The following is a 576,716-nucleotide window of genomic DNA, read 5'->3' as shown; positions in this document are numbered from 1 at the left end:
CCGCTCACTCACTCGCTGTAACAGAAGGCCTGGAACAAATTCCAAGTCCAGCCCAACAGCCACCAGACACCTCTGGTCTTCTCCACGTGCTTGTCTCTGCTTCCCACTGACCTCAGGCAGGTGCCGCCTCACGGCACTTGGCTTCCGTCTGTCCCTCTGGCCTCCTGCCCGGGCTCTCAGTTGACAAGGAGGCATGGGATGAGTGGACTCACCCTCAGTGCCCATGCGCTATGTGGGCGTTAACTCCCTGTGAGGTGATCTTCTGCTCAGGATGCTGGAGCTGGTGGCTGTTCTGAGGACCAGTTATTCAGCCGCTTGCAGGACTGTCCCAGGGACGGTCACCTGCACTCAGCAGTGCTGACTCCAAACTGCTGTCTCCAGCCAGCTCTTCTTCCTTCCGGTTTGGTTCATCGGCCTTGACCTCTGCTCCCTGCAGCTGTACCCCTGAAAAATGGAGCACTTGACCCTTTGCCCCAGGCTCTGCCTTCTGGGCCTTCCAGGCAAAAATGGATTCCTTTGATTGAGGCTTGGTTTCCCCATTTTCAAAATGGGGTAATACCCCCCTCAGAGGGTTCTTTGAAGAGTCAATACAGGTTACTTAGACAACAGCATTTTGTAATGCGTCATGTTCCTGCTGTACCTGTTCTCCCCTCAGTACAGTCGGGGGTCTCCCTCCTCCCCGTGACGTCCTGAGCCCTGCAGTAGAGAGCTCCTGTCCACTCGCCTTGACCCCTGTGTTTCTGTAGTTTCTTTGTGTCCTGCTCGGCTGACCTACTTGCTGCGCCCAGACTCGTGCGCCTCACCTGTCGCCACCATTGTGCATCTTTGTTCATGTGGGAAATTCACGATCTCCCAGAAGCCGTCCAAATTCCCGTGCTGCGTTCCGATATCCATGTCAAGTGATAGGATCTCATTTTATTAAACCACTAATGGGCTGAAGTGGGATTTGGTATATCAGAAAATGAGCAAACTGATTCAAAAGCTGTACCTTTATAATTATGCTGGAACTGAAATATTGTACTGTTTGCTGTAAATGGCATTTGGTATAAAGTTAATTTGGTTTTTTACCGCATTTAGTGTATATCCATCAGGTTTCTTGGTTGCCACCTTAAACATAAGCAACACTTATGGAGAGATATTGGGGCTCACAGAACCGACAGGAGGCTAGAGGATCCAACCTGGAAAATAGGCAGGACCTGGAGTTTTGGAGGCAACAGAAACTGTAGCAAAGCTGAGGCCATAGGAAAGGTTTGGTGCACATAATTATCAGGATACGTTTCTAGCTTCCTCAGTGGTCCTCAGGGCAGTGCTCGCTGGGACAGCTCCTGTCCACGTAGGGACACGGGGCGTCAGTCCACTCACCTCCTGCAGCTCCCAGGCTGTCTCAGGGAGGCTCAGGGAGAGTTCGAGGGCTGGAAGGACACCTCATTGCCTCAATCTGCAACTGACACGCATCACTTTCTTTCATGGCCCATTGGACGTGATAAAGTAAAATACATATTTTATGGCAAGACAAGAAAAATTTAAACATAAAATTTTTCTCTGGCTGTTTGTGCCTCCTTCCTCCCCTTTAGTGTGTGTTGTGCATCTGCATTAACCAGACCTCCTTAGGAGATAACATTCCTTCCTAATGCTTTAAGGGATCACAATGACTCACTACTCACTTTGTACGTGCAGAGCTGGACTAGGTAAATTGTCAATACGTCATTTGATGTACAACTCTTTGCCTCAAAAACGTGTATAACTGTGCTTTGACTTCTAACGGGCAGAACCGTCCTCGGAGCTTTCTGAAAGACTGTCTCCCAGGTTATAATCCTCAGGTTGGCTGAATAAATTTCTTCATTTCTTTCTTAGATTGACTATTGATGAATTTTTCCTCGACAGACAGAACTGGTCACTGGCTAACTACAAGGCTGCCAGGAGGATAGCTTGTCCTATTCCTGAAGTGCTCCTCTGCCACCCCTCCTCCTGGCAAACTTTCCTATTCACGTCACAGTGCAGCCTAAGCACCCTGTCCTTTGTGAAGTTTCCCAGCTACATGGATGCAGATGACAGCCACTCTCTCCTCTGTGCTCCCAGAAGCCGTGGTTCACAGCCTGTGGTCTTTAACTTGCAACCTAAGTCTCAGTGGGTCAGCCTCTCTTTCAAAGGTGAATGAAATATGGCTCAAACCAAGATCCCTGTAGGACGGCTGACACAGCTACCCTGGGCCCCCCCTCAAAAGTCCTACGCTGTTCATCGGGGCTTGACATTCCTCCCAGTCACCTTGTTTCCAAGTTCGGCTGCCATGAATCCTCAGCCTCACACCGGGGTTCCTTTGCTGTGTTAAGTTCCCTAAAATAAATGCACACAAAGTATCTAAGTCACTGGCAAAGTTCAGTGAAGGGTTGGGGTTATGGAGGACATTTACATCATATAAATATCATTTAAAATTGAATACCAGACATGTTTGTCCTTTGATTTGTTTAACCTTTGTATAAACATTTTACTCTAAATAGCAACAAAGACAAAAAGCTATATAAACACAAAGGAAGTCATGTGGAAATGAGATCGTTTACTCTTTTTATTATTTAAAAGTATTAAACGGTCATGATTTTAAAATTCAAAAAACAAAGGGAAAGATAAATACCCTTTTAGCACTTTCTCCCTTCTTCCATTTCTGCTCTCCAGAAATAACCAGAATTATGTTTTTTAAAATGTATTCTTCCAGAAATTTATTACACATATACATTTTTTCAAAAATTGCATCCTATTATAAATAAGATTACTTTGTGATTTGCTTTTTTCACTCAACATTATATCTTGGCCCTCTTTTAGGTATAGGTGTATGTGCATATATATATGTATTTAAACTGCTCTAAATATTTCATTTTATGCATGTACATATGCATTCATTCATTCAATAAACATTTAGTGAGCGTTTATATGTGCCAGGCATTGTGACCAGTCTCCCACTGGTGGACACTTGTGTCCAGTTTGTTGCTTTACACACAGCGCATAATGAGCATCCTGGTGAAGCCGCTGGGTCACAGAGCAGGTGCACTGCGAGCTCTGACTGGATGGACATTTTGCAATGTCACCTCGGTCATAGCCTCACCAGCAGCATCCCCACACCCTCTGGAAGTCCTGGGGTATCATCGTGCTTCTCCGTTTTTCCTTGCATCGTAGATAACAGTGGCCTTACTGCTTAACTCTGCATTTCTCTCCTTATAAGTGAGGAAGTACATCTCTCCACATTTGCTGGAGACCTCTTTGTTCTTGTAAGTCTGGAACTCTGTCACCAGAAACGTTTTCCTGGCCCCCTTACTCCCCAGCCCCATTGGATTGTTGGCCCCTCTGGCTCCTCTCCAACCTTCTCTTTTTTGTCTAGTTGCTCTACCCTGCCTCAAAATTCCTTTTAAGGAATTCAGGTCAACAACTGTGAAACTGCTACACATATATTGAACAATTTAATAAATGGAAGATATTTGGTGGGAACCAGGTTCCTCAATGTTGAAATAGGAGGTCACAGATAAGAAAAGGCGTGGAGTGGTACTTCCCTGGTGGTCCAGTGGCTAAGACTCCGCGCACGCAGTGCAGGGGGCACAGGTTGGATCCCTGGTTGGGGAAATAGATCCCGCATGCTGCAACTGAGTTTGCATGCCACAACTAAAGATCCCGCATGCCACAATGAAAATCCCGCGTGCCACAACTAAGACCCGGCACAACCAAATAAATTAATTAAAAAAAAAAAAAGACAGAAAGAAAAGGAGGAAAGCTAGAATGATTTTTACGGTATTAAAGTAGAGTTGGAAACGTCAGTATGAACTCCACTATAGCTTAATACAGATACAGATTTTTACATTTTGAAATATTTCTAGATATTAGTAAGCACATGTTTCCTTGCTCTGTCAGCTGAGCAGACCTGAGGCAGATCTTGGTTTCCAGTATCATCCGCAAAGGACACAGGAGCCAACTGGAAGAGCTCCCAGGGCCAAAGCCGGAACAATTTGGTAGAATGCCAGCAATTCAGCGATCTTTCAATGACGATACTGCGCTCACATGTAAATAAGACAGTATTGACCCGTTGCTGCACAGCTGGAAATACCTGTGTTATTTCCCTGCCCTGAACAGTGGGTTTGCACAGAACAGCCCCACTTTCTTGAGTATTTTTTCAATGCACACTTCTTTACTAAGCTTTTTATTATTATCAATATTATTATTATTATTTGGCTGTGTCGGGTCTTAGTTGCAGCACACGGGATCTTTGTTGTGGCACACAGGCTTCTCTAGTTGTGGTGTATGGGCTCAGTAGTTGCCGCACGCAGGCTCTATAGTTGCTGCACAAGGGCTCTCTAGTCGTGGCATGCAGGCTCTAGACCACGGGGGATCGGTAGTTGCAGCACACCAGTTTTGTTGCCCCACAGCATGCGGAATCTAGTTCCCTGACCAGGGATCTAACTCGCGTCCCCTGCACTGGAAGGCGGATTCTTAACCCCTGGACCACTAGGAAAGTCCCCCTCTTTACTAAGCTTATTGACATCATGTTTTTCATGAGTAGAATTTATTTAAGTATAGATTTTAAAAATCTGATCCTGAACTGTTTAATGCTAAACTTCATTCTCCTGAATGATGAAAACCAGCCATTAAAACAAAATATTTATGGTTCACGAAAATGTCCCTTAGGTAAGAATCTTTTTCTTAAGCAGCTAAAATATGGCATTTCACATGCTTACAAGAGCTTTTTGGTAAATACCAGGCTATTTGCTGTTAAAATGTTTAAAAGATTATTCTAAAAGGGGCAGCTTGATGGTTCAAATGGAATCTTTTCCTCCTTTCCTAATCAGTGCTATCCAGTTGGAAAATAATAAACCTTTATGTATCAAATGCCCCATGAACGTGATTTGGCAAAGTTGCTTTAGCAGTTGGTTACTTGGATGATCTTCGTTGAAGATGCAGAGGCCACCGCAGCTGCAAGGAGACTCTGGGTGCCATGAGAGATGTCAAGGGGATGGCGTCCCCTGAGACTGAGACCCAAGACCCCCCCCATCCCTTGACATTCCCCGCCTATTATGACTTTTCTATGGCATGTGGTTTATTCTGGCCTCACAAAGCCCTACACTTGTTTGTTTTTGTTTAACTTTTTATTTCTTTGCTGTTTTGTGTTTTTTGAGCATGGTTTGTGGTTTGGCAGCAAAACTTTTCTTTATGGCTCTTGTTAAAATTTAGTTTGGCACAAAGCTCACAAATGGGCATGAGGGACACATCATCTCTTTCATTATGAAGGAGTCTGGGTGATCTCAGGAGCTTTTACTAAAAGCCATTAAATTTATAAAAGAATGATTCTTTACGGTAACATTTTATATTATCATAGATCATTGCCCCTTTCTCTACATTAGTAGTGTGTGTGCATGAATTTCCAAAACCAAAGAGTTAAATTTCTTTATCTAAATTTAACAAACTTTCCAAGCATATACTAAACTGAAGGCTATTAAGTTATTCTCAACAGAGGTGGATTGGAAATACCACTGGCTACATTCAGGCTTTCTATCTACACAGAATGACCTGCCTTAATTCAGTAAGATCAACCTTTCCTATGTGTCTATATAAAGTAAAATAACTTAAATGACTGGTAGACTCTAAATCTTTTAAAAATTTTTTAATTCTAATTTTTGTATTGTATTAAAATGCACATAACAGGGGCTTCCCTGGTGGCGCAGTGGTTGAGAATCTGCCTGCTAATGCAGGGTACACGGGTTCGAGCCCTGGTCTGGGAAGATCCCACATGCTGCGGAGCAACTAGGCCCGTGAGCCACAACTACTGAGCCTGCGCGTCTGGAGCCTGTGCTCCGCAACAAGAGAGGCCGTGATAGTGAGAGGCCCGCGCACCGCGATGAAGAGTGGCCCCTGCTTGCCGCAACTAGAGAAAGTCCTAGCACAGAAACGAAGACCCAACATAGCAATCAATCAATCAATCAATCAATCAATAAATCTTTAAAAAAAAAAAGAAAGAAAGAAAATAGGCTTACGGTATTAAAAAAAATGCACATAACAAAGTTTACCGTCTTAACCATTTCTAAGTGTGCGGTTCAGTGGTATTCATATTGTTGTGCAGCCATCACTGCCACCCATTCCCATAACTCTTTTTACCTTATAAATCTGAAACTCTATACCTATTAAGCATTAATTCTCCATTCTCTCCTCCCCTCAGCCCCTGGCAACCACTGTAATACCTTCTGTCTTTATGATTTTGACTAATTGAGTATTTCATAAAAGTGGAATCATATAGTGTTTGTCTTTTTTGTGACTGGCTTATTTCACTTAAGTCCTCAAGATTCGTCCATGTTGTAACATATTGCAGAACTTCCTTCCTTTTTAAGACGGAATAATATTCAGTTGTATGAATATTCCACATGTTGTTTATCCATTCATCAGTCAATGGACACTTGGGTTGCATCCATGTTTTAGTATTGTGAAAATGCTGCCATGAACATGGGTGTACAAATGTCTATTCAAGACCCAGCTTTTAATTCTTTTGGTTATGTACCCAGAAGTGGAATTCTATTTTTAAATTTTTGAGGAACCTCCATAGTGTTTTCCACAGTGGCTACACCATTTTACATTCTGCCAACAGTGAAAAAGTGTTCGAATTTCTCCACATCCTCACCAACTATTGTTATTTTCTGTTTTGGATAGTAACCTAATTCCTGCCTGGGTACTGACAGAGTTAATTCAAGTTGAGCATGCAAAATTTTTTTTAAAAAATGAGAACGGTAAGGTTTATGAGACAGCTTGAAACAAAGCCTTCATACAGCTTAACATAGACTTTAAAAGTAAAGGAAAATACTTTCGGGGCTGGGCAGTAGTCCATATAATGTTCTCTTGAGATATTCTTCTCACTACACTGAAAAATTAATTAACGTTTTTCGAGAATCAAATAAAACATTCATAAACTCATGGAATCAGAAGCCACCTTCAGACAACATCACACCTCCCTGTCTCAAACTGTAGTAAAATTACACATAGCGATGAAGATGCTGGCTCCAAAATAAAAGTTTTAAGAGTGCAGCACCACAGAAATTCATGCCACATTTGACACTTCTCACTTCTTTTTATCTTAGACCATCAGTCTAATTATAATTTTATATAATTAATAAGTTTAAAAAAATGAGAACAGTTATTATATGTGTATAAGTTATATTTAAAACAACAGAATAGAAATGTGTGACCTTGGAGAAATCACTTACTCTCTGAGCCTCAGTTTTCTCATCTGTAAAAAGGGTACAATAAGTCCTACTACAGAAGAACCGGATAATGTAGAACACTGTGGGCTGTGATGAGGAACTTGGATTTTAGTCCAGATACAACGGTAAACAACTGTTGATTTTGAGAAAGGGAATCTGATTTTTCATTTAAATAAGCCTTCTGGCTCCTCTGTGGAGACTGGAAGACAGAGGGGTCATGAGTACAAACATGGAGATCAGTTAGGAGGCTACCTCAGTGACCTAGTGAGTGATATTACCAGCACAGGCAGAATCACTAGAGATGGACAGTAGTGGATGGACTCAGGATTTATACTGTAGCTGTAGCTGTAGCTGCCAGGACTTGCAGAGAAATTGCATATGAGGAGTGAAGGAAAGAAAAGAAGCAAGGACATCTAAGATATTCTGAAGTCTGATTCCCATCAGGACATAGAAGGACATGAAAATCCTTCCCTCTCATAGTACCAACAAGAAAAACCTGAATAAAGTAGTAATCATATTTTCTGTGGACCCAACGAACAGTGGTGGAAACAAACTCCAATGAACTGAATTTAGAGAGAAAGGAGACCTTCATAGGTGACCAGAGAGTTGCGCCAGCTTTCACATCTGGAGGCAGACACCCAGTTGGCATACAGGCAGGAGCAGCAAGCCTGCCATAGAAGGGACTTGAAGGTGTGAAGCTGGCTAAGCCTTAGAGGACAGTGAGCACTAGCAGTGTTGATTAGACTCTGGAAGAGCCCCAAACTCAAGGACAAAGCACTTGGCTGAATAATCCCCACCCTGCCTCCTCATCACAGAAGTAGAGGGTAGTGGGGGAGGAGCTGGTAAGAGAATGTAGTCATAAAGTCCCATGCATCACACAGACTTTGGCTTCTGGAATCTTGATGCAATTGAATCCAAAGGTGAATCAAAAATACCTAAAATTGGGGAATACCTTGGTGGTCCAGTGGTTAGGACTTGGCACTTTCACTGTGCCTGGTCAGGATCCCACAAGCTGCGTGGCACAGCCAAAAACAAACAAACAAACAAAAACAAACAAAACACCTAAAATTGTAGTCCAACTCCCTTCCATATCAAACTCTGACAAGATCAAAATGTAGCTGCTGCAAGGGTATCAGGGGTGAGCTGATCTCACACGAACTCAGTCTAACTGAAGTTGTGGCCCAGCACCAGCTCAATGCAACTCTGTGAGGATCAGAAATGATCAGCCCCCACCCTAATCATCAAACGAAGGAAAGGACTTACTCTCTTTTGGAGATAAACAAAACACACCCACAAAATCTATATTTCAGTCTTCACTATTCTTTCTTGCACTATGTAAAGAATATGACAAAAATTATGCTACATGTGAAGAAGAAGGAAAATATGACCAATTATCAAGAGAAAACATAGTCAATAGAAGCAGATCCACAGAGAACTAGTTATTGGAATTTGCAGTCAAGAACTAAAAAAAAAAACTATTTAAAAGATGTTAAAGGATTTACAAAAAATATAAAAATAGAAACTGTAAAAAAAACAAAATGGGAGTTCTAGAACTGAAAAAATATAACATATAAAAATTTAAAATTCACTGGATAGATTTAACATCAGATTGGATACTACAAAAGAAAGAGTCAGTGAACTTGAAAAGAATTCATTAGAAATTATCCAGGCTGAAGCAAGAGAGAATAAAATAGAAACAAAACAAAACAAAACAAAAACAAATAAAGAGAGCATCAGTGACCTCTGAGATAATGTCAAGCAGCCCAACATATGTGGGATTGGTGTCCCAAAAAGAAAGAGAAAAGGAATGGGGTAGAAAATTTTTTGAAGAAATAATGGTGATAAATCTCTCAATTTTGATGAGAAACATTAACTATAAATTCAAAAAAGTCAACAAGCCCCAGAGGGAAAAATGTAAATAAAACCACACTTTGGCACATCATAGTCCATTGCTGAAAGCCAAAGATAAAAAGAAAATCTTAAGCAGAGCGAGAGAAAAAAGATTACATGAGAACACTAATAAGAATGCTAGCTGGGCTTCCCTGGTGGCGCAGTGGTTGAGAATCTGCCTGCTAATGCAGGGGACACGGGTTCGAGCCCTGGTCTGGGAGGATCCCACATGCCGCGGAGCGACTGAGCCCGTGAGCCACAACTACTGAGCCTGCGCGTCTGGAGCCTGTGCCCCGCAACGGGAGGGGCCGCGATAGTGAAAGGCCGGCGCACCGCGATGAAGAGCGGACCCCGCACCGCGATGAACAGTGGCCCCCGCTTGCTGCAACTAGAGAAAGCCCTCGCACGAAATGAAGACCCAACACAGCCAAAAATCAATCAATCAATAAATAAAGTAGCTATTAATTTAAAAAAAAAAAAAAAAAAAAGAATGCTAGCTGGCTTGGGACGAAGTGAGAGAGCGGCATTGACATATATACACTACCAAATTTAAAATAGCTAGCTAGTGGGAAGAAACCGCATAACACAGGGAGATCAGCTTGGTGCTTTGTGACCACCTAGAGGGGTGGGATAGGGAGGGTAAGAGGGAGACACAAGAGGGAGGGGGTATGGGGATATATGTATATGTATAGCTGATTTACTCTGTTATACAGCAGAATCTAACACAACAATGTAAAGCAATTATACTCCAATAAAGATGTTAAAAAAAAAAAAGAATGCTTGCTGTCTTGTCATTAGAAATAATTTAAGCCAGGGACTTCCCTGGCGGTCCAGTGGTTAGGACTCCGAGCCTTCACTGCCATGGGCCCGAGTTCAATCCCTGGTCGGGGAACTAAGATCCCTCAAGCCGCACAGTGCGGCCAAAAAAAAGAAAAGAAAAAAGAAACAATTTAAGCCAAAAGGCAATGAAATGACATTTTTGAAGTATAGGAAAAAAAAGACTGTCAATTTAGAATTCTACACCACAGTGAAAACATCCTTCAAAAAACAAAGGTAAAATAAAGATGTTTTCAGTGAAGCAAAAGCTGAAGGGAAATTATACCAGATAGAAACTTGGATTTAAAGTGCTAGAAAAAGGTAAAGAAATGGGTCAATATAAAATATATATATTTCTCTTTTCTTAATTTCTTTAAGGTCAATTTACTGCTTAAGGGAAAAAATAATGTATCAGGCTTTTATCTGATATATAGAAAATAAAATGAATGTCAACAATAGCACAGAGGTTGAGAGGGGTGGGTGACTAGAAGAATCAAATGCGACTCCTGGAAGTTTTGTTTGATGATTGTGATTATGGCCATGCCATTTACTAAGGTTGGTAGAACTAAGAGGGAATAGACTGGGAGGGAAGGAAGTAAAAACACATCTCATTTGGACACTGATGACTTCCTAGTCAGCACACATTTTCCCCTGCCTAATAGCATTCTGATTTCTTCCATGTATTTACCAGTTTTTCATCTGCTCCAAGTGATTCAGAAAAAGCTGGTTTCACCTTCTTCTCCAGAGCTGGCCTAATGGATCTAAGAGTCGTTGCATCTCTCCTGGTTAATGGCTAATTCAGGAATCCTGGCCTAAGACAATCAGTGCAGGGCATTCCATTGGCCAGAGGGAAGGTTTAGGAATGGGTTCAGAAGTTTTCTGGGGACTTATGACAACAAAGTTTATACTTCCCTAAGAGAGATCCACCAAAAAACAATGTCCCTTCTTCCACTGGACACGGTAGTACACAGCAGCGAAGCTGGTACCACGGCAACTATCCTGACCCAGCTTGAGGGCAAGCCGGCCTCACAGGAGGGCAGAGCTCAGAGCAGGCATGCTGCTCATTGAGCTACTGCTGACTTACCGCCTACCTCAGGACTTTCCCAACAAACCTTGGAGTTCAAGTTACATTACAGGTAGCCCAGAGCATTCTACCTGATACAGACACATCAGGTTTTTTTGGGTTTTTTTCTTTCTTTCTTTTTTTCTTTTCAGTTCTCTGACCAGGGATTGAAGCTGGGCCCTCAGCAGTGAAAGCATGGTGTCCTAACCACCGGACTGCCAGGGAATTCCTTAGACATGTCAGGTTTGAGATACCTTTTTGGTATGTGAGTGGAGGTGTAGACCAGGCAGTTGGATATCTGAGTCAAGTTCAGAGGAGAGGGCAGTTGTAGGAGATAGAAATTTGCATGTTAGCAGTATAAATAGTATCTAAAGCCAGGCATTCAAACGAATCACTAAGGGGTTATCTGTAGACAGAGATAGAAAGGACCCCAAATGGGCCCCCTGGGATTGGGATTGGGATTGGGGTTGAGGGGGTGAACAAGTGGGGGAGTTTCACAGTTTTACTTTACATATTTTTGCTGTTGGTTTTTTTTTTTTTTTTAATTATTTATTTATTTATTTTTGGCTGTGTTGGGTTTTCGTTTCTGTGCGAGGGCTTTCTCTAGTTGCGGCAAGCGGGGTCCACTCTTCATTGCGGTGTGCGGGCCTCTCACTATCGCAGCCTCTCATGTTGTGGAGCACAGGCTCCAGACGCGCAGGCTCAGTAGTTGTGGCTCACGGGCCCAGTTGCTCCGCGGCATGTGGGATCTTCCCAGACCAGGGCTCGAACCCGTTTCCCCTGCATTGGCAGGCAGATTCTCAACCACTGCGCCACCAGGGAAGCCCTGCTGTTGGTTTTTTAATGATCAGATATTATTTTCCTAATTTTAAATAGAATAAGGGAAAACATTGCAAAACTCTGTGTCAAAAGCACAAACAAAATTTAAAATTCAAACAATAAACCAGAAAAATATTTAAGCCATGGTGACAGATAATGGGTTAACTTGAAAATCTCTTACAGATCAATATGAAAATGTTGACCACAGCAACGGAAAATAAGCAAAGGTCATGAATTCAAGGTGCGTACATACGCACATACACACGCACACACACAGATATAAGTGCCCATTAATATCTGAGAAAAAGTTCAATCAATAAAATGAAAATTTTAAATGAAGGACTTATTTTCAACCTAACATATTGGCATGGACAAAAAAAATAAGAATAACAAAAAACAGTAAGTTTTGGGGGGATAGTTTTAAATAGGGGCTGCCATAAACTGCTCGTCCAAATACAAGTTAGTTGAAGGCAATACGCAATACACGTTAAAATATCCACACAGTCCAGCAATTCCACTTCTTGGAATTCAGCTCTAGAAAAAAAATGTGGATGTATTCAGAGATTCAACTACAAGGATGCTTCTAATGCAAAATATTGGAAACAATGGGGGATTTATAAATAAGCCATGCTTGGTTTAATTCATAAAATGAAACATGTTGCAGCCTTCACAAAATAGCTGAATATTTAGTGGTGTCTCAGGAAACTTTTGGTCTCTCTAAGCGGGTATAACCAGACGGTGTAAGTGCCCTAAGTCCCTGATGACTAAGGACTGGAAAGAATGCATCTGGGCCACACTGGGGATTCAAAGCCATCCGAGAGGCTGCCTCTCTGTGTGTTTCTGGGGCGATGAGGTCTTCACTTTCCACGGCTCTGTATGGATCCTCCTCTCTCCAGACCAGATTCCTCCGTGATGCGTTGGGCTTCTGCCTTCAACTGGTTGCAGCTCCCCAGGGTCTTAGAGCTGTAGGGACTCCCTCTGTATGACAGTCTTGGTCTCTGGCTGCAAAGTCCCATTTCTTGAGAAGGAATGTCTGGCTGGCTTAGATGAGCTGGTGGCCTGGCTCCCCTGGTGGGCAGTGTGATCTGAGCTGGGGCCAGGGCGGGGGCCAGGGCGGGGGCCAGCCCGACACACACAGGCTTGGGCAACTTAGCTTCCTGCTATTACGAGTCCTGAGCCCTCAGCATCCCTGGGGGACCTCTTTGGGATTCCAGCCATGGTGCCCTCTGCTTTGTGATTTGTGGGGATGTGACTATGACGCTTGTTGGGGTTGGTTAACTGAGCCGGGGCCAGTCTTCTTCAACCTGGTGACCCCAGAACCCCTGCGGCCCCACCGCTCACCCATCTCTGAGGAGTGACAGCAGGACAGGAGCCGGACTGTGAGGGCGTGAGGCTTTCCCTGGCCACTCACCTCCCTCTTTCGCAGAAGCAGGAATTCTCCGCGTTGGTGCATCGATGGGTTCCTAGAATAACAGAGCTACAAAGGGCAGAGAGGTCATCATGCAACGCCATTTTACATCCTGCAGGCGTCCAAACTTGGGACCAGGAACACAAGAGGATTAGACATCTTTTGTAGACGTCTTTCTGTGAGCAGGGACTATGCATTCCTGCACCACGCCAATGTTCTTGGTTTTTCTGTATTTTTACGCCACATATTGCCTGGGACAAAGATGTAGCAAACATGCAGAAACCGCAACTTCACATCTTTTCATATCCCTGACTCTGTGATGCTGGTGTACTGTGAGGATCAGACTCAATCACTTGAAATTCTAAATTTTTGGTTAAAATTTGCAAATCTCTACAACAAATTAAGTATGTCTAAATCTGTATACTTAAAATACACAAAGTATTGATTAGGAAAAAGAATTATGGACTTCCCTGGTGGCGCAGTGGTTAAGAATCCGCCTGCCAATGCAGGGAACACGGGTTCAAGCCCTGGTCTGGGAAGATCCCACATGCCGCGGAGCAACTAAGCCCGTGCGCCACAACTACTGAGCCTGTGCTCTAGAGCCTGGGAGCCACAGCTACTGAGCTCGCGTGCCACAACTACTGAAGCCTGCGCGCCTAGAGCCCGTGCTCTGGAATAAGAGAAGCCACCGCAATGAGAAGCCCTCACAGCACAACGAAGAGTAGCCCCCCGCCCACCACAACTAGAGAAAGCCCGTGCACAGCAATGAAGACCCAATGCAGCCAAAAATAAAAAAATAAATGAATAAATTTATTTTTTATTTTTTAAAAAAAGAATTACTTGCTATTTGCAATTAATATTAGTGAATAGCAGCTTTCCTGGGGTGGTGAGAGGCTTTTTAAGTGCACACGACTTTGGCCGCCCTCCTGGCGGGAGGCTGGTGACATCAGAGCAGTGTTTAACTGGGGAATTGAGCAGCTCAGCAGTGCGGGAATTACTTCTGTGATATCATCTATGTTATGCTGCCAGTAAGTGTTCTGAAAATACTCTGCTCCGGAAAAGCTATATCTGAATGAGAGAAGTCAGTTTTCCAAAACGATTCTAATCAACTCCTGCCCCCAAACAACCTAGTCATGTAGACCAGAGATAAATACAACAGGCTGGCTTTGCAAGGGGGCACTACTGAGAATTCAGGGGGAAGGGACTGTCTGCTGGTAATGACCTTCAAACACAGACACAAATGGATGTCATTAGATGGATGGCCCATTAACTGTGAACCCAGAAGTTTCTATCTTCTCTCTCTCTCTCTCTCTTTCTCCCTCCCTCCCTTTCTTCCTCCCTCCCTTCCTTCCTTCCTTTTCTCTCTCTCTCTCTTTCTCTCTCTTTCCCCCCACTTCTTTCCTCTCCTTCCTGTCTCCCTCCCTCCCTTTCTTCTTTTCTTTCTTCCCTGGAAGAGAATCAAAAAGGCAGCACTACTTATGTAAATTTTTCATTTGAAAGCTAAAGCTACATCCTAGAGAATGCAGGATGGTTAAAGACTGAAAGTTTCACCAAGTTTAAAATCTATGCAATGAAGAAACAATTATCATTCACTCTCACAATACAAGGAAAGTTCTTACCAGCCCATAAAAGATTAAAAATTAGTTTTAAAAAATTCCAAAAACTCCCACAGTCTTTTAAGCCACATATTTTTGTTAATTAAACCATTACTTTTGCTTTAAAATAATCCCCGGAATATTAAAGGGAGTGTTGATACAGCATTTTTCACAAATCCAGACTCCAAATCTTTGTTTTAAAAAGGTTATTACTTGTTTCCTGGAACTGTTTTTTTTTTTTTTTTAAGTCATTCCTATCTATTTTGGCAGGCTCTGTGAAAACATTAGCCTTCCTTGCAATGACACTTTAACAAAAGTTAGTCTGGAAGCCTAGCTAAAGAGAGTAAGGGATCCAATAGCCTATGAAGCAGACTTGTAGCTGAAAGAGGAATACTAAAAAATCAGCATGAGAAGTTATCTTTAGTTGATAAGAACTATGTGTCCCCATACTTGCCTCCCTTCCTTTATAAGCTATTCCTGTACATTTTCCAACAATCTGGCTAAACAGAGCATGGGGGTGCCCCTGACTGGAGGGCATGAGACTTTCCACATTTGCTTGGCTGGTATTAGACTCACCACTGACAGTGGCAATAAAAATAATCCTCCCGGGCTTCCCTGGTGGCGCAGTGGTTGAGAATCTGCCTGCTAATGCAGGAGACACGGGTTCGAGCCCTGGTCTGGGAAGATCCCACATGCCACGGAGCAGCTGGGCCCGTGAGCCACAGCTGCTGAGCCTGCGCGTCTGGAGCCTGTGCCCCGCAACGGGAGGGGCCGCGATAGTGAAAGGCCCGCGCACCGCGATGAAGAGCGGTCCCCGCACCGCGATGAAGAGTGGCCCCCACTTGCCGCAACTAGAGAAAGCCCTCGCACGAACCGAAGACCCAGCACAGCCAAAAATAAATAAATAAATAAATAAATAAAATTAAAAAAAAAAAATAATAATAATCCTCCCTCTCAGTGAATATACTGCAAAAGCCATCATTCAGTTACTGCTGTGGGTGGTAGTCTGGGCTCTGCCTTTAGATGGGGGATCTGGAGCCAGAAGCTCCCTGCGTCCTGCATTTCTCAACATCTTCTGCCTCCCCCTGAGGCGGGGCCACCTGGGTGGGCACCCTAGTCCCAGGCCAGGTCGCTCAGAATCTCACAGCCCAGCCCTCCCCTTCAGGGCAAACATGGACTCTCTGCTCTAGTCCCAACGAGCTGGCGGGGGTGGAGGGGAGGAGGGAGGGACCCAGGACTCCGTCGGTGGGGTAATTCGGGAGGAGGGGAGCGGCAAGGGAACCACAACCCCTTGCTGGTACAATGCTTCTTTCCCAGAGAGGCTTGAGAGATGGGGTCGACAGCAGTGCTAACACACAGCTGTAGGCGACTCTCCATCACTTTGGTCCATGTGTGCGGCTCCACGTGGCCCATCTGGGTTGGATGCTGCTTTGGCCACAGCCCCTGAGGGCAGAGGGCTGACACCCAAAGTGGCCACAATACACCTACCTCTGGGGGCCTGCGTGACCTCTGCTCTCCAACCCAGGCAGGACCTCCACTGATGGCTTCTTGCCTCTGATCATTGTGATGACGTCTTGCTTTACCTGCAGTCTCAAGTCCTTCGGGATGAACCTCTCCTTGTTGACACCAAGCCCCCCCACCTGGTGGTAGGTGGGGAAGCCAGGGTGGAGTCCACCCCAGAGGGGATCACATTCTAAGAGTGCGGTAAATATAGCTTAAAGAGGACAAGAAAAGACATGGTTGGGAGGTTGTTCTACTTTGTGCCGTAAGATTCCAAACAGTACCTTCACCCCCAGAAAACGAACTTTCGCCTGCATCCTCCTGCTCACTCTGGGTAACCTCGGCGGGGGGGCACGGCGGCGGAGCGCAGGGGCCCCACGGAAGCCAGGGCACAGACCCCTGCGCAGACCCCATGCTGCAGCCCCTGAGGCGATGGTGTGCAGCAGCGGGACGGTCCGCACTGGGCAGCACTGACAGGTGCCAGGGCCACGCACTGCAAGCGGCCACCACGTGGCTGCTTTCTCTCAAATGGAAGCCAGGACACCACAGAGAACCTTCACAGGCCCTGATGGACAGCGAACAGGTGTGGACGAGTCTCTTCTCTGGCCGCTATTTTAAATCTTTATCAATAAATCCATTTACATCACACAGACCTATGAATTTTGTAATATATTCTTTTTTTGGAAAAGATTTATTTATCATTTATTTATTTATTTATGGCTGTATCGGTCTTAGTTGCCACAGGAGGGATCCTTCATTATGCGCCGGCTGGTTTCTCTCTAGCTGTGGTGCGTGATCTCTGTAGTTTGCAGCATGCAGGCTCTAGTTGAGGGGAAGAGCTCAGTAGTTGTGGCCCACGGGCTTAGTTGCCCCGCAGCATGTGGGATCTTAGTTCCTTGACCAGGGATGGAATCCGTATCCCCTGCATTGGAAGGCGGATTCTTTACCACTGGACCACCAGGGAAGACCCCTGTAATATATTCTTAAAATGAGCTGTGCATACATTTGTTTTAAGACAAGTTGTGTCCATATGTCTAGGGTACCGTACATCCTGGATTTTCACGGCCAATTCGTATTTCCAGGCTCCCAGGCCTTGGTCACACAGGGGAAGGAAATTAGGATGGCGTCTCTAGAGGGAACTGTGGCAACACGCATTATTTTACTGTTATTTATAATAGTGAAAAGTTGGAAACAATCTAAATGCCCAACAGTAGAGGACTGATTCAACAAATTGTAGTGAGACATTTCAATGGAACTATGAAAATTAAACTGAAGCCTGAAGGTCAGCTGTTGTATTTCTAAATTTAAATTAAGGGAATTTACTTTCTTTTCATGAGACTCAGCATAAGGCAACGTGATTTCCAGTAGGCAGTTGTATGAAAGTTTCCTTCTGGCGTCCTCAGGGGTCCACCCTGCCATCTGCCCGCAGAGATGCCCGCTCAGGGCCGCGTCCCTGCGATTGCGTGGGAACGAGGGAAGGAGGAGCATTCTCAGAGTTGGGCCGGTGCTGGTGGCAGCGGGAGGATGGAGTCCTGCAGGCGCGTCCCTGAGGAGCTGCCACCTGAGAGGCAAGACCAGCAGGAAATTGTAACAGGTGCCAGGCGGCATCGCTGGGGCCGCTCACGGCACAGGAGGGATGTACGGCTCACTCTGAAAGCACAGGACCGACTTCCCAGAGAAACGAGGATACCTGAAGGTGAGGGAGCAGCAGGTGATGGGACGACGGAGCTCACGGGGCTCTGGTCTCAGCGTGACTCAGATGGTGAAGGCCTCTGGGTACCACACTGCGGCCTGTGCGCCCCACCCCACTCCCTGCTGAGCTGACAGTTGACATCCTCCAAGAAAAACTCTGCTCCGGTTTCCGTTCTTAAAAATTATTTAAGGGGACTTCCCTGGTGGTCCAGTGGGTAAGACTCCCTGCTCCCAATGCAAGGGGCCAGTTTGATCCCTGGTCGGGGAGCTAGATCCCGCATGCCGCACGTCGAAACAAAGATCCCCTGTGCCACAACTAAGACCCGGCAGCCTAAATAAATAAATAAATATTTTAAAAAATTATTTAACAACAAGGTCCTACTGTATAGCACAGGGAACTATATTCAATATCCTGTGATAAACCATAACAGAAAAAAAATGAAAAAGGATGTATAACTGAATCACTTTGCTGTACAGCAGTAATTGACACAGCATTGCAATCCAACTATACTTCAATAAAAAGACATAAAAATAAATAAAAATTTAAAAATTATTTATTAACCTTTATAATTTGTTTATTTATAAAAATAATTTAAGGTAAGGGGATTTCGTCCAGGGTGATGAAAAAGTCTAGAAATGGTGGTGGTGACAGACATGGTGAATGTATTTTACATCACTGAATTATACACATTAAAAAGGTAAATTTTGTGTTGTATTTTACCACATTAAAAAAGATACCAAAAACAAAACAAAACAACACAATAATAAGACAAATATCATGTAGTTACCACCTGGAATGAACAAATATGAACATCATGTCATATTTTACTTAATATAAGTTTTAAAAATAAAATATTACCAATTTAAAAAGTGATACAGAAGTCTTAATTTCAAGTGGGGCCTCAAGAAAATACATATGTGTATTTTCCGAAGTCAGCCATCTATGCAAAAGAGGAGGATCCACAAAGAGGATCAAAAGTAGATTCACTTGGGATGAGCAGCTCAAATAGTGAACCAGTGCAGATGCCGAGAAGATCGCGATCTCAGAGGACCACACTATGACAGGAAGTCAAAGTCCTGGGAAAGATAGTGAGAGCTCGCTTCTGACCCCCTTTATTGATGGATGTTGAGGAGAACAGCCACGTAATAAGTGCTGGAAACCATTGATTGCTCAGTTAGCACTGCGTTGGGCCAGGCACCTATGATTGGGTTACTAATTAGTTCAGTTTACACTCATCCACCCTTACCTTCCACGATCCTTCTGGTTGATGATGAAGACCACCATCCTCCATCCCGACGTCCCTTCTGGTTGTTACTCTCAGCAATTCCTCCTAGGATTGCTCCTAACTTTTATCTTGATGGGTTGGGGGCAGTTTCAGTGACTTCTCCCCATGGCTCTTATTCTACATGTCAGGAAATCCTTGTAAGGATTCTGCAAACTACTACATATCATCTCAACTATACATGTGGAACTGGGAAATAACCCCAGGCAGGTCCCCAGTGGACCCACTGCAGGGTGTTTTTGAATCGGAACTCCAATCATCACCTGCCTTCATAAGCCCAACTCTAACTGTAGGAAGATAACAGTATTTCAGTTCAACCCAGATTCTCTACCCATTTGTTTGGGCACCATTATCCTGACATGTGGCTGTAGGTTCCTTTGGGGAAGGGATGGGTCATGTTTATCATTTACCATTGTAGTGGTGTTGCAGCGTCCTTCATCAAGGGGAACTGGCAGCCTTCCCTTCAATCATTGTGCTTTCAGGTCTGTGATTTGATTTGGCTTTGGACAGTGAATGAGAGATTGTGATTTTCCATTGCTGTGGCTAATTTCAAACTTCAGCTTTCCAACACTTGGACCCTAGTTGGCCAGCTGCTGTCTCTCACCCCCAGAGCAGAGCTCCTGGATCTATCGGTCACCAGGGCACAACTTCACAGGTCCAGGAACTTTTACTCTGGCCATTTCATTTGGTGCATCTCTCCCTCCACCGCTATTCCAGGACCCCGTCAGCCCCGTCGGCAGCACGTTCCACTGGTCAGGTCTGGCCCACAAAGGACGTGTCCCGCCAGCCTCTCAGAGATGACCGTGCCTCCCTCACCAGTGCACTCTTTGTGCTTTAGGAAGGGAACTCCTCTCAATTCTCCCAAGGAACACAGCCAGGCGGTTGGGTCTCTGCTCCCACAGAGTGGAGCCATTCTAACACCCAAGCTCCCTGAGCTTTTCTAGTACTCTGCCAAGGAAGTTCAAACTTCCCCTCATTCACTGTAGATCATCATCCTGCCTGCGCTTCGAGAAGCTATTCTAGCAGTGATTTAGGAGTGGATGCAGGTGTCCTCACAAGGACTCCCAAATCACCAGTGTTCCTGTATCAATAAATTGTCCTCTACCCATCCTCATACTTCCCTCCTTCTCCATTCAACACCTTAAAATTTACAATTGCCCATTTTCTTCTCCTTTCTATTGGTGCATGTGAGCCAGGCCTTACAAATCTTTTGATTGTATAAGCTTTCTTCCTGAAGTATGAACTGTTTTTCCCAACTCAAGCTGCGCTGAGGGTGGACCCTGATTATCAGTCAAGAGGTAACACGTGGTGTAGGGTAAATCTGGAGAAGTAGAAGCACCATTTTGGGACACCTCTTCAGGCGAATCTAGCCAGAATGGGGTGTGTGCCTGGAGGGTCCAAAAGATGTGGAGTTGCAAGATTCTCAGGGTCATCCACCCAAATATTTCTCGTGTCTCTGATTTTGATAATGAGAACTTTTATGGCCATGCACTTATTCCCCTTTGCATCTCTGTTTTCATTACAACAGGTTTGGTGCCTGATTTTCACCCATCACACTCTTGGGACTAAGTAAGTGTCTCCTTAAACACGGCCATAGGGGCTCCGCTGACTCCACAACTTGACTCGAGTTGATAGATGGCGATCAAAACCTGTCTTTTACTTTGTTCAAGTCTTCCAAAGCATTTGACAAAGTCCAGCCACCTCCAGTATCTTTATCCATTTAGGTGCTAGAGCCACCACGTAGCCCCATGTTTCTTCCTCCCACCTGCACCTCATCCCAAGCACCGCAGGTGAGATGCTTAGCAATTGTGATGTTACCGCCAGCCGCTCACCTCCAGCAATGTGTTCCAGATTGCTGTGTGCCACGGCTGTGTGCCAAAATCCCGTCCAGAAAGTCTGTTTCTAGGACCACTTCTGAGACTAAATATCTTAGCTGGAATCCCTGAAAGCAGAGTCTGAGACAAAGGCTCATGTGCAGGAATCTGGGAAAGTGCTTCTAGGGCGCAGTGGTATAGGATGGTGGTGTGGAACAGGTAAGGAGACAACGCTGACGGCAGGATGCCTTATCATGTTGGCCACCACTAGGGACAAATGGTGCTCAACCTCACTGGGGCCCCACAAGAAACCTTAAGAAATGTATCTCAGGACCGTGTGTCTGGGGGTGAAAGAAGAAATCATCATTGGTCAAGGGTGACTCCACCCGTGCTGACTTCCCTGCGCTTCTGAGTTAGGCGTGTTTGGGGGAATAGTGGGTTCTTTAGGGTGTGCCATGCGTCAGCGTCAGAGAAACCCCAGGGCAAGAAGGGAGAGGTGCTCAAAGATAGAATTCATACTGCTATGATGCTGAGTGCACCTGATTAAGATCTGGGGATTTGAATGTGTTTTCCATAGCAAAAACATACTTCATAAACAATTTTTAATAAAAAAAAATATTAATTAAAACTGTGTAGAGCCTCTGTTCCACCTGGCAGAAAAAGTTTTTTGCAACAACAATTCCTTTGTGTTTTTATATTAACTTAGTTGTAATTCAAGTGTAAATTGCAGCCCAATTTACACACAAGCATAAAATAATAGGAAGTGGGGAGCAGCTGTAGATAAAAAGAAAGCAAAAGGAAAAAAATGCAGTGCTTTCATCCCACTACTGGGCATATACCCTGAGAAAACCATAATTCAAAAAGAGTCATGTACCAAAATGTTCATTGCAGCTCTATTTACAATAGCCATGACATGGAAGCAACCTAAGTGTCCATCGACAGATAAATGGATAAAGAAGATGTGGCACATATATACAATGGAATATTACTCAGCCATAAAAAGAAATGAAATGGAGATATTTGTAATGAGGTGGATGGAGTTAGAGTCTGTCATACAGAATGAAGTAAGTCAGAAAGAGAAAAACAAATACAGTATGCTAACACATATATATGGAATCTAAGGGGAAAAAAAGGTCATGAAGAACCTAGTGGCAAGATGGGAATAAAGACACAGACCTACTAAAGAATGGACTTGAGGATATGGGGAGGGGGAGAGTTGAGATGTGACAGGGTGAGAGAGTGTCATGGACATATATACACTACCAAATGTAAAATAGATAGCTAGTGGGAAGCAGCCACATAGCACAGGGAGATCAGCTCGGTGCTTTGTGACCGCCTGGGGGGGTGGGATGGGGAGGGTGGGAGGGAGGGATATGCGGGAGGGAGGAGATATGGGGATATATGTATATGTATAGCTGATTCACTTTGTTATAAAGCAGAAACTAACACATCATTGTGAAGCAATTATACTTCAATAAAGATTAAAAAAATAAAAAATAAAAAACTAAAAAAAAATTTTTAAAAAATGCAGTGCTTTCAAATATGTTAAGTTTCTTAAGAATAATGATAATTGCTAATGTTACTAGGGATGTGGGTAAACTCATATAGTTTTAGATGTCTACCTGTAGTATACATTGGTTTTCTTCCTTCATAAAGCAATTTAGTACTGCATTTCAAAAGCTACAAAAATATCTTTAGTAGATTCTCTAAGTGCCCTGCCCATATCCCCTCAACAGCCACCTGTACTCTTAGAGGCTATTTTCTGCTTAAAGATGTTCTGGCCATGGGAACTGTCCATTTGGGCTGCTATAATCAAAATCCCATAGACGTGCTGGCTCAAGCATTTATTTCTCACAGTTCTGGAGAAGTCCAAGACTTCTGGGAAGTCCAAGATCAAATGCCAGCAGATGTAGTGTCTGATGAGAGCCAGCTTCCTGGCTCATAGATGGCTGTTTTTTGTCTTCTCGCCGTTGCCCCCCGTGCGGCAGTAAAGGAGCAACAGAACTCGCTGAGGTTTCTTTTAATGAGGCTCCACCGCTGTGACGAAATTGCCTCCCAAAGGTCCCACCTCCATTTCAACATGTGAATCAGGGGGAGAAGTAGACATGCATCCACAGCAGGAACACGCTCAGCTTACACCAGGGCAAGCTGGAGTGCCAGAGCACCAAGAGCCTCTAGAAGCTTTCTTCAAACCATGACAAGTGGGGAGTTGGTGGTAACACCCCAGCTTCCTTGCCCTTCGGTTTGGATAGCTCAGCAGTAGTTCTGGACTTCCTCTTGGAGCTCTCCAGGGGAACCAGGTCCAGTTGCCTACAGCGGTAACGGGTTGTTAACAAACCCTTTACGGCTTCCTTCCTTCCTGTCCCTGCCTCCCTTCCACACTCTTTCACCAGGGTTTCCTGGCATCACCTAACATACTTGCACTCAAATCTCCTTCTCAGGGCTTGCTTCTGGGAAAATCTAAATGGAGATAACAGTGATACCTTTTTGCCCAATAATTCCACTTCTGGGTATTTATCCAAAGGAAATAATCCTTAAAAAGGAGGGAGGAGTTATATCCAAAAAGGATATTGCAGCATTTTTATATGGCAGGAAAATTGGAAACAATCTAAATGTCCAACAGAGATCCATTCAGTCACATTTGTTTTTCATCTACTGTATTCCAGGCACTATGCTGGACTTGGGATTCCCAAATGGAACATCGTACAATTAGATGGGACAGGAGACAAGGCAGGAAGATGACGAAACCTCAACTAAGGGAGCAGCAGGGGGGACAGAGTGGAGCAGAGAGAGAGAGAGAGTCCTTAGAAGGAAGAATCAACAGAACCAAGTGACCTGTTAGACACAGAAGAGAAAGGATGGGGAGACGGTGAGGATATCGTCCAGGTTTGTGGCTTGGGTAAATGGGTGATGGGAGAGAGAATGCAGAAAAAGAAGCAGGTCTCAACAATAAGGTCTTGAATCCAGATTTGAATAAGTTGAGTTTGAGAAGCTTTACTAGATTGCTTCAACATTATTTAACGTCTGTGGACCCTCATGCCACTTGACTATACAAGCCAGGCTCCTGGACACCTGTCTGCATGAACTTTCATTCAAAAGAAACAAAAATCCAACTACACAAGCTTTGAAGAATAATTTAGATCTTTCTTATCAGTTTTCTTCAAGTCTTGTTCCAGGAGTTTTCACAGGATATACCCCAGAAACATCCCCAGAAATCCTTTGCAGACATTGCTCCTTCTTCTCAAATTTCCTGTGGTCATAAAAATACCTCCTAATTGTCTCCTAATTAGTAATTCTCCCACCACCGTGCTTCTCTCTCTGTTCATTTCCTCCTCTGCTCTCTGCCCCTCCCATGTGTCTCACAACTGAAAGATACCATCAGGAGCACCAACTGCTGGAGGCCATGCTGAGCCTCTCTCGGGAGGCTGGAGGGTCCAGGGCAACCCGTCTCCCCCATGGAATGAGGTAGACGGTGCCACGTGGGGAATGTAGTTCATCTCTGTTCATTTCATGGCTCGCAGTCAATGCAGATGCTGCTGGGGTGAGAACCACTGCCTTAGAATCCTAGCTGCTTGCAGCAAACTAGGACAAACCGTTAGAGAGCCAGCGCTGCTCCCCCAACTGGGGGTTGACAAGTGATTTCCTGAAGGATGGTGTGCATCTGGTGACAAGAACTGTTGCTTTGAGACCAAGATTTGATGAGGTGATTGATGCTAAGAATCATGCGGTATCCCAGGAGATACCATGCCTTTAATCTAAATAATCAGTTTCAAGGACAGAACTTCAGAAACCAGGACAATTAGATTGTGGGGCACTTCTGGAGGGAGACCTTATATATTCCTCAGTTACACTCTGTAAGTAGAAAGGCTGATTGGCTGCTTAATTTTCTTTATTACAGTTTCTTCTTGCTCCCACAGCTTACTGGTTTTTTCTGATCAGTGTTTTCATTATTTTATGTGTGTAAGGACACTTTTTTGCCCCAAGTATTTTAAACCTCTCATGCAGCTCTGTTCCACAGAACTTCGATGATTTGTATGCTCTGCAATACTTTAGCCACTAGCTCATGTGGCTATTGAGCATTTGAAATGTGGCTAATTCAACTGAGGAACTGAATTCTCAATTTCTGTTAAAGAAAAAAATTATTCCTCACACTTGTAGAAGATGATGAGGTAAGGAAGACTTTATTCAAGGTGTGTGTGGGGCGACTACTGTGACAGGTATAGGGACAATGGCAATGGGTCTTGTAGTGGGGGAGAGATTGGGCTCAACTCTAAATTCAGAATGGGAAGTGGGAATTTATAGCCAAGCTGGGGGAAAGGGGGGTGGTCAGTGGATGGAAAATTACTGAGGTGTTAAAAAACGAAATTCAACTGAGTGAAATTTAAAGATCTTATTGGCTTTATTAAACGATTCATGTATTGGGCAGATGGACAGGAGCTCCAAGAAGCTACACAAAACGAAAGACTTACAGGCAGTAGGGAGTTGGAACAAGGGAGTTATCCCAGGCAGAGAAGTGAACTGGTTACTGCAGGGTCGAGGGCAGGGGTCTATCAGGCAGATCACCTAACCAGTGGTGATAGTGATTCTTGATTTCCTCCTTTAAAGTCCATTTCTGGGAGAGCTGAAACTACCATCAAGTTTAGGTTTGGTGACACGGGGCTTCCCAAGCGACTTCATTTTGGGCCTGTAGTCTTGTTTTTAACAGAAGAAGCACAGGGGGGTTCTGGGTAAGCCTAACAGGACTCTAGCTGAAGGCAGGCCACGGATATCAGATGTCACCCCGGGGGATGGCAGAAGATGCAGAACCTGATTAAATATCAAGTGATCAGGGACTTCCCTGGTGGTCCAGGGGTTAAGACTCCGTGCTTCCACTGCAGGGGGTGCAGGTTCGATTCCTGGTCCAGGGAAGTTCTGCATGCCGTGAGGTGTAGCCAAAAAAAAGAAAAAAGAAAAAAAAAAATTAAGAGTAACCAGATACTGAGAATGGGGGATTCTGGCTAACTGACTTACCAGGATTCTTGCTAAAATTCGACAATGCAGAGAGAAACAGGGCAGCCCAAAAGTTGAGACCTAGCTGAAAAAGAGCTCAGAGGATCCTGAGTAGAGTTTGGTCAAGGAGAGAATCTTTGTCATTTCATTTAATTTTAATTAAAATTTAAATTTCAGTGTTGGACAGCACACTACCGTTTTTCTAACCCTTCACATTTCTTACTGAAGATGATAAGGTGTCCTAAGCACATGAGTTTCCCTGTGTGAAGCGAGATGATTTCCATAATCAGCACGTTTGTTTGGTAACAGACGATTTGCTCTTTTTACAGGTAACACTAACTTTTAAGTTGTGTAACATTTACTTAACAAGCTGTAGTCTCCAACCTCCAGGAGAGGTTGCTTCTCCTTTTGCTGCAGCGGTCTATTTGGCACAAAACCCGCGGGCGCCCAGGAGCGGGCATCAGTCCTGGTTTACATTCTCCGAGAGGAGAAAGTGGGGCACAGGCCGCTAAACTGACCTAGAGGACGTTCAAAATAAAAATCAAACCTCAAGGAACTCAACCGGCTGCTCTCCCCGGAGCCCTGCCTCTGGCGCCGCCAAGCCCCGCCCCCTCCACCTGGGCACCGCCTGGACCACGCCTTCCCCCGCCGCCCCGCCCCGCGCGGCGCAGCCGGCGCGCTGACGTCATGAACCAGGTACTTTCCCTGCGGCCAGGGCGGCGTGGGGGCGTGGCGGGCGTGGAGCACGCATGCGCGGCAGCGGCTGCGCGCTGCCCGGATCGTGCGGGGCCCAAGCCTCTCCGCCGGCGCAGGCTCCCTCGCGCCAGCTCGCGGCCGCCGCCATGTCGGCCGCTATCGAGCGGGAGTTTGATGAGTTGGACGCTCAGAATCGCTGGCAGCAGCTGTACCTGGTGAGTGGCGGGCTCGCGCAGCCGCCGCCGACCCCTCCGAGGACCTGGCTTGCGCACGCCGGCGCCCACCGGCACTCGCCGCCTCCGCCGCCTCCCGCTGGGGCGGAAGTGGTGGCGCGCGGGCCACCTCAGGGCGCGCGTGCGCCGCCCGGGCCTCGGCGCTCGGGCGCTCGGGGTTGGGGCGGCCACATGCGCGCAGGCGCAGTGGGCTCCGGGGGGGGCGGTGCCGGGGGGCGGGCGTGGGCGTGGACGCGACGGTACAGGGGGCGGCCAGGGGGTCATGGCGTCAGGGGGTCGGGGGCTGGGGTGGGTCGCCGAGCCGTGGTGGTGCGGCCGGACAGCGGCGGCCCGAGCGTCCCCGGCCCGCCGTCGCCCCCTCATAACTTTCTGGAAGGAGCTCGGTGAGTCAGGGTAGGCGTCGAGGGGTCGTCCGCGCCCCGGGGCCCGGCCTGAGGGGCTCGGGTCCCCGGGCGTCGTGAGGCAGCTCCCCGAACGCGGGCGCCCGGCGTGATTTCTGGTCGCCTCGTGGAGACGCGCCCTGGGACGGTCTCCTGGGTCAACCACGGAGCCTTTCGATCGAGCAGAACTTCATTTTATCTCTCTTAAAGTGACCTAGTTGTCTGCTTCCTACTGCTAATTATTGCATGTTATTTCCAGGATTGCAGTAAGTGGTTGTGAGCTAAATGCTGCTCTCGCTGTTCAGGTCGCTCTGTGTACAGTAAAACGACAAATCTAGAAAGCCTTACAGGCTTTCCTGTAAATCTAGATGTTCCCGGGCTTTTCCCCTTCCCGTTTAATTAGATGACAGTTCCTCTTGTCATTATGTTCGTAATGTAACGTTTTCTTCTTGAGCACATTAGCAGGACGTGTAATAAATACCCTGATTCACGTGGGTCAGAGTGTGTTAGAATAGGGTACTAACTTAAGAGAATGCTGGTAAGGACTTAACCAATTATAGAAAGTTTTAAATGCAAATTCTCGTAGGAAGCTCTATATGAGAGCCTGCCAGCTGTGTCTTCTCCAGTTACATTTGTTTTAGGAGAGCCTGCTGTCCCCAGGTTGTGAGTGGTTTATCAAAATACAGGTTTGAGACGAGACGGTGCATGCTACAGCTTAATTCAGCTTGACATTTTGATTAAGTAGTTTGACTTCTTTTGTTATCATTAATATCCATGAATATTCAGTGAAAAGTGTAATCCATCTCACCAGAAAAATGCATTTATATCCACTGAAAATTGCATTCAGTTTCATAGAGTTCAGGAAATCCTTCCATGGGCTTCTGCCTAGGAATCCTTTAGTGGGTTGGTCAAAGCTCTTATTATTTTTCTTTTTCCTAGTGGAAGAACAAGAGCATTTGTTTGGTCAGTACAAATCACGCAATACGCACTGGTGTTTTGTTAAAGTTGGTCACAAACCAGGAAAAAATGGAAAGCAAATCCAGAAAGAGTTTTGACTCTGAGTGTTTTCCTTTGACTCTAAACATCCACTCAGCCATTGTACAGATTGCGCTGTGCACCCTGCCCTGAGCCTTGGGGATTCAGCAGAGAGCCACTGACCAGGTTCCTGCTCCTGAGGCTCTCACCTTCTGGGACTTGGTCTCTTGAAGGCCTCATCACAATTCCATATTTTCATTTACTCACTTGTAACACCTTATCATGTGCCAATGTTAGACGGAGTCCCTGCTCTCCAGGATCCAGCCGAGTGGGGAGTGGTAACTAGGGAAGCAGATGAAAACATGAGAGTAAGAACCGCAGAAGCTCGTGTTAAGCACAGGGTGCTGTGCATCCCCCACAGGATGCATCTGGGAGTCCTGGCGCAGCTTCCTGGAGGAGGTAGGGCCTTGCCTGAGTCTTGAAGGACAAGTCGGCCAGGGGAGGAGAATGAGGGAGGGAGAGAATTAGTGTTCAGAGGAGGAAGAAATGTGTGCAGAGACTCAAAGCATAGAAGGCCAAGAGAACTGCCAACGGCTGAGCCTGTTGCAGAGTGCGGTGTGACGTTGAGGTGCCAGGGGGACAAGGCCAGACAGTAAGACGGAGCCCGTTAGCCCTTGTAGATCAGTCTGAGGACTGTGAGCTAGTTGATAGGACCCACTGTGGAATTTGATGCTTGGAAGTACCATAATCATATTCTCTTTACTTTTTAGCAAGACCATTCTAGCTGTGGGTTGGGTGTGGCTAACTGTGGGCAGCTGGTACAGGGAAGGGGGTCTTTGGGAGTCAACCTGAGGAGAGATGTTGAGCTCTTGAACTCAGGCAGTGGCAGGAAGAATGAAGGGGAGATGCAGACTTGAAATGCTAAGGGGATAGATTTGTTTGGTTTTGAAACTGTTCAATTTGCTTCCTGTAAGACATCGAAATGGGAATAGTTTAATATATAAATTTGGAGTTCAGGAGAGGTCTGAGCTGTAAATGATTTTGGACATCATGAGCATGCAGATGGTATTTGAGGTCCCAGATGCAGGTGAGATCACTTAGGGAAAACAGAGAGGGTTTGGAAATGCTGAAAGCCAAGGACAGAATCTTGACAGATAACAATGTTTAAGGGCATAGGTAGAGAAAAAGGAGCTTGCAAAAAGAAAGGCTAGAGAGGAATAGCCATAGAAGTGGGGGGAAAATTGCTGGTGGGTGTGGAGGGAGCTGATGCTCAGCAGGCACGTGCTGCAGGGGCACCAACAAGGGCAAAACCGAAAGTGCCCGTTAAATTAATCGCTAGAAGATCAACAGATTCCTTGAAAAGAGCAAGTTGAGTGGAATACGGAAGTCAGATGTGGGATGGAGCGGGGAATGGTGGCTGAAATGAAGCATGAGTATGTGACTTCCCTACTTTAAACCTTCAGTGGTTTCCCATTGCTCACCATGTAGACTTCAGACTCCTGCCACGGCTCACAAGACCACAGGTCCTGCCTCCCCATATGACTTTCTTCCCTCTTTGTCATTGGGTTCTTCTGCTCCTTGAAATGTGCTGTCTGTCCTTCCCTTAAGGCCTTTGTAGATTTAGTTCTCTTTGACTGAGCACAACTTTTCTTTCCCTTTTTGTTTTCCCCTTTGCTTAACTACCTCCTCATTCCTGGAGTCTCACTTCCTCAGGGTGAGGCAGTGGGAGGAGCTTCCCGGCCCTCCCTTGCAGGGTGGGATCCCCTGGTACGTACCCATAATGTCCCATGGCCTCCCCTTTCAAGGCAGGGCATTGGATGTGATACAGCAGCACAGGACTTTGGGACCACAGTTTCTGTTACGCAAACCACTATCGTTTGAGTAGGAAAAAGTGTTACAGTGGGCTTTCTTCTTTGTAGATCACAGCAGTGGGTATATTGATGATAACGTTTGAGAAGAGTTATGCTTTTTTTGGCGATACTAATTTGACTAGGAAAAGAAAGGATTTGCTCCTGAGCAAAAAAGCTAAATATAACTAAGAGCTAGACTTGCTTAGTGGTGTGAGGACTTTTGCTTTATACCTTATTATTCAGTCTTGTAGGAAAAGTGAATGTATTATTTTGAGACTGATACTCTGGCCCCTTACCCTTTTTTAAAAAATTTTCTTATTTATTTGTTTTTATTTTTGGCTGCATTGGGTCTTTGTTGCTGTGCGCGGGCTTTCTCTAGTTGCGGTGAGCGGGGGCTACTCTTTGTTGCGGTGTGCAGGCTTCTCATTGTCGTGGCTTCTCTTGTTGCGGAGCACGGGCTCTAGGCACGTGGGCTTCAGTAGTTGTGGCACACGGGCTCAGTAGTTGTGGCTCGCGGGCTCTAGAGCTCAGGCTCAGCAGTTGTGGCACACGGGCTTAGTTGCTCCGTGGCATGTGGGATCTTCTTGGGCCAGGGCTCAAACCCCTGTCCCTTGCATCGGCAGGCAAATTTTTAACCACTGTGCCAACAGGGAAGCCCTGGCCCCTTACTCTTTTTACCCCCTTTGAACAGTTGCTTTTATAACATAACTTTTGAAATGGGAGGTTTCTGGGAATGAATGACTGGGTTGGAGCTGACTCTTAGTTTATCTTTTCTTGGCCTCATTAGCCTTCCTGCAGGCTGTGCCAATGCCTTGTGCACATTCAGGCACCTAGTGGGCACTTGATATGTGTTTGCTGAACATGACTTCCTACCACAGATGGGTGACTTGATGTGTTCACATAATTGGGGAGGGGGGAAGCCTAAAGAGATTGGAGGTTGATGAAAGAGAAGGGAAGATTATTGGAGCCAGAAACCTCAGGAAGCAGGAGCTGACGGGATCAGGAGCACACGGCAGAAGACTTGCCTTGAACAGGCATGGTTGGCAGAAGTGAGATTGCTGGAAAAGTCTAATTTGTCTGAGCGACAGACTAATAACATTAATGTAGTCTGAGGTTAATTCTGGCTTTTTGAGAAATGTTCATGATTGCTTTTTGCTTTTCCTTTGTCACTGATGATTGCTGTCTGAATCAGGCTGGGGCATTAGAAGGGCAGAGGAAAGGAATGGAGTACTGTGAGCCTTTCGGGGAAGAGAGTAAAACTGTAGGGAAATGGCAAAAGCTAAGTCATGAAATAATGTTTCTAGTAAGTGGTAGCTCAGAAGGAATTTGGTTGATTAATCAGACTTCGTGGAACTCTTAACTGACTGGTCATTTTTCTTTATTAGAAATTCGTAGTTCAAATATTGTCAGAGTAAGAACAGTTTTTACCATTTGTGATTCAACTAATTTTTAGAAGTTAAATATCAAATGAACTCTATTCTTCTAGTACTTACAGTGAGCAGCCAGTGTGGAGGATAAATCAAAGCTATCTTATTGTAAAACACTTCCCTTGCAGTGTCTGTTGCATGTTCTCCTTCCAGCCTTTAATTTAAGTTCTCAGTGCTTGCCATATTAAACTCCTTGAATTTCCTTGAGAATCATCTGCTTTCTCACACCTTGGAGCCTTTGCACATGTTGGACACACTCTGTGCCTACCTTATTTTCTGGGAAGTGTGTCCAAGACTAGACTTTAGTTATATGCTCCTTCTCTGATTCCTGAATCCTCAATATTCTTTTATTAGAGTATGAGTCACATTGTTTTATTTTTATTTTTTTAATAAATTTATTTATTTGTTTATTTTTGACTACGTTGGGTCTTCGTTGCTGCGTGTGGGCTTTCTCTAGTTGTGGCGAGCGGGGGCTACTCTTTGTTGAGGTGTGTGGGCTTCTCATTGTGGTGGCTTCTCTTGTTGCGGAGCACAGTCTTTAGGCACGGGCTTCAGTAGCTGTGGCGGGCGGGCTTAGTTGCTCCGCGGCATGTGGGATCTTCCCGGACCAGGGCTCAAACCATGTTCCTTGCATTGGCAGGCAGATTCTTAACCACTGCACCATCAGGGAAGTCCAGTCACATTGCTTTATAACTGTCTACTTGTCTGTCTGGCTCCTTTAGGGCTGCCTCATTTTCCTTTGTTTCCCCACCATCTGCCTGTAGGCCTGCAGTGTGTTAGATGCTCAGTTAGTATTCTCTAAACAAGAGTACTGCTCCCTCTGTAAGATGTCAGCACCTTGGTTTATTCCAACCCCTCACTCACAGCTGAGGAGACACCGTCCAGCACGAGGTTGTGACTTCTGTAAGGTTACCATATCCATTAGTGATACAGCGGGGGCCTAAATCCCGTCCTTGTGATTCTCACTGCAGCACTGTCCTGCTTGACCAGCATGACAGCCTATGTTGCTTTCTTCTTATGATCTACTTGAGATTAATGGTACTGAGAGAATCATTTACATTTTTGATGGTAAGGAGAGAGTAGAATGTGTTATAATAGGTCGGGTCATTTTGGGACTGGAGGCCTTTGAAACAGCGTCTGGGATCCATGGATCAGACTGGAAAGGGATTTTCAAGTCCCCTGAAACTGTGCTAACTTGTGTGAATACCCTGCGAGATGTAGTTTCTGGGGGATTCCATAGCTTTGGTCAGATTCTTTTTTTAAAAATTTATTTTATTTATTTATTTTTGGCTGCATTGGGTCTTCATTGCTGCACACGGGCTTTCTCTAGTTGTGGCGAATGGGGGCTACTCTTCATTGCGGTGCATGGGCTTCTCATTGCAGTGGCTTCTCTTGATGCAGAGCACGGGCTCTAGGTACGTGGGCTTCAGTAGTTGTGGCATGCTGGCTTAGTAGTTGTGGCTCGCAGGCTCTAGAGTGCAGGTTCAGTAGTTGGGGCGCACAGGCTTAAGTTGCTCCGCAGCATGTGGGATCTTCCTGGACCAGGGCTCGAACCCCTGTCCCCTGCATTGGCAGGTGGATTCTTAACCACTGCACCACCAGGGAAGTCCAACTTTGGTCAGATTCTTAAGTGGAGCTCTGTGATTCCTCAGAAGGTAAGAACCACTGCTTTAAGGAAAAGCAGCTGGGGGAATGATTCGCCAGTGAGGAATATAGAACTAGAAATAATACTGTTTTGCCTTTGACGGGTTCTGTAGGTTACTGATACCTATAATCATGGAAATCCAGATAGCTACGTTGTCCCTTACTCTTTCTAGCTTGCCTCTTGTTCAGTTTTTTGATTTTAACCAGAATCTCCAATAGCCCTTTTTGGCTTCTCCCAGATCATTAGTATCCACAAGAATTCCCTGTTCCCAGTTGGAGAATTATCACAGCTCTTGCAGGCTCCTGCGGTTCGGACACCCTGTCTGATTATTTTGTTTTCTTACTCTGTTCGCTCTTCCAAAGAGTAAACCAGAGATATGGACAGATAAGATCTAGGAGAGCAGAATTAAAATTAACGTAAGTGTGCTCTTCACTTTCTCAGATAAGCATTCATATGATTTGTTTCCCCTGGAAATTCTTATCTAGATTCTCCATGCTCTGTTCCCTGTCGGTGGTGCCATTAAAATGATTTCTTATTGGTAAACTGTTCAGGGCAGAGAATATTTAAACCAACTAGTAATTTAGAACTTTGGATAATACCCTTCGTTACTTTGGATAATAGTGACTAACCGTATACTAAGTCAATTTAGCATATAAACTTAAAACATAGCAGCTGATAACTAAGGAACAGATACGGTTCAGCAGGCTAAGTGTTAAAGCATATAAGTTCTGACTCTGCTGTTCTGAGCAGAATAGTAAACTTTTCTGTTACATTCTTAGTTGGAATGCTGTTGTACCTTGCTGGGCTGTTGTCTGAAGTGAGTGTAGTGCTATTTTAAATGTATTTAATGTAGTGCTAATTTAATGTTCTATTTATGGTACAGTAGTAATGTTTCAGGAAGCTGTTTTGACTTAACAGTGAAATCCTTGCTTTTAAAGATCGTGGACACCTTTAGACACCTTTAAGATGAAACCTGTGAACAAGAGACATGACCACATACATACAATTCCCGTACATTTGGCATGTGATTTCAAGGGTATCATAGACCCCTAAGGACTGTTGAGGTTGATGACCTCCAGGAAACTTGTATCTGTGGATTTCTGGTATGTTTTTCAGTTTGGGAGGTTTGTTTGTTTTTATGTGCTCCTATTCCTTTCGCAACCCAGGACTCTGATTTAATATGTTCTTTGTTCTGTCACCTAGTTCATTTGGATCATGTCATTGATCATTGATAGCTTTGTGTTAAACTGCCTTCATTCCTCTAAAGAAAATCTTATACTGAATTATTTTGTTTCTTCTTTCACTGTATTCAAACAACCTTATAGTCTGAAAGCTATCATTTCCTCTGACAGGTTACTTAGTAATGCTTCCAGGAATTCTTGAGGCGGCCTCGGATAAGGTTCCCAGGGGTGGCCCACTCCTCCTAGTCAAGGCTGGGACCTTAGACCATCCAGGTGGTCCTCCACGACAGCGGGAACTGATTTTTGCCTCAACCAGTGAAAACATAGGTTCACATTTCAAATCTTAAGTTTTTATTTTTTAAAATCTCTATTACTGTAACATTGTCAGGGTGAGATAGTTATAACACTTTATTATGATATAATATTAAGTAATACTTTAGTGATTGGTACATAGCTTTGTTCTATATAGTACACAGAAAACGTTATATCCTTGTTGTACTTTAGAATATTCTACCTTGAGCTGTTGTGATGGAACAGCAAATAAGAATTTAGGAAATTGGAAAAGATATTAATTTTATAAGAAAAAAGTAGGACTTTAAGGTAATCCCAAGTTGATAGTTTCTACTTATGGGAGAAATACTGAAATTTCTTTCTTTATGCTTAAGGTCCCTAAGTGAATCCTGAATTATATGATGGTTAAGTGTTTACTTTGTTTTATTAGTCAAATCTTTGTGCTTATACTCTGTATAAAGATCCTGTGGATGGACACAGTGAAGTGGGAAGCTAAATATGTTGCATGTGTCAGGGTGTTCAGTTGGTTATGGTTCTTCGTATTATGCCCGTCGCTGGTTGGGGAGATAAGATTCCTGGTGGAGTAAGTTCTGCTATGTATCACACTTCTTTTTGAGAGGGCTTCCTCTTTGAGGAAAAGACTTTAATAAGAATAAAATAGCTTATCTTGACTGAACTCCTACTTTGTATCAGGCAAATGCTATGTAACTCATTTGTAGGTGGCTACAAATGAGAAAACAGAGATTTAACTTTTCCAAATTTATAGTGCAGTTAAGTAGTAGATCCAGATAGGAATCCAAGACTGAATTTTAGAGCTTGTGTTTTGTTTTTTTTTAAAATTAATTAATTAATTAATTTAGTTTTGGCTGCATTGGGTCTTCCTTGCTGTGCGTAGGCTTCTTCTAGTTGCAGCAAGCGGGGGCTACTCTTCGTTGCAGTGCGTGGGCTTCTCATTGTGGTGGCTTCTCTTGTTGCAGAGCACAGGCTCTAGGTGTGTGGGCTTCAGTAGTTGTGGCTCACGGGCTCTAGAGCACAGGCTCAATAGTTGTGGTGCACGGGCTTAGTTGCTCCACAGCATGTAGGATCTTCCCGGACCAGGTCTCGAACCCGTGTCCCCAGCATTGGCAGGTGGATTCTTAACCACTGCGCCACCAGGGAAGTCCCAGAGCTTGTGGTTTAATACATAAATAAGTAAATAATTTGGTTAGGATTACATGAACATGGCAAAAATGAGAACAGTACAGAAGGGTGTGTAGTGGAAAAGTAAGTCACTGCCCCCATGTTCCCTCATTCCTTCCCTGTAAGTGATCACTCTCCTCTCTCCCTTCTCACTCCCTCTCTTTCTATCCAACCCCTGTGAAACAAACAGCATACTGTTTTGCACCTTGCTTTTTTCACTTATATTTTGAAAATCCTTCCTTTTAGATCTCTTGAGTTCATTTTAACAGTTGAACGGTATTCATTATTTAAGCACTCATCTATAATGGACATGTGGGTTATTTCCAGTCTTTAGCTGTGATAAGCAGTGCTGCAGTGAATAACCTTCCAAAGAAGTTGTACATGTCCATCAATAAATAGTATAAGAAAGTGCCTGTTTCCCTACACCTTTACCTACCTAGTTTTTTAATCTTTGTCTGATAGGTGGAAAATGGTCTTACTGTTGTTATATTTTGCAATTCTCTTATTGTGAATGAAGTTTAACAGTTTTTATTTTTAAAAGTCATTTGTATTTCCTTTCTCTTTCTGATATGTAAGAGCTCTTTACATATTAAGGAAGTTAAGCCTTCGTCATATATTATAAATATTTTTTCAATTTATGGATTATCTTTTGACCTCGTTTATGATAGTTTTTCATGTAGAAATTTTAAATATTTATGAAATCAGATTTATCAGCCTTTTCTAAGTTTTTGTGCCATGGCTCAGAGAGAGCTTCTCTATGATTACAAAAAATTTTCTCCAGTGTTTTTCAACAGTTTTATGGTTTTATTTCTGTTTAAATCGTTGCTCAACCAGGGCTTGATTTTGGTATAAGGAATGAGGTAGACATCCAATTAAATTGTTTTTGTGGTAAAATATGAGTAACAATTTGCCATTTCAACTATTTTAAAGTATACAATGTAATGACTTTTTTTAAAATTTAATTTTATTTATTTTATACAGCACGTTATTTATTACATACATATTAGTGTATATGTGTCAATCCCAATCTCCCAGTTCATCCCACAGCCACCACCACCACCACCACCATCCCTACCCCGCTTTCCCCCCATGGTGTCCATAGGTTTGTTCTCTACATCTGTGTCTCTGTTTCTCCCTTTCAAACCGGTTCATCTGTACCATTTTTCTAGATTCCACATATTTGCGTTAATATACGATATTTGTTTTTCTCTTTCTGACCTACTTCACTCTATATGACAGTCTCTGGGTCAATCCACGTCTCTACAAATGACCCAATTTCATTCCTTTTTATGGCTAATATTCCACTGTATATATGTACCACATCTTCTTTATCCATTAATCTGTTGATGGGCATTTAGGTTGCTTCCATGACGTGGCTATTGTAAATAGTGCTGCAATGAACACTGGGGTGCATGTGTCTTTTTGAATTATGGTTTTCTCTGGGTATATGCCCCGTAGTGGGATTGCTGGGTCATATGGCAATTCTGTTTTTAGTTTTTTAAGGAACTTCCATACTGTTTTCCACAGTAGCTGTATCAATTTACATTCCCACCAACAGTGCAAGAGGGTTCCCTTTTCTCCACACCCTCTCCAGCATTTGTTGTTTGTAGATTTTCTGATGATGCCCATTCTAACTGGTGTGAGGTGATACCTCATTGTAGTTTTGATTTGCATTTCTCTAATAATTAGAGATATTGAGCAGCTTTTCATATGCCTCTTGACCATCTATATGTCTTCTTTGGAGAGATGTCTGTTTAGGTCTTCTGTCCATTTTTTGATTGGGTTGTCTGTTTTTTTCATATTGAGCTGCATGAGCTGTTTATATATTTTGGAGATTAATCCTTTGTCCATAGATTCGTTTGCAAATATTTTCTCCCATTCTGAGGGTTGTCTTTTTGTCTTGTTGATAGTTTCCTTTGCTGTGCAAAAGCTTTTAAATTTCTTTAGGTTTCATTTGTTTATTTTTGTTTTTATTTTCATTACTCTAGGAGGTGGGTCAAAAAACATCTTGCTGTGATTTATGTCAAAGAGTGTTCTTCCTGTGTTTTTCTCTAAGAGTTTTATAGTGTCCAGTCTTACATTTAGGTCTTTAATCTATTTTGCATTTGTTTTTCTGTATAGAGTTAGGTAGTGTTCTAATTTCGTTCTTTTACATGTAGCTGTCCAGTTTTCCCAGCACCACTTTTTGAAGAGGCTGTCTTTTCTCCATTGTATATTCTTGCCTCCTTTATCAAAAATAAGGTGACCATAGGTGCATGGGTTTATCTCTGGGCTTTCTATCCTGTTCCATTGTTCTGTGTTTCTGTTTTTGTCCCAGTACCATATTGTCTTGATTACTGTAGCTTTGTAGTATTGTCTGATGTCAGGGAGGCTGATTCCTCCAGCTCCTTTTTTTCCCCTGAAGACTGCTTTGGCTATTCGGGGTCTTTTGTGTCCCCATACAAATGTTAAGACTTTTTGTTCTCATTTTGTAGAAAATGCCATTGGTAATTTGATAAGGATTGTGATGAATCTGTGGACTGCTCTGGATAGTATAGTAATTTTCACAATATTGATTCTTCCAATCCAAGAACATGGTATATCTCTCCATCTGTTTTTGTCACCTTTGATTTCTTTCATAAGTGTCTTATAGCTTTCTGAGTACAGGTCTTTTACCTCCTTAGGTAGGTTTATTCCTAGGTATTTTATTCTTTTTGTTGCAATGGTGAATGGGATTGTTTCCTTAATTTCTCTTTCTGGTCTTTCGTTTTTAGTGTATAGGAATGCAAGAGATTTCTGTGCATTAATTTTGTATCTTGCAACTTTACCAAATTCATTGATTAGCTCTGGTAGTCTTCTGGTGGCATCTTTAGGGTTATCTGTGTATAGTATGTCATCTGCAGTGACTGTTTTACTTTTTTTTCCAATTTGTATCCCTTTTATTTCTTTTTCTTTGATTGCAGTGGCTAGGACTTCCAAAACTATGTTGAATAATAGTGGCGAGAGTGGACATCCTTGTCTTGTTCCTGATCTTAGAGGAAATGCTTTCAGTTTTTCACCATTGAGAATGATGTTTGCTGTGGGTTTGTTGTATATGGCCTTTATTATGTTGAGGTAGGTTCCCTCTATGCCCATTTTCTGGAGAGTTTTTTTTATCACAAATGGGTGTTGAATTTTGTCAAAAGCTTTTTCTGCATCTATTGAGATGATCATATGGTTTTTATTCTTCAATTTGTTAATATGGTGTATCACATTGATGGATTTGCATATTGAAGAATCCTTGCATCCCTGGGATGAATCCCACTTGATCATGGTGTATGATCCTTTTAATGTGTTGTTGGATTCTGATGGCTAGTATTTTGTTGAGGATTTTTGCATATATGTTCATCAGTGATATTGGTCTGTAATTTTCTTTTTTTGGTAGTATCTTTGTCTGGTTTTGGTATCAGGGTGATGGTGGCCTCATAGAATGAGTTTGGGAGTGTTCTTCCTCTGCAATTTTTTGGAAGAGTTTGAGAAGAACAGGTGTTAGCTCTACTCTAAATGCTTGATAGAATTCACCTGTGAAGCCATCTGGTCCTGGACTTTTGTTTGTTGGAAGATTTTTAATTGCAGTTTCAATTTCATTATTTGTGATTGGTCAGTTCATATTTTCTATTTCTTCCTGGTTCAGTCTTGGAAGGTTATACCTTTCTAAGAATTTGTCCATTTCTTCCAGGTTGTCCATTTTATTGGCGTAGAGTTGCTTGTAGCAGTCTCTTATGCTTTGTATTTCTGCGGTGTCCGTTGTAACGTCTCCTTTTTCATTTCTAATTTTATTGATTTGAGTCTTCTCCCTCTTTTTCTTGATGAATCTGGCTAATGGTTTATCAATTTTGTTTATCTTCTCAAAGACCCAGCTTTTAGTTTTATTGATCTTTGCTATTGTTTTCTTTGTTTCTATTTCATTTATTTCTGCTCTGAACTTTATGATTTCTTTCCATCTACTAACTTTGGGTTTTGTTTGTTCTTCTTTCTCTAGTTTCTTTTTTTTTTTTTTTTAATTTTTATTTATTTATTTATTTATCCATTTATGGCTGTGTTGGGTCTTCGTTTCTGTGCGAGGGCTTTCTCCAGTTGTGGCAAGCGGGGGCCACTCTTCATCGCGGTGCGTGGGCCTCTCACTGTCACAGCCTCTCTTGTTGTGGAGCACAGGCTCCAGACGCGCAGGCTCAGTAATTGTGGCTCACGGACCTAGTTGCTCCACGGCATGTGGGATCCTCCCAGACCAGGGCTCGAACCCGTGTCCCCTGCATTGGCAGGCAGACTCTCAACCACTGCGCCACCAGGGAAGCCCCTCTAGTTTCTTTAGATGTAAGTTTATATTGTTTATTTGAGATTTTTTTTGTTTCTTGAGGTAGGCTTGTATTGCTGTAAACTTCCCTCTTAGAACTGCTTTTGCTGAATCCCATAGGTTTTGGATCGTCGTGTTTTCGTTGTCATTTGTCTCTAGGTATTCTTTGGTTTTTTTCTTTGACTTCTTCAGTGATCTCTTGGTTACTTAGTAATGTATTGTTTAGCTTCCATGTGTTTGTGTTTTTTATGATTTTTTCCCTGTAATTGATTTCTAATCTCATAGCGTTGTGGTTGGAAAAGATGCTTGATATGATTTCAATTTTCTTAAATTTACCGAGGCTTGATTTGTGACCCAAGTTGTGATCTATCCTGGAGAATAGATCCAGGAGAATGGATTCTGTGTGCACTTGAGAAGAAAGTGTAATCTGCTGTTTTTGGATGGAACGTCCTATAAATATCAGTTAAATCTATTTGGTCTATGGTGTCATTTAAAGGTTCTGTTTCCTTATTAATTTTCTGTCTCGATGATCTGTCCATTGATGTAAGTGAGGTGTTAAAGTCCCCCTCTATTATTATGTTACTGTCCATTTCTTCTTTTATAGCTGTTAGCATTTGCTTTATGTATTGAGGTGCTTCTGTGTTGGGTGCATATATATTTATAATTGTTATGTCTTCTTCTTGGATTGATCCCTTGATAATTATGTAGTTTCCTTTCTTGTCTCTTGTAACATTCTTTTTTTTTTGTTTGTTTGTTTTTTTGTTTTTTTGTTTTTTTAATTAATTTATTTATTTTTGGCTGTGTTGGGTCTTCGTTTCTGTGCGAGGGCTTTCTCTAGTTGTGGCAAGTGGGGACCACTCTTCATCGCGGTGCGCGGGCCTCTCACAGTCGTGGCCTCTCTTGTTGCGGAGCACAGGCTCCAGACGCGCAGGCTCAGTAATCATGGCTCACGGGCCCAGCCGCTCCGCGGCATGTGGGATCCTCCCAGACCAGGGCTCGAACCCGTGTGCCCTGCATTGGCAGGCAGATTCTCAACCGCTGCGCCACCAGGGAAGCCCTCTTGTAACATTCTTTAAAGTCTGTTTTATCTGATGTGAGTATTGGTACTCCAGCTTTCTTTTGATTTTCATTTGCATGGAATATCTTTTTCCATCCCCTCACTTTCAATCTGTATGTGTCCCTAGGTCTGAAGTGGGTCTCTTGTAGACAGCATATATATGGGTCTTGTTTTTGTTTCCATTCAGCGAGCCTGTGTCTTTTGGTTGGAGCATTTAATCCATTCACATTCAAGGTTATTATTGATCTGTATGTTTCTATTATCATTTTCTTAATTGTTTTGGGTTTGTTTTTGTAGGTCTTTTTCTTGTTTTGTGTCTCCCACTTAGAGAAGTTCCTTTAGCATTTGCTGTAGAGCTGGTTTGGTGGTGCTGAATTCTCTTAGCTTTTGCTTGTCTGCAAAGCTTTTGATTTCTCAATCGAATCTGAATGAGGTCCTTGCCAGGTAGAGTAATCTTGGTTGTAGGTTCTTTCCTTTCATCACTTTCAGTATATCATGCCACTCCCTTCTGGCATGTAGAGTTTCTGCTGAGAAATCAGCTGTTAACCTTATGGGAGTTCCCCTGTATGTTATTTGTCATTTTTCCCTTGTTGCTTTTAAAAGTTTTTCTTTGTCTTTAATTTTTGTCAGTTTGATTACTGTGTGTCTCGGTGTGTTTCTCACTGGGTTTATCCTGCCTGGGACTCTCTGTGCTTCCTGGACTTGGGTGGCTATTTCCTTTCCCATGTTAGGGAAGTTTTTAACTATAATCTCTTCAAATATTTCCTTGGGTTCTTTCTGTCTCTCTTCTCCTTCTGGGACCCCCTATAATGCAAGTGTTGGTGTGTTTAATGTTGTCCCAGGCTGTCTTCATTTCTTTTCATTGTTTTTTCTTTATTCTGTTCCACGGCAGTGAATTCCACCATTATGTCTTCCAGGTCACTTATCTGTTCTTCTGCCTCAATTATTCTGCTATTGATTCCTTTTAGTGTATCTTTCATTTCAGTTATTGTATTGTTCATCTCTGTTTGTTTGTTATTTAAGTCTTCTAGGTGTTTGTTCTTTAATTCTTCTAGGTCTTTGTTAAACATTTCTTGCGTTTTCTTGATCTTTGCCTGTATTGTTTTTCTGAGGTCCTGTATTATCTTCACTATCATTATTCTGAATTCTTTTTTGGAAGGTTGCCCATCTCCACTTCATTTAGTTGTTTTTCTTGGGTTTTATCTTGTTTCCTCATCTGGTACATAGTTTTCTGCGTTCTCATTTTGTCTTTCTTTCTGTGAATGTGGTTTTCATTCCACAGGCTGCAGAATTGTAGTTCTTCCTGCTTCTGCTGTCTGCCCTCTCTGCAATGTCATTTATTCCATTTACAGTGTTGTGTAACCATCACCACCATTTCCCAAACCCCTTCAGCACCCCAAACAGAAACTCTGTACCCATTAAGCAATAACTCCCTATTCCCTCCTCCCCCAGCCCCTGGTAACCTCTGCTTTACTTTCTAGCTCTATGAATTTGCCTCTTCTAGGTACCTCATACAAGTGGAATCATACAATATTTGTTCCTTTGTGTCTGGATAATTTCACCTAACATAATTTTTTTTTTAAGTTTTTAAATTTTTATTTATTTATTTATTTATTTATGGCTGTGTTGGATCTTTGTTTCTGTGCGAGGGCTTTCTCTAGTTGTGGCAAGTGGGGGCCACTCTTCATCGCGGTGCGCGGGCCTCTCATTATCGCGGCCTCTCTTGTTGCGGGGCACAGGCTCCAGACGCGCAGGCTCAGTGATTGTGGCTCACGGGCCTAGTTGCTCCGCGGCATGTGGGATCTTCCCAGACCAGGGCTCGAACCCGTGTCCCCTGCATTGGCAGGCAGATTCTCAACCACTGCACCACCAGGGAAGCCCTAACATAATGTTTTTAACGTTGAACCATGTTGTCGTCTGTAACAACCTTATTCCTTTTTTATGGCTGACTAATATTTTTTTTGTATGGATATACCACGTTTTGTTTCTCTGTCTGGTAATGAACGTTTGGATTGTTTCCACCTTTTGGCTATTGTGAAAAATGCTGCTGTGAACATTGCTGTGCTCATTGGAGTCCCTGGTTTTAATTCTTTTGGTTTGGACCTAGAAGTGGAATTGCTGGATAATATGGTAATTCTTTGTTTAGCATTGGAGGAACTGCTAAACTGTTTTCCACAGTGGCTGCAACATTTTACATTACCACCAGCAATGTTTGAGGTTTCTGCTTTCCTCACATCCTAACACTTGTTATTTACCATTTTAAAAATTATGGTCATGCCTAGTAGGTATGTCACTGTGGTTTAGATTTGCATTTCCCTAATGACTAAGAATGTTGAGCATCTTTTTCATGTGCTATTGACCATTTTTGAATCTTTGGAGAAATGACTCTTCAAGTCTTGCCTTTTTTTGTTTTGCGTTTAATTAAGACTTTACTTTTCTAGAGTGGTTTCAGGTTCACAGCAGAATTGAGAGGCCTATTTCTTATATATCCCCTGACCCCACACCATTATCAACATCCCCCCCTCCCCCGCACCCAGAGTGACACATTTGTTTCAACCCATGAACCTACACTGACAGATAATAATCACCAAAATCCATAGTTTACATTAAGGTTCACTCTTGGTGTTGTATATTCAGTGGGTTTGGACTGATGTATTATATGACATGTATCCATCACTGTGGCATCATACAGAGTATTTTTACAAATCCTCTGTGCTCCACCTTGTCATCCCTCCAATCCTTGACAACCACTGATCTTTTACTGTCTCCATAGTTTTGTCTTTTCCAGAATGTTATATAGTTGGAGTCATACAGTATGTAGCCTTTTCAGATTGGCTTCTTTTACTTAGTAATATGCATTTAAAGTTCTTCCATGTCTTTTCATGGCTTGATAGCTCATTTTTTTTTCACACTGATTAATATTCCATTGTCTGGATGTGTCACAATTTATTTATCCATTCAACCCTTGAAGGACACATTTGTTGCTTCCAAGTTTTGGCAATTAAGAATAAAGCTGATATAAACATCCATGTGCAGGTTTTTATGTGGACATAAGTTTTCAGCTCCTTTGGGTAAACACCAAGGAGCATGATTGCTGGATTGTATGTGCAGTTTTGTAAGAAAGCACCAAACTGTCTTACAGAATGGCTGAACCATTTTGTATTCCCACCAGCAGAGAATGAGAGTTACTGTTGCTATACATCCTTGTTATCATTTGGTGTTGTCAGTGTTTTAGATTTTGGCCATTCTAATAAGTGTCTTTGCCTATCTTTTTTAAAAAAATATTTATTTCTTTGGCTGTGCCGGGTCTTAGTTGCAGCATGCGGGCTCTTAGTTGTGGCGTGCGGATTCTGACCAGGGATTGAATCCAGGCCCCCTGCATTGGTAGCGTGGAATCTTAACCACTGGACCACCAGGGAAGTCCCAAGTGTCTTTGCCTATTTTTTTTTTTAATTTTTTAAAAAAATTAATTAATTTATTTATTTTTGGCTGTGTTGGGTCTTCGTTTCTGCGTGAGGGCTTTCTCTAGTTGTGGCGAGCGGGGGCCACTCTTCATCGCGGTGCGTGGGTCTCACTATCGCAGCCTCTCTTGTTGCGGAGCACAGGCTCCAGACACGCAAGCTCAGTAGTTGTGGCTCACGGGCCTAGTTGCTCCGCGGCATGTGAGATCTTCCCAGACCAGGGCTCGAACCCATGTCCCCTGCATTAGCAGGCAGATTCTCAACCACTGCGCCACCAGGGAAGCCCTTTGCCTATTTTTTAATTGTCTTTTTTTTTTTATATATATATATATATTTTTTTTTTAAAGATTTATTTATTTTATTGATTGATTGCTATGTTGGGTCTTCGTTTCTGCTCTAGGGCTTTCTCTAGTTGCGGCAAGCGGGGGCCACTCTTCATCACGGTGCACGGGCCTTTCACTATCGTGGCCTCTCTTGTTGCGGAGCACAGGCTCCAGACGCGCAGGCTCAGTAGTTGTGGCTCACGGGCCTAGTTGCTCCGCGGCATGTGGGATCTTCCCAGACCAGGGCTCAAACCCGTGTCCCCTGCATTGGCAGGTAGATTCTCAACCACTGCACCACGAGGGAAGCCCTAATTGTCTTTTTGTTGTTGAATTGTAGCAGTTCTTTAGATATTCTGGTTATTAATATCTTGTCAGATACATGATATATAAATGTTTTCTCCCAATCTGGGAGTTTTCTTTTCACTCTTTATATAGTGTCATTTTATGCACTTAAGTCTTTAATTTGGATGAAGTCCAGTTTATCTGTTTTTCTTTTGTTGCCTGTGCTTTTGGTGTCATAATTTAAGAAACCATTGCCAAATTCAAGATCATGAAGATTTTCAATTCCTATGTTTCTTCTAAGAGTTTCTTATAGTTTTAGCTCTTATATTTAGGTCTTTGATCCATTTTTAGTTAATTTTTGTGTAAGGTATATGGTAATAGTGCAACTTCATTATTTTGCATGTGGATGTCTCATTTTCCCAACACGATTTGTTGAAAAGACTGTCCTTTCCACATTGGATGGTCTTGGCCCCCTTGTTGAAAATCAGTTGACCATAGATTTGAGGGATTCTTTCTTTCTTTCTTTTTTTTAAATTAATTAATTAATTTATTTATTTTTGGCTGTGTTGGGTCTTCGTTTCTGTGCGAGGGCTTTCTCTAGTTGCGGCAAGCGGGGGCCACTCTTCATCGCGGTGTGCGGGCCTCTCACTGTCGCGGCCTCTCTTGTTGCAGAGTACAGGCTCCAGACGCGCAGGCTCAGTAGTTGTGGCTCACGGGCCTAGTTGCTCCGCGGCATGTGGGATCTTCCCAGACCAGGGCTCGAACCCGTGTCCCCTGCATCAGCAGGCAGATTCTCAACCACTGCACCACCAGGGAAGCCCCTTTCTTTCTTTTTCTAAAAAAATATTTATTTATTTATTTGGTTGCACCCGGTGTTAGTTGTGGCAGGCGGGTTCCTTAGTTGTGGCTCGCAGCCTTTTTAATTGGGGCTCGCCGGTTCCTTTGTTGTGGCATGCGAACTCTTGGTTGCGGCATGCATGTGGGATCTAGTTTCCTGACCAGGGATCGGACCCGGGCCCCCTGTATTGGGAGAATGGAGTCTCAACCACTGCGCCACCAGGGAAGTCCCTCTGAGGGTTTATTTCTGAACTCTGTTGTATTCCATCGATCTGTGTCTATCTTTATGCCATACCACATGTGTTTGATTACTCTAGCTCTGTAAGTTTTGTAATCGGGAAGTGTGATTCCTCCAACTTTGTTATTCTTTTTCAACATTGTTTGGCTTTTCAGGGTCCCTTGAGTTTTCATATGAATTTTGGGATGAGTTTTTCCATTACTGTAAAATTGTCATTGGAATTTTGATAGGGATTACTTTGAATCAGTATAACACTTTGGGTAGCTCTGTCATCTTAATATTAAGTCTTCCAATCCATGAACATGAGGTATCATTCTCTTTATTTAGGTTGTCTTTAATTTCTTTCGGCCATGTTTTATAGTTTTTAGGGTACAAGTCTTTCACCTTTTTGGTTAAGTTTATTCTTAAGTATTCTTGATTCTGTTGTAAATGGGATTGCTTTCTTAATTTCATTTTTTTTGAATTGTTCATTGCTAGCGTATAGAAACACACCTGATTTTTGTGTGTTGATTTTGTGTTTTGCAACTTTGCTGAATTTGTTTATTAGCTCTAACAGTCGTTTTGTGGATTCTTTAGGGTTTTCTACACATGAGATCACATCATTTATAAATAGAGATAGTTTAACAACTTTCTTTCCAACTTGGATGCCTACTGTTTTTTTTTTTTTTGGCCTAATTGCTCAGGTAGAACTTCCAGTACTGTGTTGAATAGAAGTGGTGAAAGTGGGAATCCTTGTCTTGTTCCTGATCAATTAATTTTTTTTCCTAAATAACTGCTTCCTTTTATCATACTGTTTGTAGAATAATCCATCTTTCCTTCCCCCTGCCCCTCCATTTGCAACACCATCTTCATAATTTGCAGAATCCCTGTATGTGTGCTGGGTGAGCGAAGCATGAACAAATGCCTGCATAATCTGATCTCTCTCCACCTGTTCATCCTCATGACTTGCATTTCCGTCTTTCGTGTACTACAAGTCTTGTGTTGCTTATACTTCTTGCAAGACATCAGTTAATCATTCTTTCATTCATTTGTTACATACATTCACATCTTTCTGACTTTGCACAGCTCTTTTTCTGCTTGGACCCATCTTTCCCTGCTTGTTGACCTGACATCTGCCTGCTCATCCTTCAGGTCTGTTCATGCACTGTTATGCCCTCAGGCAAAAATAAATTCTTTTCCTGTGTTTACTTTAAATGTGAGCGTGCTTTTCTTATGCCACTTATTAGACTGCCTCCTTGATAGTTCCAAGGAAAAGTCTGAGGTCTGATTTTAGAAAATTGTCAGAGACAATTGTGCAAATAGTAGTAAAAATTGGCAGCAAGAACAGTAACAGAAAATGAGAAAAGGATATAATTTTCTAGGTCTTTAATTCCATGCAGTAGAAGCTTTTTTGTTGTTCTTATTGATCACTGAAATGCCCAAAACACAGTAATAAGAAAAAATCCACATTATTATTTGACACTAGAGAAGGGTCCCACCCACAAAGGGTCCCTTTGAGACTCAGAGGATTCTGATAGTAAACAGTGTGAGCGTCAAAACCTTGGGTAAGGGTTGATCCTTTTTGTAAAGATGAACAAACAAATGCTAGACATACGAAGAACTCAGCACTTGAAGAAAATGAGACTGTATCATTTAGAGTATGCCAAATAGTATAAAAAAAGAGGGAAAAGTGGAATTCAGATTCCCAATATGACAAGTGCAGATTGTAAAAATAAAATAAGCTGAGAACAGGAAAGAGTTCTTGAAGTTATAGAATGTGACTGTTAAAAAATTCAGGACTCACTAGCAGAATAGATAGTGCACAATATCAAGTTAGCTTGGAAAAAAACCTCGCAGAATTTAGGAAGAAGGTATTTTAAATGAATAGTAAGAGAGCATTTAAAACACAGGAAGTTCTCAACTCTGTGATCGGAGTTCCTGGAAGAGAGAGCAGAGGAGACAGATGAAGCAATAACTGAAGTAATAGTGGAAGAACATCTCTGAGCTGAGGAACACCTTGAGTCTCAAGGTCAGAGTCTCCACCAGGAATATATTTGAAAGGCATAAAAACCAGGATGCGTTCTGATGAGTTTTGTAAGTATTCAGGGTAAAGAAAAAACAAGAGAAGTTATCTTTAGGGAAGAACAAGTCAGATTTGCATCAGTTCCTTTCCAGATCATTAGGAAAAGGAGGTGTTGGGCAATCTTAATATAGTCAGCTCACACATGTATGTAAATTTCAAATACAGCTGAGGAGCTGAATGAATTGTTCTCCCAAATAGCAGCTCAGTTCCATTTATTGGTTTGTTATGCCTTTGTTTATGTCATATATTACCATTCCAGGAGACTGTATGAGTTTATGCGACCACTGGCATGAGTGCCTTTCTTTTAAATGGCTGCACAGTATTCATTTGGATGCACCATGATTTGTACAACCAATCTTTTCCCTGACATTGAACATTTAGGTTATTTCTAGACTTTCAACGTCATAAATAACTCCATGAAAGACACTGGTGCATGAGTTAGCTACATTTTGGATCATTGCCACTAAGAAAGAAATAACTGAGTCAATTATTCCTAGCTTTTTTGAGCAAAAATCATATAAAAATCAATAGGATTAAAATTTTTATTTTGAGTAAATTATTCTTTAAAACAAAGCTCTTCCCCATTTAAATTTAGCTTTAATTAAAGGTGGGAGTGGGCACTAGATTAGAACAGTGGTTCTCAACTGGGTGTTGGTGGGGTGTATTGGTGGTAGATTTTGCTGTCCGGGGACATGTCAGAAGAGAATTTTGGTGGTCACATCTGGGGGAGGGGGTGCTACTGCCAATCTAACAAGTAGAGACCGGGCACTGCTGTTAAACCTCCAGCCAGGCACAAGAGGGCCCACAACAGGGTTAGTTATCTAGCCCAAATGTCAGCACTGCTGAGGTTGACAGGTTTTACTGCTAACAGAGACATCCTTTGTGTATTTAGGGCCAGTATTTATGGGTTCTCTCTGCTATAGGAGGGGAACATTTCAGCATCAGAACATCAGTAGAGGCTTATTTTGCCGAATATGATAGACCTAGGGAATAGATCAGCACTTGCCTTTCCCATCCCCATTTTGAGAAACACCTTGTATTTTATTGCTCACATAAAGTGCTTATAAAATTGTTTATTTTTGTGTCTTGGGTGGTCCTGAAAATGCCTCATCAGTGTCAGATCTAGTTATTGTTGAGATTTGCCTCTGCTGTGTGTATTAGAGACCTGCATTTAGCTGCTTGGAAAGAAAATCAGGCAACAACAAACAGGGACTTCCATTTCTCGTGTGATGAGAATTCTGGAGATAAGAGTCCAGAGCGGTTACTGCGGCTCCATCAAGTCATCGATGACCCAGTCTCCTCTATTTCTGCTTGGCCTTCCTCAGGATGTGCTTTTACCTTGGGGCCACCAGACAGCTCCTGCCCTTTCCCACCCCTTGCCCCCCACATCAGAGCCTGTATTCAGCTGAGCCAGCCCTTTTGATCAAAGCTGTCCTGCATCCCAACCTAGTGATTTCTGCTTATTCCCATTGATTGGCCAGAACTGTGTCCCATGACTATTCTTAGTTGTACGAGAGGCTGGGAAATTCAGGCTCTTAGTTGGGGTCTTTGAAAGTCAGAAAATACATTCAGAAACCTTTAGTAAGAAAGAATCGATGTTGGAATAGGCAACTAGTACGTACCTCTGGAGCCACTTTCTAAAGTACTAGGGTTCTTCCTAAATGCACTGAAATTAAAGAAAGGTAAAGGGGAACAAATAATAATGATAACATTAGAAATTTGAGAAAATGAACTCTGTAAGAATTCTCTCTTTTAAAAAAAAGTAACCGAGAAAATGTATCTCTTTTATGGTGTTGTAAATTAAGATCTCTTCCCTACCCCAATACTTGGGGCCCTGCCCTATTCTTTTTTTGCAATATCAGTAATGATTAGTTATAGTGTACACAAAAAAACGTTTTTTAGGCTAAAAACTGGAAACAGCAACCAACAGATGGACTTAACTGTGGAAAATGGGTGTATAAGCATAACAGGAGTACTGAAGAAGCACTTATATAATGCCCTTTTAAAAATTGTTCTATATTTTAGTTGTAGGAGTTTTCTAAAAAAATATATTCTGGATATTAATCCCTTATCAGATATATGATTTGCATCTGTTTTCTCACAATCTGTGTTGCAACAACTTTTTGATGTGATTTTAAAACTAGTTATTAGCATTAAGACTGATATTACACTAGTATTTATTACTATTTTAGCTAGTTTATTTTTAAGTAATATATAGACTAAAGAATATGTGAATATATGGTTTAAAATTTAAATGGCACAAAAGGTTTCCAATAAAAAGCAGTTAGAATGACGGAAGGTTACTTTGGAAAGGAGAGAGGAGCAGGGTAGAGAAAAGCTGTGTCTGATGTACTTTATACCTTTTCTAAGAAAAGAGATTTGAAACAAATATGGCAAAAGTAGTAACAGATGTTTAATCTCACTGGTGGGAACATGGGTGTCCTATTATCTATATTTTTTTGTTTTAAATATTTTATAATTAAAGCAAGTTTTTAGTTATATAAATCTCTACCCTCCCCTAGATGTTCGGTCCCCCAGTCTTCCGCCCCACAAGTTACTAGTATTTTGACTCCTTCTAGAATTATTCATTGTGTCCTCAGGCATAGTTATGTTTGAGTGGATGGAGGTGGGAGCTACTCAACGTCTTTCATACCTTTTTCACAGTGTGTCCTTGAGACCATCCCACACAAGTGTTTGCAGCACTTGTGTCCCCCTTTCCTGGTTCCCTCCTGTCCCCCTGCTTCCCCTCACCTCTACTTTACTCCCTCAGGGCACTGAGGTTGCTGCCAGTTTTCCACTGTTACGTACAGTGAACATCCTGGTACACACAGGTATATGGCTGTATGCGATATGAATTCCTGGAGGCAAAATTGGTGGCTCAAACTTATAACCTTACCAAATTGTTCTCGCAGAAACATTACAGCAGTATACGCTCTGCAGCAAACTGTTGGAGCGCTTTTTCACTCTCCTCACCTGCCTGATGTTCTTAGAATTTCTTATTCTTGTCAATTATTTTCTCTGCATTTGATGCAGAAGACCTCTCAACATGCATGTTTTAGTATTATTTTAAATTAATGTTTTTCTTTTATATCAATTATTAACTTGGAATATAAAATTACTTGTACTCTGTAGTGTTTCAACTCTGAAGTGTTTGAGATTATACAGATATAAGCCAAGACCTGAATGTGTTTAACTTTACATATAAAACTTATTATTTGACATTTAAAAACTTTTATAATTAATCAGTGGAAATGAAGCTTTATTTCTTTTTTCATCTAGTCACAGTAATTTGTTATGCTTTCATGGAAAAGTATTTGAAGCTAAAAGGTAATATTTCTGTCCAACTTATTGTATGAGGCTAATAGAGCTTTGATACTAAAACTGAATAAATTGCACGGGACAAGAAAATTAGAGGTCAATTCAACTTAAAAATATAGATGCATACATTTTAAAATAATGGTGGTACACCCAAACAATAGAATATCATTCAGCACTAAGAAGAAATGAGCTATCAAGCTGTGAAAAGACATGGAGGAACCTTAAATGCATATTTATGCATATCTAAATGAAAATCTATTATTGTAATTCAATACATTACCAGATTAAAGGAGAAAAGTTAAGATCATATCCATGAATGCAGGGTAAACATTGAGTAAAATTCAACACCCATTCATGATGAAAGAAACATTTAGTAAACTAGAAATTACTGAGGGGAACCTTCTTAACCTGAAAAGGGTATCCACCAGAAACCTAAAGCAAATATTACACTTAGTGGTTAAACCTTAGAAGCAGTTCTTTCAAAATCAGGGAAAAAATATTTCTGTTTGACATTGAATAAGAGGTCCTAGCCAATGCAATTAGATTAGAAAAAGAAATAAGAGGTATGAATGAGAAATATGAAGTATAAGAGAGACAGAATTATCACTGTTTGCTGGTATTGAGAGACTCAGAACCAGCTACCAAATGTTAGAGAGCTTAGCAAGATTGCTGGGTGTGAGAGTAGCATTAAAAAGTCAGTAGCAACAATTGTAACGTGTATGTGTGTGTTTCTGTTCCTGTCTGTGTGGCAGATTGCATTTTCCAAAAGGACTGAACCAACATATGTTGAACCCCCATGCTTTTTGCACAAAGAGGCTGTGATTTCTTGCACCGAGAGGTGGTCTTTGTTCCCTACTCTTGGGTATTGGAAGGCCCATTGGGTAAAAATATGAGCTAGAAAGTTACCTGTCCTAGGGCTGTTGGGTGGTGGCAGGCAGGACGGTAGGAAAATTATCTGAATAATTTATTTATGCTTAATTTATAAAATTACCTGGTGACTAACTTTTTTTTAATGGATTAATTAATTTATTTATTTAATTTTATTTTTGGCTGAGTTGGCTCTTCGTTGCTGTGCGCAGGCTTTCTCTAGTTGCAGTGAGCGGGGGCTACTTTTCATTGTGGTACGCGGGCTTCTCATTACGGTGGCTTCTCTTGTTGCGGAGCACGGGCTCTAGGCATGCAGGCATCAGTAGTTGTAGCACGTGGGTTCAGTAGTTGTGGCTCGCGGGCTCTAGAGCGCAGGCTCAGTAGTTGTGGCACACAGGTTTCATTGCTCCGCGGCATGTGGGATCTTCCTGGACCAGGGCTTGAACCTGTGTCCCCAGCATTGGCAGGCGGATTCTTAACCACTGCACCACCAGGGAAGTCTTGGTGCCTAACTTTTAAAATACTGTTTCTCCAGGCATGGTAGTGTGAGCAAAAGCCCAAATTAATTGTTTCTGTTAATGCATACTCTTTGGGGTTTTTTTTGGTATGTTTCTGTTTTTACCTGAATTCTCAGAATAATGTTCCACTTGGGAGAAAAAGCTGGTCATGATGGATACAGCAAGTAGCTGAGTGCCTAGTGCAGGCATACTGGCGCAGCATTTCTTCTGTAGTGGAATACCAAGAACCATAAGGGTCCTAAAATGAGCATTTGTAGCTCTAGAAATAAAATTTGAGAATACCTGGGCTCAGAATAAAGTAACAGTTATATGGCATGAAGATAAAGAAATAGATTAAAATTTTAAGATAGAAGCTCTGAAATATAGGTAGATAATATTCAGAGAGTTTAGTTGGAAATTTGAGTATGATGTGGTAACCTTAGATTCCTCCTTTGCATCAGTTGTCACATAAACTGTTAACGTTGCTGTAGGTGTTGAACATGGCAGGGCAGTGAACGTGTATGAGAGCAGAGCCTTCTGCCTGAAGGACCTTGGTTCAGTCCTGGGGTCTCACGCTTACTAGCTCTGGGACCTTTGGTAGATCATTTAACCCCTGAAAGCCTGTCACCCCTGACATACAAAATGGGGAAGATAAAAAAAAAAAAAAAAATGGGGAAGATAATCTTTCCCACTGGTGTTGTGAGAATTGAATGAGATCACGTCGATGATGTGCTTTGCATAGTACTTGACCTATCCTAAGTGCTCAGTGAAAGTTATTTTATAGTGGCTGGGAAAGTATCTGTTTTGCAATATAAAATTTAAGAGAAATATTAAAATATATTTTTGTTATTTTAAGGAAATTCGCAGTGAGTCCCATGACTATCCTCATAGAGTGGCCAAGTTTCCAGAAAACAGAAATCGAAACAGATACAGAGATGTAAGCCCATGTAAGTACTTGTGGGGGGTGTGAGTGTGTGTGTCGTAGGAGGCGGGACATGGTGGAAAAGGTTGGGGTCGGGGTTGGTAAGTATGGTGATTTTTTTTTTTTCATATTAACATATGTTCTTCAAAGAAAATTTTCAAGGCATAAAATAGTAGAAGGAAGGAAAATTGCCCATAATTATTTCCTCTTCCAACACGGCCACCATTAATTGATGTATTTCTTACCATCCTTTTTTCTTACACATGATTTTTCTCTTTTCAAAATAATTGTAATCATATATGTGTGTATGTATAGTCATATATATCTACTTCTTTTCATATTATTCCATAGCTTTTTTTTTTTTTTTTTTTTTTTTTTTTTTTCCACACACACACACTGTATTTTATTTTTACAAGAGATAGATAGACTGACACCAAGCATTGTACATGGATGACCACAACAAAAGCAACAATGATTGCAATTACCAAACATGAAACACACTTATACTATGTCATAACATTGACATTCAGTCCAGTAATCCTCCACTGTAACAGCTCCTTTACTTTGCAGTGAAAATTGATTTGTATATTCTTTTCCTCTGAGTCCTTGTGGGATTTTTTTTTTTTTTAATTCAGACAGAAAGTCACAAAAATTATACTCATCCTCATCAGTTCACTCAGTCCCATGTAATTAATTTCTTTTTTTTCATCTTGATCTTTTGTTAGCACTTTTATGAGTTCATCAGTTTTTCATTAGAGTTCTGAAAATGCTTATTCATTCAGTTCAGCAGTACAGTCAGTTACCAGAAACCTGTACTTGTCAGAGTCTTTTCCATGAATTTCTTGAAGATGAAACTCTTTTATAGGAACATATTTGCAAAATCATCAGAGTACACCCAGAACTGTCTGTAAATGACAAAAGACTTAAAAATGACCATGGTTAAAGATTTGATGAAAGTTCATAATAATGCAGTTGACAAGAAAATTAGTTATTTCTGAGATATACATTTTAAAGTAATAACTAGGATTATTACTTATAACATTATACCAGAACATATAAGATTTTTAGACGTTTCCTGTAATGTCTGAAACATTTATATTAACATATTTCCATACATATTTCCATACAAATACAAATATAAGATTTTTAGAAATTTCATGTAATGTCTGAAACATTTATATTAACATATTTCCATACATATTTCCATACAAATACAAATATAAGATTTTTAGAAATTTCATGTAATGTCTGAAACATTTATATTAACATATTTCCATACATATTTCCATACAAATACAAGATTTTTAGAAATTTCATGTAATGTCTGAAACATTTATATTAACATATTTCCATACATCATAGCTTTTATAAGTATTACTTAAAATATTTATTGGTGTAATTTGGTTTTTTCTCCCGAATTACAAAAGTAGTGTGTATTCACTACTACTTGAAAAGTTTTAAAACATAGAAATGTATAAAGGAAAAACTCTCATCATTTAAAAACAAGCAAATACTATTGGGTTTATATTCTTTTGGTATTTGTCTGTGTAAATGTGTATGTACCTTCTTTTAAATTCAGCTGGAATCCTGCACGCACTGACCTGCAGCTTTTCTCCCTTGTGGCCGCATGTTGTAGACGTTTCCTGTCGTGGACACAGTCTTTTAGTGGCTTCCACAGTGGCTTTGGGGAGGTCAATCTTTATGTAACAGTTCCCTGTGGTTGGACTTAGATTCTGCTGTGCATGTGCATGTACATGCACGCGTGCACGCACGCACACACACACACACACACAGGGTTTTGTGAACAGTTGTAACACCAGGGCTTTAAAAATGTGTTCATCAAGTGATTTTATTTTTGTTCTGACCGATCCCACCTTCAGATATTGAATTAGGCTGCCTTACTGCTCAGAGGATCCCCATGTTTGGTTTCAGTGGGTGAGCGTAGGCATCCTCTTTAGGGCTGCTGGTGTGCTGTGTTTGTGTTCGATGCCGGGTGCCTCCTCAGGGGCCTCATGCTCCACCATCACCTCTCTTCTTCATAGCTTCAACCTCTTTCTAATAACTCTCTTCCCTTATTATTCAGATGTGCTCCAATCTCTTCTGACCTCAAACCCCATATCGCACTCCAGCTATCGCTTTGTCACCTACACAGACACAGGCGTGTGCACACACACACACACATACACACACACACACACACGCAGAATCTTAGAAGCATGCACCACCCTGTCTGTCTCTCCACTCTCATCACCCACACGTTCTTCAGCCATGGTTCTACCCCAGCCTCCCCACTGAAACTTTTATTCTAAAGTACTGTGCGCTTTCTAGTTTTCTAATGCAATGAGGGACTTTCCATCGGTGTCTTTTCTTATCCTTCTGTGACTTTCGACATTGTCAACCATGCCTTCCTTCCCTAAGTCCATATTTTTCTTGATTTTGCTGTTACTTCTCTGGCTGATCACGCCTTTTCAGAACTTCTCTTCCTCAATTGTCTTTGTCTTCAGAGCTCTGTCTGTGCCTCTGTCTCCCCCTCGTCTACTTGCGTGAGTGGCCTCATTTTCTGTGAGTTCAGTTGCCATCTCTCTGCTTCTGACCCCAGATCTCATCTGCAGCCTACATTTCTATTCTCGGCTACAGACCCACTTACGCACTTCTCTGTCTTGATGTGCTGTAGCCACCTCAGGCTCAGAATTCCTTCCCCACAGTCCCTCAGTCCTAGCCCTAATCTGTTCTTTCTGCTTTATCCCCATGTTTGTAAGGGCTACCACTAGCTGCACACTTGCTGCAGCTAGAAACTCAGACCTCTCTTCCCTCATTCATCTCCCACATCTGGTTGGTGACTAAGTAATTATAATTCCATTTCCACAGTATATTTCAAATCTGTTCTCTGTTCATACTGGCTTGGTTCAGGCCTGGGTTATTACAGCAGCCTCTTAACTAGTCTCCGTTCTGTTCCCACCTCAGTCCGACCCCCACACGGTATCCAGAGCAATCTCTGTGTGATGCAGGTCTGTCCTCCACTCCTGTCTTCAGTAGTGCTCCTCAGTTTTATGAAAAGTTAAAGTGCTTTAGTGTTACCATACAAGGCCTTTTGTAGCCATTTTCCTACAAATTGTTTGTTTTGGTGACTCACTTGGCACCAACTTGCCCTGTTTTTAACAGTTTTCGAATGTCATTCCCGTTTGGAATAGGCTTCCTCTTTCTTTGACCGACTTCACTCAAAGTCCTCTTCCCGCAAATACCATCTAAACAACCACTTCCCAGGGGTGTTATCCTCACACAGGAGAGGAGGTCATGGAGCTGGTGACTCCCACTAAATCCAGGTGGACCTGGGAATAGGTATTTTTTCAAAGTTCCTGAGGTGATGCTGGTATACCTTTATTGATTGAGAGTTGTTACATCATTTCCATACAGAGTCCTGTACAGTTGTTGGCTTGGTTCATAAAATGTGTATTGAAAACCAGCTGCATGTCCGCCATTGTGCTGTGCCTGAGAGGACCGTGAGTCCACGTACCCTGCCTGCCAACAACATACGTGCAGTGGCGGGGGGCAGGGGTGTGTGTACGTGCCTGCTGTGCTTTGTGTGTCAGGAGATGGTGCAGTGCTGGTGGAGCCGAGAAGAGGCGCTCAGCTCTGCTTAAGGAGTTAGGGGCGGCTTTTAAGATACTTTTTTTTTTTTTTTACTTTATTAAAATAGTCTATTTTAAACCAATTATTTTTCATATAAAGAATTTCTAAACACCCATACAGGAAATAAACATAGATAATACTGAGTGCAAAGCAGGCAATGACATGTTTGCAAGCAATCAAAAGGAATTGTTTTTTGTTTGTTTGTTTTTAATTCAGAATCACAGATCTTTCTAGATTTTGATTCATCAAGTCTGGAAATGTATTTTTTTTTTTTTTTTCCTTTATAGCTACTTTATTTATTTATTTATTTATTTTTGGCTGTGTTGGGTCTTCGGTTCGTGCGAGGGCTTCCTCTGGTTACGGCAAGTGGGGGCCACTCTTCATCGCGGTGCGGGGACCGCTCTTCATCGCGGTGCGCGGGCCTTTCACTATCGCGGCCCCTCCCGTTGCGGGGCACAGGCTCCAGACGCGCAGGCTCAGTAGTTGTGGCTCACGGGCCCAGCTGCTCCGTGGCATGTGGGATCTTCCCAGACCAGGGCTCGAACCCGTGTCCCCTGCATTAGCAGGCAGATTCTCAACCACTGCGCCACCAGGGAAGCCCTGGAAATGTATTTTTAAACAAACTCCTTACGTGATTCTTATATGCTCAGCTTGAAACTACATTTGGAGGTATGAATATGAGGTACATATTCAAAGAGGGGTATTTTGTTGGGGGTTTTTTTTCCTCTAATATTTATTTATTTATTTATTTTGGCTGTGCCGGGTCTTAGTTGCGGCTCACGGGATCTTCGTTGTGGTGTGTGGGCTTCTTAGCTGTGGCATGCATGCAGGATCTAGTTCCCTGACCAGGGATTGAACCCGGGCCCCCTGCATTGGGAGCTCGGAGTCTTACCCTCTGGATAGCCAGGCAGGTCCTAAAGAGGGGTATTTTGAAATAGAAAGAATTTTAAGAAGTCTACAGTCTTTGTATAATTGCCATGACTGAAAAGATGCCTTATTTGTCTCACTTAACCATGAGGTAATTGTAGAAGAGATCAGCCAGAAGGTGGTTGGTTGAGAAAAGAAAGGTTGTAGTCATCACTTTGAGAATTGTATTTGTACTGTTAGAGACAGCTGCCAGATTTTGAAATATTCCTTACTATATTTGCTTTGCCTGTAGAAATCCCAGTTTACTATTTGATCTAAAAGGAAGTACCAGCCTTCTCTTGTCAAAGTTGGTGGTGAAAGAGTAGTTTTTTGTTTTGTTTTGTTTTTTGTGATAAAAACACATACCATAAATTTACCCTTTTAATAGTTTTTAGGTGTCCATCACGGTGTTGTTGGCTGTATGCACATTGTTGTATGACAGCTCTTGTCATCTTGTATGACTGAAACCCTCCCCCCTCCCCCAACCCCTGGCAGTCACCATTCTACTTTCTCTTTCTCAGAGTCTGATCACTTTAGGTGCCTCATAGAAATGGAATCATACAGTGTTTCTTTTTGTGATTGGCTTATTTCACATAGCATAATGCCCTCAAGGTTCATCCATCAGTGTTCAAAGTAACACGTGGACTTCTCATTCCAGTAGTGTGGCAGATTAGATAGTCCATAGTTTCTTACTGCTGCAAAACAAGAACACACTTTTTAAATAAATTGCTAGGTGGGGAGGAAGTAAGGAAGACATCCAGGCTTTCTGTGCTCCCCACCTCCTAAAAAAGATCTCAGCAAATGGCATAGCTACTCTGAATGCACATGGCAGTATCAGCTGTGACATTTGTATTCACCTAATAAAATAGTCTCAAGGTATATAAGGCAAAAATGAATAGAATTACAGAAAGAAATTGACAATTCTATATTCACAGACTTTTTTTCATTTATTTATTTAATTCATTTTTATTTTTGGCTGTGTTGTGTCTTTGTTGGTGCGTGTGGGCTTTCTCTAGATGTGGCGAGCGGGGGCTACTCTTCGTTGCAGTGCGCAGGCTTCTCATTGCGGTGGCTTCTCTTGTTGCAGAGCACAGGCTCTAGGCGCGCAGGCTTCAGTAGTTGTGGCTCGCAGGCTCTAGAGCACAGGTTCAGTAGTTGGGGCGCACGGGCTTAGTTTCTCCGTGGCATGTGGGATTTTCCTGGACCAGGGCTCGAACCTGAGTCCCCTACATTGGCAGGCGGATTCTTAACCACTGCGCCACCAGGGAAGCCCGTTCACGGACTTCTTAAAGCAAAATATTAGTAAAGAAGTAGAAGATTTGGACCACACAGTTAAGCTTTATTTAATAAGAAAAATATATAAAACGTTATATATAGAACCTATTCTCCAACAATTAGAGAATTCACATTCTTCTAGGACTGACATGGAATATTTGTAATTGACTAGGCTGTAAAAGTAACTCTTAAAACAGTTTAAGAATTACTGTCTTACAGGCCATGTTCTTTGACCGTAATGCAATTAAATTATAGATTATTAATAAAAAGATTAAAATTCCTATAAATTTGGAGATTTAAAGATTTCTAAATGATTCATGGGTTAAGAAGAAATCATAATGGAAACTTAAAAGTGAACAATAGGTAAAATTCTACTTATCAGAACTTGCATAAAGCAGCAAAAAGAGTACTGCAAAAAAATACACTGTCTTAAATGTTTGTATTAAAACAAAAGGCTGAAAATTAAAGTGCTAAGTGTCTAGCCTAATTTAGAGTAAAAGTAACAGAATAAAAACCAAGAAAAGAAAAAGCAGAAAGGAAATAATACAAAAATAAAAGAAGAGTAGAAATCAAAGGACCAAACAAAACCAAATATTAGTTCCTTGATAAGACTAATAAACTGGCAAGATTGAGCAAGAAAAATAAAACAAACATAGAAACCAGAGAGACAGGGACTTCCCTGGTGGTCCAGTGGCTAAGACTCCATGCTCCCAATGCAGGGGGCCCGGGTTCAGTCCCTGGTCAGAGAACTAGATCCCGCATGCCACAACTAAAAGATCCCGCATGCCTCAACTAAAAAGATTCCGCATGCCTCAACTAAAAAATCCCACATTCCGCAACAAAGATCCTGCATGCCACAACTAAGACCCAGCACAGCTAAATAAATAAATAAATAAATAAATAAATAAACAAACAAATACATACATACATACAGTAAATATTTAAAAACAAAACAGAAACCCCAGAAAGACAGAGACAGGTCCATATAAACAATAGGAGAAAAAAGGGGAACATCAATACAGATGTAAAAGGAATTAAAAAGCTAGAGTACTGCAAACAATTATGGCAATAAATGTGATCAGTTAGAAGAAATGGAACAGACTCCTGGAAAAATAGAATTTACCAACACGGATTAAAGGAGAAGTGTGGAGTCTAAGTAGACCTGTGACAACTAAATAAATTAATTAAAAAAATATTTCCACTAAGAAAACACTGGAAATAGATGCTTTAACAGGTGTGTCTTTTTAAGTAAAATAAATATTTATTTTATTTATTTATTTATTTATTTATTTATTTATTTTTAAATTTTATTTATTTTTGACTGTGTTGGGTCTTTGTTGCTGCACTGGGCTTTCTCTAAGTTGCGTTGGGGCGAGCAGGGGCTGCTCTTCATTGTGGTGCGCGGGCTTCTCATTGCAGTGGCTTCTTGTTGCAGAGCACAGGCTCTTAGGCGCACAGGCTTCAGTAGTTGTGGTGCACGGGCTTAGTTGCTCCGCAGCATGTGGAATCTTCCTGGACCAGGGCTCGAACCCGTGTCCCCTGCACTGGCAGGCGGATTCTTAACCACTGCACCATCAGGGAAGTCCCAACAGGCGTGTCTTAATAATAATAAAAACTCTCCCCGAGAACAGAAGAAGAGAATACTCCTCAATTCCTTTTGTGAGGCTATTAGATAATTTGGATGTCCAAACCAGAAAAGTTTAGTGAGGAATAAAAGTTACAAGCATATCTACCTCATGAATGTAGATGTAAAAATCCTGAAGAAAGGTTAGCAAACTGAATACAGCAGTGTCTGTATTCAGTTTATTTTAGCAATGTAAGGGTGGCTTAGCATTAGACAGTCTTATAAATGTAATTAACCTTAGTAACAAGGCAAAGGAGAAAAAGCCATATGAATATCTCAATAGATGCAGAAAGATTATTTAAAGTCAGTTCTTGCTCCTGATTAAAAACAAATAATGTATCAAACTAGAAACAGAAGGAAACTTCTGTAACTAACATGAGAGGACACCTACAGTCACATCACTTTTTTTTTTTAATTTTTATCTATTTATTTATGGCTGTGTTGGGTCTTCGTTTCTGTGTGAGGGCTTTCTCTAGTTGCGGCAAGCAGGGGCAACTCTTCATCGCAGTGTGTGGGCCTCTCATTATCGCGGCCTCTCTTGTTGCGGAGCACAGGCTCCAGACGCGCAGGCTCAGTAATTGTGGCTCACGGGCCCAGTTGCTCCGCGGCATGTGGGATCTTCCCAGACCAGGGCTCGAACCCGTTTCCCCTGCATTGGCAGGCAGACTCTCAACCACTGCGCCACCAGGGAAGCTCCCCATCACTCTTAATGATAACGTGTTACAAACATTTTTTAAAACTCGAGGACAAGACAAGGGTGCCCACAAGTACCACTTCCACTTAACATTGTACTTTGGATCCCGGACATTACAGTAAGAGAAGAATAAGAAACGAAGGCATAAGAATTGGGAACTGCTGCTGTGTAACTAACCCCCTCAAACCCTAACAGTAACTCGCCACGTCTGGAATCGGAAGGCTGACTGGACGCAGGCGGGTCTTGCTCACCATCTCCCAGGCAGCATAGCTCAGGTGGTGGCCAGGCTGTGTTGCCTGGACCCTCACCCAGTGGTAAACCGTCAGCTGCAGCACCTGCACGTGGCATCTCCACGTGACCTGGACTTCCTCACCAGTAGCCCCTGAGTTGCAGGAGTGAGCATCCTTAGAGTCTAGCTGGGAGCTGCACTGTCTGTGTCACCTCTCCTCTGAAGTCACACATCACCTGCACCACATTCTGTTCATTAGGGCGAGGTACCACGCCATCTGGATTCAAGAGGGGAGAGTTGTCACAAAGAACTGTGGGCATGTTTTAAAACTATTACAGTTATGAATTATATGGTGTTTTTCTTCATAGATAATCCAGAAAATTCACAGACAAATCAAATAATTAATAAACATTTTGATAGTCTCAGAATTATAAGACAATAGAGTTTCAATTTATGAAAACAGATTTTTATACATGACAAGAATGTGCTTGTCATCTTTCTTGCTAAGCACACTTAGATAAAAACTATCGTATAATAGTAATCAGAATAAGTATAGATATAACTTAAATGTTATGGTAACTCTTCTATAAATATTTGCTAACATTCTTCCTCATCACATCTAAAGTTTAAAAATAAAGACTGGGACTTCCCTGGTGTCTGCCAGTGCAGGGGACATGGGTTCGAGCCCTGGTTCGGGAAGATCCCACATGCCGCAGAGCAACTAAGTTTGTGCGCCACAACTGCTGAGCCCGCGTACCACAACTACTGAAGCCCGCGTGCCTAGAGCCTGTGCTCCGCAACAAGAGAAGCCACTGCAATGAGAAGCCCATGCACCGCAAGGAAGAATAGCCCCTGCTCGCCACAACTAGAGAAGGTCCTCGGGTAGCAATGAAGACCCAACGCAGCCATAAATAAATTAATTAATTAATTAATAATAAAAATTTTTTTTAATCATTAAAAAAAATAAAAATAAAGACTAAATGCACTTATTCTCAAAATCCATCGTGTAGACAGCTCTTTTACTTAAAAGTTTTCTCATTAACTGTTAGGATTTTGATCTGTGGTTCTATCTTCGTTTTTGGTTTTTGGTGAAGAGTTCTTAACATATCAAAAGCACAATCCACAAAAGAAAAAAATCAACAAATTGGGCTAAACCAAAATTTAAAACTTTTGCTTTGTGAAAGGCCCCGTTAGTAGGATGGAGAGACGAGGACAGAGTGGGAGAAAATATTAATAAACCACAAATAACTCATATCTAGAATATATACAGAACTCTGAAAATACAGCAGTAAAAATCCCAAACAGTCCAGTTCAGAAATGGGCAGAAGATGATGAACGTAGATGGCACATAAGCACACGAAAAACATCACTAACCATTAGGGAAAAGCAAATTAAAACCATGGTGGTGAGTGATTGTGACACACGTACTAGAGGAGCTGAAATGACAGGGCCGCGGACTCCAAGGACGCAGAGAGAAGCTGGATCTCCTACGCAGCGGGGAGGACGGAGGATGGTGGACGGTGCGGCCGCTCTGGAACGTGGTGTGGCAGCTTCTTGATTACCTTATATGACGCAGCCGCCGCACTCCTGGACATTTATCTCCGAGAATTGCAACCTTATGTCCACACAGAAATGTGAACATGGGTGTTCAGAGCAGCTTTGTTTTTAAGAGCTCCAAATTGGAAACGACCCAAGTGTCCATCAGTGGGTAAGTGGTCAACACACCGTGGTTCTTTTGTTCCTGCCATGGGAAGCTCCCCGTGCCCTGCAGCGGCTTGGGTGGGCCCCAGAGGACTCCCACTGAGCAGAGTCCAGTCTCAAGGTTACCTCCTGCGTGATTCCATTTATACGGCGTTCTGGGAATGGTGCCGCCGTTGCAGGAGAGGGCAGATCACTGGGTCAAGACGGGGTCGGGGAAGAGACTCTGAATGGGGGGGGGCACAGAGGAGCTTGTGGTGGTGGGTGCATGAGTTTGCACACGCGATAAAACCGCTCCACACGAGTGATGCCTGCAAAACAGGAGACGGGGATCAGGTCTGAGGGTTATTCCAGGGTCTTTCCAGGTTTCTGGATTTCACAGCCTTCCTGAATCGGGTCCTGGGCAGGGCACTGTGCGAGGTGGGGGTGGGATGTGGTGAACTTGTCAGGGTCCCTGGCCACGCCGATGGCTGAGGCCTGGGTGCTGAGCGGGCTGGAGCCTCGTCACGTCAGGCCCTGCCTGTAGCCACCGCGTCGCGTGGACAGCTCTGGTGTTGGAGCTGCGCCGGGGCTGCAGGGAGAGCCCTTAAGTCAGTGAGGAAGCCAGGCACATCCTCCAGGACCATCCGTTATACTCAGAACGGGCACTGGGGGAAGGAGTGGTTGATATATTAAAATACAGATACATAGCAAAGTAGAATTTTTAAGTTTCTGTAAATTTTTAAGATAAAGTAGGACTTTTTGAGGAGTTCTGTACTTGACACGTTTAGGGTATAAATGAGGGTCAGTCAATAGAAATAGTGGAGAAGGACGAGTGTAGTCTGGCCGTTCCCTCTTAACGGATGAGAAAGAGGCCCAGGAGACCAGTGCTGGGTTTCGGGTCCTGGGCCCGCACCTCTGGGGGCCGCCCTGCTCCGTGCAGGTCACAGCGGCTTCTTCGGCCATGGGGGCCAGTGGAGCCAGAGCAGACCCTAGGGCCACACCCACGCCCCTTTGCCTCCCTCACTGTTCTCTCTCATCTGGCCACATGATTCCAGTTGCCTCTACTAAAAAGTCCTGAAGCTTTCTGAGCTCTTGTTTTTTGCTGAATTACTTTACTTCTCAAGTCAGCTGTAGTTTCATCTCCTGCTGACGTTTAGAGTGTTTTTTTTGTTTGTTTCTTTGTTTTTATACCTGCCCCTTTCCCCCTTTTTGAAATGTTTGAAAACAGTACTCTTTTTCTTTTTTTTAAATTTATTTATTTATTTTTGGCTGTGTTGGGTCTTCATTTCTGTGAGGGCTTTCTCTAGTTGTGGCAAGTGGGGGCCACTCTTCATCGCGGTGCGTGGGCCTCTCACTATCGCGGCCTCTCTTGTTGCGGAGCACAGGCTCCAGACGCGCAGGCTCAGTAGTTGTGGCTCACGGGCCTAGTTGCTCCGCGGCATGTGGGATCTTCCCAGACCAGGGCTCGAACCCGTGTCCCCTGCATTGGCGGGCAGATTCTCAACCACTGCGCCAACAGGGAAGCCCCTAGAGTGTTTTAATAGTGACATGTGATTCTAAAAAAATTCTACCACAGCTTAACAGTTTGAATATGAACATTTTCTGGAATTCATTGTATAAACAATGCTTGACCACTTGCCAGCCTAAATTGTTATGACACCGTGCTGGTAGGTGCTACGAGAAAACGGAAGTAGAAGCCCCTTTTCTCTGATAGTTGGATTTAGGAGTTGAGACTAATAAATCAGTACAGGATCTCTCAACTCTGAACCTAAGTTTCAGGTGCTTCTCTTCCCTTTGTTCACGGGGCTTGTGCCGCAGTCGCCATCCCCAGACGTGAGGCATGTACCCATCACAAAGCCTTCACTCTTCTCTGTGCGTGGCACACTCTTGACCCAAATATTCATGTGGCTGACCTCCTCTAAGTCTTTGCTTCAGTGTCACTGTCACAGTGAGGCCCAGCCTGACCACCTGTTTAGAATTGGCAACCTGTCCCCCTTCCCAGCACAGCTGCCCTTTATTCTGCTCTTTTTTCTCATAGGGTTTATTACTGCATAACATGTAATCTACTTAATTATTTTGCTTATTGCTGTCTCCCTTTCCGAGAAGGTAAGCTCCCCAGGAGTGTGGATGGGTTCCAGGGGCCTGGGTTTGTGGATGAAAGGGAAATACTGTTCGTCCCCCAACTGCCTCTCCCTTCCTTTCTCCTAGAGGGAGAGATCTGAGCTTCAAGGAGAGTGGTGAGCTGCTCACTGATTGTGTGAGACCAAAGTGTGGTTTGTCTTGTTTTTTTTTTTTTTTAAATTATTTATTTATTTATTTATTTTTGGCTGTATTGGGTCTTCGTTGCTGCAAGTGGGCTTTCTCTAGTTGCGGCAAGCAGGGGCTACTCTTTGTTGTGGTGCGTGGGCTTCTCATTGTGGTGGCTTCTCTTATTGCAGAGCACGGGCTCTAGGCGCATGGGCTTCAGTAGTTGTGGCTCATGGGCTCTAGAGCATGGGCTCAGTAGTTGTGGCTCGCGGGCTCTAGTGCACAGGCTCAGGAGTTGTGGTGCACGGGCTTAGTTGCTCCGCGGCATGTGGGATCTTTCCGGACCAGGGCTCGAACCCGTGTCCCCAGCATTGGCAGGCGGATTCTTAACCACTGCGCCACCAGGGAAGTCCCACATCTTGTTTTATAGATGCTGTCGAAGAGGAAAGGTGTCCATGTTCAAGCGGCAGTGGTGACTTTTACCCGTTTTGTAAGGACACCTCCCAGTCTTCTTTCCATCTCAGAGACTCTGGGGTGGATTCAAGGGGCCCTTTTCAGTTTCGGGATGTGCGGAGGCAGAATTTAACCAGTTAACACTGTCATGTCAAGTTTAGGAACTTGGAATCATGATGGATTGAGAGAGGTGGACATGTGCAGGCAGCTGGCCCCTCGTTTGGAGGAGGCCGAGCCCGCTGTGCGCTCCACACAGCATCGCTGGTGGCCGGTCCATGGGGCTGTGCCACAGGCCCCGATGGATGGGACTGCCCGAGTGTCAGGCCGTCCTCCTCGTTCCATCCCGTCCTCTGTCTGCTGCTCATTCTTTCCTCGAAGCTCAGTTGCTCGTGCGGAGTTGCCAGGGCCTCTCCTCCTCCCGGTCCTTCTCGGCGGCCCCTGTGCTCCTCTTCCTGCTGTTCCTCTTGCTGGAAGCCCCTTCCCCTCCTCTACCCTGGCCTGCTCCCACCATACTCAGCGCAGCGCAGTACGGCACTAGGACTCATTCCCGGATAGGAATTTTTTTCTTTTAAAAAGCTTGAAACAAATAATGTCTTATCTCTCTGTCCTGGTTGCCTGTCTCCTGGCATGTATGTGTTGACCAGGTGTGGAAGGTGGTCAATTTAAAGAGCAGATCGTCTGGTGGGGGGATGTGCAGGAGGGGAGCTTCCATCAGAGAAGGGAAGTCCTGGGTCAGGCCTTCAAGAGGTGAGGTGTGTGTGCAGAGGTGGAGGCAGAAGTCATCCCTGAGGCAAAGAGCAGGGTAGACGGCGATGCCAGGGAGGATCTGGGGCGTCTCTGGGCCTCTGCTGCTGCTTCTCTAGGGTGCGATCGAGGCTGATGACTTGACTGGCCTGAGTGTCAGCAAAACGTGCACAATACGACTCAGGGTGTGAGGGGTGAGAGTGGAGAGCAGCGAGCACCTGACACATCCCAGGAGCGAAAAGTCCTGCACAGCCGTTGTGGTTGGTTATGTCATCAGAAAAGGAACCGTTCAGCTCATATGGTTTTACTTTGCCGAGGAGACAGCTGAGATGCTGACCCTCTGCACGATGGCTTGTTTCTTCTCCACTAACATGGCCATGCCAATGCTGACGGGGGTTTAGCTGTAGCTTTGCTTTTGGCTCATTGCTTGATTTATGAGAGAAAATTCATGTTATTTGTGCCTCCAGTATCTACTTGTAGGATTGAAGAGAGTTGACACATCTGTCAGATGCTTACATTCTTGGCCGGGAAGCGCCACATGGTGTGGAAATCAGTGCCGAACGCTTACTGTCCCCCATTGAGAATGGAGCCTGAAGCAGGAAGTCTGTTAAAGCTGTGCTGATAGTCAGTCTTCTGCCCAGTTTCTGTTCATTGTTCTTGATCTCTGCCTCAGCATAAATGTGAGCCCTTCCTGTTTGACCTGGAAGACTTTCCACAAGGAGATGTCTTTACAATAATGAAAAAAGATGAAACTGGGGGTGGGGGGGTGGGGTGGGATGGGGGAAAAAAGCTCAATGTGACAGTATTGAAAGAGGAAGCTAATCTGTGTTGTCAGCTCAGGCCACAGCTAGAGCCAGTCATTTCTTGACAGATGAAGCCATTTCTCAGAAAACAGGCTGTTTGCGGGTGGGAGGTGCGGGGACTTGTGGCTGGAAGTTTGCCTAATCCAGCTCGTTGCCGCAGTCCATGGGGTGTGCATTTCTTCCCTCACCCCGATGATGCCACTGTGGAGAAAAGTATGCATTCTTGATCGTCCTGCTGGTGGTGTTATTAGATGTTGAGAAATCAGATTTCCTGTGAGGTGTGGTTTGATTGCATTTGTGGCCTCTCATGCAATACAGTTTGAATCATCCTCATTTTCTCCCTTTGCTGGATCCTTTAAAAGATAAGGAAGAGGGGGATAACCATACACTTCAAATGATGATAAAGTGCTGATGGCCCCGAGGTTGTGTGACTCTGATCTGATAGTCTCATTTCAGAGGTTCTTAGGCAGGATCAGCTGCTTTGGGGAGAGGAGAAAGCATGTAACATCCTGGGTTTTTTTCTAACTCAGAAGTCAGAAGTTTGGTTTGGAGTGAACTGTTCACAGGTTTGGGGCTGACCAGTCGTGACGGGCAGGGAGAGGAGACACTTGACCTCAAGTGTTAAGGGGACCCATGTCACCCTCACAGATATTTCAGACCAGACAGTAAGTGGTTCTTCGTGGGAAAAGAGGCTTTGTCTCTCTTTGTTATCATTGCCAGAGAATATAAATCATCAAGTCACAATTCCTCATAAAAAGGCTTTGATAGTTTCACTTCCTGAAATGTTTATACTTACTTGGTAGATAGTGTTAAAGTGATATGTTTTATTTAACACAAGAAACTCTTACCTTTTTTTCTCTACACAGATTCTCTTCTGAATCAAAAAGTTACATGCTTTGCATTTTTTATTAATCTTCTTAATGGAACAGAAGAATTAAAATGATGTTAGATGTATCTGAAAGTTTAAAAAAATCAGTCCTGAGGAGAAAACATAGGTTCAGCCAACACTTGTAGCCAGTTATAAATAGCTAGACTTTTCCCAAGGATTACCTTCCTTTTGGGGGGTGCCTTTCAGGTAACGCCCTGCTCCCCTACTGGTCAGCACTCGGGCTCCAGGGAACGGATCTGGGGGTGTGGGATTCATGTTTTTAATGAGCTGGAGTGACACCAGGTGTAGATGTTAACACTGGAGAGAAAATAACAGTGAACCCAGTTCAAAGTCCTGAAGGCAGGGTGTCAGATACCCTTAAAACACCCCTGAGGTCTTTCTCCAGGCTTATGGAAGGGTCTGGATGACTTGCCGGATAACTGAATTCCCAGCGCCCTGTAGGGGAACCTTCCCAGTGCCTATGGATTCTTGCTTCTTTTGCCAAATTGCTTTTTTCACTTGTGCAATAGATATGATTAGTCTCCGGGGTTTCTCTTCTTTCTGTGATTACAGCATGAGGAAATACGTTCCTTTGGTATTATATTTTGGCGGAACTTGAATTTTAGGGATTGTGTAGCATTCTAAAAGCATGCATTATTCTGCTGATACGTGTTATCTAAGAGGCGTATGGTCTTTATTTTGTTAATTATATAGCTGACTGTTTTACTCTCTCACATAACAGTTAAAGAGTGATCAAACTGTTAAAAAAAAAAAATGACTGTTTAAAAAAAAAAAGTGACTGTTGACATCATCTTTCCGAGAACACTAGTATAAGTGATTTACTATAACAAGACCTTCGCTTTTCCTGTTTACACATGACGTGTAATATTTACAGAGGTCTTGGGTTCAATCCAGCAGAGACATCTCACATAAATTGATGTGTGGAACTAAAGCCATTTAACATTTTCTTTCACATGGAGGTAATGTGAACCGTTTTTTTAGTTTAAAAGTGGGGGAGAGAATGGTTGTTTGGTATTGCCTTGAGGGGAGCAGTTTACAGTAGAACGTTTTCTCTGGTTAGACATCAAACATGCATGTAGGTTATAATTCAGTCATATGCCTCTGCCTGTCATATATTTAGAATTCTGAGTTAACACTAGTTCTGTTATTATACATGTGCTTCCTCTCGCAGTGTCTTGTTTCTCTTCCCCTCCCTCCAAAATGATATAGGTAAAGTTTTGTGCTCCACGTATTTAAATTAGCATCAATTCTAAATCTGTGAGATTTTCACTTTTAAAAACTAGTATATCTAAACTGTTATAACACAATCTAAGTAATGAAGTATCTTTAGTTGTCTTTTAAAGAATTGGAATATTCCAAGTGTGTTAAATATAGTTTAGTACTTGATCTAATTATATAATTAAGTGCTAAAAATTATTTTTATATAGTTGAATGCACATCTGTTGAATGAAGAAAATGAAATGTAGTTACTTTGGGGATCTGGTCTTATTTATTTGAGGCCAATGTTTTTTGTAGGTAGACTTATTATTTCTTAGGCATCAAGAATCTTAACCATCCTTTTACTTTTAGGAAGATAGGTGCTTTATTTCTTTTACTATGTTTTACTCTGGTCAATTTTTCTAGTTAAGCAACAGCTAAACTACCACTAACAGAAGCACTTCCTTCTAACAAACAGTAACAAACAAAAGGATTTCATCTTTGTACTTCCTTTTAAAAAAGGGAGTAATTTGGGGGACTTCCCTGGGGGTCCAGTGGTAAAGAATCCGCTTTACAATTCAGGGCACGCAGGTTCGATCCCTGGTCAAGGAACTAAGATCCTACATGCTGCGGGGGCAACTAAGCCCATGCGCCACAACTACTGAACTCGCGTGCGTCAACTAGAGAGCCTGCGTGCTGCAAACTACAGAGCCCATGTGCCCTGGAGCCTGCGTGCCACAACTAGAGAGAAGCCCGTGCGCCGCAATGAAAGATCCCGCATGCCTCAACAAAGATCCCGCGTGCTGCAACTAAGACCTGATGCAGCCAAAAATAATAAATAAATAATCTTTTTAAAAAATAGTAAAAAGGGGAGTAATTTGGGATTTGACTCTACTGGGGTGCTAATTTATTTTTCTTTGTCTCTTCTATCATTTTATAAATATCCAGGAAATTAATATTAAAATAAAAAAGAAATGCAAGTTTGAAATGACGGTATGATTTGTCATGCTCTGTTTCAGATGATCACAGTCGTGTTAAACTGCAAAATGCTGAAAATGATTATATTAATGCCAGCTTAGTTGACATAGAAGAGGCGCAGAGGAGTTACATCTTAACACAGGCAAGTGGTGTGATGTGCAGCTGATGCCTGACCGCCATTCTTGTGATTGGTCTTCTTTAAAACACAGCGAAAAGTGTGTCCTGACTTCTTTTGGAGATGAAATGCTGTTTCAGTTTTTTCTGTTGTTATGTAATGAATGATGTTACAATGTTTTGCAGCTGTGTATATTTCAGATAAAAGTAATCTTCAATGTTACACGTTCTCTGAAAGAAAGTTGTTCATGGAATTTGGCTAGGCCGGTTCTTTTCTGACCAGTTGTCCTCCTTGCTTTATATTGAATATTTGGTACAAAGCCTTGGTTTGTTGATGCTTTGTTACCTTCTGCTTCTCTTTACATCACTTGAATCAGAATGAGAGGCCCTTTGAAAGCTCTTCTCTGCCCCGCCCTGGTGTGTATTTTCAGAGTGTGGACAGACCTTGGATGTCAGGGCAGGTGAGGGTGTGAGCCAGGTGCCCAGACAACCAACAGGGAGGCCCAAGAGCCTGCTGCCCCTTTGGCCTCCTGCCCGATCGCTTCTCAGCACACCGGCCACACCCATGTTCCAGCAGCACTTTTCTTCCACTCTGAGATAGCAGAAGTGATTTTGGTTTATCCACACCAGCTACCCTTTGTTTATCAAATAATAGATTTAATTAACAGTGCTCTCATTTCCCTCAGTTAATGATTTTTAAATATTCAAAAGATAAGCTGTATTATTCAGTATCTTGGCAATCACCTATAATGGAGCGTAATATGAAAAAATATATGTATGTAACTGAATCACTTTGCTGTACACCTGTAACTAACACAGTATTGTAAATCAACTGTACTTAAATTTTAAAAAAGATAAGCTGTATATTTATAATGTTTGAGATTTTTAAAGAACCCATTTCAGATCAGAATAACCTGTTACTGAAAGTGAAAACCGTTGAAAATGGTAAGAAGATATTCAAATTAATGTAACTATGAACTGTTAGACTATCTCTAATTCACAGGAAACAAGAATTACTCTTTTTTACTTGAAGTAAAGCAGCTCCTGTAAATCAAAAAGAAAAAGAGAAACAATCCATGAAAAAAACTGGCAAAGAACATAAATTCACAGTTCAAAGAAAAGAAATAAAGATAGACAATATACATATGAAGAGATGCTCAACTTTTCTAGTAATTAGGAAATATAAATTTAAACCAGCAATCAGTTACCACTTTTCTCCTGTCAGATCAGCAGAGATTTAAAAGTTTATAATACTCAGGGGTCTAATATGTAAAGACATAAAGATACATGTGAGGGTGTTTGTTACAACTTCATTTTAATAGCATAGGGCCAGAAATAGTAGAAATGAAACAGTCTGCAAGGGGCTGGCTAAACAAATTATACACTTGCTATTCTTACTGATTATTTCTGGGAATTAGGAAAAAAGAGAGACTTCAATTTGCCATTTTCTGTAATATTTGAAGTTTTTCTTATGCGTATTCATGTTTTTAATAAACTCATTTTTAGAGTTAAAAAATTTACTTTCTATTTGAAAAATCCATAATGATAAAAAACAGAAAAGAGTAATTACCCTAGATTCCTTATCACACCCTTTCTTTCTCTTTTTTTTTCAGTTTTTTTATCCATTCCTCTTTCTCATTTTTAGTGTCTAAAAATGCAGTTGTTTCTCAAGATTCTGACTTAGGTTTTTTCCCCCGTCCAGTCTACACTCATCACTTCAACTCCCTGGGATCACATTTTGAACCTTTGTATCCTAAGAAAGAGGGTAGACTCTGGACTCATGGTATCTGTATTTGAATCCCAGTCTGGCTGCTTCATTGGATGTTCATTCATCCAGCAAAGCTTTGAGTACCTACTTTGTGGCAGCATTGTTTGAATAAAACAGCCATTCATAAAACTGCCATTATGAACTTCACATCCTAGTGGGAAGTAAAATTAACAGCTAGCAGCTAGCAATCTTTTTTTTAATTAATTAATATATATTTATTTATTTTTGGCTGCGTTGGGTCTTTGTTGCTGTTCGTGGGCTTTCTCTAGTTGCAGGGAGCGGGGGCTACTCTTTGTTGCCGTGTGCAGGCTTCTCATTGTGGTGGTTTCTCTTGTTGCTGAGCATGGGCTCTAGGCGTGTGGGCTTCTGTAGTTTTGGCACGTGGGCTCAGTAGTTGTGACGCACGAGCTTAGTTGCTTCACGGCATGTGGGATCTTCCCGGACCAGGGCTTGAACCCGTGTTCCCTGCATTGGCAGGCGGATTCTTAATTACTGTGTCACCAGGGAAGTTCCCGAGCTAGCAGTCTTTTATTTATTATTTTATTGAACTATAGTTGATTTACCGTACTGTGTTAGTTTCAGGTGTACAAAAAGTGATTCAGTTATATACACACACATCTATATCTATTCTTTTTCATATTCTTTGCTGTCGTAGGTTATTACAAGTTACTGAATATAGTTCCCTGAGCTACACAGTAAATCCTGTTATTTTATAGATGGTAGTGTGTATTTGTGAATCCCAAACTCCTAATTTATCCCTTCTCCCCTTTCCCCTTTGGTAACCATAAGTATGTTTTCTGTCTGTGAGTCTGTTTCTGTTTTGTAAATAATTTCTTTTGTATAATATTTTAGATTCCACATGTAAGTGATATCATATAGTATTTGTCTTTGTCTGAATTACTTAGAATGATAATCTCTAGGTCCATCCATGTTGCTGCAAATGGCATTATTTCATTATTTTCTATGGCTGAGCAGTATTCCATTGTATATATGTACCACATCTTCTTTATCCGTTCATCTGTAGATGGACACTTAGATGTCTTCCATGTCTTGACTGTTGTAAATAGTAACAGCTAGCAGTTTTTAACACTGTTCTGTATTTTATGTTTTGTATAATCTAAACCTCAGGATAACCCTCTGTGGTAAATACTATTATCCTTATGTTAACATGAAGAATCACCTAAAGAGACAAAGGAACTTCAAATAACTTTACCAAGGTCATACAACAAGTGGGATGAGGCCAGGATGTGAAGCTACACGGTCTCCATAGACTGCATGGTTCTGCTCTTAATTATTCAGATCTGCTGCCTGGAAACTACTCTGTGACCTTGGACACATTACTTATTCCCCAAGCCTGTACTGTCGTCCCTTGGAATCTGGGGGGATTTGCTTCCAGGATCTTCTGCAGATGCCAAAACCCACGGGTTCTCAAGTGCATAGTTGTCCTTCTCTGTCCTTGGGATTCCACATACCAATCACGGATCATGTATTAAGTTTGCCATCTGAGGTTGGTTGATTCTGCGGATGCAGAACCCATGGATAAGAGGGCCAGCTGTGTATTTATTGAAAAAAATCTGCCTATATGTGGACCCCCGCAGTTCAAACCCGTGTTGTTCAAGAGTCAAGTGTGTACCTATATTATCGATATATATCTCTATTATCTATAGAACAACGCTGATAAAAACTCATATAGTGCCTGGTACTATGGTAAGTACTCCATGGAGTATTTATTGTGGCATTTGTTACTGCTTTTTATTAGTAGTAGTAATGATAGTAATAACCCTTTTATAAAACATTATAAATCTCATCACGAAAAAGAAAATGCCTGACTCATACCCTAGTGATCTCATTTAAGCCTCCTGTCCATCTTGGACAGTTTCTTTGTGTCCTGACAGAGTCCCTCCCCCCTCATTCTAAACGGGACTCAGAAGCCCGTCTTCAGCTTTTTCTTATTTCCTGAGTCTCACCCCTGCCTCCACCCCTGCCTTATATTTTTCAGCATCCATATGGGTGTTTTTACCCATGTGACCAATTGATGTCACAAATTCTGCATTTTCTATGTCAAACTCTTTCTTTTTTTTTAAACCATGCCAGCCCCCTTCCTATTTTTCTCATCTGGGTTAAAGCTATCCTCCTCATGTGTCTAATACTTTCCTTTGTTCTGCTGCCCTGCCCTTCTTCAGAGCTCTCTTGAAGTTTATCTGCCCCAAAGTGGTAGCTTAACTTATTTCCTTGCCACCAGTCTGTCCTTCCTAATCCATCTATAACAATTCCACCAGAATTATTTTTTGTGACATACGAATCTAGTCATATCCCTTTACTCCTTAAAGAAGAGTTCGGTGACTATTTCTTGCATTCGAGACCCTCCCACTCTGCAGGTGCAGTTTCCTACTGCATACCTCCACGTTGCCCTCAGCAGTCTAGCTGTCTTTTCCTAGATGTCCCCTAAACTTGCACATGCCTTGCCTTATGCTGGGAAGGGATCCTGATTCCCTACCCTTCCTTCCCCCATGTCAGTGCCCTCCTCATTTTTAAGGCTCTGCGCCAGTATCCTTCCTGCTTCTGCAGACCTGATGGTTTACCCCTTACTCTTGTGGTGCTTGATGTGTTTCTGTTCCTTGCCTCTGTCATAAGCTCTTTGACATCTGAGACTGCTTTTGCCTTTGTACCTAGTACGTTGGAACAGAGAACACGCACAGAAAATATTTCAAAGGATAGAGAAAACCAGAGATGCTAAGTGTTTATTAAAACTGCAGTTGTTCTCATTGTCCTTTGTTGCTTATTATTTTTGTCATCTTTACCCTCTAAATTTTATGAAAATTAAAAACATATGTATCAGTCCCTTGGTATAGATCTCCATTTTGCACAAGAAAAATAGGTAGTATTGCTGCTAAGTGGAAGGGCTGAGAAACCCTCTCCCATTTCAGAACCACTAACAGAATGTGCGTGTGTGTGTGTGTGTGTACACGTGCGTGTGCGTGAACACACTAAGGAGCGACTTCATTGGTGAACTGATCTGTCCATTTTTTTAGACGAAAGAAACGGCATTCATTTTACTGGGGATCTTCTCAATGCTGTTTTTACCTTCACATTGTTTGGTTTTGGAAGTAACTCAAGCATTGGATAACATGCACCGAAGGAGGGGAACAGTTCCTCAAACCTGAGGGTGCAGCTCCTCAGGGTTCGCAATCCCTTTCTAGCATTTGTATAACTTAGAGCTTAGAGTTTATTAGTTCAAATAATATTTACCCAACACCCACTACATACCAGGGATACAACTGCCCTAAAGCTGCTTTCAGTGTAGCACCACTTGAATTGCCTTGTTTTCCATGTGGAGCTGAAGCTCTAGTCAGCGTCCTGCGAGATGAATGCTTGTTGAGTTACTGGAGGTACAGTCAAACCTCGTTCATGTTAATCTTTACTCACTTAAAATAGTTAAAGTTTGGGCATGGCCTTCTCATCTCTTGTTTGCCCTTTATTCTTCCTTGTGCTACCCATTAATCAAAATGTGAAGGTAATTGGAAATTCATAATATGATTTGATTTTTTTTCCCCATGGCAGTATTGTGATATGCACCGTTACCCCTTTTAACTCCGCTCTTGAGGGTTACACATTCTCTGGTTTTGTAGATTAACAGTTTCATAGTGGTTCAGGTGCTTTGAAATTTCCACTTTTTCTGGAATTCTCTTTGTAGCTAACTTGGGTTGGTTGCAGGCCAGTGCTGGCACAGACTTCCTCCTTTGCAGGGCTGCCCTCATGATGGAAGGCAGGGCCTCTCTTTCTGTGGCAGAGACCGGAGGGGACAGAAATTGCCTTTGCCTGCCTCCTTTGCAGCTAGAACACAACGCGTAGATCTTGGCGCCTGTGATTTTGACCCTGATTTGCTTACAGGTTGTGCGTGAGTACTACAGCCACCTTAGGATGGCAGTACCAGCAAAGCAGGTGATGTTAGTGACAGGTTGGGAGTACTGTCCCAAACCCACTCCTCTTTGGACAAAATCTTGTCTTGACGTTTGTTTCTACCCAAGCCTGGTTCTCCAGCCCTCAACTCTGAAAGTCACCTGAGAGCCTGAAAATTTTTTGTTTCTGCCTAAGTAAATAAAAGTCAGTTTTGATCGTTGATAATCAGTAATCCTAACTAGCACAGACCTATTTTTAGTTCAAGTGGATTTAAAGTCTCGATTTACTCTTTATGATCCGATACACTATTCTCAGACGAGAAGCTTCCCTGAAGGAGTTTCCTCGGAGCCTTACTCCGTCCCCTTTCTCTTACCTACTTTTCCTTCTCTGTTCTTACAGGGTCCACTTCCTAATACAGGTTGTCATTTCTGGCTCATGGTTTGGCAGCAAAAGACCAAAGCAGTTGTCATGCTAAACCGAATTGTGGAGAAAGAATCGGTGAGTAATACTTGATATTTACAACTTAGTGTACTGCCTGTGATTGTTAACTTATAAATATTTTCTTATTTCTTTTGGGATATTCATTCATTAGTTTTGGCCTTTAATTGCTAAAGGCTAGTGGTCAGGGTGATTCTGACCAGAAGAGCTAATGTATCCTTTTCCTTTTTTACCTTAAATATTTAAATAACAATTGCGGACCACTACCCTCCAAAATATAAGTATAATGGAGCCAGTATTGGCTAGTAGTGGTATTTAGATCTTTGGAATCCCTAGGCTTTATCACAATCTTTACAATTTATTATTATCAAAATCCTGGAAATTTTATAAAAGATTAAAGTGACAGGTTTCTAAAACCTTTATAAATTACCATTGGCTCTTCGGTCATAAGGCAGTAAGTATGGAGATGTATAAATTTATTGACATTTGAAGTGTAGTCTAAACCCAGTGCTAATTAGTGGTGCGACGTTGAGTAAGTCTTTCAGCTTCTGTGGCTTTAGGGTCCTCTTCTGTCAAACATGCAAATTGGAAAGTATTGTCTGTCAGGTCTCTTTCAGCCCTGAGGTCTTAGACTGCTCTGCTTCTTCAGGTTCCTGATTCTTCCTTTTTTTTTTTTTTTTAAAGATTTAATTTTATTTGTTTTTGGCTGCGTTGGGTCTTCGTTGCTGCGCATGGGCTTTCTCTAGTCGAGTGGGGGCTTCTCTTGTTGCGGAGCATGGGCTCTAGCCCTGCGGGCTCAGTAGTTGTGGCACATGGGCTCAGTTGTTGTGGCACGTGGGCTCTAGAATGCAGGCTCAGTAGTTGTGGCGCATGGGCCTAGTTACTCCGCAGCATGCGGGATCTTCCTGGACCAGGGATCGAACCCGGGAAGTTCCCCTGCATTGGAACTGCAATGTCCCCTGCATTGGCAGGCGGATACCTATCCACTGCATCACCAGGGAAATCCCTCTTCCTTTTTTCTAAATTAATAGTTGCCAGTTTTCAATGGTAGTGAAGGTTTTTCTCATCTGTTTCAGATCTGAAGTGGCGTTAACATACCAGCGTGTCCAGCAATGTCAGCGTAGTCATTTACAGTGGTTTTCGTGCTTCAAGTGATGGGGGCTCTATCAGTTGGGACATTTTGAGCAGCGTTGCCAACTAGAGGATTATAAGTTTCATCCCTCATTCTGCAGTTTAATTAGTATAATAAAAAGATAAGACTGCCACCAGAAATCAGAAATCATGTTTACGGTGGTTGGATCTAGAGTCAGGTTTCATGTCTGGGGGAAGGTCACCTTGTGGGTGGGAGCATAATGTTTGTCAGCGTAATGATGGTGGCAGCTGTTGCTGGTCGGTGTTTAGCTCCTTAATTAATTAGGGGATATAAAATAGCGATATTCCAGTTTTATCATTTCTTCTTGAGCTCTTGTTGGAATACTTCTATTAAAAAAAAAAATAAACCTCCCACTCTTGTTACTTGGCCACTTTTAAATAGGAAAAGCAGTTTTCAAACGAAGTTGATTCCCTAGTGTCCTCAACATGTGACCACTTAGGTTTTCTTGGTGTGGGGGCAGGGCGGGAGGGCATCAGGTACTGTGAAGTCATGGATTCAAACATCCTTGATTCATTTCACTCCATGGCAGTTATTATCCTTATTTGTAGTCAGATTGTCCCTTCACTGGCCAGCAGGAAGGTCTTCAAGTTGGGCCCTGAGTTCTTTTACACAGACCCAAGAGTCTTCATAGCTACTTGCTGTCTGGAATGACTCCATATTGCAGGCTCATCTTAAACTCTTGTGTAAGAATCAGCCATTTCTATAAGGGGCCTTAATTTCTTTCAGTGGGCAGTGGTATTTCAGGGTCACAACAAAAGTAAGGATGTTTGTTGCCACTGGGTTGGTCTTTTCAGTGAACAGAGCTAAGGAAAAATATGTTTGTGTGTTAAGGTAACACAGCGCTAGTGTTCATACTGATATTTCTGATTCAAATTTAGGCCTATAGGGGTTGGCTCAACCCTTTCTATCCTTTATCTGTTACAGCGTTTTCCATACCGTGAATTCTGGTTCTCATAGACACTAGTGATGTCAAATATCTTATAGTGACTCTTTTACTTTGTCTGATATTGCACACAGAAAATACTCATAATAACAAAATCAACTCCATCACCAAAATAACTACTGAAAAAAAGTTTAAAATGTTTTGTTTTTCCCATTCTCTGTTTTTTTTTAAGTTGTACTTTCTGTACATTGTCAGAGTTTATAGCACATTATACTCTGTCCCTTATGCCCCTTTTGTGTAGGTCTGTATATGTTGAGGTGTCTCTCCAGTCATTCTGTCTGTAGCTCATACTCCAAAGGATCCTGAGGAAGGACTCATGGGCACCATAGTCCCTCATGTCTTACGTGCCAATGACAGTTCATCTGCTGGCTCAGTGCTTAACAGTCAGTTTGGCAGAATATAAAATCTTTGGCTCATATTTGCTTTTCTTTGAACAACTTAAATGTATTACTCCATTTTCTTCTGGCATTACAAATTACTGTCAAAGTCAAATGGACATCTTTATTTCCTTTATAAGTCACTTATTCTTTTTACCTAGGTTACCCAAAGGATTTTTTTCCTTCAAACCCCAATAATTTTACCAAAATATTTCTGTGTTGGTCATTCTGGGTCAGTTTGTCCAGGGGCATAGAGTGCTTTTTCAGTATGTGATTTCAGACATTTTTTCTTTCTTTAAAGAAAAATTTATTGAATTATACTTGTTGACATTTATTCTGTTCCCTTGCTTGCTTTGGTGTTCTTTTCTTGGGTTCTCCTATTATACATGTGTTAGGTTTTCTTTGCTTTTTTTTTTTTTTTTTTTTGCTTATTTTTTATGTTTGTCACATTTTCTCTAATCCTATTTGTCTCCCTCTTCATTTCTTTTTTATTTTAAAAATGTCCTTCTTTTTCTCTTAAACCATCATCTGTTGTGTTTAGTCACATCTCTTTTCTCTAGTTTAATTAATTAGTCTTTGTTGATGAAATGTGTTCTATTATTTCTGATTCTTTTTTCTTTTCTGTCACCTCATTTCTGAGTTGTTCAAACTCCAATTTATGCTCTTTCACTTCTGGTGTCATTTTTTTTTTTTTTTTTTTGGTGTCATTTTTTAAATGTCTTTTAGCTAACCTTTTGAAGTGTCAGCTCATAGTATTCATTTGTTTTGGGAACATTTTTATTGTTTGTTATTTGTAGCTATTTGTGATTTGGAAAAGGAGAAATGGCCATATTTTACAAGGATGTTTTTCTGGTGTTTTTTCCTAATGAAATGACTCTAGCTCACCTTACCTCAGCCTGCTGGCCTCATAATTTGGCTTTTGGGAAGATGTTTTTATTGTCACAAATACAAATTCCATGTCAATAGTTCTGCCAAAATGTAACAACTCTAGGTAAAGGGAGCTTATCTTCTAATTCTTTCCCCAACTTAATTTTTAGTAAGTAGGTATGCAATGTTATTTCTAGATATGTAGTAGTATTTAGTAGCAGATTAACGGGTATTTATGGAAAATACTTGTAAAATAAAGCCTTTTCAATACTGTTTGAAGATAAGATTCTTGTAAGAGTTTGATATTTATAGAAACGTAGTGTGAATGCCAGTATGGTGTTAAAATATACGTTACCCTGCTTTAGAAATGACAAATTGATTTTCATTTTATGAACATGATATCTGTTTATGGCTTTTTTTTAGTGTATAAGTTAGAGGAACATTTTACAAACCTGCTTTTGTAAGATGTCAATCTTATTAAAATACATTAAACATCAAACGTAGTGCGACTATTCTTAGATTTGGGTACTTGAAAAATATATAGCGTGTGTGCGGTTTGTTTTCCTTTCCAGCTTTTTATGGTTTCATTATGTCTATAAACTAAAAAAAGTCATATGCATATTCTTAAATTTAGGTTAAATGTGCACAGTACTGGCCGACAAAGGATGACCGAGAGATGCTGTTTAAGGAAACAGGCTTCAGTGTGAAGTTCCTGTCGGAAGACGTGAAGTCCTATTATACGGTCCATGTGCTGCAGTTAGGAAACACCAATGTAAGACTTTTCATGCCCAAACGATGGGGCTTTATATGATGATTTTAAGGATTATTCTTTGTTCTTAGGTATGAAGTTTGGGGCAGCCCATTCATTTCATTAATACCTATAGTAGTGTACAGCCATAACCTTTTCCTTATAGATTTTGTTCCTATATGTGGTAGCTCTCTGAGGACTCTCAAGAAACCCTAGAAACTAAGAATTTTAAAGTTCAGGTAAATATTTGAGGATTCAGAATAACTTACTAAAATTAGTCGGGGATTAAGAGAGAGGGCTTTAGAATCAGGCCAACCTGGATTCACATCCAGCTCTGCTACTTAGTGTACCTGCTCCCAGACCTCCTGAAGTCTGTCCTCATCTGTGGGATGGAGATGGTGGTGCCTCCCTCTCAGGGCCATTGTGGGGTCGGGTGAGGGTGTGTGTGCAGAGACACTAACACAGACCAGGTGCCCTGTAAACGCCAGCTCTGATACTTACTACTGTTGAGAGTGTTGTTAATTCAAGGGATTAGTCACACGGAAATTTGTCTTTATTAAACTGGTGAAAATGGTGAAGTAAATTTACCATATGGTCTCAAGAACATTTACTTGGATTTTTTTCCAGATATATAAGACTCATTCCTGGTACTTGGTTGAGATACAGGTACAGGGTGGGTTGTGAGCCTGCTGTTGTCAGGCTGAAGATTGAGATACTTCTCCCCTCTTCCCACTTACCTCTTTGCCTTCTTTGATTCGTAATTAGAATGACTAGAAAATATGAAATAAGAGTGATTCTGAGTTGCTCTCAGAAACTAGAAAAACTAGAAAATAGGAAAATGTTTGCCCAAAAATGGCTTCGGGAATGTATCTAGTCTAAAGCGAGATACTGTTTTAGTTAACTATTAAGTGAATTGAGTGCTTAACGTGTGATCATTAACCAAAAAAAAAAAGCTTTGTGGTGAAGGGAGATATATACACTTTTTAGATATGCAGAAGTACCTTTTATGGTTGATCTCCTAAAACACCTCTCTGTTTTTTATTACATACTGTAAGTACAGATGTGTGCTGAGTGCTTCGGGCCAGGTCCAGCTTCCATGACTTTCATAGCTGAGCTTATTATGGGATCTCTTAGGTCATCCAGGGAGGAGGCTTCTTTATGAATCTCCTCACTGTATTTGTTTTGCACCAGTGATTCCAAACATACATACAAACATACATACATTTGCATGTATCTTTAGCTGCATTGAAATACATCAGCTACTACTTGGTCCTGGTTTGTCCAGTGCTCATTCCCAGAAACAGACCTGTGCTTCCATAAAGTTCTCATGGGTCTTGGAATCATCTTCTCTTGGTGTTTACTTATCCCAGGTACCTCGTCTGCTTGTGGCATTAAAATTTATTTAGAAGGAGGTGGGCATAGGTGTTTTTCTGTGTCCTGAGCATTGATTACACCTCAAATAATAATAACATAGAATAACTTTTGTATTTTCTTTATCACTTTGCAAAGTATTTTCACATGTGTATCATTTGTCCTACAGTCTTCCTAAAATGTGGACAGAGTAAATATTCTTAATATCCCTGTTTTTCATACTTAAAAAAAAATAACCTGAAAATCCATGAGGTTAATGGATTTTTTTCCATAAATAGATTACTCAGTTAATAAGTGACAGACCAGAACTCAAATCCAAATCTCCTAACTTCTAATGAGATGGGACCAAGTCTTTTGAAAAAGATGCTGATTGTTGTAAAGGAAGATCCTTGGTTCTAAAGTTTCTGAAATTGAGGCCGCCCTGGGAGCAGGCCAACCACTACGTTTTAATTGCTGGCAACTGTGTGATTTCTTACTGCCCTGGGTTCAGAGTACACCATAATTAAATAGCAACAGTTTGTGTTCTATTTTACAATCTTTAGTAAGAGCTAGGAGTGCTAGAAGAATAAAGTAGCGTTTCAGTAGGAGAGACAGAATTGCATTTGGTTAAGTATTTAGACTCAGGAGCCATGTGGCCTGAGTTTAAATCCCAGCTCTACCACTCCTGGCTGTGTGACTGGTCCCATTATTTAACCTCTGTGCCTCCGTTTTCTCATCTGCAAAATGAGGATGATGACGCACCAGCTCGTAGGGTTGTTACAATGATCGAGTGAATTAATGCTGTGACAGTGCCTCAGACTCAGTGTGGGGTCACCTGTTGTCAGTGGCTCCCTTGGAGTTGGGAAGGGCTGCAGGAGCCAGGGCAGCGGAGAAGGACGTGCTGCAGGAGAAGAGGTGATGACAAAGTAGGGGAGGGAGAGCCAGCCTCACCTGCAGGTCTGAGTGGAGGTTCCTGAGGTTCAGAGGACCAGGTTGCTTCTAAAGGAGTCTGGCTGTGCCTCTTAACAGATCTGGGGCCAGAGCTGCCTCCTGTCAGGCCCTGCTCCCTAGAGACCTCACGTCTGGTGGGCAGTAAAGCACCAGCAGCCCTTTCCAGCATCGTGATGAGAGCTCAGAGTTTGAACTTTTGCCCCCACGTGAAGAGATTCCATGTCTGCTTTTAAAAGGGGCCTTGTGGCTTAAGCTATGAAGATAGTTGAGGGGCTTTTAAAATCCCAGGTCATCTGGAGAACTTGTCTTTCGGGCTTTTCTGTTTAGTTGGCCTTCACCGTTTTCCGTAGTGTCCTCGGCCAGCTTTATGTGTATCAAGTTCCAGGAAGGCTGTTGTCATGCTGAGTTCTGTTTCTCTGCCCCTGTAGATTTGCCCAGAGCAGGGTTAGATGCCTCCCGGGCGTCTTCCTCTCCTGTCTGTTTATGTCCTGTGCACTCTTCTGTCCAGCTTGTGCCCATTTCTCACTTCGGTCACTTAATGTACCTGTGATGCATTCACTCCTAACAGCTAGGATCTTCTTACGCTTCTCTTCATAATTTAAATTTTACCATTTCCCAGCTTGTGCAGCACTTGGCGCATGTGTACATTTTGACACCATAACAAGGTTTTCACCTCCCCATGGGCAGGGTCCTTACCTGTTGCCCTTGTACCCCCTCTGCGGTTGCACCGAGTACCCTGTTCACCACCCCACACCTGAGTGCTTGTCCTGAAACACGGCTTGGTCCTTCCACCGGGGTCTGGGAAGCCCTTCCATGGCCGGTGCAGGAGTCCCCGGCCAGCCCCTGCCTTGCCTCTCCCGACCATGCCTCGTGCGTTGCCCTGCCCCCTGCTTAGAAGCCGGCCCCTTGCCCCCTGCCCTGGTGCTCTCCTCCCCTCCCCACCTGGGGGTTCCGGTCATCTTCCAGAGTGAGTTATGGTGACCACATATTTAACACGGCCAGTGCGGGATCCTGCAGGAGCTGGTGAGGGACTGAACTAGGGCAGTGACCTCGAGGGAGGCAGGGTCGACAAGCTTGCTTCTCTCCAGGTGGAGCGGAAACACAGGTGAGGAGGTTGGAAACGTGGAGAGGTTACAGTTGATGGGAGCGGATCAGGGGCTGCGGTAAAGGCAGCAGCGAGTGTGTCATTTTGTCAGCGATCACCGCGTCTCTTCACATGCCACCACGTGCAGGTGTTGCCTTGTTTACCCTTCACAGCAGCCTTGTGAGATCAGTACTTTCTTAAACCCCATTTACAGGTGACGGAACTGGGGCTTGTGAAATTCTTGGAAACAATCTTGCTACCTTCTTTCTGTGCCTAAAGTGTGAAAATTGGGCCTGGGGCTGTAGAGCTGTATAGATTTTTAAGTAATAATTAGAACATTTATAGTCTTACTCATATTGATAACAATTATAGTTAACTTGCATTTGAATGGCTCTAGACAGCGCACAATTAAATTGCCCCCAGGCTCTCAGCTCTTGTACCTACTCAGCTCATAGTTTAGCTTCCTGGCCTCCATGGACCATGAGCTTGTCATCTGCTTCAAAGACGTTACATTTAAAATTCTTCAAAAAATGTAAATGAGATTTTGCCCTAAGAAGAACGGTGAACTGCTGACATCTTTGTGCAGAGGGTGGTGTCCATGATGTAGTGCTTTATGGAGAAAACTGGGCAGGTGTGTGCAGACCGGCTGGAGTCGGGTGTGAGGGGTGGCGGTGAGAAGGGACGGAGCCGACTGGGCGTCACAGCAGGACTGAGGGGCTTGGTGACCGAGCAGGAGGGAAGGGTGAGTCCGCTGTTTGAAACTAGGAGTTTGTCAGAAACTGTAGAGTCTAAATGTAGAGACTGTTCGGAATAAAGATGAATTTTGTTTTAGCTCTGTATGCTTTGGAACTCTTTCCCCCCTTCTCGTTTTTTTTCCGGTATGAAAAAGAGGGAAAGGTATCCAATCGTTCATATAAACTTTTTTTTATACCAGAGTAGTAAACATATGGATCTTATTACTTCTGTGGTCCTTTGGGAATTATGTGATTTTTGTGAGCTAAGTTTTTTGAATCTTGTTTCAGTAGGAGTGAATTAATACAAAATTAACCTCTGAGAATTTCTTTAGTCTGGGAAGAAAAAGATGGATTTTCAAAAATCTATTAGTGAGAAAGACTGTATTATACAGTGGTGAGCATTTCTGGGAACTGGCTTTAAGCATCCCAGACAGTGTGACCTGAATTTGAAAGAAATAAAGAGGCCACTAGTCTTAAGCCAAAATCATACAAGCAAAGAAAAAGCAAGTAGTTGCCCAGGATTGTGGGGTAACTGTAGGTTTTGGGCCAGGAGGTGATGCATAGTTGAACCTACACCATATAGGCCACACCCTAGGGAGCACTCCCCTGGGAGCAGGGCCCTGGTGCCACCCCTCCTAGGCCTGGGACCTCCAGCAGGTCCACCTGGACCTGGCTGAGGCCCATGTGGACCAGGGCTGGGCCTCTGTGCATGGTCAGCACAGTGTGGTGGCTGAGGACTGCAGCGGGGCGGCTGTCGGGGGAGAGGGATAAAGACACCCACTGGAATCTGAGGCCCTATTTAAAGGAAGATGCGGTTGAGTTAACCGTGTGCCTGGGCTGATGGAGGAAAGGACTTCGGACCCCAGTCCTGTGTGGGTATCAGATGGCTGCCATTTACAGTTTTCTAGAAGGAAGCTACAGTTTAGCCTCCTTAATTTGGAATGTTTTAAACACTGTTTTTACATACAGTAAGATACAATCTTTTTGATATACAGGTCTGAGTTATGACAGTGCATTCATGTCACCACCTGCCCAGTCAAGATAAAGAACAGTTCTATCACCATCCCCTAGCTACACACACGCACGTGCGCGCGTCCCCCGTGCTGCCTGTGTACAGTCAGCCCGGCCCCACTCCCAGCTCATGGCTACCACTGGGCTGGTTTCAATTCCTATAATTTTGTCTTTTCCATGCTGTCATGTAAATGGAATCGTACAGAATACAGCCTTTAGAGTCTGTTGCTTTCACTTAGCATAATTAATTTGGAATTTAAAAGGAAATGTTTTGAATTTTAATAATCACAATGAGCATTTTAATTAGTAATAGGAAATCTTCTAGTACCTTCAGTGTACTGAGAACCTGTGGATCACAGTGTATTTGGAATTATGAAAGCTGGATGTCAAGAAAAATTAGCCACTAAACGCATATAATTAAAATTTTTTTTTAACTTCTGCACTGTATTTTATCAGTGCTGTACCTCATATAACAGTCTGGGACTTAGGAGTCTTAATTTGTACTGAAAAAAGGTAAATATTATTTTTTTAAAAAAGCTAAGTTTAATTTTGTAAATTTGTATTGAAAGGTAGATGCTGTAAAAGTAACCATTAAAAAAATCAGGGTTTTTTATGCTGCTTCTGTGGCTCCTTCTTCCAAAATAGTCCTGTAATTAAAGCTGAAACACTGTGCAAAGATGTGTTAGCGGGTCGCTGCTCCCTCTGTGAATGAAGAGCAGAAGGCAGAGAAGTGCTCCTGGGGGCAGAGGGCCTTTGGCAAAAGCCAAGGAACGTTTTCATAATGAGTTAGTCAGAAATAAAGGTTGTCGAGAATATCCAGGAAGTGGTGGTGAGTGCCAGGCAGGCTTTACGAGACAGGAAACACTTAGCATGTTGGTAAACCATGTTAGCACATCGGCAAAGGCATGTCAGCAGTTCTAGGATTGGAAATTGTTACCATGGGGAAAAGCAGCAATTAGGAGAGCAATTTCAGTTAAAAATATAAAGATTGTTTCTTTAAATTAATTCTTGAGTTGTTCCTCTGTGCCTGTATAGCAGAATCTAAAAGATAACTCATATAATGGGGAACATTATATTTTTTAAAACTTAGAAATTCTTAAAAAGGAAACCATTAAAGAATGTAAAATTAAACTGGTAGAAATTTTAAAAAATAGAATAGAATCCACTCATCATGATGTATGAATTAAAGAGAATCCTGGCAGCATGTATGGTGCAGGTCAGTGGTTGGGAACCCAAGTGCTACTCTAATCCTGCCTCTGCCATTTTCTGATGTGTGACCTTGGGTGCATTACTTAACCCTTCACCTCAGTTTTCTCATCTGGAAAATGGGTTTTAGTAGGATTGTCGTATGGGTTGAGTTAATACATAAAAAGCTTAGAACATGCCTACAAAATAATAAGTGTTACAGGAGTGTTAGTTGTTATTAATATATTCCAAATTCTCCTAAAGAAAATCTTCCCACACTTGTGTATGTGATTATCAAAAACCAATGAAAAATCATGGTACATTACACAAAACACATCTTTCTGCAGTAGACTTTTAAAAGAAAAAACTCAGAACTAACATTTCCCCCCTTGATTTTCACTTTTTAGAGTGGTGAAACCAGAACAATATCTCACTTTCATTATACTACCTGGCCAGATTTCGGAGTCCCTGAATCACCAGCTTCATTTCTCAATTTCTTATTTAAAGTGCGAGAGTCTGGCTCCTTGAATCCTGAACACGGGCCTGCGGTGATCCACTGTAGTGCCGGCATTGGGCGGTCAGGCACCTTTTCTCTGGTGGACACTTGTCTTGTTCTGGTAAGTGACCTCATTTCAGTCTTCTGTACCTTTTTATTGTTTCCACTGGCAGAAGTAAGCTCGAATGTCAGGATCCCAGAACTGTGTTTTTCAAACTTGAACTTCTGCCTTCTTTTAGAAAAACCAAAAACTCTCATTCACATCCTTTCAGCTGCCTCTTGCTGTGACTGGTGGGGCTGCGTCCAAGATAATTCTAGAGCTCTTGAAGGAGACTTTTCCTGGTAGCTTTTGTTACCTAAATGATGGGTCCTCTCCCCCGCCCTTCTTATTTTTCAAACATCAGTTGGTAGATAATATTGAATTCCTTCTTGCCTTAGTTTCCTTGTTTACAAACTGCAGAGAGTGAGAGTATTCTCCTCCCAGGACTGTCATGAGAATTAAGTGGATGAGTGCATTTAGAACACTTTCTAAGCCCTCGGTGAGTGTGGGTTTTAATATCATTCCCTGAGGTTCCTGTTGTACCCGAGGGCTGTGTTCTTTCTCCACCAGCCTTCCCAGCCCCAGCCTGGGTACCGGCCTGTGCCTTTCCTCCCTTTAGGTTGATGGGGAGGGTATCTTAGCACGTCTACTGTGTTACCACTCTGCCTAATATCCTATACTTCAGTCAAAAGCGGCTTGTTATGTTAACTTTGACGTGTTTAAGAACTCTAAGCATCTGTTCTGTTAATGGTAAATATTAAAACTGGATCGTGTGTTTGCCTGTTCCCTGCCAAATGTAACTTCAGCAGCTGTTCTCTTTTCTGGTTGGGGTGTGGGTGCGTGGATCCAGCCCCAGCTGGTGCAGCGGCCCCGCGGTGTCCTTGTGGGTCTGGCTGTTTCCGCCTTTCTGCTCCAGCACCCTAAGGTGGCTGCCGTACACAGACGTGAAGGCAGAGGGGCGCCGAACGAAAAGATTTACTCCTGCCAAGACCTTCTTAAAAAAGGAAGGCACTAATCTCGATGTATTTATCCTTACATTAAGCCAGAATGGGCCATAAATCCTCCCTTCGACCAACCACTAGCCAGAGTGTATGAGATTCCTGTTGGTTGGAGCCAGCTGTGAGTTAACTGAAGGGCCAGGAGTCCTCCCTCTGCTGCCTGGACGGGGCAGACGGGCAACCTGTGCTGACTTGCTCTTAGCGGTTTTCCTGTACTGCTTCTCTTTCCTGGACTCTTAACAACAAAAGTCTTGAATAATGTTTACCTTTCTTGCAGATGGAAAAAGGAGACAATATTAATATTAAACAACTGTTACTGAATATGAGAAAATACCGAATGGGGCTGATTCAGACACCAGATCAACTCAGATTTTCATACATGACTATAATAGAAGGAGCAAAGTTTATAAAGGGAGATTCAAGTATACAGGTAAACTGTGTATCAAATACGATTTGCATCACATAGCTGCACTCCGTTTACGCACGTGTCTTCTCCCTTCCTTCCAAAAAAGCATGTTTACATTAATGTGGTGAATCCAGCTGGCCCCTAAGATTGTAAAATGTATGCCCCCCTCCTCCTGTGTACCTCAGCCTCATGTTAAATCCTGCCTGTTACTCAGAAGCCCGAGTGGGGACACAATTTCATTAAAGAAAGTAAGGTTTCTTGTAGAGGAGGGTTTAAGTATTTCATCATTAAAATAACCAGAAAATTTAGCTACTTTTGCCCCATTAAAAACCTGATCTGGAGTTATACAAGAACACTTAGTTTATATCATAGATATTTCATCTTTTATAACAATGAGCAAGCAACTTGAGTACTTGCAGCAAACTTAATGAAATTTCAGGAGAATGTTATTTTTCTCTGGTTGGTGGCTTTATTCCTATGAAGGTATTTTTATTCCACATTTGTAAAAGCTAAGTTCAAAGACTGATTATCAGAAATCTGTGTTTATGTACTAACGTAACATGTGAAATAGAAACAGAAGTAACAACAGACACCCGTTTCTTGTCTGAGCTGATCATATGGAATTGGACTTAAGCAGTTGGAATTCTTTATTTTTCTCTTACATGAACCATTTGCTTGCTCTTCAGCTTCTGTGATTACTAGCCAAAGCAGGAATATTCTGAATAAGCCCTCCTTTATAACTGAGATCACACCATCTGTCAAAATGGAATGAGATATAAGTAGTTAAGTGTTGTATGGATTATACAGACATTTAAATATTCTTAAGCAATTTTATTTATCAGCTAACTTTTTTGTTCCGATCATTGGTGTTATTTTAACTATTCAAGACAATCTATTGTATTTATCAATAAAAATTTTAAGTTTTATTTAAAAGGTTCCCCCCCCCAAATCTTTAGCATTAAAGAATAATTTTTGTTTAATTAATTAGATTATTTATTTATTTATTTTTGGCTGCGTTGGGTCTTCGTTGCTGCGCGTGGGCTTTCTCTAGTTGCGGTGAGCCGGGGCTACTCTTCGTTGCGTTGCATGGGCTTTTCATTGTGGTGGCTTCTCTGTTGCAGAGCACGGGCTCTAGGCGTGCAGACTTCAGTAGTTGTGGCACGCAGGCTCAGTAGTTGTGGCTCACGGGCTTAGTTGCTCCGTGGCCTGTGGGATCTTCCTGGACCAGAGCTTGAACCCGTGTCCCCTGCATTGGCAGGTGGATTCTTAACCACTGTGCCACCAGGGAAGCCCCCTAAAGAATAATTTTTAATGAAGAGAAACGTCAGTCTGTAAAGTGCTTGGTATGTGAAGATTAAGCCCATGAGGCACAAGACCCTCCTCCGACGTTACCTCAGATGTCCAGGATTAGGAACAAGTCTCTCTTTAATCTTGGCTTATGTCTGCCAGTTTACATGCAGAGGTTTTCCCCACACACTTCTGTTGCTTCCTTGCTAATTTCCTGGCTGTTCTTACAGACTGAGTAACTCTACGGAACGTGTGCTGTCCTTTGGATACTATCCCTTGCTCCACCTTAATTTTTTTTCAAGTTTCATTCCTTTAGTTTTAGAATATATATGTGCTTCCTGTGCAGATCGTTTTCCCCACAGAGATGAGTTTTATGGACGGGCTTTTGTGTGGTCCCTATTGTCGTGACAGTGCAGTTTGTGTCTTGGAAGAACTTTTTCTACCCCAGTTTATCTGGTGCAGTGTGGCCATCAGATCTCCGACTCAGCACCTTTATCCCTCATTCAGAAAGACCCAGGCGTCCTCTGCCTCCGTCCAAATGGGATGTTGGAAGTGTCTCTATTTTTCAAGTGCTCAGGATCAGAAAGCCTGTTACCCTTCCGGAGGGCTCAGTTTCCACAGAAATGATCTTAGCAAGGCTCTAATAATTTATATGGTGCTGTGAAATTTTTAAAATTTTAGATAATCGATTAGTACATATTGAGTATAAAAGAATTCAGAGAATGTGAAAGTATATCATTTACAAAGTAGAAGTCTTCGCTAACTCACCCCCCAAATATGTAACCATTGAGGCCTGTGTGTATTCTTCCAGGACTGCGTATTTATGCCTATGGACTTGTTTATTTTATGTAGATATTTTCTCCTTCTGGAACCCCGCTGTCTAATGCTGGAGCCACGTGTTCTGTTGAGTGTTGAGATGCAGCCAGTCTGAATCGAGTTCTGCTTAAAGTATAAGATGTACACATATAGGGAGAAAAAGTGTAAAATATCTCAGTAATTTAAAAAATATTGATTATATGTTCAAATGAAAATATTTTTAAATGTTGAATTAAAACATCTTGTCAAAATTCATCTTTTTTTAAAACGTGGCTATTAGACATTTTTAAAGTTATATATGTGGCTCGCATTACATTTCATTGGACAGTGCTATACTAGAACCTTAGCTTAGACCAGAAATCTCAGAGAAGTAAATTTCCCTGAAATCTTAAATCATAAAACTTTATTGTTACAAAGATCTAGAGTTACTTTGTTAATGTGGATACCCCGAACTGCATGACTCTGTCCCATGTCCCAAAAAGTGTCTCTTAGGACATACAAGGATGTGATAGGCAGTTTATGGACTTGTCTGTCTCTCCATACATCTGCCTCCTCCCCTTTGCCTCTTATTTTTGGGGAAAATTAATATTTGTAAGAAGAAAGAAGGAAGCTTTTCGAGTGTGAGTTGATGGCAGCGGGGTGAGGGATGCCATCTGTCCAGAAGCACCCATGCTGTGTAAGCTTCGTCTCTGGTTCTTTTTCCTAAAGGGGGCCTCTCTCTTCACCTTCAGTCTTAATCTAGATTTACGGGATACGAGTGGTGTTTTCATTATTGGCTACAGTTTCATGTTAGTTTTCCTGTGAAGATTTCTGGCATATGTGGATATAAAATGATTTAGAACCTGCCAGGACAAAGGAGAGCTGTTAATATTCACATCTAAAGTGACTGTATCTGAAACCAGTAACTGTGTTTGTGATGATAATCACATAGCATACACAACTAATAAAGTTATAAGTAAACATATACTTTTAACAAATTACGGTGGGTTTCGAGTTTAAATACATCACTTTACAGCTCCTTCGAGGGGCTTTCTTCAGTGAGAAATGGGGGTGGGGTTGCAGATGGTGTGGGGGGCATTGCTCCGCGAGTGCGGTTCATCTGAGTGTGCGGTCGGGAGAGGTGAGCAGCCCCGTCTGCTCCAAATGGGAGCCGAGGGCAGTGCCGGGTCCCTGGCCTCACAGTCGGCAGCACCGGCAGCACAGCCGAGGCAGGTGAGCCTGGAGCCTGCTTGCCAGGCGTGTCACAGGGGAGGCAAAGTTGAGTGAGTTTGCTGCCCAGAGACCTGGCAAAATGACATTGCCCTTTGTTTTTTCTTTTTAAAATTCACTAGCATTAAATCTCTCTTTCTCCCCCACCCTCCTGCTGACTCTTCTTGTTGACAGATTCTGGATTTGTTGCATATTCTGGGAAGTGGTCCAGTAAGACTTGGTTTTTGGCATCATCTTGTTTATTGACATTGTTGAGTTTTGTCCAAGTATAAGGCCAAGTTGCTGTAACTAGATCTCAGTGAAGAATTGACCAGCATGCATTCTGGAGACAGTTAACATTTTTGTTGGATACTTAAACTATCTGGTGTCTGACACTGATGATTATTTCCGAGATGCAGAGCCTTGTGAGGGGTTCAAATCCCGACTCTGCTACTCATTAGCTGTCATCTCATTAGTCACAACAAGTCCCAAGGCAGGTGACAGTCCTGTTTCATTGGAGGAAGATAGGATGTCTCTTCATCTTGGTCTAAATCCTGCCTGATCTGAAGTCCAGGCGTGCTGAGGAGTCTTCCCAACCCAGTGTCCAGCCAGCTGCCTGGGCTGCTGGGGTACCTGGTGGGGACAGTCAACTTGAAGGCCTCTGGCACTGCAGGGACCTGCTGGGAGGTCTCACCATTGGTTCTCTGCTAAACTGGACAGTGGCAATGAGCAGGGCACACTGGGTCACGTTCAAGGGCCATCTTGGTCACTCTTCCAGAGGCACATGCCTCTGGATTAGGAGACGGCACAATCTGACTTTGGCGAAGATCTTCTTACTAGGACCAGTATTTTGGTGAGGTTAAAGTCACTACGTTTTATTAAGATTATTGTATTCAACTACATACTGATGTGCATCAATATTAAATGCTTTATTATTGGGACTTCCCTGGTGGCGCAGTGGTTCAGAATCCTCCTGCCAGTGCAGGGGACATGGGTTCAAGCCCTGGTCCGGGAGGATCCCACATGCCGCAGAGCAACTAAGCCCGTGTGCCACAACTACTGAGCCTGTGCTCTAGAGCCCACGAGTCACAACTACTGAGCCCACGTGCCACAACTACTGAAACCCATGTGCCTAGAGCCTGTGCTCTGCAACAAGAGAAACCACCGCGATGAGAAGCCCATGCACCGCAACAAAGAGTAGCCCCCACTCGCCGCAACTAGAGAAAGCCCACAAGCAGCAATGAAGACCCAACGCAACTAAGATAGATAGATAGATAGATAGATTTATTAAAAATGCTTTATTATTATTAAGTATTCAACTTAAAATAGACGTAGCTAGAAGTGGTATGACAAAACACATTTTTCTTTTTCATTCATATGTTAGCATCACCAGGTTTTCTTAAGTTAAATATAGAATTTCAGTTTCATAAATTTTATTTAAGGAAAGTCAAAACTTTAGTGTTTGCATTTGTTTCTCATTTCTCTTCCCTACTTAGAAACGGTGGAAAGAACTTTCTAAGGAAGATGTATGTCCTGTTTTCGATCATTCACCAACCAAAATAATGACTGAAAAATACAACGGGAACAGGATAGGCCTAGAAGAAGAAAAACTGACAAGTGACAGGTATACAGGACTGTCCTCTAAAATGCAAGATATGCTGGAGGAAAACAGCGAGAGGTAAGGTTACTGCAATAACAATGCTTGAAAAGATGAGACTTTTATTTTAATAAGTTCTGTGGATGGGAACTAATATAGACCCTTAGTGTATTGAATTAATGTAACCATTTATTTATTACTTAAGGGCATTTAAGTAGTATATAATGACATCATTGATCTCAAAGAAGCTAATACTTAAAGACAGAAACCTGTTGGAAAATGGTTTAACACAATACTTATTGAGTGTAAGAGTTAATATAATTAGATGCTAAAATGTGTAGTATGGTGCAGAAAACAGACAGTATGAATACCTGCCGTTTGTACAGTTATATAGTGTTCATGCTACTGTTACAATGTAATTGATAATATGCCTTTAATACCATTATGAAATAATTAAATGAATATTTCAATTTAATTCTGTTGTTGGAAGAAAAAATATTTTTCAAAAAAAATCACATAAAATGCCCTATACTTTTTGAGTTTTGAATCCATATGAATGTGTAAACTCTTCAAGTTTTTAAATTTGAAAAATTAACGTTTCTTGGGCTCCAAATATCTCACACATTACGAAGCTGGTGTCCTGAGGTGTGAGTCTCTCAGAAAAGTGAATGAGCTCTTTTACTCCCTCTCTTCAATATCTCTGAAAGACTTTTTTCTTTTCTTTTTGTCAAATATGCTTTTTCTTGTGGAAAATTTTATGCTGTAGTCATATTTGTTACAGTGGGATCTTGGGATGTGCTGTGAAAATCGTTAAGGTCTCCTATACATTATAGCTTCAGTTCTGTATTTCCCCAATATAAAAATTGCCTGAAATTTTATAAAAGGTAGCGTATTACAGTACGTAGTAAGTTGCTGTATATCATATTGAAGAGTTTATTATGACCTAGCTGTGTTACTCCTTGTGTATGGCTTCAGTGGTTTAGACTACAAGTTAAAGCATAAAGTTGTTTCTTCTTCTACCTTAGATTTACCAGTTTTAAGTCAGGAAATAATACTGGGAGCTCTGTATCCTTTTATATATTTTATATATGTTTTGCCTGATCTTGACTACAGTGTAATTTTTTTTATTGGCAGGTACACACATACTTGTTATAGTGAATTGTCAGTCCAGAGAGTGAATTCTGACTAATAATTTTTGCAAGTCATTGTAGGAAATATTCAGGTAGAGTTCACACAGCCAGAGATACCTGTGTGTGTGATAAGTTAAAGTGAAAAAGACATTAGGAAGACTGCAAAGCATATGGAGATGAGCAAAATATAGTCCCCAAATTGCTGATACACTTAGGGGACAAAACAAGGACCCAGACTAGCAACATAAATTATTCACTATAAATGAAATGCCATAGGATGAGAATAGAAGGGCTCTAGAGGGTGAGAGAACCAGAGAGAAGAGGTTTCTTAGTTTAGAAGGAAACAAACTTGGAGAACAGCAAAAAAAACACCATTTGGGCAAGAATGAGGTTGTACATGGCAGGAGAACACATGCTCTTGTCTCTTGGGTGTGTAACTAGGAGTGGGGTTGCTGGGCCACACGTGGCCACTCCGTGTTGAGCATTTTTTGGCCAGTTTTCCAAGCGGCTGCATCACTTCACCTTCCCACCAGCAATGTCTGAAGGTGCCAGTATTCCCACGTAATTTAACGTTGATAAAATAATCTAATATGTAGTCCATATTCAGAGTTCTCTAATTATAAAAAAATATCCACCTTAAAGCTCTACAGAAAATAACTGTACTGAGATATAATTTACATACCATAGAGTTCACAAAATTTAGAGCATACAGTTCACTGGATTGAGTATATGTACAGAGTTTTGTGGCCATCGCCATAATGTAATTTTAGAACATTTTTATGATCCCAGTCTCTATAGCTATTTAAAAAAATAATTCAAGATCTGATCCAGGATCATGCATTGTATTTGGTTGATGTGGTTCTTTAGTCTCCTTTAACCTGGGACTATCCACCACCTTTAGTTTTCACCCGTTGCTGGACATTGCAGCTTATAGATGAGTTGTCTTTTAGGATGCCTCACAATCTGGATTCCTCTGATTGTTTTTCACTATTAGATTCAGGTTAAACATTTGGGCCAGGAAAAAAGCTGCCTCTTAATGTAGTAGATGCTGAAAAGGCATTCAAGATTCTTAATCAAGCCATACCATCAGAGATGTGCTTCAGAATAATTACTGGGGCGTAGTATTTACTCTGAAGGCGTGGAAACTGGTTAGGCTTTTGCTGTAATATAAGCAGTAAGTGAAAAGAGGAGATGAATTTTGTGAGTTTTTTTTTTATTAACTGATTTTAATAACATGACATAAAACCCCTACACTTGATATAGTTGTTATGCAAAATACATAGATGAATACTGTCTTCTTTTAAAAACATAAATAAGCAAGACGTGAAAATAGGCAAGTTTCCGTTAAATAAGTGAAAAAAATTTTTAAAGTTTTGCTTTCCATATCATTTGGTGTTATAAAATGTTTAGCTTTCATCAGCTTCAGGGTTTGTGTTGCTCCCAAATTTTTCATGTAACTGAACTCTCAAATCTGCTAACACCCACTGAATTGATTCCACTCTGGATGGTAAGGCATCAGTTTCTTCTTGCAAGTTTTTCTTTGCTTCTTCTAGCATTTCTCATGTTTCTTCTTGAGAATGGCTAATGAAAACATCACCAGTCTGATGAGGTGTCATTAAGCAGTCCTCGTTTGCAAGCATGATGTCCTAACAAGCATCTTCTAAGTTTGGGAGTTGTTTCTTTTTTACTTCTGTTTCTTCCTTCAGCTCTGTGATTCTGCTTGTATTCCATGCAAATCTGTATGTCTTTTGTTGATTTTCAAAAGTAAGCATTGACATCTTCTGCTGCTGTCTTCTTCATGGTGGCTGCCATCTTAGGCTTATGAGATATTTTTCAATGGAAAAAAATAGTAGTTTTCATGTTGCCTTTGGCCATTCTTTGTGTTGTTCCGGGACCATGATCCCAGAGTCAAAGAGCTTCCTTTGGAACAAAAATTCTGTATTGAATAGGAAAATGGGAGCTGGAAAAGGGATGGGCAGACAGCAGTAGGCACTCGCACAGTAGAATATTCAAGGAAATGTTAAGTATAGGGGCCTTTGTGAAAAATCAAATACGAACTCCAAAGGGGATCAGATGCCTGGGGACCCTCTGTCTTCCCACTCCTGCTGGGTGTCTAGCAAAGAAAGAAAAAATACTGACACCATGCTTCTTTTCAGGTCCTACTAAAAATATTTATTTACATAAAACTGTACCAGCGATTGTGATTGAATTACCTGAGTGCATCTCTGGACCATTTAGAGTACTGAAGCTTTTCCCCTTTTTGTTCCAGCATCTGAATGAGTTGAGAAGTGGGGTGGGGTGGGCGGGGGGTGTGTGCTCTCCCTGCATGGTTGAGCCCAGCCCTGCTGATGTGCTCTTGTTTGTTCACAGTGCTCTGCGCAAGCGCCTTCGGGAGGACAGGAAAGCCAGCACAGCTCAGAAGGTGCAGCAGATGAAGAAGAGGCTGAACGAGACCGAACGAAAAAGGAAAAGGTGGTTATATTGGCAACCTATTCTCACTAAGATGGGGTTTGTGTCCGTCATTTTGGTTGGCGCTTTTGTTGGCTGGACACTGTTTTTTCAGCAAAATGCCCTATAAATTATTAATTTTGCCCCGCAAGCTTCGGCACTGGTAGCTGACAGTGTTGCGTGAATCACAGGGGTTCATCTGTTAGCAAACTCCTCAGACACCAGACGGTGCAGTTGACTAGACACCCACAGAGAACTGGGGTGTGCAGTCCCCTCAGCACCCCAAGGCGCTGCCCACACTGTACCCGCTCCCTAAAATAAAGACTTGAATGCTTCTTAAGAACTGGTACATTTTCAACTGTATTCATACATGTTAAGTGTAATATTTCACCTGACCAGACTGAGAAGTCCTTTATCACGAGGATTCGTTTTTGGAGGCTGTCTGGATTTTAACCTGCACTTGATATAAGCAATAAACATTGTGGTTTTATGGACATTATTACTGGAAAGAAAATGACCTTTAAGTAATGCGTGTAATGTATAATGTACTGTTCACATGGGCATGAACATTTTATATTCTTAACCATTGCAGGGTAAATATATTTTATAAGTACCTATTTAATCTTACTTTTGTAGTTAAATGTACTTTTTAAAAGCTCAATTTGAAAAAAAATCTGTTACCACAAAAAAAAATAATAAAGTGTATGTTGATTCAATTGTACTGGATACATTTCCTAAAGAAAAGTTTGATATGAGCAGGTAGAACTCTGAATAAGCAATTTTTACTATATATTTGCATTTCTTTTATGTTTTACAGTTTTCCCAATTTTAAAAAGAAAAACAAAGAAACAAAAATTTTCTCTAAAAATATCTTTGAAGGAAAATTCTCCTTACTGGCGTAGTCAGGTAACAGTTGGTCAAGACTTTGTAAAGAAACTGGTTTCTGTAAAGCCCATTATTAATACTGTTTATTTTTCAGGAAAATTTCAGTGTAATTACCCTAATTTATAATTGGGGTAAACCATAATTTAGGAAATAAAAATAACGAGCAGCATTTTATTATCCATGATTTCAGTTTATTGGACTGAAGTTTTGCAGTAAAAACTTTAAGATCTTTCTACTTCAATAAATAGTATAATGATGTTGAAACCTACACTGTCCCTTTAACTTCTTAATGGGTATTTTTAGAGCATATTGTTTAATGAATCTAACTGCTCATTTGAGTGCTAGCTTTCTTCAGATCGTAACATTCCTTTCAGTGTTTAACTTGTTTTACTTAAACTTTAAATAGTTGTTATAAATTTATCTGCTGAAATAATGAAATCACATTATTTCAGTGGTTTTCAAACTATGCTTGTTGGATTTCTAAGGGGTCACCAGGAGGTGGTAGGAAGGAACCCAAGCTGCCAACCTTTACTTCCAGCAGATAAAGTAGGCTGTCTCTGCTTTATCCACTTTACATACTAGGTACGATTGCTGCGCGAGGTTTAATTATTTTCAGCGGGCAGTGATCATTTAAACAACAGTTTGAAAACCATTGGTATAGATAGACTTTTGAGTTGATTCGAATAGCCTTCTCTAGTGGGTTGAGTTATGCTGAGAGTATGAGAGCAGGATGCAGGTGGTGCTGTGTGTGGAGGACAGTTTGTGTCACATGTGCCCACGCCCTGCTCAGCACCACTGTGTCCTGTAACCTTTACATGGAAGGAGGTAAGAGGGATGTTGCTGTGTCTGCCTGCATCACCCCTGTGTTCAGGCACCATGACCCTTACATTTTAGGTCGTTATTGGTTTAAAATCTTTCTTTCCAATTTGCTGTGGTTTATCTTTGCTAAAATGCAGTATATTACTCTGCAAGTCAAATACAGGTAGACCTATTCAATTCCAACTGGGGGTCGCCTTGCTTTCAATAAAAGGCAAAGACTTTATGGGAAACACAAGCTGATAATGATACGCTTATCCCTGGGCAGGGTGGACGTGCTTCGTGGGGCTCAGTGCTTCAGCTTTGCTCTTTACTTCCCGTCCTTCTGGAGATGTTTGCCATAATGTATTTTTAAAATCACATCCGGTGTAGTGGACACTTGTTGATAAACTTCTGCTGCTGCAAACGTTAGTCATCTTTCCTCCTCCAAGCATATCCCTGAGGAGAGCATGTTAATTTTTACCAAGGGTTGTGTTTTTGGTGGGTGCCCTATACTAATTACTGAAAATGCGTGGCCACGTGCCTGACCTTTATTAAAGAAGGCGTCTAGTCAGAGGGACGGGCCAGGCTGGGTCCTGCCCTCGGGGAACAGCAGAGGAGTCGGCAACCATGGTGGGTGTGCATCTTCCCAGAACTTGTGTCTGTAGGTCTTCCTGGTGTTTTCTAATTAGAACAGATGCTGAAAATCAGTTGTACGGTTTGACTTCGATGAGGTGCTGGTATTTTCTTAATAAAAAAGCCAGAAGCTTTATTATTTTTAAGAAAGACTATCTGCATTAATACCTAGTTCATTTGTGTTTGTATCTGCTCCTGCCGATAAACTGACAGCACCCCGGATTCAGCACCGTCTTTTCTGGCTGTACCAACGGGCTCCATACTCATTTCCACGTGCAGCCAAGCATTTTATGCCATCCTACCACTGAGTTTTGTCTATGCTTGTATGTGTAGAATATCTACAAATACAGTTCTCCATATTTAGTTTATCCATATATAGCATAAAAGTGATGTAAAAGTGCATAGAGAACTTCGGTAATGTACAGACCACTTCTCATGTTTAGATGTTTTATATATTTGCTCTGTCCTTATCCTCTTCTATATTTTTGGTCCACTTCATTATGTATTAGTATTTCTACCAAGGAATGAACAAAAAAAGAGAAAGGAAGTTAAAAAGTTGATTTTTTTTTTAAATAGCAGGTGCATCAGAGGAAGGAATTGTGACCTTAAGTTAATTTTATGTACACTTGTGCATGTCCCCTTTGTTTCAAATAAACTAGAATTGATGGTTTGAATAAAAAAATACATATTGGTTTAAAAAATAGTTTCTGGCATGGAGCAGTCCTCCAGCTTCTGTATCAGTTCCGTCTTTGCTTTCAGCGTCCTTGACAGTGATGGTTGTTCCCACTTAGAGGTCATTTCCGTGGTGCTGGGCATGGTGCTGGGGCTTCCCACGTGTTCTCCTGGTAACCTCACAACAAGCCCGTGCAGCAGGTGGTGGTGTTACTGAGCCAGAATCAGCCTGAGACTTGACATTTCTACCTTCTCTCCTGTTGTCATCATTGAAGACTCTCATGTAGAGAGTATTTTAGAATTAAATTCTCAAAGAAAGGCTTAACTTCTGCAAGTCGTTTCCCTCTTAGAAAAATATCTCTGATTAGATTCTGTGTGAACAGACACAGGCTAGAACCTGATTATGTTAGAAATATTTATTGACCGTTGTATACTCTCTTTTAGTGAGTACATTTCCAGAGTGACTGCCTGGTTATTGTACAGATCTTAAAATCTAGTCTGCCTTGATTTTTACTTTCAGACACGAGTCTTACAGAGACTTTTACAATACAGTATATTGTAAGTCTAATGCTATTATGTCTATCATCCATTTCTCCCTATGTCCAGGCAAGCGTCTAAGAGTCACACCTTCCGTCAGCACTGACTTATTTCTGGTTCCAGCAGGTCCCTGTGGGTTTGTTAGTGGGGTAGAAAGCGTGGACAAGGGCGGGGTGGCTGAGGTTAGGACTCCCGTGTCTATCCCCTGCTGGAGCTGAGTGCCTGGCAGGGATGGCGTGTTCTGGGCTCCCATTTCTACATCACAGCTATTCAAGTCTCTCTTAACTTCAGGAAACCCTTATTTGGCGTTGACTTATCTAGATGATAGTCATCTTGTAAATAAAACTTTGAAAAACAGAAATTCAGTATTTTTTCACATAATAAAATTAAGTTCTTTTGACTTAAAATACAGGTCTTGGTCGTCCCCTGGATGATTTATTCTGGAGTTGACCTGTGTCTTTCATCTTTTCCCTAGTTCATTGGTTTGGATTTGATTCCATCTTTCCTTGTATCTGTCTTCAAAGCACTGTTTCTGGGACAGCAGCACCCACAGCCCCTACAACAGCAGATAAGTTAGAAATGCCAGGTGTCCTCTTGTTCTGCTGAATGTGTATGAGTGATGTCATGTTGCAGAGTACTGCCTCGGCTAAGCAGTGACTCAGCCCGAGGGGCTTTTAGTTGGGTCGAGGGATTGTCTTTATCAGTAACAACCTGACAATGAGAATTCTCAAACGCTATGACCGTCTCTGTGCAGTCCAGTGGGAGAATGAAAAATCCAATCATTGGTACTCTTTCTGTTTGGGTTTTATAATTTAGAGTGGAATATGGGAATTTTAGGATTTAGGGAGGATATTACTTGAAGAGTCTACTTTAATACTACTGTCTGGTTTTCCATCACATGGTATGGGGGAGCTATAAGGAGAATGGAATGGGAATTTTTTTCTTTATGGAGACCATTTTTTAAAGAAAAGCATCAATTCTTTATTGTTGCTCTAATTTGGCATAGATTTTTTAGACATATGATGATGTTGATACTTCAAATTACTACTATAAAAAACCTGAAGTTATTCTGAGTTTGGTGAATTCGGGAGTTTCCCACTGGGTAAGTTGATGTTGTCTGTAAGGCAGTGAGTGCCTTGCTCACCGCAGAGAAGTGTGTGGGACTCTTTTCAGTAAAGCAAGGATGAGTATCTGGTGGCAGGAACTACTTCAGTGTGGAGCCAGCCCCTGTCAAGACCTTTTAGTTGTTCTAAGGGGTAGTTCATCCTTGCTGAGTGTGTCTTTAACACACTGCTGGGGAGGCAACACCTGCCGGTTCTGCGAGTCAGTAGATACACCTCTCCGAGGTGCATCCCATTACCCGATTTTCAGACGAGAAAACTGAGTCAAAGAATAAGTAACTTGCAAGGTTGTACATCTAGATCATGACAGAGCTGAGATTTGAACTCCAGTCTGTAGAATCCCAGTAACCCCAGGCCTCACGCTTTCCCATTATGTCACACGCAACCTGTTTTTATGGAATATTTAAGTGGAAAAGCATTAGACAGCTACTGTTATCCATTAAAATCCAAAATAACCCTCTTTTTATTTTTTAAGTGAAACAAATCAAAGTTTTCCCCTCCAAAAAATTTTGTGGAACAGTTTGAACTACCACTGAGCCAGAGTAATACTGGAACATCAGAGCACTCTCTAAACCAAACCATTATTTCATTTACTCTGACTGGATCAGTTCCTTGGTTTTAACAAGGGGACTTCTGAAGGTGTGGGAAACACATGCATATTTTGCAGCACTCAGGGTCAGTCAGAAGCTCCTTTCCTCACATCAGCCACTTTGGTTCAGGGTTCTCAGGTCCCTGCAAGAAGCACCTGTGGTAGTTTCTGTGACCACAGGCACCTAACAAGAATGCTTCCTTGGTGTCTGGACATTTCTCTGTCAGTGCTGGAAATGAGACACCAAGGAGCCAGCAGTCAGGAAGAAGCCAACTCGTAGTATTGGGGGTTTTGACTAAATGTTTTGGATAAATGTGTGGGTGTGGTTTATATCTCCTATTTATTCGCGTGGAGGCACAATAATGACAAGTATTTAGATCTGGGGTTTTTTTTGTCAGAGCAAGGGAAGTTGAGGGGAAATATGTTACCACCTCAGAAGTTCAGCTATTTGCAAATATTGTGAAATAACATTAAAAACTCACCTGCCCTTAAATTAGTTGTTATTTCATCTCTCTATCACTTGTTTAAACTCTCATTTATCTTTACTTTTTGGCATTAAAGTACAATAAATCTATCAGTTATTTTATGTCTGTGTTTTCTTTTAATACTTAAATCATGTCACTTCAGTTCTGTATTTCTGTGATCATTAGTATTACCCTTCAGGACAAAAAGCATGCTGCTAACAGTCCGTGAGTTAAAGATATAAGCCAACTTTATGTTCATACATTACATTCATAATATTTTTAGCAGTATGATACAGTGAAGGTCCAAATTGGATTAGACTTTTGCATTGAATTCTAAAGTATTGGTAAGTCTAGCACATACCATATAATCTTACTAAACTGTTGTGGGTACATTTTTTTTTTAAACTGTCAGTATAGCTCACATGGAGGTCATTTCTTGAGTAATACAGGATGACCTAAAAAAATTCATAGTTATTCTCGTAAAAGAGTGAGAGTTATGGTGCTTTAACATGAGTCTACCTCACACCACCAATTCTGTTTGAAAATCAAGCACATAAGCAGTTTTACCAAGGTAACAGTGAAGCACTCAGTGTGATTGAGTGTGATGTGTTGGAATGTTTTTTTGGTTGCCTTTTTAGTTCATTGTTAGTCCTTTTATGTTTGTGTGTATCTGTGTACGTCTGTGTGTTTGGTAAATATGAATTGAATAGATGACTTCTTATTTTATGTTTTAGGCCAAGATTGACAGACACCTAAATATTCATGACTTGAGAATATTCTGCAGCTATAAATTTTGAACCATTGATGTGCAAAGCAAGACCTGAAGCCCACTCCGGAAACTAAGTGAGGCTTGATAAGCCTGTAGATTGCCTCACATTTGTCTGTTTACAAAGTAAACCTTACATCCAGGGAACGAAGAGCACCACCAGCAGAAGACTTTGCAGAACCCTTTCATTTGATGCATTGTTAAGTTTTTTAATGCGTGTGTGAAATGTAGAGAGATGTAAAAGAAATAAATTAGGAAAGACTACTTTGTATTGTACTGCCATTCCTACTGTATTTTTATACTTTTTGGCAGCATTAAATATTTTTATTAAATAGACTGTGTTGGTTTGTGTGCATTATCTTAGGACAGCTCTGCTTCAAATAATGAATGTTTTCCTAAGGGTTTGCTCTCAAGTTTTTATAACTAGCAACTGACACTTAAATTGAAATTGGTTCAAAACGTTGGCCCCTTGGTTTTTTAAGATGTTTATTTAGTTACCCTATCAATATAGGTTAGGTGAATGCAACAAAAGAAAAGTTATAATATCCCTTTTGTTACCTGGAAAAATATTAATATGGATAATGGTATTAAATCAATTTTAAATAAGTACAGAAATTCAGTGCAGTTTTTAAATCAAAGTGTTACTCTCTCCTTGGAGGTTGTGCTTTCCCCAAACAGCTCCTGTTGTAAAGAGACCAAAGGTTCCTTCCTGAGGGGGCATTTGGCCTCTTGACCGTCTAATTTCCCGACCACGTGCTGGGTTTGGGCTCTGAATTCACTCAGTCCTCAGTCCTGGTGATACTCATCCAGAGACACGTCTGCGTCACGTGAGCATCACCGTAACGTGTGACAGCTCACTGTTGTTTTTGTTTTGACAACTGTGAAAGTTCTGTAACACCGTTCATTGAATAATCTATATCACTTTTCACAAATTTAATGACTCCCCTTTTCTTTTTTGCCTTGTTGTCCATGGGGTTTTAGTCTATTTTAGTAGTAAGCAAACGTTACTAATGCCTCTTAAATCTTTCCTAAAGAATGCGTGGAAAGTTTGTTATACCACAAAGTACAGCAAGATAATCCTCCAGTGTGTCGACAAAGCTTCTTGAAAGCGTTGTCTGCACTCAGCTACCTCTATTTCCTGACTTGCCGATACTCTCCCCGAAGATTGTGACTTTCTCTTGCGTCACTCCAAAAATGGCCCGTAAAGGTCGTCTTAGCTCATGCTGTACCAAATGCAGTTGACACTCTTCAATTTTTCCTTCAAATGACTTCTTGACAGCAGAATGAACTCCTTTGAAGCTTCTCCATAGACTCAAGTAAGACTTCTCTCTGGGTTTTCTCAGTCCTTCTGCCTGACTCCTCCTCTTCCTCTTTTTTTTTTATTTTAATTTTATTTTTTATTGTGGTAAGAATACCACACGAGACCTACCCTCTTAACTTTTTAAGTATACGACACATTTATGGTATTGTTGACCGTAGCTACAGTGCTATCCAGCAGACATTAGACTGTTCTCATCTTGCTTAACCGAAACTTTATGCCTGTTGATTAGTATCTACCCACTCCCCCTCCCACAAGCCCCTGGCAACCACCATTCCACTCTTTGACTCTACGAATTATACTCTTTTAGATACTTTTATGTAAGAAGAATATCCAGTATTTGGCTTTCTGTGACTGACTAGCTTGTTTCACTTAGCATAATGTTCTCAAGGCTCATGTGTGTTTTTTAAGGCTTAGCAGTATTCCATTGTCTGTATATACTACACTTTTTAATCCATTCCTCTGTCAATGGACCTTTAGGTTGTTTCCACATGTTGACTATTGTGAATAGTGCTGTAGTGAACTTGGGAGTGCTAATATGTCTTTAAGATCCTGACTTCAGTTCTTTTGGATAGATACCCAGAAGTTGGATCGCTGGATCATGTGGTGGTTGTATTTTTAATTTCTTGAGGAACCTCCATACTGTTTTCCACAGCAGCTGTACCATTTTGCATTGCCACCAACAGTACATGAGGGCTCCAATTTGACCTTATCCTCCCCATCACTTGTTGTCTTTTGGTTTTTATTTGATAATAGCATCCTTACAGTTATAAGGTGATATCTCATTGTGGTTTTCATTTGCATTTCCCTGATGATTAGTGATGTTGAACATTTTTTTCATATACCTGTTGGCCATCTGTATGTCCTCTTTGGAGAAATGTCTATTTAAGTATAGTCCTTTACTCTTTAACTGGTTTAGTTTTTTTGCTGTTGAGTTGTAGGAGTTCCTTATATATTTTGGAGACTAACCCTTTATCAGATACATGGCTTACAAATACTTTCTCCCATTCAGTAGGTTGCCTTTTCACTCTGTTTCTCTCCTGCCTGACTCGTATATTGGAATTCCCAAGGTCTCATCTTTGGGCCTTTGATTTCAGCGTTGGAGGATCTCATCTTTGCCGAAGTGTTTATCTAATACCTCTGTGCTGATTACATGCAACTTCTTCGACTCCTGGCCAGACATCACCACTGAGTTGTACCCATACATCCAGATCCACGAATGGTCATTGCATTAATTTCTTAAGCTCCAAACCTGAGTGTGGTCTCATCCCCATCTCATGTTCCTCCCGTGTTTACCTGGTTATTCGGTAGCATGTGCTAGAAACCTGAAGTTCATTCTCAGTTCCTCCACTTAGGCTCCACATCCAGTCAGCTCACCAAATCTCTCCCACTGCCTAGCTTTAGCTTACACCTTCGTTGCATGTGGGGGTGACGGCAGCAGGCTTTCCTGCCATTCCACTCTGCCTCACAAGTGATTTAAAGTAAAGATCTGGTTTTACCCTCCTTAAAATTCTCTGATGCCACCTTGGAAAAATTTGCCTCCATTTTAAACCCCAAAGCCCCCAGCATGCTGTTTGCACCATTTCATCTTTTTGGCTGCTGTGTGTCTGTCCATTTATATACATATTTTTTTTTCCAGTTTTATTGAGAAATAATTGACATACATCACTGTATAAGTTTAAGTTGTACAACACGATGGTTTGATTTGCTTATACGGTTGACCCTTGAACAACTGTGCAGGTGCACTTAAGCACAGAATTTTTTTCAGTAGTAAATACTACAGTCCTACATGACTCGCGGTTGGTTGAATCCATGGATGTGGAACCGTGGATACAGAGGGCCAACTAAGTTATACAAAGGTTTTCTGCTGCTTGGAGGTTGGGCACCAACAAGGCCTGTGTTGTTCAAGGGTCAACCATATTGTGAAATGATTAGCACAGTAAGTATGGTTAACATCCATCATCTTACACAGATACAATTAAAAAAGGAAGTTTGTCCTTGTGATGAGAACTCTTGGGATCTGCTGTCTTAACTTTCCTGCGTATCATACGACAGTGTTTGCTGCAGTCACCGTGCTGTACATCACATCACATCCCTAGGACTTACAGAAACTGAATATCTGCACCTTTTGACAACCTTCCTCCAGTCCCTCCCCCGCCCCACTGCACCCACCCACCCACCCAGTATCTACAAATCTAATCTCTTTTTCTCTGAGTTTGGAGTTTTGTTATTTTAGATTCCACATATTTGTGAAATCACACAGTATTTGTTCTTTTTCTTTTATTTCACTCAGCATCATGCTCTCACTATCCATCCATGTTGCAAATGGCAAGATTTTGTTCATTTTTTTGGGTGAATAGTATTCCGTTGTATGCATACCACATTTTCGTTATCCATTTATCAATTGATAACACTTAGGTTATTTCTGAATCTTGGCTATTGTAAACATGGGGATGCAGATATCTTTTTGAATTAAGAGTTTTCGTTTTCTTCAAATAAATACCCAAAAGTGGAATTGCTGGGTCATACGGTAGTTCTACTTTTAATTTTTTGAGGAACCTCTGTGCTGTTTTCCATAGTAGCTACACCAACTTACATTCCCACCAACAGTGCACAAGGGTCCCCTTTTCTCCACCTCCTTGCCAACATGTTATTTCTTGTCCTTTGGATAATAGCCATTCTGACAGGTGTGAGGTGATATCTCGTGGTTTTGATTTGCATTTCCCTAGTGATTAGCAATATTGAGCATCTTTTCATGTACCTCTTGGCCATCTGTATGTCTTCTTTGGAAAAATGTCTGTACAGGTTCTTTGCCCATCTTTTTAACTGGGTTATTTGGTTTTTTGCTGTTGTATGAGTTCTCTATATATTTTGGATATTAACCCCTTACCAGACATATGGTTTGCAAATATTTCCTCCCATTCAGTAGGTTGTCTTTTTACTTTGTTGATGGCTTTTTTTGCTGTGCAGAAGTTTTTTAGTTTGATGTCCCACTTGTTTATTTTTTATTTTGTTGCTTGTGCTTTAGGTGTGACGCCCTGTCTTCCTTAATGGGCACCCAAATTGCAACTGTGCCAAAACATTTGGAATTAGTGGAATATTCCTTGTTCATTCGTTGGATGAATGTTTATTGAACACTTACGTGCTAGGCGCTGTACTAGGCATTGCATATTCAGTGACGAGGGGAACGTGGTTGTGGTCTGCTGCAGTCTTGTGGGAAAGTCAAACAGCACACGTGTAAATAAGCAAATACACATGCAGTTAAAACTAGTGGTAAGCACTATGGTGGAGGTGAAAAGGTACCTACTTAGATGTGAAGAAACGGGCTTTGGGAAAGCAGAAGCAGAGACATCGTTCAGGAACTCTGGGGCCTCACTCTGCTGCTCTCCTTGGATAAGGATGTGGCCTTACAAGAAGTTTGGCTCAAGATACGAAGAGTCCAACGTTTGAAGGTGTTGGGTTAAAGCGCAGTGCGTAGATTGCTAGCCTGTGTTCTTTCCGAATGCCGATGTGAGCCCCAGTTTGGAAAGGGCAGCATCAAAGCAAGGATCAAAGTTTCCAGATCTGGTGAGACCCCACCCGGTGGTCTCTGGCAGTCAGGGGCATGTCACTCCGAGGTTTCTGGAGGCCAAGGGAAGCTCCTCTGAAATAAGCTGTATCTGCCACTGTCCTGTGTGATCGCCTACTTTTGATAAAAGTTTATCTTATTTGAATCAGGAATTTAATGTAACCTGTGAGTCTTTGGATGGGTCTCTTCCTGACAATTCTTAGCCCACCTGAAATGCCGCAGCTACTCGCAGATGGGATGGATGTGAAAACCCCTCCACTGGGATCAGACTTGGGACAGAGAATTGGGAAACGAAGGAGTGAGCTGACTCCTCCTGGACGGAGCCAGGACAGTGTGTGGCCTGAGACACGGGGTGCTTGAGGGGCCCCTCACTCCCCCGTCCCAGTACTTCTGAGTGTCTGGTGCACAGGAAGGAAGCCGAGACAACAAAGTTTGGTGCGTGTTTTCTCTCCTTTGCAGCCTCTAAACCGGAACTACCCAGGGAAGAAGGTCCTGGGAAATGTGTTCTCGGCTTCAGAGGGAGCGGTGGTGGTGCCACATCACAGCAGGCAGCCGAGCACAGCACGCGTGGCTGACGTCCAGGGTGCCACCAAGTCCAGCATGCTTGCGTTTCAGAGCAAAAGAAGTAAAGATCTCAACATATACACATATCAGATAATCACGGCATACACTTTAAATATATTACAATTTTATTTGTCAGTTATAGCTCAGTAAAGCTACAAAAAAAAGTAAAGATGAAGTCAAGTTGGAAGCACCAACATGAGCTACTCTCCACCCACAGGAATGTTCAAGGTGGGCCTGATGAACTGGAGCCATTTGAACCTTTGAAAGACCAAAAGACTGGTGATGCTCAACAAGGGTAAGAAATGTATAATATTGATAAGATGGAAAGTTCTGGAGATGGTAGTAGTAGTGGCTGCATAACAATGTGAATACGCTTAGTGTCACAATTGTGCAGATGAAAGTGGTAAATTTTATGTATTTTTAGCACAATTATATGTGTGTGTGTTGTGGGAATGTTCTCCCTAATTATTCATCTGTGAAGTGGGAATAATAGTATCTGTACTTCAGGGTTGTTGAGAGACATAAAGGCATCTAAAATGCTTAGCGCAGTTGCCAGCTCTTAAATATTCACTAATATCAATGTTATTGTTACCTAAAGGATGTGTTACTTATATTGCGATAAAAAATGCATTAGGCCTTCAGCCAGATGATCAAGGTCAACGTCAGCAGAGATAAGTCGTGTTGATAGTATATACTCTTAGCACCATATGATGAGATGGGCACTTTTCCTCTGTGGTCTTCCTCCCCAAAACACATAACCCCAGTCTAATCAAGAGAAAAACATCAGACAAATCCCAGTTGAGGGGATACCAAACCAGTCCTCCTAAAAACTGTCAAGGTCATCAAAAACAAGGAAAGTCTGAGAAACTGTCACAGCCCTGAGGAGCCCAAGGAGAGAGGGCGACTAAATGTAATATGTCCTGGACAGGATCCTGGAGCAGAAAAAGGACATTAGGTGAAAACTAAGGAAATATGAATAAAGTATGAACTTTAGCTAATAATAATGTATTAATATTGGTTCATTAATTGTGACAAATATATCTACCATTCTAATGTAAGATGTTGTTAGGAAGAGAAACTGTGGGGTATATGGGAACTCTCTGTACTCTTTGTAATTTTTTTGTAAATCTAAAACTATTCTGAAAAGATTATTAAGAAATAAAGGAAGACTTAAAAATGATTCAAGAGAAAGTGACGATATTAAAGATGCCAAAGAAGGTCCCTGAGAAATGCAGAGTGAACAGAACACTAACATGTAACCAAGAAAAATTTCCAGAAATAAAAATACTTGAAACTTCATATTGAGAGAGTACTCCTGAGAATATCAACCCAAAGCTGCCACAATTGTCATATTCTAGTGAAATGCCTAACTTTGATGGTAACCTAACTTTCTTTGCTTTGTAAGTCATGTGCTCTTCTTGCCCAAGGGACATGTTTTCTTTTTATTTGCAGTCCAGCAGCACTCCATGCCAGAAGACATGTTTAGATCCTCATGTCACGAAAATGTGAGTCAAGGATATAAAATCCAGTAAAAGTGACATTGAAAGTTATCAACATAAGGACTTCCCTGGTGGTCCAGTGGTTGAGAATCCACCTTCCAATGCAGGGGACGCAGTTTCTGTCCCTGGTTGGGGAACTAAGATCCCACATGCCGTGGAGCAACTAAGCCTGTGCACCACAGCTACTGAGCCCACGAGCCCTGGAGCCCGCACACCACAACTAGAGAGAGAAAAAAGAAACCTGCACGCCACAACTAGAGAGAGAAAAAAGAAACCTGCACGCCACAACTAGAGAGAAGCTCGTGCGCCACAATGAAGAGCCCACATGCCTCAACAAAGACCCCAAGTGCCACAACTAAGACCCGACGCAGCCAAAAAAAAAAATTATCGACATAGAAGATTTCAGGGTACTATTCTCATGAGTTCCTCCTTAGGAACCTTCTGGAGAACAAGCTTCAGACAACAAAATGGCTAGAAAGATGCTGACACAAGGTCTGGTGGTGAGGAACAGATAGTCACTTAGTGAGCTAAAGCTAAGGGCAGGCTGAAGTGGGGAGACTTTAGCGTGTAGTGCTATGTAGTCCGACGCTGTACATGCAGAACAAATATTAAAGCTGGGGAGGAAAGAGGAGCCCCCAGAGCACAAGTGTCTGCATTTGACCTCTGAACCCCAGCCCCCAGCGTATCGCCCGTATTTGGAAACGCCCTCCTCCCTGTGTACCTGTGCACAGTCCCCGTGTGTTTCTCGCACAGTATTCAGTAGCTGGATTTTATTCTATTTTCTATTGAAGCGTCGAGTTCTCTTCCCATTGGTGACTTGGTTTCCCTTGTTCAGGATTTGCCAAGTTCCGCCCACTGCCTGTTTTATCAAGTTTCCTTGAAGCACAGCCATGCCATATGTTTATGTGTTACATTTGTTTACTTTTTTGCCATGGTGGTGGAGTTGAGGACTTGTGACAGAGACCATATGGCCTGCAAAGCCAAAAATATTTACTGTCTGGCCCTTTACAGGAAGAGTTTGCTTAAACACAGCAGTAGATGAAAGGGCCGTTAAATATACACAGAAGTAAAGAGGATGGTATGGTGGCCTTCTGTGTATTTGTCGTCCGGCTTCAGCAGTTCTCAGCTTCCTGCCATTCTTGTTTCACTGCCACCCACCCACAGATACCAAGCCATCTCACCTGGAGCATGTAATTTTGTGTCACTAACAGATATGACACTATCGTTATCCCATTCAACAAAATTAGTGTTCATTACTTAATGTCTTCTAATACTTGGTCTAGCTTCAACTTTCCAGTTATCTCAGAAACGATCTTTGCTGTCGATCTGTTTGAATCAGGATCCAAAGTCCTCACGTTACATCTTGTTAAAATGCTCCGAGGCCTCTGATAACCTCTAACAGCCTCCCTCCCTCCCCTTATCCACACCACCCCCCATTTATTTGTAGAAAACGCTGGCTCCTTCGTCCTATAGAATTTCCCACATCTGGGATTTAGCTGATTATATCCTTGTGGTGTCATTTAATAGGCTCCCCTCTGTCCTGACTCTGTTGAGCTGGATTGGGTGCAGGTGCAACATTCTCAGCACAGACGCTGCACGGGTGGTGAGTGCACTTGTGTGTCACACCCGGCGGCACTTAGAGCTGATGGCTTGGGAGGTGCAGGTGGAGTCAGGCTGACCCATCCTTACGAAGCACCCTGGACCTGTCACCTGGTGAGTGTTAGCTGCCATTACTGATCATCCCCTATATCTGTCCCTTCATCAGAGGAAGCAGTGTGGTAATTTTCTCATTCTATCTCCTTCTGCAGTTACCAGCTGTGATTCTTCTATTACATGGCTCTGAAATAGTTTGTACAATTAAGTCAGGATCGATGATGCCGGATTCTTTCCTGCGATTTGCATGTTTTCAGAATAAGGAGCTAGTGCCCTAATAAACTCTGGAAGTAACAAATGAAGTTTTCATTTAAAAAAATTTTGCCGTTCATTTAATTTTATTTAAATGCATGAACCATTATTCTTTTTGGTGCTCTCAAATTGCCCATTTTTGGTACATTCTCATATTATTTTGTGATGGGAAAGAACAAATACTAGAAAGATGGCGTGAACTTGGCCAAGTACACCACAGTTAACAGAAAATCGTTCACGGGAGCAGAACTCGGGGGGAATGGGGAATGCGGCTGAGCTCTGAAAACTGGACATAAAATCACAAGATGGGTGAGGCCAGAGCGTTGGGTGTCACAGAAAGAAAGTGGCCCCCAAGCAGAGCAAACACTAGTGAAACCCAGTTGTCGTTACAGCTAGAAAAGGAATGTGTCTGTCACAGAGTTCAAGGAAAACGGAACGCTGCAGAAAGCACTGAGGGAAGTGTCCATTTCACAGGCAGGAATATTCCTGTTTCAGACATGGATCCGTCAGTCTAAAGGACTTGATGCAGTTTAGCTTTTGAATCAAACAACCAAAATTCTTGTTTTGATTTCTTGCTTACCAACCAATTTTCAGATAAGCTGCCTTCCTCTAGGCAAAACGTGCATAGTCCAGGTTAAGAAAAATGCACAGGGGGCTTCCCTGGTGACGCAGTGGTTGAGAATCTGCCTGCCAATGCAGGGGACACGGGTTCGAGCCCTGGTCTGGGAAGATCCCACATGCCGCGGAACGACTGGGCCCGTGAGCCACAATTGCTGAGCCTGCGCGTCTGGAGCCTGTGCTCCGCAACAAGAGAGGCCGCGATAGTGAGAGGTCCGTGCACCGTGATGAAGAGTGGTCCCCACTTGCCGCAACTAGAGAAAGCCCTCGCACAGAAACGAAAACCCAACAGAGCCATAAATAAATTAATTAATTAATTTTAAAAAAATGCACAGGTGTTTTTTTGTTTTTTTTTAAACAAGCAAATTGGCCTGTTTGACTTCATAGCTCAGTGTTCTGTGAGTTTCCTTATCATGAGTCATTAACCCTAAACCCCATCTAGGCCTCTGACTAGTGACGTGTCTGGGACAGTGAGGCTGTGGGCAGACCTGGAGCCAAGGTGATTCCGTTGGTGATGTTCTTCTGAGGCTGCTGGGCCTCCACCTGGAGAAGCTGGGCCTCATCGTGGCATCTTGTGAGCCTCCAGTCTTGTGGAACGAACCCTGGAACCCAGGAGGCTGATGCTATGAAGTTTATAGTTGGGGTTTGCTTAACCAATGTCTTTATTATTTGAATCAGAGCCAGGCTTGACTGTTGATATTTTTTTTTAATGAAAAACAAAAATGTAATGACTGAAATCGAATTTCCTTGTTTCTATTATGCCTAAATTCTCACCATTCTTTGGGTTAAGGTGATTAGTGTCTGGGTGTCCCCCTGTAAAATCCAAATCCATGGAAGTGGGAAACACAGTCAGGAACATCTCTCTGTTGCTCAGATTAGTGAGGGGAGTGGTGATGGGGGTTGGAGACACAGATCGATTTGGGTCCCGGGGCTCAGCCAGAGATGAAGTGCCGTCGCCTCTGAGTGCTCCTTGAGGGAGAAGCCTTATAACCCTGTGGAAAACCTTAACAGGAGGGCCCGTGTCAAAGGAGTCCAGTTTAAGAAACCGGACTGAAACTTAATTACTGTTATGATAGGTAACCAGCAGCCAAAGTGAGTTTAATGTTCACGCAAATTCGAGGTACTCAGACCTCAGTCCTCAGCCACTTAACTGGCTCCTCCGTGGCCGGCTGAGGTCTGCACTCATGGAGTCAGTCAAGGATGCAGGCTGCTGGGTCGTCGGGCCCAGTGGTCAGACACAACTGGTTCACGATGGACACTCAGACCACATGATAACTTGGTGGTTCATGACCAAGCACTCAGGAGGGCCCAGCAACTGGCCAAAGCAGTTCCTCAAAGGAGAACAGTTATTGACTGAGGATAGCATGGATTTTGTTCCAAAGTCCTAAGGCTGGTTTTTGGCGAGGCCTCTCCTCCTCACCTGCAGACGGCTGCCTTCTCCCGTGTTCTCACATGACCTTTCCCTGGCGCCTGTGTGTGGAGAGAGGGGACTGCCCAGAGCATCTGCCTCTTGTGAGGATGCCAGCCCTATCGGACCAGGGCCACCCTAGTGACCTCATTTAACCTAAGTGTCTCCCAAAAAGCCCTGTCTCCTCAAACAGTCATGTTGGAGGTTAGGGCTTCAACATATGAATCTGGGGACACAATTCGGTCCATAACACCTACCAACCCCATTCTTGGCCTCAGTGGGAAGCAGGATGTCTTCTGAGAGACAATTTTTTTCTCCTAGGTAATAACATTTTATCTCTTTTTGAAGACATTTTAATGTATAAACTCTGTGCTTTAATTCCTTTGGGTTCTTAGCCTTTTGGCATTCAAAAACCCCATTTTTTTGCAAAAGCCTGACTCCTTTCTGGATGTCTGGGGATGGGTTCCATGGGTTTTCACATATTTAAAAATCAAGCTGTAGGGACTTCCCTGGTGGCACAGTGGTTGAGAATCCTCCTGCCAATGCAGGGGACACGGGTTCGAGCCCTGGTCCGGGAAGATCCCACATGCCGTGGAGCAAATAAGCCCGTGAGCCACAACTACTGAGCCTGAGTGCCATGACTGCTGAGCCCCGCGCACTTAGAGCCTGTGCTCCGCAACAAGAGAAGCCACCGCAATGAGAAGCCCACGCACCGCAACGAAGAGTAGCCCCTGCTCACCGCAACTAGAGAAAAGCCCGTGCACAGCAACGAAGACCCAACACAGCCAAAAATAAATAAATATAATAAATAAATTTAAATAAATAAATAAGTTAAAATCAAGCTGTAAATTTAAGATTTGTGCACTTTACTATCTGTAAGTTATTACTCAATTTTTTTTTTTAATAAAAACACCCCAACCATTACTAGCAAAAACTGTTTGCTTTCACGATGATGCTGTGGGTCTCAGAAACCTGGCTTTTAAGTCTCACAGTAAGCTTGGGTCTTCCTTGTTCCCTTCCTCTCAGAGCACTGGATGTGTCTGACCCAAGGGGTCGTCAAGGTCATCGTGTAACTTGCAGGAGGATCTGAGGGAACTTCAGTTAATATCTGATAGTGGATAGTGTCTTTGGTGGATTCACCAAAAAGGAAAACTCAAAAAGCATGGCCACTTCTGGGCAGGGGAACTGGGGGTGTGGGGTGAAGTTGGAAGCCTTCAATGGACTCAAGTTCCAGACTAGTTACATCAGGCAGGTTCTGCCAGTGCAGTGCTGTCTGTGTGGGGAGACAGATTCCTGGTACTCCCTGTTCTACCATCTTCCCAGAGTCCTCTTCTCCTTCACTTTTGAAGAACAGTTTAACAGGAAACAGAATTCTAAATTGGTGTTTTTTCTCTCAACACTTTAAATATTTTATTCTACGCTTTTCTTGCTTGCATGCTTTTTGAGAACTTGGATGTAATTTTTTTTTAATAAATTTATTTATTTTTGGCTGTGTTGGGTCTTCGTTGCTGTGCGCGGGCTTTTCTCTAGTTGCGGCGGGCAGGGGCTACTCTTCGTTGTGGTGCACGGGCTTCTCATTGCAGTGGCTTCTCTTGTTGCAGAGCACAGGCTGTAGGAGCACGGGCTTCAGTAGTTGTGGCATGCAGGCTCAGTAGTTGTGGCGCACGGGCTTAGTTGCTCCGCAGCATGTGGGATCTTCCTGGACCAGGGCTCGAACCCGTGTCTCCTGCATTGGCAGGCGGATTCTTAACCACTGCCACCAGGGAAGCCCTGGATGTAATTCTTATCTTTCCTCTTTTATAAGTAAAGTACTTTTCCTCCTGACTTCTTTTAAAACTCTTTATTTATCGTTGATTTTGTGTAGTTTGAAAATGATATGCCCAGGTGTAGTTTTTTGGCATTTCCCATACTTTGTGTTCTCTGAGCTTCCTAGACCTGTGGTTTGGTGTCTGATATTAATTTGGGGGAAATTCTCAATCATTATTGCTTCAAATATTTCTTCTTTTCCTTTTTTCTCTTTCTTCACTTTCTGGTATTCCCACTATGCATATATTACACCTTTTGTAGTTGTCTCACATTTCTTGGATTTTCTTGAAAAAATTTTTTTCACTGAAGTGTAGTTGACATACAGTATTATATTAGTTTCATAGTGATTTGACATTTATATACATTACAAATTTATCGAAATGGTAAGTCTAAAAACCATCAGTCACCATACAGCATTACTGTAATATTATTGACTGTATTTCCTGTGCTATACATTACATCCCTGTGACTTATTTATTTTATAACTGGAAGTTTGTACCTCTTTTCCCTCTATATGATTTTTTTTTTGGCTGCACTGCGTGGCTTGGGGGGATCTCAGTTCCCTGACCAGGGACTGGACCCAGGCCCTCAGCAGTGAGAGCCCAGAAACCTAACCACTAGACCACCCCGCAACTTCCTGGAAGTTTGTACCTCTTAATCCCCTTCACTTATTTCTCCCAATCCTTGGACTTTCTATTCTTTTTTTTTTTTTTTTCATTCTTTTTTCTCTTTACTTTTCAGTTTTGGAAGTCTCTATGGACATAGCCTCAATCTCAGAGATTCTTCCCTCAGCTGTTTCCGGTCTATTAACAAGCCCATCCAAGGCATCCTTTTTTTCTGTCAGTGTTTCTGAGCTCTAGCATTCCTTTTTGATTCTTTCTAAGGATTTCCATCTCCGTTACATTGCCCCTCTGTTCTTGGATGCTGTATACTTTACCCCTTAGAGCCTTTATATTAATCATAGTTGTCTTAAGTTCTTGGTCTGAAAATTTCAACACTCCTGCCATGTCTGATTCTAAAGCTGGCCCCATCTCTTCAAATTGTGTGTTTTGCCTTCGGTATTCCTTCTAATTTTTTCTGTGTAGCAGGATATGATGTACTGGGTAAAAGGAACTGGTATAAATAGGCCTTTAGTGATGTGGCAGTAAGATGAGAGGGTAGGGAAGCGTCCTGCGGTCCTGTGATTAAGTCTCGGTCTTAGACCGGACTGTGTCCTTCACACGTGATCCTCATTTCCTGCCCCCCTCGTGCCCCACCTCCATGGCCTCAGGAAAGACAGGAGCCTAGAGTGTAGGCTCTGATAAAACCCCAACACATTAGGCTCTGGGGAAATAGTTCCTCCTGAGGACAGACCTCGTTAAGAAGAACAGAACGCTCTGGTGAACTTCAGAATGGTTGCTTTTCCCCTCCCCCTGTCAGAAACATGAGGATTTTTTTTCTCTGATATTCATTCTGAGAAACTGGTAGAGCTCCTGGAGATAAAACTCACAAATATATGGCCCCCCTACCCCGACTGGGGCCCCTGGGCTTTTTCACTCTCAGGCCTGTCCACACCGAGCCTCCAGCAATTTGTCGGTCACACTTCAGGTTTTCCTGCTCTGGGAACTTTTGCTCGTGGGTTTGTGCCCCGGTAAGTTGTGATTCTCTGTATCTGCCTGTCTGTCTCTCTAATTTGGGGGGGCAGCCATTTTCCCTGTGACCCCACTGCATCTAAGAAGGGTTGTTAATTTTTCAGTTTGTTCATCTTTTACTTGTTAGGACAGTAAGCACTTCCAAGGCGCCTTCCATGCTGGGCTGAAAACCAGAAGTCCCCTTTGCTTTTCACTCTTTAATATTTGGTTAATGTTAGTGGCAAGAATAAAACTGATGATGGAGAAACTGTCCTTTGTTGCTGCATCCCAACCTTTTTTTTTCCCCCCAGATTCCTTTAAAGAGCTGAAACAAAGCTACTGCTAACAAAAGGGTACTGTCAGCTGAAAACTCCCTGTAAAAATGAGGCTTTCCAAAATTGGAGACACTTAAATGTCCATCGAGAGGGCCGTGGACTAAATAAATGGTTATCGATGCAGAATGGAACACTGTATACTGACACGGGATGTGTCAGTGTGTCCACGATGGATAGCTTAGTTAAGAAAAATAACAAGTTGTCCCAAAATCCAAAATACATGGGATCTAATTCAACTAATGTATAAATAAACAACTACACACATTCACTCACAGAAACATATAAGTAGTTTCAATGTTCATGTTAAAGGTCTGAAGGGAAAGACATCACAGGATTAGCAGTGGTTCCATGGAGAAGAGCCAATTGGGAGAGTGAGTTGCAGGGAGGTGGGGACATTTGCTGACAGCTATATACCCTCCTGGTTGTGTGTGCATATTATCATTCCATTTTGGTTCACCTAAATGAAACCAGAGATAATCCTTTGCATTAAATAAAATTCCTGGACCTTATAAATCTGATATAAAATAAATAACCAAGAAACTCAGTGACAAACTCAAAATCCAGGGAAATATTTTAATTATTGTGGCCATGCAGTCATATTTCACAGAGGACATTTGTGTACTTGAGAGCAAACCGTTTCATATTCAGTTTCTCAAATGGACAATTTTCCCCAGTCCTAAAACCAAATATTTGTGCACTGTGTAATCTGCTCTGTCTTACCTAGTCCCGGGGATGACATGACATTAACTCCTTCCGAAGCAGTTAAGCAAATAAATTCTGAAACCAAAATACTTTGTATTTTAAAAATTATAAAACCTCTAAGCTTTCTTGTCTTAGAACACCGATATGAAGAGGGAAAGAAGTGTATTCAGAGATTACCTTCCGCTACACCTGATACAAACTGGAACTTGCGTCTCTGATCCTACACTGAGCCATCGGTTTACACCTTATTTCAGTACTTCCGGGGACAACTTTGCCCTTCAGGAACTCTAAACACAGCCAGGAATGACCCCCTGGCACAACCTGGACAAACAGGTCCACAGGCAAATGTATAAAACTCTTGAGGTTGATTTGTGTCCCCTCAAGTTCATGTCCCTCCCAGACCCCTAATTAGAAATAGAGTCACGGCAGGTGTAATGAGTTAAGCAAAAATGAAGTCACCCTGGAGTAAGTGGGCCCTAATCCAACAAGACTGGTGTCGTTATGAAAAGAGAAGAGACACAGGGGAAGCCATGTGAACATGGACACAGGCACTGAAGTGACCAGTCTACAAACCAAGGATCATCGAGGGTGGCCGGCCACCACCGCAGGCTGGAAGAGGCAGGGAAACATACTCCCCAGAGCCTTCAGAGAGCACGGCCTTGTGGACAACTGGGTTTCCGACTTCTGCCCCCAGAACTGTGAGAGACAAAATGTCTGTGATTTTAGGCCATCCAGTTTGTGATAATTTGTTTTCACAGCTCTAAGAAATGAATACATAATGTCTGGTTTTTAATTTTAAAAGTTTTGATAAAACTGTGTAAGAGGGCTTCCCTGGTGGCGCAGTTGTTAAGAATCCACCTGCCAATGCAGGGAACACAGGTTTGATCCCTGGTCTGGGAAGATCCCACATGCCGCAGAGGAGCTAAGCCCCTGTGCCACAACTACTGAGCCTGCGCTCTAGAGCCCGTGAGCCACAACTACTGAGCCCGTGCACCACAACTACGGAAGTCCGTGCGCCTAGAGCCCGTGCTCCACAACAAGAGAAACCACTGCAATGAGAAGCCCGGGCGCCGCAACGAAGAGTAGCCCCTGCTCGCCGTAACTAGAGAAAGCCCACGTACAGCAATGAAGACCCAACACAGCCAAAAATAAATAAATAAATTTATAAAGAAAAGGAAAAACTGTATGACACCTTATAGTTCTGGCAGAATTTCATGTAGAAATGTTATGATTTTATTTTAAAAATCATTTTTGAAAATACTTACTTGAAAATAATTGTGTGGGCATTTATTTAACTTATGCAATAGTTAAGGGAATTCCCTGGCGGTCCAGTGGTTAGGACTCGGTGCTTTTACTGCTGAGGGCCCAGGTTTAATCCCTGGTCAAGGAACTAAGATCCCACAAGCTGCACGGCACAGCACCCTCACAAAAAAAAAAAAAAAAAAGAAAAGAAATATTTAAGTACTACAGAGAAAAGTAGAGAGAATAGTATAAATATATACCCATCAACTAGCAACCATATTTGCTTTATCTGTTTTTAGTAAAACATTGTGAAATAAATTACATACATCATATATGTGCTCCTAATTACTTCATTATACAATTCTGAAAAAATATAGAAAATGTCCTATACAGCACAGCCCTCACGTATGTGGGGTTGATGGGGCCAAGTCTCATCTCTCAAGTGCGTTACCTGACCAACCCCACACACAGTCATTAGTTCAGGGTGTGGCTCGTGTTCCCGGGCTTTATTAGGCCCCGTGGAGAAGGGGAGCATTTTCACTGGACTTGAGGCCTGGCGGGTGTTGGTCTGGGCTTGCTGGGATGCCCCACCCCCACTGGAGAGGGGCTAAAAGTCCAACACAGGAGAAAGCAGTTAAGAAATGAAGACGGTTTGGTTAAAAAGGAAAAAAAAAATGGAGCGGGACAGAGTCCAGCTGACGTCATTAAACGTGTAAATTGCCTTCCTGTTACTGAGTCAAAATTTTCTTTTATTCTCTTAAGCCATTTTGAGCTCTCTGTCATTACACTTACACTACACTCTGCTATGCTCACACACATTCCAAAGTTAAAATACAGTAAACCCTATCGGTGTCAATCATTCTCTAGAAATCCCTTGGTTGGTCATACTCGCTGGCGAGTTAAAGACCCCTCCCCTGTGTTTTCCTGAGGGTCTCTATTTGACTGCTTTCCCGCATCCTGGAGCTCGAGGTGGGTGGGCACAACCTGGCAGCCACCCGCTAGGGAGCCTGTCGGCCTGGCTTGTTTTGGGAATCACACCAGGTGTCCCTTGTGTTGGGCCAAACACGAGAGCGAGGGTGGATTCGGGCTCCACTCTTAAGGTGAAGCGTCACATGCTAAGGATTTTCAGTTGTTCCTCTTCATTGGTGATTGATGGCTCTTTGCCCCCAGGCGCACCCGCCTGGGGATGGGCTCTCCTCCCCCCTCCCCCCACAGACTCCCCACCTTGGCGGGGAGGAGAGGGCGCCCAGGGAGGAACTCAGGAAGGGAGACGGTGGCCTGCGGCCTGGGGAGGGTAAGAAAGACCCAAAGCCGGAGAGCGAGGCGGGTCGGTGCAGCCTGGACGCACAGGAGGTCCGTCCCGGGCCCCAGGGGCTCAGACTCCAGGAGGCGTGAAGAGTGAGGCCATTGACATGAGGCCTCCCCTGACTCCCCAGAGCCAGGCTTCATGTTTACCCCAAGCCCATCTCCAAACTCCCCTGGAATAAGTGACAGCAGGTCAGGGTCAGAAGGTGAAGAAGATGCGAAGAAGGAGGAGGGAAGAAGGAGGAGGACAGACCAGACGTGGAGACAGAGCCTACGAGGCTGCGGTGTGCGTAAGTCCTACTAACCAAGTCTTAAGGGTTTCACGGGCCCCATTTCGCCTGAGTTTACGGTGTTTGGGCTGAGGCTGGACCTCTCTGTGGACCTCGGCCTTTGACACCATTCTTTGTCCACTTGGCTCCTAGGAGCTTCCAAATGATCGTTTTTAACCTTTTTTTTTTTAATAAATTTATTTATTTAGTTAGTTATTTTTGGCTGTGTTGGGCCTTCGTTTCTGTGCAAGGGCTTTCTCTAGTTGCGGCGAGCGGGGGCCACTCTTCATCACAGTGCACGGGCCTCTCACTGTCGCGGCCTCTCCCATTGCGGAGCACAGGCTCCAGACGCGCAGGCTCAGTAGTTGTGGCTCACGGGCCTGGCCGCTCCGCAGCATGTGGGATCTTCCCGGACCAGGGCACGAACCCGTGTCCCCTGCATTGGCAGGCGGATTCCTAACCACTGCGCCACCAGGGAAGCCCCTTTAACCTTTTTTTAAAACCTCATCAATTTGTGCTTTAATTATATTTGGCTTGTGTTCAAGTTCAGGGCAGTTTCCAGCAGGTGCTGTCAATAAAACCTTAGGTCCAGGGCTGGGTTTTCCTTGTGCCAGTCCAGGGGCCCCAGAGCAGATGCGGACTCTGCCAGACACCTGTGGCCTTTTGCAGAGTCTGTCCTCTGTGTCCTGCATGGGCACAGTCACCGAAAAGCAATTCCTGGAAGAAATGTTCTCAAATGCCTGCTGACATTTCCCGCCTCTTGAAAAAGAGCTTCTCGGGATGTGAATTGTCGTGACCACATTCAGAGTTATTGTATGGCATTGGCTACGGCTGGGCACAGTACACAGAATCTGTTGGACTTGACATCAACGGCAGAGAGTTGATTGAATGGGATTCTAACTGCTTATCAACCAGGCAGGCCATAATTTAGAGTTTTATAAGCAAGCAACCAAAAATCTTTCACAGAACAGTGCCAGAGAGTAATAATAGAAAATATAAGTGGCTTGAAAATATGATGTCTTATGTCAAATCAGTTTTATAATCAATTGCTCAAAGATTGAAAACCAGTGTTTGGCAGAGAGGTTGGCAGAACCGCCTCCATCCTTCTGTTCACTCCTCTAAGAGCAGGGAGGAGGTCTGGTACCATCTAGAAGTTGTGTGCATGTCTCTCGTTAGTGGTTTGTACTTCACTTATTCAACAGCAGGGGTTTTTCTGGGGCCTATCACATACCCATAAAGCAGCTGAGTTAAATCCTGAGGTGGTGCTCACCCTCCAGGACTGACGTGGTTCAGCAGCAACTCAGGGAGGCCCGTGGTCCAGGGCCTGAATGTGGGCAGTGGTTGGCAAACACCAGGGAGTTCAGAGGACCACGAGACGGTCCCCAAAGCCTTTGGGAAGCGGGCCACCCCTGAGAGGTGGGCACACCATCCGTGAGTCAGACAGAGTTGGAGCCTGGCTTGGGGCCTGGGGGGCGGGGAAGCCAGTGAGGGTCCAGGCCTGCATATGCACGGACGGCCTGGTTGAGGCGGGATGTGGGCCGGGAGAGGACAGAGGCTTGGGTGACACACTTAGGGAGGTACCAGAGATGTTTAGTGTGAGAGCAAGACAGGGACGTTAAAAACTGCGCTGGCCCTGACTGCACCCCGGGCCAATCTGCCTTTCCTGTCATGCCCCTGCCTTTCCGCATACAGTACGTGATACGTTTTTACGGTGCTTCCTGTTCATGGCCTGTTCATCCATAATGTTAACTCCCAAGAGGGCAGGGGTCTGCAGTGCTAGAACCGTGCCTGGCACATAGTAGGTGCTCACTAAATATTTACTGAATATTACTATTTTCAAACTTGTCTGAACACCAAAAATATCAATTACTGAGAAGTGAAATATTGAAAAGTAAGAATGAATTTCTCTCTATTGAAATTCATCTGCCTGACTTCTAAGAAGGCCATGATGGAGGAGAAGATGGTCTGGTTGGGATGTGCTGGCACAGTGATGCTGGGTGGCCTCATTTTACACTGAAGGGAGTGGGAACCCCCCCGGGCGAGATGAACGGGGTTGGGAGAGGCCTCAGCGCTGGCTCCCGTCCGGGAACCACCCATGCTTTTCAACCAAATAAAACCAGTGCGGCTGGGACGGCCACTCCACGTGCCGGACCTGCTTGTGAAAACGGGTCATTCAGCACAGAAGCAGACGTGCCTAAATGCTCAAAACTGAGTGTGTCACCTTACCTTTACATTCTACTTAAGCGTGCGTGGGCATGCTCACACAGAAGGACACGTGTTCACACACGTGGGATTTCTACATATAAGACCATGTCATCTGCTAACAGATAATTTTACTTCTTCTTCCCAGTTTGGATACCATTATTTTCTGTTGCCCAATTTCCCTGGCTAGGACTTTCAGGACTATGTTGAATAGAAGTGGCAATAGTGGGCATCCTTGCCTCATTCCTAATTGTGGAGGAAAACCTTTTTTTTTCCCCTGTTGGGTATGATGTTAGCTGTGAGCTTTTCATATATGACCTTCATTATGAAATTACCTTCATTTAAGTAGTTTCCTTCTGTTCCTAGTTTCTTGAGTGTTTTTTATCATAAAGGGTGTTGAATTTTGTCAAGTGCTTTTCCTGCATCAATTAAGCTGATCATGTGATTTTTGTATTTTTTGTTAATGTGTTGTATTAACATGTATAGATTTTCTTATGTTGAACTATCCTTGCATTCCAGGGATAAATCCCACTTTTTCATGGTGTATAATCTTTTTAAAGTGCTAGTATTTTGTTGAGGATTTTTGCATCTATATTCATCAGGGATATTGGTTTATAGTTGTTTTTGTTGTTGTTTTTGTTTTGTTCTTTGGATCTTTGGCTTGGTATCAGAGTAATGGCTGGATTCATAAAATGTGTTGGAAGTGTTTTCTCCTCTTCAAGTTTTGGGAAGAATTTGAGAAGGATTGGTATTAATTTTTCTTTAAATATTTGGTAGAATGCTCCAATGAAGCCATCAGGTCCTGGGCTTTTCTTTTTTCTTTTTTTAATTTCTTTTTATTTTTGGCTGCATTGAGTCTTCATTGCTACACACAGGCTTTCTCTAGTTGCAGCGAGCAGGGGCTACTTTTCGTTGTGGTTCACAGGCTTCTCATTGCAGTGGCTTCTCTTGTTGCAGAGCATGGGCTCTAGGCACATGGACTTCAGTAGTTGTAGCACACGGGCTCAGTAGCTGCGGCGCTCAGACTTAGTTGCTCTGTGACTTGTGGGATCTTCCCAGACCAGGGCTTGAACCCATGTCCCCTGCATTGGCAGGTGGATTCTTAACCACTGTGCCACCAGGGAAGTCCCTGAGCTTTTCTTTGTTGGGTGGTTTTTGATAACTGATTGATTCAACCTTCTTTTGAAATAGCCTTTTCATATTTTCTATTTCTTCATGGTTCAGTCTTACTAGCTTGTATGGTTCTAGGAATTTATTCATTTCTTCTAGATTATCCAATTTGTTGGCATATAATTGTTCATCATAGTTTCTTATAATCTGTTTCGTTCCTGTGGCATCAGTTGTAGTCTATTTTTCATTTGTGATTTTAGTTATTTGAGTCTTCTTCTCTTTTCTTCTTAGTCTAGCTAAAGTTTTGTCAATTTTGTTTGTCTTTTCAAAAAACCAACTCTTACTTTCATTGACTTTTTTCTATTCTTTATTTTATTTTATCTTTAAAGTTATTTATTTATTTATTTATTTAACCACACCGCACGGCTTGCAGGATCTTAGTTCCCCAACCAGGGACTGAACTGGGCCCTCGGCAGTGAAATTGTGGAGTCTTAACCACTGGACCACCAGGGAATTCCCTATTCTTTATTTTTTTTAATATATTTTATTTATTTATTGGCTGCATTGGGTCTTCATTGCTGCATGCGGCTTTCTCTAGTTGCAGTGAGCAGGAGCTACTCCTTGTTGCAGTGTGCAGGCTTCTCATTACGATGGCTTCTCTCGTTGAGGAGCACAGGCTCTAGGCACGCAAGCTTCAGTAGTTGTGGCATGGGGGCTTCAGTAGTTGTGGCTCGCGGGCTCTAGAGCTCAGGCTCAGTGGTTGTGGCGCACGGGCTTAGTTGCTCCACGGCATGTGGGATCTTCCCGGACTAGGGCTTGAACCCATGTCCCCTGCAGTGGCAGGCGAATTCTTAACCACTGTGCCACCAGGGAAGCCCCTCCCTATTATTTTATGTCTTCTCTAATCTTTGTTGTTTTCTTCTTTCTGCTAACTTTGGATTAAAGTTGTTCTACTTCCCTGAGGTATAATGTGAGATTGTTGATCTGAGAAAATTCTTCTATTTTAATGTAGGTGTTTACTATTATAAACTTCTTTCTTAGTACTGCATCCCATAAGTTTGCATATGTTGTGCTTTCATTTTCATTTGTCTGAAGGTATTTCCTAGTTTCCCTTGTCAGTTGTTCTTTGACCCATTCATTGTTCAAAATATGTTGTTTAATTTCCACTTATTTGTTAATTTTCCAGTTTTTTTTTTTTTACAGCAACTGATTTATAGTTTCATCCCATATTAGTCAGAAAAGATACTTGGTATGATTTCAATGTTCTTAAATTTGTTAAGACTTTTTTTTTTTGGCCTAACATGTGATCTATCCTGGAGAATATTCCATGTGTACTTGAGAAGAACATGTATTCTGCTGCTGTTGGGTGGAGTATTCTGCATGTGTCTGTTAGGTACAATCAATCTATAGTGTTGTTCAAGTCCTCTGTTTCCTTACTGGTCTTCTATCTGGTTGTTCTATCCATTATTGAAAATGGAGTATTGAAAACTCCTACTATTATTGTGTTATTGTCTATTTCTCTCTTCAATTTTGTCAATGTTTGCTTTGTATATTTGGGTGCTCTGATGTTGGGAGCATATATATTAATAATTGTTATCTTCCTTGTGTATTGACACTTTTATCTTGTAAAATGTCCTTCTTTTTCTCTAGTGAGAGTTTTTGACTTAAAACCTGTTTTGTCTGATATTAGATATTAGTATAGCCACCCCTGCTCTCTTCTGGTTATTATTTATGTGGAATCTCTTCCTATCCTTTCATTTTCAGCCTGTGTGTGTCTTTATATGTAAGGTGAGTCTCTTGTAGACTGTATATAATTGCATTTTTTTTTAGTCCATTCAGCCACTCTATGTCTTTTGTTTGGGGAATTTAATACATTTACAATTAAAGTTATTACTGATAGTGAAGGACTTACTGTGTTAGTCTGTTTGAACTACTACGCAATACCATAAACAAAGTGGCTTATAAACAACAATTTATTTCTCACAGTTCTATAAGTTGGCAAGTCCAAGATCGTGGTTTTGGCAGATTTGGTGTCTGATGAGCACCTGCTTCCTCATAGATGGTGCCTTCTGGCTGTGCCCTCATGTGGTGGGAAAGGGCAAGCTTGCTCTCTGTAGGCTCTTTTATGAGAGCAGTAATCCCATTGATGAGGGCTCCATCTTCATGACCTAACCACTTCCCAAAGGCCCTACCTCCTGATACCATTACTTTGGGGATGAGGATTTCAACATATGACTTTTGGGGGATGGGAACATTCAGATGATAGCACTTACTATTGGCACTTTGTTATTTTGTTAGTTTTTTTTTTTTTTTGTCCCTCTTTTCCTCTTGCTGCCTTTCTTTGTGTTTCATTGATTTTTTTGTGTGTGTTGACATGCTTTAATTTTTTCCTCATTTTCTTTTGTATATCTTCTATAGATATTTACTTTGTGGTTACTGTGAGGCTTACATAAGACATCTTATAACAATCTATTCTATGCTGATAACAACTTGAATCATCTACAAAAACTCCATTCTTTTATATCTCTCCACCTTCACTTTGTTTATATATTTATATATTATTTATCCATTAACAGTTTTATAGTCATTTTTGTGCTTTTATCTTTTAAATTCTATACCAGAATTAAAAGTGCTTTACACACCACCTTTACACCAGTGCTAGATTCTGTATTTGTCTATTTAATTTTACCAGAGCGTTTTATATTTTTATATGCTTTCATGTTGCTTTCTAACATCTTTTTGTTTCAACTTGCAGGACTTGCTTTATTATTTCCTGTAAGTCACATCTAGTGGTGATGAACTCCCTCAGGTTTTGTTCACCAGGGAAAGTCTTTATTTCTTAATTTGTGAAGGACAGTTTTGCTGGATAGCATCCTTTTTTTTTTTAAGTTTTTAAAATTTATTTATTTTATTTATTTTTGGCTGTGTTGGGTCTTCGTTGCTGTGCGTGGGCTTTCTCTAGTCGCAGTGAGCAGGAGCTCCTCTTTGTTGCAGTGCACGGGCTTCTCATTGCAGTGGCTTCTCTTGTTGCAGAGCACAGGCTCTAGGCGCACGGGCTTCAGCAGTTGTGGCACACAGGCTCAGTAGTTGTGGTGCATGGGCTTAGTTGCTCCGCGGCATGTGGGATCTTCCTGGACCAGGGCTTGAACCTGTGTCCCCTGCACCGGCAGGTGGATTCTTAACCACTGTGCTACCAGGGAAGCCTCAGGATAATATCCTTGACTGGCACATTTTTTTTTCCTTTCAGCATTTTCCATATATCATCCCACTCCCTTCTGGCCTCTAAGTTTTCTGCTGAGATATCTGCTTATTACCTTATGGGAACTCACTTGTGATGAGTTGCTTTTCTCTTGCTACTTTTAAGATTCTGTCTTTGATTTTTGACAGTTTTTTGATTATAAGGTGTCTTGGGTGGGGGTTGTTTAGGTTCATCCTATTTGGAGTCTTTTGAGCTTCTCAAATCCATTTCTTTTCTCAGATTAGAAAAGCCTTTTTTTTTTTTTTGCAGTGCCACCTGGCATGTGGGATCTTAGTTCCCTGACCAGGGATCAAACCCACTCCCCCTGCATTGGAAGCACAGAGTCTTAATCACTGGACCAACAGGGAAGTCCCTATTATTATTTTTTTAAAATATGCTTTGTCTCTCTTTGCTCCTTCTTGGACTCTCATAATACATATATTGGTCCATTTTATGCTGTTTTATAGGTCCCTTAGGCTTTCTCCATTTTTCAACAGTCTTTTTTTTTATACCTCTGACTTGGTTAATTTCAATCATCAGAATTGCTGATTCTTTCTTCTGCCTGATCGAGTCTGCTGTTGAACCCCTCTAGTGAATATTTCAATTTAGTTATTATATTCTTCAGCTCCAGAATTTTTGTATGGTTCTTTCAAAAAATAGTTTCTCTTTGTTGATATTCTCATTTTGTTCATGCATTGTTCTTAATCCACTTGGTTGTCTGTGCTCTTGTAGATCACTGTGTTTCTTTAAGACAATTAATTTGAATTCTTTGTCATGTAATTCATAGATTTCTGTTTCCTTGGGATTGGTTTCTGGAGATTGGTTTCTTTTGTTCTTTTGATTGAGCCATGTTTCTCTGTTTATTCTTGTGCCTCATGATTTTGTGGTTGTTGTTGAGTTTTATGTATTTGATAAAACAGCCACCTCTCTCAGTCTTCTTACAGGGAAGACCTTCACCAGTTGGGCTAGCTGGGGAGTCTGGGGGCCTCAGAAATCCTTTTTGGAGGACGTAATTTCTCTGGGCTTGTGCATGTAATTTCCCAGTTAGAGAGAATTGCAGGTTTCTTTTTCAGGTGCTTGTCATCTCTTGCTCCCTGTGGTGTCCAAGGCTTGTTCTCTGGTGCTGCAGCAGCAAGGTGCCACTCTCCCCTTTGTCCTCAGCAGTCCCCGGGCATCCAAAGTATGCTGTCTCCCCATCAGCATCCTGAGTCAGGTGAGACAGATACTGGTCCCTCAACAGCCCTCTGAGAAGCTGGACTGTTGGACCCACACTTTATTCTTCTCTTTCCCTCCAATTGGGTGCCTTTGGACTGTGTAGAGATGTTGCTGGCCTGTCTGTGGCATCACAGGCTCTCTGGGGCTGCAGCACACCACTCCTCCCCCCACCACCCCGCCTTTGCTTTCAGTGGCCCCCTGGCATCTAAACTCTGCCAGTTTTGTCAGGGGTCCAAGTCAGTCGAGGCAGAAACCAGCCACTCCAGCAGCCCTGCGAAAAGCCAACCCATTGGATGCAGTCCCCTCTTCCCTACCCCTTCATCCCCCAGAAGCCTGGAGCTGGTGACTTTCTCCCAACATGTTGAGCCGTTGGCTTGAGGGAGGGACAGTTGTGGGTAAAGTGAAACCGCTCTTCTGTTTTCAGTGCAGCTGTTCTCAACTCTGGACTTGCCTGGGGAACTGGAACTCTTTAACTGGTTTCTGCTTCCCATAAAGGTATTTTGATTTTTAAGTGGTGTCTCTGTTGGGTCAAGGGCTGGGACTTCCTATCCCATCATCTGGCTGACATCCCGACCCCACAATAGTTTCCCAAAGGGAAACACATCAGGCTATAGAACCCAGAATAATTTATCAGAAATAAATCATTTACTGAATGCTATGGAGTAGGGTGTACCCCTTAATATTATAAGCCCTTGTTTTACAGATGAGAAAGCCAAGGCACAGACGTAACACAACAAAATAGCAGGTAAAAAGTGACTGGTATGTAGTAGGCACTCAAAAATGAAAACCTTTTCTCTTATACTCAAATTCTTTCTTTTGAGATGGGGAAATTATTCCGGATGGAGGAAGGAGCCATGAACCAATGAATGCTGCAGCTTCTAGAAGCTGGAAAGGGGTAGGAAACAGATTCTTTCCAAGACCCTCCAGAGAAAACGCAGCCCTGCCAGCACCTTGACTTCGCCCAGTGAGACCTATTCTGGAATTCTGACTTCCAGAATTCTAAGATAATAGATTTATTTTGTCTTAAACCACTAAGTTTGTGGTAATTTGTTACAGCAGACATAGGAAACTAATATAGAAGTCTGAGTTAAAAAAAAAAAAACACATTCAGATGATAAAATTACTTAGGAAACACTTTATTGCACAAAATTTACATTTGTTGTATATGATGAAAAGCATGGCAAAAACCACCTTTCGTTAATCCATTTTTCTTTGAGATTTTTCTGTGAAAAGTAAAGATTTCCTAATACATTCTTTTTATATAGTTGTTTAACAGTTGCGTTGGTAGTAAGTGTCTTGGGACATAAGGTATAAAACTGAAAACGGATCAGAAAAGTGCAGGGGGAAGACCACTGCCAAAGAGTAACCTCCAGGAACTCGGCATTTTCCATGGCAAGGCAGATGCTGAGGGGTCATCACACTGCAACTGAAGAACAAAATATTGTAATCCCTCAACTTTACAATATTTTTAATCAATATTTAGTGATTTTTTATCACTAAATCTCCTTTTAACACGTATTACAAAACTCTCCCTTTGTTGTTGTTGTTCCTTTTGGTTTTGACACTTCTAGCTGTGATTTATTGTAAGGAAAAACAAAGTAATACATTTCTGTGTCTTTATATCAGCTGAAGATAAATTTCCTCAATTTCCAAACCATAAAGATACAAACCAGAAAGGCTATAAATAGAGTCCATGGAGCAAAATCAAATTCAAAAGAAATAGTGGTTAAAAAAAAAAATCAATGCTGTGTGATTTTTATCAATTTTTTCTTCAAAAAAGCATGAATTAAAAAGACAGTCACCCACCATGTAAAGTAGGCTTAGGTTACTTCTGTTATGCCTAAAGGCTAACTGATTTCCCTGGATGTCATGCTCTTATTTCATAATAGAGAAAAGTATTTTAATTATAATGCATATTCAATAGCTAAAGTATTACTCACAAAGCTATACCTTTTGCTTAAAAAAAAAAAAAAAGAAAAACCTGAATTCCAAAGAGGACTTGTTTATCCTTATAAAAAGCTGCCTGGTATAATTAATGCAACACTAAGAATGAATACAATGAAGTACTTAAGATTTTCCTTTTTTTTGAAAATAAGCCTTATTGAAACAACTGTAGACAACAGGTTGCTTAGCTGTCTTCTTTTGAAAAGTTCAGCTAACTTAAATTTTATATAAAGATGTCTAAATTTAACATAAACTTTCACTTATTTGGTCTACTTATATAGTATGTAAAAATGCAAGTTTATGAATACATAACCAGAGAAATCAGAGACTTAAGCTTTAGTGAAACTTACACATGGTTTGATTATCTGAAGCCATTCATTAAGATATTCAACAAGACCTAACGCATCTGGGATATTGTCTCCTTCCGAAACGAATTTCAGCAGAATCACCATTGGGATTTCTTTAGAACAGCTACAACAATTAAAAAGAATAATTAGGTATTCTTCTACTGATACAAGATGATGGTTCCAGTGTGCCTGTTTTTATAGCTGAGATAATCTGCCAGGTTTTAGGCAAGGAGATGCCACATCACAAGATCACTTATTTATCTTCTATTTGTAGGGACAAAACTAGGAACCATGTAACACCCACCCTGGGCACATGAATGTTCCTGCCCCATACCAAGATCCGTGCTGGAAAATTAAAAGAACATCAATTTTGTGAGAAATATCTGTAAATAGCATGAATTTTAAAGCTACCGATGGTAGAGTTGCAGTATCTTGCAGATACAAACATTTAGTTCAAAATGTTTAATTCAAAACAGAATTTAATTCAAAACAGAAAACAGACCAATAAATTAGTAGTGGTAGTTTCTTCTGGGTGACAGAACTGAGTATTTAAAATATTGTTTCTTTTGACAATTCTACATTTTCCAAATGTTCTATGAGGGACGTGTCTTTCACAGTATTTTGTCTACTGTTGCTAACTTTGTGGGCAAAGTTAACAGCTGCCCAGAGGTTGTTCTCTGCCCTCACGATTTCACCCTATACTTGTGAGCTCAGGGTTGAGAAGGGCTCAGGCAGGCCCCAGAGCTCTTCCCCCAGCAGTTGTCCCCCTCTGGTTCTCTGCCTCATACTCTCCAGCTATGTCAGCCACCCCAACTCTGGTCTCCAGTCCCCTCGACTCAGCAAGATGGTTGCGCTCTGCCTGGGTCCCCCCACCCCATGCTGCAGTCCAGCAGGAAGCTGGGGCAATAGCAGGACTCTACTGCTTTCTCCCAGGCTTCACAGCTGTGTGCTGCATGGTGTCCAATGTCTGATGAACAGTTGTTTCATTAATGTTGTCCAGTTTCTAACTGTTTATGGCAGGAGGGCAAGTCTGCTATCAGCTACTCTGACACGGTCAGAAGCAAAGATAGGAGACTGACTTGCAAAGAAGCAAGAAGTCAGTTTGAAGGGGCAGAGTGTGGGGGGAGCGCGAAGAGAGCAGAATCCCCCTCCCCCCGCAGAGAAGGGCGAGACCAGCAAGGACATACAGGAAGCGACGTGGGGCCGACTCGGGCAAACTGGGCAGGTTGTTGCAAAGGAGACAAGAGGAGAAAAGGAGACAGAACAAAAGCAAGGAAGAATGAGACAGCTCTGGGGACACCATGAGGGCCAGGAGGCATCTGTGCAGAGCGCACCCGGGGGGCCAGGCCAGAGGGGCCAGGAGGGCCCTGGATGGCACATTGCGGAGGATGAACCAGATTCTGCAAAAGGCAAGTAAAACTGCTGATGGATTTTTACTCAGGGAGTCTTGTGATCAGTTTTGCATTTTAGAAAGTTAATTCCAGCATTGCTGCTGAGGTGGTCAGGGCAGGTCAGAATGAGGCAGTAGGGGATCGATCAAGAGACCCTGACAGCAGCTGCTGTGGCCTGGACTGTGTCCCTCCAGAACCTACAAGTGGAAGCCTCACCCACAGGTGACTGTATCTGGAGGCAGGAGGTTTAGGAGGTAATTCAGTGAAAGGTCACAGGAGGGGGCCCTAATCCGATGGGACCATGGCCTTACAAGGAGAGAAGGAGCTCTCTCTCTGCTGCGTGATGACACAGCCAGAAGGTGGCCGTCTGCAGGCCAGGAAGAGGGCCCTCCCCAGAACCCGACCAGGCTGGCACCCTGACCTCCAGCCTCCAGAGCTGTGAGCAAATACATTTCTGTTGTTTAAGCCCCGCAGTCTATGGTCTGACAGAAGTGCAGGCCACAGGTGATGTGGCCTGAATGGAGCGAGAGAATGATTCAAAGCTGGTGGTTTGCAGGGCAGGTGTGGAGAATAACCAGGTGGCCAGGGCTTCTAGGCTATGGTAAGAGAAGAGGTGAAATAATATATTATACTAAAGAGCATAAGCTAGACAGGGAAAGAAGTGAAAACACGAATGGAAGACAGGCTAGGAAAAAAAGAAAAGTTGAAGGAAATGATGGTTTTAATAAGAGCATAGATTTTCAGGTATAAAACAGGAGTTATTTAATGAGTACAGACCTTCTATTTAGAATGATGACAAAGTTCTGAAAGTGGATGGTGGTGATGGGTACATAACAATGAATGTACTGAATGTCACTTAATTGTATACTTAAAAATGGTTAGTTTAATGTTATGTACATCTCACCACCACCACCACTGCAAAGAGGACTGACTGCAGAGGTTGCACAGAATATGTATTAGGACCCCTAACATGACACACATAATAAGGCATTAAATACAGCTTTTCAGGAACCAATTCTATAACCACATTTCAATCTTTCCCCTGAATGTAACACGGTACCTATTTAAGGAAGACATTTTCAGACTTCCAGTAAGTACTCCAAACACTATCCCAGTTATCTTACTTTCATTTTCAGATAAGATGGGCAGCAAATATACAGGTAAGCTCACCCTTCGTCATAGAGTGTTTTTGTGATACCTCCTCCAGGAATACAGACACAAAACTCAGAATCGTCTATTTCAGGAATGCATGGGCTTTTTTCCATTTCTTCCCAGTTAAGGCTCTGTATTTTATTCTGAACACTTTTTTGCATGGAAGGTGTAAGTAGGTACCTGAAGGGAGTACTGGAAACAATCATATAATTAACTAAAAACTCACAAATACGTACATTAAGACAATTAACAGTTCTTTTAGCAAAAATTATCTTGTTCTCCATATATTCTGCACAAAGCAAAACACGCGTTTCAGCAGTCTATGGAAGAGCAACATGTAAAAATATTGCGCTGACTTGCTATTTACAAATTTAGGGGAGAGCGTAGAGACAGGAAAACTTAACCCAAGGCCAGGCCAGCGTGAAGATGTCCACAGCCACGCTCCCACCAGGCCCACTGTGAGAGTCCCAGAAACTAAGTCTAGTCTTGAAAGGTTACTCTTGGCTAATAATTTCTTCATCAGAATTTTACAGGTGAAGAAATGATAATGCAATAAACTAGTTTAGATTTCTAAGTCTTGGATACTTTGTCTTCTATTTAAGAATTCAATCTGACATGCCTGGGAGCTATACTTAAAGGCAACTGGAGTTCTGCAAATACAAATGGTTGAATATATGGAAATAAATAGAAACATCAATCCAGTCTTTGAAAAACGATCAACCAATAAACATCAGGTACCCTTTCTCCTTGCTCTTCATCAGCTGAGGTTTGCAGCGCTGCCAGGCACGTGATACCACAGAGCAGAGCACAGCTCCAGAACCATTCCCGCCTTTACCCTAGGATCCCAGTGCCGCAGCCCTGGGAATGTCAAGGGCCCCCCACCTCTACTCCTCCTAGCTCATGTTCTTTACCTCCTTCTTTCTAAATTCCAGGGAGGACAGGAAAGGATATACGTGGCTTTAAAATTATATTTTAACCTTTTAATAGAGAAATCATCCTAATAACTGTATAAATCATAGCAAAATACTTTTCCAAAGACACAGACATACCTGCGGAGCTGGAGGTCATTACGGTGATACGAGTGGCTGCTTGAAAGAACAACAACTTTGGCACAGTTGCTGCTTTTCACCCAGGAAAGCAGTTTCTCACAGAATGACTTTGATTTATACTTTGTATACCATTGAAAGAATAAAACAAAAATAGAAAAGTTAGATCCTAGAGTTATAATAAGAGTAGTCTATATAGTATTTCACCCACGTTATGTGATGATATATAGTTTATATATACTAAAATTAGAATTATTTTTAGATCCACTTACTGTCCTTAGACTGAAGGTGAAAAATGAGGAGCAATGACTATTTTTTTATTTTTATTTTTTAACATCTTTATTGGAGTAGAATTGCTTTACAATGGTGTGTTAGCTTCTGCTGTATAACAAAGTGAATCAGCTATACATATACATGTATCCCCATATCTCCTCCCTCTTGTGTCTCCCTCCCACCCTCCCTATCCCACACCTCAGGGTGGTCACAAAGCACCGAGGTGATCTCCCTGTGCTATGTGGCTGCTTCCCACTAGCTATCTACTTTACATTTGGTAGTGTATATATGTCCATGCCACTCTCTCACTTTGTCCCAGCTTACCCTTCCCCCTCCCCGTATCCTCAAGTCCATTCTCAAATAGGTCTTCGTCTTTATTCCCGTCTTGCCCCTAGGTTCTTCGTGACCATTTTTTTTTGTTTTTTTAGATTATATATATATGTGTTAGCATACGGTATTTGTTTTTCTCTTTCTGACTTACTTCACTCTGTATGACAGACTCTAGGTCCATCCACCTTACTACAAATGACTCAATTTTGTTTCTTTTTATGGCTGAGTAATATTCCATTGTATATATGTGTCACATCTTCTTCATCCACTCATCTGTCAATGGACACTTAGGTTGCTTCCAAGTCCTGGCTATTGAAAATAGAGCTGCAATGAACATTGTGGCACATGACTCTTTTTGAATTATGGTGTTCTCGGGGTATGTGTATATAAATAAATAAATAAATAAATAAATAAATAAATAAATAAATAAATAGTAGGATTGCTGGGTCATACGGTAGTTCTATTTTTAGTTTTTTAAGGAACCTCCATACTGTTCTCCATAGCGGCTGTATCAATTTACATTCCCACCAACAGTGCAAGAGGGTTCCCTTTTCTCCACACCCTCTCCAGCATTTATTGATTGTAGATTTTTTGATGATGGCCATTCTGACTGGTGTGAGGTGATACCTCATTGTAGCTTTGATTTGCATTTCTCTAAACGATTAGTGATGTTGAGCATCCTTTCATGTGTTTGTTGGCAATCTGTATATCTTCTTTGGAGAAATGTCTATTTAGGTCTTCTGTCCATTTTTGGATTGGATTGTTTTTCTGATATTGAGCTGCATGAGCTGCTTGTATATTTTGGACATTAATCCTTTGTCAGTTGCTTCGTTTGCAAATATTTTCTCCCATTCTGAAGGTTGTCTTTTCATCTTGTTTATGGTTTCCTTTGCTGTGCAAAAGCTTTTGTTTCATTAGGTCCCATTTGTTTATTTTTGTTTTTATTTCCGTTTCTCCAGGAGGTGGGTCAAAAAGGATCTTGCTGTGATTTATGTCATGGAGTGTTCTGCCTATGTTTTCCTCTAAGAGTTTTATAGTGTCTGGCCTTACATTTAGGTCTTTAACCTATTTTGAGTTTACTTTTGTGTATGCTGTTAGGGAGTGTGCTAATTTCATTCTTTTACATGTAGCTGTCCAGTTTTCCCAGCACCACTTACTGAAGAGGCTGTTCACTGTATATTCTTGCCTCCTTTATCAAAGATAAGGTGACCATAGGTGCATGGGTTTATCTCTGGGCTCTCTATCCTGTTCCATTGATCTATATTTCTGTTTTTGTGCCAGTACCATACTGTCTTGATTACTGTAGCTTTCTAGTATAGTCTGAAGTCAGGGAGCCTGATTCCTCCAGCTCCATTTTTCTTTCTCAAGATTGCTTTGGCTATTCGGGGTCTTTTGTGTTTCCACACAAATTGTGAAATTTTTTGTTCTAGTTCTGTGAAAAATGCCATTGGTAGTTTGATAGGGATTGCACTGAATCTGTAGATTGCTTTGGGTAGTAGAGTCATTTTCACAATGTCGATTCTTCCAATCCAAGAACATGGTATATCTCTCCATCTGTGTGTATCATCTTTAATTTCTTTCATCGGTGTCTTATAGTTTTCTGCATATAGGTCTTTTGTCTCCTTAGGTAGGTTTATTCCTAGGTATTTCATTCTTTTTGTTGCAATGGTAAATGGGAGTGTTTCCTTAATTTCTCTTTCAGATTTTTCATCATTAGTGTATAGGAATGCAAGAGATTTCTATGCATTAATTTTGTATCCTGCTACTTTACCAAATTCATTGATTAGCTCTAGTAGTTTTCTGGTAGCATCTTTAGGATTCTCTTTGTACAGTATATCATCTGCAAACAGTGACAGTTTTACTTCTTTTCCAATTTGGATTCCTTCTTTTTCTTTTTCTTCTCTGAATGCTGTGGCTAAAACTTCCAAAACTATGTTTAATAATAGTGGTGAGAGTGGGCAACCTTGTTTTGTTCCTGATCTTAGTGGAAATGGTTTCAGTTTTTCACCATTGAGAACAATGTTGGCTGTGGGTTTGTCATATATGGCCTTTATTATGTTGAGGTAAGTTCCCTCTATGCCTACTTTCTGGAGGGTTTTTATCATAAATGGGTGTTGAATTTTGTCGAAACCATTTCTGCATCTAATGAGATGATTATATGGTTTTTCTCCTTCAATTTGTTAACATGGTGTATCACACTGATTGATTTGCATATATTGAAGAATCCTTGCATTCCTGGGATAAACCCCACTTGATCATGGTGTATGATCCTTTTAATGTGCTGCTGGATTCTGTTTGCTAGTATTTTGTTCAGGACTTTTGCATCTATGTTCATCAGTGATATTGGCCTGTAGCTTTCTTTTTTTGTGGCATCTTCATCTGGTTTTGGTATCAGGGTGATGGTGGCCTCATAGAATGAGTTTGGGAGTGTTCCTCCCTCTGCTATATTTTGGAAGAGTTTGCAAAGGATAGGTGTTAGCTCTTCTGTAAATGTTTGATAGAATTCGCCTGTGAAGCCATCTGGTCCTGGGCTTTTGTTTGTTGGAAGATTTTTAATGACAGTTTGAATTTCAGTGCTTGTAATTGGTCTGTTTATATCTTCTATTTCTTCCTGGTTCAGTCTCGGAAGGTTGTGCTTGTCTAAGAATTTGTCCATTTCTTCCAGGTTGTTCCTTTTATTGGCATATAGGTGCTTGTAGTAATCTCTCATGAGCAACCAAACCAAAAAACAAATCCACCAATGATAACAAGCGCTAAAAACTATACTAAAAAAAAACCCCCAAACCAAAAAACGCTCAGTCAGAACCCTAGGACAAATGGCAAAAGCAAAGCTATACAGACAAAATCACACAAAGAGGGCTTCCCTGGTGGCGCAGTGGTTAAGAATCCACCTGCTAATGCAGGGGACACGGGTTCGAGCCCTGGTCCGGGAAGATCCCACATAAAAAAAAAAAAAAAAAAAAAATCACACAAAGAAGCATACACATACACACTCACAAAAAGAGAAAAAGGAAAAAAAAAAAAATATATATATATATATAAAAATTAAAAAAGGAAGAGAGCAACCAAATCAATAAACAAATCTACCAATGTTAATAAGCTCTAAATACTAAACTAAGATAAACATAAAACCAGAAAATAATTAGATGCAGAAAGCAAACCCCAAGTCTACAGTTGCTACCAAAGTCCACCGCCTCAATTTTGGGATGATTCATTGTCTATTCAGGTATTCCAGAGATGCAGGGTGCATCAAGTTGATTGTGGAGATTTAATCTGCTGCTCCTGAGGCTGCTGGGAGAGATTTGCCTTTCTCTATTTTGTTCACACAGCTCCTGGGGTTCAGCTTTGGATTTGGCCCTGCTTCTGCGTGTAGGTCGCGTGAGGGCATCTCTTCCCCACCCAGACAGGACAGGGTAAAAGAAGTGGCTGCTTAGGGGGCTCTGGCTCACTCAAGCCAGGGGGAAGGAGGGGTATGGAATGTGGGGCGAGCCTGTGGTGGTAGAGGCTGGCGTGATGTTGCAATAGCCTGAGGCGCGCTGTGTGTTCTCCCGGGGAAGCCGTCCCTGGATCACAGGACCCTGGCAGTGGTGGGCTGCACAGGCTCCCGAGAGGGGAGGTGTGGACAGTGACCTGTGCTTGCACACAGGCTTCTTGGTGGCTGCAGTAGCAGCCTTAGCATCTCATGCTTGTCTCTGGAGTCCGCACTGATAGCTGCGGCTCACGCCCGTCTCTGGAGGTCGTTTAGGTGGTGCTCTGAATCCTCTCTCCTTGTGCATCCCAAAACAATGGTCTCCTGCATCTTAGGCAGGTCCAGAGTTTTCCCCGGACTCCCTCCCTGTTAGCTGTGGCACACTAGCCCCCTTCAGGCTGTCTTCACGCAGCCAACCCCAGTCCTCTCCCTGGGATCTGACCTCCGATGCCCGAGCCTCAGCTCCCAGCCCCCACGCGCCCCAGTGGGTGAGCAGACAAGCCTCTTGGGCTGGTGAGTGCTGGATGGCACCGATCCTCAGTGCGGGAATCTCTCCACTTTGCCCTCTGCACCCCTGTTGCTGCGCTCTCCTCTGTGGCTCCAAAGCTTCCCCCCAGCCACCCTCCGTCTCCGCCAGTGAAGGGGCTTCCTAGTGTGTGGAAACTTTTCCTCCTTCACAGCTCCCTCCCAGAGGTGCAGGTCCCGTCCCTATTCTTTTGTCTCTGTTTTTCCTTTTTTCTTTTGCCCTACCCAGGTACATGGGCAGTTTCTTGCCTTTTGGGAAGTCTGAGGTCTTCTGCCAGCGTTCAGTAGGTGTTCTGTAGGAGTTGTTCCACATGTAGATGTAGTTTTGATGTATTTGTGGGGAGGAAGGTGATCATCACGTCTTACTCCTCCACCATCTTGAAGGCACCCCTCAATGACTATTTATTTTATCTTTACAACTAGAGATAAGCTAAGCGTGAGGAATCTAGATTTCAATTTCCCGGTTCTGTACTTCAGTGATCTATTGTTACTCAAAAACCACCACGTGGTTATCTATGAGACGTTCTTGCCAGAAATTTCTGCCCCAAATCTGATCAGAAAGAAACAGTTAGGTGAATCCAGAAGGCTGAACATCTGGCCTGGGTCCCTCAGAGGAGTCAATATTGTGAATCACAGAAAGAGGAGGGCAGCTCTACACTGAACACCAGCTGAAAAGCTGTAACAGCCTAAAGCAACACACAAACCTTGCCTGGATCCAGAATTGAAGGATATCTGGGGAACAACTGGGGAATGTGAATATGCCAAATGCTAGTACTTAATAATTCACTGAATGCTGACTTTCTAGGTGTGTGGCAGTGTTGTGGTTGTGAGGTTGCGTGTGAAGAAGAGTCTCGTTCTTGTATGGAGTGAGCAACATGATGTCAGCAGCCTCCTTTTGGACTGTTTGGCAGGAGGAAACTGCGTGTACTTGTGCAAAGAGAATCAAGCAGGTGTGGCAAGATGTGAACAGGTGACTAATCTGGGATCTGGGTCATAAAATTTGGGGGGAAAACCCACTTTATGGAAACTCTTTTCAGAGGCTGTTAATAAAATTTAAAATGCAGGTAAGAAATGGCTACCTTTTAAAAACAGAAGGGCAGTTTGTGTCGTGGTTAAGAGAGGCCAGCTCCAGAGCCAGGCTGCCGGGTCTAGAATGCTGGCTTCACCCATGGACCACACGGCTTGAGCAAGCTGTCTGAGCTTCTGTGTTTCCGATTTCTCACTTGTAAAATGAAGATAAATTAGCATCTGCCTCCTAGGATTGTTGTGAGGACTGAGTAGAGCAACATGCTTGAAGTATTTAGAGTATTATTGGTGCAAAGAATCTATGCTCAATAAATGTTTGCTACTTTGAAATCACTCTTTATTTACATCAACAATTTCAGGGACTTCCCTGGTGGCGCAGTGGTTAAGAATCTGCCTGCCAATGTAGGGGACACGGATTCGAGCCCTGGTCCGGGAAGATCCCACATGCCATGGAGCAACTAAGTCCGTGCGCCACAACTACTAAGCCTGTGCTCTAGAGCCCACAAACCACAACTACTGAGCCTGTGTGCTGCAACTACCAAAGCCCGCGCACCTAGAGCCTGCGCTCTGCAACGAGAAGCCACTGCAATGAGAAGCCAAGCAGCCCCCGCCCAAAGCCTGCGCACTGCAACCAAGAGTAGCCCCTGCTCGCCACAACTAGAGAAAGCCCACATGCAGCAACGAAGACCCAACACAGCCAATAAATAAATACATAATTTTTAAAAAATTTCATTTAGAAGTGTCTGAATTGTCCATCTTACTTCTCGAACTTACACTGATATTAGAAAGAGCACAAAAAAGCCACGTGGCACAATGCAAAAATGCTAGCAACTCTCACTGCCAAACTTTGTGTGTGATATTGTTAACTAAGCAAAGAGTGATAAATATTAAAATAACCATAGCTCCATTCATGATAGCCTCAAACTGGAAAAATATCAAATGCTCCATCAACAATATGGGTAAATCATGATTTACACAACAGATTCACGCACAGAGGTGAGAAGGAAGTAACTACCTCTACCTGCAACAATGTGGAAGCACCTCGTAGACAGAATGTGGAGTTAAGGAGGCCAGACGTGAAGAAGTGCACCCGTGAGATCCCGCTCCTACAACATGGTGACTGTGGGGGTGTGGAGGGGCCCCCGGGAAGGGGAGACCTTTCTGTCCCCCTGAACAGGTGGTACCTCAATCCACTCTACACCAAGGCTCTGTCTAGAAGCCGAGGATACAGCAGTGAATGACACCTTGTCACTTTTCTCAGGGAACTTCCTTTCTATCAGAGGTGGGAAGTGAGGAGTCGTGAAGAAAACTAGCTCAGGATAAGATGAGAGAAAGGGTGCTGGGGGGAGGCCTTTCTGATGAGGGACAGTTAAGCAAAGACTAAAGGAAGTGAGCCATTCAGGTGTCCAGTGGAAAAGTGGTCCAGGCAGAGAAACTACTGTGAAGACTGAGACAGGATGAGCTTAATGTGTTTGAACAGCACAGGGTGGCCAGTGTGGCTGGAGCAGGGCAAGCAAGAGGGGGAGCAGGGGACAGGCAAGCAGGACAGCTGGACGTGGGGCCAGGGACAGAGCTGTCCCGCAGATGTTCCATGGTAACCAAATGCTCTTTACGGCAGCTGCTCGCCACGCATGGCTGTGGAGAACTTGCAATGTGGCTACTGGGACAGAGGAACTGAATTTTAAATTTTACTTACTTTTAATGAATGAGTCAAAATTTAAACAGCTACATGTGTCTAGTGGCTGCCACGTCAGAAATGTAGGGTCTGTCGGGCCGTGGTGAGGGCTGTGAACTCGCTTTGAGATGGGAAGCTACTGGCGGGTTTGGAAGGCAGAAGTGACGTGCTTTGATTGAGATTTAAAGGATCATGGGTGGAGCTGTCTGTGGGGTGGGTGGTGCAGAAGCAGAATTGGGGCGTGAGGGAGGTGGTGGCTGGACTGGAGTGGTGGCAGCGGAAGACGAAAGAAGTTGGATTCAGAAAATATTTTCATATATATATAATTTTTATGTAGATGCCACTGATTTGAAATGTAACTCAAATAGAATAAACCTGTAATATTTATATGCTTAAAGTTTTTCACCAATGTTACCTGAATCGGGAATATATAAGACCCAAGCTATAGGTCCCAATTCCTTTCAATATATTCATGAAATAATACTAACAACTCCGAAATTTTATGAGTATTTCTCTATAGAATCAAACCTTGCTTAACTGTATAAACATAAACAAAGAAATGATTTTTGAGTCTTAATGATAATGACTCAGTATTTTCTCATTATATTGCACTTTAATAAACTTAAGAAGGCAAAAATAACGTACTAACCTTAATAAAAATGGATCTTAACTGAAGAGCCACTAGTTTCTTTGAAGGCGATGCATACACTGCAAGTCCAAGAAAATGAAACCAAATGATAGTTAAATTGAAGGAGTCATACAAGTGAAGTTATAATGATAAAAAGCTGCACTAGGAGAACTTCTGTATCTAAATGTTTTTGATAGTTAAAATATAGAACATATGCACTATATCATTTAGTTAAAACAAAACACTTTAATACCTCAGAATTCACCTGTGGGCTTTATTCTACAGAATACATTCAGCGCTGAAACGTTAACTGTAAGAAAATTATCAAAAATTATTCTCTGGGGCTTCCCTGGTGGTGCAGTGGTTGAGAATCTGCCTGCCAATGCAGGGGACACGGGTTCAAGCCCTGGTCTGGGAGGATCCCACATGCCGCGGAGCAACTGGGCCCGTGAGCCACAATTACTGAGCCTGCGCGTCTGGAGCCTGTGCTCCGCAACAAGAGAGGCCGCGATAGTGAGAGGCCGACGCACCGCGATGAAGAGTGGCCCCTGCTTGCCACAACTAGAGAAAGCCCTCGCACAGAAACGAAGACCCAACACAGCCATAAATAAATAAATAAATAAATAAAATTATTTCTCTTCTTTGACTGTAAAACCAAATAAGTATTCCCCTGGAAATTTCTAGCACTATGACAAATGACATCATTCTTAAGACCGTTTTTGGTTTCTGATATTCTTCCCTCTTTTCTCTAGAGAACAGCAACAGTCATTGGCATTAGAAGAAGGAAGAATAAAATGCGGCAAATGTTAGCTGTGTAATAAAATACCTGCAATAGGTACATGTGTGTTCTTTAGGAGTTTTTGAAAGACCTGAAATAACATGCAAAAATTTTTGTGAGTCAACGTGTGTGAATTTTTTCTGCAGAAAGGATCCACAATTTTCATCAGATTCTACAAGGGGCCCACTTTACTGATGCTTAAGAGGTCCTGCCCAACTTCACCTCCAAGAATGAGAAGCTCCGAAATGACCCAAGGACAAAATACAGAGTGCCTGAGGACACGTGATTAGGCCACTGTGCCAAGGGGTAAGCTTTCAGTTACTGTAAAGAGATTACAAATTACCCTAGACTTGGGCACAGCCTTTGGTGGATCATGTCTCTCCTGTTATACAGGTCTTTTCGGGGTTGTCTCGTTGGACTGGTGTACGTGGGGTGGCCGGGGCTGTGCTGCATCAGCGAGTCTGCTGACCACCAGGTATGTGTGGGGCAAAGGAGTCTAGAGAAGGAGGTCTAGGAATTAGGGAAAAGGGAAGGCTGAGCTTTAAAATATAAGATGTACCACTTTCTACAACAGCAACACTTGTGTTCTCCACCAGTGTACCACAAAGGTCTTTTTTTGTTGTTAAGACCCTGTTTTCCAGATCCTTTTTCTTGTCAGGTGATGTAACATCGCCTTTCACATATTCTGGCCAAAAATATTTAGCTTTTAAATAATCAAGCCTTTATTCTTAACTCCAGTTTCAGAAAATACAGAAACTAGAGGAACATGGCAAATGACACCACAGGAAGCAATCAGACAAACGTAGAAGGTGGGACATTCTATAGGACAATGTGTCCAGTTTTTTCCTTCAATAAATCAGTTTTGCAAAGAAGGGAAAGAGATTATGTAGGGTAAGAGATTTCAAAGGCACGATAATCAGAAGTACTATGGCCTGGTCTGGACAAACTAACTTTAAAGGACAGTTTTGGGTAAACTGGGCCTCTCTGAATATGGATAGGGTATAAGGGTATAGGAAGATATTGCTAATTTTGTTAAATGCAATGGTGTTTTAGCTATGTAAGAAAATGTACTGTAAGAGGTGCATACTTACATATTTGGGGGTGGAATGTTGTGATGTCTATAATTTATTTCAAAAAGACACCTCATCTTAAAAAATAAAAAAGTGGATTAAAGAACTGTACCCAATGGACCTGCTGCCAGTTTGTGTCAGAGGAAAGCCAGTGGGTCTTCCGCTGGAGAGAAAGTGCATTAGCAGGTGACGGGGAGGCAGGTCTCTGGGTCAGGCTGCCTCGATTAATCATGGGACCATAACTTCTCTGTGCACTGGTTCCCTGATCTATAAAACCACCCATGGAGTAGTTGTGAGCATTAAGTGAATTAACACATGTAAATGCACAGTGTTCAGCTCAGAGGAGATACTCAACAAATGACAGTTGTTATCATTAGTCTAAATATAAAAATTCTAGTTCTACTATTTATAGTCCTTTGTCCTTCAAGGCAATAATTGAAATTATCTAGTGTTAACAAAACCATCTTTCTAAAGTGTATTTCATTATTGCAAGCTAATGACATGGTTAGTAAGACTGACAAAACCCAAAATGCTTCCTCACTTGTTTCTCGGTCCACCTACGGTCTTTCATGCTCCTCTGTCACCTTTGGCTTCTACCTTAAACTGGTAAACCGAAGACTGAGCGGTCAAGGCAGCAGCTGCCCATCACGCAAGGTAACTGGAGGCTCCTTTGTTTTCCTCTCCTCCCGAGGGGCAGTCTCATCATGAACACAGTGTTCGGGGGCTGTAAACTGTGTGCCCCAACTAACCCAGCATGACAGTCCAACGAGGAACTGTGGAGACATACGGTGTGGGAAGAGCCCACACCTACTGCAGTGTTAGGAAACTCGGCCTCTCTGAGCCTCGTCAGTGTTACAACGGATTCTACAACAATGTGACAGGATGGCAGAGGCCTGTGTGAGGTAGTGTGTATTAAACATACAGGACTGAGCCCAGTGGAATTCTCTCTCCCTGGTATTAGTGATGCTTACCCACGCCAGTAAGGAGAGAAAATAAAACTGAGGATAAAAGGGGAAAAACCCCACGTTAAACAAATAGGTATCTCAATTTCCATCCAAGGATACAAATACAACCACATCTCTCAAGGGAGCTGCCATTTAGGAAAGGCTAAGGCCTAAACCAGGGTGTACACAGGAGAGGAGAACACAGTGCCCTGAACTCTGCACAGAGCCGGTGCCAGGTGCTGCAGGACATACTGGGAGGGTCTGGTTCTGATTTAAAACAACTCTACCTTGTAGGAGAATATAACACACCTTCAGCATTTATACTGAGTTCTGTTGAATTTTCTTCTGCAGTTGCATATGGATTGTTTCCAACCATCGGCACAAGACAATCGGTATAGAAGTAACCAATCTTACACATGTTCAGTGTAGAAATAATCAGATCTATTGCAAGCTGGCCAACATTTCCAACAGATACTGCTGGCTGAAACAGTAAAATAATATATTCATTAAGTCAACTAAATTAGCAGCACTTTAAAAAGTTTAGTCAGAAGACAACAGTCACAGCACTGGTACTGCACGCTTACGCTCAGGTGAATCACAGCTAGATTCTGACCCCTTCATTAGCTCCACCTTTCAGACTACTGATTGAACACTTACTGAATACCCCAATGGAATGAATCTTCCATTTCTTCAACCCAATGGCTTCCCTCTTCACCACTCCACTGTCAAGGGTACCACTAGTATCTTTTGGACATTACTTTCTCTATGACATTCTTCTTTTTCTTTTTCTTTTTTTTGCCAGGTATCTCCTGCAAAAACACTTTTTCTCTTTTGTGATTAATAAATGTTTTTCAGGAAGATACTTTGAAATGAAGTCAAATTTCCTTTCTCAGTACACTATTACATGCTAATTTAAGCATTCATTGACATTTTTTTTTCTTTTTTGGCCACGCAGCATGCGAGATCTTAGTTCCTGGACCAGGGATCAAACCCGTGCCCCCTGCAGTGGACGGGTGAAGTCCTAACCACTGGACCGCCAGGGAAGTCCCCACTGATATTTCTTGTGTGCACTATTATGATGACAATTATCAAACAGTAACTTTTCTATTACCATCATCCTTTTAAAAAACTAAGATATAATTGACATATAATATTATATTGGTTTCAGGTGTACAACATTGTGATTCGACATCTGTACATACTGCAATATGATCACCTCAACAGGTCTAGTTAGCATCCAACGCCACACAGTCAAAAAAAACCTTTTTTCTTGTGATGAGAACTTTTTAAGATCTACGCTTCGAGTTACATCCCAGGACTTATTTTTGACTAGAGGTTTGTACTTTTGACCCCCTTCACCCATTTTATCCACCCCTGCTGGCAAGCACCAATCCGTTCTCCGAATCTATGTTTTTGTTTGTTTGCCTGTTTGTTTTTTAAATTCCAAATATGAAGCTTTTCTTAAGAGGTCCTTGTGTCCCTCCCCCTCCCAATAAATCCTAGGGCCTTTCTGTACCTTTTTTGACATTCTAACCTTATTTATATACATGTGTTTCAAACTAAACTGCAAACTCCTTGAGGACAAGAATCTAGTCTTTTTGTCACATTTTGACACCATAGAACGCTCATTGAGTGAGCAAAAGTCTTTAGCAACCCGTCTGCAGTTTCCTGGCTAATGACAACGACTCCCTAGCTTGAGCCTGACTCCCAAACTAGCTGAGAAAAGGTTTTCCAGGATGAAAGGTAAAGCGAGTGGCCCGCACGACACCAGCTGAGCGCAGGTCACTTCCCCGCACGTTCCGCTCTCAGCCACCAGGACTCGGGGCCGCAGACCCGCGCGCGTCCGGGGACCGCCGCTCGGACCCCAACCCTGCCCCCTCCCCCGGGGCCGGACTCACCATCAGGAGCGTGCACCCCGAGAGGTCGGGGACCGAGTCCCCGCAGGGGACGAACATGGTCTGGCCGGCTGCTACAGCGGGAAGAGCCTGCGGCCGGAAGTACGGGCAGGCGGCGCGCGGGGTCCTACGAGGCCTTCGGCTCGGGGTCCTTCGAGGCCCCCGGCGCGGGGTCCTGAGGTGCCCGTCCAACCGCCTGCCGAGGCGGCGCGCGGCAGGGCCTGCGTGGAGGGGTGGTGGCAGGGGAGGCGCCGCGGGGAGCCGGCAGGCACCGCGCGGAGGCGGCGGGCGGGGCCAAGCGGGGGGCGCCGGCCGAAATGACTGACAGGCGGCGCGGGGGCAGCCCGGCCGCCGTTTGGAAATAGCAGTTCGCCCCTCCCGGTTTCCCCGCCGGCCTGACGCGGCGGCCCGGGAGCGCGCGAGTTGAGCCGTCGCGGGCTCTCGCTCTGCCGCGGAGACGCTGCGGCGGCCGGGGCGCCCGAAGGGGAACCCAGCATGTCGCTGCCTCCGGAGAAGGCGTCCGAGCTGAAGCAGCTCATCCACCAGCAGCTGAGCAAGGCGAGGCGGGGCGGACGGCGGGGGCCGGGCGGCGGGGTCGGGCCGGGGCGGGAGGCAAGCCCCGCGGAGCCGCGTCGAGCACGGCTGTGGGGCCGCAGGCCGTCGCTTCACCGGGGAGGTGGCGGCGGAGGGGCTGCTGGTGCTCGGGGCTCAGCTGGGGCCCCGCAGCAGCCGCCCCACGCCCGCCGCGCGCCTGTGCCGAGTGTCGGCGTCTTTCAGCCCCGCCGTGGTCCTGACACGGCACTGTGTTCCTCAGATTCATAAAGGGTCACTCAGTTAACTCACGGTCACATCTAAAAAGTTGAAAGCTGACATTTAGCCTTTGATCGTCTCCTGCAGGTCTCTGCTCTACTCTCAAAAGGCTGGTTTCGGTTGAGTGTTATTTGTGGGGAAATGCTAGCAAAGGTAATAGATAAGCAGTAGAGCTTATTTTTAGGATTTGTACTAAAAAATTCATCTTTAAAGTTTTTTTTCCTTTTAAAAACGTTATCTTTATTCTCAGTGAATTTCGGTGACAATTTCACATTTATTGTTACTTTAGAGGTCTTCCTGAATTTAGTCTATCTACACTCTCATTATGATTACTATTTTTTGGGGGGCGGGTCAGTATTTTAGAAAGAGGTTAGCTAGTTGGCAATCTTTGACTGATTTGTAACGTTGTAAGTCGTAATGCGAGTTTTCTGCATAGATGGATGTCCATGGCAGGATAAGAGAAATACTTGCTGAGACCATACGGGAAGAACTGGCACCTGATCAGCAACAGTTATCAACGGAAGATTTGATCAAAGCCCTTAGACGCCGGGGAATCATTGATGATGTGATGAAAGAACTTAATTTTGTTACTGTGAGTAATCTTTTAGAGGAAAAAATTTGAGAGTCTAAGTATATTCTCATGCTTACTGCTGCTCATAGGGTCCATATTTGGGGCCTCTCCTTTTAGTAAAACTATTTTTTAAATAAGACCATTTTGTCTAGTAATATCCTTGTCTCAAGTATGAGCTACTCTACCCTTGAATGGAGCAGGTAGGATTATGCCTCAGTGAAATTGGAGTTATGGACCTGATTATTCCCTTTACAGTGCGAGTTTTGTTTTTTGTTTTTTTTTTTAAGAAATTCACGTTCTTTTATTTATTTATTTATTTATTTATTTATGACTGTGTTGGGTCTTCGTTTCTGTGCGAGGGCTTTCTCTAGTTGTGGCAAGTGGGGACCACTCTTCATCGCGGTGTGCGGGCCTCTCACCATCGCGGCCTCTCTTGTTGCGGAGCACAGGCTCCAGACGCGCAGGCTCAGTAATTGTGGCTCACGGGCCCAGTTGCTCCATGGCATGTGGGATCTTCCCAGACCAGGGCTCGAACCCGTGTCCCCTGCATTGGCAGGCAGATTCTCAACCACTGTGCCACCAGGGAAGCCCACAGTGCGAGTTTTTTCTTGTTATTTTCTAGGTCTGTAAGTATATATATTAGTCAAATTAGTTCACTCCAACCTAATTCTTTTTTACTAATATTCTATAATTTTTCTAGATTAAGCTTATTTTTAAAATAAACACATTCTTTTGGCACTGTGTTTTCTAAGATGAACAAATTATCAGTCTCTTTAAGAAAATAGTTGTCTGCATAAGAACCTTCAAATCTTTTCATACAAATAGGTCAGTAGTGAGGTGATAGCCTCTCAGTGCACAAATTAGTAAGTAGGTCTTCTTTTGAAAATGAGGCAATAATGAGAGACTGTGACCTCAATACCTAGGTAATATATTGTGAAAATTGGATGGACTTCATAATACACCAGGGAATAAGTGTTTTAGTACAGCATCCTTTTTTGGTTTTTGAGGTTTATAAACTCATTTGTTATAAAAATTGACCTAGTAACAGCTTCTGCTGTGTGAATGTGTCACTTCCTTATTAAAATCAGTTCTGTTCCTGGTGGAATCACAAGCCAGATGTTATATGAGGTTTGGAGAAAATTTAACCTTCTGTAAAGTGTTAAGAATTTGTTTTAGCATTTTGTGGACATGGCTTGAAGATCATTAATTCCTTCGTGTTAGACTTTAGGCGTGACCAGTTGCATTACTGTTTTGTCAGGCTTTTCATTATTTTAACTATGCTAGGAAAGTAAGGACATTTTGAGGGGGTTTTATCCTATCTGCTTTTGGTTCAGTTCTTAGTCCCATTATTGGCATTTCCTTGCTTAACTATAATTTTTGTTTTCTAATTTGTTTTGATTTTTTTTTGCCATTCTAGGATAATGTTGATCAAGAACTCCCTTCCTCTCCAAAACAACCTGTTGGCTTTACTGACAGACAATCAACGTTGTTAAAAAAAAGTATGTGTATTTCTTTTTAACATTAATTTAGTTGTGGATAGTACTGCATATTGATGGGCTATACTGTTTGGTATTTGATAGAAAACATTTCAATTTTTTTTTCCATAATGAAATAGTTATATTTTTGTGATTAATCATCCAAAAAACCTAGATTCTATTTTGCATGAAGTATATCAGAAGATTTAATGTATAGCTGAGTGGAAGCAAAAACAGGACCACCTGTTTCTCATATTTTATTAATATAGCTTATAAATTGTACAACCTTGCTTTTTAAATGGCAGTGTAATTATTTAACAAGTATACTAGCTGAGTTGGTAATTGTTTGAGTTGGTTTGTGGAGGTGAAGGAATGTTGGATAAGCAACTAAAAAATAAAGGTATCCTAAACCTTGGCTCTGACTCCTTTCTAGCTGGGAGAAAGTAGCCAGAGTGTAAATTCAGAAAAAGATATCGTATTAGGTATCTTTTCTTCGTGGGGTACACGGTGGGGCCTGGTATATAGTAAATATGTTACTCTTTCTTTATTTAGTCTTTGGTTTTATTTCTGTCAAGTTATTATTTCCTATTGTCTTGATCACATTGCTTAAGTTAATTGGCAGTTTCCTCATATATATTGCTACACTTTACAGCTAATATTGATCCAACACGGAGGTATCTTTACCTTCAGGTTTTGGGTGGAAAAGCTTTCTTGGAACACCTGCAAGAACCTGAGCCTATACCAGGACAAGCTTGTTCAACCTTTACTTTATGTTTACATTTTCGAAACCAACGTTTTCGTTCTAAACCTGTTCCATGTGCCTGTGAACCAGATTTTCATGATGGCTTTTTACTTGAAGTACACAGAGAAAATTTAGGTAAGGAGCAATAATAAATTGCCATTTAATTTTGTAAATCTTTGTTAGGTTTTATTGCAGTACAACTTCTGCAGTAAACAACTTCTGCTTAAGGAGAGATTTATAATGGATGAATCTCCCGGTCTTTTGTTTTATTTATTTTCCCTTGCTGCTTTTTTCTACGTAAACTATTTATACCTACCTTCTTGCTTTATTTTTTGCAAATTTGTTTTCCCTGAATATTATTTTTTGACTGTTTTAATGGTTGGTTCTTTAGTAATAAAAATTTAAATGCTTGTTAGGTGGAGAATGAGACAGGATCCTCATTTATGAAAGACGGCTAGATTTACGATGTCACGTAACTTTTACAATCAAAGTTTAGATGTGAATCTATTACTCATTGTTATGACTTTAAAATTATGATGCTTGATTACTGTAATTATTTAACATTGTTTCTTTCTGTAAAGGTATCTTACATACTTTAGTTGTCAATATCAAAATCTTTATAACATATTTGTAAACTTAACAGTTTTATAATTATACGTTCAGAATTTTAGATTACTGAGATGGCTAATGCACTACTAAAATTTTGTTATTTTTTACCCGGTGAAAAATGTTACCTTAATAAGGCAGTTAATGGCTTAAATTGCTAGTTCCAAGGTGCTGGATCTTTCAGTTTTGTGTAGATAATACAGTGGTTGTTTCTAGAGGTTTTGGGATAAAGGTATTTTATTCCTCAAGTACCTTTATTAAAGGGGAATAATGGTATAATGGTACCTTTATTAAAGGGGAATATTAAAGGGGAATGTTGACATGTTTGAAGGCCTTTTATTGTGGTAGCATATATTATTTATGTACTTTTGAAGAGCAGACTTACCTCTTAGAGGTCAGAAAACACCAATAAGCATTAAGTAACTAGGTAACTTGTCACAGTTCCACCAGTCCTCTCAAAAGTTAGTGATACAAATAGGACTGTACTTTTATTCCCAGTCTGTAACATGCTTCCTGAGGCATTGCCAACTTGCTCTGTTTGGTTTTATTTGTTTATTATTAGTATCCTTTTCAACGAAAGTATTCTTTTACGTTGGTCTAACTGGATATGTAATGTGGTGTAATTTTTTTTGTTTATGTTGCTAGGTGATGGAACTAGAATGGCTGATTCAACAACAATGTTATCAATAAGTGACCCAGTTCATATGGTGCTAATCAAAACAGACATATTTGCCGAGACCACTTTAGTAGCATCCTATTTTCTTGAATGGCGATCAGTTTTGGGCTCAGAAAATGGAGTCACCAATCTTACTGTGGAACTTATGGGTGTAGGTATGATGATTAATATCACTGTTACCTTTTTATAGCCACAGTTGGTTTGTAAATACATTTTACATTTTAAAAATGCCTTTGTGGGCTTCCCTGGTGGCGCAGTGGTTGAGAGTCTGCCTGCTAATGCAGGGGGCACGGGTTCGAGCCCTGGTCTGGGAGGATCCCATGTGCCGCAGAGCGACTGGGCCCGTGAGCCACAGCTGCTGAGCCTGCGCGTCTGGAGCCTCTGCTCCGCAGCGAGAAAGGTCGCGATGGTGAGGGGCCCGCACACCACGATGAGGAGTGGCCCCCGCTTGCCACAGCTGGAGAAGGCCCTCGCACAGAGGCGAAGACCCAACACAGCCAAAAAAATAAATTAATTAATTAAAAAAAAAATGCCTTTGTAAGCCAAGGGGGAAACGTGTAAAAAGAGTTTCATTGGAATTACAATTGGACTCCAGTATTACAATTTTAGGAAATGTCTTGAGTAGTGTGAGTATAGAACTTCACTGTCACTCTGGCCTTATCTTAAGGAAAAAAATTTTTTTTCTGTGAGATGCATAAAGAAATCTTGAGGGCTTTTTTCCTCCAAATTTATTTGCTATGAAGAAAGTTAAGATTCTTCACACACGCATGAACGCACTCACCCATACGTGACAACCTCCATCCTAGCACAGCCCAGAATACTGCGCATCCCATCAGTGCCAGGGCCTTCCTGTACCAGCGGTTCTTGCAGAACATGGAGTAGGTATTCTTCTAACCTTTTACAGGTGGGAAAGGGGCTCAAAGAAGGGCTAATTTGCTCAATGTCAGTATCAATGGTAGTATTGTTTGAGAACGGAGATGGTACCTGTCTTGTCACCATTGTTTTCCTGGACTCTTGCATGCTACCTGATACGTAATAAATATTTGCTAGTGGAATGAAGAACAAAATAAAACCTGCACTGTTTTAAACACTACATATTATGCAATTACTAGGTTGACCAAAAAGATCTTATGGAAAAACCTGGACGAACCTTTTGGCCGACCCAATACTTGTGGTATTGAAATTTGGTTACAGAGTTAAACTTGGCCAATGGACAATAGAGCTTTAGTAATTTAGATTTTGATAAGTTAGAACCCAGAATACGTTTTTCCATAAGTAAATAGTAGGGAGAAAGCTCTATGTAGGAGATTTTTTCAAAAAAATACTTATTTATTTATTTGGCTGCTCTGGGTCTTAGTTGCGGCATCTAGTTCCCTGAGCAGGGATTGAACCCGGGGCCCCTGCATTAGGAGTGCAGAGTCTTAACCACTGGACCACCAGGGAAGTCCCAGGATATTTATTCTCAAAAGAGATACCTATTATTTGTTTTCAAATACAGACCTAACACTATAGTCATAGAATGACCTGGAAATTTCTGATTCATCAAAGAAATATTAAATAGTTCTGGTGTGAAGTATATTTGTTTTCTAATTCTTTAGATCCAGGCATGGATTAAAATGTAATGTGAAAAATGGGAAGGGATAAATGGAAATTACTATATGTGACAAAATATATAAATATTTTCTGAGAATGAGGTGTTAACAGTTGCTTTGTACTCAGCCATAAAAAGGAATGAAATTGGGTCATTTGTAGAGACATGGATGGACCTAGAGAGTGTCATACAGAGTGAAGTAAGCCAGAAAGAGGAAAACAAATATCGTGTAATAATGCATATATGCAGAATCTAGAAAAATGGTACAGATGATCTTATTTGCAAAGCAGAAATAGAGACACAGACGTAGAGAACAAATGTATGGATACCAAGGTGGGGTGGGGTGGGAGGTATTGGGAGACTGGGATTGACACATACACATTATTGATACTAAAAAAAAAAAGAAGAAAAAAACCCCAGTTGCTTTGACTTTGTTTTTAATGAAGATAAAAATCAAGAATCATAAATTCTTTAGGTCTGAAAAGTCCTTTAAAATGTAATTTGGAAGCTAAGAAAATAGGTAATCTCCTTATAACTAGATAAAGGCCTTTGAACAAAATAAAAACTAATTTGATTTGGTTCATTTTTAATATGAATATTAAAGATGACATTAAATATTATCTTTATTCCATGTAAGTGGTAAAGTACAAAAATTCTTAAATTATTTTGGTTAAACTTTGATTGACTAAATATATATAGTATTGAAACTTTTGAAGTTACATTTATTTACATTTACAGGCACAGAATCAAAAGTTTCTGTGGGAATTTTAAATATAAAACTTGAGATGTACCCACCACTCAATCAAACATTATCTCAGGAAGTAGTGAACACACAGGTAAATAATCCTGAATTTCTCTTCTTTGTGTGTGTGTTTTCATAGTAGTATATTTACTTGTTAATTGTAGAAAGTGTTCTCTTTTTAGAAAATTATCATTTATTAGTTTTAAGCAAGAGAAGGACAATATGAATCATTATTTAAAATTTTTTGTCTGGGGTCAAAAAAGGTGGCTCTGACTATTGTATGGAGACTGGATTGTCCTGGGAAGTGTGAGAACAGGGAGACCAGTTAGGAGGCCCTTACAGACAAGTGGTGGTGGTGTCTTCGATTAGGGTACTGGTAACGATGGAGGAAATGCAGAGATTTGTTACATATTTGAAGTAATTAATTGAGCAGAATGAATATAAATTGATATATATTTTTTTAAATTTCAAGCTTGCTTTGGAACGTCAGAAAACTGCAGAGAAAGAGCGGTTATTTCTTGTGTATGCTAAGCAGTGGTGGAGAGAATATTTGCAAATTCGACCCTCACACAATTCACGGCTGGTTAAGATTTTTGCACAGGTTTGTAAATTGTATGAGAAAAGCTTCACACCTGTATTTGAGATTTACTGTTGTAAATGTAAATTTCATTTAACTTGAATTTGTAAAATGTATTTATTGGAGATTTACTGTTGTAAATGTAAATTTCATTTAACTTGAATTTGTAAAGTGTATTTATTCCAGACAAATGAAAGTTTATTTATAAAATAGAATGCTGATTTTGTAGTACTCTCTTACAGTAGTAAGTAGGTGAGTGACATAACACAATCTTTGTTTTATTTTGGTTTTCTTTTTCAATTGTTTTTCTAAACCTTTTTTGAATATATTTGATTTAAACTAGATGAAAATTCATTTTATTTAACTTGGAGTGTGTCCTTGATAGATACTTTGTACTAAATAATTAAGTACTGGGACACTTTGCAATTTATATATAAATTCAACTTTCCTGTGCAGAATTGGGAGTGTAGGCATGTATTTTTTTGTTAGGGTACTTTTAAGGCAAACAATATTACATGTAATAATTTTATTTAACCCAGATCTCTAAGCTGGTGACCAGCAATATTTTACAGCATTTTAGTTATTATCTCTGCCTCTATTGTTTATTTTTATCATAATTTTAAAATATTTATGTATTTTTATTTGGCTGTGCCAGGTCTTAGTTGGGCATGCGGGATCTTTAGTTGCAGCATGTGAGATCTAGTTCCCTAACCAGGGATCGAACCTGGGCCCTCTGCATTGGGAGCGTGAGTCTTAACTGCTGGACTGCCAGGGAAGTCCCTCTGCCTCTATTTTTTCTATCCTAAGCCCATTTTCTCTTATTAATGAACCAACATAAGATAAATGATCAGATCCATATTTTTTTACAACTTCTGTGAAACCATTCAAATATTTTATATGTATTCAGCCTCGAGTAGGTGCTTTCATATGAGTATAGTGTAGTATTTTGGGTAGTATTTCTCAGACCCTATACATTTGTCTAGCTTTAACCTACATTCCCTAGATTTTAGAACAGGCTAAAAATGGTTCAGTTTCTAGGTGAGGAGCTTGAGAATGGGAGACCTAGTTGACTGGTGGTGGAAATGCGGGAAGTGGCTTCTGACTTTCCAATAGCATTGTCTATACGTTGAATGACTGGGCAGGTGATGTCAGGACAAGGGTGAAGAGAAACCAGTTGAGGTATAACTGGCTCCATGCTGTCTATGTAGTCTGGGGTGCAGTTATTCACTGCCCTGTGGAATCCCGGACCAGAGAGAGGACCTGCACAGGGAGGGAGGGAGGGAGGAAGTGGATCGGAGAAATGGCACACGGAAGAGCTGAATAATGTCCTGTTGTGTATACATACACACCACACCTTCTTTATCCATTCATCCCTTGATGGACACTTAGGTGTTTCCGTAACTTGGCCATTGTGAATAATGCTGCAGTGACCTGGGATGGGTGTGCAGGTATCTCTTTGAGATGCTGATTTCAGTTGCTTTGGATGTACATCCAGGAGTGGGATTGCTGGGTCATAAGATGGTTTAAGTTCTTACTGTCACAGGCTTTGGAGTCAGATGGCTCAGTGTTTGAATCCTGGCTCTGTTGTGTAATAGCTGTAGCTTCAGTTTCTTTAACTTTATTTATTTTTTATTTTATTTATTTATTTTTGACTGTGTCGGGTCTTCGTTGCCGTGCGCCGGCTTTCTCTAGTTGCAGCGAGTGGGGGCTATTCTTCATTGCAGTGTGTGGGCTTCTCATTGCGGTGGCTTTTCTAGTTGCAGAGCATGGGCTCTAGACGTGCAGGCTTCAGTAGTTGTGGCACGAGGGCTCAGTAGTTGTGGCACGAGGGCTCAGTAGTTGTGGCACATGAGCTTAGTTGCTCTGCGTGTAGCTTCAGTTTCTTTATCGATGAAATGAAAATAATAAGAGATGTTATGAGGATTAAAAGAAAAATTGCATGCACAACACTCAGCAGCCTAGTGCTGCATGTAAGGTGAGCGCTCAAGAAGTGGTGTCCAGAATTATTTTCTCTCATTAATGTATTCTAAGAAAAAGTGTTAAAATTGGGAACGATTAACCTGTCATTACAGATAATGTTTTCCCCTTCTCCTCCAGGATGAAAATGGGATAAATAGACCAGTCTGTTCTTATGTTAAACCACTTCGAGCTGGGAGGCTTCTGGATACTCCAAGGCAAGCAGCAAGATTTGTTAATGTCCTTGGTTATGAAAGAGCCCCTGTTATCGGAGGAGGAGGTAAACAGGAACAGTGGTGCACTCTGCTGGCCTTTCTCTGTAGAAACAAGGTATCCTACACACATAATAGAACTAAAAACCAGTACATCATAGTTATTGTGAGTTTATGGTATATTTGTAAAAGAATTAACTTCGGAAAAAAGTACGTATTGTCAATTTGAACAAGTCAGGGTCTTGTTTTCATCATTTTCCTTAACATTTAAATGTCAGTACATTAAAAAAAAAAACTTCACATCTTTATTTTCTCTTGTAATTTCTTATTTAACATAATGTGATTTTTGTGAGGTGTAGGGACCTACAAGTACTGTAGTGTCAGAAACCAAGGTGGAGAGGTAAACAGTGAATTAGGTATAGCACCAAGACCAGAACCATGGTCTTTTAGTACTATTCATGGGTTAAAATTTGCTTAGATGGTACTTTTTTTTTTTTTAAGAGAAAATGGCAGTTACAAAATGAATGTGGAAAAAAATGTTGGATTACACGGTATTTAGTTTCAAATATAAGTATATATTTAAGAATTTATGTGTATATATTGATGTTGAACGTAAATGAATTGATTTTAGTAAACTAATTTTATATCTTATGGGATGTTTTTTAATTTTCTGTGTTCTAAAAATTTTGATGATATTATGAAAACAAGACTATCTTTAGCATTCCAACTCTGTTGAAACACAACAGAAAAAATAAATTTCTTTCATGTATTATTGTTTTGAAATAATTTTTAGTCTGAAGTTGTATAAATAGTACATATGGGTATTCACAAGGCAAAGCTTATACATTGGAAGAAACCATTTAGATTAGAGATTGATTTGTCAATTGGAAAGATTTTTAAAGACAATTGAAAACAGTTAAACATTACTTATCAAAAAAATTATTTTGATTTATTCCCAAGTTGTAGTTCCCAGAAGTTATATGTATGGATTTAAACTTAAAATAAAAATTTCAAATATAGTAGGACTGGTACATATTTTAAATTATCTAAATAATTCTTTTGTAAAACAAATAATCACCCCCTTTGATTCTCTGTTTTATTTTCTTTACCTGAGTTTATTTGAAGAGATAGCACAGCTTGACTTAGAAGTTTGAAAATTATTTAAAATATTTTTCTTGCACAAACGATAGCTTTACAACAGTAAAGGTGAAATTTCACCCATAATTCTATTTTTCATCTATTTTTATATTTTTATGTTTCTCTCCTGTGTATATATGATTTTTTCCATAATTATAATTGATATAAATAAAATTTTGTGCCCTGCTTTTATAAATTAGCATTATGCTTTGAACGTTTTCCTATGTGTTGCTACAGTCATTATGATCTCCATCTTTTAATGGCTGAATAAAGTTTTCATGAGTTGATATACAAAATCTACTTAACTGTTTTGCTGTCATAGGATCTGTTTTGCCATCATAGGAACTGTTTCTTTTGGCTAAGTTAGGCTTGCTTCCAATTTTTTTATATCACTGTGAATGAATTTTTACATTGAATGTCTTTGGTTGTATTATTATTTTTCTTTTGAAATTTTTTTCTAATACAAAATCTCATGTATAGAAATAACTGGGTCTAAAAGGTTGGATATTACATTTTTCAAAAGTCAATTTAACAATTATAAGGTGCTATTTGTTTTATTATTGTTAATTAAAAGACAGCAGTGTAGAGCCACTAATGCAAAATTTGGGGGAAAGAAATCATCCCTCATTCTAACACTGAACTCAGTAGTTATTTTTGCTTTTGTGTATTACCTGTAAGTCCTACACTTAAATACATATCTTCATATAATTATAGCCTTACTGTTTAATTAATTTTAATACTTTTTTCACAGAAAATGTCAGATATTTTCTATTATTTTTGTTGTTTCATAATTTTTTAAAATTGTGAAAGTAATATAACATTAGCAAAGAGAGTTTAGACAAGAGAAGGGGAAACTATATATATATAATCTATGCTAATTGTAGCTATTGTTGGTGTTCTGTTGTTCTTTTATCCAATCATTTTTTTCTATGTATGTATTTCCTTAAAACGATCATGTATAGATACTTTAATTCATTGTTTTAAGTTTGAGTATTTTCCCATTTATTTTCATTTCCTACTATATGATTTGTCAGCTTGTGTGTTCATGCCCTTTAGCTATTTACCTTTAAATTCTTACTGCTTTTCTTTCTATGTTGTATGAGTTCTTTATAAACTTTGGAATCTTAAAGTGTACATATTATGACTATCACATTTGTAGGCACTGACTTTGTAAAATAGGTGCTTTTAAAATTTGTATGTTCTTTTTTCCCCTCATTATTTTAGCTTAACACTGGACTAATGATTAAAAGTGAAAATTTAATAATACTTTTTAATTGCAATTTTGTATTTAAATATTTAAAGAGGAAACAATATGAAGGAATAAATAGTTAATTTTACTTCCTTTCATTTCCAGGGAGACTGTGAAGACCATGCCAACCTCCTGTGCAGCCTCCTTCTCGGATATGGGCTGGAAGCCTTTGTCTGTGTCGGGACAAAGGCCAAGGGAGTGACCCACGCATGGGTTATGACGTGTGGGACTGATGGAACCATCACTTTTTGGGAGAGTTTAACAGGACACAGGTTTGTCAACTAAGTTTATAAGGATATTAACATGAAGGTGTAAATGTTGTAAACTATAGGTTCTTTGTTTGTATTGATGATACTCGAAGACACGTATTGATAATTTTGGTTATATAAAAAATTACTTCAAGTAAGATAACTATGAACTAAACTCTAAGAAAATTTGTACACCTAAAATGTTCTTTACCAACATGATATTAATAAAAAATGAATTATGTTTATTTTTAATTTCATGTAATTGGCTTGTTTTTTTTTCTTTTTTTCTTGGCCGTGTGTGCCACGTGGCACGCGGGATCTTAGTTCCCTGAGCAGGGATCAAACCCGTGCCCCCTGCAGTGGACCTGTGGAGTCTTAACCACTGGACCACCAGGGATGTCCTGGCATATGTTTTTCCTGATGATCGTCCCTAAGCCTAAAAATAAATACAAGTTGTAAATCATTTCTTTTGAAAATTTGATGTGGTTACCAACTCTGTGTTGGTAAATCCACTGTACTTTTTTTCAGTGTCATCAGATTTTGAAAGAGCGAAATGTTCCCCTCCTTCCTGGAACATTCTCTTCCATAGCTTCTCTCGTAGCACTGTGTTTCAGTTTTCATTATTCCTCTTTGGCTGTTCTCTGTTTTCCTTCATTTTATCTTCAAATGTGGGAGTTCCTGAAAGCACAGCCCTGGGCCCTCTTCTCATTTTCCTGGGTTTTCTTTTTCCCTGGTTGATAATCATTTTAATTAGTTGTACCTAAAAATGTGTAACTAAATTATTTTGTTATCTGATAAGTGTTTTTGATCTTAATGCTATACACAGAATATGTTCTTGTGTTAAAGGAATAAAATTGGTTCTATGTCGTAAGATGTGCCGTACAATTAACATAGAGTAATCAGATTGTGGAAATAGAAGAAGGAAAAACAAGTATTAAACTGTAGTCCTGGGAAATAGTTATGACCTTAAGTGTTAGAATAATTTTTTTCCTCAATAAACTGCTGTCGTCTTAATTTTTAAGTTCTTATTATATAAAATTATGATTAATCTTTTTTAGATACCTCCACAAACCTACCAATCCTGATGAGCCTTCAGCTGCTGAACAGTCCAAACCGTTGTACCCGTATCGAACAATCGGTTGTGTTTTCAATCATCAGATGTTCCTGGGAAACTGTCAGCCCTCTGACTCAGTAGAAAGCTGTGTGTTCGATTTGAATGATGAGTCCAAATGGAAACCCATGAGTGAGGAAGCAGTTAAATCCGTGTGTGCTCCAGGGGCCACGACGTCCCTCCCTCCCTTCCCTCCGCTGTGTGCGTCCACGATCGATGCTTCGGTAACAAGCAATGGAATTGAAATGCAGCTCAGGCTACTCGTGTCAGAACACAGGAAGGTAATTAACACTGACATTTGTGCTTTCGTGCAGTTTTTTCATTTGTTTATGTATTTAATAATTTTGGGGGGGGCATGTAAAATAGTGCCAATCAATATTCTAGCCCTAAACAAAGCAAATTCAATCCCTTCCTTTATGAAGCTTGTAGTTTTGAAAATCATGAGAGTAAAGTTCTGAGATTCAAAAGTTTCTAAACTCACCAATACTTCGAGAATTTATTACTTCCTTCTAGAAATGAAGAACGGTGGACTTGGTCAGACTTTTGTGAATTTGGATTTCCTCTTTGTAAAGTACTTATTCAAATCATTCCCCATTGAAAATATTGGGTTAATTTTTTTCATATTCATTTTTTTCCAGGTTAGTTTAGTTTGTTTTGTTTTTCTATTACATTAAAGTAGGTAGATGTAAGATGGTATCCTCATTGTGTCTTTAATTTGCATTTCCCTGATTACTAATGAGATCAAGCTTCTTATTAGTCATTTAGATTTCTTTTGTAAAGGGCCTTAAAGGAAACATAAAAAGAACTAATCATAAAGGAAAAGATTAGTATATTTTAAGAACTTATGTTCATCAAAAGAAATCATTAAGAGAGTGAAAAAGCAGCCTTGGAGTGGGAAAAGTTATTTGCCACACATATAACCAACAAAAGACTAGAGTCCAAAACTTCTACAGAAGATTGATTTCTAATTCACCTTTTGGGATTCCCTAGTAGACTCCCCACCTTGGGTGAGCCCTGATACTCGTTCCTTGAGACCATCAAAGGCAAGCTGATTACCAAGTATGTTCTCTGGGCTCCCAGTTACTCTTAGCTTTGACCTCTAAAATCTTCTTACCTACTTGCCAACTCCTCAAAGCATTTAGGAATATGTTTTGGGAAGTATTTAATGTGGCATCTGTAGTGTGTTTGCAGCAATAGGTGGGTCAGGGCCCCAGCTCACTGCACCGCTGGAAGCCAAAGCCCCTGCCTTGTGCCCTCCATTGCTTGTATTGCCTTTTAGTTTTCTTAGCTCCTGTTCACAAATGAAACCGGTATTTTATTACATTATAAGAGTTACTTTGTATAGAAAAAGAAAACAAAACTGAGCTGGATGCCATTGATGATCACTAGCTAAGTTAATGGTGTCTGTAAACCAGCAAGTGGGATTCCGAGGAAAAGTATAGGTGATCATAGACCTTGGAATCACTTGAAACCAGTTGTAACTGAAAGTGAAATTAGATCTGTTATGGTAATCAAAATATTTAGAATTTTGAGTTTGTTTGTAACATTAAAAAAAAATCTCGTGTCTAGATAGCAATAGTTCATTTGATATTATAAATGACATTGGAATTGCCTTCAACATGTTTTAAGTTCCCTGAGGGCCTAAAGCCTGTGCTCTTCGGTACCTTTTGCAGAATAAATGCTTGGTAAATATTTGAGTTTAATTATATATGCAATTTGTTTGTTGACTTTTCTCCCATACTACAGTTGAATTTATGGTGGGAGCAATCAAATTAAGCAGATTCAATCTTGCTAAACTCTTTAAAGTTAAATAAAATTTAACCTCAGAATTCAGTGACACTGTGTCTTCCGCAGTAGGATGATTCCTTATGGTCTTGTGGATATTAAGGAAGTACAGGATTTGGAGCCTTCACTAACATTGCATTGGCCGATTTTTGTTGTTTCTCCAAGAAGTAAAACCTGATACCTGTGGTTCCTTTTATAATTTTTACTTCTGTGTATCCTTATAATAATTAATAGGAAGAAAATTATGACAGGTTTTAAAAATCTTTTCTTAGCATACATTAAAATAATCAATTATTAAAATAATCAATAAAATAATCAATTTCCCTTTCGATTGCTTGTAGGATCTTGGCCTCACTACTGTTTGGGAAGACCAGCTTTCCTATCTCTTATCACCAGCTCTGGCATCTTATGAATTTGAGCGTACAACCAGTATATCTGCGGGCAATGAAGAATTTCAGGACGCCATCAGGAGGGCTGTACCTGATGGTCACACATTTAAAGGGTTCCCGATACACTTTGTGTATAGAAATGCGCGGCGCGCCTTTGCCACGTGTCTTCGGTAGGTGGATTGTGACATCATAGATGTTTCTGACTTAATGTCAGCCATCAGTATGGTTCTCATTTAGGAATGACTTCAGAGTCACACAGGCAGCTCTTATGATGTATCCTCCTGCCACAGGTTGTGATTCATTAGGACCAGAATGTAGCTCTAGAGAGTTCGGGATAATTTTCCCAGTGGTTTTGGTGCAATCTAGTTGAGGATCACTGATCTTACCTAGCGTCACTTTAAAAATTTATAGACTATGAGGAAATAGTTTATAATTTGAATAGTTTTACCAAAATTACAGAGCCATTGGTAGCAGAGACAGGATTTTTAAAAATCATTTTTTTAAACATCTTTATTGGAGTATAATTGCTTTACAATGGTGTGTTAGTTTCTGCTGTATAACAGTGAATCAGCTATACGTATACATATATCCCCGTATCTCCTCCCTCTTGCGTCTCCCTCCCACCCTCCCCATCCCTAAAAATCATTTTAAATACTGACTTTCTTGGGAATAAGAAAGTAAAACCTAAATTCATTTCTTAATTGAATACATTTTCTTTCTTCTGTAGGTCTCCTTTCTGTGAAGAAATAATCTGTTGCCGTGGAGACCAGGTGCGACTGGCAGTTCGTGTCCGAGTGTTTACTTACCCTGAATCTGCATGTGCTGTTTGGATCATGTTTGCTTGTAAATATCGCTCGGTACTATAGGACTAACTAACATTTCTATAAGAATATACCTGTATTTTATTGGAATTTTACACATTGTATTGATACATTACTAGCTGTTTAGAGATTCATTATTTTAAAAATCACAGTCTGGCTTGGATGTCATATTTCACTTTCGTATATACCTGACTAATAATGTTTGAAAAAAATCATGATGTGTGTATTTAAAAATTAAGGATGAAAAACTTGTATAAATCTGAGTGGAAGATAGTATAAATTAAGTGTGTATCCTATTTTAATAAATGCTACTTTGTTTATAGGTAGTCAGTAGTTTAAATATGAATATAAAATTTACTCAGTTTTCTTTACATTAACAGGTAATCAGAAAGTTATTTGTCTAAGGGTTTGAGCCATAGTAAAATTAATATGATTATTATTTTTCATAGATTAATGGGATTATTTTATATAAGTTAGGAGACTTTGACTTCACAACAGATTTATTTATTACATAGGTGAAAATACATTTTGATGAATTTACCACTTTTGTGGTTTACCCATAACCATAGGGATATTTGTGACTTTCCAGAGAGTTATGGGAAGATATGGATGCAGGAGCAGGGAAAAAACTAGTACCAGAAAAGCATAAATATTAGTAACAAAACAAACTGCACTTGAAAGTACACAAATAATTTATAAATATTTGTTAGTTTGATTCATTATAAAAGTGAATTGGGTATTTTAGAAAAAATTTATCATACCCTTTTGTTATGATGTTGAGAAATTGTTTTCTGTAATTAATATTGATAGTCTGTTGCTGGCTGATTTTCTGTGGTCAGAGGGTTCATTACTAGCCTCTCATGGAGTCCATCTACTGAAACCACGGTTTTTCTTTCTTTCTTTTTCCCTTTGTGATAAAAACATCGATGTATATGTGACAAATCTAAATCAGAATTGTGTGTGAGGCCACTGAAAAATAAGCCTCTGTGAGCGCCTCCATGCCGATGTTTGATTTTAAATTGAGCACAGTGAGCGTTGAAGAAAGAGGCTGTAGCAGTTTGACTGTAAGAAGCTGCCTGACGGATTACTTTGCAGGTCCGTCCGCCTCTCTGCACAGCTCTCGGTTCAGTTCCTTCTCCCGCTGGGCTTCTTAGGAAAGTGACTGTGTACCGTTGGCTGTGCAAGTTATTCTTTTCATCACTTTAATTCACCATCACAAATAAGATTTAATGTTTTAAAAATTAAAATCTAAAGATATCCTAAAATTTACTTTTTGTTTTATTTTTACGTATGATAACTATTTATGATTTCACTTGTTTAAAAAGTCTGAAAATATCCCTCCTGTATCAATTCTTATTGAAAACAATCAGGAGTTTCTTGAGAGACTGACATGACTTTAGAGGATTAGCGAGATATGAGTTAGACTTTTACTGTGTTGCTGGAGTTACTCACAAAGCTTTTGACAGAGAAAGTGGCTTGTAGTTTTCAACTTCTGGAACAAACTCTTTATGAGGCACGTACTAAGAGGCAGACTGTATAATATATGAGATCAAGGCTGTGTTATCTTTGAGGCTAGGCTTTCTGCCTTATTGTGCCAGAGTAACACATGTACTTATAATGCGCCTTTGGTGTAAATTCTAAAATAAATTTCCTTTTTATGCACTTTAATAGAGTCTGGCATGAATTAATATTTTCCTTTAAAGATGGTTTATTTCCAGATATTACTTAAGTCCTTTTATCACTAGAATTCTGCTACTCTTCTTGCTAATAATTTTTCTTTTTAAAAATTAAATTTATCTTGTATATTTAGCTCTGTCATAAAAATTGTTTTTCTATTAAAATTGTAAACTTTTTTTAATATAATGCTTCTATTGTGTTCTTTTTTAAAAAATATTTATATATTTATTTGGTTGTGCTGGGTTGTTTTTTTTTTAACATCTTTATTGGAGTATAGTTGCTTTACAATGGTGTGTTAGTTTCTGCTTTATAACAAAGTGAATCAGCTATACATATACATATATCCCCATATCTCCCCCCTCTTGTGTCTTCCTCCCACCCTCCCTATCCCATCCCTCTAGTTGGTCACAAAGCACTGAGCTGATCTCCCTGTGCTATGCGGCTGCTTCCCACTAGCTATCTATTTTATACTTGGTAGTATATATAAGTCCATGCCACTCTCTCACTTCGTCCCGTGATGGGTCTTAAGTTGCGGGAGGTGGGCTCCTTTAGTTGCAACTCACCGGCACCTTAGTTGCAGCAGGCGGGCTCCTTAGTTGTGGCATGCGAACTCTTAGTTATGGTATGTATGCATGTGGGATCTAGTTCCCTGGCCAGGGATTGAACCCGGGCCCCCTGCATTGGGAGTGCAGAGTCTTAACCACTGCACCACCAGGGAAGTCCCTAATGTGTTCTTTTTGACAATATGTGCACTAACGTAGTTCTCTTTACATATGTAATATATAATAGATAGGTATATTTATTTCATAGAATATCAGAAACCTAGAAACTTCATTACTCAAGCATGAACTTGTTGAATAAAACTTAACTAAATTCAGTTTCAACTAACTGAACACTCCAGGTGCCTTTAAGATATTTTCTAGTATTGAGGTATACATTTTTAGCTATGATCTGCAAAAGCATGTATAACCTGGCAGTTCTGGAAGGTACACACATTTGAAACCCATTTTTCTACTTCTTAACAAAGATAAGAGTTGAGCCAAATGAACTGAAGGCTTATATCTGAAAATAATATATCTCATAAAGTAGTATCCTGTGCCAGCTATCTCACCATTAGAAGACATTAGTTATGAACCATGAATTGCTTAAACTAATTCAAACTTCTGGTTTCATGCTCTACTAAACAAGAAAATAGCTTAGGTTAGACTACAGTTTGCAGTTTCATAATTTTTTTTTTTAACTCATAACAATTTTGTACTTTCTACTTAAGTAGATAAGTATAGAAGTTAGATCTGTTTTTTAACATGCACCTACATGTTATACCAATGAAAGTAGCATTGCTTTCCAGCAGTTGGTAGTTAAGAAATCATTTGAGACTAGCCAAAGTGTATATAAAATCTTAACAAAATAACCAAACACATGAACTAGAAGCCATCCAATTTTGAAGAACCTTAACATATAATTTATAGCATATTCTACATCTAGAGCACAACTTCAGTTATAATTACAAATGCATGTTCCTGTTGTGCTGGTACCATACATTTTGATTATCACTACTTTGTTGTAAGTTTTGAAATTGGGACGTGTGAAAGTCTTCCAAATTTGTCCTTTTTCAAGATTGTTTTGGCTATTCTGGGTCCTTTGCAATTCCATATGAATTTTACAATCAGCTTGTCAATTTCTACAAAAAGGCAGGCAGGATTCTAGGTTGCCTTGAATTTGTGCCTTGCTTTGGGTAGTATCACCATCTTAATAATGCTAAACCTTATGATTCACGAGCATGGGTTGTTTTCACATTTATTTTAAATCTTTAATTTCCTTCAACAATGTTTGTAGTTTTCAGAGTGTAAGTTTTGTACTTCTTTTGTTAAATTTATTCCTATTATTCTTTTTGATGCTATTGTAAATGGATTTTTTCCCTTAATTTTATTTTTGCATTGTTCATTGAAGGTGTATAGAAATACAATTGATTTCTGTATATTGATGTATCCTGCAACCTTGCTGAACTCACTTATTAGTTCTAATAGTTTTTTTCTTTTGGTGGATTCCTTAGGATTTTCTTTATACACAATCAAGTTATCTGCAAGGAGAGATAGTTTTACTTCTTTTCTGATCTGGATGTATTTACTTATTCATTCACTTATTTGCCTAATTGCCCTGGCTGGTACCCCCAGCACAATGTTGAATGGAAGTGGTGAAAGCGGACATCCTTGTCTTATTCATGATCTCAGGGGAAATCATCTAGTCTTTCACCATTAAGTGTGATGTTGACTGGGTTTTTCACTGATGCCCTTTATTAGGTTGAGGGAGTTCCATTTTACTCCTTTAAAAAATTTTTTATCGCAAAAGGGTACGGGTTTTGTCAAATACTCTTTCTGTGTCTATTGAGACGATTATGTGATTTTTGTTTCTTATTCTATTGATATGGTGTATTACATGAATTAATTATCAAATATTAAACCAACCATGAATTTCTGGGACAAATTGTACTTGGTCAAGGTGTATAATTCTTTTTATATGTTGCTGTGTTCAGTTCGCTAGTACTATTTTGTTGAGGATTTTTGTGTCCATATTCATAAGCAATACTGGTTTGTAGTTTACTTTCCTTGTGATGTCTTTGATTTTGGTATCAGAGTAATACTGGTCTCATAAAATGAGTTGGAAGTGTCCCCGCCCCGCCCCCCACTTCTATTTTTGGGGAAGAGTTTGTGAAAAATTTTTGTCATTTCTTACTTTAATTGGTAGAATTTGGAAGCCATCTGGGCCTGGGCGTTATGTTGTGTAGTTTTTTGATTACTAAGTCAATCTCTTCAGGTGTTATAGGTCTATCCAGATTGTCTATTTTTCTTCTTGAGGCAGTTTTGGTAGTTTGTGTCTCTATAGGAATTTGTCCATTTCATCTAAGTTTTCTAATTTTGATGTATAATACAATTGTTCATAGTATTCCTTTATACCTTTTTATTCCTATAAGGTCAATGGTAATGTCCTCTCTTTCATTTCTTATTCTAGTAATTGGAGTCTGCTCTCTCTCCTTTTTTTTTCTTGGTCAGTCTAGCTAAGGGTTTGTCAATTTTGTTGATCTTTTCAAAGAACTGGGTTTTGGTTTTATTGATTTTTCTTTGTTTTTCTATTCCCTATTTCATTAATTTCCACCCTGATCTTTGTTATTTGTGTCCTTCTTGCTTTAGGTTTAGTTGCTCTTCTTTTTCTAGTGTAAGGTACACAGCTTATTGATTTGAGATTGTTCTTCTTAATATAGTTATTTACAGCTATAAATTTTCCTCTAAGCACTGTTTTAGGTGCATCCCATAAGTTTTGGTATGTTCTTCATTTTCCTCCATCTCAAAGTATTTTTTGATTTCCCATTTGATTTCTTCTTTAACCCATTGGCTATTTAGGAATGTGTTGATTTCCATGTATTTGTGAGTTACCCAATTTTTTCCCCTGCTACATTGATTTCTAATTTCATTCTATTGTGGTTGGGGAACATACTCTGTATTATTTCTATTCTATTCCACTATTCTATTGAGGTTTGTTTTATAATATACTACTTATCCTGGAGAATGTTCATGTGAACGCTTGTGAAAAGTGTATATTCTGTTGTGCGGTGGAGTGTTCTCTAGATGCCTGCTGGGTATAGTGTTGTTCAAATATTTCCTTGCTGATCTGTCCATTAGTGGTTCTAACCTAATTGTTCAATCATTAATGAAAGTGGAATATTGAAGTCAACAACTGTTATTGTTGAATTGCCTATTTGTCCCTTCATTCCTGTCAGGTTTTTTTTTTTTTTGCCATGCCATGCCACTTGCGGGATCTTAGTTCCCTGACCAGGGATTGAACCCAGGCTCACAGCAGTGAAAGTGCAGAGTCCTAACCACTGGACCACGAGGGAAGTCTCCATTCCTGTCAGTTTTTGCTTCATGTATTTTGGTGCTCTGTTATATATATTTATAATTGTTATACGCATATATCCTTTTATCTCTAATATTTTTTATCTCTAATATTTTTATTTATGTATAATAATATTTTTGTTTTAAACTCTGTTTTGCTTTCTTTTTTTTATTTTTTTGTTTATTTATTTTATTTTATTTTTGGCTGTGTTGGGTCTTCGTTTCTGTGTGAGGGCTTTCTCTAGTTGTGGCGAGTGGGGGCCACTCTTCATTGCAGTGCGCGGGCCTCTCACTGTCGCAGCCTCTCTTGTTGCGGAGCACAGGCTCCAGACGCGCAGGCTCAGCAGTTGCGGCTCACGGGCCCAGCCGCTCCGCGGCATGTGGGATCTTTCCAGACCAGGGTTCAAACCCGTGTCCCCTGCATTGGCAGGCAGATTCTCAACCACTGCGCCACCAGGGAAGCCCCTGTTTTGCTTTCTTATGGTTGCTGTCTGCATGATTATATCTTCTTCCATCCTTTAACTTTCAAGTAATCTGTATCTTTCAAAATAAAGTGTATCTCCCATGGATGGCATATAGCAGAATCTTGTTTTTTTTCCACTCTGCCTTTTGACTGGATTGTTAAATATATGGAATTTTTAATTTTTTAAACTAAAGTTATAAATAATGTTTCAAATCAAACTTGATTACTTTTTTTCTGGCATTATATTACTAAAACTAGTGTCTTTGGATTAGTTAAAACATGTTAAATTGGAACCTTCAGTTTTTAATAAACCTGATTGTAAGAATTGGTTAAATAGCTTGTATATTACAAGTAGAGGTTGTTTTAAATATGGTAGATGAAATTAATTCAGTAGTTACTTCTTTTTAATTTTCCCTGGCAATATTAGGTTCTTTTTCAAAGACATATTCAGAATTAATTGAAGTCTTTTTGAGATATTGAATGTCTTCACATGTTATATTTTTGTTCTAAAATATGTATAATGAGATTCCAATCAGTTGGTACTCTACTTAATCACTGAAAAATGCTAGTTTTCATGTTGTGGTCTGTACGGGTAAAAGTTGATGGCCAGCTACGGTCTTATATCTGAGTTGATAACGACAGGACTGCAGCAGGCTGATCTTTCTGGGCCAGGCCTCATTTGCCTGTTTGTAAAATGAGATTATGAGAGGGGACCTGCCTGGAGTTGTGGGTAATCTCTTTTAATACACTTCTATTACTTTATAAGTTCTTCTTAGTTATTTTATACATTTTTAGGTGCTTTGAAAGAATTTCGTTTAAATATTAATGTGTTAATTTACTGTAAAATAATTAAGGCAAACTTAAGGTGCAAAGCCTATGCTGTTAGGTGTTTAGTTTTGTCATGTTCATTGTCTTGCATAATGACATGCTTTCTTGAGTGTAGAGAAATCAGTGGAAGTATAAATAGGTAGGTGGCTGAGAATTTCAAATATCCCTAGATATGCTTGTAGGATTGTTATATAAATGAATGTCTTCTATCTTATGTGTTAAATCAGAATAAAGGTTGTGAATAGTTGGCCTACATTATCTGGGTGGTTACTTTGGTGCTCTGCTGTGGATGAGGAAAGTTGGCCCAATATTTATAATCCTGTAACATAAGTAAAATTAAAATTTGCTTCTGCTAAAAAGAAAAAAATGTATATAATTTAGTTAAAACTGAAAATGTCAGTGGCATTATGAAAGTATTACAGTTGAAGAATGACCATTACTTACCAAATCTTGCAAGGGAATAATAATACCATTAAAAGAATAGTGAGGAAGTTTGTTTAAAATATTGTAGAGCTTCAGGTTGAAATCTGGGAGTCATGTCTTTATGAATTTCAATGTCAATGATTTTCTTCTCTTTAAAAGGATTATGATGACTAGGCAGAAAGTAGGAGCAAGGGTTACAACTTTCAATTCTTGAGAGGAATGAGCATGCATAGCAAATAGGAGAAAGACGTGCTCCATGAATGACTCTTGAGAAAGAATCAAGAGGCCACAGGAATTCAGGTTCACAGAACAGTGAGTGAATAAATACAAGGAGTACAGCTGTACCTATAACCTTCCACAAAAATTACCAAGGCAAGGCTTAGAGGATAACTAGAAGGTGCTTAAGTCATTGCTTATTTAATTTAATTAGAAGGTGAGGCACATGTGTGTTGGTTACATGTTGACTTTGGAAGAGAAATGAGCCTTTCACAGAGTCACAGTAGAATTCTAGATGTGAGAGCAGCTCTAGACTTCTACCTGTGTACGTTAGGGGAAAAAGACAAGGTTTTTTGAGCAAAAAGAAAGGGCCATTTTTCTTTTTCTTTTTTTGGTATAAAGATAAGCACAAATTAACAGAGGTTTGAAAAAAATAGTTTAGCTTTGTCTCATCAATAAGGTATGAGTTTGGCCTGAAAATGGATTAAGTCTCTTTACCTTAAACAACCCAAAACTCTGGTCTCTTAAAAGTTTTATTGAGAATCTATATTTTCAAGCAATTATTGTTAAACATCAACATTTTTCTATCAAAGATATATTTGTGCCTTATGTTATTTTCTATTTCCCATTGGAATTAAGAAGTAAACTACTGCTTATCTTAACTTTTGAAATCCAATGAGAACTAGGCAATATGGCTAAAAAAGAGCATCTGGAAAGCTTATGTTATAGGAAGTATATTTGAATTACTTTTGGCAACTAGCAGTAATTTAAAGTAAATCACATATCTCCTGCAGACTCAAATTTCCCTAAGAGTAAAATAGTGGCTTGTCTTAAAATTTAGATCTATGAGATTCTTCCAAATCAAATCTTCTTAACTAATTGAAGCTAATAATTTCACTTATATTCAGGATGAGAATACCATCTCTCTTTGTTGGTTTTAAAATAATTGTTTCAAAGGAGAATCACATTAAGGAAGTTGAAACATGACTATTGTTTGGCCTAGGATTTTCCAGAGTCCCCCATGGACATGCCGATATGCTACTGTTCATATGTTTTACCTCATTCCTCTACTTTTCCTCAATTTTTATCAATAGGTATATAAATTGATCTAATCAAGGTAGGATAGGTAAACTTACATATTAGATGATGCAGAATGAAAATGTGGGAAAACACTTGTTTAGGTTATAACTTAGTAAAAGGGCATTAATGGATATTTACTAAATGTTTTCCAATAAACATGTATCTTTGCCAAAAGAAAAAAGCTAATTCTTTACAAGTGTATAGACTTGAGGAAACCAATTCTGTTGTGTTCTTATCTGGCCTATGTACTTCTAGTTCTGCTTATAAGGTTACATGCTAATTTTCATGACAGATTTTAAAGATTTTGGTTAATATTCAATCTGATAACTGATTACAAGAGATGAGTTTCAAATTGCATTTAGGATTTTTGATGGAATTCACCTCCTTAGAGGAGTGATCATTTACAGCCCTTTGATGGGGATGAAGTCATATAGATCGCTTTGAAGATGAGTACTACTATGGGGAGATAACTGCTGGGGTGAAACTTAAATGCTAATGAATTCACAAGGAACAATCGAGGGAGATGGGGCATTACATCATTTATTTAAAGTGTTTAAACTATCAGAAGTTTAATCGATCATATTGGTACATACAAATTTTAAAGCATCTGCTTTTTACTGTACTCCTGCTTGGTACAGGGTGGGATGAAGTGTGAAGACTTTTTTTTTTGTTCTGGGCTAGTTGAGAGATGTTTTAGTGTAGCAGAAAGAGCTGGGCTGATCAGGAGGCCTGGATCCCAGTCTACATCTTTCATTACCAGCCTTGTATTTTGTCATCTGTTTGATGTCATCTGTGAGATAAATAATATCTGATCTTCAAGTTGTATAACTGAAGAAAGCACTTTGAAAGTATAAAATATCACTGTAAAGTTATAAGGTATTATAATTGCAGGCAGTGAAAAATTTAGGTTATAACACTGAAAAAAATATGCTGTTCTATTTTTTCCTTTTTGGTGCACTTTTCTAGGTGAATGTGCCTCTTAGGAGCAATCGTCTGGGAGAGTCTGGGATAAGCTTGGGCTGCACAGGCAGTGTGCTCCCCGAAAGACTCGGAGCAGCTCAGCCGGCACATCGAGAGTGTGAAGCATGAAGTACATTTATTCTCCAAAAATGTTAATTAAATATAAGACAACATTTCAAGGATTCTGTTTTTTAAATAAATACAACAATAAAGTCAACGAAAACTAAAGTCATATTCAGAGTTAACACAGGCCACCACTTTTCACAGACCTCACGGCACTTTGAAGACGGCATTCAAATGTTGATTTGAGTTGTTCAGATATTTTAACTACGCAGAGCAATTTTTTAAGGTGGTGAAGCCACAAGATAAAAAAATAAAATCAATGACAGAAATTGGAACAAAGTATACTGTACATAAAGGTATCTGAATCTTCGATTTTGAGTTGAAAATGAGAAAATGGGGAGGTCCCGGGTTATCACACAGTGTTGCTTGGACCTGCAGAGATCGTGTCAGCCTCTGAGAGCCTTTGAGCTGTCAGCAATCACTTTCTAAGAGTCCTGGGGGTGATGGACAGTGGGGCTTATCAAAATTGCAAAGGGTTCTGAAAATCATATAAATATTAGTACAATTATACTGTCTTTGTATAAAAAAGCATCAAGTGTTCAGGGTATACATTGACTAGATTTACCAATATAATAGAAGATAGCTAGGATTTTTTAAGGATTTACCTTTTATTTTTACTGCATACAGAAGGATCAAACATTTAACTTGTCATCTTGCCTCCACTTAATTCCATATAAGCTCACAAAGGCAAGAAGTTTACCTTAAACACAGTATATTAGTCATGAATTTGGCAAAAACAAAACAAAAGCCCTTTTTTGTATGTAATATTGTATATTCCTGTGATTCAGTACCAAAGTATTTTTCTTACTAAAATGTATTCATATTTAAAAAAATTATCACTTAGGAAGGGAAAAACATCCTTCTGTTGTGAATTGGTTTTAAAGATAACATTTGAGACAAAATTTGGACTTCTTTTCCTCACTTCCACTCCCTTCCTTCTTCCTGTCATCGTTATCTTTACTTGAGATTTACTTGCTGCCCTGTGCCAGGGGTAGCAGGTGTCTGGCTCATGGATTGCTCAGTTGATTAAATCATTTGCTTGTCTTTTGAGGGGTGAGGCAAGGACAAAAATGTTAGTGAATTTTGGCTGTTGTTGTCCAAGCGCAACACTGCAGCAATATCCCATAAGGCCAGAAGATGGTGCTATTGTCTATAAAAGTAGACCTGCTGTTTTACTGCATTGTTCAAACTAGTATTTTAGGGACTTCTCTGGCGATTCTATGGTTAAGACTCCGCTCTTCCACTGCAGAGGGCGCGGGTTCCATCCCTGGTCGGGGCACTAAGATGCCCAAAAAAAGTCACTATTTTTTTTTTTCTTTTAATAATTTTTTTTAAATTAATATATTTATGGCTGTGTTAGGTCTTCGTTTCTGTGCGAGGGCTTTCTCTAGTTGTGGCAAGCGGGGGCCACTCCTCATCGCGGTGCGCGGGCTTCTCACTATCGCGGCCTCTCTTGTTGCGGAGCACAGGCTCCAGACGCGCAGGCTCAGTAGTTGTGGCTCACGGGCCCAGTTGCTCCGCGGCATGTGGGATCATTCCCAGACCAGGGCTCAAACCTGTGTCTCTTGCATTGAGCAGGCAGATTCTCAACCACTGCGCCACCAGGGAATCCCGAAAGTCAGCGTTTTTAAAGCCGTTTGTATTTTCAAAATTCACACAGGGCCTAAGCAAACTAGCAAAATTTAGTAATTGTTTCTATGCTTTTAATCAAGAGGTTTTGTATATCTATATCTATCTATCCTATCTATATCATATAAGGCATTAGACCTTTTCTTCTCAGGGATGTGGCACACATATGCATTTTTACAAATTGGATTATGAACACATAATTAAGTGATGTTACTTTAAAGGGTTTTTTTGTATCTCTTGTAATGAAATTATAATAGGGTGTCTAGGGAGAAACTTTTTCCTCCCGTCTTTCAATTTCTTACTTTTATATCCTGCTTTCCTCTCTTCTCCCCACTCCTTCTGTATGTATTGTGGTGTCTTAGGCATTACAATGACTTGTAATTTCTATGGCAAGATGCAGTTGTTGAGAGTGCAATATTAATACTGCACATAAAACTGCCTTAGAAGGTTTATTGGTACTTAGTATAGATCCATTTCTTACTTGGTTGATGCTTTCAACTCTAAGGTTCACATACGGGACTAGTCTCAGAGTGGAATGTTACCAGTTAAACTTATCTGCCAATGAGCGATTGTTTTATCTAAGAATTATGTGTTTTATTGTACACTTAATGAGTTCAGCGAGGCCCAGGCCCAGGAGGACTTCTGTCTTTTATTCTATGGCTGAATGCCCCAGTTCAGTTTTGCCCCTGTGCTATTGGTTCCATGAGGTATGAATAGACTGGGTTAACTGGGCTACGAGGCGTGTGGTCACTGGGAACATCATCTTGGTGAAGAGTTGTACAAAGGTCACAAGCGAATCCGAGGGACGTCTGCAGATTGTTTGCAACAAGCTTGTACCCCAGGCCCTGATCCGTGCGCTTGGGAGAGGCCAGTGAGCAAAACCCGAAAAGACCCTGTCCTCATGGGGCTTAGGATGGAGTTGGGAGTGGAGAGGGAGGTTATCCAAGCAAACGGTCCGGTGCGTTGATGGCGACAGTATTCGACGGAGCAGGGCAGGGCATGTATTGGGACGCGGGGGGCGAGGCCTGGGGACTACGAAGTCGGCCAGTGCGCGGAGACTGGACCAGGGCGCGGGAGTTGGCGCGGGTGCGGGTGCACGTGCGGGGCGGACCCCAGGGGGCGGGGCCAAGCCAGGGGCGGGGCTCGGTGTGCCAGGAGAACCCGGGACAGAGGCGGGACTCAGAGGGCGGGGAGGACCCAGGCGGACCATGGAGGCGGGGTTCTAAGCGGGGGCGGGGTTCTGGGCGGGGCGCGCCCCTGGGGCGGGGCTCGGAGGGCGGGTCCGCGGACGCCATTGCGCTGCTACCGGGTGGCCGGGGTCTTGTCGGGCGCGCGGCGTCCCGCCTCATATCCTGGCCGTCACCTGTCCGGTTCTCCGGCCCGGCCTCTGGCCCATCCCCGGCCTGGTCTCCACCCCGTCCACCCCCGTCCCCGCGGCGGCGCGCGCGGCCCGCTGGGCGGGGTTCCGGGGATGAGGAGGCGGCGGCGGCGGCGCGCGGAGACTATGCTCGGCAGCTGAGGAGACGCGGCGCCCGGAGCGCGGCGCGACCCACGGGATGGCTCAGCCGGCCGGCCCGGAGGGCGGCGAGGGGCCTCCGGACCCCGGGGCGGCCGCGGGCCCGCAGCACGCGCTGAGCCTGGAGGAAATCCTGCGGCTCTACAATCAGCCCATCAACGAGGAGCAGGCGTGGGCCGTGTGCTACCAGTGCTGCGGCTCCCTGCGCGCCGCGGACGCCGGCCGCCGCCAGCCCCACCGCCGGGTGCGCTCGGCCGCGCAGATCCGCGTGTGGAGGGACGGCGCCGTCACCCTGGCGCCCGCCGCCGGCGACGCGGGAGAGCCGGCCGCCGCCGCCGCGGGTGAGCCGCCCCCCGCGACCCCCTTCTCCCACAGAAGGACCGCGCCGCAGGCCCTTCCCCCAACCCCCGCGACCCCAGCCCCGTGCCCTTCCGCCCCGCGGCCCCCATCTCCCACGGCCCACGGAGGACCCCCACCCCGGCCCCAGGAGGACCTCGCCCCCCCCGGCCCCGGCCCTTCCGCCCCGGCGCCGCTCCCTCCCCCCCAGTCTCCTACTGGAGGACCCTCGCCAAGGCCCTGGGCCCTTTCCGCACAGCGACCCCCACATCTCCCACGGCTCCGCGGAGGACCTCCGCCCCGCCCCGGGCCCTTCCGCCCCGCGGCCCCCCACCCCTCACGGGAGGCCAGGGAAGCGGGCCGGGCCTGCGGCCGAGCGCGGCCCGCGTAGGTCTGAGCGTGGGCCGGAGCGTGGGCGGGGGGCGGGCGGCTGCTCCGGGAGTGGGGCGGGGGTCCGAGTGTCAGTGCGCGACCTGTCGGGGCACCGAGGCCCCGGAGAAGGGGAGTGGGGTCGGTCCCCGGACGCGAGAGGCCGGCTCTACGCGCTCGTGCTGCTCGCGGCCGAGCCCGGGTGGGATGTGTTCGGCGCTGCCGGCGTTCGCCAAGACCTGGTCGCGGGGAGGGGTGATGCGCTGGCAGGAGGGCTGCGCTTTCGCAAGGAGCTGTCAGCTGATTGTACTTTTCAAAGACAACGATATTCCCTCGGTTGGGAATGTAAAAAAATCTGAGCCCTGAGGCGAATGCTGCTATTTTGGGAGAAATGAAGAGGCTGAATTAACATAAAAATAATACGATTTCCCTGTACATTAATATTTGTTGTGATGAAAAACAAGCTTGTAAAGTAAAAAGTTGACAGGATGTCAGATAAATGGATAAAATGGATTTTACTTAGGTTATTATCTAATGTAAATTCTTCAAGATTATCACCTACCCATCAACATATAGCTACGGCTTACCCAAATATCTATTGATGATGAAGAGGAGGTTGATAATAGGTTTCTCCAATCGGTTTTTATCTAATTCAGCATTTTGAGAGACAGATCTATTAAAAATATTAAAAAAAGAAAATCCACCCTTACTTAAGTTGATGGAAGTGTCAAAATGCTTAAGGTGAAAGATGTACTTAGAATTAGTAAAGTGACTTATTGAATTGATTAAAATAGAGAACAGTCAAGAGGATGTTATCAATTCTTTCAATTCCAACAGAACATTTATTATTTATTTTCGGTGTCAGGTAAACAGACTTTTAGAATTTTAATTTATTTAAAGCCAGTCTTTTTGCAATTCTTTTGAAATTATTTCAAACAGTTTTTTAGTTCATTTGATGTGTCTATTGCTTTTAAACTTGGACAATATTAGTGGGAAATACTTGGAATTATAATTTATTTACAGTGTATTAATATGATATGAAAAGATACTTTCATAAAATACAGCAAAGCCATGCCTTGAGATCCAGTGTTTTAAGGGGAAAAATGGTTGTGTGCAACCTCCTTTTAGAAGTAGCATTGGTAGTGGTGATTTCCAGAAGGAACAAACTGGATTTACATTGTCCTTGAACTTAATCCCGGAGTTCAAATTATGTTTGTGGACCTACTAGTAGTTTAGTTGTCAAAGACTAATGGATTCTGGTGATAGTTTTTTAAAAAATCATAACCTTATGTTGAAATGAATTACTTTTTGCATCATTCATATGAATGATAACGTGTTGACTTCAATGTAATACATTCTCTCTTTCTGGAGAGAATGGCAGAGTTGTTTCCTGCAGCAGCAGTAATGGACTTGTAATCCATCCTCTTCCTCCTTAGTTCTGCTTGTACCTTTGCTGCCACTTGTGGAGAGAGCCCAATCAAAGTTGCCGATATGGTCTTGAGCATTTTAGGGCTGACTCATTAAAAATTTGGGAAGTTCATACTAAAATAGTGTTTATATTAGATAATTTATTTCTTCTTAGTATTAAGAGTAGTTGTGTGGGTATGGAAGGCACAACGTCTTCTGAACATTTACCCTGATTCTTAAAAACGCTGTATAACTTGGTACTCTGCACACTTGTATAAATTCTATTTTTAAGGAAAAATGGTAATCTTGAACCTCCATTCTAAGAAGCACTTTGTTTTTCATTGTAAGATGTTTAACATGATTGTGTGGTGGCAGTCAACAGCATTTGTATTTTCACGTGTTATCCATTGACTTATTTTCTAAATGCAGGTTTAGGAAGTTAAGTGATGTGCTTGAATTCATACTGGTAACTCTTTGAATCAAATCTAGGTCTTTTAACCTCTAGCCTTTGTAGTATTGTGGAATGGAACAGATTTGGTTTGAATTGGAATCATGATTCCTCCCCTTTCTAGCTGAGTGACCTTGAATAAGTTCCTTAATCTCCCTGAGTGCAACCTTCTCATCTGTAAAGTGAGAATAGATCACTTTTTCCCTACGGGATAGAGGTTTAAGTGAGATGGTATGTGTAAAGTGCCTAACGCAAGGCTTGGTATGTAGCAGGTACTCAGTAAGTTTTAGGTCTCTCCCTCTCCTGATCTTGCGGTCCTTTCACAGCACCACGGTGCCTCTGTCCAGCTGTTCTGTATTTTTTACTCAGAATTGGGACACATGTCTAGGTCAGGGATTCTCAGCCTATGCACTGACATTTTTGACTGAATAGCTCTTTGTGTGGGGGCTGTCCTGTGCCTGTGTAGGATGTTTAGCAGCATCCCTGGTCTCTACCCACCAGATGCCAGTTATCACCTGCCCCCTTCCCTGAGTAAACTCTTCAGACATGGCCACCTGTCCCCTGTTGAGAACCATTGGTCTAGCCAGTGATGGACGGTGCCGTGGATTGTGTTTAGCGTGGGGAAATGGATCCCAGCTGTAATCTTAAAGCGTGTGAATCTTTCAGCTGGCCACTGTTCTCTCTGCTGTTGAGTTGAATAGTTGGTTCTTACCGCTATCAGCAATATCGCTCCATTTAGTCCCATAGAAAGAAATAGCACTTCACACTCATTCTTAACTTGTTTTGGAATTGAATGTATCAGTAATTGATTTTATTCTTGTTTTAATAGTATCGACACGTACAGAATATTCACATTCAGGTTGAATTAAAAAAATTAGAAATACATATAAGAGAAATAGAAAAATGTGGGAGGCATGGAAATGAACCCAATATTGGAAGAAAACAGTGAAGAATGGATAATTTTATTTAGCATTCAGATGTAACTTAAAGTCATTTACTAACATGGCCATGAAAGCAGTGTGATATAGGACTGAAGGAGATTAAAGAAGAAGGAAAACTAGTTCTTTAGAGAATACCTTAAGAGGAAGAGATTAAATTATGAATCAGGATCTTAAAACGGGCAGTATATTTTATGAAGTATTTCTGTGATGCCGGGAGGGTGATTTGTTGATTAGAATCAAGAGGGTTTATGATTTATCTTAGGTGGCTTACTTAAAATTTTTATTTTCCCCAATGTTTATGAACTTGTAGTCATAAAAAGACCTTATTGTTTGGTAAAAGTTTATTACATACAGGTTGGTGAAGTTTTCATTCACACCATTAATTAATGAGTCAAAGGCACTCAGGCTCTTGATATACAATCTGCTGTTTTTAACCAGGGCACTTAACTGGTCTTTAGACACATTTTAGTGTACACTTTCTTTAGAAAGTAGTCATTGATGGAATTTAGGTTATATTCCAATCTCCACAAGATTATAACTCGTTTTTTTCTGGGATGCCACAAAGAATTATTAATGGTAGTACTAGAGCTTAGAACCACTCCATGGTCTTAGCAGCCTTGTAGACCTTAAATACCCATCTGACAAAAATAACTTTGTTTCAGATTTGGTTTCAAAATTTTTGATGTACCTTTAGCTTTAGATGTATAAAGAACACTTTCAAAATTATGAATGCATCTTGATTTAAAATCATTGTAAGGTTAGTGATAGGTTTTCCTGGGAGGAACAATGAAGGACTGCGTGCATATTAATAAAGGCATCCCTTGGTATAGGGAACATTGGGGCTTTGTTTGGGATTTGAAAAGAGGATGTGATCCGTGAGGCTTCTCAGCAGGGTTCATGCCAATTTGGTGGGGAAGTGGTCTTGGAATAATATCCTTTTTGAGTTTAAAGAGAGACAGAATATTTGCGGAGAAGGTTGAAATAGTGAAAACATGTTTAAAGAGATTAATTTTTGTTCACTCTTGATATTTTTCTTGAGTGTTTACATTCTGATCATTAAATGAAAGGAATACTTGAGGTGTGTGTGTCCAGGGTAGCGGTTGGGGGTGAATGACAGTATTAGGGGTTGGTGAAATACCTTGTCAGTTACAGCAATAGGTGAGAATTATTCCATGTGAACAATATGTCCAGATATGTGGGCTTAATTCAATTTTAAAAACATGCGCTGAGTCCCTATTACGTGCAAGCAGTATCCAGGTTTAGTTATTATAGAGGAGAAAATAGAACATAAACAGTGATCAGTTTACGGTGAAGCTAACGCAGGTCAACTTGGAACCTGCTCCCTTACACAGTCCCCTTCTAGGCCCCTGGGGGGGCTTTAACCATGTGTCCAGATGACCATTTGCAAGATTAAGATATTTTAGCCATAATCAGTTAAGATTGCTGTCACTTTTGACTCCAGTTTACTCTCCAACGTACTTCCATTTGGGTTGTGTGAGAATGGCCACAGACATTTTTGGGAGAAATTTTGGAATAATGCATTTGTGGTTTTGTATCTGTATTTCTGCCTTATGCAAAGGAAAACAGTGGAAAAATATCAGTCACGTATAGATATTGGTACGTAAGTAAGTTGGGACTCTTTTGGGAAACCATTTGTCTTACTAAGAGTTTTGACTCAACTTTAGAAGGAAAAAAATCACTGATCTACCGAGGACTATATGTTGATGAGAGATGAGTCACACTCTGCCTGTTTTATTTGTAAGGTGGGAATCGCTTTCCTGCTTCGTAGGTTCTGTAAAATGGCAGCAGTTCCCATCCCACTTTCATAATATTGGAGTCATACTATATTTCCCATTTGCTTCCTATTGGCTAAGTAGAAAAAAAAGAAACTACCGTCTCCCAGATTCTTGTTTAAAACTATGAGGAAAATATTGCGTGTTGCTAAATTGCCAAATTTAATGTTTTTTAAATAAATTTTTAATTTTGAGATAATTTTAGATTGAAGAAAAGTTGCAAACTTAGTGCAGAGGGTTCCTGTGTGCCTCTCACCTGTATCCCTTAATGTTAACATCTTATATTACTGGGTACATTGGTCAAAACTAACTAACGGCATATTACTATTAGCTAAACTTCAGACTTCACTTGGAGTTCCCTAGTTTTTCTGTTAGTGTGCTTTTTCTGTTCCAGAATCCCACCCAGGACACCTGGTTGTGTTTAGTCATCATGGCTCATTAGTCTCTTCTCTCTGTGGCAGTTTCTCAAACTTTCCTTGTTTCCCATGACCTTGAGAGTCTTGAGGAGTACTGGTTGGGGGTTTTGCAGAATGTCCTTGCATTTAGGTTTGCCTGCTGTTTTCTTGACTAGGCTGGGGTTATGCGTTTGAGCGAAGAGTACCAGAAAGGGGAAGGGCTCCCCTCGTCACATTTGATTGAGGCACATGATATCCACACAGCACCACTGGGGATGTGAGCCTTGTTTGCCAGGTTTCTCCAATAAGGAGTTTTACTGTTTTTAACTTTTCTATACTTTATTCTTTGGAAGGGAGTTACTGAGTCCAGTCTGCATTCACGGGGGCCTCCTCCTGGAGTCGTGAATATATCTACTTAGTATTTTTTGGATTCTTCTGTAAGGAAGATTTGATTCTTCTCCCCATTTACTTATTTATTCAGTCATTTATTAAGTCTGGATCCATGTATGTTTTACACTTTGTTATCTGTTACCATGTTATTTCTTTTGTTGCTCAAATTGTTCCAGCTGTGGCCATTGGAAGCTCCTTCAGGTTGGCGCCCATGTCCCTTTGATGTGCCCCATCCTTTTGTGTTTTTGAGCACATCCTTACTTTCTGGCACTACAAGGTGCTTCAAGGCTTATCATGTGTATTTTCTGCCCCAGCCCTAGAATCAGATATATCTTCAAGGAGCTCAGTGCTGGGTGTTCTTGTTGTTACTGAGGTGTATTTATATATATATATATATATATATATATATATATATATATATATATTTATTTATTATTTCTGAGATATACATTTTAAAGTAATAACTAGAATTATGACTTACAATATTATACCAGAACATATAAGATTTTTAGAAATGTCATGTAATGTCTGAAACATTTATAGTAACCTATTTCCATACAAATAACCCAAAGAAAGTTTAGTATTAGTTGTTTTTTTTGCTTTTTTTATACTTCAGGTTCTTATTAGTCATCAGTTTTATACACATCAGTGTATACATGTCAATCCCAATCGCCCAATTCAGCACACCACCATCCCCACCCCACCGCGGCTTTCCCCCCTTGGTGTCCATACGTTTGTTCTCTACATCTGTGTCTCAACTTCTGCCCTGCACACTGGTTCATCTGTACCATTTTTCTAGGTTCTACATACATGCGTTAATATACGATATTTGATTTTCTCTTTCTGACTTACTTCACTCTGTATGACAGTCTCTAGATCCATCCATGTCTCAACAAATGACTCAATTTCGTTCCTTTTTATGGCTGAGTAATATTCCATTGTATATATGTACCACAACTTCTTTATCCATTCGCCTGTTGATGGGCATTTGGGTTGCTTCCATGACCTGGCTATTGTAAATAGTGCTGCAGTGAACATTGGGGTGCATGTGTCTTTTTGAATTATGGTTTTCTCTGGGTATGTGCCCAGTAGTGGGATTGCTGGATCATATGGTAATTCTATTTTTAGTTTTTTAAGGAACCTCCATACTGTTCTCCATAGTGGCTGTAACAATTTACATTCCCACCAACAGTGCAAGAGGGTTCCCTTTTCTCCACACCCTCTCCAGCATTTGTTGTTTGTAGATTTTCTGATGATGCCCATTCTAACTGGTGTGAGGTGATACCTCATTGTAGTTTTGATTTTCATTTCTCTAATAATTAGTGATGTTGAGCATCTTTTCATGTGCTTCTTGGCCATCTGTATGTCTTCTTTGGAGAAATGTCTATTTAGGTCTTCTGCCCATTTTTGGATTGGGTTGTTTCTTTAATATGGAGCTGCATGAGCTGTTTATATATTTTGGAGATTAATCCTTTGTCCATTGATTCGTTTGCAAATATTTTCTCCCATTCTGAGGGTTGTCTTTTCGTCTTGTTTATAGTTTCCTTTTCTGTGCAAAAGCTTTGAAGTTTCATTAGGTCCCATTTGTTTATTTTTGTTTTTATTTCCGTTTCTCTAGGAGGTGGGTCAAAAAGGATATTGCTGTGATTTATGTCATAGAGAGTTCTGCCTATGTTTTCCTCTAACAGTTTTATAGTGTCCAGTCTTACATTTAGGTCTCTAATCCATTTTGAGTTTATTTTTGTATATGGTGTTAGGGAGTGTTCTAATTTCATTCTTTTACATGTAGCTGTCCAGTTTTCCCAGCACCACTTATTGAAGAGACTCTCTTTTCTCTATTGTATATCTTTGCCTCCTTTGTCATAGATTAGTTGACCATAGGTGCGTGGGTTTATCTCTGGGCTTTCTATCTTCTTCCATTGATCTATGTTTCTGTTTTTGTGCCAGTACCGTATTCTCTTGATTACTGTAGCTTTGTAGTATAGTCTGAAGTCAGGGAGTCTGATTCCTCCAGCTCCATTTTTTTGCCTCAAGACTGCTTTGGCTATTCGGGGTCTTTTGTGTCTCCATACAAATTTTGAGATGATTTGTTCTAGTTCCGTAAAAAATGCCATTGGTAATTTGATAGGGATTGCATTGAATCTGTAGATTGCTTTGGGTAGTATAGTCATTTTCACAATATTGATTCTTCCAATCCAAGAACTTGGTATATCTCTCCATCTGTTTGTATCATCTTCAATTTTTCTCATCAGTGTCTTTTAGTTTTCTGCATACAGGTCTTTTGTTTCCCTAGGTATTTTATTCTTTTTGTTGCAATGGTAAATGGGAGTGTTTCCATAATTTCTCTTTCAGATTTTTCATCATTAGTGTATAGGAATGCAAGAGAGTTCTGTGCATTAATTTTGTATCCTGCAACTTTACCAAGTTCATTGATTAGCTCTAGTAGTTTTCTGGTGGCATTTTTAGGATTCTGTATGTATAGTATCATGTTATCTGCAAACAGTGACAGTTTTACTTCTTTTCCAATTTGTATTCCTTTAATTTTTTTTTCTTCTCTGATTGCCGTGGCTAGGACTTCCAAAACTATGTTGAATAATAGTGGTGGGAGTGGGCATCTTGTCTCGTTCCTCATCTTAGTGGAAATGGTTTCAGTTTTTCACCATTGAGAATGATGTTTGCTGTGGGTTTGTCATATATGTCCTTTATTATGTTGAGGTAGGTTCCCTCTATGCCCACTTTCTGGAGAGTTTTTATCATAAATGGGTGTTGAATTTTGTCAAAAGTTTTTTCTGCATCTATTGAGATGATCATATGGTTTTTATTCTTCAATTTGATAATATGGTGTATCACATTGATTGATTTGTGTATATTGAAGAATCCTTGCATTCCTGGGATAAACCCCACTTGATCATGGTGTATGATCCTTTTAATGTACTGTTGGATTCTGTTTGCTAGTATTTTGTTGAGGATTTTTGCATCTATATTCATCAGTGATATTGGTCTGTAATTTTCTTTTTTTGTGATATCTTTGTCTGGTTTTGGTATCAGGGTGATGGTGGCCTCATAGAATGAGTTTGGGAGTGTTCCTTCCTCTGCAATTTTTTGGAAGAGTTTGAGAAGGATAGGTGTTAGCTCTTCTCTAAATGTTTGATAGAATTCACCTGTGAAGCCATCTGGTTGTGGACTTCTGTTGGAAGATTTTTAATCACAGTTTCAATTTCATTATTTGTGATTGGTCTGTTCATATTTTCTGTTTCTTCCTGGTTCAGTCTTGGAAGGTTGTACCTTTCTAAGAATTTGTCCATTTCTTCCAGGTTGTCTGTTTTATTGGCATAGAATTGCTTGTAGTGGTTTCTTAGGATGCTTTGTATTTCTGCAGTGTCTGTTGTAGCTTCTCCGTTTTCATTTCTAATTTTATTTTATTTATTTTTTTTAAACTTTGGGTTTGTTTGTTTGTATGTTTATTTATTTATTTATTTATTTACTTATTTATGGCTGTGTTGGGTCTTCGTTTCTGTGCGAGGGCTTTCTCCAGTTGCGGCAAGTGGGGGCCACTCTTCATCGCAGTGCACGGGCCTCTCATTATCGCGGCCTCTCTTGTTGCAGAGCATAGGCTCCAGATGCGCAGGCTCAGTAATTGTGGCTCACGGGCCTAGTTGCTCCACGGCACGTGGGATCTTCCCAGACCAGGGCTCGAACCTGTGTCCCCTGCATTGGCAGGCAGATTCTCAACCACTGCACCGCCAGGGAAGCCCCATTTCTAATTTTATTGATTTGAGTCCTCTCCCTCTTTTTCTTGATGAGTCTGGCTAAAGGTTTATCAATTTTGTTTATCTTCTCCAAGAACCAGCTTTTAGTTTTATTGATCTTTGCCATTGTTTTCTTTGTTTCTATTTCATTTATTTCTGCTCTGATCTTTATGATTTCTTTCCTTCTACTAACTTTGGATTTTGTTTGTTCTTCTTTCTCTAGTTCCTTTAGGTGTTAAGTTAGATTGTTTACTTGAGATTTCTCTTGTTTCTTGAGGTAGGCTTGTATAGCTATAACCTTCCCTCTTAGAACTGCTTTTGCTGCATCCCATAGGTTTTGGATCGTTGTGTTTTCATTGTCATTTGTCTCTAGGTATTTTTTGATTTCCTCTTTGATTTCTTCAGTGATCTCTTGGTTATTTAGTAACGTATTGTTTAGCCTCCATGTGTTTGTGTTTTTTACGTTTTTTTCCCTGTAATTCATTTCTAATCTCATAGCATTGTAGTCAGAAAAGATGCTTGATATGATTTCAGTTTTCTTAAATTTCCTGAGGCTTGATTTGTGACCCAAGATGTGATCTATCCTGGAGAATGTTCCGTGCGCACTTGAGAAGAAAGTGTAATCTGCTGTTTTTGGATGGAATGTCCTATAAATATCAATTAAATCTATCTGGTCTACGGTGTCATTTAAAGCTTCTGTTTCCTTATTAATTTTCTGTCTGGATGATCTGTCCATTGGTGTAAGTGAGGTGTTAAAGTCCCCCACTATTATTGTGTTACTGTCGATTTTCTCTTTTACAGCTGTTAGCAGTTGCCTTATGTATTGAGGTGCTCCTATGTTGGGTGCATCTATATTTATAATTGTTATATCTTCTTCTTGGATTGATCCCTTGATCATTATGCAGTGTCCTTCCTTGTCTCTTGTAACATTCTTTATTTTAAAGTCTATTTTATCTGATATGAGTATAGCTACTCCAGCTTTCTTTTGATTTCCATTTGCATGGAATATCTTTTTCCATCCCCTCACTTTCAGTCTGTATGTGTCCCTAGGTCTGAAGTGGTGGGTCTCTTGTAGACAGCATATATATGGATCTTGTTTTTGTATCCATTCAGCAAGCCTGTGTCTTTTGGTTGGAGCATTTAATCCATTCACGTTTAAGGTAATTATCGATATGTATGTTCCTGTGACCATTTTCTTAATTGTTTTGGGTTTGTTTTTGTAGGTCCTTTTCTCCTCTTGTGTTTCCCACTTAGAGAAGTTCCTTTAGCATTTGTTGTAGAGCTGGTTTGGTGGTGCTGAATTCTCTTAGCTTTTGCTTGTCTGTAAAGCTTTTGATTTCTCCATCAAATGTGAATGAGATCCTTGCCGGGTAGAGTAATTTTGGTTGTAGGTTCTTGCCTTTCATCACTTTAAGTATATCATGCCACTCCCTTCTAGCTTGTAGAGTTTCTGCTGAGAAATCAGCTGTTAACCTTATGGGAGTTCCCTTGTATGTTATTTGTCATTTTTCCCTTGTTGCTTTCAATAATTTTTCTTTGTTTTTAATTTTTGCCAATTTGATTGCTATGTGTCTCAGTGTGTTTCTCCTTGAGTTTATCCTGAATGGGACTCGCTGTGCTTTCTGGAGTTGGGTGGCTATTTCCTTTCTCATGTTAAGGAAGTTTTTGAGTATAATCTCTTCAAATATTGTCTTGAGTCCTTTCTCTCTTCTCCTTCTGGGACCCCTATGATGCGAATGTTGTTGCATTTAATGTTGTCCCAGAGGTCTCTTTGACTGTCTTCATTTCCTTTCATTCTTTTTTCTTTTTTTTTTTTTTTTTAAGGATTTTCTTATTTATTTATTTATTTATTTATTTATCTTTGGCTGTGTTGGGTCTTCGGTTCGTGCGAGGGCTTTCTCCAGTTGCGGCAAGCGGGGGCCACTCTTCATCGCGGTGCGGGGACCGCTCTTCATTGCGGTGCGCGGGCCTCTCTCCATCGCGGCCCCTCCCGTCGCGGGGCACAGGCTCCAGACGCGCAGGCTCAGCAATTGTGGCTCACGGGCCCAGCCGCTCCGTGGCATGTGGGATCTTCCCAGACCAGGGCTCGAACCCGTGTCCCCTGCATTAGCAGGCAGATTCTCAACCACTGCGCCACCAGGGAAGCCCTCATTCTTTTTTCTTTATTCTTTTCCATGGCAGTGAATTCCATCATTCTGTCTTCCAGGTCACTTATCCGTTCTTCTGCCTCAGTTATTCTGCTATTGATAATTTCTAGTGTAGTTTTCATTTCAGTTATTGTATTGTTCATCTCTGTTTGTTCTTTAATTCTTCTATGTCTTTGTTAAACATTTCTTGCATCTTCTCGATCTTTGCCTCCATTGTTTTTCCGAGGTCCTGGATCATCTTCACTGTCATTATTTTGAATTCTTTTTCTGGAAGGTTGCCTATCTCCACTTCATTTAGTTGTTTTTCTGGGGTTTTATCTTGTTCCTTCATCTGGGACATAGCCCTCTGCCTTTTCATCTTGTCTATCTTTCTGTGAATGTGGTTTTTGTTCCACAGGCTGCAGAATTGTAGTTCTTCTTGCTTCTGCCCTGGTTTTGTTTTTAATACAGAAGAAGAATTGAAATGGTAAAAGTTTTGGTTATTTTTGTTGTTCACACTTTGTTAGATTTGGGAAGTATCTCTGTCTGGTATCTTGCTTTTACTGGCTTGCCCACCATTTTCTGCCTGTGTATTCTATTCAATCCTTCGTTCAGCAGTTGTTTATTAAATACCATAGAGCCAAGTTGAGTAGGGAGGCTTGGAGAGAGCAGTCTGCCCAACCTGTTTATCAGAAGGGAGATATACCTGGGAACTGAAGCCAGAGGAGCCTGTATTGGGGTATAAACTTGGATGGACTGGAGCTGAGAGGAGGTCAGTGAAATGTGACCTGGGGTCAAGTGTGGCTTGACCGAGATACATAGATGGTCAAGAACTGGTCTGGGGACTTCCCTGGTGGTGCAGTGGTTGAGAATCCACCTGCCAATGCAGGAGACACGGGTTTGAGCTCTGGTCCAGGAAGATCCCACATGCCGCGGAGCAACTGAGCCCGTGTGCCACAACTACTGAGCCTGCGCTCTAGAGCCCACGAGCCATAACTACTGAAGCCTGCGTGCCTAGAGCCCGTGCTCCACAACAAGAGAAGCCACCGCACTGAGAAGCACGCTCACTGCAATGCAGAGTAGCCCCCGCTGTCTGCAACTAGAGAAAGCCCACACGCAGCAATGAAGACCCAACACAGCCAAAAAAAAAAAAAATTAAATTAAAAAAAAACAAAAAAGGACTGGTTTGGGACAAGTCTTGGGATCACTGGCCTCCCTCTTGAAAGTACTTCTGGCACCTCTGGGCTAGAGGTGTCCCTAACATAGCAGCAGAACCATGCAGAATGTTGACAGTCAACCAGATTTGAAATCGTTCCCCATTTTGTAAATGTGCATTTTCTTTTTTTAACTTTTTTTGATGGGTATCACACTTTAAAAAAAAAATTTATTTATTTGACTGCGCTGGGTCTTAGTTGCAGCATGTGGGATTTTTAGTTACTGCATGTGGGATCTAGCTCCCTGCCCAGGGATCGAACCCAAGCCCCCTGCATTGGGAGTGCAGAGCCTTAACCTGTGGACGACCAGGGAAGTCCCTGTGCATTTTCATTATGGCTCTGAAGTGTAACGTGTAGATAAAATGCTTGTAAAATGTCTTAAACCAAACAAACAAAAGAGATGAAAACTAAGTATCTATCATTGAGAAAATGGTTTTTCATCTTGTCTAAGTATTTGACTGTTACATGGGATTGTGATTATTTTAGGGGACCAGAAAAATACTGATGTGTATAAACAGTAATGTGTATTTATTAGGAAAGGTAGTGGTATTTTCCCTAATTCTAACTTCTGTGTAGTTACTTTCGAGTGGTAGTATAACGGACGAGACAAGATTTTTTCTTCCTGCACCGGCATTGAATTTAGTATTCGGCTTATCTGGTCCAGACTGCTGTTCTCAGGGCAGTATCTAACTGGCATTCTATTGATTTTAAATAGATACCTCGTTTTGTTTTGCTGCTTGCATTATCCTCACCATACAAAGAAAATACATTAAGAAAATGTTATACCAGATTTTTATGCAATTTGAGCAGTTTTCATCTAGTTGCATGAGAGTTCAACAGCTGTTTTTGGTTTTAGTGATGACAGGCTGGTAATCAGAATTTCTTAAAGACTCTGGTGTATGTTGTATCTATTTGAAGATAATTAAATCATTGACCACTTCTGTCTAAAAATCTAATTTCTTTGGACATTTCCTCCTCAAAACTTATTTTCTTGGGCTTTTTAAAACTTTTTTGAAAGTTCAGTATACGTACAGAAAAGTGCACAAATCATTAATGACACAATCGCGTAAACACCAACCTGGTTAAGAACAAAGGAACATTACAAGTAGCCTTCCACATGTAATCAGTGCCTTAGTTTATCACCATACATTGGGCTTGCTTGCTTGCTTATGAACTTTATGTGTGTGGAATCTTACATTATGTGTTTTTTGTGTCTGGCTGCTTTTGTTCAACATCATGTTTGTGAGATAAATTACTTGTTGTTGCATGTTGCTTTAGTTTGTTTTTATTGCTATACAGTATTCAACTGCATGAAAAAACCAAAGTTGATTTACCCATTCTGCTGTTGATGGACGTATGAATTGTTTGAAGTTTTTAGCTATTTCAAATAACATTGCTATGAACACTTCTGAATATATGTATGTACTTCTGTTAGGTATACATCTAGTAGACTTGCTGGATTGTTGCATGTGTGTCTCTTGAGTTTTAGTAGATAATGCCAAGCAGTTTTACAAAGTGCTGGTTTCAGTTTACCTTTCTTACTAGCAGTGTATCTGCTGCTCCACATCCACTCTAATACTTGGAAATGTTATTAAAAAATAAGAAGTTTAGCTGTTTGAATAGTACATATCTCATAGTGGTTTTAAGTTGTGTTTATCTGATGGCTAATCAGGTTGAGTGCCTTTTCATATGGTTATTGGCCATGAGGATATCTCTTTTGTGAAGTTCCTGTTCAGGTCTTTTGACCATTTTTCTATTAGGTTTTTTTCTTATAAGATATATAACATAAAAATTACCATTTTAACCATTTATTTTAATGGCATTAATTACATTCACAGTGTTGTACAACCATCACCACTATCTATTTCCAAAATTTTTCATCACCCCAAACTGAAACTGTAACCATTAAGCAGTAACTGCCGGTTCTCCCCTTCCCCAGTCCCTGGTAAATGCAACTCTACTTCTATTGTTTTTTGTCTCTCCTTATTTTTACATGTTCTGATTTTTGTGTACTGTGGATACGAACCATTGGCCAGCTGTGTGTATTGCAGTTATCTTCTCCAACTCTGTGGCTTTCCTTTTCACATTGTTAATGGTGTGTTTTGATGAATAGAAGTTTTTCACTCTGCTATATTTCTGATGTCACTCTCCTAGAAGTTTTGATATATCATCACATTTTTATTATCACTAAATTCAAGTATCTTTCTGATTTCCATTGTAATTTCTTCTTTGATCCATGGGTTATTCTGTCAATTTTTATTTATATTGAGACTATATTTTTAGGTACATACAAATTTAGAGTTGTGATAACGTCTTGGTGGATTGACCTTTTTGTCAATGTGGCTATAGTTTCTTGGTGGATTGACCTTTTTGTCAATGTGGCTATAGTTACATGTGTAAAGTTACATCGGCTTTCTTTGACTAATGTTTGCATGGTATATTCCTTTTCATAATTTCATTATCAATTTTTTTATATTCTTACATTTAAGGTGTGTTTTTTACAAGGAGGATATAGTTTGGATTTTTTTTAATCTAATATAGCAATGTGTACTTTTAAATTGGATTATTTATTTTATTTACAGTTAATGTAATTACTGATTTTTTTTTTTTAAATTAATTAATTTATTTATTTATTATTTTTGGCTGTGTTGGGTCTTCGGTTCGTGCGAGGGCTTTCTCCAGTTGTGGCAAGCGGGGGCCACTCTTCATCGCGGTGCGGGAACCGCTCTTCATCGCGGTGCGCGGGCCTTTCCCTATTGCGGCCCCTCCCGTTGCGGGGCACAGGCTCCAGACGCGCAGGCTCAGCAATTGTGGCTCACGGGCCTAGCCGCTCCGCGGCATGCGGGATCTTCCCAGACCAGGGCTCGAACCTGTGTCCCCTGCATTAGCAGGCAGATTCCCAACCACTGCGCCACCAGGGAAGCCCCGTAATTACTGATTTTTAAAATCAGTAATTTAAGAGCCCGTTATCTTACTCTTTCCATTTGTCCCACCAGTTCTGTATTAACTTTCTATCCCTTATCTTCTTTTTGATTAAGTATTTTTTAATTGTTGAAATTTCTTCCTTCATTAGCTTGCTTATTGTATATTCCTTTACTGTTCTTTTTAGTAGTTGCTTTACAACATGGATTATTGACTTTTTTAAAAAATATATTTATTTATTTATTTTTGCCCGCATTGGGTCTTAGTTGCGGCCCGCAGGCTCTTTAGTTGTTGCGCGCGGGCTTAGTTGCCCCACAGCATGTGGGATCTTAGATCCCTGACCAGGGATCAAAGCGTGACCCCTGCATTGGAAGGCGGATTCTCAACCACTGGACCACCAACGAAGTCCCAGATTATTGACTTTTTATTAAAGTTTCATATAAATTACTAGTTATATTACTCTCTGGACAGTGCAGAGATCTTAGAACACTGTCACTCCATTTATCTCCTTTTGCTTTTTTATTATTGTTGACATGTATTTTAGTTTATCATAGATTTTAAACATAAGATAATATTTTTGTACAGTTTAATATTCATGTGGATTTTTTCACATATTTGCTCTTTCCATGCTCTTTGTTTGTTCCTACATTACTATACTTTCTTCTGGGATTATTTTCCTCCTGCCTGAAGAGCTCCCTTTAGTATTTACTTTAGTGCAGGTCTGCTGCTGTTGAATTCACTGTTTTTGTTAGTCTGGAAATGTCTCTATTTTGTCTTCATTTTTAAAGCAAATTTTAATTAAAATGTAACTAACAGAAAAGTGCATAAATCATAACTGATGGCTTTTTACAATGTGAGTACACTCATATTAGCAGGACACAGATCAAGGAACAGAACATTACTACCATCCCAGAACGTCTGCCTGTGCACCCTTTTAGTCACCAACCACCGTGAGTCACCACCATCATGACTTATAATGGCATATGTTTAGCCTGTATTTGAGCTTAAATATATAGAATCGACCAGTATTAGGCTACCTTATTTCTGACTTCTTTCTCTGAACTTTGTGACATTGATCCACATTGTTGCATATAGTTGTAGTTTGTTCATTCACATTTTAGTGTCATATTCCGTTGTATGACTAGACCATAATTTATCCATTCTACTCTAGATGGACATTAGAGTTTTGGGATCTTGCATTTGGACATCCAGTTATTGGATATTATGAATAATGCTGCCGTGAACACTATTAAACATGTCTTTTGGTGAACAAATGTAGCATTTGTTCCAGGTATATACTCAACCTCAAACCCCCCTCCATCATACCAATGAGCTACTTAGATATTCACCACCCATATAGACAGACATCCGCCTAGATTCGCCAGCCATTTTATCAAAAATTTAATACTAAATCTGACACAAACCACACAACACAACCATACAAACACCACCTATATATAACAAGTTAATGTAGCTTAAACACTTCTTAAAGCAAGGCACTGGAAATGTCTAGATGGGCTCACTAGCCCGATGAACATACAGGTTTGGTCCCAGCCTTTTTGTTAGTTTTTAATAGAATTACACATGCAAATATCTGCACTTCGGTGAGAATGCCTTCTAAATCACTAAGATTAAAAGGAGCAGGTATCAAGCACGCTGTACCAGCAGCTCACAACATCTTGCTCAACCACACCCCCACGGGAGACAGCAGTGATAAGAATTAAGCCATAAATGAAAGTTCAACTAAGGCATATTAATAAGGGTGGTAAATTTCACGCCAGCCACTGTGGTCATACGATTGACCCGAATTAATAGAATTATGGTGTAAAACGTGTTAAAGAATTATACAAAATAAAATTAAACCTTGATTAAGCTGTAAAAAGCCATAATTAAAGTAAAAATAAACTACGAAAGTGACTAACATATCCTGATTACATGATAGCTAAGACCCGAACTGGGATTAGATACTCCACTATGCTTAACCCTAAACCCAGATAATCATAAGAACTAGACTATTTGCCAGAGTACTACTAGCAACAGCTTAAAACTCAAAGGACTTGGCGGTGCTTCACACCCCTCTAGAGGAGCCTGTTCTATGATCGATAAACCCCGATAAACCTCACCAACCCTTGCTAATCCAGTCTGTATACCTCCATCTTCAGCAAACCCTAAAAAGGAGCAAAAGTAAGCACAACTATAACACATAAAAACGTTAGGTCAAGGTGTAACCTATGGGGTGGGAAGAAATGGGCTACGTTTTATACACCAAGAATACCCTTTATCTATACGAAAGTTTTTATGAAACCTAAAAACTAAAGGATTTAGTAGTAAATTAAGAATAGAGCGCTTAATTGAATGAGGCCATGAAGCACACACACACCGCCCATCACCCTCCTCAAGTGCTATGACAAAGCCACAGTTTATTAACATATGCTAATCAATTATATGAGAGGTGATAAGTCATAACAAGTTAAGCATACTGGAAATTGTGCTTGGATAAACCAAGGCATAGCTTAAATAAAGCACCTAATTTACACCTAGAAGATTTCATAACCTATGTATATGCCTTGAACTAAGCGTAGCCCACACTCTTCCCACCATACTAACACTAACTAGTCAAATAAAACATTCACCAGACATCTAAAGTATAGGAGATAGAAATTTAGACGTTGATGGCGCTATAGAGAAAGTACCGTAAGGGAATGATGAAAGAAACATTAAAAGTAATACAAAGCAAAGCTTATCCCTTGTACCTTTTGCATAATGACTTAACTAGCAACAACTTAACAAGGAGAACTTAAGCTAAACTACCCGAAACCAGGTGAGCTACTTATGAACAGTTACTAGAACAAACTCATCTATGTGGCAAAATAGAAGATTTATAAGTAGAAGTGACGAGCCTAACGAGCCTGGTGATAGCTGGTTGTCCAGGAAAAGAATTTCAGTTCAATGTTAAATAATACTAAAAACCATAATAAGCTTCAGTGTATATTTAAACGTTTGTCTGAAAAGGTACAGCTCTTTAGAAATGGGTACAACCTTAACTAGAGGGTAAAAACAAACAACACCATAGTTGGCTTAAAAGCAGCCACCAATTAAGAAAGCATTCAAGCTCAACAACTAACACATCTCAATTCCAATATTAAGTAAATCAACTCCTAGTCTTACTACTGGACCAATCTATAAAATTATAGAAGCAATACTGTTAATATGAGTAACAAGAAATATTTCTCCTTGCAACTAATAATATACTGATAATTAACAGTAAATGAATACAGTGCAACACTAAACTATTAATTAAATACACTGTTAATCCAACACAGGTGTGCACCCAAGGAAAGGTTAAAAAAAGTAAAAGGAACTCAGCGATTAGAAACCTTGCCTGTTTACCAAAAACATCACCTCCAGCATCACCAGTATTAGAGGCACTGCCTGCCAGTAACAACCGTAAACGGCCGCGGTATCCTGACCGTGCAAAGGTAGCATAATCATCTGATCTCTAAATAAGGACTTGTATGAATGGCTACACGAGGGTTTTACTGTCTCTTACTTTTAATCAGTGAAATTGACTTCCCCGTGAAGAGGCAGGGATGACAAAATAAGACAAGAAGAACCTAGGGAGCTTCAGTTAATCAACCCAAAATCTTCAACTACCAAGGAATAACAAAATTTCACATGGGTTGACAATTTTGGTTGGGGTGACCTTGGAGCACAAAAAAACCTCCGAGTGGATAAAGCCTAGACCCACTAGCCAAAGCATAATATCACTTATTGATTCAAAAAATAGATTAATGGAACAAGTTACCTAGGGATAACAGCACAATCCTATTCTAGAGTCCATATCAACAATAGGGTTTACGACCTTGGTGTTGGATCAGGACATCCCAATGGTGTCACCACTATTGAGTTCGTTTGTTCAACAATTAAAGTCCTACGTGATGAGTTCAGACCTGAGTAATCCAGGTCGGTTTCTGTCTATTATGCATTTCTCCCAGTATGAAAGGACAAGAGAAATAAGGCCCACTTTAAACAAGTGTCTTCAAAACAATTAATGATGTAATCTCAACTTAATAAGCAAACACAAAACAATCACCTGAGACCAGTGTTTAGTTAGGGTGGCAGAGCCTGGTAATTGTGTAAAACTTAAATCTTTATGCCCAGAGGTTCAAATCCTCTCTCTAACAAAATGTTTACAATCAGCATCCTAATGTTCATTATTCCTATTCTCCTAGCCGTAGCAGTCTTAACATTAGTAGAACGAAAAATCCTAGGCTACATACAACTCTGAAAAGGACCAAACATTGTAGGACCACACGGCCTACTCCAACCTATTGCTGACGCAATCAAACTATTCACTAAAGAACCCCTACAACCAGCCACATCCTCCACCTCCATATTTATCATCGCACCCATCTTAGCCTTAACTCTAGCCCTAACAATATGAATCCCCCTACGCATGCCATACCCCCTCATCAACATAAATCTAGGGGTGTTATTCATGCTAGCAATATCAAGTCTAGCCGTATACTCTATCCTATGATCTGGATGGGCCTCCAACTCAAAGTATGCACTAATTGGGACCCTATGAGCAGTAGCACAAACAGTCTCATATGAAGTAGCACTGGCAATCATCCTCTTATCAGTGCTCTTAATAAACGGGTCCTTTACCCTATCAACCCTAACCACAACACAGGAACAACTATGGCTAATCTTCCCATCATGACCACTAGCCATAATACGATTTATTTCCACCCTAGCAGAAACCAGCCGAGCCCCTTTTGATTTAACAGGAGAATCTGAACTTGTGTCCAGCTTCAGTGTAGAATATGCAGCAGGCCCCTTCGCCATATTCTTCCTAGCAGAATACACCAACATCAGTATAATAAACATGTTCACAACAATCCTATTTCTAGGAGTATTCCACAACCCATATACACCAGAACAATACACAATTAACTTCACTGTTAAAACATTGTTGCCAACAGTATCTTTCCTATGAATTCGAGCATCCTATCCTCGATTCTGATATGACCAATTAATATACCTACTCTGAAAAAGCTTCCTGCCTCTAACACTAGCCCTATGTATATGACATGTTATCACTACCGACCATAACGGCAAGCATCCCCCCACAAACATAAATATGTCTGACAAAAGAATTACTTTGATAGACTAAATAATAGAAGTTCAAGTCCTCTTGTTTCTAGAATTATAGGAATTGAACCTACCCTTAAGAATTCAAAATTCTCCGTGCTACCATATTACACTACATTCTACAGTAAGGTCAGCTAAACAAGCTATCGGGCCCATACCCTGAAAATGTTGGTTTATATCCTTCCCGTACTAATAAACCCCATCACCTCTGTCATTATCCTAGTAACTGTCATCTTAGGAACTATAATCTTAATAACCAGCTCCCACTGACTACTAGCCTGAATTGGATTTGAAATAAACATAATAGCCATCATCCCTATTATAATAAAAAACTTTAACCCACGAGCCATAGAAGCCTCCACTAAATATTTTCTAAAACAAGCCACCACATCCACACTACTTATAATAGCAGTCATCATTAACCTATCACACTCCGGCCAGTGGACTGTCACAAAATTATTCAATCCAACAGCATCAACAGTAATTAACAGTAGCCCTAGCCATAAAACTAGGACTGTCCCCTTTTCACTTTTGAGTGCCCAAAGTAACACAAGGCATCCCATTAACAGCAGGTCTAATTCTATTAACATGACAAATACTTGCACCCCTATCAATCCTCTATCAAATCTCACCATCAATTAATCTAAACCTAATATTGTCTCTGTCTATACTTCCTATTCTAATCGGAGGTTGAGGAGGATTAAATCAAACACAACTCCGAAATATCATAGCTTACTCATCAATTGCCCACATAGGATGAATGGCAGCCATCTTACTATATAACCCAACTATAACCATCCTAAACCTAGTAATTTATATCATAATAATCCTCACTATATTCATACTATTTATTCACACCTCAGCCACCACCACACTATCACTATTACACACATGAAACAAAACACCTGTCATCACAACCCTCACCATGACCACCCTGCTCTCAATAGGAGGACTCCCGCCACTATCAGGATTTATGCCTAAATGAATGATTATTCAAGAAATAACAAAAACCAATAGTATTATCTTACCCACACTTACAGCCACCACAGCACTACTTAACCTGTCCTTCTACATACGACTTACATACTCCACAGCATTAACCATATTTCCCTCCACAAACAACATAAAGATAAAATGACAATTTGACTCTACAAAACAAACAATCCTTTTACCAACCATAATCGTAATACCTACAATACTTCTACCTCTCACACCAATACTATCAATCTTAGAATAGGAATTTAGGTTAAATCAGAACAAGGGCCTTCAAAGCCTAAGCAAGTACAATTTACTTAATTCCTGCCTAATAAGGATTGCAAGACTATATCTTACATCAACTGAATGCAAATCAAACACTTTAATTAAGCTAAATCCTCACTAGATTGGAGGGATACATCTCCCACGAATTTTTAGTTAACAGCTAAATACCCTAGTCAACTGGCTTCAATCTACTTCTCCCGCCACGAGAAAAAAAAGGCCCAGAGAAGCCCCGGCAGGGTTGAAGCTGCTTCTTTGAATTTGCAATTCAAAATGATCAATTCACCACGGGACTTGGCAAAAAAAGAGGACTTAACCTCTGTCTTTAGATTTACAGTCTAATTCCTACTCGGCCATTTTACCTATGTTCATAAACCGCTGATTATTCTCAACCAACCACAAAGATATTGGTACTTTATACTTACTCTTTGGTGCTTGAGCCAGAATAGTAGGCACTGGCCTAAGCTTATTAATTCATGCTGAACTAGGTCAGCCCGGAACACTGCTCGGAGATGACCAAATTTACAACGTGGTAGTAACAGCCCACGCATTTGTAATAATTTTCTTCATAGTCATACCCATTATGATTGGTGGATTTGGAAATTGGCTAGTGCCCCTAATAATTGGAGCACCCGATATAGCTTTTCCCCCATATAAATAATATGAGTTTCTAACTACTCCCTCCTTTCTTATTGCTACTGGCATTATCAGTAGTTGAAGCCGGTGTGGGTACAGGTTGAACTGTATACCCATCCTTAGCCAGAAACTTAGCACATGCAGGAGCTTCAGTTGACCTTACTATTTTTTCCCTACACTTTGCTGGTGTATCCTCAATTCTCAGATCTATCAATTTTATCACCACTATCATCAATATAAAACTGCCCACTATAACCCAATATCAAACACCATTATTCATATGATAAGTACTAATCACAGCAGTGTTGCTTCTATTCTCCTTACCTGTACTAGCAGCTGGAATCACTATATTACTAACTGATCGAAACCTGAACACAACCTTTTCGACCCTGTGGGAGGAGGAGACCCAATCTTACATCAACACCTATTTTGATTCTTTGGACACCCTGAAGTATATATTTCAATCCTGCCTGGATTTGGGATAATTTCACACATTGTAACCTATTAATCAGGAAAAAAAGAACCTTTCGGGTACATGGGTATAGTATGAGCTATAATATCAATTGGATTCTTAGGGTTCATTGTATGAGCCCACCACATAGTCACAGTGGGTATAGACGTTGACACACGAGCATTTTTTACATCAGCCACTATAATTATCGCCATTCCCACAGGGGTGAAAGTGTTTAGCTGACTGGCAACACTCCACAGATGTAATATTAAGTGGTCCCCGGCCATGATGTGAGCCCTGGGTTTCATTTTCCTTTTCACAGTTGGCAGACTAACAGGCATTGTCCTAGCTAATTGATCATTAGACATTGTCCTTCATGTTACCTACTATGTAGTCGCACACTTTCACTATGTGCTCTCAGTGGGAGCTGTTTTCACTATCATAGGATTTGTGCACTGATTCCCACTATTCTCAGGACATACACTCAACATGAGCAAAAGTTCACTTTGTAATCATATTTGTGGGTGTCAACATAACTTTCTTCCCACAACATTTTTTAGGCCTACCTGGTATGCCTCGACAATACTCCGACTACCCAGATGCCTATACAACATGAAATACTATCTCATCAATAGGCTTATTCATCTCATTAACAGCAGTCATCCTGATAATTTTCATTATCTGAGAAGCATTCGCATCCAAACGAGAAGTACTAACAGTAGAACTCACTACTACAAATTTAGAGTGACTAAATGGATGTCCTCCACCATATAATACATTTGAAGAGCCAACCTACATCAGTCTAAAGTAGTCAAGAAAGGAAGGAGTCGAACCCTCTTTTATCAGTTTGAAGCCAACACCATAACTGCTATGTCTTTCTCCATGAACGAGATATTAGTAAAATTTTATGTAACTTTGTCGAAGTTAAGTCACAGGTGGAAATCTTGTATATCTCTATGGCATATCCCTTTCAACTAGGTTTTCAAGACGCAACATCACCCATCATGGAAGAGCTACTACACTTTCATGACCACACACTAATAATTGTCTTCTTAATTAGCTCCCTGGTTCTTTATATTATTTCACTAATACTAACAACTAAGCTAGCACATACTAGCACGATAGACGCACAAGAAGTAGAAACTATCTGGATTATCTTATTGGCCATTATCTTGATCTTAATTGCCCTACCATCGTTTTGAATCCTTTACATAATAGATGAAATTAATAATCCATCTCTTACTGTAAAAACTATAGGTCACCAATGATACTGAAGCTATAAATATACTGACTATGAAGACCTAAATTTTGACTCCTATATAATCCCAACATGAGATCTAAAACCAAGGGAACTACGACTGCTAGAAGTAGATAACCGAGTAGTATTGCCCATAGAAATGACAATCCGAATACTAATCTCTGAAGACGTACTACACTCATGAGCCGTACCTTCCTTGGGCCTAAAAACACATGCAATCCCAGGACGCCTAAATCAAACAACCCTAATATCAACACAACCAAGCTTTTATTACGGACAGTGTTCAGAGATTTGTGGATCAAACCACAGCTTCATGCCAATTGTCCTTGAGTTAGTGCCTCTAAAATACTTTGAAAAATGATCGCATCTATGTTATAAGCTCATTAAGAAGCTAGATTAGCGTTAACCTTTTAAGTTAAAGACCGAGAGCTAAGATTCTCCTTAATGATATGCCACAATGAAATATATCAACATGATTTATTACCATTTCATCTATATTTCTAACACTATTTATTATATTTCAACTAAAAGTCTCAAAGTATATCTGCTACCCCAACCCAGAGTCAACACTCACTAAAGTGCAAAAACAACCTACCCCTTGAGAAACAGAATGAACAAAAATTTGTTTGCCCCTTTCATAACCCTGACAGTAATGGGCCTCCCCATAGTCATATTAATTATTATATTCCCAAGTATTTTATTTCCAATATCAAAATGACTAGTTAACAATCGCATAATTTCCCTTCAACAATGACTAATCCAACTTACATCAAAACAAATAATAAGCATCCATAATCATAAAGGACAGACTTGATCACTAATACTAATGTCACTCATCCTATTTATTGGGTCAACCAACCTTCTTGGGCTACTGCCCCACTCATTTACACCCACCACGCAGCTCTCAATGAATGTGGGAATAGCCATTCCCCTATGAGCCGGTACTGTGGTTATAGGTTTCCACAACAAAACAAAAGCATCGTTAGCTGACTTCCTACCACAAGGCACAGCCACCCCTCTCATCCCCATGCTAGTAATTATCGAAACTATCAGCCTGTTTATCCAACCGGTAGCACTAGCTGTGCGATGAACAGCCATTATTACAGCAGGTCAAATATTAATACATCTAATCGGAGAAGCAACCTTAGTGCTAATAAGCATCAGCACATTCACGGCTCTCATTACATTCATTATTCTCACTCTACTCAACTATCCTCGAATTCACCGTTGCTATGTATTTACCCTCTTAGTAAGCTTATATCTTCATGACAACACATAATGACCCATTAGATCCATGCATACCACATAGTAAATCCTAGTCCTTGACCCCTTACAGGAGCCCTTTCAGCCCTTCTCATAACATCAGGCCTAATCATATGATTCCACTTCAACTCAATAATTCTACTAATACTAGGCCTACTAACTAACACTCTAACAATATATCAGTGATGACGAGATGTTATTTGAGAAAGCACTTTCCAAGACCACCACACACCAACCGTCCAAAGGGGACTTCGATACGGAATAATCTTATTTATCATCTCAGAAGTCCTCTTTTTTACCGGCTTCTTTTGAGCCTTCTATCACTCAAGCCTCGCCCCTACCCCTGAGTTAGGCGGGTGCTGGCCACCAACAGGCATTTGCCCTCTAAACCCCTTAGAGGTACCACTTCTCAACACTTCCGTGCTATTGGCCTCTGGCGTGTCTATTACTTGGGCCCACCATAGCCTTATGGAAGGAAATCGTAAGCATATTCTTCCAGTCCTCTTTATTACAGTTACTCTTGGTATCTATTTTACACTCCTACAAGCCTCAGAGTATTACAAAGCCCCATTTACGATCTCATATGGGGTCTACGGGTCAACTTTCTTCATAGCCACAGGATTCCACGGACTGCATGAAGTCATTGGATCTATCTTCCTTATTGTTTGTTTCCTGTGCCAATTAAAATTTCACTTCACGTCCAACCACCACTTCAGCTTTGAAGCCACTGCTTGATACAGACATTTTGTAGATGTTGTATGACTACTCCTTTTCGTATCTATCTATTGATGAGGCTCATAATTCTTTTAGTATTAATTAGTGCAACTGACTTCCAATCAGTTAGTTTCGGTACACCCCGAAAAAGAATAATAAACTTAATACTGACCTTATTGACAAATACAACACTAGCCTCATTACTCTTACTCATTGCCTTCTGACTCCCTCAGCTAAACACGCAGAAAAAACAAGCCCTTACAAATGCGGATTTGACCCTATAGGATCCGCCTGCCTACCTTTTTCCATAAAATTTTTCCTAGTAGCGATCACATTCCTCCTTTTTGACCTAGAAATTGCTCTCCTACTGCCCCTCCCCTGAGCAACCCAAACAACCGAAAAACAGTACTCACCATGGCTTTACTTTTAATCTCATTATTGGCAATTAGCCTGGCCTACAAGTGAACTCAAAAGGGACTGGAGTGGGCTGAATATGGTATTTAGTTTAAAACAAAACAAGTGGTTTTGACTCATTAGATTATGATTAGACCCGTAATTACCAAGTGTCTTTAGTACATAGAAATATTATTATAGCGTTCACTATATCCCTCATAGGACTACTAATATATCAATCCCACCTAATATTCTCACTGCTATGTCTAGAAGGCATAATATTATCACTATTCATCCTGGCGACTCTAGCAATCCTAAATTCACACTTTAGCCAGCATAATACCAGTCATCTTGCTGGTGTTCACAGCGTGCGAAGCAGCACTCAGGTTAGCCTTGCTAGTAGTAGTATCAAATACCTATGGCACTGATTATGTACAAAACCTCAACCTCCTCCAGTGCTGAAATTTATTATTCCCACAGTCATACTAATACCCCTAACTTGATTATCAAAAAGCAACATAATCTGAATTAACTCCACAACCCATAGCCTACTAATTAGTTTCACAAGCCCACTTCTTCTTTTTAAAACTTTGTTTATTTATTTATTTATGGCTGTGTTGGGTCTTCGTTGCTATGCGTGGGCTTTCTCTATTTGTGGCGAGCAGGGGCTATTCTTTGTTGTGGTGCACGGGCTTCTCATTGTGGTGGCTTCTGTTGTTGCGGAGCATGGGCTATAGGCGCGCAGGCTTCAGTACTTGTGACACTTGGGCTCCAGTAGTTGTGGCTCACAGGCTCTAGAGCGCAGGCTCAGTAGTTGTGGCACTCGGGCTTAGTTGCTCTGCGGCATGTGGGATCTTCCTGGACCTGGGCTCGAACCTGTGTCCCCTGCATTGGCAGGCAGATTCTCAACCACTGCGCCCCCTGGGAAGCCCAAGCCTCCTTCTTCTTAACCAATTCAACGACAGTAGCTTTAACTTCTCGTTAATATTCTTCTCCGACTCCCTATCCGCACCATTACTGGTCCTAACAATGTGGCTCCTTCCCCTAATACTAATAGCCAGTCAATCTCACCTACTCAAAGAACCACTAATCCGAAAAAAATTATACATGACAATACTAATCATATTACAAACATTTTTAATCATAACATTTACCACCACAGAACTAATGCTATTTTACATTATATTTGAAGCTACACTAGTTCCTACCCTTATTATCATCACCTGCTGAGGTAACCAAACAGAACGCCTTACTGCAGGACTCTTTTTTATTCTACACACTAGTTGGATCACTCCCACTGCTAGTGGCATTAATATACATACAAAACACCATGGGCTCTCTGAATTTCCTAGTACTTCAATATTGAGCCTTACCACTATGCAACTCCTGATCCAACGTCTTTATATGACTGGCCTGCATGATAGCATTTATAGTAAAAATACTCCTCTGTGGCCTCCACCTTTGATTACCCAAAGCACATGTAGAAGTTCCCATCGCAGGCTCTATAGTCCTTGCAGCTGTATTACTAAAACTCAGGGGCTACGGCATACTACGAATCACATCAATACTCAACCCCCCTTTGAGAAGATAAACAAAATTGATAAACCATTAGCCAAACTTATCAAGAAAAAAAGGGAGAAGACTCAAATCAGTAGAATTAGAAATGAAAAAGGAAAAGTAACAACTGACACTGCAGAAATACAAAGGATCATGAGAGATTACTACAAGCACTTATATGCCAATAAAATGGACAACCTGGAAGAAATGGACAAATTCTTAGAAAAGCACAACCTTCTGAGACTGAACCAGGAAGAAACAGAAAATATAAACAGACCAATCACAAGCACTGAAATTGAGACTGTGATTAAAAATCTTCCAACAAACAAAAGCCCAAGACCAGACGGCTTCACAGGCGAATTCTATCAAACACTTAGAGAAGAGCTAACACCTATCCTTCTCAAACTCTTCCAAAATATAGCAGAGGGAGGAACACTCCCAAACTCATTCTATGAGACCACCATCACCCTGATACCAAAACCAGACCAAGATACTACAAAAAAAGAAAATTACAGACCAATACCACTGATGAATATAGATGCAAAAATCCTCAACAAAATACTAGCAAACAGAATCCAACAGTACATTAAAAGGATCATACACTATGATCAAGTGGGGTTTATCCCAGGAATGCAAGGATTCTTCAATATATGCAAATCAGTCAATGTGATACACCATATTAACAAATTGAAGGATAAAAACCATATCATCTCAATAGATGCAGAAAAAGCTTTTGACAAAATTCAACACCCATTTATGATAAAAACCCTCCAGAAAGTAGGCATAGGGGAAACTTACCTCAACATAATAAAGGCCGTATATGACAAACCCACAGCCAACATTGTTCTCAGTGGTGAAAAACTGAAACCATTTCCACTAAGATCAGGAACAAGACAAGGTTGCCCACTCTCACCACTATTATTCAACATAGTTTTGGAAGTTTTAGCCACAGCAATCAGAGAAGAAAAAGAAAAAAAAGGAATCCAAATTGGAAAAGAAGAAGTAAAGCTGTCACTGTTTGCAGATGACATGATACTATACATAGAGAATCCTAAAGATGCTACCAGAAAACTACTAGAGCTAATCAATGAATTTGGTAAAGTAGCAGGATACAAAATTAATGCACAGAAATCTGTTACATTCCTATACACTAATGATGAAAAATCTGAAAGTGAAATTAAGAAAACACTCCCATTTACCATTGCAACAAAAAGAATAAAATACCTAGGAATAAATACTTAAGGAGATGAAAGACCTGTATGCAGAAAACTATAAGACACTGATGAAAGAAATTAAAGATGATACAAACAGATGGAGAGATATACCATGTTCTTGGATTGGAAGAATCGACATTGTGAAAATGACTCTACTACCCAAAGCAATCTACAGATTTCAGTGCAATCCCTCTCAAACTACCAATGGCATTTTTCACAGAACTAGAACAAAAAATTTCACAATTTGTATGGAAACACAAAAGACCCCGAACAGCCAAAACAACCTTGAGAAAGAAAAACAGAGCTGGAGTAATCAGACTCCCTGACTTCAGACTATACTGCAAAGCTTCAGTAATCAGGACAGTATGGTACTGGCAGAAAAACAGAAATATAGATCAGCGTAACAGGATAGAAAGCCCAGAGATAAACCCATGCACCTATGGTCACCTTATTTTTGATAAAGGAGGCAAGAATATACAGTGGAGAAAAGAGAGCCTCTTCAATAAGTGGTGCTGGGAAAACTGGACAGCTACATACAAAAGAATGAAATTAGAACACTCCCTAACCCCATACACAAAAATAAACTCCAAATGGATTAAAGACCTAAATGTAAGGCCAGACACTATAAAACTGTTAGAGGAAAACATAGGCAGAACACTCTATGACATACATCACAGCAATATCCTTTTTGACCCACCTCCTAGAGAAATGGAAATAAAAACAAAAATAAACAAATGGGACCTAATGAAACTTCAAAGCTTTTGCACAGCAAAGGAAACCATAAACAAGACGAAAAGACAACCCTCAGAATGGGAGAAAATATTTGCAAATGAAGCAACTGACAAAGGATTAATCTCCGGAATTTACCAGCAGCTCATGCAGCTGAATATCAAAAAAACGAACAACCCAATCCAAAAATGGGAAGAAGACCTAAATAGACATTTCTCCAAAGAAGATATACAGATTGCCAACAAACACATGAAAGGATGCTCTACATCACTAATCATTAGAGAAATGCAAATCAAACTACAATGGGGTATCACCTCACACAGGTCAGAATGGCCATCATCAAAAAATCTACAAACAATAAATGCTGGAGAGGGTGTGGAAAAAAGGGAACCTTCTTGCGCTGTTGGTGGGAATGGAAATTGATACAGCCACTATGGAGAACAGTATGGAGGTTCCTTAAAAAACTAAAAATAGAACTACCATACGACCCAGCAATCCCACTACTGGGCATATACCCTGAGAAAACCATAATTCAGAAAGAGTCATGTACCATAATGTTCATTGCAGCTCTGTTTACAATAGCCAGGACATGGAAGCAACCTAAGTGTCCATCGACAGATGAATGGATAAAGAAGATGTGACACATATATACAATGGAATATTACTCAGCCATAAAAAGAAACGAAATTGAATTATTTGTAATGAGGTGGATGGACCTAGAGTCTGTCATACAGAGTGAAGAAAGTCAGAAAGAGAAAAACAAATACCGTATGCTAACACATATATATGGAATCTAAAAAAAAAAAAAAAAGGGTTATGAAGAACCTAGGGGCAGGACAGGAATAAAGGCACAGATGTAGAGAATGGACTTGAGGACACGGGGAGGGAGAAGGGTAAGCTGGGACGAAGTGAGAGAGTGGCATGGACTTATATATACTACCAAGTGTAAAATAGATAGCTAGTGGGAAGCAGCCTCATAGCACAGGGAGCTCAGCTCGGTGCTTTGTGACCACCTAGAGGGGTGGAATAGGGAGGGTGGGAGGGAGATGCAAGAGGGAGGGGATATGGGGATATATGTATATGTATAGCTGATTCACTGTGTTATAAAGCAGAAACTAACACACCATTGTAAAGCAATTATACTCCAATAGAGATGTTAAAAAAAAAAATGTCAGGGAAAGTTCGTGTTTGACCACCACTTACACTAGTTTTAAATTTAAAAAATCATATAGTATTCTTGAATTTAGCTTTCTTTCACTTTATCACTTTCTAACTTGTTTGATATTCACTTATTCATAATTTAATTTAGCCTCTTTAAATCCTTGGGGGAGTTTTGGGGGGCTTATTTACATTAATAATAAAAAAGAATGTAAATATAACTTTTCCCCCTAAACTGTTGAAACCAATTTCATTTGAGAACTGTAAGATAAGACATAGCTTAGATGAAACATTTGGTTATTCTTTTGTCTGATGTGTATAAAATTAAATTTTATTGGTGGGAAATGATTAAATGATTGAAATTTGTAAAAAAAATTTCTAATGATAGTTGATCCCTAACTCTGACCTCCTTTTGCAGTTAATAGTCATTTTGATTCTATTTGCATTTAAAGAACTTAGTATTGGGTTGGTTAAAAACCTGAACGAACTTTTTGGCCAACCCTATATTTTATTCATAGGTATAATATAAATATATATATATATACACACACACACACACACACACACACACATACACACTATATATATACTAAAGGTTAAATAGCTAAAAATGTGTGCCTAGGTAGTTTTTATAGTTTAAATCAGGTATACCCAATCTTGATAGAGGATAAGTAACATATTTGGGCAAATGGATATAGATGGCAGTTATGGTGCTGTATCTAAAGGAGCTTCAGTCTGGGGATAGAAGAAGTACCTGAGATACTTCTCTGGCAGGGTTCCTCTTGGCTAGGATGGTCTCGTACATGATCAGAGGCCACAGTGGAGAGGAGATTCTTAGGAGAATACACAGGGTATGAAATGCATGACAGCCAGATTTTTTCAATTGATAGGAAATATGAGAACATTTGGGATTGACACTCACTGGTCATCTTCTTTTTATGATTTGGCTTGGGGAAGTTCTCCAAGTTCTCCTTGTTCTTGAAGAAAAATGATAAAGTGCTGTGATCTCAGTGTATTTTTGAGGTCTCATGAAATTTAGGCAACTAATGTTTGGATTAATATCACTAGGGAAATTTTTTTAACCCAAATCCACACTGTACACGAAAAGGACCACAACTTCCATCATCGCATCCAACACAGGAGTGTCAGAAATGTGGCCTCTGCACTGCCCCTCCCTCTGTGCCTTGGAAACATTGCTAAATGGTCACGGGCTCCTCCCACCCCATAGCTGCCCTCAGAACTCTTCTGAAAGTGGTATCCTAGACAGCCACTACTGTTGGACTAGAATCTGCACAGGAGGGGAAACGTCTTTGCTATACAAGCTTTGAGTATTGCCAAATTACATGAAGCAGACAAAGATAGTATTTGAGTTTTGTTGAAAAAAGTTATGCTGAAACTGAAGTAATTATTTTTCAGTAGAAAATACTTGACATTTAATGATGTTTGTTCTATGAGATGATATAAAGTTTAGTTAATTAAGGTTGCTAAATAGAAAGAAAAAAATAACCTAATAATTAACAAAATGTATTACTAGAACTTTCATTTCAGAACAGGCTCAGTTATATTTGGTTACTCTAGTGCCATGGAATAGGTTGGGAGGGTTTGGTGGTGGAGGAGGGACAGAAATCAGGTGTGTTAGCTCTGTAAGGCAGTCAGCCAGGCTCGTTCGTCGGATGAGCAAGCAGAGCCAGAAGGGAGGCAGGGTCTGCAGATAAGGGCCAGTAAGTGGTCTGTGCTGGGGATATTAGGTCCAAGGGCTAGGTAGTCCCTAGGAAGGCAACTGGCAATAATAAGCCAAGCCACGGCTTGCTTCCTTTTTTTTTTTTTTTTTTTTTTTTTTAAGATAAAGGATTTAGTTACAGGGTCTAGGATGCAAAGTACAGTCTGAGTCTCAAAGTTAAAGCAGAAGCCCCCACATTTCAGAATTGGGTTAAACTTGAGGTTTATGGCAAAGGTGACTTGACGCTGAAGGTTCTAGAGCCTGGCTTGGGGCAGAGTCTGCCAATGGGGGTCAGATGATCTCAAGGAAGGAGAGTCAAATTCTGGGGAGAACCTGTCACACAGACATGTTGTCCATGAGTGAAGAGATGAATGAACGCTTCGTCCATAAGTGGTACTCAGATGAAAGGTTATGTTCCTCACCAGGGTCAGGATCAAAATCAGTTATCTGAAGGGAATTCCCTGGCGGTCCAGTGGTTAGGACTGCTCGCTCTCACTGCCGAGGGCCCGGGTTCAATCCCTGGTCCGGGAACTAAGATCCCACAAGCCACACAGCGTGGCCAAAAAAATCAGTCATCTGTAAGAGCAATGCTGATTATACAAGGAAACATATAATGGCTTTAAGTTCTACACTTCCTTAAAATGGTAAGATTATACTCCAAATCCTACAAAATGTGATTAAGTGTATTGTTCACACTGATTATTCAGGGGTTTCCTTTGTCTTATTAAAGGGACTTATAAAGCTCACATAAACACAGCATATTTTTTTTCTCTGCCCACATTTATTAGTTGTGAGCAGGGGATGAGTAAACCAAAGTGATACTTAGCAAATTAAAAAAAAAAATTATTTATTTATTTGGCTGTGCCAGGTCTTAGTTGCTGTATGTGTGATCTAGTTCCCTGAGCAGGGATCAAACCCGGGCCCCCTGCATTGGGAGCATGGAGTCTTAACTGCTGGACCACCAGGGAAGTCCCAGTACTTAGCAAAATTTGTTGTTAATATTCTTTATTTTATTTTATTTATTTATTTTTTAACATCTTTATTAGAGCATAATTGCTTTACAATGGTGTGTCAGTTTCTGCTTTATAACAAAGTGAATCAGTTATACATATACATATGTCCCCATATCTCTTCCCTCTTGCATCTCCCTCCCTCCCACCCTCCCTATCCCGCCCCTCTAGGTGGTCACAAAGCACCGAGCTGAGCTCCCTGTGCTATGAGGCTGCTTCCCACTAGCTATCTATTTTACACTTGGTAGTATATATAAGTCCATGCCACTCTCTCACTTATTCTTGAACTTTGCCCCCTAGTGCCAACCTGTGCTTCACTTCTGGGCACTCGTTGCTTCCTAGTCTCTCCCTTACTGGGCTGGGCGACTGGTCCCAGTTCTTTGACCTTCACTGAGTCATTTTATTCTTCAGAGCTTGAGCTTCCTCAGCTGTAAAAATGAAGGTTTTACAGCAGTGCTTCTCAGGTCTGGGCTTCACACCAGCAGGTAGAATATGTTTGATCCATATAAAGCAAGTGTGGATTAATTTGAAGTACTAATATTTCATTAAGAATAATTTATTTTCTTAGAATTTAAAAGAGCATTGTGGGGGTGGTTTGAATGGCATGGATATCTAGAAATGTCTAGGAAATTTTGGATGGATGCCTTTTGTCTTTAATACGTTTCTGGCAGAGGTGTTCAGAATAGTTCCATTGATCATAGCATTTCCTTTAAGGTTGGGGCCTTGTGAAAATAATTGTCATTCCATCTGAATGAAGCTTTCAACCAGAGTTATTCAGGGTAGGGAGATGAAAAATTATAATAACCAGAATCATTCTTAGTGCTGTCAGTTTTGGAAGGAGAACTTGAGAGGTAAGATAAGACTCTCTGCCTGTGCACAGGCAGTGGACGATGAGCACTACATGCCCTGGACGGGACAGGGAGGAGAGAAGATGGTGAGGGGAGGGCAGAGGAGAGTGGGGTGAGGGCCGTGAGCCCCGAGTCTTCTCCCGTGGCTGACGCAGCACATACAGGTGCAGGGGACTCAAGATGGACAGACGGCATGGTGGGCTTCCTCCTTACAGGCCAGGGCGTGGGTATGGGCCTGTCAATTATACCTCCATATCTGAGGGGTCAAGCGGTCTGTGGACCACAGCTTTTTGGGTTTGGAAGAGGAAAGTATTTTTGACTTATTTTCTCCCTGGAGAGAATGCTTCAAAGACTTAAGTGGTAATAGAGCTAATGTTTTATCAAGTACTTATCGTGTGACAGGTGACAGGCTAAGCAGTTTACTTTGATTATTACTTTTGCTCCTCACAACAACCCTGTGATAGGTACTGTTATTAACCTCCACCTTACAAATGGGATGTGAAGTGTAGAGGCCTTAAGTACAACCAACAGCCCACCTGGGATTCAAACCCCAAAAGTCTGGCCTGGAGTCCTTGCTCTTAACCACTGTGCTCTGTTGTCCTGTGCCCTGTGGGTCATTCTCTATGGGATTAGCCGGTATACAGGGTGGCCTGAGGGTCATGTTTGGGATGGTGAGAGGACATCATATTGCTTTGACTTTTTGATGGTCTGTGTATTTGTTTTCTGTAACAGATCACCAATAATTTTGTGGCTTAAAACAATACAAAATTATTATCCTACAGTTTTATCAGTCAGAAGTCTGAAAATGGGTCCTGTGGGCTAAAATTGAGTTGTTGGCAGGGCTGTATTCCTTCAGGAGCCTCCAGGGGAAAATCTGTTCCTTGCCTTTTCCAGCCTCTAGAGAGGCTTTCCACATTCCTTGGCTTTGTGTCCCCCTTCCTGCAATCGTGTCACTCCAGCCTCTGCTTCCATCACCACCGCTCCTTCTCTGGATCTCTTGTAAGGCCCCTTGTGATTGCATTGGTCCCACCTGGATAATCCAGGGTACTCTTCCCCACCTCAAGACCCCTAACCATAGCTGCAAATCACTTTGCCATTAAAGTAATATATTCACAGAGTCTGAGGATGAGGATGTGGACATCTTTGGGGGGGGTGTCATTATTTGGCTTATTTAGTCTCTCTCTTTATGGGTTGATGATAGATATGGCCATTCCAGACTTCCTTATTTTCACTTTTGAGTAATAACTGATGAAACCCCCCTTCTCACCACCCTGGCCTGAGCCTCTGCTGATGTTGTCCGCCCAGATACCATCACATGAGGAGAGGAGAGTGTGTGTGTTAGGAAGCTCTGGAGAGAGGTGTAGAGTAAAAGGTAGTGGCTTTTAAAGATCTTAGTGAGCAGGTATAAAAATGAGCTGAATTTTACAACAATCCATCATATGACTTAGCTACTTTTTGTATTTCAAAGTCTATACCTCTTTTACATGGTTGTAATCTGGTAAACATAAAAATTTATATTCAGTTTCTCTATAGAACATTTTATCACAAGAGTTTTAAAGAATAACTAAGATCTTTCTGTTAATTCACGCTGCCGGTTTTACTTAGGACTTTATTTTCATGTGTCCACGTCACCCTTCTTTCCACAGGGTTGTGATGATAAGCGCACCAGTTGCTGAGCCCCTACTGTAGGCATCGTGCAGAGCGCCTCAAAACATTTTTTATTTCATTTAATTTTCGTATTGGCCTCATGAGGTTGGAATTATCCCACTTTTTTTGTAGATGAGAAAGCTGAAAACTCTGGGAAGTATCTTATTTTAAAGTCGCATCACACAATTATTAAGTGATGGAAGGACGATTTGAACCTAGGCCTGTCAAAACCTAATGGCTTGTTCTTGATACTTATTCTACCAGATGGCCTTACCAAGGCAGCCAAGAGAAAGGCTTACTTAGATGCTCAACTGCTTGAACATCAGCAGTTGTGAAGAAATATATTAGCATAGGGCCATTATGGCGGTGGAAAGTTAAATGCTATTTCATTCTTCCTGACAGCCAGGACAAGAAGAGAAACTTAATGAAACTCTTTAGTGGGTCAGAGAGTATACTAGTTTTCTCCCATTTCTAAATTCTAAGTTCCTGTTAATCTTTGAACATTTATACTAGTGAATTTGTTTGATATAGAGGATAATGATTTTATAATTTAACAGTCAAAATAAAAGTATCTTCTATGTAGCTGTTTCTTTTGTCAAATGCATAGCTTTTTTTTCCTCATTAAAAATGTAACTTGGAAAAAATGATTTTATGGGGGAGCTGGGTATAAGCTAATGATTACATAGTTTCACTCTCCTTACTTTTGATACAGAAACAGCAAACTAGGGACTTCCCTGGCGGTCCAGTGGTTAAGGCTCTGTGCTCCCAATGTAGGGGGCATGGTTCAATCCCTGGTCGGGAAACTAAGATCCCACATGCTGCATGGTGCGGCCTAAAAACAAACAAACAAACAAACAAAAACCCCCGAGCAAACTAAAGTATATGCTGATCATGGATTTTAAGCCCTCAGTGGCCATGGTGTTTCAGAAATCCAGGCTTGGTTAGGCTGCAGGAATTATTTTATTGCTGAATTTCAGCCTGTTAACTGTTCAAAACTATTCTCTTTTTTTTTTTTTTTCTAGTATTAATATAAAAACTGTCCAAAAAGCCTACTACTTCTCTCTTATAAAATATTTGAGTTCTTAAGCTAGTGCTGTTGTTGATCAGTTTTGATCAAGTCGTTGAGAATACTTTCCTTGGAAAAATGGAGCATGTTCAGGGCATCCTTCTTTCCTTCTTCCCCTACTCCACCCCTGATGAGCCCATCAGCAGGTTCTGTGCGTTCTGCTCCTGATTCATACCTTGCATCCACTGCTTTTCTTCCTGGATGCTGCCACCACCAGGCTGGCAGCCCCGTTGCTCCCCAAGACAGTGACAGTGGCCTCCTCACTGGCCGCCGGCTTTCACTTTGACCCTCTCTGCTGCTTTCTTCATATGGCATGACTGACCTGGAAACCTATCTCGCACCAGCTCACGCTCTTCCTAGCATCCTCCAGGAGCTTCCCATTGTACTTCACATCAAATTGAAACTCCCTGTACTGTCTTTCCAGGCCCATGTGATCTGCCCCCTCCTGTCCGTGCAGAAGCTTCCAGGGCCCTCCCACAGCTGCCACCTCGTTCCAGACAGCAGCAGCTTCCCCAACCCTGCAGTGAGTTGCTACCCCACTTCAAGGTCTCTATTTAAATGTCGTCTTCTCAAGGAGTTTTTCCAGCTGTTTTCTTTCTCTCCCTTTTCTGTCCTTAATGGCATTGATTTCCAGTTGTAATTATTTTATTTGATTGCCTTTTTTGGTCTCTTTTCACTAACATGTAAGCGCTATGGGGCAAGGACCATTCCTGACTTGTTTGCTGCTTTATCATCAGTGTTACCAGTAGTATTTAGTAGGTCTTCAGTAAATATTTATTGAAGGAACGAGGGGGATAGGAGTGAGCTGGCGAGAAGGCAGATGTACCTATTGATACTGCTTTGTTTCACCATGAAAAAGAACAGATAGACCTAGACACTGCCCAGAGTTTGGTCACATAGGAAAAAATTGTAGAATAATCCTCAGAGCCATTTATTCATCCTAAAAGTTACCGGGATTCTGTGTCTTTTTGGCAGGCATAGCTTGCCTTTTGTGTATTCAGCTAATGTGAATCATATTTATAATGTGACTGTGTGATAATTCAGCCATATGCTGAGGTTTCTACTCCGAAGACTGGAGTACTACCTTAATTTAAAACTATTATTCACCTCTGTGAACATCTGTGAATTTTTTTGAAACTATGCCTTAATTCCCACCACATAGTTGTGTGGTTCATCAGAATTTGTGATTCCATTGAGGTGAGGCTGTTTCAGAAAGTGCTGTGTGAACAGCGGGGCTCTGAGTGGCCTACTGGGTGGGATGTATTCCCTCTGGTACCTTATTGAGCAGGCCTGCTGAGTGGGATTATCTGATTATCAACATTTGAGATTTAAAATGTCTGCTAAAGATAACAGTGCTTCTTAGGTGATGAGTTCTTTATGACAGACATTTCATACTAGGACTAGTGTGGTTTTTAAAAGCCATTCTATGTTAATTTATAGGAAGATATTAGTTTTTCTGTTTCCTGGGACATGAGGGAACTTGTCTAGTAAATCTTAAGAGCATCAGATATTTCAGAATTAGTTAAAAAGAAGAGTCTAAACCCCAGCCTTGATTCTTGCAGCATTGTTAAAATGCTCTTTTGAGAAATACTGAACTGAATTTTTGGCTTGCTATGCAAATCATCCCTCTTCCTAGTTTGTAAGTACTTTGATAATGTTAAAATATTTTGAAACTTAATGTTTAAATACTATTTCAGATATTTGATTTTGTTTTGTATCATCACATAGTTAATCTAGCCTTCTAATTAAACTCAACCTAATAAAAATTAATAGAATCAATAAATCAGTAAAGTTGTTACTTTAATTGAAAGAACTAATTTACTGCATTTAATAATCTCAAACCTTGCTTAGGCCTACCATCAGCTTAGGTTACTGGAACTGTTGAAAGTGAAGTCATGGGATTGTTGAAAGTGAAGTCATAAGATTGTAGGTTTTAGAGGGATTCCTTAGGTCTTGTTCTGTAAACAGAGGTGGCCAGCCTTTGAAGAAAGGCTCAAAGGTATCACATGAAAATCCTAGGTGCTGTACTGGAAGTTTCCAGCTGTTAAATTGTGGGTGCCTTTCCCCAGAAACAATGTCGTCAGTGGTAGGTAGCTGGGACGCTGGCCCCTGCAAGTGGGAATGGAGGAGCAGGGTAACAAAAGCACACTGATACTTGTGCGGGGCTCGGAGCCTTGGAGGCTTCTCTTCGCTCTGTCATTTTGTGCATGTTTGGCTCCTCAGGCTCAGATTACCCATTTGTGGATGAGTGGATTGGGCAAGATCATTTCCAGGGTTCCTTTAAGCTCTGCTGTCATGTAATTGGTATTTTCTGATTCCTGGGTCAGAGTCTGAGCAGGGATTTGGATGGCAGAGTAGTGCAGGTGGTCAGGCACTTCATACTTAACCACCTTTTCTTATTTATTTATTTATTTATTTATTTATTTATTTAATTAATTTATTTTTGGCTGCGTTGGGTCTTTGCTGCTGCACGTGGGCTTTCAATAGTTGCGTCGAGCGGGGGCTACTCTTTGTTGCGGTGCGCGGGTTTCTCATTGCGGTGGCTTCTCTTGTTGCGGAGCATGGGCTCTAGGCACACAAGCTTCAGTATTTGTGGCTCACAGGCTTAGTTGCTCCCTGGCATGTGGGATCATCCTGGACCAGGGATCGAACCTATGTCCCCTGAATTGGCAGGTGGATTCTTAAGTACTACACCACCAAGGAAGTCCCTAACCACCTTTTCATATTTGTGTGACTTACCAGTTCAGATTGAATAACTGAAAGTAGTGTATGTTCTCACAAAAATTTTGGTACTCTTACAGGAAAGCATTTTCAGTTTTTTTTTGTTTTTTTTGTTTTTTTAAATAAATGTTCTTATTATTGGAATAAGCCTCCCTAAATAGTCTTTTTTTTTTAAAAAGGAATTCCTTTATTTTTATTTTTTATTTATTTATTCATTTATTTTTGGCTGTGTTGGGTCTTCGTTTCTGTGCTTTCTCTAGTTGCGGCGAGCGGGGACCACTCTTCATCACGGTGCGCAGGCCTCTCACTATCGCGGCCTCTCTTGTTGCGGAGCACAGGCTCCAGTCGCGCAGGCTCAGCAGTTGCAGCTCACGGGCCCAGTCGCTCCGCGGCATGTGGGATCCTCCCAGACCAGGGCTCGAACCCGTGTCCCCTGCATTGGCAGGCAGACCCTCAACCACTGCGCCACCAGGGAAGCCCGCATTTTCAGTTTTATAATAGAGGTCACTGAAAAAATCTTACAGGACTTGTACCTCCTTCATTCTTTGAGCACTTCATTACTTTCTAGTGCAAAGTAATGAAGCTTATCTTATAATTTTCAGCTTATCTTATAATTTACCTGTCCCAGCCCTGATTTCTGCCAATTTCCCGAAGTCCTGGTTCCTTTGAGTGGGAATCGGCTAGGAATGCTCTTGCAAACTGGGGTGCTGTTGTTTCTCCCTCTTTTGGAGGGCAGAGCTAGGAAATAGATCGTTTTCTGAAGTTGTATAATACCTCTTGGTCCAGTTCGCCACTGCAGGGCTCGTCTCTCCTTCCCACATGTTAGGTTTGTATATTCTTTTCCCTCTGTTGCTGATTCCCAACAATATCACTGTATTTACTAGTTTGCTCAGTGCTACAGTACATACAAAACAGTTTCAGAATTTTTCACCAATGCTATTACCAACAACAAACCTACTACATAAAATTGTTTTTCTTTGTAATTCTCTTTACCCTGAGAATGTATCATACCGAAGATGTATGTCCATGTACTCTCAAAGAGGTTACTCTCTCTTATGGCTTGTCTTAATACTGTATTTCTCCCTCCCTCTTCCTCCTTTACAGAGTAGACACTCAGTAAATGTTTGCTGAGAGGTATTCTGTGCCCTTCTGTGAGCTATTCCTGTCCACAGTACTTTCCTATGTTAAATTAATTACCATTTCTATAGGAGTGAAGTATAATTAATCTACCAAAAGCACTAATGTTCTGAGCAGTCATATATAAATAAATAAAAGATAATATATAATATGAAAAATGTAACTATAATACATAATTTTATATAACACTAAGTATATAAATAACAGTTATATATTTATCAAACTCTAGTATATACACACATATATTAAACCCATTTTGTCAGTGTCTTCATATAATTTAAAATTATTTATTGCTTATATATCATTTTTAATTCACAGAACCCAAGGTTCCTTATTTTCTGGTCTCAGTTTCAGCCAGTATTTCACATTAGCATCATTAGGTCAACAGAAATGTGGGTTTCAACTTTATTTTTCATCTTAAGAGTTAGGAGGCATATAAAAACATTATTTATGATTTTTTTTTTTTTGGTGGTATCATCATAGACTCTAAGGTATATAAATTCTCATTAATCATTAAAAAAAAAATCACAGACTGATGGAACAACCCATCAGTTGTTGGGGAGAAGGAGTTAGCTAGGAGGAAAGATAGTTTTGGGTGGAGGGAAAGAGGTAGAGATACATATATATTTGAACTTAGGACAATGAAATTTAAGACATGTAGACTGGGGAAATTAAGTTTTTTAGCATCCAGTATAAATATGTTATGTATTCTTTTTGTTAAAGCTATTTAATAAGTGATTCTCCTTTAAAAATAGCTGTTTTTTTATTTTGAAAGTATGTTTTAATCACCCAAATTGACAGAAGTATGTAACTGTACATGTTCTTTGGTATTATGTCTCGGTGATGACGAGAAAATGTTAACGTTGGTGCAGCCAAATATTGTTCAGTCTGGTTATTCTTCATTCATTCTTTTTTTTTTTTAATTTATTTAATTTATTTTTTTATGGCTGTGTTGGGTCTTCACCTCTGTGCGAGGGCTTTCTCTAGTTGTGGCAAGTGGGGGCCACTCTTCATCGCGGTGCGCGGGCCTCTCATTACCATGGCCTCTCTTATTGCAGAGCACAGGCTCCAGACGCGCAGGCTCAGTAACTGTGGCTCACGGGCCCAGTCGCTCCGCGGCACGTGGGATCCTCCCAGACCAGGGCTCGAACCCGTATCCCCTGCACTGGCAGGCAGACTCTCAACCACTGCGCCACCAGGGAAGCCCCCAGTCTGGTTATTCTATAGATGATCCTCTACTGGAAGAATTACTAAATTAATTATATGGTTGTGTCTCTTCATGTATTAAAGAAAAACAACCATTGTATATTAAATAGGAGTTTGAAACATTTCTGCTTTAATTGAAACGATCAGTGTAACTTTAAACTGGAAATATATTTAGGGAAGAGCCCAAGAGTCTTTTAAAGATCTTTTTAAGGTATTTAAAAGTATTTTAAGTGGTACCTTTTAAAGGCCTTTAAAGTATTTTAAGTTATTTTAAAAAGAAAGCAAGAAAAAAGTATTTTTATTTTACTTTCATTAATTTATATATGTATATTAAAAATGTGTATATGTTTTATATCTTATTACAGTTAAGCATGTTCTTCCCATCTTTTTCTTTATTATTCTCTTATGGGTATTTTTTGTTTGTTTGTTTGTTTTTGTTTTTAATTGAAGTATAGCTGGTTTACAATATTGTGTTAGTTTCAGGTGTACAGAAAAGTGATTCGGATATATATATATATATTTTCAATTCTTTTCCTTTTTTAAAAAAAAATATTTATTTATTTATTTATGGCTGTGTTGGGTCTTCGTTTCTGTGCGAGGGCTTTCTCTAGTTGCGGCAAGCGGGGGCCACTCTTCATCGCGGTGCGCGGGTCTGTCATTATCGCGGCCTCTTTTGTTGCGGAGCACAGGCTCCAGACGCGCAGGCTCAGTAATTGTGGCTCACGGACCTAGTTGCTCCGTGGCATGTGGGATCTTCCCAGACCAGGGCTCGAACCCGTGTCCCCTGCATTGGCAGGCAGATTCTCAACCACTGCGCCACCAGGGAAGCCCTCTTATGGGTATTTTTAAATTTAAATCCCTAAGCAGGACCTTCTAGAAACTTGGTCATTCTAACACCTTTTTTTGTGTGTAAATTTTCATAGATATAATGAAGCCATAGTCAGAATAGCTCAGATATGTTTTGTCAATGATAAAAAACCCAAAATCCTCTGAAAGTAACTTTTTGTATTTTCATTACAGGTAAATTGGAATATTCACATTGTACAGAAACAGAGGTAAGAGAAATCCTCAAATATTTCTCAGTAATGCAGCTTTGAAGTTCTCTTTAGACTAACTTGAGTTCTGAAATATCTCACTATGGGTTTTTGGTTTTCTGATAAGAATGTACTGAGAGTAAGTATATATTTTTTATATTTAGGAAGAGTAAAATGTGAAGAAAAATCAATTATCTCGTCCATAGTTTTAAAATGTCAAGGTGTGTTATAAAGATTAGCTTAGTCATAATTTTAAAAATTTCCTATGTTGTTGTTTATGAAATGGAGTTAACTAAGATTCAGAGCCCTTAATAAGAAGTAGTTTACATTCAATTTTTTAATAATCCAATCTAGTGTATCATAATAAATCTTTTAAATGTGTTGGACTCCTATGGAGTTGCCTGGGAGTAGGAAAAAATAGGGACTTGGGAAGTGTTTCAGCAAGATTACTGATGAATTAAATGCTTTGTCATTTGTATAAGTAGGTTTATTATTTTCTAATAATTTAAATAATTTAAAATTCTGATTGTGAAATTTAATGCGACTCCATGTGTCCCTTTTAGAAATTTCAGTGGTGACACTGAAATATGAGGGCAGCATTGATGAATTATGTATGTGTGGTGGTCTTTTCTGGAGCTGTTGCGTCATCCTTAATTAGGAGTCTTAGGTCTTTTGTTAATGGCAATGCCTAATTAAGGATTTAAGAAGTTATTTTTCTAATTTTATAATACATTTACATGTTGATATAGGTTTTATTAAATTTTAATTGTTATTTTAAGTAAGATGTAAGCTTCCTAAGGGATTATATTGTATAATAAAGAAGCAAAAATAATTTATTCTTTTTTGCATTCAGAAGTTATTCAACGCATTTTGTTTTCTGTTCAACTTGAGAATTAGAGGTAATTTCTTCCAAATTAGCTGTAAAAATGAGCAAGAACTTAATATTTTTATATTGTGACAATTTTTGATGTATTGTTCAATATGATATAAAGGATTGGGATTTGATTTGAGTCCAAAAATACAAGTTCTGTCTGTGGTTTCTGGTGTGCATCTTTCTAGCTATGTAATTTTGAGCAAGTAGTTTTTTCTCAGAACTTTGGCTTTCTTACTTATAAAATGTTAAAGATAATCTCTGTTAATCTCATGGGTTGTAAAATTTTTAAGTGATTATATAGGTGAAAAAGTTTTATAAACTCTAAAGACACACTATTATCTATATCAGAATGATACAAATATAATCAGCATTCATCTGCCTTTAGGTAATGAAATGTGAGGTTTTTACGTACAAGGCATAGTCGTAAATCTCATTATTCTTACTATGTTTTGTTGCCATAAAATCAACATGGTTTTAACATTTTGTTTAGCACTTGCTTTGTATAGGAATGTCACTTCATGTTATCTCCTCTTTGATCCATAACTTGGATCACCAAAAGAATTGGAATCTAAACAGAACTCTCAGATTTTTTTTTTTTTTTTGGTCTGTTTGGAGAGGGAGAATCATGAGAAAATAAAAAGTTCAGTGTGATACTCAGTTTACAGAATGGGTTCAGGGTATTTTTTAGAGTAACAGTGGTTATTACCTCTGGGGAAGAGATTGCGATTGTGTATGGTGTTTTATCTATATTGCTTGGATTTTTTTTGAAATGAGAATGTCACTGTATATTACTTTGATAATTAAAATAATAAAAAGAAGGGGCAGTAGAGGGAGTGGGAACTTTTTCAAGAAGTTTGACTCCAGAGAAGGAGAAGATAGTTTAAGTAGGAAGTTTTGTTTTGTTTTGATTTGTTTTTTAGCTTGGGGAAGACCATGCATTTGGTGTTGGTAGTGGTAGAAAGGGGGCAGAGAGAGAGACAGAGACAGAGAGAGAGAGGGGGATTTTGCAAAAATGTAAAGCAATACCACCCCTTTCACTATTTTTTTTGAGTTTCTATAAAAACGTTACACATATTAACATATTTAATATTATTTTTAAACAATTTAATTTGAATGATTCAATCAAAATTTCTCAGTTTTAATTTCTAATACGATAAATGTTTGATAGATTATAGCTCATATAAACAAAAGCTCCTTGGACTCCCTGGTAATTTTTGAGTGTAAAAGGGGTCCTGAAGCTAACTAGTTTGAGACTGTTGGGCTGGGGCCTGAAGAGCAGAGATACTTCCTCCTGAGAAATGGAATTGGGGGTCCAGAGAGGTCAAACCAGAGCCCTAAGGTGGATGGTGGAAGGTGAGGAAAGCCGTGATATAGGGATGAAGCCAATCTGTTTTGAGAGCGAGGGTCAGAACGGTGACTTCCAGAGCCTCTTTTCACCCTGAAATTGCTTTTCTGTTGAGAAAAGAGATTCCCTGTACCTCCTGTAAGTGAGAAGCCCCACGGGCCCTCTCTGGAGTTGGGTCCACTACAGCCAGGGCTGCGAACCCGGGTGCATGTGGGAGGAGTGGGAAGGGGCCTCGATCACCGAGAGCACGTGGAGGCCCACGGTGCACGTGCCCACAGCCTCTCCCTGGGAGGAGGGAGGGGCGCGCCTGAGCTCCGTCAGCGCCCCATTTTCTTCGCTCTGGTCTCGACCTAAGGCGGCTCGCTGTACAGGTCGAGCCTTGAGCACGGAGCCGGTGAATGAACATGGTGGGGTCGTGGTCGTGGGAGCCGGTGAGTGAACACGGCGGACGCTTGCGGCTTCCCATGGGGGAGAAGAAGGTCCGACTCCTGGGGAGGCTCCCAGACCCGAGGGGAGCCGCAGCCCCCTCACCTTTTCACGTGGCTGAAAGACGTGATTTGAAGTGTTTGACTGTTTATTTTAATAGTTTTCTTAGTACATAAAAATCATATTATGAATTCTTTTCTAGTTTTACTGATAGTCCTCTTTTTCATACTTTACCTGTATTCATAAAAACCAAGCAAAACTAGGACTTTAGAGAAAGCAAGGAGGCCATACATAGGCATTCAGTCAACTGTTAACGGGATTTTGTACCTCAAGAATAGCTTAATGTTTATTAAAATCAGGTGTTTTTCCTTATTTCTCACTGTGTGGAAATTTTTTTTAATACACTGGATTATATGAGTATTTTCCAGAGTTTGAACTCATGAAAGGAAATCTTTCATGTAATTTGTTTTAAAAGACATGCAAAATTTTTACTTTAATAGGCAATTTAATTTTTTTTACAACTTTGGTTTCTATTTTTTGAAGATATAATTTATATACAGTAGAATTTAAACTTTTTAGTTAAAATTATTCGAGTTTTTATTTTTTTTTATTTTTTTTATTTTTGGCTGTGTTGGGTCTTCGGTTCGTGCGAGGGCTTTCTCCAGTTGCAGCAAGCGGGGGCCACTCTTCATCGCGGTGCGGGGACCGCTCTTCATCGCGGTGCGCGGGCCTTTCTCTATCGCGGCCCCTCCCGTTGCGGGGCACAGGCTCCAGACACGCAGGCTCAGCAATTGTGGCTCACGGGCTCAGCTGCTCCGTGGCATGTGGGATCTTCCCAGACCAGGGCTCGAACCCGTGTCCCCTGCATTAGCAGGCAGATTCTCAACCACTGCGCCACCAGGGAAGCCCAAATTATTCGAGTTTTGACAAACACCATCTCCACAGTCAAGTTCAGGTTCTGTGTCCCTCCCCCCTCCCCCGTTCTCCCCCACTCCCCCTCTTGTTTTTCCCTCCCCACCCCACAACTCCTGGCATCCACTGATCTGTATTCTGTCCCTTTGGTTTTGAGGAGGACCTGCAAGGTAAATAGTGTGTTATTCTCCCTCGGCCTCCCCTCCCGGAATGGCTCACAGCTCAAATTGGTAATTTATAAACTCTTGAGTGAAAAAAACCAAAGTCTTGCGTGACTGACCTGTACTTGGGATTTGCTTGTCAAGGAAGCAGTCCCAACCACAGTTTAGGGGAGCTTTCACTCCCAGTTTATAAGTTTTTCCTTCTGCCATTATTTAAATAGTCTTGTGGGTTATATACTCTTATACTTGAAGAAAAGGCTAAGCACTTAAAAATACTAAAACATAAAAGATCTGAATTTTCAAGCATCTTAATTGAGACCTTTTCATTGTTTTTAGCTTTCCAAATTTCATCACATTCTGTCTTCTATTAACTACAGTTAATTATGTAGCACTCAGAAGCCCTTTCCCTTTAGCAGGCAAGAAGGTTAAATGAGTAACCAGGACAATCCTGTTCTGTTCTCCTTGATGGATTTGCTGTATTTTAGGTGGAATTGGTTAAAGCATTATATAAAGTTAAATAACTTTTGTCAATACTTTAATCTTGATAGAGCTAGTTTGTAAAAATCAGAGCATAGCGGAAAAATTTAAGCTTTACTGACGGAAACTATGAAAAAGATTCATCTTCCCATCTTAGAAATAAAGTTCATGTGTACTGTATGTAAGTACTTACTGTTTCATTCCCACATACATCTTTAAAAAATACTTTAGAGCTTACTCTATGCTGAGTTACTGTTATAGGCATTAATTTAATTCTCACAACAAATTTATGAAGTGGATACTAATTATTTGCATTTTGGAAATGAGAGCTAAATTATGGAGAGGTTAAGTAACTTGCCCAAGGCCGTATAGCCAGTATGTTGCAGAACCACGTCTCTTCACCTTTCTTATGTTTGTGTTTATCCAGCCTTTATTTGTCTGCTGTGTGAGGCATCTGCATAATGCTGATAATTAATTTTGTGCCCCATTTGGGACAGTGAAATTGTCCTTATTCTGTATATGCTTCTCACCTATGACTCTTTTGGTCCTGGCATTATGTAGCCCGGGAATATGATCCTTTTGAATGGAAACCAGGCAAAGGAGTGAACGAACGCCATCCATGAACCTCCAGCCCCACTGTTAGGTGAATGTAGGGTCTGTACTGGAGTAATTTGTGAATTAGTCTGATTCTAAATTACTCAGAATGACTCAAGAATTACGCTGCATATCAATATTTTAACCTCCTTGGAAATCAGACCTAGAATTAGTCTGCTTTGTGGGGAAACCCAAAAGATTTTGAGAATGAGCCAAGAAATACATCATAGTATTTGGACTTATTGCATTCTGGTTATGTACAGTTTTTGATACAAACTGGACTATGTGAAAAATTTTAATGTTTCCTGAGCAGCCTAAAATAAACTGCCAAAGGTAGTATGTGGGTGTTTGCTGCTTTAATGCAGAGTATAATACGAAAAAAAATATCCATTTTGTCTTTAGCTAAATCAGCCCCCTGTACTTTGATTTTACCTCTGGCTCATGTAGACTCATGGTGATAGTTGGATGAGTAATCTCTCTTTTAATTGACATTTGATAGCCCTCAGTTAATTTCAAAAGTAAGTAAAAAATTAACATGAAAGAAGTATGTAATATCTTTACAAAAATGTTTGCATCAGCTTTAGCTGCATAGTGAGCCTTTTTTTTAATTAATTAATTTATTTTTGGCTGCGTCGGGTCTTCGTTGTTGTGCGTGGGCTTTCTCTAGTTGCGGTGAGTGGGAGCTACTCCTTGTTGCAGTGTGCAGGCTTCTCATTGTGGTGGCCTCTCTTGTTGCGGAGCACGGGCTCTAGGCATGTGGGCTTCAGTAGTTGCAGCACGCGGGCTCAGTAGTTGTGGCTTGCGGGCTCTAGAGCGCAGGCTCAGTAGTAGTTGTGGCTTGCGGGCTCTAGAGCGCAGGCTCAGTAGTTGTAGCACAGGCTCAGTAGTTGTGGCACACGGGCTTAGTTGCTGCACAGCATGTGGGATCTTCCCGGACCAGGGCTCGAACCCGTGTCCCCTGCATTGGCAGGCGGATTCTTAACCACTGCACCACCAGGGAAGTCCCGAGCCTGTTTTATGTGATTGTGAAAATAGTATTTGATACCAAACTTAGTAAATCTAGGAATATCTAGCAGAAACAAAAAGGTATTACTATCACATCTGCCCTTTTATTTGAAGGCATTGTCTGATCTTAAACCTTGATTTAAGGGTTTATAAATAGGATTGTGTGATAAGTTAAAATGATGATACGTGTTCTTTAAAGGATTGGAAGAGTAAGTTCAAATTAACTGCTGGTAACAACAGCATTTTCTCCTTGATCAGCAGGCTAAAAGGAAGAGGAAGTATACTCACATTCCGCTTCCTGTCTTTTTGGATTAAAGAATCCAAACATGCCTAAATTTACACAGCCATTTGATTGACGTTAACTTATATGGTCTGGAAATCGGTTTGTGTGCCCTCAGAGTAAATTGTGTCTACCTTTGAGTTGTTACTTCTGAGTGTCAATACTAATGGAGGTTGGTAGTGAGATATTGATGATGTGATTTCATGTATCATCAGATGTAGACTGGCGGCATCATGATAGCTCCTCTATCTCTCTCTCCTCTGCCTCCTCATTCCCATCACTCCCCTCTCTTCTCACTCTGTCTCAGATAATATTACCAAAATGGCCTTTCTGTGGTACAGTCATACATGTCGTAAAAACAGGGGACATTTGTGGAGCCCTACATCAAGGATACCCTACATCAAGGACACAGGACAAAAATTCCGGAATTAACCGAGCCCCCATAGCAACTGCTGCCATGGGCTCTCCTAATCTAAACCGGACAGCCCCCTGACTCCATATTAGGCAAAATAATCACCATGTAGTGACGTTGTAGCATCCTGACCAATCACCTAATGCCATCCTGACAGCAGTAATTTTCTTTGTCTTGAGGCTATAAAAGTTGGCTACTAGCCCACAAAGGGGGTCGACTTCCCTGGTTACCAGGAAGTCAGCCAGCTGTTCTTGCAGCGACCCTTTAAGGCCTGCTGTTCTGGCAGCGACCTTCTCTTTAATAAACTCTATCTTCCTTACATTCTGCCTTGTGTCTGGAAATTCTTTTCCAACCTGCACCCGGACCACAACAACATTGTTTGACCATAGGACACACAATTTATAACAAGTAGTGTTCCTTTGTGTAGTTTTTACTATATTTGAAGACCAGTGACAGTTGTACTCTACGTATGTCTCACAGAGGATTTCAGAGTAACCAAATTATCTGGGAGTAAACATTTTATTCTTGAAGGAGCAGAAAGTTTACCTTTCAGGTAACTTAAGCACTTCTAAGTACTTTGATAATAGAGTAGAAAGTTTTCTTAATAACTTGCCTTATCCAGGGGCCATATCAATCTGCCTTAATGAATAGTTTAAATTTTAAATGTTTTTAATAAGATAAAATAGAAATTTTCAACACAGATAATACAATGCTGATAGTATCAAAGTGGAAAGGAGCTAGATTTTTTAAAAAATTTATTTATTTTATTTAATTTATTTTTGGCTGCATTGGGTCTTCCTTGCTGTGCGTAGGCTTTCTCTAGCTGCGGCGAGCGGGGATTACTCTTTGTTGCGGTGTGCGGGCTTCTCGTTGCTCTGGCTTCTCTTGTTGCGGAGCATGGGCTCTAGGCGCATGGGCTTCAGTAGTTGTGGCACGTGGGCTCAGTAGTCGTAGTGCACGGGCTTAGTTGCTCCGTGGCATGTGGGATCTTCCTGGACCAGGGCTCAAACCCGTGTCCCCTGCATTGGCAGGCTGATTCTTAATCACTGCGCCACCAGGGAAGTCCATAGGAGCTAGATTTTTATTTCCTTTTCAAAGTACCTTTCTTCATTTATAGAAATTATGTTAGCTTGTTGTATTTTGTATCACAGGCAGATACAGAGAAGAAAGTAAAAATAACTTCATACCCTACCATATAGTTGTAATGACTGTTTAGAATATTCTTCTAGACATTTCTTCCCATATATACATAATAAAGTTGACTTATTCTTTGAGCACCTTTATGTGCTACTCTTAGGGATACATGCATCTTTGCGTAAATGACAAACTTGGCTTTAAGGAGTTAGCCAGGCCGATGGAAAGGGTTTGGATATGGAGTGGAACTTTCCAGGCAAAAGGACATCATAGTGAAGACTCAGAGAGCAAGCTGTTGTTGAAACTGACAGAGAGTAGGATGTCAGCATGGAGAGTGTGAGGGGGAAGGTATAGGAAATGGAGGCAGACAAGTGATGCCAGGTCTTAGAGGCTGTATTAAAGATTGGATGTAGACCCAGTGTCTCTTCAAGGGAAAAATCATTTCCTTCTGAAATTTTCTTCTGTTTCACTACGGTCATTCTTATTTTGCTATGTATCTTCATTTGCTTGTTGTTAGGAGGGGTATCGTTTTTATGCATTCACATTTCATCAGTTAAAGCATCATTTAATTAAATTGTTTTTGTAGTCACATAAGTAGAGTTGTATGAATAGGTTTGGGACTAGACTCAACTGACCTGTGGTAAACGTTCAGCTCCCTACCTGGTGACCTAAGAGTAGTTAGCCTGTTCATGGCCAGTAGTTGTCATGGAGATCAGTCAGTATGGTCTCTAGAGGACTGGGGAGTGTGAGATGGGAAAGTCAGCTAGATAGAGGCTGATTAAGAGCGCTTCTGCTGTTCAGTGTGGTGTCTCTTGGCATCTTCCCTAAATTTTGTAGAGATTTTACTGTATTTGGCAGATATTGTAAGACATATTTAAAAGAAAAACCTGTTAGCAGTAAAATTGATGTTGTGCTATTGTGATAATTACCTAATTTCTTTTGATGATGGTGTTTCTTAATTTTTTGTGAGAGGTTTATTGAAATGTAATTCACAAACTGTACAAGTCAACCGACCATTTAAAGTGTGTGATTCATTAGCTTTTGTTATATTCACAGAATTATGCAGCTATCACCACAATCACTTTTAGAACATTTTTGTCACCTCTAAAAGAAATCTGTTACCCTTTAGCTATCATCCCCCATCTTCCCACTTCCTGTAGCAACCACTAATTTACTTTCTTTCTCTATAGATTTGTCTGCTCTGGACATTCCATGTAAGTGAATCATAATATGTGGTCTTTTGTGACTGACTGTGATTTTCACTTAACATAATGTTTTCAGGCTTCATCTGTGTTATAGCATGTATCAATACTTCATTCCTTTTTATTTCTGAATATTCAACTGTATGGATAGACCATATTTTGTTTTTACCCATTCATTAGTTGGTCGACATATGAGTCATTTCCACCATTTGGCCATTATGGATAACACTCCTATAAACATTTCTGTACAGGTTTTTGTGTGGATGTAAGTTTTCATTTCTCTTGGATATATACACAAGAGCAGAATTTGTTGGGTCAACTGGTAACTCTGTGTTTTAACTTTTGAGGAACTACCACACTGCACCAGCAGTGTATGAAAGTTTTGGTTTTTCCACATCCTCGCCAACACCCCTTATCTGACTTTTGTTCTAGCCATCCTAGTGGGTGTGAAATGGCATCTCGTGCTATGGATTTGCATTTCCCTGATGACTGATGATGTTGAGCAGAGCATGTTTTCATGTGCTTATTGGACATTTGTACATCTTTGTAGAAATGTCTGTTTGGATCCTTTGCCCATTTTTAAATTGGGTTATTTGTCTTTTTATTATTGAGTCATAATAGTTCTTTATATATTCTAGAGACAAGTTCCTTGTCAGATATATGATTTGCAGATATTTCCCCCCATCCTGTGAGTTTTCTTTTCATTTTTTTGATGGTATCCTTTCAAGCACAAAAGTTTTTAATTTTGATGAAGACCAATCTTCTGTTTTTTCTTTCTTGTTTTGGTGGCATATCTAGAAATGCATTGCTAGGGACTTCCCTGGTGGTCTGGTGGTTAAGACTCCATGCTTCCACTGCAGGGGGTGTGGGTTTAATCCCTGGTTGGGGAATTAAGAATCCCGCATGCCGTGTGGCGCAGCCAAAAATAAAGAAAGAAAGAAAGAAAAATTAATTTTTAGATATGGTATGAAGGGTCCAACATCATTCTTTTGCATGTGGATATCCATTTGTTCCAGAGCTATATCTTGAAGAGACTATTTTTCTTCATTGAATGCTCTTGGTACCCTTATCAAAAATCAGTTGACCTGATGTGATTATAAATGGGATTGTTTTCTTAATTTCGTTTTTGGATTGTTCACTGTAAATATTTAGAAGTACAATTTATTTTTGTATAATGATCTTGTATCCTGCAATCTTGCTGAACTCATTTATTAGTTTTAGTAGTTTCTTAGTAGATTCCCTAGGGTTTTCTATGTACAAGATCATGTCATCTGTGAACAGAGATAGCTTTTCTTCTTCACTTCCAATATGGATGTCTTTTATTTCATTTTCTTGCTGTTTCTTTTTTTAAAAGCCTTTTTAAAAATAATTAAATTAATTTTTTTTGGCTGCGTTGGGTCTTCGTTGCTGTGCGTGGGCTTTCTCTAGTTGCGGTGAGCAGGGACTGCTCTTCGTTGTAATGCGTGGGCTTCTCATTGTGGTGGCTATTCTCTTGTTGCGGAGCACGGGCTCTAGGCGTGTGGGCTCATTAGTTGTAGCTTGCGGGCTCCAGAGCACAGGCTCAGTAGTTGTGGCTCATGGGCTTAGTTGCTCTGCGGCATGTGGGATCTTCCTGGACCAGGAATTGAACCCGTGTCCCCTGCATTGGCAGGCGGATTCTTAACCGCTGCGCCACCTGGGAAGTCCTTTGCTGTTTCTTTTTAAAAATTGTTTTTATGAAACTCAGAGTCAGAGGGTGGAGTAATCCCCCAAACTCTTTAAGTAATTTACTTCAAATCTGTTTTATGAGAGAATATTGAAATATTTGAATGCTAAATCAGACTTTTGAAATAATCTTTATATAATTTATATTTCAAGTAGAAATATAAGCTATTTGTGTGTTGAAACATAGTTTGGCCTAGTATAACTGAATTTTGAGCTGTTTTTTGTTTCCCCTTAGGATCATTTTCTATTTAGAGTATCAACTTTATTGCAAGAGTACTTTCTAGAATATAAGTTTAAAAGGTATGTATGGCTTTCCAGTGAGGAGTTGGTGACTGACTTTACTTGTTGCACTCTCATGTTTTTATTCAGAGGTGTTTTTTTTTTTTTTTTTTAATTAATTAATTAATTAATTTTTGGCTGCGTTGGGTCTTCGTTGCTTTGCACGGGGTTTCTCTAGTTGCAACGAGCGGGTGCTACTCTTCGTTGTGGTGTGCAGGCTTCTCATTGCGGTGGCTTCTCTTGTTGCAGAGCATGGGCTGTAGGTGCGCAGGCTTCAGTAGTTGTGGCACGCAGGCTCAGTAGTTGTGGCTTGCGGGCTCTAGAGTGCAGGCTCAGTAGTTGTGGCTCATGGGCTTAGTTGCTCCGCGGCATGTGGGATCTTCCCGGACCAGGGCTCGAACCCGTGTCCCCTGCATTGGCAGGCGGATTCTGAACCACTGCGCCACCAGGGAAGTCCCAGAGCTTGTGTTTTAATACATAAATAAGTAAATAATTTGGTTAGGATTACATGAACATGGCAAAAATGAGAACAGTGGATACACACTTTGGACACAAATATTCCCTCTTTAGAGGCAATAGTACCTGATTTCTTAAACTTATTTATATAAATTTGGCTTTATTAAACTTGGAATTTTATTTTTTCCTTCTGCATGGTTAATAAAATTAGGTAGTTAATTCCAACATAATAAAAAGGAGCAAAACAATTATCATTTGTATTATTTGGTACTTTTCTTATTAAGGTATTTTCAAATATATTATTCTATTACTGTTATACAGCTTACACAGGAAAGAAATTTAATAAATTAATTAAAAATGGATCCACAACCTGTAATTGTGAAATGGGCCCAGGGTCTCATGGTATTGGACCAGTAGGTATGGCCTGTAATTATGACTGCCATGTATTGTTAGAAGTGTCCCCTGTTGTTTTTGCAGGAGTCACTGTTACCAGATCTGATTTTAACTTGGGAAGGGAGGAAAGCAGAATGCTTACAGGAAAGCAGCTGGCAAAAGAATTGAAGGAGATTGTGACCTTAAAATTTTTATTTAAACAGCTTGTTGCTTTCTGTTTTAAATTCCTTTGTTCTGGAAGGGACACAGGCCCTTTTAAGAATGGGAGATAGGAAAATTCTGCAACCCATGACAAGCTGTAAAAGGTTGCTAAGGAGATTCTGATGAGAAGGGGTAGTATTTAAATGATCTGTTACTGAGTTCTGACTTTAAAGGGAGGAAATGAAAGGAGGAGGGTGCTTTTATTTCACTCCTTTTAACTTTTAGAAAGCATGCAAAAGCAAGAATCTTCTTTTTCCTTAAACACAGAATCACTTGGTTTGGATTAAATTAATTTGTGTGGTGTTAACATTATATTTTAAAATATTTAAGTATAGCACATTGAAAAAAGTGCATAGATCATTAGGTTGTAGCTTGATGAATTTTTACACATAGTGATAATATTGTATTTTAATGTCACTTAAATGTACTGTATTATTATGTATGTCTTTGAAGAATATTATCTTAAAATGTTCGATTTCAAGTGACCATCAAAGTGATAATTTCAAAGCATTACCGATTTTTAGTTTCTGTTTTTAATTACATGTTGCATTCCCCCACATTCTTTCCCAGTCTCCTGCTTGTTAAAACAAAAACTACGGGAAGAATTTCTTCCGGGAAGGAAGCAACCATTCTGTTTGGAACTTGTTTAGAACAGTGCTGTCCAATAGAAATATAACGGGGGGCCACATATGTAATTTTAAATGTTCTAGTAGCCACATTAAAAAATAAAATGAAACAGGTGAAATCAGTTTTTATAATATATTTTATTTAACCCACTCTTTCTGAATTGTCAACATGTAATCAATATGAGAATTATTATTATTATTATTTTTAAAGTTTAATTTTTATTTATTTATTTATGGCTCTGTTGGGTCTTCGTTTCTGTGTGAGGGCTTTCTCTAGTTGTGGCAAGTGGGGGCCACTCTTCATCGCGGTGTGCGGGCCTCTCTTGTTGTGGAGCACAGGCTCGAGACGCACAGGCTCAGTAATTGTGGCTCACGGGCCTAGTTGCTCCGCGGCATGTGGGATCTTCCCAGACCAGGGCTCGAACCCGTGTCCCCTGCATTGGCAGGCAGATTCTCAACCACTGCGCCACCAGGGAAGCCCAATATGAGAATTATTAATGAACTATTTTGTATCTTTTTTTCATACTAACTCTTTCAAATCTGGTGTGTATTTTGCTTCAGCACTTCTCAGTTTGGGCTAGCCACACTTCAAGTGCTCAATAGCCACATTTGGTTAAAGAAATAGGGAGAAGAAGGAATGGAAATATTTAAGAAATGAGAAATTTGAAGGGACCAGAATAGTTTTAGTTCTGAATTATCTTTAAAAAATCATGAGGCTTAGTGGGGAGGCAGTAACAGAATGTTGAGGGGCTTGGTTAAATCTTGGTAAAACAGTAGATGCCTATTCTCAGATATACTGAGTAGATTCTAGGTAGGCAAGGGGGAGAGAGATTCCAGGCATGAATAACAGTGCTAATGAAGGAAGTGATTTCAGGGGCACCTGAGTCACAGAGTTGATTACCAAGCGCTTGAAGAAGCTATTGGAGACTAGAGTCCTTTTTCAACAAACATTTCTTGAGCACCTGCTGTGTCTAGGCTCTCTTCTAGGATTTGGGATACACCAGTGAACAAAACAGACAAAAATCTTGGCCCTCAAATATTTGCATTATACTAGGGGTAGACAGAAAATAAATATGATAAATAAGTAAACTATAGTATGTAGAAGGTTATGAGTGTGTTGGAGAAAAGTAATATAGAGAACTGTGATGGGGAGCATGGTGGTAGTAGTGATGGTGGTAGGTTTGCATTTTTTAACAAGGTGATTAGAATGGACCTCCCAAAATGGTTACAAATGAGCAAAAGCTTGAAGGAGGTAAGGGAGCAAGTATCTAGATATCTGGGGAAGAGCATTTCAGACAGAGCAAACAGTACTGCTCCCGTCTGAAGGTGGGAGAGTATCTGCTGAGCTCCTGTGATGGCAGGAGGCCATTGTGGTGGGAGCAGAGAGGAATGGGGTACCAGATCACCAAGGTAGTGCTTCTCCAACCTTAATATGCATACAACCCCCCTAAGGATCTTGGTAAAATTTAGATTCTGATTTGGTTGGTTTTGAGTGGAGCCAGAGATAACAAACTCTCAGGTGCTGCTGCTGCTGATGTTAGGACCACACTTTGATTAGCAAGGATGTAGGGCCTTAAAGGCCATTGTAGGACTATGTAAATACGAGACTTTTGGGATCACCAAAGGAATGAGGGTAGACAGAAAAGAGAAGGGGCTAAGGGCTGAGCCCTGGAATACCCCCAACATTAAGAGGGTGGTGAGACAGGGAGGAACCAGTGAAGAAGCCTCAGAAGAAGTGACCAGAAAAGTAGGAGGAAAATCATGTGAGGGTCATGTCCAGGACACCAAGTAACTAAAGCACATCTAGGAGGAGGAAGTGGCCTACTGTATGAAATGCTGTCTAACAGGTAAGTGAGATGAGAACTAGGAATTGGTTATTGAGTTTGACAGTGTGGTGGTTGCTGACAGGCGGCGTTGGTATAGTGGTGTGAGGGCAAAAGTCATACTGCAGTGAGTTTAAAAGAGAAAGAAATTGGAGACAGTAAATAAAGGCAACTTATTGAGGCATTTTCCTGTAAACTGTGGGTATATCAGTTAATCTACTACATAACAAATAACTCTGAAACTTAGTGGCTTAAAACAACAAACATTTGCTCTGTCACCATTCCTGTGGGTCAGGAATGGCTTATCTGAGTGCTCTGGCTCATGTTTCTCAGGTTTAGTCAGGATATCGGCCAGGGTTGTGGTCATCCTAGGGCTCAGCTGGGGGACGGGGAGGGGCTCTGCTTCCACGATGGCTCCCTCACACAGCTGCTGGCGGGGGCCTCAGTTCTTCACCGCATGCCCTTCTCGTAGGCAGCACGGCGGCTGGCTTCTTGCAGAGAGTGTGACCCAAGATCGAGAAGCTAGAATGTCTTTGATGCCCTAGCCTTAGAAGTCACATTCTGTCACTTGTGCCTGTTTTCTGTTGGTCCTGTGGACACAGTGTGGGAGGCACTACATGAGAGAATAGGTGCCAAGTGTGGGGACTATCAGGGGCCACCTGGGAGTCTGGCTAACCCGGCGAGCTGGGGAGTTAGGATGATAGCTGGAGAGGAAGGTGGGATCCCAAAGAGTTCTTAGTTTTTGTTTTATTTTTGTATTGAAAAGAGAAGTAACAGCATATTTGTATGTTGATCCAGGAATGATCCAGTATACAAAGGAAGACTGTTGATGCAGAATAGAGGGGAGAATTGCTGGCGAATTATCCTTGAGGGTGGGAGCTAGAGCACAAGTGAAGGACTTGGGAATCGGCGTCACACAGGATGAGGACAGTCCATGTGGAGTAACAGGAGGGAAGACAGAGTCTGTGTGTATGGAAGGTGTTCAAAGGCAGTTAGATGTGATGGCAGGGGGTTTGTGGACGTGCTCTTCTGATGACTTCAGCCCTCGCAGTGACATGAGCAGCAGGGTCCTTCTTGGCGTGTGGGCATGGGAGAGGAGGAGGGGAGATAGTCAGCTCGGACAGTGGGAGAGTCCATGGGCTAAGGAAATGTTGGTGGCTTCTGGGTTGCATTAGCCAACCACATGAGAGGCAGAATTGTAAATTTAAATAAATTTAAAGCAAGATCAGTCAGTACAGTTTTCTGTTTTGCTCCAGCCACATTCAGTTTTCAAAGGCAGGTGAAGAGTGGGGTTTAACCAGTGTGTGGTGTAGTCAAAGGAGGTGAGGGAGAGTGAAAAGAACATAGGATCAATGGATTGGAGATCCTGGTGGGGTCAAAAGATTATTCGAGTCAGATCCTAGAGGGAATGAACTAGAAAGCTAGAAGGAGGTTGTCAAAGAAAGGGACCCTTGAAATGGAGGTGATGGAAAGTTGCACTTATTGGTAATGAGGGAGTCCTGGGTATTGACACGGCGGTGGGTGGCACAGAAACGAGAGGCCAGGGTGTGGAAAGGTCCTGTTAACATCACCAAGAGTTGAGGGAGGAGAAGGACAGTGAAGCCGCAGGTCACGTACTGGCACTGTGCGGGGTACAGTCACAGATGAGAGCAGCGAGGAGGGCAGGTGTGTTCTGGGACAGAAGAGGCAAAGCTGGGGAGCTTTTTTTTTTAAAATTTATTTATTTTTATTTTTGGCTGCGTTAGGTCTTCGTTGCTGCGCATGGGCCCTCTCCAGTTGTGGCGAGCGGGACTACTCTTCGTGGCGGTGCGTGGGCTTCTCCTTGCGGTGGCCTCCCCCGTTGCGGAGCATGGGCTCTAGGCATGTGAGCTTCAGTAGTCGTGGCACATGGGCTCAGTGGTTGTGGCTCGTGGGCTCTAGAGCGCAGGCCCAGTAGTTGTGGCGCACGGGCTCAGCTGCTCCACGTCATGTGGGATCTTCCCGGACCAGGGCTCGAACCCATGTCCCCTGCATTGGCAGGCAGATTCCCAACCACTGCGCCACCAGGGAAGCCCAGCTGGGGAACTTTGAGGGGGGGTCAGGGAGGTGGGCGAGGAGGCACTGTGAGAAGCAAGGAGGACAGCTTCCCAATTCCAGGCCCAGCGATTTGAGAATTATTACAGAAAGGCCAGCCAGGACCAGCACTGCCCCTGGGGAGATTCAGGCTTAGGTTAGAGCAAGAAGGGGAAGGGGGAGCATTCAGAGAAGTTGAAGATACAGGGAACCCTTAGATGTGCACAACGGAAGGATTTCAAGAGTTGGGGAGGGGTGGACCCAGGCCTAGAAGAGGGGACCGTGGAGCCTCGTGGGATGCGAGGTGGGGAGGTGGGTCACGGGCGCCTGTGGCTTCTGTCCCCGTCGCCATCAGTGGGGACACAGGCAGGGTGGTCTTAGTGCTGGTGCAGGTCTCAGGGCAGATGAGGTGTAGGGCGGTGGGTGCTGGAGAGGAGTGTGTGGGGCTACCTGTGACGCCAGCAGGTGGGAGACCCTGACTTCTCCCTGGCAGTGGAGCAGGCAACTGCTTAGGGAAAAAATGACAACAGCCCTTCTCACCTGGGTAATGACCGGGAGAGATGGCGGGGAAAGCAAAGTCAGACTTCAGTACTTGAATTTGCTGTGTTGGTGAACTGGCTCTCAAAACAAAACAAAACAACACTGATTTCTGTGGTCTAAATACTGCCACTTGGCCAATTTTAAGCCAGCAAAAGTTTAACCAACCAGCTTGCAAAATTCTGAAATTCTGCCCCCGGGCTCCTGATTAGTGGCTCTGGGCTCTGCAGCGCGCCATGCGCTGTAGGGCTGACTACGTGTCTTCTCTTTAAAATCATTTCGCCCCATTTGGGAGCTTTGGAGTTAGGCAGGCCCGGAACTAGTACTAATCCTCAATTTTGCTTCTGTATAGCCCCTAACCTTAGTGAGCCCGAGTTTCCTGTCTGTAAACTGATGATATTACCACCTGTCCCTGGGGTGGTTGTAAGGATTAGAGATCAGATAGGAAAAGTGCCTAGAACAGCTCCTGGGATGGCAGATACTATTGCTATTATTATTATTGTCATCACCTTAATGTAAAACTTTGTTAAAAGGAATTCACAAACCAGATTATATACTGCATTTTCATATGCAAACGTAGGAGTAGAGATTGCAGTTAATGTTTTGGAGAGCAATTTATCATTGAAGAGCATGGGTTTAATCCATTAATTCTATTTCTAGAAACTTTTTCAAAGAAAATAACTCTGAATGTGTGCAAAAATGTAGCAAGAAGATATTTATTTGCAGCACTTTTTAAAATAATTTATTTTATATTGGAGCATAGTTGATTAACAATGTTGTATCAGTTTCAGGTGTACAGCAAAGTGATTCAGTTATAATGCAGCACTTTTTATAAGAGAGAAAAGTTAGCATCTGTCTAGCTGTCTCACTGTTGTGCAACAGAAGACTCTACATTATTAACAAATGGATGGAATAGAATTGTTTATGTGGAAAGATGGTCCATTATGGTATAAAACAGATTATCAAGTAGTAGGTACCAAATGATCCAATTTTTATTAACAAATATGAACAGGACAAATATAATGAACTGTTAATAGTGAGATACAGATGAGATATATATTATATATATATAATGTTCTTTTATTTTTTAATGTTGAAATATATATATTTTTAAAATTAGGGATTATGCTTCCATTTATTGGGTCAGGTCATAAGTGTTTTTCATTAAAAATTTTTTTTTCATTGAAGTATAGTTGATTTACAGTGTTTTAGTTTCTGGTGTACAGCAAAATGATTCATTCATATATATATTCTTTTCCTTTATGGGTTATTATAAGATAATGAATATAGTTCCCTGTGCTATACCGTAGGACTTTGTTGTTTATCTGTTTTATATATAGTAGTTTGTATCTGCTAATCCCAAACTCCTAATTTATTCCCCCCTCTTCCCCTTTGGTAACCGTAAGTTTGTTTTCTATGTCTGTGGGTCTGTTTCTGTTTCATAGATAAGTGCACTTGAATCATATTTTAGATTCCACATGTAAGTGATATATGGTATTTGCCTTTCTTTGTCTGACTTCACTTAGTATGATAATCTCTAGGTCCATCCTATAATGTTCCTTTAGATTGCTTGTATTTTCCGAGATTTCTAATGGATATATTTTGCTTTTGTAATAAGAAAAGAGACATCATGGATATGTGTTGGGGTGGAGAGGAGGTATGTGAGGTGAACATACATTTGCTTTCTTACTAATTCTGAGCGACTCGAGCATTCTGCACCATTTGTCCAAACTCAGACCCAGTCCTGTGACTAAGCCCGGCATGAGCAGGGGAGGCAACAAGCCATGCTCATTGCCTTAGAGCCTGGCCACAAGTCAGCGATAGTGTAGTAGATTCCCATAAAATTCAGTGTCTTTAGGGATTGCGATGATTTTCACTAGGAGAGAAAATCGAAATAGGGTTGAGGTGGAAAGCATCTGACAAGGTGACCCAAAAGAAAAAAATGTGAGACATAGGGGAAAGTTAGCAGTTGCAGGCCATCCTAAAAAGATGAACTGCAATTTCTTTTAAAGGCTTTCCAGGAATATTTTTGAATTAGCACAATCCATTTTCAAGAAACAGGACCTTGTGATCGTCACAAGTTACTCAAGCAATTAGAAACCAGGAAATTTGATCTTATGTAAACCAGTACATGAGTCACACAGTCAAACAAATATAGTAACAAAGCTGAGAGATCCAGTGTGGTTCTTATACCAGATGACTTCTCAGATAACTGAAATATTTTCTGCAGTTTGTTTACCTTGAGCTAAGTAAAAAGCAAGTTGCATGTCCTAACAAAGTTATCTTTTATCCTATTGTTCAGCAGGTACGAGAGTAAGTCAGGTTTTTAATTATGTGTAGAGTACTAATAAAAGGGAACATTAGCACTGTTAACTGTAAAAGTCGGGTAATTAAAGGGAGAAAATAATTTACTGGTTTTAGTAAAATAAGCAGCCCTGGAAAGGAGCTAGACCAGGAGAGTAGCCCCTGAGCTAGGGAGGCGCAGAGACACCCTCTCCCCCTGCCCTCCCACTCCCTCCTCCCTCTTTCTTTCTTTCTCCTTCTCTCCCTCCTCCCTCTCTCCTTGTACCTCTCCCTTTCCTTTTCCTTCTTTCTACAAGAAAGCACCTACCCTGTGCCAGACACTGTTTTAGGCTTTGAGAGTATAACAATGGACAAGACAGACAAAAACCTCTGCTTGTGTGGATTTACATTCTACTGTTTATAGATAACATGCAAATAAATATATATAAAATAATATGTGGTATTAAGTGCTATGAAGGAAAATAAAGGAGGGCAAGGGAATAGAGCATAAGTGGGCAAAGGGGTGGAGTGGACAGAGAAGAGAAGGGTATATTGTAGGAGTGAAGGTCTCTTTCATGGTGACATTTGAGCAGAGATCTGAATGATGTGAGGCAATAAGCCAGGCAGAAGAAAAAGCAAGTGTGAAGGCACTGCACAGAGAGGTACCCAGGTGGTCACAGAACATCAAGGAGGCCATTGTGGCTTGGGGAGGTGGTGGGTGAGGTCAGCCAGGTAGCAGCTGGCCAGATCATGCAGGGCCCTGTCAGCCACAGTGAGCATCCACAGAATGTGTGGAAACCACTGGAGAGCTCTGTTTATTACAGCAACTAGTACTGCTCTCACTAATACAGGTACTGACATACCTATTCAACAGAGATTTATTTGAGGACTATTACATATTTAATTCCCTCTTACCTAGGAATAATTCAGCTCACAGACAATGTAATTGAATTATTACATACAGGTCTCCTTACTTTGATAATTGGTAATGTATGAGATATTTGTAATCACATTTCTGAGTTTTTCTCTTATTGCTGGTTTGTTCTTTGGACATTTGTCCTCTAGGATTTGCTAGCAAACAAAATAATGTGATTAAAAAAATTTTTATTATGGTAAAAAACACATATAATTTACGATCTTAACCATTTTTAAGCATACAGTTAAGCAGTGTTAAATGTATTCACATTGCTGGGCAACAGAGCTCCAGAATCTTTTCATCTTGAAAAAGTGAAACTCTGAACTACTAGCAAGAACTCTCCCTCCCCACAGTCCCTGGCAACCACCATTCTACTTTCTGTCTGTGTGAACTTGACTGCTCTAGGTACTTCATATAAGTGGGATCATACAGTATTTGTCTTTTTGTTGTTGGCTTATTTGACTTAGCATGATGTCCCAAGGTTCATTCGCGTTGTAGCATGTGTCAGAATTTTCTTCCTTGTTAAGGTTGAATAATATTCCACTCTATGTTTAGAACACATTTTGTTTATTCATTCGTTTCTTGGTGGTCACTTGGGTTGATTCCCCGCCTTGGCCATTGTAAATAGTACTGCAGTGGACACAGGTGTGCAACCATTGGAGAGTTTTGAGCAGTGACATGATTTGGTCTGTCTTTTTCTCAAAAAGACAGACTGCAGTCTGGTTCTTCTCTTTCCCCACTAATAAGTAAGCAGAGATTTTGTGTTTATTTCTGCATACTGTCTGGCCCTCAAATATTTGAGGAAATAAATGACAGAACTAAACACTGAGCTGCAAGCTCTGGAAGCCACCAAGTGATTTTACGCTGTGTTAACTCACACACGTATTAGGTCAGTGGTCCTTTACTATATGGGGATCACAGACCTCATTGAAAATCTGATGAAAAATATAAAACCTTCCTCAGAAAAACAAGCACTCAAATATACTAAATGTTTACCTAAAATGTCAGTGGGTTCTTTAACTCCTGATGCCCATAGAAGGACTTCATATATAACTAGGGCATTGACTCTTTGGCTTATACTGGTGGCTTGGAGTGCTCATCCTACAGTGATATCAGAGATCTCATAGATTCAGTCCCTGAGCAGGCAGTGCCACTTAACTACAAATTGTAGGCTACACAGCATTTGCAGTTTTCATCAGCCTTATTTCATGGCAGGAGAGACTTATCCCCCCCATACACAGTAGACTGATTCCAAGTCTCCAACTGTGCATGAGTCCCTAACTCCTGGCTGCTACTGGATACAGAAGCTGAGAGACCATGACTGCAGCCCTTTTATTGCTGTTTTTCTGTTTGTTTCTGGTCCATGGAGATGCTGATCGTTTTTTGAGCATGGCTGTATCTCAGAAAGATAAAAAAAAAAAATTAGCTGTCATTTATCTGGAATGTGTTTGATGTGGAATGACAGTCTGAAAGGGTGAACTCACAGTTCACACTCAGTCTAACACATGACTGAGAAATTCCCCTTCATAACACATGACTCAGAAATTCCCCTTCACTGGCTATTCTCTAAGCCAGTGTATGAATTGATAGGCATTGGCGGGGATGGGGTGGGTGTCCCTTGACTCAACCAAAATAGTTTTATACCTACTATGCAGATTTCTAGAGAGGAAAGTAAAAATAAAAATTTAACGTCGAGCGTTTGAGATCATTGCTTGGAAGAGATTTCTTTGTCAAAAGGCCCAAGCAAAGCCTTTCGGGTATATGCTTCAGAGTTATAAAACAGAATGAAATTAAAAGTCTAATCTGTTTTTTACTGCCCTTTGCTTCCTAGATGGAAAAAGGAAGGGATTTTTGGAAAAATATTTATTTATTTATTTATTTGTCTGCATCGGGTCATAGTTGCGGCATACGGGATCTTTCATAGTGGCGCATGGGCTTTTCTCTAGTTGTGGTTCGTGGCCTCTAGAGCATGCGGGCTTAGTTGCCCTGTGGCATGTGGGATCTTAGTTCCCCAACCAGGGATTGAACCCGTGTCCCCTGGATTGGAAGGCAGATTGTTAACCACTGGACCACCAGGGAAGTCCTGAAAGGAAGGGATTTTTGTCTCATCTCTGATGTCTGTGTGAGTTAGGATGCTTTCAACTGCAAGCAACAAAAAGTAGGTCAACCTTTTTTGTTTGTATGAATGTATATATGTGTGTCTATGTTTATAGAAACATATTTATGTGTACATACACATGTATTACAAAAGGGCCTGGAAGCAATAGGGGCACCCCTGTAACACTGAGCACTCCTAGCCACCCAGATATTGGTTTCTAAATAGCCTTCCCCACTAAAAGTAGCCAAGGTTCCTTGGAGAAATGGCAGATGCCAGGGCTGGGGAAGGAAAAATACAAGATGATCCCAGAACATCTTGTGCTGAGAAGTAAGGAAGCATACGAAACATTAGGGAGCATGTCCACACAATGAGATAGTATTTGCCAGTAAAGAGGAACAAGTGCTACAACACAGATGACCCTCAGAAACTATGCTATGTGAAAAATATCCAGACACAAAAGACCACATTTTATGTGATTTCATTTATATGAAATGTCCAGAAAAGGAAATCTGTAGAAACAGAAAATAGATGAATGGTTTCCCAGAGCTGGGATGTGGAAGGGTGGTGACTGCAAATGGGCATGAAGTTTGTTTTTTGAGTGATAAAAAATTAAAATTTGAGAATTAGATTGTGGTGATGGTTGCACAATTTTATAAATAAACTAAAAATCTTCAAATTGTATACTTTAAATAACTGAATTAAGAAAAGGTTGGGGCTTCCCTGGTGGCGCAGTGATTGAGAGCCCGCCTGCCAATGCAGGGGACGTGGGTTCGAGCCCTGGTCCGGGAAGATCCCACATGCCACGGAGCAGCTGGGCCCATGCGCCACAGCTGCTGAGCCTGCGCTCTGGAGCCTGCGAGCCACAACTACTGAAACGCGCATGCCTAGAGCCCGTGCTCCACAACAAGAGAAGCCACTGCAATGAGAAGCTCGCGCACCACAACGAAGAGTAGCCCCCGCTTGCTGCAACTAGAGAAAGCCCGCAAGCAGCAGTGAAGACCCAGTGCAGCCAAAAATAATAAATAAAATAAATAAAATTTATTTTTTTTAAAAAAGAAAAGGCTAATATTGGTCAAGATGGCAGTGTGGGAAGACACAGAGTTAGCATCTCCCCACAACTCGGGTGCCTGCCGGCCACTGGTGGAGGAATTCTGACGCCCAAGGAGACAGGAGGAACCCCAAAGTGAACCAGTAGGACATAGGGGGACAGAGGGGGGATGAGAAGTGGAGGCCAGACAGGATCGGCACCCCTGAGGCTGGGGAGATCAGGAGAGGTAGGTGGGAGGGGCCCCCTGGGTGGAGAGGGAGAGGAGCCGAGGGTGATCGCACGACCCACTTGGCCTGGGGAGCCTGCTGAGCTTCAAGACACATATTAATCAAACTAACAAAAATTAAATTCAAAAAAAATATTAAAAGCAACAAAGGAAAAACAAAAAATAATATACAAAGGAATCCCCATAAGGTTATCAGCTGACTTTTCAGCAGAAACTCTGCAGGCCAGAAGGGAGTGGCAGGATATACTTAAAGTGATGAAAGAGAAAAACCTACAACCAAGATTATTTTACCCAGCAAGGATCTCATTCAGATTCGATGGAGAAGTCAAAAGCTTTTAAGACAAGCAAAAGCTAAGAGAATTCAGCACCACCAGACCAGCTTTACAACAAATGCTAAAGAAACTTCTCTAAGCGGGAAACACAAGAGGAGAAAAAGACCCACAAAAACAAACCCAAAACAATTAAGAAAATGGTAATAGAAACATACGTATCGATAATAACCTTGAATGTAAATGGATTAAATGCCCCAACCAAAAGACATAGATTGGCTGAATGGATACAAAAACAAGACCCATATATATACTGTCTACAAGAGACCCACTTCAGACCTAGGGACACATACAGACTGAAAGTGAAGGGATGGGAAAAGATATTCCATGCAAATGGAAATCAAAAGAAAACTGGAGTAGCAATACTCGTATCAGATAAAATAGACTTTAAATAAAGACTGTTACAAGAGATAAGGAGGGACACTACATAATGATCAAAGGATCAATCCAAGAAGAAGATATAACAATTATAAATGTTTATGCACCCAACATAGGAGCACCTCAATACATAAGGCAAATGCTAACAACCATGAAAGGAGAAATCAACAGTAACACAATAATAGTAGGGAGCTTTAACACTCCACTTACACCAATGGACAGATCATTCAAACAGAAAATTAATAAGGAAACCCAAGCTTTAAATGACACAATAGACCAGATAGATCTAATTGATATTTATAGGACATTCCACCCAAAAGTGGCAGAATACACTTTCTTCTCAAGTGCACATGGAATATTCTCCAGGATAGATCACATCTTGGGTCACAAATCAAGCCTTGGAAAATTTAAGAAAATTGAAATCATATCAAGCATCTTTTCTGACCACAACACTATGAGATTGGAAATCAGTTACAGGAAAAAACTGTAAAAAACACAAATACATGGAGGCTAAACAGTACGCTACTAAATAACCAGGAGATCAAAGAAGAAATAAAAAAATACATAGAAACAAATTTTGACAATGAAAACACGACGACCCAAAACCTATAGGATGCAGCAAAAGTGGTTCTAAGAGGGAAGTTTATAGCAATTTAATCTCACCTCAAGAAGCCAGAGAAATCTCAAATAAACAATCTAACCCTACACTTAAAACAACTAGAGAGAGAAGAACAAAGAAAACCCAAAATCAGTAGAAGGAAAGAATTCATAAAGATCAGAGAAGAAATGAATGAAATAGAAATGAAGAAAACAATAACAAAGATCAGTAAAACTAAAAGCTGGTTCTTTGAGAAGATAAACAAAATTGATAAACCCTTAGCCAGACTCATCAAGAAAAAAAGGGGGGAGGATGCAAATCAATAAAATTAGAAATGAAAAAGGAGAAATCACAGCTGACACTGCAGAAATACAAAGGATTGTAAGAGACTACTACAAACAACTATATGCCAATAAAATGGACAACCATGAAGAAATGGACAAATTCTTGGAAAGGTACAATTTTCCAAGACTGAACCAGGAAGAATTAGAAAATATAAACAGACCTATCACAAGTAATGAAATTGAAACTATAATTAAAACTCTTCCAACAAACAAAAGTCCAAGACCAGATGGCTTCACAGGCGAATTCTATCAAACATTTAGAGAAGAGCTAACACCGATCCATCTCAAACTCTTCCAAAAAGTTGCAGAGGGAGAAACACTCCCAAATTCATTCTGTGAAGCCACCATCACCCTGATACCAAAACCAGAAAAATATATCACAGAAAAAGATTATAGACCAATATCACTGATGAACATAGATGCAAAAATCCTGAACAAAATACTAGCAAACAGAATCCAACAGCACATTAAAAGGAACATACACCATCATCAAGTGGGATTTATCCCAGGGATGCAAGGATTCTTCAGTATATGCCAATCAATCAATGTGATACACCACATTAACAAATTAAGGAATAAAAACCATATGATCCTCTCAATAGATGAAGAAAAAGCTTTTGATAAAATTCAACATCAATTTATGATAAAAACTCTCTAGAAAATGGGCATAGAGGGAACCTACCTCAACATAATAAAGGCCATATATGACAGACTCACACCAAGCATCATACTCAGTGGTGAAAAACTGAAAGCATTTCCACTAAGATCAGGAACAAGACAAGGATGTCCACTCTAGCCACTCTTACTCAACATAGTTTTGGAAGTCATAGCCACAGCAATCAGAGAAGAAAAAGAAATAAAAGGAATACAAATTGGAAAAGAAGAAGTAAAACCGTCACTGTTTGTGGATGACATGATCCTATACATAGAAAATCCTAAAGATGCCACTAGAAAACTACTAGAACTAATCAATGAATTTGGTAAGGTTGCAGGATACAAAACTAATGTACAGAAATCTCTTGCATTCCTATACACTAATGATGAAAAATCTGAACGAGAAATTAAGGAAACACTCCCATTTACCATTGCAACAAAAAGAATAAAATACCTAGGAATAAACCTGCCTAAGGAGGCGAAAGACTTGTACTCAGAAAACTATAAATCACTGATGAAAGAAATCAAAGCTGACATCAGCAGATGGAGAGATATACCATGTTCTTGGATTGGAAGAATCAATATTGTGAAAATGACTGTACTACCCAAAGCAATCTACAGATTCAGTGCAATCCCTATCAAACTACCAATGGCATTCTTCACAGAATTAGGACAAAAAATTTTACAATTTGTATGGAAACACAAAAGACCCCGAATAGCCAAAGCAATCTTGAGAAAGAAAAACAGAGTTGGAGGAATCAGGCTCCCTGACTTCAAACTATACCGCAAAGCTACAGTAATCAAGACAGTATGATACTGGCACAAAAACAGAAATATAGATCAATGGTACATGATAGAATGCCCAGAGTTAAACCCACGCACATATGGACACCTAATTTACGACAAAGGAGGCAAGAATATACAATGGAGAAAAGACAGCCTCTTGAGTAAGTGGTGCTGGGAAAACTGGACAGCTACATGTAAAAGAATGAAATTAGAACACTACCTAACACCGTACACAAAAATAAACTCCAAATGGATTAAAAACCTAAATGTAAGACTGGACATTATAAAACTCTTAGAGGAAAACATAGGAAAAACACTCTGACATAAACCACAGCAAGATCTTTTTTGACCCACCTCCTAGAGTAATGGAAATAAAAACAAAAATAAACAAATGGGACTTAAACTTAAAAGCTTTTGCACAGCAAAGGAAACCATAAGACAGAAAGACAACCCTCAGAATGGGAGAAAATATTTGCAAATGAAACAACAGACAAAGGATTAATATCCAAAATAGACAAACAGCCCATGGAGCTCAATATCAAAAAAACAAACAATCCAGTTAAAAAATGGGCAGAAGACCTAAATAGACATTTCACCAAGGAAGACATACAGATGGCCAAGAGGCACATGAAAAGATGCCCAACGTCACTAATCATTAGAGAAATGCAAATCAAAACTACGAGGTATCACCTCACGCCAGTCAGAATGGCCATTATCAAAACATTTAGAAAGAATAAATGCTGGAAAGGGTGTGGTGAAAAACTAAAACTAGAACTACCATATGACCCAGCAATCCCACTACTGGGCATATACCCTGAGAAAACCATAATTCAAAACGAGACGTGTACCGCCATGTTCATTGCAGCACTATTTACAATAACCAGGACATGGAACCAACCTAAATGTCCATCGACAGATGAATGGATAAAGAAGATGTGACACATACATACAATGGAATATTAGCCATGAAAAGAAACGAAACTGGGGGCTTCCCTAGTGGCACAGTGGTTGAGAGTCTGCCTGCCAATGCGGGGGACATGGGTTCGGGCCCTGGTCTGGGAGGATCCCACATGCCGCGGAGCAACTGGGCCCGTGAGCCACAACTGCTGAGCCTGCGCATCTGGAGCCTGTGCTCCGCAACAAGAGAGGCTGCGACAGAGGCCCGCGCACCGCGATGAAGAGTGGCCCCCGCTCGCCGCAACTAGAGAAATCCCTCGCATAGAAACGAAGACCCAACACAGCCAAAAATAATAAATAAATAAATAAATAAAATTAAAAAAAAAAAAAAGAAACAAAACTGAGTTATTTGTAGTGCGGTGGATGGACCTAGATTCTGTCATACAGAGTGAAGTAAGTCAGAAAGAGAAAAACAAATACCATATGCTAACGCATATATATGGAATCCCTCGCCCCCCCCCCCCCAAAATGGTACTGATGAACCTAGTTGCAGGGCAGGAATAAAGAGGTAGACATAGAGAGTGGACTTGAGGACATGGGGTGGGAGGGCGAAGCTGGGGCAAAGTGAGAGTAGCATCGACATATATACACTACCGAATGTAAAATAGTTGGCTGGCGGAAAGCAGCAGCATAGGACAGGGAGATCGGCTCAGTGCTTTGTGATGACCTAGAGCAGTGGGATAGGGAGGATGGGAGGGAGGCTCAAGAGGCAGGGGATATGGGGACATGTGTATGCATATGGCTGATTAGCTTTGTTGTGCAACAGAAACTAACACAGTATAGTGAAGCAATTATACTCCAATAAAGATCTATTAAAATAAATAATCAATAAGTGAATTTTATGGTTAGTAAAGGATACCTCATTAAGGCAGTTAAAAAGTTATGGGATTTGTCAAAAGGACTCAGGAGTTAGCTTGAAGAAGCTCCCACTGGCCGAATCTGGTTATTTGAGTATCACAATAAATAATGACAATGGATTAAATCTGCTATGGAATAAAATAATCCATGAGTATATTTGACATGTAAATAAATTCATTAATAAATAAATGGGGGAGAACGAAAGTTCTTCTTTTCCCATATTGCCAACTAATAAATGTAGAAGGGATGATGGATAGAACATCATAATTTTCCAAACATGGTAGTAATAGTTGGCTTAAGCAAGAATCACCAGTGATTATTAAGTCTGTGAAAGTTTGATGAGGCCTATGGTGTTGGCATAGTTACAGAGGAACTTCCCATAAATTATATATTGATTTCAAAGGGAAAAAGAGTACATTGGGGTAATCTGGCAGAACCACCTTAAGTGTGACTGTATTCATTTTCTATTGCTGTGTAACAGTGCCCAGCAAGTTACTACCACAAATTTAGCAGCTTAAAATTACCTCATAGTTTCTGTGAGTCAGAAGCCTGGGCATGGCTTTGCTAGGTCCTCTGCTTAGGGTCTGATGAGACTTTAACCCAGGGCTGGGTTATCTGGAGGCACGACTGTGGCAGGTCCACTTCCTGCTTATGTGCTTGTTGGCTGCATTCCGTTCCTTGTGGTTTAAGACTGACAGCTCCACTGTTTTGCTGGCCATTGACGGGAGGAAGTCCTCAGTGCCTAGAGGCTGTCTCTGCTTCTTTGCAGGTGGCTTCGCCATTGTGGCCACTTGCTTCCTCACAGCCAGCAAGGGAGAGGGGGCTCCAGCAAGATGGACGTTACCTCTTATGTAACATAATCACTTACTTGTAGTCACGAACATCCTGTCATCTTTGCTCTGTTCTCTTGGTTAGAAGCAAGTCACAGGTCCTGGCCACTCTCAAGGGAGGGCACACAGGGCATGAACACAAGGAGGTTGGGGTCACGGGGACACTTGAGTCTGTCTGCCACAGTATCAAAGTCAGCATCACCAGTATTGGCACAAACCAGCACCGTGTGCCTCCTGTCCCACTGAAAGGGACACAACACCGCTTCTGAGGTATTCTGCCAAGTGTGCGGAACCTGAGGAGATGTGAGAGAGACGAGAGTCTGGCTGGTGCTCTTCACAAGTGTCATTGTCATGCAAGGCAGAGGAACTGCCCCAGATTAAAGGAGACGAATGAGACGTGACAGCAGATGGGATGGGTGACCCTGGGTTAGGAAAAATGGCAACAAAGGACATATTTTGGGGACAGTTGGTGAAATTTGAGTATAGACTGTGGAGTAGGTTGTATCAATGTTAAGTTTCCTGAGTTTGATAATTGTACTGTGGTCATCTAAGACAGGTCCTTATTTTTAGGAAATAAACACTACAATATTTGGAGAAGAGATGGGCATGATGTATGTAACTTACTCTCAAATGGTTTCAGGAGTGTGTGTGTGTGTGTGTGTGTGTGTGTGTGTGTGTGTGTGTGTGTTTGGGAGAGAGAGAACATAAAGCAAATGGGGCAGAATGTTAACTATTGATAAATTTGGGTGAAGCGTTAGGACTGTTGTTGAGACTTTTCTGTTAGTTTAAAATTATATTGAAATGAAAAGTTCTAAAAAACTCAAACGACAAGGGCGTTTATTGGCTCAAAAGCTAGAAGTCCAGAGGGGTGCGCTTTAGGGTTGGCTTTATTTAGCAGCTCAGCAATCTTAGGAAATAGCCAGGTTCTTTCCATCCTTACGCTCTGTAGCCCATAGTGTCAGCTTCATCCTAAAGCTGGTTGCTCTGAGGTTGTAGATGGTTGCCAGTAACAGTCAGGGCTGCATGCTTTCTCACTGAGCCAATAAATATCCTTGGCATTCATGTCAGTTTAAGTTTTTGGGAAGTTTTCATTTTGATATAATTTTAAACTTAAAGAAAAAGTCTCAAGAAAAGTCTCGAGAATTTCTGTATTTCCTTTTTCTAGAGTTACCCACCTGGGGAGATAGTCACTCCCAGCAAACCTTTCTTTGTCTCCAGTTGACTCGGATACTGTGACTTGCCTGTTCCTGAACCAATCCTTGATAATGGATATAGGATTACACTGTATATTCTTCCATTGGGGAGTGTGTGTGTGTGTGTGTCTATATAAAATTTGTTTTACAGGCATGGAATTATACGTATTGCTGTAGATATTGTGGATATTTTACATATCATTAAATATCTGATAATATAGCAGTTACATAGCATTAAGTTGTAAGGCTGTACATTTAACCAGTCCTTTGGGGTAGAACATTAGGATTCCAGTTTTTTTATATTATGAGTAATTCTTTGGTAAACAAACTAAATGTTACATCTATGAATTTATCATAAGGAAATATTCAGAGAAGTGGAGTAGCTAGACCAAAGGGTATACACATTTTTTAAGATGACATATTTCCAAATTGTTCACCCAGAAGATTGTGCCAATTTATGATCCTACAAATGATGTAAAAGAAAGAATGTTCATTTTTCTGAACAGTCAGTGATATTTTGAGTATCACCATTTAAGAATATTTTCTAAATGGGTAGGCAGAAATGACATCTCATTAAAAAATATACACTTCTCTGATTGTCAGTGTGATTGAACTTTTAACAACACCAACAAAAACCATTTTTTGATTATTTAAACTTTATTAGTGATATGTTCATTCATGTCTTTTGCTTGCTTTTCTGTTGCGATATTCATCTTTGTGTTGGGTAAGAGCCCATTATTTGTTATGTCTTATTGTTCTGTTGTATATGTTAGCAATGTTTGAAATCAATTTCTTGGCATTTTTACATTATATATGGTATTTTTGTCCTACAGAATTTATTTTTTTTATATCTTTATTGGAGTATAATTGCTTTACAATGTTGTGTTAGTTTCTGCTGTACAACAAACTGAATCAGCTATATGTATACATAATCCCCATGTCCTCTCCCTCTTGAGCCTCCTTCCCACCCTCCCTATCCCACCCCTCTAGATCGTCACAAAACATTGAGCTGATCTCCCTGTGCTATGCAGCAGCTTCCCACTAGCCATCCATTTTACATTTGGTAGCGTATATATGTCAGTGCTACTCTCTCACTTCGTCCCAGCTTCCCCTTCCCCTGCTGTGTCCTCAAGTCCGTTCTTTATGTCTGCGTCTTTATTCCTGCCCTGCCACTAGGTTCATCAGTACCGTTTTTTTAGATTCCATATATGTGCGTTAGCATACTGTATTTGTTTTTCTCTTTCTGACTTACTTCACTCTGTATGACAGACTATAGGTCCATCCACCTCATTACAGATAACTCAATTTTGTTCCTTTTTATGGCTGAGTAATATTCCATTGTATATGTGTGCCACATCTTCTTTATCCATTCATCTGTCGATGGACATTTAGGTTGGTTCCATGTCCTGGCTATTGTACATAGTGCTGCAATGAACATCGTGGTACATGACTCTTTTTGAATTATGGTTTTCTCAGGGTATATGCCCAGTAGTGGGATTGCTGGGTAGTATGGTATTTCTATTTTTAGCTTTTAAGGAACCTCCATAGTATTCTCCATAGTGGCTGTATCAGTTTACATTCCCACCAACAGTGCAGGAGGGTTCCCTTTTCTCCACACCCTCTCCAGCATTTATTGTTTCTAGATTTTTTGATAATGGCCATTCTGACTGGTGTGAGGTGATACCTCATTGTGGTTTTGATTTGCATTTCTCTAACGATTAGTGATATTGAGCATCTTCTCATGTATTTGTTGGCAATCTGTATATCTTCTTTGGAGAAATGTCTAGGTCTTCCGCCCATTTTTGTTCAGTTTTTTTTTTTTGATATTGAGCTGCTTGTATATTTTGGAGATTAATCCTTTGTCAGTTGCTTCATTTGCAGATATTTTCTCCCATTCTGAGGGTTGTCTTTTCATCTTGTTTATGGTTTCCTTTGCTGTGCAAAAGCTTTTAACTTTCATTAGGTCCCATTTGTTTATTTTTGTTGTCCTACAGAATTTAAAAAATGGATTATTTCTTTGCTCTTAAATAGGCAAGAAGTCTTTTCCATACCATTGGCAGATAAATTTTCACATTTTTTTTCTAGTACTTTAAAAAGTAAATTTTAGGGCTTCCCTGGTGGCACAGTGGTTGAGAATCTGCCTGCCAATGCAGGAGACACGGGTTCGGGCCCTGGTCTGGGAAGATCCCATATGCCGTGGAGCAACTGGGCCCGTGAGCCTCTATTACTGAGCCTGCGCGTCTTGAGCCTGTGCTCTGCAACAAGAGAGGCCGCGATAGTGAGAGGCCTGCGCACCGCGATGAAGAGTGGCCCCCGCTTGCCACAACTAGAGAAAGCCCTCGCACAGAAACGAAGACCCAACACAGCCAATAAATAAATAAATAAATAAATTTAAAAAAAAAAAAAAGAAAAAGTAAATTTTAGTCTTACCTGAAAATTTGGGGATGGTTCAATGTGAAGGATGCTATTTTATTGTTTTCTAAGACGTTAACTAATGATTCTTCTGCTTTTCTTCACTGATTTGAAATGGAATGTTTGTTATCTATATTTATATATACTAAGGTTAATTTATGGGCTTATTTTTTGTTACTGCCCTGTTGATCATAAAGTACTAACCTTAATTTGGGGCATCTATTTACAGATAAATAATGATAACTTAAAACTGTATTTTTTCATCAAAATAGATTTTATTGATAACATTAGGTAATAATTGCATTTAAAAAGCTTATTCTGTCATTTAAACTTTTGTTAAATTGGTAGTTATTTTGGCTGGTGAAGTTTCATTGTTATTTTTTTTTAAAACCAAAAAACATGTAATCAGTGATTTATGTTAAAGATATGTTGGGACAGATACAGCCTGAAAGCAAGTGGTGATAGAAGTACATTTTTTGGGGCTTTCCTGGTGGCGCAGTGGTTAAGAATCTGCCTGCCAATGTAGGGGACATGGGTTTGAGCCCTGGTCCGGGAAGATCCCATGTGCCGCGGAGCAACTAAGCCCATGTGCCAACTGCTGAGCCTGCACTCTAGAACTCATGAGCCACAACTACTAAAGCCTGTGCACCTAGAGCCCGTGCTTCTCAACAAGAGAAACCACTGCAATGAGAAGCCCGTGCACCGCAAGGAAGAGTAGCCCCCGCTTACCGCAACTAGAGAAAGCCTGCGCCCAGCAAAAAAAAAAAAAAAGTATACTTTTTCTTTTATGTGGTTATTAAGATATTAAGATGTAATTTGAATTTTATGTACTCTCCAAAGGAGATCTTAGGCAGAATTCAGAATATTTCTTTTAATAAAGAACCAGGAATTTAGGGAGTATTCTTGAAAGAATTATTGCTTCCAACATAATTTGAAAGGAATTTTAGGTTTGAAGTGTCTTATAATCATTGTACAATTCTAATTTAGTTTGAAAAATAAATGTGTATTTTAGGAAGACATAATTATACCAAAGACATATAAGAAAAATATGTTAGGAGTAAATGATATAGATATTACTTTGTTTTCTTATTTTGTACCACATATTTAAAAAAATTTTAACTATACCCTTTAGTTCGGTGACTCAAGCTAGTGTCTTGTGTAGAATCCAAAGTATGTGGAGTCTCTGCCGCCTCTGCACATGCACGCTGGCCGGTGGCCCTGGCTTTCCTCACTGCCGCCTCCAGTCTGGTGCTGTCCAGTCCTGGGCTGGATGGGAGTGAAGGTGGGGAGCCGGGGGCAGGGAGGGCCACACACCGAGCTATGCAGTCATCTGGTCATCTGTGCCATTTGAGTCCACTCTTTTCCTCTTCCTCCAGCCTGCATAGTTAGTTATGCCCTCTAGAAAGCAGAGCAAAGAAATTAAGCAGCTGTTGCAGGCAGGTGAGCAGATGTAAAAAAAAAAAAAAAAAAAAAAAATTGGTGGGGACCACATCTACTCTGCTTTTTTGAATACTCTGAGTGCAAGAGAAGCCAGCTGTGGGGGTTTTTAGTATTTAATTCTCAGCAGATTATCACTATGCAAAGTTTCCCTTTTTTCCAGACATTCCTTTAAGCAGTTGAACTATTTTGAAGGCCCTGAGATGAAACCATTTGTTTGGCAAATGCTGAAAAATGGCAGGTGCAGAGATAATAGTACAGCTTCTCCTTAGTTTTTGGCACCAGTTTGGAGAGGAAAGCTGTTCTGGCTCATACCTGTTTGGGTGAGTCTCCAAGGTCTATCAGCAGTGGTTAAAGCAGAGCCTGATCACTACCTGTCTCACCCCAGACGTCTCTTACCTGTGGGTGGTGCCTGATTCGCTGGGATTTCTGACCTGACAGCTTCTTTAGTTCTTCAGGCTTGCTCCAAAACACGGGCCCAGAAAAGAGCGGGAGTGGCCCCAGTGGGTGGGCTCTCTTCCCACCGGGGACTGCAAATAAGCCAGGTGGTTGAGATAACTGTGTGTGAGAGAGAGAGACAGACTAAAGTTGCAAAAATGAAATGAACAATAGAAGTTTTGAGGTAAGAGATGATGCAAATGGGGTACTTCAGTTATTGTAAAGGAGCAAAGGAAGAAAGACAGGAAGGCCTGTGTCACGAGCTGTTGTTATTGGCTAGAATAAAGTAATAGGGTAGTGAGGATTGGAGCAGGCTTTTCGTGGTCACTCCTTCCAGGCGGAGGAGGAAATAGGGAAGGGGTAACAGGCAGTGCATTCCTGCACCTGTGCTGTTAGGGTCTCATCTCCACATTGATCTTAAAGAACATGCAATAGACGGTTACAAAGTCAATGACAAAAGTCATATCTCCCAGCTGTGTGTTTTGTGAATTGACACATCATTTTAAATATTAATATTAACCATGTGTTAACAAAATTAGGTGTGATTTTAAATTAGGTTCAGTGCCACAGTCATTGTAATATATGAATTTTATACAAGCCATGGATTTCTCCTCCTAATGACATTTCAAGTGAATATCTGACATGAGTCATAAATTACAGTTGTTTATGTGGTTTACACTGTTAGGATATTTCCTGTTTCTCTTTGAACTTTGTAGGAAAAAAGATTTCTTCATAAGTTTGTGTGTAACAAAGGTTTAAATAATCAAAGTGGCTAGATTGATACTTATATTTGACTGGTCCTACCTTTTCAAAAGAAAACTGGAAGTGGTATGGTGAAGGAGAAAAATGAAATGTCTGTGAAATGAAAAAGGCAACATAGGGCTTCCCTGGTGGCGCAGTGGTTGGGGGTCTGCCTGCTGGTGCGGGGGACGCGGGTTCGAGCCCTGGTCTGGGGGGATCCCGCGTGCCGCGGAGCGGCTGGGCCCGTGGGCCACGATTGCTGGGCCTGCGCGTCTGGAGCCTGTGCCCCGCGACGGGGGGGGCCGCGGTGGGGAGGGGCCCGCGCACCGCGATGAAGGGCGGTCCCCGCACCGCGATGAGGAGTGGCCCCCGCTTGCCGCGGCTGGAGAAAGCCCTCGCGCGAACCGGGGACCCAACACAGCCGGAAATAAATAAATAAATAAATAAATAAATAAGAAAATCCTTTAAAAAAAAAAAAAAAAGGCAACATAAGTGTAGGAAATTAAAACTATTTCAAGAGTTGGTGATGAGTTTTTGTTTTTTTTAATAAATTTATTTTATTTATTTATTTTTGGCTGCGTTGGGTCTTCGTTGCTGCACACGGGCTTTCTCTAGTTGTGGTGAGCGGGGGCCACTCTTTGTTGCAGTGCACGGGCTTCTCATTGCGGTGGCTTCTCTTGTTGCCGAGCACGGGCTCTAGGCACGCGGGCCTCAGTAGTTGTGGCACGGGGGCTCTAGAGCGCAGGCTCGGTAGTTGTGGCACATGGGCTTAGTTGCTTCGTGGCATGTGGGATCTTTCCGGACCAGGGCTCGAACGCGTGTTGCCTGCATTGGCAGGCGGATTCTGAACCACTGCGCCACCAGGGAACCCCTGGTGATGAGTTTTTAAGGTGAAAGCAAAGGGAAAATTATTGTTTTGGTTTATTTGGCAGATGAAATAAGAGCAGACTCTAGCCTTCTTTCCTGGCTTTTATTTGCGCTTCAATTGTTTTCTTTCACTGAAAGATGGGTGATATTGAATAGGCTTCCTCTTTTCTGGCTATTTGGCTTTAGTAGAAAGCTCCCTGTCCCTCCACAGTCAGACCCAGCTGCGTGTCTGCCCTTGACAGCCCGGAGTGAGACTGTCTGACCCACTCTTCTGGGCGGGCCATTGTGCAGCTCCCACAAAGCCTCCTTGTAAGGCAGGTTTAGTGTGTCACCCCTGCATTGTGAGCCTGGTTGGTCTGTGTAATTGCTGTCTCCTCCAATCCCTCCCCACCTTTATTTTCTTGTGGCAAATTGATCAAAGTGATGTGGGATAAATGTGATTCACTGGATACATGAAGCACATTTTAAAAAATTGAGGTATCGTTAATGTACAATATTATGTAAGTTTTAGGTTTACAATGTAGTGATTCACAATTTTTAAAGGTTATATTCCATTTATAGTTATTATAAAATATTGGCTATATTCCCTGTGTTGTACTGTATATCTTTGTAGCTTATTTTATACATAGTAGTTTGTACCTCTTAATCTGCTACCCTTATCTTGCTCCTCCCCCCTTCCCTCTTCTCACTGGTAACCACTAGTTTGTTCTCTATATCCGTGAATATGTTTCTTTTTTGTTAATATTCAGTAGTTTGTCATATTTTTTAGATTCCACATATAAATCACATTACACAGTGCTTACCTTTCTCTGTCTGACTTATTTCACCCAGCATAATGTCCTTCAAGTCCATCCATGTTGTTGCATATGGCAAAATTTCATTCTTTTTTATGACTGAGTAGTATTCCATTGTATATATGTACCACATCTTCTTTATTCATTCATCTGTTGACAGACACTTAGGTTGCTTCCATATATTGGCAATTGTAAATAGTGCTGCTGTGATCACTGGGGTGCATGTATCTTTTCGAATTATAGTTTTGGGGTTTGTTTGTTTGTTTGTTTGTTTTTTCAGATACATATCCAGGAGTGGGATTGCTGGTCATATGGTAGTTCTGTTTTCAGTTTTTTGAGAAACCATAAGGCACATATTAAGAGCAGCTTCTGCAGTGCCAGAAGTGGTATGCTTGTCTTACAGCTCTGACCTTCTGCAAGTATTTATCCTCAGTGCTTCTGTAGCACTTTGTTGTCTCTGCTAAAGTTCCCTCACCCTGTCGTGCTTTCTGTTTGCATGTCTGTCTTGTCCGCTTGATTGTGAGCCCTTTCAGGGCAAGGACTGTGCCTCATTTATCTTTTTTTTTTTTTGTCATGAATGTTCAAAACAACTTTATTCATAAAAGTCAAAAACTGGAAACAATCCAGCTGTCAACCAACTGGTATATCCACGTCATGGATATTACTCAGCAAGAAAAAATTGATACACACAACAACTTGGATGAATCCCCAGGGAGTTATGCTGAATGAAAAAGCCAATTCCAATCTAGAGACTGTCATACAGAGTGAAGTAAGTCAGAAAGAGAAAAACAAATATCGTATATTAACGCATATATGTGGAACCTAGAAAAATGGTACAGATGAACTGGTTTGCAGGGCAGAAATTGAGACACAGGTGTAGGGGGGAAAGCCACAGGGGGGTGGTGGTGGTGGTGGTGTGATGAATTGGGCGATTGGGATTGACATGTATACACTGATGTGTATAAAATTGATGACTAATAAGAACCTGCTGTATAAAAAAATAAATAAAATAAAATTTTTTTTAAAAAGTTTTTTTTTAAAGCTTATATTGCATAGAAAGTCATCCAGGAGACTGATAGAAGTGGTTGTTCCTGAGAAGGTCTGGAAAACTGGGGGTCTGGGGTGGGAGAGGGACTTTCTGTGTATTCTCTTGTACTGTCTGAACTTTTTTTCATCATGAATTTGTATTACCTTTCTTTCTAATATGCATTACTTTTTAAATTTTTTAAAAACACTTTTTAAATATTAAGAAGTTTTAAAATAAAAATACTTTAAGTAAAGAATAAAATAAAATTTAATTAAAAAAAGAAAAAGCCAATTCCAAAAGGTTATTAACTATATGATTACATTTATATAACATTTCTGAAATGACCAAAGGATATAAATGGAGAACAGATGAGTGCTTGTCAGGAGTTAGGAGTGAGGGAAGGTGCAAGAGGGCAGGGGGGTGGGTATAAAAGGGCAACACAAGGGATCCTCCTGGTGATGGAACTGCTCTGTATCTTGACTGTGATGGTTCACACAGGAACCTGCACACGTGATAAAACTGCATAGAACACGTGCCTCATTTATCTTTGTATCCATATTTCAGTGCCTGGTAAAAGGCAGGCATTCAGTAAAGGTTAGTTGGATAATTGTTTTAAAAACACATATACAGCTCTAGGTGTCTGCTGTTTGCCAGAGCCTGTGATAGAAGATTTACCTGTGTAGTTTTCTTTAAATAACACTTGGCCCTATGGAAAGGCTTCTAATCTACTTTGGATTGTTTATACTAACTTCTATAATAAGTGGGAAAGGTTAGAAAATAAAGATAAGCAAAAAAAGAAAAAAGTCAACTGCAACCCCATTCCCCAATAATGCTGTTAGCATTTTGTAATTTTATCTTTATTCCCATGGAGATTTGTATGTTTTCCATAAGAGTTATATCACATGTGAACATACTGGTTTGCAACCTGATTTTTTTGTCTAGCTAGCTCAGTGCATAATAGATGCTCCATAGGTACTTGTTTAAAAAATACTTTCCGTGTTATCAAATATATTTTAGCATCATATTTTATGTTTGCATAGTGTTCTGTTATATGGATATTTATTCTACTTTATCGATATTCTATTATATGGATATAATTTATTTAACCAATCTTGCATTACTCAATGTTTAGGGTAGTTATTTATTCACTTAATAGAGTATTTAATCATGCATGTCTCTCTTGTTTCATCCCTTTCCCATCCTATCCTTTACTTTGGTAATGTTGATCCACCTTTAAGGCTTTGAAAGCTTCATCTTTCTTTCACTTCCAGATATTTGCATTGCTCTTCCTTCTGCTCATAGCACACTTCCTGCTTTGCCTAGCTAAGCCTGAGCTTATTATTCCTTCTTCTTGGAAGTTTTCCCAGACTGAATTAGTTGACCCTTCAGTGTGCTTGATAGGTGGCGTTTTGTACTTACTCCTGGGAGCACTCAGTCTGCTGTATTTTAATTGCATGCTTTCTTAAGTATGTCTCCCACTAGATTATGAACTCCTTCAGGAAAGGGACTATGTCTTATTTCCGATTGTACTTCTCAGCCCTAAGTGCAATTCTGGGTATATAGGACGAACTTCTTAGTAAACATATTTTTGAATGAATGAATGCATGAAAAACCCCTCAGTTTCCAATGTTCATCGTTAAGTGATGATCTTTAACAATCTTGTATTTTTATTTATCAGATAAGCATGATAATTAATAATACCTTTTATTTGTAAAGTGGTTTTTAGTGTACAAAATATTCTCAACTCTTATTTTGTATTGTTAAATTTATTGGTATTATGCATTGCAAATGAATTGATCTGTTATTTGAATACTTAATATATTAGTCTTTATTGATAGTTAAGCAATAATGTTATTAATTCTCATATCTGCAGTCTTAACTTTTCTAAGTATTTTCTTTCTAAACAAGTTTCAGTTAATAGGTTATATTATTTATATTTTAAGCCTGTCTTAAGTAGTAATTAGATATCAACTCTGATGAAACTTTTGTAATTATTTTGATTTAAAACTATAGCATGAAGCTGAAGGCTCTTATTTTTTTTGTATCTAATGGCTCGTAATAATTGGGCTTTGATCAGGTAACAAGAAAAATAACCATACAACAAATATTTGGATACGGGTCAGAGAACCTAATAGTAGCAGAAAATAAGAGCACTTGATTAGGCTTATAAGATAGTAGTAGTGAATTCTTCACAGTTCTCTGCATTGTCATTAATTGACAATTATCCTTTCTTTTCCTTCTTTTTTCATCTTACTAACTCCTTCCAGTAGTGATCCCACTGGGAAGCAGCACAACCTTGGGGTGAGGGCAGCCCTGGTGGGGTCCCCAGAGGAACTTTGTCAGCCGCTCTGCCCTCTCCCCACACGGCAGTCCCGTTGCCATCCGTGGTGAGCGTAGACGATGGTGTGTGCAGACAGGCGCGGGCTGGGAGCCACTGCTCTTCAGGAAGACTGCTGGGGTGGAAGGGACACCAGGCGTGGGGTCTGCCACTGGTTAGTTGTGTGAATTTAGGCAGGTTGTCCTACCTGTCTTCACCTTCGTCTTTCTTTCTGTAAAAGAAGGGAATTGGATTAGATGATCCGTAAACTCAGAAATGATCTGATTTTTCTGATGACCAAATATACAAGAAAAATCTTGCCCTTGAGAGAAGACACATGAATGAAAAAGGGGATTATTCCTTTGTGTAAAACGTGATAATATTACGTTTGTTTAACAGATTATTAGTATTTTCATACATTGTAAAAGCCCTTCAAATGAATCTTCAGTAATTAAAAACTGCTGACAATTCTTTATTATCTCGGAAAAAGGAAAATCCTGGTGAATTCTTTTCTTTATATTCAAGCTTTTGAATCTAGGACAGTGATCTCATCTGGCCTCATTGTTTTAAATATCATCTCGGTGCTGACGACTTACAACTTGATATCTGTAACCTGCATTGCTCCCCTGAAATTGCCTGCCAATTTACTGGTCCTCTGAGAAATCTAACGGGCATCTCAAACTTAATCTGTCTAAAACTGAATTCCTGACCCCCTCCCCACGAAACCTGCTATTCCTAGAGTCTTCCATATTTGATCAAGACAGAAACTTTGGTGTCCTCGTTGATTCCTGATACAACCAGGAGCTGCCCACCTCTCGCCAGCACTCCTTCCTCCTGCCCTTATTCTGCTGGAGTCTCAGAGCCAGAAGCTCTCATTTTTAGTTGTAAGTTATGTCATTGTCACTCCTCTACTCACAACCTTCAGTGGCTCCCTGTCTCCCTCAGCGTAAAAGGCAGAGTCCTTAGAACAGTCGGCAAGGTCCCGTGCACCTGGTGCTCCATTACTTCTCATTCATACTCTCGCTTGCTTTTTTTCAGACATACTGGCCACCTTGCTGTTGACAGAACATTCCAGGCACACTTCCTCCGCAAGGCCTTTGCACTGGTTGTTCCTTCTGCCCGAAACTCTCTCCCCAGATATTCACATACTGCCCTCTCACCTCCTTCCAGTTGCTCCTGTGTAACCATCTGGTGTAAGGTCTACACTGACCGTCCTGCTCACATTGCAGGCTGCTCCCACCACCACCCTGGCACTTCACACGGCATTTTCCCCCACAGCACACAGCACCTTCTAATAATACTGTAATTTATTTATTAGTCTTGTTTGTTGTCTCTCTTTGTTTCTTCTAGAATGTCGGCTTTGGAGGGCAGGGACTTGCGTCTGTTTGTTTCATTGCTGTGTCAGTGGCTTTGTGATATTTGGCAAATAAATCTGTAGAATCTCTTTTCCCATCTGTAAAAATAGAGATGATAATAAAGGGTTATATATTGTTTATAGATACCATTTTGACTGAGTACTCCCCAGTGAGTGTATATTAAAGCTGAAGAGGTCATGGGCGTTGCGTAACCCATTTCACAAACTGTATACAGTAGCATGTGCAGAAGGAGGTCCTTGACTCAAGCAGGGTGCTGTGTGGCCCGGGAGGCTGCAGTGCTCCTGTCGCTAGTGCTGCAGGGGCCTCCCTGGGGGTCTTCTCACTCCTTCTGTCCCTGCTGCTGCCGCACAGCTGGCTGTGGAGACTCCACAGTGCCCGTGCTGCCTTCCGCTGCTCAGGGCTCCGAGGGCTCTGGGGTGGGCGTGGGGCTCAGACTACTTTTGCACTTTCTTTTCTTTTCTTTTTTTAACATCTTTATTGGAGTATAATTGCTTTACAATGGTGTGTTAGTTTCTGCTTTATAACAAAGTGAATCAGCTATACATATGCATATGTCCCCATATCTCCTCCCTCTTGCATCTCCCTCCCTCCCACCCTCCCTATCCCACCCCTCTAGGTGGTCACAAAGCACGGAGCTGATCTCCCTGTGCTATGTGGCTGCTTCCCACTAGCTATCTCTTTTACGTTTGGTAGTGTATATATGTCCATGCCACTCTCTCACTTTGTCCCAGCTTACCCTTCCCCCTCCCCGTATTGCACTTTATCTTCAATTTAAATAGTTGATTGTGGCCTAATATTGGAATTGTTTATAACTTCTTTTCTGTGGGAAAAATTAATTTCTAGTTTTCAGACTGCACTGAAAGGGAACTTTGGAACATAACCCATTCAGAAGTTAGGAGATGCCTTTTATGTATGTATGTATGTATGTATGTATGTATATATGTATTTATTTAACATCTTTATTGGAGTATAATTGCTTTACAATGGTGTGTTAGTTTCTGCTGTATAACAAATTGAATCAGCTATACATATACATTTATCCCCATATCTCCGCCCTCTTGTGTCTTCCTCCCACCCTCCCTATCCCACCCCTCTAGGTGGTCACAAAGCACCGAGCTGAGCTCCCTGTGCTATGAGGCTGCTTCCCACTAGCTATCTGTTTTACATTTGGTAGTGTATATATGTCAATGCTACTCTCTCACTTCGTCCCAGCTTACCCTTCCCCCTCCCTGTGTCCTCTACTCCATTCTCTACGTCTGCGTCTTTATTCCTGTCCTGCCCCTAGGTTCTTCAGAACCATTTTTTAGGAGTTGCCTTTTAGAATGACGTTTTCATTGTTACATAGGAAAAATGTTACTAAGAGAGGCAAGATTAAAATATCCTAATATCCCAACTAGTCCTGAAAGTGTATTTATTATGCATCTAAGCTTTTAAAAATGCAAATCTCTGTTCTTTATCAATATAAATTTGCTTTATGGAGATAAATTGAATATGAACAGACAATGGAAAAGTACTTATTTTGATAACCTAATATCATTGTCACATTAAACCACTCTCTATGTAGCAAGGTTAATTTAATCCTTAAATAAATGTGTTCCCTGCTTCCCTGTTTTTTATTTATTTATTTATTTATTTTTGGCTGTGCTGGGTCTTCGGTTTGTGCGAGGGCTTTCTCTAGTTGCGGCAAGTGGGGGCCACTCTTCATCGCGGTGCGGGGACCGCTCTTCATCGCGGTGCGCGGGCCTTTCACTATCGCGGCCCCTCCCGTTGTGGGGCACAGGCTCCAGACGCGCAGGCTCAGCAGCTGTGGCTCACGGGCCCAGCTGCTCCGTGGCATGTGGGATCTTCCCAGACCAGGGCTCGAACCCGTGTCTCCTGCATTAGCAGGCAGATTCTCAACCACTGCGCCACCAGTGCTTCCCTGTTTTGACACAGATGAGCGTGAGTGTTGAGGTGGTGGCTGTGACTCCATTAGAACCAGCAGGAGCCGGCATTTGGTTATTAGCAGCTGTCCTTGCCCTGACTCTTCTCAGGTTGTCCTTTTTTGTTTGTTTTTTCAGTTTGGCACAGAAGCTTTTTGCTTCAGAAGTTATGAGGTGTGAACCACTCAGAATGAGCTCGTTTTATATAAGAGCAACTTGAGTAGCCCCTGGGGCTGAGAAAGACATTTTATGTATCGTGGAAATTTTTGTGCCTCTTCTGTCCTCTCTGAGTGCATGTTTGAAGAGAGGTCGTAGAAAGAGTGTGCCTGCCTTCTCTACAGAAACCCCAAAGGGACAGGCCACCTTCGGACCTCCTCCTTCGGTCCCCAAGTGGTGTGATCTATGGTCATGAGTGTTCCTTCTTTTTCGCTTGCTGTTCTGGCTTTAGCTCTGTTGCCTTTGACTGTGTGAATAGAGCTGCACGGTGGTTAAGTTCATGGGCTCTGAGGCAGACCTGGGTTTGCGTTCTGGCTCTGTTGCTTACTGAATCTCAGTTTTTTCATCGTTCAAATTGGGAGGGGGTAGTATGCATACTACCTGTTTAATGGTACTGTGATGAGAATTCAGTAAGATGTGCATGAGAATGTTTAGCCTAGGCCCCTGCATGTATAAATAAGCTCAGTACATGTTAGCTATATGATAAAAATCTACTTCAAGCTGCATTTCTGTTTTCACTCTTTCAACAAGACTATGAATAACTACCCGTGTTCTCTGCTGGGTGCTGAGAATACAACAATGACCAAAACAGGTGTGAGCCTGACGACACTGAGTCCAGTGAGAAAGATGGTTGTGCCATGGAACTTGTCAATTATTAGAAGCAAGCTTTTTACCTAATCTCAAGTGGAAAAAGAAATTTAACTTGAAGCAGGGATAAAGTTTTAAATTGAAAGCTTAGTAAAGAATTCTGAAGTTTAAAAAAAGATTTAGGAAAATCAGTGTAGTTTTCCAGAGTTTTGAATAAAAGTGCTTCCACAAGCTGACAGATTTGCCTGTAAGGACAATTAGTAGGTCAGCACTAGACAAGTAAGGAAGGGAGGAGAAAGAACGAGGTCTGTGAAGTAGACTGGAGCAAGTCCACGGAGCTTAAAAAAAAAAAAAAAAAAAAAAAAGTGGGACAAGGAGAGCAATTGTGAGCTGTAAAGTGAAGTCAGTAGTTTTCCAGCACAGAAGCCATAATCTCCGGTGGCAGAATCAGAATTTAACAACTGGTTTTGAAAGAAAGAGTATTCGGTTTAGAAATAAAAACCTCTGCTATTAAACGTGTGATAATCATATTCATATTTTGGTAGCCTATTTGTTTTAGTAATATGTAAAAGTATGCTATTAACTCTAAGTAGTACATTTTTTACATTGTAGTAAGGTTTACTGTAGTGAACATATTGAGTACGTTGATATGTTTACCTGGAAAAATCTTAATGCAAAAAATTTTTATCTAATCTCTTTTCTCTATTAAAATTAGGCAATTTTAGAAACAACTAAATAGTCGTTAGCTGATAAATGGGTGAATAAAATGAGGTACCTTCACACAATGTAATGTTGTTTGGCAGTAAAAAGAAATGAAGTAGTGACACGTGGATGGAGCATGTAGTGAGACACGCTAAGTGAAAGAAGCTGGTCACAAAAGATCACATATTGTATGATTCCATTTGTATGAAATGTCCAGAATATGTAAATCTATAGAGACAAAGTAGTTTAATGGTTGTCTACTGGGGGGAAGAGGATGGGGTTGGGGAAAAATGGTGACTGCTAATGGGTCTGGGGTTTCTTTTGGGGTGATGAAAATATTCTATAATTGATTGTGGTCATGATTGCATAACTCTGTTAATATATGAAAAACCACTGAATTATACACTTTAAATGGGTGAACTGTGTGGTATGTGATTATATCTTAAGAAAGCTGTTAATTTTTTTTTTAAATTAAACAATTTTAAGGAATTCCTAACTTCAAAAAGCAAAGGTGTTGAATAGATCATTTACACTGAGCTGGATTCTCCCTAATACCTAAGTCAGGGGACACCAACTCCAGTGCATGCTGGTCACTTAAGGAGTCGTTACAGTGTGGGGTCCCAGGCCCTCCCTTGCAGGTTCTAGTTCAGCAGGACTGGGAAGGGCTGGGACTCTTTTTAACGGGTACCCAAAGGAATCAGCTGTTCTCTGTATCAGAAATTGAGAACGACTCAGGGAGAGGGTTCTCTTAGAATGTTTTCCTGGGTCTGTTGATCCAGCCTTTGTTTTTATTCAGTTGCTCTGGCTGCCTTATGAGTACTAAGATATATATTTAGCAATTTATTTAGAGTTTGAAATTACATCAGAACCACTCTAGCATTGCCTTATTACAGACCAGGCAGCTGAAGCCAGAGAAGTTAAATTTTTTCTTGATAGTCTCAGAGCTACTAAGTGGGAGAATTGGAATCCAGATTTTGGTCTGCTTGTGCCCAATCCAGTAGTCTTTCCATTCGTCTTGTAGAATCTTATTTTGTATATAATAATCCCTTACCACCCCATGACCTCCACAGATTTAGGTACTACCTGCTTTTTAGTGGCTCTGCCTCTTTATTGGCGCTGTGACTTTGAACAAATTGCTTAACTTCTCTGTGCTTCAGTTTCTTAATCAGAAGGAAACAGGGTAAGAATAATGCTTACTTGATAGAACTGCTGTGATGATTTAATGATATAGAGTACACGTGGAGTGCTTGGCATAGTCACTGGCACACGGTTCATGCTAAATAAATGTTAGCTGTCATTTCTAATAATAGACTCAGACAGTATTTGCTTTCTTTAAGGGTCTAGATTCAGGAATATCTTTAAAAGGACAGTTAAATGAAATATGCATTTTCTCAACATATCTACATTATAATTTTTCTGACAGGCCTTATAATTTTTCTGATGATAAACCCAGAGCAGTGATTATCAAATTTATTCAGAGGATGGAGCCATCATGCTTGTTATAGAACACATGATAAACTGTCTTATAAACTCGAAATAATTTTACTAGCAGAGAATGACTTTATTGTATCTATGTAATATAAATTCCCTTTAAGCGTACACATCCATGAGAAAGCTATAGAATGAAGCCTAATCAACTCCTTGTAAATAGATGTTATTTTAAATTTGCATGTTGTTAATTTGTTTGATCATCTTCTAGTAAAAGTGTATTAGATGGATTTGAGAAAATTGTCTTCATTAATTCAAGCATTTCTGTGATTTAGAAGAGGCTATTATTCTTGGATCTTGGTGGCATGATGCTTCATTCCAGCCTGTGGGATACCAAGGTAACCTGGGATCTTGGTTCAAGAACCATTGTTTTATGGGCATGGGAATGAATGTAGGCATGGGTCAAACCAAATTTGTTGTGCGAATAACAGTTTACTCTGTAGGGCTTAATGTTTTAGGATTATGGTGGCAAAATAACTGAGTTGTGAAAAATGATTTTTATGTTTTTTTGTAATTTAAAATTTATAAAAGTAATATAGGCTCTTACAAAAAATTCACATAATACAGAAAGAAACTGTTTGCCAAGCTCTTCTAGTCTCACTTACCAGAGGTAACTGTTAACAGTTTGTATATTCTTCTAGATAAATGTATATGTATACACAGGCATATATGTTTATTATACACATATTTCTTTTGTATATCAGTGTTTTTATGCAGCTGCCTTTTTTTTCCCATGGATTTAATTAATTAATTTATTTATTTATCTATGGCTGTGTTGGGTCCTCGTTTCTGTGCGAGGGCTTTCCCCAGTTTTGGCAAGCGGGGGCCACTCTTCATCGCGGCGCGCGGGCCTCTCACTATCGCAGCCTCTCTTGTTGCGGAGCACAGGCTTCAAACGCGCAGGCTCAGTAGTTGTGGCTCACGGGCCCAGTTGCTCCGGGGCATGTGGGATCTTCCCAGACCAGGGCTCGAACCCGCGTCTCCTGCATTAGCAGGCAGATTCTCAACCACTGCGCCACCAGGGAAGCCCCTATGCAGCTGCCTTTTAAACCATAATACATGCTGGGCATCTCTTTACGTATTGATACACATAGAGCTGCCTCATTGTGTACCTCATTGATGGAACACTAACAGGTTTGAAAGCTACAGTATGCTAGGCACTGTTCTAAGCTCTTTGCATATATTGTTACCTCATTTTATCTTCACAAGAACCTTATGAAGTAGGTACAGTTATTATCCCCATTTTATACATGAGCTGACAGGCATAGAGATATGTGAGGCAACTTTTCCAACAACACATGAGTAATGGAGCCAGGATGTGAACCCAGGCAAGTAACTTTAGAGACTGCCTTTTTAACCAAAACGTGACATTTCGCTATGGACAGACATCACATTATTTTCCGTTTTTCATTATAACTTATTTATTTATTTATTTATTTAATTTTTGGCTGCATTGGGTCTTCATTGCTGCGCGTGGGCTTTCTCTGGTTGCGGCGAGCAGGTGCTACTCTTCGTTGCGGTGCGCGGGCTTCTCATTGCGGTGACTTCCCTTGTTGCGGAGCCCGGGCTCTAGGCTCGCGGACTTCAGTAGTTGCAACATGCAGGCTCAGTAGTTGTGGCTCGTGGGCTCTAGAGCGCAGGTTCAGTAATTGTGGCGCACTGGCTTAGTTGCTCCGCGGCATGTGGGATCTTCCCGGACCAGGGCTCGAACCCGTGTCCCCTGCATTGGCAGGCGGGTTCTTAAACACTGCGCCACCAGGGAAGTCCCATTATAACTTATTTTTTGGTAAATGTTTTATTAAATTTTCTAGCCTTTACCTTATTTTTATATGGATGGAAGGAATAACTAGCTTTCAGCAAAGGAGAGAATTATCTGAATTTTCTTTCTGAATTATATTTCGTTATGACATCTAAATTGTTGCTGTCATTGAAAGCCTTCTGTCTGGTGAGACCCTAGCTGTCCCTTTCTCTTCTCTTCGTCTCTCAAAGTTTCTTAGTTTTTCAGTTTCTCTAACTTTTGCTTTTCTAATGAAAAATTATGCTTATTCTTTGAAGGATGACATGTTTTACTACTCCAGTGTCACACACAAGCATGTACATGTGTGTATGTGTATGTTTTCCATTTGGCTGGTTCATCATATTATTCAGACACTCTTCATCTTAATTTTTTTGTCTGTTTTCTAAGTTTCTCAAGGAAATGTTTTAAAATTTCCTATTGTGACTAAGGACTTATCATTTTCACTTTGTAATTCTGACAGTTTTAGTTTTAGGTAAAATATTTGTGGTTATATTTTAAGGCTATATTTTTTGGTACATGCAAGTTCATAATTATTATTTTTTGAGATGCCCCTTTTTACCCTTTTAAATACTGCTTTCCTTAAGTTCTCATTTTTGGATATTAACATTGTTACTGTGGCTTTCTTCTGATTTGTATTTTTCTGGAATGCACGTTTCCCTCCTTTTATTTTAAGCCTTTCTGTGTTGTTTTGTTTTAGGTGTGTTTGTGGTGAATAATATGTTGCTAGATTATCTCTTTTTAAAATCTCATCTGAGAATCTTTTTCTTTTTATAGACATGTTTCACCTGTTTGCATTTATTATTATTTCTGATATATTTGAACTCATATCCTTTATCTTATTTTGTGTTATCTATTTGTCATGTTTTGATTTAGATCCACCAACCCCCTTTTCCTGCCTTCTTGAAAAATCACATATGGTGATATCAGTCATGCACTCCTACATGGAAACATTCAGCTAAAATAGTAAAGCTGCTGCCTCTTTTTAGGAGCTGTACTCTCCAGTTTGCCACAGTCCTCACGTGGATGTTCAGTATATCTCTGTGATCCCTGTGCTAAATTCCATGAGTGTAGGGTCCAGACTATGTCTGTTTCCTTTACCACTGCACCCCTAGCACCAGGCATGGTACCTGGTACATAGGTGCTCAGTGAACATTTATTGAATGAATCAGTTAATGGATAGGTGATTATTAGAATTATCTAGGTAGCTTTAAAATGTACTCATACCTGGTCCCATACCCTGGAGATTTTGATTTGGTAGGTCTGATATGGAGCCTGGATACATATGTTAAGAAACAAACAAAAAATTCCACCAGATAATGTGATTATCAGCTAGATTTGGAATAATCTGGACTGATGTTTTATGGACTTTTTTTATCTTGAGACAACTTGTGACTCTCTTGATATAGTTAATAATTGTGAAGTGAAACACTGATCCCCTAAAGCAAGGAAACATACCACATTTTAGCACTCTCTCTCTCTCTTTTTAAAGTTATACCTGGTTATCACCATTTGAATAACACTAAAGCAGCAATGGTAAATTTTTCCTTTTTTCTCAAATAATTCTTTCAGCTTTCCTGCATCTTTTTCATGTGCCCTACAGGAGATGGTTGGGCTGAACATGCCTCTGGGCCTTTATATCAACAATGTCAATCATTGGAAACATTTGGCAGAGGGATGAAAGCCCGGAATGAGTGTCTGGGCTGGTGGTCTTAGGCTTCTTCCTGTTTTTAAGATACTGATTCTCTTAGCTGACATTCATCATGGTTTATAGTATATAGAACTGACTAGGATTCAGAGGACTTGATTCTGATTTTTTGTTTACTCTCTTGTACGCATGATATTGTTTTGAGTTGTCATTTGTGGAGTAAGGAAATTAACTTACTTTCAAGGAGCAAAACTTCGTGGGAATGTGAATCTTTTAGATTTGCAGAAAATTGTTAGTGAAACCTACAGTTGAAAAAGTAGTTCATCAAGTCCCTTGTCTGTATTCTGAAACTAAGCATTTAGAACATTAGTCTCTCATAATGAATTTTGATTCAGTAGATATAGTTAAGGAAAAATATTAGTGGGGACGGTGTTTTCAGATTTAATCAAGTTAGAGTTAAAAAAAAAAGTGTGGCTTTTTGCTTTTTTTTTTTTTTTTTTTTTTTTTTAAATTAGAACGTACTTTGGGTCAAGGGAGGGTGATTTTTTTTTTTTTTTTTTTTTTTTAATGAGGATCTTGAATCAGATGCGTATGTTTGATTGATTGATTGATTGATTGATTTTGGCTGTGTTGGGTCTTCGTTTCTGTGCGAGGGCTTTCTCCAGTTGTGGCAAGCGGGGGCCACTCTTCATCGCGATGCGCGGGCCTCTCTCGTTGCGGAGCACAGGCTCCAGACGCGCAGGCTCAGCAGTTGTGGCTCACGGGCCCAGCCGCTCTGCGGCATGTGGGATCTTCCCAGGCCAGGGCTCGAACCCGTGTCCCCTGCATTAGCAGGCAGATTCTCAACCACTGCGCCACCAGGGAAGCCCTGGCTTTTTGCTTTTTAACTTTCACCTTTTAATCTAGGTATTTAAAGATTAAATACCTTGGTTTGCCTGTTTTCAAATGGAAATTATACTTTGTACAGTATGGAACCTTAAATAATGGTTACTAATTAAGTGCTTTAAGCAACGTAGTTGAAAGTTACTTTAGCTCAAAGTACTATAGTAATAATGTTTTAAATAAGTAGTTTGAGAACTTTCAGTGGAAATGACTAACATAGGATTGTTTACTTAAAAATTAATAATCCTGACATTTAAAATTTTAGGATGGGTTTTTCTTTTTAAAAAATATTTATTTATTTATTCATTCATTCATTCATTCATGCTGCACCAGGTCTTATTTGCAGCATGCGTGCGGGATTTAGTTCCCTGACCAGGGAATTGAACCTGAGCCCCCTGCATTGGGAGCCACGGAGTCTTACCCACTGGGCCACCAGCGAAGTCCTGTCAGGATTATTTTTTGATGACATGGGACATGGTCCCCATTTTCAGGGATTCCTGGGCTCACCTGTGGGTTATTCTTGAATTCTTGTCTGTCATCCTTGGCTTGGAAACTCAGTAAAGAGTTGCTCACTTTAGTAGTTCATTAGACATTTATGGAGTACCTGCCATGTGCATGGCATTGTGCTAGGCGCAGGAGAGAGACCTAATAAGACATAACCCCTGCCCTTGAGGATAAATAGAAGAATCACCTGGGAAAAAGAAAAGTGAATTTCTGTCCTCTCCAGGTCTATCCTGATGGTAAAAATTTATATACATTTATCTTACATTTATATAGTGCTGTCACATAAACTTCATCAGCTGATGCTTATAACAAGACTTGGTCCCTTTGTTGTGCAACATCCGTAAGACAGTTAAATGTTAGTGTCTTTTAGGCACTACCTGTCTTTATTACCCTTTAGGTCTCTGGGCTGTAGAATGCTCCCCAACTTTCAAACTTTGGGCCTTTCTGGTGATTATACCGTGCTCTTTCTGTTGTCTCTAGCCTGTGCGTAGACTCACTAGAAGGCATTGTTTTCCTTTCTCTAGACCTGCATTGTCCAGAATGGCAGCCACTACCCTCCTGTGTTTTTAAGTTTAAATTAATTAAAATGAAATAAAGTTAAAATTTTGGCTTCTCAGTCATACTGGCTACATTTCAAGTGTGGCTAGTGATTATAGTATTGGGCAGCACAAATATAGACCATGTTGTCACCCAAAAAGTCCTACTAGGCAGTGCTGCAGTTTAGAGTAAAGTATGCTGCCCATTTTTATCTATACCGATTGACTCCAGTGGACTCTGTCATCATATCTGTACTCTAAGCTACAATTTTAGACAAACCATCCTGTGGTTCTTAGCCTTTTTCCATTTCTTACCTCTATTTCTTTTGCAATATTAAAAATACTATTTTTTAATATCATACTTAGATTTCAGTTCTTTCTGTATGATACCACATCATTCCATTAATGTTGGGATTTATTCTAGGTTTTTTTGACTGATATTTCAACTGCATTAATGTTCTGAGTCCCAGAGATCCAAGGAGCTTTCCTCATCATTGTACATAAGAAGCAACTTTGGGAGAGCAAGTTGGTATAGTAGAAAGATCATGTGGTTCGTAATTATCTCGACTTAAGTTCAGATTCCTGCTCTGGCCTTGAACAAGTTACTTAACTTTCCTCAATCTATTACCTCATCTATTTCTAGGGGTTAAGTGAGTTAGGGTATATATCTTAACACAGTAGCCAGTTTAATAGGAACCTAGTAAATGGGATTGATTTTCCTTTATGGTAAGTAATGTTTTTGGAAAAGAGGTCATGATTCATATTTGGTAATTCTGTGGAAGGAGATGGATTTCAGGGCAAGTTCCTTTTTCTCCAGCTTTTTATGGTTGTAACTCCCAAACGCCATGTTGAACTGATGGTAAATAAAGAAGGATGTATGTGTTTGTTAGGTTGTGGAGTGGTCCACATAGGACCAACATGCACAGAGACCCAGAGGCATGAGGCACTGTGAGTAAAGCTGTTGGAGTGTGACTGGGCCAGAGAATTGCGGGGAGAAAGCTAGAGAGGTGAGCAGAGTCTGGTCTGAGGGGCCTTGCGTACCCGAGGAGTTTGCAGTTCTTCCTGTGGTTCAGATCGCCTCAAACTTTATTTTATTTCATTTCATTTATTTATTTATTTATTTATTTAATTTTTGGCTGTGTTGGGTCTTCGTTGCTGCATGTGGGCTTTCTCTAGTTGTGGCGAGCGGGGGCTACTCTCGTTGCAGTGCATGGGCTTCTCATTGCAGTGGCTTCTCTTTGTTGCAGAACACAGGCTCTAGGCACACAGGCTTCAGTAGTTGTGGTGAGCGGGCTCTAGAGCGCTGGCTCAGTAGTTGTGGTGCACGGGCTTAGTTGCTCCGTGGCATGTGGGATCTTCCCGGAGCAGGGAATCGAACCCATGTCCCCTGCATTGGCAGGTGGATTCTTAACCACTGTGCCACCAGGGAAGTCCCTACAGCTTTATTGAGATACAATTCACATGGCATACAATTTGCCCATTTAAAGTGTATAGTTCAGTGGTTTTTAGTATATTCACAGAGTTGTGCAATCATCACCATGATCAATTTTAGAACATTTTCTTCACCCCAAAAATAATTCTTACACCCATTAGCATTTATTCCTCATTCCCCCCAATGCCCCTGGCCCTTGGCAACTAGTAATCTACTTTTTGTCTCGATAGATTTGCCAATTCTGGATATTTCTTTTTCTTTCTTTTTTTATTTTTAGTTTTAGTTTTTGGCTTTGCTGGGTCTTCGTTGCTACGCGTGGGCTTTCTCTAGTTGTGGCGAGCGGGGGCTACTCTTTGTCGTGGTGCGTGGGCTTCTCATTGCGGTGGCTTCTCTTGTTGTGGAGCATGGGCTCTAGGCGCACAGGCTTCAGTAGTTGTGGCATGCAGGCTCAGTAGTTGTGGCACACGGGCTCAGTAGTCGTGGCGCGCCGGCTTAGTTGTTCTGCAGCATGTGGGATTTTCCTGGACCAGGGATCGAACCCGTGTCCCATGCATTGGTAGGCGGATTCTTAACCACTGCACCATCAGGGAAGTCCCTGGATATTTCATATAAATAGAACCATACAATCTGTGTCCTATTGTAGCTGGCTTCTTTCACTTAGTGTAATGCTTTCAAGGTTCATTCCTTTTTGTGGCTGGATAATAGTCTGTTGTGTGGCTGTACCACATTTTGTTTATCCATTTATCAGGTGATGGACATTTGGGCCATTACTATGTTTTATAATCTTTTTAAAATAAAATTAGTTGTATAAAGAACTTAGGAAATTGCCATGTTATGAGGAAAAATAAATATGTGTAATCTAATTTTAAACTGAACTTCATTGAGGAAATAAAGGCTTGATTTGTTCTCTAGACCTTCACTTCCTAAACATAAACGAAGCAATCAAGTATGTGCTATTTGAAAAAAAGCATAAATAAGCCTTATTTTACTATTAAAACTAGGACACCTAGAATGTATAGATTTTAATGTTAATAATGTCATTAACTATTATGGATTTCACTTGCATCACCTTGTTTATTTGGTAATTGGCAAATATTCGTAGCATCTCATATGTATGATGTAGCTGTGGATTCACCCCTGACACTGTCCTCATTGCGTATCGCCCAGTTCTTTCTAATTAAAATTGAATTTGTGAATAAAATGGAAATAAACTTATAGCTCTCAGTCGTCGCACTCACTCATGGTAGATATCGCTGTGACTCTGGAGCAGGCACGGCCACCCCGTCCACACTTAGTCTCAGGGGCTCGGCCGGGCTTGTGCGTGTGTCCTGTCACCTAGGCACACCCACACCACTTTCTCTCTGACTGAAGAAATCATTCCTACATGTGATCAGGAGTTACGGGGAGATTCTTTCATGTAGTGCCCTTCAGTTTTTTTTTAAGCAGTGAAGGATTTTAGCAAGAGAGGGTCATGATAAAACTTGGCTTTTTAAAGAGACCACATTTCCTGATGGCTGGGGAGCTGTTTCATACCTTTTCTCTTCCTTCATCCCTCCAACACTCCCAGCTGCAGCTCTGCTTTTTTTACTCAAGAAAATAGACGCAACCTGAAGAGAACTTTCACATTCTCCCACCGCCCTATCTGCCTCGCTGCATCTGTGCCAAGTACCTGTTAAGAATATCATTTCAAAAATAGCCAGAAAGGGCTGTTCATGTCCTGTACCACGGTCACCATTTCTTCTCCTCATGTTTTCACTGAGACCCACTCTATCAAAGGTTCTTGTCACTGTCATCAATCCAGAGGGGAAGAAAAATAGAAGAGTGTAGAATCACGAGAAGACAATTAAAAAAAAATAGGGCCTGGTCAACTGTGTCCAGTGTTGGTGAGAGGTGATTTCCAAGGCTTGATGATTCAAGTACCTAGAGCCTCCACTCAGGGCTCTAAACAGAACGGTGGTGTGGCGTGGAACTGTGGCTCAAAAGGGGTTCTGGTGTCCAAGTAGAGAGGTGAATTGGCCCCTTTATTTCTTTTTGGAGACCTTAGTAACCCCTGTAGGTGAGAAGAATCAGACCTTTCTGAGTGTTGCTCAGTGATAGCACTTCCTGAGAAACTGAGCAGCCACCATCATTTTTTTATTATTATTATTGTGGTAAAAATACACATAGCATAAAATTTTAAGTGTACAGTGGCATTAATTACATTCACAATGTTGTGCAACTATCACCGCTATCTTTTTCAAAACTTTTTCATCATCCCGAATAGAAACCCTGTGCTTGAGACTTCCCTGGTGGCGCAGTGGTTAAGAATCCGCCTGCCAGTGCAGGGGACATGGGCCCGAGCCCTGGTCGGGGAAGATCCCACATGCCGTGGAGCAGCTAAGCCCGTGCAGCACAACTACTGATCCTGTGCTCTAGAGCCTGTGAGCCACGACTACTGAGCCCGTGTGCCACAACTACTGAAGCCCGCATGCCTAGAGCCCAGGCTCCGCAACAAGAGAAGCCACCACGAGAAGCCTGAGCACTGCAATGAAGAGTAGCCCCTGCTCGCCGCAACTAGAGAAAGCTCACGCGCAGCAATGAAGACCCAACGCAGCCAAAAATAAATAAATAAAATAAATAAATAAATTTATTAAAAAAAAAAAAAACTCTGTGCTCATTAAACAGTACTCCCTGCCCCTCCCCCAGTTCCCTGCTGACCTCTAATCTACTTTGTGTTTCTATGAATTTCTCTAGTCTAGATATTTCATATAAGTGGATTTATATAATATTTGTATTTTTGTGTCTGGTTTATTTCATTAAGGATCATCCGTGGTGCAGCATATATCAGAATTTCATTCCTTTTTAAGTCTGAACAATATTTCATTGTATGTATAGCCCTAATCATTTAAAAGTAAGTTTTTTTTTTTATTTTATTTTTTTGGCTATGTTGGGTCTTCGTTTCTGTGCGAGGGCTTTCTCTAGTTGCGGCGAGCGGGGGCCACTCTTCATCGCGTCGCGCGGGCCTCTCACTGTCGTGGCCTCTCTTGTCTCGGAGCACAGGCTCCAGACGTGCAGGCTCAGCAGTTGTGGCTCATGGGCCCAGTTGCTCCGCGGCATGTGGGATCCTCCCAGACCAGGGCTCGAACCCACATCCCCTGCATTGACAGGCAGACTCTCAACCACTGCGCCACCAGGGAAGCCCCTAAGAGTAAGTTTTATTACTAGTCATTGTATGTGTGTATGTAAATGTTTTCCTCTCAAGAGTGGAAAATTCCTGGTTTGGTCTTAGCCTTGTTCAGATTTGATTGTCCTTGACATGTTTTTGTATGTACGTTTTTTTTCCCTCTCCTAAAAAGTCCTTAGGGTCTGAGTTTTGGGGGGATTTTTTGTTGTTGTTTCTTAAGTTGGGAATCAGTTCCAGAATTGAATGACCCCACAAAGCAGTCCAGGTAAATTCCCATTATGACGGTTAGGGTTTTCAGAGACCGCAGTTGCTGTCATTTTACTTTACTCCTGTTAAAGTACAATTTACTCAAAGGGCTACTTAGAAGAAAAGTCCAGTTAACCTCTGATTCTTCAACTGTGGCATTTCCGTAAGCAAACCTCCACATAGTTACAGCCTTTGTATTTTCTTTTAGTATTCCAATTCTGCAGTTTTCCTGTTCTTGTAGGAATCAGGATTGGAAAGGACTTCAATGATTTTTCTTCAAGTTTACTCTTGTAGAGGCTTAGATGCATAGAGATTAAGTGACTGGACCAAGCTAACAAAATGCAGATATTTTATATGTCAAGTTTGATGAGTTTTAACAAATTTGTACACTCATGTAACCATCACCCCAATCATTTCATCGCCCCAGAAAGTTCCCTCTGCAGTCCATCCCCCCAGCCCCAATTTCACATAAATGTAACCATGTAGAATGTACTTGTGAGTTCACTGTTTTGCTCAGCAGAGTGTTTTTGAGATTCCTCTGTGTTGTTACATGCACTAATAGTGTGCTCCTATTAGGACTGAGTAGTAGTCCACTGGGTAGATCTGTTGCAGTGTGTTCATCCATTCATTTGCTGATTGACAGTTGGGTTGTTTCGAGTTTTTGGCTATTGCAAATAAAGATTCTGTGAGCATTTATGTATGAGTCTTTTGTGGACAGACATATATTTTTGTTTCTCTTGGGTAAATAACTGGGAGTGGAATTGGTGTGTCATATGGTAAATGTATGTTTAACTTTTGTGAGACACTGCCAAACTGTTTTACGATGTGGTTGTATCATTTTGTATTTACAACAGCAGTGTATGAGAGTTCAACTTGTTTCACATCTCTACCAATACTTGTCAGTCTTTTAGTGCTAGCCATTCTAGAGGATGTAAATTATGATCTAGTCATTTTAATGTGCATTTCCCCAAAGACTGTTGATGCAGAATGTTTATTCACATGCTTATAGGCCATTTGTGGATATTCTTTTGTGAAGTTTATGTTTAAATCTTTTACCCATTTTAATTGGAGTATTTATCTTATTATTGAGTCGTAAGAATTTTAAAATGTATACTAGATTGAAGTCTTTTGTCAGGTATATACTTCTATATTATAGATACTTTTGCACGGTCTGTGACTTGCCTTTTCATTTTGTTATTGTTGTCTTTTGAAGAGCACAGTTTTTAATTTTGATGAAATCTAATTTGTTAGTTTTCTCATTTTATGATGAATGCTTTTTGTGTTTTGTATAAGAAATATTTGCCTATCTCAAAGACAACATGATGATATATGTAGAAAATATGTAAAATCTATGAAACACTACTAGTGTTATATAGATTTTTTTCTTGTGTTTTTTTGCTAGAAGTTTAATAGATTTAGGTTTTACATTTTAATGTATGATCCATTTAAAAATAATTTTTGTGTATGATATGATGTAGGGGTCTGTGTTTATTAATTTTCCATATGGATACCTAGTTGTTCCAGCACCGTTTGTTGAAATGATATCCTTCCCCCTTTGAATTACTTTGGCATTTTTGTTGAAAATCAGTTGCTCTTATAGTGTAGGATTTATTATGGATTCTCTATTGTTCCATATGCCAATACCATACAGGCTTGATTACTGCAGCTTTTTTTTTTTTTTAAATTTATTTATTTATTTATTTATTTATTTATTTATGGCTGTGTTGGGTCTTCGTTTCTGTGCGAGGGCCTTCTCTAGCTGCAGCAAGTGGGGGCCACTCTTCATCGCAGTGCGCGGGCCTCTCACCATCGCGGCCCCTCCCGTTGCGGAGCACAGGCTCCAGACGCGCAGGCTCAGTAATTGTGGCTCACAGGCCTAGTTGCTCCGCGGCATGTGGGATCTTCCCAGACCAGGGCTCGAACCCGTGTCCCCTGCATCGGCAGGCAGACTCTCAACCACTGCGCCACCAGGGAAGCCCACTGCAGCTTTTTTGTAAGCCTTGATATCAGGTAGTGTAAGTCATCCAACTTTGTTCTTCTTTTCCAAAATTGGCTGTTCTAGGTCATTTGCATTTCTACATGCATTTTTAAATTAGTTTGTCATTTTTTCCAAAAGTCCTAGTAGAGTTTTGATTGGGATTGCATTGACTTTTTCATCAATTTGAAAGAACTGACATTGTAACAATATTTAGTGTTTCAATCCATGAATTTGGTGTATTTCTCTGCTTACTTAGATCTTTGATTTCTTTTAGCAATGCTTTATAGTTTTCAGTGTTGGGATCTTGCAAATTTTGATAAGTTGTGTCTTCCAGGGAGTTTGTCTATTCATCTGAAGCTATCAATTTCTAAGAACTGCTTTAGTTGCATCCCACAAATTTCTGTATATGTTTTCATTATCATTAAATATTTTAAAACTTCCTTTGAGCTTTCTTCTTTGACCCAAGGGTTTAGGAGTGTGCTATTTAATTTTTTAGTACTTAGGAATGTTCCAGTTACTTTGTTAGCTGATTTCTTATTTCATTCCATTGTCAGACAACATAATCTTTGATATTTCAATCTTGAAATTTATTGAGACTTATTTTATTTTTTTTCACAGCATAGGGTTTGTCTTGGTGAACATTCCAGATACACTTGAAAAGAATGATTCTGCAGTTTTGGATGCAATTAATAGTCACATGTACTATGATAAAAGTTGGATAAACAGAGCAGGGGAAGGTGCAAGGTTGGAAATGATCAACTCTGGGTGACTAGGAATGCCTCACAGAGCAGGTCACACTGCCCTGGGATCTGAGGGATAAGAGTATAGGTAGGATTTGTCAGACAAAAAATGCCGTAGGCAGAGGATGACATGAATAAAGAAAGGTACAGCAAAAGGAAAATGACTGAAGTGACAGGCTCTTTGTGGAGCTGTGAACAGAAAAGTTCACTGGGCTCAGAATGTAAAATACTTAAAATGGCATGTTAAGGAATTTATCAGGTATTCACATAGAAAATGCTCAGGAAGTAATTTTGAATAAAAGACTAACTCTCATGCATGTGTAAATGGACCTCTTTTTTTTTTTTTCCACTTAATAGAAGAAAAAAAGCATATTAAATTTCATGGAAAGATTTTTGTTCTTGAAAAGTGACTAACCTCTTTTGGAGGTCTGATTTGCCAAACAAAGTTCACTGTCAGGAATTCTGATCCGTTATCTTTTCATTATCTTCAGCTTTTTCCTTTCCATTTTCTTTCCATCACCATTTAAACATGCTTAAGATTTGTAGTCTTCAAATAAAGTAATTAAAAAAGCCCTACCTCTGCCCTGTCTTCATCTCTAGCTGCTGCCATATATTTCCCTTCCTATTCATAAAAATTTTGGAGTGTACTATTTACACAGGGCACTGTTTACTCACCCAGACTGCCCTTGCTGAAGTCACCAGTGACCTCTGCCTCACTAAATACAGCAGCTGTGTCCTAGGCCTCTTCTTACCTCTAATCCACATTCAACGCACAGGACCATGACCTCCTTCTTGAAGTATTTTCTCTCTTTGATTTTTGTGATATCAGTCTTTTGATTTCCTCCTTCCCTCCCTTCCTCAATACTCTTGCTGCTTTACAGTCTAGTCCTCTGGCCAGTCATTAAGTGTTTGGTTCTCCATCTCTTGGGTAGTTTTTCTCCGGGGGTTGTCTCATACACTCTCATGAGTTCATGGACCAGTTATTTGCCAAGGAATCCCACTTCATGACCCCAGCTCACAGGCTCTTCGCAGTCCACATAGCTGCCTATCTAACACCTGTGATTGTGTTTCTCATAGGTGTCTGAACTTACCTTTCTCTCAGAAACTCTTTTGCCTCCAGTTTTCCATGTTAGTAAATGGTACCACTCTCTGTACTACCTCAAGCTAGAAACCCAGGAATCACTTTGGTTCCTTTTCCCTCCATTTATTGCATTGCCCAGTCCTATTCCACCCCACCCTAAAAGCTCTTCAAATCCTCACCATTTCCTTTCTACCCACTCTTATCACCCTGGCCCAAGAAGCTATCATCCCTAAGCTGGACACTACTGCAGTTGTCCCCTAGCTAATCTTCCCACAGCTGCTCTAGCCCATTTTGTATCCATTCTCTAATACTATATTTTTTAAGCCATACTGTTGTTGTTTTTTTTTTTTACCTTAGTTAAATAATACTTTATTGCTAAAAAATGCTAACCATCATCTGAGCCTTCAGCGAATCTTTGTGCCGGAGGAGAGTCTTGCCTCGAGTTGATGGCTGCTGACTGATCCAGGGTGTTGTTTGCTGAGGGCTGGGGTAGCTGGCAATTTCTTAAAATAAGACAGCAATGAAGTTTGCCCCTTTGATCGAATCTTTCTTTAAGGAACGATTTCTCTGCAGCATGCAATGTTTTTTGATGGCATTTTACTTCAGAAGTTTCAAAATTGGAGTCAATCCTCTCAAACCCTGTGCTGCTTTATCAACTAAGTTTGTGTAAATCCTCTGTTGTCATTTCAACAGTCTTCACAGCATCTTTACCAGGAGTAGATTCCCTCACAAAAAAACACTTCTCTTTGCTCATCCATGAGAAGCAACTCTTCATCCGTTAAAGTTTTATCATGAGATTGCAGCAGTTCAGTCACATCTTATGGTTCCCCTTCTAGTTCTACTTCTCTTGCTTTTTCTACTACATCTGCAGTTATTTCCTCCACTGAAGTCTTAAACCCCTTAAAGTCATCCATGAGGGTTGGAGTCAGCTTTTTCCAAACTCCTGTTAACTTTGCTATTTTGTCCTCTTCCCATGACTCATGAATGTTCTTAATGTCATCTAGAATGATGAATCCTTTCCAGAGGTTTTCAACTGACTTTGCCCAGATCCATCAGAGGAATCACTATCTATGGCAACTATAGCCTTACAAAATGTATTTCTTAAATAATAAGACTTGAAAGTCAAAATTACTCCTTGATCCATGGGCTGCAGAATGGATGTTGTGTTAGCAGGCATGAAAACATCATTCATCTCATTGTACATCTCCATCAGAGCTCTTGGGTGACGAGGTGCATTGTCAATGAGCAGTCTTTTTTTTTTTTTTAATTTTATTTATTTATTTATTTTTGGCTGTGTTGGGTCTTCGTTTCTGTGCGAGGGCTTTCTCTAGTTGCGGCAAGCGGGGGCCACTCTTCATCGCGGTGCGCGGGCCTCTCACTGTCGCGGCCTCTCTTGTTGCGGAGCACGGGCTCCAGACGCGCAGGCTCACATACTGTGTTTTTTAAAATTTTAATTAATAGACTTTATATCTTTTAGGGCAGTTTTACGTTAACAGAAAAATTGGTTGGAACGTACAGAGTTCCTATATATCCCTCTCCTCCTCCAGTTTCCCTGATTATTTACATCTTGTATTGGTGTGGTACATTTGTTACAATTGACTAATCAATATTGATACATTATTATTATTATTACTATTATTAACTAAAATCCATAGTTTATATTAGGGTTCATTCTTTGTGTTGTACATTCTGTGGGTTGTGACACATAAATATGACATGTCCCTCATTACTGTATTATATAGAGCAGTCTCACTGCCTCAGAAATACCTGTGCTCCACCATTTCATCTCTTCCCACCCCCACCCCCGACCCCAACCCTTAACAGCCACTGATCTTTTTACTTTCACCATAGTTTTGCCTTTCCCAGAATGTCATATAGTTAGAATTTAGCCTTTTCAGATTGGCTTCTTTCACTTGGCAATCTACTTTTAAGTTTCCTCCATGTCTTTGTAGTTTGAGAGCTCATTTCTTTTTCTTTGAATAATAATAGTCCTTTGTATGGATTTACCATAGTTTATCCATTCACCTATTGAAGAATATCTTGGTTGCTTCCAAGTTTTTGCAGTTATGAATAAAGTTACTCTAAACATTTGTGTGGACATGAGTTTTCAACTTATTTGGGTAAATACCAAGGAGTGCAGTTGCTTGATGATAAGAGCATGTTCAGTTGTGTGAGAAACTGCCAAAATGTCTTCCACAGTGGCTGAACCATTTTGTATTCCCACCAGCCATTAACGAGAGTTCCTGTTCCCCCACATTCTCATCAGCATTTGATGATACACTGTTTTGGATTTTAGCCATTCTAGTAGGCTTATAGTGGGATCTCATTGTTTTAATTTGCAACTGCCTGATGACATATGATTTTTTTTTTAACATTCTTTTTTATATTCTTTTCCATTATGGTTTATCATAGGATATTGAATATATAGATAGTTCCCTGTGATATACAGTAGGACCTTGTTGTATTTCCATTCTGTATGTAATAGTTTGCATTTGCTAACACCAAACTCCCAGTCCATCCTTCCCTCCCTCCCCCTTGGCAACCACAAGTCTGTACTCTTTGTGAGTCTGTTTCTGTTTCATAGATAGGTTCATTTGTGTCATGTTTCAGATTCCACATATAAGTGATGTCATATGGTAGTTGTCTTTCTCTTTCTGACTTACTTTACTTAGTGTGGTAATCTCTAAGTCCATCCATGTTGCTGCAAATGGCATTACTTCATTCTTTTTTATGGCTGAGTAGTATTCCATTGAGTGTATCATATCTTCTTTATCCATTCATCCGTTGATGGACATTTAGGTTGTTTCCATGTCTTGGCTATTGTGAGTAGTGCTGCTATGAACCTTGGGGTGTATGTATCTTTTTGAATTATAGTTTTGTCCAGATATATGCCCAGGAGTGGGATTGCTGGATCACATGGCAACTCTATTTTGAGCTTTTTGAGGAACCTCCATACTGTTTTTCATAGTCGCTGCACCAACTTACATTCCCACTAACAGTGTAGGAGGGTTTCCTTTTCTGCACACCCTCTCCAGCATTTGTTCTTTGCAGTCTTTTTAATGATGGCCATCTGACCAGCGTGTGGTGGTACCTCGTAGTTTAGATTTGCTTTTCTCTAATAATTAGCAATGTTGAGCATCTTTTCATGTGCCTGTTGGCCATCTGTGTGTCTTTTTTGGAGAAATGTCTATGTAGGTCTTCTGCCCATTTTTCTATTGGGTTGTAAGTTTTTTTGTTGTTGAGTTGTATGAGCTGTTCATGTATTTTGGATTGTATTAAGCCCTTGTCAGTTGCATCATTTGCAAATATTTTCTCCTAGTCCATAGGCTGCTTTTTGTTTCATTTATGATATCCTTTGCTGTACAAAAGCTTTTAAGTTTGATTAGGTCCCATTTGTTCATTTTTGCTTTTATTTATATTGCCTTGGGAGACTCACCTAAGAAAACATTGGTATGAGTTATGATGACATATGATCTTGAGCATCATTTCATATGCTCTTTGCCATCTGTATATCTTGTTTGGTGAGGTATCTGTTCTGATTACTTGCACATTTTGTAATTGGATAATTTTTTTAAAGCGTTTTTTAAAAAAATTTATTTTATTTAATTTATTTTTGGCTGTGTTGGTCTTCGTTGCTGTGCACGGGCTTTCTCTAGTTGCGGCGAGTGGGGGCTACTCTTCGTTGCGGTGTGCGGGCTTCTCATTGTGGTGGCTTCTCTTGTTGTGGAGCATGGGCTCTAGGCGTGCGGGCTTCAGTAGTTGTGGCTTGCGGGCTGTGGAGCGCAGGCTCAGTAGTTGTGGTGCATGGGCTTAGTCGCTCTGCGGCATGTGGGACCTTCCCAGACCAGGGCTCGAATCTGTGTCCCCTGCATTGGCAGGCAGATTCTTAACCACTGCGCCACCAGGGAAGACCCGGGTAATTTTTATTTATTTATTTTTTGACCACACCGTGCGGCATGCGGGATCTCAGTTCCTCGACCAGGGATTAAACCCACGCCATGGCAGTGAAAGCCCAGAATCCTAACCACTAGGCCTCCAGGGAACTCCCAGGATTATTTTCTTCTTGAGTTTTAAGAATTCTTTGTATATTTTGGATACCAGTCCATTATCAGACATGTATCTGGCAAATATTTTCTTCTAGCTGTGGCTTGTTGTTTCATTCTCCGAACAGTGCCTTTCATGGAGCAGAATTTGTTAATTATAATGAAGTCCAGCTTACCAATTTTCTCTTTCATGGGTCATGCATTGTATCTTTAAAAAATGACCAAACCCAAACTCATCTAGATTTTCTCCTACGTTATCTTTTAGTTTTAGTTTTGTATTTTACTTTTAGGTTTGTGATGTCTTTTGAGTTAATTTTGTGTAAGGTGTAAAGCCTGAATCTAGACTCATATTTTTGCATGTGGATGTCCAGCTGCTCCAGCACCATTTGAAGAAAAGACTACCCTTTTATTTTATTTATTTTTAAACATCTTTATTGGAGTATAATTACTTTACAATGGCGTGTTAGTTTCTGCTTTATAACATAGTGAATCAGCTATACATATACATATATCCCCATATCTCTTCCCTCTTGTGTCTCCCTCCCTCCCACCCTCCCTATCCCACCCCTCTAGGTGGTCACAAAGCACCAAGCTTATCTCCCTGTGCTATGCAGCTGCTTCCCACTAGCTACCGGTTTTACATTTGGTAGTGTATGTATGTACATGCTACTCTCTCACTTTGTCCCAGCTTACCCTTCCCCTCCCCGTGTCCTCAAGTCCATTCTCTAGTAGGTCTGCGTCTTTATTCCCGTTCTGCCCCTAGGTTCTTCATGACCTTTTTTTTTTTTTTTTTAAGATTCCATATATATGTGTTAGCATACAGTATTTGTTTTTCTCTTTCTGACTTACTTCACTCTGTATGACAGACTCTAGGTCCATCCACCTCACTACAAATAACTCAATTTCCTTTCTTTTTCTGGCTGAGTGATCTTCCATTGTATATATGTGCCACATCTCCTTTATCCATTCATCTGTCGATGGACACTTAGGTTGCTTCCATGTCCTGGCTATTGTAAATAGAGCTGCAGTGAACATTGTGGTACATGACTCTTTTTGAATTATGGTTTTCTCAGGGTATATGCCCAGTAGTGGGATTGCTGGGTCGTATGGTAGTTCTATTTTTAGTTTTTTAAGGAACCTCCATACTGTTCTCCATAGTGGCTGTATCAATGTACATTCCCACCAACAAGGACTATCCTTTTAAATTGCCTTTGCTCCTTTGTCAATGGTCAGTTGGCTATATTTTTGTAAGTCTGTTTTGGGCCCTGTATTCTGTTCCATTGATCTCTTTGTCTGTTCTTTTGCCAGTACCACCCTGTCTTGATTACTGTGGCATGATATCTTTTAAAAATAAAAATATGATCATATTGTCCCATTCCCCAAAACACTTCAGGGACCTGCCCTGGCTTTTACTTGATGACGACTCAGATCCTTCAGATAGCCTTTGAGGACCTGTGTGGTGTGTGAATCGCCCTTCCCCACCTTTCTAGCCTCATCCTAGCCCTTCCTCTTGTCATTAGGAGTTTTTTTTTTCTTCCATGTTCTTCCTGACCTCTAGGCCCTCATACTCACTGTTTCCTCTCTTCGGAATTCTTTTCTAACCCCCTCTGATCCTGGTTAACTCTACTTACCTTTCAGGTTTCAGTTTAAAATTTATTTCCTTCCTTCCTCCCTCCCTTCCTCTCTCCCTTCCTCCCTCCCTCCCTCCCTTCCTTCCTCTCTCTCTTTCTTTATTTTTTGGCTGCGTTAAGTCTTTGTTGCTGCACGGCTTTCTCTAGTTGTGGCGAGTGGGGGCTACTCTTCGTTGTGGTGCATGGGCTTCTCATTGCAGTGGCTTCTCTTGTTGTGGAGCATGGGCTATAGGTGCTCGGGCTTCAGTAGTTGCAGCTCGTGGCTCAGTAGTTGTGGCTCACGGGCTCTAGAGCACAGGCTCAGTAGTTGTGGCGCACGGGCTTAGTTGCTCCGCGGCATTTGGGATCTTCCCAGACCAGGGATCGAACCCATGTCCCCTGCATTGGGAGGCGGATTCTCAACCACTGCATCACCAGGGAAGTCCTAAAATTTATTTTCTTAATGAAGGCTTCCCTGATCTTCAGACTAGATTAGGGCTCCCTATTAAATTATGCTCTCATGACACCCTTCCTTTTTTTTATTATAATGTATAGCACAATCATTTGTCTTATTTATTATCTGTTTTCCCTAGGACAAAAGCTTTTTGAAGGCCAGAGACCTCATCTATTCCTTCATCGCCACATACACTTAATTCTTAGTAAATATCTGTTGACTGAATTAATGAGTGAAGGGAAGGGTGCTAAGTACACTGGACATTAGCTAGATTAACTAATAGAAAACTAGGCTTTTGGGGGATAAGTTTTACTAGATATGAGTGTACCACAGTTAGTATTTAGAGAGTGCAACAGGAAATTTTAGTAAGTCTTTTATAGTATTTTTGTGAGCAAGATGGATAAGTGTCAGGTCAGTATTTACAAAGGTAGATTGTAATCGATGTCAGCGTGGGAAAAATGTCTCTGGTTTTCTGAAGGTCTTCTTGGTTGGAACTCTCCTATTTAATATTTAAATCACTTTTCTGAAGCCTCAGAAGGCATACCCAAATTGGTAGGTTTTGTAAGTTTAGGAGTGATAGATAATGAATTAGATGGTGGACTCTAGATTTTAAGTGATTTTCCTAAGCTAAAATGATTGGTCAAAATAAATAGGATAAAATAGATTTGAGAAAAATGTAAAACCCTTTACCATGTCTTAAAAAAAAAATCTTTACAAACGCAGGCTAAGAGAGAAAGATGTTTAACTAATATGTGGTGGTCCTGACTTGGCTACTGTGGTTGACTGTAAACCCAGGGTGTCAGCAATTTAATGAGTTGACCAGAAATCGGAATAGCAGACAGGGTGTATTTATAGAAGCATGTGGTGTACAATGAGGAAGGTGCTCATTTGGTGTATTCTCTGATGATTGTACTGCACATGAAATAGGATTTAATTCTGGATGCCACATTTTAGACAAACATTGGCAGACTAGGAGATGTTCACATGTGCAGCTTTGTGGTATAGTAGAATTCTGGGTATGGAATTTCATACGTAACAAGGAGTCCCCACTGGCTTTGTTACTTGTTAACTGTCTGACGATTAGCAATTTATTGACCCTCTTTCAAGCTCAGTTCCCTCATCTTTAAAATGTGGATAATGTCTACTTAACAGGATTGTGACGAATAAAGGAAAACATGCTTAATAAAATGCTATACAGATATAAGGAAGTCCCATTTGTCTAATTGGCAAGGGGACTTGAAGAGATGAAGAAACTTTTTGTTTTAATTTTTAGGCTGGCGGCGGGCGGTGTTTGTTGGCAGTGAGGCAGGACGGTGACGGCAAGAGCAGCTATTGTTTGTTGGTGTCAGCTCAAGTGCCAGGTGCTGTGCTGGACACCCTTGATATGGGTCATTCCCATTTCATCAGATTTGGCATTAAAGGCTTTTATGCTACTGCAGTTTACACGTTTAACAAAGATTTTAAAGCATATACTCTGTGTAAAGCAAAGTGCTAGGCATTGTAGCAAATACCAGGAAGAATCATACTTGACCCCTGTCCTAGAGAAGTTTACATTTTAGTAAAGGAGACAGATACAGACTCAAATATTTTTAGGAAGTACAAGTCAACATGAAGAGGGGCCAGATGAAGGGTGGTGTGGTCAGAGGAAGATGGGATATGGGTTTGGTGGGCTTGTAGCTAACCTTGGGTGGTCGCACGGAGCATGGTGTTAGCGCGTGGGCTGCTGTCCTGTGTGAGGCTGCCCTCGGGATGGCACGGCTGGGTCTGAGACCAGGGACCAGGCAGTTCCATTCCTGTGTCTTGTTACCCCGGAGCCATGGGCTTCATAGCCGCCTGTCACTAGCTGAGAGGTAATTAGGCATGACCTAGCAACCTTAAATTTTGGAATGTGTGGTTTATTTAATACATTCTTCTCCCACCCTTTGTCAATCAGTTAGGCTTAAAAACCACAGCTTTCTGTGCTTCACTTGTTCCATTTAACGTTAAGGTTTTATACTGCACTTCCTGCTCACTTTAATGAATGTTAGAGGTGCCACTGTGACAGGACATGACCGATGATTTTCCAGCTGTTTGGAGACTGGTGACTCAGATTAATATTTCAGATCTGACACTGCTCTTTCTCTTGGATTTTCTTAACATTTCCACAAGTTTTGAAAAATGAGCTTCTAAAATTAGTGTAAATAAGTATATATTTAGGCAAGCTGGTATGTCCAGGTACTGTTATGTTTCAGTTATTTTTTCGGTGGTCACCCTTTATCCCCAGCTCAAGACTGTGTGTGAAGAACTAGGTATATGCTTCTCTAACAAAAGGCTAGAGGTTCCCTTAGTCCGTGAAAGTGGTGAGTCAGCTGGTGTACATGTCAGTCTAATAATGCCCAGCCTTGTTATGCTATATTTCTAAGAGCTTGGGTTAAATATAGGACTGCCGCATGGCTCAGGTTTAAATCAGGAATGGTGAATAGGTTTGGGACATTTAAACCAGGTTGGGCATAGTTTATCCTTCAGCTAGGAGACCCTCCAAAATGTTTCAGAGCTGTTTGGGGCTGGGATGCCACTAGGTGGCATGGCTTCTGTCCATAAAATCTGTTTCCAGCTGTCAGCCATACATGTCCACTTCCATAAGAGTGGAAGGAATTTATATTTTGGTTAATTCATTTATTAACTATTGAGTCTTTGTTGTTTATAAAATAATGTTAAGATATAAAGATGAATCATAGAAGATTTTGCCATCAAGGAGCTTAGTCTTTTTGGGGGATTAAGATATATACATAATTAACTGTAATCCAGGTTTAAAAAGTGAAACGTAAGCACATAAGGGTGTAAGTCAATGTCATGGCTAGTCTGAAGAAAAAATTACTGTTTTCATCTAGGAAAAAAGGGTAGGTAGAAACTGTGATGTGATGGTAAAATCAGGGTTAACGAGTCTTCCATGGAGGAGATTGCTTTGAGTAGGGGGATGGAAAAATGAGTAGGATTTGAACATACAAAAATACAGGGGAGGGCTTCCCTGGTGGCGCAGTGGTTGAGAATCTGCCTGCCAGTGCAGGCGACACGGGTTCGAGCCCTGGTCTGGGAAGATCCCACATGCCGCGGAACAACTAGGCCCGTGAGCCACAATTACTGAGCCTGCGCGTCTGGAGCCTGTGCTCCGCAACAAGAGAGGCCGCGATAGTGAGAGGCCCGCGCACCGCGATGAAGAGTGGCCCCCGCTTGCCGCAACTAAAGAAAGCCCTCGCACAGAAACGAAGACCCAACACAGCCATAAATAAATAAATAAACAAAAAAACAAAACATGGGACTGGGAATCAATCCTATAATTAAAAAAAAAAAATACAGGGGAAAGACCATGTAGAAAGTAGGAATGATGCTGAATACTAGCATAGGGACAAAGTGTAGAGCATTTAAAGGAAAGAATAAGAAATTAGTATATTCGGATAACAGCGCTCATGAGTGATAATAAAAGAAAATTAGGTTGAAAAGTTATAGCAAGATGAGAAAAAAGTTACGAGTGGATTTGTCATTTAAGATCTACTCACCCACCCTGGGAATGTCTAGAAGACACAGCTTTTACCATGATTGTGAGAAATAAATTTATGAGGGGGGCCCTGGTACCCTTGAAGAGCTTTATGATCATCCTTCTTTGTAGGTTAGATCTTACAGAGGGGGGACTGCAGTCACTGAATTGGGAAACCTTAAGGCAATGGGAATAACTGGATCCTGTGGTGGTAGCATTTAGCCACACCCACAAGGCACGGTGGGTGTGGTCACCATAATACACTGCAGAGTCAAAGCAGCATTTATTTATTTATTTTTTAAAGCGGCATTTAGAATACTCAGACTCCCAGAGACCTACGGCATTAGCTACTTGATCATGGTGTTCTTAGAAGTGACATAGGAAGGAAGCCCACTAAATTCTCACTAGATAGGTATAAACAGAAAAGTTCTAGGTTAAGTGAACAGAAATCTAACTTTTGAATCATAAAAACTGAGTCATGGCTTCTCAATCAATTCCCAGACTTGAGCCGTTTACAGGCCCAGAATCCTTTGAATGAGGGAGAGACGAGGTCCCCTTGGGGAGAGGACCCCAATATGCTGCCAGATATCTACATTGTTCATCTTTCTCCCAGCCTTCCCCAAAGGGACCTACAGCCTTTTACCAGGGTAACTGAGCATTGGAGAAGAGGAAACAAGCAGAGCTTTTGGGGACTACTGGACACTGGCTCTGAACTGACACCGATTCTAGGAGACTCAAAATGTGACCGCAGTATAGCAGTTAGAACAGCGCTTATGGAGGTCGGATGATCACTAGAGTTTTAGTTCAGATCTATCTCACAGTGAGGCCAGTGCGCTCCTGAACCCATTCTGAATCTGGTTATTTCCCCAGTCATCTCTTCAGTTCTGGAGTGCATAGACATCCTCACAGGTCTGGTTCCCTGACCTGTGAAGTAAGGGCTGGTATGTGGGCAAGACCAAGTAGAAGCTAGCAGAGTGGCCTCTACCTAGGAAAGTAGTACACCAAAAGCAACAACGCCGCATTCCTGGAGGGACTGCGGAGATTAGTGTTACCATGCAGGACTTGAAAGATGCAGGCATGCTGACTCCCACCACAGCTCCATTCAACCTGCCTATTTGGCTTGTGCAGAAGACAGATGGATCTTGGAGAATGACATTAGATTATTGTAAGTTTAACCAGGTGGTGGCTCCAGTTGCAGCTGCTGTACCAGATATGGCTTCATTGCTTGGGCAACTTACACATCCCCTGGCACCTAGTATACAGCTATTGACCTGACAAATGCCTTTCTCACCGTACCTGTCAGTAAAGACCACTAGAAGCAGTTTGCTTTCATCTGGCAAGGCCAGCACTGCACCTTCACTGACCTACCTCAGGGGTGTATCAGCTCTCCAGCCCTGTGTCATAATTTAGTTCACAAGGGTCGTGATTGCCTTTCTCTTCCACAAGATACCACACTCGCCTGTTATTCCTGACATTATGCTGACTGGATCTAGTGAGCGAGAAGTAGCAAGTATGCCAAACTTACTGGCAAGACATTTGTGTGTCAGAGGGTGGGAAATAAATCTGACAAAAATTCAGGGGCCGTCTGCCTCAGTGAAATTTCTAGGGGTCCAGTGGTGTGGGGCATGTCAAGATAACCCTTCCAAGGCCCCTCCTGCAACCAAAAAAGAGGCACAATGCCTGGTGGCCTCTTTGGACTTTAAAGAAGGCAACATATTCCTCACTTGAGTGCTACTCCAGCCCATTGACCAAGTGACCCAGAAAACTGCTAGTTTTGAGTGGAGTTCTTGCCCCCCGACACACACTATCTTCTCTGTTTCAGTCCCTGCCTGTGGCCTCATGGGGCGTTGCCCACAGTCAGTTGACTGAGGAAGGGAAAACTCAGGCCAGATAGACAGACGGTTCTGCCTGGCCTGCGGGCACCAGCTGCAGCACTGCCGCCCGTCTCTGGGGCACCCCCGAAGGACAGCGGTGAGCAGAAGCCCTCCTGGTGGGCAGAACTTCCAGCAGTACACCTGGTTGTTCCTTGAAAGAGAAATGGTCAGAAGTACAACTGTACACCGATCCCTGGGCTGTGACTTGATGGTCAGGGACTTGGAAGGGACATGACTGGAAAGTTGGAGACAAGGAAATTTGGGGAGAGGTATGTGGATAGACCTCCCTGAATGGGCAAAAAACATGAAGATATGTGTGTCCCATGTGAATGCTCACCAAAGAGTGACCTCAGCAGAGGAGGATTTCAATATTCAAGTGGATAGGCTGACCCGTTGTATGGACACCACCCAGCCACCCCTGTCATCACCCAGTGGGCTCATGAACATGGCTACAGGGGCAGGGGTTACACATGGATTTCCACTCACCCAAGGCTAACCTGGCTACGACCACCACTGAGTGCCCAGTCTGAAGCAGCAGACACCAGCACTGAGTCCCCCGTATGGCATCATTCCCCAGGGTGACCAGCCAGCTACCTGGTGGCAGGTTGATTACGTTGGACCACTTCCATCATGGAAGGGGCAGTATTCTGTCCTTCCTGGAAGACACATTTACTCTGGGTATGGACTTACCTTCCCTCATGCAGTGCTTCTTCCAAAACTCCCATCCATGGACTTACAGATTGCCATCATGGAGTCCACACAGCATTGCTTCTGATCAAGGAACTCTCTTCACAGCAAATGAAGTATGGCAGTGGGCCCCTGCCCATGGAATTCATTGGTCTTACTCTGTTCCCCGCCGTCCTGAAGCAGCAGTTGTGATAGAATGGTGGAATGGCCTTTTGAAAGACTCTGTTACAGTGACAGCTAGGTGGCAGTCCCTTGCAGATCTGGGGCAGGGTTCTCCAATATATGGTGCTGTTTTTCTCAAAGTCAGGAATCAAGGGGTAGAAATGGGAGGGCCACCACTCACCATTGCCCCTAGTGACCCACAGCGACATTTTTGCTTCCTGCTCTGCCTCTGCTTTGCTGGCCTGAAGGTCTTAATTCCATTAGGAGACACAACAATGAGTCCATTGAATTGGAAGTTAAGACTGCTTCTCATCCACTTCGGGTTCCTCATTCCTGTGAATCAGCAGGCAAAGAAGGAGTTACCCTGCGGTCTGGGGTGACTGGCCCTGATTCCCAAGGGGAGATTGGGCTGCTCCTCCTCAGTGGAGCTAAGGAAGAGTATGTCTGGAATACAGGAGAGCCCTTAAGCTGTCTCTTAGAATTACCATGCCTTGTGATTAAAATCAGGGGAGAACCACAACCCAATCCAGGCAGGACTACTCATGGCAGGAATGAAGGTTTATGTCACACCACCGAGGAAAGAACCACGACCGGCTGAGGTGCTTACTAAAGGCAAAGGGAATGTGGAATGGATACTGGAAGAAGGTGGTTATAAATACCATCTATGACCACATGACCAGTTACAGACCCGAGGACTGCAATTGTCATGAGTATTTCCTCCTTATTTCTTTTGAGTATGTATGTATGTGTATCTCAAGTATCTCTGTTTTCTTCCCTCTCTGATCCCTTTATTATGTAACATAAGATGTATTGATTTTATACATCATACTTAGGTATTATTAACTTTTACATTTAAAGTTGTGGGATATCAAAGGAGAAGAGTAAAAAACACTCAAGGATTTTGATCCTCTTGTGAAGGGGTTAGTGATTTTTGGTTGTATGCGAGAGAGTTGTGTCATGTTAGATGGAATTGTGACCTTGTTATTGTCTTCTTTTGGTGATGAAGGTTTAAGGAGACCTTTATGATTGCCAAGTTGACAAGGAATTAGTTTTATGTGTCAACTTGACTGAGTCATGGGCTGCCCAGATATTTGAACAAGCATTATTCTAGGTGTTTCCATGAAGGTGTTTTTGAATGAGATTAACATTTAAATCAGTAGACTGAGCAAAGCAGATTGTCCTTCCTAATGTGGATGGGCCTCATCCAATCTGTTGAAGGCCTGAATAGAACAAAAAGCTGACTTCCTGTGAGTAAGAGAGAAAATTTTTCCTGATGGCTTTTGGACTGGAACATTGGCTTTTTTCCTGCCTTCGGAGTCAAATTGAAATATTGGCTCTTCCTGGGTCTCAAGCTTGCTGGCCTTTGGACTGGGAACCATTCCATCGGCTCTCCTGGGTCTCCAGCCTCCTAACTCACCCTGCAGGTTTGGGACTTATTGGTCTCCGTGACTGCATGAGCCAATTCCTTATGGTAAATCGCTTTCTGTATCAATATATACATCCTATTGGTTCTCTCTAGAGAGCCCTGACCTAATACACATTTGGTTAATCCTGACTGATATAGATTTAGTCACTGCTAGGTTAAATAGTTTGAAACCACTTTGGAAAGATTAATCCTGCATCACTGTATACAATGAATAGAAATGAAGAGATACTGGGGAAAGGAAGACCAGTTAGGCTCTTTCAGCTACCTAGGCAACAAGTTTCTCTGAGCTAGAAATATAAGTTAAGGAAACAGCAGAGCACATATCATATTTGTAGAACTGGTAATGGATAAAAGTACTTTGCAAGAGACTGTGGAAGAGAGTAGAATGCGTGAACTCTGAGGAACTCCATCATTTATGCAGCTGCAGGAGAAGATACCTACAGGCAGACTGAGGAGGAGGAGCTGCTGAGTTGAGAGGAAATCAGAAGTCCAGAGTCCTTAGAACAGAAGACTGTTGTCAGTTGTGTCTGATGCCACTGAACAGCCATTTGGGATGAGGACAGAGTTGTTCAATAGTTTTGGCATATAGAGATTGTTTGTGATTTTACCTGTGGTTTCAGGGGCTTCAGAAGATTAGATGCCAGACTGGAATGGCTTAAACAATGAATAGAAGGAGAGAAAAGAGAGACAGTGTATGTAAGACGGCCCCTTATGAGAAGCTTTGCTGGGAAAGGGAGCACAGAAACGGGATTGTGGCTGGAGGGGCATGAGAGGTTCAGGGAGAGTGGGATTGACCTTTGATAGGAAGAGAGACACTTCCTCCACTGTGAAAGGAAGGAAGGGCATAGTAAGTGTAGATGCCTATCATATTGTGCGTTTGAAGGTGGGAAAATGAGTGCATTTTCATCTAGGGACTTTCACTTTGCAGTGGAGTATGAAGGAGAGTTATCAGCTGAGACCCAGAGAGGCAGAAGGGGTGTTGGAGGTCTGCAGAGTTGAAGAACAGACAGCCCCTTGAGGTAAAGTCCTGAGTGGGGAAGGGGATGAAGCTTGCTGGGCAGCTCTGGGGTCCTTGCTAAGGTCGGAAGCCATCATTGGTGTTGGTATTTACTGTGGATTCTTTTTTTCAGCTCGGGTGTGGGTGGGGTAGGGATATAGATGGCTAGATTCATCCAAGCATGTAAGACTCTCAGTTAAATGTAACTTCTATGCGAGAATAATTGCATTAAGACCTTCTCGGCCTTGGGACTTACATGGTGGTCCAGTGGCTAAGACTCCACGCTCCCAATGCAGGGGGCCCAGGTTCGATTCCTGGTCAGGGAACTAGATCCCACATGCTGCAACTAAGAGTTCGCATGCCACAACTGAAAGATCCCGTGTGCTGCAACTAAATATCCCACACGTGGCAACAAAGATCCCGCGTGCTGCAACTAAGACCTAGCATAGCCAAATAAATAAGTAAGTAAATAAATAAATAAATCCTTCTCAGCCTTAAAAAGAATGTACTGAACATAATTTAACCTTTCTTGATGTCTAAGGTTTTCATTATATCAGCTATAATGCTCTGATTGGTTTTTTTTTTTTTTTTTAATTGTATAGCTACTTTATTTATTTATTTATTTTTATTTTTGGCTGTGTTGGGTCTTCGGTTCGTGCGAGGGCTTTCTCTAGTTGCGGCAAGTGGGGGCCACTCTTCATCGCGGTGCGGGGACCGCTCTTCATCGCGGTGCGCGGGCCTTTCACTATCGCGGCCCCTCCCGTTGCGGGGCACAGGCTCCAGACGCGCAGGCTCAGTAGTTGTGGCTCACGGGCCCAGCTGCTCCGTGGCATGTGGGATCTTCCCAGACCAGGGCTCGAACCCGTGTCCCCTGCATTAGCAGGCAGATTCTCAACCACTGCGCCACCAGGGAAGCCCCCGCTCTGATTGTTAAAGTGATTGCTCTAGGTTCAATTCGACGGGTTTTTATTACACATACATCACAATGCCAGGCTCTGCTGACATTGAACTGAAAGGTAAAATCCCTGCCCTAAGTAGTACCTGCCTGTGGTGAGAGTGTCCCTGGCTATGTGGACCTTCTGCCAGGGAAACACAGAACAGGTACCCTCTCCAGGACAGATGGGTGGATGGGGGTGGGGTGTCGAGGGAGGTTTGGTCCCCAGAAGAGGTGACCAAAGTAGTCAGCTGACTTGGAACTCAGAAGATCCATTGTCACACAAAACAACTTTGAAAATAGTGGTTAGAGTTCCAGTCAGACCATTAAAAACTAATGAAAATATTACATATTTTCAATGAGAAATATTACAAAAAAACAACCCAGTATTATTTAAAAATTAGAAGCTGAGAATTTATAAGCCTTTTATTCATTTTGAAACTTGTGTTGAGAAAATATTATTTCACTTGATAAGGTAGATTTCAGATTTTGTGGAGATTTTTTGACTGAATGCTTGAGTGCTTTTAAGGGCTATAATATATGCTGACAGTGACTCCATGTATTTAACTCATCGTCAAAACTTCTGTCTTTTCCTTTTCTTTGGTACCAAATAAACAACTTTAAAAAAACCCAACAACACAGCACTGACTATGGCTACAAATGGAATAAAGGGAAGGAAAGATGTATGCATGTCTGTATATTAACTGGATAAACATTGGAAAAGGGTGAGCTGGGGGCAGATAACATCTATTCAGTGCGTGTTAGAAGTCATGTACTAAGTACTTCCACATGTAGCAAATGCATTTAGTCTTAACAAAACCCCATGAGATGTAGATATCATTGATACCCATTTTACAGATAAGAAAATAAATAATTTAACTAAAATAAATATTTTTCCCTGAGTCAAATGGTTAGTGGTAAAAGTGGCAAAATCCTACATCTTTGGCTTTATTTCCTGTGTTCTTCCCTCCAAAATAGCTAAGGTAAAATGAGCTGTTGGCATTGTAAAAATTTTTTAAAAAGAGTTATTTATCTGTGATTTTTCTGAGCAGAAAAGAAGGTAGTGTTGAGGAATAAAGTAGACTTCCCTATATTGGCCAAAGCCCAAAGCATTTGTCAGGGTGATAGTAGACAGGGATGTATATTCAGTGTTCATAAATCAGGTTCATATTTCTTGGGAGATAGTAGTGGTGGAGGTGAGTGGCAGGGAGGATTATCTGTGCACTACACTGAAAGTTCAGAGTTTGAAAGTCTCTCACTTGTTTGCATCATATGAGGGATATGTGTTTCTAATAATTGAATGGAACTCAATGAGCGGTACGTATACAGCTATTAATAGATTTTGTTGTTGTTGTTATTTAAGCTTATGTTAGCTGCTACCAGTCACTGATTTTTTCAGTCTCAGATCCTTGGTATGTCTATGAAATCCCTAATTAGATAAGCATTGCCATAGGAGTTCTGAATGGATATGATCTTTTTTTTTTATTTTTTATTTTTTTTAAAATTATTTATTTATTTATTTATTTATTGGCTGTGTTGGGTCTTCGTTTCTGTGCGAGGGCTTTCTCTAGTTGCGGCAAGCGGGGGCCACTCTTCATCGCGGTGCGTGGGCCTCTCACTATCACGGCCTCTCTTGTTGCGGAGCACAGGCTCCAGACGCGCAGGCTCAGTAGCTGTGGCTCACGGGCCCAGTTGCTCCGCGGCATGTGGGATCTTCCCAGACCAGGGCTGGAACCCATGTCCCCTGCATTGGCAGGCAGATTCTCAACCACTGCGCCACCAGGGAAGCCCCTGGATATGATCTTTGATAACTCTGTCCGTTCTCAAAAATATCTTTTGGAAATGTGGAAAATCAACCTGGTTGGTATTGTTGGTATTTTATATAAATGGAGAATACAGATTTTAGTGTATGACATAAATCTAAGAAACATGAAAAGGGTTTGTGTATGTGTTATATACTGGTTTGAAGAAATCACACAAAAATTTCCATCTGAGATTTTTTAAAAAGCATAGTTGAGACTTTTAAATATCTCTTCAAATTTAATTTGTCATGTTTCTGAAATGGAATAAATTAGACCTAGCTTATATCATACTAAATATTTTATGCCTTACAGTTAGTTCTATAAAACTGTTGAGTAGTCCCTATTAACCACCTTCCTTAATGTTCCTAGGTTATTGAATCTTTGGGAATTATTATTTATAAGGCACTGGACTATGGCTTGAAGGAGAATGAAGAAAGGGAATTAAGCCCTCCCCTGGAGCAGCTCATCGATCGCATGGCCAACACGGTAGAGGCTGATGGCAGCAATGATGAGGGCTACGAGGCTGCAGATGAAGGTCTGGAGGAGGAGGAAGATGAGAAGAGAAAAATCTCAGCAATCCGGTCCTATAGAGATGTCATGAAGGTAAAGTTTACAATAGTACCTCTTTCTCTGAAGAATTGTTATTTCACTTTAAAAAACTGAATGGTGATTTAGCTTTTGATAATAGTTCTTAGACTTTCAGCTGTAAGTGAAATGTGTTCTAATTTCATTCTTTTACATGTAGCTGTCCAGTTTTCTCAGCACCACCTATTGAAGAGACTGTCTTTTCTCCATCATATATCCTTGCCTCCCTTGTCATAGATTAGTTGACCATAGGTGCGTGGTTTATCTCTGGGCTTTCTATCCTGTTCCATTGATCTATATTTCTGTTTTTGTGCCAGTACCATACTGTTTTGATTATTGTAGCTTTGTAGTATAGTCTGAAGTCAGGGAGCCTGATTCATCCAGCTCTGTTTTTCTTTCTCAAGATTGCTTTGGCTATTCAGGGTCTTTTGTGTTTCCATACAAATTAAAAATTTTTTTGTTCTACTTCTGTGAAAAATGCCATTGGTAATTTGATAGGGATTTCATTGAATCTGTAGATTAGAACACTCTCTAACACCATACACAAAAATAAACTCAAAATGGATTAAAGACCTAAATGTAAGTCCGGATACTATAAAACTTTTAGAGGAAAACATAGGCAGAACACTCTCTGACATAAATCGCAGCAATATCTTTTTTGATCCACCTCCTAGTGTAATGAAAATAAAAACAAAAATAAACAAATGGTACTTAATTAAACTTAAAAACTTTTGCATAGCAAAGGAAATTATAAACAAATGAAAAGACAACCCACAGAATGGGAGAAAATATTTGCAAATGAAGCAACCAACAGGGGATTAATCTCCAAAATATACAAATAGCTCATGCAGCTCTATATCAAAAAACCAAATAACCCAATCAAAAAATGGGCAGAAGATCTAAATAGACATTTCTCCAAAGAAGATAGACAGGTGTCCAAAGAGCACATGAAAAGATGCTCAACATCACTAATTATTAGAGAAATGTAAATCAAAACTATAATGAAGTATCACCTCACACTGGTCAGAATGGCCATCATCAAAAAAATCTACAAACGATAAATGCTAGAGAAGGTGTGGAGAAAAGGGAACCCTTCTACACTGTTGCTGGGAATGCAAATTGGTATAGCCACTATGGAGAATAGTATGGAGGTTCCTTAAAAAACTAAAAATAGAGTTGCCATATGATCCAGCAGTCCCACTCCTGGGCATATATCTGGAGAAAACCATAATTCAAAAAGATACTTGCACTCCAGTGTTCATTGCAGCATTATTTACAGTAGCCAAGACATGGAAGCAGCCTAAATGTTCATCGACAGATCAATGGATAAAGAAGATGCGGTGTATATATATAGTGGAATGTTACTCAGCCATAAAAAGAATGAAATAATGCCATTTGCAACAACATGGATGGACCTAGAGATTAACATACTAAGTGAAGTAAGTCAGAGAAAGACAAATATTATATGATATCACTTATATGTGGAATCTAATTAAAAAATGATGCAAATGAAAAAACAAATGAAGTGAATAAGGAACTAAAAATACTCGATTCTGTGATAAATGAAGAGTAAAAAGTTTTCCATTAAGAAACAAAACTGGGACTTCCCTGGTGTGGCAACGGTTAAGAATCCACCTGCCAATGCAGGGGACACGGGTTTGAGCCCTGGCCCGGGAAGATCCCACATGCCGTGGAGCAACTAAGCCCGCAAGCCACAACTACTGAAGCCTGAGCGCCTAGAGCCCGTGCTCTGCAACAAGAGAAGCTGCTGCAACGAGAAGCTCGCGCACTACAACGAAGAATAGCCCCCGTTCACCGCAACTAGAGAAAGCCCGCGCACAGCAACGAAGACCCAACACAGCCATAAATTAAAAAATAAATAAATAAATTTATAAAAAAAAAAGAAAGAAACAAAACTGTGTATACCTCTGAAACTGAGCTAACAGTTTTTGGTAGTGGTTTAGTGGGTATTTGTGGGGGGGAACAGGGCATGGTGAAGGAGGAGGGTACACCCACCCACCCAACCATGTCAGTAGCTTAACCCTGTCACCAGTCAAATGACAGATGTCATGGCCAGATTGCTCTTGCTCTACAGATTTGGAAGGTGAGGCATGGAGAGTCATTGGAATCTTACAGTTCTACTCAGTGACATTCAGTATGTTAACTTATAAAACAAAGATTCTTGGACATTCATCAGTTTGAACTGAGAACTCTTACGCTGTTTTATTGTTTTTTTTAATTTGAGCTACTATGTCTGCCCTCCTATCTTATTTCTATCATAATATGAAAAATAAACAATTAAAATGCTTTTTTAGAAAGGTTTTATAGATTGAAGGAAAACTAAGTTTACCAATTCCATTCTTAGGAATTTTATTGGAGAATATCATATACTCACCCCTTGTTTTTTAGTTTCTATGTTAACCAAAACTGATCAGTAAAAATTTCCACATCTGTAACAATATGTTCTGAATATTTGTTTTAGCTACATGAGAAGAAAAATAATTGCTGAAACATTTGACAAGTAAACTGAATTTTATATATCATAAAACCCATTATTCATGGCCAAATAGTGACACATAGGAGTTTGTGATTTGCTCAGTGGGTTGAAATCTTCAATTAGTAAATTGGCTCCTGTTTACATTGTTGGAAGAGAAGACAAGAATTAACTGAAGAAATATATGCTTTCTCCTTGTTGAAAGTGGAAATGTGAAACTAAGTTTGAATAATATAAATAATAGAATATTTAGGAACTTGGAGACAATTTGTTTTTTTTTTTTTTAAAGATTTATTGATTGATTGATTGCTATGTTGGGTCTTTGTTTCTGTGCTAGGGCTTTCTCTAGTTGCGGCAAGCGGGGGCCACTCCTCATCGCGGTGCGCGGGCCTCTCACTATCGTGGCCTCTCTTGTTGCAGAGCACAGGCTCCAGACGCGCAGGCTCAGCAGTTGTGGCTCACGGGCCCAGTTACTCCGCGGCATGTGGGATCTTCCCAGACCAGGGCTCGAACCCGCGTCCCCTGCATTGGTAGGCAGATTCTCAACCACTGCGCCACCAGGGAAGCCCGACAATTTGTTTTTAATTCTTAGTGAGGAAGACCTTTTTATTGTGTAACTTTTCCCCTGAACAGTTGTTTATTCTTACCAGTCTTTCAATTTGGTATATGGTGTGTTACACTTGAAAATTACTTTCACATCCATTGTTATCTGAGACTTATGGTAACACTGTGAGGTATTGGGTTGGCATTGTTATACCCATTTTACAAATGAAAGGACTAAGGCTCAGAGAGGCATGTGACTTGCCCAGCTTCTTTGAACTGAGTGAATGCGAGGAAGTTAAATTCAGAGGTTTATAGTCAGGTAGGACTTAGATTGGAACCCTGGTTTTGCCATTTTTGTACCAATTGTTTTACCCTGGATTATTTAATCCTATGATCCTTATTCTTATGTAAAGAGAGACTATCTGCCTGATTGAGTTTTGTGCAGATTAAATTAAATAACATAATTAATATAAAGTACCTAGTATAGTGCTTGTCATGAATAAAAATTTAATAGCATTTACTATATGCCACGCATTTTTCTAGGTGCTAGTGATACACCAGTAACAACATACAATTGGTCCCTGTTTTTATGGTTCTTAATTGTAATGGAGAAAAACAGGATATAAACAAGTAAAGTATAAACACATATATCATTTTTTTCTGAGTCATTCCAAGGCTTTTTGCCACTGCATATAGGTCAGAATAAATTGCAGGCACAAATTTATGTCAGCGATAGAATGTGTTCTTCTCTTAAATTAAGAATATAACACCTAAAATATTTTTCTTTCAGATTGTTTGTTGAGAAACATACAGAACTCAGTGGAGCCTTTCAGGAAGTATTAAGAAAAGATCATTCTTAAAAATTATTTTTGTATATATAAATATATCCTAGAAAAGATTCCTTCAGTTAACATTAGTTGAAAAGAAAAGGGATTGTTGACATGAAGTAAACGGTGGTGGTGATGGAGAGTGAAGTATGCAGGCAAGGAAGATTAAGGAGACCAGGGGCAGGATGATGGAAGAGGAGGACGTGAGACAGTGTGTGGAGAGGAAGAGTGAAAGGAGTGTTTGAGAAATGAATGAAGTTAGTATGAGAATAGCACATGAGCAAAGTTCTTCATTTGAGACGAATGTAAAAGTCTCAGCTTACTCATGCATTCATTTACCTTCTCAGATATTTAGGAAGCATTTAGTGTGCCTTCCTTGTGCTGAGCGCTCTATCAGATGCTTGGAGATGAACTTAACTAGGGTTAAATGAACCCCAGTGAGGTAAATATTATGGACCTGGTGTCTGGGACCATACTAGCCCATACACCTTGGTGTAAATTAGCAATCTGCTTTCCTTCTTCAGGATACTGTACTTCCATCTGTAAGAGAATCGTAATAAATAAAAGTTTGCAATGTCTGTAATGTGGAGGATGTCCTTCTAGAAGGGGTACCCTTACGAATAATCTGAACATATGAAAGTAGTGGGCCAGCACAGGTTCATGGGAGGCTTGTAGGGCACAGAGAGGGGCACTGAACTCAGCCTGGTGGATCCTGGTTCTCTTACACAATACAGTCCCCCTAATAATCAGGGAACGCAAATAAAGCAATACCATTTGCCATTCTTTTGAAAGCAAGAATTTACTTTTGTTGAAATTAGAAATTATGGTAAATTTTTTTGCTCAGTAATTGATAGCTGCAGTGTAAATTTACATAGCTCTTACATAAAATAATTTGACAGTATATTAAGAAGTCTAAAACTGTTCACTATTTATAATAGCAGAATGCTAGAAATATCCCAGATGTCCATTAATAGGGAAATGGTGAATTAACTGTGGTACAGCCAACTAGTGGCGTACTATATCACTATCAAAAGGGCTGCGGAAAGATCTCCAGGATATATCATTTACATCAGAAAACAAGGTGTAGAAAATTATGTATAGTATGCCAGCATTTATCTAAGAAAATGTATGGATAAGAATATATATAGAGTATTTGTTTATATTTTTTTTAAAAAAGAGGAAAGATAAACCAGAGTAGAAACCAGGACAGGCATTAAAGCTACACATCTATGAGTGTACTTGATTCTGTGGATTTGATTTAGAAACCATATAAATATTTTACATAATTATGAAACAAAACTGAATATAGAAATATAATCCCCCCAAATCCAAAGCAAACTGAGCCTGTTACCGCATCAGAAACGTGACCATATAGACAGACCTGGAAAGCAACGATCACATAGTAGCAGTGAGCACAGCTGCCACCAGCTCATGGTCTCCGAATACCATTCCCTACTAAAAGAATTCCAGAATTCCTTAGAGAAATGGCTAATTCCAGATCTGGGAAGGAAATGTGTAAAATAGCCTGGAACATCTTGTCATACCAGAAAGCAAACAGACTATCCAAGATTACTAAATTAAGTAAAAAGGACTCAGAAGCCAACTCAGGGAGGCTCCTGCATTGGTCAGATGGAAGAACTTGATCATCAATAAGAATAATAGCTGTGATGGATTAAAGCAGACCAAATATTCTGCATTCTCTGGACACATAAGTAATAATTAATAAAACCCTTTTGGTCACCTTTAGCAGTTGTTCAGTTGTTAACCAACTTGTTAACCCATTTATTATTTTGACAACTGGCGTATAGACAGAATCCATTCTGCCTTTTCCATAAGGACACCACCTCAGGGCAACCAAAGAGTTTTGGATGAATGTCTCTTTATAAAAGTATTCCAACTAATAAATGAAAGGGAAGTGATAGGGATTGCAAAATGGTAATATTCTGATTCTACAAAATAATAGCATTGTGGCATCACAAGAAACCAGCAGATTTTCTGTGCCTCCGATGGAAGTTTACAGCACCACCTGCAAAGTCTTCTTGCCAAATAAACAATCTGATCAAGGCTCTAGATCTAACTAATCTAACTACCAATTTATAGGAAGTCCAGGGGACAGAAACATTTAAAATAACACCATAGGGACGCAATCAGCAAAATCAGATTGTGGGAAACTATGGCACAAATCACATAATTTCTTCAACAGGTAACTTACAAATTAAAAGGAAGGGGAGAGAGGAAAAACAGAGATTAAAAGAGACTTAATACATACCAATTGCAGTAGAATGAACCTCAATTAAAAGAAATAAATTATGAAACTGCATATACATTTGAGATAATCAGGAAAATTTGACCTCTTACTCTATAGTTGATGATATTAGGAATTATTCATATTTTAAAATATGATAATAGTATTGTGGTTATATTTTTTAAAAAAGAACTCATCATTTAGTGATATATGCTGAAATATTTACATGTGAAATTCAGATATCTGGGATTTGCTGTAAAATAATCCTGGAGGGTGAGGCTTAAGTGGATGAGGATGTAGATAAAACAAGATTAGCCATGAATTGATAATTACTAAATTGGGTGATGGGTACACTGTAATTCATTATACTATTCACCTTGTTTTTTATATGTTTGAAATTTTTTCACATAGTAATACTACTATTAGGAATTTTTCAAAGAGGTCAATTTTTTTTTGCTTTCCAGTTCCTGTGGACTTTTTTTAAATTTTATTTTATTTATTTATCAAAGAGGGCAATTTTTTAAACTCAGATAGAACTGACATGTAACATTATATTAGTTTCACTTGTACAATATGTATAATGATTCCCTATTTGTATAAATTGCAAAATGATCAGCACAGTAAGGCTAGTTAACATCCATCACCACACATAGTTACAAATTTTTTTTCTTGTGATGAGAACTTTTAAGCTCTACTCTTTTAGCAGCTTTCAAATATATAATACAGTATTGTTAACTATAGTCACCATGCTGTACATTACATCCCTAGGACTTACTTATTTTATAACTGGAAGTTTGTACCTTTTGACCACCTTCACCATTTCACCCACCCTGTACCCCCAAGCCCCAACCACTGGCATCACCAATCTGTTCTCGGTACAAAGAGATGTTTTTTAAAACAAAATGTTACATAGATACATGGAGATGTGTATCACAGCATTATTTATACTGTTCTGAAACTGGAAATAAATGACTCACAAAGAAATGGTATATCAACTACATGGATTATCATATGGTCTTTAAATTATAATTATGTGGGTTATGAAGCAATATGGGAAATTTTTGTTTTAATAAATGGAAAAAAGACCACAAAATTCTGCGTGTACTGCTATGTGTATAAAGAAGAGACTGTGCTCGGGAATAAAGATGCAGACCTACTAGAGAATGGACTTGAGGATACGGGGAGGGGGAAGGGTAAGCTGGGACAAAGTGAGAGAGTGGCATGGACATATATACACTACCAAACGTAAAATAGATAGTGGGAAGCAGCCGCATAGCACAGGGAGATCAGCTCGGTGCTTTGTGACCACCTAGAGGGGTGGGCTAGGGAGGGTAGGAGGGAGGGAGATGCAAGAGGGAAGAGATATGGGGACATGTGTATATGTATAACTGATTCACTTTGTTATAAAGCAGTAACTAACACACCATTGTAAAGCAATTATACTCTAATAAAGATGTAAAAAAAAAAAGAAATGGTAGGTGAGTTATGGTTTTCAATAAATCTATAATGTATAAAAAAAAAGACACTGCTGATTTATGATTTACCATAAATGGTATTAATGGCATTGTGATTCAGGGGGAATCATATGGCTTCAGAAATTCCATTCCTCTTATTGTTTAGCATTTGTATAATAAATAAAATATTGTAAAATTTTAGTATGGCTATATTAAGTTATTGCCCATGAATAGTTTTATAAGTTATATTTCCAGTGTTAATTCATACTTTCAAACAAAATCTGGCATGTTTCTGTAAATATAAGAATATAGTTTACAAATAATAAGCCCTACTTATAAAAAGCTAATATGTTTTTGGTTTGCCACATAATGTCAGAATTTGCATGCTATTTTGAAAACTCATCAGGAGAAAAATCTAAGAAAAGGATAGTACTGTAGAGTGTGATTAAAAATAGAAAAAAAAAACCTATATTATTTAATTTTTTTTAAAGATTTGTTTTTTGATGTGGACCACTTTTTAAAGTCTTTATTGATTCCGTCACAATATTGCTTCTGTTTTACATTTTTTGGTTTTTTGGCTGCAAGGCATGTGGGATCCCTGGTCCCCGACCAGAGATCGAACCCGCACCGTCTGCATCGGAAGGCAAAGTCCCAACCACTGGACCACCAGGGAAGCCCCTAATTTTATTATACCAAGCTAGATTAGTCTAGTGCACAGTTTATCTTCATCTTCAAATTGCACATGTATTACAGACAGCTGAAGTGGAATGAGTCTGTTATTTTCATTTGTGTATAAATTTGACCTAGGTTTAATGGAGTATATCCAAGGGAAGCCATAATGTTTGTTTGAGCTTGTCTGTTACTGAGTGAAGGTGTGTTAACATAGGTTAGTTGGGTGACCATAGTCCATCAGTCAAATTAGAGTGACTCCAAGGAACAAACTGCAGTTCTCTGTACTTCAAAATGTTTGTTCTCTAAGTTTTGAAATTTGCTGGGAACATGCTAATTTTCTCACTGGTTTAGCCAAAAATTTAGTAACTTATCCTAACTAACTATATGATGCTACATTTAATGAAGATGATCTTTGTTATTATCTTTGTTATTAATTTCTTATGACAAATGCATGATTATACTCACTAGGCAAAACATTTTAATTATGGTTTAAAATTATATTCTACTTAGATTTTTGCAAATAAAATTCTAAGCTTTGTGAACTGAATGTTTTTTAAAACATTTGAATTTTAGCAGTTGAGAATAAATTATGAGGAAATTTGGAGTCTAATATTATCAACAAAAGACTGTGATATAAAACCTAAATATATCAGAAGATATAATTTTGATTATGCCTTTTTCTCTTCTAAGGTGATATTATTTACACACACTGCAGTATGTGTCTCCAGACATAAAGAGTGACTTGGATTGCTGAACACTTCGTAATTTAGTTTAAACAAAAACTGTATTCTCAATTCATTGTGCCAAAGTTTTAAAAAAACTTTATGGTCTTTTACTGTGTAGTATTTTGACGCTAATTAGGATAAAAGGCCAATGGATAATAGAATTTCTGGCATACATCTTTGATTTGATATCAGATAAAGATTTTTTTCCTAGTTGGTACATTGCTTCAAAATACAATTGCTAACTTATTTGACCAAAAAATGTTTCCAAGTGTTAGAAAGTATTGTAGGCTGTCTTTTTTCTAATCACATCAGTCTAGCCCAGGTTTGCTGATAATTTCAAGTTTTGTTGAAAATATATAACAAGGTCTTGTGTGTAACGAAGTTTTCAGAAAATTAATTTCGATTCTGACAATATTATTAATGATTCTATACAGAGAATTCAGATAATGGAGTTGTCAGATAGACTTTTAATTGATGTTCAGGATTCTAAGAGTCAGGATTGAAACGTTGAGTAGAGAACTGGAAAATATATAGAAAGAACCAAATGGAAATTTGAGAATCAAAAAATGAAGTAACTGAAATAAAAGTTTAGTGGATGGGTTTAATAGACTAGACGGAGCTGAAGAGAGAATGAAGTGGAACGTTGTCAATAGAAAATATTCAGAGTGAAGCACAGACACAAAAAGAATAAAAAGTACAGAATAGAGGGTAAACTACAAAGGCAGTACACATAATTAAAGTCCCAAGGAGAGCCAAAGAAGAGAGAGGACGGAAGGCATACTTGAAGACATACTAAGAATTTCCCAAAACAATGCAAAACACTATGCTGCAGATTCTGGAAGCCCCACAAACAAAAAGAACAAGATAAATTAAATGGAAAACAATCTAGTTTCATACTTAAACTGCTAAAAACCACAAGCAGAGAGTCTAAAATCAAGCCAGAGAAAAAACTGGACTGCACCTGACTTCTCAACAGAAACAATGGAATCTAGAAGACAGACTGGAATGACATTGTCAAAGTTCTAGAAGAGAACCTAAAATTCTTTACCTAGTGAAGTATCTTTCCAGATTAAAGGTAAAGTAGTTCTTTTCCTGACCAAAAAAGCAGTGGCCTAGAGTAGGAGTTGGGGAGTCATCAGCCTTATAAGTAGCATTTAAAGCAGTTAGAGTAGACAAGATCAGCTAAGGTGAGTAGAGAGAAACCCAAAGATCCAAGATTGAACCCTGAAAACTCCAGCATTTTGGTTTAGCTTAAAATTTATTCGTAGAACAGCGAAGGTAGGTTAAGTAAGATATTATAGCCTAGTCTTCTCCTTTTAGAAATAAGCTGAAACCCAGCAACGTTAAATAAATTGTCCAAGGTTATATAATGGCATGTTGACAGATATGGGACAGAACCTGTTCCTTCTAATTGTGTCCCTCTGCCCCCAAACTATCCCCTCTTTGGTAACTGTAGAAGATGATTTTGTTGCATGCTTACTGAATACTATGCTCTATGCTTAAGCACTTTAAGAACATTATTTCCTTTAATGGAAGAGTAATATACTCTCATTCTAGGGTGGAGTACATAAGGACTTGGGCTGTAGAGTTAGACTGCCTGGGTTCATTTCCAGTTCTACTGGCTCGCTGTGTGGGCTTGGGTAAATTATTTAGCTATTCTAAATCTCTAAATTGGGTTGTTGTAAGGATTAGATGTGAAGATGCATATAAACACAAAGAATAAAATAAATACCAAGTAATTCATTGACACTGAAATAACCACTGGGGTTATTTTTCCTCTGAGGGATTATTTCTCCTCTGTCTCAATGGAAGCTTTGTGGAATTTCGTTGTTCTTTTAAAATTTTTTATACATTTAAAAATTGTGGTAAAATACACATAAGATTTACCATTTAAACCATTTAAAGGTGTACGATTTAGTGCCATTAAGTACATTCACAATACTGTCCAGCCATCACCACTGTCTAGTTCCAGAGCTTTTTCATTATCCCAGATGGAAACCTCATACCCATCTCTCCCCATCCCTCCTCCTTCAGCCCCTGGCAACCACTAATCAGCTTTCTATCTCCGTGGATTTATGTATTCTGGGTATTTTATATGAGTGGAATCATACAGTATGTAACCTTTTGTGTCTGACTTCTTAGACTTAGCATAATATTTTTAAGGTTCATCCATATTGTAGCATGTGTCAGTACCTTTTTCCTTTCTGTGGCTTAGTAAGATTCCATTTTGTGAATATACCACATTTTGTTTATTCATTCATCAGTTTAGAACACTGGAATTCTTTCCACCTTTCCACCTTTTGGCTGCTATGAATAGTGCTGGTATGAACATTTGTGTTCCAGTTTTGTTTTTGTTTCAATTCTTTTGGGTATATACCTAGGAATGGAGTTGCTGGATCACATGGTAGTTCTATCTTTAACTTTTGAGGAACCATCAAGCCATTTTTCACCGTGGCTTCACCATTTTACATTCCCACCAGCAATACACAAGGGTTCCAATCTCTCCACATTCTTGCCAACACTTATTTTCCATTTTTTGTTTGTTTTTATAGCCATTCTAGTGGATGTGAGTAGTATCTAATTGTGGTTTTGATTTGCATTTTCTAATGACCAGTGATGTTGAGCATCTTTTTATGTGCTTTTTGGCCATTTGTATACCTTCTTTGGAAAAATGTCTAGTCAAGTCAATTTTTAAATTAGATTGTTTATCTTTTGTTGAGTTTGAGTTCTTTATGTATTCTGGATACTAGATCCTTATTAGATATATGATTTGCAAATATTTTCTCTGATTCTGTGGGTTATCTTTTCACTCTCTTGATAGTGTCCTTTGATGTACAAAAATTTTTAACTTTGATGAAGTCTAATTTATCCATTTATAGGCATACCTCGGAGATATTGCAGGTTTAGTTCCAGACCACTGCAATAAAGCAAATATTGCAATAAAGCGAGTTACATGAATATTTTGGGTCCGCACTGCATATAAAAGTTATGTTTATGCTATACCGTAGTCTATTAAGTTGTAATTGCATTATGTCTAAAACAGTGTACATACCTTAATTTAAAAATGTAAAACAAAAAAAATTACAATAGTAATATCAAAAATCACTGATCACAGATCACCATAATGAATGTAATAATAATGAAAAAGTTGGAAATATTGTGAGAATTACCAAAATGTGACATAGAGACAAGAAGTGAATAAATGCTGTTGGAAAAATGGCACTGATATACTTGCCCAATGCAGGGTCGCTACAGACTTTCAATTTGTAAAAAAACACAATATCTGCGATGCACAGTATAGTACAATAAAACAAGATATGCTGTTTATTGTGCTTTTGGTATCATATCTTAAAAACCAGTACTGAATCCATGACCATGAAGGTTTACGCCTATGGTTTCGTCTAAGAGTTTTATAGCTTTGGTTCTTATATTTAGGTCTCTGATCCATTTTGAGTTAATATTTATGTATGGTGTGAGATAGGGGTACCACTACTTCTTTTTTTTTTTTTTTTTTTTTTGCATGTGGATATCCAGTTTTCCCAGCATCATTTGTTGAAGAGAATATTCTTTCCCTACTTAATGGTCTGGGCACTTCCGTGAAAAATCAATCAATCATAGATATATGGGTTTATTTCTGGACTCAGTTCTATTTCATTGATCTGTATGTTTGTCCTTATGCAAGTACCACTTTGTTTAGATTACTATAACTTTGAGGTAAGTTTTGAAATTTGGAAGTGTGAGTCTTCTAGCTCTGTTCTTTTCAGGATTGTCTCAGCTATTTGGGGCCCCTTGCAATTCCATATGAACTTTAGGATCAGCTTTTCCATTTCTTCAAAAAAGGCCTTTGGGAATTAGTTAGGGATTGCATTCAATCTGTAGATCATTTTGTGTAGTATTACTGTCTTAACAATATTAAGTCTTCCAACCCATGAATACGGGATGTCTTTCCATTTATGTAAGTCTTCTTTAATTTCTTTCATCAATGCTTTAGAGTTTTCAGTGTGTAAGTCTTGCACCTCCTTGGTTAAATTTATTCCTTAGTATTTTATTTTTTTGCTATTTAAAAAAAATGGTATTGTTTTCTAAATTTCATTTTCTGATTGTTCATTAGTATTGTATAGAAATAGAACTTTTTGTGTTGATCATGTATCCCACAACTTTGCTAAAATTGCTTCTTCTAATAGTTTTTGTGGATTTTCTTATACATATAAGATTATATCATGTGCATTAAAAAAATTTTAGACTTTTACACCAGTGTTTTCCAAGTTGCAGGGCACAGCCTGTTAATGGGTTGTGAAATCAATTGAATGTGTAAGTTTTGTTTTGTGAAATTTTTGTGTATAAAACATATACATATGCATGTGTTTGAATCCTTATGTAAAATGTATTTCTATTTATTTATTTATTTAATTTTTGGCTGCGTTGTGTCTTCGTTGCTGCACGCGGGCTTTCTCTAGTTGCAGCAAGCAGGGGCTACTCTTCATTGCGGTGTGTGGGCTTCTTATTGTGGTGGCTTCTCTTGTGGAGCACAGGCTCTAGGCGCACGGGCTTCAGTAGTTGTGGCACGCGGGCTTCAGTAGTTGTGGCACACGGGCTTGGTAGTTGTGGCTCATGGGCGCTAGAGTGCAGGCTCAGTAGTTGTGGCTCACGGGCTTAGTTGCTCTGCGGCATGTGGGATCTTCCCAGACCAGCACTTGAACTCGTGTCCGCTGTATTGGCAGGCGGACTCTGAACCACTGTGCCACAGGGAAGCCCCCTAAAATGTATTTCTTACTGTGAATTACAGTCAAAAATGTTATGCCATATTCAGAACATATAATTGGAATATAAAATTGTGGGATTAGTGAAAGGTGAAAGTCCTAGCAGATGCCTTTCATAACCTTGGAAATGATAATTCTATATGGGAAGCTGTTTTCTGTGTACAAAAATAATTGAGCAAAAAATATACTTTCTGTTCATTGGTCACTTTGTGAATAATTAAGCTTGTGAGATTTTTGCTTTTCATGCTCCCGAGGAATCAATTCTTAGCCTGTTTTTGGTACTGTGGAAAAAGTTTCTTACTGAAACCCAAGATATTTTCCTGAGAATGTATTTTATTAAAGATAGTAATCTAACTATTAAATTGCATACAATACTTACTACAAATGAAAAAATAACAGAAAGACACATTATGAAAGATATTATAAGCTATAAAGATATCTTTTACTCTCCAAAAGATACAAGTTATTAAATATAATAAATGTGTATTTTCAGTAATTGTATTAATGTCAAGTTTACTGAATATAGTAAAGAATAAGGGAGAACTTACAACTTTTTAATGCAAATGAAGTACCTTAAAACATAACTGTTGTACACAGATACAAAACTATTATTTTATAGAAAGATAAAATTATCTTTTTAATAAAATGCACTAGGCTCTTGACAGGATGTCTTTTCCAATCTAATAAGCTGTGTTTGATTTTTCTAAATTGTTGTGCGTGATGTTAAATTGCATCTTTTACCTACAAGTAGTTTTGTGGGGGTTATGGGCTGTTTATTGTAAAGGACGTTAGGACTGTTGCCCTCTGCCCTCTGCCCTCTTTCCTCCACTCCCCATCTACTGACGAGGTATCTTCCCAGTGGTCCACATGTCTTCCTGACATTCTTTTTACTAAATTATATGACTCAGTGTGTATTAGAATGATCCTGGGCTTCAGAATCACATAGGACTGTGTCAAATTCTCCTTCTCCCTTAGGTTAACTTTATGACTGTGGACAAGTCACTTGACTCCCCTGAAGCCTTAGTTTCTGTTGCTATATAACGGTGCTAATTCAGGGTTACGTTGAAGAGTAAATGGTATTATGCTGTGTATATGACATGTCAAACATGGCATGATAAATACTCAATAAATGGTAGCTATTAAAATACTTGAGTTCTGATCAGTACTCGGTAATTGGTAGTTCCCTTTCTACTCCCAACCAAAACTTTTACATATGCCCTATCATTTTCAAGTAGAAGCTAACTAATTCTAGTAAGCTCATCTGTGCTGCTGGTTGTTTGTTAGTTACTGGACCACTTTTTCCATATAATTGTGTGGACTTTACTGGTCGTCTTGTGATGCATTAAGCTTTGGGTGATGGGAATTGTGGGGTTGCCTTGCTGTCTGATATGAAAATGTGAATATACTGGGTGTGTCTGTTTTTAAGGTACAAAAACCCCACTGATAATAAAAAAGCACCTTTATTTTCCTCTTCTGTAGTTATGTGCTGCTCATCTCCCAACTGCATCAGAGGCACCAAATCATTATCAGGCAGTGTGTCGTGCACTGTTTGCAGAGACAATGGAGCTGCATACATTTCTGACTAAAATTAAGAGTGCAAAGGAGGTAAGTACTACTGCTTTCCTATTTAATGGCATTGTGAAAGAGAAACCTGAATTTTCAACATTGCCTATCATATTATTTAAAATATTTATTGCCATCCTTCTGATGAGTGCTGAAAATCATTCAGGAAAGAAGCAACTTCGGCAGAATTAAATCTGTTCTATAAAATGTTACCGTGTGAATCCATTTAATAAAACAAAGATTTTCATAAAGCTTCCTTACAAATGGAAAATAAATGTTACTGAACTGGTTTAGTCAGTTTTCCATATAACTTGCTTTTCACCCTCTTTCTGCCACTCTTCTTTTGTCCATTGTAAAACATGTTAGTGTGTCTTTCAGGAAGGCATAAGGACGCAGAGAGGAAGCTACACATCTGATAATTTAACTTTTATAGTGGATGTGATTAAATATTTAATGCGGGAGATGTGAATTAACTTTCAGATAATCCAGAACCTCATTTTAGCTATTTTATTTATTATCTATCAGTGTCTATGAGTTAAAAATACTATGTGTACCCACCCACAGTGGGCCAGTAGTCACTGCATGAGGCAGGGGCTGGCGGCCAACCAGGCCGGGGTCCTGCCCCACTCACCAGCGCACCCACAGCAGTCAGCCCTGCCACAACTGAAGGCCCATGCAGCCCACAGAGGGTCACTTCTGTCGCATATAGCCCTGGTGCCCAGAGGGGAGTGTGCTGCTGGGCCCCATAGAATGTCTCCTATAGAAGGCCACTTATCCAAGAATGGGAAACACAGCTGACCTACTTAATACATAAAAATAAACCTTCCAAACTCTGTACTATGGAATAGAGAGACTACAGAGGCAGGGTGGGGGGTAGAGGGAGCTTTCCCTTTTTACTTTAATATAACTTCTGTATTTTTCAATTTTTATAAAATTTTGTGTAATAAAAACATTTTAGTTGAAAAAAAAGTACGTGTAGAGTCCAAAGAGAATCATTCTAATTTATTTACAAGGTGAATTGCCGTATTTTACATCCCACAGACAGTTGTGAAGATTCTTGAGATCTGTGTAAAGCACCTGGCACATAGTAAGAGCTCAGTACATGATCAGTGGTGGGTATCATTTCTTTTGTGACTGAAGTATGGAGTTTATCTGAAACACTAGTTTAAAACCCACGATGGCACAGAGTTTGGGGAGAGACACATATGGGATGTGTAAGGGAGGAAGGAAAATACTAACCTATATTAAATAAAGTATGACTAATTAGTTCTGGTAATATGTAAGTTTATTCAGATCACCCTTAATAAATCACCTTAAAAAAATCCATTTTATATGTATGAATAAGAGCTCCAAGCATTCCTCTTTAGTTCTAACCAGGATACTGCTTATAGTCTGTCTTTTTTTTAACATCTTTATTGGAGTATAATTGCTTTACAATGGTGTGTTAGTTTCTGCTTTATAACAAAGTGAATCAGTTTTACATATACATATGTTCCCATATCTCTTCCCTCTTGCATCTCCCTCCCTCCTGCCCTCCCCACCCCACACCTCTAGGTGGTCACAAAGCACAGAGCTGATCTCCCTGTGCTATGTGGTTGCTTCCCACTAGCTATCTGTTTTACGTTTGGTAGTGTATATATGTCCATGCCACTCTCTCACTTTGTCACATCTTACCCTTCCCCCTCCCCATATCCTCAAGTCCATTCTCTAGTAGGTCTGTGTCTTTATTCCCATCTTGCCACTAGGTTCTTCATGACCTTTTTTTTTTTTTTCCTTAGATTCCTTATATATGTGTGAGCATACTGTATTTGTTTTTCTCTTTCTGTCTTTTTTGATAGGCTAATGAAAAGTTATGTCTATTTTTCTAGGAATTTATAGAATTGGACCCAAGAAGAAAATCCTTAACAGGGTAGAAAGGGTGAACTAATTGTTATTTGAAAAATAATTATGAATACGTCATAAGCTAGCTTTTCCTCCTGGACAGAACCAGAGGACAAAGGGTCCAGTTAAAAGCTTCCGAGTAAACATCCAAAAGCACATCCTCAATTAAGGTTTAGTAAAGAGTAGATTTACCAAAAAGATTACTTTTTTTTTTTGGTAATTGTCTTCTCTAGCTTGTTGGAATTGAGATTGTCTTCTCCAGAGAGGCTAGTGTTATTTTTAGGGCATAAGTAGAGTCCTGTGGGGTTAGAGTGAAGCAAATGAGCTCTTAGAGCCCTTCCGACACAGACAGTCTTAGGAATCATTTCTGAGCTTAAAGAACAGAATTAATAAATTTTCTGTTCCAATGAGCTTCAATTTTTTTTTTTTATTTGCTCTTGATGAAAACTTTCCTTTGCCAGACAAACTCTTAGAACGGGATTATTTATTTAAATAAAAGTCTATTTAAAGAAAATGCTCACAAATGGAGTAAAAGAACACGAGTGTTTGGAACCATTGGTGGCTTTTGTGATGCCCACAGAGACCAGCGAGGCCCTGGTCAAGGTTGGGGACCTTGAGGTCAGGGTTTCGGCCATATCTCACCCTGTCACCTGCTGGCACCACCCCACATCTGGGTCTTTATAGACATGAGTTGTGTCCTGTTTACTCATCTGCTACTCTTGTTGCTTACTTTGCTGATCTCTTCTCAACCTTTTCCATTCTTTTTTTTTCTTTTTTTATACAGCAGGTTCTTATTAGTCATCAGTTTTATACACATCAGTGTATACATGTCAATCCCAATTGCCCAATTCATCACACCACCATCCCCACCCCACTGCGGCTTTCCCCCCTTGGTGTCAATATGTTTGTTCTCTACATCTTGTGTCTCAACTACTGCCCTGCAAACCAGTTCATCTGTACCATTTTTCTAGGTTCCACATACATGCGTTAATATATGATATTTGTTTTTCTCTTTCTGACTTACTTCACTCTGTATGACAGTCTCTAGATCCATCCACGTCTCAACAAATGACTCAATTTCGTTCCTTTTTATGTCTGACTAATATTCCATTGTATATATGTACCACATCTTCTTTATCCGTTCGTCTGCCAGTGGGCATTTAGGTTGCTTCCACGACGTGGCTATTGTAAATAGTGCTGCAATGATCATTGGGGTGCATGTGTCTTTTTGAATTATGGTTTTCTCTGGGTATATGCCCAGTAGTGGGATTGCTGGATCATATGGTAATTCTATTTTTAGTTTCTTAAGGAACCTCCATACTGTTCTCCATAGTGGCTGTATCAATTTACATTCCCACCAACAGTGCAAGAGGGTTCCCTTTTCTCCACACCCTCTCCAGCATTTGTTGTTTGTAGATTTTCTGATGATGCCCATTCTAACTGGTGTGAGGTGATACCTCATTGTAGTTTTGATTTGCATTTCTCTAATAATTAGTGATGTTGAGCATCTTTTCATGTGCTTCTTGGCCATCTGTATGTCTTCTTTGGAGAAATGTCTATTTAGGTCTTCTGCCCATTTTCTGATTGGGTTGTTTATTTTTTTACTATTGAGCTGCATGAGCTGTTTATGTATTTTGGAGATTAATCCTTTGTCCGTTGATTCGTTTGCAAATATTTTCTCCCATTATAAGGGTTGTCTTTTCGTATTGTTTATGGTTTCCTTTGCTGTGCAAAAGCTTTGAAGTTTCATTAGGTTCCATTTGTTTATTTTTGTTTTTATTTCTATTACCCTAGGAGGTGGATCAAAAAAGATGTTGCTGTGATTTATGTCAAAGAGTGTTCTTCCTATGTTTTCCTCTAAGAGTTTTATAGTGTCTGGTCTTACATTTAGGTCTCGAATCCATTTTGAGTTTATTTTTGTGTATGGTGTTAGGGAGTGTTCTAATTTCATTCTTTTACCTGTAGCTGTCCAGTTTTCCCAGCACCACTTATTGAAGAGACTGTCTTTTCTCCATTGTATATCCTTGCCTCCTTTGTCATAGATTAGTTGACCATAGGTGCGTGGGTTCACCTCTGGGCTTTCTATCTTGTTCCATTGATCTATGTTTCTGTTTTTGTGCCAGTACCATATTGTCTTGATTACTCTAGCTTTGTAGTATAGTCCGAACTCAGGGAGTCTGATTCCTCCAGCTCCATTTTTTTCCCTCAAGACTGCTTTGGCTATTCGGGGTCTTTTGTGTCTCCACACAAAATTTAAGATTTTTTGTTCTGGTTCCATAAAAAGTGCCATTGGTAATTTGATAGGGATTGCATTGAATCTGTAGATTGCTTTGGGTAGTATCGTCATTTTCACAATATTGATTCTTCCAATCCAAGAACATGGTATATCTCTCCATCTGTTTGTATCATCTTCAATTTTTCTCATCAGTGTCTTATAGTTTTCTTCATACAGGTCTTTTGTTTCCCTAGGTAGGTTTATTCCTAGGTATTTTATCTTTTTGTTGCAGTGGTAAATGGGAGTGTTTCCTTAATTTCTCTTTCAGATTTTTCATCATTAGTGTATAGGAATGCAAGAGAGTTCTGTGCATTAATTTTGTATCCTGCAACTTTACCAAATTCATTGATTAGCTCTAGTAGTTTTCTGGTGGCATCTTTAGGAGTCTCTGTGTATGGTATCATGTCAACTGCAAACAGTGACAGTTTTACTTCTTTTCCAATTTGTATTCCTTTTATTTCTTTTTCTTCTCTGATTGCTGTGGCTAGGACTTCCAAAACTGTGTTGAATAATAGTGGTGAGACTGGACATCCTTGTCTTGTTCCTGATCTTAGAGGAAATGCTTTCAGTTTTTCACCGTTGAGAATGATGTTTGCTGTGGGTTTGTTGTATATGGCCTTTATTATGTTGAGGTAGGTTCCCTCTATGCCCACTTTCTGGAGGGTTTTTTATCATAAATGGGTGTTGAATTTTGTCAGAAGCTTTTTCTGCATCTCCTGAGATGATCGTATGGTTTTTATTCATCAATTTGTTAATATGGTGTATCACATTGATTGATTTTCATATATTGAAGAATCCTTGCATCCCTAGGATAAATCCCACTTGATCATGGTGTATGATCCTTTTAATGTGTTGTTGGATTCTGTTTGCTAGTATTTTGTTGAGGATTTTTGCATCTATATTCATCAGTGATATTGGTCTGTAATTTTCTTTTTTTGTAGTATCTTTGTCTGGTTTTGGTATCAGGGTGATGGTGGCCTTGTAGAATGAGTTTGGAAGTGTTCCTCTCTCTGCTATATTTTGGAAGAGTTTGAGAAGGATAGGTGTTAGCTCTTCTCTAAATGTTTCATAGAATTCACCTGTGAAGCCATCTGGTCCAGGACTTTTGTTTGTTGGAAGATTTTTAATCACAGCTTCAATTTCATTACTTGTGATTGGTCTGTTCATATTTTCTATTTCTTCCTGGTTCAGTCTTGGAAGGTTATATCTTTCTAAGAATTTGTCCATTTCTTCCAGGTTGTCCGTTTTATTGGCATAGAGTTGCTTGTAGTAGTCTCTTAGGATGCTTTGTATTTCTGCAGTGTCTGTTGTAACTTCTCCTTTTTCATTTCTAATTTTATTGATTTGAATCATCTCCCTCTTTTTCTTTTTCTTTTTTTTTTTAAAAAGTATTTATTTATTTATTTATGGCTGTGCTGGGTCTTCGTTTCTGTGCGAGGGCCTTCTCCAGCTGCGGCAAGTGGGGGCCACTCCTCATCGCGGTGCGCGGACCTCTCACTATCGCGGCCTCTCCCTCTGCGGAGCACAGGCTCCAGATGCGCAGGCTCAGCAACTGTGGCTCACAGGCCCAGCCGCTCCGCGGCATGCGAGATCCTCCCAGACCAGGGCCCGAACCCGTGTCCCCTGCATGGGCAGGCAGATTCTCAATCACTGCGCCACCAGGGAAGCCCTCCCTCTTTTTCTTGATGAGTGTCGCTAATGGTTTATCAATTTTGTTTATCTTCTCAAGAACCAGCTTTTAGTTTTATTGATCTTTGCTGTTGTTTTCGTTGTTTCTCTTTCATTTATTTCTGCTCTGATCCTTATGATTTCTTTCCTTCTGCTAACTTTGGGTTTTGTTTGTTCGTCTTTCTCTAGTTCCTATAGGTGTAAAGTTAGATTGTTTATTTGAGATTTTTCTTGTTTCTTGAGGTAGGCTTATATAGCTATAAACTTCCCTCTTAGAACTGCTTTTGCTGCATCCCATAGGTTTTGGATTATTGTGTTTTCATTGTCATTTGTCTCTAGGTATTTTCTGATTTCCTCTTTGATTTCTTCAGTGATCTCTTGGTTATTTAGTAACATATTGTTTAGCCTCCATGTGTTTGTGTTTTTTTACGTTTTTTTCCTTGTAATTCATTTCTAATCTCATAGCGTTGTGGTCAGAAAAGATGCTTGATATGATTTCAGTTTTCTTAAATTTACCGAGGCTTGATTTGTGACCCAAGATGTGATCTATCCTGGAGAATGTTCCGTGCGCACTTGAGAAGAAAGTGTAATCTGCTGTTTTTGGATGGAATGTCCTATAAATATCAATTAAATCTATCTGGTCTATTGTGTCATTTAAAGCTTCTGTTTCCTTATTTATTTTCTGTTTGGATGATCTGTCCATTGGTGTAAGTGAGGTGATAAAGTCCCCCACTATTATTGTGTTACTGTCAATTTCCTCTTTTACAGCTGTTAGCAGTTGCCTTATGTATTGAGGTGCTCCTGTGTTGGGTGCATATATATTTATAATTGTTATATCTTCTTCTTGGATTGATCCCTTGATCATTATGCAGTGTCCTTCCTTGTCTCTTGTAACATTCTTTATTTTAAAGTCTATTTTATCTGATATGAGTATAGCTACTCCAGCTTTCTTTTGATTTCCATTTGCATGGAATATCTTTTTCCATCCCCTCACTTTCAGTCTATATGTGTCCCTAGGTCTGAAGTGGGTCTCTTGTAGACAGCATATATATGGGTCTTGTTTTTGTATCCATTCAGCAAACCTGTGTCTTTTCGTTGGAGCATTTAATCCATTCATGTTTAAGGTAATTATCGATATGTATGTTCCTGTGACCCTTTTCTTAATTGTTTTGGGTTTGTTTTTGTAGGTCCTTTTCTTCTCTTGTGTTTCCCACTTAGAGAAGTTCCTTTAGCATTTGTTGTAGAGCTGGTTTGGTGGTGCTGAATTCTCTTAGCTTTTGCTTGTCTGTAAAGCTTTTGATTTCTCCATCGAATCTGAATGAGATCCTTGCTGGGTAGAGTGATCTTGGTTGTAAGTTCTTGCCTTTCATCACTTTAAGTATATCATGCCACTCCCTTCTGGCTTGTAGAGTTTCTGCTGAGAAATCAGCTGTTAACCTTATGGGAGTTCCCTTGTATGTTATTTGTCGTTTTTCCCTTACTGCTTTCAATTATTTTTCTTTGTCTTTAATTTTTGCCAATCTGATTACTATGTGTCTTGGTGTGTTTCTCCTTGAGTTTATCCTGTATGGGACTCTCTGCGCTTCCTGGACTTGGGTGGCTATTTACTTACCCATATTAGGGAAGTTTTCGACTATAATCTCTTCAAATATTTTCTTGAGTCCTTTCTCTCTCTTCTCCTTCTGGGACCCCTATAATGCGAATGTTGTTGCGTTTAATGTTGTCCCAGAGGTCTCTTAGGCTGCCTTCATTTCTTTTCATTCTTTTTTCTTTATTCTGTTCTGCAGCAGTGAATTCCACCATTCTGTCTTCCAGGTCACTTATCTGTTCTTCTGCCTCAGTTATTCTGCTATTGATTCCTTCTAGTGTAGTTTTCATTTCAGTTATTGTATTGTTCTTCTCTGTTTGTTTGTTCTTTAATTCTTCTATGTCTTTGTTAAACATTTCTTGCATCTTCTCGATCTTTGCCTCCATTGTTTTTCCGAGGTCCTGGATCATCTTCACTATCATTATTCTGAATTCTTTTTCTGGAAGGTTGCCTATCTCCACTTCATTTAGTTGTTTTTCTGGGGTTTTATCTTGTTCCTTCATCTGGGACATAGCCCTCTGCCTTTTCATCTTGTCTATCTTTCTGTGAATGCGGGTTTTGTTCCGCAGGCTGCAGGATTGTAGTCCTTCTTGCTTCTGCTGTCTGCCCTCTGGTGGATGAGGGTATCTAAGAGGCTTGTGCAAGTTTCCTGATGGGAGGGACTGGTGGTGGGTAGAGCTGGGTGTTGCTCTGGGGGGCAGAGCTCAGTAAAACTTTAATCCACTTGACTGCTAATGGGTGGGGCTGGGTTCCCTCCCTGTTGGTTGTTGGCCTGAGGCAACCCAACACTGGAGCCTACCTGGGCTCTTTGGTGGGGCTAATGGCACACTCTGGGAGGGCTCACACCAAGGAGTACTTCCCAGAACTTCTGCTGCCAGTGTCCTTGTCCCCACGGTGAGCCACAGCCACCCCCTGCCTCTGCAGGAGACCCTCCAACACTAGCAGGAAAGTCTGGTTCAGTCTCCCCTGGGGTCACTGTTCCTTCCCCTGGGTCCCGATGTACACACTACTTTGTGTGTGCCCTCCAAGAGTGGAGGCTCTGTTTACCCCAGTCCTGTCGAAGTCCTGCAATCAGATCGCACTAGCCTTCAAAGTGTGATTCTCTAGGAATTCCTCCTCCCGTTGCCAGACCCCCAGGTTGGGAAGCCTGACGTGGGGCTCAGAACCTTCACGCCAGTGGGTGGACTTCTGTGGTATAAGTGCTCTCCAGTCTGTGAGTCACCCACCCAGCAGTTATGGGATTTGATTTTACTGTGATTGCGCCCCTCCTACCGTCTCATTGTGGCTTCTCCTTTGTCTTTGGATGTGGGGCATCTTTTTTGGTGAGTTCCAGTGTCTTCCTGTCTATGATTGTCCAGCAGCTAGTTGTGATTCTGGTGTTCTCACAAGAGGGAGTGAGAGCACGTCCTTATATTCCACCATCTTGGTTCAGGGCCTTTTTTTCTTAATATATAATTTATGATTCATTAAAGTGAAGCAGGGGCTTCCCTGGTGGCGTAGTGGTTGAGAATCTGCCTGCCAATGCAGGGAACACGGGTTCGAGCCCTGGTCTGGGAAGATCCCAAATGCCGCAGAGCGACTAGGCCCGTGAGCCAAAATTGCTGAGCCTGCGCGTCTGGAGCCTGTGCTCCGCAACAGGAGAGGCCACGATAGTGAGAGGCCCGCGCACTGCAATGAAGAGTGGCCCCCGCTTGCCGCAACTGGAGAGGGCCCTCGCACAGAGGCAAAGACCCAACACAGCCATACATACATACATACATACATAATACATACATACATACATACATAAAAAAAAAATGAAGCAAAAGCTTTGTTGACGTGATCTAAGCACAAACTTGAATCTCCATTCTTCTTTCTGGAAACTCTGCTCCATTTTTAAAAAGAACTTCTCAGTACCCTCAGGCTCTTCTCAGGACTCCCGCTCCCCCAAGGGCAGTGCTTTCTCTTGCCTCCCTCTTGTGGGAGGCTGCTCTGTCCTCCACAGCTTCAGATCTTTGGACTGGGGTCGGTTGGTGATATTCTCTCTCTCTGCTGCTTCTAAACAATGACTCTTCATACTTGTACCAAAACCTCATGCCATCCGCTTCTGTTATTCTTGAACCCATTGTCACTGTCATCTGCCATCATCTTGACTGATTTGATTGATAAAAGAAACTTTAGCTTTGTCTCCTTGACACCTCCTCTACTTCAGCACTCTGCTTACCTGAACACACCTTTGTCCTCGTGATAACCTGCGATCATTCCACCTTGGAAATCGTGGGCTTTCGTTCCTCACCCCCTGACTGTAACCCCTGCCTATTGAGCTCTTCCCCTCACTGCCACCTGAACCGGTCTTGTCCCTTGACCTCCCCTCCCTGCTATTTTCTGACAGTTTATCAGTCCTTCCTGGATTCACTTCTTGTCCTATGTGGCTTAGGTTTAGTCAGTTCACCAAGAGTTCAGGCCCACATGTCCAACCTGGGTTATTACAGTAGCCTTCTGCTGGTCTCATCTCTCTAAATTCTCTCCGTCCAGTTCACCTTCCACTTTGTCGGGAATGATTCCTGTAGGTCACAGATCTGACCTGAGGAGTCTGGCTCCACTCCCAAACCTCCGCGTGGTCTTCCAGGCCTGACCCGAGGCCCGCTTTCCCAGGCAGCCCTCCCAGGGGCGGGCTGCCCTCTCCACACGGGACTTGAGCGCTGTACTCTGGTTTTCTGGAGGGGATGGCGAGCTTGGTGTGCCACGCCCACAGGCCACTGGGGCACACACACCTGCATTCCTCACCTGGCGCCTGCACTCAAAGGACCTTGGCTAAGGCCCTTGCCTCCACTCTTTCCCTCCACCAGCCCCGGGTCCACACATGCAGGGCCCTGCTGTCCAGTTGTCTTCCACAGTGAGAATATCACCCACCTCCACCGCCTGTCACCTGACCTCACCCAGCGCCATTCTGAGGGGAAAATGGAGCAAGGAGAGCAAAACCTTTGTTGGCCTCTTGTTTGTGCTGCTGCAGTATGGGAATAAGGGCGTGGTTGTTACTTTCAGTTTCGCTCCTCCTTCCTGATCACTGGACACCTGGCAGCTCGACACAGGCACTTTGCTTTCTGGTTAACATGGCTCCGCATGGCCTAGAGAGTGAAACCAAACTCCATTGTGTTGCACACGAGGCCTTCATGGCGTTTCACCTAGTTGTTTTTATTCTCCTTTTCAACTCTCCCTTCTTTGCATTTTACACTATCCAGTCAGAATTACTTACAGTTTCCGAATATATCATGCTTGTTGTATGTCTGTGGCCCTAGCAGATTTCTGTTCTTTCTGCCTGGCATTCTCTCCCCACCTTGCCTTCTTGGTGAGCTCCTGTTTACCCACCTAAAGCCTGCTCACGTGGTACCTCCCTCCACCCTTCACTCCCTCTGTGTCTTATACCCCTCAGTCCTGCACGTCTTATACTCCCTGGGAGTTATTTGCTTGTCTTTGAACTGTTTCTCCACAACTGGGCCAGATAGTGCTTGAGATGAATGACTGTGTTTTGAATCATCTTCCTGTTGGTGACTCTTACTGCAGTGTGTGCATGTAGGAAACACTCTAGAAATGTCTGTTGAACTGAAATGATTTATGCATTATGTCTGTTTTTTCAGAGCTTCAGAAATGTTCTGGTTGAAAGAAGCCAGTTTTGAAAGCATTTTTGACTATTAGAAACATTTTGACCAAGATATTTCTAGTAAATACAGGAAGTTTTGTGGGCTGTAGATGAGGCCTTTGAGTGCCCTTTCCATTCTTTAAATTTACACATAAGAACTTACTTAATAGTGAGTCTTGAGAAGGTAAGCTATAAAATATGTGGAAATCCTGGCATGAACATTCTGTACCATTTAATTACAGATTTTATACTACATAAATTGCCTGTCAATACTGAGGTTTTAGGAATAAAGTCTTATAGGGTCCAAATGGATTTCCCTTTCCTCTTCAATGTATGCATTTTTCTTGAAATTAAAGAAAATTTTCATACATATTAGTTCATATATGTATGTTAGTCATTTTAACCTTTAACCTAGTCTCAAGAGTGCTAAATTGACACTAATAATAAAAAACTCTGGGCTAATTTGATATTTTTTCTGAAGATCTCAAAATACACAATTTAAGAATCGGACAAGGGACTTCCCTGGTGGCACAGTGGATAAGAATCGGCCTGCCAGTGCAGGGAACATGGGTTCAATCCCTGGTCCGGGAAGATCCCACATGCCATGGAACAACTAAGCCCGTGTGCCACAACTACTGAGCCTGCACTCTAGAGCCCACGAGCCACAGCTACTGAGCCTGCGTGCCACAACGACTGAGCCTGCACTCTAGAGCCCGTGTGCTGCAGCTACTGAGCCCACACACCGCGACTACTGAAGCCCACATGCCTAAAGCCCATGCTCCACAAGAGAAGCCTGTGCCCCACAATGAAGAGTAGCCCCCACTCGCCACAACTAGAGAAAGCCTGCACGCAGCAACGAAGATCCAATGCAGCCAATAAATAAATAAATAAATAAATAAATAAATTTATTTATTTGTTAATAACCCATGGGATTTCTTTTAAAAAAAGAATCAGACGATCTTTCTTCTATACCTGTGAGTTACTATGTCAACTGGAATTTTCAAAGTAATAACCTCTGATTCAACAGGTTGATTGATTATCTGATTATCAGTGATGTTTCAGACAACCATATATCTGTGTGTGTGCCTATGCTTGTGTGTGCGTGTATAAAATTAGGGTAAAATATTAGTGTCAAAACGTTTGAGCTCAGTTGTTGATAATGTATTGATTTGATAGACCAAAAGTACTTTAATTATATTAAACTTCTTATATGTTCAATTGGCAGTTTATTAAAATATAAAACCCATAACCTATTTCCAAGTGTTATAATTGTTCTATAAAGTGGTCATTACATTTACCAGACCTAGCTACTTTACAAAGCACAAGGGCTTGTAGTTCATCTATTTATTTAGAAAGCAAATTCATTTTCATTATGATCTCTTTTCATGATGTGATGATTTCCTTCTTAAACAATGAATGAGACCCTTTAAGGTTGTTCTCCAAATGATAGAGAAGATTTGAATAGGCTGCTGTTATTGTGTCTCAAAGGCAATTTGATATCCTTGAAAGTGAGTACGTGTTCCCGTGTCTTATAAGCAATTTGATATCCTCGTACGTAAGTGTAGATGAAGGGACTGTCTGAGCTGTCCATTTAGTGCATAGGGTCGCGTGAAAGAAGAGACGGCCCATGCCCTCGTGCCAGTGACCCCACCCCCAGCCCAACTCGACTGGCTAGAGCTGGTGAGCATGTGCAGTGGGGAGGGGAGGATTGAGCTTGGCAATTTCAAGTGTAAATTACTTTGTTGGAAAAAAGGAAATTATATTAATGGCAGCGTGCTTTAATTCATTGCTGTCTAAGTAGTTTTTGATCATCAGTCCCTGGTTTTGTTATTATTACATGGAATTATTTATCAGTTCCTCATACTTTAAGCCCTACAGCCACAAAGTGGCTGCTGTTGTTTGCTTCATTTAGTCTTCATGACCAGTTCTGTGACTCTCACTTTGCAGATTAGTAAACTGAGGCTTAGCTTAGAGGTTCCCATAGAAGGAAGTTCTCAGCACTTCTGATGCCCGTGTTTCCATCCTCATCCCGCTCTCCAGCCTGGCGAAGGTGCTCTCTGCGGTTATTGCTGTTTTCCTGTAAGAACAGTCACCTGCAACAGACTGTCCTGGAACATGGCTGACAAGAGTCCCTGGAGGAAAGTGCAGGTGTACGCTTTGATACAGGCTTTTGATCAGGGTTGGGAAGAAGGGGGTGTGAGCCAGAGAGAATAAAATTTGGAGTTGGGGGAGAAGGGGGCTCATGAGGGAACATGTGTGCGAGAGAGTGTGTGTGTATGTGTGTCTGTCTAACACATGCACACAGTTGGGAATGGGATGGGAGGCGGGACGTATCATGTTAGGTTTAGATATGAAGTAATATGGAAATGGAAATGTCAAAGACAGATAAAATTATTTCCAGACTAGAAAGTCGGTTGACTGATTCCAGTATGTTCCCAGCCTGCTCTAACATTATTGCCTCCACATTTAGTGTGTAGTGTGCCCCACCCCCCTTCTCCAGGAAATCCTTTGTTTCACAGTAGAGGTGTAACTCTATTTATCATTGTAGAAAAAACTTGATGTATCAGGGAAGTACACTGTTTAAAAAGAACCTTTTGAAAAAAAATCTTGTTTTCAAACAAATAACTCATTTTTCATTCTTATTATATTTAAAATATTTATAGCAACACCAGTCATTTTTTAAAGCCCCTTCTGTGTTAGTGAATCATATTCTTCCACTCATTAGTCATGCGACTGCTTAAGTCAAATAGCCTTTGCTAGATTTCTGTTTACTTCACTTTAAAAAGGGAAGTGGGGGCAAATATAGACATGCTCAGATTCCTTCTAGTCATAAAATGCTCTGCAGAAAGTACAATTCATGTGACTAAATCTTTGTTCTGTTCATTCAAGATTTTCCTCATTTTTGTAACAGTCTTATTTTGTGTAGGCAAAATATATACCGATAAACATTTTAAATGCATTCCCAGTAAAATTTGCTAGGAAGTTAATGTATACTATTTTATATCATATTTTATCTGGTTTTATATTATATTTTAAATTCAAGATGGATTTCATAGGAAAGCAGTTCAGTGTTGTAGATTTTATAGGAAAGCTCAGTGTTGTCAGTATTGAGCTGTAAACTCAGTACTGACATTGCTACTGTACTGATGTCAGTGGGGACTAAAACTTCTGTATTTTATTTATTTATTTTTAAAATTATTTATTTATTTGGCTGTGCCAGGTCTTAGTTGCAGCATGCAGGATCTTTACTTGCAGCATGTGGGATCTAGTTCCCTGACCAGGGATCAAACCCGGGCCCCCTGCATTGGGAGCACGGAGTCTCAGTCACTGGACCACCAGGGAAGTCCCAAACTTCTGTATTTTAAAATCTATTGGTAAACAAATTCCTGGAAAGAAGAAATTCCTAATATAATAATATTAGTCATAAGTGAATGAGCAGTAAAAATAATTGAGCATTATGAAACATATATTCATATCGTTGCAATAAGAACTCTTAATTAGAAGACACTTAAAAGGTTTTTAATGCACGTAATTTCTGTTAGAAGATTATATACTTAAAGTGATGAAAATTTTCTCTCCCCTTGCAGTTTCTTGTGCCATACATGTAAACAACCCCAGAATGAAGGTAGAATACCCCCAAACATTTTGATCTTTGAGGGATAAGATGTCTAATATCGTTAAGCCATCTTGGATTTCTTCAGAGGCAGGCTATCATGGTGTAGATTGTCATTCCCGATTATCCGATCATAATGATCTTTATCTCTTCTCAAGTGTGACTGCACCTGTGGTGCTTGATTATTTAGTTGCTTGTTGACATCTTAAACTCCTCTTATAAATGCTATGTTCATTCACCCTCTCAATTATGGTTCTTCATTTGTATCCTTCAGTCCTCAGCTGAAAGGACGTCTGAGGCGTCTCCTAAATGCTCTTATGTAGTGAGCGCACTCGGCCTGTTTCTTTAAAGTCACACTACTCTGTGTATTTCCTTTCTAGCAGCCATCACAGTCTAGAGTTGTTTTGCTGGTCTCTTTTCCCCCTCATTGATATCTGCCACTAGGATACATTCTCACTGAGGGCAGAGACCTTTTCTCTCCAATTCACTGCTGCAACCGCAGTGTAATAGGGCCTGTATAAATCTTGGATCAACGTTGAATGACTTAGAGAACTGTGGTTCAGGTGTTGGACATCTGATTTCTGCCACTTCTCTCGAATCATGGTCCCCTGACACTCCTGACTTGTCTCCAGATGCAGAGCCTCCTTCGTGTTCTTACCTGTGCCTTGCTTGTGCAGTGGTCTGCGTCTCTTGCCTGAGCTGTGGCAAAGCCTCCTAATGGAGGATAGACTGTATCCTCCAGCGTTCCGTCCCCGTGTACAGTCTATCCTCCAGCGTTCCGTTTATCCTCCAGCTTTCCGTCCCTGTGTAAAGATGTGTTGACTCCTTGATGCTTGTAGGTGGAAAGTTTAGACCCCTTAGCACAGCATAGGGACCGTTTACAGCCGGACCCCAATCTGACCTCTCTGGGCTCTTCATTCCCTGTTGCCTACCACGCGTTCACGCTTTGCTACCCTTCCTCCAGCCCCTGATTGCCGAGGGCCTCTGCACCTGCTGGAAATGTCCTTTTCCTCTCTTCTCTCACATAGAAAATGCCTACTTATTCTTAAGACCTGACTCAGATGTCCACTCTTCTGAAATGCTTCTGCTGATTGAAGTTAATTTCTTTATTCTCTGTGTTCATTCATAGAGCACTCTGCTCTGGCTTCTGTCACCTATCACACTGTATTGGAATTACCATTTACGTTCGTCTCCTCATTAGACTGAACATCTTAGGGACAAGGACCATGTTTATATTCCCAACCCTGTCATAGAATTAGGGACCGAGGACAGCATCTCCTGTCGTCTTTTTAGGTATGTTCCCCTTGCTGCTTCCTCAGCTTACGGTAACACTAGGGCCCTTCATTAATGAGATTTTTTCAACCTAGTAAATGTCACATTTTGTTCTATAGTTGAATTTTCCTAAGTGTTTAACACATTAACATTCAAGAAGAAATACAGCAAAATAGAATCAGCCTTAAGTCCTTTATAGTCATCCCCGTGTATTCAAGCTGCTGTCCAAAGTGGGAACCTGAGGAGTAGGGGGTGAGATGGAGTGCTACTGGATTTTTATAATTTTTTCAAAGATTTCCACTCTAAGGAAATGTATGTACTGTGGGAAAAAAGATCCAAAGCCCACAGTTGCAGCTCTGGGCTCAAACAATTTATGTCAGTTTCACATAAACATTTATAATCCCTGACTATCTCTTATTCATTGCCTTTGTGAGCACTTTAAACCTCGTGATAGTCCTGATAAGTAGGAAGTACTACCGTTTGCGTCCCACCTCATTTTATAGAGAGGAAAGCTGAAGCACAGTTTAACAAACTATAATCAATTAACTGCCCATAGTGATAGAAAGAATTGGGATTAGCACTCCTTTCTAAGGTTTTAGAAATAGTGAAAACACCAAAAATGGATCTTGCAGTAGGAGATGAGGATGTACAGGAGGAGTCCATAAACCTGAGTGAGGGGGTGGGCAGAGACTGGGGGACTTTGGGGGACCTGTGAGAATGCGGCAGCCATATTTGTCTATTGCAAATCCTGGCGAGTGAAGAAGCACTAGGTCCCAAAGGAATTAGGATCAGTTGGCAAAATTTATTCATTCATGCAACAGTTGTGTCATGTGTCTCCTATACGGCAGGTGCTACTACGTGAATAACAGCTAGTATTTCTCCCATGCTTATCCTGTGCAGACACGGCTCTAAGGCTGTGGTGTGCATTAACTCTGCAGTTCTCCCAACAGCCGTGTGTTCAGTGCTCTTACTATTTCCATTTCACTGGGGTCACAGTGGTGAACAAGATGCTCCAGTAAGAGCCACAGCCCAGGAGCAGCCAGTCCAGAAGTGGGATGCGGGCTGTGGCGTGTGAATGGAGGCACCGTGGAGGCACCTATTTCCTCTTCCGGTACTCAGAGATACAGCTGTTAGAAGGAGCATTACGCCAGTGTCTCCATTTTCTAAGTGTTTGAGTGATTCTCACTTACATGTGACTTTATTTTAAACCTCACCAGTCAAATTCTTCTGATTGGTTAAATCTTACCCTAAATTTAATAAAACCCTGTAATGGGAGGATGATTTCTAGGTGCCCAGATTAGAGCCAGTCTATCTTTAGCTGCTAGTATTTGACCATATATTGAAATTATGGGCTAAGAAGGTGAGTGGGAAAGCAGCATGGTTCATTATGAATTTTCGAAAGATTATATGAGTAATTTTACACTGTATAATCAGAATGATTGCTGTAATAGTTTATTAAGTGATTTACGTATATTATTTCAACTAGTCCTATGAAAGAATCATAATTTTGTGATGAAATCTTTGAGCTCAGTTAATCTTAAACAAGATAGTACTAAAATATTTTACTTAAAATGGAATACTATATATGTATATATAAAGTATGTTCTGTTGCTGGGGGGGAAAACAGTGTTTTTGGAATTGATTAGGCTGTTATGAAATTGTCTTTTGTCTGTTGTTTAAAATCAGATGACCACATTTTATAACCTGTAATTGGTTGAAAAGAATCAAATGTAACTATTTCCCACCCAGTACCTCACAGCCAGTATAACCAAGTCCACCTACGGTCATAGTGCCATTGCCATTTACACTGACTCCTAAGACGTCTGCTGTGACATGACTTGAGACTCTTTTCTGCTTTAATGCACTCACAAAGATAAAGCCACAAGACCTCTATCTCATTCACATGTTGAAGTATATTTTAATTAGGTTTCTCATACTCCTGGCCTCTCCCTCCCGTGTCTGCTCCCTACACCTCCAGTAATAAAACTGCGATGACATTTAAGTTAACTGGAAATTTCTGCCTAGAGCCAAAACGGATTTCCAGTCCTCCAAGGGGTGAACATATTTTTTGAAAGAAAGAATCTACCACCAGATGTCTGTTTAAGGTTGCCATTTTGTTCATTTTAATTAAGTCATCTATTATTTGTAACTTTTTTAGAGTCCTTGTCAAAGTCTGTCTTTTTTCTATTTGATTTATTTTGTGAATGTTAGTAAATGTGCAGAACACTCATCTCATCAGCAATAGTGAAATTACCCTCTCTGCCCTTAGGTTTCTTTGCGTTTGTCACTACTCGCCCTGTTAAAATGCTTCAGAAGAATCTTTTATGTAGAAGATCATGTCAGAACTCAGTTATAGACCTTTCAGGTCCTGTAACTTTTTGAACTTAATTAACTTTATTTTAACAAATAAAAAATTCACATGGTTCAAGCTCCAGGAATCCAGAAGTAGTGCAGGAAGCTGCACTCTTCTCCCTCTGTCTCCTAGCTGCACAGTCTCTCCCACAGGAGACAAATACTGTTAATTTCTTCTTTGTCCTTACACAGATGATTTACGTATAACTAACAGAAAAATATCAATATTTTTTCTTCCTTTTTTATGCTGTTCTGAACCTTCCTTTTTTCATTTAATAATAAATCTTGTAGATCATTTTATATCAGCGCATAGTGTTTACATTTCTAGTGTCTCCGTGATGTTCTGTTGTGTGGATAGACTGTAATTGATTTAATCTGTCCTCTATTGACAACTAATAAGTCTCTTCCAATCTTTTGCTCTTTATAAACAATGCTGCAATGGATAGTTTTTAACCTGTTTTTCATGGGTGTGATTGTATATGTAAGACAAACTCCTAAAAGTAGGATTGCTGGGTCAAAGAAATTGTGCATTTATAATTTTCATAAAATTTATGAGATTGTCCTCCATTGAGGTTTACTAATTGATACTCTCCTTGGAAATGTGTAAGAGCATCTATTTTTCTACATCTTCACAATGTGTTTTTCTAAGTGATAAGTGAAAATTTATATCTCATAGTTTTAGTTTACATTTTCCTTACAATGAATGAGATCAGGTACCTTTTCATATGCTTAAGAGCTATTTGTATTTTTCAATTGTGTATTCATATTCTTTGCCCATTTTTCTAATGGAGTATTGGTCTTTCTTATTGATTTGTATTTATTTATTAAGAAAATAGCTTTTTGTGATATAATTTGTAAATATTGTCTCTGATATTTTAATGATTGTTTTATAATGATCATCACTGCATTTCTGTAGGTGTGAACAGTTAATGAGTATAAAAACAGAAGGGGCAGATAGATGTCTTTAGGGAGATACTGTGAGTCCAGCTACTTGGGGCAGAGACAGGCATTAAACACTCAAGCCAGTGAGTGTGTGTGTGTGTGTGTGTGTGTATGTATGTCTGTCTATCTACAAAAATATTGGGAGAATGGAGGAACAGTGTTCCTTTCCTGGAACCTAGAAATGCATTTCCTTCACTTTGACGACTTCATCTATACTTTTTCTAATTTCTGCAGTGAACTGTATAAATTCAAATTGAGCTTTACAGAATATCAACTTATAGTTTAGTATCTTAACATTTTACATTTTTCATTAAGTAAAATGCTCTGACTTTCTCTCATGTCTTCTCCCTCTTCCACCCCTCTGGGAGAAGGAGCATGTTACATCTTTAAGACAGTGCCATAAAGGTTGATGAAAATATAAATCATATTCTTTAGTAATTATCCATTAGCTCTTTATGTGCATGGGAGACTTCCATTTATCACAAGAATTGCTGTAATTGGGGGCTTTTTTGTGCTCTAATTTCCAAAATATTAATTTGGAAGTCCTTTTTCTTTTTTGTGGTAAAAGTATCTGAATTAGGAAGGACATCATGGCTCTTAGTCTATGAGGCTAATATACACGTTCTATTTATTATAGGCAATATTTATATTAGTGACTTTGTCACTTGTGAGATGTATTTAATGATGTCTATGTAAGTAATTTTTTTTAAATTTTATTTATTTATTTATTTTTGGCTGTGTTGGGTCTTCGCTTCTGTGCGAGGGCTTTCTCTAGTTGCGGCAAGTGGGGGGCCACTCTTCATCGCGGTGCGCAGGCCTCTCACTATCGCGGCCTCTCTTGTTGCGGAGCACAGGCTCCAGACGCGCAGGCTCAGTAGCTGTGGCTCACGGGCCCAGCTGCTCCGTGGCATGTGGGATCTTCCCAGACCAGGGCTCGAACCCGTGTCCCCTGCACTGGCAGGCAGACTCTCAACCACTGCGCCACCAGGGAAGCCCCTATGTAAGTAATTTGTTTAAAAGAATATTAGCATATTTTAACTGAGTTCAAAAAAAGGTTTTTTTTAGGAATTATTGAAACATTCATTTTTACACATTTAAAAGTTTCTAGCTGAAAACGTACCCATTGCACAGGGGAATACCATTAAATAACAAGTAGTTCTAAATGGTTAACAATATGGAGGAAAAGGGTGATCATTAAAATGCTGTTATTAAAATATTATGTTAATACATAAATACATTGTCAGTAAGGGTGGTGGTTCAATCTATGCAAATACATTAACATTACTCTGAGTATTTGATATACTTGTGATTCACGGAGTAGATTTTATTTTTTTATTTTTTAAGACGCTGGGAACTAAAGATGTTGGCAAAGAGCAGTTCTAATTGCTAGCTTGAGAATGGTTGTGTCAGAAATGAGGAGAGTTATTGCCATGTGGATACTCTCAGGACTTTCTCACCCTATTCCAAGCACAGGTTGGCATCTGTTCTTACATTTGTACAAGCAAAAAAAAAAAAAAACTTATTCAGAAGCTAGAATATAACTGACAGAAGCTTGTCTCTAAAACTATAAAAATCTGTAATTTACTTTCAAATAACTCATTTGTGTTGCTGCTAATGAGAAAACCTGAGATTCTTCATTGCATATTTGTTTAAGCTTGTTAAATTATAGTATTTACAGATTCTCAGCTATTTTATACTGATTTATTGTTGAGTCAGGATTTTTTACTTCATGAAGAGGCTAAAGAGAGGTCTCATTTGTTAAAAGATAAAATGTTTAAAAAAAAAAAGAATAAAATGTTTTTGTGATAGGGTGGAAGTGTTCACAATCAAATCTTCATAGATGTTCATTGGCTTATAGTAACTAATATCTACTAAATAAATGCTAAATAACTAATATCTACTAATCTGCTTAATATGAGCCAGGCCACATGCTGTATTTCTTTTGTATTATTTTATGTAATGTTAACAAAATCGAAAAGGTATTTATTAGCAGCTGCACTTTACAGGTGAGAAAATCAACCTGAAGACTAGAGCAGTTGTATAACTATCCAGAGTCACACAGCTAGGAAGTATCTGAGCTACAATTAGTGCTACTTGCTGTTCAGAAAAATAAAGAAACATGAAATTCTCAGGCCATTCATTTAAATTATCTTCAGTATTATAGACAGCGATAGTTTTTCTTAGCTGCAGGGAGTTAGGGATTTTGTCACAGCACAAGTAAAGACAGAGATGTCTTAAGTCTTAACAGTGAGACCATCCTGGCTACATTTCATCAGGGATGTGTCCGAGAACAGTAACAGTTAAAGTTGCATGGAAAAAGGGTCATATGCTTCTCGTACTCTTCCACCAGAACACCCCTAAGACGTAGAAGCGTGAACTCATATTTCTGGACTAAGGGGACATGTTAAATCATAATTCTTTCCATTGCAAGTGACAGAAATCCACTCAAATTAGCATGAGTGGAAGGGGGAGGAATTTATTGACTCCCTTAATTGGGAATCTAAGGGCACAGCTAGCTTTAGGCACAGCTGGATCCAGTATCTCAAACTGGCTTTCTCTCTCTCTCAACATCCCCAGGACAGGCTCTAACTAAAAGAGTTCCCCAGAAGTACTTATAGGCACCCCAGTTTGAGGGGCACAACAGAGACACTGAGAACCCATCATGGGGGATTGAGAAGATAAACCAAATGAGGAAGAAGCTGAAGCAGAAAGAACAATTCAGAGACCTACTGTAATCACCTTTTTGGTAGTAGCAGTAGGACTCAAGGAAAAAAGATAAAGATTTCATCTTGCCAAAGACCTCCCATCTTCTACTGTATCTGTACATTTGTCTTGCCTTCTCTTGTTTGGATCCTAAAAGGACCTAGAGACCATCGGAATTTTTAAAAACAACATAGGCTTGTAAAGATGAGTTTCTCCACTGTGTTTTCAGCTCTTTTCATTATCTTTTGGTTTATAGATCATTGGATAAACAATAAAGTGGTTGCTGTGGGATCAGCCTTTTTAGGTGATGGGAGAAATATGACAGATAAGATTTCTCCGTCCCATCCTTCCGGGGGATTCTGAGTTTAGGGAAGAAAATACAGATTTTCCTCTGAATAATTTTCCTTTTGATTGAGCTTCCACTTATTAAAGTTGACGTGATAAGAGCTATTGAAGAGATTTAAGTGATTGAACATTCTTGGTTGAAAGTATCTTAATTCACATATTCAACAAATATTTACTAAGCACCTACTAAGTGCAAGGCACTGTTCTAGAGATTTGAGGAGCCCAACAGTGAACAAAATAGACCAAAACTACTTCCCCATGGAAGCTTGGGATCTGTCAGGGAGAGGCAGACAGTGAACATATTAAGTAAATCATATGGACTGTTAGAGGCAGGATGGACTTTGGAGAAAGATGTAGACTAGGGGTTGCTCATGGCAGGGTGTGGGGCTTGGAATTTATATAGGGTGGTCAAGGTGGGCCCCATTGAGAAGGTAACCTTTGAGCAAGAATGAGAAGGATATATGGGAATTAGCTAAATGGGCATCTGGGGTAAAGCTTTCTAGGGAGAGGGAGATGGGGACTTAGGTTCAGCTGTCATTGTTTGAGTGCTGCTGCTGATAAATAGATGACATAGCCTGATAGAGTCGCAGGGTGCCCAGAGGCAGTTCACCTCCTAAGTCTCTTTTCTTTCACCATTTTAATTGTTAAAAAACCTGGAAGAATCTTCTAGTCAATAGAGTAGTGTGTACTTTATTTTTTTTATATTTTACGTTATGCTATTTATTTTTTATCTTAGTTTAGTCGCGCCGCACGGCATGCGGGATCTTAAGTTCCCCAACCAGGGATCCAACCCGCGCCCCCTGTAGAGGAAGCGTGGAGTCTTAACCACTGGACCGCCAGGGAAATCCCAAGTAGTATGTACTTTAATTCTTTGGGGAATGGAGCCTGGGTTGCAGTCATTAGAGGAACAAAATAACACGTGTGCTTCTCCTTTTCAGTCTCTTCCCCGCTCAATTCTGATTGTGGTATTATGGCTTAAGTCATCAGAGATTTTTTTTTTAAGCTAACTAATAATCCCTAGCAAAAAATGAGGAATTTTGAATATCAGAAATAATGTAATACCAGTACCTTTGATATATCTTTAAAGTCAGAAAACTGAGAGTCCTGATTTAGTTAATAATGATTATTACTCAGATTTTGACATAATGTCACACCACATATTAAGTACCCGTTATGTGCAAAGCCCAGGTACAAATCATAAATCCTATTCTTTTCCTTGTGTAATACCAATTCGTAAATACTCGTTTTGGCCAAGTTAAAGTAGAATGTTACCCGTCCGTTTTCTCAGGGTTATTTAAGCGTCTGGATGCTACATTCCCAACACTCTGCTCATCGTGTGCTGTCCCTTCCATACGTCTTACCTCATGTCTGCTTCAGTCCTGCTCCATCACTCACCTTGTCTGAGGCCCTGGGGCATTTCCCATGTGCTTCACTCCTGCTCTGTCACTCACCTTGGGGTACCCCAGACATATTAGTTAGCTTTCGTGAGCCTCAGTTTCTCCTGTAACATGGGTTGTAGTTGGGGTTAAATTGATGGTTGCCTGAAGGCTTAGCACTTAGCGTCCAGGGCAAGGCTGCTTCAGAGGTCCAGGCCAAATAAGATGGTGTTTGGATTAAGGGATTTACAGTGGAGATAAAAAGAAGAGAACTTAAGTAATAAAGAGAGAAAGTTACATCTGTGAGAATAATGATGGATTGAATGTGGGGGTTGATGGAGAAGGAAATGTCAGTACAGTTTAGAAGATGTGAATTAATATTGTGACTGAGGTTTAACCACAAGGCCTCAAAGGAAATTAGAATGAACAATCTCAGTCCATCCCTCTTCAGGACTGCATTTATTTTAATTTACTGAAATTGGCTGAAATTTACAGAGGAGTAGATTCTGTGCTATCTGCTTCAGTAACACTTCTGTATATATTTATCTGAAGGTATCCGTTTGAAATTTTAATTTGAGAAGGTAGCTTAATGAAATTTTGTGCTTAAATGTTTTATTTGAATTTTAATTGGTAGAATCTGAAGAAGATTCAAGAAATGGAGAAGAGTAACGAATCTAACACAGACCTGGAGGAGCTGAAAAACGCTGACTGGGTGAGCTAGCTGGGTATTCTCTCTGTTCTGTTTAGTGTTGAAGAAGTCGTATCATGTTTTTTAAAATGCTGGTCTATCTTAAGGACTATAGTATGAAATGATATTATACCAATTTGAAAACCTAACCTTACATTTGAGGAAATAGCTATTCCATTTTTTAAAAACTATCTAATTTTATTAGAACCACCACAATGTCTCTGAGAATTTCAGTGTTTTAAAATATTGATCTTTCTAATTATATTAATACCTTAGCATCCTCTTATGTGAAAGTCAAAGTTTAAGCTCTGTTTCAGGATATAGTGAAACTATAGTATAGTACATTCATTTATCCAATGAATAGTTACTGGATTAGGGCCCTGGGGATGCAGAATGAGTGATACATTACAACGTTCTGCCCTGGTGAAACAGAAGATAGATTTCTAGAACAGATGATTGCAGTGTATTCATGTGACTCACTGACTATCTACTGTTTTTCCAACATGGTACTAGATCCATGTAGGAAGGCACATTTTAGGATTCTGACTTTTCATGTTAAGGATACTGGATAAATAATGACATTAAATGACGGAATGGGAAAAGATACAGATTTGGAGGTATGAACGAGTAGCCTTTGACCATGTTAGATTTCAATTGTCATATTCTTTTCTAACAGCTTTATTAAGGTGTAATCTACATACAACAAGCTGCACATGTTTAAAAAGTACAGTTTGATAAGTTTGATATATATGCATACACATTCACACCTGTGAAACAAACCATCACCATAAGAAAACAGTGAGCCTGTCCATCACCCCACGTCTCCTCGTATTGCTTTGTAACCCTACTTCCTGCCTCCCTCCTCCCTAGTTTCCAGGCAACCAGTGATCTGCTTTCTGTCACTATAGATTAGCTTGCATTTTCTACACTTTTATGTAAATATAATCACATAGTATATACTGGGGGTTTTTTGGCTTCTTTTATTCAGCATAATTCTTCAGAGATTTCATCCATGTCGTTGCCTGTATCATAGTTTATACTTTTTATTGCGGAGTAGTATTCCATTGTATGTAAGTACCACAATTTGTTTATCCATTCTTCTGTTGATGGTCATTTGGGTATTTCCTGTTAGCAATATTCTTAATTTATGGACGATATCTTTCCTGAGATATTTGGAATGATATTAATCAGGAATATTTAAGAGTAAGGTTAAAAAACAAGTAGCCTATATTGTCTTATAAGCTAGTATTGTCACTTTAGAATAATATTGATTATCAGTTTCCTTTGCATAGTATTGCTCTAGGTGTATGTCATCTTGGTTAATAAATTTTTTGTTTTAATTTATTTTTGGCTGCGTTGGGTCTTCGTTGCTGCACGCGGGCTTTCTCTAGTTGCGGTGAGCAGGGCCTACTCTTCATTGCAGTGCATGGGCCTCTCATTGCAGTGGCTTCTCTTGTTGCGGAGCAAGGGCTCTAGGCACGCGGGCTTCAGTAGTTGTGACACGCGGGCTTCAGTTGTTGTGGTTCACAGGCTCTAGAGCGCAGGCTCAGTAGTTATGGCACATGGGCTTCGTTGCTCCGCGGCATGTGGGATCTTTCTGGACCAGGGCTCAAACCCGTGTCCCCTGCATTGGCAGGCGGATTCTTAACCACTGTGCCACCAGGGGAGCCTGGTTAATAAATTTTTAAACTTGTTTGCCAAGACATTGAAGCCAGGTAAATAACTCCAGGTGCTCAGAAGTTAGCCAATAGCTAGTATAAACTTGAACCAAAAATTTAATTAACTGTCTTAAGGCAACCTCATCTAAAACAGTATGATCACTGACAAGAGACGTACTATCTCCAAAGGGAGTTACATTTGCCTAGATCACCAGCTTCTTTTTCATAAGATCATGAAAATGAACTACCTAGAAAGATTAGAATGAAATGAGGAAGGTATGAGGAATAGTATGAAGGAGAATTAGAATACGTTTAATGGCAGAATCTATACATCTCAGAATCTTTCAAGTGTAATAAGGGGTAAATGATAAAATCTCTGGGAATACGTACAGTGACAGTTGTCCATTATTTTATATAACTGTGACTTAGTTTCTGGAAAGTCATTTGTAAAATTTTTGCCAACAATAATATATAACGAACTGGCTATATAAGAGTCTGTTTGAATCTTTCTATAAATTATAGCAAAAGATTCTAATGTGAGTAATCATCACTAATTTATCTGTTTTGAGAATTCAAAGTTTCATATGTCAGGTTTTCTTAAAGCCTGAGGAGGTGAAGAGAAGAGACAGTATTTTAAAAATGAGATGGTATTTGAATTGGATCTTCAAGGAATGAGCAAGAGAAGTTGAGATGAGCATTCCCAAAGGAGAGATCTAAATATTTTAGGGATTTATATTAGGATACTTTTAATGGCAGAATCTAAGAACTTGTCTTAAATGTTAATATTTTAGAAGACGTTCTGATGGCTATACCACAATATTAAGTACCTCAAATCCTTTTGGGAATAAGAAATGGTATACATTTTTTAAAAATCACAAATCGTTTTTTGAGGACATTTTTGAGAAGTTCAATCAGTTATGTAGGCAATTCTTATGAAATATGTCACTTGATTTTTAATAAATATATTATGTAGCTATTGAGCCACTTATTAATGTTTAACAACCTATAATATTTCAGTTAAATATCATATTGATTTTCTCTTTACTGAAGCCGAGAATATGATAGCTTATAGGCAGGAAAATAAAAGGGTTAAAGTATAATAATATTAACACATTTAATATATTTTAAATTATAATAAATATTTCACATATATTTCATTTTCTTGAAGGGCAGGCAGAGCAACTTGCTATTATTCGTAGATAAGAACATTGATATTAAATTAATTTGTGCAGAGATAATAATAACATAAAAAATTGTCATTTTTTAGCATTTTCTATGTGCAGAACACTATACATCAGCTCTGATCATCTCAACAAGTTATAAAGTGCCATTTTCTTTTATTGATGAGGAAGCCAGGGTTCAGAAAGGGGAAGCAACTTGCTGGATGTCAAATAGCAGTAGATGGCTGTATCAGTTAGCTGTGGTAACAGTAATGCTGCGTAACTGAACACTACAAAGTACCACGGCATTAAGTGGTAGCATTTACTCAGCTCATGAGGCTGCAGATCAGAGTGGTGGCTCTACTCTGTGCATCGTCCTTCTCCTGGATAATCCTGCCAGTGTGCCTCGTGCCAACCCAAGCGTGATGTTGTCATGGCAGTGACAGGAGCAGAGTGACAAGCCATTGTGCGTCTGTTGTTGAAGCCTTTGGTCATGTCGCATCCACTAAAATTCCAGTGCCAAGCAAGTAATAGAGCCAAACCCAAAGTCTAGTGTGAGAAACACTCACCTCTTCAGTGAGCAAAGCCACCTGATAGGTGGAACATGAGGGCCTGAGGAACTGAGGTCATGGATGCAGGTAGCACAGGGGGTGAGTTAGGGTTTTATCCAGGTGTCCCCGCAGTTAGAGCTGGTGGATTCTCTGCTGGCATCCTACCTGCTTTTTAGTACCCTAAAATCTAATTTTTAAAATCGTTTTTCTTTGGTTTGCTTGGTGTTTTGTAATCCAAGCTCTTAATATTTTCTTTACGACTATAGGTCTTTAGAAGAAACTAGTAAATTTATTCATGGATGTCTCTCCACCCTTGGCTCTTTCAGGCTCGATTCTGGGTGCAGGTGATGAGGGATTTGCGGAATGGAGTAAAACTCAAGAAGGTCCAAGAGCGGCAGTACAACCCTCTGCCCATTGAATATCAGCTCACCCCTTATGAGATGCTAATGGATGACATTCGATCCAAAAGATACACTCTGCGAAAAGTGATGGTAAGTAACAAAGAAAACTGTTAATGGACTCAAATGGTTGTTTTTCGGTAATCTTATTTGTTGAAAATGTTCTTCTCAATATAGAAAAGTTGGAAAATACAGTAAGCTCACAGAAAAGTTACAAATGTGTAATTCCACAACCCATGGCTTCAAATTTCTGTCTACTGTCCTTTTCTTTAAGCCTGAACAACTCCCTTTAGGGCAGGGTTACTAGTGATGAACCCCCTTAGTGTTTGTTTGCCTGGGAATGTCTTAATTTCTTCTTCATTTTTGAAGCAGAGTTTTTCTGGGTATAGAATTATTGGTTGACAGTGTTTTTTTCTGTCTTTAAACTTATCTCACTGCCTTTTTGGCCTTTATGGTTTCTAGTGAGAAATCACCTGTTCATCTGATTGAGGATCCCTTGTATGTGATAGTCACTTCTTGCTGCTTTCAATATTTTTCTTTCAACAACTTGACTATAATGTGTTCTGTTGTGGCTCTCTTGGAGTTTATTTTTTTATTTTTTTATTTTTTTTTAGATTTTTAGACGTTTCCTGTAATGTCTGAAACATTTATATTAACATATTTCCATACATATTTCCATACAAATACAAATATAAGATTTTTAGAAATTTCCTGTAATGTCTGAAACATTTATATTAACATATTTCCATACATATTTCCATACAAATACAAATATAAGATTTTTAGAAATTTCATGTAATGTCTGAAACATTTATATTAACATATTTCCATACATATTTCCATACAAATACAAATATAAGATTTTTAGAAATTTCATGTAATGTCTGAAACATTTATATTAACATATTTCCATACATATTTCCATACAAATACAAATATAAGATTTTTAGAAATTTCATGTAATGTCTGAAACATTTATATTAACATATTTCCATACAAATAACCCAATGAAAGTTTAGTATTAGTTGTTTTGTTTGTTTTTTTATACTGCAGGTTCTTATTAGGCATCAGTTTTATACACATCAGTGTATACATGTCAATCCCAATCGCCCAATTCAGCACATCACCATCCCCACCTCATCGCAGTTTTCCCCCCTTGGTGTCCATATGTCCATTCTCTACATCTGTGTCTCAACTTCTGCCCTGCAAACTGGCTCATCTGTACCATTTTTCTACGTTCCACATACATGCATTAACATACGATATTTGTTTTTCTCTTTCTGACTTACTTTACTCTGTATGACAGTCTCTAGATCCATCCACTTCTCAACAAATGACTCAATTTCGTTCCTTTTTATGGCTGAATAATATTCCATCGTATATATGTACCACAACTTCTTTATCCATTCATCTGTTGATGGGCATTTAGGTTGCTTCCATGACCTGGCTATTGTAAATAGTGCTGCAATGAACATTCGGGTGCACGTGTCTTTTTGAATTACGGTTTTCTCTGGGTATATGCCCAGTAGTGGGATTGCTGGGTCATATGGTAATTCTATTTTTAGTTTTTTAAGGAACCTCCATATTGTTCTCCATAGTGGCTGTATCAATTTACATTCCCACCAACAGTGCAAGAGGGTTCCCTTTTCTCCACACCCTCTCCAGCATTTGTTGTTTGTAGATTTTCTGATGATGCCCATTCTAACAGGAGTGAGGTGATACCTCATTGTAGTTTTGATTTGCATTTCTCTAATAATTAGTGATGTTGAGCATCTTTTCATGTGCTTCGTGGCCGTCTGTATGTCTTCTTTGGAGAAATGTCTATTTAGGTCTTCTGCCCATTTTTGGATTGGGGTGTTTGTTTCTTTGATATTGAGCTGAATGAGCTGTTTATATATTTTGGAGATTAATCCTTTGTCCGTTGATTCATTTGCAAATATTTTCTCCCATTCTGAGGGTTGTCTTTTCGTCTTGTTTATGGTTTCCTTTGCTGTGCAAAAGCTTTGAAGTTTCATTAGGTCCCACTTGTTTATTTTTGTTTTTATTTCCATTACTCTAGGAGGTGGATCGAAAAAGATCTTGCTGTGATTTATGTCAAAGAGTGTTCTTCCTATGTTTTCCTCTAAGAGTTTTATAGTGTCCAGTCTTATATTTAGGTCTCTAATCCATTTTGAGTTTATTTTTGTGTATGGTGTTAGGGAGTATTCTAATTTCATTCTTTTACATGTGGCTGTCCAGTTTTCCCAGCACCACTTATTGAAGAGACTGTCTTTTCTCCATTGTATATCTTTGCCTCCTTTGTCATAGATTAGTTGACCATAGGTGCGTGGGTTAATCTCTGGGCTTTCTATCTTGTTCCATTGATCTATGTTTCTGTTTTTGTGCCAGTACCATATTGTCTTGATTACTGTAGCTTTGTAGTATAGTCTGAAGTCAGGGAGTCTGATTCCTCCAGCTCCATTTTTTTGCCTCAAGACTGCTTTGGCTATTCGGGGTCTTTTGTGTCTCCATACAAATTTTAAGATGATTTGTTCTAGCTCCGTAAAAAATGCCATTGGTAATTTGATAGGGATTGCATTGAATCTGTAGATTGCTTTGGGTAGTATACTCATTTTCACAATGTTGATTCTTCCAATCCAAGAACATGGTATATCTCTCCATCTGCTGATGTCAGCTTTGATTTCTTTCATCAGTGATTTATAGTTTTCTGAGTACAAGTCTTTCGCCTCCTTAGGCAGGTTTATTCCTAGGTATTTTATTCTTTTTGTTGCAATGGTAAATGGGAGTGTTTCCTTAATTTCTCGTTCAGATTTTTCATCATTAGTGTATAGGAATGCAAGAGATTTCTGTACATTAGTTTTGTATCCTGCAACCTTACCAAATTCATTGATTAGTTCTAGTAGTTTTCTAGTGGCATCTTTAGGATTTTCTATGTATAGGATCATGTCATCCACAAACAGTGACGGTTTTACTTCTTCTTTTCCAATTTGTATTCCTTTTATTTCTTTTTCTTCTCTGATTGCCGTGGGTAGGACTTCCAGAACTATGCTGAATAATAGTGGTGAGAGTGGACATCCTTGTCTCGTTCCTGATCTTAGAGGAAATGCTTTCAGTTTTTCACCATTGAGAATGATGTTTGCTGTGGGTTTGTCATATATGGCCTTTATTATGTTGAGGTAGGTTCCCTCTATGCCCACTTTCTGGAGAGTTTTTATCATAAATGGGTGTTGAATTTTGTCAAAAGCTTTTTCTGCATCTATTGAGATGATCATATGGTTTTTATTCTTCAATTTGTTAATATGGTGTATCACATTGATTGATTTTCGTATATTGAAGAATCCTTGCATCCCTGGGATAAATCCCACTTGATCGTGGTGTATGATCCTTTTAATGTGTTGTTGGATTCTGTTTGCTAGTAATTTGTTGAGGATTTTTGCATCTATATTCATCAGTGATATTGGTCTGTAATTTTCTTTTTTTGTAGTGTCTTTGTCTGGTTTTGGTATCAGGGTGATGGTGGCCTCATAGAATGAGTTTGGGAGAGTTCCTTCCTCTGCAATTTTTTGGAAGAGTTTGAGAAGGATGGGTGTTAGCTCTTCTCTAAATGTTTGATAGAATTCACCTGTGAAGCCATCTGGTCCTGGACTTTTGTTTGTTGGAAGATTTTTAATCACAGTTTCAATTTCATTACTTGTGATTGGTCTGTTGATATTTTCTGTTTCTTCCTGATTCAGTCTTGGAAGGTTATACCTTTCTAAGAATTTGTCCATTTCTTCCAGGTTGTCCATTTTATTGGCATAAAGTTGCTTTTAGTAGTCTCTTAGGATGTTTTGTATTTCTGCGGTGTCTGTTGTAACTTCTCCTTTTTCATCTCTGATTTTATTGATTTGAGTCCTCTCCCTCTTTTTCTTGATGAGTCTGGCTAATGGCTTATCAATTTTGTTTATCTTCTCAAAGAACCAACTTTTAGTTTTATTGATCTTTGCTATTGTTTTCTTTGTTTCTATTTCATTTATTTCTGCTCTGATCTTTATGATTTCTTTCCTTCTGCTAACTTTGGGTTTTGTTTGTTCTTCTTTCTCTAGTTTCTTTAGGTGTAAAGTTAGATTGTTTACTTGAGATTTTTCTTGTTTCTTTAGGTAGGCTTGTATAGCTATAAACTTCCCTCTTAGAACCGCTTTTGCTGCATCCCATAGGTTTTGGGTCGTCGTGTTTTCATTGTCATTTGTCTCTAGGTATTTTTTTATTTCCTCTTTGATTTCTTCAGTGATCTCTTGGTTATTTAGTAACGTATTGTTTAGCCTCCATGTGTTTGTCTTTTTTACGTTTTTTTCCCTGTAATTCATTTCTAATCTCATAGCGTTGTGGTCAGAAAAGATGCTTGATATGACTTCAATTTTCTTAAATTTACTGAGGCTTGATTTGTGACCCAAGATGTGATCTATCCTGGAGAATGTTCCGTGTGCACTTGAGAAGAACGTGTAATCTGCCGTTTTTGGATGGAATGTCCTATATAAATCAATTAAATCTATCTGGTCTATTGTGTCATTTAAAGCTTCTGTTTCCTTATTTATTTTCATTTTGGATGATCTGTCCATTGGTGTAAGTGAGGTGTTAAAGTCCCCCACTATTATTGTGTTACTGTCGATTTCCTCTTTTATAGCTGTTAGCAGTTGCCTTATGTATTGAGGTGCTCCTATGTTGGGTGCATATATATTTATAATTGTTATATCTTCTTCTTGGATTGATCCCTGGATCATTATGTAGTGTCCTTCCTTGTCTCTTGTAACATTCTTTATTTTAAAGTCTATTTTATCTGATATGAGTATAGCTACTCCAGCTTTCTTTTGATTTCCATTTGCATGGAATATCTTTTTCCATCCCCTCACTTTCAGTCTGTATGTGTCCCTAGGTCTGAAGTGGGTCTCTTGTAGACAGCATATATATGGGTCTTGTTTTTGTATCCATTCAGCCAGTCTATGTCTTTTGGTTGGGGCATTTAATCCATTCACGTTTAAGGTAATTATCGATATGTATGTTCCTATGACCATTTTCTTAATTGTTTTGGGTTTGTTTTTGTAGGTCCTTTTCTTCTCTTGTGTTTCCCACTTAGAGAAGTTCCTTTAGCATTTGTTGTAGAGCTGGTTTGGTGGTGCTGAATTCTCTTAGCTTTTGCTTGTCTGTAAAGCTTTTGATTTCTCCATCAAATCTAAATGAGATCCTTGCTGGGTAGAGTAATCTTGGTTGTAGGTTCTTCCCTTTCATCACTTTAAGTATTTCATGCCACTCCCTTCTGGCTTGCAGAGTTTCTGCTGAGAAATCAGCTGTTAACCTTATGGGGGTTCCCTTGTATGTTATTTGTCGTTTTTCCCTTGCTGCTTTCAATAATTTTTCTTTGTCTTTAATTTTTGCCACTTTGATTACTATGTGTCTCGGCGTGTTTCTCCTTGGGTTTATTCTGTATGGGACTCTCTGCGCTTCCTGGACTTGGGTGGCTATTTCCTTTCCCATGTTAGGGAAGTTTTCGATTATAATCTCTTCAAATATTTTCTCTGGTCCTTTCTCTCTCTCTTCTCCTTCTGGGACCCCTATAATGCGAATGTTGTTGCGTTTAATGTTGTCCCAGAGGTCTCTTAGGCTGTCTTCATTTCTTTTTATTCTTTTTTCTTTAGTCTGTTCCGCAGAAGTGAATTCCACCATTCTGTCTTCCAGGTCACTTATCCGTTCTTCTGCCTCAGTTATTCTGCTATTGATTCCTTCTAGTGTAGTTTTCATTTCAGTTATTGTATTGGTCATCTCTGTTTGTTTGTTCTTTAATTCTTCTAGGTCTTTGTTAATCATTTCTTGCATCTTCTCAATCTTTGCCTCCATTCTTATTCCGAGGTCCTGGATCATCTTCACTATCATTATTCTGAATTCTTTTTCTGGAAGGTTGCCTATCTCCACTTCATTTAGTTGTTTTTCTGGGGTTTTTTCTTGTTCCTTCATCTGGTACATAGCCCTCTGCCTTTTCATCTTCTCTGTCTTTCTGTAACTGTGGTTTTTTCTCTCTTGGAGTTTATTGCTTAGAGTCTATAGAGCTTCTTGGATGAGTAGATTTGTATTGTTATCAGATTTTGGAAGTTTTTAGCCATTAGTCCTTCACATTTTCTTTGTCCTTTCTTGTCTTTCCAGTCCCTCTGGGACTCCTGTTATGTGCATGTTTATACAGTTTGGAGGTTGTGAGTAGTATGTAAAGAAGAACATGTTACTACTTTGTGGTACCCATTATTGTTTTCCTTTTTCTGTCTTTCTCTGTCTGGCTAATTCCGTGCAGTTCACTTGGATACGTTTATACTGAGCCTCTGTGCAGGGGACTAGGCAGATGGCAGTTCTAGTGGTGATTGGTTTCGCATGGGGGAAGTTTTCAAGTTTTGGTCTAACAGGCTAAGATTTTGATTAGTTCCTTGTTATGTATATATGTACCTGACAAATGAGAGTGGAAATTCAGCTACTCATATTTAATCATTCAAAAACTGGATATATTTTTTAAAAAATTTTACTGTTATCAATATAATGCCACTTTCTAATTTCTTTAAAAAAATTTTTGTTGTAAAGAGTAAACACAAAGGATTTTCACACATAGTCTATCTGTATCTGAAGCGGTATGCTAAGATGTTCTTAATTTAATCCTCAGGTTTAAACTACGTAACTATACCATAGTAATCCACTTTTTTTTTGTATATTTGTGATGCTCATGGGAATTGAATGGCTTAGCCATATGGGATTATATTTAGAACATTAAGTTATAGAAGTACAAAACATTTCAATGGAATTTTTTCAAAATGTTTTGGTAAAATACTTTAATTCTAACAGAGAACTTCAAATAACTCACCTTTAAAAGTAAAGATGTAGATCGTCGGCTGCCGGTGTCCGGCGGTCAGTAGTCAAGGAGCGGCAGCCGCTTTCCTGAAGCGGGCTTGGGTGCTCCAGAGCCTGGCCGGCTGCTCCAGAGCCCAGCCGGCTGCTGAACCGCCTCTTCCGGCAGCTGTGGCAACGGCTAGGCGCGGGGCATGGGTGCCCCGAGGACTGCGTAACCAGGCGGGCGCCCCAAACGGGCAACCCCGCCGAGGGAGGTGGCCGTGGTGGTCGCGCTCGGGCGCCCAGTGCACCGCGCTCCATGCCCGTGTGGTGCTGCCGCTGCTCCCTGGCTGGTCATTTCAGAAGTTGATGAGCAGATCCTAAAAGTCACATGGAATTACAAGGAACCCAGAATAGCCAAGACAATCTTGAAAAAAGAACAAAGTTGGAGGATTCACACTTCCTAATTTTACAACTTACTACAAAGAAACTGTAATCAAGACAGTGTGACGTTGGCGTAAAGATAAACATAGATCAATGGAATAGAATTGGGAGTCCAGAAATAATTCCCTTCATTTGTTGTCAGTTGATTTCTGTGGGATCCCAAGACAAAAGGGAAATATCACTCTTTTCAACAAATGATGCCAGGACAGATGGATATTCACAAGCAGAAGAATGAAGTTGGACTGCTACCTCATACTATATATAAAAGTTAACTCAAAATGGATGAAAGACCTAAATTTAAGAACTAGAACTATAAAACTCATAGAAGAAAACAGGTTTGTGATGTTAGATTAGGCAGTGCTTTCTTAGATATGACAACAAAAGTACAGCAACAAAAGAAAAAAATAAATTGGACTTGATCGAAAATTAAAACTTTTGTGATTTAAAAGACAATATAAAGAAAGTGAAGACAACCCACAAAATGGGAGAAAATATTTACAAATCATATATCCAAAAAGGGACTTGTATCCAGGACATATAAAGAATTTTTTAAACTCAATAATAAAAAAGACAACCCAGTTGGAAAGTGGGCAAATAATTTGAATTATTCTCCAAAGAAGATATATAAATGGCCAATAAGCACATGAAAAGATGCTTAACATTATTAGTCATTAGAGAAATGCTAATCAAAGCTGCAATGAGATGCTACTTTACACCTACTAGAGTGGCTAAAATAAAAAACTCAAAAAATAACATGCTGGTGAGGACGTGGAGACATTGGAAGGAACCCTCATATCACTGGTGGGAATGTAAGATGGTGCACACTTGGGAAAATAGTTTGCTAATTCCTCAAGATGTTAAACATAGAGTTTACGGCCCAGCCATTACATGCACTCCTAAGAGAAATGAAAACATTTGTCCACACAAAAATTTATGTATGAATGTTCACAGCATATTTATAATAACCAAAAAGTGGAAACCATCCAAATGTTTATCAGCTCATGAGTGGGTAGTATACAATGGAATATTATTCAGGCATAAAAAGGAATTAAGTACCAATACATCCTACCACCTGTGTGAACCTTGAAAACATGCTAAGTGGAAGAAGCCAGACACAAAAGGCTACATAATGTATGAGGGGTTCCATTTATTTGAAATTTCCAGAGTAGGCACATCAGTAAGACAATAGATTAGTGGCTGCCAATGGCTGCGGGGAGGGAAGAATGAGGAATGAGTGCTAATGGGTGCAGCATATACTTTTGGGGTGATAAAATTTCTCTGAAGTTATTGGTAGTGATTGCAAAACCTTGTGACTACTTAGAACCCTGAATTGTACACTTTAAAAGGGTGAATTTTGGACTTCCCTGGCAGTCCAGTGGTTAAGACTCCGTGCTTCCACTACAGGGGGTGTGGGTTCATTCCCTGTCAGGAAACTAAGATCCCACATGCTGAGTGGTGCCGCCAAAAAAAATAAATAAAAGGGTGAATTTTATGTGTGAATTATATCTCATTAAAGGTCTTTTTTTTTTAAAGCATTACCAAGTTCCCTCTATTTATTTACCTTGGTCTAAAGCCTGATCAGATGATATGTTGTTTTTCTGATGTTTTTGAGCTCTTGAAAACTTTGTCTTTCTTTGATTAATAGAAGCCTAACAGAGGAGGCATTTTATTTCTAATTGTCTTAACCTCTTTTTTCTTAAGTATAAACCAATTATTTGAGAAGACTAGTCCAGTGTAATGAAAGATCCTTGTAAAATGTATAGTCAGGGGGTTGGTGGTGGTGGGATGAATTGGGAGATTGGGATTGACATATATGATTGGGAGATTGGGATTGACTAATATGTATAAAATAGATAACTAATAAGAACCTGCTGTACAAAAATAAATAAATAAAATTCAAAACAAAAATAAAGATGTAGAAACTTAAACATTTTTTATATAGAAGTTATTTGTTTAAGGTATTGTGGCTCAAAAGTAAGATCAAGTTCTATAACTGGTCTCATTTACTTATGGGCCTACTATTTGTGTTCATCTAGAAATCATTTATTGTTGCAGCTTCAGAGAGCTTGTTTCAGGATGTGTTCTGTATTTATATTTTAAAAAAGTAATTTCACTGACCCAGCAGCAGAATGGAATTTGCTGTTACTTTTCCTCCTGCTAGTAAGGACTTTGACTGACTGACTCACATCAATACTGGCCTGCCAGCTCCCTCATGAGCATTGACACACATTTTGTAATTGGGATCCAGTATCCAGTTTCTGACTAGTGAGGAAACTGATGTTAATGTGCTTGTTTGGGGAATGGAACTTACAACGTTGGCCGTATTGACTCCATTATCTCATTCAACCTTGCTGTTGTGATGGAAAGAACATTAAAATAAAAGTATACGAAAAATAGCTAGAAAGAGGGCTTCCCTGGTGGGTCAGGGGTTAAGAATCTGCCTGCCAATGCAGGGGACACGGGTTTGAGCCCTGGTCCGGGAAGATCCTACATGCTGCGGAGCAGCTAAGCCTGTGTGCCACAACTACCGAGCCTGTGCTCTAGAGCCCGTGAGCCACAACTACTGAGCCCGCGCACCTACAGCCCGTGCTCCACAACATGAGAAGCCCGCGCACCGCAACAAAGAGTAGCCCCTGCTCGTCACAACTAGAGGAAGCCTGAGTGCAGCAACGAAGACCCAGTGCAGCCAAAAATAAAATTTAAAAAAAATTAATTTTAAAAAGCGCCAATTAAAAAAAATAGCTAGAAAGATATGTGTTATCCTGTTCAGGAGTAGAATAGAAAGGTCTGATTAAGTTGTTCATATAATAAGGATTTTTTTAAAAGTCTTATGTAACAAGAAGTCCATGGGTAAAGAGTGGTGCCACGGTAGGCCCCCAGCTCTGCTGCTTGGGTACACGCCCTCCTTAAACCAAGTACTAGCGGTCACAAGCTTGGCTCGGCTCAGGCAGCTTTCACTCCTAACTCTAACCTTAGGGCTGTTCTGTCCTCACTCAGGACTGGGGGGCGGGGGGCAAGGGAAAAGGGGAGAGGATGATGTCAGCAGGCTTGTCACACACCCTGAGTGGTCGCATTTGTGGGGGGCAGCCACTGGGCCTGGGAGCAGCAGTTCAGGTTCTTTTTTTTTTTTTTTTAATTAACTTCATTTCTCAGGTGACACAAAATAGTGACATTGACAAAAAAATCAAAACTCATACAGCTGCAATAAAAAATTAATAACCAATTGATTAATGATCCTGAGCAATTAAAACAGTAATTAAGATTGGGAAGTACATAACAAAACTGTCCATGCCCTGAAGTCTTACAATTCAGATAAGAAAATACTTTTAAAAAGTTTGACCAAATTTTACGATAATTCTAAAATTGGGCATGACATTCCAATAACAAATTGTGAAGCTTAAAGAAACCTTTCTAACCTATCAAATAAAAAAAATATCAACCATTGGTGCTAGAGGAATAAACAAATTATCTTTTTTCTCTCCAATAAAATTGATATCATAAAATTATTAGAATATGACAAGATAAAGAGTAGGTCACCAAAGTAGAGTGAAAAAGTATTATAGAGGTTTTTCAGGCAGTTCATAATAAAAATAGTATGCTGATTTTCTGGATTTTGAGAAGTTTAAGGTATTCATCAGTTTTTTAAATTTGTAATTTGTTAACCTTTCTTTTTTGAGAATAATGACAGAAAGTGCCTAGCAGTTCTGTTTTTTCATATGAGGTTGGGAAATAAGTATGACTTATGGTCACCACAACTGTGCCTTCTGAGTGGTCAGAATGTGAGTTTAGGTGGGGGTTTTTTGGTGGGTTTTTCTTAAATTTCTTAAAATTTTTATAACTTGTTTCTTTAAAAAGAGAAGATGTTAGGGCAAGAGAGTCAGACCAGGCCCCTGCCAAGCTCTTCTGCTCACTGACCCTGTGAAGGGGGCAGACACCACCTCGATCTGAGCCTCAGCTTTGTCTAAGAATGTGAACCATGTCCCCACTCCTTCCCATTACCAAGATTTTGTACAAGGATGAAAATAAGAGGTAAAAGACTTTTTGTTCTTGTTGTTTTGGCTGCACCACCTGGCACGTGAGATCCCAGCTCCCTGACCAGGGACCAAACCCGCACCTCCTGCAGTGGAAGCACAGAGTCTTAACCACTGGGCCACCAGGGAAGTCCCAAAGACGTTTGAAATTATACAGTAATTAAGCGTAGTATTACTTTTTCCATTCACATTCATAATTGTAGAAACTTTTTGTTGGAAGGATGCATCTTATATATAATTTCCCCAAATATAGAACTAAAGTGGATGTGGAGTTTCTTCAATTCTGCATAGTTATTTTTGCTCTGAATCATTCAGCCATTTACTCTCCATTTTTATTGATTTGAAATGCACCCTTGGTGGAGCCAGATTCCACTTCAGTAATTTTGAAGTGACATATGTTGACATACGTACCCAGAAACTTATAATGATAATCCTGTAGTCACATGAATCTTCTGCTTTTTGTCTCCTTTCAGGTGAATGGTGATATTCCCCCTCGGTTAAAAAAAAGTGCTCATGAAATCATCCTGGACTTCATCAGATCAAGACCTCCTTTAAATCCAGTACGTAATTTGACATATTCCCCTTGTTTGGAGAGCACATAATGAAGTATTCTCCTCTAGCCTGTGGCCTCTAGAACTCAGCTCTTAAAGGAGTATTTACACTGAGCTTTCATTCTCAGAAATAAGAAACCCAACTGTAAATTACATTTTAAGTCACAAAAAAGTACTTAAAATTATTCAATACAGGCTGTCTTAGGATATTTTAACTCAAACAACCTGAGTTATGGTGCAAAATCTGGCCAGATACCTCCTAGAATAACAGCTGAATATGATACCAAGTAGTTCCTGGTGTGAGCTGCCCTCCCTGTTTACTTTATGGTGCAAACACTTCACCTTGATTAAATTGTCATTTTGATACTGTTTTACAGTAAATCCACCCTGCTGTACCTCCTCTTTTGTATTAATTATCTTCCTCTGTTGACGGGGTTCTTTCTAGTGACCATGGAATCAGGGTGTTCTGATCTGGTTTGAATGTTGGTTTGCGTTTCCTCTGTTCTACACTTACTTCCCCCCAGCTCCACAGCCAGTGCTCACCAAGGCCTCTCAAACCCCATGTATGTTCAGTAACTAGAACAGGAATGGTGTTTCTTTCTCAGTTTGTGAACATCTAAAACATAATTAATGATCCCTCTTATAAATCTTTTTAAAATAAGGGAAAGAGGCCATGTGGGAAATAATTTTAGTAAGGCGGGTCGTGGTGGAGCAGAAAGAGCGTGGAGTCAGATGGGCCCGGATTTGCACACTAGCTACACAACCTAGTGGCCACACGTCTCTGAGAGAGTTGATCGGCCTCCCTGAGCCTGTATTTCCTCAATTATAGAACGAAGATAATAATCTAAGAAGGTTGTGATGACTTACTCAAAAACGTTACTTTCAAAAACAATAATCGTAATAGGTAACGTACAGCTTACATTTCAATGGATTGCCTGTCATAGTAGCACGTAGGGAAGATGACTACAGCTGCAGCAAAGCTGACTCCTTAAAGTTACTTGAGCACATGTGACTGAACCACTGTGAAATCCAATAATCTCCCTATTGCTTGAAAATGGTCTTTTATCAAGCAGTGTTGCAATCAGTAAAACATAATTTCATAATGTACTGTATGAGTGGACTTCAGTAAAAATTATTTAAGGACAACTATGCAAGCAAGTCTCTATAGCCATTAATATTTCTTCTAAGGCCTCAGCCAGAAAACTGAAGCCTACTCCACCACGGCCACGGAGCCTCCATGAAAGGATCCTGGAAGAAATCAAAGCAGAAAGAAAGCTGCGGCCCGTGTCACCAGAGGAAACCAGACGCGGCAGGTTAGGTGAGTCCGGGGCGTCGCTGGAAGACAGCACAGCAGCCCAGTGAGAGACTGCCGTCTGCAGGGCCCTCTCCCTCTCACACACACACACACACCCTCATGCTGGAAGTCTATACTTGAGATTCATGGAATAGGAAATTGTTGCCCCGTGATGCTGAGTGTAGGAGAGCACCGCGCTGCGTAGTGGACAGAGCTCTGCCGACCTCTAGGCTGTGGTTTTAGGACGGTCTCTTCACCTCTCTGAGCATCGATTTCTTCGTCAGCAGAAGGGGGATAAAAAGTCCTCTACACCTTCATTATGACTTTCATGGAAGAATTAAATAGGATCATGGTCAAAATACTTTATAAATTGTAATACATATACATGGATAAGTTATTACGTTTTAGAAATATAAGTGATACATAGTTTTACTTCAGGTTTATATTGTCTTAATTATGGTTTGAAGATATGGTATTATGTGATGAGAGACTCAGTTATTACTGATATCACTTATTACTCACGTTCCTTTATTATGTTTAATGTTTTTTATAAGCACACATTGATTTTCATTTAGAGCAAAATCATATTATAAAATGTAAACATTTTTGTTTATGCAGCTGTCCTCCAATTTGTAAGATTAAAGATGCCCAAAGAATTCAGGGAAACAGTCTCGTGGCGCCTGAACAGGAAAGGAGCTGGCCCTGTGGCACTGTCTCCTGGTTCTCTCCTCCGACCTCCTCTGCCTCTTTCAGGCCCTGCTTGGTCGTCCGGTTTCTATCCCGGGCTCCCTCTCCCTGAGCAACCACATCCTCCTCCAGAGTTTGTTTCTGGTTTCCTCAGCTCCCGCCCTACAGCGCAGGTTTCTCTGAAAGTTCAGACCCACACGTGCAGCCGTCTGCTGAGCAGGGCCTCCTCGCCCCTCACGCAGGACAAGCCCCGCAGCCACCGGTGACCTCGCCTGCTTTCTCCTCAAACTGTCTCCTCCTGGTTCCCCATCTCAGAGCCCAGCACAGATTGCTCAGCATCACCTCTGACTCTTACCCAACAGCCAAGCCCTGTGGGTTTTACTTCTAGGTCTCTCTAGTCCTCCCCCCTCTGACCCAGGCTCTCCTCTTCTCCGTCTGGTCAGTCGCGTCTGCTCCAACGGCTCTCCCTGCCTCCCATGACTCTCAGTCACTGCGCGCTGATGTTCTTTTGTTTGACTTTTGGCCATTCTGTCACACCGTGGCCTCCATGGCAGCAGGGCCCACGTCTGTCTTGTTGGTTGTTATGTCCTGGTCTCCACTGCAAGGACAGTGATGAAAAGTACTCCCAGAGGTGTTGTAATAATAGCACGTACCTTCCACATAGAGAGCTTCAGAGTGAGGGCAGGCTGTGTGAATTTATCCCTGTCTGATTTTTATGGCAGCAAGTGTTTCCCTTTAAAATGATGTTTAAAACAAACCCATATGAGCATTTATATAATAATGAGCCAGAACATATACACGACATAAATGGAGAGTTCTTATTCTGGGAGTCCTTGCATGAGCCTGAGGACGGTCTGTGAATCCCTTGAAATATAACAGATTTGTATGTATTTCCTAAAGTGTATGTATGTGCATTTTCTGGAGAGGGGGTTCATAGCTTTGCTCAGATTCCTAAAGGGTCCACAGCCTCAAAGAGTAAGAACCACTATGGAAAAATAAGGAAACCGTGTCATAGGACGGCTGCTTAAGACTGGATTTTTAAAAATTACTGTACCTTGAGAAGGAATAATGGGGTAATAGAAAAGATTTCAACCAAATTATAAGGCAAAACAAATATATTACCATGAGAAAAGTAAGCTTCACGATTTTCAGGAGAAAAGAGGAGGGATTATAAACTCCAGTGGAAGCACCAACAGGACAGAGAAAGGAACAAGACAGGCGTAACGTGCTTGTGTGATTTGGATGATATTTGACATACAGTTCCTTCATTTTTCCAAATGTTTATTAAACAGCCGTGTCAGCTGTTGGAGTAGAGAGACGAGCAGTCAGAGTCCCCGCCCACAGGCGCTGACAGAGGAAAGGCTCGGGGCAGCAGATACATGTTCCCCCTGCAGCGCCGACAGCAGCCCGTCAGGGGCATGGGGGTGGCCGGGGCTGAGCGTGCGGGAGACCAGCAGTCCTTGTGGGTGGCAACGGGACACCGCACGTTGCATACAAGGGGTGTCACATGCCCTTGTCATATACATATTCTTCTGTTTCATTTTCAACAAGTTAGATGCTACCTAGCAGGAAATCTACTTTAGAATAATTAAATATCAATTTTCTGTATAGTATATCTTATTTTATTTTAACCTTATGAATTGGTGTTTCACAACAACCAGAATTGAGCTGTTATTGAAAGTGATTGTTATGAGAGTCTTACTTTTCAAATTGATCTTGCACCTTAATTGGAAAGTAAGAGATTTGGGCTCTTCTTTCTGCAGACCTACATTGGTTCTTACTATAAAGTTTCCCCTTGGGGAGTTTGGGTAAAGTTGGCAGAATTATCTTGAAGAAAAGTTCCCTAAATAGTTTTAAAACCTTACCCCTCCATGTAATTGCAAGTAGAAACCCACTGTAGAAATTGGGGAAATGTTTAAAGAAGAACTATTACCCGTAGTTTCACCAGCAGAGGCATGCGCTGTGATGGAGCTTGTGCGTCATGAGGTGGAGACAAGAGCTGTGTGCACAGTGTCTGATGCCCCCATGTAACATTGTGTGGAGCAGGAACATCTTCCCACATCGTTAAATATCCCCCACAGCATTATTTATAAGGACATTATTACTAACACATGGCTAAGTTGTCTTTTACTCGCCTATTTCCCTATTGTTCTACAGGCTAGCTCCATTTTTTTCCTGTTAAGTCTGAAATTAGTATTCTTTTGCATCAGTCTTTGTTCATATCTGATCATTTTCTTTTTCCTAACACCTTTTCTAACATCTCATACTATGAGATTTGGGGTTGTAAATGTAAATTGTTCCTTTAAAAACATCTGCCAAAAGCATATGGAGAGATACTTTCATTCTGTTAAATTTGGGTGTTAGAACTGTATGCCTTCTGCCTCGGAAACATGAGCTGTGGGGACATTGTGCCTGACAAGCCTGTGGACCTGTGGTTCTCTCCCCTTCCGACCACACAGCCACCTGTCCTCCCTGACCGGGGGCATAGGATGGATGGGGCTACAGTGAAAATAGGTAATTCTCACTCTTATGAATACTGAAATTCGTCAAACCTTGGTAATAACCTTTTTTTAATCAGCTTTATTGAGATATAATTTACCTACCATAAAATTCACCCATTAAAAATATACAATTCAGTGTTTTTTAGTATGTGTAATAAAATTTTTAAAACAAATGATTTCAACAGGAAAGAAGTTTATTCATAAGAGATTGTATTTATTTAACTTCTTCTATATGCTAAGCACTATCCTGAGCACCTTTTCTTGTATGGAATCAGTTAATTTTTGTAACAATCCCATGAAATAGGTACCATTATTCCCATTTTACAGATGAAGTAACTGAAGCACAGAGAGGTTAAGTAACTTGCCCAGAATCACACTGCTAGTAAGTGGCAGAGCTGAGGTTCAAACTCAGGCTCTCTGGCTCCTGAGGCCTCGCTTCAACTGCCAGGTTACACTGCCTACAACAGAGAATTAGTGACACTTTGTGATGCTGGTAGTACCTGAATGAGATTTTTTATAAGACGTTTCACCTGTATGCAGAGAGCCACATTTTCATCCTGAAATTAATTATTTAAGAATACATTTGTTGTTAAATTTTAAAGATTTTTGTATGTTCCCTAAAATCATGTTTTAAAACATGGCTAGTTTTTTCTTTTGAACTCTTTTATATTTAAGTAAAAAGTCCTGTACTATGATTCTAAAATGTTTGTATCTTTAACATGCTTTCATTTTTAACATGTTCTTTAAAAGTTATTTTTTTTCTTTTATTATTACTCCATTTCAAGTCTTAGTAATATAATTAAAACTAAGACACATGGTTTTATTGTATTTCAGATTGTTATTCACTGCCTTCTGCCTTAAAGTGTGAAATGTGCCACCACAGGTCTTGAACCCTCCTCCCTTTTTCATCTTCCCTGTATATCCTAACAGCTGAATTACTTTCTTTTTATTGTTTGTTTTCTTTTTTCAGCAATGCGGCCACTTAGCATGTCTTACAGTTTTGACTTGTCAGGTAAAAAAAAAAGCACTTTCACACCTGACGTGGGTTTTGTGGTCTCTGTGAAATACATTTCATTCATCTGCTTGTTCAAACACATCAAAAAAGAAAATTGAAAGGCTTCTTCTAAGCTGTGGTCAGTCAAATAAAACATTCTGTTTCTTTGAAAATAGTATACTTGAAAAAAATTAAAACTGTAATAAATCTGTTGCCTTGCAGGAGCCTGTGGAAGAACCGTGACACTTGTGGTCATGGAACACAGTGCCCACCCCACCCCCAATCTCATAAAGCAGCGGTCAGAGTCTAACAGAACTCTGCCTTCAGATCATAGAAAACATTTTCAAGAAACAAAGTTTTGCCACTTCTTACTCTCTAAAGCACTCAGTTATTCAGGTAGCTGAACTCAGAACTGTCAGCTGCTTCAGAGGACGACTGCTCCTCAGTTGAGGGGCAAGAGCTATCTGCGTACCCAGTGCTCCTGTGCGTAGGGCCTTGTCACTCTGGTTCTGTGTGCTGGTTAAGAGTCTAAAAACACACGAGCGTTGTAATGGCTTTGGTTGTAAAATATAATCATGTGTCCCGGGTTTGTAGTACACGTTTAGAGCCCTTCTGTTAAATAGACAGGGACTAACAGTGAAACAAGTAGCTATTAATGATTAAATTTGATCTGTAAAATCAGCCCCCCTTTTAAATTGAAATTTTAAATTATATATGAGCAAATTTTCAAAGCCAACTTAGTCCCAATAAAATGTTTTGCACGTTAGAATTTTAGACTTTGGAAGCTGCTGTTTTGAATGTAAAATGAGATAAGATATTGGCACTAGTATTTCCTTCCAGAATTTTCTTTTACATGCCATGGAATTGTTGGCATATCTTACATACAAATTCATATTTAAAGAGCCAGAGAGTTCTAGTATCATGTTCTGTCTGTGAATATTTACTGAGTATCTTCCAACTGCTAAAATAGTTCCCAACTGCTCTTTGAATTTCTATGTATATTTGTAGTTCTCTTAGGCATGACTAATATTTGCACTTTCAAGAAACTCAGATAAATATGTTATAGTCTTCACTTACTACTTTTGACTGACCACTGAGGAGCTTTTTCTATTTTCTTTATCCATTTGACAATTTTTATTTTATCAACCATTTGCAGAGTAACTTTGTAAAAAGAAAAAAAACTTGGTCTGGAAAGTAAACTCAGAAATGTTTGAGAACATCTGTGTTACTGCTGATCTCCAAAAGTTGGCAACACATTCTAAGATCCCTCTCTTCTAAATATCTACTAAAGATGTTCCTCCTTGGCGGGCTCTCTGGGAGTGGCCGCTGCCTAAGCACACTGGCTGCTGGCTCCCGTGAAGTAGGCACAGGTGGCTCACCCGGATGGCGTGCATGCCCACACACATGTATGTAGGTGTGTTTGTGTCTTACAGGTTATATGATGGGTTCTTGTGTTGGGAAGAAAGCTCTTGGTGCTGAGCTTCCTCGATGTAAAGGAGCAACAAAAAATTTTGATTTGCTTTCACTGCTTATCATTTGCCATAATTTATTTTGTACCTTAGTGTACTTTGCAATTTCCACACACTTCATTCTCGATTTCTTGTGTTTTCATTGTGTCATTTTGACTAACCAATTTAAATGTCCCAAATTATAAATGGAAAAGACTGATCTATTCTTCTAACCTAAATGCAAAGATCGGGATGCATTTCTTGTCTAAGTTGGGAAATTAGCTAACTAAGGAGTAAATATTTAAACGTGTAGTGTAGGTAATGCACGTAAGTGTAGAATAGGACACATTGAAGTATGTTCTGCTGCTCAGGTATGTTTTAGAAATATTAATTCTTAGTGGGAAATCTTAATCCAGTCAACATTAAGGTAAGTATAATTTATTTTTCTGTTGCAAATATTAAATATACAATCTTTATTTCAGCCGTATTTCCTCCACCTAAATAAGGCAGCAGCCTGGGTGTATCTAACAGACATAATTATTACACTATGTAATAATAGAAGTTATTAGATAAGGTATTTAATATCATGGTTGTGCGTTTTAGATTCTGAACCTGAGGCATATGACTTCTAAAGCTCTGTGTAGCATCTTAAATAGTTTGCTTACTTATAAATATCACCAGAAATTCTGTCTTATGTAGAAGAAGTCTAAAGTCTTATCCAAGGGTTTGGTTTTCTCACCAGATACACTGAAGTGATAGTGAGGATTCATTCATTTGAAGAGAAAAGTATAAGTAATCAAACTACTTAAAAATATCTCTTAAAAGTATGTTCAACTGGGGCTTTTACAAATATGCAGTATTAGATAAAATCACACACAGTATTTAGTCTTACATACGGAGATCATCCTGAAGCCTGACTGGGACATAACATATTCTTCTATTAATTCCATTTATCTCAAAGCTTTGAATTGAGTACTAGGTGTTTATTTCAGTAGTTTGAGTCAGTGAGCTCAAGTACAGTTACCAACCTCAGCAAAGTCTTCAGGCAGTTAGAGAGCTACTGGGTAATTTCTCAGATCCCTTGCATTGAGAATGAAATTAGCTCATGGCAGCCACTGTCACTTAACAGTGTTCCCTAAACTTCAGTGCAGACATCACCCTCATGATTTTACCAGACTTAAGTGCCACCAGTACTGTTTAAACTTTTTAAATCTACCATAAATGACTTCTAAAATTTTCTTAAGCAAAAACATCCATAAAATCATGTATCTGATATAGTAATTATAATTTTTGTGAAACATTAAATATATAACCATTAAAACTGTGTTAGTGTTCCTCCACACACCACTGGTGACTTCACCCTTAGGGAAACTCTGGCTTGGACCTGTGAGACCCGCCTGGAGAAGCTCACTGTGTCTCCAGGCAGAGCCTCAGTTGGGTGTGGATAGTTGGGCCGGTAGGAGATGCGCGTGCCTTTTCTTGGAAGACTGGCTGCGGCTACTGCGTGAACCTCTGGAGGAAGTGTGTAAAAAATGTGTGCTATAGAATACGATTTTTCAAAAGATACTTCAAGACCATATTTAAACATTACCTTTTTTCTTGAATAGGAATTAATCAATTAGCCCAATCATTTCCTCCTTTGTTCTCTGGAAGACTTTTAAATTACGCTCATAAGTGTGGCAGCCTACTGCTCTCTACACCTTATGAAAGGTTTATTTAAAGATTTTAACCTTTGTAATTTTGTAAAAACTTGCTGCTTTTGCCCTTTTGTCCCTTCAGCGCACCCCGTCCCCCAATCATATATTTGTTCTAGCTACTTAATACCTGGAGAGGTAATAACAAAATTAATTCATGTGTTGTCAGGTTTTCTGTTAAACATTTTATGTAAAATGATAAATGATTGATGACAAGTCTGTCTTCTTCCTTCCTTTTTTCCTTTCCTCATTCCTTTCTTGCTCACTCAAACCCTTCCTTCTAGTTCACAAGGGCAGTTCTAGTCCTGGCCTTCTTGATATCTAAAAATATGCAGAAATTATGAATATTAAGTTAGATATACATCATTTATAATAAATAATTTACATAATTCTTTTAAATAATGTCAAGGAATGCTGTACTAGAACATACTTACATTCTGAATGCTACCTGGAAATCCACCTCTTCCACTTCAAGCATAAAACTATTACATGTTGAGGGGAGCTACTATAAATAGAACATTCTTGTATTTTATAGTTACTTCAGGTACAATGCTTCCCCCCAAAAAACGAGCATTAATCCTGTCTTTTCAGTGCCCAGCATACCCTTTACCCCCGACCATGGGAGTTTCACAGACTGCTCCATGGGCAAAAACCAGGTTATGGGCTGGTCTGTGAGTTAAATCATGCAGGGACTGCTTTTTCTCACTTTTAAATACTCTAATTTAGTAGTTAGTTATTAAAATTATTAGTTATTGAAATACATGAAGAAAATTAGTTCCACTTGCATTGGAAGATTACAGGCTCCAGTACAGAAAAAGGTGGCCTTTTAGAATCCGTATCGACAAGGATTCTAGTGTCAGCTCTGCCGCGCTGGCTGTGTGACTGGCTGAATCACCCTTAGCCTTAGTTCACTCACTTACAAATGTAGATATAAGTTAGTGTTAATAATTGCTAACATTTACTGTGCACTGCCTTTATTACACACACTATTAAGTATTTTATATGCAGTTGTTAACTTATTTAATCCTCACAACGAGCCCATTTCTGTTGTTAGCCATTTTATAGTTGAGGAATGAAAATTTAACTTGCTCAAGGTCAAACAACTAGAGCTAGACTTTGAATCCAAACCATCTGCATCTTAACTATACTGTATACTCTAAACTTTATACTCTATACGTTATGCTACATGCTCTTATTCTGTATTCTGTACACTGTACTCCATACTGTATGTTCTGTGTTCTGTAGTCTGTACTCCGAACTCCATGCTCTGTGCTCTGTGCTGCCACATTTCTTTCACTGCCTTCCCATCCAGATTTGAGCTTTGGATAATCAAAATCAGCTTTATCAGAGGGAATGTATCCCAGAGTCTTTGTGTTCATGTTTATATGCATATAGATTATTAGCTATTTTTATTTTAAAATCAAACCACTTTCAGATCTTACAGCCATATGTGCATGCCATTACTCTGATCCGTCGATCACTAGCTCTTTAGAGGCTAAAAGGAAAGTTAGCCTCTCTGGGCCTCTGGAAAATAGAGAAGTTGGAGTCAGTTATCTGTAGTATTTCTTCTAGCTCTAAATTTTAATCTACAAATGTGAATATATAATTATTCATTTAAAGGTTTCCTTTATTTGAATCTGACAGTTAATGTCTAACACAAGTGTTGTATATGCATAGGTGTTACTGTGTCCAGCCTCTGTGTTGTATTTGCATGACGTAGAAATGCCATATCACCTCGGGTGTGATTCCAAGTGCAGGTACTTGGAAAAGTGTGTTTGGTTCACTGATTACCTTTCTGTGCTCAAGAAAAGGTAAGCTTTCACCTTTGTTTTACCAGAGGTAGCTACCCCTGAATCTCCAAAGAATGTCCTGGAATCATCGATGGTGAATGGAGGTTTAACGTCACATTCAAGAGAAAATGGGGCAGGTGCCGCACAGCAGGTGCCTGTGCAGCGGAAGAAACTCCTCAAAGCCCCAACTCTGGCCGAGCTGGACAGCTGTGACTCGGAGGTGAGGCCCCACAGCCCCCCATGTCCCGATTCGGGGTCAGGAGGCGAGCGCCCTCCGACCGGTCCTCGTGTTGCTCCAGCTGTTACTTAATCTCTTCCCATTTTTCAGTCAATTAAAGTTAGGTTTAAAATTCATTCATTTAGCAGGAAATGAAACAGTGGATTACTTACTGTTATTTAATAAAGACCAATACAGTGGCTGTAGTTTATAGAATAACTTGTGACATACATACGTAGTCTTAGATTACAGTGGGGTTAAAATAAGTCAACAGTTTCAAACCTATATTTTCTTAAATATGTTTCCCTTTGTTTTGGGGAAGGAAAAAGAAAAACATCTTCATAGATTCTTCCCTCTCTAGAACACACACACACACACATCCATACTGAAGCTTCTTTCTGTAATAGTAACACCAACAGACAGGTCCCCCAACACTGCGCCCATGCCCTGCAGATCCTTCCTGTTCCTGACGTGGGTGCTCCCAGATCTCTGCAAGCCTCTGTCTGCAGCGTCAGTATTGTATGTCTCCACTACCGGACCGTCAAAGTCAGCTTATATAAAATGAAATGATTTCCCCGCCCCCTGCCAAACCAGGCCACACACAGCAGGCTTCTCGTCTCCTGTCTGCTGTCTCGGTTGCTGGCTCCATTCTCTCCTCATTCATCCAAGTTAGAACTTGAGGAGTTATTGTCTCATAACGCCCTCACCGGTCTCCACACGTCATCCAGCAATATCAGTAATAACAATTTTGCCACTAAATGTTTTTCAAACTTCAAGAATAGTAAAGAAGTATTCTTATTACTGCCCAATTCAGTGCATGCGCTCTCTCATCAGTCATATCTTATCTTCCTTCTTCCTAGCTTCCCTGATTCCATCTTGCAAATACCACCAGGGTCTTTGTCTTTGAAACCGTTTGAAGGCATCCTGCCACTTACAGGACTAAACTCCTGTCCCTGAAGAAGCTGCGTCAGAGCCTGTGCCATCTGCTGCCTGCAACATCACTCTGCCTCAGTTTACCCTTCAGCCCCACTGGGCCCCTTGCTCTTTCCTGCTCACTCCCTTGTTGCTCCGCTCTGTGCATCTGCATGCAGCCTACACCCAGCTCCTCTCCGATTCCATTATAACCTTCTGATCCGTCTGTTGTGTTAGAGCACTTGACCCTTTGTAATATAATTGTCCATTTATTTCTCTCTCTCACCAAGTGCAAGCTCCCAGGAGGGAAGGTGCAGAATTCACCTTATATTCCCAGCTCCTAATCCCCAGCAGACACTCACGTATTTAAAGAAATTCATGCTAATCTGTGAGAACAACAGTTTAAATTAAAAGAAGATCTAGTGGTTAGCCACTAGAACTGTGATGATTGAAATGTAAATTATATTAAATAAATGTAAAACTCAGTTCATTGAGTTCTCACGTGTGGCTGGAGGTGACCAAGCTGGACGGTGCCGACACCAGTGCCGCCCTGGCAGAGTCTGTTGGAAGCACCTGTGTCCGGTGCAGGGAGCGCGCCGTCCCGTGTGTCCAGGACCCCCTTCCTGTCCTTTCTTCATCCTTCACTGCCCTGAGCTAGAATGCCCAGGCCATGAGGAGGGCAGTGGACAGCCTCTGCAGTTGTCTTAGGTTTCCTCTTCGTGAAAATATTGTGCTGATGCCCTAAATCCAAATCTTGAGATGATTTGCTAGACACAGTTCTCTTAATCAGAGCGAGGCTGTGTTTGCGTGCCTGCCCATTAGTTAGAAAGGAAGTGTGAAATATGGTGCTGAGAAGTGTTGAGCCTGGTCTTTGTCTGGCTGCTGGTCCAGGCCTGGGCAATCATGGCTCCCATGATTGGGAGTAAGGTGGGGACCTCTGATTTCTGGAACAGAGGGAATGGTCCTGGGCCAGGACTGGAGCAAGCACACCCCTCTGTCCTCTTCCCTTACAGCTGATGCTGTAAAGTACTAAGGAGGGGCAGGGCAAAGATGCTGAATGTGAGAATGCCTTACATTCCTTTTTTTTTTAAACTTCTGAATATAGAATTTTAAAACTTCTAAATATGTTCAAACTTTAAAATTTAGAAAACACAGATGAGCAGAAGCCTTTAATTCTAAACAGCTATGTTTCAAACTTGGGCTTGGTGATAAAGTTTCAGTAGAGGTTTTTTTTTTTGGTGCCTTCTCTGAGGCTCCGTAGAGTTTCTTTTGATGAAACTCGGTTTTAATTGTGGTAGATTAGTTGTGTTCATCCTAAAAAGCTTTCTTAACGTTAGCCTCTTTAAGATTATCTACCGGCTGGTTAAAACCAACTCAGAAAGATGTCTCTTGTAAAGCCTGATAATTAACCGATGTTTCTATAGAGATGAACGAAGCACCTTGAGACTCAAGCCGGGTTTCCTTACAGTGTGAGTTAGTCAGGAACGTGCCGTGGGCTCTGGCTCTGCTTTGTGGACAGGACACGAAGACAGGTCCCTTTGTGTCAGCCACCACCGTGTCCTCCATCTGAGGTCTCCTCCAGCTCCAGAATGTGGCAGTTCTGCCCATAAGTATGAAAGCGGAAAAGAGGCTGAGGAGTCCTGCCTTCTCTAAATTGATGGGTGGGTGTTCTTTTCCCCACCTTAATGAATTCCTGATGTCAGGAAATTCCTAAACCAAGACTGATTTATCTCTGGTCCTATTTGCTCACTTATAAAAATGGCTATAGATACTAAGACAGATATATCCCACATCACATTGCACAGTGTCTTCATTCACATTTTATAGTAACGTTTTTTCACACTTTTTTCTTTAACTCTTCTCCTATTTTTCCTTTTCGCCAACTTCTTTTTTTTCCAATGCCTCTCCATTTTTTCCATTCATATATTTACCAAATGCCTTCAGTAAGCAGTAAAGGGACAGCAGTGCAATAGGCTTTGTCCCCTTGCTCATAATCCAAATGGGAAATAAGAAGCATACACTGAGTCATTACACGTGTTTGTTGAGTGCTCGCGGCCTTCCAGGCACCTTTTGAGCCACCCGTGTGTGATGCCACCAGGGGGCCGGGGGCTGGAGAAGCCTCAAGGAGAGGGAGGACCTGGGCTTAGGAGTCAGGTGAGGAGAGCGGTGGGCAGAGGGCTTCCACTGTTTGTGGCACGTGCCAGGCCACGTCACAGCCGGTCTCCTGTTTCTCCCCTACTGGCGTGGACTTCCCCTGGGGGCGGAGGAGCGGACTGACCCCGCCTCTCTGACTTGTCTAAAGCATTCCTGATGGAGGTTGCGCAGGAACAAAGACTTAAGACTCAGGCCTGTAGTGGGAGGACAGTGGAGGCCAAATAACGAAGAAGCTCAGAAAAGGCTGGTCTTAGTCTTTTCTTCCATCCCCTCAATTTTATCACCACTTCCCCATTTTCCCTCCTTCCCTCCCATTTACTTAGTGGCTTCCAAAAATTTTTTTTAAGGACCAAAACTTTTTCTTCACATCAAAGCTGTAGAAGTACAAGGCGGGTCAGCTAGAAATGGAGGCGGGGCTAGGCCCTGCCCTCCGCTCCCTACCCCGCCACCTCCCCATCTTCATGCCTTTTCCATTCTCAGAGGAAGTGTCCCCTAGGAAGTCCCAGCACGCCTGACACTGAGCTCGTCCTGCTGCGGACAGGGCACCGTACTCACTCCTGGAGGAAGTGCTGCTGTGCACGATCACACGTCTCCTGCTGGCCTTGCAGTCTCTCCACCGGAGGTTTTTCCCTCAGGTTTAAGAAATACCTTCCAGGGGAATTCTCTGGTGGTCCAGTGGTTAGGACTGCAGGCTCTCACTGCCAAGGGCCTGGGTTCAATCCCTGGTTGGGGAACTAAGATCCTACAAGCCATGCGGCGTGGCCAAAAACAAAAATTAAAACAGACCAAAAAAACCCTTCCAGCCACCAGAATACCGACTGTATGGTGAACTCTTTCATACATGATCTCATTTAATTTTCTCTTCCACAGAGACTTCATACTAAGAGGTAACTGCCACCGTTCCAGGGTAGCAGCTCTGCTCACCTCTGCAGACATATTTCATTTGATTCCATTGTGCACCACAAAGTTCCTGTTGCCCCTTGCTGTCTTTGAGGTTAACTTAAACTTGGGCCCAAATTATCACAAAGAACAGGTTCCTGTCTAAATATTCCCCATTGAGTAGTGAATTTCCCTGTAGAGTCAATATATTATTATGTCAGATATTCTTATGAAATGGAATATTAATGGATTATTTACTTTATCAACATAAACTCAGCTGCTTTATGTAGAAAGAAAAACTCCTTAATCCTGTTCAGAGCCATGAGATGATGACTTGCCCTCTGTCTTCTTAATGCCCTGCGTCCTTTGTTCCATCAAGGAAATGCATTTTCTTCCTTTCTGTCAAGTGAGACCTCCAGTTGCAGAACCAGTAAAGGGACTTTTTTTTCTCTTAGATTTACCCAGCAGCTTTGTGCATTTAAATTATAATAGTTAAATAATCAGCATTAACTACAAGCTTGAACTGATGTCTTTAAAAGTTTCTAGTTGTGAAACTGGGCTATTGGTAGTGACCCAGAGACCTTATACCCTGCTTGAGGCCATAGGAATAGGTTATCTAATCTGCCATTTTGCCAGAACTGGAACTAACCCATGTTTTTTACTTAACAAAATATTATGAGCATTTTCCCATCTGATTAATCCTTTTTCAACATGATGCCAAATATCTGTGTGGTATTCTATCATAATAATTTGCCATATTATATTTAACCAGTCCCCTGTCTTTGAACATTTAAGCTGTTTCCAGTTTTCTGTTATTATAAATAACAATAATATTGTGAACATCCTTATGATACATTTTTGCTTTGAATTATTTTTCAGGATATTTCTAGAAGAATGTTTGCTAGATGAAAGAATGTACATATTTATAGCTTTTGATACATATTGCCAAGTTCCTTAAAGAAAGCTCTAATATCTACTTTTTATTGAGCCAACTCTATGTTATACTTTAGGTATTATAAATTGATCAGACCCTAGAAGTAGCTATGATCCTTATATAAAAGATAAGGAAACAGACACACAGAAAGGTGTTGTCTTTGAACTAAGATTGTTAAAGAGTAAATTATAGAGACGGATTTGAAACCCAAGTCTAACTCCAAAATCTGCATATCTCATAAACTTTCTAGTATTCCAACTAGCAGTACATGAGAATGCTTGAATTTAAAATAACTTAAACTGGAAAGGGGCTTAGAAATCTTGTTCAACGTCATTACTTTTCAGTGAGAAAACTGAGCCCCTAGTAGAGATAGAGACCAACTTTAAAAAGTCAGACAAATTTTCAGTAGCAGAATCCCTGCTAAACCAGACCTCCCAACACCAGATCTTTTTCCATCACTTTTTTTTTCTCTTCCTAAAACTCTAAACCTCAGTGTTTCTTGCTTATCTTTAATAACCTCTGCTAGCCTATCCCAAGTAACATTTTAAAAGTCAAGATAAGCTTTGATTGGAGCTATATCAAAGCTTTCAGTAGGAAAGCTAAGCAAAGGAGCTGTATCTGTGCCTTCACTGGGATTCTTTTCAGGAAGAGGGAGATTTTCCTTCCTGTTAAGTGAGTTAGGTGCCCAGGCTGGCATCTGAGACAATTCTGGCAGCCTTCAGTGACAGCACCACCCTGGGAGCAAAGCTGCGGGACTTCTGACAGTGACCTCATTGCATCCAGGACCTGATTTAAGAGTCACTGGTCAGGACATAGAACTAGAAAAGGCCTAACTTAGTGTCAGAGACTAGTAACTTGGATCAGACAATACAAGTAAGCAAATTTCAGAAACCAGACCAGGCCGTAGAAAAGACTAATGTTAAGAGATGTCAGAGACCCATTGAAACACCTCAGCCAGGCAGAAAGTGTTTAGTCAATGGGAGTGGACATGACAGGGACACCACACGCCCCCTGGTTCCTTTCTGGGCGTCTCCGTGACTCCTCCGGGGCAGGAACTAATCCTGGTGAAGATTAGTTTTCTTTCTTTCTTCCTTTCTCTCTTTCTTCTGTTCTCTCTTTCTTTCTATAAAGTAAATACTTTATAGTTGATGTATAATATTATACGTTACAGGTGTAAAATACAGTAACTGACAATTTTAAAAGATTATCCTCCATTTATACTCATTAAAGAATATTGGCTATATTCCCCGTGTTGTACGATATATACTTGTAGCTTATTTTATTTTATTTTTAAATTTTATTTATTTATTTATTTGGCTACATTGGGTCTTCATTGCTGTGTGTGGGCTTTCTCTAGTTGTGGCGAGCAGGGGCTACTCTTCATTGCGTTGCGCAGGCGTCTCATTGTGGTGGCTTGTCTTGTTGCGGAGCACAGGCTCTAGGTGTGCAGGCTTCAGTAGTTGTGGCATGCGGCTCAGTAGTTGTGGCACACGGGCTTAGTTGCTCCATGGCATGTGGGATCTTCCTGGACCAGGGCTTGAACCCGAGTCCCCTGCATTGGCAGGCGGATTCTTAACCACTGCACCACCAGGGAAGCCCTTGTAGCTTATTTTATACATAGTAGTTTGTACCTCTTAATCCCCTACCCCTCTATTGCCCCTCCCCCACTGCCTCTCACCACTGGTAATCACTAGTTTGTTCTCTATATCTGTGAGTCTGCTTCTTTTTTGTTATATTCACTAGTTTGTCGTATTTTTTAGATCCCACATATAATTGAGATCATACAGTATTTGCCTTTCTCTGACTTATTTCACTCAGCACAGTGCCCTACAAATCCATCCATGTTGCTGCAAATGGCATAATTTTATTCTTTTTCATGGCTGAGTAATATTCCATTGTATGTATATGTGTGTTTGTGTGCATGTGTATATATATATATATATATATATATATATATATATATATATACACCACATCTTCTTTAGCCACTCATCTATTGGTGGACAGTTAGTTTGCTTCCATATCTTGGCTACTGTAAATAATACTGCTGTGAACATTGGAGTCCATGTATCTTTCTGAATTAGTGTTTTTGTTTTTTTCAGATACATACCCAGGAGTGGAATTGCTGGGTTATATGGTAGTTCTATTTTTAGTTTATTGAGAAATCACCATACTGTTTTTCACAGTGGCTAGACCAATTTACATTCTTGTCAATAGAGTACCAGGGTTCCCTTTTCTCCACATCCTCTCCAGCATTTATTTGTGGGGTTGTTTTTGTTTTTTGATGATAGCGATTCTGACAACAAAATGACAGGTGTGAGGTGATAGCTCATTGTGGTTTTGATTTGCACTTCCCTGATGATTAGCAGTGTTGAGCATCTTTTCACGTGCCTGTTGGCCACCTGCATTTCCTGTTTGAAAAAATGTCTGTTCAGTTCTTCTGCCCATTTTTTAATCTGTTTTTTTTTTGATGTTTAATAGTATGAACTGTTTATATATGTTGGATATTAACCCCTTATCAGTCATACCATTTGCAAATACTTTCTCCCCTTTAGTAGGTTGTCTTTTCATTTTGTCAGTGGTTTCCTTTGATGTGCGAAAGGAAGTTTAAGTTTAATTAGGTCCCATTTGTTTATTTTTGCTTTTATTTCCTGTTTTAAGAGACGAATCCAAAAAAATATTGCTATGATTTACGTCAAAGACTGTTCTGCCTATGTTTTCCTCTGCATTTAGGTCTTTAATCCGGTTTGAGTTTATTTTTTTAATGGTAGGATTATTTTTCAAGTAGTCTGAAAGTGGGTGCAGCTGCCTGAGGTGGGCATGCATGGCCAGAGGACCAACCACAGCTTCTGGGAGCAAATCCCAAGAGGCCCTGAGCCACACCCCATCCCCGCAATGGCCCTGTCTCCCGCACTGATCTGCATCCGCCCTGCCTGCCCAGGACAGGCTCTTGGCTGTTCTCAGTGGGAGGATTTCAGACCAGTAAGTAGTGGGGTGCAAGGCATGGACATGTCTCAGACTTATGTGAAATTAGGCTGTAAAAATGATTCTAGGGAAGGTTGGCTGAAATATTTGCGATGGGGATGGTTTCTGCTGTTTGTTTCTAGCTCCCACCTCATAACTACTGGAAAGTCCTGGTATGACTCCTTTTTTCTTTTCCTATGAGATACTCTTAGCTTTTATTTCCTTTTTGACCTTCCATAAGCAGAAGGGGATTATGGTAGTTCTTGCTGGCTTTTCTGGAGACTTGTGTGACCTCCAGCGTGTCTGGGGTGAGGCTTTGCTTACGTTGCCTGGCTTGTTCTTGGTGGTGAGTATCAAGAATGCAGAGGTTGCTGCTCAGACTGGCTTTGTTTGGACTTTGTGGTTTACAAGGCTTTCTTCTTCTCTTGTTCCTTGGCCAGATCCTTCGTAGTGAGGCGTGTTCAAAACTAATGCTTTCAGCAGTAGGTTTTAGGTAAAGCCAGTTTTTAGTGAATGGCTAATTCTTAAAGTCACCTTAACTAAGTAGGTCAGAATTTTCGCTATTTGTTTCACATAGTCATAGATTAATATATTAACCTAACTTTCTTGTATATTTAAAAATATTTAGCAGTTTTCTATACATATTATGGAAATAAGTTGTCTTCTAGTTAATGTATATCCCCTGTCACGTAGTAAATAGTAAATTTTTCATGAATAAATATTATACTTTATTTTGGTATAGTCTAAAACAAATTAAGAAGGTCTCTTCTCACTGGTAATAGGAATTTAAACTTTATTTGGCACAATGCAGACATTTTTCTAGATTCATATGACATTTCATGAAATATTTTTCATTCATTCAGCAAATACTTATTCATTACTTAGTAAGTGATGGATTTGGTACTAGGTAACAACGATGAACAAGATACACCACATCTATCCTTGTGGGGTTCCAAGTCTATTACTTTTATAAATGTGTTAAATACTCCACTAATGATAATATTAATCACCATTTCTTGTGTGCTAGGTAATGTGGTAAGCATTTTAAATGTGTTCTCAGATCTGTCCTTGCAGTGACCTATGGAAATTATGAAACTAAGATAAGAAACTTGCTCAGTGTCACATCTCTCTAATGAGGGACAAAGCCAGGGCACAACCCAGACATGTCTAATTTTAGATCCCTTCTAGCTTGTCTCCAACCTGCCTTGAACCTTTGACATTAAAATTTGGTGCCTCATGTTAAATATTTGTGAGTGAACATTATTAATTAGCATGAGATCTCTCTCTCTCTCTCTCTCTGTCTGCCTGTGCCTTTCTCAGGAAGAAACTCTGCCCAGGTCAGCCAGCAGCAGTGCATCTCCCTCCTTCCTTGAAGCTCCCTTTCTGGAGGCTGTGTCCACAAGGAAGAGTGAGTATTTGTAGTACAAAGAACTAGTGTCAGATGCCTTAAAAAACATACTTGACCTAAAAAAGGGAATCCCAAAGTGCCTTGTTGTCATTTGGGGTAACTAGTTAATTAAAGAACTAACCCTGGCATTTCACTAGTCAGGAAGAGAAATATTGTTATTTTCCTAGAATGACATCATAAGGTAGGGCTAAACTGGCAGTTGGGTCTCAGAGTCTCACCTTATAACAAATCAGTCACCTTTGGGCTTACAGATAATAGTTGTAGGGAATAGGTCAACTGTCTGTATGTATTTTTTAGATTAATTACCTCCTTATCTAAATTTAAGCCAGAAGCTCTGAATAATCACACTTGTTATCCCCCCTACACACACACACACACACACACACACACACACACACACACACACACACACACACACACACACACACACACACACACACACACACCGTAACCCACATACACATGTAGATAGTAAAAACACCTTTATAACTCTTCAGGCAATACAGAATCTAAAGTTAAGTGATTTAAAAAAATACTATTGGTAATCTTTTCATTTATAAGACCAATATAAAAAATTAAAAATTATATATTAAAGGGGAGGATTCTGGGAAGATGGCAGAGTAGGAGGCACCGGAATTTGTCTTTCCACCTAGACAATAATTGTAGTGGTAGAATCTGTCTGATGTAATTATTTTTGGAACTCTGGAGTTTGTTGAATGCCTAAAACTTCCAGGGTTAATTTCAGTAGATTTCAGCTCATAGCACAGTGGCAGCTACTCATCCCCTACCCCCAGCCACATGACAGGCAGCTGTGTGCTGTTCTTAGAGCAGCTTGCAGGAGCCAGGGTGGACAAAAAGGACCCTGTCCTCCAAATATTGGGGATCTGTCCTCTGATTGCTGATTACTGCTTCTGATTTCAAAGGTGCAAAGAGGCAGGCAGCCATTGTTGCACTGTTGCTAGCTTCACCCCCTCCCCTCTAGCTGAAGTCATCTCCAGGGGATTTAAAGGGCTGGTGCCTTTCCCCCACCCCTTCATTTTTCATGTTTCCCCTTTCGAGAGTGAAAAGCCTAGAACATTCAAAAACAATGGCATATGCACATGGGAGAATTAGAAAGTGACTATGAATGCCCAGGGAATGGCTCATAAAAGACCTGAGGAAATGTTAAGTTTACACCTCAGGCTGATCTTCAGAGATCAGCCTTCAACAGTAAGAAAAACAATAACAAAACCCAACAAACCCTGGGGAAGGGGAAAATCTGACTTCCAGATTTACCACATTGATAAATTCAAATGTTCAGTGTTCAACAAAAAATCACAAGGAATATAAAGAAACAGGAAAGTATGGCTCATTCAGAAGAACAAAATAACAGAAACAGGTCCCAGAAAAAGACCTGATGACAGATATACTAGACAAAGACATTAAAACAACAATTTTAAAGATGCTCAAAGAAATAAAGGAAGATGTGGAGAAAGTTGAAAAAAACAATGTGTGAACAAAATGGAAATATCAATAGAGAGAAAACCTAGAAAGAAACAAAAAAGAAATTCTGGGGCTGAAAAGTACAATAACTGATATGAAAAATTCACTAGACGCATTCAAAGACAGATCTGAGTAGGCAAAAGAAAGAATTAGCAAGTGGAAATTATCAAGACTGAAGAATAGAAAGAAAAAAGATTGAAAAAAGCAGAGACTAAGGGACCTGTGGAACACCATCAAATGGACCAACATATGCGTGTGGGAGTCCCAGGAGCAAAGGAGAAAGAAAGGGGCAGAATATTTGCAGAAATAATGGCTAAAACTTCCTAAGTTTGATGAAAGACATGAATATAAATATCCAAGAAGCTCAACTGAGGTGAAGTCAAGAGACCCACACCAAGACACATTACAGGTATCCCCTGCTTTTCAAAAGTTCACCTTATGTCCCTTCACTTTTACAAAAGACCTACATTGGTACCTGTTTTCACTAACTGAAAGAAATCAGCAGAGGATTTTTGCTTTTACAAAAAAAAAAGCTGAAAAGCAAAAATAGTGTTCAGGGCTTCCCTGGTAGCACAGTGGTTAAGAATCCACCTGCCAATGCAGGGGACACGGCTTCGAGCCCTGGTCCAGGAAGATCCCACATGCTGCAGAGCAGATAAGCCCGTGCGCCACAACTACTGAGCCTGTGCTCTAGAGCCCGCATGCCACAACTTCTGAAGCTCACGTGCCTAGAGCCCGTGCTCCGCAACAAGAGAAGCCACTGCAGTGAGAAGCCTGCACGCCACAACCAAGAGTAGCCTCTGCTCACCGCAACTAGAGAAAGCCTGCGTGCAGCAACGAAGACCCAACGCAGCCAAAAATAAAAATAAATAAAATAAATAAATTTAAATCTCCAGCCCAATTTTCTAAAAAAAAAAAAAAGTAGTGTTCAGCGTTTGCATCAGGCCACCATAACTTTGAACTGTGTCTGTGAGCATCTGTGCTTTACCTTGATTTATTTTGTGCATTCATTAGCAAGATGTGTCCTAAGGTATTTGCTTCTTTGCTTTATACCATTTCAGTTTATGAAAGGATTCATAGGAATACTCTTTCAGATAGTGGGGGAAACCCGTATATTCAAAATTTCAAAAGACAAAGAATCTTGAAAGCAGCAAGAGAGAAGAGTGTCATCACACACAAGGGATCCTCAGTAAGATTTTCAGCAGACTTCTCATCAGAAACTTTGGAGGCTAGTAGACCCTGGGCCACTATATTCTAAGTGCTAAAAGAAAAAAGTCATTAACCGAGAATCCTATATCTGGCAAAACTGTCCTTCGAGAGTGAGGGAGAAATCAAGACATACTCATATAAACAAAAGCTGAGGGAACTCAAGACCATTAGACCTTCCCCTTCAAGAAATGCTCAACAGAGTCCTGTAGGGTGATATGATAGGACACTAGACAGTAACTCAAAGCCATATGGAGAAATGAAGATCTCAATAAAGATAAATAGATGGGCAATTATGATAGCTAATATTATTATAACAATGGTTTGTAACTGTACTTTTTGTTTTCTGCATGATTTAACAAACTAATACATTTAAAGAAAAAAAGAACTATTAGTATAAAAGCTAGTTTTACTGTAACTTTGGTTTGTAATTCCAAATCTTGTTTTCTATATAATTTGAGAGACTTAAGCATTTACAAGAATTATTAGTCTGTTTTGGGGCAGACAATATATAAAGATGTAATTCTGTGACACCATGAACTAAAAGGGATGCGGACAGAGCTGTATAGGAGCAGAGGATTTTTGTGTTACTGAAGTTAAGCAGGTATTAATCCAAATTATAGTGTTATGAAGTTAGGATCTTAAATATAATCCCTATGGTAACCACAAAGAAAATAGCTATAGGATATAAACAAAAAGTAAATGAGAAAGGAATTTAAACATTTCACTATAAAAAATCAGCTAAACACAAAAGAGGACAGGAATGCAGAAAATGAGGAATGAAATGCTATAAGGCATATAGAAAACAAATAGCACAATGACAGAAGTAAGTCCCTTCTTATCAGTAATTACTTTCAATGTAAATGGATTAAACTCTCTAATCAAAAGACAGATATTTGCAGAATGGATAAACACATGATCCAACTACATGCTGTGTACAAGAGACTCCTTGAGATGCAAAGACATAAACAGATTGAAAGTGAAAGGACAGAAAAAGATATTCCATGCAGAGAGTAACCAAAAGTGAGCTGGGGTGGCTACCAATTGATTAGAAATCAATAACAGAAGTAAAGCTCTGACAGCAGAAATGATTTCTGTTGTCCTCCTTATGTTTCCAAAATGTGAATCAGACCCTGAGACATTCTCCTTTTAAACCCTGTCCCCAAATATTCCTAGGCAGAGGAGCAGTAGCATATATAGTATTAATATTGAAGCTGGAATTTATTTTTTGAAATTTAAATAAAGCTTGATTTAAACCTAAGGATAAAATGTCTTGATACACATCAAGAAGAAAGAGTTTTCATATTTTATTTTCAAAAAGGAGAATGTAAAAGGAGGGTACACTTGAGAATTTTGGTATGATTTGACACACAGAATACATAATTTTTACATGCTTTTAAAATAAAGCCCAAGATCTATTTCTTGAATTTTTTGCTCTTAAAATTTTTTATTGAATACAAGTCTTTTGTCCAATTAAAAAAAATTTTAAATAAAGCCTGACTGTTCAATTGCAAAATTCTGTGGAAAATAACATGGCATTTGTATTACAAATCTGAGAGACTATTTATATTGTATTTTATGCATGAATTTGAATGAATGTTAAAAACTGTTTTTTCCTTTTCCTTGCTATTTATGTAGCAAGTTTATCTTGCAAAGATTCTTCTATAACAGTCCTTCCAGTATCCCCCTAGGGACCTCCAATCTTAATATACCTCTCCAACAAAATAAACACTTCATCTTTGAATGCAGTGTTTTGTCACAAATGACAAAGGGTTTTCTGTTAGAAATTCAAAACCTAAGTTTTTTTTATAAGAGAGTTGATTTCAATGTGGTTCATTCCGTTTCTTTAGACCCTCCAAAGTTCTTGCCCATATCCTCCACACCCCAGCCAGAACGACGGCAGCCGCCCCAGAGACGACATTCCATTGAAAAGGAAACACCCACTAACGTGAGACAGTTCCTGCCAGCGTCCAGGCAGAGCTCCCGGTCTCTCGTAAGTAACCGACAGACTCTGCAGAGTAACTTGTGAGCAGTTAGAGGGTCTGGAATCATTAGCTTCCTTGAGAAGCTTCCAAAAGCTAGACTGAACTTTAAATAACCTTATTGGTTTTTAGTAGCTACAGAAAACCAAACCTAAGAGTAACCCAAATGAAGTCTGACCATTCTTTGTTCGTTTAAAGTACTTTTTTTTCCCCAGAAGACTTATTAATGGTTGAAAGTATGGATATTTATTAAAGAAATACTTTCTTCCTTTCAAAGGGCATTAATCCACTTAAAAATTGTTGAAACTAAACAGAAAACTTAGTGAAGTCTGACTACAGTAGACTCTTTTATTGAGGCAGAAGTCCAAGGGGAGAATTTTGATCCATGAAAAACCATTGTTCATTGTTTTCAAGCATGTTTTGTGATATTGGAGCCAAAGCAGCTATTTGGACGGGTTGACAGTTTTTGCTGTTTTCCGGAGACTTCCAGGCTCATGTAGTGGCTACTCATTTCTCAGACAGGGGATGTGGCACACAAGGCCCTTCCAGGAAGAGCTAACAGGTCTGCCAGCCAGAGGAAGCCTGCGAAGATTCTTTCTGTCCCACTTGACTTCTGAAATACTTGCAGGCAAGATGCAGGGCTTCAGTCAATAATTCTACCAGCAGCCAACCCGATACCTAATCGTTCTTCAGATTCTCATGAATAAAACACTGGACTACACGCAGTCCATACTTTTAGGCTGTGATGAATCATCAGGGGTTCAAATGAAGCAGTGATAGAGGTCCCTCCGTCCAGGTGAAGGGAGATAGTATGGATCTTGTGAAGAAACGAAGTTTGAACTACACTGATAGTGTTGAAATTTGATCAGTCTTCTCTATTCCCAAATAATGTGATTAAAGAACTAATGATTTCGTGGCAACTCCTGTTAGGATTCCTCTAACTCCTAAATAATCACCACACACTGATATATGGTGAAATACAGCCTCATCAGTGGTTTACCAACTGAAAAACAGAACTCTAACCCGACAGGTTCAAAGTTTAAAATCCAAAGACTTCTGTTAATAAGTTATTTACCAAAATACACAGTTATTGTCACACCTGAAAAATATTGTCGCAACTGAAAAAGAGAGAACTCCTTTGGGTTTTTTTTTTCCACAAGTCCAACGATTAGGTGATTCTTTTCTTCACAGCTTTTCCTAGAAGTCAGTTTAGCATTCAGCTGTGTACCTGGCCTTGTGATCATATGACATCATTGTTGAGGTTAGACTTAAATTTTAAAATTATCAGTATAAAGAAACTGTCAGATCAACTACAAGGATTTTTTGGCTAGTGATGGAAGCTTTACCAAGAAAGGCCCGTGAGGTATATTTCCTGGCGAAGGGGAACTCAGTGTGTGTGTGGTCCGGCTGTCAGTTGTTTTTTGTGGAGAAGGAGAGGAAGATACAACCCACATGCCATGGCGGAGAAGGGGCTCAGTGAGCAGGCAGGGGAGACCTGTGGTCGGCACAGAACTCTGCCCCCGAAGTGCCTCTAGACACCAGCTGAGACAAAAGAACCTCCAGGTCAAAGTCCTGACTTTTCTTGCCAGTAGCTTATCTTGGGAAATCCATAAAATCACACTCCTTTAATGGTAGTGCCGTCTAGCTTGGTAAGTATTGTTTTTAAAAGTATGATAATTTAAAATTTTAGCTATATTTTAGAAAACATGGAATCGTTTTGTATTTATAAGCTCTCAACTAAAAATGGCAGAAATGTCTTTGTTGTTACTCATTTTCATTTTTATTGTATCTTCCTCCCTTTCCTTAGGATGTTGAAAGTGTAATTCTTTTCATCATTTGGTCAGATGATTGTGGGTGACGCCTCTAAATGAAGGCGACTTGTCTTTAAGTACCGACCGGGGGAGGGGCGGCTGTGTGGTGTATGTTTCTGCATTCGCCTCTGGCCTGCATCCCACGGAGCCCGTGTGCAGGAGACTCAGTGTTCACAGGACAACCGAGTTCCAGAAAGCTTAAGTGTTGCCGTGTGAATTCTGAGGTTCTCTAGGCATGGTTGGGCTCCTGATTGATACATGTGGATGCAGACGATGGCATGGACTTGCATGTGGAATCTACCATTAACGTCCTCCGTGGTGTTTATTTTTGTTTCATGCTCTGCAATCGCTATTTGTAGGTCACTCATGTTCAGCATTATTTTCTCCTTTTCTTTTTCCCCTGCCATTTTCTTTTCCTTTATCTATTGTTCAGGTTCCTAGGATAACCAGAGTATGGCCAAGGACACCTTTCCGACCGCTTTTTTCTACCCTTCAAACAGCTTCTCTGCTCGGCTCTCACCCTTTGGAGGCAGCCTTGTTGGGGGTAGCAGGGGCTATGTATTATCTGTGTGAGAGAGCTTTTACCAGCAGGTGGAAATCCGCAAAGGTTGGCCTCTTTCTGCTGGTTCTGGGAATTATTTTCCTCTCTGCCTCTTTGGCAGTGATCCCTCAGCTACCGCACTCTGCAAAAATTAACAGCTTAGATGGACACTTTGCTTCTGACTGTTGATTCCAATCTTTGGTAGATGCGTAGATCACACCATGATCTCAATTGACGGGACGATAGTGAAAGGACAACAAACTCAGAATGCAGCGGCATCAGCACAGAGGGGCTATGGGCGGTGCTTCTGAGCCCCCTGATTGAACCACGTTCCCCCACACCCCACCCCCAGATCAGGACCTTCCCCCAGCCCAGAGCCGCCCCACCCTCAGAAGAGCCGTTGCCCATATACTCAGCTGCCTGGCCAGGGAGGCTCGGGCACTCTTTCTCTTCTCCAGCACCTTTAAAGCTGTGTTGTGATGGTCAGGATATTATGTGGTTGTTATGAAAAAACACCGTGCTTCTCTGTAGAGAGAAATTTGAAGTCTTTTTTAATTGATGTGATTATTTAAAATATTTTAAATAATTCTCATTTTGTATTGTTTATGAGATTTTCATACAGAATACATTTTTTAAAGGAAGTATAATAGTTTCCAAACTTAAGTGGGATAAAAAGCCTCGGACCATATTGAGGTTTCCCCTGCCCCCAGTGTGACCCGAGCTGCTGACCTGCTGACCAGGTGTCGGCAGCCGCCCAGCCCGGCTCTCCACAGTCCTCTGTTCACCAGACCTGTCCCGGATAAGCGAACCAGCAGCTGGTTTCTTTGTTTTTCTTTATGACCCATCTTGGTTTAGAAAAGAGACTGAATGTAAATGAGGTACAACAGATTCCTTTCTCTTTATTTGCCGTGAAATACAGGATAAATCTCTTCTTTTTTTCATTTTAGATCTGGCCCTGTGAGCACATGGTCAGATGCGGAGGTGGCATTTAATCCTGTCCCTCCTGCTGCTGTTTCTGAATATCTGCTGACATTTTATTTTTATTTTCAACCCTCCCCAAACAGTCTGTCTACTAAGTCTACATGTGACTTTAGACAGAGAATTCACCTTGAAATTTAAAAGTGAACTTGAAAAAAGAGTAATTAAACTTAATATTTGCTATTTTTATTTAAATCTGCCTTCCTTTGGTTTATTAGAAACAAAAACCAATGGTTGTTTTGGATAATTGTCAAATATCTGCTACTTATTTATGAAGTTTTTGCTAACCTAGAACACTCTATAAAATATGACCATTTCCACTTCTCTGGCTCAGTAACCAGGTTATACACCATGCTCTCTGATTTCTGTGCTCCCTAACTCTGACCCCTTTTGAATGGTAAATATAACCAGAATATTTAACAAAAACTCAGCCATTTTAGTGACGTACGTAACAGTGAGTTCTAAAGGCACATCTGCTCCTACAGTATATTGTAATCTCTATTAAAACTCTTTAAGATTTAGCTTCCCTTTCCTAAATTTGGAAGCCACACTGAAGCACAGAGCAGCCAGAGAATCAGAGTTGTGCTGCTCTGGTCCCTGGAGTCCATGCCATGAACTGAGGTCAGTGCCTGCTGCAGGCGTGACCCTGCCCATCATAACAACGGGGACTAGGGCTCGGCTCATGGGTAGAACCCTGAGTGCTCTTCACAATTTGGGGCATCAGCATCTCAGCAAGATCTGTTAAGGTTTAATTTGGCTTTGGGGATGTTGAATTAATATTTTTTGTCAGTTGAAAAAAATAATGAAAGCTATTCTAGTAACTAATATTTTCTTTCATGTTGCATTAAAGTTTTGTTGTCCTTGGGAAAGCACCAGAATTAAAACATTAGCATTTGACCTGATGGAAGGTATTTTACTAAAGGGTAATCTGCTTGAAATTTTAAAAAAGAACAAGAACACAAAAAAATCCACAATTTCTTATTACATCTGATGGAACACTCTGTTTGTGTATGGGTCAAATCAGTAAGTTGGAAGTGTGCTTGACTGGGCCCTTTTACGACTTGAGACTGAGGAGCGGGAACTGCAGGCTGTCTGGGTTGCTGTGTGTGGAGCATCCCCACCACCCGGGCATCGCAGCTGTGACGTTGGCACCATCGCCATCTTCCTAATACACGACAGCCAATCTCAGGGAGTGGTCTTCTGCTTGTTTGCTAGATTCATACATTATTTTACTCCAGCTCAGCAATTTTGTCACATAGGTAACTGTCAGAAAATGTACGATAGTCATGCTTGTTGCTGATGAATAAAGATGACCGTAGGGATACTTCTTATGAACTATGTCAGAAGCTGAGAAAGGTCGCTGTTCAGACGTGTGCAGCTGACCCTACTATCTGTGCACAGTTGTGATGCCCAGCGTTCGGAGGCAAGCCCGTTCCCACACTCTGTTCTCAGGGTCAAGCGAAGCTCAGGAAATATGGGACATGCCAACTTTGAAAGCTCTTCCTGTTGAAAGAAAATTGGGTGATGGTGGGTTTTTTTGAGTATTTCAGACATCCTAGAGCACATGAATTATCCTCCTACCCTCCAGATACTAAGCTCTTCATCTTAAACGTTCAATTGCAGGATCTTTTCCAAAACATTTTTAGCAAATTTAATCTTCCCTAAGTTAGCTTGAACAGAGATGATTTTGTATTGATTATTTGTAAGAAGCAGTAGTTCTGCAAACTATTTTTTTTTTTTTTAGTAAATGCTAATGTTTTTCAAGTTTGCAACCTAGATTTATTTTTGTTTTTCTCTGATTGAAAGACAGAACTAAATGTTAAAACTCCATAAACTGACTGCACTCATAGTCCTGTGCTGTCTCCTTTGGCTTGTTTGATTCCAGAATGCCTGTGCGCAGCACTATTGTGTGTGTGGGCGTGAGTTACAGCGTGTGTACACCGAGGACATCGGGGTTGTGTCGCTCTGCCACAATGGCCCTTGTGAAGCCCAGCAGGGTGCGGGCGCACAAAACCGTTCTGTCTTTCTACTGGGCCCACCAATCAAGCGCAGGGCCGGCTGGGGAGCAGATGGTGTGAGGCTCTTTATTCAGTGGGATCAGTTACATCAACATCTTCCTCCACTGTTGTTAGGGAAACCATTAACATAAGACAGCCAACTTCGATATTTATCGTCAGAGTTCTCTGAGTGTCTCCACATCTGTCCAGTGTGGCCTGTGCTTCTGTAGTTGTTTAAAAGTGATGAGAGATCTGGAGAGCGTGGGGCAGCCTGACGGGAGTGCCTGCTGGCTTCCAGGTCCAGTTCCACTCACACTGTTAGGAGTTTTTAGGCTGTGCTGATGTAACTTACCACTAAATAACGCTTCTCAATATCAATTACTAACCACCTTCTTTTGGCTATTCTGGGTACCACAAATCAGTTTTTAAAACAGTACCAATGTTGTAGATTTGCTATTTATCTATTAGCAGATATATACAACACAAACGAAATAATATCTTTGTGTAATCATAGGAGAAAACTGACAGAAATTTGGTTTAGAACAATAACATTTTTTCCCCAAGATTTCAATGCATAGATATGTAGCTCCACTTCACGGAATAGAGATACCTGAGGCAAACATCTAAACAAATGTAAGGAAATTTTATTAATTGGAAATTTCAGTGGCTACAGTGTTTCACATGGTCCCCGGAAGTTTTCTGCCATCTCTTGTCTCAGTGTAATTAGAAATTGTGTGGTCCCCAGAGTGAGCCAGCTCTGCTCCAGTGTTTACTGGGAAACCTCTTTTCTTCTCTGAAGCTACTAACCAGGTGACTGATCTGAAGGGGAACTTTGCCTTGCCAGAAGGGTGGTGGGAACTTCTTATTCATGTGGAATTTTGAATTTCAGGAGGAATTCTGCTACCCAGTGGAATGCCTAGCACTTACTGTGGAGGAGGTGATGCATATTCGTCAGGTCCTGGTGAAGGCAGAGCTGGAAAAATACCAACAGTATAAAGATGTCTACACTGCTCTGAAAAAAGGAAAGGTAGAGCCACTTACAGTTGATGGATCAGCAGGGTTAGAAGATCGGTCAGTCACAGGCATGTCCCCTGAGGACACTGTCTGCTGGCCAGATGGCATAGGACTTTGGGGGGATTCTAGGAGGTAAGAGGCTTACCCTGTGGCAGGCAGTCCCTCTTCTGCCTTGCTCACGAAAGTGAGTATTTTTATTTCTCCCTGAGAAATTGAAAACCAGAAGGTTAAAACCACCATAATAAATAATGGTATGCCTTCATAAAACAAGGTCTGCCCTTAGTTGTTATACTTTTAAAGGATTGTAGAGAAAATGTATCTGAGAAACAGAGAAGACTTTTTCAGAACTTTCTTCCGTTTGATTCCATGGTGGCAAGACCCTTGAGAACTGTGGCCTTTTATTACCATTTAAAGGTAGAATTATAATCAAATACAGAGCAGATTATAATTATCACAGAACCAAACTTAATAAAAGGGTCTCTAAATGCTCTTCTCCCTTTGTCTACTAAACTTTCCACATATAAATGTGTGTACAAACATGCAAATTAGGAAATTAACTATTGGCAATGCCTTTTTCTCCTTTAAAATTTTTATTTTTTAGCTCTGCTTTTGTTGCCGAACCAGGAGATTTTCCTTCTTCACTTGGTCTTATACCTGTCAGTTCTGTAAGAGGTAAGGCTTTTGTAATTGATGACAGCAGTCAAGGATCCACTGTTTTATCATTTTTCTCTGAGGAACAATATTAGAAATAATCCAGTCTGTTATCATGTGCTGTGCTTGTAAGTTAGTAATAGTGATTGCTTCAAGAGTGGACAATTATTTGATATTAAGCCTGGAAAGTTTCTCTGCATGTGTTTCTTTTCATATCCAAGATAGGTCTAATAATATGTCACGTTTGAACAGAAAAAAATAGATGTGACTGTCACGTGATCCCAGGATAGACAAGTAAGAAAATCCCAAACAGACGTAAGCTGATCATTTCATAGGACACAGTGTAAGAGTTAAGTTTTACAGTGTGATTGTCTTTTTGGCAATCCAGTTGTCTCAATTTGTTACGTTCTGATAGAAGAAGCAGAGAGTCCAGGGGACTTACTGTAGAAATTCACAGCCACGCAGCCTGCGGCTTCTCTAACTCTGCAGTTGCGTTCATGGTTATCATGCTGAGTAACACTTCTGATTTTGTGTACAGGCCGGTGTGCTCACAGTGTTGCAAAAAGGTAAGCTAAGCTTAGTGAAATCACAACTTGTGCTAATTTTATTGATTCTGCCTCTTTAACAGTACTACTCATTCTCAGTTTTATTTGGGATACTAGATGCGGCTGCCCTCCAAGCCATACTCCACCCTTCCTATCTTTTCATTGGGACCTTCTGCCTTGCAGAGAGGGGAAAGTTGTATGAGGCCAGAAAAACCCTCCACTGGCCACCATCGGCCACTTCGGAGCATTGCCAGGTGAGCAAGGGGCCGGGTCTCCAGAGCATCCTTTGTGAAAGACGAGAGCTCTTTTGAGGACTGTGGTGATATGGTGGGGTTTTGGCTTGCAGGGGTTTGGGTGGGTGGGTGAGTGGGTTGGTTTTAATATAGTTTTGACTTGTACACAAATCTCCAAAACTTGCCAAAGGTCACATGACAAGGGGTGATGGCTAGCTCCCTGAAAGATACTTAATCTCACAGTTTAATTTTTTTTCTACTTTGGAAGTAATTACTTTTGTGTGTCCTTTAAAAGTCATCTTTAAAACTGACCTTGTTTTCAACGGAGTTGAAAACTTGTACCTAACAGTCTAATCTTTCTTCCTTCTTTAGTTTTGAAAAAAATCTTTTTAATCCTGTGTTTACAGTAGTCTGTGATAACTTTGGCTTACTTTCCTATTGTAAAGGCAGAAATAAAGCTTTATGCCAAGAGCTGACAATTTAAAAGAAAAAAGGTGCCCAAATATCAAGCCCTTTGCATTTAATGCAGAGTAAGGTTAGTTTTGGTCCTTAAGAAAGACAGGAGGTCAGACCACACGCTGGCAGGGCCCAGGGTATTGGGGTTTTATGCACCAGCAGCCCCCTGTTTGGGAGGGACACTGGTGTTGGTGCCAGATGCTGGACAGTGGCCATTCTGCATGTCAGGGTCTGTGGACAGTGAGGTGAGGGAGCTGAGAGCCCAGCAGTAACCTGTACCCGAGGTTCCTGCCCTTGTGCTCAGTCCCCAACCTGACCTCTGAGTATGGCTGCTGTCCACGGGCTCAGGGCAGGCGAACTACAGTCTGTTCTTTCCTGCACTAGCTCTACGTTCCTGTTTGGTTTAATTAAAATAGTGAATGAGTAGATGGTTCCTAGTTATTTCCAAAAACTACCCAAAACATTTATGATGATTTGGTCTAGTTAACTCCAGCTCTCTGGAATCCAAATAGTCAGTCACCCAGATATAGAGAATTGTTGTGGAGGGGGAAGCACATTTGATAAATATGAAAATGAAAAGAAAGCTGGTCCAAAGATAATTTTTCAGGATTTGTCGTAGGATTAAGATAAATTTACTTCAGTTTCTTGTAGTCTGACCTACCATCTACAGTTAACTAATGTTCATTAACCATGACACAGGGTCACTGGAGAAAGAACTTGAAGTTCTCTCTGAATCATCAGAGAGATTAGCAACATGTACTTCATTTCATTTCGGTTGTTGAAGTTCATGATCTATCTATGTATAGTAGTCAGGTGAATACTCTGAATATCCTATTTTCCAAAAATTCTAGAAGGGATACTGAGAGCTTTTAGTAGTAGTATTTTTTTTTTATATAACGTTATTTTTTTATTTTTATTTTTGGCTGCGTTGGGTTTTCGTTGCTGCGTGTGGGCTTTCTCTAGTTGCAGCGAGTGGGGGCTACTCTTCGTTGCAGTGTGCGGGCTTCTCACTGCAGTGGCTTCTCTTGTTGTGGAGCATGGGCTCTAGGTGCACAGGCTTCAGTAGTTGTGGCACACGGTCTCAGTAGTTGTGGCTCACAGGCTCTAGAGCGCAGGCTCAGTAATTGTGGCGCACGGGCTTAGTTTCTCCGCGGCATGTGGGATCTTCCTGGACCAGGGCTCGAATCCATGTCCCCTGCATTGGCAGGTGGATTCTTAACCACTGCGCCACCAGCGAAGTCCCATATTATTATTTCTTAATAAAAGGTTTCCTGGTTTCTTTCTTAAAAAATATTTTGTTTCTTTTTTTTTTAGTAATTTGACATGTCTTTATTTTTTTATTTTTGGCTGCATTGGATCTTCTTTGCTGCGTGTGGGCTTTCTCTAGTTGTGGTGAGCGGGAGCTACTCTTCATTGCGGTGTGCAGGCTTCTCATTGCGGTGGCTTCTCTTGTTGCGGAGCACAGGCTCTAGGCACGCAGGCTTCAGTAGTTGCAGCACACGGGTCAGTTGTCGTGGCACATGGGCTTCAGCAGTTGTGGCGCACGGGCTTAGTTACTCCGCGGCATGTGGGATCTTCCCGTACCAGGAGTCGAACCCATGTCCCCTGCATTGGCAGGTGGATTCTTAACCACTGTGCCACCAGAGAAGTCCCCAAAAATATTTGGAAAGTTGTTGCCAATTATAACTTCTTCTTTGGACAACACTGACATGACTAAATCACCCACCCATTCCATCATGTTTTGCCAACAGATTTACTTTTTTTGCACATATTTTCTTAGTATTGCAGTAGAACTATAAGTAATAATAATGGATGTTGTACATGTTTTGTTTTTTTCCAGACTGTCCTCAAAATCCAAGTCTGTGGACAAATCAGATGAAGAACTCCAATTTCCCAAAGAGTTGATGGAGGACTGGAGCACCATGGAGGTGTGTGTAGACTGCAAAAAGTTCATTTCAGAAATCATCAACTCAAGCCGGCATAGCCTGGTGCTGGCCAACAAAAGAGCCCGATTGAAAAGGAAAACGCAGTCTTTCTACGTGTCCTCAGCAGGCCCTTCGGAGTACTGCCCTTCAGAGAGGACCATCAGTGAGGTCTGAGCCCCGTGCATTCGTGTGCAGAGTCGCATTTGCGAGAGAACACTGAGCGGGGCTGTCTTCTCGCCGCAGTTAAGTTAACTGGTTCGGGTTTGCATGAGATCAGGGTTTTGCTGCATCACACTGTTCCACAGACTGAACATTGTGTTCATATCAGCCAGTCCCTTGTCTGCACTGAGAGAGGACAGTAGTTTGAAATTTGCTTCTCTGTGTGTGGGGATTTGGAGGCCAGGAACTTTTTCCTTAGTTCAGTTCTCTACTGTCCCTCAAATAATTTTCTGACTGAGGCAGAAAGCTTCTGGTGTGAGAAATCGGTCTAACACAGGCATCGAAGTCAGCACAGTCTAAGCAGTAAGTCATATTGGCATTTCCACTTGACAGTGTTCCTACCTGATGCACACAGATCCCTGGAGGCTGGGCCAGGCTGTTACCGTCTCACAGCACAGAACCTACAAGGATTTGCTCATGCTCTCAAACTGGTTTTAAATTATTGTTGCTCTGAGATAAAGACTCGGGAGGGACTTTACTCCGTGCTCCAGTACAAAGCATCTGAATAAGCTGCACGCTTAAGTGGGCGCCCATGTCCCCCACGCTGTGTCTGTGCCTGGGCAGTGGGGCGGTGTCTCTTGAGGCAGGTGCAGGGCTTTCCTTATCTTGAATGTATTATGGTTACTAGTAGTTTTATATTGGAGGTCTAAGATTTAAAGTTTTGTGGCGTTTGGGGACAAGGGCAGGCTAGAAGTTTGTCCAGAAGTTGAGTATTTTGGCCAATAGGAGAAGGGCTGTGAGTACGTCGGCCACGCCGCAGGGAACGAGCTGGAGCGCCCACATTTCCAACCGTGGTTTTCATAAGTTTAGTCTCGCCATCACGACTAAATTAAGCCACAATTTGGTACCTCAGTTCTCAAACTGAAATTTATTTTTATAAATGAATTTTAAAAGAAAAAACATGGTCTAGTTCTTTAAAATTAACCTGCTGATTGATTGATAGGCTTTGTGGATGCTTTTTGCACACGTTCTCCTTGTAAGTGACTTGAGTAGGACGGGTTTTGATGAAGCCAGGTTGAGGTAGCACCGTACACCTGTCATTTCTCGACTTGTGTGGCCCATTCTGTGGCCGTCTTTATGATTTTGGTTCGCTCAGCAGACCAGCCAATCAAGTTGCCAGTCATGTTTGGAAGCTCGGTTAATGCACATGCACAGCAGTTTCCTGAACGCTCTCTAGGACACATCTGTCGTCAGCGCCGTGACAGCACCACTCACCAAAAGGCAGGGCAGTCACACTTCACACCACCTCACAATACAGGAACATTTCTATAGCGAATTAACAGTAATACCTCAGAACTGCCCTGGTAGTGGTTTTACGTAACTGAAATTTATAAATTAGTAAATGGCTTAAAATTACTTACACTTACAAAATAAACTTTACCAACTGACTGAAGTAATGCATGTTAACAGTTTGTCTGTATTTGCATGTAAAAGTGGGCCACCAGAGAACCCTTACTGATTATGGAAATGTTTAAAGTTTTAAAGACTCTCACGTAAGAGCTTTAAACATTATATTGAGTGAATCTCATTTATAAAAGTTTGGCGTGAGCAGCTTCTAAACAACCACCAGGAAGGGTGCAAGGGAGATGGGGTGGTGTTTGTATCCATGCACAGACCAGACCTAGGAGAGTGTGCTTTTTAAAATAACGACTAGTTTACAGGTGTTATTAAAACACAAGAAACTAAACCCCCCCAATGAGAATCCCGTCCACATTCACAAGGCACATAAAATCTAGCACATCTAGTCTTTGACTTCACTTCTCCAGGTTTGTGACACTGTGCAGGCTGTCTGGGCATCGTGGGCGCCTCTTAGCAGAGCGTCCACAGCACTAACGGGCTTTGCCAAGTGTATTGAAGAGGTCAAGTGGGTGGTAGGTCTCCGTGGGACAGTTTGCAGAAAGTACAGTAGAAAAAGGCACATGGAACAGCTAATATTGTAGAAATCAAATCAGCATCACTATCCATCTGGTGCCAAAACAAATTCTTGCACTTACCCCCTCCCTTATCCATGGCAAGTATCCCCAGCACCTCAACCAAATCAGGTAACTTCCAGAGGGTCATTCACTGCCAGCCTGTGGGGCGTGCTTTCAGTCCTCAGCCTCGTTTGACCTGAGGCCTAGCTTCCTTCCTCCCTTCCTACTGGGATGACACACCTTCCCAGGCCTCCTCTTTGTCCTGGTTGTTGGCACTTACTTCTGGTCTGACAACAACAGCGTCATTGGCTGGCTGGTCTCCTAGAGCCTGATGTTTCCCAGCGGGGGGCTTCACTTTCACCCTCTCCCTCCAGGCTCACACCCTCCCTTGCATCCCCTGCCTCATGAGCTCACCCTTCTCACAGCTGAACTTTCTATCAGTTCAGGATAGATAAGAAAGCTTGTAAATACTGTAATATAGTTATTAATATTTGAAAGGCGTTCATTCAGTGGACAATGAGAATTAACTCTCCCAAGGCAAGTAAAAGTTAAATCAAGTAATTGATTTGTACATCGACTTAACAGTCTTACTAGATTTCAAGTCTTAAGCCTTTCAAATTAAACCAGAAAGTTGTTATGTAGTTTTTAAAATGATCTTACATTTGATGAGATCCCGTGAACTCATAAACTCACGTCATGTGATTAGCACCGTGAGCTCATACCGTGAATTTTTTAAGGCTTTTATTTTTCTAACTGTATTAATAAATGTTGGACTGATTTTAGGTGTCACATAGGAGACATGAAAGTTTTAAATTATGTTGCTGTTTGCTAAAGCAAAATAGCAGACAATTTTGTACATGCAAAACTGTTGAAGGGCCATGGGGAAATGTGTACACGTTGACCTGGCTTCCTGTGTGTATAAAAGTCAAGGTACTGCTGGCATTCAGCATGACATGACAGTACTAAACGTTTTCCATTGAAGTGTTTTATTTTAAAATTTATCGAGGGGAAAATAAATGACTTTCCATCATACCTTCTGTGTGGAGTTCCTGTTGTAAAATGATGATGTCTTTTGGTAACTAGCTGTTGGAAACCACCTAGGTTAGGAAGACAAGATATATTTATATGACATCAGCAGTTTACGATCAACTTGAGAAATACAATCTACAAGGACCACACTGGAAAAATAAATGAAAATGAGCAGTCACTGTAACCCTGCTGTGTCACCGAGCAGCCTGCCTCCTTTTTCAGCTCAGCAGGGTAGGAAACTAAAATCTATAAATAGTATATATAACACTTATTATATAAGAAGTCACATCTATGGAGACAAATTATGTATAGAAAGATAAAGCTTTTATTTTTTTTCCTCAATTGAATTCCTCAAGGTATATATTCTTAAAATGTCCAATGAAGAAAATTTCTTGCTGTAGCTCTTAAAGGGTCGAGAAAAAATTAGGAAGATTAAACCCAGAATGAATTTAGGAAAGTTCTTTTGTCTTTTTGTTAACTAAATATAGAGCATCATTAGCCCTTTACGTATCTTAAACATTACGTGATATTGAGTGTGATATTAATTCATTACTTATTTGCCAGATATATTTTAGGCTCTTTTTCTGCTAAAGTTTCTCTGTGACCTGTGTAACAAGATGTCAGCTCATAATTCTAATGTTCACTGACTTTCTGAATCCGGGTCACAGCCCTTGCCTTGTGCCTCCTGGATTCCAGAGACACAGAGAGGTCGGGTACCAGGAAGGGAAGCTCTGGGTAACCCTTATTTAACTGCATCTTTCTTTTTCCTTCTCAGCTCCTGTTGAGAAGTTGTATAGTTGCAAATCATCAGAGTCTAGAATTCCATAAGGAGTACTCTTCTAGGTAAGGGCTTGATTGCACATATGATGTGTTTCAAGACTCCAGTTACACACACACATACACATACATTCATCAGAATGTGCCTTCTTCCTGCATGTCAGCCTAAGGCCCATGTCTAGAAATATCTCCCTTTGCTCATCCAAAAAAATTTAAGAGCTAAGAACCTACTTAATATAAAATTCTGCTTGCACTAATTAAATGTTCAGGTGCAGTTACCTGGCAGACTGAATTCACAATGCTGTTCTGGCTCGTTCCATTTGTGTATGATGTATATATTTATCTATTTAGAATAGATTTTACTGTGTGGAACATTCTACAGCTGTTTCTGCTGTTGGATTGTGATGCTGGTGGCAAAATCTGAGCCACTTCCTTACCATCGAAGTAGTGGAAGTAAAAGGGCTTCAGAACTGACAGGACACAGTTCTCTAAAAGTGGGCTCTTGAAAACTGGGGCATTAATTAAAGTTCACTTATGTCCCTGGGGCTTAAAAGCTGAGGGATCACCTGGATGTCCCACTCACCCAGGGGGCCAGATGCTGGCTCCTGTACTAGGAGTAAGTGCTCTCAGAGTGGCTCCAACGAACGTGACTGTCTATGAATTGAAGAAAAGGCGGAACTTCCTTCCCTCAGGAGTGGCTAGAAAGAAGGGGCAGCCTCACTAGAAGTTTGCCCTTCTGTATAATTCTTCTTTGCTTTGATGTTCCCATGTAACTGCAGGAATCATCTGTTGGTCCCTGGCCTGCCTCCCCCAGTTCCTTTCCCTAGGGTAACACAGCAGAAAATGTCACACCCCAAACTTTTCCGGGAGCAACAGTGTTTGGGAGAGTGGAAATGCCAAAGAGAAATTGAGGATTTCCGGAGAGCTAAACTGAATATCAAATTCCTAAGCAAACATGGTGTAAAAGCTGCAGGAAATCACTTGGGAGAAAGAGAAGGAAGAGCAAGATTCTGCACAGGTAAACCTCAGCAGTGTAGCTCCTGCAGCAGGGAGCCTAAGGTGTAAACAGAAAACAGAATAACTTCTCGTTTAAAGGGAAAAATCTTTGATCTTAGACACCCCAAAGACAGAAGAAGCCTGAGAAGATTTCAGCTGTCCACCAAGGAAGGGAAGATGACTTGGGTCATCCTACCACAATCTCAAGGTCATTTAAGGAGTCAGATCCACAGACTGTGAGCTTGGACTGAGCACTGTGGGTGTAATTGGCTGGACACCCCCACTTCTGCGTGGCTCCTGTGGTGGCCTAAGGCACTCCTCCTGGTGCAGCCGGTGGTGGGCACACCTCCTTCATGGTAGGAACTGGAGCTGACTCTGTTCCACAATGGTATTCACTTGCAAAGAGCTTTCTGATAACTGGAAAAAAAAAACTAGTCTGTAATTAGCGAAGCAGAGCCTTCCAGCAGTACCTGGTCTCAAGTATCTAAAATGGTTCTAACTAAACTGTGCTCCAGCATGGCAGCAAAACAGCTATCAGACATTGGGAAAGCACCTTAACATTTCTGGATTTCAGTTTCAATTTTAAAGTGAGGGTGTTGGACGAGGTGGTCTCTGAGGTCACTTTTAACCAGGAGAGACACAACACATGGGGCCAAAGAACCAGTACTGCACAAACACTAACAGTGAGTAACCGAGAGCATGATCCACTGTAGTGAGAAACTCATATCTCTGTGCATCCACACCAGCACTTTTACTGAAGCGAAGTGTTATTAAACAATATTTCTCTGTATTGATGACGAACCTGATTATATTACATGAATGCAAGAAACAGTATATGCTACATTTATTTGAAACTTGGGGAGGCAAAGGCAAGTTCAGTTTCACTATTTGCTATAAAGAACCTGAGTCCATCTCCCAAAATTAAAAAAAAAAAAGCAAACAGAAAGATGAGTTGACATATATTAAAAACAGACAAAAAAACCCAAACAAACACCTCTGCACCCGCCACTTTGTGTTGGCACCATCCGGTTACTGGTGGTTCATCTCCCAGCCCTGCACGATGGAAAGACGTGGTCTGTCTTGGCAGGTCTCTGTTCCCACAGTGTGACGTGTGCTCCTGTCGAGACGTAAAGGGAAGCAAGTAGCTGGAGGGATGACTACATGTAACAGACTTTTAATTGTGTTAAGTGGAAACAAAAGTACAGACAACTCTTGGTGTCCAGCTTAATCAAAGAAATAGTTACCACAGCTACAGGGGTCCCCAGTCTACACACCTCCCGTGTGTGGTAATGGGACCCCCGGCCAAGAAGCTTGTCTCTTTGGCCCTCGCAGTTCTCAGCCCTGATGAAACACGTCCAGGGCCAGGCAGATGCTTATGCTCTGCCAAGTTCCATCACTGAACAGGTCCAATAGCTGGGACAGAGCCCTTGTGTCGTTCACGCAGTCGTTTACTCCCTGGTTCTGTCTCACAGCTCTACAGAACAGGCTTCCTCCCCAGCAAGGGGCTGCTTCCAATAGCTTCTCGCCTGCCATGTCTCTGCAGTGCTTCCTGCCTTTCCTACTCCTTCTGCATCTTCTTTTTCTCCACTGCACTCAGCATCTATTACATTGTTCCATGAAGACACGGATATTTGTCAGATTTCTTTACTGCCACATCCCTAGATTTGGAAAACTATCTGGCATGCAACAGGTGCTCAATAAATGTTTGTGGAGTCAATGAGCAGGTTCAATATGGAAATGAGAATAAGTCAGCAATACAAAGATGGAACCATCAACGTCTTCAAAACAGCTGAGACAGTGTGTAGTCTGTGCTCTTTAACACGTAAGGGCCATGTACAGCCCTGTGTTTTTCCTTTAAGGCAGGAGTACAATCCTAAGCCAACAAATCACCGCAGCCCTAACGTGGCCAATTAGAATAGGGAGGCTTGAGTCAGCAGCTCATGCATCTGTTGGTCACCTGCAGCTCGCAGAAACCCTACTTGCCAGTCTGGGTTTCCGACCCCACTCTTGTAAATGCCACTCATCACAGTTCCTCTCCAGGCACTCTTCCACTTCCAGAGCCCCTGGGTGGAGCCACCATGTACAGTCCAGCCTCCTGACCCAGCTTTTTCCATTAACAAATTGATGGGCAGATGTTAAAGACCCATAATTGAAGCCACTACATAAATGCAAAGAAGCACATGTTTATCAGCACTGAGCTCGTACTCGTTACCTTTTTACTACTTGCCCTTTTCATAGTATGGTAGTAATCATAATACTTTGATTAAAATTTATGTGCCAACTGGGCTGAAATAAAATATATTAAGTGATTTCAAATTTGTCATATTAAAATAATTTGGCCAAAAAAAGAAAATAAGGGAAGATAAAAGGTAAGTTTTATGAGATTAGATATTTTGTGCTGTTACTATTAATAACTTTTAAAATATTTTGCTGATTTTTAGTAGCTAATAATAGCTACCAGTAATTGAGCACGTTACTGAACTACTGAACCAAACTTGATTTCACTCGTCCGACACACAGCAAAGCTAATCTACTGACACCGGGTTGTGAAGGAAAGTGCAGCATTTATTGCAGGGCACCCAATATGGGGCCAGGCAAGGAGAATGGGCAGCTCATGATCAAAAGACCTGAACTCCCTGATGGCTTTCAGGTAAGCGTTTTTAAAGGCAAGGGGAGGGAGAGGGTCAGGGTGCCTAATCAACTTGTGGACGTTTGATTGGTGGGTGGTGAGGTAACAGGGTGGTATTGCAGGAGTCAACATCATCAACCTTCTGGTTCCAACCACTCTGGGGGGTCTGTGTGCCGATGGTCAGCATGTAGTTAACTTCTCCACCTGGTGGGGGATTTAGTATCTGCAAAACAACTCAGGATATTTTCTATTGCCCTTGAGGAAGAACTAAAGGTCTCTGACTTTGTTTAATGGCTAAACTATTGTTTTGACTTGCTTAACTGTTTTCCTTTGTTTCTGCATTTTCTCACTTCTCTGATTAAATTTGCTCTTTGGAAATTGGGGAAGGCCTAGGAGGCTAAAACTTTTCTACAAACAAGAGGCAGGGGACACAGGAGGGTGGGGTCTGTCACAAGGAAGGCCCCACAGGGTCCTGCCCGGTTTCAGTCCCCCCTTTTCTTTGATATTCCTCAATCCTGAGGGGAACAGGAATGATGACTGCTCTGGCTACTAACTGCTGAATGGGGGCAAAGCCAAATTTTCAGGATAAGAGGAGAGAAAGTCATTGACTTTATTATTTTTTAAAGTTAAGGTATAATTGATTTACAGTGTTTCAGGTGTACAGCAAAGTAATTCAGTTATACATGGGTGTGTGTATACACACACACACACGTATTCTTTTCCCTTATAGGTTATTACAATATACTGAGTATAGTTCTCTGTGCTATACAGTTGCTTATCTGTTTTATATATAGTAGTGTGTATATGTTAATCCTCAAATCCTAATTTATCCCTCACCCCCATTCCCCTTTGGTAACTGTAACTTTGTTTTCTATGTCTGTGGGTCTATTTCTGTTTGTATATAAGTTCATTTGTATCATTTTTTCCACATATAAGTGATGCATGATATTTGTCTTTCTCTGACTTCACTTAGTATGATAATCTCTAGGTCCATCCTTGTTGTTGCAGATGGCATTATTTCACTCTTTTTTATGGCTGAGTAATATTCCACTGTATGTATGTACCACAGCTTCTTTATTCATCCATCCATTGATGGACATTTAGGTTGTTTCCATGTCTTGGCTATTGTAAATAGTGCTGCTGTGAACATTGGGGTGCATGTATCTCTTTGAATTAGAGTTTTCATCTTTTCCAGATATATGCCCAGGAATGGGATTGTTGGATCATATGGTAACTCTGTTTTTAGTTTTTAAAGGAACCTCCATACTGTTCTCTGTAGTGGCTGCACCAATTTACATTCCTGCCAGAACAGTGTAAGAGGGTTCCCTTTCCCCCACATCCTCTCCAGCATTTATTATTTGTAGATTTTTTGATGACGGCCATTCTGACCGGTGTGAGGTGATACCTCATTGTAGTTTTGATTTGCATTTCTCTAATAATTAGTGATGTTGAGCATCTTTTCACGTGCCTGTTGGCCATCTGTATGTCTTCTTTGGAGAAATGTCTATTTGGATCTTCTGCCCATTTTTTGATTGGGTTGTTTGGTTTTTTTTGTTATTGAATTGTTTGAGCTATTTGTATATTTTGGATATCAATCCCTTGTCGGTTGCATCATTTGCAAAATTTTCTCCCATTCCATAGGTTGTCTTTTCGTTTTGTTTATGGTTTCCTTTGCTGTGCAAAAGCTTTTAAGTTTAATTAGTTTGTTTATTTATTTCTGCTTTTGTTTCCATTACTCCAGGAAACAGATCCAAAAAAATATTGCTGCAATTTATGTCAAAGAGCATTCTGCCTATGTTTTCCTCTAGTAGTTTTATAGTGTCTGGTCTTACATTTAGGTCTTTAATCCATTTTAAGTTTATTTTTGTATATGGTGTTAGAGAATGTTATAATTTCATTCTTTTAGCTGTAACTGTCCAGTTTTTCCAGCATCACTTATTGAAGAGACTGTCTTTTCTCCATTGTATATTCTTGCCTCCTCTGTCATAGATTAATTGACCATACGTTCATGGGTTTATTTCTGGGCTATCTATCCTGTTCCATTGATCTATGTGTCTGTTTCTGTGCCAGTACCATACGGTTTTGATGACTGTAGCTCTGTAGTATAGTCTGAAGTCAGGGAGCATGATTGCTCCAGCTCCATTCTTTCCCAAGATTGTTCTGGCTATTCAGGGTCTTTTCTGTTTCCATACAAATTTAAAAAAAATTTTGTTCTAATAAAAAAAAATTTTTTTGTTCTAATCCTGTGAAAAATGCCATTGGTAATTTGATAGGGATTTCATTGAATCTGTAGATTACTTTGGGTAGTACAGTCATTTTAACAGTATTGAGTCTTCCAATCCAAGAACACACTATATCTTTCCATCTGTGTGGTCTTCAGTTTCTTTCATCAGTGTCTCATAGTTTTCAGAGTATGGATCTTTTGCCTCCTTAGGTAGGTTTATACCTAAGTATATTATTCTTTTTGATGCAATGGTACATAGGATTGTTTCATTAATTTTTCTTTCTGATAGTTCATTGTTAATCTATAGAAATGCAACAGATTTCTGCGTATTAATTTTGTATCCTGCAACTTTACCAGATTCATTGATGAGCTCTAGTAGTTTTCAGGTGGCATCTTTAGGATTTTCTATGTATAGTATGTCATCTGCAAACAGTGACAGTTTTACCTCTTCCTTTCCAGTTTGCATCCCTTTTATTTCATTTTCTTCTCTGATTGCCATGGCTAGGACTTCCAAAACTATGTTGAATAAAAGTGGCAAGTGTGGTCATCCTTGTCTTTTTCCTTATCTTATAGGGAATGGTTTTAGCTTTTCACTGTTAAGTATGGTATTAGCTGTTGTGTATGAGTTTGTCATATATGGCGTTTATTATGTTGAGGTATGTTCTCTCTATGCCCACTTTCTGAAGAGTTTATCATAAGTGGATGTTGAATTTTATCAAAAGCTTTTTCTGCATCTACTGAGATGATCGAATGTTTTTATTCTCCAGTTTGTTAATATGTTATATTGCATTGATTGATTCATGGACGTTGAGAAATACTTGCATCCCTGGGATAAATCCCACTTGATCATGGTGTATGATCCTTTTAATGTATTGTTGGAGTCAGTTCACTAGTATTTTGTTGAGTTTTACATCTATGTTCATCAGTGATATTGGTCTGTAATTTTCTTTTTTTGAGTGTGATATCTTTGTCTGGTTTTGGCATCAGGGTGATTGTGGCCTCACAGAATGAGTTTGGAAGTGTTCCTTCCTCTGCAATTTTTTTTAATAGTTTCAGAAGGATGGGTGTTAACTCTTCGCTAATTCACCTGTGAAGAAGCCACAGAAGTCTGGTCCTGGACTTTTGTTTTGGGGGAGTTTTTAAATTACTGATTCAATTTTAGTATTGGTAATTGGTCTGTTCATATTCTAATTCTTCCTTGTTCAGTCCTGGGAGATTGTACCTTTCTAAGAATTTGTCCATTTCTTTTAGGTTGTCCATTTTATTGGCATATAGTTGCTTGTAGTAGTCTCTTATGATCCTTTGTATTTCTGTGGTATTGGTTGTAACTTCTTTTTCATTTGTGATTTTATTGATTTGGGCCCTCTTCCTTTTCTTCTTGATGAGTCTGGTTAAAGGTTTATCTTTTCAAAGAACCAGCTTTTGGTTTCATTGATCTTTTCTGTTGTTTTTTGGTTTTGTTTTTGTTTTAGTCTCTATTTCATTTATTTCTGCTCTGATCTTTATGATTTCTTTCCTTCTACTAACTTTGGGTTTTGTTTGTTCTTCTTTCTCTAGTTGCTTTACGTGTAAAATTAGGCTGCTTGAGACTTTGTTTCCTGAGGTAAGCTTGTATCTTTATAACCTTCCTTCTTAGAACTGCTTTTGCCATGTCCTTTAGGTTTTTGGGTCATTGTGTTTTCATTTTCATTTGTCTCTAGGTATTTTTTAACTTCCTCTTTGATTTCTTCAGTGAGCCATTGGTTGTTTAGTGGCATGTTGTTAGCTTCCACCTGTTTGGGTTTCTTGCAGTGTTTTTTTTTTGGTAGTTCATTTCTAGTCTCATAGTGTTGTGGTTGGAAAAGATGCTTGTGTGATTTCAGTTTTCTTAAACATACCAAGGCTTGTTTTGTGACCTAGCATGTGATCTATCCTGGAGAATGTTCCATGTGCAGTTGGAAAAAATGTGTATTCTGCTGCTTTTGGATGGAATGCTCTATAAATACCAATCAAGTCAAGTTGGTCTAATGTGTTATTTAAGGCCTGTGTTTTCTTATTGATTTTCTGTCTGGATGAGTTGTCCATTGATGTAAGTGGGGTATTATGGTCCCCCACTACTATTGTGTTACTGTCACTTTCTCCTTTTATGTCTGTTAATATTTGCCTTATATATTGAGGTGCTCCTATGTTGGGTGCCTATATGTTTACAATTGTTATATCTTCTTATGTAGCGTCCCTCTTTGTTTCTTGTAACAGTCTTCAATTTAAAGCCTATTTTGTCTGATGTAAGTATTGCTACTCTCGCTTTCTTTTGATTTCCATTTGTGTGGAACACCTTTTTCCATCCCCTCATTTTCAGTCTGTATGAATTTCTAGATCTGAAGTGAGTCTCTTGTAGGTAGCATATATATGGGTCTTGTTTTTGTATCCATTTAGCCAGTCTGTGTCTCTTGGTTGGAGGATTTAGTCCATTTACATTCAATGTAGTTATCAGTACATATGTTCTTACTGCCATTTTTTTTTTTTTTCCTCTGGCTGTGCAGCATGTGGGATCTTAGTTCCTGGGCCAGGGATTGAACCCACGTCCCCTGAGGTGGAAGCACGTATTCTTAACCACTGGACCACCAGGGAAGTCCCATTTAATTATTTTGGATTTGTTTTTGTAGGTCTTTTTTTCCTCTTTCCTCCCTTTGTTCTGTTGTGATTTGATGACTATCTTTACTATTATGTCTGGATTCCTTTTTCTTTTTTGTGTGTTTATCTATTACATATTTTTGGCTTGTGGTTACCATGAGGTTTTGGTATAGCAGTATTTATATATACATGATTATTTTAAGTTGCTGATCTCTTAATTTCCAATGCATTTTAAATACCCTGCATTTGTACTCTCCTCCCCTCACAATTACTGTTTTTGATATATTTTACATCTAATTGTTTTTGTTATCCCTTAACTGCTTATTGTGGATACGGATGATTTTACTACTTTTGTCTTTTAACTCCCTTCTAGCTTTGTGTGTGGATGATTTCCTACCTTTACTGTATGTTTGTCTTTACTGGTGAGCTTTTTCATTCTGCAACTTTCTTGTTTCTAGTTGTGGCCTTTTATTTTTCACCTAGAGAACTTCCTTTAACATTTGTTGTAAAACTGGTGTGGCGGTGAATTCTTTTAGCTTTTGCTTGTCTGTAAAATTTTTGATTTCTCCATCAAATCTGAATGAGAGCCTTGCTGGGTAGAGTATTCTTGGTTGTAGGTTTTTCCCTTTCATCACTTTAAATATATTGTGCCAGTCCCTTCTGGCCTGCAGAGTTTCTGCTGAAAAATCAGCTGATAGCCTTATGGGAGCTCCTTTGTGTGTTATTTGCTGCTTTTCATATTCTATCTTTTATAAATTTTGTCATTTTGACTACAGTGCATCTTGGTGTGTTCCTCTTTGGGTTAATCCTGTATGGGACTCTCTGTGCTTCCTGATCTTGGGTAACTCTTTCCTTTCCCAGGTTAGGGAGGTTTTCAGCTATTATCTCTTCATATATTTTCTCAGGCCCTTTCTCCCTCTCTTCTCCTTCTGGGACCCCTACTAGTGCACTTGATATTGTCCCAGAGGTCTCTCAAATTGTCCCCATTTCTTTTCATTTTTACTTTTTTCTGTTCAGCGGCAGTGATTTCTGCTACTCTGTCTTCCAGCTCATTGATCTGTTCTTCTGAATCATTTAGTCTACTATTGATTCCTTCTCGTGTATTTTTCATTTCAGTTACTGTATTCTTCATCTCTGGTTGTTCTGTTTTCTAATTCTTTGTGAAAAACTTCTAACTTCTTGCTCTGTGCATCCATTCCCCTTCAGAGTTCTTTTGATTATCTCTACTCTGAACTCTTTCTTGGGTAGATTACCTATCTCCACTTCACTTAGTTCTTCTTCTGGGGTTTTATCTTTTTCCTTCGTCTGGAACATAATCTTCTGCCACATCATTTTGTCTGAGTTGCTATTTGTATTTTTATGTATGTGGTAGGTTGGTTACATTTCTTGACCTTGGAGAAGTGGCCTTCGGTAGGTGTCCCAGCACTGGCACCTGCAGGCTGTTTGGTGGGGCCAGGACTTGGCACTGATGATCCAAGGTGTCAGCCACCAGCCTCAGTAGTGTTCACGCAGCTGAAAGTTCCCCAATATGTCTGCCCCCAGTGTCTATGTCTCCAGGGTGAGCTGCAGCCACCCCCCACCTCTCCAGGAGACTCTTCAAGACCTGCAGGTAGGTCTGGCCCAGGCTCCTATCAAATTACTGCTTTCGCCCTGGGTCCCAGGGTGCATGAGATTTTGTGTGCACCCTTTAAGAGTGAAGTCTCTTATTTCCCCAGTCCTGTGGGCCTCCTCCAGTTAAGCCCTGCTGGCTTTCAAAGCCAAATGCTCTGGGGGCTCATCTTGCTGGTGCTGGACCTCCAGACTGGGGAGCCTGATGTGGGGCTCAGAACTCTCACTGCTGTAGGAGAACCTCTGCAATATAATTATTCTCCAGGTGTGTGTTGCCCACCCAAGGGAGAGGTATGGAATTTTGATTATATCATGTGTATGCCCCTCCTGTCTTGTTGGGGTTGCTTTTTTTAGAAGATCTTTTCTGGTAGGTTCCAGTCTTTTTCGTCAATGGTTGTTCTGCAGATAGTTGTGATTTTGGCGTGCTCGTGAGAGAAGGTGAGCTCAGGGTCTTTCTACTCCACCATATTGGCTGTCAAATCTTTCATTGACTTTAATTTTAAAGAATTCTCAAGTCTCAAGCTTAGCATCAATATTTTGTATTATGAAAAATATTACCTCTCTCTTTGATTGCTTTGTCTTTTTTTTTTCACCGCACAGCACAGCACGCAGGATCTTAATCCCCCGACCAGGGATTGAACCTGTACCCCCCTGCAGTGGAAACATGGGAGTCTTAACCACTGGACCACCAGGGAAGTCCCTGATTCCTCTGTCATAGTACCTGAACAAATATTTGAAAATTAGTACTCATATTACAGTGATGATAATGACCAAAATGCACACCCTTGTAGTAGTCCCTGAAAGAGTCTTCCTATTCCAGATAGCAATCAGAAAAAATAAGTTTTGAAGTGGGTCATTCCTCTTTACATACATTCTGTAACCAAGTAACCTTCGGAATTATTCTATTTATTTGGGTTTCAGCTTTTCCGGGGTGTTAATATATACATAGCAGGAGCTACTGACCACTTACACATATAGCTCCTTTTTTGCTAAAACAAAATTTAAAGCAATTTTATTTTCTCGTATTATTCTTGTTAAAGAATGTAGTGCCTTCTGCTGGCAGGCTACGTCTTGAGTTGTCTCATTTGCCATTACTATTCCTAAAGTAAGAGAAAGGTTTCATAGTTACAAGAGGAGACCTTATGACCAAAAGATGGCAGCTGCTAGCAGATAATGTTTTGAGAACAGCTGGTGGTGTCCTTGAATCTGATACAATTCAGAAAATTTAAGTTCTCAGTAATACAGGAACACGTCTGAAACCATGTCCACAATGGACACCCAGCTCCATTTGGATGCCTGAACCATGGTTATTCTATTTTTATTTTTTTAAATGCATTATTTCATTTAATGGTTAACCAAGCAGATATACGATGTATGTTTAATAGGCCATAAACAGACTGTTTTGATTAGCCTAAAGTTCAAGTTAAATCATGTGTACGCCAGAATGACATCCCCCTACCTCAATATGTGAAAATTTCCTCCGTCATTTTCCCCTTTTGATTGCAAATCTTTCTATAGAAAGCATTGATGATCAAAATATTTGTCCCTCGATGCCAGGGTGGTAGTTGCCTGCCCTCTGATGCCCAGGGTGGTAGTTGCCTACCCTGGTTATCCTGTCCCTCAGTGCTAGGCCTACTTTTGTGTGTACACACATTTGCCTAGTTGTCCACATTGGGGGGAAAACTGACAGTAAACAAGCTCAGAGCTAGATTAACGGGGAAGCATTTTATAGGCTATACATTTTATCAATTATACTGAATTGTCTCATAAACATTGTACATGTGCTTCTAGCAATAGACTTAAAACAAGCAGTGATACATGTCATGATTAGTTATACTCTGTGACAACTTTACTAGAGAATTTTCTTTCCATTTTGATAGGGAGACAAACATTTGGTAAACAGTTTTATGAGGTCATTAGGGTTTCTATTATAATTCTTTAATTTCTTACCGAGTTCAGCTGTATGATCTGAAAGTTATCAGAAACCTATACTTGTCCAAAAGTCTTTTCTATGAATTGTCTTGAAGATGAAGCATTTTTGCAAAAGCATCAGAGTGAAACAATAACTCTCCATGGATGAAAAAAGACTTAAACAGGCACAGGTAAAGATCTGATTAAAATGCAATTGGACAAACTTAACCAAGTTGATAAACGACATTTTAAGATAATAGCTAAAATTGACTGATAACATAATATCAGGACATATTCAAATTTTAGGAACTTCATATAATTTCTAGAACACTTATACTAATGACATTTATCCATACAGTATAACCTAAGAATGTTTATCACCACTCATTTGCCAATGCTTCTCATGTAATTTAATATACCAAATAATTCTAATTAGTTTAATATTTCTCACTGAGATGCTGTACAGGCCCTTTGAAACATCCCAACGTCAGCCAGAGAAAGAAACCTATGAAGCTTATAATCTGTTATCAAAAGCAGCTCAATATTGCAGGAAAACTTTGTTCTCTTAACAGAGAAAATCAAACTCCAGTTTGTACCAGCCTACTTTTAGTAACAAAATTTATTTACTTAATTAAATTGAATCTAATCTTAACCAATGCTGACCACGAACAAAACTCTTTTCTCAAGGTTCCTTTTCCACAAACATTCTATCACTTTCTGTATCCATATTAGTTTGTCCCTTATTTTCTTTCTCATCCAGAAACAACCAGCTCTAGAATAAAATTACTTTTTTTCACTTAACAAAATATTTCCATTCTTTATACCGTCTCTCATTGACAACATATATACTACTTTCTTTACATATTGTAAAGCTTCCCTTACTATCTTTAGTAGTTTAATTGCATATAGTAATTTTTAAGCTTTAAAAACCTTATTCTCTAGCAAAAACCAAGAAGCAAGCAATTGTGAACTGTTTCAGCATTTCCTGACTGGCACATTTAATGAAAACATTCCATAACCTTTAAAAACATACATTTTCTCATAGCATAATTTCTTTCTTTTAACATGGTCCAAGACATTTGTCTAATAAACGTACGTTTTTAGGCTTTTCTCTCATAAGAAGATAGAGAGATAGGCAAACTTAGACTTGCCTAGCAATCAATATTCCAGTATTTTATCTTAATTAAAAATGATCTAGGTGGCTTCCCTGGTGGCGCAGTGGTTGAGAATCTGCCTGCCAGTGCAGGGGACACGGGTTCGAGCCCTGGTCTGGGAAGATCCCACATGCCACGGAGCAACTAGGCCCATGAGCCACAATTACTGAGCCTGCGCGTCTGGAGCCTGTGCTCCGCAACGAGAGAGGCCGCGATAGTGAGAGGCCCGCGCACCGCGATGAAGAGTGGCCCCCGCTTGCCGCAACTAGAGAAAGCCCTCACACAGAAACGAAGACCCAATACAGCCATAAATAAATAAATAAATAAATAAAATTAAAAAAAAAATGATCTAAACATTCAATGAATTCTCATCATTTACCTTAATTTAGTAAAATTCTAAAATTTCAAGTTACCAACCTCTGGAGAAATTAAAGCATAATTATTCCTAAAGAGTTCACCTAAAAGCTTCTATCCCATTTATCTCTATTTCAGTGCTTATGAAAATATCATCATACCAAGTTAATTTGTTTTGCTGACAAATTTTACAGCAGATATAATATGAACTTATTTGGCTTCTATTAAATCTAGGTATGATAAAAGTATTATATTTAATATTGATGACTGTAAAGACATTTTTGTATTAATTAAACCAACAAACTATAACTTTAATGCCAGATATTAATTTAATATTGAATATTCCCCAGATCACGTGAGAGTTTCTGTTGTATTTCTGAGAATTTATATAAGCACTTAATTTCCTTTAAGCAAATTAAATAGAGCTCATTCATAGATTCATTTTTACATGAAGACAGAATCAGAGATCTCATAGCTTTATTTTAAAACTTAGTCATGAATCAGACATTATAAAACTCATTAGTTCCCTGGCACAGAAACGAAGACCCAACACAGCCAAAAATAAATAATAAATAAATAATAAATAAATTAAAAAAAAAAAACTCATTAGTTTATAAATAACAGTTGGAGTAAATTTACTCACTTGAATTTTAAGCCTCTTTTCCCTTTTTTCCTTTCAGTTTCAGGTTCTACTGATTAACCCAAGGCTGTAGTCTCAGGCATTGTGGACTGTGTTTGCATTCCAAGGACATGATAAGAGTTATAACTTAAAGCTTTCTCCTAGGAATACTTTTGTTCTCGCAGGATCAGAATTTTGAAAAAATATTTTATCAAGCCAGTTTTCTCTGAGTAAAAAAAGAACCAGTTTTGGAATTTTTCTCAAGTCTAAAGAATATTGTGGCCACACAGTGTTGGAAAAATCATTTTCTTTCTATCTCTTTGTAGGAGCATAACTAAAGCTCTCCCAGTTTTGCAAAATACATCCCAGGGGACTACGAGATGGAACAGAGCTCCAATTCCTGCCCCCCCCCTTTTTCTCATTTTGCAGATATTTCCAGAAACACATCAGAACCAGGCAGAGTGTTATCTGGTGGCCTTTCAGGGTTGTAGTTCCCTAGCATGAGAATGGAAAGTTTCTTATTTGGAATTCCAGACAGGGGTGCAGATCAGCCTTGGTCTAACAGGGAGTTTTCCAATTACCACTCAGGCAGTGCTGGATGGCTGAGGGACTCCTCGACCCAGAAGGGGAAATCCAATTAAAGTGGCATTCCACTTAAAACCAGATGACCAAGTTTTACGTCTCCCCTCCACACAGCCCCTGCCAAAAGGAAAATTCCAAGCAAGGCAACCCAGTAGGGAAGAATACCCTGGTGTAGTCACATAGGAAATTCTGCCACTTACCAGAGAGGTCTCACAGACCAGACCAGATCATGACCAGAGCCTAGTTTCCTTCACCATGGAATCAAAACTGCCATGGGCCAGCAATGTCCAGTCAGTGCAAGCACTTGGGGCTGCTCCTGAGAAAAAAGTGCTCAGGCAGCTGCTGGACAGGATCCATGAGCTGCCAATGGCCAGGGGCCAGTGTGCCATTGGCAAGATGCCCACTGGGGATGGAAGGCCCACCTGGGTCACCAAAATTGTTTTCCAGCCAAATTTGGGTCTGCTTGCCCAACATGCAGCAAAGCCAACCTACTGACACTAGGTTGTGGTGAAGGAAAGTACAGCATTTACTGCAAGGCACCCAACATGGGGCCAAGCAAGGAGAATGGGCAGCTCGTGCCCAAAAGACCCAAACTCCCTGACGTCCTTCAGCCAAGGGTTTTTAAAGGCAAGGTGAGGGAGAGGGTCATGGGTGCCATATCAGCCTGTGGACATTTGTCTGATTGGTGGGTGGTGAGGTAACAGGGTGGTATTTCAGCAGTTAACATCATCAGCCTTCTGATTCTAACCACTCTAGGGGTCTATGTGCTTGTGGTCAACATGCAGTTAACTTCTCCACCTGGTGAGGGTTTAGTATCTGCAAAACAACTCAGGATATAGTTCAGGATATTACCTATAGCCCTTGAAGAGGAACTAAAGCTCCTTGAGTTCGTTTAATGGCTGAATTATCATTACTTTGACTTGCTTGACTGTTTTCATTTGTTTCTGCATTTTCTCACTTCTCTGATTAAATTTGCTCTTTGGAAATTGGGGAAGGCCTAGGAGGCTAAAGCTTTTCTACAAACAAGAGGCAGGGGACATGGGAGGGTGGGGTCTGTCACCACAAAGGCCCTGCAGGGTCCTGCTTGGTTTCAAGCACTTTTCCATATCAGGTACTGTGCAAAGCACCCTCAGCCACAACTCTGATACTCAACTCTAAGCAGGTGCTGTGCATACCCTCTTTTATATCTGAAAAACAGGAATAGCAAAGTGGTCATTTGCCCAAGGTCAAACCACTAGCCCAGCATCACACCTGAGGTCACCACTTCTGATACTGTGCTCATGACCCTGCTGTGTTTCCACCTGCTTTTCCCACCAAGGGCTATGATTCTGAATCCAGTCCTCACGTCACCAAGCACTCAGTGAATGCCCAGGGCTGTGTGTGCAAAGTAAACATCTCATCTTGGCTCCTGGTCAAATACATGTGTGAATAGTTCAAAAAAATCCAAAGCAATATAAATGTCTAGGAATTTGTAGTAAGCTGTGAGCTGGTGTCAGTCAAGAACACCTTCATGGAAGTAGATTTCAAGGTGGGTTCAGAGGAGGGAGGGGACCCAATATGCCCCAAAGTGTGGTCTGATGACACCTGGATCAGAATCATCTGGGCCAATGCCTAGACCTTGGTTTTGATTCCAGTGAGAGTGGGCATAGAGGGAACTTACCTCAACATAATAAACGCCATATACAACAAACCCAGAGCTAACATCATTCTCAACAGTGAAAAGCTGAAAGCATTCCCTCCAAGATCAGGAATAAGACAAGGATGTCCACTGTTGCAACTTTTATTCAACATACTGGTGAAAGTCCTAGCCACGGCAGTCAGAGAAGAAAAAGAAAAAGGATCCAAACTGGAAAAGAAGTAAAACAGTCACTGTTTGCAGATGACATGATACTATACATAGAAAATCCTAAAGATGCTACCAGAAAACTACTAGAGCTCATCAATGAATTCAGTAAAGTTGCAGGATACAAAATTAATACACAGAAATCTCTTGCATTCCTACATACTAACAGCAAAAGATCAGAAAGAGAAATTAAGGAAACAATCCCATTTACCATCACATCAAAAAGAATAAAACAGCAATAGGGACTTCCCTGGTGGTCCAGTGGTAAACAATCCGCCTTACAATGCAGGGGACTTGGGTTCCATCCCTGGTCGGGAAAATTGGATCCCACATGCCACAGGGCAACTAAGCCCGCATGCCACAACTACTGAGCTTGCGCGCCTCAACTAGAGCCTGCATGCCGCAAACTACAGAGCCCACACGTTCTGGAGCCTGCGCACCACAACTAGAGAAGAGAAAACCCACGTGCCACAACTAGAGAGAAGCCCACGCACCACAATGAAGAGCCCGCGTGCCGCGATGAAAGATCCCGTATGCCTCAATGAAGATCCCACATGCCACAATGAAGACCCAATTCAGCCAAAAATAAAAATAAATAAATAATAAATAGATCTTTAAAATATATATATAAAAATAGGAGTAAACATACCTGAGGAGACAAAAGACCTTTACTCTGAAAACTGTAAGATGCTGATGAAAGAAATCGAAGATCACAAACATAGATGGAAAGATATACCATGTTCTTGATTGGAAGAATCAATATTGTCAAAATGACTATACTACCCAAAGCAATCTACAGATTCAGTGCAATCCCTATCAAATTACCAATGGCAGACTTCCTTGGTACTCCAGTGGTTAAGACTCCACACTTCCAATGCAGGGGGCACAGGTTTGATCCCTTGTCAGGGAACTAAGATCCCACATGCCGTCTGGCACGGCCAGAAAAAAAATTACCAATGGCATTTTTCTCAGAACTAGAACAAAAAATTTTTTAATTTGTATGGAAACACAAAAGACCCCGAATAGCCAAAGCAATCCTGAGAAAGAAAAATGGAGCTGCAAGAATCAGGCTCCCTGACTTCAGACTATACTACAAAGCTACAGTCATCAAAACAGTATGGTACTGGTGCAAAAACAGAAATATAGATCAATGGAACAGGATAGAAAGCCCAAAAATAAACCTATGCACCTACGGTCAATTTATCTATGACAGAGGAGGCAAGAACATACAGTGGAGAAAAGACAGTCTCTTCAATAAATGGTGCTGGGAAAACTGAACAGCTACATGTAAAAGAATGAAATTAGAACACTCTCTAACACCATATACAAAAATAAACTCAGAATGGATCAAAGACCTAAATGTAAGGCTGGACACTATAAAACTCCTAGAGGAAAACATAGGCAGAACACTCTCTGACATATATTGCAGCAATGTCTTCTTTGATCCACCTTGTAGAAGTAATGAAAATAAAAACAAAAATAAACAAATGGGACCTAATTAAACTTAAAAGCTTTTGCACAGCATAAACAAAATGAAAAGACAACCCACAGAATGGGGTTGCCAACCCCATTTGCCAACAAAGTGACCAACAAAGTATTAATCTCCAAAATATACAAACAGCTCATGCAGCTCTATATCAAAAAAAAAAAAAAAAAACCAAACAACCCGATCACAAAATGGGCAGAAGATCTAAATAGACATTTCTCCAAAGAAGACAAAGAAATGGCCAAAAAACATATAAAAAGACATCAACATCACTAATTATCAGAGGAATGCAAATCAAAACTACAATGAGGTATCACTTCGGTCAGAATGGCCACCATCAAAAAGTCTACAAACAGTAAATGCTAGAGAGGGTGTGGAGAAAGGGAACCCTCGTACACTGTTGTGGGGAATGTGAATTGGTACAACCAATATGGAGAACAGTATGGAGCTTCCTTAAACTAAAAATAGAGCTACCATATGATCCAACGATCCCAGTCCTGGGCATATATCCAGAGAAAATCATAATTTGAAAAGATACATGCACCCCAATGTTCACTGCAGCACTATTTACAATGGCCAAGACATGGATGCAACCTAAATGTCCATTGACAGAGGAATGGATAAAGAAGATGTGGTACATACATATGATGGAATTTTACTCTGCCATAAAAAAGAATGAAATAATGCCATTTGCAGCAACATGGATGGACCTACAGATTATCACACTAAGTGAAGTAAGTCAGAGAAAGACAAATATCATATGATAGCACTCATATGTGGAATCTAATTTTTTTAAATGATACAAATGAACTTATTTACAAAACAAACAGACTTTCACATATCGGAAACAAACTTATGGTTACCAAAGAGGAAACGTGGTGGAGAGGGATAAATCACACTGCTGTATATAAGACAGATAACCAACAAGGGCCTACTGTATAGCGCAGGGAACTCTACTCAATATTCTGTGAAAACCTGTTTGAGAAAACAATCTGAAAAAGAATGAATATATGTATAACTAAATCACTTTGCTGTACACCTGAAACTAACACAACACTGTAAATCAACTATATTCCAATAAAATTAAAAAATAAAAAACAAAACAAAAAAGGTAATGAGAAATTGCTCTAGCTTTTTAATCAAGGGGAGTTATGACAGGATTATTTTTGAGTAATCTGACAAGAAGTGGAACAGAAGGAAAGGGAGACCAGTTCAAAGGTGAGTGTACTTAGTACACGGTGAAGTATCAGTTAATAATAAACATTTAGTGCCACACAGGTTTCTATGGGTCAGAAGGTGGGGTGCAGCTCTAGCTGGGTGGTTCCAGCCTGGGTCTCTAATGCGGGTGCACTTAGTTGAAGGCTTCACTGGGGCCAGAGGATCTGCTTCCGGGACGGCTCCTCCCATGTCCGCACAACCTGGCATCCAGTTTGCCCCAAAGCACATCTTTCATGACCGGCCTGGGAAGCCACACCCATGATGGGGTATTCTGCAGTATTTCACTGACCCCACAGGTCAGCCCTTTCTATGGAGGAGGCCACATGTGGGTGTGGTCAGCAGGAGGCAGCCAGCCACCCCACGCAATAAGCACCTAAACCAGACAGGGACGGTGAAATGAGAAGACAGAGAATTGATGAGACCTTTTAGAGCAATATTTGGTTTCCAAATGGCTACAGAGAACGAGCAGGGGGAAGACGTCTCAAATACCTCAGGTTTTGTACTTGGGAAATGGAAGGAGCACTGATTAGAAAGCGGGGAGAGGAAAGCAGTTCGGTGGAAGGGACCAAATTTAGTTTTATTTATGTTGACTGAAAGATGCAGTGGAATTTCTAAGAAAGGGGTTGGCTTTACAGAAGCTTTTTCTGTAAAGGGCCAGACGGTAAATATTTCAGCCTTCGTGGGCCTCTTAGGTCTATGTCACGTATGCTCCTGTGTGGAGGGGTTTATTTACAACCCTTTAAAGATACAAAAACCATTCCCACCTCATGGGCTGTGGTTTGCCAACTCCTGCCCTAAGCAAACTGTCCTATAACAGCTGAAAACACAAGCATAGAACGTGATGAGAAGTCAAGGCCAGAAATCCAATTCACTACTGAGTCAGTGTCCATTCATTTCCTACTGCCTGCCTCTTTCACTGTTGATAGTTAACTCTTACTAGTGATTATAAAAGTTTTTTTAAAAAACAAAAATACCATTGTTAAAAAAAAGTATGTTCCATCGTGAAGCCCAGTGTTCCCAATTCCAGCCCCACCAGTGGTCCCCTTGAGGGACTCTGCAGCCCAGCGACAGGCCAGCACAGGCAGAAACAGCGCTGTGGACCGGGAGCCATGAGGCCTTCACCTCGCTTTCTGGTTGGATACTTTGAGGTAGGTCCCAGTGTCCACACTTTACAGACAGGAACAAAGCTCAGGGGTCACGTGGTCTGCCCGGTTCACTCCCACACGCCTTTAGCCCCACGGTGGGCTGGCAAAGTGCTCTCTCCCTAGCCGCCAGAGTCACCAGAATGACCCTGCCTCTCCTTTGGATACTGAAGTTGTAACAGAACCTGTGAAAATCTGTTCTTAATATATGGGCATTCACTAAGGCCTAGCCATAAGTAGAGGTATGCTAGGGAAGACTACTCTGGAAGAAAATGGAACTCGTAACAGACACCCAGCAGGTAACTCCTACATCAAAGCACCCCGTTCCTTAACATGAGGACAGAAATGCTGGCGCAAACAGCCACCCACTCTTACGAAGCCAAAAGACACTGGCTCAAATCAGAGACACTTGCAACAGCTGGTTCTAATGCCAAATGGGCAGAAGACTCTTCAAAGGATATTTAGCACCATCGCTTTTCCTACAAGAAGAGAAGCCTCTGATCCCAGAGCCCCTGGCACTGCTTCTATAGTAACAGCGAGGCGGGGCCACCCAACCAGGAGGCTGGCGCCTACACAGACCACAGGATGGCCTGGGGCCCAGCTTCCAGAAAATACTCTCGGTTTCTCCTGAACATCAGCCCAGTAACTTCTGGTTTATCTGCATACTTGACACAGTAACTAGTGCATTTCAACTTTTATTCCTACCAGACTTCAGGGCCACAATAACAGGGATGTAACACAGGAAACTGAGGAAAGGCAGCAGAATTCTGATTTATTTCTATGCTTTTGGCAAAAAAATAAACCTTACGCAAGTAATACATTATCAAAATAAACACCTCCTCCTGATACTCATTTCTCTAAAACACTAAACTGGTTGGTTTGGTTAAACATAAAAATGTATCCCATTTCATGTTCAGAAACTAAAATGAAATAAGGATGCTTTCTTTATGTTACTATATACATATAATTAAAAACACATGTCCGTAAATAAATCTAAGGTCTGTGGTCAGTGGGAGATAATGATGTCTGACAAACAAATGAAGTGATGTTTGTAGAACATGAGACTTGAGTATGGGCAGGTCGGCAGAGGCTGGGCAGAGGCCACGCCCAGCCCCCGACGGAGCACAGGGCTCCTGGGCCACTGAGCGCCAGGCCTGGTCTGAGCAGCCACAGCCGGACCTGGCAGGAGCCCCGAGGCTGACGGCCTGGAATGTGTCATGTTAACAAGCTCCAAGACCAACCTCAGGCTCTCACGTTTAAAACCTGCTCCCGCCCTCTGACAGGTCATCCTTCCTGAGAATCCGAGGCAAATATCCACCGTCTCCAACCACAGCAAACCTGTGGATCAGCACCCACAAGAACTTTCCATTTGAATGTGGGAGGTTACGGAGTGTGAGAAAGCCATTCCTTTTTCACCCTGATACCTTGGTTTCTAGGGAAGGGATATAAGAAGTTTAACTTCTTAAACAAAAAATCTTTCCACCAAAAAAAGAAAGGTAAAGGTGAACAACAGGCCCGAATGTAGCAAATTCAGCCCCTTTCCAGAGTCCTTCTCCTCAGTGTCCCCAGGCACGCATGCAGTAACCGCGAATGTTCCCTTGGACACACATGTAGAGCGTGTGTGTGCAGCCCCGGCTGTCAACTTGCTGCCCGGACTCTGTGTCTCCTGTCCTGGGTGCAGGGAACCACAAGGCCAGGTGCCAGTGGTGCTTCAAGCCCTGGCGCAGGCGGGGGCTGCCAGCCCCTCCAGCTCTGAGTTCAGGCAGCCGATAACCCACTCCAAGGCCTTGTGACCTGGCTGAGAGAATAGCAGTGAGGACCCTCCCGGGGAAGAAGGCCTCGGTCAGGTCCCACCGCGCTCATGTTCTCCAGTCTCCTGCCTAGGTCATCTCAGGAGAGGGGGCTGCCCCTGGATGCCAGGCGTACCTTCTGAAGGTCAGTGCAACAGCAGTGTTGACAGATACTCATTAAGAAACGCTAGCAGAGAGTATTTCTCAAATTAGAAATCAAGGTTAAGTTTCACACGGCCATCCGCACTCAGCTTCGTGTATTCTGTCAGACAACATTTGCTACTGTACTAATGGTGAATTCCAAATACAAATAAATATTGAATCCACTTCCAGACCAAACTGAAAGTTACAAAGCCAAACACATTAGCACTAAACAAATTTTGAAGATAATCACTACTGCTTTCTTAATGACCAACACCCCCCAAGAAAAAAATGTATTGATAATGGAAAACATAGGAGAATAAAAACCCAGCACATGCATGTGCTTATTTTTACCCAACTTCAGTCTACTAGAAAATTGAAGAGTCCAAATAACTGACATTTACAACTGCCCTAAAAATGCAGTCTTCCTCCAAAACTACGCAGGGGACTTCTGAATACCATAGCCATTGTAGAAGGCTCACAAGAATCCACCCTTTCTGGCACTTTTATCCCTGCTTCAAAAATGTGGTTTGCACAGACTCACAGATACAGAAAACAAACTAGAGGTTACCAGTGGGGAGAGGGAAGGGGGAGGGGCATGATAGGGGTGGGGGATTAAGAGGAACAATCTACTACGTATAAAATAGAGAAGCAATAAGGATATATTGTACAGCATAGGGAATATAGTCAATATTTTATAATAACTATAAATGGAATATAACCATTAAAAATTGTGAATCACTATGTAGTACACCTGAAACTTATATAAAATACTGTAAATCAACTATACTGCAATAAAAATGTATGTGTATATATATATTTTTAAAAACCATGGTTTCCAAAATGACAAATATTCATGTCTCCCTCTAGAACAGAACTCCCTACATGACAAGTTTAGACCATTACCTCTATGAGATTATACAGAGTTACCTAGAGGTCATGGAACAAGAGGTTCACTGCAGAAAAGGGTCACCCAGTGTAGAGGGCAATGCTTCGTCCTGAGTGTGTCAGAGTAAAGCCCCCAACACAGATGGACACAGAGGAAAGCTCCCTTCACACTCATCTCTATAGACAGGAGGGAAGCAAGGACAGGATGCCATAATAATGAACAAGAAAGATTCAGAAATCTAGAATACAGCTTGCCAAGATAAAAACTAGTGAAAAAGTTGGAAGGTTTGTCAATTTTATTAATCTTTTCAACAAAACAACACTGGTTTCAATAATTCTGTTATTTTCCTATTCTCTATTTCCTACTCAGCTTACAAGTATTTTGTTAAGGATTTTTGCATCAATATTCATAAAGGATATCAGTCTATAGTTTTATTTTCTGGGGGTGTCTTTGCCTAATTTTAGTATCAGGCTAATACCGGTCTCTCAGAATGTTAGGATGTATTCCCTCCTCTGTTTTTTTGGAAGAGTTTGCGAAGGATTGGTGTTAATTCTTCTTTAATGTTTGGATTTTTCTTTGTTGGGAGGTTTTTAATTACTGATTCAATCTCTACGTGTTACAGGCCTGTTGAGATTTTCTGTTTCCTCCTGAATCAGTTTTGGTAAGTTGTGTGTTTCCAGAAATTTGTCCATCTCACTTAGGTTATCTAATTTGTTCTGGTATAATCGTTCATAGTACAGGCATAACTTGGAGATATGGCAGGTTCAACTCCAGACCATGAAAATAAAGTGAATATCACAATAAAGCGAGTCACAAGAAATATTTGGTTTCCCAGTGCATATAAAAGTTATGTTTGGGGCTTCCCTGGTGGCGCAGTGGTTGAGAATCTGCCTGCTAATGCAGGGGACACGGGTTCGAGCCCTGGTCTGGGAAGATCCCACATGCCACGGAGCAGCTGGGCCCGTGAGCCACAATTGCTGAGCCTGCGCGTCTGGAGCCTGTGCCCCGCGACGGGAGGGGCCGCGATAGAGAAAGGCCCGCGCACCGCGATGAAGAGCGGTCCCCGCACCGCGATGAAGAGTGGCCCCCGCTTGCCGCAACTGGAGAAAGCCCTCGCACGAACCGAAGACCCAACACAGCCAAAAATAATAAATAAATAAATAAATAAATAAATAAATAAATAAATAAATAAGAAAATCCTTTAAAAAAAAAAAAAAAAAAAAAAGTTATGTTTATGCTATACTGTAGTATATTAAGTATACAATACCATTATGTCTAAAAATATATATAACTTTAATTTAAAAATACTTTATTGCTAAAAAATGCTAATTATCTGAGCCTTCAGCATGTTGTAGTAGGGACATCAAAGATCACTGATAACAGATCCCCGTAACAAATATAATAATAATGAAAAAGTTTGAAATATTCCAAGAATTACCAAACCATGACACAGAGACATGATGTGAGCAAATGCTATTGGAAAAATGGTGCCAACAGACTTGCTTGAGGCAGAGGTGCCATAAACCTTCAATTTGTAAAAAAAAAAAAACGCAGTATCTGCAAAGTGCAGTAAAGTGAAATGCAATAAAATGAGGTATGCCTGGGGCTTCCCTGGTGGCGCAGTGGTTGAGAATCTGCCTGCCAATGCAGGGGACACGGGTTCGAGCCCTGGTCTGGGAAGATCCCACATGCCGCGGAGCAACTGGGCCCGTGAGCCACAACTACTGAGCCTGCGCGTCTGGAGCCTGTGCTTCGCAACAAGAGAGGCCGCGATAGTGAGAGGCCCACGCACCGCGATGAAGAGTGGCCCCCGCTTGCCGCAACTGGAGAAAGCCCTCGCACAGAAACGAAGACCCAACACACCCAAAAATAAATAAATAAAGAAATTTAAAAAAAAAAAAAATGAGGTATGCCTGTATTTTCTTATATCCTTTTACTTCTGTAAGGTCTGTAGTAATGCCCCCACTTTCAATTCTGATTTTTTTATTTTGAATCCTCTTTTGTTCTTGGTCAGTCTAACTAAAGGTTTGTCAATTTTGTTAATCTTTTCAAAACAACTTTTGGTTTCAATAATTCTATAATTTTCCTAGTTTCTATTTTATCTCCTCTCTAATCTTTATCATTTCTTTCCTTCTGCAAGCCATGGATTTAGCTGCTTCTTCATTTTCTAGGTCCTTAAAGTCAGGTTAATGATTTGACAGCTTTCCTCTTTTTTTAACATATGTGTTTGTAACTATGAATTTCCATCTGAGCACTGCTCTCACTGCATAAGTTTTAATATGTTGTTTTCATTTTCATTCATCCCATTTTATGATTTCACTTATAATTTCTTCTTTGACTCACTGGTTGTTAGATGTACATTTTTTAAATTCCACATTTGTGAATTTTCCAGTTTTCCTTATGCTACTGATTTCTAACTTCATTTCATTGTGATCACAAAAGATACTATGATTTCAGTCTTCTTAAATTTACTGACATTTGGTTTTTGGCCTAACATATGGTCTATCCTGGAGAATATTCCATGTGCTCTTGAGAAAAATGTGTATTCTGCTGTTATTGGGTGAAGTGTTCTATATGTGTGTTAGGTCAAGTTGGTTTACAGCGTACTTCAAATCCTCCATTTATTTACTGATCTTCTGTCTATCCAATAATGGACATTCTATCCATTATTGAAAGTGGACTATTGAAGTCTCTATCATTATAGAATTGTCTATTTCTCTCTTCTGCTAATGTTTGCTGCATATATTTGGGGGTTCTGTAGTGTGGTATGTATATATCTTTCTTTGCCTTTTGTAACAATTTTTGCCTTAAAGTCTGTTTTTTCTGATATTAGTGTGGCCACCCAGCTCAGCTCTCTTTTAGTTACCATTTTCATGGAATATCTTTTTCCGTCCTTTCACATTCAACCTATTTACCTCTTTGGCTTTAAAGTGAGTCTTTTATAGGCAGCATATATAGTAGGATCATGTTTTTTCATCCATCCTGCCAATCTCTGTCTTTTAATTGGTAAACTTAATCCATTTACCTTTAAAGTAAATGTTAAAGATGTACTAACTTCTTACATTTTGCTATTTGTTTTCTATAAATTTCACAACTTTTGTTCCTGAATTCTTTCTTCACTGCCTCCTATTATGTTTGATTTTCTTCTAGTATAACATTTTAACTCCCCCTTTGTTTTATTTTTTATATGGTTTTTAGTTATTTTCTTACTGGGTATCCTGGTAATTATAATTATCATCTTAAATTCATAAAAATCTAATTTGAATTGATACCAGTTTTAGCTTCAATAGTGTATTAGGGTTCTCCAGAGAAACAGAACCAATAAAATGTGTGTGTGTGTGTATATATACACACATACACACACACACACACATACACACAGGGATTTATTTTAAGGAATTGGCTGCTCTACTTTTGGAGGCTGCGAAGTCCAAAATCTGCAGGGTGGGTTAATCAAGATTCATTCAGCGCCCCACTTGTTGGTTTAGGTATTTGACTAGAATCCAGAGTTCTACAAAAGTTGATTCTGTCATATTTTTTCTTGCCAGTTTACTGATTGTTTCAATGGGAGGACTGTTTATTGATTTGTTTCAGAGGTGGGAGCACCCACCTCTACCATTTTCCATGAAGTCACTATTTATGTATTTTTTTAACCTTTAATTTTGAAATTAACGTAGACTCACTGGAAGCTGCAAAGCTGCCTGCGTTACATCCCTCAGTAACGTTTTACATAATTGTAGCGCAGCATCAAAAACAGGAATTTAACACACACAGTGCAGCACAGAGAGATTTAAAAAGATCACTTCAAACAAGGCTTAGCTGTATGAAATTTCACATCAGGGACAAAGAGATCCTGAAAGTTTTCAGAGAGGAAAAAAAAGCCACATACAGAGGCTCAGGAATTGGAGTGGAAAATGATGGAGCAGAGCCTTCAAAATTCTGAAAGTATTTTTATCTACAGCTGTATGTCCAACCAAGCTTTGAGTGAAGAGTGGGAACAGAAGGAACATTTTCAGATGTGCCAAATCTTGGAAGCTACTATGGGGTGTCCTTCCGCATCCTGTGGTAAGAAACAGAGAGAGGAAGGCAGGGAGGCCAGGAGACAAGGGCTCCAGGAGGGGAGACGAGCCGAGGAAATGGCCAGGAGGGATGACAGCCACACAGCTGCTGGTCAGAGAGAGCAAGACTGGCCTCCAGGAAGTACAGCGCCAGAGACATGAGAAAGGGGTGTGCTACCTACAGGGTCTGACCTTGGAAAAGGATGTCACAAGGTGCTGCAGAGAGCAGGTGAAGAGGTGAAGAGTGTGGGGGACTCAGCCAGCGACTTCTAAAAATAAGATTAAACAGATGAAGAGGATAAGACAGTTACTACCTTCAAGGAGAAAAAAGCTACATAAGAAAGAAAATGTAGGAACTTCCCTGGTGGTCCAGTGGGTAAGAGTCCGTGCTCCCGATGCAGGGGGCCCAGGTTCAATCCCTGGTCAGGGAACTAGATCCCACATGCCGCAACTAAGAAGTCCGCATGCCACAACTAAAGATCCTGTGTGCCGCAGCGAAGATCCCACATGCCACAAATAAGACCCGGTGCAGCCAAAAGAAAGAAAGAAAGAAAGAAAATGTAATTACAGTACACTTTTTCACTTGGTAGTAAACAATAGTTATGTATGTTTTAATTATGGAACCAATGTGCTTTTAACAATAAGTGACAATATAGCTACATTGGAGAAATGGGAGAGGGGAAGAAGATTTAAGAAAGAAAATAACCATCTACCACAGCAGAAAGTCAGCAGATAACGTCTAAAATTGTTGAATCAAGAAATAGCAGAATATGCTTATTTATTTAGAAATCTAACAGTAAATGCCAAAACTACCAAAAGAGTCAACAGCCCCCTCAGAAGGGTAGAAGAGTGCTTTGCAGAAGAGGTAAGAGGGATTGTTTTTGTCATAAAACTTTTAACTCTATTTCACCTTACGCTATGTGCATAAAATATTCTCATAAAAATAAAAATGAATTTCATTTCATTTCGGATTGGAAGTACTATTATCAAAGAAAAAGCAGTATCTAAAAAAACCACAGTAGAGTATAGTTCTACCCATCCTTTACGGAGGAGAGCTTCTCTAAAGTTTTTATAATCTGAAACACACTAAAAGAGATACTACATTTTACTTTTGAAAATGAGAAAATTAGAACTCCCAGTGGGAGGTACCTTGACGCTAACAGGACAGCTCAGAGCTTGAAATCACAGCTCTTTTGCTGCGACCTCCTGACAGTGGCTGCGGGTGCCTGCGTGGTGAGGAGCAGCACAGGCTGCAGGCTGGCCGGGGGCCCCGGACGGCGGGACAGTCTAGTTGCAGCCCAAGGGCAGAGCATGCGGCTATCCCGACCAATCCTAACTGTCCCTGTGTCGCCATCGGGGTGGACACCCCGACTCTAGCGTGTGCAGATCCGTGATGGGGGTAAGACAGGGACACATGTCAACTGCCTCTGAGGTGACAACTGGTGGCCAGATGTGTGTGAAGAGACCGGCAGTGAGACTGTGGATCAAGGGCGAGTGAGGGAAATGGGGTGTCCTCTGAAAAGAGACAAGCTCTTTAGTGAGACGCCGAGAGTCGGCAGAAGAGCTGGAGCTGAGGGAGGACAGATAAGGCCCCACAGCCGTCTGAGCAAACCTGGCTCTGGTGGCAGAGCAGGTGCGTGGCTCAGCATGGAGTGGGCAGAGCGGCGGCCCGGCCTCCTCCCAGCAGGTCTGCTCCCCGGGCCTCGCTCCCGGGCGCCACCACCAGCCGGGCCTCCTGCCCTGTGTGGTCATGACTGACAAGCCTGGTGGAGGCTGTGGCCCAGCAGCTCCCACCTCTCCCAACCCAGCCAGAACCGCACTCCAGACTCGCTTCTTCCTTCTTCTCTTCCTTTTCCTGCTTTTTGATGGTATTTTTTTTGGTGAGGCATCTGATTAAAGACTGAGGCAGTTTAGCTCTAGTTTATGAGGAAACAGAATGTGACAGAGTCCACAACTCAAAGTGACAGCATCACATACACACCACACACACTCCACACACACCATCAAACACACACATGCACACGCACAAGCAGGACGCCCACAAGGTGGGCAGGCTCTCTGCATGAGGTCACCCTAGTGGTTCATCCAAGGAAGAAGGTCATGATTCTGGGTTCAAGGTGAAGGTCCTGGCAAACCTAAGCGTCAGTGGCTTAAACAAAATCAGCAGGAAGTTCTTAAAGGAGCCTGAGCCATGGGGCTCACGTCTGTTGACAGAGGCGCTGAGTGTGCACACATGCTACAGACAGACCGACCGTCCGACCGATGGTGGGAAGCAGGGCCCAGAGCAGCACAGCTTGGAAAGCCAAGAGCGAGAGGAGGTTCAAGGCAGGAGTGTAAGGATTCCATGAACAGAGGGAAGCAGGAAACTCTGACGTTACGAAGTACAGAGATGACTGCTGACCACACGAGTGTCAAATCCGCTCTGACACCCCAGCCACTTGGCCTAGGAAACCAAGGAGTGTTTGTGAAGCTCAAGGAGATGCTGCAACGGCTTCGGCCACTAAAAGCGACTGGCCAGTGAGGGTGCACAGCTGGCAGCACGAGGGGAGGAGGGCTGCCTTCTCACCACAGCACTGACGCCCAGGCCTGGGGCACCTTCACAGAAACGTGGGCAGGTATTCCAGTCTTGCCCCCAATGAAAACTGCCCCCATAAGATCAACCCTTCACACTGTCTGGACCTGCTCGTGAAAGCCTTCCTGCTGAGGACACACCAGTCCTGGGACACATGACCACGTGCTGAGAACAGCTTGAAGGAGAAGCTGAACTGCCCTCAGAGACGAGATAACAAACCTGAACATAAATCCTGCCACGAAACAAGTTGGTGCATTCAGAGGAGGATGAACCCAGTTAGGTTTTTCACTACAGGGCTGGAGACCCCCATGCAGCTGTGTCTTGCAGACCCCCTCCCAGCACGCAGGCCATGCACACGGTGAGCGGGCACCAGATCCTCCCCAGGTTCAAGAATCCTGTAGTTACCGCCGCTCAGCACAGGGGCGCTGCAGGCCTCGTTAGCTCAGGGCGCGTTCAGCATTTTCAATTATCCACTCAATAGCAGCCCACCCCTGGAGCAACACAGAAAGATTTCAACGTGGTGTCAGAAGTCCTGCCTGTCTCACCGCAGACAGCAGGCTATGCAGGTCACATAAATGCACAGGGACAGCCCCACGGCTCTGCAGCAAACGCAGCCAAGACGTTCTGCAGGCAGCTTCTCAGCCCCAGAAATAAGGTGGCACCTGTTCTGCCTGAAATTCCCGCACCAGCTTGAGCTATGCTGAGTCCGCACCCCTCATCAGTGTCGTCACCTACTGAGGGCAGTGATGGGAGCGCGGCCCCTCAGCCTCCTCCGTGAGTCACCCCTACTTCTGGCTCCTGAACCGCGTGCGGGGCCACCCGCCTCTCCACCTCCATCTCCCCGCTCTGGTTCCCCCTCTGGCTTCTCCTCCATCTTCAGGCTGCTGGATGCCCCGGCATCCCCCGAACTTGGCTGGGATGCTGTCGGATGGCAACCATAGCTGGGGCGGCCATGATTCTCCATAGGCCTCCAAAACAGCAACTCCCAAATAAAGTGAAATAAAAGACCTTGATCTGGCCTCACTGAGTTTCCCCTGACTTTTCTCATAAAGGGCTGAGGTGACTCTGGCCTCACCCAGTGCTGCCTTCCTCCCAGAATATTCTTCAGCAAACACTCAGGCCTGCCCTAAGCCAGACCCCGGACACACAAAGTGAGTCGGTCAGGTTCTGTCCCCAGGGCTCACGGAGTGGACATGATGCATGCTGCTCTGGGCAGGGGGCCTCCCCGACTTTCTTGAACTGAGCTGAGCTACTGCCGACCTTCCTCAAATCTGGATTTTTCTAAAAATAGGGCAGACTGGCTCTGTATTAGTGACTAGACCAATGAGCCTAAACACAAGCATAAATGGCTCTTGGCCAAGCCGTGACCTGAGCGTGGTAGGAAGGGAAGGACGGCTTAGGTGCCATCCCACTGGTCCCAGAATGAAGAATCTCTTCTGACCAAAAAGAACAAGAGAGAGAAGGGGAGAGGGGAGAGTCGGGGTGGCGGCAGAAGGAGGACGGCAAGGGGAGCTGGGCAAACAGCCAGGCCCTGCTCTGGCACCCAGCACTGCCTGGGATGTGCCTCCCAAACACCCAAGCTCTTCATGCCAACCCCACTGGAGAGGAGGCCAGGGCTGACAGCCTCCTGGTCCATCCCTCCGCCACTCCCTCCACAAGGCTCGCTCCCAAATCCCACCAGAGCGAGAGGCAAAGGGAAACTCTGCACACGGAGAGGCTCAGCCAGAGCCACTCAATGCCAATTAAATATGAAACTGCTGAAAATTCCGAGTGTCCTGCCTGCCCACGCCAACACCTGTCTTGGATGTGTGGGGTATGTCTTGTTAACTGAGCCCAGATGGTTCGGCTCTTGGAAGGGGTGGCTGCCTTGCTGGCCTGTGCTCCCCCAGGCCTGGAGCCCTCCCCACTTGCCCTCGGTCAGTAGGACCCCCGCTCATCTGGCCCCCGAACAGCTAGAGATGGTACCTTCTTTGCGTTGGACGATATCGTGTTGGCCATCAAACTTTCCAGATAGCTGCCGAGGCTGATCCCCTTCACGGTGATGACGGCTTCTTGGGTGAGCACGGTCCTGCAGGAGAGCGAGAAGTGAAGGGGCTGAGCAGCTGGGGGGTGGGGGGCGCCCCCACCCCCGCCCCGCCCCAGCCTTGGAGTTCAATGTCTGCTTACCTTCCTGGGTCCTCCGGGTGGGGTGTGTACACCAGCCTCTCGCTCACCGACACCCAGTTTGTGAGTGTGATCTTAAAACAGGAAACAATGGCTGTAGGTTCTATTTCTCTTGGATTTCTTCCCAGACCATCTGCCCCCCCACCTCCCATCCCCGAATCTGCACTTACTGGAGCCAGAATAGAAGAAACGCCAAGGCCCACCAAGGCCCAGGAGGCACGGCCAAAGTACGGCTCAGGGACACCACGTCCTGGCCACTCCTGGCGACGGTCACCGCCCTCCCTTCACACCCCACCCAAACCTGAGCCGGGCTCATTAGCTGTCATCATTGTATGTGCAATATTTTTATGCCAGGCTCTGTATTTAATAAACATTTTCTTTCATTAATCCTCAGGACAATACTGTGAGGTTTGTTCTTTTTTAGAAAAGGAAAGTGAGGCTCAGAACAGGTTGATCACTGACACCTGCAGCCATACAGCGATTCCGTGATAACCAGGATGCAGGCATGCGGCTGTCCCGCCCAAAGCCCTTCCTTTCCACTAGACCTCCTACAACAGCAAGAACCGTCCCTCTTTACTGACAACTAAGCTTTCTTGAAGGAGGAAGAGGAATTTTCCAAGTGAAGGAGAAGAGAGAACAATATATAAACTGTCAGTAATGGCTGATGTGGACACACCCACCCGGCTCCCTGTGACTTTGCGGAAGGGCTGCCTGGGCCAAGGAAAGGGGGCCCCTGACAGAGGTCCAGGCAGTAAACCAACGAGCCTCCGCACACAGTGACACGACCCACAGGGTAAGGGGCCTGACGTAAACCATGCTCCCAGGCCACCCATTTTCCCCAACACGCTCTTTGAATGTGCATTAGGCCAATATCAATGGTTCTTCATTGTGAGATGTGAGAGAGGAGGCCAGGAAGAAAAGTGGCTGTTTCAGTGGCTGCGAAGAGCCGAGTGTGCTGTTGGCGGGCAGGATGGCGGCTGGGGGGGGCGGGGAGGCACTGGGGAGGCACACGGGGGCCCCAGGGCTGCCAGTCTGTCCCCTGGCCTGCCCACTGGTTACAAAGGTGTGTTCACATCATTATGTGCGTTCTTCTATACATTTTTATACTGGAATAAAAGACAAGTAAGATACTGCTAAATAAACTCAGCCTTTCTATTAAAAATAAAAGATCACTTAGACCAAAGGTGGGCTGGAAATAAAATTAAATGAAGACATTACGCACCATCATGGCCATTGCTTACATTGGTGGAACAGAGCTCCATTTTCTTTCCCACTGGATCCACAATAGAATGTTCTCTGATGTATGTCAAAGTCCTACTGGTTCCCAAAATCTGAAAACAAAGCAAAACCAGCATAGTGACATGTTAGAAACTCCACCTTATATCCTGGAACACCGACCGCCATTTCCTATCCGCTACCCGTCTCTTCAACCAGGGACGCAGGTGCGGCTGCAGCAGCACCTCCAGCTCCTCCAGGTGCTCTGTCCAGCAGGTGGGACGGACACATGAAACAGGGACATAGGGACCGGTGCTTAGACAGAGGAGAAAGCAGGGCAGGAACTGGGGCGCTGAGGCCAAGGTTGAGGTCAAGGTCCGGCTGGTGAGTCAGCTGTGGACCGACCCTGACCCCCACCCCCGGGGCCCCCGCTGTGTGGAGCCAACTCTGGGGTTCAGGCCACACCAGGCAGGACGATGAGGCTGGGGTGGGGGGACTGGGTGTGGGGAAGGGTGGGGGACCGGGGGTCATGGGGTTTTGGGGGTCCTGTGGGCGGTGTCCCCACTGCAGGTGGGTCAGGGGATGTGTTGAACACTCAGGTGGACGATTAACTCAATTCACAGAGAAACAAACCATCTCTGGGGCTTCCCAGAAATCCCAAATGGGAAGGTTGTCATTCCCTGCATATGGTGCCAGCTGGGCCGGCGGGTGTAGACAGCTGTGTGAGTGTAGCTGGGGGTCATGCGGGTGCAGCCGGGCTCCACTGGGGGCTCACCGCTCTCACGAGGCCAGGCAGCCCCCACTCGGTGCTGAGGAGGCGGTGGCTGTGAAGCCGGCCCCGGCTGTCCACACTGCGCTCCAGCACGTCGACACCCACAACACTGGGGTTCATGGGATTCGGGTACTTCCTCATGGCAGCCTTGATGACTGTGTCCCACGGGTGGCTGGAGGAAAACGCAACCACCAGCATGAGCGGGCAGTGGGTCCAAAGTCAGGTCAACCCTGTTCTTCAAGCTTTGTTCCAACAAATACACCTGAGGAGTTGGGCTCTGGACCCAGATCCTGCATCCCTGATCCCCCGGGCAACCGGGGGGCGGGCGGTGGGGCACAGACCAGGCTCAGGCCTGGCCGTCTCAGCTTGGCTGAGGGCCCCCTACTTCCCCAGCTCTGCAGAGCCTAAAGAGGCAGAACCCTTTGGTCTGGGGCTTCTGGGCAAGAGACAATGTCCCTATCCCCTGCCTGTCACCACCTTCCGTGCTGCTCTGTGGGCTGCAAGGCCAGGGGGCCAGGGCTCATTTCTGTCTCCACCTGGTCGCAGTAACTGTGGGGGCCCTTTTGCTGACCGCCCGCCTCACCCCTGCAGCCCACCACAGGCCAGAGCAGCACACCTGCCCAACACGGATCGCCCACAGCTGCTGCCCAGCTATGAGGTCCTGAAGCAACTACTTTGTTCCAACTTCTAAACAGCATGTGACTTGAAATGGCTACATATGTTTTCTGATTATTAAAAAATGCATTCAAAATTTTGAAAAATAACACAGGATGAGGAAAATAAAAATCCACAATTTCACTATCTGGAGACAAGTCTGTGCAGGCATCCCGTAGACCCCACCCCTCCCCTCTGGCCCTGAGCCCTGGAGTGAGGGGTGGACACCAGTGTCCCTGTTTGTTTCCTGACGTCAGAGACCACACAGCTGCCCCTGCTCCCCGGAGCTCTGGGCCTGTTGAGGCCAGCAGCCGTAAGGGCGTCCAAGGGCTCAGAGTCTGGGGTACTTAGGGTGGACCTTCCCCAGGTGCTGCTGTCCTGGTTTTTCCTTCAGGATGCGCGCCCAGGTGCATCCCCACAGAGGTGAGTGCATCTTGACAACACCGTTCTTTCCCCATATGTACCCACACAGGTTTGAGCAACATGTACAGACACAGCCCAGACCCAAGACCTGGAGACACGCATGCATGCATAAACATACACACACACACACTCAGGAATTAAACTGGGATCATGCTCCTTACATGCACTGATCACCGCTTTTTATATGTAACAGACAAACATTTTCCTGCATCATGAGGCTATTATCAGAAATATGACTCTAAGTAACTGCACAACAGGCCACCCTGTGGACAGTGGTGTAACCAGACCCCTCTGGCGCATTATTATTTTTTTAATCTAGCTTTTATTTTATTTATATTACTTTCATCATCATTTAAACTTGGAAACCTTACATTTCTTTTTTTGCTTTTTGTTTTGAATTTTATTTATTTTTTTATACAGCAGGTTCTTATTAGGTATCCATTTTATACATATTAGTGTATACATGTTAATCCCAATCTCCCAATTCATCACACCACCACCACCACCCGCCACTTTCCCCCCTTGGTGTCCATACATTTGTTCTCTACATCCGTGTCTCTGTTTCTGCCCTGCAAACTGGTTCATCTATACCATTTTTCTAGGTTCCACATATATGCGTTAATATACGAGATTTGTTTTTCTCTTTCTGACTTACTTTACTCTGCATGACAGTCTGTAGATCCATCCACGTCTCTACAAATGAACCAATTTCGTTCCTTTTTATGGCTGAGTAATATTCCATTGTATATATGTACCACAACTTCTTTATCCATTCGTCTCTTGCTGGGCATTTAGGTTGCTTCCATGACCTGGCTATTGTAAATAGTGCTGCAATGAACATTGGGGTGCATTTGTCTTTTTGAAATATGGTTTTCTCTGGGTATATACCCAGTACTGGGATTGCTGGGTCATATGGTAACTCTATTTTTAGTTTTTTAAGGAACCTCCATACTGTTCTACATAGTGGCTGTATCAATTTACATTCCCACCAACAGTGCAAGAGAGTTCCCTTTTCTCCACACCCTCTCCAGCATTTACTGTTTGTAGATTTTCTGATCATGGCCATTCTGACTGGTGTGAGGTGATACCTCATTGTAGCTTGATTTGCATTTCTCTAATAATTAGTGATGTTGAGCAGCTTTTCATGTGCTTCTTGGCCATCTGTGTGTCTTTGGAGAAAGGTCTGTTTAGGTCTTCTGCCCATTTTCTGATTGGGTTGTTTGTTTTTTTAATATTGAGCTGCATGAGCTGTTTATATATTTTGGTGATTAATCCTTTGTCCGTTGATTCGTTTGCAAATATTTTCTCCCATTCTGAAGGTTGTCTTTTTGTCGTTTGTAGTTTCCTTTGCTTTGCAAAAGCTTTTAAGTTTCATTAGGTCCCATTTATTTTTGTTTTTATTTCCATTACTCTAGGAGGTGGATCAAAAAAGATCTTGTTGTGATTTATGTCAAAGAGTGTTCTTCCTATGTTTTCCTCTAAGAGTTTTATAGTGTCCGGTCTTACATTTAGGTCTCTAATCCATTTTGAGTTTATTTTTGTGTATGGTGTTAGGGAGTGTTCTAATTTCATTCTTTTACATGTAGCTGTACAGTTTTCCCAGCACCACTTATTGAAGAGACTATCTTTTCTCCATTGTATATCCTTGCCTCCTTTGTCATAGATTACTTGACCATAGGTGCATGGATATTATCTCTGGGCTTCCTATCCTGTTTCATTGATCTATATTTCTGGTTTTGTGCCAGTACCATATTGTATTGATTACTGTAGCTTTGTAGTATAGTCTGAAGTCAGGGAGTCTGATTCCTCCAGCTCTGTCTTTTTCCCTCAAGACTGCTATGGCTATTCAGGGTCTTTTGTGTCTCCATACAAATTTTAAGTTTTTTTGTTCTAGTTCTGTAAAAAACGCCATTGATAATTTGATAGGGATTGCACTGAATCTGTATATTGCTTTGGGTAGTATAGTCATTTTCACAATATTGATTCTTCCAACCCAAGAACATGGTATATCTCTCCATCTGTTTGTATCATCTTTAATTTTTCTCATCAGTGTCTTATAGTTTTTTGCATACAGGTCTTTGTCTCCCTAGGTAGGTTTATTCCTAGGCATTTTATTCTTTGTGTTGCAATGGTAAATGGGAATGTTTCCTTAATTTCTCTTTCAGATTTTTCATCATTAGTGTATAGGAATGCAAGAGAGTTCTGTGCATTAATTTTGTATCCGGCTACATTACCAAATTCATTGATTAGCTCTAGTACTTTTCTGGGGGCACCTTTGGGATTCTCTACGTATAGTATCATGTCATCTGCAAACAGTGACAGTTTTACATCTTCTTTTCTGATTTGGATTCCTTTTTCTTCTTTTTCTTCTCTGATTGCTGTGGCTAAAACTTCCAAAACTATGTTGAATAACAGCGACGAAGGTGGATATCCTTGTCTTGTTCCTGATCTTAGTGGAAATGCTTTCAGTATTTCACCACTGAGAATGATGTTTGCTGTGGGTTTGTCATATATGGCCTTTATTATGTTGAGGTAGGTTCCCACTATGCCTACTTTCTGGAGAGTTTTTATCATAATTGGGTGTTGAATTTTGTCAAAAGCTTTTTCTGCATCTATTGAGATGATCATATGGTTTTCATTCTTCAGTTTCTTAATATGGTGTATCACATTGATTGATTTTCATATATTGAAGAATCCTTGCATCCCTGGGATAAATCCCACTTGATCATGGTGTATGATCCTTTTAATGTGTTGTTGGATTCAGTTTGCTAGTATTTTGTTGAGCATTTTTGTGTCTATGTTCATCAGTGATATTGGTCTGTAATTTTCTTTTTTTGTGATATCTTTGTCTGGTTTTGGTATCAGGGTGATGGTGGCCTCATAGAATGAGTTTGAGAGTGTTCCTTCCTCTGCAATTTTTTGGAACAGTTTGAGCAGGATGGGTGTTAGCTCTTCTCTAAATGTTTGACAGAATTCACCTGTGAAGCCATCTGGTCCTGGACTTTTGTTTATTGGAAGATTTTTAATCACAGTTTCAATTTCATTTCTTGTGATTGGTCAGTTCATATTTTCTATTTCTTCCTGGTTCAGTCTTGGAAGGTTATACCTTTCTAAGAATTTGTCCATTTCTTCCAGGTTGTCCATTTTATTGGCATAGAGCTGCTGTAGCAGTCTCTTAGGATGCTTTGTATTTCTGCAGTGTCTGTTGTAACTTCTCCTTTTTCATTTCTAATTTTATGGATTTGAGTCCTCTCCCTCTTTTTCTTGATGAGTCTGGCTAATGGTCTATCAGTTTTGTTTATCTTCTCAAAGAACCAGCTTTTAGTTTTATTGATCTTTGCCATTGTTTTCTTTGTTTCTATTTCATTTATTTCTGCTCTGATCTTTATGATTTCTTTCCTTCTACTAACTTTGGGTTTTGTCTGTTCTTCTTTCTCTAGTTCCTTTAGGTGTAAGGTTAGATTTATTTGAGATTTTTCTTGTTTCTTGAGGTAGGCTTGTATAGCTATAAACTTCCCTCTTAGAACTGCTTTTGCTGCATCCCATAGGTTTTGGATCATCGTGTTTTCACTGTCATTTGTCTCTAGGTATTTTTTGATTTCCTCTTTGATTTCTTCAATGATCTCTTGATTATTTAGTAACGTATTGTTTAGCCTCCATGTGTTTGTGTTTTTTACGTTTTTTCCCCTGTAATTCATTTCTAATCTCATAGCATTGTAGTCAGAAAAGATGCTTGATATGATTTCAATTTTCTTAAATTTTCCGAGGCTTGATTTGTGACCCAAGATGTGATCTATCCTGGATAATGTTCCATGTGCACTTGAGAAGAAAGTGTAATCTGCTGTTTTTGGATGGAATGTCCTATAAATATCAATTAAATCTATCTGGTCTACTGTGTCATTTAAAGCTTGTGTTTCTTTATTTTCTGTTTGGATGATCTGACCATCAGTGTAAGTGAGGTGTTAAAGTCCCCCACTATTATGGTGTTACTGTCAATTTCCTCTTTTATAGCTGTTAGCAGTTGCCTTATGTATTCAGGTGCTCCTATGTTGGGTGCATATACATTTATAATTGTAGTATTTTCTTCTGGGATTGATCCCTTAATCATTATGTAGTGTCCTTCCTTGTCTCTTGTAATATTATTTTAAAGTCTATTTTATCTGATATGAGTATTGCTACTCCAGCTTTCTTTTTATTTCCATTTGCCTGGAATATCTTTTCCATCCCCTCACTTTCAGTCTGTTTGTATCCCTAGGTCTGAAGTGGGTCTCTTGTAGACAGCATATATATGGGTCTTGCTTTTGTATCCATTCAGCAAGCCTGTGTCTTTTGGTTACAGCATTTAATCCATTCATGTTTAAGGTAATTATCGATATGTATGTTACTACTACCATTTTCTTAATTGTTATGGGTTTGTTTTTGTAGGTCTTTTTCTTCTCTTGTATTTCCCACTTAGAGAAGTTCCTTTAGCATTTGTGGTAGAGCTGGTTAGGTGGTGCTGAATTCTCTTAGCTTTTGCTTGTCTGTAAAGCTTTTGATTTCTCCATCGAATCTGAATGAGATCCTTGCTGGGTAGAGTAATCTTGGTTGTAGTTTCTTCCCTTTCATCACTTTAAATATATCGTGCCACTCCCCTCTGGCTTGTAGAGTTTCTGCTGAGAAATCAGCTGTTAACCTTATGGGAGTTCCCTTGTATGTTATTTGTCATTTTTCCCTTGTTGTTTCCCTTGTTGTTGCTTTCAATAATTTTTCTTTGTCTTTAATTCTTGTCAATTTGATTACTATGTGTCTCGGCGTGTTCCTCTTGGGTTTATCCTGCCTGGGACTTTCTGCGCTTCCTGGACTTGGGTGGCTATTTCGTTTCCCATGTTAGGGAAGTTTTCGACTCTAATCTCTTCAAATATTTTCTTGAGTCCTTTCTCTCTCTCTTCTCCTTCTGGGACCCTATAATGCGAACGTTGTTGCATTTAATGTTGTCCCAGAGGTCTCTTAGTCTGTCTTCATTTCTTTTCATTCTTTTTTCTTTATTCTGTCCCGTGGTAGTGAATTCCACCATTCTGTCTTCCAGGTCTCTTATCCGGTCTTCTGCCTCAGTTATTCTGCTATTGATTTCTTCTAGTGTATTTTTCATTTCAGTTATTGTATTGTTCATCTCTGTTTGTTCTTTAATTCTTCTAGATGTTTGTTCTTTAATTCTTCTTGGTCTTTGTTAAACATTTCTTGCATCTTCTCCATCCTTGCCTCCATTCTTTTTCCGAAGTCCTGAATCATTTTCACTATCATTATTCTGAATTCTTTTTCTGGAAGGTTGCCTATCTCCACTTCATTTAGTTGTTTTTCTGGGGTTTTATTTTGTTCCTTCATCTGGTACATAGCCCTCTGCCTTTTCATCTTGTCTATCTTTCTGTGAATGTGGTTTTTGTTCCACAGGCTGCAGGACTGTAGTTCTTGCTTCTGCTGTCTGCCCTCTGGTGGATAAGGCTATCTAAGAGGTCTGTGCCAGTTTCCTGATGGGAGGGACTGGTGGTGGGTAGAGCTGGGTGTTGCTCTGGTGGGCAGAGCTCAGTTTAACTTTAACCCACTTGTCTGCTGATGGGTGGGGCTGGGTTCCCTCCCTGTTGGTTGTTTGGCCTGAGGCGACCCAACTCAGGAGTCTACCCTGCTCTTTGGTGGGGCTAATGGTAGACTCCGGGAGGGCTCACACCAAGGAGTACTTCCCAGAACTTCTGCTGCCAGTGTCCTTGTCCCTGCAGTGAGACACAGCTACCCCCACCTCTGCAGGAGACCCTCCAACACTAGCAGGTAGGTCTGGTTCAGACTCCTATGGGGTCACTGCTCCTTCCCCTGGGTCCCGATGCACACACTACTTTGTGTGTGCCCTCCAAGAGTGGAGTCTCTGTTTCCCCCAGTCCTGTCGAAGTCCTGCAATCAAATCCCACTAGCCTTCAAAGTCTGATTCTCTAGGAATTCCTCCTCCCGTTGCCGGATCCCCATGTTGGGAAACCTGACGTGGGGCTCAGAACCTTCACTCCAGTGGGTGGAATTCTGTGGTATAAGTGTTCTCCAGTTTGTGAGTCACCCACCCAGCAGTTATGGGATTTGGTGTTATTGTGATTGAGCCCCTCCTACTGTCTCATTGTGGCTTCTCCTTTGTCTTTGGATATGGGGTATCTTTTTTGGTGAGTTCCAGTGTCTTCCTGTCTATGACTGTTCAGCAGTTAGTTGTGATTCCGGTGCTGTCACAAGAGGGAGTGAGCACACATCCTCCACCATCTTGAACCAATCTCCTCTGGCGGATTATTTTGATCGTGTCCAACCTTCACTGTACAATGAAGGCAGCAGGGCAAACTGGTTCACACCAGCCTTTCACCATACGTCTTTTTCCTTAGGGTAAATTTCTAGAATGGAATTACTAAATTAAACATCAAAGATTATGAACATATTGAAGGTTTCTGTTTCATCTTTGATGTCCTTTTTAAATATAACTTACTGACCATGAATTTACTTTATCCTCATAAAACACTCATCCCAGGTCAAAAAGCTAGCAATGAGACACAGACTAGAGCCGGGCCTCCCAGCCCTTACTCCACGATCTTTCTGTCACACCCATGGCCTCTGCACTGTCAGGTCCAGAAGCCCCGCTCTTTAACAAAGAAATGCTTTTCCAAGATGTGGAATCATGTCACTGCGCTAACATGTCCACCAGCTCCAACATAAAGGAATAAAGGAGCAGAGATGAGGCTGGTCCTGATCACTCTGCAGGGGACAGGGAGCCTTTCTTCTCAGGAAAAGAACTGTCAGGGGCACAGTCGACAATTCTGGGGAAGGAGGGAGAATCCACATACTCATGAGAGCAGAGGCGGGGGATGGAGGCTGCCCAGTGAAATAAGCTGTGAGCTTTGTAAGTCAAGTTCCCCAGAGTAGTTCCCATAAAAATCATTACTTGAGGCAGAATAGGGTTTGCCTTCTAAAATTACTTGAAATTATCTAAAAGTTGATAAATATTTGTATTAAGCACATATCACACAATGCTTCTTTTATATAGAAACTTTGCATCTTTCTAATTGATGATTTCAACTAAATACAATATGCTTAAAACACATAAAAAATAATTTCCAGACATCAACAGGATGAAGGAAAAAGATAAACATAGTAATATTTTTTAGGGACTTTCCTGGTGGCGCAGTGGTTAGGAATCCGCCTGCCAATGCAGGGAACACGGGTTCGATCCCTGGTCTGGGAAGATCTTGCATACCGCGGAGCAACTAAGCCTGTGTGCCACAACTACTGAGCCTGTGTGCCACAGCTACTGAAGCCCATGCGCCTAGAGGCCGTGCTCCACAACAAGAAAAGCCACCACAATGAGAAGCCCGCGCACAGCAATGAAGAGTAGCCTCCACTCGCCACAACTAGAGAAAGCCCACACGCAGCAATGAAGACCCAACGCAGCCAAAACTAAATAAATAAATACATTTATTTATTTTTAAAAATAATATTTTTTAAATTACAAGGTTTAAGTACACAAGTCAGTATCACACACTTCTTGGTTAAAGAAAATAGCCCAATACTCATTTGACTGGCAAAAGCTGAAAAGTCTGGCAATGTCAAGTGTCGGGAGGACGTGGGAGAGCATGAAGCCAGGCCTGCAGGTGGACATGTGAACGGGCCCCACTCCTGGGAGAGGCAGAAGGGAGACTTGCTGAAGTTTATCCTCGGGATAAAGGTCCCCGGCCTTGGCCGAGGCTCACGGTGAGCATGGTGGCCTGTGAGCCGCACCAGGGAGGCCTCTGTGCCCGTGCTGCAGGAACGGGCCAGCAGCAGCACTGGGGGCTGGGGGCACACGGCTGGGCTGGCAGCCAGGGAGGGGGCAATTGCTGGTCCCACTTGGGGGCATTGGAGAGGAAGAACAAGACAACTCTACGCTCAGCGAGGGTGTTGGAAATAGGAAGTGGGGTGAGGACACAGGGTGCCTGGGACCTGCCTACAACAACCCAGGGGAAGGAGCAGGGGATGGGGGCACGTGAGACCAGACATCTGTGAGAGGCACTGTTAGCCTGCAGGAGGGCACTGCACTCATTATTCCAGTCTCCACTCTTGCATAACGTGCATAATAAGGAGTCCAAAAAAAAAAAAAATTGAAGGAGGGACTTCACCGGTGGCACAGTGGTTAGGATCCTGCTCTCCCAATGCAGGGGGCCCAGGTTTGATCCCTGGTCAGGGAACTGGATCCCACAGGCTGCAGCTGGGAGTTCACATGCCACAACTAAGCGGCTTGCGGGCCACAGGTGAGGAGCCCATGAGCCGCAACTAAGAAAGCCTGCGTGGGGACTTCCCTGGTGGTGCAGTGGTTAAGAATCCGCCTGCCAATGCAGGGGACACAGGTTCGAGCCCTGGTCCAGGAAGATCCCACATACTGTGGAGCAGCTAAGCCTGTGCACCACAACTACTGAGCCTGCGCTCTACAGCCTGCGAGCCACAACTACTGAGCCTGCGTGCCACAACTACTGAAGCCCCCGCACCTAGAGCCTGTGCTCTGCAACAAGAGAAGCCACCGCAATGAGAAGCCCACACACCGCAACAAAGAGTAGCCCCCACTCGCCGCAACTAGAGAAAGCCCGCGTGCAGCAATGAAGACCCAACACAGCCAAAAATAAATAAATAAATAAATAAATTTATTTTAAAAAAAAAAGAAAGCCCGCCTGCCGCAACTAAGACCCAGCGCGATGAAATAAAAAAATAAAATAAAATGAAATGGAATGGAAATGAAATGAAATAAAGAAAATATATATTTTTTAAAAAAAGATAAAGGAAAAGTGCTCAGACCCCAAGAGATCCCGGGCCAGCCCAGTGGTTATTGGAGCAAGGCCCGCAAAGCTGGGCCCTCTGGCCCCCCCGGGAGCCTGGGCACTGCTGGGAGGGCCTGCCCTTCTGGCTGCACGACATCAGCTGAAGCTGCAGGAGCCTGAGTCAGGCCACAGACTGCCAGCCTCTCCCCAGGAGTGACAGCTGGGCCAAGGCTGCACGGTGGTCACTGCTGAGCTGTGCACTCAGGGCCCATCCCTGATGAGAGAGTAAAAGGACTCATTTTACTACACCTGGATCCCTGGTTCTGAGCGAGGGCACAGAAAGGACGCGGGAGGCCTCGCTGGTCGGGAAGCACTGGCAGCCACAGGGGTGGCAGCCCAGCTACTGTGCTTCCCCAGCCACCACTTCTCCTTGAAACAACTGACCACAAACTGTGGTCACTCAGACGTGGGTGTCGGACAGGCATTTTCTCAAAGATTAATGAAGTGAGCCTGTCACTTGGAGGAAAACACCTGATGGCATTTGCTGCCAAAGACAAAACTTGAGCTTCTAAGTGAAAACTGGAATTTTAGAAAACTTGCATCACTACCATGGAACTGCTGCTTGCCCCACACTGTACCCGGTGACCCACACAGCCAAGTGACCAGTGCAAGACGTCACAGATCACATGGGAGAAGGACTCATTCAAAGTACGAGACGGGCCAGTTACTCTGGTCTTCGTGGTGTCAGATTTTACACTGCAATTAATTTGAGAAACTACTGCTTGTTTCGTTGCAGTAGCAAAGAACAACCACGACTATTTTTAAAGACTTTTGAAATATCTTTGCCAACTAGGTTTTACTCACATACAGTGTGAGGCTGGATTTTAATCATTTACTTCAGCCAAAACAACAGACTGCAAACACTGAATGCAGAAGCCGACAGGACCATCAAGTTAGTGTCCATGCAGGGACCTCCCTGGTAGTGCAGTGGTAAAGAATCCGCCTTCCAATGCAGGTGACACGGGTTGGATCCCTGGTCGGAGAACTAAGATCCCACGTGCCACGGGGCAACTAAGCCTGCGCACCACAACTACTGAGCCTGTGTGCCTCAACTAGAGAGCCCACGTGCCGCACCTACAGAGCCCACACGCTCTGGAGCCCGTGTGCCACTAGAGAGAAGCTTGGGTGCTGCAATGAAAGATCCCACATGCTGCAACGAAGATTCCGCGTGCCGCAACTAAGACCCGACGCAGCCAAGAAATTAATTAATTAATTAAATTATTTTTTAATAAAATTAAAAATTAAAAAAATAAAATCTGTTGACAATAAAAAAAGGATCTATGCAGCCCGACATTATAGAAATTGAGAAAAAATAAACAAAACAGTGCCACTCTTACTACTTTGAGGGGTTTTGGAAACTACAGGTTTTTTAAATTTAAGAAATGTTACTTATGTTAATGTAATGGGTTTATTACTGTTAATTTTAATAAATTAATAAATATTTTAAAATTTATCCATTTTAATTTCTAATATGGTAAATATTAGTAGATTTAACCCACATAAACAAACACTGTTTGGGTCCCCAATATTTTCTAAGAGTGTAAAGAGGTCCTACTGCTGACGAGTTTGAGGATTTCTGGCCTAAGCAGGCCCTTGATTAAGTGACCCAGAAATATACACAGGAGTGGTCACCACAACATGATTTGTAATAAGGGGGAAACAATGTCCCTTCAATAAGAGAAAGAAAAAATGGTGACATATTCTTTATGGAATAAATGGAATATTAGAATATTATACAGCTGAGATACAAATGTGTGTGTGTACGTGCACACACCCAGATCTCAAACAGATACACACACACACACACACAGATCTCAGGAACACACTGTTGAGAAGAAGGGAAACTGAAAAGATCTGTACAAGATGGTGCCAGTGATTTCTATTTTAAAAAAACAAACAATACTACATTTTGTTTATGGAACATATACCTTCAGGAGGCTACCCACCAGGTTCACAATCAGGACCGCCTGTGAGAGAGAGGAGGGAACAGCACTAGGAGGGGACAGTGGGCACTTCACCTCCTACCTGTAACATTCCATTTCTCTTATTTAAAAAGGGAGGGGGTTCCCTCCTCCTGACCAGAGAGCAAGCCTGCTTTAGGGCAGCCTCTCCTCCTTACTTCCCTGAGAGGGACACTGCCTACTAGAGACCTCTCCTGGGAGCTGCTGGAATCCAAGCAGTGTACGGCCTTGACTCTGCTGGGAATCTACTCATACTGGCTGTTATTAAACATTTTGTTATAGTCCACCTGAAACCTCAGTCAATGCTGTAAGGATGGGATTTATAAACCTGCATTTACAAACCTGTTAATTTTTAAGTGCCCCTTTCTATGTGTTTCTATTTCGGTCCTATATTTTCCACTACTATTTAATCTACTTGAAACTAAAGGGCTCTCCATTTCTGTGGGAGTTTATACTGCTCTCAGCTCTGTCTGATCTCCAGTGCCCAGGGTTTCTTCGGTGTGTGAACAATGGAGGAAAACTTGACTCAAAAGCTTTCGTGCCCTAGCAAAGGAAACAACACGAAACAAAAAGACAACCTACGGAATGGGAGAAAATTTTGCAAACGATGCAACTGATTAATTTCCAAAATATACAAACAGCTCATATAGCTCAATAACAACAACAACAAAAAACCCAATCAAAAAATGGGCAGAAGACCTAAATAGACATTTCTCCAAAGAAGACATACAGATGGCCAATAGGCACATGAAAAGATGCTCAACATTGTTAATCATTAGAGAAATGTAAATCAAGACTACAATGAGGTACCACCTCACACCAGTCAGAGCGGCCATCATTAAAAAGTCTACAAATAACAAATGCTGGAGAGGGTGTGGAGAAAAGGGAACCCTCTTACACTGTTTGTGCAAATGTAAATTGGTGCAGCCACTATGGAAAACAGTAGGGATGTTCCTCAAAAAACTAAAAATAAAGTTACCATATGATCCTGCAATCCCATTCCTGGGCATATATCAGAGAAAACTATAATTCTAAAAGATACATGCACCCCAATGTTCACTGCAGCACTATTTACAATAGCCAAGATATGGAAGCAACCTAAATGTCCATCTAAAGATGAATGGATAAAGAAGATGTGGTATACGTACACGACAGAATACTATTCAGCTATACAAAAGAATGAAGTAATGTCATTTGCAGCAACATGGATGGACCTGGAGATTATCATACAAAGTGAAGTAAAAGTCAAGCAAAGACAAATATCATATGATATTGCTTATATGTGGAATCTAATAAAAAATGATACAAATGAACTTATTTACAAAACAGAAATAGACTCACAGACATAGAAAACAAACTTATGATTACCAAACGGGGAAGGTAGGAAATTAAATTAGGAGTTGGGAATTAAAATATACACACTGCTATATATAAAATACATAACCAACAAGGACCTGTGTATAGCACAGGGAACTATACTCAGCATCTTGTAATAACCTATAATGGAAAAGGATCTAAAAAAGAGTATATATATATATCTCTGAATCACTTTGCAGTACACCTAAAACAAATACAACATTGTTGGACTTCCCTGGTGGTCCAGTGGTTGAGACTCCATGCTTCTACTGCAGGGGCGCACTTTGTGCCCTGGTCAGGGAACTAAGATCCCACATGTCTGTGGTGCGGCAGGGGGTGGGGGGGACTAATACAACATTGTAAATCAACTGTATTTCAATAAAAAAGATTTTTTAGAGTCTTTGTGCCTGATTATTTTTGGCCTTTCAAGAGTAAATTTATTAATTTCCAATCAAATATTCAACAAACATATAAAAAGAAAACAAGTACAGAAAGAAAAAGGTGTGTAATCCTCAGAGGAAAAAAATCAGGGATTTCAAGGGACTAAGCAAGGGGAAAACTCCACGGTAAGCTCAGCTAGAAAGCCAGGCTTCCAAATCTGTACCGTCCTGCAGATGTGATGCTGCCACACAGCATCATGTCACCCGCCCTGGCAGCCGCGTGACCTCCCCACAGCTGTCTTCCACATTTGTCAATTCTCATCATGGCGCTTAGCGTTTAAGTTCAAAAATCAATGGGAGGAGATCTGTGCCCAGTCCACAGGAGCTCAGGGGTTGACGGGAATTCCTCTGGTGGACAGTCGCCCTCATTTCAAAGGACATCTGCTCCCCAGGATATTCCTTGGTCCCTCTCTGAGCACCTACTACGCGCCAGGGACACAAAATGAATGAAGTGAGGGTTGAAGCAAGGATGCACACTACCACATGGATGAACCTCAACAATCATGCTAAGTGAAAGCAGCCAGACACAGAAGACGGTTTGGTGTATGACTGCATTTATGTGAAGTGTCCAGAAAAGGCAAATCCATAGAAACAGGAAGCAGATACTGATCTGGCTGGGGAGAGGAGTGGAGAGTGACTGCAGATGGGCATGAGGGGTCTTTGCAGGATGAGGAAATGTTCTAAAACTGGACTACGGAGATGTTGTACAACTATGTAAATTTACTAAAAGTCGTTGAATTGTATGATTTAAATGGGTGAATATTATCAATAGTGACTTTTCACAGCTGACAATTCACTTCTGCTTGTCGACCAACATTTCCTGAATTTGTAGGGCAGTCCTGGCCTGAGCTGCACAGCCTGGGCATCCACCATCTGCAGGAACTTAACCTGTCCCCTCTGCATCCAGATAGTGCCCGCCATGCCCCATCTTTGGGAGAACTGAGAAAATCGCTGGAGTCAGTCTGGGAATGGAACCCCAGATGAGATTTTTCTACAGGCTGCAGGCTGTACAAAAATCAACACTAAAATTGGATCCCATCAAGTCTAAAGATTTCATTAAAATAATTTTGGAGGTTTTTAACCCACTGATAAATTTTCATTATAATTTTACATGAAAAGGCCAAAGGATGACAATTCTATTTCATGCAGTATTTTTTTAAATTAAAAAACGAAATGCTGTTCTAAGTGGGATCAAGAAATTTAAATATCTTAGTTCCTTTAAAAAATATGAAAGAATGAGCTCAGAGTGTCACAGATAAAGTGACAAGAGAAAATACCGCCTAGGTCACGAGGGCACTTTTAATCAGCTGGAGGCTTTCCGTGCCCACAGTGCATTCAGGGCCAAAGCCCCCACGTGCCCACGCCGGCTCCCTCTGGAGGCCGTGATCAGCCACTCGGCAGGTCCCGCCCCCGCCCCTTGTGACAGCCCCGCGCGAGGTGAGGCCAGGCCGGCGGGGGCGAAGACGCGGTCCCCCCACCCCGGGCCCTTTCAGGTCACTGCCCGCAGCGCGGCCCAACGAGGGACAGAGCCCGCCCTTCCCGGAGGCCGCGGCCCAGGCCCAGGCCAGTCTGGACCCACTGCGGCCGCAGCCGGCTCACCCGAACACATGCTCTGAGCTCCAGACCCTCATCGCCGCCCACACAGAGCGCGTCCCGTCCCGGGGTGCTACAGGCCCGGGGAAGCTCCAGGGCCTGGATGCTCCGCTCCGCGGGGGGCGGGGCGTGTGGACGCGATGTGCCAGGCATTTAGGGAGTGGGCGGGTCGGGACTGGGCGGGGCGCCCGCCCATCACGAGAGCGGCGGCACCACGGCTGCGCGGAGGGACTGGCAGTAGCCGTGCCCGAGGCAGACACCGACTACACAGCGGGGGGCGGGGGGGGCGGGGCGAGGCCCCCCGGAGCCACTGCGGGGGATGGGGGCGGGGCTCATTCCTACTGGTCAGGTGGTCCAAATTTTCCCAAAGCTCCTTCCAGCCATGCTGGTTCCCACTGTTGGGAAGAATAAGGAACAGTGTGTTCCACCAGCCCAACAAGTCTCTCCGCGGAGTGGGGCGGGGAAGGAAGCAGCAGGTGTGGAAAGGCCTTAAACCAGAACGTGAGGCCCCTCGCAGGCAGTCCGCTGCGGGGTTTGAAGACCCCACGAAATCCAACCCCTTTATGTAGCCAGGCAGGTGCGACCCTAGAGACCCGGATGTCAAGTGAGCGGACTGACAGCACCGCTTGTCAGAGCTCATCCTAAATTAACCCGGCAACTGGAGTGGCCACTTGGGTTCGCTACTTGTCTTTGTCCAAAGGAGAAATATATTTCTCATTCCCATAGGAGGTAGGGTTGCAGCCTGAAGCCAGGTGCTCCCTGTAAGTTAGGCTAATGTTTCAAAAGGATGGCTCCCATGTCCCTGAGAAAAAACATTCCTGGGTTCTTCAACTGGCCAAAGGCCTACTTAGCCTTTAAAAATATTCACATAGGACTTCGCTGGTGGCGCAGCGGTTAAGAATCCGCCTGCCAATTCAGGGGACATGGGTTCGAGCCCTGGTCCAGGAAGATCCCTCATGCCGCAGAGCAATTAAGCCCGTGTGCCACAACTACTGATCCTGCACTCTAGAGCCTGCAAGCCACAACTACTGAGCCTATGCGCCACAACTACTGAAGCCCGCATGCTCTAGAGCCCACAAACCACAACTATTGACCTCCCGTGCCACAACTACTGAAACCCGCGCACCTAGAGCCCGTGCTCCGCAACAAGAGAAGCCACTGCAATGAGAAGCACAGGCACCGCAACGAAGAGTAGCCCCCGCTCGCCGCAACTAGAGAAAGCCCGCGCGCAGCAACGAGGACCCAACGCAGCCAAAAAAGTTTTTTTTTAATTAAAAATAAATAAAAACATTTACCTAGATCTCAAAAAGACAACTTAGAAGTGTTTTAGAGTAGATGCTTTAAGAAAGGGTAAAGGAGAGACCCTTTCCCTTTTGCACTCAGGAAAAATCATTTTTACTCTAGATTTGTATTTACCCTGCACTACCACAAATACAGTTCAAATGCAGAGGAGCGAGATGCTAGTTTGAGAAGAGGGTGACCCTCTGCAGAAAGAGCTGGGGTGTAAGGGCAGCACCCAGCGCAACACCCACAGCGAGCGGTCATCCCGAGCCTACCTGTGCGATGTGTCAGTGAAGTGGGGAGAGAGCAGAAGCAGCCCAAAGACCTGGGCTAGGACCCTGGCCCCACCATCTCCACGCTCCACACACTCCACCTTTGCCACCTGCGCTCTAACCTCACGGCGATCTTCCCATGTCAGCGCTGCTGCCCATTTTATTAGCGAGCAGACTGGGGTTTGAGGAGGTGTAAAAGTGTGCCGAGTGATCACACTCTGAGGGCAGAGCTGAGGTGAATCCCCCACAGCCATGCTGCAGTGACTGGCCATTGTGGCCAGCTATTGAACACTCCCTGTGCTGGGCTCTGAGCTCAGTGCTGTAATTCTGGCTTTAAAAAGCATCATCATTGGACTTCCCTGGTGGCACAGTGGTTAAGAATCTGCCTGCCAACACAGGGGACACAGGTTTGAGCCCTGGTCCGGGAAGATCCCACATACTGTGGAGCAACTAAGCCCGTGTGCCACAACTACTGAGCCTGCGCTCTAGAGCCCGCGAGCCACAACTACTGAGCCTGCGTGCCACAACTACTGAAGCCCTCGTGCCTATGGCCTGCGCTGTGCAACAAGAGAAGCCACCGCAATAAGAAGCCCGTGCACTGCAATGAAGAGTAGCCCCCGCTCACCGCAACTAGAGAAAAGCCCGCGCGCAGCAACGAAGATCCAATGCAGCCATAAATAAATAAATAAATAGATAAATAAATAATAAATAAATTGCCATCTCTCAAACCACTGGAAAAAAAGTTTAAAAAAAAAAAAAGCATCATCATTTACAATCAGCATTTTCCACAAACACGATTGAGCATGAGGCTGAAGAAATTGGGCCAATGGTGACAGAAGACATTGCAGTGAGAGTTTGTGGGGAAACCAAGACCCTAACCAGGAAACATCTCTGTAGAGACACTACTTAGTGGTGGAGCTGGGGCCTGAGGGCAGGAGCACAGTGAGGGTGGCCTCCAGGCCCACTGTGACCTGCACCCGCCTTGCCTTCAAAGCCATCTCACACACAGCTGTTGGGTCCCAGCGGCCAAGCCTGGCTCAGGTGTCAGCACCTCTGTGGTTCCATCACTACTTGTACGTACTTGCATCTGAGACTTACCACCACGTGTTATGACCATCAGGAACTAGGTTATCATTATCCTTGTTACTTCCAGAGTCAGAAACCCAATAGGCACACAATAAATCAATGCCTGTTGAACACAGATGAACGTCACACCCGGCTTCAAGTCTATACTGCTACCTCCATTTTTGGTCAAAGACCACCGTTTCACTCTGTTCCACCAAGTCTGGTCCAGGAGCAGCAGAGCTGCCCAGGAGCCTGTTAGAAGTGGAGACCCCTGGCCCCACCACACAGCATCTTGGGAGCTGTGCCCCACTTCACATCTAAACCTTTCAAAGCAGGAGTCCGCATCTGCTCTTCCTGCTCCTTTACTGCTATGTATTCCACCGCAGGTTGGAACGGGCTCCCGGAACCTCTCGTTAGTCATCAGTAACCATTGCACTTCCAGTCCAACGGGTGCTGTTCTGTCCCCCTCCCCCAGGCCTCTGTGCTGCATGAGAAGTACTGGGCTTTCTCTCCTGGGACCTCTGCTCCGTCTGCATCCTCTGCACTGGTCCTTCCCAGGACACACGCCTCTTCCCTCTCTGTTCTTCTCCCTCTACACCTGCTCCCTGAGTGACTCACTGAGCGTCCTGGTTTCCACTAAGTCCCCGGCCTGCCTCTCCATCTCATTCCTACCCATCTGTCCAGTTGCCCACGGGGCGTTCTCTAGGTCCTACTTCAAACGCAGCATGGCCACGAATCTCCCACTTAAACAGACTCCTCCGCTAGGATGCACTGCCCAGGTCCCTGGCATCACCCAGGCATCCCAAGCTAGACCTGGACCCCTACATCCAAACAAACATCGAGTCCTTTGGGATTTACCTCTTCTAGATTGTTTTAATCCCTTACTTCTTCCGCATTCTTTAAGAGCCAATACGATTTAATAGTTGTAGCTGAAGGCATGGGTTTGAAGAGGAACAAACCTGGGTTCCAGTCCTGGCTCCCATGCTGCAAATTGCTAACCTCTCCAAATGTCAGTATCATCATCCTTGACATGGGAACGTTACTAGTAAAAAAAACCAAAAAGTCCTTTGGGACTTGTGGGAATTAATGAGAACAGAGTACATGACCGTGGTTAGTATTGCTGTCACCATCCCTGCTGACTGCTGACATGGCTCCGTCCAGCATCACCCTCTCCGGGTTCCTGCACAGCTCCCTAGCTGGCCCCTCAGAGCGGTGTCCCATCACCCTGCCACACCCCCTCCAGAGCTCTGTTTGGCCGTGCCCTGGGGTGCTCCTCGGCCCCCTCGCCCTCCTGCGGCTGCTCCTGATACCTCCATCGTTACTCTCAGCACACTGTTTTATAATTACTGCACCAGTTTGTGTTTCTGTCTCTCCCACCAGATTATGCTTATTAAGGAAGCAGGTGTCTAGGCTCGACCTCTCTCTTAGCTTTTGAATTGTTACCTCTGGGGTGAGGCCCAGGAACAGGCATTGTTAATGAGCAGCCGAGGCAATCACAGCGCTCTGGAGTTTGGAAAGGCGTCCTGCACTAGACTGAGCTCTGGGATGGGACCAGGCCTGGCTCATTTCTGTGTGCCCACGCTCAGTCCCGGTATCTGGCAAACAGTGAGCTCCGGATAAGTGCCTGTTCAGTGAGTCAAGGATGACTCCAAGGGCATCATGAACCTGGGAGCAGGTTGGCCAGGGTGGGTGGGGCTCCATCTGTTGTCACCACTGCAGAGACACCTGGTCGAGTTTAGGAAATCCTAGTGCCTTTGTGGGTCACCTGTGGGGTAAATTGAGAGGCTTTTCAACCGGTGGTCCTAGTCTTTTTTGTTAATCTATTCACATTTTATATATTGAGATTCGGTGTCAAAATTTCACTTTTACAAGAGTCTGCTGCTAAAAATAAATAACTTTGAAAACTGCTGTACCAGAATAGCTTTTTAATTTAGAGAGAAAATCAATCTCCCAGCATTGTTCTCTTCAAATCTCCCAGGAGTTTTGAAGAACTTTTGGAGCCGTTCCTTTCCCACTGTCATGGATATTCTTCATTAGGCTGTGATGTTTAATTGATCCTGAAATACAATGATCATGAAGATCTGACTTACAGGGATTCCTCAACCCTCCATGCAGTTAGAACAAGAGGGCAGAAGGGCAGGATTCCAGCCGGCACCATCAACATCTAGATCTTCCAAGATCCTATGTGGGAATATTATTGGTATCCAGAGACAAGTTCTCTAACCAGAGTCAGAACTATCCTGAACCTCAACACAGCCAAGATATTCTCATGTTTTATTAAAACAGTATATGCCTGTGAGCTTTTACTTTCTATGGTATATGTTTCTATGTAATTAATTCCTCTTCCCAACCCTTAAATACAATTCCTGAAGTAAGTCTCTACAATAAGCAGTCTAACTTTTGCTCCTTATTTCTGCTTCTGGGCACTTTAATTCTATCCAATTCCCATTATGCCTCTGGCATTGCAAAGATGGCTTATGACCAAGGGGTCTGGTGTCCAAAACAATCATCAGTTTTCTCTCGAGAAGATACAACTAGGAAAAATCTAGGAACTTTATGATTTTTGTGCACTACTGTGACCAACAGTTTTAGAAAAATGTTTGATCACTACCAAGTAAAGTGGTGACTAGGAATATTCTAAATGTTCTGCTATTGTCATTCATGAAACTTGCATTGTTAGGGTTTGATGTTGTAATTCACTCTCTTACTTGTTTTCATGTAGGAGATATTAATATTGTGTCTTTAGATTCCTTTACTTGAGGCACATTACCAGGAACGGCAGCACAAGTCATGACCACAGGCGGAAAATATCACATCAGCTTCACCTTATAGAAAATAATTAGCATTGTTATAGATGAACAACAGTAACATCATTTAGGAGGAAGAAAAATCCAGACCAGCCTGTGATACTTAAAAGTTTTCTGAATGCACAATGCGCGGTTGTCTTTAATAGACTAATAGATTAATAGACCTCTCCTGCCACCTGGTGGACAAATTGTGCAGCACAGCTTCGTGTGAGCCGTCTCAGGGTCCTAGCCCCCAAACACATGTAACTTATTTATTTTTTGTAATAATGTTTACCAAGCAAGTTCTCTGCTGGGATATCATCCTCTGAATATATATTGGCACATGTGTGTGTGTATGTATATTATATATATATATATATATATATATATATATATATATATATATATATATATATACATACATCAATAATAATGTTCATTGTAGCATCTGAGATACAAATAAATTGGAAGCAGTCTAACTGACCCTTGGTTAGAAACTGTTATACTTTTCCCATAGAATACCAGAAAGCTTATTAAAGAACTGGGTGGAAGTATATGCTATTAACATACAAAAGTATATGTTAATCAGAAAAGCAAAGTGTATAAACTACAATTTCATTCACATGAAAATATACTTTATATGCTTGTAAATACATGTAAACTGTATGGACACATACACAGCACACCAAAAAAAACTCTAAGAAAATTACCTTTAAGCAGTGAGAATGACAGATTGACTTTCACTCCCTATTTTGTATCGTCAACTTTGCTGAATTTATTTATTAGTTCTAGTAACTTTTAATGGATTGTTTATGATTTTCTATAATTAGGATCATGTCATGTGTTCTTCCTTTCCAATATGGATGCCTAATATTTCTTTTTCTTGTCTAATTGATCTGGCTAGAACTTCCAGTACAATGTTAAATAGTAGTGGTGAGGGCTTCCCTGGGGGCGTAGTGGTTAAGAATCTGCCTGCCAATGCAGGAGACACGGGTTCAAGCCCTGGTCCGAGAAGATCTCACATGCCACGGAGCAACTAAGCCTGTGTGCCACAACTACTGAACCTGCGCTCTAGAGCCCACAAGCCACAACTACTGAGCCCGCGTGCCACAACTACCAAAGCCCGTGCGCCTAGAGCCCATGCTCCGCAACAAGAAGCCCGTGCACCTCAATGAAGAGTAGCCCCTGCTCACTGCAACTAGAGAAAAGCCCGCACGAAGACCCAATGCAGCCATAAATAAATAAATAAATAAATTTATAAAGAAAAAAATAGTAGTGGTGAAAGTGGGCATCCTTGTCTTGTTCGTGATCTTAGAGGGAAAGATTTCAGTCTTTCACCGTTGAGTAAGAAGTTAGCTGTGGGTTTTTCATAAGTATCCTTTATTATGTTGAGAAAGTTAACTTCCCTAGTATTCCAAGTGTTTTCTCTAATGAAATGGTGTTGGATTTTGTCAAATGCGTTTTCTGTATCAATTGAGATGATCATGTGATTTTTTGTTTTGTTTTGTTTTTATATGTGAATGTTCATAGCAGCTTTATTCATATTTTCCCAAAATTGGAAACAAAATGTTCATTAACAGGAGAATAGCAAAACAAATTGTGGTACATTCATACAATGGACTACTACTCAGCAATAAAAAGAAATACATGGTTCAACCTCTCAAAACTTTATACTAATGAAAGCATTAAGTGATTCAATTTAGTTTCAGAGCTGGGGGGGAGGGAAACTCTAGTCTATGGTGAAAAAATATGGATAGTAGTTAAACTACCAACTAAAGTAGGGGTAGTGCTTTGTTGCTTAGGTAGGGGTATAAGGGAACCTTCCTTTGTCCTGATATGACTGTGGGCTAAAAGTATCCATTTTCAAAACTGTTTTGTAAGATTTGTGTATTTCAATTTTATAAATCTTACCTAATAAGAGGTGTGTATAGTGGACAGATGTATGTACCAAAGCAGAATTGAGGACTATCGAAGCTACGGTGTGAAGGTTCAAGGTACAATTTTTTTTAATATACTTCCAAGTAAGATGTTTAATTACAAATCTCGACGTATTTTTATGGGCTCCTAGCTCACATATCCAACAGCACATTGGACATCTCTTGACACTGCCAATGGTTTTCTTCCAATCTTAGTCACATAACAAATCTCTATGACCCTGCCTCAATTTCATCCTAGGTTTCTGGTTTGAACAACTCAGGAAAATGCTAGATTGCAAGAAGTAGTCTGAAGAGGGTTCAGTTTGGGCTAAGAATTGACACTTGTCATCTTGTAAAGGACTAATAAAGTAGTCCCTAAGGAGCAAACATAAGTGGGAAGAAACTAGAAAAGTAAAACAAACTGATGGTGAACAACAGTGGACATGCTTGCAGTGAACTCAGAAATTCTCTGAAGGTAGGAATGGGTGGATAGAATCCAAAGGACCAATACTTCTTCCATTATGACAAAAAGGGTATATGAGAATGTCAAGTTTGAAGGTGGGTAGCCAGGAAATGGTGAGTTATCTGGCTAGGACAATAAAAGCCTTTTATCTTTCATAGTGTGATATCACATTTACCATATTTTTCAGATTATGTCCCTGAATCTGATTAACACCAAGTGTCTGCCAAACTCAGTTACCTGTTCATGTAAAAGAATCTGGTGCTGTAGGTATTGCACACATATGTAACAACCTGCTTTTCTACGATCAACCCTTTTTAACTCAGATGATGAGATACGTACCTGCATGGCACAATGATCAAAAGCTTATAACTCTGTTCTAGTTAATAGAAATAACCATGAGTTACACTCTGCCCCCACCCCACCATCAAGAGCCTATTTCATAATAAATGTTAGACTATTCCACCTTCAAACTTTTCACTTTTCTAGCTCCAAATTCTAGCATTCTTATTCTTACTACTTACACCCTCTCTACTCTTTGATATCCTGGTATATAGCCCGGATGATTTCCTTTGAGCTTCAGGTATGAAGCCACTAACAAAAAAATGTTTAAATCTGTTCTCCCAGGAGCTTAGAGATCTTATCTTTATGACAACTCCCATAAATCTTAAAAAATGATCATTAAATATTGATTTACTCAATTAATTATAAAAACTTTAGATGTCTAGTATTTGGTCATGTATATTATTTAAAAAAATACATCAACAGAAAACTTTCTGAATGTCACTAGACAACGAATTAACCAAACCTTTACTGAAGCTTAAATTGTGGTACAGAAATACATTTCAACTGATTTAAGTCCAACACCATGAAGAGAGAAATTACGGCACCAAAATTCTCCCTCCTCTATCATATATATGAGGATTAATTTAGATTACTATTCAATCTATAGTTTTCATTTTTCTAGGCTTTGTTCCATACAAATTTGTGCAGTTGCTCAACATTAAATGGAAATCTTAAATCTATTGGGCTGGGGCGGTGGGGGGGATCAGACCTCAAGCCAATAAATGTTCATCAAATCTACTGGGACACTGTTCAAGAACAAAATCCACTTTGAGCATTGGTCCTCATAATAGCACCAAAACATTAGGTACTGTGCGCTAATTACAGAATCGGACTGATCCATTGACTGAAAGCTTCTTCAATGAAGCTTTGAAACAACAACATGTTTAAAAGTCAAAAGTGTTCCAACCACTTGATTTCAAACCAAGTAGAATTTATGTTTAGAAACACTAAAAAAAAGTGTTTCATTTATAAATACGGAAGGAACAAAAACATCACTGCATCAATCCAGAAAGAATCAAAAATTGTTTGAGAACAAGAAGAAATACAAAATTGAGTCAACTTTGCTCTTTTCTCAGCTGCTTAAATAAATGTCCATATTAGCAAATACAGCTAAAAGATGCCAACTCTTTTAAGCCTGTATTTCTAGTCATTTCCCATTGACCATTTTGGAATTTTATATGTTATGTTTTATGGATAGCACTCTGCTTCACTGTGTAGTATGTCTGAATAACCTGAACAGTTCTCATTCATCACTTGATGTTACTCCATGGTGAAAGAAATACCAGTAAGAGGAACCGTCAGAACACTATCACATGCATCCCAAAGTCACAGAACTTTTTAAGTCACAAGATGGCAAAGACATCGATTCTGCCTTGAACCAAAGATTATGGCATATCATTAATAGAAATTAGTGGAAATGGCTATGAAAGTAAAGTTGAGGTGAATCATCTGAGCTGACTTGACTTGTTGAATCCAACACAACCTTTATCTTAAATCTCCTTGCTAACAAATTTAGTGATAATTTTTTTATACTACTACTTAGCAAGTTAATAAAGACATGGTACCCATGAGAAGCTAATCTCATTTAATGGCGGGCACAGAATGGCATACAGTTTCCATACAGTTCTGCCAATATTCCCTAGTATCAATCTACACCTTCTTTGCTAATCAACACCAGCTTATTCCAAAAGAGCTCATGGTAACGAAGAATGCCAAACTCCCTTGACCTTAAAAGAAAATTAAGCCCAGGGTCCATCCCCCCGTTCCCCCTCTGGAGTATAAGGTTAGTGTAAACCCACAGTGTAACAGCGTATTGCTTTATGGAGGGTGAGGTTGGGAGGGAGACACCATGGTGAGGAATGAATCAATTAAAGTCACACAAGTATAGGAAGCAGAGAGATAGTAATACACAAAATGGATAACTGCAATCATTTTCGTAAAGGACTCGACTCGTGGAAGAAGAACTTTGATTGGTGCTGCAAAAACATCTGTATGAAGTAGAAACTGGTTTCAATAACATTAGTAGAGAATATGTTCTAGAAAGTGGAGGTAACTGGATGCAAAATCCTGGTAGCAATTTAATAGAACAGTCCCAGATGGCTAGGCTGAGGCCAACACCTAATGAGGACGAAAGCCTTGTCTGTGCGGAATTTTGGATGATACCTGGAGAAATATTACACTGTGCATAAACCAAATTGAGTTGTTTCCACAAGTGTTGTAAAGTTTCATATAGTAAAAGGTTTTTTCTACATGCACTTCAATTTCACAGCAAGAGTGGCATAGGATACCTAAACACAGAAGAGAGCATTCATGCAAGATATCTAACTCCTTGATATAATAATGCATACAATTCAAAATGATTACACTATCATTACATCTAGGGCTTTCTGCAACTACAAGGTGGTGGTTATGGAAAGCATGGCCCTTGGTATCAATATCTAAAAAGCAGCCACCACCTTCTTCTATGTGTGTTCTCTTTTTCGTTTTTTCTTCATTTTTCTTAATCAACTCTGCTGTTGTTGCTGCTGCTTAGCAAAACTGGTAAAAACAAAATTGTAATCATTGAACATAGAGCTCTGGCAATCAAGACGTTTAAAACCTTCAATCTTCTGGGGCGAAGAAAGCACTGTGCGACATTTAGAACTCTGATTTACAAACAGGGTGGTCACAAATTTTCCTGGCTTGAAGACTTCCACAACTTTCCTGATCAGGTTATCATAGGAGGTCTGACTTAAGTTTGTTTCAAAGCTAACATAAGAAAATTCTGGTTCTGGAGTGATGTGAATAGTCCAATAAGTTCCATCCTATTTCATTCCATTCACTGAATGTCCACAAGGATTGAACGGTGCGGCATCAATGACAGAACCTGGTATCAGGTCACGAATTCCACTCTCACGAGTGACATCCTTTGCAGTAACACCATCTTTCATGTAGAAGTGGTCCATAATTGCTGGGTCAAGCTCACTCATCAGAATTTCCAGGGTTTGAGCTGGCTGATCGATTACCCGACTCTCTGGGAAATCCAAAATACACAAGTACCAACAATCAGAATTCATGCGTCCCATACAATATGCTGCTCCATTTGGGAAAATTGCATTAAGAAACTCTATTTCTTCCTGGAAATTCCGGTGTGGGTACCCTTGGTGAGAAGGCTCCATGAAATTCTGACAAGAATAAAAGAAGCTTTGAATTGAGTCAAACCCACTGTAATCCCTAGCAAGTTTCAACAGGGGAACCAGTGCTTTCAGCAAGAGGGTGGTACCACATGTCTTCAAAATGAAACGTCTCTTGGAGACAAACATGCTACTCTCACTGAGTACATAAGCTTCCTGTTTGTCAGTTTTTGTCACACTTATGATTGAACACTGCACATCCTTCAAAAGTATGTCCCACTCGGATCTTGGGATGGTGCAAAGATCCCCAGATCCTTGGTTTGCGTCGGGTTGCTGCCTGGAGAACCAAACCTCCAGCAGCTTCTCGGTCCCTTCGAAAAAATGTGCAGCCTCCATCACCGTGAGACTAGCGAACAACCAACAACCACAGAAAATCAACTAAATTAAATCTCTTCTCCCACCGCTGCCGCCGCCGCTGTGGATTGTTCCAGCTGTGTTACTAAAGTTCAGGTTCCTTTTTTGCTATAATTTTATGTTAACTTTTTTTAAAAAAAGGGTTAATAAAATTTTCCTGGCTTTTTTTTTTTCTTTTTTTTGTAAGAGAAAGTTGAACGTGAGTTTGTTGGAAATAGAGGCAGATACAGCTCAGTCTCTTGTAGTCCGCTGTTTCCCCGTTAGAGAGAGTAGAGAGAGCGCTAGCTAATGTCGCCAGGCATACTGTGGGACTGATCATGTGATTTTTAAAAAATCATTCTATTAATGTGATGTATTACATTGATTGATTTTCTTATGTTGAACCAACCTGACATTCTGAGGTAAATCCCACTTGGTCATGATGTATAATCCTTCAAATATGATGTTGGCTTTGGTTTGCTAGTATTTTGTTGAAGATTTTTGCATGTATATTCATAAGGGATACTGCATTATCTCCAAATACAGTCACATTGGAAGTTGGGGTTTCAAATATGAATGTTGGGGGCAATCTACAGATTTAATGCAATCCCTATCAAATCACCCATGACATTTTTCACAGAACTAGAACAAATAATCCTAAAATTTATGTGGAACCATAAAAGACCCAGAATTGCCAAAGCAATCCTGAAGAAAAAGCACAAAGCAGGAGGCATAACCCTCCCAGACTTCAGAAAATACTACAAAGCTACAGTTATCGAAACATAGTGGTACTGGCACAAAAAGAGATACATGGATCAATGGAACAGAACAGAGAGCCCAGAAATAAACCCACACACCTACAATCAATTAATCTTCAAAAAAGGAGGCAAGAATATAAAAAGGGGAAAAAGACAGTCTCTTCAGCAAGTGGTGTTGGGAAAGTTGGACAGCTGCATATAAAGCAATGAAGTTAGAACACACCCTCACACCATGCACAAAAATAAACTCAAAATGGCTTAAAGACTTAAACATAAGATATGACACCATGAAACTCCTAGAAAAGATCATAGGCAAAACATTCTCTGACATAAATTGTACCAATATTTTCTTAGGTAAGTCTCCCAAGGCAATAGAAATAAAAACAAAAATAAACAAATGGGACCTAATCAACCTTACAAGCTTCCACACATCAAAGGAAACCATAAACAAAATGAAAAGACAACCTACAAAATGGGAGAAAATATTTGCAAATGATGCAACCAACAAGGGATTGATTTTGAAAACATACAAACAGCTCATACAATTCAACAACAATAAAAAACAAACAACTCAATAGATAAAAGGGCAGAAGACCTAAATAGACATTTCTGCAAAGAAGACATACAGATGGCCAATAGGCACATGAAAAGATGCTCAATATCACTAATCATTAGAGAAATGCAAATCAAAACCATAATGAGGTACCACCTCACACCAGTCAGAATGGCCATCATTAAAAAGTCTACAAACAGGGCTTCCCTGGTGGCTCAGTGGTTAAGAATCCGCCTGCCAGTGCAGGGGACACAGGTTCGAGCCCTGGTCTGGGAAGATCCCACATGCCATGGAGCAACTAAGCCTGTGAGCCACAACTACTGAGCCTGCACTCTAGAGCCCGCGAGCCACAGCTAGTGAGCCTGCGCACCACAACTACTGAAGCCCGCATGCCTAGAGCCCGTGCTCCGCAACAAGAGAAGCCACCACAATGAGAAGCCTATGCACCGCAACAAAGAGTAGCCCCCGCTCGCCACAACTAGAGAAAGCCTGCACGCAGCAACAAAGACACAGCCAAAAAATAAAAATAAATTTATTTAAAAAAAGAAAAAAAGGTCTACAAACAATAAATGCTGGAGAGGGTGGGGAGAAAAGGGGACTTTCTTACACTGCTGGTGGTAACGTAAATTGGTGCAGCCACTATGGAATACAGTGGGGAGGTTCCTCAAAAAAACTAAAAATAGAGTTGCCATATGATCCAGCAATCCCACTCCTGGGCATATACTCATTCAAAACTATAATTCTAAAAGATACATGCAGGGACTTCTCTGGTGGTCCAGTGGTTAAGAATCAGCACTTCCATTGCAGGGGTACAGGTTCAATCCCTGGTTGGGGAACTAAGATCCTGCATGCCGCACGGCACAGCCAAAAAAAAAAAAATTAAATTAAAATTAAAGATACGTGCACCCCTATGTTCATAGCAGTGTTATTTACAATAGTCAAGACATGGAAACATAGAGAAATGCAAATCAAAACCACATCGGTCAGAATGGCCATCATCAAAAAATCTACAAACAATAAATGCTGGAGAGGGTGTGGAGAAAAGGGAACCCTCCTGCACTGTTGGTGGGAATGTAAACTGATACAGTCACTATGGAGAACAGTATGGAGGTTCCTTAAAAAACTAAAAATAGAACTACCACATGACCCAGCAATCCCACTACTGGGCATATACCCTGAAAAAACCATAATTCAAAAAGATACATGTACTGCAATGTTCATTGCAGCACTATATACAATAGCCAGGCCATGGAACCAACCTAAATGTCCATCGACAGATAAATGGATAAAGAAGATGTGACACATATATACAATGGAATATTACTCAGCCATAAAAAGCAATGAAATTGAGCTATTTGTAATGAGGTGGATAACCTAGAGTCTTTCATACAGAGTGAAGTAAGTCAGAAAGAGAAAAATACCGTATGCTAACACACACATATGGAATCTGAAAAAACGGTAATGATGAACCTAGTGGCAGGGCAGGAATAAAGACGCAGACGTAGAGAACAGACTTGAGGTCACAGGGCGGGAAGCGGAAGCTGGGACGAAGTGAGAGAGTAGCACTGACATATATACACTACCAAATGTAAAATGGATAGCTAGTGGGAAGCTGCTGCATAGCACAGGGAGATCAGCTCGGTGCTTTGTCACCACTTAGAGGGGTGGGATAGGGAGGGCGTGAGGGAGGCTCAACAGGGAGGGGACATGGGGATAAATGTATACATATAACTGATTCACTTTGTTGTACAGCAGCAACTAACACAACATTGTAAAGCAGTTATACTCCAATAAACATATTTTTAAAAATAAAATATTTTTAAAAATTTATTTTTAGGGGCTTCCCTGGTGGCGCAGTGGTTGAGAATCTGCCTGCTAATGCAGGGGACACGAGTTCGAGCCCTGCTCTGGGAAGATCCCACATGCTGCAGAGCAGCTGGGCCCCTGAGCCACAATTACTGAGCCTGCGCGTCTGGAGCCTGTGCTCCGCAACAAGAGAGGCCGCGATAGTGAGAGGCCCGCGCACCGCAATGAAGAGTGGCCCCCGCTTGCCACAACTAGAGAAAGCCCTCGCACAGAAACGAAGACCCAACACAGCCATAAATAAATAAATTAATTAATAAAAAAAAAAAAATTTATTTTTAAAAATAAAATAAATAAATAAAAATAAAAACATAGTATCATATCACACACACACACACAAAAACCTAAATGTCCATTGACAGATGAATGGATAAAGAAGATGCGATATATATATATATATATGTATATATATATAAAATATGATATCACTTATATGTAGAATCTAAAATATGATACAGGGACTTCCCTGGTGGTGCAGTGGTCAAGAATCCGCCTGCAGGGGACACAGGTTCGAGCCCTGGTCCCGGAAGATCCCACGTGCCGCAGAGCAACTAAGCCTGTGCACCACAACTACTAAGCCTGCACTCTTTTCTTTGTCCAGCCTTAACCAGTGCTGCAACCGCTTACGCCCATTCTTGGAGGACCCTAGCTGATTCACTCCAGGGACTAACTTTCTCCTTCGACCTCACTTAGAAGGACCTGAATGTTGCCATTTCCCACTGTTGCACCCCTGAGGAAAAGACCTACATTTGGGCAGAGGCTCAAGCATATGCTGATAGACTACACGCTGCCCCACCCAATCATTATCCTGTGGGCATGATGGCAATGCCGCTGATTGATCCCAATTGGGAGTATCAGCCAGGCTAAACTGGTATCCCTAAAAAAGACCACATGATCCTTTGCCTCACTGAAGGGATGAAACTATACATAATTAAACCTGTCATTTTTGATAAGGTTAAAGAGATCACTCAAGGTCAGGACAAAAATCCAGCCCTATTTCAGGCCAGGCTGGTAGATGCCCTCTAAAAGTATATGACTGTTGACCCAAACACTTTTGAGGGACGCATTGTACTTGCAACCCATTTCATTAGCTTGTCAGCCCCCAACATCTGTCAAAAGCTTGCCATGGGGCCCCCAAACCCCTTGCAACCTTCTTATTGATATGGCCTTCAGTGTCTTTAACAACAGAGACCAGGCTGAGGAGGAAAGGAAGGAACAGCGTGACTTAAGGGACCATTAGCAAGCCAAGCTTCTGGCAGCCATCATGGCAGGACCTAACTCACCTCCTGGTCACCCCAAAGGCACTCCCAGAAGACCTCCGCCAGGTAAAGGAGCCTGTTTTAACTGTGGGAGCCCCAAACACTGGAGCAAGGAATGCCCAGAAAACAGGTCTCAGCCTCCACCCAAGACACCATGCCCACTCTGTAAGAAGATGGGCCACTGGAGAAGCGAATGCCCTCAGCTCCAAAGGGAGTGGGGAAATTCCCCCTTGCCAGTCATGGCAGTGGTTGATTGATGGGACCTGGGACCTCCCAAGAAGAAAGTCATTATCACATGGGAGGAACCACAGGTGACCACTGACATGGCAGGTTGTCCAGCTTCTACTAGACATAGGAGCCACTTACTCTGTCCTGACTTCTCATGCTAGGCCCCTTGACCCCAAAACCTGCTCTATTGTTGGGGGAGAAGGAAGGCCAAAATGAAAACATTTCACCACCCCTCTAACTTGCACCTGGGGAAAGACTCTTATAACTCACAAGTTTTTGGTCATGCCTGAACGCCCCAGCCCATTATTAGGAAGAGATTTCATTCTTCCAAATCTTTCTCTCCCTGAGTAAGTGACTCTTACTGTCCCTGAAAACCAAAACGAAGACCTATTTTTGGCTAGACTATGCATTATACAAGACATGGACAGTCCAGCTCAAAATATTTCCCCAGAAATTAAAGAACTCATACATCCACAGGTCTGGGACCAGGAAATCTAATGACAGGCAAAGATTGCCACTCCTGTGAAAATCACCTTAAAGAAGGCTAATAACTTCCCTTCCAAGCATTAATACCCCACAAAGCCAGAGGCTTGATGAGGCCTCCAATCCCTGATCTCAAAATTCATCAAATATGGGCTTTTGTTACCATGCCAATCTCCTTGTAATACTCCAATCCTACATGTTCTCAAACCAAATGGGGGATATACAATGATCCAAGATCTTCGAATCATAAAAGGAGCTGTCGCGAGCCACAACTACTCAGCCTGCGAGCCACAACTACTAAAGCCCGTGTGCCACAACTACTGAAGCCCACATGCCTAGAGATTGTGTTCCACAACAAAGAGAAGCCACCGCAATGAGAAGCCCACGCACCACAATGAAGAGTAGCCCCTGCTCGCCGCAACTTGAGAAAGCCCGCACACAGCAATGAAGACCCAATGCAGCCAAAAACAAAATAAATAAAATAAATTTTTAAAAATAATACATTTTAAAAATAAATAAATAAAAATAAAAAATAAAAATTCCCTACAAACAAAAGTCGAGGACCAGATGGTTTCACAGGTGAATTCTACCAAACATACAAAGAACAACTTACACAGATCCTTCTCAAACTCTTCCAAAAACTGAACAGAAAGGAACACTCCCAAAGACATTCTATGAAGCCACCATCACCCTGATACCAAAACCACACAAAAGATACCACCAAAAAGGAAAATCACAGGTCAATATCTTTGATGAATATAGATGCAAAAATTCTCAAAAAAAAATATTAGCAAACTGAATCCAACAACACATAAAGATCATACACCATGACCAAGTTGGTCACAAGGATGGTTCAACACATGCAAATCAATCAATGTGATACACCACATCAACAAAAGAAAAGACAAAAACAACAATCATCTCAATAGATGCAAGAAAAGCATTCAATAAAATTCCACATCCATTCATAATAAAAACCGTTTTGAAAGTAGGTATAGCAAGAACATATCTCAACATAATAAAAGCTATTTATGACAAACCAATGGCCAACATAATACTCAACAGTGAAAAGCTGAAAGCCTTCCCGCTAAAATCTGGAACAAGACAAGGATGCCCACTCTTACCTCTTCTATTCAACATAGTACTGGAAGTTTTAGCCACAGCAATCAGAAAAGAAAAAGAAATAAAAGGTATTCAAATGGTAGGGAAGAGGTAAAATTGTCATTATATGCAGATGACATGATAATATACAGAGAAAACCCTAAAGAGTCCACACAAAAACTACTAGAATTGATAAACGAATAGAACAAGGTAGGAGGACACAAGATTAACATACAGAAACCGATTGCACTTCTTTACACCAACAATGAAATATCAGAAAGGGAATATAATAAAATGGTACCTCTTAAAATCGCACCCCCAAAAATAAAATATTTAGGAATAAACGTGACCAAGGAGTTGAAAGACATATGCTGAGAACTAAAAAACATTAATAAAGGAAATTGAAGATGATTCAAAGAAATGGAAAGATATCCCATGCTCTTAGATTGGAAGAATTAATATTGTAAAAATGGCCATACTACCCAAAGCAATCTACAGATTTAATGTGATCCCTATCAAATAACCCCTGACATTTTTCACAGAACTAAAACAAATAATCCTAAAATTTATACGGAATCATAAAAGACCCAAACTGCCAAAGCAATTCTGAGGAAAAAGAACAAAGCAGGAGGCATAACGCTCCCAGACTTCAGACAATACTACAAAGCTACAGTAATCAAAACAGAGTGGTACTGGCACAAAAACAGACATATGGATCAATGGAAAAGAATAGAGAGCCCAGAAATAAACCCACACACCTATGGTCAATTAATCTTTGACAAAGGAGGCAAGAATATCAAATGGGAAAAAGACAGTCTCTTCAGCAAGTGGTAATGGGAAAGTCATACAGCTGCATGTAAATCAATGACGTTAGAATGCACCCTTTCCCCATAAACAAAAATAAACTCAGTATGGCCAAAAACTTAAATGTAAGATGTGACACCATAAAACTCCTAGAAGAGAACATAGGCAAAACATTCTCTGACATAAATCGTACCAATGTTTTCTTAGGTCAGTCTCCCAAGGCAATAGAAATAAAAACAAAAAATAAACAAATAGGACCTAATTAACCTTACAAGCTTTTGCACATCAAAGGAAACCATAAACAAAATGAAAAGACAGCCTACAGAATGGGAGAAAATATTTGTAAATGATAAAACTGACAAGGGATTAATTTCCAAAATACACAAACAGCTCATACAACTCAGCAACAAAAAAACAAACAACCCTATCCAAAAATGGGCAGAAGATCTAACTAGGCATTTCTCCAAAGAAGAAACACAGATGGCCAATAGGCACATGAAAAGATGCTCAACATCACTAATTGTTAGAGAACTGTAAATCAAAACTATAATGAGGTACAAGCCCACACCAGTCAGAATGGCCATCATTAAAAAGTCTACAGATAACAAATGCTGCAGACTTCCCCAGTGGTCCAGTGTGTAGGGCTCCGTGCTCCCAATGAGGGGGGCCCAGGTTTGATCCCTGGCTGGGGAAGTAGATCCCACACGTATGCCGCAACTAAGCGTTTGCATGCCGCAACCAAGCATGCCACAACTAAGGAACCCGTGTGCCGTGGTGAAGATCCCACGTGATGTGGCTGAGACCCGGCACAGCCAAAGTAAATAAATAAATAAATATATTTTTAAAAAGTGCTGGAGAGGGTGTGGAGAAAAGGGAACCCTCCTACACTGTTAGTTGGAATGTAAGTTGGTGCAGCCACTGTGGAAAATAGTATGGAGGTTCCTCAGAAAACTAAAAATAGAATTACCATATGATCCAGAAATTCCACTCCTGGGCATGTATTCAGACAAAACTATAATTCAAAAAGATACATGCAGGACTTCCCTGGTGGCACAGTGGTTAAGAATCCGCCTGCTAATGCAGGGGACATGGGTTTGAGCCCTGGTCCGGGAATATCCCACATGCCGCGGAGCAACTAAGCCCGTGTGTCAAAACTACTGAGCCTGCGCTCTAGCACCTGCGAGCCACAGCTAGTGAAGCCCACATGCCTAGAGCCTGTGCTCCGCAACAAAAGAAGCCACTGCAATGAGAAGCCTGTGCACTGCAACGAAGAGTGGCCCTCGCTCGCCGCAACTAGAGAAAGCCCACGCACAGCAATGAAGACCCTATGCAGCCAAAAATAAATTAATAAATAAATTTATTTTTTAAAAAAAGATACATGTACCCCTATGTTTATAGCAGCACTCACTATTCACAATAGCCAAGACATGGAAACAACTTAAACGTCCATCGACAGATGAATGGATAAAGATGTGGTGCATATATACAATGGAATACTACTCAGCCATAAAAATGAACAAAATAATGCCATCTGCAGCAATATAGATGCAACTATAGATTATCATACTAAGTGATGTAAGTCAGAAAAAGAAATACAAATACCATATGATATCACTTATATGTGAATCTAAAATATGACACAAACCTTTCTATGAAACAGAAACAGAATCATGGACATAGAGAACAGACTGGTGGTTGCCAAGGGGGATGGGGTTGGGGGAGAGAAGGAGTGGGAGGTTGGGGTTAGCAAATGTAAGCTTTTATATATAGAATGGATAAACAACAAGGTCCTACTGAAGAGCACAAAGAACTATATTCAATATCCTATGATAAACCATAATGGAAAAGAATATAAAATAGAAGAATGCATATGTATGTGTGTGTGTGTGTGTGTGTATACATATATATATATGTATATACACTTAGAATCACTTTGCTGTACAATAATTAAGACATTGTAAATCAACTACAATAAAAAAAATTCTACCAAAAAAAAAAAAATTGGTAATGGAAACTGAAAATGATTCAAAGAAATGGAAAGACAACCCATGCTCTTAGAAGAATTAATATTGTAAAAATGGCCATACTACCCAAAGCAATCTACAGATTTAATGAGATCCCTATCAAATAACCCCTGACATTTTTCACAGAACTAGAACAAATAACCCTAAAATTTATATGGAACCATGGAAGACCCAGAATTGCTAAAGCAATCCTGAGAAAAAAGAACAAAGCAGGAGGCATAACCCTCCCAGACTTCAGACAATACTACGAAGCTACAGTAATCAAAACAGCATGGTACTGGCACAAAAACAAATGTATGGATCAATGGAACAGAACAGAGAGCCCAGAAATAAACCCACACACCTATGGTCAATTAATCTTCAACAAAGGAGACAAGAATATCCAATGCGAAAGAGAGAGTCTCTTCAGCAAGTGGTGTTGGGAAAGTTGGACAGTCGCATGCAAATCAACGAAGTTAGAATACACCATATACAAAAATAAACTCAAAATGGATTAAAGACTTAAATATAAGACATGACAACATAAAACTCCTAGAAGAGAACATAGGCAAAACATTCTCTGACATAAATCATACAGATGTTTTCTTAGGTCTCCCAAGGCAATAGAAATAAAAGCAAAAATAAACAAATGGGACCAAATCAAACTTAAAAGCTTTTGCACAGCAAAAGGAAGCATAAACAAAATGAAAAGATAACCTACAGACTGGCAGAAAATGTTTGCAAATGATGTGACTAACAAGGGCTTTATTTCCAAAATATACAAACAGCTCATACAATTCAATAACACAGAAACTAACAACCCAATCAAAAAATGGGCAGAAGACCTAAATAGACATTTCTCCAAAGAAGACATACAGAAGGCCAATAGGCACATGAAAAGATGCTCATCATCACTAATTATTAGAGAAATGGAAATCAAAACTACAATGAGGTACCACCTCACACCAGTCAGAATGGCCATCATCAAAAAGTGTACAAATAATAGATGCTGGAGAGGGTGTGGGGAAAAGGGAACCCTCTTACGCTGTTGCTGGGAATGTAAATTGGTGCAGCCACTATGGAAAACAGTAGGGAGGTTCCTCAAAAAACTAAAAATAAAGTAGCCATATGATCCAGCAATCCCACTCCTGGGCATATATCTGGACAAAACTATAATTCAAAAAGATACATGCACCCCTATGTTTATAGCAGCACTATTCACAACAGCCAAGACATGGGAACAACCTAAATGTCCATCAACAGATGAATGGATAATAAAGTCAATGTGATACACACACACACACACACACACACACGTATACACACACACAACGCAATACTACTCAGACAAAAAAAGAATGAAATAATACCATTTGCAGCAACATGGATGGACCTAGATATTATTCTACTAAGCGAAGTAAGTCAGAAAGAAAAAGACAAATACCGTATATCACTTATATATGGAATCTAAAATATGACAAGAATGAACATATCTATGAAACAGAAACATACGCACAGATATAGAGAAGAGACCTGTGGCTGCCAAGGGGGAGGGGAGTGGGGGAGGGAAGGGTTGGGAGTCTGGGATTAGCAGACGCAAACTATTATGTGTACAATGGATAAACAACAAGGTCCTACTGTATAGCACAGGGAACTATATTCAATATCCTATGATAAACCATAACGGAAAAGAATATGAAAAAGAATGTATATATGTGCATAACTGAGTCACTTTGCTGTACAGCAGAAATACAACATTGTAAATCAACTATACTTCAATAAAATTCAAAAAGCAAAAACCAAAAAACACCTTCAGCTCAGGCCACCTTACTTCCTCATAATCAACCCCCAGCCCACTTTGTTGTCACCCCTGTTCACAATCAAGGTAATAGAGTGGGCCTGAACTAGGGGATACCAAGAGGGCCCCAATGGCTGTGGATTAAGGAACAAACAATAATGCTGTCCAGAGCATTACAATGGAATATTTAAAAATCATTCTATGACTTCTCTCATCTGGGGTGGGATGCTTTGACTAGCCTGGTGGAAAAAGTCTTCTCTGGCATGGGCCTTTCTCAGACTAGCCTAGAGGTCACAGAGCTCTGTAATATATGTTACCATAATAACCCAGGGGGAAAACTAAGGCCTCCACCTCTCCTCCAGCCCATCCAAAGAAGAGGAGAACTGGCAAATAGACTTTACCCAGATGCCATCCTCCCAGGGATATAAATACCTTCTGGTCTTTATTGACACTTTTACCAGATGGGTGGAAGCCTTCAACTAAGACCACGAGAGCTCCGGAGGTAATAAAGGCATTACTAAAGGAAATAATTCCTCTGTTTGGGCTTCCACGGTCTTTACAAAGTGATAACGGTCCCTCTTTTGTGGCTAGGGTTACCCAACAAATCTCTACTGCCCTAGGCTTGCTACCACCTCCATGCTGCCTGGAGGCCTCAACCATCAGGGAAGGTGGAAAGGGCAAATCAAACTTTAAAAAGAATCCTGGCTAAACTTTTTCGAGAGACATTAGAACCTTGGACAAAGTTTTTACTGATAGCCCTCTTGAGAATCAAGGGGGCACCTAAAACGGGGCTAGGGATCAGCCCGTCTGAAATGACTTATAGTAGGCCCTTTTTATCCTCAGACATTTTGGTGGATACTGAAACCAGTGAGCTTATTAAATACCTAATTAATCTGGGACTGGTCCAAAAGGCGATTTCAGAATATGTAAATCAGGCCCCCAGCCAGGAAACTGACCCCATTCATGTTCAGCTGGGAGATTTTGTCCTCCTAAAAACATGGAGAGAAGCGTCCCCCTCCGATCAATTACTGCGCAAGTGGAGGGGCCCTTACTAGGTCCTTCTCAGCACCCTTATTGCAGTTAAATTACAAGGGATCAACAGTTGGGTTCACCTGTCCCAAATCAAGCCAGTTCCTCTTGAGTCCAAACAGGACCCTGGCTATGAACAGGAAGACACCTCCAACTGGACCTGTGAGCCCACCAAAGGCCTGAGGCTCCTATTTAAAAACTAAGAAGTTGAATATATACTCAAAGGACAGACATCTTTGGCAGATAAGTAAAATGATTTGGTGGGTTGGACTCTTACTCACCATTTTTGCTATTATTCTCTTACTTACATTTTACCAGTTCACTTAACCACCCCTGACAGGGAAGAACTCCTCTGTCCATGCTGGGTTTAAAGAAGACTGTTCACTTTTAGCTCGCCACCGCCACCATGAAGCCATTATTCACCCTAAAATTTCTCTCCCTCCTGTGGATATCTGCACAAGGGGGATGGAGCAGCAACTCCATAGTACAAATTTCCTCCACCATAGGAAAAACTGAAAATCTTACTAACTGCTGGGTCTGCCATGCCAACCCCCATGAGGCCCCGGGGGGACCCATCTTCTACCCAGCCTCGGCCAACACCTCCCTCTATACTCTTAACCAGTCCAATTGGTCTTGGGACCCACCCACAGAAGTGCTTCTCTCCACGGTCAATTGGACATGCTTTAACCTGTCCTCAGTCATTTGCATTAACTTGACTGGTAAAGTACCCAGCCTTTCCCTAAAACCCACAGGGATCATATCTTCAAACTTTCAAGACTGCATGATCTGACAGCCATCTTTAGGGGTAGGACACAACCCACATGTTGAAGGTCTATTCAAAGATACAAATGCAAAAGGTGGACACCTGAAGTGACCTCAACAGAGCTAGATGAGACACAGAATTCCACCCATTGGACATGTCTGGCATCCCTGGGATCCCGGGAGTCCACGACCTACCCCCGTTTTGGAAACTGGAAAGCGGGCACTCTACCCCCTCCATTCACAAAATATAACGTGACTGCCTCACATGAAGAGGAACCTCTTCCCCCATATAAGACCCACTTGCCTGAGGTGGGGATCCGAGGAGGGCCACTTAGTCCCAGCTGCACCTGCTCAAGGAATCCCAACCTCACCTGGCTGAGCCAGCTTCTTCAGGAAAACAGATCCCAGACATGGCTATGTGCTCCAAGGGGACACATCATAATTTGTGGCCACCCAAAAGGAAGGCTGCAGGGTCCCATCTATGTGAATCCCCTCTGAGCCATGGGCTACCAATGCATACATAAAAGATTAACCATGGGATCCTACACACTCCTCGCCTTTTTAGCCCCTGGGGTAATATCCATATATAATATCTCCATTCCCCATCCCTGGCTCCAGCGTGCGATTGGCCTCCTCCTGGCAGGAATTGGAGCTGCTATTGGCTTGGTGGTCCCACAGGGAGGCTTTGCATACCACAAGGCAATGCTTCATAACCTGTCAGTTACTCTACCTACTCTGGCCAGGAGCACGGGGAATGCACTCTCCAGACTCTCAACCTCTCTTAACTCCCTAGCAAATGTGGTGATGATGGGTTATCTCCTAGCTTAGAAGGGAGGGGTATGCACAATAATAAAACGTGTTGCACCTACATCAACGCCATGGGCCAGATGGAAGAAGATATCCAAAAGGTATATAAACAGGCTCAATGGCTATACATTTTTGGAAAGGGTAACCCCAGCGCCGACTCCATTGGGACCGTAGTCAGAGGGGTATTACATACCCCTGGTTCCTACGCCTACTTGGACCTCTGATCGCAATAGTTCTTTTACTGATTTTTGGCCCCTGCCTTTTTAACCTGCGTGTTAAGTTTGTTTCCTCCAGATTACAACAGTTTCACCTGCAGATGATGGTACGCCAGGGATTTCAACCCAGCCCACATGAAGATGGGGACTATCAACATCACCTGGACAGGGTTGCAGCCTCCCACTCCCCACTCTCCATCCCTGCTTCTGCCAATGACCCCGAGACCCCTATCTCTGACAGATGGCAAGGTGGTCTGGACCCCACAGGTAGGCACAATGCCCCTGCTCGGCTTGAAGCAGCTTCAGAAGACGGACCATCGACCCTTTGACCCTTAAAAGACTTTAAGGGTCCAAACTCCTTGAGGGGGCCAGTGTTAGAGCAGGCAGTTGGCCAGATAAGAGCAGAGAAAGGAGGCATGGGAGTCTGACAGGAAACCATACATCTTGTGACCACAGGGGTCCTAGAGGCAAACAAGAAAGGCAGGAACCTCCAGCGTCCGAAAGTAACCTTCTGCTCATTATGCCCTTATTACAACAGAATTAACACTGTGACCGGGGCAGTACCCATCCTGCACCTGAAGCCACGACAGACCTGAAAAGACCAAAGAGGACCAAAACTCCCCCGTCCTCGGGGAGGCGGAGAAGGGAAATAAGATCGAGAGAAGTCTCCCCTGAGTCCCGCCCTGTAATGAATATTCTTCCCAGCTGTTTCCGCGCCCCATATAACCAACTCGCGGTAAGAAACTCAGGGCAGCTGCTCACCCGAGCAGCCCGCTCTCCCTCCCGATAGCGTGCGCTCACTCAGTAAACCCTCGCTTCGCCTCCGCGGCCTCCGTGTGGGGCTCTGAATTCTGTGAGGAAACAAGAACCTACCCTACGGTGACACGGCCAGGCGGGCAGAAGTTGACCCGTGAACTCAGTTCCCGCTTCTCCGCTCTTTGGTCGCTGAATAAAGCCTGTGTTGTGTGGATCTCAGCTACGGTCACGTTCGCCTACTCGAACCCGAACCGGAAAAGAACGCTCCCTCCCCCCAGGCAGAGCCCACACGACTTAACCGGCCACAGTAACTCACACATTTTCCCTCGTTTCCCGCTACTCCACCTCGTCTGGGAGAACAAGTTCCTCTCACTGCTGAGGGACTGACGGCCGCGCAGCTTCACCTGCTGTGGGCCCGGTTCCCGACGGCCGCCCTGGCTCCTCCAGAGCCTAGGACGGTGCCTGCCACGGACAAAGCCCCACTGAATAGGCTCTCAAGCAAGTATGTGACGAGGGACCTACCGAGACAGGTGTCCGAAGGGTCGAAGGCGGCCTCCGCCCTGAGGGAAAGGGCCACCCGGCTGAAACCCAGCGGCCTCGGCGGGGCCGACCCGCGCTTTAGCCCGTGCTCTAGCCCGTGCAGCGCCAAGGCTAGCGCCCCAGCCCAAGCCCCGCCCTCCTCCTTCTGAGCTCCTCCCCTCAAGCCCCGCCCCACCATCTCAGCTCCTCCCCTCAGGCCCCACCTCCGCCCTGACCCTGAACGCTGCGGAGGTGGGGCCGCGGCCCTGCCCGAGGGCACGCCGCCGTGCGGCGGACGTCAGCGCGCCGGGGCGGGGCGGGGCGCGAGCAGACGCAGAAGAGCCTGGGGTGGCTGGCGAGCCGTACCGTGGCCTCTGCTCCGAGAGCGCCCGGCCGTCTACGGCCGCTTGCCAGTCAGCGCCCGGCCCGAGGGACGCGCCGGCGGCCATGGCGCACCGGTGCCTGCTGCTGTGGGGCCGGGGCGCCTGCCGGACCCGCGGGCTGCCCCCGATGCTCGTGCCTGGCGGCCGCGCGGGCCCGACCGAGCGGCTCTGCCTGCGGAAGGTGAGTCCGGCGCCCCCGGCCCGCTTCCGGCCGACGACCCGCTTCCGGCCCGGCTCCGGGAGTCAAGGTCACGGGCCCTGCTCTCGGCGTGGGTCCCCGGCCCGGGTGGAGACGGGCCTCGGAGCGGCGGGGCTGCCCTGGGCCTGGGAGGCCTGCGGAGCGGAGCGCGTCGGGAGCCGGCGGCGAGGGCTCGGGGGTGGGGCTGTCGCCGTCCGGCGGACACGACGCCTAACAACCGGGATCGTTAACGGTGTCCCCCCCCCAGAGGAGCGCCGCTCTGCCGCCGTCAGGCCCGGGCTCCCAGAGCCGATGTCGGCTGTGCGCGCGGCGGACCCGCCTCGCGCAGGTTGACCACGACCGCGCACGGAGCCCCGGGGGTGGTGGGCGAGCCCTGGGGTCAGTCGCTAGATGCCCTGGAGGAAGTGTTCTCAGTCTTTACACGGAAAGGGCAGTGATAGCACCTGCATTCCTGATGTTTTCTCCTCGAAGCCCCCTTGCCAGCCAGGGTTATTCGGCTTCGTCTCTTACTCAGAATGGCCGTGCACTAGGCCTTTTTTCCGTTTCTTGCATTACATCCATTTCCCCGTCTTACCTTGCTCGAATTCCTCTTTTGTCCCTTGTGAATATTGGACTCAGACATGTAATAAGCAGATAGGCATCTGCCTTGTGAGTTTGTAGGGTTTTTTGTCAGGAATCTTATCTAAAAGGCCTTTCTTTCGAGTGGCACTATAGTTTCCGTGAATCTTCGATGCTGAGGTGTAAGGAAGTCTCCTGCTTGTGGAAGTCGGTGCCACATATTCCCTGGTACTGCCCTGAAGATCTGGGTGGGGACGCCAGGGCATTACTCTGCTACCTGCAAGGGACGCTGAGAGGACAGATTTTCCTCTACGTTTGTCCATCTGTTAAAAATCTGTTCTCACAGTGAGGTTCCTGGGGAAAAGATTTTGATGTGTGGTCTCAGGTATAATCCTCAAAGGATTGAAACCGATGCTTCACAACTAAAAAGTACTCACATCGTCAGACGTAAAACCTAATTCTCTAAATTGGGGTCCTCTGTACTTAAATTTTGCAAATTCATAATCTTTTATATGTATTGTTCTTTGAATGGGCTTAGATTAGATAGAGGAAAAATATTTAATTGATGGTTCTTTTGTAGAAAATAATCTCATCATTAAATACAGTCACGGGGGTTATTGCTAGAGGTATTCCAGGTCAATGCAATTTGAAAAGAGAGCCTAAAGGGGGCTGATTATTCAGCAAGCTAATAATGTTTATGAAGTACATACTGTGTACCCATTTCTGTACTTTATTGTGATACAAAGACTTGCTTAATACGGTGTTAATAAAGAACCCTTGCTCTCAAGTAGCTTTCAGAATGATTGGAAATGATAATGTAAATCTGGGTATTGCCACACAATTTTAAAAGTGTTTTTCCATATATTATCACATTTGACCCTCACAGTAGTATCCCTGGGCATTCGTTGTTTTCTCCCACTGCAGGTGCATGACTGTGAGTCCCCTAATATCATGAGATATGTTGAAGATCATGATGCAAAAAATCAGATTTCCAGCTTCACCAAAATTAAAAGTTTTGATACTGTTTGCCTGGTGAACTGTGAGTCTTTCAAATCCCAGGCTAGGTGTCACTTCCCTGTGACATGCATGGCTAGGTCCCTTAAACATGTAACCACTTCCTTCTCTGTGCCACCTCTGTACCTTTCTACTTAAGGTTTTGTATTGTTGCACGTGCGGTGCCGTCCTGTAATTGATTTGTTCCCAGGACTCTTCCTTACTCTTCTGAGTTTCTTCGAGGCAGCACTGGTTCTGGTCCCCCTGTGGGCTCCCCACTGCTTGGCAACACCTGGCCTGGAGCAGATATTCAGTGACTTCTTGCCCTGTCCAGCTTGGATAACAGGTCATTTCAATCCACACCCGCAATGGATTTGGCATTGGAACATATTTATTGACATATGGCACACTCTTATCCATTATCAGTGGTTATTTCTTAGGCCAAGTGTTCCCAGCCGTCAGGGAGGGCCCAACATAACAGAAGCTCCAAGTTCTCTCAGACCAGCATTGCTGTCTACCAAGAACAGTATCAGTGTTTCTGTCTTACTTTGCTATTAATTGTGCATTAATTTGGAATTAAATCAGCTCATTCTTTTTTGGTTTTTAGTTGATTATTTAATCCAGGTATCATAAAATCCACCGTTTTCAAGTGTACTGTTCCGTGGTTTTTAGTATATTCATAAGTTTGTGCAACCATTACCACTATCTAATTCCAGAACATTTTCATCACTCAAATAGAAGCCCTATAACCAGTAGCAGTCATGCCCCATTTCTCCCCAACCATTCCTCCAGCCCCAGGCAACTACTAATCTACAGTCTCTGTGGATTTGCCTATTTTGGACATTTCATATAAATGGAGTCATGTAATATGTGACCTTTTGTGTCTGGTTTCTTTAACTTAGCATAATGTTTTCAAGGTTTCATGGTAGCGTGTATCAGTACTTCATTCCTTTTTTATGGCTGAATAAAATTCCATTGTGTGCATATACCACATTTTGTCTGTTCATCATCAGTTGATGGACATTTGGGTTGTTTCCACTTTTTGGCTATTATGAATAATGCTACTATGAACATTCATGTACAAGGTTTTGTGTGGACATATGTTTTCAGTTTTCTTGAGTAGGAATGGATTTGCTGGATCACGTGGTAACTGAACTCTACGTTTAACATTTTGAGAATGCCAAACTTTCCCAAAGTGGCTGTACCCATCACCCCAGCAGTGCACAAGAGTTCCAGTTTCTGCAGATCCTCACCAACACTTGTTATTGTCTCTCTTTTTTATTATGGCCACACTTGTGGATGTGAAGTGATTTTATATGGTTTTGTGGTATTTTGTTTTTCTCATCAGACCGTAAAGGAGGCAAGTGAGGATGGATACTAATGCAGATGAACTTCACTTTAAACATTCTCACCTGTATGTAAAAGCTTGTCCTAAAAAATGGTGGTGAATTTTCATTTTTCAAAAGGATAGGATTACTTGAACTTTTCCACTGCCAAATTTGGATATAGCCCCTCAGTGGACCTTGCCGTTGATTGCTTTTAATTGTGCACCTAAATATTTAATAAGGAGCTTGTTCAGTTTGTTTACATTATATTCTGACTTATATAGGCAGTATTTACAAACAATTTTTAGCAGCATGTTATTTAAAGCAGAGATATATCTGTAAAGGGACTTGTCAGGATGGCAGTATATCAAATACCTTTAGCAAATGTTACTAGTACAAGGGCTATCAGTGACATTGGACCATAACTTTCTTGTCTTTGAACACAGATAAATTTAGTATTGTGTTCACAAGCGGCATTGTTCTGTAATTTCAGGTAAATGACCTTGTAGTGTGATAGACCCTGCAAGTGAGGCAGCAGATGTTCCATGTCAGAGTTTGCCTTTTGAATGCTACAAATTAAGTAAACAATGCCAGAGTGAACGTGTTGGTAGAGAATCGTAATTGGGCTGCAGCTCTTAATTAGGTATGATTTGAAGTACTCTCGTTTTCTGGGCGAATTGTGTATCTCCTAGTTCTTGCTGCACTAGAACGGCCCAGGGCTGGACAACCCTAGTCCTCCCTCAGTGGGGGAGCCGTTCTATTCTAGTCTGTAACTGCCTGTTGAAGGGAGAAGCATTTGATCCACTTGGTGGTATTAGGAAATGAAGCTCTTTTCATTCTTACCTTGATGTAACCTTCATGCTTTTATTTATATGTTGTGTTGCAGCTTTATCAATATGCTACAACTCAAGCAAAAGCCAGCAGAAGTTCTCTTCTGACAGATGTGATTGCTGCTTATCAAAGATTCTGTTCTCGGCCTCCAAAAGGTAAACATTTAGATGTGACTGTGACGGTAGACAGTCTTGTGACAGAGACTCGCTGTCAGCGGGCGTTGACAAGGCAGGTGCAGAGGCGTTGTTTCGGTTGATTCCTAAGTCATGTCTCATCTTATAACCCACCCCACCTCCTCCTGTGTGATTGCAGCGATGACAGTGTGTCACCTTCAAATGTGGCACCTTTGTCGGTAATGAGGTGGGCAGGCCAGTGAGGCCTTTCCCTGTGACTCCTCGGGGTTGTGAGCTGTATTATCTAGACTTTGATTTACTCCCTACACAAGCAATGTTATACTTCTAGCTTGTGCTTTTTAGTGATGAATCAGCTGCTTTAAAAACAAAGAGCGGGCTTCCCTGGTGGTGCAGTGGTTGAGAATCTGCCTGCCAATGCAGGGGACACGGGTTGGAGCCCTGGTCTGGGAAGATCCCACATGCCGCGGAGCAACTGGGCTCGTGAGCCACAACTACTGAGCCTGCGCGTCTGGAGCCTGTGCTCCGCAGCAAGAGAGGCCGCGATAGTGAGAGGCCCACACACCGCAATGAAGAATGGCCCCTGCTCGCCGCAGCTAGAGAAAGCCCTCGCACAGAAACAAAGACCCAACACAGCTAAAAATAAATAAATAAATAAATGTATTTATTTTAAATAAATAAATAAAAATAAAAACAAAGAGCACGGGCTTCTCTGGTGGCGCAGTGGTTGAGAATCTGCCTGCCAATGCAGGGGACACGGGTTCGAGCCCTGGTCTGGGAAGATCCCACATGCCGCGGAGCAACTACGCCCGTGAGCCACAACTACTGAGCCTGCGCGTCTGGAGCCTGTGCTCCGCAACAGGAGAGGCCGCGATAGTGAGAGGCCCGCGCACCGCGATGAAGAGTGACCCCCACTTGCCGCAGCTAGAGAAAGCCCTCGCACAGAAACGAAGACCCAATACAGCCAATAAATAAATAAATAAATAAATAAATAAATCAACCCTATTAAAAAAAAAAAATAGAAATTTAAAAAAAAAAAAAAAAAAAAACAAAGAGCACGTACACAAAACTTGATGAATTTTAGTTTGAGGATATGTATTTTTTTCCTTTTCTAACAGGATTTGAAAAATACTTTCCCAATGGGAAAAATGGAAAAAAAGCTAGTGAACCTAAAGAAGTTATGGGAGAAAAAAAAGGTACCTTTTCAAAAGATTATGTTTGAACTTACTGTTTTCCCCTAATATATGATGTTGCTGATAGTTTTCACTGAACAAAGAAAATCTTAAGTCAGTTCTGAAACTGTAGTCTAGGAGCACATATAAAATTCTGTTTCGTTTTATCTTAATTTTCTGCTCATATTTCTTGTCATTTTTCAAATTGAATTAATTGAAGTTTACCTTAGAGATATTGGCTGGTCAGTATCAGTCATATCTAACTGCATATTTGGTAAGTACATTTGGCACATGTTATCAATACATGCAATTTACTTGACATGTATTGTGAGTGCAGTGTTTTTCAAGTTGTTCCTCGGAGGCTTATCGTCCCTTAGCGACTCAGAGAGGGTTTGTCAGAGCCGGCGGCTTGGGGCCCTGTGTGGGTCCCAGGCCCTGTTCCCCTTTCACGTGTGATAGCATTTAGCACAGTGCCCAGCACGTGCTGGCATTCAGCTGGCATCGTTTCCTTCTAGGGAAATATAAGGAAAAATAAAATACAGCCTTTGTTTTTAAGTGAACTTGGGTCTCGTTGGAGGGACAAATACATGCTAAGAGAATGTGGAGCATGAAAGCCAGGCCAGAGCTGAGGAAGGAGCAGTGCTGTGTGGGCTGATGGAGCGCTGGTGACTGGGCGACTTCCTGTTGACCTTGGTTTGGGACTGATTAATGGTGATTGGTCCACTTTTTAAATATAACCTATTGGGTACCTTTTGCATATATGTTACTTTGTCCCAGAGTACATGGGACATCTTTCAACAACTTTAGAAATGTGCCTCCTCTTTATTTCCCAGGCCTGGGCCTCTTAGCGGTGGGCTTGCCTCTCTGAGACCCTGCCTCACTTAAGATAGGGGTGCGGGAGCTCCCTGTGTGCATCTCGGAGGGGTGAGCACAGCAGGAAGCCCAGGCCATGAAGCCCTGCAGGTGACTGGGTGCTGAAGCCTCCTGGCCTGCACAGTGAGGGGGTGGCTTCCCAGGAGTTGAAGATGTCAGAACAGTATTCGTGGGTCTTTGAAAGGATGGAGAAGTGGGGGAAAGGGAAGGTATTAGTGACTGTATTAGTTTCCTAGGGCTGCCAGAACAAAGTTCCACAACTGGGTGTCAGAAGCAACAGTATGTCTCTCAGTTCTGGAGGCTGGATGTCCAAGATCAGTGTATTGGCAGGCGGCAGGGTTGGTTTCTCCTGAGGGTCGTGAGGGAAAGGTCTGTTCCAGGCCTTCTCCTTGGCTTATAGACAGCCATCTTCTGCCTGGGTCTCTTCATGTCTCCTTTTTTCTGTGCATGTCTGTGTCCAAATGTCCCCTTTTTATAAGAACATTAATCATGTTGGATTAGGACTCACCCATGTGACCTCATTTCAACTTGTGTATTTTGGTGAAGACCCTAAGATCACTGGGGAGTAGGACTCCAGCAAATGAGTTTGGAGGACACAGTTCAACTCATGACAGTGACTAATTTCAGATTCTTACCAACAGATTTTATGGGGATGAGGTGGGTTTGTTGGTGGTGGTGGTGGTTTTGTTTTTGGCCAGTTATCAAAATCATGTCTTTCCTGCAGAAGAAACTGTTAAGTGTTCACTTCAGGGCTTGGGGCAGGGCGGGGGCACCTACTTTTTACCTTCAGGTGGGAACTCAGGAACGCACTCATGTGCACTCAGATCCCAGCTCTGTCACTTGCTCACTGTCACTGAGCACTGCACCAGGTGATCAGCAGGCATGTCAGCCCCTTTCTTATCTGTAAGATGGGCAGAGTCGTGTGTCTGCTGGTCCTTGGGTAAGTGTGCAGCTCGTGAGACCATGCGTGTGAAGCTCCAGGAGCCTCCCTGAGGGCTACCCCTCTCTCTCTTAGTCTCAGGCTTCCTCATAGCACTTTGTTTAGTAACTGATCAGTTGCCATGTGTTTTGCAATAAAACTTTATTAAACGGTATTAATGAAAACATTGCTGAGAGATAGGAAATCCTGCTGTGCCGCTGTACACACTCTCTGTCTGTGAACAGAACCGAAGCCAGCGGCTGCCCCGCGTCCTTCTGGAGGAGGAGTTGGTGGTGGTGGAAAACGAGGTGGGAAGAAAGATGATTCTCACTGGTGGTCCAGGTTCCAGAAGGTTTGATTCCACACTGTGTGGTTGACGTTGGGGCTCTGGGGTGGCATTCATGGCATTGGAAGGGATTTGCATCCAGCACAGCGTAGACTGTGTTGTTACATTGCATGCTTCACAGAAATGTCTCCTTCCTTGCCCAGGGTGACGTTCCGTGGGATGACAAGGAATTCAGGATGTACTTTCTCTGGACCGCCCTGTTTTGGGGAGGAGTCCTGTTTTACTTCCTGTTCAAGAGCTCCGGGAGAGAAATCACATGGAAGGACTTTGTCAATAACTATCTTTCCAAAGGAGTAGTAAGTATTGTGTGGGCCCGCAGGCTGCAGGGGTTCAAAGGGTGGGGTTCAGATGAGGCCAATAAAGTGATAAACAGCCACCAAGTTAGCCAGGCTTGTTCGTCATCAAGTCCCGTGTTGGATTTTTCTAATGCTGGAAAGTACTGCAACCAAGGAACCTGTTTGTTTTGACCCAGCAGTCCCAAATTTACCACGAACTCCTTTTATTTCTTTTCATGCTAGAGCCTTGCTTTGGAGCCACAGCTTCTGACTGTTGCTCTGGCGTCCCCGTCTGCTCCCATCATTCCTCTTGTGCCCTCGGGTGCCTCTCCTCCCTGCACCTTTCCCAGCCTCTCCCAGCTCCTTTACACCTTCACTGCTTGTAATCTCCTGTGGGCCGGAAAGTGGGTGAATAGGTGATTCAGTGTTTACAGTGAGAGCCATGGGCTCTGAGTGAAGGCCTGGGCATGAGCTCTGTGCTGCCGGGCTGGGTCTTTGCCCAGTGAGACCCGGTTTCAGCTCATTTAAGATGCTGTGGATTGTAAGGCACATGTTATTTTACATGTTACTAAGAAAGATTGAGTGAGCCGCCAGTGAAACTGTGTAATACCATCAGTTGTCAACATGCATCCCAATGTCTGAGAGGTTAAAATATGAAAAATGCCCATCTTAGACTTGATGAAGTAAAGTGGTAGTAAGAGAACGAGGATTAGGCCTGCTCTGTAACCTTGGGGAAATGATTTAAGCTCTCAATACTGGATTTTTCTTCAATGAAATGAGTAAAATAAAGATGTTAATACTTAAGAAATATAAAGAATCTAAAATTATTTTTAAAGGTCGTACAGTAAGGTGAGGATGGACAAAATGGAAACGATTATCTACTCAGATTTTTGAAGCAAGTGAGGCTCTCACCTGTGTGATTCCCAGGTGTCGTGAGGAGCCTGCTTTCTAAGAAGTGACTCCTATCCTTCGAGTGTGGGGACAGGTCCTGGCTTTGTAGCCACATCTCCTCCTGACCTGCTGGTTCTCTGCACTCAGTCTACCGTTGCCCCAGCAGTTTTATGGGGGGTAGAGTTCTATAGTCCTTTCCAGATGGTGAGCCCCTATTCCGGTTCCTCCTGGAACCTTCCAGGGCTCCCTCACTTCGCATATTGGGCTCGTACCTTCCAGACTTCCTGCCAGAGCAGACTTGACAGCGGCAGGAAACAGGCCCCCCCAAAAGTGCTCCACTCCGCAGCAGCCAGAGCCCTCAGGGTGAGGTGTACAAGCGATCTTCAGGACCCTGTGTAGTTAGAAGCTTGCAGGAAAATCAAGTTTAAACCATTTTATACCGTAGAGGGGCAGAAATTTTAAAATCTTACAATAGCAAGTGAGGACAGTAGTGTTTTGGAGAGCGATTTTGCCCTGCAGCCTAGCCGGACTGTGTTTATCTATAGGTACGTATCCCAGGGAAGTTCTTGAAGATATGTCCAGATGGTATACACAGGAATGTTCACAGCAGCATTGTTTGTGATGGGGGAGCGTTTGAAACAGCCTGAATGTCTGTGAACAGGAGAATGGACCAATACCTTGAGGTGTACTTATAAAATGGGGTACCCTGCAGAACTGACATGTCAGCAAGGAGAACCTTACAAATACAAGGACAGAAGAAAAAGTTGTAGAAAAGTACATGCCAGATGAGACCATTTTTAAAGTTTAAAAACAGGCAGAAGTGAGTGTCTGTTTAGGGTGGGGTCTCTGTGGCCTGGGACCAGGCCCTGCTTTGGGGTGGCCAGCACCCGCTGCAGAGAGCGGCCGCATCTGGGTGACCGGGGGCTTCAGCAGTGTTTGTGATGTTTTCTTTCTCAAGCAGGAGGGGGCAACACGGGGAATCCTTACGTTATCTTCTTTCTTTACTTTATATTCTTTTGTGTGTCTGAAATGTAGGCATTTCAGATGAGCTTAAAAGAATATCTCAAGTCTTTGTGTAAATTTATGTTTGAATATTTAACTTCTTAAAATTCCAGGTAGACAGACTGGAAGTCGTCAACAAGCGTTTTGTTCGAGTGACTTTTACACCAGGAAAAACTCCTGTTGATGGGGTAAATGATTTTATTAATTGATATGAATTAGCTGTAAATTAACTTTTCAGATGTAAAACTGAAAAGCAAGCATTCCCTCACGTTGCGGTATCCATGTATGCTGGCCGCGTCGGAGCTGGGCAGCGCAGCAGCCAGGATCCTCACTAACAGTGAGGATGTGAACGTTGTGTCCGTAACGTGTGCAGGGACTGGGCAGTGGTTTTGGTTTTGGTTTGGTTTGGTGATCACGTTGGCTGTTCATTTAGGAACCAGTGAGTGAAATCTAGTTTTCAGTATTCCAGTATCTATGATTTTTCAAGACTGAGAAAACAGTTGTTTGGTTAAGAAAAAAAATGTTAAAAATCTGAATTGCTTATGTCTTAAGACACCTTTTGTCAAATCAGTTTAAGAAGCATTCTGGTCGTATCTCTCCCAACTGTTTTGTGATGTTATATTATTTTAATTTCCATTTCTGTTCTTATTTAAAAAAAAACATTTGTATTTCTTGTCCAACCAGTTTGAACTGTGTTCCAGAGACCCCAGAGTGGGTTGAGGGGATTATGGGGGGGAGAGGGGAGGGGGCAGATGAGGTTTCCAGGTGATTCCCAGCCCTCCTGGGCCCAACCCCCAGGCCCACTCCTAGCCCCTGGGCATCCTGCGATCTCACAGCTCCTCTAGGGCCAGGCCTCTTCCAGGCTGCATCCCTTCTATCTCAGGATGCCTTCGCTTCACCATTTCATCGTCATCCTGCCTGGATGGGGCCACATTTAAGGAAAAAGAGAACTGATGGTGACCGTGTCTCTGATAACGTATCAATAAATATAAGAATATCTGTAACGTCATAGGACTTTGGTATTTCAGTCACTGTTAGGAAAGTTGTTTGAATTGTCTTAATCCCCACCCCCCATTCTCTTTATCTTATGATGAAATGTTCATTAATAACCATGCTACTTTTTTTTTTCTCAGAACTATTCCTCAGACTTTTAGTGCTGGGAATTAAATTGGCACTCCCTTTCAAGAGGACAGTTTGGCAGTGTGTGTATCAGCAGTTTTGAAAGTACGCATATACCCAGTAATTTTGCTTCAGTGATAATCCTAGGGAAATAATTAGGGATGCATGTAAAGGTGTCTGTGCAAGGATGTCCTCCAAAACATTGTTTATAGGGCAAAAAATTGAACCATATAAACAGGCCCGTTAGGCCCCTGGTCAGCAGTAGCGGCTCCTCACGTCCCTCTTTAATCGCCTGCTGGGGCTCGGCTCTCAGTAGGGCCTGCTCCTCCCTGGGGAGCAGTTTTTACACTTAGTACTGGCATGCACAAGCATTTTCATATTGAAATTCGTACCATCTTATTATAAATTACTTTGTATCACTCCTTTATATTACAGTTAAGGTTTTATGTTGATTTCTTTTCAAAATTGTGCGTATTTCAAGATTGTAAAAGGGGTATTATGAAACCTTGAAAAAACAACATCAAAATTGCTAATAGTGTTTATCTCTGGATATTGAGGTCATGGATGCTTTTTATTTTCATTATGTTTGTGTTTCTTTAGTTTTTTACAGAGAATATATATTGCCTGTTTAATAAAGACTATTTCAAGCTTTCGGAAATGGGTCTAAGATTTTCAGTGTCCAACTGCTTATGGCATAGCGATATTAATTGCTGTGCTGTGCTGTATAAGCACAGGCTTTGGAGTCTGACACACTTGGCCTCAGATAAGCTCTGCTCTTTACTAGCTCTATGGCCTAACCCCTGGAAGCCTCAGTTTCTTTATCTTTAAAATGGGAGTGACACTAATGCTCCTAGGGCTTAGCTCTCAAATGAGATTATGTAGGTCAGTGGTGGTTGTCAAACCTCAGTGTGCATAGGAATCACCTGCGGAGCTGGGACCCACCCCAGAGGGTCTCACCTAGGTCTTGTCCCTGGAATCTCCGTGCTGCTGGGCCTTGGTCCGCCTGACTCTCTGATGTGAGGCATCATTTAGCTTGTTGCCCCGTTGGTGGTGGGAGCCAAGTTGGGGAGTGTTCTGTCATTGACACATTTGGGGCCTATAACCACAGGAATCGTGTAGCTTTGTCTGTGAACAACTTACTGAGAACTATTGTTATATAATATTATACAACTTACTCGCCGTCTTTTGTTTTTAGACACATGGAGAGAAACACCAGAGTGACGGCCCCCACTCAGTAACCCTGGTGGTGGAAGGGTTGCGGGGACGTGTTGCTCTTGTCTGTGTACACGTCTCAAGTGTCTGAGGTTTACGTGTTTTTTAGGTGTTTGCAGGTTAGAGGAGGAATAAAGTCTTTCGGGGCTGTGCAGTGCAGCTGATACTTGCCGGGTGCTGGGAACAGGGGCCAGTGTGTGGGGAAGCTCCAGAGGTGGGAGTGGTTGTGTCGGAGAGCCAGTGTGGCCTGCTGGTTATTGTCGCTGGCCCTGGAGCCAGTCTGCCTGGGCTGGCTTCCTAGATGTGTAACCGTGGGCGGTGAGGTCACCCCTGTAGTTTTGTCCTCTGTCATACGGGGACAGTAAACGCCAGCACGGTGGGGAACCCTGTGCTGGCGGGGAGCATCGCCATTGCCTCCAGCCCTTCGGGTGTCCCTCCCTAGGGTCCCAGGAACTCCCAGGTCCAGTGACTGGAGGGGATTTCTGCCCCATTGGGTGGAGCTGCCTCCTAGCGGTCGGTGATCGCACCGCCTTCTGAGGACCCAGGGTGTCGTGGTGCATCTGGGGCTGGGAACCGTCCCAACACTGAGAAGTGCCATCACTGCCGCAGGCTGGTGTTTAGTTTGGGACCAGGCAGCTAAGAAGTTCCTGGGAAGTGGACAAGAGGAAAAGGACGCTTGTTTGTTTATGAAAAGGGTTGTCTTTTCAAAGAGAGTTTTCATTTTTCAAGTTTACAATTTTAGGACCGTGGAGGAATGCTGCTATAGAAATGCTTACTGGCTGAGGCTTGTCAAGGGTTCTCACTGAGTGAAGCTTAGTCACTGCATTGTTAAAACAAGTCTTGTGTTATTGTTGGGTTTTTTAATTTGTAAATTTGCAGTATTTCTGAAAAATTCTTGGAAAGTTGAATCCTTTGTAAATTGAATCCTTTGTTTCCTCTTCATTCCCCTAACAAAATTAGGATATTTTGTTTTTCTGTCCTTACAGCAATATGTCTGGTTCAATATTGGCAGTGTGGACACCTTTGAGCGGAATCTGGAAACTTTACAGCAGGAATTGGGCATAGAAGGGGAGAATCGGGTCCCTGTGGTCTACATTGCTGAGAGTGACGGGTAAGAAGCGTGTCTGTGAACACAGGAGGCTGCCTGTGCCCCTGGGCTCACTGTGTGTTCTGTCACCAGGGGGCATCGCATCACACTTTATATTCTCAACAGGCCTCTCAGTTTGGCCAGAGTTCTTTTCAACCATTAGTAACTTACTAGTTTACTGGAGACTGGTTGATTTTCTGCATGTTAATATTTATCTTGATTAAGCAGTGGTTTGGGGTTAATGTCCAATGCACCGTTCTTGAGTAGGATTTTAGCATAAAGAGCCCGTTTGTGTTAAAGAGTGGCATTCCCACCTTTTAACTATCCTTTACATTTGTATTTCACAGAGTTTCCAGGATTTTTAAGTAATGCTTCTTCCTCTCTGGTCAGAGCTGCTTCTTCACTTAAAGGTTATTTGTCTTTAGAAAGGCTACTTCAGGTCTGAGTCTTTCAGGAACAGCTTGTTGATTTCAGGAGTTGCTTGTCTTTGGGTTTATTTGGGAATACATGGCCTTTGAGTGCTCACCCATGGACGCCCTGGTAGATCTCCTGGTGGTGACCCCATTTGCATTAAATGCAGAACGCATACCTTGATTTAGTTACCCGTTTGAGAGTGAAAGTAGAAATAAAGCTTAATTTTTTTGTACATGTAAGAGAGCAGAGAAAGGGGTAGCTAGCATGTTATTGAGCTGATGGTCTTACTCGGCTTCAGGGAGTCTCTTGAGTCTTGGTGTATGTAGATCTGCAATCTACCTGCAGTATTATTAATAGATCCAGCTAGCTGCCAAGATTATTTCACACGTGATGCAATATATCCCTTGGTCCCCGAAGTTATCATATAATTACTTAACTTTGTAGGCTGGTCCTGAAACATTACACAAAGTTTTGTTGCACCATTCCTTAAACCTTTATTGTCAGTGTGTTTATTTTTTTTCTCCAGAAATAAACCAAAGGTAAATTGTTCATGGTTTAAATGCTATAGCAGCATTTAAAATTTTATAATAGATGAAAAATTAGAAAGCTAATCCTGGTTTTATTCTTGTTTTGTTTTGTTTTTTACATAAACCATGTATCAGGTTTTGACCTAAATTTCTTAGGGTAAGTTAAACTAAATTGCAGTCTGTTACCCAGTATAAGTATATGTCTGTGCCCGTGGTTGTGTGGAAATTGACTTTATTAAGACAAACAGAAAGCAAAAGGCTGTAGGTCATCCTTGAGCCGCTCCCCCCAGGGCAGGCACGGGTTGGAGGGCACCCCTGCCCCTGGGTCTCTGAGCCTGCACGAGCCGCCCAGAGACAGCTTTCACCACTGTTGCCTTCGCAAGGATTGAATATTTGGAAGACATCTCTTCAGAATAAGTTGATGCATTCCAATAAGAGAACTGGAATTTCTACCCAGGCTAACACCAGAATCATGTTAAAATTGTTAAATGAGCAATTTGAACGAAATTTCTTTGAAATTTTGATGTAGTGATAGTAAATCACAGGTCTGTCCTGTGCATAAATGGTGGTTCTTGAGGTAGGAATAAAGCACCACTGGACAGCGTACGTGTTAGGAACAGGTTTTTCTTTGGTCTTTCTGAGATTCTCCTTCAAGTGATACTGACACACTAAGAGTCTCCTTGTGCCTCAGATGTACCTGGATAGCCCGGTGTTGCACAGGCAGAAACCGTGCGCAGTTACGGGGTGGCGGGTCCCTCGCAGGGCAGCCGAGCCAGGGCCGCCCGCCTGAGCGCTGCGCTGTCGTGTGGCCCCCAGCTCCTTCCTGCTGAGCATGCTGCCCACCGTGCTCATCATCACCTTCCTGCTCTACACCATCCGGAGGGGGCCGGCCGGCATCGGCCGCACGGGCCGGGGCATGGGCGGACTCTTCAGTGTCGGAGAAACCACTGCCAAGGTCCTAAAGGACGAGATAGATGTGAAGTTCAAAGATGTGGCGGGCTGCGAGGAGGCCAAGCTAGAGATAATGGAATTTGTGAATTTCCTGAAAAACCCAAAGCAGTACCAAGACCTAGGAGCAAAAATCCCAAAGGTAAAATGAACTTCCAGAAGACGGTTTTCAGCTCATTAACCCAAAAATCTTCTGAAGTATTTCTTGATCTCTGAAGTTACAATTTTATGAAGTTTGATTACTTATAAAGTAGCTCTTTTTCTCTCCTTCCTCCATCTTAACTTACTAGTCTCCGTTTAACTTGCGCGTCTCTTCAGGTCGGCTGTCCTGCGTGGATGTGTCTTCTTGCAGGTAGCGTGTGCTCCCGAGAAAATGTGTGTCCTCTCCCCTTGGTTTGCTGCCTTCTCCCTCCAGGGCCACTTAGACACCCCCCTCTCAGCAGCCCCGAGCACATTGCCTCTGCTGTGACCTCGCTGTCCCTCCCTCAGCACCATGAGCAGGCCTGGCCTGGAACTCAGGTTCGTGGCCCAGGACTCCATGGAGGACAGACCTCCCCCAGCCCACTGCATGCCATGGGTAGCCTTGCCCATCTTTGTGTCCCCAGGGCCAGGCTCAGGCGTTAAGTAAATGAAGAGAAAATGTTTAACTAATTCTTTTTAAAACCCGTTAATAAAGTTTACTTTAAAGGAGTCCTTTGTAAAGGGAATCATAATTTCCTTGATTTCATGTCCTGCCTGCCTCCATGGATAAAAAGTCACATTTTATAGTTCTGTAATTTGCTATACTTGCATACCTGTTCACATCATATTTAGGCATCTCCACGACTTAAGTAATTACAGTGTTTGAGCAAACATAGTATTCTTTTTAAGTTCATCATTGGTTATTAGATTTTTACTTCATTTGTGAAATTTTACAGGAAAGAAAATAAGCAAAATGTAAGTGGGAAGTGTGATATTTGTGTCTCCTTGAATTATTGAAGTAAACCTCAGGCGGTTTATTAGTAGATTCCCAGCTTAAGTCACCCTTTATATACTGTTAGGTCTAAAAAGAAACACTAAAAGTCTTAAAAAGTAAGAGAAGTATTTCAAATTTCACATTGTTACCAAGTTTTTTAAAACAGTATAGTCTCTAATAGTCTTTTCCTTTCTCTTCTCACTAATATAATTACTTTCTCTATGTTTCTCTAATATAATTTCTAATATATTTCTCTATATTTCTCATATAATTTTCTTTCTCTTCTTACTAATATAATGTTACTAATATTCTTACTAATATAATTACTATCATTGTTCACATGTTTAAGAAATATTTAGTGTATATCACTAAAATTTGTAGACAGATTTATACCTTGGAATTATTTATGGATATGCAATTTATTTTTCTGAAATTCTGGTCAAATATACTTTCTCTTTTTTGTATCTGAAGGGTGCCATTCTCACCGGTCCTCCAGGCACTGGGAAGACACTGCTGGCGAAGGCCACAGCCGGAGAAGCCAACGTCCCTTTCATCACCGTTAGTGGATCTGAGTTCTTGGAGATGTTTGTCGGTGTGGGTCCAGCTAGAGTAAGTCTCACCTCACACTGTATTAACTCAGCAGGTCAGAAGGTGGGCGCAGGGCCCCCACTGCCGTGGTCTGAGGGCAGGGCGACAGCTGGCTGGGCTCGGGAGGGTCATGCCTCTGCTGTGTGTACACGTCGCTGGGTGTTTGAGTAAGTGTCTGCTGTTACTGCCTGCCTCGGGCGTGAAGGGGGCCCGGGGTGGTTGGACTTATAAACTGAATACAAACTTTACAACTCTACCTGTTACCTTTTAGTAGGACAAAGATATGTAGCGTCAGTTTGTTGGTGTTCGTGCTTCTTACATAACAATAACTGATGAGCTTTTAGAAATAATATTTGCTCACCTTACATAAGTTTCCCACCATTTGCCATGTGACTTCTTTGCTGCTTGTAACTTTTTAAATTTGTACTGTACAGGGTGTGACACAGGATGGCCTTCCTGGGGGACAGGAAGCTTGATGTCTGTTTTATTGGGAGGATAACACTCACTTGTCAAGTGACTCCAGTGCTTACATTTTCATCCAGGTCCGTGACTTATTTGCCCTCGCTCGGAAGAATGCCCCTTGCATCCTCTTCATCGATGAAATAGATGCTGTGGGAAGGAAGAGAGGAAGGGGCAACTTCGGGGGGCAGAGTGAGCAGGAGAATACCCTCAACCAGCTGCTGGTGGAAATGGATGGTGAATATTCAAGTCTTTTGTGTTTTGAACTGTGCTAATTGTTCTTCATGTTTCTAAAATGAGAGTCCTGTGCTGATACAGAGAGCAAAGAGGGTTTGCTAAAATAAACAGCCCTATCGAAAGGCTCTTTTATTCCAGTACAGGTAATAGCAAAATAGTCTTGCCTGGCAGCCTGCCGTAACTTAATATTGGTGTTAAGATGGCATTTGTACCTGGTGCCAAATAAGAGAAAAACTGGTGAAATGCTTCACTAAAGAATCATAATCTCATTCTCAAACCATTTATGATTCTGAAGGATCAGGAAAACCCATGCGTTAGCAAGTGCGAATTTGGCAGATTTTGAGCAGGTCTGCGTTCCTCGGCCGGGCATGGGAGCCAGACTGAGAAGGTGGGGCTGATCCTCAGCTCTGCGGACCCCCGTGCACAGCAGAGCCCACCCTGGAGGAACGGGCCAGGCTCCTTCAGTGCCAGGGTCCTGGGGGTGACGGCTCTGTGGCCACGGCATTGCCGTTTGAGAAATGGCCAGTCAGACGAGCAGGCTGAGTCTGCAGAAGAGGTTGGAGGTGGGGTGGTGCCTGCCTTCAGATATGCAGTGAGTGGTCCCTGTGGCCCAGGGAGTTCAGACACTTCCTTTGCAAATTTAACCTTACTGATTTTTTAAAACTTGGTAAAGTTGACAACGTAATCTACATTTCTAGTTACATAAATTAAAATCTTTGGTAATTTGTCTTTAGTAGTTGATCCTTAAATCTTTAAGTCTTATACTATATATGACTTAATCATTAAGGACAAGATGAATAGTAAGAAAAATCATTAAGTTTGTGACTTAAAAAATCACTAGATAATAAACAGAAAACTAAAGTGGTGTGTCTCGTGCTCATACGTTCTGGACAGGCACGCTGTCACCTTCTTCCTCACGGCGTTTAACAATGGTGATGCCTTTGTTCTATTTCCAGGCTTTAACACAACGACGAACGTGGTCATTTTGGCGGGCACCAACCGACCAGATATCCTGGACCCCGCGCTGATGAGGCCAGGGCGCTTCGACAGGCAGATCTTTATTGGTGAGATGGTTTTCCCTGGATTCAGGCCAGTTCTTGTGAGGAGGGGTACAACTGTTTCACTATGGGTTTTTTTTTCCTTAAAAATAATTTTTCAAGGACCGCCGGACATAAAAGGAAGAGCCTCTATTTTCAAAGTTCACCTCCGACCACTGAAACTAGACAGCACCCTGGAAAAGGAGAAGCTGGCAAGAAGACTCGCATCCTTGACCCCGGGGTTTTCAGGTAGGTGAGCACGACCTGCTGTTGTGTCTACAGGATGTGACCCTTCCTTTCTTGTTCCCTCTCTCCCTTCTTCCGAACTTAACATGAAATAGAAGGGACCATCTATCTACAGCCTGAGAAGGTTATATACACGGGCACAGGCACCTTCAATGTCCCAGGGGCCTGACTTTTTAATATTTTTTGTTGAGCACATACATTGTGTTATGGCCTATTTGTGTCCCTGTATACTTTCTCTGTAAAGGTAATTTACAGAGACCTAAGGATCTAGAAAGCTTTTGGCAAGCTTCTCATGTTTAACTTTCGTTGTTTAACTGAATGCATTAGGTCATTTTAATGCCTATGTATTTCATTATATTTCAGCAGATTGCCCAATATCCACTTAAGTCACTTTCCCAACAGAGATGGTGGAACTAAGTTGATGGGCATTTTAAAGCGCTGTCTTAGTTTGCTGTCATTGCACAGTCTCTAAAGGTGGAGGGCTGCCTGTGGGCATCTGTCTGCTGCTGATACTTGCAGCGCGCAATTCAGGGGCCAGATTGTGCGAGGCAGGACTGAGCGCTACAGCCTGCTGCTGGTGGACAGTTGGCCCGGGTTCCCTTCTTCACAATGTGTGACCAGTGAGCTCAGGTGTATTTGGTGGGTGAGCCGTTGTGTGTGTCCCTTTCACAGGAGCCGATGTTGCCAACGTCTGCAATGAAGCTGCTTTGATCGCTGCGAGACACCTTTCAGATTCCATAAATCAGAAACACTTCGAACAAGCAATTGAACGAGTAATTGGCGGTAAGGCATCTGGTGGGACCCACGACCAAGGGCGGATGGCGTGAGTTTGAGGCCGGGGCGTGTATCTGCCCAGGCCTGGGGCTCGCCGGCACCCTGTCGGATGGGTCTGAGACGCCACCCTCATGCTGCACGGGCAGCAAGCAGGGAGGTGTCCTCCCCTGAATTATAGCATCATAGCAATCTAGTTTTTCTAAAACACTCACAACCTCCCTGTTTCCAAAAATTTCATCGCATGAGTTAAATGTGCTCTAAGCTAGATATAGGTGATGGATGAACAGCTGTAACAACCGTTTGACTGGGAAATGCTCACCTGTCAAGCAGGGTTGGCCAGTAATGTGTTTTCCTTGCTTTCTAGAGAGCTTATAGTTAATACCGTTAAAAAGATAACTAGGAGTTCGAGAACTTGGGCATCCAGAGGAGGGAATGGCACCGCAGCCAGGCAGGCTCCACAGAAGAGCGGGGTTTAAACTGGGCTCAGGAGGAGGAGGGGATGTGGTGTGAACGCGGGTGAGCAGAGGAGCAGGTCATGGCCTGTGCCTCAGGGCGGGAGGTGAGTTGCTCAGACTCCAGTTCCTGTGGGAAGGAAGACAAAGTGGAGAGAGGTGTTGAAGCCTAGATTTTAGCGAGCCTTGAGTGTTAAGAGCTTTTTTAATGTTGTTTTGCGGCCAGTATTGTACTAACACGAGTTTTCCTGAGCCACTGAGTAACGGGATAGTCAGTGATAGTTCAGGAAGATGCATCTTTGAAGAAGAGGCGCGTCTGGAGGCAGAGCCCCTACTGGTCCTTAACGTGCGGTAGCAGACATGAGCGTGAGAGCCCCATGGCCACAGGTGGGAAGGGCGTCCTCGGGGCCGCTGGTTTGGCGGGAAGTGAGCCGGGGCGGGATGTCCCCGTGGGGTCCTGCGCACGGCCGTGGTTCCCGTGGTGCGGGGTGGGTGAGGGCACGGGCCACGCAGCCGACAGCCGAGGGGGAAACGGCTGTCAGCAGTTTCCGAAGCTTGTTTTGTGCCACAGGCCTGGCAGGCTCATTAGCAGGTGAGACAAGGAGTAGGTGCCACTGCAGGGGAGCCGGGAGGGGCCGGGCGTTGGTTGGTGGGGGGAGTTGTAGCGGGGCCGAGTGAGTGACTGGACCGTTTGAGATTCGTTAGGGAAAAGAAAAAGTCTAAGATGACAGAGTTGTGAGTGGAGTTAAAATACCTCACTGTAAACACAGGAGAAGACTCTTTGTGTTCTTTTAGGTCAGGGGGAAGCGGGGGAGGGGGGCGTGTTTAGTAGGAAAATGAGTTTGTGAAAGAGGCCAGGGCGGCGGGTGGGGCAGAGCCCTTGCCCTGAGGGGCACGGGCGTGCCGTTCACGCTCAGCCGCTGGGGCCAGCACGCGCCCTGTGACTGGATCGCGAGCGGAGGAGAGGAAATCCTGTGACAAGCTGGGGGTTCTTGTGTTTTGGGGACATGAGAACTGCGTGTCTGTGTCTGGAGCACAGGGCTGTCCACCTGCCCTCTCCCCACCCACTGGCGGCTCTGCGGCGTGTGCTTGTCCTGGGCTGAGTCCTCGGGAACACAGTTCGCCCTCTTTTCTTTTTCAATCTCCCAGACTCCTTAACGTGTTACCAGTTGAGAAATTCTCAGGTGAGTACCTGGAACATGAGAAAGCTGGTGTCACGTGTGAGCTTTGTATCAGTACAGACTACAGCCCAGAGGTGCGGGCGAGCTCCGCGTCCGCCTCCATCCAGGCTGGAGCGGGGGTCCTTCAGTTCTGGCAACACGCGGGCCGGCTCGGGGGCACCTTCTCAGGGCTGCTCTGCGGCTGCACTGCTGGGGGTGCCGGGCTGCTGCCTCGGTCTGTGGGCCTGAGCAGGCATCCCAGGCCCTCTCACGGGCCTGGCTCTCCTCCCACCCTCGTGTGCCCACCACCTCGGCCGGGTCCTTGTCTCCCCCTACTTGGTGATTCCCAATGCCTAGACTAGGCAGTGAGCTCTTTCCAGATGTCTTCGTTTTCTGTGAATTTTATGTGTCAAATTGACCCTAGTGCTGAATTTTACTTTGCATTTCTGTTTATTTCTCAAAACAAGATATGTGACTCGAGTGGGAGAGTAGGAGAAAGTGGGCCTGGGGTGGGGTAGTGAATGCGTTTTGCGGTGGTTGTATATTTTGAAGTTGATGCTTTGCTTTGTTCTGCCCCTGATTGGGAATCTTCCATGGTCACAGGCAGCTTGGTCTCTGAGTCACGATTTAGATGAGACGCTGTGTGGTATCGTGTAAATCTCCTTTGATGTCGGTGTCACTAAAGCAGTGGGTTTTGTTTTCTGTTCTGCATGTCAGGCTTAGAGAAAAAAACTCAGGTTCTGCAGCCCGAGGAGAAGAAGACGGTGGCATACCACGAGGCTGGCCACGCAGTTGCCGGCTGGTATCTGGAGCACGCGGACCCCCTCCTGAAGGTGAGGCAGTTGGCGTGGAACAGACGGTGGCCACACGGGGCCACGTGGCAGGAACATCTGCTGATGGTGTTGGGGTGAAGGGGTCACACAGATGAGTTCTAAAGTTTGGAAAGGAAAGTGTGCAGAAGCTGGAGGGGTTCACTCTGGAAAAGCAGTTGCTACCGTGGGTCAGGCTTGGGCGTCTGGGGCTCTCTTGCCCAGAGGGTTTCCCTGACTCCACAGAGAAAATGAAGGGCAAGCCACACACCTTGGAAATACTTGCAGTACGTGTATATGACAGAGGACGGACGTGTACCTGGAATACATAAAGGACTCTTAAAATTCAGTGGTAGGGAAACAAGCAACCCTGTAAAATAATAGGCAAGATGTATGCGCATGTACTTCCCAAGAGAAGGAATAGGAATGGGCGCCAGGCACGTGAAGATACTGGATGCCCTAAGTCACCGGGAGGTGTGGGTGGAACCCTGCCGAAGCTCCACGTGTCCCGAGGTCAGTCCAGTTGGCCCCCATGCCTGCGAACGGGCACCTGACCGGGGGCAGCCACTGTGGAAACCAGTTAGGCAGTTTCTCATAAAGGTGACAAATGCTTCCAATACAACCAAACGGTCCCACTCCTGTGTGTTTACCCAAGAGAAATAAAAACATGTCCATGGAATACTTTTACTGCTTCATCTGTAATAGCAGTAAACCAGAAAGAGCCCCCAAAGTCCTTCAAGAAGGAGTGGATGTTTGGTGTGTTTTTACCCAGTGATTGCTCTGCGGCAGTGGAGCCGAGTGCACTGTTAACACAGCCGGCAGTGGGGGTGGGTCTCGGGGACAGTGACACAGACCAGATACGGTGAAGTCCATACTGTATGAGGCCATTTACTGCAGTTCTAGAAATTGCAACTCAGCTGTGGGGGCGGGGGAGGGGACTTCAGGGAGAAGAGGAAGATGTTTTGTATCTTGGTTGTGGGAGAGGCTGTTTGTCGGAACTCACTGAACTGTAACCTGTAACTGGGCGCATTGATTGTAAAAATTAAAGGAATCTACTCAATTGCAACAAGAGGACTAGAAAACGAAGGCTGCTGGCCCCTCTGCCTGCCTCCTGGGAAGCGGGGTAGGCGGGGCCGGCGGTCAAGTCTGGAGGGGTCGCCACTCAGCAGCAGCCCTGTTGTCAGGACTGAACACTTCCAGTTGAGCTTTATAAGAGACAAGAAATACTTTATAGACCTCTCGGGTGAGGTTACCCTAAGAGAAAATGCTCTCCTGGACGGGCCCTCCCACCCAGCTCCTCCAGCCGAGTCGGCGGTGCTTTCCTCGCCAGTGAGTCTCCCTGTGGCTCCACATCAGCCTCCCGTGGCCGCGTCCGTCCTCAGCGCGCCGTGTGTTCTCCTCGTCAGGTGTCCATCATCCCTCGGGGCAAAGGGCTGGGCTACGCGCAGTACTTACCCAAGGAGCAGTACCTCTACACCAAAGAGCAGCTCCTGGACAGGATGTGCATGACTCTGGGCGGCCGCGTGTCAGAGGAGATCTTCTTCGGGAGAATCACAACCGGCGCTCAGGACGACTTGCGAAAAGTGACTCAGAGTGCGTATGCTCAGGTGAGTGTGGGCGGGGTCATCTTGCATCCTCACCTGCACCAACGGCTCTGGAACAGCACTGCTGTTTGACTGGTCTAGGCTTTCCAGGCAAGGGTTACTTCTTAAGAGAAATCCATTTTAAAACAATCAAAACTTAGGAAAAGAAACCCTTGTTTTGAGAGTTCGGTCTTTCAAGTTTATTACTAAGAGTGTATAAAGCACATCAGTAGAGTTTATGTTCAGTTACAAGCCTGTGGGATCCCGCGTGGACTCCCTGGTGCCTGTCCCTTCTGGTCCTTTCTGCTGGGAGCAGCCATTCCCCTGTTTCCTTTAAGTTTATCCCGGCTGCCTCCATCCCCAGACAAGGTCATTTTGCTGTCGTGGAACTTGATGTCAGTGACTTTCTTTGGGAACTCCTTTTATTCATATGTCAGCTCTTCTGGGCCTGTTACTTTCCCATACCTTTCATTTTTCTTGGGACTTCCCTGGTGGTCCAGTGGTTAAGACTCCAAGCTTCCAATGCAGGGGACGCGGGTTATATCCCTGGTTGGGGAACTAAGATCACATGTGCCGCGTAGCACTGCCAAAAAAAAAAAACCCAAAAAAACCAATAATTTTTCTTAGGGCATTTGTTTGTTGGGGTTGTTTGCTCTTGTGTTCTTTCCAGTTTAATCTCCATTTTAAAAAATAATTGTAATGTTTTCTTTTCTTATTTCCTGCATTCTAGCACCTCATCTAAATTTTCTGATTCTGACTTAATATTATTCTTTCTTATTTTCCTTCACCTTCCTGATTTCGGTTAGCCTTTTCTGAAGTTGTGGGTTACAGTTTTCATCTGTTTTATGGACGTCTCTCCATCCCACTTCCCTTATCTATGTAGACATTATTCTCCTTACTTTCTTCTCATAACAACTTTGTAAGGGATTTTTCTGTTGCCCACTTTTACATGAAGTTTGTTTTCCTGATCTCTTAGGAAGGAGGTGGATTAAGACAGTTTTTCTAGTTTTACGGTTTTAGAATTTCTTTCCTGCTGTTTTCATAAACTTTTAAAAAACGTGACTTCCTACTTTCTGATCTGTTCCTGCTCCCGTCTTTTATCTGCGCCTTCTCTTTTCTGGTCAGTTTGGATTTTACTTCCACAGCTTCTTCTTAATGTGGGGTTTTTGTGTGGTTAGTGTGGGGGTCTCATGGGGTGTAGGCCGGGCCCCGTGGACTCAGGGAGAATGCAGATGCCCCTTGCAGGTTCCTGGAGCCCGGGCGACGCGGGAGGAGCCTCTGGGCGGCCTGGGTGGTTCCTCCCGTCTGTTGGATGCTCCTTGCCTGTCCTCACCTCCCCTCGTGCAGAGCGATTTCAAGCAGGTCTCGTCACCGTTGGGGTTTGTCCCTGCCCGTTTGCCGCCTGCCTTGTAGATGTTGCCTGTGGGTCTCTGGTCTTGTCCTCCCAACCTCCATCTACGCAGAACACCCTGGTCTACTTGGCCGACTCAAGGCCGCCGTGTCGTTTTTGCGGGTTAACGAGTAGTACTGCAGTGAGGTGTGTGGATTTCATGTCAGTGGATTTGCTGCCATTTTATAAAAACCTGTGGGCAGAAATGGATGCCCACCACTAGTCATGCATTCTTTTTCAGATTGTTCAGTTCGGCATGAATGAAAAGGTCGGGCAAATCTCCTTTGACCTCCCCCGTCAGGGGGACATGGTGTTGGAAAAGCCTTACAGCGAAGCCACGGCCAGACTGATAGATGACGAAGTACGAATACTTATCAACGATGCTTACAAGAGGACAGTCGCTCTTCTCACAGAAAAGAAAGCAGATGTGGAAAAGGTGGGTGCCGGCTGCACCAATGATTCTCTGCACGGTTTTGCAGAAAGAGTTGAGACTGATGGCTTGACTGGTTGGTTGGTTTGTAGACGCCAACGTCCCCTGTGCCTGTTAATCCCAGGCTCCTTCCTCCATCCTGATGCTGTGTCTGCTGTCTCTGTGGGGCTGGGGGGATGTGGGAGGAACAGCAGCGGGCACGATCCCGGCTGCTGGTTCTTAGGAATGTGAGCGCGGGATTAACGAAGTCTGTTCACACCAGACACACAGTTGAACCTGCACTCACCCACCAAGTGCTTCCAGATGCAGAGCCCGGTGGCCTGATCGGGATTGACCACTGCGCTTCACCTCCAGAGTAAAGAGGTAGTGGAACGGCAAATGAAAGAATTAGCCAAACTAGATATGTAGGACCTTTGCTTAATTAGGACCTTCCGTGAACAAACATTCTTTGTATCTTCCGTTGTTGTGCCTCATTTGATAGCACTTTCAAAAGGGAGGGAGCCTTTCTAATTCAGTCGATTTCTTGCATCCAGTAAACTCGTAATTATTCAGAATCTGTGCAACCAAACGGAGAATTTTCTGTTTTTTAAATATTCCACACTCTCATGACAAAAGCACAGGTGAGAAGTCTTCTATAAAGGATTGATAGAGAAAAAAGCTATTCTAAGATGATGCTGTCTGATTGGCAGATCTTCAGAGAAGCCCACTGTGAGCTGTGCCCGGCAGAGCCCGAGGTGCCTTTTCACAGAGCACGGGGTAGGTGGGAGGGGGCCTGCAGCAGGGGCTCCGAGGGGAGAGGGTAGAGGGCAGAGAAGGCTGATATCCACCCTGACGGCTCATCAGGCTACAGAGTGAACATGGGGAGGAGAGGAGGACTCGCTGTGTGGGGCCCTAGTGAGCGAGGAGGGGGTGCAGAGGGCAGAACACGGTGTCTGGGGCCTCCAGAGCTCTGCGGGAAACACAGCTCTGGAGCTAGAGGTGCCCTTCATGGAGATCTCATCCGGCCCCTGTGTTTTATAGTCAGGAGTACTGAAAGAATCCGGAGTGGAAATGCTTAAAAACTCATCATTTAAAGGAGAGAGCGGCGGGGACTTCCCTGGTGGGCCAGTGGTTAAGACTCCGCGCTCCCATTGCAGGGGGCCTGGGTTTGATCCCTGATCGGGGAACTAGATCTCGCATGCCGCAACTAAGAGTCCGCACATTACAACTAAGACCCGGCGCAGCCAAAATAAATAAATTTAAAAAAATAAATCTTTAAAAAAAAAAGTTACCAAAACTTAAAAAAAATAAAGGAGAGTGGCAGCAGGGTGCCACCTCCAGGGGGGCAGTCAGAGGCCAGTGCAGAGGCAGCCGTGGGTGTGTTTTAACTTCCCGAGATGGTGCCGTGGTGGCAGCAGAAGTAGAAAGGCAGTGGTAACAGTGAGCGGGTCTAACGTGACCCTGTTCCCTGTCCTCCTGACACCGTCCCTCACCTCCCCACTCGTAGCTGGCAGGGGTCCCTTTTTCTGTGGCCGGGTGTCATGTCACTCTTGTGGTTCAGCCACACAGAGACCAGAACTTCGAGATGCATATTTTCACATTAATCTCCTGCTTCATATTGTGTCTCTGCCTCATTTGTCTTTATTTTTATCAACCACCTTTTAAAATTTCCCTGTTTCCACCCGTTCCCCCACCCCCACCCCCAGTCACTTGCATCACTTTCTCACACTTCCTCACAGTATTTCTTTCTGCTCCGTAAGCCAGAGGGAGCTCCTCCCCTCTTTGGAAGCAGGTGGGGCCCAGGGACACTGCGTCTGGCTCTCCTCCCCAAGGCTGTCTTTCTGTGGCGTCAGGGACAGAGCTCCCCCACTAAGTCCAGGGCACAGTCACGGGCCACGTGGGTGCACCACACTGTGCAGCTGCGCCCTTCGTGGGGACACGTGTTTTTCCAGGATTTTTGCACATCTTATTCTAAAGTGACATGACCGTGAATATCTCTTTTCAGTGGTCCTAAACCGTTTTTTGGAAGGGGGTTGACTGTAAATAGGAGGTGATGAGATTGGAGAGACGTTGCTGGGTGACTGTTTAACCGCAGGTGTTCGCATTGCAGGTTGCTCTGCTCCTGTTAGAGAAAGAAGTGTTAGACAAGAACGACATGGTGGAACTCCTGGGCCCCAGACCGTTTGCGGAAAAGTCTACGTATGAGGAATTTGTGGAAGGCACCGGCAGCCTGGACGAGGACACCTCGCTGCCTGAGGGCCTGAAGGACTGGAACAGGGAGCGGGAGGGCTCAGAGGAGCCCTCGGGCGAGAAGGCCGCCAGCCAGGTCCAGGGCGCTGGCCCCGCGTAGCCCGAGCTGTGCCTTCAGAGCCGCGCTCGGCCTCACGACACAGTGGGAAGCGGGGTGCTTCGTCCGCGGCCTTGGAAGTCACCCGGGTTGCGGGGGAGGGCACGTGCCCCAGCCTTGGGCTCTCCCGGTCTGTGTCCCCATCGGGTGGGGGCCCTCTCGCTGTCACCTGCTCTTCACTCCCGCCTCCTTTCAGAGTCTCCCTCTGTGATGGGCTATGAAATTAGGAATATTTTCATTTGATTTAATATTTTAAAGATGGAATCCGGGTCACAAGTTGCTATTTTGTGATGGAATGGTTTTCTACAGAGAGCTGTAACATTTAAAAATATGAATGTATTGTGTAAATACGGCTTTATGTCAAAAATAAAGTGTAAACACTGCACTTTTTTCCTCCTGAACATACAGTGTCGCTGATTATGCTTGGGCTACTTCTTCTCAGAAAACGTAACAGGAAGGGATTGAATGACGTCACTGTTAAGGGTCTCAGGTTTGCGGTTCTCTTCAGCTCCCACGAGACGCTCAGGAAGTCTAGATTTGTGCATCCTGGAGGATGAACTCAGGGTGTGAAGTGTGTTGGCCCGAGTGAGCCCGTGACGGCACATCCTCACTCGGCCAACCACGACCGGGCCTTGGTCCCATGTGTGGGTCTGCGGCGGATGTATAACCACCGCTGGGCTGCGGGCTGGCAGGCTGGACTGCAGGGCACTGCCACGGGGCTGGGAAGCCCTGCGCCCTCCGCGAGGTCACTGTTACCGTTAGAAGGGAGTGATGTGCTGCTGTGGTTCCAGAAAAGCCAGCGTCCACAGTGCCGCAGACCTAGGTCAGAGCTCGCCAGAAGGTGGCCCGAAGAAGACGTAGGTCTTCAAATGCCATTATCTGGACTTGGAGGCACCACACATTTCTGCATTTTTAATACTTTTTAGCTGTCTCCTTTAGTGTTATTCCAACTTGCTTGTGTGTTCTTGACGCAGATGTGTTGTGGGACGTGACTTGTCAGGCTTCAGGCGCAGAATCGGCTGGCGTCCTGGAGGAGCACTGGACCGATGGGGTGGCAGGTGGCCCAGGTGGCCCCCGCGCCCCTGCCCATCCTGGGACCACTCTTCCACACTCCAGCTCGCCAGGCCACAGAAGCACTAACGGCATCACAGCATCCCGGGAGCTGGGGCTGCAGGGGTACCAATCACAGCCTCCCTTCCCTTCCTCACGGGACGCTCTGGGCGCTTGTTGAGTAAGGCTGTTACGTGAGGAGGACAGCCCTGCAGGGAGGGGGCCAGCGTGCGCCGCCCCTGCTGAGCCTCCTGGGTGGTGCCAGTCGTGAGTCAGGCCTGCTGGCGCTCGGGTGGTGACCCACATCTCCCCTGCGCTGTATGAGGTCCTGCATGGCTGGCGGCCAGTGGGGCCCAGAGTGGCCGCTGTGGCCTCAGTGCGGCACCCGCGCAGCATGAGTGTGTCGGGGCCTGACTCGGGTTTGGCCTCCAGCAGGCGCTAAGGCACCCGTCTCTCCTCCAAGGCCCGCCAGACCTAGTGAGGGTCCAGCGTAGATGGGGGCGGTGAGAGATTTTCACCGTAGTCTCACAAAATGGTTAGATTTTTGCAAAAACGGGATCTCACCTCGGTTCAAGCCATGTTGCGTGTTTTGTGGGTCATTTTGTCCAAGGCGCAGCGGACACAGAATTACAGAGGGCCACCATGGGGCAGAGGCTCAGCTCAGCAGTTCCTCAGGGACCCATGAGGGGTGGGGAGGCTGGGCAGGGGGTCCAGCACTAGCATTAAAATGCTTCCACCCGCAGTGACACGCTCGTGTTCCCTGGGCTGAAGCAGCTGGGCTCACAGTGCCCTCCAGGGGGAAGAAGCCAGAACCTGGGAAGCGAGCCTGCTCGCCCCGTGGAGGCTGAGCCTAAAAGGCGTCTTAGGGAGCAGACACCGTGAGGTGGGGGGGCGGGGGATCCTGTGCCCTGTGCGGGGCCTGCCTGCTGGCCCTGCACCCCCAGAAGGAAGCACAGCAGCTCCCAGAGCCGCCAGCCGGCACCCCACCCACCTTGAGCTTGTGTGTCCCCAGCTTTGGCTGGAAGCCTGAGGGTCATTTTCTGTGGCTCCTCCAAATCTCAGCCAGGTTGTTAGGGGAGGCTGGGCGGACTAGCCTAGGGCTGGACGCAGGAAAGATTCGTGGGGGCGTAAGTGCTGGGGACGTACAAACGGGGACAAGGGCTTTTATTTGGGGGTGTGCTGCTTTCCATAGGAGCCACCAATTAAAGAATCTCAGGGCTGCCCGAGAGCCTCCAACGGAAGTGAAGCCCCTCCCTGTGTGGAGTGGGCTGTCAGGGCTGCACCCCAGGAAGGGGCGGGTGCTGTCGGGGAAGCAGAGGCGGGAGAGACAGGGACACTTAGGGTTTATTGTGACCAGGTTGTTCCTGAGTTCAGAGCTGCACGTCCAGTACGAGGCAGCACCTTGTGGCTCCAGGTGTCATCACAGGATGAAACACACCGTTTCTAACCCCCTAATTCCCAGACATGGTTGAACACTTAAGAGAAGGTGAGGTTTATTTATTTAGCCCTTTATTTATGGCCCATGAGTTCTTTCAAGTCCTCTCTGGTCTGATGTTTGGGTAGGGATGCCAGTCCCCGCTCTTCTGATGTCCTTCATCCCGGATGACGGACAGGACAGTCTCGCTGCCTCTGCGAGGGGCCCGTCCCCACACACTCAGACCAGGGCTCCCCTTGGCGGCCGGGAGACTCACCAGGATTGGAGGAAGGACCTCTGAGCCGCGGCGTCCAAGGCAGGGACGCGCCTCTATTCGTTGACCTCCTCCTCGTCGTCCTCAAAAGCTTCCTCGCCCTCGTCGGCTGTGGCGTCCTGGTACTGCTGGTACTCAGACACCAGGTCGTTCATGTTGCTTTCGGCCTCAGTGAACTCCATCTCGTCCATGCCCTCACCCGTGAACCAGTGCAGGAAGGCCTTGCGCCGGAACATGGCTGAGAACTGCTCCGAGATGCGCTTGAACAGCTCCTGGATGGCCGTGCTGTTGCCGATGAAGGTGGCGGCCATCTTCAGGCCGCGCGGCGGGATGTCGCACACGGCCACCTTCACGTTGTTGGGGATCCACTCCACGAAGTAGCTGCTGTTCTTGTTCTGGATGGCCAGCATCTGCTCATCCACCTCCTTCATGGACATGGGGCCCCGGAACACGGCGGCCACGGTCAGGTAGCGGCCGTGGCGGGGGTCACAGGCCGCCATCATATTCTTGGCATCGAACATCTGCTGGGTGAGCTCAGGCACCGTCAGCGCCCGGTACTGCTGGCTGCCACGGGCGGTGAGCGGGGCAAAGCCGGGCATGAAGAAGTGCAGGCGCGGGAAGGGCACCATGTTCACGGCCAGCTTGCGCAAGTCAGCGTTGAGCTGGCCGGGGAAGCGCAGGGAGGTGGTGACCCCGCTCATGGTGGCCGACACCAGGTGGTTGAGGTCCCCATAGGTGGGCGTGGTCAGTTTCAGGGTGCGGAAGCAGATGTCGTACAGGGCCTCGTTGTCGATGCAGTAGGTCTCGTCCGTGTTCTCCACCAGCTGGTGCACGGAGAGGGTGGCGTTGTAGGGCTCCACCACCGTGTCCGACACCTTGGGCGAGGGCATCACGCTGAAGGTGTTCATGATGCGGTCGGGGTACTCCTCACGGATCTTGCTGATGAGGAGAGTGCCCATCCCAGAACCGGTGCCGCCGCCCAGCGAGTGGGTCAGCTGGAAGCCCTGCAGGCAGTCGCAGTGCTCGCACTCCTTCCGCACCACGTCCAGGACCGAGTCCACCAGCTCGGCGCCCTCCGTGTAGTGGCCTTTGGCCCAGTTGTTCCCGGCGCCAGTCTGTCCTGGAGTCAAGCAAGAGAGGGGACACGTTTCAGACAGGGCTATGGGGCGGGGGGAGCTGCGAGGGGCCGTTAGTACGTTTAAAATGTGTTAGGACACGATTAGATAATAGAGCGAGGGGTGGGCCCAGGTCCCCCAGCACTGCAGGAGCGCGGGAGGGCAGGCAGCTGCTTCAGACAAGGGAAATCCACCAGTTTTAAGCTGTACCCGTGTTCTCACCTGGTAATTCCATTCTTATTTTTAAGTAGATAATTCTCCCACAAGGTGAAAGACAAAGAGAACAGAAAGTATACATTAAAAAACAAATTGCTTTCCCCTCTCCTTTGGGCTCTCTGAATTTTGTACTATGCACAAATACTTTCTTTTCGAAACAGTAATACTTTCTCACGTTAACGGGGCTCCTCGTTCATTATCCAGAATTACGGTTGCAAAAGTTTCTGAGCACACACTATTTTGCAACTGTAATTAAACACCCAGCACAGGAAGTCATTCCTGCCCTCAAATTGCTTCCAGTCAGTCGTGGTAAGATTAACATATGTGAAAGTCTTTGTATTTTTTCCAAGGAGTTCAAGTAACTAGAAAGAGACCTTCTCATTAGTCTGTTTTGGGTTTTTTGTTTGTTTGTTTTAAACAACAGTGCATTTTCCCCAACATGCTTATTTCTACTTTACTTTATGGAAGAAATTTTTAATCTGAAAGGTTGGCTGCTCAATTTAAAATCCTAATTTTCAGTTCACTTCGTTATAAAATGGAAGCTCCATCAGTAGACAAAGCATTTTTTCCAAGCTGTATACACAGGCCTGTGTTTGTTTGAATGGATGCACTTAAAAAGATCTGGCAAAGAGGACCGGGAGGAACTTATTTTCGTTTTTGCTTTTCTGGACACTGCACATTTCCTGTAATGCAGTGCTCTTCAGACACCACTGCTCTGTAGCCCTGAAAATATTTTAAAACTACATACCCCAACATTAAGCTGACATCTAACGTCTTCATAAATTCAAATAGTTGCGAATGATATTTTAATTTCCGAGGTACTATAAATACTCCCTTTTGAAAACAAACATGTTACATCATTCTATTAAATGTATCCCGCAGAGTCCATGTAAAGATCAGGAATAGGGAATTCCCTGGCGGTCCAGTGGTTAGGGCTTGGCAGATTCACTGCCGTAGCCAGGGTTTGATCCCTGGTCGGGGAACTAAGATCCCACAAGCTGCGCAGCGTGGCCAAAAAAAAAACAAAAAAACAAAAAACAGGAATAAATCCTAAGTTGAAATTGAATTTTTAAAAAAAATTCCTATGATCACAAGGTGTTTAAAATGTCAATAACTGTATTCTTTTCAATTAGTTCATTTATCCAAGTGTGAACATCAGATATTGCCAGAATGAGACAAGGTTTGGCATCCTTTTTTTTCTTTTTTTTTTTGGCCGCACCACACCACACGTGGGATCTTCCCTGACCGGGGACCGAACCTGTGCCCCCTGCAGTGGAAGTGCAGTCTTAACCACTGGACCACCAGGGAAGTACTTGGCATCCATTTTATTCCTTTTTCTTTGTTTTTACATATATAAATACTTAAAAGTCTTGTTCACATAAATATGTAAATGGAATCAATTGTATTCTAACAATGTCATTGAATTATTTGATCTTCAGAGTTAAATGCCAAAAAATCAAATAGTGATCTATCATCACAGTGTATTTTTAGGGACTTCCCTGGCTATCCCACATGCCACGTGGCACGGCCAAAAAGAAAAAAAAAGTATTTTTAATCATCTTTCAGCGCAAAACTCAATTTTGTGGAAAGCAGAATTGGAAACACCTGACTTGCATCAATCACACTTTCCTTCTGTTGGTCCAAAAGGCTTTGCACCAAGACTTACCTAATGCTCTTTCATTGAAAGGCTCTTTGTGTGGTCCAGTATACTTACAAAGGGTTGGAAAATTTGAAATCTTAATTCCAACACAACTTTGCAAATATGGTTTTTAACAAAATGTTTTAAATATATTTTTGTCAAAATTTTTAGGTTGCAGATTTAGCTTATTCAGGTTGTAAAAACTATTGGCCATGTAACCTAACTGGAAAAGGCAGCCCTCATTATCAGAGCGATTCTGTAGATTGGACTTACTTTCTGTCAGAAAAACATGACTTTAATTTTCAACTCAAATCAATATGTTAATATGCATTTTAAGGAATATTAGAGAAACCACTGAGAACTGAATTCTAGAGCACACTGTAAGGTAAATTACAAAAAGCAGTAAAATCAAAGTAAATGATGCAGAGATTTAAAGATAAATTAAAAAGACAGGGCTTCCCTGGTGGCGCAGTGGTTGAGAATCTACCTGCCAATGCAGGGGACATGGGTTCGAGCCCTGGTCTGGAAAGATCCCACATGCCACGGAGCAACTGGGCCCGTGAGCCACAATTACTGAGCCTGCGTGTCTGGAGCCTGTGCTCCGCAACAAGAGAGGTCGCGATAGTAAGAGGTCCGCGCACCGCGATGAAGAGTGGCCCCCGCTCGCCGCAACTAGAGAAAGCCCTCGCACAGAAACGAAGACCCAACACAGCCAAGAATAAATAAATAAGTTAATTAATTAAAAAAAAAAAAGACAAGGCATTGCCGTTTCTCATTAACTGGTAATTAGGCAGTGTAAGGTGCGGCTAAAATGGTCAGCTGTTGAGGAAGCAAGGAAGGCTATTTAAAGACATTGTATTTCTTCAGTTTGGGTATATCAAATTTGGTTTTGAAAAGAATCATGTATTATAAAAAATTTAAAAATAAATCCATCAGCCCCCTTATCAAACTTTCCCTACACATCGAACAAAAGAGACCACGGTGGTCCCACTGCTGAAGGTGGAGCGGGCAGGGGATTCGGCAGCGTCAGGTGGACTCAGACAGCAAGAGGAGCAGAGGGGCCAAGGCGCTGCTGGCACATGCTGTGCAGACCTCTCCCCCCTTACGCCAAAGACATTCCCTTGATTTCTGTCTACCCCACTGGTGGCAACAATTCACCACCACCCCCGTGCACCGATGGGGGAAACTGAGCTGTGGTAGTGACACAGCCGGGGCTGCCCCTGGAGACCCGCCTAGCACCATAGCAGAAGGAAGGCTCTGGGCACTTGGGGGCGGGGCCTGCTCTCGGACACCCCTGGATTCTGCAGTTACCCCGGGGGGGCGGCCTCACACATGGGGAAGGAGTCTTAGCTCAAATGTCTTTGGATCTTGCACAGCATTTATCAGTGCTAAGCCCTGTGGTGTAAAGTGCAAGTCTGTAAAAGAAGAACCAGCGAAATTCTGTGATTATTCAGTAAGTTTAAGATGTACTGACTATTAGTGATTCATATCTTATACCAAGGGAATCCCTTCGGAAGCATCTAAATAAGTCCTACAAATCCATAAGGACAACGACAGCCTTTAGGAAGATGGGCAAAGGATATAAGCACAGATCGCAGGGAGGGAAGTGCAAATAACAAACCCATGGCATACTCCTCACGAGGGAAATGCAAACTAAATAAGGAGATTCGATTACCCTCCATGAAGCTGACAGAGCTCAAAAGCTTGGTAACACCGTGCTGACGGGGGTCTGGGGCAAGGCCCCCCCACACACACTGGAGCCACTGGGGGCATGAGGAGGACGGGCCTCCACAGGGGGCAAGTCAGCGACAAGGATCCAAGTTGGTCCTATTGACTCAGAGAGTCTACCCAAAACGCGCAGAATGACATGTGGACAGAGACTCACCAGGGAGCAGTTTGTAACAGTGAAAAGGTCAAGAGCTAAATATCTATGAGCAGAGGACTGGTGACATCAGCGAGGCCATCGAGCCGGGGGCAGAGATGGACAGACTCCAGAGGGGCAGCCTTGAGTCCTGCCATGGCCCCTTGGGGCGTTTCCCGCCCCCAGGAGGTAACTGCATTCTCGCTCATGAACACAGACTCCCTTTACGGTGAAACCTGGCTGGCCGCCTTCTCCTATGAGGCTGGAAAACCATCACATCCTTCCTAGGCCCCCACGACTCTCGCACCTCCCCACCAAGCCAGCACTCGCCGGGCCAGCCTCCCGCCTGGAGCTTGGTGAAGAGCAGATGCACCTTCAGCTGCCCCGAGGGACTAAGAATGATTTCACTAAACAGCGTGGAAACCAATCACCGGAGGGCAGTGGGGACACCGGGCGACAGGCAGCCACAGCCAGTGAAGCCCCTTGGCCTTGACCCTCCCCTCCCTCCCGCTCACATCATCCACTTGGCTTCCTCGGTGTTTACAGCGTGATCAGCCATGAGGTTTTCTCGGCCATCGACAAAAGAAGGAAGCTGGAGGCTTCTGAAAATATTTTGCCACTGTCTCATAGCAACAGGCGTTCCCAGTTAAATATTTGGGGGTCAGGAGTTGAACATCTTCTGCAATAGAGGTTGGGACATTAACCAGTGGCTCCAGATTGTAGAACACGAAGCTGCAACAGATCCCAGGGGCCTCAGAGCCCACCCCTGGTTCACCTCCAGCTCACATGGGGTGTGGGGTAAAGCTTAGGGCTACGTGCTCCCGGACTCCCCTCCAGCCCTGAATCCGGAAGAGAAAGTTACACGTACAGAGAGGCCTAAGGTCAACCTTCCTGGTGCTTTGCTTTGTCCCACAAAACTCTCTCCCACTAATAGGCATGACTGCTATGCAACGAGCAGTTTGTTAAGAAAAAACTGGGGTTTTCTAAAGCATATTCATGTTTAAAACTCAAATGCAGAGAACTTCCACTTTTAAAATTAGTTACTTCAAGTCAGTGTTTTTTTTTAAACTATTTCAAACTATATCTGAAAATGGAATGACACTTTTTTTTAATTCACCAACTCTGAAGGCAATGGGGGTGAACCATCTCCATTCACAGGCAACTCGGCCTCTTTTATTAACTGGAGAATGACTTAAAAACAATTGTTGAGCCTAACAGCACACCACAGTGCGTTCAGACATTCTGGGTCCTCTCCATGCCCCATGGCAAACATGTTATTTTCTTAGTTAAAAATAGTCTCAACTTTTAAAAATTACTATTAAAGCTATTTCATATCAGTACCATCTTCATTCCCCTAATTTGGTAGAATATCTCTATTAAGGCTGTGAGCACTGCTGTCTGATACAACTTTCTGCAGTGATGGGACTGTTGTATCTTTGCACTGTCCAATATGGTAGCCACTAGCCACACTTGGCTATTGAGCACTGGGTGTGTCGACTACAACTGAGGAAGTGGACTGATTTTATTTAACTTTAATTAAATTTAAATAGCCACACGTAGCTAGTGGCTACCATATTGGATGGTAGGATCTTGAAGCATCTTTGCTTGAGAACAACTATGAAAAGTCTAGTTCAGCAAAAGGTAAAGAATATAAATGTCCCCATTTGTAGACTATAAAAATACTGCTAATTTAGATTTTTTGATGTAATGAAAGGGGCACCAGAGACCTTCATCCTGGTCTATTTGAAATATCAAAGGTGACAAAAACCCTTGAACAAATTATCAGAAGCTTCGCCTGTCCCATTGCTTGTGTAGGTTGTCATTGTGATGGGGAAGGGGATGACACCAAGAGGACTCATAAACTTCGTGAACATGTACCCAGCTGAAGGTACCTCCCTGTACCTTTATAACAGGTCACTGCCTGATTCTAATACAAGGGAATCAATTCATGTACCAATAAAATCTTCCAAGATTCTGCCTCCTCTTGTACCCTTTGAAGTAACCTTGACTCCCAAAACCATGGCTCCAAGGTGAAAGAGGCTGGTCACACTAACAGTGCCACTTCGTTTAATTTTATATAATTTTCTTGAGGAGTTTGCAGAGGAACAGGCGCTGCCATCATTTTCTGGTGGAGGAAGGGGGAAGGAAGATTTGCCCAAATCCGATAAAACTAATAAATTCATACGGCACCAACCTTCAGAAAGAAAGCAGAACAACTGTCTATAGATGATGGAAGAAGAAATATAAACACACTGAAGTTAAAAGATGAGCAACATAAAAACCAAAGACAAATTATTATTATCATATTAGGATAGTCATTTATAAGAGGGAAAAAGAAGTTAATGTCTAAAAATTTTCAAAATCAACTATCACCAGTAAGCATTTCATTTAGAGAATCAAAGGTTACTTTTCCCCAAGAGGGTACTTTTCTTAAAGAGGCTGCCTATGATGGGGCTGGGGACTGCTGATTTCCATTCTAAGCTTTTCTACACCACGTGATGTTTTTAATCTTGCACCCAAATTAGCTGGATGTTTAAAAAATAAAAAAGAGGAAGAAGAAAGGAGGAAAGACGGAACCTACCGAAGATGAAGTTGTCAGGCCGGAAGAGCTGCCCGAAAGGCCCAGACCGCACGCTGTCCATGGTGCCCGGCTCCAAGTCCACCAGGGCAGCCCTGGGCACATACTTCTGAGCTGGAAGAGAACAGAGCCCACCCACAAGGGTCAGTCTCTGGTTCCTAAGGCAATGGACTTCCCGGGAGCAAGTCCCACCAGCACAGCCACCTGGGATGTACAGAGCGGGCTTTCTTAGAGTCACAGAATCTCAGCCCTGGGGGAGGGGAGCCCCAGAGTACACAGTCCACCGTGGACTTGTCCGGATGAGGAAGCCAGCCCGGCACAGGGCACAGGAAGTTCCTGGAAAAGGCAGGATGAGAAACGAGGTCTCCCGACCTCCTGCCGCCTGTATTTTCCAGTTCTCACCCGTGGGCAGTTCTACTTTTTAGCTCCACAGAAATTGTACTTGCTGCAGCGAGTGGCCGAGCTGCCGGGACACTTTGGCACCTCCCTCCCTCACACACACGTGAACCCACGAGAGAGTCTGAGCACCTGTTCCAGGTGCGTCCACGGCTGTTTCCCGGGAGACTGTCTCATTTATGGACAAGTGTGGTCGTGTGCTGTTTCATCTGTAAGCACACGCTCACACCAACTGGGCAAGAAACTGTCCCCATGAGGGTGGGGTCACTAGGACTGCATTGGGAACTGCTCTACAACCCGTCCTGCTACGCACAAACCCAGGCTGAAGAAAGAATGTCACCAGGCTAGGCCTGAGGGTGACCAGCAAGTGCCATGTATATTGCCCTCTTCTCAGTTCCATCCAGGAATCTCACCATCCATGTCCCGCTGTTCCAGACCTTTTTAAAACCCAGTAATTTATGTGTCCTGCTCTTCCCAGCTCTCGTGTGGACAAGCAGCAGTAACTCCAAAGACAGAGCGTGCTTATCTCTGGGGCCGGGGACACATGTGTATGGAAGGGCAGCTCCTGTCACTTCCTGGGTGTTCCTTCAACGTCTTAGTTTTGTGTTGTCTTGTGAAGGGCATGTATCACTTTTATAATAAACGTCGTTACAAAAATAAAGTATAATGTAACCACCATATAGATGTAGCTACCCAGGACAGGGGTGATACTATTCTCAAACTTGGATAAACCACAACCTGGAATTTTTACTAAACTCCACCAGACAATGACCCTCTCTGTCTGTAGTTGCAGCTTCCAGGGGATGTAAAGTCTTTTTGGAGGTCTGCAAAGGGCCAGAAAAATCATTTGAGGGAGTGTTTTTCAAAGTTTTAGCCAAAAACCTTCATTAAGAAATAAAAATTTTAAAGATAAAATAAATTTTAATAAGAGCCGGACATGACCCACTAAGCTGATTTCACAGCAGCAACGGGTCCGCTTCAAGAGCTCAGACCCGCCAGGGAGGACGAGATGCTGTTTGAAATCAACCGACGTCGGATTTCCCGCCCCAGCGGGAGCGAGGGAGGAGTCGGGCGTCCCGCTACATCTGGGAGGATTTTTCCAGAGTGAACCACCCACGCGCCGGGCGGCCCCGCGGGTTGGGGAGGGGGAGCATGGCCGGGGTCCCACAGGGCGATGACGGGGTCCCAGAGAGGGATGGCCGGGGATCGGGGGGAAGGGCGGGGTCGCGCCGCGCCACTCACACGATGACTCATTGTAGTAGACGTTGATCCTCTCCAGTTGGAGCGTCGAGTCACCCACGTAGCCTCCAGCAGGGTCGATGCCATGTTCGTCGCTGATCACTTCCCAAAACTTGCAAAGGGCGGGGCGAAGGACAGACGGTCAGCCCGGGGCCCTGGCACCCGCGGCTCCCCTAGGGCCGGCCAATCCCTCGGGCCGGGGAGCGGCCGCACAATTCCAGGCGCGCCTGAGCTGCCAGCGGGCGCTCGGGTCCCGCGGTGACGTCCCCCTCGGCCGCACCGGTCCTCCCGCGCTGCCCCGGCCCGAGGGATTAGGGAGGGGCGGGCCGCCCACCCGCAGGGAGCCCGGCCCGGCCCGCGCCCACCTTGGTGCCGATCTGGTTCCCGCACTGGCCCGCTTGGATGTGCACGATCTCCCTCATGGCGCGAGCTCGGCGCTCGCTGCTCGGACAGCTCGGCGACTGCGGGCCCCGCCGCTCGGCGCCCTGGACTCGGCGCCAGCCGCCCCTCCCCGACCCTCCCCCAGCCGCCCTGGCCAATGGCCGGGCCCTCCCCCCCCTGGCCGCGCCCCCTCCACCCCCGCCACCCGTGCGCCCTCCCCCATCTCCCTGAGCCAGGCCGGGTCTTCCCAGCTCCCGCCTCACACCCGCTCGCCCCCTCGCCCCCGCGGTCCTTGCGCCTTCCCCCTGCCCCCACCCCGGGCCCCCAGCGGTCGGTGCGCCTCCCTCCGCTCCTCCCCGCGGCCTGCGCGCCCTGGGCTCCCCACCCAGGGGCCGTTCTTCCCGGGCTGCCTCGACCCTGCGCGGTCCCAGAAGGGAGAACAGACCCGGGACAGTGGAGGGACCCCTGCTGGGGGGCCGGGCCGGGAAAGAGCCGGTCCTTGGGGCGCCCACCCGAGTGGGTCGGGGCGGAGACGCAGCGGGCGGTGGGTGGACGGGAAGGACAAGCTCGACCCCCACCCCTTCGCTGTCCCGCGCGGAGGGAAACCGGAGACCCCTCGCGGGTTCCCGGACCGCGGGCCTAGGGGTGCTCATGGTCCCCGCCCGCCACGGGTTCAAACCCAGCGGGTAGAGGGCTGTGGGACACGGGAGTGGAGTTTTTCGGGGCGACTCTGACCCCCGCCCCCCGACTCAGGCTCCGGCACGGGTTCTTACGTCTCCGCGCTACTGTATCTCCATCTCGAAATACAGGTGCCCTTCGGTTCTGAGCACTTGGAACAGTTTGTGATGGAGTTGATTAAAGTGAACACATGGCTGGACCTGAAAACGAACACACACACACACACACACACACACACCCGCCCTGCACAGTTTACGCAGCCTCTCCATCCGGAATCTGGGAGGAAAGGCTCTTTGTTGGCCCCGGAAGGGGCAGGGGTCTGGGCTCTCTGCCTGGTTCCCTCACTTTCCCCATCACTGGGTCGGGGCCTCCCTTGCTGTTGGGAGGGGGTGTGGACACGGACCTCCTGCGTGTGAATAAGTGCGAAGCTGGAGGAGGGAGGAAACTTCAATCTTATGGAGCTCGTGTGTCTTCTCTCTCCGCTGGGGCCACGGAAAGTCAGGGGTTCCCTGTGGAATGAGCTAAGCCCTCCCCCGGCCCAGGAGACAGTTCTGCTGTGCAAAGCTTGGTTTCCTGTTCCTTTTACAAGGTGCAGCCCGACCTTTCTGAACCCCCGCCCTCCCCTTCCCCAGTGTTTGCCCACAGCCCCTCCAGCAGGTAAACAGTCTTTAATCCTTAGCTGCTGGCATCAGGGTTCTGGGTCCCCCACCCTACCTTCTCAGTGGTCCTCAACCCCCAGGGGCTGTCACCCCAGCAGCCTGGGCCCCCGCTGCCAGCCTCCCAGGGGCACGGCTCCACCTGACACCCAGGAATCTCCAGGCCACTCCTGTGGGCAGCCCAGCTGGCCAGGCGGCTCACAGGTATTTCTGTGCCACAAATGCCTCCTGTGTGCCAGGCGAGAGTCGAGGTCACTTCTGGGCGTGAATTAGGCTCTCAGGAGCTGCGGTCCCCCTTCCAAGCGGTCCTCTATGGTGGAAAGGAATGACCACTTTGCAGTGAGTCAGGGTGACTTGGATTTCAGTCCCGACTCCGTTTCCAACTAGCTCCGTGCTACCTCAGATCCTCTGGGCTTGGGTTTGTGCGTCTGTGAAAGGAAAGGGTTGTCCTGGGGGATCTGAGCCCCTGGCACCTTCAGTCTGAGTGTGTGTGAGTTTCCCCATGAACACTTCAGGTGAGGAGAGTGTGGAAACTGGGGGCTGTGCCCCACCCCACCCCAAACCAAGTGGAAATGCCCCATGATGAGGAAGCAACCCTTCTGTCATTGGCACCACCAGTTTCCTTTTAGATGCATGAAAACTCTGGGGAAATCCTAATGTGCGCGCGCATGTGTGTGTGTGTGTGTGTTTGTGTGTGGTTTGAAAGAAGTGGAGAACTTAAAATGTTTTCTTCTGGAGTTTTTCAAACGTTCCCAATTTCAGGGGTCAGTTTCTTTAACCTTAAAATCCCTGCCCTGTCCCCCTCACCCTCTCCTGCAATGCTGCTTCTCTGCCTTCCTGTAGGTCCCCATACCTCTCTTTACACACAGGGCACCTGGGGAAGCAGGTTAGGGGGCACAGCCCCGCCCATGCCCCCAGTCAGGACCCGAGACAACCCAGCACCCTTGCTTAGCCTGCGTGTTGCCGTCGCTCAATTTAATTATTGACTCCGAAGAAATGCTCCCTTTATCTGTGTGCTGGTGCTGAGTCTGGTGCAGGGAGTGGAGGGAGGGGCTGTGGTTCCTGGAAGAGCCTGGTCACTCAGTCCCTGCGAAATCAAGCCCCTGAGTAAAGAGAAGTGCCCACATCGGCAGCTTCAGTGCTTTGTTGAAATGGCCACCTCACCAAAGCTAGTCCTTGGGTGGAATTTGAGTCCAAGGTGTTCACTGGAGCCAGAGAATAGGTGTCGGCATGGCCTCAGGGACACCTGGATTTGATGAGGGGTAGGCTGATTTACTGGAGTTTCTGATGGACTCTCCCTGCTGACCAGCGGCCCAGCCTGCCCCCTGCACCATGAGGGGGGAGGGGGAGGTGACAAGGGCTCAGTGCTAGACGCTTTTGTACAGAATCTGCACGCCACCCCTCCAAGTTTAGGTGTCACTGCCGCTGAGGCAGGTGGGAGTGAAAGGGTCCCCTGCCCCTAACACGGACGGGGCCCAAGCAAGGGCACAGGCAGGCTAAAGACACAGCAGCTACAAATCAGGCTTGCGGAAACCGTTCCTGCGTCCCACACGGGAAGCATCTCCTGTGCACACCAACCCTCGGTCCATCTCTCCCCCCCCCCCACTATGGCCATCCCTGGGCCACATTCCGTGTCACAGTCACTAGTGGGAGGAGGGGGCCCTGAAGCAAGCTCAGGGATGTCTGGGCAGGGAGTCCTGAGGTCCCGGTGGCCCCAAGTGGGAGGGGCGCCACCCAGGGCCCGGTCTGGACAGAGCCAGAGTTCTGGGTCCTCGCCTCCTGTCTGCTCGCTTTCCACCTTCCACAGCCCCTCGCCCTTCCCTGTTTCCTCCATGGTCACCACGTGGGGTAAGGACCTGGGGCCACTGCCCAGGTCTGGATATAGGTGGGGAAAAGCCCCCCAACCCCGGGGACAGGTCTCACTGCTCCCTGCCCGTGTCTGAAAGTCATGGTGACAGGGAGGTAGGTTCCATCCTGTCCTCTCCAAATCCTGAGGAGCCCCTGGAGAAAGACCCCAAGGGACCAGGTCAAGCTCTGGGACCAGGCTGGTGATAGCCACCTGTGGCCTTATTTGCAGCTAAAACCCTAGGTTTTGACAAGTGTAATGACATGGGACCATTGTGCTTCTATGTGATGTGACTCTTGGTGGACAAAGGACGGTGCTTGGGAAGGGAGTGGCTGTCCACCCGTGCTCGGCCAGGCAGGGGCATGTGCTGGGACTGGGAGTGGAGGCTGGGTGGTGCTGTGGAGCGGGGGCGGGGGCGGGGGGGGTGGGTCTGGATTCCTGGGATGAGCGGGAAGGGGCCACCGAGTGCCGAGTGCCCAGTGCCGAGGCTCTGAGCTGACTCTTGGGCTTTTCCGCCATCTGCACCTTCAACAAAGCCGTTTTGAAGCTGTCAAAGCTCCCTCCCTGGAAGTTCTGCAAAGGGGAGCTCAGGTCCTGCTCATCTAGCGAGTGGGCCCTGGGCCCGTGTCTGTGGAGCCTAAATGTGGCTGGTGGGTCCACCTGAGGGTCCTGGTTACAAGTGGAGCCTGCAGACCTATTATATACTGGCCCCCGTCGTGCTGTCTAGGAAAGTATATTTTCCTGGGTTTTAATTCTTTGGAAAAGTTGTATTTCATATATTGTATTTAAACAAATATTTGACCAACCAGAACACCAGGCTCACAGGCCAAGTGGATGTGAGAGGGACACTTATTCCAGAGGCCCAGGGGCTGCGGCTCCGCCCAGTGCGAGGCCCCCGGAGGTCAGGACCTGACTGCATCCCTCGCGTGATCACGGCGGGGCCAGAGACCCAGACCCTGTAACACAGGGTCACAGAGCACCTAATGCTTGGGGAGGTGTGTGGGTTAGACCATTCGGCCCTCTGCCTGATGAGCTGCCCTCTGCCTCATGAATTTCAGTTATTCCACTGAAAAAATGAGACCTGCCTTTCCAGGCTCAGCATCTCAAACAGCAGCAACCACCTCCGGTTTTACTTTAGGATGAAGAGCCTCCCTTTCTCAACAGGGAAGGTGGCCAGAGTGGGGGCCTCCGGGGGGCTGCCTTGCTGGATGAGCAAGTCATGGGGTGCAGGGCCTTTTATTTCTGTGTAAATCTGATTACAGAAGATCTGGGAAACTCGAAGAGAGTTCAGAATAAAGCCACAAAGATTGTTCAGGATTTTAAAAAGATGAAGGGAGGGGAAAGAACCGCGAGGGAGAGACAGCGGCCCTGATGGGATCCAAGTGCTGCGGTTGTTTTCATCTCCAACAGGCCTTTGGAGAACAGGTGTGGAGCGTGGATCATATCTAACCGATGTTATTTTAAGTGTGATAATGAGATGTTGGGGGTACAGGCAGCCTGCTTTCACGTGCTTCATAGGAAGGGTGGGCGTGTGTACTCAGAGGGGAAGACATGTGGCTGAGTGTTCACAAAGCCCAGCCCAGACAAGGTGTGGGTGTGCATTTTGCTTCGGGATTGTTCTTTCAACTCTCCCGTCGGTTTGGAAACTGCAAACAAAATGGTGGTGGTGGAGGATGAACTGAAGGATTTAGCCGGCCAGTGGGGAGCTCAGCCAGCCGGCAGCAGTCCCGGGGCTCTCTAGGTGATGGCGTGGTGATGGGCTTTGCTTCCTGACTGGGGACAGAGAGGGTCAGAGGAGTGTGGAGTGGCCGGAGGCCAGGATGGCAGCTCCCAGGGACAAGGAGGACGTCCCCGAAGGGCTTCCAAAGGCTGGAGGTCTTCAAAACCAGGGCAGGTTCCCTTGGTCCACAGGAGCCAAGTATGTGTGGGGATGGTGTGTGAATCCCTATTCCTTCCATGATGGTCACCAGGCAGCTGGGGACACAGCTCCTTCGGGTCCAACCCAACCCACCAGCGTGAGCTGTGTGTCTGCCCTGTGCCGGCACCGTGCTGGCTGGGATGCAGTCAACAGCCAGGCTGCCCAACTAGTAGGATAACTGGACATCAAAGGAGGCCGGGCTCTTGCTCGCAGCTCTGCCCGCCCCACCTGCCTCTGTGTTGGGTTCATCCGGACGGTGGTGAACAGGTGACAGGTACCCCCACACACACACACCCCACTTCAGCCGATCTTGTGCAGGGTTGGGAACAAAAGTACAACTCCGTTTTCTGTGCCTTTTCTAGACAAGAGTCCAGACAGGGTAGGATGTGTGATGGTAAACCCCTGGAGGGCCAGAGGAAGGCCGCACGGAGGGTGACTGCAGCCTGTTTTGTTCTACGTGCGCGCGGGAAGTGAATTGAAACTCTGACGAGGTGCTCAACCCTGCCTCCTGGAAGCTCTAAATTCAGACAAGTCAGTCTCCTCATTTGCAGGTGAGTGAGTAGGACCAGACGGTCTTTAAATTCCCTGCCAGCTCTCACATCCTATGACTGATCAACACCCATCCTAAGTTACATCAGACAAAACCCAGCTCACCTAAAATGCAATCTGATAGTCCTGAGTCATCTGTTTTTAAGGAAGTAGTGAGCATGTATCCAGGAAGTGCACAATGAAGAAGAAATTCATGTATAAAGCTGAGTCTAGAAAATCAAATTTATAACAGATGTGATCGGATGATAACGGAATTGTTACCATGTTCTGTAGCAAAGAGGAACAATGTCTCACCCGTAACGAACCCAATGGCTTTCACCAGCCAAGCCTCACCCTCTGCATTCCTTATTTTCCGAAATGCGAAGTCAGCTCTATCCTGACCAGCTTCTCTGTTCCCTGGCCCAGTGTAACTGTCTTCAGCTTCTTGTAAAAGGATGGACTCTGAACGGGGTGACAGAACCCTGGGATCTGGTCCCCTGTGACCCCCTGACAAGCTGTGTGACCACGGAGCCCGTTTCTCCCTCTGCAGCACGAGGGGGTCAAGGGCTCTGCAGCCAGGCGTCCAGAGCTTCCCCCCGCCCCGGCCCCTTATCTCAGACACACAGGCAGGGTGTGCGGGGCTGGGGCGGAGGCAGCAGCCATCAGCGAGGAGGGTGGAGGGGACACAGTACTGGATGGGGTGGGGGTCCGGGGGCTGCCCAGTGAGACCAGCTCTGGAGGGTCCCCATCAGGGGTTGGGGAGGGGGAGGTGAGGAGACACCCCTTCACCAGGGTTTTTCAAACCAGCTGAGGCCCAGCAGCTTTCAGGACTGGCCTTGGGTAGGTAATATTTTTAAAAATAGTCTTTATATTATTTTTCCATTAAAAACTAAAGATGGGGCTTCCCTGGTGGCACAGTGGTTAAGAATTCGCCTGCCCATGCAGAGGACACGGGTTCGAGCCCTGGTCCTGGAAGATCCCACATGCCGTGGAGCAACTAAGCCCATGCGCCACAACTACTGAGCCTGTGCTCTAGAGCCCACGAGCCACAACTACTGAGCCCATGAGCCACAACTACTGAGCCTGTGCTCTAGAGCCTTTGAGCCACAACTACTGAAGCCTGCGTGCCTAGAGCCCGCGCATCGCAACAAAGAGTAACCCCTGCTCACCGCAACTAGAGAAAGCCCGTGCGCAGCAACGAAGACCCAACACAGCCAAAAAAATAATAATAATAATAAATAAATAAATAATTAAAGAAAAAAACCAAAAAACTAAAGGATGAGTTTTGCAAGATATGAAGTCTTGGAGATCTGTACCCAACAATGTGGATGAACTGAACACCACTGAACTGGACACTTAAAAAGGGCCACAATGGTGCATTTCAGGTGATGTGCTTTTTACCACAATTTTTAAAAAGGAGAGAAATAGACAAGCTTCAGAAAAGTTGGAAAAGACTGAAAACTAACAAAAGACAACATCCAACGCCCAAACACCATTAATTAATTAATAACATTCGGACACACTTCCTGCTGTCTTTTCTTAGCCCTGATGTCCCTCCCTCTAAGAGGAAGGCCTTTGCGGGGGACTGCAGGCCGGAGCCCATCCAGGTGGAGGTGGCCCAGGAGCCGCAGGACGGCACCCAGCCGTGGGGGGGGATGGGTGGTGCTCTCCCACTGGCTCTGCCCAGCATGCCTCCCCCTGCCATTTCATCCGTACCCCCCGCAGGAGAAGTGCAGTGTTCTCTGTCCCCTTCTCTGTGACTTCTGCTGTGTCCTCTCCTTGGGGACATTGGGGCACATAACTCACCACTAAGAAAGGTCAGTGCCGCAGGGAGTCTGAGGTCGGGCAGGTGGGCTTCATTTCGGCTCTGCCGCAGGGGGACGTGGGCTGTAACTGTAGCCCCGCAGGGTCGCTGGGCATACTGTGGGGGGTATGGAAAGTCTTCTTTGTCTCTTGGCGCCCCGCACAGAGCAGGTGCTCGGCATGTGTGGTTGGTACCCCATAAACGCACCTCTCCGTCCCTGGTTGTAGAAGGCAACCTTGCTGGCTCGCTTGAGACCACTGGGCTCTAAAAAATTAAGGGTACATTAAGCAAAATAGAAATTGATCTAAGTGATTATGTGATTTGGAAGGTAGTTGTTTTTTTGTGTGTGTGTATGATGGAGAAATATATACTCAGCCACCTTTTATTTAAATATTTAAATATTTAAAATCAAATATTGACTTAGTTGATAGAACAAACAGTAAGTTCCACCTTTTAGTCAGGAAAGAGAGAAGAGGGCAGGAGGAGAAAAGGGGAGAGGGACACAGAGAGGGGCAGATGGAGCACCGTGCTGAAGGGGGTGAGAAGTACGGGGAAAATTGGCCGTGCGTTTCCCTGGGAACCGTCCCTGGGACCTTGCCTGGCCCTCAGACCCACTCACTGGCAGCAAAGCTGCTAAGGTCAGGGGCTGGGTCCCACCTACTCCCATCGTAGGATACTGTTTAAGTCTTCAATGATGATTCATTGATTTATTCCCTGTTTTCTTCAACAGTCCTTACTGCGTCCTGGACACCGTTAGGTCCTGACTATAATCCTCGTGAGGTTTAGTAACGTCTGCAACAGACGAAAAATAACATTTATAATAATGTGACGTGCTGGAACAAATAGTGATCGCCATCATGCTTACTATTTTCATGTTAATATTAAGGAAGCAGGCTGCCCGTGAGTGTGTGAGAGTGCAGGCTTGTGGAAACAGCTGAAGGAGAATTCGACAGGACCTGTTTGCACAGGCAGAGCGGACCCCCAGGAAAACACAGGCAGGGCTGGCTGGATGGCCAGACCAACGAGTCCTGGCAAGACGTGGGATCCACCATCCAGGCTGGGAGCCTCGGGTACTGGCTTCTAGGCTGGAGGGCAGGGAAGTCACTGATGCAACCGGCCTTGGGGCAAAAACCCTGGACCTGCAGCTTGGAGCTGAGCTGTGCACCAGAGAGGTGGGGTTTCCTGGGACACCCGAGCCCCAGAGGACGCCCCGCCTGCACATCCAGAGGTTGATTGGTAGTTTCCAGTGCCTTGTGGGTGATGAATCCCGCGAGCGTTGGTATACATGCCAGGGTACATTTTTTGTGATAAATATGTTATAGGCCAGAACTTGTGTCCACTGATTAGTTATCCTTGTCTTTGCTTTGCAATATCATTCGTGGAAAAGATTTAATTTTGCGTGTCCCTGCTCTAAACTCTGACCTTTGGTTCCAGTCACAGAACTCTGTTTCCCTGTGGTTTGGACGCTGTTGTGGGTCCCCGGCCCCAGCCTTCCTAGGAGCTGGAGCCTCTCCCTGGGCAGCCCCCACTTCTTGTTTCCTGCTCTCCTTGGCCACCGCCTCTCCCTGCTGTATCTTCTGCTTGGACCTTGGACCCCTGACAACAAGCTCTGTCTACCTTGGGGACTCCCTCTCCCCTTCCTGTAGAGACCCTCAGGTCACCTCCTCACCTCCCCCCGGCGCTTACAGCTCGCCTGCCCCTCCCCTGCACGTCTCTGGATCTTTTGGACCTGATCATCTTTTTTTCCAGCCCTTCTTTTCACCCACTGGGCTGTTGTGTAAGGAGAAGCTTCCAGGAAAGATATTTAAAGCTATGTTGCACTTTCACAACTAAGCGCACAAATGGGAATGTTTGTCTTTTTGCTACATAAACCTGTAGATTGGATTAAATTAAGTTAATCTGCATCATCGCCACCTGCAGGTGCAATGCTCTGATGGGCCCTTTTTCTGGTCCCAGATTCCAGTTGGATGTGAAGCACTGAGAAGGTGTGTCAGGGCTGAGCTCTCGTCTGCTGCCTGCCCCATGTCTGCACCAACCGCACACCATGCGCCCACCAACCTGCCAGGTGCCCAGGCATTCCACGTGTAGAAGTCTTGCCTCCTGGGCTGGGTTATAATTCCTTAGGTTGGAGACTAGACTTCCTGCGTGTTGCCTGTAATACTCAGCACATGACAACATGCAACTGCACTGAGTAAGTGATTGTGAAGGAAGAAAACAGGCACAGAATTCACAGCCTCGAAGGACTTTCCTTTTCTGAAAGGGGGGCCCAGAATATTACAATGGGAAATGAAGAAGAATTGTATAATGCCTCCCTAAACAAAGAGGTTTCCACCAGGGTTTTGTTCGAGTTAAATATAAATTCAGGTGGTGCTTTTAAAAGAGTCAGAATCATTCACAGCTGATTATGATCCTCCAGGTATTTGGCCGAATTGCTTTCCCACCTCTCCTGCTAGTTTGTGTCTGGTCCTGACTTCTCCCTGCAGGGGTGGTGGGCATGGAGGGCAGGTGGGGAGTGGTCCAGCGTGCCTTCCCTCTTCGGAGGCTCTGGGCTGGGCGGCTTTCTCTGCTGACAGGCTTGCTGGGAGGGTGCCTGAGATAAGGTACTGACGCGAAGCCATGTGAATTCTTCTTCCTTCTTCCCCACAAGAGAGCCCTGGCTTTTTGGAGAGTCAGACGCAGCTCAGGCTGAGCCCGCCCTCCAGCTGTCTCAGCTGTTGCCAGGAATGCAGTGGGTGGCGGCAGCGCCCGCGCCCGCAGGCCCCTCTGGCCCCAGATTCAGAAAACATCCCTCCCCACCCACGCCCACGGCTCAGCTCACCCCGATTCTATAGCCCTTCCCTCCTAAATCTATGTGTGACCAACTCCCAGATACCTGCCACGTGGCTCGCTCATCCTTTCCAGGGAGAAACAGAGGGTCCCGGTGCCGGGAGGGGGCCTGGTCCTTCCGCGATGTGTTCACCCACCGTCCTCTCCAGGCAGGTACCCACCGCACCTTCACAGGTGAGGAAACCAAGTAAACCGTCGAGCCACACATTTCGACCCCAGCTTCTTTTATTTTTGAAATTCATTTGATTGGGGTAAGAACACTGAACATGAGGCCGACCCTCCCCCGGTTCTCAGGTGTGAGCTGTATGACTGTTGATTCAGGTACAACCAGCAGCCGCCAGACGTCCTCACCTGACTTCACTGAACCCGTAACCACCGCCTAGACCCTGGCTTCCTGAGCAGGAGACAGGCCGGGGCTCTGCCTATATGACCTGTTTCAGCTGCAATGGGATTGACTAGAAACTGAGGAACAGGAGAACCGTTGTGTCGGATGCTCATTCCAGGGAGGGCTGGGGGGTCGCAAGACTTTTCTGTTGGGTGAGACTTCCCCCCTGCCGGCCCTGCCTTCCAATGCAGCTGCCCCGATGCCTTCACTGAGGCCCCCCCCCAAATCTGGCTTCCGCTCAACACAACAGCTGGAGAAGTGGCACCTCGAGGCCCCTGACTATTTTTATGTGGCCATCTGCCTCCTGGACAGGCCTGGCCGGCCTCAGCAGGCCCGAGGAATCCCACAGCAGGTGGTGACAGCTGGACAGCTGGGGACACAGGCCCTGCCCTTGACTGTTCTGGGGATGCTGGAAATGTGGCCTGAGGACACAGGAAAAAGGATGCCTTTACCTGTCGCAACTCAGGGCGACGTGGTTCCTGGCTTCCTCTCCATCTCTGGAGCCCTGAGGCCAGTCCTGCTCTGTCTGCCGTCACGTCACCGGAGTCTGGGTGGTGGGCTGGGAGGGGAGCCCCCAGGCGTGCAGGTCAGAAGCTCTGGCCAGCTGCAGGCCTCACTGCACAGAAGGGAGAGCTCCGCACCCAGAGAAAGCACTGGGTTCCTGCTGGTGACGAGGCCCCGGGGTCCCTGCCGCAGACTGACTGAAAACTGCCAGAGCAAAATCCAGCTCCTTTGTAGAAACTACGATCATCAATCATCGGAGAAAGGAACCCGCATCCCCAGAGAGGAAGATGGCAGAAAGGAGAGAGGAAACGTCCAGAGTTTTCTTTTTGCACACAATTTATTCATCACACAGGAGCGGGAGCAGGAGATAGGAGGCCCGTGGGTGGATGCAGGTTGTTGTGGAGGAGCTCATTCAGAAACTCCCAGACTCTAAGCCATACTTCTTTTGAATGTAACCCGCTTCCAAGACCCCTGTCCGTTCCACATTCTCCTCCTGCTTAATCCCCCTTAGAACAGGCCAGGGAGCCCCTGGACGCAGTAAGGAAAGGGCGCTGAGTCAGAGAGAGGGCTGAGTCAAGGCATCAGGGCACTGAGTGAAAATTCCTTTTTTGGAAGCCGGGCCGCCCCTCTCCAGGAGGCCAAATCCCTGGGAAGTGATGCAGCCCTCGGTCAGTGAGAGGCAGGAGCCGCCCAGCGGAAGGTGCCGGAAAGCCATTTCCGTCCTCCTCCCTCGCTCGGAAAGGGCTTCCAGCCGAGCTCCTTGTAAGGGAAGCGCTCACAGCAGAGCCCGCGGAGCTGGTGGCAGCACCACCCACCTCCGCCAACCTCCCCACCCGCTGCATTTCCCCCAGAAGCCGAGCAGGAGTGGAAGGGGGGCCCTGAGATGCCTTTTTTATTTTGCTCTGTTTGAAAAAGAGGCTGTGCTCTGAGGAATGCGGCTGCAATTCCTTTACTTCTGCCCCTCCTGCCTGCGGTCCTGGGCTCCTGGCCCTGCTGCTGGGCGTGTGAAGCAGGGAATGGGTGGGAGTCAGGTCGGTGTAGCAGGGGTCCGAGGGGATCCGGGCTGTGATGGGGGCGGGGGCGGGGCAGCACGAGTCCGGGACCAGGGGTCTGACTGCGGGCGGTTCTGTGCTTCTGGGACAAGCTGTGGTGTCTCCCTTTGTCCTGGGCTGTCAGCCAGGAAGGGGACAGGCCTCCGTGGCAGCGTTTCTTAGGAGGAAAACCACAGATCCAAATGGCACCTGGCTCCTGCCGGTCTCCTAGTCTAGCAGCAGCCCCCGTTTCCCCCAGGGAGCTGCACTGCCCCCTCCCGAGCCATGTGGTCGGGGCTCGCCCCGCATCCCTCGTGGCCTGGGGTCCCACCTGACTCGGCCACGCCCGCCCTGCATCAGGCCCCGGCTTGGAGCAGCTTTGTTTTTTTTTTTTTTTTTTTTTTTTTTTTTGGATTTTCTTATTTATTTATTTATTTATTATTTATTTTTGGCTGTGTTGGGTCTTCGGTTCGTGCGAGGGCTTTCTCCAGTTGCGGCAAGCGGGGGCCACTCTTCATCGCGGTGCGGGGACATCGCGGTGCGCGGGCCTTTCTCTATCGCGGCCCCTCCCGTCGCGGGGCACAGGCTCCAGACGCGCAGGCGCAGCAATTGTGGCTCACGGGCCCAGCTGCTCCGTGGCATGTGGGATCTTCCCAGACCAGGGCTCGAACCCGTGTCCCCTGCATTAGCAGGCAGATTCTCAACCACTGCGCCACCAGGGAAGCCCCGGAGCAGCTTTGTTTTAAGGAAAGGTTGCCAGTGCAGCTTGATCACCTCTAAAAATTCAGATCCACAGGCTTTCAGGTCACTGGGCTCATTCAGGACCGACATTAAAAAACCCCACAGTAACATCTGACCCTCCTGTCTCCTGACAGACTTAAAAGTGATTGCACGTGTTAGCAGAGCATCTCTGGCTGAGTTTTGCTTCTGTGAGTTTTGTGTGCTTTTCTGACATGAAGAAGACAGGAGGAAGAAGTGCGGTATCACAGCGACTCTCTTGACTGGTTTATTGTGGAGCCGCAGGCCTCGTGCTGCCCTCGTCCCCATACCCCATCCCCACCTGGGGGGCCTCCACCGCCTGGCCCCTGGCAGTGCCCTCAGGCCCCTTTTCTTTCCTGAGCAGGGGACACGTGGTGGGAACACAGTGTCTTCGGAATGCGTCCCCGGAGAGGGACCTGCGGGGTTGAGGCCAGCGGAGACTCCACACCGTGCGCCCCTATCCACTCGTGATCCCCCGGCGAGGGCGCGGGCCGGGCACCGCCCGCTCCTCCGTGTCAGCCAGCACTCGGAGCATGTAGGTGCCCGTGTGGACGAGACACTGGCCGGTCACTTGGGCGGTGTGAGACAGGAACCACAGCAGGCTCCTGCAAGAGACGGGGCGGTTGTGCGGCGGTCCGGGCCTGTGGGGCAGAGGACAGGGGTTCCCCACTCCCACCCCCACATGCGCTCAGGGCCACACAGCCCACATTCCAGCACTTTCCAGTCCCAGCTCCCAGGGCACAGCCTCCCAGCGCTGAGATGCAGGCGCCGGCTCCGGAGGTCTGGATGGGACCTGGGACTCTGCGTTTCCGGCAGCTCCCCTGCCACTGGCCTGGGACCACTCGTCCCCTGGCCTCTCCCGATTGTGGCCTGTCACCAAGTCACTGGAACATGCTGAGCAGGCGGCCCAGGCAGCACAGGCTCTGTCCTCCTTTGGCCGCTTGCTAACCCTGGCGGCCTTGCCGGGGCTGTGGAGCTTGTGGCTGAACTCAGTCGAGTCGGGGTGAAAGGAACCCCAGGCTGGAGGGGACTCAACACACCTGCCATTGGGACCCTGTGACCCAGTTTGCTTAGGGCGGACGGGACACCGCGACTCAACCCTGGGCGTCTGAGCCCAAGGCTGACCTGGCATTCGTGTTGTTTCAGACTAAAAAATAGCTCTAACTCAAATTCTTATTCTCTACCAAGTCCAAAGCTGAGGAACTCCACGCATTTTAAGGTCCGTTCCTTCACAAGGAACCGGGGGCTCGGCCGCACTGGTGGGGACTTCCACTCCTGGCGTCCCCGCGGGGCCTGGCCGGCAAAGCCTCATATCTGGGGGCCTCCTGCAGCTGCTCGCACCACCCTCAGATCCACCAGACGGTGAGAATCAGTGACAAGAAGGCTGGGTCGTCTCTCGGGAAAGATTTTGCTGAGGTGGGTTCACTTTCTTTACACTTATCTAAGTTGTTGTAACTCTCCCGACTCACTTGAAAAATCAAGCAATCAAGCTGTTCTCACCCGTCTCAGCAAAAAGAGGAAGCTCACTGGGGAATGGGGGGGCGGTCCAGATTCCAGCAGCAGGACAGTATGTGTTGTCTGGGACCGGGCCTCGGTGACTCTGGGTGGGAAAGGAGGCCAAAGGAAGCCACCGTCTGCCTGCATGACCGTGTACCAGGCGTGCAGCCCCGTCAGAAGGACCAGCCTCATTTCCAGAATGAGGAAAGCCTCGTTCCCCGCCCACACTACCCTGCCCCGTGCTTCCCTCAGGGAAGCCGTCCTGGGACAGCAGAAGGAGGGGACCAGCACCCCAGAGAAACAGGCAGGCCCTGCCGGGGAGCTGTGCAGGGGACATCAGGTGTCACGTGGCACCTCTTAGGCGAACTTCAAAGACCTCCTTCTCCTGTCACCCTCTCCCTGCATCCGCCCAACCCGAATCCCTTCTTTAGAGGCTCAGTGACGGATTAACGGAGGGCTGGAAGCAGGTGTATTTAGGGCCTATGCGATCAGAGAAGTTGGAAGCAAACTCCTCATTTTAAAGATGATGAAACTGAGGCTCAGAGAAGTTGAGTAACCTGTTAAAGGTCACACAGCTGGCTGCTCAGAAGCAAGGCTGGGCGGGAACCCCTGGTGCCGGGCTCACAGGCCGGGTGTCCGGAGTGTGCCTGGTGCACATAGAGGATTTGTTCAAACTGTTTTGGGGTACAGATCGGGACCCGTCTTCTCCAGGCCCGGCCTGTGGGGTAGGGGTGCCCTGGCAGTGCGTGGAGAGGGGCAAGGCCAGCGCCTCCTGCCCACCAGCTTCAAGTTCCGTAACACAGAACTACATGTGCGAGTCCTCATCCAGGTTTGGGGGCTAATCTGCACAAACCAGGTCAGAATCTCCTTGGCTCTGGTTTTAGCTGTCATTGCTGAGAAATAAGGTTTTTAAATGCACAGCTCTAGGTTTTAAAAGGAATTTGGTTCTTCTTTCTATTTATTATTTAGGTTTTCTTTCCATTTCGTATTTATTGGTCTTTGGAGAAAACTACGTATTTTGGCTCAAGTTTTTGTTTTCTGAGTAAGTCTGTGGCGTAAGAGCTTTTATGACAACATGAGTGAGAGTCAGGCCGGGGCTCGAGGGGCTGGGGACGGGCTGCCCGCCATGTCCAGACTCTCTGGTCCCCAAGTCTGTTACCTCAGCAGGGCCTTGAGGCCCGGGCACCGGATGTCGTAGGACACCGAGTACATCTCGTACATAGTGGCTTTCACGTTGAGGCAGCCGATGACATCCTTGGGGTTCAGCTTGTACAAGTCGAAGGTGACTCTCGCGATCCCCTGTCTCTTTGGCGGCTGGCGGGCTGGGATGTAGGTACCACCCTAGAGCCGTGGAGGAAGAAAGCCTGCAGCACTGGCCTCGCTGTGACCAACAAATCCTGTGCCTCTGGTTTTAGGCTGGTTTCAGCTGTCCTGTCAGCTTAAAATCTGTGACTAAGCCGCTAACTATTCAAGGAATGTTTTCAGCAGATCAGTGTGCTTATGTTGCCATGGGGTCCAAACCCATAAGAAAGTGCCCTCCTCCAAGCTGCTCTGTTCAGTGACTGGAGAGGAGTGTGATTCGGCTTCAGCGTCCAGGGGTCAGTGGACAGTTGTGCCGGTGACTTGAGGTGGAAACGCACTCACCCTGGTCACCTAGGGCCACGCGGCCGCCTGCTGACGACTGTGCCACAGCCCGCCTGACGGCCAGCGGGCACGCTATTCCCGCCGTACGAGAGGCACCACGGAAAGTGCCAGAATCCACAGCTAAGCCAGGGCTGGTGGCGTGTGATAAATCGTGGGCTCCCCTGATTTCTAGTTCCTGCCCTGGAAGAAGGTTGGCCTCTTGGGGACACTAGTGGGACCTACTCTCGGTCTACCTGAGACCCTTGTGGTTGGGAGAGAAGGTCGGAGACCTCTATAAATCCCAGGTTTATAAACAGTCTTCCCACAGAAGCTTTGAGAAGAAACAAGAGAGAACAAAGCTGTCCCAGGTACACATCCCAGGTATATGTCCCAGGCACACGTCCTGGTGGGTTTGCTGCAACATGGTCCTGCAGTGTCCAGGATTCAAATAGAGGTACAACTTTCATGAACCTTAGGTGTTGGGAGTAGTTGAGGCTGTGAGTGTTAAATACTCTTACAAAAATCTACTAAATTTGAATTTAAACCATAAATTCCTCTAAAAGCACCCAAACCCTTCTTGCTGGAGCCCCTCTTCTCTTCCCGCCCCACCCCCCGCCCACTTGGACACATGATGGTTGCAGCCCACCGACTAACGCACCGAGGTCCTGCTGCCTCGGAGAGGGTGTGTCTGTCGTTTAGGAAACGTTAGTAAAAATTAAGATTACAGAATCAAGGGGTGAGTTCCACCTGAGCCCCTGACACAGCTCCTCTCTGACGCGTGAAAGTTTTAATCTCACTCTCCCAACATCCTTGGTCTTGAGTCAAAATCGAGATGCCTCCCCAAACTCGGGACCTAATGGGGGTGTGGTTTCCATCATCTGGACCCAGGAGGCCCCTGAAGATGCTCTGAGGACCTGCTCCCCACGGGACAGGCTCCAAGGCTTTGGATTGAGGAAGGGAGACCCCTGGCGGCTACTTCTTGGAAGTTCTGGCCAAGTCAAGTCAAGTAGCCTCACTGAGAAACCCCTACAAGTGGGGCAGGACTTACGATCCCTGAAGGAAGGAGATCCAGACGCCTAAGACCCCGCGTGAGACTCACGTCAACCAGGCTGTTACCAGACAGAGAAGCCTCCTCTCACCCCGAGAACCACCATATCGGTGCCACTCTCGTCCACAGCCTCCTGTCACCACCCTGACCCCCAGCTCAGTGCCCACCACGCGGGGGCTTCAACCTGTCACATGGCGACTGACTCCCCCACTAAGTAAAAGAGGATTTCACTAGCAAAACAAACATAAAAGACCCTTCCCTTCTGAATTAGTTTCCTGGGGCTGCTGGGACCAACGGCCACAAGCTGAGTGGCTGAAAGCAACACAGACTGATGCTCTGACAGTTCTGGGGGTTGGAGGTCCTGAGTGAGCCGCAGGCTGTCCTGCTGAGGCTGCCGTCCCGGCTCCAGAGGCGCCTCTGTCCCTCGGCCCGTGGCCCGTCTTCCCGTCACTCCTCTCTCTGCTTCCGCCCTCGCTGACCCTCCTGTGTCCCCCTTACAAGGACCCTGTGATGACACCGCCACACCAGGCAATCCAGGATCATCACCCCATGCCAAGTCCCCTTTGCCACGTAAAGTGACACGTTCCTGGGTTCTGGGGATGAGGACGTGGGTCATGGGGGCTGGAGAGAGGGACCAGCTGGGTCACAAGCATCAGTGAATAAACTCCGTCCACTGATGCTTCCTCCCCGGGTCTCTGTAAACTACACTCCAGCTTGCGTGGTTTGGGACTCAGCAGTCCCTAAAGCCTCAGGGGGGCAGCTTGAGGCCAGGTGCTCAGGAGAGAGCTCTGGGCAGCTGTCCGCCCAGCATCCAGCAGAGCTGGGGTCACTGGCTGCCCACAGGGGAGATGCCAGCTTCCCTGCCTGCTTCCCTCTCTGGATCCTGGTTTCCATAAAATGTTGGATTCTGAGGATTTCCCTTTCTTGAAGGTCAGTTAGGCATACAAAAAGATGTTTGAATATTTTGCTTTACATTTTTAGGTGTTTTATGGTGGGAATGTTTTCCAAGATATATAACCTATAGTTTTCTCAGAAATAAAACCCTTTATTCTACCTCTTTGCTTGCCTAAATCACTGTGTTTACACCTACACACCCCTCCCTAATTTTACCAGTTGTGTCAGCTCGCCACCTCCTGAGGTCACAGACAGTGAGTGGTCACAGGTCATATCCACACACTCTAACCGGATCTGTAGCCCCTCACTGGCCAAAGCCTGACCCTCAGAATTACTGGCTCTAAATCACATAGTCCAGGTTCATAAAGATGCCAAGTTTCCTAGAAATAGTTGAAAGCATCCCTGGAGGGTAGGAGATCCAGTTATCAGGTGAACACAAAGGAAGTATTTGGAAAGTGGGCCGGTCAACCCCAAAGTGGGGACCGCACTTCCATAGGTGAGAAGCCTTCCCAGAAGCTGCCCAGACAACACGCTTACCGGTGTCCACTTCTGTCCCTTCTCCAGGACCATGAGGTGAGTGTTGTCCCCCAGGGTCTGGAAGAACTCCTCCGTGTCCACCACGGTGCCGTCCTCCTCCAACACCAACGTGACCAGTCCGCTGGTGATAACCAGGGCATCCAGGGTCTAGGTCAGAACACACCAGCGTCACGGGGTGAAGTGAGAGACTCTGTTTGGACCCATCCATGGCATCAACTAAGTCATGGTTCCAGAAGTGTTGGCCGATTTTGAGGGTTTTAAATGGTAAAGATGTACCTTACCTGGTGTCTATGACTGTGCTTGGAAAAGAGAAGTTAAAAAATCAAACGGACCTAACTTCTTCAGAGGTTTCAACGATGTGAGATAAGGGATTACACTGAATAATATTCAGTTTCTAAAATGTCCTGCTTATTTGGACAAATAAAAAGAACGACCCTGTATCTGTGATACTTAAAGAGCCCACATCTCTGTCGCTTCAGAGACGGCGTGTTGGATTCTCATTTCTCGTCTCCGATGAGAGTCTATGATTCTTCCTTATCTGGCGATCGAGGACGCTATTTTACATTAAGGACAATTCGTCCCTGGCCTTTATAACCAAAACCAGATTTCTACAGTTGCTGCCTCCTATATTCCCCCTGTCAAAGAACCAAAGCCACATTATCAATTGATGGCTACTTTGAAGGTTTTCGTCTCTGTACCTAAGTCTTTTATGGGACAGGGACACAGCAATATTCCCTTTAATGTCAGAAGGCTCCCCCAGAACCTCTGAGGCCAGGACACAGACCCTCTGTCTTGCACTGGCTTGTTCCCGGGACCCATGTGGGCTGGTGGGGGTACCTTGGTGAGGAGCTCCTGCAGGCTGCTGGCGGTCACCCCTCGGCGGCTGCTCCTGTCATGGCTGGAGACCCGGAAGGGGCGAGCGGGATGCATGAGGGGTGTGAGCAGCACCTTCTTCGTCTGCGACCCCATAAACGTCAGGGGCCTAGAAATGGAGGGAAAAGTAAAAACAAATTGATGTTACTTTAAAGAAGAGTCTTTAAAGAGAGGTTTGAAGTACACAGAAATAAGACAAGCTTAGTATTTGCACCTAAAAGAAAGGAAGCCAATGGTTGGGGATGATTAAAAATTGTGTACCTGACATCCAAGGAACAAACAAATACATAAAATTAAAAAATACAACCATCGTTACACCCATTTTTACCAGAACATTCAAAGCCCTTGCAGTAACTGTTTGAGAAGGAAAGGTAAGGTCATCAAAAGAGAAATAACAATTATATTCTGCAAACATGGGTTTTAGAGCTGAAAAATCTAAGAAAATGATTTCTCCAGGCCATGTAGTAACTGAACAGAGTTAAAGAATTAGGCACACACACAAATAGTTACATATTTGCACAATAAGACAAAGCCAGAAATTTAAAAGCCAGATAGTGTTCACTATAGCAATAAACCAATTTTTTGAAATTAGGATAAATGAGGAACAGCAGAACCCTGTAATCACTGCGGCTGGAAAAGCAACCACTTCTGATTGTATGTCATGTGGCACTTTGGAGTGAGTTCCACATTTATCAAAGAATTAATTTAACAATTCACCACAAAAAAAGAACTAACATAGGAAAAGAAAACAACGTAGTAAAACCAAATGAAGACAATTTTCTGAGGAAAAAAATCCCCAACCCTTGATTATTAAAGTTTTGTTACCTAGCAAATACTAAAAAGTAATAAAGTGAAGGGTAAATTAAAAACAGCTGACAAGTAGTAACTTTAGTAGTTTTTTTTAACATACACATATTTTGCTTTATATGTATTAACTCAATCCTCAAAAAACCTAGTTTTCTCAATTTACAGGTGAAGAAACTCAGACCAGAGAGCGGCCCCACAGGTCAGAGCTGGGATTCAGACCAGGCACCTGGTCTCTGCCTCAGAAAGGTGATCTAGATGCCACAGGCTAAGAAGGAATAAGAAAAGCCTGCATATCAGTGAAGAGGTGAAGATTTGACAACAATCAAAGAAATGCAGAACCACCTTTGACACCATGGGTGCTCTTAAACCCACAAGCAAGAAGTTGTCTAAATAAATCTGGAGGGGACCAGATGCGCCTTGCTGGTGGGGCTGGAAGGGGGTTTTCAGTCTCTGTGGCGACCAGTCTGGCACTGAGGGAGGAGCTCCACCCTGGACAGTGGATGTTTTTATATCAGGAATGTATCTGTAGAGAAATTATTCACAATATAAACAGAAATCAGCAATGTCCCAGGTCCTGCTTTGTGCTGGCCACTGTGATAAATGTTGGACACTCAATCTCCTCAGACCCCGAGGGACTAGCACCTGTCATGGCACTGTCCCCCAACCCCGAACAGCACTCAAATAGGTGGTGACTATTGGACAAATCCTTGTTCAGTGACAATCAGGAGAATGAAACAAAGGGCTTTATTTTGGGGGACAACCTAGAAGATACAAAGTGAGGACATGACTGCTTTCTGACACTTATAGCAGTTTGTCTAGAGTAATTACGAAGGTTAAAATTCTAGGAACACCTGCCCTGTTTGCCAGTGTCGGCCACCTGCATATACATATATACTATATATACACACACCTGCATCTATATACATATGCATCTATATATCTATATCTATATCTATATATATATATATCACACACAGTCATTTATCTATGGTTTATCTCTCCAACTAGACTGGACTTTCCTTATGGACAAAGGTGACAACCTGGACTTGCGACTGGCATCTGAAGTGCGGGGGGCGGGTGGGGGGCAGTCTTGTGGGGCTGAGCCCTCACCCTGCGGAATCTGACACCGTCTCTGGGTAGATGGTGTCAGAACTGAGTTCAGGGACTTCCCTGGTGGTCCAGTGGTAAAGAATCTGCCTTCCCTGGACACCCTGCCAGCGACTGAGAAATGCTTGGTGCTGTGTGGGAAGCCCCTCCCCCATCCTTACATGCTAGAATTGGCGTCACAACCTCTTTACCTAGATTGTCAGCAAGAATTTGGTGTGAAGCATATTTAGCCGGCATCAGGCTTGTGCCTCGTGACTGCAGGCATCCGAGCACCTGCCACAGCCAGCAACGTGCTGGCTTTTATAAATTTATTTATTTATTTTTATTTTTGGCTGCATTGCGTCTTCGTTGCTGCACACCGGCTTTCTCTAGTTGCGGCGAGCGGGGGCTCCTCTTCATTGTAGTGCGCAGGCTTCTCATTGCGGTGGCTTCTCTTGTTATGGAACATGGTCTCTAGGTGTGTGGGCTTCAGTAGTTGTGGCGCACGGGCTCAGTAGTTGTGGCTCTCGGGCTCTAGAGCGCAGGCTCAGTAGTTGTGGCGCACGGGCTTAGTTGCTCCACGGCATGTGGGATCTTCCCGGACCAGGGCTCAAACCCGTGTCCCCTGTATTGGCAGGTGGATTCTTAACCACTGCGCCACCAGGGAAGCCCTGTGCTGGCTTTTTAAATATATTAACTAATTTCATCACAGCCTTACAAGGAAAGTATTACCCCATTTCTCAGGTGAGAAAACTGAGGCTCAGAGTGGTTTCTCAAGGTCACCCAGTTAATAAGGAATCTCTCTGAACTTCAAGTCCCAAGCAGTAAACATTGGCCAGAGCCAGTGAAGAAGAGCTGTGGGCTGGGAGGACACCCGCAGCTCCTCTCCAGTGTCACCACCCAGCCTGTGGCCAGCGTGGCAGCTGCAAGGGGACTATGCCTGGCCAGTGGTCCCCACACGGCTCCCCCCCCAGAATTAGAGCGGCCCAGCGAGGGAGTCCGGGGCTGAACCAACCCAGCAGAGGGCCTGACACACGGCCTCCAGACCTCTGCCCCGGTTCCAGGGAGTTACACAGGCTCCTCATTACACAACACGACAACCAGGGCCCCACGTTCTGCTGGGCTGACGCTCAGAGCCCTCCCCGGCAGCCCGGTGGACAAGGGAGCGAGGATTATCCACACAATGCTTCACAGCTGGGACCTGGCTCTGTTCTTAACCTGATCATAGCATCATCAGAAACTTGAGCTCGCGGTGAGGAGGAAAGAAGTGTACCAGCACACTGCCTGACCAGGCCAAAGGCGAGCATCGCAGCTGAGTACCAGGGAGGCTCAGGGCATGGAGGGAGGGATCGTCAGAGTCGGGGTGGGGGGGGGAGGTTGCCCACTGGTGAAACCCTCCTCTGGTGTGGGGAGCCCAGGGCCTGCCAACAAGAGCCTCCCTCCCCCCAGAGCAGGGAGTCATTCCTTTGTCCCTGAGTAAAAGACAGGCTAGGGCCAACCAGAGAAGTGGGAGGGCGGGAGGACAAAGTTCACGTCTTGGAACCTGGACCTGGGCCCTGGGGTGGGGGGCGGTCAATGGCACGCCCTGGGCTGAACAGCTCTGACCCAGTTAGTCGTGGTCTGTATCTCCTCATCGCCACCTTTGTGAGCCCCCAGGTGATCCACTGACCTAGCTCCGCCCACCACAAAGCCCTCATTGTCTTTTAACTTCTGACCAGATTAAGTGCTGGCAGTCACTCCGGGGGCCTTCCCTCCTCGCTGCCCTGAGATAGCCGACCTCAATAAAGAAGGACATCCAGTTATTGCTGTTCTTACGCCGTATGTTTCCCAACAGAGAACTGGGTCACTGTTGGAGAAAAGGCTTAGGAGCCACATAAGAAGGCCCTGCAGGCATGAGCCATTCTTTCCAAGGAACAGGATGAGTGATTTGATGTGCTGAATTATATATAATCAAGACTATATTACAGATGATGTAAAAAGGGGTTAAATGATATCTTAGGTACACTAAACCTGCTTAACAAGTACTACGCCTGCTTACCGTGCTCCAGCGAAGGGAACAGCAGGGACAACCAGGTACACGAACAAAGCAACATATTAATCCAGCTCAATTCTGGTCCTCTTAATGGGATCATTTATGTCACTGGCCACTAGTCCAAGGCTGAAAATGTGTTGCTATTCCCCCTGAATGCTGTACTACATCAAAGTTGTCACAGGAGCACTAAGAAGACTTAGAATCCAGCTTTTGGCAACCCCTCATGTTGGCCGCCCTCTAATCCCTGGGAACGTGCAGGCAATCACACAAAACAGGAAGGGAAATGGCTCAGTACATGGAAAAAAAAAAAACAAGGAAACAGGCTCTTCAAGGAAATAGATTGTTTGGGGAAATCAAGACGATAAGAAAAGTCAGACTTCATAGAACATTCTGGAAAATTGTGAGGGTGTGTATCTCCCAGAAGTGAAGGAACAGGGAAGTCTCTGTATTTTTCCAGGAGGGAGTAAGGAGACCTCAACTCGTAGAGTGGGAAATAAAGCAATAGGCACAGACTGACAGTGGACGTGAACCCCACTGCAGTGGAACAAAGCTGGCCCACAGGTCACAAGAAGGCATCTTTCTAGGCCACCCTCTGGACTGATGTTTGTTCTGAAAGCACTGGGGGAGAAAAGCAGGCCCAGGAACAGGCCGTCAGGTGGACAAGTAGGGCCCACGTGAAGAGATAAAGCTCAGACAGAGCTCTGTGCCCAAAGCTGGGTGACAAGGACAGTGCAGGGAAGGGAAGTGTGACCCCAGCCATGGGAATGCAGAGAAGGGGCAGGCCTTGGAAAGCATCCATCAGGCTTGGCGGGGCCTCCGAGAGCTGCAGGGACAGTGGCTGAGGGACAGTCTCGGGGGTGGTGGGGTCTCACTGCGGCAGGAAGGAGAGGAGTGTTGGCCCCTGCGAGGCTTCCTGCTCCCCAGCGGGCCCGGCTCATGACAAGCAACACATGGGACATGTGGGCCCCACTGGGAGCCCCATGGCGGGACTGTGGCAGCTCCCGGCTGTGCCTTGACCCACCCAGCAAAATGCTTGGTTAGAAATCATATCCAATACATGACCGTGAAGTCTTTGAACACTTTGAATATTATTAAAATAAGAGTTTAGACCATGAAGGAGTAAGCATCAGTAACCTAGGAGATTGACTTGTAGAAAAGTCAATTCCTTGCTTGCATCACTAACAAGACTGGTCAAATTTGTACTGAAAGGGCAGCTATTCAAAACCTAGAGTTCCTTGTTCAAGGAAAGAGGTACTAAATAGCTACAAAAGCAGCTACTTTGCACAAAGTGTAAAGGAGATCAGCTCTGTAACAACCTCAGGGTCAGTGTGAATGTTATCAAAGCCAGAACACCTCCCCAGAGGTGGTCCCTAGCTCCCAGAGCCCTGCACTCAGGGCTGTCTAAGCAGATCAGTCCTTCCCCATGTGCTCATCTGCCAACATTTCAGAAGCAAGTCTCTTCCACCTCACACAGAGATGTTTTGGGTTTGGGATTGTGCTGTAGGGTCAGGTACAAAGGCAGGGGCAGCCTTAATTCTGCAGGCCTCGTCTCCTCCCGCTCCAGGCCACACCAGCCAGGGCTTAGGGCCCTCTCACAGTCCTTACAACTTGGCCCACCAGCTCAGTGCTGGGAGGACCTCGGAGAGGTCCATGGGAGAAAAGTTTGGAGGATGCACTACAAACTGTCAGCAGTTGCTACCCTTGGGAGTGGGACTGGGGGGCGAGTGAAACTGGAGGTAGAGGAAGAAACCAAGGGCCTTCCCCTTAGGCCTAAACCACATCAGTGAAGATGCATGAAAACGTCTGTTTCTCACCTTCCTGGGGTCCTGTTTTTAAAGAGAAAGCCTGAGCGGCAGACAGCGCCCCCTTCCATCTTGGCGGCCCCCTCTAACCTTGGGCCTGGCACAGATCCCCCTTGAAGGACCCAGGTTCGGAAGCTTACAGATCACACTCCCCTCTCTCTCACCCACCCCATCCCTCCACCCCAGTCACCTTGGAAAACCTGCATTTTAAAGAACTCAAGGAGATCTTCAGAGAAGCAGGATCCCTCCCCCAAGTCTGTAAAGTTACTGCCACCCAATATCTTTAGGATTTCACAGACAAGGATTGGTTTGGGTTTCCTGGGTGTGAAGATGAACCCAAGAATGGAAAAAAAAGTGATGCAGGGCCTGGGTCACGGGCGCGTGGACCGGGAGAGGAGGCGGCGGGGGTCCGCGGGCCCCTCTGCCCCTCTACCCCTCTCCGCCCCCCAAAGCGTCACCACTTCCCCCCAAACTCCTCCTTACAAACCTGGGGGCTCAGCCAGCACAGTCAGGGAGCGTCCAGGCCCGGGCACGCCCCGGTTAGCCCACCACGCTCGGAGCCGGAGCCCGCGCGGCCCTGAGGGGTCAGCTGGCCGCCTCGAGGCCGCCCAGCGTCTCCACCAACGCCCCTCGTCTCGCCCCAGCTCCCGCCGCGGTCCGGGACCCCGAGAAGCCTGGCCGCGCGCGCGCCCAGGCCTCCCGGGACGGGCCCCGTCTGCACCCGCGGCGGTCGCGGCTAGAAATGCAGCCGCTCCGCACTCACCACGGTCACCTGTTCCGCGGACGCCCGCGCACCTCGGGAGCCACACCTGGCGCTGGCGGCCGGCCGGAGGCGGGGAAGGGATCGCGCCTGGGCTCCGGCTGGGCGCCTGGGCGCAGGGGCCGCGGGGGTGGGGGAGCGCAGGGAGAGCGGGGCGCACGAGGACAAGGGGCGCCGGGGGGTGAGAGGCGCAGGGGGCGCAGGAGGACCGGGGCGCAGGGGGACGAAGGGGGCAGGGGGATGCGGGGCTCGTGGGGACAAGAGGAGCCGGGGGCGGAGGGGGCCGAGAGGGGGCGGGGAAACGAGGGCCCCGAGGGCGGCGGGGACGCAGGCCCGCGGGGCACTAGCCTGAGGAGGGCTCCGGCGCAGTCCCGGGCCACTTCCATCGCTCGGGTCGCTGCGGGGCCGGCCTCCCCGGGCGCAGCCTCTTAAAGCGCCGCTACCGGCCCCGCCCGCGTCCACGCCCCTCGGGCTTCGGAGGCCGCGGAGGACGACAGTCGCCACGACCCAGATCCCAGCCGCTCCGCGGGCCATAGGGGGTCGCCGGTCGGCCTGTCGGAGGTTGGGGCAGTCGGGGACACCACCACGCTGGCAGCGCGGCCTCGGCTGTGGAAAGGCGGGTGTGGCCCCAGGATTCGGGGGACCGTGGGGCGGGATGCGCGCAGGCCCCCTAGGGCCGCGCCAGCCGCTGCCTTTGGGGCGAGGACCAGCCCTCAGGGCCGACCCGCCAGGCTGTCTCGCGGCCGGGACAGGGGGTAGAGGGGGTGAAGGACCCCGGGGACTTCACAATCCTTTAGCTACAGGGATGGGACTTTATCAGAGTAAGGAAGGCGAGAGAAACACCGAGCCAGGGCGAGAGGGTAACCCAGCTCCTGCTTGCATAGCCCTCGGGATGGGAAGATGCAATAGCGCCTGTTCAGACCCCAGAAGGGGCGGGGCTGTCAGGGATTCCATAGCTCTTAATTGCGAACTTGGAGCGGACTCTCTTGAACGGGTTAAGGAGTGGGGTGGTCTCCCAACCCCGGCGCTTTAAAAGGGGTAAACCGGGATGAACGTGTCCAGCGCCGCCCTGTACGCAGGGTGACTGGCCCTCGCCTTGTCAGCTTGCTGCCCGTGCTGCTGCGAGGAGCCGGTTTCCAAAGAGCTGTGACCTGACCTCTGCCTCGGTCCCGGGACTCACTTGACCAGCACAGCAGGCCCTTCTGCCCGCGCTCCGCCTCCCTTTAGTCACAGAGACAAACACATGTCTTGCCCTGAGGGTCACTGGTGTCACGAGATGAGTGTGGAGCCAAAAGCAATTTCTTTCCAGAGTCCTGGACTCCACAGGGCCTGCGGAAACCCCAGCCCGAGGCAAGGGGGTTCCTGCCCAGAGCCCCGGGGCTGGACTGGGCCTTAGCTGCCCCTCCCCCGACCCCCTGCCGTGGCCTGAATGTTTGTGTCCACCCCACACTCACATATTGAAACCCTAATGCCCAGGGTGACAGCACTGGAAGGTGAGCTTTGGGAGGTGCTTAGATTGTGAGGCCGGAGCCCCCATGGATGGGATTAATGTCCTTACAAAAGAGGCTCCAGAGAGCTCCCTCACCCCTTCTGCCACATGAGGACACAGGGAGAGGATGGCCAGCCATGAACCAGGAGGAGGCGTCACTAGAACCCGGCCCTGCTGGCCCCTGATCTGGGACTTCCAGCCTCCAGAACCGTGGGCAGTAAATCTCGGCCATTCATAATAAGCCACCCTGTGTACAGCATTCTGTTAGAGCAGCCCCACCAGACTAGACACGCAGTTTGACAAATGAAAAAGTGGGTCCAGTCAATTCAACTCCCCTCTTTAAAAACTTTTTATTTTAAAAACTTTCAAATATAAAGACATATAGGGACTTCCCTGGTGGCGCAGTGGTTAAGAATCCACCTGCCAATGCAGGGAACACGGGTTTGATCCCTGGTCCGGGAAGATCCCACATGCCGTGGAGGAACTAAGCCCATGCGCCACAACTACTGAGCCTGTGCTCTAGGGCCCACGTGCTACAACTACTGAGCCCATGTGTCGCAACTACTGAAGCCCGAGTGCCTAGAGCCTGTGCTCCGCAACAAGAGAAGCCACCGCAATGAGAAGCCCGTGCACCACAACCAAGAGTAGCCCCCGCTCGCGGCAACTAGAGAAAGCCCGCGAGCAGCAACGAAGACCCAACACAGCCAAAAATAAATAAATAAAAATTTTAAAAACCTTAAAAAAAAAAAAAAGACATATAGAAAGAACATGCCATGAGCATCCTTATACCAAGTGCCTGGATTCAATCACCGTTAACATTTTGACTTATTTGCTTGTTTTTTTTAATCTGTATTTTTATTTGAACCCCTTCACATCAAATCCTTCAACCTGCATCTCTGAAGAAACCAGAAGGTTGTCACACACACCATAGTGACGTCACGTCTCCTAATGAAATAAAAGTGACTGCTAGTCACACCTGACACTTGGTCTACAGTCGAGCTCTTCAACCCCAGTATGATACTTATAGTGAAAGACTGAAGTAGTCAACACTCACCAAACTGAACACACAGGAATGATGTGATTTATTGTATGTAAGCTACACCTCAGCACAAAATAATGTAAAAATATAAAATACATAAAGAATGCTGCATAAAAGAACAGTAAGACCAGTAGGCATCATATTTTTAAAATAATTTTAAAATATTTTTAATTGTGGTAAAACACATAACACAGAATTGACCATCTTAACCATTTTAAGTGTGCAGTTCAGTACTGTTAAGTATATTTACACTCGTGCCACAGATCCGCAGAACCTTTGCATCTTGCAAAATGGAATCTCCATACACTTTTTTTAATTAAAAATTTTATTGAGGTAGAGTTGATTCATACCCTTTATACAATAACCCTCATTACCCACTCCATGCAGCCCCTGGGCCCCAACGTCTACTCCTGTCTCCATGAACTTGACTGCTCGTGTCCCTCACGTAAGTGGGTGCCACAGTGTTTGTCCTCTTGTGTCTGGCTGGATTCACTGAGCAGAAGGTTCATCCACGTGGTAGCAGTGGTCAGGATTTCCTTCCTTTTTAAGGCTGAATCATACCCCACTGTGTGGATGGACCACATTCCGTTTATTCATCAGCCATCGATGGACACTTGGGTAGCTTCCCTCTCCTGGCCACTGTGAATAGCGCCACTGTGAACACCAGTGTACAGATATGGCATCATGTTTTTTAAAAATAGAAAACCAGGGTGGCCCAGACCTTTTCCTTCCTTTTCTGCACTGGCCTTACTGCCAACCAGAAATCTGTCAGAGCCAGTGCAGGACCAGGACACCCATGCCAGCATTGAGCCATGGCAGTGACCAGGGTGAGCAGAAGCTCAGGCTTTTCTCGAAGCTGAGAGACAGCAAAAGGCATCCGTGTGCCCAGGGACGAGACTCTGGATGGCTGGGAGTGGCGGCTCCAACCCTCTTGCCCCACATGTCCACTCTGGCCCCATTTGGCTCCACATGTGGCCTCCCTGCCAAGGTCGTGGAGGGGGGACCTGCCACCAGCCGCCTGGTGGCAGTAAACAGCTCTTCCTCCGGCCACCGACCCGGTCGCCTGGGCGTCTGGCTGCTGCTCTGCCTGCTGTCCTGCCCACCGCCACCCCCCGCCCCGTCCTTGGACCCCCATCTCACAGCCTAGGCTTTGCATGAATACTCTCCAGCCAAGGCTGTCAATGGGCAGACTGGTGACACCACTGTGGACGCACCGAGGTTTGCGAGCTCATACACAACATGGAGCTCTGGAGAGGACCAGACTGTGGCAGCATCACCGTCCGCGAGGTCTGTTTAGAGTCTGTGGGAGCGGTCACGTGACTTTCCGCGTGCCCAGCACATGCCCATGGCGGGGACGGCTTGTGGGGCCCTGCCGACACGTCACAAATCCGTGCGTGACCACAGCGCCCGCTCAAGTGCACTGCAAGGGGTTAGGCGGGAGCTGCCACCAGAAACGCACGATTTCCCCAGATTCACACAGCAAAGTGGGGCTGCAAGTGCCCTGCAGCCACGGCCCTGGGACGGCTCCCGTCTCTCGCGTCCTCCCACTGCCTTGGGATAAGATCCTGCGGTTAGATGCTCTGCACCTGTGGTGCTCAAGCTTCGCAGAGCTGTGGTCCTGCACAGAGAGAAGCTGCTTCCCTACTTGGCTGTATTGTTTTCATTGATTCTAGAACACGAGGTGTGAAGAGAATAACGTCCTACATGTGGTCGTACAATCCACCAGCTAGGACAGCTGGCGGTGTCCCAACAGAGGGAGCTTGGGCTGGCTGGTCAGGTGGGGCACAGGGGCCGCCAGATGGAGCCTGACGTCTAGAGGCCGCACTGGCTTGGTGGGGGGGGATGGATGCTGGTGCCCAGAAGCGAACCAGAGCCACCTCACCTGGAGGCGGGGGCACGACGAGACAGGGATCTGAGTCCTGACACCACCACATGGAAGCCTCCTTGGTTATTCATGGACCCACAGGTGAAAGCCAGAGCCGAGACGGAAGCTGAAGGGTCCCAGCGTGGGGGGTGGTCTCTGGAGGACGGTGTGCCTTCAATGGGGGTCAAAGAGGGGCCGGACACTGGTCGGGGTGCAGGGGAGACTCGAGGCCCCGAGGGGTGGCAGGGGCACCAAGTGGCCGCTGAGCCTCCCCACCTGCATGCAGCCTGTGGTCCTCATGTGGGTATCAAAGGTGGGTCCTCATGCACGGCAGGCATGAGACCCCCTAGTCCCAAAGGAGACCCCAGTCCTCACGTGTCTGAGCCCTTTACCTGTGCACCTCTCGGAACATCACCTGGCACCCCATTCAGATCAGATCAGAAAACTTCCTAAAGACAGTGAATGTATCAATCAGTAACCCAAGGGGAAGTGGAGGTGAGGCCTCTGGGGATTGGCTTGGGGAGGGAATTACCCCCTGGGAGGCCCCCTGGGCTCCACCAGGTGTGTGAGCGGGCCCAGTGCACCTGCCCTGTGAGCAGCAGGTGGCACAGGGGAGTCAGCGTGATGGGCTCTGAGGCCCCGCAGTGTCCGCAGAGGGGAGCAGGGCCGGTGGGCTTGCCGAGGGCTCTCCAGGGTGTGGTTTGGTGAAAGTGCCTGGGTCATTGCACAGGCCGAGCCCTGGAGTTTAGGTGCCAGAGACAGCAGGTGCTGGGGCCGCTCTAAATACTCTTTAATTATTGTTGACAGCAAATTAGGAACACGAGGGAGAAAGCTAAGTGTGGGCTGGAATTTCCTCTGTCCTAAGACTGACTTTCTCGATTTTTAAACTTCAGAAAAGACCTGTGGCCAGCCAGTGAATATCGTCATTAGAATTATTCTTATATGTAATTCCTCCTCCTAAAGATGAAAAAAATAAGGCCCAGAAAATATTTTTCTTTGTTAAACTGATCACAAAAACAATAGCATTTTAGAGGTTTGGTTTTCTTCAGTCTGACCCACGTCTCGGATTTTAAATACTGATGTGATAATTACTGAAGCCGTTTTCATCACCCGCAGCAGGCGGATAGCAAGCATGTCACCTCTGGGCTGTCATATGCAAACCTCCCTAAAGAGCCTGTGGATTTTTGGGGTCGTTTGGGGAAACAGGAGACACACTTGTGGAGGGAAACAAGCAGAGAGTCATCATTTGGTTTATTGCATTCCGAAGTACCCTGGGCGGAGGCGGGGGAGGTCGCTGAGAGCAAGTCTGCTTTATCAGCAGTTCAAAAGCCTTATTACCTGAGATTTGCGTTCTGGAAAAAAAATTGCCATTGCAGTATCAATACATACGTCCTGTGAGATCCAGGTTTCGGCCCCGGTAGGAGGGCTGGACCAACCCACACAAGGTTATGTGAGATTACAGAGAGGAACCACTGGACACCAAAGTCACCAAGACGTGGGCTCAGCCAGACAGCCTGGACTCCAGCCTGATGGCTCCTCTGGGGATCAGGAACTCTTGCTCCAGGCTCCCAGGAAGGCCCCATCCTGGGGCAGCCCTGTCTGCTCCCCTCACCTCTCATCGTCCCGCCCGTAGTTAATCGTCTGTAGGGCCTGAGCTATGAGCACCGCCATTTCCCGTGTGCCCGCAGCAACCACCCTGCAAGACATGAGGTCTAGCGGCCCGCCTGCGGACAGAGGGACAGGGTGTCTGGGTTAGGGAGGGGGTGGCACGACCCCCAACAGCCCAGCACTCAGGCTGAGCCAGCCCGAAGGGTGGAGCCTCAGCCCCGCTCTGCCCCAACCTGGGCGCCATCCAGGCTGCAGGACTGGCACCTCCTGAGGCTGCGCTGGGAGAAAGCAGCTTAAGGTACAGCGTTCAGGGCCGAGGCTCAAACGATGTTAGGTCAGGACAGGGAGCAGTTCTCAAACTCTGCGCTGCACGGGGCTCCAGGGACCCAGGAGGCCTTGGTGGGGTGGGGGTGGGGGGTGCTGGGGGTGGCCTTTCTGATGGGCCCCTCGATGCGGCTGCTCTGTGCACCAGGTATCTGGGGCAGGATGAAGGCCCTCGACCTCCTGGAGGTGTGAACAGGCCTAAAGGCCTCGCTGGACACCTCAGTGCACACGCGTGCGTGTGTGTGTGTGTGCGCGCGCGTGGTCACATCCAGGACAGACACGTCTTTAACGGGGACGGGCCTGCCTGGCCTCAATGCCCAAGGCTGACCCCTCTTCACTTCACACCCTCCCGGAAGCTCCGCCTCCCGAGGAGAAGGAGCAAAAACGGAGCAATCATGGGATGAAGGGCCCACCGCCAGCGCCAGCAGTTAAACGGAGCCCAGCGTTTCCGCAACAGGCTCTGGATTAAAGCTGGGGGAGGATGGGCTCCACAGAGGACCCCAATGTCAGATGAGGCTCCGTGGGCGTCCCTGGGACAGGGACGCTGCAGGACTCGCCCCCGTGGGGTCGGTAACTGGGCACGGTAACTCTGAGGCAGAGGAACAGGTCACCTCTAGGATCCATCACCTAAATCCTCGTCATTGGATCAGGGAGCATGCTGCCTGCTCTGTGGTCTCAGTGGACTGGGGGGGGGGGCGGGGAAGTGAGTGTTTAGAAAACACTCACAGCCACCCGTCCTGACCCTGGGTCTATTTTCACACCTGGAGGCAGGAAGGGGGAGGGGCCTTCCGGCCTGGCCCACTGCCCTCCCTACATGTCCCTGTTAGCAGAGGAGGGGGCCTGTCTGTCTGGGGCATTGCGGATCTGTCCTGGGGATGCACCCCTGGGGACGAGGGCGGGCTGAGGGCCCGAGCTCACCTGACGTGTCCATCACCACGCCGCCTGCTTCCCTGATGATGACAGTGGCTGCAGCCAGGTCCCAACAGTGCAGGCCAAACTGGTAGTAGGCATCGGCGGCGCCAGAGGCCAGGTGGCAGAGCGCCAAGGTGGAACTGCCGATGACGCGGACCCTGGCGGAGATGGAGGAGGGGAAACACACTGAATGGCTCTGCTCCAGTGCCCGCCCCCTCCACCGCGGGCACCCCCAGGAGCTAAACAAGAGCCCAGGGCCTCTTCCCAAAAGCTCGATTCTGAGCCCTGGGCCCAGAGCCGTGCCGTCCAATAGAACTTTCTGTGGTGATGGACCACTCGGCACCGAGAAGCCACCAGCCCAAGGCCGTGGCACTTGAAGTGTGGCTGGTGCAACTGAAGGACACAACTTTCACTCTGTGGACCTTCAACGATCTTAGATTTAAACCATCTGGGGTGGCCGCAGTCACAGCACAGACCCGGGGGAGACTGGGCTGGGGGGGCGTCACTGTCATCACGAAGGGCGCTGGGCTCTGGGCACACAAGGGGCTGAGATGGGCTCCCACAGGTCCCCTGCCACCCCACCCCCACGGGCTGCACGAGCTCCCGGCTGGGGACCGGGCTGGCTCGCGTGTCACTGCTCCTGCCCCGGGGAGCAGCCTGGGAGCTGTGCATGGGGCCTGGGCGTCCCGTGGGTCCCGAGGAGGGGGAACATGCACCCATGGGTCCCAGTCCTGGGAGGGGAGCGCGTACCCATGGGCCCCAGCACGGAGCAGCCTCTCCATGTTGCTCAGGAACAGCTTCAGGGTCGTGGGGTCTCGTCTGGGCCCGATTTCTGTCAGAACCAGGGCCTTGGAGAGATCTGTGTGGAGAGAATTTCTCCAAGTCAGAAACACCAAGGCTCAGTTCTCACCCAGCAGTCGGGGTTTTCCTCGAAGCGAACTGCAAACCCGCCTCCCGCTCTTGCTCAATTCAGTGTCCTCCCTGGGTGGCTGATGCTGCAGAGGTTTCTGGCCTGGGAAAGGAAGGACGTGCTGACTAGAGTCGAAGCCACACCCTGACCATCTCACCTCCCAGGCCCCAGAAAGTCCCAGATGCAGGGGTCAGGGGGTAGACCTCCCAGTTCTCTCTTTTCAGGGACGCTTACCAGCAAGAACTCGGAAGAGTCTGGTGGCTCATGAAACTAGCATCATTCAGTCACAAATAAAAACAAAGTGACTCCAAACTGGGAACGCCCCATGTTTGGAGGAAAAACAATGCCTCATCAAATAAATCTGCCTTTAAAAGCCTTTCTCGGGACTTCCCTGGTGGTGCAGTGGTTAAGAATCCACCTGCCAATGCAGGGGACACAGGTTCGATCCCTGGTCAGGGAACTAAGATTCCACATGCTGCAGGGCAACTAAGCCTATGCACCAAAACTATTGAGCCTGCGCCCTAGAGCCCGCAAGCCACAACTACTGAGCACGCGTGCCTAGAGCCCGTGCTCCGCAACAAGAGAGGCCACCGCAATGAGAAGCCCGCGCACCACAACGAAGAGTAGCCCCTGCTCGCCGCAACTAGAAAAAGCCCGCGCAGGCAGCAATGGCGACCCAACGCAGCCGAAAATAAATTTAAAAAATAATAATAATAAAAGCTTTTCGCTAGCTGCCGTGATGACAAAGATGGAAACGTCATCCCTGCCGAGGAAGCGACTGCTAAGCAACGTCTTTGGAAAGGGGTCCTCGGGAGTAACTCCCCAGCATCGGGGGTAGATGCTGTGGCCACCAGACACAGGAAAGTGGCTGCAGGTGGGCCGGGCCTGACTCACTGCGGGGGTCATAGCACTGTCCCTCTTGGCCACACACGCAATCACATCCAGATCTAGTGTCCTGTCTCGTCAGGCCTTGCCGTTCAGGCAGGATCAGCCACTCCCGTGTGTTCAGCTGAGAGAACGAAGCCCCTCCATGAAGTGGAGGAAAAACACGCCCATAGGTAACCTCACTCCCCAGGCCCAATCCCGCCTGACTCCTATAAAGTCACCTCCCACCAGGGACAGACCACTGGGAGGAGACACTGAGTCTGTACCATTTCCCCTTTTCTCACACTGGAGGCTCTCATTTTATACTGTAAAGACTTTCTGAGACCTGGCACCACAGCTGGGCCAGCGACCAGCCCTGCCGTGTGTCTGGTGGCGGCTCGGGCTCTACCCACACGAGGGGCACAGGGCGGCGGCTCCAGGATCTCCGGGGACAGGACCCAGTCTGCCCTCCAGAGCTCACCTCCCAACCCCACCCTCACTGGGCTGCAAGCTGAGAGGGCACCTTCCCATGGAAAAAAAGACTTGTTTTGAAGAAAAAGACCTCAACAGGGCCAGGCGCAGTGGGTGACCTGCAGGAGGTCGTGAGGCCCAGACCTTGACTCAAGCTTGTCTGGTGATGATGCCAAAGAAAGGGTTTCTTCCCGTAGTTTTTCATCTGTGAGACAACACCTCTGTGCCAGTGTCCCCCGCCCCCCAGCTGCAGTGTATCCACTCTTCCTCATGCTTGCTCAAGTGGTGTTTTTTCCTAAATGAAACCCAGACAATTAAGAAGTCATCTGAACTCTGCCACCTGAGGCAAAATACTTTCTATTGTTTTCTTTTGCCCAGATAATGAAACAAAGGTAAAAATGACAATCCCCTCTACTTAATATTGTCTTATATTATGATTAATTCTGACTAGCTCTCCACAATTACTATGACTTACTATGACTTTTATTACCTTTCAAACTATTTTTATCATAATAGTTTAGCTCTTAATCAAATACTAATATATATATAATTTAAAATATTCTGTGACTTCATGGGTGTGTGTGGGGGGCACGGGGACCTATTGCTTAATGAGTTCAGAGTTTCTATTTGCAGCGATAAACAATTTGGAAATAGAGGAAATGGATGCACAAGATTGTGAATGTAATTAATGCCACTGAATTGTACACTTAAAAATGGTTAAAACGGCAATTATTATGTTATATGTATTTTACCACTATAAAAAAAATCAAATAGATTTTGAAGCAGGGCATCTCTGCATCCTCTTTCAATAAACAAATTTTAGGGTGAAAAAAATAGTCCGTGACTTCCAACAGTTTGAAAACCCTTTTTCTGGTTGAGGATCAGAGCACTGTTGTCTTGAGAGAGATTTTACAACTTAGAGGTGAGAGAAGCAAGTCCTCTGTCTGCCCTGAAATACATCCTCACAGGAAAGAGGTGACTGTGCCTTGAAGTGTGGGCATGGACGCAGGGCGTACAGCTCCCGTGATGGCCTCGGATTGGAGTGTGTGACACACGTGCTTGGGCTTCCAGGTCCTTGCAGACCGTGAGCTCCTCACACGAAAAGTAGTATTAGCTGTACTTCACTGAAAACCCCAGAACTAGACAGAAAAAAGGTTGGGGGCTGTGAGGGAGAGGCAGAGAGTGACCAACGGGAAGGGGTTACCCCAGAGCCACCCAAAAACGGGGCGCCAGGAATGTAATGCCACTGAATTATTCACTTTACAACAGCTAATTTCATGTTACGCGACCTTCACCTCAATACATTATGTTCAAAAACAAATAAGTAATTGGAAAAAAAAAAAGTATTGTTCAGAATCCTGGAGAAGGCTGCCCTGGAAACCTATGTAACCTCTTCCAAATCCCCTCTGACAAAAAAAGAGCAGCTGGGAGAGCAAAACGCAAACCACAGACAAAAACCATCTACAAAAACCTACATCCACAAGGGCGTATCCAGGCCCCAGAGGGCAAGTGGGCGGGCGAACCCCTGACAGCTACTACGACCTCTCGTAACCGACCTTCCAGGGACTCTCAGGGCAGGACCCACTGAGCAGAAACGCATGGGAGTGAACCCCAAATTCACTGGACGGGAATCTGGGGCAAAGGAGGGAGAAGATCCAGGTAACAGCGAGGGAGGGGCAGAGCCAACCGTCCAAGGAAGAGGCCAACTTTGCAGGCACTTCACAAACACAGCAGAAGAGGGAGCCCTAGAGCCACGAGACGATGGAAAGTGTTCACTCCCCCACCCCATCACACCACCGGCCTCCAGAGCTCTTTTAATTAGAAAGAATGTAAAAGAATTATGTTTGAATCCCATACACAATTATCATAAGAAAAAAGAGAATAGGGAGCAGAATAACATCTCTCTAGTCGATCAGAGATTTCCAGAAAGACCTGTCCACAAAACAGAAGTAGCTGCAAGTGAAAGAAACAGAGAATCCACGGAAGAAGAACATCACTCAAAAGTAGAGGGGAGGGAACCTAGGAAAGAATTAGGAAAGAAAACAGTTCAGAAAAGAAGGTCAAGCTAAAGGAATGAGAATAAATAAACACAATAGATTATGCTTTACAAGACATGGAAGGTGAAAAGGAGGAAAGTTTTAAAAATTAAAAAATCGGTGGAAAAGGTGGAAAAGATTTAAGAGAAAGTGACAGAGAGATACGTACTGAAATGCTGGCTAGAAAGTGCCATTATGTCTGGGGTTTGTAGCAGGGAGTTGTTTGGGGTGGTGGGGGCAGGGAGCTTGGAGGAAGCAGGGTTGGCCGCGGGGGGGCAGGGGGGGCGACATCAGGCTGTGATGGGTCATGTGGGTTCACTGTACTTTTTCTGTCTCCTTTGTATGTGTTTGCAGTTCTGCAAGGTAGAATTTTGAGAAAAAGCTACCAAAGAAATTCTGGCCTCATCTAATCCTTTACCGCTATGCAGTGCGGTCTTTGCTTTGCTTTTGTGAGTTGAAGACATTGCAGAAAGGAACACAGGAAAGAGAAGGCAAGGAAAGCAGGGAGATGAGTGGTGGTTGTTTCAGCGACCATTTCCTCCAGAAACGCATCCCAGAATTGATAGCTGGTTGATCTCGTGCGAAGATTCAAATTCCTTCTCTGATAACGACTCTCATTTTGGGCGCCAGCGCCAGGCCGTCCCTGAGTGCCCTGCGGGTAGGACTTAATTTGATCCTCACAGCTGTCATCAGCGTCACCTCCCGCCCACGTGAACACTGAGGTTCCAGGAGCAGAGTTGACAAGTCACATGTGGAAGGTGTCAGAATCAGGCTTTGAAGCCAGGTCTGTACGACACCTAAGGACCATGCTGCTGAGGAGAGCCTTCCGTCACCTCCTGTAGAAACCTCGTCACCGGGCAAATAGAAGACAACCAGGGCTGAAAACATCACCCTGGACTTATGAGTCAGAATTTTTAAAAAATCCCAAGTGAGCTTTTGGGCATGAGCACCGACGGACTTGGGGTTCTGTGTTGCAGAGGTGGGTGGACGGCGTGTTTGAGCAAGGAGGCCCGTGGGCGGAGGGCCTGGGATGGGTGCGAGCGTGGGCACCGAGCCTCGAGTCACAGCAAATGAATGTGGAGCAAAGTTCACCAGGGCCTTTGACAACTCGCTCCCTCAGCCCCGAGTTACACAACTGGCTGGCAGGCCAGCTCCTGGCAGGCGCAGCTGTAATCAACGCTGCTGTCTATGCGGCCAAAGCAAACAGTCCCCGGGCAGGAGCCTGGGCTGGGCGGCGGCAGAGGCCGGTCCGTGGTCCTGCCGGGCCCCTCCCTCTGGAGCTCCTGCGACGTTACTTCCTGCCCCCTCTCCCCCAACACTCGTGAGGCCTGGCCTCCTGCCTGACCTCCTGCGTCGCCCGTCCTTCACGGGGCGGTCATCTCCCTGGCAGATCCGCTGCTCACAGTCACCCCGCCCAGGGATCCAGATGGCGCTGCTCTCACCGGACCTCAGCGGACCTGACTTGGGTTGGAAGGCCCGTCTCCTCACTGGCTGCGGGCAGCTCGGGGGCAGGGACACTCCTGACCCCTCTCACCACCTCTCAGGCCAACTAGGCACATACTGTCAACTCTGTATGTTACAGGCAGTCTGAGTGTAACAGCAGCCCTTTGTAAAAGCCACCAGTGTCCTTGGGTCCTGCTCCAGGAATGACAAGGACGGGGAGCATCTGTGGTGCATACAACGCGGCTCACGGACACGGCTGCCCTGCGGCCGTCCGTGTTCTCACAGGGACTGAAGCCAACGGCAGTGGGTCCACATCCAGGGAGCCACAGCCCGCACCTGGGGAACCGGGTCACCAAGAGGCTCCGAGGGCCAGAGTATGCCTCTGACTCTGCCCTTGGCCTGGCCAGCTCGCCCAGGTCCACTGGGACCACGCGGGAACTAGTGGCCGGGTTCCTTCTCACATTAGGGATGAAAGGTGAGAGCAGAACAGAAAGGGCCCATTGAAGGCTCCCGGCCACATCCACATCCACACTGAGACACAGACTGGCCCGACGTCCAGCCCACCAGGGGCGTGCTGTCCCCGAAGAGACTGGACCTCGGTAGGAGATCCCCACCACTGCCTCGCGGAACGCGTGACACGAGCAGGGCCCACCTGTCTCCCCGGAGACGCGCAGTCGCTGGCCGTTGCAGAAGGCGCCCCGGCCCCTCCGGCCCGTGTACAGCCGCTCCTCGGTGCAGTGGTAAATCACCCCGAACTCCAGCTGTTGGGGTGGGCAGGACAGAAAACAGACACAGGATGTGACACAGGGACCGAAGGCCATGCAGCTCTAGCTGTGACCACTAACGCAAGGACCGTGGACAGAAATTAGCTTTCGAAAGGGAACTCAAAAAATCAGCATCTGGATTCAAACCTAGACCTGGACATGAAAGCAAATGTTCTTTTCTTAAATAACTATATTTAAAGATATATTTAAACAAATAAAACTATATTTTAAACTGACATCATAATCAAGCATTAGTAACTGAAAATTACTGAAAAAGCTTCCTTCTTCAAAAAGGCCTCTTTTGTTTTTTCTGGGAGGGGAAAAAAGGCTCTTGTGACTCTAATCAAACCCCACAAGAAACCCTCAAAATTGTTGACATGTGAAGAATTCAGAATGCATTTGGAGATCCAAGAGCATCACAGAGCCCGGGGCGGCCCAGGAAGAGACATGATTCACCGGAGGGGCTGATCCCTCCCTCACCGCACACATCATCGGCCGCGGCCTCAGTCCCCACAAGCCAGTGCCGAGAGGAGGGGAGCTGGGAAAAGGCCTCCCTACACCCGGAGCCCGTCTGCCTCTCCTCCCGGACTCCCTGCCGTCCTGGGCTAAGAACAGCACGCGTGCCTGGCCTGGGGGGCCACCAACGGACAGAGAAAACGAGGAGAAGCCCCGCAAATGCCCGAGGGAAGTCTGGGCGGGCAGGAAAAGGGCTCACTTCTGGGAAGACCCTCCAGTCAGCACACACCCAGAGCCTGCGCCCCCTCCAGTCAGCACGTGACCGCCCCCCTTCCCAAGCCCAGGTCAGTCCCGGAACCGGCCGGCCTCTGAGACCCTGCGGCAGGCAGCCAGGGCCTCCACGACGAGGCCAGAACACGTGTACCCAGCACACACCCCGGACCGTCACAGGCCTCGGCCTGGCCAGTAAGAGACCCTGCCGCCAGGATGAACAGCCCCCGGCCCCCGAGCTTCCTGCTCCACTTGCTCATCTCAATGACCACATTTAACAGAGAAACAAGTGAGTAGCTGACTCCCTCGCCAGATCTCAACATTAAGGCTCTTGCTTATCTTCACCTCAAAAATTAAGTTCTTTCTCACGGGTATGAGTCCTCCGCTGCCCCAGAATCTGCGCTAACCCTGAGAGTGCCCTGATGAGGGCTCTCTCAGCAAAGCCTGGCCCCCTGCCCTATTCAAGTGTAACTGTAGTAACTGCAACGAAGGTAAGGCTTTTCCTAAGTGTAATCGCTGAAACTGGATAACAAAGCTTAAGCCTGGATCCAGCCTTTTCTGCAGGTCCCACGATACAACCCAGTTCCGAGGTCGATGGGAACCATGCAACAGCCATGTTCTCACCCAACAGCTAGAGGAGAATGAAGAACTAATAGAACACTGGGATTAGAAATGTCCTCCAAAAATAGGAGTTTCTTTTGTGTGTGACTCGATCACACGCCCCAGGGGTCAGATGGAGACTAACTGGGAACATCTGCCCAGAACGTCCCCTCCACGCGGCATCGCTAAACGGCCACCGAGGGGGAGGGCCGGCCGGAGCCCCAAACCCACACACCCCAAACCGGTTTGCATTTGTTTACTTTCGTGGATTTGAAAACACATGCTTGGATTTACTCGTCGTGATGAAGGCCGAGGACAAGGAGAGGAAAACAGAGGTTGGAACCAAGAAGCAAGATGAATAAACAACACCCAAGCGGCCGCGTGGCCGGGCCCCACCCATCACGTACCTCCTGGTTCACAGCAAACCCAATGCTCACTGCCACAGTCGGGAATCTGCAGAGAAGACAGATGGTTTACACGGTGACACACATGGACGCATGCAAACTCAGGAGCCTCCATATGGCTGGAGGCGCAGAGGACCCTTCTACAGCGTGGCCGGGTTTGTTTTGTCAAAAACTACCTCCCACAATTTCACTGAGCGCTTCGAGGACAAGCAGGCCGAGCTGACATATAGAACAGCGACCTTGACAGACAACAGTGTTGGCCGTCGTCAGGACGGACGTGACTCAACAGTGACCACGGAGGACCCGGTGGAGCGTCGTTAATAATCAGCTTTCTGGTTCTCAGAGGCTGAAGGGACGGAGGGGCCTGGCCCCAGCATCCATCGAGGGGCCGGGTCCAAGACAATCACGTCCCTCCTGCCATGACCCCTGGGTGAGCCTCACGCAGGACAGCAGGCGTGGCCACTGCGTGGAAGGCGGGAGGTGACCTTGCATCCTGCCTGCGGGTTTACAGGTTACGTCTCCAGAACGATTTCTCCTTTATGTGAGGATCGTTAGGGCTTAACGAGTAGGAACAAGGAAGAGCTGCTTCTAACCCAGGAGACTCGGGACCCAGCCTTGCCCAGGCTGCGCCGTGATGTCCCCTGCGGTCTCCGTGGGGAGGCTCTTGACACGCCATGGCTGGGCCTGGCTGTGGTTCCCACCCTCAGAAGGCTTTTCGCACTTGCTCTAGTCCCAGTGCTGCTGGACACGAGCAGGACAGGTCCTGTCTGAGCTGCAGTGGCCAGAGGCCCCCAAATGCCTTGAGGCTTCAAGGGTCACCACAGCCCTGGACGGTGTCTGGAGCCTAAGGGTCAGCCTCACAGCTTGTTTCCCAAATGACACTGTCGTCCAGGTTCTCTCTCTGGTCCTGGGGTGGACATGTGGCCTTTGTCCATGGTAGGGCTTGGCCCGTTCTGTCCCTACCACCCTCAAACAGGTGACCAGTGGGACAGGAACAGGAGCCCCACTCGGAGATACACACCCGGAGGGGAGCCCCGTGGTCCCACAGGACTCCCCAGGGGTGTCACGCTCTAGTTAAGAGTCTGGTGACACTGTTGCTGTCACCAGATGGCTCTGTTCCACCGTCTCTAAAGGGCCACCTGTGATGCGCTGAATCACTTTCCACACTTACACATAAACGCTCCATTTGAGGACCCCACACCCCGGTCCCTCTCACTGTAAGGAAGGAAGCGGGCGCTGGCTCACCTATGGTAGGGGCCCTCCCCGCGGGTCCCGCTGGTGGGGGCTGCAGGTCCACAGGCCCCCCAACCGCCGATGGGGACCCGGGATGGGGCAGGAGCCCGGGCCAACCAGCTCTGGGGCTGCACGAGTGTCCTCGTGGGAGGTTTTGACACCCCCCACCCCCCGCCCCCCGTCAGCGCTTCTGGGGCTGGGCAGGTCACTGCCATCACATGCCTCTGACCTCCCGGAAACCTGCTGCTCTGGGCTGACATCTGCCCAGATTAGGCCGGCAGCCGGCGGCTCCTCAACCCCCGAGGCCACCATCCATACGCATGCTCCCAAGGCTGCTGGACCAGACACCCTACGTTATTTACAACCCTGCCCATCTCTCCAGGGGCCTCCTTAAGGGTCCTTCTTAATTCAACCCAACGTTTAAATGTGACAAATGCAATAGTTTTTAAACAAGTGAAAATTTCCTACATGCTCTGAACGTATCTCACAAATGCGAAACCTTATTTTAAAGTATCGTGACTTGTAAGTGAGACCACAAACCCGCTAGAGGTTTGCTGACGTGCTAGTTTGGAAAAGCCGGGGTGTGCCTGCGCTCACCTGTGCACGAAGTTGCAGGTGCCATCAATGGGGTCGACGATCCAGGTGGGGCTGGGGGTAAGCACACACTTGGCCCCAGCGGCTGCAGCCTCCTCCGCGATGAACCTGCAGCGGACAGAGCTCAGCCTGAGAAAAGGCCAGGAACTTGAGACTCAGCGCTTCAAGCCCCGGCCCCGGAGACCAGCAGGCAGGGTGAGGAGATCTCACCCGGCCTCTCTGGTCAAACAGGGGCAGCGTCCGGGAAAGACCGTCTGCGTTTTGCCCTCTGCTAGCCTGTCACTTGGCACGACCCAGACACACAAGGTGACACCTTCTGTTAAAGCACCAGGGGGTGCGGTGGGCCAGGCGGGGGTCTGAGGATGGATGTGGGAAGAGCTGCCGGCGAGAAGCTGAGCTCTGCGCTGACTTGACTCTGCAGGGAGAAGGCCAAGAGAGCCAGCCAGGGGCCTGAGAACGCTGGGGGGCTGGCCCGGGGTTGGGGGGGACAGGCTGCATCACAGCTGATACCCCATCTGTACCCAGCCCGGCCTCCCCGAACCGCAGGTGGTGACATGGCATCCGTCCCGCATGTGGAGACGGGAGCTGACGTTGCTCCTGGGAGGCCCCACCCCCCTGGGCTCCCCTCTGGACCCCATCCTGCAGGAGTACACAGGCCAGGCACCCCGGGCCCCTGTCCCCGCCTGTCCTCTGTGACAAGTCCTCTGAACACAAGCCCCCCCACAAGGCTGTCCACGCCCCATTGGGAACCTGAACTAGACGGCAACAAGGCAGAGTCCACTTGGTCTGTCTCAACAACGGGAACCTCCAGGAGCCAGCCACCTAGGCCGGAAACCAGGGATGGCTCCCCTACCCCTCCCTCATGTCCCCCCCTCCCACCATGCTGGCTCATGCTGGAGGGTCCCCCGAAGTGTCTGCATCCCTGCCTCCTGGGAGGAAAGAACAAACTCCACCTAAACCCCCAGGACGGTGCCCGACACAGGTTTCCGACTGTCCCCAACAGATCAGGTTCACCTGGTCCCGCCGAGGGCTTCCCACTAGGTCCTCACATGCACGTCTGTCCTAGAGGAAAAGGGGCCCTGACCACAGCACACCTCTACCAAGAAGGAAAAACTAGTGAAAAACAAGAAATGCTTGGTGTCCTACTGCTGGCGTTTTGCACACCCCAGTTGTAGTCGTCAGGAAGCTCTTTTTAAATAGAATTTAAAAGTTAGAGTTGGGGACTTTTCTGGTGGCACAGTGGTTAAGAATCCGCCTGCCAATGCAGGGGACACGGGTTCGAGCCCTGGCCCGGGAAGATCCCACATGCTGCAGAGCAACTAGGCCCATGTGCCACAACTACTGAGCCTGTGATCTAGAACCCACGAGCCATAACTACTGAACCTGCGTGCCACAACTACTGGATCCCGCACGCCTAGAGCCCGTGCTCCGCAACAAGAGAAGCCACCGTAACAACAAAGAGCAGCCCCGGCTTGCCGCAACTACAGAAAGCCCGCGCACAGCAACAAAGACCCAATGCAGCCAAAAATAAATAAAATAAATAAAAATTAAAAAAAAAAAAAAGTTAGAGTTGGAAAAAAAAAAGAGTTGGCGCCTTAGTCTCACTAGTCACACGGGCCAGAAGCCGCCACACTGGACGTGCAGACAGAACACCTCTGTCACCACAGGAAGCTCTCCAGGCTGGCATGTCACGGTCCTAACACTGTGAAGGTGCCCTTCATTCTGGTGTCACTTCAATTGACACAGTGCCGTCACCGTCACTCAGCTGGTCCCCCTCAACTCTGGCAGCATTTCTGTCCCAAAGATTATGAAACTCACGCTCTATGTGCAGAGTCATCCAGACACAGACAAATCACCCGAAGCTCGTCCGTGTACACGATGAGGCTACATCATCATTTTCAGGTTGCTGTTTCCACCCCCCCCCCCGCCCCACCGCTGTCCCTGGAAAAACCCACGTGTGAGCAAGCAAAGCACCGGACTGGGGACAGGGGTAAGGAACCTGGAAAAGTCGTGTGAGTGGAGAAAGCCTACAGCCGCCCCCAGGAGCTTACAGCCCAGAGGGCAGACCAGATGCATCCGGGAAGCTCCTGGCTCTTGTCCCTCCTCCTGCTGGGCAGCCTCCCTGCCATCCTCCCCCCTGGGAATTTGGATCATTCGCATCATGTGACCCAGGTAGGCGGGTCTAGATGAACAAGGTCGTGGTGACCATCAAGTCAGAGGAGGCTGGGCGGGGTGCGGCCAGGCAGGGTGACTCCCCGACCGCTAACCCTGGCAGAAACAAGGGGACGATCCTATGCCGCATTAGCTCTGAGGTTTTCTGAGTCAAAGACGTAAGGTATTAAATCCGTCTTCAGTGCTTTCTGCAGCGTGATTTTCCTGCAAGTTTGTGATTATGTTCTTAAAGAAAGGGGGCCATACCCGAAACACACACACATAAGGACAAAGTCCCAGGCTTGAACTGGGCACAAGGTCCAGGAAGCAGTGAGAAGACGTCACTAAGGTCGAGAATAGAAATGACTCACAACAAAGATGATCCCAGGAACCTGGGAGGAATGTGGAATCTTCTTCCTTTTCTAACCTGATTTTAAGCGAGAAGCTGGTACCTACTAGGGAGGTTGGCAGGAGTCGCTGGGGTCCTGGAGGAGGAGGAGGGGCCGACAGCTCAGAGAGAGGGACCACAGCCTGCGGCTGGCAGTCAGTCCATCAGCAAATGTGTGTACGTGGTCTCTGGGCTCCCGGAGCAGCCCCCATGATGCATCTGCAGACACAGCTTTCATCCTGCGGGGCATTTCTGGTGGGAGTCACTCCAAGCAGCCACTCCAAGGCCTGGCCTTTCTGGGCGTCGACTGTTCAGTCCGAGGGCACCCTCCTCTTGACCGCAAGCCCAGGTGGGGCGAGCACTGGTCACCTCCCCACTTGCCTCGTGCCCGTGGGTGGCCCCGGGGGCAGGGCCTTGGACGTGTCCACTCTTCTAAGGCACCAGAATACCTCCCCAGCCTGTGGATCCTGATTTTCTCCGTGTGGGAAGGTAATTCCTGCAGAGGCCGGGGTACACGGACTCAGATGGCATGTGAGAGAGTAACAGACACCTCAACAAGGGCACTGGACCGTCCACGAAAAACCCACAATGTAAACAGAAACAACACAAGTGACTGAGCATGGGGCCATTTCATAGGCCTATGGAAGGTACAGAGGAAAACAGCACCAGGGACAAGGTTCAGAGCTTGGAAACAAGTTAGACTAATACGTTCTGCTTTATTACTTCTTCCTAAGAGTCGTGACAAACCCTCCTTATGATTTTTATGGCCAGGAGCACCCAGGCCTTCTCTTTGGCCAGTTTTTGGCTCTGTGACAAGGTCAGGGTCACCTTCAGTCCACTAGGGAGCCAGCTAATGTCCTCGGCCTCATCGCTCAGGCTTCGGCCCAGGCTCTGCTGCCCGAGGACACAGCATGAAATGCAGTGGGGAGACAATGCAGGCAGGCATCCAGGTGGTGGTGGCCAGGAACGCCTTCTCCCCGAGTGCACGCACCCCACAGGGCACAGGGGTCGGTCAGCACGACAGTGAGGCCATGTCCCACCAGGGGCCCAGGCCGGGCAGAGGCGAGAGAGCACCAGCCGTCCTCCTCCCCCGGCCTGTGCCTCCCGGACAAGGGGACGCAAACAGGCTCAGCGATGCTACTGCATGTCTTCAAAGTCGCCCCACTTGGATCTCACTTGGGAGCACAGCTGGAACAGGTTTCGGCACCCACAGAGGTGGCCCGGACGCAGACTGAGCTCATGCCGTTGGCGCCAACACAGTGCTTCGGGAACGCGGCCCTGACCTGGTTCCTTGTGTCATCTCCTCCGTGCGGCAGCATCAGTGCTGGGTGACACCGTGGTCAGATTCCCGTCCCTGGGGGTGGAGCGACTGCCCAGCCGAGGGCAGAAGCAAGTGCAGTTTCTGTCCACACCCATCTCGCAGGCTTTGGATTTCACCAGTGAGTAAAATAAAGTAGCAAAACCAGGGAGCCCACAGTCAGGTTGTTTCTTATTTTATCAAAGTCAAAACAGCTGCAATCTATCGGGTTTTTTTTAATTTTTTTTTTTTTGGCTGCATTTGGTCTTTGTTGCTGCTCACGGGCTTTCTCTAGTTGTGGCGAGCGGGGGCTACTCTTCGTTGCGGTGTGCGGGCTTCTCATTGCGGTGGCTTCTCTTGTTGCAGAGCATGGGCTCTAGGGTGCGCAGGCTTCAGTAGTTGTGGCACGCAGGCTCAGTAGTTGTGGCTCTTGGGCTCTAGAGCGCAGGCTCAGTAGTTGTGGTGCATGGGCTTAGTTGCTCCGCGGCATGTGGGATCTTCCCAGACCAGGGATTGAACCCGTGTCCCCTGCGTTGCAGGCGGATTCTTTAACCACTGCACAACCAGGGAAGTCCCATGCAATCTATCTTTAGTACTGTTTTGTGAAAGACTAAAAATGAGGAAGAGCATAAGTTCAGACTTCTTAAGAAAGGGTGGCAGCCTTATACCAACTTGTTGTTTAAGGGATATATTTAAATACTCTGAATGCAGAAAAATAACAATATACTATTTTATCTTATAATATGCATGCAACTTTTTTCCTCATCACAAGTTTCTCAATTTGTCTCTGACCTAAAATACAATTAAATGTCCCCCAATTCTGGTACTTTCTTTTAAATCTTAATCATTGGGAAGAAACCAAACCTGACTTAGGTATGCTGAAAAATGATTTCACCTATCTGAATTTTCTAGGCAACAGAGCAGAGAGTAGCATCCTGGCTTTGCTCTCAGAGCCAAGAGGGGAGAGGGAGCAGAGCCAGGCTGACACGGGCAGCCAGTCCCTGCCTCGCAGCCTGCAGCCTGGGGACCGCTGCCTCTTGTTAGGGGTTGGGGGGCACCTGCACCGCCCAGGGCTTTGTCAGGTGGGCTGGCAGGCATGGTTGGAGAGGCTCCAGGGGGCCTGACACCCACCCAGGGTGGGGACTGCTGCTCTGGGCAGACCCAGACAGTTCTTTCGAAGGGGCTTCGGAGCCTGAGGCCCCCCGTGTGACACACTGTCCTCTGTCCTGTGACACTTGGCAAGGAGCATGTAAATTCACACTGTGCAAACAGACACCAGGCCCCATATCGACACAACAGTGCATCCAAAGCACCAGCAACCGGCCAGCACTTTCAGGATTCGGTCTGTCAGAGTGATCCGACTGCAAAGCGCCAGGAGGCCTGGGACCGCCACCACGCAGAGCCCTGCAGTGACCAGAGCCTTTACCTGGACCCTGGACCCCAGGGCCCCACAGTCCAGCTGCCTCACTGCTGTTGGAGCCACTGGACGATGCAGGAACAGAAAGAGCTCCTGGGTCAGAACCAGTGGTGGTTCCTGAGCCGTCACCTCTCAGGGAATCCAACTGCCTTGAACACGGTGGGGCCAGGGGCGCTGACCCTGCCAGCCAGCCCCACCCACCCCGCCCCGCGTCTGCAGCCACGTCTGCGTGGACCTGAGCGGGTCAAACCCATGCTGTTCAAAGGTCAGCTGTGATTTTTTGGACGCTGCCATTTAATTTAGATTTTTGAAAGTTAAGAAATCATAAACAGTGCAGAGCCTGTAACCATTATAACAGATGTTAGGGTCCTGACGCCAAACAAGGAAAAAGGGAGAGACGCTGAAACACAAGGGCTGCCGTCAACACGCTTGCACACACACACACCACACACACACACACATGACCCCCCAGGTGATGTGGGTTAGAAGGAAGGAGCGGGGAGAAGGTGCGAGTGTGTACGGCCTGTCCCCTCCCCCCCAGTCACTCGCAGGGCGTCATGCGGCAGGAGAGAGCCCCTCACTCGTCCACACGGACGTGGGGCCGGACAGACATGTCATCTACACCTGGGAATCCAGCGATCGGGCTCCAGGGTGAGCAGCTCCCTAAGGAAGGAAAGGGACACTTGTGCCCAAGGAGCCCCCTCCCCGAGCTCACAGCGTCCACTCCTGGGGCTCTGGGCCCCCTTGGAACTAGACACACAGCGCTGGGCAAATGCTGGCCTTTTTCAAGGAAAAGATTAATCGTTGCATCGGATTCTCCACATGGTGACCCAAAAGGTCAGGGACACCTGCTCTGGAGGGGGGTGGCCCTGGGGGCTTGGTGTGGGCTTGGCAGGAGGGGCGGGCGGCCCTGGAGACGGCCACACGCGGGGACGCGTCCTGGGAAAGTCCACGTGGCCCTGGGCTGACAGGGCACAGCAGAGGGGACTCCCCGCCAGGATCCGCGGGGGTGGGGGACACGCGACCGGGGGCGGGTCACAGCAAGGAGTCAGCGAGGCCCCAGCGCACCCACCTGTGGGAGGGAAAGCGCTGCTGCAGCTCCTGCAGGATCAGGGCCTCCACCACGTGATCTGTTTCTGTCACCAGGTCCGCGGCCGACGTTTTCGTTGAGACACGTTTTTCCTCAGAAAGGGCTTTCCTGATGATCTGCAATGAAAGTCGGGAGGTGGGTGATGCTGGCCAGCACCCCCTGCGCTGGGGACGGTCCTGCACCGGAGCTGGGCCCCCTCCCCCACCGCGGATGGCCAGACAGACGGACCTGTGGCGCCCGGCTCTCTGTGGGGCTCCTGGGAGCCTTCACTGCCGCCTACTCTTCTCGCGAGAAAGGCGGTCATGGGTGGACTAGTCTTTCTTTGGAGGAAAGAAACGCGGTTCTAAGGACGTGAAGCTTCAGCCACAGAGCCCCACGGAGCCCCTGAGCTTGAACTCGGGAGAGTTCAGTGTAGGAACTGCTTCTCCTCTTTCACTTTACCAGTCACATGAATGTGCCCCTGGATCAGGAGCCCAAACGGTCCAGCCGAAACCAAACCCAGGAAAGTGAAAACACACGCAGAGAACTGGAAGGCAGGCCCTGGCCTCACGCCCCAGGGGCTGGGTGCATCAGGTAGCAGGACCGAGTGGGTTGGTCTCCCAGGAGCTGCCAGCGCTTCGCCTCCGGGACAGAGGGCTGAGCGCCAGGGCCTCCCTGGGGGCCCACACAGGAAGGTGTTGAGGGTATTAATCAGGAAACAGCCCCACTGCAGCTAGGGCCTATCCTGTCACCTCTGCCCGAGTCACAGCTCGAGTTCCCAACCACGGTGACATCAGGACCCTGAAGCGACCTCTGACCTCTCCTCCAAGACCCGCTGCACCCAGCATCCCTCATCTCCTTCCAAGGACCCCCTCGTTCAGCCGCCACCTGACATCCACACCGCCCACCCCGTGATACTTACTCTTCAACCTTAGGCAGGTGTATCCCATGCCCTGTACACAAACATCGTGTACACACATGGCCTGTACACACACGCTGTGTACATACATGCCTTGTACACATGCCCTGTACCCACATGCCGTGTACACAATGCCCTATATCCACATGCCGTGTACACACATGCCGTGTACTCACATGCCCTGTACCCACCTGCCCTGTACCCACCTGCCGTGTACCCAGATGCCATGTACACACATGCCCTGTACCTACATCCCATGTACCCAAATGCCCTGTACACACATGCCCCGTACCCACCTGCCCTGTACCCACATGCCCTGTACCCACATGCTGTGTACACACATGCCCTGTACACACACATGCCCTGTACCCACATCCCACGTACCCACATGCCGTGTACACACATGCCCTGTACACACACGCCATGTAATTACATGCCCTGTACCCACATGCCATGTACGCACATGCCGCATACACACATGCCCTGTACCCACCTGCCATGTACACACATGCCCTGTACCCACATCCCATGTACCCACATGCCCTGTACACATACCCTGTACCCACATGCCATGTACCCACAGGCCATGTACCCACATGCCGTGTACCCACATGCCATGTACACACATGCCCTGTACCCACATCCCGTGTACCCACATACTGTGTACACACATGCCATGTACACACATGCCCTGTACCCACATGCCATGTACCCACATCCCATGTACCCATTTGCTGAAGAGGAGGAGGCCAGGAAGACGCCTCCAGGAAGCCTGCAGACAGGGGTGCTCAAGCAGGATTTCACAGAATAAGCAGGACCCCCTAGACAGGGACGGTCCTCATCCCAGCACCAAGCCCAGACGGTTGTTTGGTTTTCCCAGCTTGGTTGCAAAGATAACAGATTGGTTGCAACGTTTTCTAACAGAAAACCCGGCTTGCTCTCTGCTCCCTGCTGCCCGCCTGGTGTCTAGGGTCGTGCCCGGCACACAGCCCGAGGTGCAAAACCCTTCAAGTCACCAGTACATTACACCTCAGACTGCTTAAACAGACTCAGCACCGTTTTTTCCAACCGGACCTCACGCGCTTGTGGAACACTGACCCCTTGATCTGTCTTGTTTCGCCTCTTGTTGCCCTCGAAGCCCATCACCCTCTGGCTTCCATCCCGTCCTGCCTCCCGGGGCCCCCCACACGTCCACTCCCTGCAGCACAGGCAGAAGGGCTCTCTAAGCCTGGGCCCGCATAAAGCACCATATGGCCCCCTGTCACCCCGAGGATAAAGTCACCCCCGATGTAGCTCACAGTGGCCTCTGTGGGCTGGCCTGGAGCAGAGACAACTGGACCCGAGTAGCTGGCCCTCTTCCTTCTAGGAACAGAGCCCAAGGTTAGCAGGGCACCGAGCCACATGGCAGCCCGCATCGCAGCCTCCTGTGCAGGCAGGTGTGGCCCTGGGACCAAGGTCGGCCCCGAGGACGCGAGGGGAAGCGATGCGTGTGACTCCCGAGTCACGTCCTCAAAGGGCCACCGTTGGCATGGCACTTCCTCCTGCCCTTCCACTCCCTCCGCCGTGACTTGGGCGTGGTTGCCGGGGTCAGAGCAGCGGGGTCAGAGCAGTGGCGGGAAGGAACGGGCCCCTCGGTGACTCGGGAAGCAGGGCCTGCCTCCCAGACTCTAACTGGACTTGGGAGGGGCGGGGAGAAAGGACCCCCTGCCTCTGTCCCCGACTCTAAAGGAGCCAGCCCATTGGCCCACCTCTGTGCCCCCGCATCCCCTGCCCCTCCTGCTGCACCGAACCCATCACTCACCCTCCCACCCCCTTCCCACTGGATGCCAGGTTCCCCTGGCCCCAGCACTCCTCCTTTGTGACTGGGATGTCACCTCCCCACAGAGCCGGCGCTCACCCTGCAAGTGCGCTCCTGGCTCCCGGGTTAGGACCCTTGTCTGCCCAGTGTCTGAACCCACCCCCAAGGCGGGCTCTGCAGCCTGACATATGGTGGGGTCTCAGAGAACACCTGCTGGGTGCACACGGGGCTCAGGTAACTAAGTTGGGAAGACGCTCAGCAAGTGCTCTCATGAAGCCTCATCTGAGCACCCTGGCCTCTCCATCCTCTGGATCCAACGGAGAGGAGACATGCCCGGGGCAGTGGGGTGTCCTGATGTCATCTGGGCTCCTTCCCAGGGGAGCCAGGCCCCCAGCCACAGATCATGCAAAGGACAGAAATTACAGATCCAGGAGGAGGATGCTAGAGCGTGTCCTTTTATAAGGATTTCTTTTCCGTTTCTATTAGTGTTTATTATGGTTGTGTGATGATCCTTTCCTTGTGGGCCTGTGTCCCTCAGCGCAGGGCAGGCCACACCCGCATTCCCGGCCACCTGGTTGCTGCTCCTTTGGGCCTTGGACGCCTGGGAGGGACCTGCAGACCATTCCCGACTCCTCCCTCTCATCCGGTTACACTCCCAGATATTTAGATCCCGTTTCTGAATTATCGTCCCAGACTACACCGCCCTTCAGATGAGCCGGCCATCCTGGCCCCAGACACTCCCCCATCCACTCCTCTGAAGGCCCATCCATCCATCTGAGGGGGCCGAGGCCACACAAAACTTAATGCCTTACGACAAAACCCCCCAAAACGTACCACATATACAATGTACAAATCTCAGTACGAGGTTAAGAAAAGTTCAATTCAGACAATTTCCTACACTGAGAGGAAAGGTGGGGATAGTGTCTTGTTTTTAAATAAATCGTTAGGAGACTCAATCAGCCCTGCCTTTTAACCACAGTCGCATCCTCAGGGGAAAGGCCTGTGGGGTTCTGGGTGAGTTACCTGCTAAAACCCTTTACCACATCTGTTTTCTCTCAGTCTTGGGATTTTAAACATTCTCATTTTGCCAGCAATAAGTTAGTGTGTGCTGTTTTTTAATTAATGTTTTTCAGCTACTCACTAGCTAAGCCTGCACTTCACAGACCTCCTGGCCTGGATCTCTCCCTCGAAATAACATTCTGTTAATGTTTAATATATAAAATATGGGACTTAAGTCACTGAAGCCTGAATTTCAAACCCCATCAGCTCCAGCATCTGAGGTGTCATTCAGAGACATGTCCAAATGCCTCTTTCTTGTCTGTGAACCATCTCGGTTGTATGCTACTGTCCCCAAGTCGACCATACGATTATCACCCATCCTTATGGAGCAACCTGTGTGAGCTCGGGGACCCATGGAACGCACACGGAGAAGTCTGTGGAAGTGGGGTTTCAACAGGCAACATCTTTCCTCTGCAGATGTGGGCCTGGCGGTACTGCCATGTTTCAGGTTCCAGACTTATGAATGTGATGTGATGGTTAATCTTATGCGGCAACTTGACTGAGCCGTGGGGTACCCAAATACTGCGTTGAATGTTATTCTGGGTGTTTCTGCAAGGACGTTTTTGGATGAGATGAACATATTAATCAGTAAATCAGTAAAGATTGCCCTTTGGAATGTGGGTGGGCCTGGCCCCATCAGCTGAAGGCCAGAACAGACGGAAAACACAAACCCTTCTCTGCGTGAGAGAGAGCTCTCCATAGACTGTCCCTGGACCCTCAGCCCATGTGTGCCAGTGGGGCTGCTGCTTCACCTGCCAGTTGCTATCTCACAAGTTCCATCCTGGCTGAGGCTTCAAATGTGGGTGAAAGTGTTACAACTGTCAATATGGGTGACCCCACTCTGCGGAGGCTTGGGGCGCGGGGGCAGGTGGGGCTGACAAGGCCAGGGCTGACAAGGCCAGGACTGACAGTGGAAATGGTGAGGTCACCAGCTGCCCCCTCCATCCTCAGCCAGGACAGCAGGGGGACCTCCACCTCCACATCCCGCCAGGTTGGGATCTCCCAGAGCAAACGCCGGGAGCTCGACCTGGGATCCGCCTACGGAGAGCCCAGGGCAGACAAGCCTGCTTGTCCCCGTCCAGGGCGGGACCTGGCCTGAGACACCAGCCCAGGCCGACTGACGGCTCCCAAGCTGGCGCCTCCACCCTGAGCCTCTGACGTGAACTCTCCACCCAAAGGCCCTCACGTAGAGATCCACCGGCATTTCAAGGTCAACAGCTCGCAGCTCGCGGAACACAGGACCTGACCTCCACCTCCAAACCTGCTCCCCCTACAGTTCTGGCAAATCCACTGGACAGTTTTTCAGGCCCGAACCCTGCAGGCACCCCTGGCTCCTCTCACACCCGCTTCCGACCCGGCAGCAAACCTGGCAGCTCTGCCTTCGAAATACATCTGTTTACCACCTTCTTCACCACCCCCAGTCAGATCCACCCTCATCCCTCACTTGGAATATTCTAATCACTTCCATCGGAGACCTGGTTCTGCCCCACCCACTGTGGCGTTGCAGCCTCACCCCCACCCCAGCAGCAGCCAGGGTGGTCTCCCCATCACCCTGCAGGGCTCCACATGGCACTTGACCCCGAACCTCAGTCACACTCAGAGTAAGGTTAAGGTCCTTTCCAGAGTTACTCAAATAGTTGTTGTGTGAATGAATACATTTCTAACCTGTTTTAGCACCACCATTTTAAAAACAGAGGCCAGTAAACACATAAAAAGGCACTTAAGTTCATTAGTCATACAGGACATGCAAATTAAAACCACCGTAAAACACCACCTCAAACCGGTCACAAGGGCTAAAATGGAAAGACAGACAACACCAAGTGTCGCCTGAGAGATGAGGCAACAGGAACCCTCACCTCCTGCTGGGGAATCGTGAATCCCTGCATCCGCCTTGGAAAACCACCTGGCAGAATTTCATACACGATGACACAGCAATTTCACTCCTATTGTTAATCTATCCCCAGCAGAAATGCATACGGAGGTAACCAAAAGACACATGCGAGAGTGCTGGACGAGCAACATTATTCTTAATAATTCCAAACTGGACATTATCCAGAGTTTCTTCAAGAGTTGAATGAATAAACTGTCATATAGTCACGTAACAAAATACTACATACAGCAGTGTTTCTCAAAGTGCCATCCCCAGCTGGACAGCATCAGCTGGGGTTTTGGTGGAAGTGCTCATTCTCGGCCCCACTCCAGACCCGGTGAGTAGGAACCCTGTGGTGGATGCAGCCTGCCGTGGAGGCCCTCCAGGTGCTTCTGATGCACATGAAGGTGTGAGGACCACATGTCCCCAGCAGCGAGACCCATGAGTGTCTATACCAAGGAGATCATCAAAAATTCTGTTGGGAAGTCAGAAGATGGCTGTTGGTAGGTGTGTAGAAAACTAAGCAAATAAAAAAAAATTTTTTTAACCTTCAGGAAAACACCAGTTGCATAAGAAAGAAAAGAATATGTAATACAACCATGCTACCCAGCCTGACCGTGTGCTACATGTGGTCATAGCACGTGAGCACAGGCACCAATGGAACCAACAGGTAACGCAGCAACAGGACATAACAGTGTCTAATGAGGATGACGCAAAAACAGAGCTACCATTTAGAAAATGGGTGTAACTATCAGAAAACTGAAAACAGTGAGTTCTGGGGAAAAGGATGAGGATGACACGGGACAGGACACTGCTGGTTCCATGACAGTCCCTTTAGCAGTATTTCACTTTTTAAACTCCCTGTGTGAATAACTGATAAAAAATAAAATCACAAATCAAGACAACACCTGTGGGGACTTCCCTGGTGGCACAGTGGTTAAGAGTACACCTGCCAATGCAGGGGACACGGGTTCAAGCCCTGGTCTGGGAAGATCCCACATGCTGCAGAGCAACTAAGCCCGTGCACCACAACCACTGAGCCACAACTACTGAGCTCCTGTGCCGCAACTACTGAGCCCACGTGCTGCAACTACTGAACCCCTTCCCCCAGAGCTCGTGCTCCCCAACAAGAGAAGCCATCGCAATGAGAAGCCCACTCACCACAAGGAAGAGTAGTCCATGCTGGCCGCAACTAGGGAGAAAGCCCATGCACAGCAATGAAGACCCAATGCAGCCACACACACACACACAAAAAAAAACAGAAACAAACAAACAAAAACACCTGTGGCAATGCAAGCCAGACAAATAGGGATGTTGGGTCAGAGCCCCCGCTGTGCCCCTCTGCTCCGGGCAGTTGGAGGCGGACATAGGGCATCCCCTCAGAGCACACTGGAAAATTCTTCCCTGTCTGACAACTAATATGTAAAATAAAACTGACAGGATTCTCAAATTTGATGGCAATCCTAAACATTTATATGACCCTACCAATAACAAGTTTGAAGCCTAATTAAACTTTTCTAAATCATAGTAATCAATTTCAATGAGCCATCCTACAGGAAAGTCTGAGTTTACCTTTCTAGCCTCTCCATAGAAAGTACTACAAAATCGTTGTCATTCAAAGATGTAAAGAGTATAAAGCCAAAAATGGGAAAAGAGTATTACAGAAGATTGAGAAGCAGTTAAAAAATTATTCTTATGTATTTTGTTATATTTGTTAGCATCTTAAAATTTATGCTGTTGTGATCTTTCTTATTCTAAATAAACATTTATATCTAATTTTGAATTTGTAAGTTTGTATTTTTTTTCTTAAAGAGGGCCTGTAAATTGTCTAAACTTCAGGTTCAAGAAAACCTGGATCTATCCCTGCAGGTCAACTTAAAAAGCATAGTTTTCTAAGATACTTTTGCTCACATATCACATAAAAGATGATAAATACCCATTTCGATGAATATCACTCTGTGTACTTGTGGTGGTGATGGTGTGGGGCTGACGTCACCCCCTTCCCCAAAGCCCAGCAGCCAGGGAGGGGCTTCAGCAGTGGTATGGTGGTTGGGACTGGAAGGGATGCCTCTCAGGGGCACCACAGGGATGGGTGGTGGAGAGACAAGGAAGGAGGGGTCTGGGAGGCCTCTCAGGATGCGGCAGAGGGGAGGTGGCAGCAAATCGTCCAGGGCTGCCCTGACCCGAACCGATGTCTGAAACATGGACGGCAGACACTGTCTCCTGGGAGGGAGGGCACTCCCTCTGAACGTAGAGAACCCAGACTCGGTGGAGCACACAGAGCTGTCTCCGGAGTAGCAGACTTAATAAAACAGCAGAACGTGAGAGGGCGGGCACGTTGGGCCACAAGGCCACAGAACGTGTACCAAATGTGCCTCTGGCTAAGGAGGACTCCCAAGAATCACCACTAACCACCCTTCATGCCTCTTGGGGCTTTCTGGCTACAGGCCAGGTTTTCTCCAATCAGCACCTTGTTACTGTCAGAACATTACTAAGACAGTCTGTCCCTCTTTACACGGGTTAGGATGACCCTGTGTGGCTTCTGTTCGTCCCAGCCACAGGCAATTCGGCCACTCTCCCCGCCACTGCCTGGCAGGCAGGAAGCATCAGCATAATGCCCAGGAGGGAGCCCAGAGTTCTGGGCCCCCTGATCAGACACCCAATGGCAGAATCCTTATTGCATCCTTCCCCACTGTCAAAAAAAGCTTTTTCTGTTGTTCTTGGCAAGTTGCAAAAGCAGAAGCTATCTCTTAAATAAGTTAAAGTTCCCAGGACCCTTAGAACGGTGCCTGCTATATTGCAAGTTCTGTGTAAGCATTTGTAAATTTGTTAAAAAAAAAGGGGGGGGGTTCAAAAACCCTTCTGTTTCCTCAAGGATCTAAATTTGAAAAACCACAGAAACCCGTAACAACTCACCAGGGTTTACACAGTGGTGTCTGAATTCTAAACTGGCTTCTTCTCAAAGCTGAAAGAAGAAAAGTTGTATGGTGGAACCTAAAAGTTACCAAATATCCTGAAGACGCTCACTCTGGAGAGGAAGTGAGGGTCTCTGGAGGGGGGAGAGCAAGCGCGCCCCTCACACAGTGGACCAGCTTTCCAGGAAGAACGTTTGCCCTGAAGCCATGAGCTCCATCAATGCAGCAGGTAAGGTTGGGGCCCTCCTTTTCCCCAAGGATCAAGTCTCACAGAGGGAGGGTCCACTAGTGTTGAAAGTTAACTTCTAGGGGACCAAGGGACCGCACTGTGACTGTGCACGTTAAGGACTCACTTCAAATGCAGGACTTTAGCCCGTGGGGCACTTTCAGACCGAAAAGGAACTGCCGCTGGAAACAGAAAATCCGTCTACGCGCAGGGCTCCTCCTCTGTCCACCCTCCCGCTCCGCTCGCAGGAACGCAGCCGAGCGCCTTGACGCGCGAGCAGGGAGCGAGCGGTCCCTGCGCCCTGCCTCCCCCAGCGCCCCCCATTCGCCGCCGCACGTGGCCCGCGGAACCCCAGGCGTGAAGCACCGAGGAAATGGGGGAACAAAACACACAGGAAAGTGCGAAGAGAGGGGCTGCCCTCTGAAGGTTTCTTCAGCTCCGCTGCTTGACCGTCACCCTTCCGGTGCGGGTAGCAGTTCCTCCAAACGCAGAGTGGAACCCTCTAGACTCCGGATGCGCGAGGACAGGCTGTCCGCCCGACCTCCACGCGTAGGGGTTCTAACCCGGGGCAACCGCACCGTGTCCCGCCCACTGGGTCAAATTCGAGGCAGTCCGCGCGCCCTGACCCGCCCGCTCCCGCCAGGCCGCCCTGCGCCCCGAGCCCGGCCCGCGCCTCCGGGCCGCGGGATCCAGGGCGCCCGTCCCGGCGCGGGCGTGGCAGGTGCGCAGGTGTGCGGTAGGCTGCGCGGAGCCCCTCCGCGGCTCGCGCCCCCAGGTCCCGGCCCGGCCCTCGGGGTCTCCGTCCGCCCACGCCCTGCGTCCGCTCTGCCCCAAGTCCGAGTGCGCCTGCCGTGCTCCCGGGGGCGCGCTCACCTGTCCAGCCCGCAGCGCCAGCTGCGCCGCTGCCTCGAAGCACTCCTCCCACGGGCCCCCGGCCTGCGCCGCCCCGTCCTCGCCGCTCGGCTTCATCGCGGCCTTCGGGCCCGCCGGCGCCTCCCGCCGCTCCGCGCCTGGGCCGCGCTCGCCCGCCCGTGAGGACCTGCGAGGGACCGGGAGCGGGCGGGGAGCAGACCTGTAGCTGCGCCTGGCCCTGGAGCAGCGCCCAGCCTCCCGTCCCGCCCCTCGCCCCTCCCTTCCCCGCCCCCCTGCGCAAACCCCGCCCCGCGCCGAGCCCCGCTCCTTCCCGCCCTGGGTCCATCTCCCTGCGCGACTGTCGATGAGCCCCGCCCGCACAGCGCCGGGCCCCGCCCCGCCGGCTCCCCGCTGAAGCTGGGTCCAGCTTGTGGGAAGCTGAGTGCCGCGTGGCGGGAGAGGGGCCCGGCCGGGACCCTCGCGGAGCTCAGAGCCCTTCCCGAGGGTGTGGCCGCGAGCGAGGAGCGTCCCCCGCGCGGACCCGGCCGGGCAGCACCTCGGGCGCCGCTGGCCGTGGGCACGGCTCACCGCGAGTACCGGGCGGCGGTCCTCCTACAGTTGGAGCTCAGGAGCTCAGGAGCTGCCCGGCCCGCCCTGTAACAGGTGCTGACCGCGTGCACCCCGACGGGACCCTGTTCACACGGTCAGCCTTCGTCTGTGCCCACCGTGCGTTGGACACCCGGTGGGGAGGCTTTAGGTGTAGGAACAAGAGACAGGTGGAAATACAAACAACAAGGAGGAATCAGGAAACGGAGTGTGTTAGGGTCGCCCGGCCACCTCGCCCTACACGTGGGGAAACTGGCGGAGAATTGCCCGCTCCGCCCGGCCGCACTGGGGCAGCAGAGGGCAGGCTCCGCTCCATCTTTCTTGTTCATATTTTTAATGATTGTCAAATAGGGAGTTGGTTTCTGAAAATACTTAAGACTGTGCTTCGGATGCTTCATTTTAAAATTAAGTGTATTCAGTTGCTGATCCTCATGGCAGGTTTTCATTAGAGATTACTCCCAGCACAAAGCAAAATTAGGAAGTTAGGACATTTCTATTTGGCCTCTTCTCAGCTACCCTTTCTGAACACACCCCCACCCCCCAACCCCGGCCCGGACCAACCTGGGGCTCAGATAAACTCACATGGAGTCCAGCCTATCACACATCTAGAGAAAAAGACCATAACTTCCTTGCCTAACTTCCAAAAATCTTAAGGCAGGATCATGTGGTTTTAACTAGTGTGAAGTTTGGTGCCCCCAGGTTTCCTAAGTACTTTAAGTATTAGCCTCATTCCTTCCTTGCTGTGTGCATTTGAGCAAGTTAACAAATAACCTCTTTTGACTCAGTTTCCTCAATTGTAAAATATTTTTGGTAAGTATAATACGGGTTAACATACATGTGCTTGGTACTTCTTGTTGTTGTTTTTAATTTCATTGATGTATAGTTGATTTACAGTGTTGTGTTAATTTCTACTGTACAGCAAAGTGACTCAGTTATACATATATATTCTTTTCCATTATGGTTTATCACAGGATACTGAATATAGTTCCCTGTGCTATACAGTAGGACCTTGTTTACCCATTCCATATAAAATAGTTTGCGTCTGCTAACTCCAAACTCCCAATCCTTCCCTCTCCCAGCCCCCTCCCACTGGCAACCACAAGTCTGTTCTCTATGTCTGTGAGTCTGTTTCTGTTCCATAGATATGATCATTTGTGTCATATTTTAGATTCCACATATAAGTGATATCACATGGTATTTGTCTTTCTCTTTCTGACTTACTTCACTTAGTATGATCATCTCTAGGTCCATCCATGTAGCTGAAAATGGCATTATTTCATTCTCTTTTATGACTGAGTAATATTCCATTGTACCTATGTACCACATCTTCTTTATCCATTCCTCTGTCGATGGACACTTAGGTTGTTTCCATGGCTTGGCTGTTGTGAATATTTGGCGCCTCTGTTATTAAAGACTTGCTCACCAACGTACCCTAAGGTGATCACCATACTGCTTAGCTATAATGGGTGCTTAATAAATATGCTAATCATTGAATACTGAAATCAGCCTTTTCTAATGGATTATCCAAGTTTCCCGTGCTTTAATGGTGATTCGCTGTGGAAACGTGAAATGCTCCTTCACCATCATGCCCTGTATGCCAGTCTGCTCGCTGCCTCTTCCAGGGGCCCTGGGGAACCACAGTAACTTTGGTAGCCCCTAGAGTACCGGGCTCCACCCTGGAAAACGATTTCCTAACTGCCCCTTCCCACCCCCACCTGAGGGTGCAGCCTAGGTGGGTGCTCTGGTTATCAGGAGGTGGCATGCAAGGTGCCCAAGCTGGGCCAAAGGCGGGGGGGCGGTGAGAGGTGGGAGGGCACTCAGGAGAGACTGTCTCCTTTATGCCTCCCCCTCTGTCCTTGTTAATCTGGGAGTCCCTTCCCTCCTGTCTTTTCTGGGACAAAGCAAAGTCTAAATAAATAAAATGTCCAAGTTTTCGTTTCTTCTACCTACTTCTCTACCTCCCCAAGTTATTTTGATCTTATTTCCCAGGGCTACGATGGCTGGTTTGGACATTTGATGAGTTTGTTGTTTGTTTCATCTCATCTGAATCCCAGTATGACGTCTGGTCATTCTTAGCCTCAGGTGGGCCCCCCAACCCCCGCCCGTCATCTGGATCCACCCTCCTCCACGCTGACCGTGTGCCGAGACACACGAGACGATCCTAGTGGATGGAGGCCAGGGAAACTGCCAAACATCCCCCAGTGCACAGGACAACTCTCCCCCCGCCACACACACCATAGCAAAGGATTGTTCAGCGCAAAAGGATAATAACCCTGGGGTTGAGAAATCATGTCCTACTTGAACTTTATTCTGAGGAGTCTGGCTCCAGGTCAAAATTACACGTGTGATTTTTCAGACCTGACCATAGGCAACTACAGAGTTTTACCTGGCAGGTCTCACAGGGGTGGGGTCTGCCCTCCCCGCGCTGGACTTGGGACTCGGCCAGCGCGCTGCCATTTTCTGGAGGGAGTTCAGCCCAAGACTCAGAAGCCTCCCCACCCACTTCCCCAGCCGTGCTTTTGGGCCCATCTGTGAGCCCGGCCCAGGCACCTCCATCCCCTTTCTCAGGGTCTCTGCCAAGACCACCTTGTCTGGGGACCTTGAAGACCTTGCCTCTCCTCTGACTCAGAATCAGTAATTTTCCACTCCTAGGCCTCCCCAGGCCCCTCCCAGGCCCCTAGGTCCCGGCAACTCCCCAACTGGCTGCAGACCTAGACACATTATGCAATTATTTGCTTTTCTTTGTCTTTGAATCTAGTAGGCACTTGCTTTTAGAACTGAAGGAACAAAAGCATGTGTCAGTTTTAAGCTGACAAACCTAAGAGGTAACTCACAGTAGATAACAGAATAAGGCCTCAGGGACTTTTGTGGACGGCTTGGCAAAGGAAAATGTAACTGGGGTCGAAGTAAACCCCTCCGTTTGGCTCTCAGAGAGTAACTGCGAGTGTGGAGCAGGTGCCTGGACTGAGGAGCAGGTGTTAAGATTCCCTGATACTTAAAGCTGCTTAGGTTAGCGTCCAACTGTGCTCTGGCGGGTCGTCCTGGGGTATCTTGTTCAGTTCTCGGCATGCTCCAAAAGTTATCTACTTTAACACGTGATTAAGGGCATTTCAGAATGTGCTTTCTCGCACATGTTCAAACCAAGAAGAAGTTACTGAGTTTAGTTTTCAGGAGAGTCCGAATCTCCACTCTTGTAGCCATGCCCTCACATGCTGGCTTCCTTCTTAAACACGGCTGCAGGCCCCCCCAGCCACCACCCAGGAATGTTCGTTGCTGCCCTAATGGTCAAGGGCCACAGCCTCTTGGTCCTTGAGACAGGCCAGTCAATGCTTCATCACAACGAACCACGGGTGATCACCTGACTGATAGTGATGCGCGGCCACCACGGGCCGCTTCTCATCAGCAAGGAGCCCGGCACTGCATTCAAGGTCTTCCCTGCCCACATCAGTCCCGTGGCCTGACCTGTGAGTCTGCTTTCTTGGACCATCACTCCCAGCATGACATCAATCATGGTCGGTCAGGACAACAGAAACAACAGTGGGTATTTCAACAGAGAGAATTGAATAAAAGAAATTGGATAAGCAGGTAAAAAGGCAAAAAAAGAGAACTGAGGCCGCAGAGGTAGTAAGGCAGGAAGCAGCTCCCAGCCTCAGAGCTGGGGTTGCCAGAACCTGCTGGGAGGGAGGGGTGCCAGGGGCTGCTGCCTGTGGGAGCTGCCAGCTCTGCCAGGTGCGGACAGGCTGGTTCAGGGTGCAGTGCTGTCAAGACCAGTAGGCGAGCAGGCCCTGCTCCCTCCTCCAGCCGCCCAGCTCCTCCAGGCCTCTCGCTGGTGGAGCCTAGCAGGGAGCCAGCTGGCAAAGGGACCTGCAGAGTCTTAGCCCCATGTCAAAATGCAGAGCTGAGAAGATGGCTCTGAGCTGGGAGACCAGTAAGCAGCACAGCCTCCCTGCCCTCCTTCCCTGAGGATGCCCAGACTCCTCGGGTGGCCCCTGTGGCCCTCACCATCTGCAACCCCCCACCCCCACCCCAGTGTCTGCTGCCCCTGGGAAGCTGCTCCCCATCACTCAGGTGGAACTGGTGATGCCCGCTCCCTTACGCTGCTCTGGACCTGCCCAGGGAACCAGGAAAGCCCTGAGCACTTCTCTTCATGTTGACATGTCTGTTCCCTGGACTAAAATTCCTAAGCCCTTGAGGAAAAGAATGGGTTTTCATTATTGTATCTCCAAAGCCAGTGCTGTGGTTGGCACGTTGTAGGTGCTTTAAGAACATTTGTTGAACGAATGAATATGTCTTAAGTGTTTGCCCAATTATGGTTATCAATATTCTAATCATCAGAGGTCCTATAAAACATTCACATACAAATTGAAAGCCTTTAAAGGAAGGTAAAGGATATTGGACTCAAATTAAAAAAAAAAATCTTTCCCAGTCTATAGAAAACTAATATAACTTCCATTTAGTCATCGAATGCATTGGGTAGTTCTTCAGAAAGCTTGAATATCTGGGTGTCTAAAAGCCTCCACCGCTGCATGAGAGGATTAACACACGGAAAACGCTTGTGGTCTGAGACTAGGAGGTGCTTCTATATAGGGGGGAAGTCTTTATTTCACATTTTCTTTGGGAAAGATGGTAGAAACAGCACAGTCCTACTAAGTTTCCTCCAAGGAAAGGCAGGACCTTCTTTTTTCTGCTCCCTGGAGAAGGGAAGGGCTCAAGTGATGTCTTTGGGCTCAGGACTGGCCCAGTGACAACTGTGGAGGCTAAAATAATGCTGACTTAGTAATCATTTGAAAGGCACATTAATCAAGGGGCACAGATGCTTTAAGGAGAATGAGGCTGATGCTTCTGCCCACTCAGGCAAGGAGACCAGGCAGCCACGCTGGCCGGGGGAGGCCACAGGGGCAGCAGAGCTGGGCGTGGGTGACAGGCAGTGGGCGATGAGCTGGGCCATGTGGGCACAGGTTGCCCAGCCCCAAGCGGGTGTGACGGGGGCAGGGCTGGCCACGTACAGCTGGATCTTGGGGCCGAAATTCCCAGCTGGGAACTGGTTTGCCCACAGAGATGGTCACACCCACATGACAGTAATACGGCCAAGCCCAGGAGATGTCCACCCAGCTAAGTATATTCCATGCAAAACATTGTCCTTAGCTGAGGTAATGTCCTTTCTGCATTTGGGTGAAAAAAGGTTCCTGTAATAAAATGATTCTGATGGGAGATGGCAGGTTTTGTTTTGCTTTTCCCTCTCACTTGGCCACATAAATGCTTGACAAATCTATGTAGGTCACCAAAAAAAAATTTTTTTTTTGGAGCTATCGTTGGCGTCTGGAATCCAGAAGTCTGGGAACCATGGAAAGGGCTTGTCCCCGGGGCCCTGTCATGAGTCTTTCCTTAACCGGATGGGAAGAATCGGAGGGGTCCAGGGAGGGCACGCTGCATCCTTGCCTGATGAGAAGAGAAAAACAAGCCGGTGAGAATCCCCAGAACTCACTGAGCTGTTCCAGGAACTGAACAGGGAACGC

The 576,716-nt window shown here is 43.1% G+C and overlaps 10 protein-coding genes, 2 long non-coding RNA genes, 1 other non-coding gene and 2 pseudogenes across 63 annotated transcripts; 5 read left to right on the top strand and 10 right to left on the bottom strand.

The window, feature by feature from the left end:
* Nucleotides 1-25,478: 25,478 nt before the first annotated feature.
* LOC130704613 (uncharacterized) lies at nt 25,479-27,159 on the bottom strand. The gene is made up of 2 exons (XR_009005038.1): nt 27,001-27,159; nt 25,479-26,014 (listed from the first exon to the last, which is right to left on the bottom strand). It is a non-coding gene; the product is annotated as an uncharacterized LOC130704613 (long non-coding RNA).
* On the top strand, nt 26,827-105,304 carry PTPN2 (protein tyrosine phosphatase non-receptor type 2). Of its 4 annotated transcripts, XM_057526531.1 has the most exons (11): nt 26,827-27,003; nt 54,060-54,150; nt 71,516-71,616; nt 77,656-77,754; nt 81,669-81,806; nt 88,505-88,714; nt 89,909-90,061; nt 94,825-95,006; nt 98,426-98,527; nt 99,321-99,409; nt 104,937-105,304. In XM_057526531.1, the coding sequence occupies exons 1-10, from the start codon at nt 26,842-26,844 to the stop codon at nt 99,403-99,405; spliced, it is 1,323 nt and encodes a 440-aa protein (XP_057382514.1). In that variant the 5' UTR covers nt 26,827-26,841; the 3' UTR covers nt 99,406-99,409; nt 104,937-105,304. The 4 variants fall into 4 exon arrangements, with proteins under 4 accessions (XP_057382514.1, XP_057382515.1, XP_057382516.1 ...); XM_057526532.1 differs by lacking the exon at nt 99,321-99,409; XM_057526533.1 differs by lacking the exon at nt 99,321-99,409 and having other exon boundaries at nt 102,504-105,304.
* On the bottom strand, nt 97,385-97,867 carry LOC130704612 (prefoldin subunit 4-like; annotated as a pseudogene).
* A 26,698-nt stretch (nt 105,305-132,002) lies between the features above and the next one.
* Nucleotides 132,003-149,577, bottom strand: PSMG2 (proteasome assembly chaperone 2). Its single transcript, XM_007196224.3, has 7 exons — nt 149,379-149,577; nt 147,790-147,961; nt 144,710-144,768; nt 136,766-136,884; nt 135,735-135,908; nt 133,177-133,297; nt 132,003-132,308 (listed from the first exon to the last, which is right to left on the bottom strand). The coding sequence occupies exons 1-7, from the start codon at nt 149,433-149,435 to the stop codon at nt 132,210-132,212; spliced, it is 801 nt and encodes a 266-aa protein (XP_007196286.2). The 5' UTR covers nt 149,436-149,577; the 3' UTR covers nt 132,003-132,209.
* A 108-nt stretch (nt 149,578-149,685) lies between these two features.
* On the top strand, nt 149,686-167,936 carry CEP76 (centrosomal protein 76). 3 transcript variants are annotated; one of them, XM_057526637.1, is made up of 12 exons: nt 149,686-149,933; nt 150,622-150,777; nt 152,174-152,255; nt 153,064-153,108; nt 154,225-154,410; nt 156,585-156,682; nt 157,061-157,189; nt 159,263-159,451; nt 161,825-161,991; nt 163,026-163,359; nt 165,205-165,422; nt 165,980-167,936. In XM_057526637.1, the coding sequence occupies exons 1-12, from the start codon at nt 149,871-149,873 to the stop codon at nt 166,116-166,118; spliced, it is 1,806 nt and encodes a 601-aa protein (XP_057382620.1). In that variant the 5' UTR covers nt 149,686-149,870; the 3' UTR covers nt 166,119-167,936. The 3 variants fall into 3 exon arrangements, with proteins under 3 accessions (XP_057382620.1, XP_057382619.1, XP_057382618.1); XM_057526635.1 differs by having other exon boundaries at nt 149,687-149,933; nt 152,884-153,108; XM_057526636.1 differs by lacking the exon at nt 156,585-156,682 and having other exon boundaries at nt 152,884-153,108; nt 154,225-154,406.
* Nucleotides 155,626-155,698, bottom strand: TRNAR-CCU (transfer RNA arginine (anticodon CCU)). Its single transcript has one exon. It is a non-coding gene; the product is annotated as a tRNA-Arg (tRNA).
* A 10,707-nt stretch (nt 167,937-178,643) lies between the features above and the next one.
* Nucleotides 178,644-395,049, top strand: SPIRE1 (spire type actin nucleation factor 1). Of its 7 annotated transcripts, XM_057526502.1 has the most exons (20): nt 178,644-179,219; nt 217,468-217,566; nt 223,128-223,162; nt 301,735-301,968; nt 317,150-317,275; nt 330,305-330,412; nt 341,502-341,579; nt 345,251-345,415; nt 357,111-357,197; nt 358,377-358,506; nt 362,641-362,682; nt 367,644-367,816; nt 376,977-377,064; nt 381,603-381,745; nt 383,979-384,152; nt 387,951-388,088; nt 388,677-388,747; nt 389,265-389,292; nt 389,389-389,525; nt 391,801-395,049. In XM_057526502.1, the coding sequence occupies exons 1-20, from the start codon at nt 178,919-178,921 to the stop codon at nt 392,057-392,059; spliced, it is 2,616 nt and encodes an 871-aa protein (XP_057382485.1). In that variant the 5' UTR covers nt 178,644-178,918; the 3' UTR covers nt 392,060-395,049. The 7 variants fall into 7 exon arrangements, with proteins under 7 accessions (XP_057382485.1, XP_057382486.1, XP_057382487.1 ...); XM_057526503.1 differs by lacking the exon at nt 362,641-362,682; XM_057526504.1 differs by lacking the exons at nt 330,305-330,412; nt 362,641-362,682.
* LOC130704611 (ATP synthase subunit a-like) lies at nt 204,335-205,003 on the top strand (annotated as a pseudogene).
* PRELID3A (PRELI domain containing 3A) lies at nt 264,911-471,790 on the bottom strand. 34 transcript variants are annotated; one of them, XM_028162374.2, is made up of 8 exons: nt 445,082-445,195; nt 429,806-429,974; nt 429,038-429,146; nt 427,819-427,889; nt 427,618-427,720; nt 395,051-395,114; nt 388,221-388,279; nt 386,500-386,567 (listed from the first exon to the last, which is right to left on the bottom strand). In XM_028162374.2, exons 1-7 carry the CDS (start codon nt 445,111-445,113, stop codon nt 388,270-388,272), a joined length of 558 nt encoding a protein of 185 aa, XP_028018175.1. In that variant the 5' UTR covers nt 445,114-445,195; the 3' UTR covers nt 386,500-386,567; nt 388,221-388,269. The 34 variants fall into 34 exon arrangements, 33 of the variants coding, with proteins under 33 accessions (XP_057382499.1, XP_057382501.1, XP_007196284.1 ...); XM_057526513.1 differs by lacking the exon at nt 386,500-386,567 and adding an exon at nt 397,814-397,936 and having other exon boundaries at nt 429,057-429,146; XR_009005037.1 differs by lacking the exons at nt 386,500-386,567; nt 388,221-388,279 and adding exons at nt 397,016-397,236; nt 397,814-397,936 and having other exon boundaries at nt 429,057-429,146.
* On the bottom strand, nt 454,618-456,879 carry LOC103003855 (S-adenosylmethionine decarboxylase proenzyme-like). Its single transcript, XM_057526527.1, has one exon. It carries the CDS (start codon nt 456,707-456,709, stop codon nt 456,005-456,007), a length of 705 nt encoding a protein of 234 aa, XP_057382510.1. The 5' UTR covers nt 456,710-456,879; the 3' UTR covers nt 454,618-456,004.
* Nucleotides 471,791-471,964: 174 nt separating the features above from the next.
* AFG3L2 (AFG3 like matrix AAA peptidase subunit 2) lies at nt 471,965-499,696 on the top strand. Of its 3 annotated transcripts, XM_057526986.1 has the most exons (18): nt 471,965-472,208; nt 475,989-476,088; nt 477,183-477,260; nt 479,274-479,380; nt 479,518-479,670; nt 481,656-481,730; nt 484,860-484,984; nt 486,718-486,991; nt 488,276-488,413; nt 488,935-489,088; nt 490,045-490,152; nt 490,249-490,374; nt 491,044-491,154; nt 493,475-493,590; nt 494,973-495,173; nt 496,781-496,975; nt 497,659-497,725; nt 499,059-499,287. In XM_057526986.1, exons 1-18 carry the CDS (start codon nt 472,092-472,094, stop codon nt 499,151-499,153), a joined length of 2,340 nt encoding a protein of 779 aa, XP_057382969.1. In that variant the 5' UTR covers nt 471,965-472,091; the 3' UTR covers nt 499,154-499,287. The 3 variants fall into 3 exon arrangements, with proteins under 3 accessions (XP_057382969.1, XP_057382968.1, XP_057382970.1); XM_057526985.1 differs by lacking the exon at nt 497,659-497,725 and having other exon boundaries at nt 471,966-472,208; nt 499,059-499,696; XM_057526987.1 differs by lacking the exons at nt 471,965-472,208; nt 497,659-497,725 and having other exon boundaries at nt 477,183-477,259; nt 479,272-479,380; nt 499,059-499,696.
* Nucleotides 498,630-512,729, bottom strand: TUBB6 (tubulin beta 6 class V). Of its 3 annotated transcripts, XR_009005091.1 has the most exons (5): nt 511,443-511,594; nt 511,081-511,189; nt 509,446-509,556; nt 502,037-503,153; nt 498,630-499,070 (listed from the first exon to the last, which is right to left on the bottom strand). XR_009005091.1 is itself a non-coding variant. In XM_057526989.1 (4 exons), the coding sequence occupies exons 3-4, from the start codon at nt 509,504-509,506 to the stop codon at nt 502,090-502,092; spliced, it is 1,125 nt and encodes a 374-aa protein (XP_057382972.1). In that variant the 5' UTR covers nt 509,507-509,556; nt 511,081-511,189; nt 512,232-512,729; the 3' UTR covers nt 501,493-502,089. The 3 variants fall into 3 exon arrangements, 2 of the variants coding, with proteins under 2 accessions (XP_057382972.1, XP_057382971.1); XM_057526989.1 differs by lacking the exons at nt 498,630-499,070; nt 511,443-511,594 and adding an exon at nt 512,232-512,729 and having other exon boundaries at nt 501,493-503,153; XM_057526988.1 differs by lacking the exon at nt 498,630-499,070 and having other exon boundaries at nt 501,493-503,153.
* Nucleotides 512,730-515,410: 2,681 nt separating this feature from the next.
* LOC130704640 (uncharacterized) lies at nt 515,411-524,001 on the bottom strand. Its single transcript, XR_009005092.1, has 5 exons — nt 522,552-524,001; nt 521,761-521,880; nt 519,566-519,680; nt 518,891-519,152; nt 515,411-517,314 (listed from the first exon to the last, which is right to left on the bottom strand). It is a non-coding gene; the product is annotated as an uncharacterized LOC130704640 (long non-coding RNA).
* Nucleotides 524,002-524,627: 626 nt separating this feature from the next.
* Nucleotides 524,628-537,794, bottom strand: CIDEA (cell death inducing DFFA like effector a). 3 transcript variants are annotated; one of them, XM_007196209.1, is made up of 5 exons: nt 537,701-537,794; nt 530,830-530,974; nt 529,993-530,139; nt 527,050-527,231; nt 524,628-524,998 (listed from the first exon to the last, which is right to left on the bottom strand). In XM_007196209.1, the coding sequence occupies exons 1-5, from the start codon at nt 537,736-537,738 to the stop codon at nt 524,851-524,853; spliced, it is 660 nt and encodes a 219-aa protein (XP_007196271.1). In that variant the 5' UTR covers nt 537,739-537,794; the 3' UTR covers nt 524,628-524,850. The 3 variants fall into 3 exon arrangements, with proteins under 3 accessions (XP_007196271.1, XP_057383374.1, XP_057383373.1); XM_057527391.1 differs by lacking the exon at nt 537,701-537,794 and adding an exon at nt 537,356-537,459; XM_057527390.1 differs by lacking the exon at nt 537,701-537,794 and adding an exon at nt 537,080-537,234.
* Nucleotides 537,795-542,978: 5,184 nt separating this feature from the next.
* On the bottom strand, nt 542,979-570,838 carry IMPA2 (inositol monophosphatase 2). Its single transcript, XM_057527377.1, has 8 exons — nt 570,616-570,838; nt 560,959-561,092; nt 554,637-554,741; nt 552,810-552,855; nt 550,965-551,073; nt 545,339-545,447; nt 544,595-544,746; nt 542,979-543,468 (listed from the first exon to the last, which is right to left on the bottom strand). The coding sequence occupies exons 1-8, from the start codon at nt 570,709-570,711 to the stop codon at nt 543,353-543,355; spliced, it is 867 nt and encodes a 288-aa protein (XP_057383360.1). The 5' UTR covers nt 570,712-570,838; the 3' UTR covers nt 542,979-543,352.
* Between the last annotated feature and the right edge of the window lie 5,878 nt (nt 570,839-576,716).

This window comes from Balaenoptera acutorostrata, chromosome 13 (genome assembly GCF_949987535.1).
Source record: "Balaenoptera acutorostrata chromosome 13, mBalAcu1.1, whole genome shotgun sequence".
Taxonomy (NCBI): domain Eukaryota; kingdom Metazoa; phylum Chordata; class Mammalia; order Artiodactyla; family Balaenopteridae; genus Balaenoptera; species Balaenoptera acutorostrata.
Note: the sequence above shows the minus strand (reverse complement) of the source record. Positions and strands in the feature narration are given on the sequence as shown.

Coding starts and splice junctions, on each gene's coding strand:
- AFG3L2 (XM_057526985.1), top strand. CDS start 472,092: ATGGCGCACCGGTGCCTGCTGCTGTGGGGCCGGGGCGCCTGCCGGACC. Junction 488,414..488,934: donor TCGGTGTGGGTCCAGCTAGA/GTAAGTCTCACC, acceptor ATTTTCATCCAG/GTCCGTGACTTATTTGCCCT. Junction 491,155..493,474: donor AATTGAACGAGTAATTGGCG/GTAAGGCATCTG, acceptor TCTGCATGTCAG/GCTTAGAGAAAAAAACTCAG.
- SPIRE1 (XM_057526502.1), top strand. CDS start 178,919: ATGGCTCAGCCGGCCGGCCCGGAGGGCGGCGAGGGGCCTCCGGACCCC. Junction 388,748..389,264: donor ACCTGTCAGTTCTGTAAGAG/GTAAGGCTTTTG, acceptor TTTTGTGTACAG/GCCGGTGTGCTCACAGTGTT. Junction 389,526..391,800: donor CCACTTCGGAGCATTGCCAG/GTGAGCAAGGGG, acceptor GTTTTTTTCCAG/ACTGTCCTCAAAATCCAAGT.
- IMPA2 (XM_057527377.1), bottom strand. CDS start 570,711: ATGAAGCCGAGCGGCGAGGACGGGGCGGCGCAGGCCGGGGGCCCGTGG. Junction 554,742..560,958: donor CAGCGCTTTCCCTCCCACAG/GTGGGTGCGCTG, acceptor TGTCCGCTGCAG/GTTCATCGCGGAGGAGGCTG. Junction 543,469..544,594: donor CGTGGTGATGGACACGTCAG/GTGAGCTCGGGC, acceptor CTCTGTCCGCAG/GCGGGCCGCTAGACCTCATG.
- PTPN2 (XM_057526530.1), top strand. CDS start 26,842: ATGCGCGGCAGCGGCTGCGCGCTGCCCGGATCGTGCGGGGCCCAAGCC. Junction 54,151..71,515: donor ATACAGAGATGTAAGCCCAT/GTAAGTACTTGT, acceptor GCTCTGTTTCAG/ATGATCACAGTCGTGTTAAA. Junction 90,062..94,824: donor AGGGAGATTCAAGTATACAG/GTAAACTGTGTA, acceptor TTCCCTACTTAG/AAACGGTGGAAAGAACTTTC.
- CIDEA (XM_007196209.1), bottom strand. CDS start 537,738: ATGGAAGTGGCCCGGGACTGCGCCGGAGCCCTCCTCAG. Junction 527,232..529,992: donor AGGGACAGAAGTGGACACCG/GTAAGCGTGTTG, acceptor CCACGGCTCTAG/GGTGGTACCTACATCCCAGC. Junction 524,999..527,049: donor GGCCTCAAGGCCCTGCTGAG/GTAACAGACTTG, acceptor CGTCTCTTGCAG/GAGCCTGCTGTGGTTCCTGT.
- CEP76 (XM_057526635.1), top strand. CDS start 149,871: ATGTCGCTGCCTCCGGAGAAGGCGTCCGAGCTGAAGCAGCTCATCCAC. Junction 157,190..159,262: donor TGGTTAAGATTTTTGCACAG/GTTTGTAAATTG, acceptor CTTCTCCTCCAG/GATGAAAATGGGATAAATAG. Junction 165,423..165,979: donor GCCTTTGCCACGTGTCTTCG/GTAGGTGGATTG, acceptor TTTCTTCTGTAG/GTCTCCTTTCTGTGAAGAAA.
- TUBB6 (XM_057526988.1), bottom strand. CDS start 511,499: ATGAGGGAGATCGTGCACATCCAAGCGGGCCAGTGCGGGAACCAGATC. Junction 511,190..511,442: donor GGAACCAGATCGGCACCAAG/GTGGGCGCGGGC, acceptor GCCCTTTGCAAG/TTTTGGGAAGTGATCAGCGA. Junction 509,557..511,080: donor CTACTACAATGAGTCATCGT/GTGAGTGGCGCG, acceptor GTTCTCTTCCAG/CTCAGAAGTATGTGCCCAGG.
- PSMG2 (XM_007196224.3), bottom strand. CDS start 149,435: ATGTTCGTCCCCTGCGGGGACTCGGTCCCCGACCTCTCGGGGTGCACG. Junction 136,885..144,709: donor TAAGATCCATTTTTATTAAG/GTTAGTACGTTA, acceptor TGGTATACAAAG/TATAAATCAAAGTCATTCTG. Junction 133,298..135,734: donor AAAACACTCTATGACGAAGG/GTGAGCTTACCT, acceptor TAATTGTTGTAG/CTGTTCTAAAGAAATCCCAA.
- LOC103003855 (XM_057526527.1), bottom strand. CDS start 456,709: ATGGAGGCTGCACATTTTTTCGAAGGGACCGAGAAGCTGCTGGAGGTT.
- PRELID3A (XM_057526509.1), bottom strand. CDS start 445,113: ATGAGGGTCTGGAGCTCAGAGCATGTGTTCGG. Junction 427,721..427,818: donor CACCCGGAGGACCCAGGAAG/GTAAGCAGACAT, acceptor GCTCTCCTGCAG/GACCGTGCTCACCCAAGAAG. Junction 397,937..427,617: donor TATCGTCCAACGCAAAGAAG/GTACCATCTCTA, acceptor ACGTCTCGACAG/GAGCACACGTCACACTGTGG.